Genomic DNA, 433355 nt, shown 5'->3' with positions numbered 1-433355 from the left:
TCCACCTGTTGCCACCAGGCCCTGAAGGCCTAGGGGAAGCCCCTGCAGGGACCCATTCAGGAAGAGGCAGGAAGACAGACCCCGAGGGGTGCATGTGTACCAGTGATTGGGGCCCACGTGGGGGGATTAGTTCCCCTGGAGCCCAAGGGCCTTTGGGCCCTGGAGAGTTGGGACCCCAGGAGCCCAGGGGGAGGAGTGAGGGATGCTCAAAGGTGCTGAGGAGCTGGGCTAAAAAACAGGCTCAAACAGGCTAATGCCTGTGGCCATAGAGTCGGGGTTGGGGGGGGGGTGTCCTTGGGACAGTTGGGATCATGGCCAGGCCTCTCCCTGAGGCCTGGCTTTGGCCTGATCGTGAAGGGCCACTCCCAGTCCTGGGTACCCCGCATTCCTGAATGCCCCAAGAGAGGGGAGGGTGCACGGGCTGGGGTCCCCAGAGTGGGGAGACCCAAGGGGCCCAGGTGTGACCTGCAATGGCCAGGCCAACCCACCTCACGGGAGCCTCTTATTCCCAGCCCTTGAGCAGGGTGGGGACTTAGGGAAGGGGCGAGGAGGCCACTGGGTTAACAGGAAGATCTACTTGGATTGGACTTGAATTATTGAGTGGCTCAAGACTTATTCTTGGCTCTGGGGCAGGCTGTGGTCTGTGAAGATAGACATCATCTCGGCCCTATTTTTAAGGTTCTGTGGGAAGAAGCTGAGACACCACCCACCCAGCGCCCCCACACGCCCTCTGCACTGGGGCGAGAGAGCAGAGCAGAGCTCCTGAGGTGGGGGTGGAGGGGGCAAGACATGCCACCCAGGAGCCCCCTCCCCACACCTCACGCTTTCTGGGTCTCCTGAGAATGACCCTGGCTCGCAGGTCCCCACCTGCCCCTCCATCTGCGTCTGTGTACACTGCCCTGCCACCGCCCCTCTGCTGGAACTCCCAGCCTGGCCCACGTCTGACCCCTGCATCCCAATCCCTGAAGCCCAGCCCCTTCTGAGAAGCCCTGGCTGTTTTCCCACTCGTGTCCCCAGGGTGGGCGGGCTCTCAATAGACTGCCAAAACCCTCTACCTCTTTGAGGCATCTCTGATCTGTGCTCAGTGCCTTGGTTGGCCATGGGAAGGGCTGAGGGGCCACGGCACCCCACACTTCTGTGGGTTCTCTACGGGGAGGCCAGCACTGCCCTGATATCAGAGCCGGACAAAGACATCACAAGAAAACTACAGACAAATAACCCTTAGGAATATCGATCTGAAAGTCCTCAACAAAATACCAGCAGATCAAATTCAGCAGCACAGTAAAAGGATTATACATCGTGACCAAGTGCAATTTATTTCAGAAATGCAGAGTGGCTCAAAATATGACAACGTAACCCATGCAGCACGGCACATGACGGAGTGAAGGAAGGCGATCGCTTCGACAGGTGCAGAGAGCAGCGGACAAACCCAAGCCCCGCTCGTGATAAAGACACAGACTAGGAACAGAAGGAAGCTCCTTCAACCTGAAAAGGGCGTCCCTGAAGAGCCCGCGGCCCACGCCATCCTCATGGGGGACTGAGAGGTTCTTCCTAAAATCGGGAGCCAGACAAGGACGCCTGCCCTCGCCACTGGAATCCAATGTCCTACTGGAACTTCTAGCCGGACAATCAGGCAGGGAAAGGGCAGTAAAGACATTTAGATCAGAAAGGGAGAAGTAAAACTATTTCTACTTGCACATAACATGATCTTACACGGAGAGCACCCTGAAGAGTGTGTGTGCACACATGTGCAACACGCACACACACACAATCCGAGCTAACAGACTGTAGCACAGCTGGAGGATGCAAGACAGAATCAGATGTGTTTCTGCACACACTAGCCATGAACAATCCAAAAACGAGATCAATAAAACAATTCCATTTGTAATGGCATCAAAAGGAATACTTAGGGACAAATTTAATCAAATGAAGTGTAGGACTTGTGCACCGAAGGGGCGCCTGGGGGCGCCCGTTCGGTGGGCATCCGACTCTTGATGTCGGCTCAGGTCATGATCTCAGGGTCGTGGGGTCGAGCCCCACATCAGGCTCTGCCCTCAGCATGGAGGATTCTCTCTCTCCCCCTCTCCCCCTCCTCCCCACCGTCTCCCTCCGTCTCAAAACCAAACAAACGAAACCCAGAGACTAGTGCACTGGAAACCACACGGCCACATGGAAAGAAGCTGACGAAGTGAAGGAAAAGGCGCCCGAGCAGAGTGACGTTGGGATTGAGCACCCCCGGGGCGCACCCGGGTCGGTCGGTGCTGCGCCTGTCAAGTCCAGCCGCCTTTCGGCCGAAATGGACAAGCTGGTCCTGAAACTCTTACGGAATTGCCGGGGACCCCGCAGAGCCTATAGAAACATTACCTGAGTGGGCCAGAGATCGAAATGGAAGGGCTGAAGCCACAGCTCTCCCAGGGGGACGTCTCCCTGACCCTGGATTAGGCAGGAGTTTCTTACTTTCCCTCCCTCCCTCCCTCCCTTTTTTTCTTTTTTAGATTTTATTTATTTATTCATGAGAGACACACACAGGCAGAGAGAGGAGCAGGTTCCATGCGGGGAGCCCGACGTGGGACTCGATCCCGGGACCCCGGGCTCACGCCCTGAGCCGGAGGCAGCCGCTCCACCGCTGGGCCCCCGGGTGCCTCTAGGCAGTGATTTCTTAAATATGACGCCAAATGCACAAGCAACAGATACACTGGACTTGATCAAATTAAACAGCTTTCATGAACCCAGAACACTGCCTAGGGAGTGACGAAGCAGCCCCAGAGCAGGAGAGCGCGTGAGTCGCGTCCCTGAGAGGGCAGCTCAGCAAGAGCACAGACCCACTTCAGACAGGGCAAAGGATTGCTGTAAACATTCCTCCCAGAAGGACGACAAATGGCCAAGGATCACTCGAGAAGGTGCTCCACGTCCTCTGTCATTAGGGCAATGCACATCCCCCCCAGGATGGCCAGAATCAGGAGGGTGACAAGAATGTCGGTGACGGAGTGGACACGGGAGCCCCACGGCCTGCTGGCAAGGATGCGGAAGGGCGCAGCTGCCGTGGAACGTGGCGGGAAAACTGCGTGGCTCTTCCCCAAAAGGCAGACCCACGGCTGCCAAAGGGCCCAGAAGCTGCCCTCCCGGGTGGACGCCTGCGAGGACGGAAATCCCAGGTTCATACAAACACTCGTCCACCTGGCGCCCAGAGTTGCCAGGCAGGGGTGGGGGGTGACTGCTAACGGGGACGGGGGCTCCCTCTACAGTGACAGGGCAGCCTGGGAATTGGACAGCAGGTCTGACTGCACAAGAGTCTGTATCTAAAAACCACCAAACTGTCCACTTAAAAAAAAAAAGGCTTAAAATGGCAGCTTTTGTGATGTGACTTCAATTTCACAATGAAAACGACTCAGGTGAGTTGTCCGCAAACTTCTCTCCAGGCTCTGGTCTGGTCTTCCCTGACGGGGAGGAAAGAGGGATGGGGACGCCACGGCGCCAGGGCTCTCAGAAGAGCCCCCTCCCACCCCGTGGGGGGGAGCCAGGGCCAACTGCCCGCACCTGCTGCGACATGGCGCCAAGTCTCCCAGCCCCCAGGAGGCAGGAGAGACGGAAGGCACGGTCTGGGCCTGGGAGGCCTGGTCCTAGGAGCCCGTCCGGCCCTCACTGACCCCGCACTCGGGGGGCCTGGGGTGGTGGGAGAGTCTGGGAAGAGATGAGGACTCCTGCTTCCCGTTTCTTCCTTCTCACTGGAGTTGACAGCACAGCCCCGCAGACAGACGGCCACCAACCCGGCCGCCACAGGCCAGCTCCCCTCGGCAGGACTGGCGGAGCTGGGCTCCACGGCGGCACGGGCGTCTGTAGGGCGCAGCCTCGCCCGGGCCGGTCGGTGAGGGGCAGTGGGGCCAGCCGCCTCCAACTGCACTCCCGACACCCCACGCCTGGTCCTGATGCGCCCCAGGCGGGGAAAGGCCCGGGTGACGTCAGGAGGGCAGCGGGTGCAGAGAGCCCTGCTGCTGGTGGTGGGCAGGAGACCTGGGCAGCGGGCTGGCCGCCTGGCACAGCACCCCACGCTCTGGGCACTGCCAGCCCTCCCTGTCCTGCCTCAGACCCTCCTCCCAGAAAACAGGTGTCCTCCGGGCCTCGCTGGGCCTGGGGACGGTGTGGGGACAGGCGCTGAGCCCGAAGGTGCAGCCCTGCTGGCTCTCAGGACCACGGCTGGCCTTAGCTGCCGCGTGACCCGCCCCTGGAGGGGCCCCGCCGGGGCTGCTTGTGCCCGGGGACCCTGTGCCCCTCACAGCTCACAGAGGCCTACCCGGGACAGACGCTGGGGTGCTGGACTCCCATGTGTTTGTTTACGGGGAACGGGGTCCACTGCTGGGGGAGAGACTACATGTAACCTCACACCTCACCCACCAAACCTGGGGCGCTTACGACCCCAAGAGAAAGCAGGCCCCGAGTGCGAGGTCATACCTCGGAGCTCCGTCAGATGCTGTGTCACACTTTCCCGGGGTACAGCCTTGTGCCTCAGTCCCAAAGCAGGGAGAACGGGGCCACCTTGGCAGAGGTGAGCTGGAAGTCCCACTGTCAGGACGCTGGAGTGCAGGGTCTGAAGTCGGGGGCATAGCACCAGGGCCCGGGGTCCCGCTGAGGAGGACAGCTGGGGCTCCCTGCACACCCCAGCCCCGATGAGTCCCAGGCCCAGGATTGGGAGGAACGGAAGCTAGGCTCAGAAAGGAGAGGAGGTGCCAGGGGGACGCCTGTGGAGGCAGCAGGAGCGGGACAGGAGGATGGAAGCCAGTCTGGTCCTCCCCACGGGCAGGAGTCCCTGGAGGACCCCTGTGGAACATGCTGGGATCTGCTCACCCCACTGGGCTGGAGGAGAGCCCCTGAGCATCTTGGTGGCACCCCACAGCCCCGCCTGCCCTGGGCAGTCCTGCTTCCTACTGAGAGGCCCCAAACAGGGGCCACGACCCTACGTGCCTGCCCCCAGCCACCTGGCCTTCCCTGGTGAGAGCAAGAGGGGTCGGCGGCCAGCACCCTGCCAGCCCGAGCCACAGCCTGCCTCGCTCACTGTCCCCCCGCCCCCCGCTGCTCCCGGGGGTCTGGGTCCCCAGAGAGGAGCTCACTTCCAAAGAGAGGTGCTGGGGCAGGGAGCATGGAGACCCAGGCCGTCCCAACCAGGACCAGCAGCTCTCTGACAAACAGCATGAGTGGCAAGAAATCATACTTCCCAGCGAATGCCAGTGTGGGGAGGGAGCCTGGGGGCTGCGGCTGGGCCTGACCCCCACCCACAGCCTCTCAACAGTGAGACACGCGACCCGGACTGGGTGGGGGGCATGTCGCGTCCCCACAGTGGAGGCGGGGCCTGTGCTGAGAAGGGGGGCGCAGCGAGGGGACGCTGATGGCAGTCCAGCCCAGGGTGGACGTGCCCCACCGGCTTCCCAGACAGGGCTGCCCACCCTCACAGCCCCTGCTCGGAGTGGAGGGCCCGAGCCCCTCCCCTCGGATACCAGCGCGGGTCCTCTGGCACCCAGGCCGCCCCATGTGTCCCTGTGCCCTAGCGAACCAGCAGCAGGAGAGCTGGCAGACGGGCAGGGCAGCTAGGGACCGCACCCCGCCACCCCAGCCGGTGCTCTCCTGGGTCAGGGCGGAGGGGACTCAGTGTGGCCGACCAGTCAGGGGTGGAGACCAGGGGAAGAGCTGGTTTAAAATGAGCCCTGGAAAATAAAAAGCAAAAGCCAAGGAAGCGGTGGTGTGTGCGCCGAGGGGGAGACGGACAGGCGGCCAGGGACGGACACACAGTCTGGCAGTCTTAAGCCCACCTGGGCACTTTTAGAAAAAAACAGAAAACACCAAAAAATCCCCCTGAACACTGAACGCCCCTCTCCTGCTCTTGGGGAAGCAACGTGACACTCCCTCCAGGTCTGACACTCTGCGGCGAGCGGGCGGTCTCCTGCGGGCAGTCTCTGGCCGAGCTCTTGGCCACCTCGTGATGAGACCTCGGAGCAGGACGGGCAGTCCCCGGGCCACCCAAGCTGGGGCTGGCCTTCTGCCACCCCGTGCGTGGTGCGGCCAGCGTGCGCTGGGGCCTGGGTGCTCCACCCGCCATGGGGGCACCGTTCCCCAGTCACAGCTCCGAGCAGGAGCCAGATGTCAGGCAGCTGGGAGTCTCCTGTGACCGCTGCACCCCCTACCGCTGCCGGGCTTTCCAGTGTGTCTTCGGGCCTCAGCTGTGGGCCTCAGGGGGGTTGCCCTCACCTGCGGGCTCTTCCGAACCTTCCTTGGGGCACACCTTTGGCTTCTGTAGCTTCTGGCTCCTTGTAACGACATCGAGGAGGGGCAGCATCAAACACAGAGGCGGCCCGCAGTCCCCCTTGCTCCCGGGGGGGCCTGGAAGCTGCTGCTGATGCGAGAAGGCACAGACCCCGTGTGCGCTCCTGGGGAGAGGCCCCGTGCCTGCGCGAGCTTAGCTGGGCCTAGGACGGCCCGGACTGCGAGGAGAAAGGAGCTGGAGGTAAAGCTGACGGTGACTGCTCTGGGGCTTGCTCGTCAATGCCAGGCCCAGTCCGCATGGAGTGTGGACAGTGAGCCACAGCACCTGTCTCGTGGCAAGCCGTGGCCAGGGTCAGATAACCATCCCCACCAGCCGTGACCATTCGGGCCAGGCTCTCCCACCGGATCCTGCTAGCACACGAACGACTATGTCTGGCACACGGATAAGGAAACCAAGGCCCAGAGAGCGTCACCACCGCAGCAGCCAGGACGAGGCCCGGGGCCACCTGACTCCCATGGCCTCCCCGTGGAGACCACGACCCAGCGCCGCGCAGGCAGTGGACAAGGCCGGTGGGGGCAGCCCTGGCGGGCTTCAGGAATTCCTGCTGGACTGGAGTCTGCTCAGGCGCCACACCTGCTGCCTCGGCTCTGCCAACCCCCCGGGACTCTGCGTCTCCCAATTGGCCCCACGGGTCGGCGGCCCCACCACGATCGCCCCACACCGTGCCGAGTGCCCCCAGAACTCACCTCTCTTGCCCTGGTGTGGGGGGCCTGGGGCTTCCCAGGGTCCTGCGGATGTAGTCTCGAGAGCGGATGTCAGCCTGGGGAGAGGGTGGCTCTGTGAGAGGTGGTGGGCCCGGGACAGCCTGGCGGAAACGCTCTGGTTCCCGGGAGAGCCCACGGAGGTAACACCAGCCATCGCAGCCCAGCCTTTGGGACAAGGACTGGAGCCCCGGGGGTGATACAATGGCAGGTCCCTGAGGCCCTAAGTGGATAGGCTCAGGAGGAGGCCCCGGGTCACCCCCCAGGATCCAGTGGAGCCGCTGGGTTCTCACTGGGTTTGTGGCCTGCGCTTCTGTGGGCTTTGCTTGTGCCCCAGCCCTGATCTCCCAGGGTCCTCCTAGCCCAGCTGGCCTGTCCCTCTGGCTCTGGTCTGCACCAGTGCCCCCTGCCCCCCGGGGAAGTGTCGACGGAAGGTTCTTCCAAGTCACTGGAATGGACAGCATCGAGGCAGACCTGAGGGAGGGGGGCTCAGGCCTGAGCAGAGACCCCCAGGCACCGTCCCAGAGGCCTGGCCTTCCAGGCCCCGGAGAGCCTCAGGGCCCCAGGGCCCCGAGCCAGAGCCAGAGCCACGCGCGGGCTGCTGCTGCCACCTGCAGGCCACCCTGCACACCAGCAGCAGGGGAAGGTCCCGGCCCCCAGAGGCGGTGGCGGCTGTGAGCAGCAGGGGTGGGGATGGGGGTGCATCACCCCCGTGCTGAGCCCTGTGCACCGGCTCTCTCCATGCAGTGGGCCCCGGGGCCCAGCCACGTCAAGCTGACCCAGCACAGGCCGTGGGGACACGGGGGAGGCAGCAGGTACCGGGGCACCGTGGGGCGAGGATTCCAGGCCCTTGGCCCTCTTGACCTACTGCAGCACCAGCAGGAACCTGGGCTCCAGGCCTGGGCGGCACAAACCAGCACCTCGTCTAGACGGGCTCCCCTGGCTCCTCTGAGCCACCCACAGAGCCTCTGCTTGTGACTCACCCCCAGGTCCCTGTGGGGAAGCCTTGCTCATGGGCTTGCGCTACCCCGGCCTGGCTCCGGCCACACTTTCCTGAGTTTCCTGCTGAGATTCATTCCCACCCTAGGGCCTTTGCGAATGCAGGTCCTTGGGCCTGGACCACCTTTGCCCCTCCTCGGACTGGTCTCTTGCTGAGGAGGACTCCTCACAGGTGCTCATTCCATGGCTTCTCTGGGACACATACCCACCCATGACTGCTGATGCCCGGTCCCCACCCAGGCCACCGACGCAGGCCCACGGGCAGCTTGTGCTCACCTCTATCTCCTACAGGCTGAGGTTTTTCTCAGCCGAGCCAACCTGTTCCCCAAAGTTCTGCTCCCACCCACCCCTGCCGCCGATTTAGGTGCTGGGGGCCCGGCACGGCCACCTCCTGTCACTTCCTGAGGACTGTGCCAACACAAGCCTTCCTCAGCACTGCCTGCAGCCCTGCAGGGGGCTCCCTCCCAGGCTGCTGGGCAGGTCAGGCCCTGAAGGGCTAGCCGGGGGCTAGCCGGGGGCTGGCAGGGGTGAGCTGTCACCAGCTGAGGCTCCTGATGACCCCAGGACGGGTGCAGGAGGCTGAAGTGGCATGTAAGAGCACAGTAGACCACGGGGCCCGGGCAGGGCAGGGCCCCAGGATGAACTCTGGTCACCCCCTAGGGCGTCCCACAGGTGCTTGTGCTGAGGGGGGAACAGATGGTGCACGTGGCCCACCCACCTGGCGCACGGGCTCCGGGCTCCGGAACCTGCAGCAGCTTCGGGTCAGGTGTACAGCGGACTCCAGGCTTATCCTGTGGCCCACGGAGACGTACAGGGGCTTGCTGCTGTGGCTGTGGCTCTTCAGGGCCTAGGACAAGGAAGGCAAAATCAGAGCACAGTAGAGACAAGCCCTGGAGGGCTCCAGGACAGATGACACATCGGCAAGTGCAGCCCAGAGGTCCCCTCAGCACGGCTGAGGGTGGTGGCGTGGGGGTTGAAGGCACTGGGCACACCCTGCGTGGGTCGGAGTGGCAGGGGGAGGTGGACAGGGTCTGGTGCACACGAACAGGTGCCTGCATGTTTGTGGGTGCCGCCTCCTTGGGGTGCGGGCCGCTGGCCACTCACCATGCCCAGGACAGTCCCAGAGCCTCCTATCAGAGGAAAGGTGTCTCCTTCAGCCTGTAGAAGTCGTATCTAGAAAGCAGGAAGAGAAAGCATGGAAAAAGTCTTTTTTCGGTGAAGGGCAGGCCTGTGTTTTTGGAGTCGGACGCTAGGCAAGGAGGGGAAGGGCTCAGGTCCGCACATGGTCTGCAGCCGCTGCTTGCAAAGCCACGCAGCCTAATGGCTGTCCTGCGAGTGGACTCGGCGTCCAGGAGGCCATCCCGGCGCCATCTGACCCTGACCAGGCCCTTGGAACCCAGTTCTCCCCTCCTTGTTCTGCGGCTGAGGAATCGCGGGGCCAGGAGAAGGGGTGGCAGGCAGCCCACCCAGGCCACAGTGCTAAGGGTGGAGGTGCCAGGCGGGGACGGAGGCCTGGCGAGCGCCCACCCTGCCTGGCTGGTGGACACACAGGTGCTCCCCTCGGGCCAGGACCACTTCCTGCCGCTTTGTCTCCTGCGAGGAATTGGAGTATGTTTGATTCGACCCAACAAGTCTTTTAGGGGCGAGCATTAGTCCACTGAGTGACTCAGTAGCCTCCTAAGTTTGCTCTGGGCTCCCCGTCAACTCCACCAACAACTCTTCTGTGCAGACACAGCACTGCCTGGAGGAATGAGACAGATGTGATCGTTGTTCTCCGAGCCTGCCACCCAGCGGTAGAGCCGGATGTGTCCCCAGGTCTCTCTGGAGTGGGGTGTCACATTCCCAGTGCCAGCCTTGAGGCCAAACAAGGGAGATGCTGGGAGAAGGTGGGGCAAGGAAGCTCGAGGCAGGCCGGGCAGCAGCGTCCTGCAGGCCCCGCGCTGGGGGCGGGGAAAAGCACAGAGGGCCACGCGGGCTCCCAGATGCCCTGTGCCCAGTAACTGGAGGCCCTTCCCCTACAGAAGGTGCCACAGCAGCACAAAGGCGGTGGCAATGGGGAGGCGAGCACGTGCCCAGGAGGCTGGGGGAGCTCGGCGGCTACTCCTCCACGCTGGCAGTCTGCGGTCGTGCCCCACGACCCACGGGGGACACAGGGCACGCACAGAGAGGTAGGGAGCCAGGATGGTGAGGAGCGCGCCAGCAGGCCAGGGCTGGACCAGAGGCGTGTACGGGGCAGGTCACTGGGGCCGTCCGAGCTGCATGCCCTCCAGGCCCTGTGCTTGCCCTCCCCACGGGCAAGCCGTCGCCCCATCCCTCACCTTCTCCTTGTGCTGGGCGTTGTTCTCCAGCCCGTCCACCTGCAGGAGTTTCTTGGCCACCCCAATGCAGGGCAAGTCCGTGAGGACGCCAAGGTGGCAGGCCACCCCGAAGCCTACAGGGGCAGAGGGTGAGGCTGGGCTGGAGGGGCAGCGAGCCTAGCAGGCTAGAGACTGTGGAGACGGAGGGCAAATCAGAACCCGCCGAGTCTCCCCAGGTAAACAGAGGCCTGTGGGCAGACTGAGGATTGGGACAGGACTGGGAGAGCCAGCTCGACAGGGGACGCGGTCCCCTGCCCCAACCTCAACGGTTATCGGGCTGGGGTGGAGGACGCTCCTTCCTCCTGGCGAGGTCAGGAGCCCGATTAGCTCATGATACTTCACCCCAGTTCTCCTCCCACTTTCTGGCACTTTCTATCCTCCTGTTTCTTTGGCAGCTGCCATCAGGCCTCTGCGTCACCCTCCTGAAACACACTTGGGGCTCCTGCCAGGCAGTGCGCATGTGGGCACCCAGGGGTCCCGGGGCCAGCCTGCCCAGCTCCCCCTTCGGCCCCACACCCAGGCCCGTGACGGAGGGTGAGAGCTCCCCTCTCCCTCGGTCACTCTCCGGAGTCGGCGTCCCAGTGCCCAGCTGGGTGCAAGCTTCTCGGTGTCAGCGGGGAACGGTTTCGGTATTAGGCATGTCACCACTCAGTGGGCAGCCCGTCGGACAGGCCAGCGAGGCAGTGGTCAGGGTGCTGGCTGGGCAGGCAGGAAGGAGGCGGGCTGACAGGAAGCGGGACTCTGCTGGCCGGGAGCCCGACAACGAAGTCAAGCCAGAAAGCGCGGCCGGGGCCCGGCTGGCAGCAGAGGGGCCTGGGCGGGTGCGCACAGTCTGGGAGGATGGGTCAGAACTGGCCCCTCCTGGGCCCTGTCTTTTGGGAGCAGGATTACCTCGGTGGTGGAGAACCCCATTTCCATCCACAAAGAGGACCTGGAAGAGCCACAGGGGAAAGTCAGTCAGCCGAACGGCCCTCGCCCATCAGGCCAGGGAATCCTGCAGCAAACAGTCTGGGATCGCCACTCCAGGGACAGGCGGCTTTTGAGAAATTCTGATCCCTCCCCTCCAGGTCAAAGTACATCTTCCCAGCGAGGTCAGAGGTCTCCCCGTGCAGTGGGGGATGCAGCCCGTGGAGGCCGTCCCTCCTGGGCGGAACCGAGGGCCCTTCTTGCAGTCGGGGTACCTGCCTGGGGCACCATGTGGGGCTCCTTCTCCCGCAGCCGCTGCACCGCATCCACCAGGAAGGGCACCTCTCGGAAGGCCAGGAAGCCCGACATGTAGGGAGCCGTCAGGTTAACCATGCTGCAGTCCTCATACACCACCTGTCGCCGGGCATCCAGGTCACGGGTGGGCGCAGCCTCGGCCCTTTGTCCCTCAGGCCTGCTGCTGTGGCCATCCCCCTCCCCAGCCCCCGGGCCCACCACCTCCAGCCTCGCCTATCTGGGGGGGGAGAGTGCCTGGTGGCAAGGTGATCCACCAGGGATGCAGCCTGCAGCCTCCCGAGGTGCTCGCACACCCGCTGCACTAGGCCCTCCTCCTGGGGCGCCCTCTGTCCACTGCGTACCTGCCTATCGGGGGGCTCAGGGAAGACAAAGGGCAAGAGGCACGTGTGTGCCACCAGAGCAAGGGCTTGGATGTCACTGTTGCCCATGAGCGGGGACTCGGGGGAGAATCCAGAAAAGGACAAGCGGCTTTCAGAGCTAGACAGTGTGAAAGAGAAAGGGTCCTGAGGGACAGGTGAGTGTCAAAGCGGCAGTGAGGCCGCCGGAGCCAGCCGGGCACCCAAACCACCACCTGAAGCTCCCTTGTCGCGGGCCGAGCGTGGGGGCGGGGGCTGGGGCAGCCTGGGCGCCACGCAGGACCCCTGAACGTGCAGGGCCTTGGCCGACTGCGGCCCAGGGAGAGGAGCCCAGCAGCTGGCGGCGGTGCCCACGGCAGGGTGACCCCACGGGGACGCACTCTGGTGTGGCCTCTCCCATCGTCGCGGCTGCTCACGTCTGACCTGCCCACAGAGGTTCCAGAAACCCGAGGTGCCAGAGCCCGGCAGACACCCGGTCCGGGGTGCACAGAGCTGCGTGGCCTCCCCGCGGGGCACGGGACAGCCAGGGCACGGCAGCTGCGGGTCCAGGCCGGGCGAGGACAGGCGGGGACCACGGCAGGCAAGGACGGCACCGACGGGGGCGCCACCCGGGCCGGCCTCCACATGCCCGTGTGATTTTGGACGGCGGCGGCCCACGCTCACGGCTCCACAAACACATGCTGCCCACGGGCAGCGTGGCGGGGTAGACGGCCCATCCTAAACGTGGGGGGGGGGGAGCGCGGGCAAACCCCAAACACCAGGGACGGACACAAACAAAAACACGGTCAGACGGATGGCCAGAGCGCGTGACTGAAGGGGAAACCAGGGCGGCGGGGCCGAGCACGTGGAGAGCGCGTAGGAGCCTCCATCCGAGCAACGTTCCAGAGAAAAGGAAAGGTGACTCCACATGGTCAGAGCCAGCCGTGAGCTTGGGAGAAAGGGCCCTGGGCCCTCGACCGTCAGCTCAGGGTGAGTGAGAGAAGAGGAAAGGAAGCGGGTGCCACGCTGGGCACCCCCTGCCCCGAGCCTACGTGACCCCAGGGCACCAGGGGACATGCACTGCCCCCCCCCGACCTTACTCCCCAGAGAGCAGGACCAGCTCGAGGCGACTGGGGAGACGGGACACGGACAGGGTTCTGGAGGTGCTGTGGGCCCCAAGGTCTGCTGTTATGTAGGTCCCTCAGGACAGGCCGTCAGCACCTGGGGAGACACCTGCGGATCCCTCAGCGTGCACACACATGCACAAAACACGACATCCAACGACAACAGCTGGACCTAAGCGGAGTACATGGTGTTCAACGGGTCATTCTTCCAATGTATCCACGTTTACACATCTTGAAGTTAAACATCGGGGAAAAGTGAAAAACCTCAATTGCATAATGGGTGTGTGGGCACGATCCGGATGGTCAGTAATCTCTGAGAAGATCTGCAGGTCTCACCCTAAGTCAGTGATATGGCCCCGAAATACCCCGTCTCTTCGGTGCACTGCGGCCCACCGAACTCAGGTGCGGCTCAGTTCAATGCCGGCGCCTGATGCAAAGACGGACCTGCTGACTGCGGGCACGCCAGAGGCCCAGCAGCACACGGGCGAGCCTCTGAGGACACAGCGGACCACACGGACGAAGCACAGAGTGGTGTCCAGATGATGGAAGGGTGGATGTTCAGGAAGGCGGGTCTGCACTCTGCTGCGCGAGGCACAATCGACGGGCAGGTCACAAACATTTCAGCTTCCCGCGGAGGACACACTAACCAGGTGTCCGACCATGGGATGCGCTGTTGTGAGGCCCCCATTCATCAGGGGTGCTGAGGACGGGATTCCTGGCCGCACAGAAGGCGCACGAGGGCCTCCCACCCCGGCTCTACTCTGTGATCACAGGGACGCTTGCTGAAAAGATTTCCAGGTTGTACGCTTGGAGATTTTTTTTTTTTTTAAAGGAAATGAGTTGGGGCTCTGGAATCTATATGTATATATTCTAAACTTTATTGAGGTACAATTTACTGCTATAGAGTTCACTTGACGTGTATAGTTCAAAGTTTTTATTTACGGAGCTGTACATCTGATGCCCCACAGCACCAATAAACCTTGCTTCCGCTAGCAGTCACACCCCATCCACCCCTCTCCCTAGCCCTCAGCAACCAGGCATTTACTTTCTGTCTCTGGATCTGCCTATGGGGTTTGCATCTCTAACACAACTCAGGAGACTGATGGGGGCAGACCCGTGATCAGGCTTTTAGGAGCCTCTGCACCACACTCCGTCCAAGCTCCTTGCCCAGTCTAAGCTCCCACAGCACAGGACGACGAACGCTGACCCCATCCCAGGGGCAGGCACTCTGCTCTGTGCCGGGGTCACAAGAGGAATACAGGATCACCCCACCCTTGAGAACCCAGTCAGTGCGGTAACTGTCAATACAACGGAAGAAGCACCGCATGAGACGGAGACCACGGACAGGGATGAGAGGTGGCTAACCCTGCAGCCAGGACAATAGACGCGGGAGTACGTGAACTGTCTTGAGAAGGGAGGAGGTGTCCTAAGAACAGCTAACATCTATCTTTTGAGGACTTACAATGTGCCGACTAACTGCTTTCCATGGGTGATGCCATTCATCCCTCACAGTGGAGCTATCAACAGTGCCACCATCCTCGAGTCAGAAGAGGAAGTGGAAGGCCTGGGAGTGGGGGTGAAGTGGGAGGGGCAGACGGGAGGTAGGGACGCAGGCAGTCTGGCCCCCGAGGCTGTGGCTTATCCCTGAGGCCATCGTACACACTGGGCAGGGACTCTGGATCCACTAAGACCCTATATCCAGCCCTTAGCACGCAGCGGGCGCTCAGTATGTTTTTGCTGAGTTTGACTAATGGGGTCTTCCAAGTAAAGTGGAGAGACACAAGCAGGAACACGCTGCCTTTGGGAGCAAACAGAGGACAGGGAGGGTGAAACTCTGAGCAGCAGAGCAAAGGTTTCCTCGTCAACTTCTTTAGCCCAGGCTTCCCGAACTGTGGTCCCCCAACGAATCCCAGGCATACTGCTGACTGGTCTGCGTGTCTGAGTGCCTTCTCTACGGCAGGCGTTGAGCTAGGTGCCCAAGGCTACAGCTGGTGGACATGGCAATATGGTTGCTATCACCGTGGAGCTCACATTCTGGGAGGGGAGACACACCCACCAATTCCATCCAGTGCAATAAAGAGGAAAGAGAGGGTACTGGGTAACTCCTGGTCTTGCGGGGTGAGGGGGGGCGCTCACTGGGGGACCTGAGAAGTGAGCAAGGGTTAGCCAGGAGTAGAAACATCAGTGCAAAGGTCAGGCAGGCAGATACAGCATGGCACGTTTGAGGAATCTGAAGAAGTACTCTGGGGTGGGGAATGGGGGTTGGTGAGTCACACCCACAGCTTTACACTCAGTAGGGTCAGATCCCAAAGGGTCCTTACCCTTATTAGCAAGTTCAGCCCCACAGAACGGGCACTGAAATGTTTCAAATGAACTAGGTGGTGACGTGGTCACATTTACTTTCTAGAATCACTTGCAGGCAGCATGGAGAAGGCACCACAGAGGGCGATCCTGAAGGCAGGAAACCCAGTGAAAACTCCACTCGTCCCCTGCAGGACGGGTGACAGGGGCGTAGCCAGGGAAGTGGTGGCGAGGATGCAGACAGGGGGCCAGATTCCTGCAATATTTAGGAGGCGCATAAACGGGGCTAGTGTGGGACAGAGCGGGACTCCGTGTGTGAACGCATCTCTGGGGATACAGAGGTTTCCAGGCCGGGCAGTTCGGGACGTGTCGCTGTGGGGTCACTGACGTGGGAAGGCCCAAGAGGATAATTAGCCTGAAGTAAAGACGTGAGTCAGGGATCCCTGGTGGCTCAGCGGTTTAGCGCCTGCCTTTGGCCCAGGGTGAGATCCTGGAGCTCCAGGATCGAGTCCGCATGGGGCTCCCAGTGCATGGAGCCTGCTTCTCCCTCTGCCTGTGTCTCTGCCTCTCTCTCTTTCTCTCTGTCATGAATAGATTTAAAAGAATCTTTAAAAAAAAAAATAAATAAAAATAGGGATCCCTGGGTGGCGCAGCGGTTTGGCGCCTGCCTTTGGCCCAGGGCGCAATCCTGGAGACCCGGGATCGAATCCCACGTCGGGCTCCCGGTGCATGGAGCCTGCTTCTCCCTCTGCCTGTGCCTCTGCCTCTCTCTCTCTCTCTCTCTCTGTGACTATCATAAGTAAATAAAAAATAAAAAAATAAATAAAAAAAAAAACAAATAAAAATAAAGACGTGAGTCAATTCAGATTCTAATTCACGGAATCTCTTTTAGTTTCTACTGCCCCCCTTTTTTCTTCAAAGGCTTCCCAACCTAATAAGGAAATCCTACAAAAGGAGAAGCAGAGTTCTATGTGGGCGCTGGTCCCCCAGCCCGCGCCAGGGAAGGGTGGCCCCCGCGGGGTTACCTCGAGCTCAGGGTAGCTGAGCACCACCAGGGAGGCACAGGCGCTGGCACTGTCGCCCTTCACAAAGGACAGGTCCACGCCCCCGACCCTCTGCAGGCCTGAGAACGCGGGGTCCCGCTGCCACGCCTCCGTGTCCTGCTCCACGAGGAGGGCCTTCAGCTGAGCTTGCTCCCTGAGGGCAGACACATGTCCAGTGGCCTCCTGGCCCCGAGCGGTCCGCAGGGCTTGCGGATCTTTCCTAGGGCACTCCCGGTCTCCGGGGACGCCCCTGCGCGGCCTCACCCCTACCTTCCAGGGGGACGCCCCTCCGTGGCCTCACTCCTACCTTCTCAGGGAGCCGGGCCTCGGGGACGCCCCTGCGCGGCCTCACCCCTACCTTCGGGGGGGGGGGGACACGCCCCTCTGCGGCCTCACCCCTACCCTCCCAGGGACGCCCCTCCGTGGCCTCACTCCTACCTTCTCAGGGAGCCGGGCCTCGGGGACGCCCCTGCGCGGCCTCACCCCTCCCTTCCCGGGGACGCCCCCACCCCCCGCGGCCTCACCCCTCCCTTCCCGGGGACGCCCCTGCGCAGCCTCACCCCTCCCATCCCGGGGACGCCCCTGCGCGGCCTCACCCCTACCTTCCCCAACCCCCGCCCAGACCCGGCGCCGGAAGCGAGCGCCGCCGACCCTGCAGACTACAACTCCCGAAGGCCCTTTCTTCTGCGCGCCGGAAGCGGGTCGGGCCCCCCGCAGCCCCAAAGCCGCTCCAGCCCCCAGCAACTTGGCAGTCAGCCCGCCCCATTACCGTTTCCAGAGCGACAAGATCTCCTCCGGCGGCTTCTCCGCGGCCTCCCGCGCCATGGCGCGGCCCCAAGGGCTCCTTCCGGTTGCGTCGCTTCCATCGGGCGTCACTTCCGGCGGCCCACGCGCAGGCGCCTGGCGGTCTTCGCGGCCTTGGCGCGGCTGGTGGGGGCGCGGGGTCGGCGAGGCTTCGGGACGCCGCCGGCTGCCGGCGGGAGGCTCGCTGGGCCCCGCTGCCCCCCAGCCTCGCCCCTGCAGCAGGGCCGCGCGGGGGGAGCCCGCCCGCGGGGGGGCCGAGCGCTCCCGGGCTCACGTGGGTAGAGCCCTCGCGGGGACGGTCGAGGAGCTGGGAGCCCTCGCGGCCTGGGGCAGGCCCCGCCCCCCCCAGCGCGGTGTGCAGTGCACAACGCGGGCAACGGGACTGACCTTCCCTCCCGCCATTCTCTCTCCGGGTGTCGCCTGGCCCACGGCACAGTGACTTTAGGTCCGGGGACCTCGGTGACCTCGGGTGACCTCGGTGACCTGAGAGCAGGACGGAGCCCCCGCGGGCCCAGACTCCGGGGTCGTGGGAACATGGACTGGAGCCCTAAGCTCCTCCGCTGAGTGAATACTTGGGCCCTGCCGCCTGTGTCAGGGCCTGTGCTGGACGCGGGGGTTGCAGCCTCCTGGGGCGCAGCTGCCCGAGGTGGACGCCCTGGGGAGGCCTCTGGGGCATGGCTACGGGGAGCCGGGCCAAGGGTGCAGCCGTGTCAGGGTCCTGGGGTAGGCAAGGCCGCCGCACCGAAGGCGACCAGTGAGGCATTTGGCCCACGGTTAATATGCTGGGGCGATTCAGAGAAGGGCAGGGGCAAGAACGGTGGCCCGGGCGCTGGCATTCGGGGGACCCGGGACCGCTGGGCACACTCGGGATCAGGCTGGCCTTGGGGCAGGGCGCAGGCTGGGAGGCGGGCTGGGGAGGCCGGAGAGCCCTCCCTCCCTTCCCTCCCTTCGACCTAGATGGCTCCCACCTCACAAGGAAGCGGGGTCCTGCTGTCCCCAGGACCCTGACACCCTGAGCTCAGCATTTGCCCTTTTCTGGTTTTGCTGCTTTTCCACTGTCAACGGGGACTCGCGATGCTGGCGCCCGAGCTTCATTTAGTGACCGACCGAGATGGGCCTGGACAGTGCTGCCTGAATCCGGGAACCCCCGGCGTGTCCCACGCTGGCTCCGTTAACAGATGAGGAAATCCCGCAGCCCCGGGACACGAGGCACAGCGTTCACACACACACACACACCCACACACACACACACACACCAAGGTCTTACACAGGAGACAGTGATCGGCGGTGGAGACTTACGGGGGAGTCACACCCGCCTAGCGACTGTTTCTGCCTGGGCCGAAAGCAGAAGGAGCTGGAACCGTCCAGGCGGGTGGACACGATTGGGAGATGGGAACGAGGAGGAGGAGGAGGAGGGAAAGGGGGCAGGGGACCCTGGGGTGGGCTGGAAACATCCTGCGGGAAGAAGAGCCGTGTGACCTCAGGGGCAAGCCCTCTGGAAGCCCACAGGTCCTCCGCCGGGCGAGCCTTTCTGTTCAGAAGAGAACATGCAGTTTCCTCCCTAAAGTGGTATTTCAGCGCTCCAGCTGGGAGCTTACTGCGTATCCCTTGCCTATATCTTTGTAAATATTTTATTTATTAATGAGAGAGGCAGAGGGAGAAGCAGGCTGCCTGCAGGGAGCCCGATGCAGGACTCGATCCCAGGACCCCGGGGTCACGCCCTGAGCCCAAGGCAGACGCTCAACCGCTGAGCGACCCCGCTGAGCAACCCGGGTGTCTCTCCCTTGCGCGTCTTTATTTCCTTTTACCGAGGCGGAACCGTGGTTCCCACCCCGGTCAGCACGTGTCAGCGGGCGCGCTGCTGTCTTCCAGAAAACGTCTTAGGCAGGGAGTGCGGGTTTACTCTGAGGCCGAGGCCAACGTGTTTGCCCCAGAGCCTGGCACCTGGGGACCGGGGGCCAACAGTGGACCCCGAGCTCTGCTGCTCTTGTGTCCCGACAAACATTTACCGCCCACCTTCTGCACCATAGTACGTTTAAAAAAAATTTTTTTTTAAAAAGCCACTGAGATGTTTTGTTTTTTTTTTTTTTTGAAATTTTTTTTTATTTTTTTATTTATTTACGATAGTCATACAGAGAGAGAGAGAGGCAGAGACACAGGCAGAGGGAGAAGCAGGCTCCATGCACCGGGAGCCCGACGTGGGATTCGATCCCGGGATTCCAGGATCGCGCCCTGGGCCAAAGGCAGTCGCCAAACCGCTGCGCCACCCAGGGATCCCCCTTTTTTTTTTTTTAATTTTTATTTATTTATGATAGTCACAGAGAGAGAGAGGCAGAGACACAGGCAGAGGGAGAAGCAGGCTCCATGCCGGGAGCCCGACGTGGGATTCGATCCCGGGTCTCCAGGATCGCGCCCCGGGCCAAAGGCAGGCGCCAAACCGCTGCGCCACCCAGGGATCCCCACTGAGATGTTTTTATTTGAATCTTTTCAGATAAAGTTTTCCAAATATACAACATGCTTTACTAATTTCTCAAGCAAAGGATACTTACCACAGTTTAATTTGTTTTGGAGTTCAAGATTATCATATTAGATGTTCATTATTTTTTTTATCCACAATAACCTAATTTGACAATTCTTTTATTATTATTATTTTAATTTTTTTTATTTAAATTCAATTTGCCAACGTATAGTAAATCCCCTGTATTCATCCCATCAAATGCAGAGTGCATTTTGTTTTTGGAACCTTCCACTCTTATGGATGCGTCTACTCATTCATTTTCACAAAAAAAAAAAAAAAAAAAAAAACCCTCCCAAAACCTTCATTCCCCAAAGCTGAGTTGATGTCTACTTGCCATAAATAGAAGCTCTGCCCTCAAAGAGGAGGATTGTTTTAGCAGCAAAACTCAAGTTTATTGAAAACAAGTATGACAAGTATAATAAAATTTACATTTGCCTGTGCTACGCCAGTCTGTTTTTGTACAAATGAGATAATGCTAGATAAGACAGTTAAGGCTTTGAAAGCATAGAATACAAAACAAAATAGTTAAAAACCCTTTCATAAAAGTAGGGGGGAAATTCCCAGACAAAAAAAAAAAAAAAGCTTCATAGCACAAGATTGTCACCGGACTCCCCCCGGTAAGGTGTGGCACGGTGAGGACGCAGAGCAGCACCTGATGGCCACACCAGCTCCGTCCCAACTTGGAGGTATCAAAGGAATTCCAAGTGCAAGTCGAGGACCTGAAGAAGTCCCCACACCCCCTTGGTCCACAAAATGGGCAACCCCGGTGGAAGGTGGGGGGGGTACCTGTGCATAGTCTAGAATCCGAGCAATCCTAGTTTACTCGGTGCAAATGGATGTTGTATCAGGTTAATCTCTGAGGGGTCTGGATTCCCGTGCATCCCCTTCATCAGGACCCGAGGAGCGTGGGGGGCAGTTTCTTCGGCCTGAGGTTTCTTCCACTGTGGCTGCAGAGTCCCAGCGGTCCTGGCGGCATTTTCCGCTCCTGCAGCTCTCACGCCGAGGACCCGGTTTCAAGTTGATGGAGCCATTAACTCCTTCAGAATGTAAACTGAAGACATTTGCCTGTGACTTGTCAACAGCAGTCGTCCCAGTGCCGATGGGTGCTGAGCCACGTGGGAGCAGGAGACCGTCCGGAGGCCACAAGTATCCGAGGACATTGTGCAAAAGAGACCCAACTCTCACAGTAAGAAAGGCACAGGATCAGAGCTGGTTGGCTAGTCTTTTCCTTTTTCAGAAACTTAGCGGGTTCTGTGTTCTGAGTCTGTTTTTATGCCGTGGCTGAGATTCAAAGGAAGGACCGGAGAGTCCCACGTCAGGGACACTGAGACCACGTCAAGACCACGCGTATATTTAGCAGGAGGCTGGACCGTCCAGAAGTTCCCATGAGGATGCCGGAAGCATGCCTTTTTTCCAAGTTTAACTGATAAACTCTCATTTGGAATTTAAAATCTCTAGAGTCAGAAGCAAATCTGGCCGCCACTCCAGGCTCTTCATTGTGCAAACGAGGAATGGAAAGAAGAAGCAAGCGGGACTCTCCCCATGCGTGTAGGGTGTGTTAGCGAGAGAACGGAAGCAAACCAAGAACGCTGCTTCCCTGCCCTGGGTGGGCCTGCGGGGCCCCCAGGCCTCCCCTCCCGGCAGCACCCCCAGCCCCGCGAGGGAGGTGAGGGAGGCCAGGACCGCGCATCTGTTCCTGGAGTGGCGTGGCGCAGGGCACAGCGCGCAGGGCACAGCAGGCCGGGGCGGAGGACGGAGGAGCCCATGTCCCTGGTTGCCAGCAGGGCGGGCTCTACATCGCCTGCCGAGCCCGCTTCAGCCCGACAGCCAGGCTCCAGGCGGGGACACAGTTGCTCAGCAGGATCTCCTCTGGGAACTGGTACTCTAGCTCAGGAGGAATTTCACCGTCTTTGGTTTCCATGTAACTTACTAGGGTGTCTCTCAGGCTGAAAAGCCAAGGAAAGAGCCAGAAGGTTAGGCGCTGTCCCTTGGAAGGCCAGGGCAGCCTTAGCGCTCGTCCCTGGGTCCAACTAACGACTGAATGCCTGAGCAGGGCCTAGGGCCAGGGCTTGGGGGCTCCAGGACACACCTGCTGCTCCCCACGCCACGCCACACAAACACCCCGGAATGGAGCTGACCCTGGTGGCTGCCGGGTCCCGTCCCCTTAGGCGCTCCGTGAATGGGACCCGGCTTATGAGCACGCAGCTTCGCCATTCGAAAAAAGCTTGTATTCCATTTCATATTTTCGGTTAGCAAGATGCTAAATTCTCTAGGCAAGGGATCTTTGTCCTCTACACTAAAAGTCCAGGAGAGTAAAGACTCGTTGAATATGTTCAAAGAATACAAATGTGTGCATATGTGTGCCAGACAGCGTGATGGAAGAAACCGCAAATACGAAGCGTGCTGGCGAGGAGCACTGGGATTGGACCATCCATGTAGGAAAACAGGAGTGGTAAGTCCCTACCTCACACCACACATAAAAAATAAACCGGTCAGCAGAGCCCGTGTACAACACGAAACCATAACTGTACAAGACAAAGTATGGCAGGCTACTTCGCACCCGGGGGGTGAGGACGACCCTGGTGGGTGCATTTTCCTAGTCCTTATACAAAGAAGCTACCAGGTCTGGCTTCCTTGAAATTCAAGACTGAGGGAGAGCATTTGTAACATAACAAATACGAGGTCAATCTTAAATCTTTTAAGAGGATGAGAAAGGATAGCCCGAAAGAAACATAATGGATGTCAAGAGATAATTCAGGGGAAGATACAAAACTAGCAGATACATTAGGAAAATATCTAGGAAATAGGAAGATACAAGTGAAAATGAGACCTGTTTTTGGCCAATAGATTGGCCAAAATGGAGAGTATCCAGTGTTGGGTATTCTCATACACTCTATGTTGGTGTGGCTTTTTCTTTTTAAAGATTTTATTTACTTATTCATGAGACACACAGAGAGAGGCAGAGACACAGGCAGAGGGAGAAGCAGGCTCCATGCAGGGAGCCTGACGTGGGACTCGATCCCAGGTCTACAGGATGGCGCCCTGGCCTGAAGGCGGTGCTAAACCACTGAGCCACCCGGGGCTGCCCAGGTGTGGCTTTTTCTATCGAGTTTAAAATGCACATCTCTCTCCTCTCTCTCTCTTTCTGGTGTTGAGTTATGTTCGCTCTTTATATGTTTTGGGTACTAACTCCCCGATAGATGTGTCACCTGCAAAAACCTCTCATTCCATGGGTTGCCTTTTGTTCATGATTTTCTTTGCTGTGCCAAAGTTTCTATTTTGGTGTAGTCCAAATAGCTTATCGAAAAACTACCGCCTATGTCTTCTCCTAGGAATTTTATGGTTTCGGGAGAAAACAGAACCCTCATGCACTGTCGGTGGGAATGCAAACTGGTGCAGCCACTGTAGACAACAGTATGGAGGTTCCTCAAAAAGTTGAATATAGAGCCGCCCTATGACCCGGCGATTGTACTACTGAGGATTTTTCCCAAAGATCCAAATGTAGTGGTTTGAAGAGGCACCTGCATCTCAATGTTAAGCAGCAACGTCCACAGTGGCCAAACTATGGAGAGAGCCCAGATCAACGGATGGATGGATAAAGAAGAAGTGGAATATTACCCAGCCATCAGAAAGAATGAAATCTTGCCATTTGCAATGACGTGAATCAAACTAGAGGATGTTATGCTAAGAGAAGTAAGTCAGAAAAAAACAAGTGCCGTGTGATATCACTCATTTGTGGAGTTTAAGAAACAAATCAGATAAAGAAAAAAGGAGGAAACCAACAAACAAAAGAACCAGACTCTTAAGTACAGAAAACAAACCAGTGGTCACCAGAGGGGAGGTGGAGGGACGGGTGACACAGGTGAAGGGGATTACGAGTACTCGTAGCCTGAGCAGCACTGAGTAACGTACAGAACTGCTGAATCACCACATTCTACACCCGGAACTAACATAACATTACATTAATTACACTTTGATAAAAAGAAAAAAAAATAAAATGCACGTCTCTGACCTAAGTACACTTGTTATAACAAGAATATAGGATTTCTGTAATTACTTAAAAAAACCCAACAGAGACCAAACCCCAGAGGCCAGCCCGTGGGGTGCCCGGAGTGGGTAAAACAGCAGGGCGCAGGGCTCCTGAGGTGAGGCGGGGGCCCCCTCCCCGCCTGGGAAAGATCACGGGATGGACCGCAGGACACCTGCGCACCCCTACGTACCTCCACTCAGGTCTGAAGTTGTCCTCGGCCTGGGGGCTCTTCAGTTTCAAGATCATCATCTCATGGAGCTCCAGGAGGAAGGCGTCGAGGTCCGTCTGATTCAGGAAAGTGCTGAGACACTTGGCATTTTCTGGGCTGAGGCCAACTTTGTACAGGCTGCTAATTTCCCTGAAGGGCTCCTAGAACACAGCAGGAGGGAGGCAGCAGGAGCTGGGGGGAGGGGAGCGCCCTTGCAGGTGCGGGTGCAGGTGCGGGTGCAGGTGCGGGTGGGGGTGCGGTGGGAGCGGAGCTGTGCTCACCTTTTGCAGGCGGAGCAGCTGTTCCGACCTGTGGGCGGACAGGACCTGCCAGAGGGCGATGGCATGCTTCAGCTGGCATCTGTTGAAGGCCTGCAAGAGCAACGGGCTCCTGAACAGGACGTGGGGCTGAGCGCGAACAGGCGGGTGTGGCGGCGCTTCTGCTCCCCCGCTACTCGGCTCCCCGACCCTCAGATGCCTCCCTACCACCAGCCGCAGCCTCACCTCCAGAGTGTCCCCCCATCCCCACCTCAGGCCGCGTCTCGGGAGAGCCAGGTGGCCGCAGGTGGCTGCAGTGCTGCAGGGGGGCGGAGGGGCGTTGCCCACCTGCCATGTGCCTTGGTCAGAGTCTCGCGCTGCAGGTGCGTCTCTGCCTCTGGCCCCAGAGTGCGGTCTGTGGCCCCGCCCCATGGCACCAACCCCGCAGGAAGCAGGAGGGCAGTGTGGACTAGCCGGCGAGGCGGCCCCAGCCAAGACCCACCTTTAGTACCAGTTCTGCCTGGTCGCCCATGCGCAGCATGTCTTGGACGTACTCATTCAAGGACATGTTGGGGTCGCCGCCGGCCGTGCTCAGGAACCCCAGAGTGACCTCTATGACAGACAGAGCCTTGCAGCCATCGCTGTAGGACGGCAGCTGTCCGCGGATGGAGCTGATGGTCGCGTTGGGGAGGGGTTTCTAGGGAGTTAAAGGCAGGACAGGGGTCCACGATTAGGGCTACCCGCACATCGCTACCTGGCAACGCCGCTTACCGTCTTCGCTGCCAAGGGGACAAGCTGGGACGACCCCGTGAACCATAATGACAGTTAACACGTCGTGACTCCTAAGTGGCAGTGGTACTCTGGACTCTTTACAGACACAGACCGAAGTCACAGAGCCCTCAAAACAGTTCTGTGGGGATATTCACGTGGACGCGCACACACACCACACACACACTCCACACGTGGGAATCCAAACGCCAGGAATAGGTAAGTTCTCTGGACCTTGTGCGTCAGCCTACCCGGCGTGACGTCATCACTGAGAAGCTAGCCAGGATTCCAGCAGGAACGCTTTGCCAGATTGTCCTGCTTGCGCCCTGGAAAGGGCGGCGGACTCAGGGAGCTCAGGGAGGCCACCCCGCGGTGCTCCCGGCCAAGGCCCTAGGGAGGCCCAGCAGTCCCCCCAGGAGGAAAGCACCACGATTCAGGCAGAAGCACCACGCAAATGATAAGGTTCATTGCGATCACCTGTAGCATTTTGTTCTTGATGTCCATGAAGAGCTGTTCATAGTTCCAGTCACGTCTATACACCAGAGTGGGTATTCCCTAAATTGAGAAAGAAAACCGTCTTTGGAAATGGAATCCGCCGTGGGGTTTCCTGCACAGTAACTCTACAGCAACGCCGTGCTGTCCTGCGCGTCACCGGGCGGAGCGTGCCGCTTGCTGCTGTGTGACGTCTGCGTTTGACCCGCAGTCTGTGCCAACAGAAATGCAGGGAGGGGCCTGGGCCTCGCCTCGATGGCCACGCAGATGCCAGCACGCAGAGCGCTGCAGGCTTGTGAGGCGCCGGGGGGAGCAGGAATGTGGGGGCCTCTGGTTGCTGCACTCGGCCAACCACTACGGGCCGTGGCCTGGGACAGGGCAGCGCGAGCTGACGTGACCCTGTGCCCACGCAGCTCAGGGTCTAACTGTGGGCAGTGAGGGGGCTCACAGATGCACAAGGTCTCCACCGGGCCCAGAAGGAACAACACTGGCCCGGAGAAAACGAAAAGGAGAGACATGATGGGTGCACAGTGTGTGCAGGGAAGGAGGGCAGTCTGGTGCGCAAGGTCACAGGAGTCCACGCAGTCTGCAAGCAGTGGCCGGAGACAGGCCTGACGAGCAGCGTGGGTGTTACCCTACACCCCCTGGGATGCCCGCCGGGGACCGACCGCCAAGGGGAGCAGTGGGGGCTGCGTGGTAGTCACAGTAGGGATGGGTGCAGGGAGTGGGAGCTACATGGGGCAGCCGTGGAGCCGGGTGACAGGCTGCCCGGGGAGAGGAGAGCCCAGGTGTAGCCGCCAGGGGCTGTCGGGGGAGAGATCCAACAACTGGTCTGCTGGGACCTGAAGACGAGGGGGACAGAGGCCCGGGAGCAGCTCGGGAGAGCCGGGGGCACGGCCTCTGGGGGAACACAGGGCTGCACAGGCATCCCCACCCCGCCTCGCTTGGAAACCACGAGTGGGACGAAAGCCACACTCGGGCCGACTTCCCCAGAACAGACACGCCAACACAGTGACCAGCCCGGGGTCTGCCTCACCATGAGGGTGATCCTGGGCTTGCCCTGGAGGAAGCGGCTGGTGACCTGGCGCTGGATCTTCTCCAGGTCGAACTCCTGCAGCGTCTCCTTGCCCTGCTCCACCTGGTACTGGCAGTTGGACAGGATCAGCGGCATCAGGTCCTGCTCGACCTCGTAGCTGATGACGTGCAGGTCTGTGACCTCAGAGGCGTCTATGGAGTAGCTGGGGGATGACGCGGAGTCTCAGCATCCAGTGTGCCCCGTGCACATGCGGCCCCCCAGAGCCTGACCCAGGGGCTCACGTGTGCCCTGTGCCCTGTGGGCATGCGGGCGCTCACCTGTTGTTTTCGTCGGAGAACTTTCCCACCGCGTAGACCATCTCGTTGTGCAGGCTGATCAGATAGCTGACTAAGGCGGTGGAACAGAGGCCCAGGCCGCGGCGGCGCGGCAGGATGACCTCAAAGTTGGTGTCCATGTCCAGGTCAACACTGCAGTAGCTGTCTGGCAGCTTGATCTCACCTTCGCGGGACAGGGTGTTCTGAGCAGAGAGGCCCCCCCACCGGCCCCGTCTGGCTGCCACTCGCAGGGCAGCGGACACCTCGCAGCCACAGGGCTGGAGCCGGGGACACCTGATGGCTCCGCCTTCCCCCTGACTGGCGTCCAACGTTCCCAACCCCGTCCTGAGTCTGTATTGACAGACCCAAGGTGACCAGGGAATTTATTCCTCCCGGTAGGTCATTTCGTGGGTCCCAGCCGCCTCCACCCAGAGGGTCACAGGTGACATGCATGGGGCATGGCGCCGTGGGATCGCAGGGCAGAGCTGGGCGGGAGGCAGGGGGCGTGGGGCCTACCGTTGGTCTGCAGTGATCTCCTCAGCTTATTCCAAGTTGACAGAAAGATCTGGATTCTTCTGTGAAACAACTGCTTCAACCCATCTGTCATCCAAAAAAAAACACTTCTTGAGATCCCCGTGGAAGACACCTGCCCCGTCAGGTCCAAGTGACTACACCCCAAGCTCTGGAGAGGAGCATCCCATGGCGCTCCCGGGGCTGGAGCCGGGGCAGCGGGTGTGGCCGAAGCACAGCCTCTGGCGGGCTGGCGGGATTCACGCACCTGCCGCTTTGCCCTAAAAGCCCACGGCGTGTAGACCTGGAGCCCCGACGGCACCACTCCCGACCCAGCTGCAGCAATCGCCCAGGTCCACAAACACTGGGGAGCCGACACCTCACTAGGGCAGAGCCGTACCTCCCTGGTGGCTGTTAATGAAGGATCGGATGGACTGGTAGTCGGCTTCGGAAGCGTTCTGGAACCGCCTCACTAGGTCCCTCTGCAGGGCCAGGATCTCAGGCAAGAACCTCACGAGTCTCAGCTCTGCCTCCTGGAGAGGGAAGACGGCCCGGCCATGTGTTAGTTCATCTAGAACGTGTCCCTGGGGAGACTCTGGGGCTGGCTCAGGACCCGTGTTTGTCTGCCCGTGGTCTGGGCAACGTGCTGGGTCACGTGACGCTGCGTCGGGCTGCTGGGACGGGGGGTGAGGCTGTTGTGTCCCTCACAAGAGCCCGCTACCCGCTCGCTGAGCATCCTGCACTCCGAGGATGGAGGCGTGAACAGGACTAAGCCCCTGCCCTCGTGGGGCCGACACCTCACGTGGGTTTGCCAAAAGCTCGTGAAAGAAATCGGTGTCATGAGCCCTTGGGAGGGGCTGGGTGCACAGAGAATCTGCCAAGAGCAGAAGGGCCGGGAACGTAGGCTGCTGCGTGTTGTCTGAGGATGGGACCCAAGCATCTGCAGTGGAACGGGACTGGGCGCTTCCACGGGAGACCTGGGAAACCCTGTCCACGGGAGCTCCCGCCCTTCCACCGGCCGACAGACACTTCTGCTGGACTGGGAACGCACTGCAGAGGGCATCAGCCTGGCAGCCGACTGGGGAAGACCAGCCTGACCTGGGCCGTGTTTGCGGTCCGACAACGGGACCGGCTCACCGCACTGCCCCCGTGCCCCAAGGCCAGGTTGGGAACAGAGGAGGTTTGGGGCCATTTGATCCTGGTCATGCACTCCTGATGAACGCTTCTTCCTTCAACTGACACTCACGGATGGACGGGGGCTCCTGGCACCGGGGACAGGCAGGCACGTGGTCACAGCGGGGCAGCCTTACCTTCTGCAGGAACTTCCAGAGGATGGGCACGCTTTCTTTGCCGTTCTTCTGCTCCACAATGTGCTGGAGGTACTCAACGGTGACCTTCCTCCTGCAGGTCCACATCTTAGAGCAGTGGAACACGCTCTTCCGGGGCAGGTGGGGCAGGAAGACTGTTGGGTCCTTGTACACGATTCTGGCCACAGGGTTGGAGCTGATCCGTTCATCTTGGCTGATGCTGGCAGTGACCGTCAGCAGGGCTTTCTCCAAGTGCTGGGCGAGAGAAGGGCCCGGGGGCCCCGAGGTGAGCCACTCACGTGGGCTCGGACACCCCGCGGCTTCAGCAGCGGGCCAGTTGGGGAGTCTGCCCTAGGCGGCCCAGCGCCCCAGCAGGTGGTCGCACTGGCTGTGTCCATCATGACCGCTTACAAGCTCCTCGTGTGCAGGCTTCGTCTCCCCAAACAGGAGATTCAGAGGCCTGTGTTCTAAGCCTGATCTTTTACTGACTTTTACTTCCCATTGGGCTCATAAACTCGCAGTACTGTTCTTATCTGACAGAGAAGGGACTAATCACACATTTTCGGTGGGTATCTGCATGAGAGTTTGTCTGTCTGTCTGCTGCTCCCACATCCTGCTGTAAAAGGTGGTGGAGCAAGAGCCGCCTGCACCTTCTGGACTCAGAGTAACCCCTCCACCTGCCTGCCCGGCCTCAGGGGCGGAGGACGCAGGGACAGCAGGACAGTGGAGTGGCCGGGGGTTCAGCCCTGGGCTGGGGTGCAGCCAGAGCCCCCAACAGCACCTGCGCGAGGGACACTGGCCCGAGCGCCTGCGACACACCCGGGACACCCGCCTGCAGGCTCCCAGCAGGGCCGCCGGCCGCCGCGTACCTCCAGCTCAGGGAGAAGGAGGGTCTGCATGGCTTTCTCCCAGCTGTTTCTCTGCTCTCGGGTCTCCAGGTTTTCCTTGAAATAGAGAGACCCTACGAGGGAACATGTGAGTTACCCAAGGAACGGAAACCACGGCAGCTCCGTGAACACGACCTAAAGGTGACACTGAAATCACGCACCCTTTCAGGGCCGGGGGCGGGTGGGGCGCCTCTTCCTAAATTAACCTGAGTATTTAGAAATGGTTCCTGCTGTTCCCACCAACCCCATGATCTTGAGAAGAAACAGATAAAAAAAATAGAAAACCAAGTCACTCCTGATGCCATCACTCAGAACCGTTTTCCTAAGTTACCTTATGGAGCGTCCCTGTCTATGGATTTCGGTTTAGCTCAGTGACCACCAGGGTTTGCAGCCCACGTTTCCACACAGCAAACTGTGGACACGTCAACATGGTCAGGCAGCCCGGGCAGCCACGTCCTCAGGAAAAGCAGAAGGCCCCACAGACATGCCAGGGGTCCAAGGAGCACATGTCTCAATAAGTGACCAGACACTGGTGTCCGGCCAGTGATGACTCACACATGGCCCGTCCCAGAGATGGTGCACAGCACAGCAGGCCGGCGCCCAAAACTGCTAAGCCTCCCCGCGGCGTGTGCCCCTAACACCCCTGTGCACACGACCCTGCTAGCTCAGGTCTTAACCCACAGGGGAAACGCAAGGGCGAGCCACCCTTCCATCGGCTCTTCCACACCCGTCTCCCAGCTCCCTTTATCTGGCTCAGGCTCTGCGAGCCCTGCCCCTGCCCCCCCGCGGCGCCCCATGTGCTCACTCCAGCTGGAGAGGCGGCGCTGCCCGCGGAGGAGGCTGCACAGCATGAGGTGCACGGTGGTGGTGGCCTCGTCGGCGCTCCTCCCCAGCGTCTTTGCCAGCTGCTCCAGGTCCCTGTGGATGTGCCGCTGCAGAAAGCTGCTGGGATCCCGCACCGGAGGCTTGATGATGTTCATCACAGCCTGTGAGACACAAGACCTAGTGTGTCGGGGGCCGGCGCCCCGCGGGCCCCAGGAGGGCAGGCTGGCGCTGAGCCAGAGGCGGCTCCTCGGAAGATGCTCGTGAGGTGGCCAGAGCACGCATCAAACGAGCGGCAGGGCAGACGGGGCACGGCCTGGGGACCGCTGCCCTCGACATCATCAGCGCGACACAGACCCTCACGGCTCTGTTCTTAATGCATCAAGACCACGCAGCACAAAACCCGTCTTCCCTCCCCGAGATGCATGCTTGTAAGCTTACGTGGGAACGGCCTCATCCCAAACTCATTGAACCTACTATACTGTGTACAAACCTAAAAAAAAAAAGAACTCTCAGAGCCCCAACATTTTGCTCTCACGGTTCATCAGAGGAGGCACAGGATGCTCTTTCTTTCCCGGAAAGGTAAACGTCATGGTTACAGGAGCCTCTCTGCTCCCGGGTGCACCCCGAGACGTGGAGTGCTCATTTAACATGGATTTTAGGGGCGCCTGGGCCGCTCAGTTAGTTGAGCATCTGACACTCGGTTTTAGCTCAGGTCATGATCTCAGGGTCGTGAGATTGAGCCCTGTGTCGGGCTCTGTGCTCAGTGGAGATTCTCTCTCCCTCCACCCCTCTTCCCTGCATGCTCTCTCCCTGAATAAATAAAATCTTAAAAAAAAAAAAAAAAGACACAATGAGATGAGCACTGGGTGTTGTTATACTATATGTTGGCAAACTGAATGTAAATAAAATAAAAAATAAATAAATGGCTTTTATGTAACCTGATGGGTGGCTCCCCCCCCCCCCCCGCCATCGTACGCCACGGCGGGGAGATGAGGACGTGCAAATGTATGGCTCTGCAGACCAGCACACGGCCCCGATCCACGGGAGGTGGCCAGTACTTTGTAGACAAAAGGACGCACTGTGAGAAACCTACAGTGGTCGTTACAAATGAGCGACGGACCCATGGCTTGGCAACAGTGGGCGTGCTGTACCTCAGGCCTCTGGGTCGCTCCCAGGAGCAGGGCCAGGTGCGTGAGCAACCGGATGAGCAGGAAGACGGCCGGGGCCAGCTCCCGGTCAGACACCAGCACCTCGTCTCTGGACAGCGGGGCTCCCAGCACGTGGCCCTTCTGTGTTCTGTCCGTCTTGTCTCTGCAGAGGACGAGAGAAGACAGGGTGGACACTGAACACGGTCATCTCTCCTCGGCCCTAGGGCCATACCCGGATTCCTGGGAGTTGGAGGCGAGGTTCACCGTTTTGAGGAAAACAGCGTTCCAGGACATATCCTCACGCGCCCACACTTCTCACTTTGGGGTCTTCGTATAGCCTCTCCTTCCTGGATGACCACAGCCCGCCACGTTCTCAGCGCGACATGGCTGAGCCAAGTGGCTAACTGTGCAACCCCGGGGGCCGTGTGTCGGGACAGAGGTCTGCACCTGCCTCTCCCCCTGAAATCAGCATGGGGTGGGCAGCAGGCAGGCCAAGGACAGTCTGAGTGTGGGACATCGGGATATGGGCGCATCCACCCCATCTTCCCAAATTGAACACTGAGATCAAAGACCCGGCAAGGAACTTCCTGTCACACCTAGATGGGAGGCACATTATGATAGATATAGTCTGTGGCAAAAAATATTGGAGATTCTGGAACATTCTGAAGGTTTGTGGAGATAACAGACTAGGGCATTTTAAACAATCATGGCACCAGACTAGCCCATATACATGATGGCCACAGGGCAGCCCCACCTGCCATCTGGGGGCGGGGAGTAGGGGGGTGCACGGGGAACCACACTCCTCTCGATGGAAGGCTGGCATGAGGACCCCAGCTGTGCGTGTGGATTCTGGGCTGCGCCTCCTTCACTTCCCGCAAGCAGTGGAGGAAGCTAAGAGTTTACAAGTGAGACGCTGTGGGTTCAGATAGACAAAAGCCCGGTTTGTGGCTTTGCGGCCTTCAATGTCCCTCTGAATTAGGTCACTCGTATGTGTCCAACACATTCCTACAGGGGACACAGCCCAGACCCAAACGGAAGACATCTGGATAACACGTCTTACCGTGTGGTCTGCTTTACATTCAAGAGCCCAGTTAGCCAGTGACAGGTGAGACACCTCACTGTGGCCCAGGGACCTGGGCCTTGAGGTCCGATGTGACATAGGCCCAAATGCGTAATAGTAACTAATACTGTACTTTGCATCAGTTTATCCACTGGAATAGAAACAGCCCCCAAACCCGTGGTTCATTCTCTTAGGAAGGAGATGCCCTCTTACGTACGTGATAGCATGAAATCCGGTCTCGGGACTGTGGTTAACCCCTCCAACTTGGACACCACAGTCAATGCAGTGGCTCTTCTCCATTGGCTTCCCGCACTAGGACAAAGGACAAAAGCGCCCGAGCTCAGTTTTGGAGGAGGAGTGCTCCATGCGCAAATGCACCATGCAGGCCAACCCACGCTTGGCTCGGGGGGCAGCTGAGGGCACTGGGATTGCTCATTTTCCCGCAAGCACGTGCTGGCGGCGGCAGGAGCCACGGGGCACAGGGCAGGTGCTCCATGCAAATATGGTGCATGTGAGGAAATCTGGACTCTTTAAGCAGAAGAGACAATTTGAGTTTTATTCCCAAATAGACACTTTGTAGACAAGTATGTGATCTGCCTTCCTTTCTCACACTCACTGGTCTTCCCCGATCCCCCGACCACCACTCCAGGGCTTCACTACCTAGCACCAGAACACTACTGCAGCCTCCAAACTGAATTCCTGAACTCAGTTTGGACTTTGTTTAAAATAATATATATATATATAACCATATGCTCTGCTCCTTCGCAAGCCTCATTTTTCCAAATCTGGCTGTGGGCCTCTGCAGACTGTGAATCACAGCGTGTCACAGGGCCAAACCAGCCTCGAGCCCCAGACCTCAGACCGTCAGAGCCGAGAGCAGTCCCGGGAAGAATGTGCCTCGAACTACCTGCTTCGCAGACAAGGAAGTGAGTAAGCCCCAGAAACGCACACGTATATATCGGGTTTTCTCCTTGAGGTCTCTCATTTACTCTGTTCAGTTCAACAGCCTGTTGCTGGGCAAGCAGAGGAGATACCTCGAAGGGCCCTGGCCGGATGCTGCGGGATGCAGAGGTGAGGAACCCACAGCTCTCTCCACCAGGGTTTATGCTCCAGCGTCTCTTTTATCCCGTCCTTTGGTGTCTAGACCACATCTCCTGTCTGGGCCAATGACCCAGCCTACGGACCAGCCAGTCAACACCTTGCTGTCACAGGAAGACACGCATCGCTGACCCCATGCAGCCGGGGCTGGGCACGATGGCTAGCAGCAGTTTTGACTCCCAGAGGGACTTTGGCAATGTCCGGAGACATTTCTGGTTGCCACATGCGGTGTGGCTGGCTTCTGGTGAGTTGAGGCCAGGAATGCCGCTCGGCGCCCCACCACAGCTCATGACAGCCCACAATACAGAGGTAGGTCTGGAGGTCCCCTGCACCATTTAGATGTTTAGCTGGAGCACCGCTAAACAGCCCTGGAAAGAGTCTATGCTCTCTAGAAGGTCACGACCCTCACCAACCTCTTCCCCCACGTGCTCCTGCTCAGATCTAGAGGAACAACGCTAGAGCCCTGCAAACACCACCCCAAATGCCAAGACTCACCTCTCCCACAGAGCACGGGTGACCGTTGGGACACACTGTTAAGAGAACAACAAGACTCACGTTGGCTGGTGAGGTTTTACCTAACGGCCTGAGGAAAAGAAAGCCAACGCTCTCCTCTCAGGCCAAATCAGAGCAGGATGTACAGTTAACATGTCCTGAGCACGTTTGTAAAAAATATTTGATGCTTCATTTGATGGAGCAGAGGGAAAGTCCGTTACAGTCTCCTATGGGGCTGCTCTGGGAGGCAGGGGCAGCCCATTTTACACTCTCCTTTTCTTTTTGATTTTTTTCTTTTTAAAGAGTAGGACCTTTTAAAAAGATTATTTATTTATTTATTTACTTATTTATTTGAGAGAGAGAGAGAATGGGGGGAGGGGCAGAGGGAGAGAAAGAATCTCAAGCAGATGCCCTGAGTATGGAGCCTGACCCGGGGCTCGATCCCACAACCCTGAGATCATGACCTGAGCCCAAGCCAAGAGTTGGATGCTTAACTGACTCAGCCACCCAGGCGTCCCAAGAGCATGTTTTATGACAACTTTTATAGCTGGTTTATAAGGATCATTTACTCAGGGGCACCTGACTGGCTCAGTCGGAGGAGCATGAGTCTCTTGATCTTGGAGTTGTGGGTTCCAGGCCCATGTTTGATGTAGAGATTACTAATAAATAAATAAAGTCAAAAAAAAAAAAAAAAGAGGGAGCCAGGAAAGGCCTGGCTTTATCTCTTTAAAAAAATAAATAAAAACTTAAGAAAAAAAAAAAAAAGGATGTTTTTCTCAGGCAACAACAATTTGAGCTCCCAGTTCTGTGTCTTGAGAACTGTCCTCGGGTCAAAAACTTGGTTGTAGGGACGCCCGGGTGGCTCCCTGCAGGGACCCTGCTTCTCCCTCTGCCTGTGTCTCTGTGTCTCTCATGAATAAATAAATAAAATCTTTAAAAAAACAAAAAACAAACAAAATAAACTCCGCTGTAGCCGGAGCTGGCCCCTGCCTGAGCCTCTGGCGTGGCTCACACTCCAGGCAAGGGAAGCGCATGCCACGCGGATCCCGCCCCGGACCCAGGAAGGGCCTGGTGTGCGTGCTCTGCAGTCAGCCGTGCGCCCTGTGGCTGCAAAAGCCCCGACAGCAGAACAAGGCAAACATCTGGAACCTTCGGGCACAAACCACGGGGACCTCGTCAATGCGCAGAGGATGCGACACCGTCTCAGACCCCGACACTCACTGTACCAGGAGAGGGTCTCCAGACCCTTCCAATTCCGAGCCTGAACCAGCAAGTCTTCTGGCATCGTCGGAAGATAAGAGTTCTGAAAAGCCGAGAAAGAGAGAAGGCTGCAGGAAGGCGAGAGATTGGGCCAACTGCCACTGCCCTGGGTGACAGGGGGACTCTGGACTCTCCCCCTTGTCCACCTCCAAGGTCTCCAAGGGGCAAACAGAACAAGGCTCTCCGTGACTGTGGACTTGGGTGTCAAGTGGGACACAGGCCAAGAGAGGAGCCGTGACACGGACACTTTCAAAAGGGCCCCAGGGACAGGCCGCCAGAGATGCCATCCCCCCAACCGCCGCCCACCTGTCGGTCTTACCACCATGTGAGCCGGGGAGAAGGCCAGACTCTTCAGGGGTTCCAGGATGTCACCCTGTCCACACAGGAGGACAGCTGCGGTGTGAACAGCCAGTTCTGCCACTGTGCCCTGGAGGCTGCTGTCCCCGGGACCTGTCCTCAGCAGGGGCAGCGTGTTGTTCACCAGGGATGCTGCAAAATGCCTCAGGTGCGGAGAAGAAAGGATCTTGCCTTCCTCGATGAACGCGTTCAGAGCCTCACATTGCTGGCAGGAGGAAATAGATCGAAAAATATATCAAAGAAGAAGATGAATGTGAAGCCAAACGTTTGTTCTTAAGTCAGGCGTTCGTGTGGATGCAGCTACGCCTCGATATGGAGGAAAGCACGGCTCGAGGGGCAGTGATCAGACAGGAGCGTTTCCAGCTGCAAACACAGCGCCACACGGCCGAGCGCTAACTGCGACACTCTACTTTGTGAACAACAGCATCTCATCTTCTTGACTTTGCTTTTTATCATCATCCTGAAAGTTCTGGGTCAAACAGAAAGTTGCTCCTCCACGTAGGACAGCTGAGGGGCCCGGGGGGGGGGCAGTCAGCCTAGCATCTGACTCTTGATTTCAGCTCAGGTCGTGACCTTGGGGTCATGAGATTGAGCCCCGTGTCGGGCTCCCCGCTCAGCGCACAGTCTGCTTGGGATGCTCTCTCTCTCCCTGCCCCTCCCCCGACCCTCTAAAATAAATTAGTGAATCTTAAAAAAAAAAAAAACAACAAAGTTGAAAACCCCATCCTAGATTAAAAAAAAAATTGGGGCATAATTTATGGCTTTTACTTCTATTCAGAAAAGTCCCTCTGGATATGGAGACGACGTGCACCTCCTCGAATGCAGACACTCACCTCTGGCTTAGGGTGGAGGCTAGTGTTGCAGGATTGGTACAGCACGGCAACCTCTCTGAAGAGCGCTAACAGTAAGTGGGCCGCCAACTCGGGATCGTGGTTCCTGCCCCCCTGAAGCAAGAAGTGAGGATGCCAGTGAGGCTCCAGCTGTTACACAGGCCCGTCTGCGGCCAGAGTCCTGCTGACGCAGCCCGACACCCTGCACCTCGAGGGCTGCCGCTGGCAAGCGACTCTGAGACCACGAGGCTCATGGACATTCCGTTGTGACGCAACGGACATTTATCAGAGTTTATCAGAGTGCTTAGGACCCGAGGAACAGAAATCACCGTCTGTTCTTTTCCTGACCACTTCGCTGCCCCTCGAAACTTCAGAGCAGAACGAGGCTATTTATTAACTCCCTGGCTTCCCAGCCCAGGGCCAGGGTAAACAGGGACTCTAAGAGGAAGCAGGACCAGAACTGCATAAAGATTAGATGCTGAAGACCCTGCCTCTTTATGAAAATAAACACCCTCGTCATGCCGCCAGGAATCCTGGATGTGCATGGGAAGGAGATTCCCCAGTGCTGCCCGCACCTGCCATCAGGGTGACCTCAGAGGAAGTAATGCACGTGAGCAGTCAGGAGGGCACTGCGACAGCCCTGGCCTGGCAGGTCAGCATGGTCCAGCAAATCTGTCCCCTAACTCAGTAGCTAAAGTGCTCCTGTCTGGGCCAGGCACGCCGCGGTCGTGGACACGCGACGCCCAACATGGCGAGTGGCTCTGGGTGCCTCTTCCACAGCGTCATTTGACGCCAATGAGGCAGATGCAGATTCCAAGGGGCGCCGTGTGGTACAGAGGGAGGCCCGGGGCTGGTCCTACCTTCAGAACAGCCGCAGTAGTCAGGGGCTCGTTCTGGAGGATGGCTTTGCCCACCATGTCACGAAGAGCCTTATATTTGTCACCATGCACCAGGTATCGATCCATCTGGCTTAGCATATTCTCCTGCAAGCCCAGGAACACAGGGGTTAATCACAGGGGAAGGGGGTGAGGGCACAGTTGGCAAAGAATCATCTGGATAGGTAAATGATCCGGGCATGACAGCCAGAGGACCAGCCCTGGGCATGACAGTCCCCTGCTGTGTGGGGCGGCGCCGCCTCCTCCTCCTCATTGTCCAGTGCAGAGGTGACAGTGGGAGAGAAATGGGGGAGAAGGGGGAGCGGAGGAGGTGGCGGCACGGACTCCATTGCTGCGTCTTGCCTGTACTGAGGCTGGAGACCAGGGGCAAGTGAGTGCTAGTAGGTCGACTGCTCCCACCGGCAGCAAAAATGCAAGCCGGGGTTTTGTGCTGTTATATTGTTGTATCATCCTCAAAATCATGCTTTCTGTCTCTGCCCACCGAGGAGAGCAAGGGCTTCTTCTGCAAGCTGAATTACTTTTAACTGGTGGAAAGTAAAAGCCACAGAACCATTCTTTGGCATTCCGCATGTCACACTGGACCAGAAGCGATGCCTTAGGTAAGCTTCCCTGCAGAGAGGCCCCACACCAGCAGCAACGCACGCACCCGTCCGCCACGGCAGGCTGCCTCAGCGTCGTCTCGAGCTGGGTCAAGTTAAGCGAAGCGAGACACAAGGGACCAGAGCAGTCACGGGGCAGGGTGGGGGCGGGGGCACAGGCCAGGTGTCCTCACCTCCCGCAGCAAGGCCTCCTCCGGGAAGATCCAGCGTGCCGGATGGCCCTGTGCACCGAACTGCTGCACATACTCTATCCCTCGCTGGCTGGAGAGCTTCCGCACCAGGTACACGCGGTACCAGTCATTCTTGGCTTGTCTGCAGAAGCGCTCAACCTGCTGCAGGTAGCACTGCTTCTCCCTGGCCGTCTCTGCAGGGCCCAAGAGAGGGGTGAGGGACGGCGGCCAAGAAGACCTGTGGTTGCCTGTCTCGGACACCGAGCCAGGCAAAAAGTGGGCGCCCTGGTCTCTAGGAACTCACAGTGAAAAACACTGGAGAAAGGGGATACAATGCAGACTGGGATGGTTCTGAGAACCAGTTTCCCCTGCTCCCCCAATCTCTGAATAACGGAGTCTCGAAGCCTGGGGTAGAGAAAGGTGCAGAAGGGGACCTGCCTGAGCCGTCCTGAAGCTCGCTGAGGAAGTCGGAAGCCTTGTCAAGACACAGGCGGATGCGGGCCATCTCCTGCAGGTATTCCACGGAGGCCTCGCTGGCAGGCTCTGGCCTGCGCAACATCGAGTAGGTCTTCAGAAAGGCTCCTTCCTCTCTCAGGTACCTCAGCTCCTCGCTGGTAGACAGAGCACTGGTCTTCTCGTACAGTGAATCCTAGGGAGGAAGGCACCAGGGGAAAGAAAAGGGCTTTTTTTTTTTTTTTAAGATTTTATTTATTCATGAGAGACACAGAGAGAGAGGCAGAGACCCAGGCAGAGGGAGAAGCAGGCTCCCTGCAGGGAGCCCGACACAGGACTCGATCCCAGGACCCCGGGGTCACGCCCTGGGCCGAAGGCAGGCGCTCAACCACTGAGCCACCCGGGTGCCCCAGGATGTTGTTCTTTTTCATATGCACATTCTCCAACCTTCCAAAATCTCCAAAGCATGACGGTGGAGAACAGGAAGGAAATACCCTAAGTTTGAGGGTAACTGTATTGAATCACGGGGAATGAACATCCCTTTTATTTCAGGGACAGGAAGGAGGGGAAGAGAAAATCTGGGGGAAAAAATATGCTGTATGATCTTTTCTCACGCCGTGTGAAATCTGGGCAAGCAACAAACATAGAATAAAACAGAGAATAAAAAGAAAAGCGGCCGTAGGCTGGCCAGTGGGAGACGGGCACGGTTACCTGGGGGTAGGGGGCGGGGGGATGTTTCCATTCTCTCCCCCAGGCCCGTGCGTCGCAGTACACACAGCCACGGGGGACAGAAGCAAGGTTGCTGAAACAGCCCCCACCCCCGTTTTTAAAGATTTTATTTGTTTATTTGACAGAGAGAGAGAGAGAGAGAGAGAGAGAGAGAGCAAGCAGGAGTCGGGGAGGGGCAGAGGGAGAAGCAGGGAGCCTGAAGCAGGACTCGACCCCAGGACCCTGACGTCATGCCTGAGCGGAAGGCAGACGCTTCTCTGACTGAGCCCCCCCCCAGGTGCCCCGCTGAAACCCTATTTATGTGTGTGCCTGCAACTGTGTCACTTCGACAAAAGTTACATTCTGTAAATTTTCAGACACACTTTCCACTGCATCAACCACATGGTGCAGCCAGTTGGCAGGAGGCGAGCAGGGCAGGTCCGGGGTCGTGCTTACCTCCAGGCAGTTGCTAAACAGGATGTACAGCTCGGTTTTATCTTCAGTTACCAGGGCCTTCTGCTGCAGCAGGGACAAGTAAGCCTGGATATAATCTTTTACTTCTTGGAAGCTATGGGAGGAAAAATATGGTATCTGGTGATCTCAGGTCTTATCATGTCAAAAAAAAAAGAAGAGAGACACACACACAAAGTATCGGTCAACCTACCTACCTATCCATCTCTCTCTCTCCCTGTATAAATATAGGCATATAGTTTGTAATATTTTATTTGAAATACTTTAGTGCAGTATCGGAGGAATACAAAATTCCATCTTTATACCAGCTCTTCCCAGACTTTCCGGTTTTAGAACTCCTTGACAGTCTTAAAAGTCATTGAGAATCCCAAGAGGCTTTTGTTTATGTGGGTTGTATTCATTGATATTTACAATAGTAGAAATTAGAATTGAAAAAAAAAGAGGAAACTATTAACTCATTAAAAATAAATAAATAAATAAAACATTTTTTTTAAAAACAAACTATTTTCCAGAACAAAAATTAATTAGTAAGAAGAGGGCCCTTTTGTTCTCTATCCCTGTAAATCTCTTTAATGCCTGGTTTAGTAGAATTTAGCTGGGCCCTCCAATCTTGCTCCTGGAAGAAAGTCTGATCTCACGCATTATGTCACTGGAAAGGAAAGGAATATTTTCCCAGTATTTTCTGGTGATGGTAAATATCTTTCTTTGACACAATGCCAAAACTTGATAAACAATCATTTTTAAAGCTTAGTTGCAATGTGCAATCTGAGACCATATCAAAGCACTTTTCATACTGAATTACATTAAAGGTTAAATGACCTATCTTGCACTTGAATGGATTTTTTTTTTTTTAACCAATGCATGACTCTGTGATATCATGCATTGGCCATTTGGAAAACAGTGGTTCACTGAGGTGTGCGGATCTTGCAAAGGTTGACATTTCTGTACCATGAGGTATTTAATTTTTTTTTTTTTTTTATTTATGATAGTCACAGAGAGAGAGAGAGGCAGAGACACAGGCAGAGGGAGAAGCAGGCTCCATGCACCGGGAGCCCGACGTGGGATTCGATCCCGGGTCTCCAGGATCGCGCCCTGGGCCAAAGGCAGGCGCCAAACCGCTGCGCCACCCAGGGATCCCTCATGAGGTATTTAAAAAAAAAAAAAAAATCTGACATTCATTAACCCGGACCATCAAATAGCCCCTATGCATGAGGAAGCTGATAGGATCACGGGGGATGGTATGAGTTTCCCAAAATTCCAATATTTGCTTAAAAGTTTGAATTTTGGGGATCCTTGGGTGGCTCAGTGGTTTAGTGCCTGCCTTCGGCCCAGGGTGTGATCCTGCGGTCTCAGGATCAAATCCCACATCAGGCTCCCTGCAAGAAGATGGAGCCTGCTTCTCCCTCTGCCTGTGTCTCTGCCTCTCTCTCTCTGTGTGTCTCTAATGAATAAATAAATAAAATCTTTAAAAAAAAGTTTGAATTTTATCCTTAGCCATGAACACGATCAGTTGCTTCCCCTGACAGGCTCCCTTTGCTTGTGTTCGAGGAAATGCCTGCCAAGCGCCCAGCTCTGAGTAACCATAGCATGCCAGCCATTCTTGCAAGCATAACTGGTATCCCACAGAACAACAGGCCGGCTCAGCACATAACTCAAAAATTGCCTGAGAGCTCTCCCTTGATGTAACTGTTCACTTCGGCAGGGCAGCCGAGGCACGTTGTGTGCGCTTCTCATTTTCACAGACTACAGTCTATTAAAAAATAAAAAGCAAAATGAAATGTCCATAGACCAGGTTGCAGAAGACATGCATTTTAAATGTGTATCTAATCTCTATTCTGAGTCTGCCTTTGGGGCACTTAAGTTAGAGATCGTTGTTCCTATTGGAACTTTTTAAAAAAATTTGAGAGAGAGCATATGCACACGAGTAGGGGGGAGGGGCAGAGGGAGAAGCACCCTCCCCCCAAGCAGGGAGCCCCACGTGCGCCTGGATCCCAGGACCCTGGGATCATGACCTGAGCCGAGGGCAGACACTTCACTGATTGAACCACCCAGGTGCCCCATCAGAACATTTCTTAGAGCCTCTTGATTTTGCCATCACCTCAAAGAATGCTGTGTCAAGTAACTCAGTGCCCAGGCCGAGTGTACAAAGTGTCCTCTGAAAGAAGCCTCTGAATACAGATCAGCTTCCTTCTTTTTTAAAAAATATTTTTTTATTTATTCATGAGAGACACAGAGAGAGAGAGAGAGAGAGAGAGAGAGAGAGAGAGAGGCAGAGACACAGGCAGAGGGAGAAGCAGGCTCCATGCAGGGAGCCCGACGTGGGACTCGATCTGGGTCCCCCAGAACCAGGCCCTGGGCCGAAGGCGGCGCTAAACTGCTGAGCCACCCCGGGCTGCCCTAGATCAGCTTCCTAAAAATTTTCTAAAATGGCATCATTTGTCGAAACCACTGAGCAGCGGCACCCTAGGGGCTTCTCTGTCCCTTCACAGAATCAGAGCAATGGAACCGCTGCAATGAGATGTAGGCGGTGCGCCTGCAGGACCACGAGGGCGAGGGGACGTGGTGGGGTTCCAGCCCCAGATCCCAGCACGAGGAGGCTCAGCACGGCCGGTTCCCGCCTCGTGGGTTCCCACGCGCGCCACGGCACTGCGCTCCTCTCCCTGAAATCTGCCCACCAGGCGCTCGTGGCGACGCTGAGCTCACGTGCCTGCAGGTGAAGACGCCGAGCACACAACCAGTCCAGAGAAAGAAACCAGGTGGTGGCTCGTGGCAATGTTCCCCCAAATCGGGAACCACCTCCTAGTTGGCAGAGCGGGGGCAAAGCGGCGACCCTGACGACGAAGCCGGGGGCAGATGGCTTCTCGGCCTTTTGGCTAAGACCAAGTGGAAGCAGGGGGCAGGGCTCTCCAGAAGCACACTCCACGCTCGCTGTGCCTACCTGTACTTCAAAAGCAGTTTCAGGACCACGGAGCGGATGACAGGGGTCTTATCCACAATGTCGTCGAACGGAGAGAGAGATTTTGTGTGTTCACAGTGTCCTTAAACCAGAGGGAGACAGGTCATGTTCACACCCGGCATAAAGAAGCGAGGCGGGGAACGGCGGTTTTAAGTCTACAGGGAGAAAGCGACTTACTTTGGGGAGCGTCTCTTAGGAACTCCTTTTGTACAAAGAGCAAACTTAGCAGGACGTCGATCACGTCCTTCTCTGGTGGCGTGTTATCCTTGAAGCACACGGTGGAGACCAGGTCTAAGAAGAAACTGTTGCACATCTGCCGGAGGCAGGCGTGCTTCCTGATGGCATCCCTGGGGAATGAACGGTTGGGCGGCACAGTCAACGGGCACGGAGCGCGTGCTCCAGAAGCCCCCCCCCCCCCCGCTTCGGGATGTGGACGGCATTCCGTGTTTTACAGTAGAAAGATGCGACTATCTCCTTACCCTGATGGGACCTGGGTGCGTGCCGCCAGACGCTATGCAGATGCGTCTCTTTCGAGGAGCACTTTGGTCCTCAGGACCAGCGAGCAACACCCTTTCACCCTGAAGTCTGCAAAGACCCTACGTGTGTGCAGGGCTGACCTCGAGCTCCGCTTTCACGAGGCATCCAGAGGCGGGGGGCCCTGACGGGGCGGAGCTGAAGGCCGCCAGCCCATGGAGAGGCCAGACAGGAGCTAGCTTTGCCCTCAGGTCATAGGGGCTGCGACCTAAGCCCTCCTCAGGTGTCCTGTGATGGTTTTATCTAATGTAGGACTTTCTGCTTCATTTCCTCTAATCGTGTTGTCTCCCAGTCTCCACAGTTGTGTGTCTCGGGGAGGGAATAATTTTGAGACCCTAGGTGTTAATGAAGGTAGACAGGGGGCCGGTCTCTCTTAGGATGGTTCTCTGAAGTCAGGTTCTCTAAGGTTAACACACTTGATATTTCTCAACGCTATACTTGCCAAAAAAAGGAAGAGAAAGAAGCGGAAAGGGTGATTTACCTGTGCTCCTGGTTCACCGTTAGAGAGAAGTCTTTTGGTAAGTCTGTTAAACAATAGGGGCACGCCATCTGCCCCAGGGTGACGCAGGTGTTGATGCATCTCAGGCAGAACACATGGCCACAGGGCAGGGAGACCGGCTCCTGGGCATCTCCCAGGCACACGGGGCACGGCTGGATCTCAAACCTAGAATCCGAGCAAGGGCATCGGGTCAGAAGCAGGGAAGCTGGCTGTGAGCAGCTACAGATCCCGCACGTGCAGCGCTCCCCGCGACCCCCTGCAGGGACCTCCGACCGAAGGTCTCACCTGGACAGGGTCTTGCTGGCCTGTTCCTTGCATTTACAGAGAGTATGCATCACTGTGACAAAAGGCCTGTATGTCTTGATGTCAGAGTCGTCCTGCAGATACTGACGGGGAGACAGGGGCAGTGATGAGGAGGCTGACGAGCGCGAGGAAGGGCAGAGACCAGCCGGGCACGACGACTTTCCCCGGGGCCCCACGGGGCATGCATTCCACACATGCCTCCCCCCTGCCCCCCCCCCCACCAACTGCTGGCCCTGGGACCATCAGGTCAGTTCTCTTTCTAGCAGTTTCTTTAGTTTCGAATGCCCTTTATCATTATGCTGCTGTTGAGGGGAGGCTGAGATTCCCAACTTCTAATTTTCCTCCCCTCCTCCCTGTTTCACAGGGTCACACTTCTCCCATGATGAGGTATTTCAAACTTTATTTCTTTTGTATTTATTATTTATTCAAGAGCAAGAGTGAGAACTCGTGCACCTGAATAAAGGGAGGGGCAGAGGGAGAGGACAAGCAGATTCCCCGCTGAGCAGAGAGACCGGATGACCTGGGACTCAGTCCCAGGACCCTGGGATCACAACCTGAGCCGAAGGCAGATGCTCAGTCGCTGAGCCACCCACGCGTCCCTAAATTTGATTTCTTAATCAACAGCGTAATTCACAAGAAAGCAAAGAATCTGAACAGACGTCTCTCCCAAGATGTACAAATGGGCCACAGGCACATAGGAAGATGCTTGGCATCATTAGTCGTCAGGGAAATGCAAGTCAAAGCCACGATGAGATACCACCTCACACCCATTAGGACGGCATCGCAAACTGAACCACCTGAGGACCAAGTGTCGGCAAGGATGTGGAGACCCCGGGGCCTCGGGGCGTCGCTGGCAGGCGTGCAGTGCTGCCGCCGCTGTGGGAAACACTTTGGTGGCTCCTCAAAAAGTTAAACACAGAATTTCCCTACGGACCCAGCAATTCCTCCGCTAGTCGTATCTGCGAATGAATCAAAAGCAGGGACTCTGATGCTTGCAAGTGCCCACTCACAGCAGCGCTGCTCCCTGTCGCCAAGGTGGCAACAACCAGAATGTCTCCTGGTGGATGGATGGGTGAACTAAATGTGTCCGTCCACACAGTGGGCATTATTCAGCCGTAGACAGGAAGGACATCCTGACACCTGCCACGACAGGGATGGGTCTCAAGGACACCGTGCTCAGCGAAGCCAGCCAGTCACAAAGAGACAAATCCTCATGGATTCCACTGCTGTGGGTCCCTAAGAGTCATCAAATCACAGACACAGAATGTAGGGCGGTGGGCACCATGGCTAGCGGGGAGGGCCGGGGAGTCAGTGTTGCATGGGGATGGTTTCGGTTTTGCAAGACCAAAGGGTTCTGGAGACGATGGTGGTGATAAGCGTACAGTGGTGTGAATGTGCTTGATGTCACTACACCGTGCATCTAAAGATGATCAAAATGACAAGTTCTACGTGACGCGTGTTTTACCACAATGAGAAAATGGCAGTGGTCTAGCGGTTGGATGGTGGATGGTCAGGCTGGAGAGCCGATGGCCTTACGAGCCGCACACAACATCTGGTAAGACTGGCCTGTGTGACCCCGTGGAAGGCAGATCACGGGGCAAGACAATCGGCCTACCTACCTCCATCCATCCATCCATCCATCCATCCATCCATCCATCCATCCACCCGTCTACCTGTCCTTCCTACCACAACTGAAAACACAGAATATCCATCTTTTTGCAGCTTTTGCCGAAGTCCTGTGGGAGGCTCTGCTGACAACTAGCGCAGGCGAACTCTACGTGGTGGCTCCAACAGGCAGCTCCAGTCGAAGATAAGAGTTGAGGCCCTAGGCCTCGCCAGGTTAAGACTTGCTTCCTAGCCAGACGACAGGAGCCAGCGCTACGGGCAAAGCTTCCCCTCTGGCCTCCTGTGCACGTGGCCTCACAGCTGGCCTTGGAGATGATGGGCAGGGCACGAGGCCATAAACACCAGAGCCTTCGGGTGTGAAAACGTATTAGAGGAGACCCCTGGCTCTGGTCACTCACACACGGATCTGACTGGGAAGAAACAAGCCAGAAAACCAGTGGGTTCCTGGGGTGACTTTATCGCCCCAGACACGTCCCCACACACCTCGCCTGCAAAACACTGTGCGTGTGCACGCACACACCAGCCTGCGGGAACCTGAAAACTTCTCTTTCGGCTCGCCGGTCACCTGGCCATTAGGAGCCACACTGGGCTGGTTGGAAGGACAAAGCAGCCCCTAGGGCCTCTGGCCAGGGATAGGGCAGGCCTCGGAGAGAGGCTGCACGTGGCTTCCATGCAGGAAGAAGAGTTTCACAGGTCCTTGTGCTGACCCCAGGGTGACAGAGCACTAGTTTTTTTCTAGAGGTCTTTCTCCACTTTTCTATCAAAAGAACTTCCAAGTTCTACCTGGGCACATGACCACGTGCCCGAGGTGTCCCCACCTCCTCTGCAGCCGGTTGAGGCTGAGGCTGCATTCAGGACGGCGGTCTATGACCTGCAGGGGCGTGGACAGACTCTAGGCTGTGCTCTCAAAATGGGCCCTGCTTCCCACCCCACGGCGCACGACGGCCAGCAGGGCCTTCTTAGACCACGAGGTGGAAGTCGTGCAGTGAGGACGACAAAGGGACAACTCAGAGGAGCTGGGGCACCTGACATAGGGGAAGCACCCGCTACCCTGCTTAGGCTCACACTGCCACATGAGCGAAGGAGGCTTACATGTTGTCTCTGCCACTGATATTCTGGGCACTGAGGAAGGAGACTGGCCCCTGGTATCCAGGGCAGCCTCCTCGGAGCGTGCCCCCTGCACGCCCGTCAGAGCCTGGACAGCTAAAGTTGTTAGATGGGTTCATGCAAAGCTCCAGGGGTAATTGAGGCAGAGGCCACCTTTCGCTGAGTGGCCATCGGGACTGAGCGCACGGGCACAGAGATGGTGGCCTTTCCTGCAGAGGCACCGTCCTGTGCATCGCTGACTTTATAAAGGGTGTCAAGCGGCAGAGGCACCGGGGCTCCCCATTTCCTTCTGGTCCACCCACAGCACCCTGTTAGAAGCCCACAGCCCAGGGATACCAGGTGGCCCACCGGTTTAGCGCCTGCCTTGGGCCCAGGGCATGACCCCGGGGTCCCAGGATCGAGTCCAGCATCAGGCTCCCCGCAGGGAGCCTGCTTCTCCCTCTGCCTGTGTCTCTGCCTCTCTCCATGACTCTCATGAATAAATAAATAAAATTAAAAAAAAAAAAAGCAAAGCAGCAGAGCCCACAGCCCAGTGGCACCCTTTGCAAACGTGACCTCCCCGGGGGGCCAGGCTGGTCTGAGGCCACCGGAGGCCTGGGTGGAGCCCACCCCTCAGCCCTCCATGATCCCAGAGCATCTTCCCTGCCTGAGCCTCAGCCTCTTCTATTCCCTGCGGGGAATCCCTAACTGGTGCTCACGAGAGGCAGACTAAGTGGCGGGCATGGTGAACGCCCAGGGCCAGACAGTGGGAGGGGCGTGCGCTGCCCCACAGATATGCGTCAGGTCATAGCTGCGTCCTGCAAGGAGGCACATGAGCGCGCTGCTTGCTGAGCTGCCCAGCACTCACCTTGTTCAGCAGGAAGACGTGGTCAGTCACCAGTGCCTGCAGCTCAGGAATCTTGCTCCTGACCCCCAGGACCACGTGTTCCACGAAGAGGGCCACGGGGAAGATGCGGTTCCAGTGGATTCTGTAAGAGAGGGCTGTCGCTCAGGGAGCTGACAAAAATGTCCGAGACACTAGGAGGAGGACTCGGGGAGGGACCGAGAAACGGTGGGGCAGAGGCAGACGGAAGACCCATGGATGAGCCCTTTGGCCCCTACCCCCAGCCATGTCCGTGTCCCCCACGCAGCTCAGAGGGAGCTGGGGTGGCGCTTCTCCCCCCGCCCCGACCGCAGCCTGTACCTCTTGAGTCCACAAGACCTGCCCCGGCTTGTCCCTCCCCTGCTCTGCTGGTCCCCACTGGCCCACCTGGGGCCCCTTCCCACGGCTCCCTCCTGCCGGCATCACTCCCACAGGACTGTGAGCATCTGCTCCCCCTTCTGTCCCGTCTGCACCCCTGGCACTCCCTGAATGCGGGTCTGCCCCCCTTGTGTCTCCAGCGTCGGTGTGATACCCAGTGCTGGGCAGGTATGAAGTGAGCGTCTGAGGACGCTTTCCCACGGCAAAAGAAGCACACGTGCAGGGGACCCGTGGGCCGGGCGAGCAGGTCGGGAGGGTGGGCAGGGCCGGGCTGCTGATCTCACCTGACTTCTCGGATGGCATCTCTGGCCATCCTCCCGCAGGTCTGCAGGTACCCTTTCGAGCCCAGGAGCTCCAGCGGCATGGACAGGTTCTTCACCATCTGCAGCCACGCCTGGGGGCTGGGCTTCAGGATGTCCCTCGTGAGCACCTCCATGCAGGCCACTGCTGCCAGTGCATCCAGAGTCTGGGGACACAGAAAACAGGCCCCTGATGAAGCAGCTCCCCTCCCCCTGCGGCAGTCCTCAGTCCAGAGGTCCCGGCTGTGAGCCGGCATGTGCTGGCATTCCACGCTCGGAGCCTCATCTTCCCTCGTCCTGGGACACGGGAAGCTTTAGCAGGGGGTGTTCCTGACGTCTGTGTTCCCCGGGTGCACCTGCCCTGGGAAGAGACCTCGCGGGCAGAACACAGCTCCTGGGCTTTCCCGCCCCGGGAGCACCCCCGCCCCTGCCCCCACCTGCTCCAGGAAGGCCAAGCCCCGACTCTGAGCACATGCTGTCCCCACAAGAGGCCATACCAGCTCATTTCTGTCCAATCTGTCACTCCTTGTGCTCTCGGTCATGTTGCAAAAGAGCACTTGCAGAATCTGGGGATAGATAGTCAAGATTCTGGACAGGTTTTGTAGTCGGCTCCTGAAGTGCTGGTAAGCCAGGTGCACCCACGGCAGGGAAAGCTGTTCGTCGGGCCTCTGCGTGTGCAGTTGATTGATGCAGGACCACAGCGCCATCTGCAAAACCTGGCATCAGGAACAGGCTTTTAGCGTATGTGCTGTAAACCACCGACACAGAACAGACACGTTTTCATGGTGGAAAATTTGAACCGATCAAACGTGATGAAAGGGAATGTTACATACCACGCACCTGTTACCGCCCTTGGGTGTCTGTGGTGTCCCCCCACCACACCTGCCCCCGTTCTGTCCTCAAATTACAACCACACCGTATGCCTGATTTTTCTCCACTTAATATCACGTCGTGAACATCTCCGTCGTGAAATACACTCGAGGAACACCCTCGCTGGTGTGCGCCAATAAAAATAACCCATCACCCATCAAACAGCTGTAGTTTAGTTGGTCTGACCTTTTACAGTGGACAATTAAGTAGTGTCTATTTTTCCATTTTAAGAAACCGAAGCCGGAAAGAACATTCCTGTGGATAAAATGTTTGCCGTAGAACACTCGGGATAACGCTCCCGGGACAACAATGTTGGCTCCGATTTTGTAAGGTTCCCCCCAGGCCGTGCCTCCGGGCTTTTCCAGAGCACAGTGCTGGTTCCCGTGGGCCACGGAGGAGCCGCTGGCCTTTGCACACACCTTGCCTGCCGCGTGGGCAGGTGAAGGTAGAAGCTAAAAACCGCATGTGTGTTGTCGACTTATCAGTGAGGCTGGCTAGTTTTTCTAATGTTTTTTGATCTTTGCATCATTAGTTCTGTTGATTCTTAGTTTATAACAATCACCTATTTTTTTAAAATTAGGAGACTTTCTGGAGTGCCTGGGTGGCTCAGCCGGTCAGGCATCCGACTCTTCATTTTGGCTCAGGTTGTGATCTCAGGATCCTAATATCGAGGCCTGTGTCGGGCTCTGCACTCAGCGGTGAGTCTAGTCTGCTCAGTATTCTCTCCCCTTCCCTCTTTCTGCACCACCTCCCCCCAGGCTCTCTCATAAAAATAAATAAATAAATAAATAATAAATAAATAAATAAATAAATAAATAAATAAATACATAAATAATAAAGAGACTTTCTTATTGATTCCTGAGAAATTTTATTTATTTTGTTTTATTTTATTTTATTATTATTATTTTTTAAAGTAGGCTGCATGCCCAGTGTGGAGCCTAATGTGAGGCCAGAACTCACGACCCTGAGATCAAGACCTGAGCTGAGATCGAGTCAGATGCTTCTATCACTGAGCCACCCAGGTGCTCGTATTTTATTTTATATTTTTATATTTTTAAGTCATCTCCACCCGCGATGGGGGGGGCGGGGCTTGAACTCATGACCCTGAGATCAAGAATCACACGCTCCACCAATGGAGCCAGTTGGGCGCTCCAAGATTCCTAAGAACATTTTATTAAAACCCTTAATCATACTGGTTGTAAGTATGTTCTCAAATTTGTGTGTGTGTGTGTGTGTGTTTTTAACATACTGAAGTTTGAAATCCTTCGGTAATCACAAGTATCATAACGTCCACTAAAATTTCAGTTACCGTTATTGCCTGTTGTGTCCGTTAAATAGTCACATGATTTTCTTCAAGAGAAACTCCACACTTAAAAAGAAGGTGTTACAGGGAAGGTGGAGGTCTGCCTCGTATTAATGGAAAGCCCGTGGTTTTGGAGCCCCGGGTGGGGGCTGGGGGTTGGGCACGCTTGGCAGTGGAGGAGTGGCAGTCCCCGTCCATGTGACGCTGGTGTCACCCTGCCCTAGACCCAACACTTACGTTCAGTTGATCCCATGTGGATGGTCTCATGGTCAAGAGCAGGAAGTCCTTCATGTAGCTCACAAACAGTTCTTGCTGCTGCTTGACACTGAGCTGAGCGAAGAACCTGCCCAGGGGGGTCTGCTGAAAGATCTCCACTAACTTCTTGGACAGCCCTGCTGAGGAGAGGAGAGGGCACAGAGGGACGGCGTGAGGCGTGACTCTTTCCCAACACCCAGCGTCTCCGGGGAAGGGCGGCTCTGCAAACAGCAGCAGTGGGGGAGGCTCCACTGAACGGCCGCTCTCGGCAAAAGAGCAAGCTGCAGGACGTGTTGGTCCTTTCTAGACGCCTTAGGTGTTTTCCCAGCAGAACATTACAGAAACAAGGTCAGGACAGGTGTTAGATTTGTCACCAAGAGCCTAGCTCGCCCCAAAGGGAAAAAACAATCTGAGACACACCAGGCTCTGTGGCGAGGGGGTCCTAATGGGCCTTGGGAACCCCAGGACCCAAGGGGGTCAGAATGGGTGGGCTGCTCTTCAGGGGATGGGGTCACATGCTGCTCAAACCAGAAAGACCTGCGTCTAGAGGTTGGGTGCTGGCCCCCCGAGTCACAAGCTCTCGCGGGAAAGCACGGTCAGTTAGGGTAAGGCTTCAAAGAAGGGAATTACTCTTTCCTCGGGACACAGACGGCTTCAATTTGTTCAGAGAAGTGAGATCATCCACGGTGTTGACCCGTCTTTTTAAAAGGCAATGCTATAAATAGACTTTGGAAAGACTATGTCTCGTAGGGAAGATGACTCTTCCAAAAGCGTGCATGATCCTGGGATTTCCCGGGACGCCTATGGTCAAGCTGCCGGGGCTGCAACGGCCGAGCAAGGAGCCTCGTGGCTCAGAAGGGTGTCGCTGGCACTGTCGAGAAAGGCTCCCCCAGGGCCACCTCCTGAATGCGGGTGCCCTAGCCGTCTGGAAGCCCCGGAACGGGAATGACGGGGAGCATGACAGCACACATCCCGCGTGACCGCATCCCCGGGCTCACCTTCAGCCCCGGTGATATACTGAGCCTGGACCCACAGCTCCTCCAGATAGTCTTTGATCCTCCAGCTAAACGGGACGTCACCGGACACGCCCTCGGGAGGGCTCATGTCGTTGTGCACCATGATGTAGGGCATCTCACTTTTGGATCTGCGGTCAGGCAAAGGAGAGAGGCCGGGATCAGTGAGATGTTGCTCGAGGCAGCAGATGCACCACGGATGCCAGTTGCTCTCCATGCTCAGCAGCAGGGGTGCCTGAGAGGCTTCGGAGGCCGCCTGCAGGCCCTTTTAACGGCTCTGGGCCTCTATCACAAAGGAACCCTGTCATCTCTGTCCCACAGACAGAAACGAACGAACGCTGGAAGGAGTCGAGCAGGCTGGCCAGCATCTGGGCCAGAACTGGGTCTCGTGGTACCTGGACCTACACCCTGCACCACCACCCCCACCTGCCACGCATACGAAACATGACTTGTCTGAAGACTCATGGTCAACAAAGCCTTGTCTTCTAAATCAGTGTTTCCACTGGAGACCCAGGATCCCAGTTACTTAGGTACCCTCTGCACTCCCCCCCCACTCCAGAATCAACGGCCTTGAGATCCGAAGAGGAAACTTTCGGGAGGGAGCTGTGTGCACAGGAGCAGGCCTGGGCAGGCTGTGTGGGCCGTGCGGTGGCACCAGGGACAAGCAGAGCCACACGGGCTCTCTGAGGCACAGCCTCGCCAGTGCAGATGAAGCTGAAGCTGGCAGTTCGACCCGTGATGGGCGCTCTGGAAGCAGGGATACAGGGAAGGGGCATGAAACCAGGATTTCTCAGAACTTTCGAGAATTCCTTTTTTTTTTTTTTTTGAGAATTCCTATAACAAAACAGAGATGCCATCGCCCTCAGGCTGCAAAAGCATTTAAAAAATAAACGTAAAAAAAAAAGTAAAAATAAACAAATAAATAAAAAAATAAAATAAAAATAAAAATAAAAATAAAAATAAAAAATAAACGTGATTCAGGGGCGCCCGGCCAGCTCGACCGGTGGAGCATGAGACTCTTGATCTCGGGGGTCGTGAGTTTGAGCCCCACGCTGCACATAGAGATTCCTAAAAGACAAAATCTTAAAAAAAAATAAAATAAAATAGATGTGATTCCAAAACTGAAACCTATGCTTCATCAATTGCTTGGAAGAGCATTCGTCTGCTACATCACAATTTTTTTTTCCCCTTCCCACAAAAAGAAACTCCTCCATTTACCTCATATCATATGTCACAAGAGGAATGTTCAGAAGCTTTGTGTCCTGGAAAATAAACATCCAAAGATCTCTTGTCCAGGATGGAGCATCTTGTCTGATCAGTAGCTCGAGGTTGCTGTCTCTGTCCAGGACAGACACCATGCTCGCCAGGAGAGGGGTCACCATGCCCTGGACCCGCTTCCAGAGGGTCTGCCTGCAGCGCGGGAGAGAGGAGACCTCATTCTAGCTCGGCGAGCACACGCCACCTCGGGGCTCCTGCCTCCGTTAGACATTTGGCTCCTTCTGGGCAGTAACAACACATCTGCTCCACCCACTCCATGCTACGGCTATGGCTGCAAATGCAAACTGCCATAGTTTTTAAGTACTCGGGCGCAAATTCACAAGTAGAGACGTCTAGGATTGGAGACGGACCGGAACAGACCTTAATTCTACTCATAATACATGGTCACCGGTTCCCCGAAAGGGCCAAGTAGCATTTGTTGCATTCTATTATATCGCTATTTCCCTATTTCCTCAAGCAAGTCATCCAGGCTCTATAAAGAAAAGAAGGACCACGTGCATTTGGGGCGGGGGGGGGGGGAAGCAAAATAAAAAAAAAAAAACCCAAAAACCGCAAATGTTATTTTAAGGAAAAAGAAACCCAGTTGTGGAGAGAATATAATAAAGCACGAGACAAATGTGTTCCAGGTCAAGTGCAACAGGAAAGTGCGTATTGCTCCAGAAGGTAGTTCTCGTCATGGTTTACGTCTGCTGGATCTGAACGTTCATCTATCCACAGGGACACTGCACTGCGTCTACAAACTCGCTTCCTTCCTTGTTACCGCGATGTTTATACGTGATCCTAAACTCCGTAATACGGTGTAAGACGTTCACTGCCAGGTAGTTAAAGCTGGGGAGGCCCACTCAGCTTCCATGTTGAGAAGGAAGACAGATGACTTCCCTCTTCAAGCACGGGCCGCGCAGGGACCTGGCGAGAGCGCACAGGCGTCCTACCGAGGAAACAAAGCTCACTAACGGTCAAGCGGGCGCTTGCGTGAAGGAAATACGGCCAAGTGGGGGGAGCGTCAAGGACCCCGGGGTGGCAGGTAGAAGAGGCTGGCTGCGGGGGCGTCCCTGGACAGGCACGCAGACATCGGGCGTCGGGAAAAAACAGGACTAATCACGCCTCGGAATTTAATCCCAAAAGGGCAAACAACCTAGGCCCCAGGTACGTGATGGTAAACAGAGACGGGCCCTCCAACAGGGACACGCCCCCCGGGGGAGTCACAGGTGTGGTCCGGCCGCTCCACGCAGGTGCGTTCACACAGCACAGGAGAGCGCGGAGGGGCGATGCGAGCGTGGCAAGTTCGGAGGCTGGAGAGGGGCCCCAAGTGCAGCTTTGAAGGAGTGGTGACGGGAAATGAAGGATTTGGTGGAATCTGCGAGGAGTGACGGGGGGCAACGATCGAGATTCAGATCTGATCCTCCACGACGTCTTACTCAGGAGGTGTAAGTAGGGAGGACAGCGGGGGTGACGAGAGAGGAAACCCCACTGCCCAGCCGCAGACCCCGGCGTGCGCTCAGCTCTGGGGGCTCCACGCTTGCCCCGTGCCCGTCACACAGAGGCGGCGTCCCCGAAGCCACACGGACCGCGGCTGAGGAAGGCCGGACGGGCTGAACGTTCTCTCAGAAGTGAGGGCAGCACGGGCAGACCGGCCGTCACAAGCCTACGAGGACCCTGCGGCCGGGGGCCGGGGGGTGGCAGTGGTGTCCCGCCGAGGCACCCCGCGGGCCGTACCTGAACGTGCCTGCCTCCTGGAGCGCGTCCTGATTCGAGGCTTCCCGGGACACCCAGTCCTTCCTGCTGAACGCGCTGTTCTCCTCCTGCTGCTTGAGGAGGCCGTGGAGGCGCGCCTTGCACACCCGCAGGAAGGCGGCTGCAGGGGAGCGGAGGGGCTGCGCGCTGGGCACGGCCCGGGCCCCCGCACCTCTGTCGGCGTCGTCCTCGCTCAGCAGGCCCAGAAGGATCTCCACGCGCTGCATGCCGCGCGGGCGGGCGTCCTCCCGGTCCCGGAGCATGCCCACGGCGCCCTGCACGCAGCTGCGCAGCAGGCTGCTGGTGTCCAGGACCTGCGTGGGCGGCACGGTGAGGCCTCCCGGGCCGCGGCCCCCACTGCCACCCCCCCCAGGGCCGTGACCCGGGGCACGAGCAGAAGGAAGTGGCCCGCAGGGTAAGGCCCAAGATCGAGAAGGAACCAGAACTCACATCGCTCCTGCCCCACTCCGCACGCCAGCTGCCTTCCGGTGCCGAGCTCCCCTCTGCCGCCTCCCCTGACGCAGAAGCCTCGATCTCCATCGCCTCCCCCAGGCCGTCTCCGGCCTCCTGTCCCGTCTCCACTGCAACAGAGGCACGGGCCAGGCGCTGGGGACGGGAGCGGCACGCGGACGCCCTCCCCGGGCCTCCCGGTCACGCGGGTGGGCCTGCCTCCAGCCCGGTGTGTGCGCTGCACCCGGCAACCCGCCCTCCCGTCCCGGGCACCCGGGGACCAGACTGACACACGGCAGAGGCCGCACTCTACAGCCGCCCCATCCACGAAGACCGGCTTTCCCCGTGGGAATCCTGGCGGCTGCAGGTACAGGGATTCGATGGGACGAAGGTGTGGCCTGGCCCTGGGGGCACTGCAGTGTGCCTCCTGCACATCTGCACCCCGGAACGCCACTCCTACTGTCCCCACTATGTCCCCAAAGGCTTCCTCTCGACTCACGTTCAGGCTTCTCTTCTGGCTCAAAGAGCTGGCTGATGGTCACATCCTGCAACTTAGTCACGTCTGCAATCATGACCGTGGACTTCTGGAGGTCATCAATGTGCACGGACTGCCACAGGCCTGTGGGGAACACGAGCCACCAGTCTTCCTGTGCCTGTCCTGGCTGCCACGAGCAGGGCCACACCATGCGTCCCGATGTTTAAACACACTGCTGCTGAATGATCTGTGCCCCGAAGCCCAAGGCCAGAACACACGCAGAAACCCCCTGGCCCTGCCATCTATGCCAACGACTGTGACGTCAACGTCGGTCGTAAGAATGAAAGGAGCTGCCTTTCTGTAAAGGAGATCTGAAGGTTTTTGAGTCTTTTGTACGTCTGGGGTTATACTTGCTGCATCACAGTTAGTAAAGATCGTGGGAAACTGGCAAGGCTTGCCTCCTGTTCCCTGTGAAGTTACTGAAATAAACTGTGATGTGCCGATTTCTAGAATACCCATTGTCTCAATGTATTAAGTCGCTGGTTTAATAACTCAGGAGAAAAAGAGAGAGAGGTTTAAAATATCATCCCCCCCTTCCTCCAGAAACAGGCATCAAGGGGCGCCTGGGTGGCTCAGGGGTTGAGTGTCTGCCTTCGGCCCAGGGCGTGACCCCGGGGTCCCAGGATCGAGTCCCACATTGGGCTCCCTGCAGGGAGCCTGCTTCTCCCTCTGCCTGTGTCTCTGCCTCTCTCTCTCAGGAATAAATAAATAAAATCTTAAAAAACAAAAAAAAAGAAACAACAGGCATCAAGCATCAGCGCTTCCATTACAGTGCCAGCCAGGAGGATCTGCCCTGTGTTGTCCTCATAATAAAAGGCTCATCAGAGGGGCTAATCAAGTGTTTATCTAACAGTCTCTAAAGGGGATGCCGTACGATGGAACAGCAGGTCCAGACATGGGCGTTTCCTGCAGTGGCCACTGGTACGAAATCTAATCGCATCCGAGAGCAGTATCGTTGAGATCGACGCCAGTGTTCTCATTCCAGACCCGCACACCCCGGGACCAGATGAGGAGGAACTCAGGCACGATCTCAGTAAGCGTTAGCACTAACGTTTCCGTCCTACCTCCATGGAATCCCACGTAGGCTGCTCCACTTTCCATCCGGGACAGTTTTGTGATGAAATAGACCAAGATGTGGTCCTCATTGCCTTGTATCTTGTTGATTTCATTTATGGCCGAATACCTATTTTGGAAACGAATAAGCAAAGACAAAACAACTCAAAACAAAAAAACCCAAGCAAGGGCAGCCCCGGTGGCACAGTGGTTTAGCGCCGCCTGCAGCCCAGGGTGTGATCCTGGAGACCCGGGATCGAGTCCCATGTCGGGCTCCCTGCATGGAGCCTGCTTCTCCCTCTGCCTGTGTCTCTGCCTCTCTCCTCGCTCTCTCTGAATGAATGAATAAATAAATCTTTAAAAAAAAACCCAAGCAAATAAAAAAACCCAAAGCCGTGAGGGGGCAGAAGGGTGTCCCACCAGTAGTCATGTTTGATCTCGTGTCCTTTTAGCTTTAGATAGATTTTTCTTTTCTTTTCTTTTTTTTTTTTTTAAGATTTTATTTATCTATTCAGGAGAGATATATAGAGAAAGAGAGACAGAGACACAAGCAGAGAGAAGCAGGCTCCCTGTGGGGAGCCCGATGTGGGACTCCATTCTGGGACTCCAGGATCACAACCCGAGCCAAAGGCAGATGCTCAGCCTCTGAGTCTACAGGGTGCCCCTTTAGATAGATTTCATATCCTTCTGCTCATTATCTCCTCTCATGAGAGAAGGAGGGCAAGCTCTGCCCCAGCAGGACCCTCTTCGTCCCTACTCCTGTGTCCTTCTGCTTTGAAGTGTCATCTCCTTATTGACCAGGAGCCCTGCCTTGCAACCCTCATCGATGGGCCTGCTCTGAGGCTGCTGGGGGTGAGGCTGGCTGAGCTTTCCATCTTGAGAACCAGGGTTCTGTGAACCCACAACCCTGCTATGAAATACGGCTTCCAATGCTTTCGCAGGCCCAGAATGCACCTTTCCCCTAACTTAAGTAACAAGGGAACACAGTTAATTCTAAAAGTACCAGATTTCTGCTATACTAATACTATAAAAACGTTTGATAAATAGAAAATGAAAGCTTTTACCTACTGATTGCCCTTGAACTTGCATGATATTCAAATTGTGTAATTTAACATTAGTAATTACCAAGATATGTCTGCACACATGTATCCCTAGAATATTCTTTTATATCCTACTTAATAATCTATTTATGCCTCTTGGCATTTTACCATTTTTGCCTTTTCTGTAGTCCATGTCTGTGAGAGATGAAGAGCAAGAACCCTTTTATTTTTATTTCTTTATTCTGATACTATCATGTTTTCATGGACAAAACTCTTTAGGAAGTCCTGGATAAAATCTGGGCTTTCTGAGAAAAATAACAAAAACGTACTTAGCTGAAGCGATGAGCTGAGCACTATGGACTCCATCTTCAAAATCCGTTTGAATAATGAGGATTTTACATTTGGCTACATTAGTTAAGCAGTTTCTGAAAGAAAAAGGAAATTGTCCTAAAAAATGGGTGGTAGGACTCCCCAGAGTGATGGGAAATATGAAGACAACCAAGAAGGAATCAATCAGGTGGGGTTTTCCTCTATGTGAGCACACAAGCCAGCAGAGAGCACATAAACCCCAGTGAATGCTTCTCCAATAAGACAAAAGATGCTGATTTCTGAGAAATGCAAAAGGCAGCTGAGACGAGGGGGCGGCAGGGAGAATGGGACACTGTCCTTCTCTGTCACGTGTCCTCGTGTTCACTAACCAGTGCTGGGGACAGCACCAGTGATCCCCGCAACCACGCAAGGGAAGCACAAAGCAGTCTGAGCTGGGAGTCGAGGGGACAGGGAGAGAAGGTGGGACCCTCACTGGACTCTTCTGAGGAATGAGCTCTCGGTGTCAAACTGCTGCAGAGACAGGATCGTAGGCTTCATGTCTCCATCCATTACTTCTGATTCCAAAATTTTACAGTCATGGCTGGTCAGCAGTCTGGAGAAAGTGGTGATCTGCAGAGTCAGGAAATGCCAATGATTTGCTAGAATTCAAGGGAGGTTACAGGTCTGCTGGGTTTAAGCCTAGAAACATGAGGATGTTCAACAAATATCCTCTCTGGGCTCAGCATGCATTGTGCAGTTGGCACACAATAGAAAAGAATCCAAACCCAGAGGAGTGTTAAAAGGGAAGGGGGGGCAGTGTTGAGGCGAACAGAACCTATGTGATCAAAGGTATCAGAGAGAAGACTCATCCTGTCGTTACGTGCCTTCACATCTCCTTGGACTCCAGCCTCTCTTCCTGCTTGACTCCTCCCAGAAATTCTGATGATCCCTTAGGGCTCAACACAAATGCCATTGCTCTCTCACAGTCTTCTGCACACTTCCAGATGGACTTCAGATGGATGGTGCCCCTTTCACCCCATAACTGTTACCAATTCTCCTGTAACACCGGATCATAAGCCCTCCGCCTCCCACCCCGAGCAAACCAAAACACTCCTTATGGGCATGCTGATACCATAGCTCCTGAACCCCAAACTCCAGGCTGGCCTGGCCACAGAGCTTCTGAGCCCTATATCCAACTGAATGATAGATGTGCCTGCCTGGATGCCCCAGGGCATCAAAGTCTGTCCCGAATGGAATTTACCACCAATTACTTGTTGTTCATTCCCGGACTGTAATTAACCAAACCTCTGGTTATCCAAGGAAGAATCCAGGAAACCATGCCTAGAGTCCTCCGTCTTCCATAGCCCCCGAGTGGTATCAGCCACTAGCTCTGCCAATTCACATCTTAACTATTTCTCAGGTCCATCTACGCGCTCCTCTACTTCGACTGAGTTGGTACAGCAGCCTCCCTACCCGCGTATCTTTCCCGTGATAGTCATTTATCGGGCTTTCTCCTCCACTTCTCCCAGGCAATGGGACACATCTCAACACATGTTCCTCTATCCCTCCACTCTCGAAGGCAGACTCAACTCTTCAGCACTGCTCATAAGACCCTCCATGAAGTCTCCCCAAAGAGACTCTCATCTCCATCTCTTGGCCTTTGCACCCTCAAACTTCACGCTGTGTAGTGACCAGTCCCTAGTTTCCAACACAGACAGTACTGTTTCACACCTCAACACCTTTGCTCAAGTAAGGGACCTCTGCCTGTGATACTTTCCCAGCTGCATTTCACAATCAGCTTGAGGGTCCTCTGACCTCCTACCCTGGTCTACCTTCCTCCTTGCTGTCCATATGGACAGCACTGTTGTATGGTGCCAGTAGCACCCGTTCACAGATTTCACACTGTATGCTGACAAGGCCAAGAACTGTGCCAATGCATTTTTATATCCTTGGTGCCCTCACCACGGTACTCAAATGTGTCACTTTGTTTGTTGAAGCAAACGATGTTTATAATGTTACTATCAGCACAGACCTCTGCACAGAAACAGGCACTTAAAACTTGCTTTGATTCAATTTTCACGAATACTTGGGTTTTCTCACACCTGATGAAGAGAAACTAAAGTCTCACCATATCCATATGTGACTCCTGTTCGCTGATTTGAAAAGAATCCTGAATTCTTGAAATGGGATTCAAGGCTTTGGAGATGAAAGAGGAAAAGGGTAAAATTATAGAGATAATCACCTCTGTGAAGATGACACGGCGTTCCAGATCCACTGCGTGAAGCTGAGCCTGAAGGAAGTCTGCAAAGGAGTTATGTTGCTGCTTGTGGTAGTATTCTCGAGACAGGAATTGTGCAGTGAACAGGCCCAGGGAGGTAGTACCCAGCCGAACCACCGCATCTGGCGTGGCACAACCCAGCAGTACCAGCTTGGCCTCCTGAGACACCTTCTGGTAAAGTTCATCAGTCGGGAAGTTGGGACCTAGCCTCTGCGTGACCTGGAGCACCACTGAGGCACAAGCATCAGGGTGGTAGCCAATGAAGACTTCAGAAGGGCTGTATTTGTGTGTGGCTATAAACTGATCTGTTTTCACCTCTACAAAGTTCTCCACCCAGGTCTTGAGCTCTTCCACAATACTTTTCTGCCATTTCTCCAAAACGGTGTTGATATCCAGATAGTGTTTCTCCAGCCGGTTAATGAGGGGGATGGGAAAGTGTTTGTAGACAACATCTTTCTCTTCAATGACTATCAAGCGGAAGTCTGGGTGAACCCGACATTTGACCCGATGGGTCCCCAGACCAAGGTCCACGTACTTCTGGCCTCCGAGGTAGACGTAGTACTGATTCAGTGCATCGTAGAGGCTCTCGTAGAGGCTCTGCAGGTTGAGCAGCACCACCATCTTGCCAGTTTCCATGCAGATCTTCACTCGGTTGATGTTCCTGCAGACCTGGGTGTACTCTTGGTCCCTAGGAAAGCTGGAACCAAAAATGATCTCTGGCTGCTGGTTCTCACTGAAGAACACCTGCTGCTGCAGGACCTGCAGGGCCGCGTAGTTTCTGGTCAGCACGAGTAGGTAGCGGGATTCAGAGTCATCCAGCTCCCTGCCTGGCACTGTCTGAAGGTCGCCGTACATGTTCTGCTGGATCAGCTGCATGGTGCTGACTTCTTCCGAGCACTTTGCCTCAGGTAAATTGGCTGTAAAAATGTCCAGAGCATGGATGTCATCTTTGCCACTGAAGTTCCGAAGGATAGCCTGTGCAATATCTTGCGGGGAGGGCTCTTTGTTAGAAGCCTTTGCCTTGGCGAAGACCATCTTGATGAGGCTATAGTAGTCACGAAGGCCAAAGAATTCCTTGTCTTGTTTCTCACACACTGTTTCATAGGCTTTGGCAAAGGGTGCAAAGAACCCTTGGACTCTTTTCTGAACTAAGGGCTCTGAAGAGCAAATCCCCTTCGCGCTCTCTATGAGCTCTTTCTTGTTGGGACTGCCGCGTGACACAAAAATACCTCGGTTCATCTTGGCAGGGTCAAGGGCCCAGTTGGAAATGCCTATGAAGCCAACCTTTTTGTGGGGGGCGGGATTGTCTTCGATGCACCCGTATTCCAACAGTGGGTGCAGAGCCTTCAGGGGCATTTTAGGTGAGTCTTCGGCCAGCCCAACCTCATCCAACACCACCACAGAGACGTACTGGTGTAGGTCCTTCTCCTGCTGGAAGCGGGCACACTGCTTGAACGTGCTTATGATGCCTTGCGGGGTAGAATGTGGGCTGCACTGGAATGACACCAGATGGACCTGCTTTAGGCTCCGGAAGAGGTCCGAGTGAGCCGCCGGGCCTTGCATGGCATCTGCCACGACGGTCTTAGCAAGAGATTTGGAGCTGCCGGGCTTCCCCACTAGGAAGAGGGGAATCTTCAGCTCAATGCAGATAACCATCATGAAGACATTCTCCTTCAAAGCCGCGTTCCTAGCAATGGTTTTCCTTAAGGACACACCATCTAGAAAAAGATCCTGAGTTTGAGTTATCTCCTCCAGGATCACCTTGCTATCGTTATATGGTTCTGGAAAGAACATGCAGATGTCTTTCCAATATGGTTCCTTCTGTTCTAAAGAGGCGTGATAGCACACCCCAAGGGCCAGCACCAGGGACCAGAGGACAGGATCTCTCTTAAAATTGTTTTTGCTGACATGGGACTGTTGGAGAAAGGAATCCAGCTTTGCCAGGAGCATCTCACTGCGGTTGTAAAACCATCTGAACACTCTGACACAGCGCTCTACGTCCCTGAGGCTGACAAAGCTGCACTCATTTACTCTCGTCCTCATGAAACCCTGAGAGGTGGAAAGCACTTCTGTGATCACATGAGTCTTATCTTCATCTATCCTGATGGAGCCCACAAGCCTCTGCATGATCTGCTGGATGTAGAGCTTCTCGGCATTGTTATTCAGCTGTCCGAAGTCCCACACCAGCGGGATCAGGCTGGGCGGCAGAGCGTGCACTCGGTACACCAGCTGCCTCAGGGGGATGGAGCCAAGCCTCTCTGCCGTGTCCTCTGCTCTGACCCTGTATCCCAAACCGGCTGACTCCAAACGGCAGATCATCTCCTGCGAGTGCTTCCGGTAAGGGTTGCAGGCTGCTATGATTTGAAGGCCCGAGTCCTTGACCAGGGGCTGGCCGTCCACTGTACGATCACACAGGACTTCCTTGATACAGCTTATGGCTTCCGTTGTATTGGCCTCATCGAAGAACAAGATGGTGTCCAGTTGATGTTGTTCCTTATTGAGGAGAGCTAGTTTCTCTGCCTCCCGGACTTTGGCATAGATCATCTCCGCAGTGGTTCCACCGTGGACCTTGACCAGCTTCATGGTTTCAGCTTTGGTGCTCCCGCATCGCAGGTCACTGAGGAATTTAACGAGCCTGGTTTTCCCACAGCCGGTCTCTCCCATGATGATGACGGGGATCCCACACCGGAACCGCATCTCGATGGCCAGGATCTTTAGCATATTGTCCGTTGTGATCTCATAGGTGTCATCAGGGTCTCTGGGCCACTGGATGCCCAATGCCAGGCAGAGCTTTGCAAGTTTCTCTTGCCTGGGCAGCTGATCAAAGTCAACATTGAAAGGTACCCTCTGCAGCAACAGCCCCTGGTACAGTTTCTGCCCCATGATGTCTTTCTTGATCACCCTTCCACTGGAGGGATGGATGGCATCAAGGCTGGCATTCCTGTTGGATTGGATGTGGAAGCCTATGAAGGTCATGGACGTGTGGTCACCATTGAAGAACACGTACGGGTGAGGCTCTGATTCCCACCTCTTCCGGAGAGAGAAAGGGGCTAGGTCTTCTTCCCTGACCCCGTCCATGATGACTGCGTGCCTCCCTGGGCTTTGGTCATTCGTGTGAAGTGTCGGGGTGGCAAAATCTCTTGCCATGAAGATCATGAAGGTGACCACAAAGTTCTTGAAACCTTGCAGTGTGTCTCCAACCACGTGTGAGTTGCAGAAGACAGAGGCCTCACAATCTCTGAGCTGATAATTCAGGAACCCGGCAAAGTTCTGTAGCTCTGACCAGGATGGATCAATCACCCCACAGTAAATCAGGAAATACTGAAGGCATTCCTCAGGGGTGCCTTCCACAAAGCCTTCCTGGTACTGAAAGTTGTCGAGGTTTTTTTTCTCGTGGAACCGTTTCAAATACTGGTAAGGCCTCTGGAAAGTCTCACTGCGGAACACTGTCAGATCCATCCCTGGATCATTGTAGCTCTCTTCAGGATTCAGCTCCATGTTTATCACTTCTTTGGGAGGCCGGCAGGTGACTTTTGGGAAGACGTCCAGAAAATTGAACTGGGGGGTGTGTGTGCTCTAGAAAGGGGAGACAGGAATAAAATGGTTATGACTACATTGGTTATTTCCTTTTTTTTTTTAAAGATTTATTTATTTATTTATTCATGATAGACAGAGAGAGGCAGAGACACAGGAGGAGGGAGAAGCAGGCTCCATGCCGGGAGCCCGACGTGGGACTCGATCCCGGGACTCCAGGATTGCGCCCTGGGCCAAAGGCAGGTGCCAAACCGCTGAGCCACCCAGGGATCCCCCATTGGTTATTTCCTAAAAAAAAAGCTTCTGCATTTTAACCCTCCACGTTATCTACACTGGATAGACCCTTTTGAGAACCCACTTTCTGTAAACTCATTCCTGTAGACTCCTTTGTGCATGGGCTGCTCTCTTTTGTACGTTGATGCATCACAGGAGCTACCTGCACAACCGTTAGGTCTTCGCCACCCAACTTCCTGAAACAAAATCTCTACTAAGCACAGGTATGTGCATGCATGTGTGTGTAAGACTCCCTTTTGTTAAGAAGTGTCTATGGCAAAAGCCTCTTTCCCATCTCAGCTGGCATTAAAAAGGACGGAGTGTGCCCAGCAGATGGATTTACTGTGCTTTGAGCACCACTGGCGTTTCACTCAAATGGCATCCACCCCAAAATGAATGCAACAAACTTGAGATACTCCTACCCAAGAAAAGTATTTTATTTTTATTCAAGACGTTATTAAAGAGTAATTGTAAAGGCTGATTCATCTATACAAACACAGTGCCCAGCGGCTTCGCTGAGGCAGAAACAGGGAGCACAGGCACAGAAACGTGAAAGGGCCCCGGGGTACACACCCGTCTTGAAGGTGCCTTGGGTAGCGCTGGAGTCGTTTCCAGGATTTCAATGATGTATAAGTGGCGCGGGTTCCGAAGCCATATTTTCCCATGTATATCCATTAAGTACCGCAGGATGAGGAGCTTGAAAATGAACACCCAAAGTCCAGTCTGCACCTAGAGACAGAATCACATGGGTCTGTAAGCACTTGCACAGCCGGTGATACAATCCAACCCTGAGGGTCTTGGATGGAGTGATACTGAGGCGCATGCAGAAAGAGGAAATTCTGTATACAGGAAGGGGCCAGGGTGGGATGTGGGGGACTGCGTCCTCCCTGGCTCGGCCATTCGACTGACAACCTGGGGTACTCACAGAAGAGGTCACGTCAAAGTGGAAGATCACAGGCATGGTCTGGTAGCAGGACTTCAGGAAAGGCAGGAGGGAGCTCAGCACTTTTTTCTCGTCCACCTGAGGGTCGATGAGTCGGATAACTTTCAGGGGCACTTCTTTGTCTCTAAGCTTCCTTTCCAGTTTGCTATGTAACCTCTCCACATAGAGAGACTTTCCTGTAACATGAGAACACGGAAATTAGGGGGCACCGGGGGGGGGGCTCAGTCAGTTAAGCATCCAGCTCTTGATTTCGGCTCAGGTCATGATCTCGGGGTTCTGGGATGGAGCCCCGCATCCAGCCCTGTGCTTAGCGCTGAGTCTGCTTCTCTCTCTCTCTCTCTGCTGCTCCCTCCTCTCTCTCTCTCAAATAAATAAACAAAATCTTAAAAATAAAATATGGAAATTAGGTGCCAGGGTTGTGGACTTGGAATAAGAGAATCCAGAAAGATTTATTATTATTTTTATTATTTTTTTAAAGATTTTATTTATTTATTCATGAGAGACACACAGAGAGAAAGGCAGAGACACAGGCAGAGGGAGAAGCAGGCTCCCTATGGGGAGCCCGATGCGGGACTCGATCCCAGGATCTCGGGATCATGCCCTGAGCCGAAGGCAGACGCTCAACCAGTGAGCCACCCAGGCGTCCCCAGAAACATTTAGAACAGGTCACTTCTCCGTGCAAAATTCAGAACTGACACAATATAACATCATGGTTAAAAAATGTACTCTTGAACCCTCAACTGTCCTTGCTGGGACGGATGGTGGATCTGAATGGGAGGGCAGTGGCCGCGCCACCCATGTCTGGGGGAGGAGAGCAGGTGCAGGTGCAGCTTTTCCACACAGAGACAGTAATGCTGTTAACGCAAGAAAGTGAACAGAAGGGAAGTCAAGGGACATTGATTTCTTCCTAAGACAAAGCAGTCACACCTGTCTCGGCTCTCAAGACCCGTATCAACCTGAAAGTGGCCAAAAGAGTTTAAGAGAGAAGGAGCTTTCGAGAAGCTTGTTGAGAGGAAGGTGGTTTGGCTCCCTGGAGTCGCCAGAGCGTGAAACCCAGGGAGAAAGGGCGTCCCGTTCCAGCATGGGCCCCAATTTACAGCTTTGCAGGATCAAAACCTCCCTGAGACTCAGTTCCCCCTCCTACAGAAAGCTCCGTCTGAGTTGCCCCTGCTGGATGGGGAAGGGTCATCAGAGGGTCCCTGGGTCCCAGGGGGCCCACCCACCCCGGAGCTGTCATTACCAACGCCAGCTCTCTTGGAGGTCACAACCCCCACGCACATCCGGTCCCGGAACACATCGGCGGCCGATGGTATGTTCTCGGGGACCTGGAAATGCTTAGCCAGGTAGGCCTGGATGTCTTGGAGGGGCGCCTGGGGTGTGATAAGGACTTTGTGCTGGCTGAAGGCCGAGGGCAGGTGGCAGTGCTCCCTCTCGGAGTCGCAGATCATCACCAGCTGGAAGTCACCCTGATGCGACTGCAAGCACAGGTTCAGGAAGAGCGTCTCCGCCTGGCAGGCCACCTCGTAGCTCAGCAGGTCCGCGTACAGCAGGCTGTAGATCCCGCGCCCCCTGGAGCCTGGGGTCAGGCAGCGGCGCAGGAGCAGTGCCACCTCCTCAAACGTGGTTCCCGGGGTGCAGAGCAGCATCTCGTCGAAGGTGGGCAGGGGCTCGTTCTCCATGTGCCTGTAGATGGCCAGGGCCGCCGGCAGCACCTCCGAGTGGCCACAGACGATGAGGTTGGGCTGGCCGACGTGCAGGCCTTTGGGGAGGTCCCGCTCCACCGGGTGTCTGTTCATGCGGGCCAGGGAGGCCAGATAGAGGCCGAGGGCCTCCAGGTCCAGGCAGTGGGGCAGGAAGGCACTCATGCATGCCATCGACTGCTCCAGAATGGCCCGCAGCTTGTCCACCAGGCTGAACTCCTGCGGGAGAGCCTGCCTCAATCCCTCGGCCGCTGTCCTCTCGTGGTGCCTGGCGGCCTTGCCACTGGACTCCCGGAGGGCCTCTTTGACGTCCCTCAGGGTGCAGTTGCCTTTGATGAAGGACAGCATGGTGAGGGCGGCGGTGCTGGGCTTCTGTTCCTTGAGCTGTGTGCTCAGGTACACCAGCTGCTCGGCGGTGTAGTAGTTGAGATAAAAGTGCTTAGCCCGCTTCTCTGCCACAAAGCTTATCCAGTGGTCCAGGAAGTCCTCCATCTGCCTGCTGACGGCCTCCAACAGCTCGACCACCGGCCCAGTGCCCTTGAGCTGGTTTATGAGCGTCAAGCAGAAGTCCATCCGAAGGGAGACGCCGTGCCGGGGGGAGCAGTACACCTCGGCTTTCCAGGCCCTGAACAGCATGTTTCCGGCACAGTAAAGGTTTATGAAGGATTGGACGAGCCTCTGCACATTGGAGAACACCTGTAGGACACGGAACCAGGCGGGAGATATCACAGGGCTGCTCAGAGGGGACACAACCATCTAGAATGACACGAACTGATCTCTAATTTGAAGAACTTGGGTTCACATCTTTCGACTGGTTCCCTGTGTGGCCTCGAGGGCCCCGGGGTAATCCCAGACACCTTATTTCCCCCATTTACATAATCAGCTTCCAGGAGGGACTCTCTGATAAGGGTAAAGGCTGTCGTCATAAGGTACAAACGCCCTTGAAAGACAAGAACACAGCACAACGTCTAGAGTCTCTTACGTACCATGGCATTCCTTTATCAACATGGTTCACTTTTGATTCCGATGAAGAATGACTGTCTACATCTTCTAGTCTTTGTGGGTTCTCACTGACTTACAGGGTGAGTGAAGCAAGAGAAGTGCCTTCCTGAGGGCTGAGGACAATTCTGTCTGTGCACCTTAACAAAGGACCACCGACCACAGGGCTTGTCGGAGCTCGGCCGTCTCTTGGGGTCAAGAATGGGGGTTACTGCATTCTGCGGACCTGCTGTCTCTCCGTTCCATGCTCTTTTTTTTTTTTTAATTTTTTTTTTTATTTTTTATTTATGATAGTCACATAGAATGAGAGAGAGAGAGAGAGGCAGAGACACAGGCAGAGGGAGAAGCAGGCTCCATACACTGGGAGCCCGACGTGGGATTTGATCCCGGGTCTCCAGGATCGCGCCCTGGGCCAAAGGCAGGCGCCAAACCGCTGCGCCACCCAGGGATCCCTCCGTTCCATGCTCTTAAAGCAGAGCGCCTCCTATCAATTAATCCAAACTCAAGTCCTTCTGACTTTCTCCAGCCACTGGGCCGCAAGAGTCCTCGGCCCAAACACAAGCTCGAGACACCTGCTCCGCCCTGACGAGTCCTCACCTTGGAGAACACCTCTACTTGGACGTTGCCGTGATCCTTCTTGCCAGACATCAGCATTAATTTGTTCAGAAGCTCCTTGAGCTGTTCCAAAGAGTAGACTCGCACCTCCTCATGGTCTCCGTGGATTTCGGGCAGGAGCAACTGCAGAACCGTGTCCGGGGAGATCTGTGGAGCCGCACATGCTTAGAGGGTGTTTCTCTGGAGGGAGCCCCCCCCCGCCCCATTTCCAGCAGCCTGCACAACCACTGCCAGCTGTGCCAGGAGGCAGGGCGGCTCACCTTTTGGCCATCTGCAGGGGCCCCAATCATATAGATGCCTTTGGTGTTGATGGCTGTCGCCAGTGACAGGGAAGAGAGTTCTACTGACCCGTGGCTTTCCCTCACGGTTTTCAGCCACTCCAAGTTCCTGGCGGAGTCACGCTGTTGGGACGGGAGGGGAACAGGCCAAGGTGTGAGCAACCTTCCTTCTCTTCTTCCTGTGGTGCCTCCTCTCTGCTCCCCATGGGGCGAGCCCCTCCTCCCCAGCTGCCCCTCACGGTCTCTGTCCCACAGTGTTTCTTTATGTGATGGGCTGTGGGTCCGCATTCCCCACCAGTGGCCACTGGCCTGGCTGGCACCTGGGGGCACGTGGACAGGACGGTGGGAGAGCTTCATTCTACTGGACCCCCAGACTGGGGGGATGCTGGGTAGAGCTGGGCAATGCAGCCTTACGTTCTAAGTGCGCTTCTGGGGACCCCACGTCCAACCAGAAACATTCGGGAGAAACTACAGCAAAGGCCTTTTGTGCAGACCTAAGCTCCAGCAGCAGAAATGGAGATGCCTCTATCTGGTCCTTCCATCCACTCTCCTTCCCTCCCTCACCCCCGGGTGGCTCTGGCCAGACATCGCCTCTGCACGCTAGCCACGTGACGCGGTACGGGTCTGCGCCAACCCTGGTGCACAGTTTACTTAAACTAGCATGTTCATTCATTTTTCTGATAAAAAATTAATTTATAGGGGTGGCTGGCTGGCTCAGTCAGTGGAGTGTGTGACTCTGGATCTCAGGGGCCTCAATTCAAAAGCCCCATTTTGGGTGTAGAGATTATTTTAAGACATTATACTAATTGTGGGAAATACGGAAGGTACAGAGACATACACAGAATGAAATAACAGTTATCACCATTCAGCACAGAACACTGGTCCTGCGTCAGTCTTCTTTCCATGTGCATTTTGCACGATGGAAGTTGCTCTCATTTACGTGACATTCTCAATCCTCTTTCTAATGTCACAAGGGAGAGGAAGCATCTACACATATGAAGGGAAACTGGTGGTTTTGTTTTTTTTTTTTTAGACTTTTTAAAAATTTTATTCATGAGAGACATAGAGAGAGAGAGAGAAAGACAGGCAGAGGGAGAAGCAGGCTCCATGCTGGGAGCCTGACGTGGGACTCCATCCCGGGTCTCCAGGATCATGCCCTGGGCCGAAGGCAGGCGCTAAGCCGCTGAGCCACCCAGGGATCCCCCGGAAAACCGGTTTTAAATCTCATTTGAACACCTGCTGTATAGGTGGGGTAACATGCAGTCCTGTCCCTCATGGTGCCGAGCGACCCCATACACAGCCTTGTCTGCTCGGGTGACGCCAGAAGTAAGACATACCAGTTTATGGGGCAGGTGCGGATCTTTCTCCAGAGCCTTCCACAGTTCTTTGAGGTGCATCATGAACTCGCTGAATCCTGCACTTGTGTCCAGCTTATACAGCAGTGACGCGGAGCCCTGCACGGCATCGTGGAAGCAGGCCACCCGGTCCACGTCGATGTCGTTCTCCCCCGCCGAGATAGAGGCCAGGTCCACAAACACCTTCAGCTCGTTGATGCCTTGGGGGCAAGGACACGTAGGTGAGCCCTGGGCGGCTCCGGCACGACCCCCTGCTCCCCGTCAGACCTCCAACCACATTTAGCGACGCTAGAAATGGACGGGGTGGGTTTTTAGGGTCTGATCCACTTTCAGCTTTTAGTATGAATCTGGGGCTGCTTTTTCTTCTGCTGTCGATGTTGACACCAGTGGCCGATGCCTGGCCTTATGAAGCAACAGGGACATCCAGACATGGCAGGAGGCCTCTGTGCACTTGTTTTATGTAATCCACGCAACGTCACCATTTAATACCAAAAGAAACAGGCTCAGCTGGTAAGTACTATGTTGACAGTGAACTATAAAGAAATGGAGATAATTCTCCTTGGGCTGCTTACTAGTCCAAGGATATATGTCAAAGTGGGCGTTTGGGAGCACCAAGGCTCCAGATGAGAGCCGCCCCCTCTGCCCTGCCCCGCACACCAATGCTGCCACCCCCACTGCCCCCTTTCCTGCTTCGTCCACCTTACCCCTCCTGCTCCCCTCCATGCAACCCCTCTGCCAGAGGCGCCTAGGCCACAGGGCAGAAAAGCCTTCCAAACTCTTGCCCTCCCCCCAAAAAAGAAATGCACATAACACTAACGAAGCTGATGTAATCAGAACTCTTCTGTGCACAAGAGCTTATACGTTTTCCAGTTAGAATCAACCAGAGGGGGTAAAAAAAAGAGGAAAAAAAAAAAAAGAATCAACCAGAGGAAAAAGCTGAAGGGGACAAGATTTGTAAGAATGTGATCCCCAACTATACCCAGCAAGCCTCCAGAGTGGGGGAAGAAAAATAACCAAGGAAATCGATTTTATGCCAGAACATAAGACATACTACGGCCCACATCATGCACGTTCTGCTGACAGTCAATGAGGCATGCACTGAACACCCACGTACGGGATGCAGACATGCCTGTTCTTCACACAGCGCATGACCTGTCTGCAAGTGTAGGAACCCCTCCACCCACTCCGTGAGCCATCTGAGCACTCTCTCCAGACCCCCAGCAGCCTCAAAGACTGGCTGTACCTCCGAGAGCCTCCTGGACCCAGCTAATGAACTCCTTCCTCAGGGCCAGCTCCTTCAGACACTGGGACCGCGTCTCACTGATGTCCTCCAGCAGCTTTTTGGCATGGATAAGCTCCCTGCTGATCTGCTCCAGCTTCTCGTGGCGGTACTTGTCAAAGTTGTCAGTCTGCAAGACAAGAGCTCTACTGTGGGCTGGACCCGGTTACCCGGAACCCTGGGGTGGGAGCAAAGGCACTGACCATCCCAAAGGCCCCGTCCACGCCCCTCCTGGACTTGCAGTGGCCAAAGGCAGGTGCATGAAGCTCCTGTCCAGGAGCTGGGATGCTAGAGGCCCCCACTGCCGTGTCCCCATCGATCCACGGTAACTACTCTGCCTCGGTACCTGGCATTCCGAGAAGCGACTTAGGTAAGAACTTTGCCAGGTGCATATTGTTACTTTTCCCATTTTACAAGTAAAGAAACAAAGGCCCAGAGCGGTGACCTACTTGAGAACACGCTGCTGGGATGCAACCTTATGTGTGCGCGATTCCAAATTTTGTGCTACCTTTGCATCGTCTTCGTAAGTGATTATATTGTATTGTAACAGAGGTCACGGGACGCCTTGCAAAGGCTCGCCTGAAGGAACCAAAGCAAAGGACTCGCCCCTCCGCTGTAGCTGAGAGGCTTACGGTGGGCCGCTCCTCGCCAGCACCAGCCGATGTGAACAGAGGGGCCTCTCCAGCCTGTCTCTAACCTGCTGAGACCGGATTACTCTTTCCAAATCCCTGGCTACTGAAGGAGGGTCACTGTCCGTTCCCAAATTCTCAACCCTCGTGCCAACCTGAGAAAACGCTCACTTGCCAGGAGCACTCACGCTACTGATAAACAGGTAAAAATGAAGACCTTGGCACGGTCAGACCGTCAGGTGAGACACAAATGACAACTCCTGGGGGAGGCTGTGAACCAATCCTATCTGGCTCCCGGAATCTGGAGAGCCTATGGGAACCCCCACCCCCACCCCGAGGGTCCCTGGCAAATAACTTACAAAGTGTAACAAAGTGTGCAGAACATTGAAGTCGCCAATCAGGCCCAAATTCTCCTTGACCTCCAAGATGACCTTGGCTGAGCTGACAGCCTGGTCCAGGTGATGATACTCCTGGATCTGCGTAACGCGATCCTCGATCCAGTCCTGCTGGTCGCTGGGGTCCAGGGCACACATGGTCTGGAGGTCGGAAGTGAGGTTGCTGTATTTATTCACAAAGTCCTTGAAGACAGTGTTGACCTCCTGAAAGGTGATCTTGCCTGACCTCAGATCCTCATACAGTTTCATAAACTTCTTGAAACAAGGGACATACAGGTATGTATACACCTCCTCAAGCTGAAGAATCTGCCATTCCAGCTCCTCCTCGGGCTTTCTCAGCCCCTCCGCGGTGTTTTCCCAGAAGACCTGGAAGATGTGGCTGTCCTTCAGCTGGTCCACCTTCTCGGCCATCTCTTGGACGTGGGGACTCAGGTTGTAATGCACTGTCCTCTTCATGCCCAGGAAGCTGGACGACAGATTCACTGTCACAACGTCACACAGTCTTTTACTGCCCAGATCTTCCAAGTTTTTCTCCACCATCTTTTCCAGATCCACTTTGAAACCACAAAGGAAATCAGAAGTCAAACCTCTGCTTGAGACACCATTTCACTTTACTTTCCCCGTATGTACTGTCCTTGCTGCTCATCAGAAAACTCATATAAGCACGCTTGCTGGCCGTTTCCCTCACTAAGAACCCATCTGTCTCCCCGCCCCGAGCTGGTTCATGAACTCTCACAACAAAGCAAGCACAGTCGCTTCTGGGCGCGGATGGCAGTGTGGACACTGCCTGCTTCACTCGCTCCCCACATCCCGCGCTCCAGTGCTAGCACAGACGTGGTCTTAGAAAAGTCATAACCCGGCCGGGCTAGGAGGAGCAGAAAAGATGCTCACAGCCAGAGCAGGGGGGAGTAAAAACCCAGATGTGCAGCGGTGGCCAAGGCCGAGCTGGGCCCCGGGGTGTGGACCCCCAGCCCACAGTGGGGAGGCGGGAAGCAGGAAGGCTCTGGGTTCCCTGATGGCAGGTGCAGCGGTCGCTCGGCCGCTGGAGGTGGGAGCTGCTGAGGAAGTGGGGAGGGTCTGGCTGGAAAGGCTGGAGAAGAGGTCGGACTTTCATGCCCACCCCATTCTAGGTAGCGGGCCGGCCACCCATTCCACTCCAGCCAGTGACAGCTGCTAGCGTGGGGACCGCAGGGCCGGCCAGCCCTTGGGAGAGGACCTCACGTGTCCACCGCAGGCCCCGCTGCACCACCCTTAGGGTCTTCCTTAGGGTTGCCGGCCCCTCTCTTCATCCAAACAGAAAAAGGATGCCCAGACACACATGGACAATCTTTACTGTGAAAGGCAGACATGGCAACATAAAGATAACTCGGAGGAAAGAGGAAACTCTGGGAACAAAAGACAAGGAAAACCTCTAGGGGCGCCTGGGGGGTGCCGTCAGTCGGTTGAGCGACCCACTCTGGGTTTCAGCTCAAGTTGTGATCTCAGGGTCGTGCGATAGGGTCGTGCGATCGAGCCCTGCGGCAGGCTCCCTGCTCAGCAGGGAGTCCGCTGGAGATTCCCTCTCCCTCTGCTCCTCCCCCTGTGTGCTTGCTCTCTCTCTCAAATAAATAAATCTTAAAAAAAAAGAAAAAGGAACACCTCTAAACCAAAAATGCAAATACTCTCAGAAAAGACAACTGCAGCTGTGAGCAAGAACAGGATAACATAAAAAAGGTCATTCAGAGAACAAGAGAAGTTCCTCTTCTAAACCAGACCCATGTGTGAAGTGAAACGAAAACCAGTGGAAAGGCTGAAGGTCATGTTGCAGAAATTTCTCCAACAGCAGAGCGAAAACCAAAGAGACGGGCAGCAGAAGAGGAAGTTTAGGAAAGTTCCAGCGACCGCACCCCGGGAGGCCCAGCACCCAACGGCGCGCGGTCCCATGTGAGAAAGGCGAACCACTCAACTAATTCTCGAGAATTGCCCAGGAGTCAAGGACGTGGATTCCTGGACCAGAAGGACCCTCCCCATCATGCCCGATATGGTGGATGGAAAGGACTCCCACCGAGGATACATCCCCTGAAGCTTCAGAAGCGGGAGACCCGAAAGATCTGAGAGCTTCCAGAGAGGGAACGCACGCCACACACACAGGCCGGCGTGACAATCGCATCTGGATCCTCAGCAGTGCAGGGGCGATGCAGCAACGCACTCGAGAACCTGCAGGATTTCTGCTGTAATTCCGCCCCTGGCCCGGAGGTCACCCTGGTCGAGGGCAGACATCCTTAGGGGTGCAAAGGTTCAAGATCTGTTCCCTCTCTCGGGATCCCTGGGTGGCGCAGCGGTTTGGCGCCTGCCTTTGGCCCAGGGCGCGATCCTGGAGACCCGGGATCGAATCCCACGTCAGGCTCCCGGTGCATGGAGCCTGCTTCTCCCTCTGCCTGTGTCTCTGCCTCTCTCTCTCTCTCTCTGTATGACTATCGTAAATAAATAAAAAAAAAAATAAAGGTTAAAAAAAAAAAAGATCTGTTCCCTCTCTCGGGGGGAGGGGAGGGATGGAGAACTCATTGCACTAAAACGCAGGAGTGAGAGAGCCGGGCCGGGGGGCGGGGGTCATCCCAGGGTCCGAGAAATAGATCTAGTCGGGGAGAGATGTGAAGGAAACCCCTAGGATGGCAAAGGAAGGTTCTAGAACCACAGCCCTCCAGTCGAGGGAGGATTCTTCTGGAAGATCTGATTGTTTGGCAAGGAAATCCAGACAGTCCATAAAGAGCCAGGGGGTTGCACTGAGAGCAGAGCATTTGAGAAGGCGAGAATTTTAACTCCAGAGACAACCCAGCTGGCGCGAGAAACAGAAGAAGAATATGGTTGTGGACGGTGCATGTACGCAGCCGGGATCACGGAGCCCTGAACGCCGATCTGCTAGAGACGCTCCTGGCAGGAGCGGGTGTGGGGGCGGCTGGGGGGCCCGTGTGCGCAGGGGACACAGAGAGCCCAGCCCTCGTGTCCCACAGGGGCCGATGCCCCAGCCGGAGCAGGGACGGGGTGTCGGAGCGCCATGCGGGGTGGCGGGCGTCAGGAGAAACAGCAAAGGGGACTCTGCTGCCTCCAGGCTGCCGTGTGCCCCGGGGCCCCTCGGTGTCGTTCGTGTTAACTCCGAGGATCACCTTGGACCAGCTGTTTCACCTTCTCGCACATGCTCAGGAGACTGCTCACACATTTCTTCTCCCTCTTCAGAGAGCTCAGCTCATCCATTCTCCAGGCCAGCACCTCCTCCATGTTGTGTTCGTTCTCCAGGGATGAAAGACTCTTTCTCTCTGGAAGGAAAGAGTGACCCAGTGGAAGTGGGAGCGGGGCCTTCCCACGGGTGGCCACCATCCCCTCCACGGCCCTTTGGAGCCGCTCACGGCCACGGTGACGCTGCCTGGGTCACCCTTTGACCACGTTCTCACCGGTTTCCGTGGGATTAGAAACCGTCCCGTCTCCACTTAACTGACGGGAAGAGCCGCTCACCGTGAAGATGACAGAGGTCACCCCCCATGAAGTCCCCGGGCCAGCGCAGTCATTGCATGCGGACCTGCGGCCGGAGCCCACTCGGAAACGTACTCGACTCCCAGATGCCCCGGAACTGATCCACGTGCTTCTCGATGAGCTCCAGGTGTCTGACCAAAATGGTGCCGTGCAGGAGGTCCTCGCCGACTTTCATGAACACAGAGTTGCCGGTAGCCAACAGCTCCTCGCTGTCCTTGGTGATGTTGGCTAATATCTTCTGGTTGGTTCCTGACCAGATGGAGAACAGAGTGAGAACAGCGGGGCCCGCCCCTCGCCCCGACTCTGGAAAGCACGGAGGTCCCCGACAGCCTCCCCGTTGGGCCCCCACTTCCACACAGGCCAACTCAAGGTCACCGGGCGTCTCTGGACATGCTTCGCCCTTCACTAGGTTCTACGTGTGCCTGGCAGGCTTCCCAGATGACCTTGTTCATGAAGACGACTCCTCCCGGGGCAGAAATCAGCCAAGAGAGCCGCGTTGCTTAGGGTTTTAAAACCTGCGCCCCACTCAGCAGGCTGGATATTACTTTTCTTTTAAATATTTATTTATTTGTTTATTCATGAGAGACACACAGAGAGAGGCAGAGACACAGGCAGAGGGAGAAGCAGGCTCCCTGCGGGGAGCCCGATGTGGGACTCAGTCCCAGGACCCCGGGGTCACGACCTGGGCCAGAGCAGAGGCTCAACTGCTGCGCCACGCAGGCGCCCCAAGATGTGGAAGAGACTTAAATGCACACCACTAAGTGAAACAAACCCATCTGAAGAGGCCACAGACTGGACAACTCCCACTGTATGACATTCTGGGAAAGGCAGAGCTTCAGGGAAGTGGGGGGACGGACGAACAGGACAGTGCGGGACATTCTGTAGCATATCACAAAGGTGGACACACGTCATACGTTGGTCCAGACTCACAGAGCGTGGAGCCCTAATGCAAGAGGGAACCGTAACGCAAACTGTGGAGTTCAGTTAATAATCATGTACCAATATTGGCTCATCGGTTGTCACCAATGTCCCCCAACACAGCAAGACATGAAGAGCAGGAGAAACTATGTGTGTCGGGGGGCAGGCAGGTAAAAATACGGGAACTCTGTACACTCTGCTCAATTTTCCTGTAAATCTGAAACTGCCCTAAAAGTGTCTATTAATTTAAAAAAAAAAAACAAAACACAGGGGTGCCTGGGTGGCTCAGCAGTCGAGTTTCTGCTCAAGGGTGTGACCCCAGGGTCCTGGGATCGAGTCCCGCATCGGGCCCCCCGCAGGAAGCCTGCTTCTCCCTCTGCCTGTGTCTCTGCCTCTCTCTCTGTCTGTGATGAATAAATAGATAAAATATTTTTTGAAACATTAAAATTTAAAGATTAAAAAAAAAACCCATGAACGTAACCTTTTCAAGCAAGTAGCTTTCAGTAATGTACATAAAAATCCCACATCCACGATCTTATTTTGTCGCCACCACAACACTCGCACGCAACGAGCTCAGCTTTTGTCCCCATCATCCGATGGAACAGAGACCGCGAATCATCTCACTGGGATTTTTCATTCCGAATCCAGTGCTTTTCCACTACACCTGAATCTGACGACTTACACACACACTTGAATATAATGTTTTTGGGGCGATATCTATCTCCCCCACCGAAACACTCGGGCACGGAGGGTGGGGGTGGAAGAAACAGATGGTACAAGGTCAACATTGGATCGGACGTTGACGCTGACGTCAGAACAACAGAGCCGTTTCTACAGCCAGACAGGTTTGGGTTTAAATTTTAGTCCTTGGGATCCCTGGGTGGCGCAGCGGTTTGGCGCCTGCCTTTGGCCCAGGGCGCGATCCTGGAGACCCGGGATCGAATCCCACATCGGGCTCCCGGTGCATGGAGCCTGCTTCTCCCTCTGCCTGTGTCTCTGCCTCTCTCTCTTTCTCTGTGACTATCATAAATAAATAAAAATTTAAAAAAATTTAAAAAAAATTAAAAAAAAATTAAAAAAAAAATTTTAGTCCTTAACACGCATCCCCGAGACCTTGGTAAGTCGCACAGCACAGCCCCATCTGGAGGACGGGGATCTTTCAGGGCCGTCTCAGGGTCGCCATGGTGGCTGGGGCATGGCTGGCATTCAGGGGATGGTGGCTTTCAGGGCTGGCTCTCGTTCACCAGATGGCACATCCTGAGTCCCCTGGGTTCCTCCCTCGGGTCTGCTTCCTTTGTCGAACACCAACCTGTCCTATCAGGTGGAACCGTCTGCCACCCACCCCCCCGGGGTCGGGCAAGCGGGCAGAGCCGGCATTCCCAGCACCCCCACGGACGTACTGCACAATTTGAAGAGATGTTTGATGTCCGGACATGTGAGCAGGTGCTTCAGGACCTCATCCAGGTAGTGTGGCCCGTCCTTGTTCTTCGGCCAGGACTTTGTGATCACAGCCGACACAAGGGTGCCGAAATTCTGCAGGTTGTGGTAAGAGATCCTCTCTAGAATACTGGTATGATTCTGTAAGACAAGGAACAGAGACAGAGAGAAATGCAGGAGGGTTTAAAAAAAAATGGTTTGCTTTTGAATAATGGAAGTAAATCACTCGTCCGATAGCACCCCAGGAATCCTCTGTGGCTCGTTCTACAGAGCCTCAAGGAACCTAAGGACAAAATACCTCGTTTTCCCCAAGATCTTCCTGTTTCCCCGTGTGCTGACTCCTCACGTGACCAACAGCAGAGACGCGGAGATAGGCGGGCACACATATGCACACACGCAGAAAGAGGCATGCACAGGCCATGCGGACACGCGCACACACCATGCCCCCTCTCCTTCTGGCTCGCCGTCACTTCCCATGTTTTTTCCCTGGACTTACCATAAAAAGCACCAAATGTAATGTGCGTAAAACAATTCATATGCATAGACTCTGTCGTAAACCCTAATTCTGACCTGTGACAGGCTTTTTGAAAGCCTGCCTACACACAGCACACGTATGTTAACTCTCCTTTCTGGGTCCCCCGGCCAAGCGACAAAAGTGTCCTCCCCTTCTTTGGGTTCAAAGCTTTTACAGAAATTTTCAGGAATTGGTTAGAAAAACAAATAATAATAAATAAAAATAAAATAGAATAAAAATGAAAGGTAGTTAGGGTTAGTTTATTTTTTTTTTGATAATAAATTTATTTTTTTATTGGTGTCACTTTGCCAACATACAGAATAACACCCAGTGCTCATCCCCTCAAGTGCCCCCCTCAGCGCCTGTCACCCAGTCACCCCCACCTCCCCGCCCTCCTCCCCTTCCACCACCCCTAGTTCGTTTCCCAGAGTTAGGAATCTTTATGTTCTGTGTCCCTTTCTGATATTTCCCACACATTTCTTCTCCCTTAGGGTTAGTTTATAAGAGAGACTTTTTGATACCGAGAAAGAAAAAAAAACAACAAAGTTTTATCCAGCAACATATAAAAAGGGTCATACTAAAACCAACTGGGATTTTTCCCAGGGAGGCAAGGTTGGTTTAAGATGAGAAATTTGGGGATCCCTGGGTGGCGCATCGGTTTGGCGCCTGCCTTTGGCCCAGGGTGTGATCCTGGAGACCCGGGATCGAATCCCGTATCGGGCTCCCGGTGCATGGAGCCTGCTTCTCCCTCTGCCTGTGTCTCTGCCTCTCTCTCTCTCTCTGTGACTATCATAAATAAATAAATTAAAAAAAAAAGATGAGAAATTTGTTACTGTGATACATCGTATCCAGGGAAGAGAGGAAAAAAAAGAAAAAAAGAAAAAAAGAAAAAGACAACATAGGATCGTCTCCGGAGATGCAGAAAACTTTCAGACAACATCCGACGCCATCTCCTGGTAACAACTCTCAACAAAGCACAAATAAAAGGAACGTGCTCCACCTGAGGAAAGGCTCCGTGAGAAGCCCACAGCTGCTGCCACCCCACCGCCGACGGACCAAGGGCATCACCCCCCTGAGATGAGGAGCAAGGCAAGGATGTCTGCCGCGGAGGCTCTCGTCACACCCTCTCGAGAACAAGACACAGAGGCATCCGGATTGGAAAAGAAGTAAGACTATTTCTACCTGCCTATAATGTCATTTCATGTATTAAAAACTCCTAATAACAAAATAGAACAATTATAATAATATATTGTAATAAAAGGTAAATGAATGTGGAAAAAAAACCCCACAAAACTCTAAAGCACACACGCGGTCCCAGGAGGTGTCCCTAAGAGGCAGCCTGGGGCAGAAGGCCTTCCCACCCGGCAGAGAAAACCCTAAGTGATTTCCCAGAACCTTTTCAACTTCACACGTTTCTCTCCGTTCGGTCAGCCTGTGGAGTGTTCCGCCGACCCCCGCCCAGCAAGCGCCCAGACGCGGAACCACAGGCCCACTGGACCTGCGCACTGGTGACCCCAGCCAAGGTCACCCGGATTTGGGATTTGTGGCGCGTTACCTGTAGCAGCGGGAAGCTGAGCAGCATCTCGGGGAGGCGGTCAAGGGCACCGAATTTCAGAACCCTTCCTCCAGGGCCGGGAGGGGGACGCCCGGTGCCCACGCCAGCGCTGCCAGCGGGGCTCAGGACCAGCGGGCACATGCCCCCCCAGGTCCCAATGTCAGAAGACCCCCGCTGCGAACCCCGCGTCTCCTGGGTGGGAGGGGTCACTCACCTGGCTGGCAGCGCTCACTGCTTCAACGACACACTTCTCGAAGCATTTTGACACACTATCTTCCGGCCCCCTGGCATCCCACTGGGGGCCGCAGAAGATAGAGATCTGGTCGAAAGGCTTCTCCTGCAAGAGCAGAGTGTGCATTGGCGGCTGCACCCCAACACTCCGGGCGATGAGGACACCCGCCTTATTTCCACCTCTCCCACATGGCGGCGGGTCCCTGGGATTCCACTTCCCACCCCGCACTGACCGTGTCCCCCAGCCCCTCCCCACTTGTGCCCATCACACAGACGAGGCCCCAATTCAGAGCCTCCCTTCCCGCTCTGCAGGATAAGCAGCTGGCCCCGCTGCTCGCAAAAGCAGGTAAACTTTGAAAAATAAGCGATTTTCCCTTATTCCTACTTTCCTACAAAGCATTACTTAACAGTTACACATTAATGTCTCATATCCTATAAAAACAAACCCTAATTTTCCTACGGTCATAAGCTTTAATTAAAAACGAACATTTTGGGCAGCCCGGGTGGCTCAGCGGTTCAGTGCTGCCTTCGGCCCAGGGTGTGATCCTGGAGACCCGGGATCGAGTACCATGTCGGGCTCCCTGCACGGAGCCTGCTTCTCCCTCTGCCTGTGTCTCTGCCTCTCTCTCTCTTTGTGTGTCTCTCATGAATAAATAAATAAAATCTTAAAAAAAAAAACAACAAAAACGAACATTTTTGTTTCCCCATGTGTCGCTGGGTTTAGTGAGGCTTGTGTCATCAACAGGCAACTTGGAGCTACTGCAGATGAGGGCGCTTTACCCCCATCACCCCATGCCTAGGGTTCACCTGGTGGCAAGGCCCCGTTCCCTTCTTCTTTGCTGGAATGCCATCTTTGGTCAAACCAGTAAGGCTAGATCAAAAATGCAAGGTCACATTGACCGCGCGCCCTGTGCACACTAGCGCTGTCCATCCAAACGCACTGTTCCTATCTAGGTGGTTACAAACAGTCTGGCTTCATCAAAGCGCTCCCCAAAAGGAACACCCTGATTTCTGGTACCTGTTTGATTCTCCCTTCCAAGTCCTCCAGCAAGGACTCCTTCCAGCCATACTCCACGGGGAAGTTTATCTTCATCAGCTGCCTCCAGACCTGCAAAGCTCACATGTCAGTGACAGTCACAGCGACAACTAAGTGCCACAGTGAATTCTATTTAAAAAAAAAAAAAAAGAAGAAGAAGGAAAGACTGTAACAGTAGTTCCAGGAGGGATGGGTACCTGGGTTCCGACCTCATCTTTGTCCCTGGTGAGCTGTGTCGGTGGCAAGTCGGAGCCACCCACCCCAGCCTTCAAAAAGGAAGGGCCCCGACAGGACTAGGCAGCCAGGATGGCCCTTCCACCATGTAGCTGGTTTTTATTCTGAAAACATGTCTTCCCCTTGCTTTATCTCCAAAACCTTCGAACGTACCCATAAAGTTGCAAGAACGGCCCAACGACACCCATGATCCTTCGACTGGACTCCCCCGTTATTGAGGCTCAACGGCTGCACTATCTCTTTCCTGCTCTCTCTATAAGAAGCGCTTTCTCTGCAGAACCCCCGCAAGAGAAGTTGCAGGTACCTCACCACGTGGCCCCAAAACACTTGGGGCAGGCACCTGGAACACCGCGGCCCTTCTGCTGCGTGATCCCGGTACACGCAGAAAGAAAACAGCAGCGGACGTAAAGCACCCCCAGCCTACAGCACACCCCCTTCCCAACCCTCCGGCCTGAGCAGCTCATCCGCTCCCGCCCAAGTGACCCCTGGGGGCCAGACCCCACAGCCGCCCCGGGCCTACTCATCCAGCTTCCTTCTGGAAACTTCCCAGCCTTTCTGAGGACTGTTTTTCTCTTCTTTGACTTCAGATGCCTTGTGCTTGGTCTCCCCTTCAAGTGCCTCTCGCCTCCACAGTTTCCTGACCTTTCCAGCCATCACTACCGGCCACTCTCCTTGCTGACACAGCCCAGAGGCGCCTTGCCACAGGGCCTGCATGCCCACCCTTCCTACGGGGCCTGTCACGGAGAGGGGGCCTATGGGCAGCGTGACCAGCACCGCATCTCCGATCCTGCAGGTGGACCATGGGCCCCGGGGCCAGCACGTCGCATCCCTGCTCAGACCCCTCTGGGCAGCATCTCAGCCCAGCAGAGCTTTACCTTGATTTCATCTCTGTATCTGAAGGTGAGAACTGTCCTGGCATTGATGATATTGAAGATACGCTCCTGAAAAACGCTCTGCAGCCAAGCTCTGGTGTTGAGGATGGTCCCCTGGAACACCGCGTGCACAAAATTCCTCCTGGCTTCCTTTCCCAGGCCCTCGGCCGAATCCTGCTGTGTCAGGAGAGGGGTGTGTGTGTTAAGGTCCCCAAGCCGCGACTCAGGCCATTCTGGAGACACTGCTCTCCCTTCCGGATCCTTGGCAGGAGCCCAAGAAGTAGCAACCTCTGAGTCACACGAATGCGTTCAGGACCTGGGCCTCGCCTGCATCTCAAGGTGCCTGATGTCCCTGGACTCTGTGGGTTCGCTCTGAGAGCAGACAGGTCAGGCAAAGTGGGGGCAGGTGGGGGGAAGGTAAGCACTCCACGCCGTGAACTGCCCTAGCACAGGGACAGCAGGGGGGAGGGGGCACCCTGCCTTACCAGTGAGCAGATCATGCCCGCCACACAGGGCACGCCAGCCCACCTTCTCCAAATGGCTGGGAAAAGAGGCCCCAACAGCAGAGCCTCCAGCAGCTCAGAGAAGCCCCACCGGTGTGCCATGCAAACCCCTGCTCCTTGGCTGCGGGGACGGCCCACCGTGGGCCAGAGGTAAACCCAAGGCCCATGCTTTCTTCCATGAGGCTTCCTCTACTCCCTCTTCCCCTCTGAAAAATCCGTTTTCTCTGGGGTCATAGAGAGGGTCCTCCCAGTTCTGCTAGTGTGCATCCTTCTTCAACAGAGGCCGGCAAGTCAGGCGTGCGTCAGGACCCACAGGTGGCTCTGCAGCCACTCCTCCTTCCAGGGACGCTCCCTGAGGACTGCCCTGTGCCCTTCATCCTGCCTGGTGGCCAAGCAGATGCCCTTCCTGCCGTGGGAGCTGATGCTTCGAGGGGGCGGGCCACAGTCCACAGACAGGCAAGCAGCTAGTCCTTAACCACAGTAGGTGCCAAGCAGGGGAAGCACAAGGTGTTCTCAAGCACACGAAGGGGACGGAACCCAGCCTGGAACAGGAGGGCGCCAGATGCGTGGGGAGGGGTGGACACAGGTGTGCCTAGCCAGCACGCCGGGTCAGCGGAAAGTGAGAGGTGGCGGCAGTTCTCGGCTGACTACTGGACATCCTAGCACTTGCCTAATATCTCCGAATGGCACAGATCCCTCTAGAATGATCCCGAAGCTTCAGCATGGTGTGCTTTCCCTGCGACCTGGCCTGCTCTAGACCTTGGCCCCTTCCCAGCCACACTCTGTCCCTTACTGGCCCTCGGGAACAGTGGTGCTCCTCCTCCCTGACACGGGGAGGGCAGTTCCCACTCCGTAGGCATGCCAGCCCTGCCATCGGTTCCCAGGGCACCACGGCGACTCTCCAGCCTACCACCTGTGCCCTGCGCTGCAGGTGCGTGTCCCCTGGGCAGCCCCCCAGAGACCCTGCTGCGAGGAGGGCCCTTGCCTTTCCCATCCCGGCACCTCCTGCACTCAGAACAGGGAAGGCAGAGACGGGCAGTCCGTGAGCAGCTCCATCTAGGCGGGAAGCCTCACGTGTGTGCTCCCTGCTTCTCTCCATCAGGTGTCATCAGGTATCCCATCAATCCAGCTAACCCTCAACATCAGGACCCAACCAGAAGCTGTATGAACACGCATGATGCACTTTTGTTGAATTTTAGATCGGCAAACCTTTTTTGTTTTCATGACACGGGCAGAGTATTTTTACCATGATGTAGGTTACACTGCTCTGGGGTTCCAACCCACACTGAAGACTCTTTTCTGCAGGAAAATATGCCCTAGAAAACCGACAAATTCCCTAAAATACAGTTTATCTGGAAGTGGGCATGTGCCTGCAATGGTTTAGATGACACCTGCTTCAGGAAAAAGCAATCGCCTCACCAATAAGAGTTATTTTAAAATGTGTCTTTGGTATTTTAAAAAGAAAAAGTGAAAGGAATAAAATTAAAATATATACTGAATTCTTTCCTATCATGAACGTACCGATTCTTAAATCGTAATACGTGTAACCAAAAACTGGCCAGTCTAAATATAAAATCTTGAGGCGTCTGGGTGGCGGTTCCCCCTGGGAGGCGTGTGGAGGGGGCTGAGGGGGCGGGCACAGGGCACTGGGGCCTCCCTACAGCTTGCTTTGAGAGGCCGCACAGGGGCGGGCACCTGCGTGGAAGGTACAGAGGCGTGGACTTGGGAGGTGCGGACTTTGCTGCCGTATCTAAGGAATGGCATGCAGGAAATGAGGTCAAGTGGGAACAACCGCACAGGGACATGCACTTGGGGCACACATTTTGGGATACCTTGCCTGACTTCCCAGCCACCCGCACTGCTCTTTGATTAACCCATTCAGTGGATGTTCTGTACCCTGACCCCCGCACTGCCTCTCTGCCTCAAACGGAAGCCCTAGCATGGCAAAGGTGCAGGCTCTGGCCCCAAACCATCCTCAATGCACAGAACAGAACAGAACCTAGCAAGGGGGCAGGTGCCCCAAAATTTCTGAGGACAGAATCAGCCACTCCGTGTCCCTCTAACCATCGTAGAACTGGCCGATCTCTGTTGTGAATCACTTGAAATTCCATACGTGTCGTGGGTGTGACGTGGTGTGCGTGTGTGTTCCACTTACCACTAGAGGCTGAAGTGTAATAATTCTGCAAACAATCTCAGCAGATAAGGCAAGCAGCTCATAAAGTGCTTCGGCTTTTGTGATGCTGCAGATAGTTTCGTGAAGTTTCTGGCACACAGTCAAGTAGGACTGTATCAAGGGCTCCTCAAGAATCCTACCCCGCAAAGAGATAAGAGAAATCATTGAGGTAATTTAGGAGAAATGAGAGAACAGTGCTCATTATCCACGACATGTTCCTTCCTTTCAAAATACCTGCGAGGAAGGCATGTTTTGACCCCCTATAGGTTAACATCGGGAATGTCTCAACACATCCTGAACTTACAACTGACATAAAATGGAAAAAAAGTCCTTTTGGTTTGCCTCCATGGTCTGAACTGTTTTAAACAAAATCAAGTGAAACTAATCCCTAGTTAAAAAAAAAAAAAAAGGAATCCCTGGGTGGCTCAGCAGTTTAGCACCTGCCTTCAGCCCAGAGCCTGATCCTGGAGACCTGGGATTGAGTCCCACATCAGGCTCCCTGCATGGAGCCCGCTTCTTCCTCTGCCTGTGTCTCTGCCTCTCTCTCTCCTTTGTGTCTTTCATTAATAAATAAATAAAATCTTTTTTAAAAAAATTTTAAAAAGGCTAGGGATGTTTATTACTGAAGATTAAGACACTGCATAAATTTGAAAAAAATTCAGAAGGATCAGGGGCGGGGAGACAGGGAGAGAAGGAGGGAGGGACGGGGAAAACTGGTAGAATGGGCACTGTGTGTGGAGTCTCTCCCAGCCCTGTGGGGACCAGGTCTCATGTTCCCTGGCTGGCACGAGGCCAGAAGTGATGGGCGCTGACCGGCGGGAGGTACGGCAGGTAACGTGGGAAAGGCACCGTGGGGGTGCTTCTGTGACCCACGGGGGCTTGACATTAACAGAGATCTAACACCCCACCTCCATCCTGAACACCTTAAGAATTCAGGTGAGGGGATAGCGGCAGTGCTCTGAGAATCTCAGAAAACACCTATCATCGGGCACCTGCGCGTTTCTGTTCTGCATTCTATACCAAGTCCCTTCGGGCTGTCAGAGGTCATACAAATCTGTAGGAGCAAACGCTTTCAGATAACTATGTAAAGTCAGGGCAGCCCGGGTGGCTCAGCAGTTTAGCGCTGCCTTCAGCCCAGGGCGTGATCCTGGAGACCCAGGATCGAGTCCCACGTGGGGCTCCCTGCATGGGGACTGCTTCTCCCTCTGCCTCCGTCTCTGCCCCTCTCTCTCTGTGTCTCTCAAGAATAAATAAATAAAATATTAAAAAAAGAAAAAACTATGTGAAGTCACGTTTGATGTTTTACTTCCAACCAGCCTGGCTTGCAAAAAACATACAAACACCAACATCAGAGGAATGCAGAATACAAGCATGAAGAGGCAATATGGTGATCGTTTAAAATGCATACAGGAAAAAACACCCAGTGGAAATAACCCAAATCTCAGCAGCTGATACCTATTATTTTCCCCTTAAAACCCAACCAAACCAGGATGTTAATAGCTCAAAAAGGAGGTGGGATATATATCGAGGACCTTCTGATTCCGATAGCAAACACGGGACACTGTCACTCAGTCGGAGAGTAATCGTGTAACACCGAGACTGTGTTTCACTTTTCTACTTACTTGTCCTGATAAATATTCAGGAGGTCCAACAGCCTCGTTAATATCTTCCCAATGTTCTGGGGCAGTGAAGAAAAAAGATAGGAAAGAGTTAATCACAGCGCCACCATCTTTGTGAAAACAGAATTGAAAAGAAAAAAAAAACAATCTAAATAAGGTAAAACGAAGGATTCTCTTCTTCCTACAAATGGGTTTTATGTGCTCAAGAACCAAGCTTACATCTTTCACAAATAAAACTCAGGATTTAAACATTATACCTGTTTCCTGCACCTCCATGCAATGAGAGAGAGTGCAGCTGGGTAGACCCCCCTCCCCACTATACGCGCACACGCATGCACGCACACTCGCGCGCACACATGGCCTGACCGTCCAGAGGCCAGAACTCTACTGCCAGCGTAATGACAAACAGAGCAACCCCGTAGCCATAAGAAACAGCAGTCCTGCCCTCTTTTCTGGCTTCTAAGTGCTTCCCTCTGCCAAGATCTCAGAAAAAAAGGAATCCCAGGCCCTGAAAGTCTAGTTTCTGATCTGCATTTGCTGAAGCAAGGACAGCCTGTTCTGAACATCAGACAACAGACCTCCTGATGTCTCCTGAAGAGTTTTGTATAGTGTTGAAGCCGGTACCAAGTCCCTTGAAGGCAGTCCAGGATGCAAGCAGGGACGTGACTCTGATACCCCACGAAGTTCTCCATATAGTCAAGCAAGTTGCTCAGAGGCACCAGACTGAACCAGGACCGGAACAGGTACGCGTCTACGTTCAGCAGATGGTTATACTTGCTCATGAGCTTAACCAGATGTGTCCTATGTAAGCAAAAACAGGGACAGAAGAGCAGCGCTGGGATCAGCAAACACAGATGGAGTCAGGGTAAGTACAGTCATGTTCCAAGAGACCTGTCAAGTTCAAACTTTAAAGATAATTGCAATGCCAGGCAGTGAATCAAACGCAAAGCAAACAATAACATAGTAAGAATTCACCAAAACGGATGAAACTTGAGGACGCGATGTGGAGTGAAACCAGCGGTTGCAAGAGGACACTCCCCTGACTCCACTTACATGAGGTCCTTAGCGTGCACAGATTCTTGGGACAGAAAGTAGGATGGTGCTTACCAGGGGTGGGGGGACGGGGAGACAGAAATGTGACTTCGTAGGAATAGAGTTTCCGTCTGGGAACATGGGAATGCCTCTGGGGAGGGAAGGTGGCGGCACAACAACATGAGTGTGCCGGGTGCCACTGAACTCTATCTACGCCAAAAACGATAAAAAGGGCAAATTACATGATGTGGATATTTGCCCACAGCAAAAACCTGCACTGAGAATTAAGCACTTTTTCTGGCTTCATGGAGGTATAACGGACGCCTAACGTTGTGGACGCTTAACACGGACGAGGATGTGCTGACCTGATACACTTCACCGAAGCATTAGCTAGCACCTGCACCGTGTCACGTAACCAGCATTCCTCTTCCGTGCTGACAACACTGACGATCTCCTCTCTCCGCTACTTGGAAGCACGTCATCCAGGATAACTATGTCACCATGCTGCGCATTAGGCCTCAAAACTTACTCCTCTTCCAGCTGGAAATCTGTACTCTGACCAACATCTCCCGATGTCCCCCCATCCCCTGCTGCCAGCAGCCTCCATGCTACTCTGTTTCTATGAGTTTGACTTTTCTAGATTCCACACAAGTGAAATCACACATATCATGTTCCCCTGTGTGTGTGTGTGCACGCCTGTGTGTACCTCACATCTTTGCAATCCATTCACCAGTCAATAGGCACTTGGGTTGTTTCCGTGTCTTGGCTATTGTGAATAATGCTGCAGTGAACAGGTGACTGCCATATGGCTCCAAGATACTGATTTCATTTCCTTGGGATACACACCCACAAGAGGGATCGCTGCCTTACACGGTGGTTCCATCATTAACTTTTGGAGGAACCTCCATAACTGCTCTCCATCATGGCCTCAGTGATTTATGAATTAAGCATTTTGATGAGTGAATTAAGTGAATGCTCCAGATCAAATGGTCCACGTGAGCCCAGCAAAGGTATTTAGATTATGCTGATTCTGTGACATCGTACTGGAGACCCCAGAAGAAATAGAAAATAAATAAACCAAGGTGCCACAGAAGTCACAGGGGTGGGCGCCTATGTGGTTCAGTGGGTTAAGTGCCTGCCTTAGGCTCAAATCATGATCTCAGGGGTCCTGGGATCGAGTTCCCAAGTCTAGCTCCCGGCTCAGTAAAAAGTCTGCTTCTCCCTCTCCCTCTGCCCCTCCTCCGCACCCATCCTCTCTGTCTTTCTCTCAAATAAATAAATAAATAAACTAAAAAAAAAAAAAGAATAAGTCACAAGGGCTAAGAAGGCCGTGTGGATAAAGTCTCACAACACAGTAAAGGCCACTTTTGCCTGAAAGACAGGATTTTAAAGATCAAGGCTGGTGTTTTCCATCCTCCACTATTAACAACTAAATTTCTACTAGAAAGTTTGGACACCTACAGAATGGGAGAAGATATTTGAAAATGACCTATCAGATCAAGGGCTAGTATCCAGGATCTATAAAGAACTTATTAAACTCAACGGCAAAGAAACAAACAGTCCAATCATGAAATGGGCAAAAGACATGAACAGACATTTCACAGAGGAAAACCTAGACATGGCCAACAAGCACATGAGAAAATGCTCCGCGTCACTGGCCATCAGGGAAATACAAATCAAAACCACAATGAGATCCCACCTCACACCAGGGAGAATGGGGAAAATTAACAAGGCAGGAAATAGCAAATGTTGGAGAGGATGCGGAGAAAGGGGAACCCTCTTGCACTGTTGGTGGGAATGTGAACTGGTGCAGCCACTCTGGAAAACTGTGTGGAGGTTCCTCAAAGAGTTAAAAATAGACCTGCCCTAAGACCCAGCAATTGCCTTGCTGGGGATTTACCCCAAAGATACAGATGCAGTGAAACGGCAGGACACCTGCACCCCGATGTTTATAGCAGCAACGTCCACAAAAGCCACACTGTGGGAGGAGCCTCGGTGTCCATCGACAGATGATGAAGAAGCTGTGGTCTATGTATACAGTGGGATATTCCTCAGCTATTAGAAAGGACAAATACCCACCATGTGCTTCGACGTGGATGGAACTGGAGGGTATTATGCTGAGTGAAATAAGTCAGTTGGAGAAGGACAAACATTATATGGTCTCATTCATTTGGGGAATATAAACAATAGTGAAAGGGAATAAAGGGGAAAGGAGAAAAAATGAGTGAAAATATCAGTGAGGGAGACAGAACATGAGAGACTCCTAACTCTGGGAAACCAACAAGAGGTAGTGGAAGGGGAAGTGGGCAGGGGGTTGGGGTGACTGGGCACTGAGGGGGGCACTTGACGGGATGAGCACTGGGTGTTATGCTATATGTTGGCAAATTGAACTCCAATTAAAAAAAAAAGAAAAAAGAAAGATGTTAGCCAAGGGCTATTATTAAAAAAAAAAGAGAGAGAGAGAGAGTTTGGATGCACCACTTAAAACACATGCAATTATATCATCTTAACTGGGCTTTAACGTCAAAAGGTTCCAATAATAGTGAAGAAGCAAGAACTTAATCTAGCCATCTTAATCCCTAAAAACCCACAGGCAGGAGCGTCCTGGGTTGGTGGACGGGTGGGAGCAGGTGAGACTTGGAATCCTTTCTTTCTCTGACACAAGACAAGGTGGGTGGGTGGGTGGGGGGTGCTCTGTGCTTGCAAAGGAGCACAAGTGTTCATCTTTCTGTATTTTTTAGTTTTGATTTTTTTGTACTTAAGTTCAATTTACCACTTTTCGTTGGGGGGGGGACTGTGCTCTCTGTCTTCTGTAAGAAAGCTTTGCTCACCTCGAGACTGGCATTTCACCACCTCGAGATTTGCACGTACAATGTGCTGAGCCTTGGACCAGCAGCCCCGCTTTCAGGGATTTATCTTGAGGAAAAGATTGGGCAGGGAGAGAATAAGGATGCTCGTCAAAGCATGCATGCTTACCCAGTTGGACTGAAAAAATAAGAACTAATCCACATGCCCAGTCCCTGGTTGCATAAAAATTAATTCTAATGGGTGAGCGGTCATTATAACAACGTAGCTGGGCGTTTACCAAGGAGGAGTTGCTCACAGAATACTATGAAGTGGAAAAAAAAAGCTTGTTGGAGAACAGAATAAATGGCCAATCGTTTGTCACTATTGTTGAGCACCTAACGTGCCCACCAACGTGCGTTTGGACAAAAACCCCGGAAATGTGCCCGCCAAAGTGTGAATAATAGTGATTATCTCTGGGAACGCAAGCCATTTTTTTTAATACTCTTCTTTACATTTCCTGTATGTTTAAAATTTACTAAAGGAGTAGTTTTAAAAGAAGCGTCGCGAGAAGTGGGGGCATGTGCACCCAGGGAGCCCCGTGGAGGTCCTAGAAGCACAGTTGTTATTCTAAGATGTACAGATGGAAGTGCAGCTCTGCAACTTACTGATCTGGCCTTTTTTCCCGAAACTCTGAGAAGGAGATTCCTTCCAGGGCCGCCCAGGTGTCCTCAGGCTGCATCCTGTAGTCCTTTCCTTGCAGGAACAGCTCCATGCAATAGTGCAGGAGGGGCAGCGTGAGCACCCAGAGGTCAACTGTTTGCTCCATGCACTTTTGGCACAGGTTAACCAAGGCCTCTCGCCAGCTGTGGGGGAACAGAGAGCGGCAGTGAGCTGGGGCGGCCAGCATCTTGCCCAGGGTCTGAGGGCTCCTCACACTCAGGAGCACTCGAAAAGAGCAACCAGCCCCAGGAGAAATATGGTTGCACCGGGGCGATGGACCTCGGGGTGCCCTCGGCACCCCGTGAAGCACCGGGCCTTGGCCAGTCCCTCCCTGAAGTCCCACGGCAAATATCCCTCCTCGACAGCTGAGGTTCAGGGGGCCTGTGTGATCCATGAGCCCAGACCGTCTGGCAACAATAAACCCAGATAGAAAGCCACTTTGCCAGTGCAGGGAGAACCCTACAATCGCAAGGTGCTACCGCTTGCCAGCTCTTCAAGACGCTCGAAACAGCAACCTTTGTACATCTGCCACCCGTCGTTCTCTCTTAAAAAATGTAGTGTGGGGACACCTGGGTGGTTCAGTGGTTGAGCACCTGTCTGCCTTTGGCTCAGGGCCTGACCCCGGGGTCCTGAGATCGAGGCCCACAGCGACCTCCCCCCAGGGAGCCTGCTTCTCCCTCTGCCTGGTTCTCTGCCTCTCTCTCTCTCTCTGTGTCTCTCATGAATAAATAAATAAAATCTTTTTAAAAATCATTATAAAATCATTTGACACACACACAATACATACCTCTGATATGTTTCAAAGATGTCACTTAGGTCACTGTGAAGATCACTTGGTGACCTGACGTTCGAGCAGAGAAGGTTACAGAGCATGCCCAGGTCACTGTCTGATAAGGGAATGTTAAATTTTTCCACAGCAAAAAGGACAATCAGGCCCATTCTCAACGGACTCTTCACTGGGTGGTCCTCAGGCAGAGGGTCCACACTACTTTCCAGAAGTGGCGCTGCTTGCTTTTTCAAATACTCCCACAGGTGTTTCTTCACCTGATCCCAGAAGAGAAGACAGAACCATGGAGCTGAAGCCATCAGAGGTGCCCACACGGCCGGCCCGTCTTTGTCCTCAGGGTCACAACAGCCTGAGGGGGCCCAAGGCCCCAAGGGGCAGAGCCAGCTCCATGGAGGGGCCACCCCACTGCCCTGCCTCCCCAGCTGCCCCGGGGCCTTTGTTGGGGGCCACCACCAATGGTGCAGTCCAGAAGCCCTGCACGGTGGAGGGGCCCTCCACACCTGCAAGGGTCCAACTGCCAACTCAGAAATGGCCCCAGGTTCTTCTCAAAACTGCCAGAGACATCCCACCATGTGGGAGAGGGGCGATAAAGGAGGGTCCCATTCTCCCTATATTACCAGAGGCTCCATGGGGGAGGGGGTCTGTGTGTGTGGGGGGCCAGGGTGGGGCCAGGTGAGGTGAGACTAGGGGTGGGACCAGGGGAGGAGGTGGGAGCAGGGGAGGGGGCGGGGCCAGGGGAGGAGGCCGGAGCAGGGGGGGAGCAGTGGGTGCCAGGGGAGGGGGCAGGAGAGGTGAGACTAGGGGTGGGGCCAGGGGAGGGGGCGGGGCCAGGGTGGGGCCAGGTGAGGTGAGACTAGGGGTGGGACCAGGGGAAGGGGCGGGGCCAGGGGTGGGGGCAGGGGAGGTGATATTAAGGGTGGGAGGGGGGTGGGGGGTGAAGGGGGAGCAGGGGAGGGGGAGGAGGAGGGGCGAGAAAGAAGAAACCCGGGAGGAGGAGGATCCCAGGCAGTCCCGCCACTGCCACTGGCTCCCGGGGGTGTCCGGTAGGAAGTGGGGTGGTATCCAGGTTGGGGGAGCTGCCGCGCCCCTGAAGCCAGTACCTCCTTCTCGTCATACTTCAGCGAGAGCCAGGGCTGCGCTTGGCCCTCGTAGATCATGGGCACCCTGACCACAGAGAAGAACTGCTGGAACTGCACGAAGAAGCTCCTGAGGTTGATGGTGCCCCAGGCCTGCAGGAGGCTGAAGATGTTGTCCAGCATGAGGGTGGCGGCCACCTGCTTCCCCCTCACCAAGTCCTTCCTTATGCCGTCGGTGACAGAGCTCATGAGCTTCTGCAGCTTCCCCGGGGACTCCATGCGCACCATGTCGTCATACTGGTGCCAGTCTAGGAGCGAGGACAAGACAGCACCACACTGTGGGCCGCCCGAGCGCGCCCCCCGGGACCCCACCCGGGAGGTGACCCACATGCTGGCGCCGGCGGAGGAGTGGAAGGAACGGTCCCCGCGGCGGAGGAGCCACCTGAGCCGCCCCGTGTGGGAGCACAGCTGTGTTTAGGACACGGACCCTTGTCACCCCGCGGTGATAGAGGGGGACCCAAGGTCACATGATTCAGCTGGCCTGGAAATACTCCAAACGTGTCTTGATTGAACCGATGGCTCAGTGCGGTTGGTACACGGGTTCCTTAGAGAACGATGGCGCAGAGGTTAAGGATTCTCTCCCCAAACTGCCCTGGCTAGCGCCCGAGCACCATGCTGTAGGTCACTGGGTACCAGTGCTTGGTGTCCTCTGTACTGGGAACCGTGACGCCCCCTCCATTAAGGACAGTGTGGGCCCCACAACACACAAGACAGAGCCCTTGATGCAGAGCAAGGGCTGAGAACGTGACTGCTAGACTGGAGCTAGGAGACCCAGCAAAGCTGGCTGCACAGAATGACAAGACCAAGCGGTCACTAAGATGCCAGAGGCGACACGAACACACAGAATCAGCCGCAAAGTTCAGAACACGCAGGTCTCCGGAAGAGCAGGTGCTCTGTACATCTCGCTGCAGGCACGGAGGTGCCCACTCACCCCAGCCCTGCAGGCCCCGCGAGGACCCGAAATTACTGTTTGGAGTCACTGCTTTTCCTGCCCCCTGTGACCTGCCTCCAGAGGCCCCGGTGAGCTGCTGGCCTGGCTGGGCCCACATCACAGAGGAGGAGGGAGTGTCCCCGGGCTCCCGAGCAGGGGACACCATCGACCCCGGGATTGCGGGGGTCGGGGTGGGGGTGGGGGTTGTTGCATCAGAGGTCTTGGGTCTCTCAGAATCTACCAGAAGAAAGGAGATGAAACATTGACATTTCCAACCCACTAGAGAAAAAAGAAAGAAAATCTTGAAGGTTAGGAAAAAATACCCCAAAACGGGCATGAAAACGTGAATAGAGAAGACAGGTCAAGGTGACAAAAGTCAGTCTCCCAGCAGCAACGGGCATGAGTGCTGGCGGGTGAAGTGCCTCCGCCAAGGATGGTCGGACAGCGTGAGAAACCACGAAACAGGGGATCCCTGGGTGGCGCAGCGGTTTAGCGCCTGCCTTTGGCCCAGGGCGCGATCCTGGAGACCCGGGATCGAATCCCACGTCAGGCTCCCGGTGCATGGAGCCTGCTTCTCCCTCTGCCTGTGTCTCTGCCTCTCTCTCTCTCTCTCTGTGTGACTATCACAAATAAATAAAAATTAAAAAAAAAAAAAAAAAAAGAAAGAAACCACGAAACAAAACCAAGCAACGAAAGCCCAGGGAACAGGGAGGGCGGAGGCGGGGAAGCAGAGGCGGGGGCGCGATGGCAGGCCCCCCTCTGCCCGGCAGCAGCAAGCCCTCCGCTGTCGGGGTCTCTGGGGGTGCAGGGCTGCACCGGGGGCCCCACCCTGGCGGGGACGCTCACAAAGAGGAAGGGCACAGCCACCTCTCCCCTCACCTGCGCTGGGAATAAGGAAACCTGCATTTGTTCAAGTCCCTCTATGATGAGCCACTGCTGCGCGATAGGGAGCAGAACACAAACCTCTCCCGGGTTCTGGCACCTTCCAGATGCCTTCCCAAGCCGTCCACCAGGATGTCAGCCGCCGGGGCACCCCGCACCTGTGCTCCAGCCATGACCCCCCAGCCCGCAGGAAGCCAGCAAAGGGCCTCCCATGGTCACCAGGCCTCAGCCCCATCCCGCCTGCCTGGCTCGGGCACCGGCTCCCCGAGGCCCTGACGGTCACCCCACCCAGGTGACATCTGAGGCCCCAGGGTGCTCACGGCTGCGCTACACAGAGGAGCACCCGGCTACGGAGGGACGGAGGCTCTCCTCTCCGGAGCTGAGGCTCCAACCCTTCCAGAAAGGCCTTTTGATCAAATAGGCTTCACGTACGGGACGTGCAGAGATCCGAGTGGCCCCGCACGCTGCTGCCCTTGCTCGGCACATGGGGACACCTACCACCAACCGGGCGCCAGGCCACAGACAAGGTCCGCGTGAGTTCCCAAAGCAGGAGCCGTGGCGATCGTGGCTACATAGAACACACACACCACACTCACACGCACCGTACATTCATACAGGCCACACACATCACCCGCACGCCATACACATACCACACTCTCCACACACGTCACCCCCACCGCTCCTACATGCCCACACTCTCCACGCGCACACCCCCACGCTCTCATGTCCCACATACTCCTACACGCCGCACAATGCCACACCCGCCAAACATGCTACACACACCCCACAGCCACACTACACGGTCCTACAGCCCGCACACCACACACACACCCCCCCACATACACGCATACGCTGCATGTAACAAGTGGAAAATAGAGCAAAGAGACAACAGAGAAGACAAGATAAGGAAGCAATTAGACATAAACAGGAGAAAGGAGAAGAGCATGGAGGGCGGCGGGGACGCCAAGCAGCAGGGGTGCGGGTGTGGGTGCGGGTCTGACTCGTGGTCTCCGGGGCAGGGGGTGGGTGCCCGCGGCTCTGGCCTCATCCTCCTGCCAGCCCCCTGCAGCCCCCTCCCCTGCCCAGCTCCTCACCCCCAGCGGCTTCACCGTCTCCCCCTTTAGCAAAACTCCTTTTCCTGGTTTCCCCTTGGAAATGAGTGGTTCTGTTACACTGATCAACTTTCCGGCTTCCAAACTCGGGTTTCCTCAACGCAGAGCCGGGGGCGGGGGCCGGGGCCACGCCGGCGAGGAGGACCCACCGAGGGGCCCTGCTCTGCAGAAGAAGGCCACTCCGGGAGGCCTGGCGCCCGCAGTCCTGAGCTCGGCCCAGAGGCCCCGCCCCGACTCACCTCCGAAGGCCAGAAGCTCAGACCTCACGACCAGGCAACGGTTGACGTGGTCGCCGTGTTTCTGCTTTTGTTTGTAGATAAACTCGTACTCGCAGCAGCCCTTGCAGTCCATGATGACGTACTTGTAGGGGATGGGTTTATCCACGTGCTGCCTGGAAAGGACGGTATGGCCTTCCACGAGGTACCCGTTCTCATGCAGGTCTCTGAATAAACAGGACACCAGTCACATCAAAAAAAAAAAAAAAAAAAAGAGGGATCCCTGGGTGGCGCAGCGGTTTGGCGCCTGCCTTTGGCCCAGGGCGCGATCCTGGAGACCCGGGATCGAATCCCACATCAGGCTCCCGGTGCATGGAGCCTGCTTCTCCCTCTGCCTGTGTCTCTGCCTCTCTCTCTCTCTCTGTATGACTATCGTAAATAAAAAAATAAAATAAAATAAAATAAATTTAAAAAAAAGAAAGCAAAAGAAAAAGAAAGAATAGAAAAGAAAAAAATTCTATTTTGAACATTTTAGCTCTCCTCAAACTGCATGGAGCACCGACTCGAAGCTACACCTCACTCCTGAGCAGGAGGATGCTTCACGGACCAGACAGTCTGCACGCAGAACCAACATCCCATGGGCCGTGGCGACAGAGGACAAAGTATGTTATGGGGAGCTCTTGTTTGAAACGGTCATTTTCCAAGAGCGTAAAGAATGTCATCAGCTTGAAAAGAATTATCGCCTCCATATATTTCGAAGACTGGGTGTTCTGGATGTTTCCCCGCGGGACTCCCCACAAGCCCTCCGCACACTCACTTGGTGTAATGCATCTCACAGACGTTACTCTGCCATCTGAACTCCCCAAATTCCTCTCCGCCCCTGACAAACACCTGGTGTGAGCTGAGGTTCACGTTGCAATCCTTAGGAATGATGGCGTGGAAGTACACGGTGATTCCTTCCTGGACGCTCAGGGGGGTGCTGGAGGAAAGCCAGAAAAGAAAGCGCCCATGAGCTTCAGGTCTGCCCCCGCACCCCCTGTACCCCCTGCACTCGCACACACATGCACACGCACACACACGCACATGCACAACAGGATCCTCGCTTCTCGACCCGGCCCAGTGAGAGAGCGTCCACGCTCCAGACAGACACCATACCACGGGGTCCTACTGTGCCTCCCTCCGCAGTGGGGTGGCGAGGAAGGGGGGCGTCCCCCTGCAAGGCCGGGGGCTCTCTCTGCCCAGCTCTGAAGGGCTGGGGGCAGTGGTGGGAGGGGGCTGATGAGCACTCGGGGACATGCCAGCCTCTCCCCCACCCCGCCGGGCCCTCCAAGTTCCTGGGAGGCCCCCGAGGCCCCAGGAGCACTGAACCAGGCGAGGAATGGGGACGCAGGATGCTCACCAGCCTGCGCCCTGAGCAGGTGCCCCGTTTCCCCAAGAAGGGTCACCAAGAAGGGCAGTAGCCTGGGACTCTCCATCTCCCGCCCCAGGGTGGGGGTGGTCTGGGAGGCGGTGCCTGTGCCCCGGGGCCCAGGGCTCACACCTACCTCCCCATAACCTCACTCGCTCTGGCTTTGAGGTCCCGTTGCTCCTTCTCATTTTTTGTGGTGGCCACGCAACTCTTGTTATTCCCTTCTGGTTTCTTTGGACCCCCCGGCTTGGCCTTCTCACTTCCACCTGCTTTGTCTGCAGGGCCGGCCATCTTCTTGGGTTCAGCTTTCTGGAACAAGTAACCGAGCCCCAATCTTTACAACCAGCTTCCACACTTGCCCCACTCCAGCCAACAGCTGTCACAACGGCTAGAACAGTTGTGTCCCTTCCCTGCTCAGAACCTTCTGAAGCCCTCTGACCTACAAGCCACAGCCTCCAAGAGCCCCCCTGTGACCCTCTTCCCCTCACTTGCTCCTGGGGGCACTGGCTTTCTTATTGTTCCCTAAATGGGCCCACCACACTCTGCCGCAGGGCCTTTGCATCTGCTGCTGTTGCCTGGGACATGTTCTCAGAGAGTGGCATGGCTTGGCCCTTACTCTTTCAGATCTCTGCTCCACCTGCACCTCCTTGGGGGGGCCTTGCCTGGCAACGTGCTCCCAGCACCCACTTTCAGCACCCTCCACCCTCCCCCTGCTCTTCTCCGTGGCTCTCCCCATGCCTGACTTTGCTTTTTGTCTTTCCCTCTGTAGTAGAATGTGAGCCATGATGTAATGAGCCAGGTCTCCTTTGTGGCTGTATCCATGGCCCCCAAAAGAGAATCACTGAATGAGTGAATGAAGGATGAACTTTAGAGAGAACGGGGTTTGAAAGAGCAGGTGGTGGGACAAAGGGCAGGACCGGGAGGCTTCCAAGACCAGGCACCCTACCTGGTGGTGTTCTGGGGGAGCAGGGGTGCCTGCTGGCGACTGGTTCAGTTTCTGAGTCTTGGCCTTGGCTTTACCTTTCTCGCCAGTCCCTCCCACCAGCTGAGTGGGCTGGGCCACAGCGGCAATTTCCTGGAGGAGACAGAAACCCCAAACGTCAGGGCCTGGGTGACACCCTGATGGCGGGAGGGTCAGCATCTGCCACCAGGGAAGGGTCGGCATCCAAGACCAGGGAAGGGTCGGCGTTTGCCACCAGGGAAGGGTCGGCATCTGCCACCAGGAAAGGTTCAGCGTCTACGACCAGGGAAGGGTCAGCATCTGTCACCAGGGAAGAGTCAGCGTCTGCTACCAGGGAAGCATCGGCGTCTGCCACCAGGGAAGGGTCGGCGTCTACGACCAGGGAAGGGTCAGCATCTGCCACCAGGGAAGGGTCGGCGTCTGCCACCAGGGAAGGGTCGGCGTCTACGACCAGGGAAGGGTCAGCATCTGCCACCAGGGAAGGGTCGGCGTCTGCCACCAGGGAAGGGTCGGCGTCTGCCACCAGGGAAGAGTCGGCATCTGCCACAAGGGAAGAGTCAGCATCTGCCACAAGGGAAGGGTTCAGCGTCTGCCACCAGGGAAGGGTCAGCATCTGCCACCAGGGAAGGGTCAGCATCTGCCACCAGGGAAGGGTCAGCATCTGCCACCAGGGAAGAGTCAGCGTCTGCCACAAGGGAAGGGTCTGTGTCTGCCACCAGGGAAGGGTCAGCATCTGCCACAAGGGAAGGGTCAGCGTCTGCCACCAGGGAAGGGTCAGCATCTGCCACAAGGGAAGGGTCGGCGTCTGCCACCAGGGAAGGGTCGGCGTCTGCCACCAGGGAAGGGTCGGCGTCTACGACCAGGGGAGGATCAGCGTCTACGACCAGGGAAGGGTCAGCATCTGCCACCAGGGAAGGGTCAGCATCTGCCACCAGGGAAGAGTCAGCGTCTGCCACAAGGGAAGGGTCTGTGTCTGCCACCAGGGAAGGGTCAGCATCTGCCACAAGGGAAGGGTCAGCGTCTGCCACCAGGGAAGGGTCAGCATCTGCCACAAGGGAAGGGTCGGCGTCTGCCACCAGGGAAGGGTCGGCGTCTGCCACCAGGGAAGGGTCGGCGTCTACGACCAGGGGAGGATCAGCGTCTACGACCAGGGAAGGGTCAGCATCTGCCACCAGGGAAGGGTCAGTGTCTGCCACCAGGGAAGGGTCAGCATCTGCCACAAGGGAAGGGTCAGCGTCTGCCACCAGGGAAGGGTCATCATCTGCCACCAGGGAAGGGTCAGCGTCTGCCACCAGGGAAGGGTCGGTGTCCGCCACCAGGGAAGGGTTGGCGCCTGCCACCAGGGAAGGGTCAGCGTCTACACCAGAGAAGGGTCAGTGTCTGCCACCAGGGAAGGGTCAGTTGTGCCACCAGCCAGGCGAGATGGATCAGCAGCTCAGGGGAAGGTGACGTGGACCTGCTCATCACCCCCAACAACTCACCCCGGAGGCGCGGGCCCCAGCCTCCTGCCTGGGGGTCTGTGGTTCTGTCCTGGGCTCAGGGCCCCATTTGGACTCAGGCAGCAGGAGTTCCCGGGCAGCATCTTCCTTCCCAGGACAGTCTTTACTGGCAGAGGCGGTGGACCCCACCCCTTTGGAGGGGCTGGGGGTGTCACGGCCCTTCCCATTCTGGGGGGCACTCCCTGCAGTCTGGTCCGACAGAGGGCTCCCTCCAACCTTGGCACGCCCTGGGGGCCCTAGGGGCCCAGCACCCTCCAGCGGGCTCGGGACGGTGCCCGGGGGCTGGCTCGGCTGGCTGGACGGAGCACCTTGTGGAGCCTGGCCTTGGGGTGGGGCTGTGTCCTGGGCCCCGGGGTCTGCAAGCAAGGAGACGCTACAGGGGACAGAGGGGGCCTCGGACAAGGAGCCCGGCTCTGCGGAAGTGAAGACATTCTGGTTCTTCCTCTTCCTTCCTCTTCTCCTTCTTTTCTAAACAGAAAAAGAGACACTAATTTTATTTCTAGGGTCACTACGGTCTCCCAACATCTTCCTCTGGTTTCCTTCCAATGTCTCAAGTGCGTCGAGCGTTGCCTGACCAAACCCCCTCCTGTCACACCTGCCCACGTCTTCATCTTGGGAAGACTGAAGCAGAGACACACGTGGCCGCGGGTGGTGGATGGCGCTGCAGGCCCCACAGCCGAGCCCTGCAGGCCACGCGCTTCCTTCTGCCAGATCGAAGCTGAGAGCCTCCCCCGAGTTCCTCTCGACGGCGCATCCCTGGAAGCACGCTGCCTGCGTGTGACAGAGCGCACGCGGCCTCCTGGATCACATGTGGCCTCCATGGATCACACGCGGCCTCCACGGATCACACGCGGCCTCCATGGATCACACACCTACATCGCAGGCGTTCATCCAGGGCCTTTCAGGCCTGGAGGTCCCTGTTCGGAGGCCTGTGCTTGCTGGTCAGTCCCATCGAGTGCTGGTGGCTCGTAAATCCCCTGAAATGCAGTGTGGACGCAGGACCCACCACCCACTCCAGGCCTGTGTAGACTCGCTGGGGACAGTGAGGGAGGAACGCGGCAGTTGCTTATGCATGGGGTTCGGCGGCCTCGTCCTGGGTCAGGTCCTGGCTGCGACAACCCTGCAGGACACCCTGCAGGACACACGGGGCCCCGCTGGTGCTGCGTCCTGCAGGGGGATTTCCTGGCCTGAATGACAACTGACACCTGCTGCCCTCCTGGTGGCAGGAAGGAGGCTTTCAGGGTCGTCTAAGCGGGAGGTCGGTTGAGGGCACTTAGGCAGTTCTCTTGATTTTGGCTCAGGTCAGGATCCCGGGGTGCTGGGATGCAGCCTGCTTGTCCCTCTGCCCCTCCCCTTGCTCGCTCGCTCTCAAATAAATAAATAAATACATACATACATAAATAAAATCTTTAATAGGGGCACCTGGGTGGCTCAGGGGTGGAGCGTCTGACTTTGGCTCAGGGCGTGACCCCAGAGTCCTGGGACAGAGTCCCGTAATGGGCTCCCCAGAGGGAGCCTGCTTCTCCCTCTGCCTGCGTCTCTGCCTCTCTCTGTGTGTCTGTCATGAATAAATAAATACAATCTTTTTAAAAAATTAAAAATTAAAAAAAAATGTTTAAAAAGGTCAACTGACTGGCTGGCTCAGTCAGAAGAGCATGCAATCCTCGACCTCAGGGTTGTGAGTTCGAGCCCCACATGGGGTGTGGAGATAACTTAAATAAAATAAAACTTAAAAAAAAAAAACAGTCCTCCAAGGTGATAGCCCGTCCCACGTCTGTGGGTGTACAGAGCACTAAAATATTTCTAAAATATTTGCTGACATGAGGATGGTAATTCAGCAGGTGTGGGGGGCCCAGGGCCACTGGAGAGCGGGGACGGGGGGGGGGGTGCCAGGTCAGGGCCCAGAGCCGCCCCTGGGAGCCCTGCCCATGTCTGGGCCGTGGGTCCAGCACCCGCATGTCACTGGGTCTCCTGATGGCTCTCAGCCCGCCACAGGCTGGCTTCAGTCAAGCTGCCCACCAACTTATGGGGGCACCTAGGGGACCTCAGCGCAGGGACAAGGAGCAAGAGAGTGAGACCTGTTCCTCCCGCAGCAGCCAACAGTTTCAGTTTCGTAAGAGGGGGAGACCACGACGGTTTTAGCCTGTGGGAAGTGCCAGTGACAAAGGCGCTGGGATCTCAGAGGTGGCCCCGAGCCTGGAAGGCTTCCTGGAGGAGAAGCCTGAAAGACACTAAACCCCTAATAAGATGGCTTCGTCCATTCCACAAGGATTCCCTGGGCCTGCACTGGCTGCAAGTGGCCGGAGACTTGCTCGCCCAGGACAAAAGCCGAAGCCTGGCTGCCAACCTCATCCTGCAACGGCCTCTGGGATGACTCCTGTTTTTTATTTTCTGCAGCTTATGACGCTTTGAGTTTAGGGTCCTTGCTAAACTTGGAGCTGCCCCTCACAGGGCTGGCTCCCTCCCTCCCTCTCATTTGCAAATCAACCAACCCAGAGCCCACACCCACACCCACCTCCCTCATTGCCCCAGCGCCAGGTACAAATGACTAGTGACACCCCGACAGCCCAGAGACCACCAAGGTCGTGCAAACCAGCCAATCCTAAACTTGCTCAGACTTGCCTTGCCCCCTTTGCCCCTGGCCTTCCGAACACCCAGACCTCAAACCCATCCTCCCTGCCACCACGTGCGTGGTAAGACGCCTCCTCTTGTCACTCAGCCACAGCAGCCGCAGCCAGGACGCCTCCTTGCAGTCCTCTCCTGCTCTGATTTCCCCCTTTCACTGACCCCTCCTTCCTCCTGCCCGCTGCCCCACACCCCTGCCCGTCCCTCCCGGACACCCTCTGTAGGAAATCGAGCCCACCCAGGCCTCCTGCCCAGTCCCAGTCCGGTAGGGGCACAACCCTGCCTGAAAACAATGCATTCATTCTTCACTAATAATTTCCTTTTCCACCCCCTTCCTGCCTTTAGAAAACCTTCCACTCAGCCTTCTGGAGTCTTTCTGTGGTTGGATGGGATTGGATGGGATGCTCCCCGATTCAGGACTCCTCGAATAAAGCCAACTCAACCTTTAAATCGACTTGGTTGAGTCTCACAGTCTAACAGACCACACAGGGAAGCAAGGGCCACCGCGGGAACCAGGGAGGCTTGGAGGCTCAGCCTGCAGGGAGTGCAGGAGGCAGGCACCCTCGCGGGGCCCGTGACCCGGTCCCGGGTGAGAGCGCGGAGGGGTGACCCCAGGACTACAGCCCACTCACTGCGTGGACGCGGCCAGCTGGATTTCACGACCCTGGGGCAGCAGCCAGCACCCCCTCCTAGGGCAGATGGACCAGGCGGACTCCCAGCCCCCAGGGTGCCGCATCCCCTCTCCCTTCACCCCCCTTCCCCCCGGGCTGAGCAAGGTCCGCGGTGCTCTATCCATTTGTTCCTCTTCTATAAACTGCCTTTTACATCCTTCACCTGCCCTCCGTCCGTCCGCTACTGCCCCATCACCTTATTTCTTGGAAGGAACTGAGTATCCCAGTTGCTGACCCAGCATCACAGGCCAACAAAGTTTTCTGGCTGTTTGCTTTTACACTTTAATAGCCAGATGGTCTCCCCTGACTCAGAATCTATGATTATTTTGATGGCCGTATTAGCATTTACAGGTTTAAAAAAAAAAACGAGGCTTAGAAATACTGAAACAATTTTACAAATAAGTCACCTCTATTTTCTACAACTTTTAGGGTGTTGTTTTACGTTAAAACATGGAATCGCTCTGGTATATGTATTTTATTTTAAGATTTTTATTTATTCATTCATGAGAGACACAGAGAGGCAGAGACACAGGCAGAGGGAGAAACAGGCTCCTGCGGGGAGCCCGATGGGGGACTATATCCCTGGACCTTGGGGTCACGCCCTGGGCTGAAGGGAGATGCCCAACCGCTGAGCCACCCAGGTGCCCAATGTCACCGTATTTAAGGGACTTATCTTTAAGTAATCTCCACACCCAGCGTGGGGCTCGAACTCACAACCTCGAGACCAAGAATTGGGTGCTCTTCCGACTGAGCCAGCCAGGTGCCCCTCCATGTCATCATATTCAGAAAGTGCTTCAGGAGTTAACCAAGGAACAGATCCAAACCCTGCAGGCAAAGACCACAGCTGCTTCGGGAGCCTTGGTGGCTCAGTCGACTCAGTGAGTGACTCATGGTTTCAGCTTGGGTCATGATCTTGGTGTCATGGGATGGAGCCCCCCATTGGGTTCTGTGGGTTCTCAGTGGGGAGCCTGCTGGAGATTCTCTCTCTCTGCCCCTCCCCCTCTTCCCTGTCTTTCAAAGAAATCTTAAAAAAAAAAAAAGACAACAGCTGCTTTGCAAGCTTTCCACCAACACCTAGACCTAGTGCCTCGTGCTCACTAAAGCTTTGTTAAAGGCATCAATGGTGCAGGGGAGCAAATTTTGCCACCCGCAAATATGCTTCTTTGGCATGTAGATTATTTTAAGCTGGTTATTTTTAAGAAGCTGCAGGTAGGAGAAGCTCTGAAAACCCAGAAGTTTTCCTTTTATGAGATATTTCCACATAAAAGGGAAATCTCCATGAGTAAAGGTGTCTCCCTCACCACCAGGAAGATGGGGGTGACTCTTAATTGTCTAGAAACTCGTCTGAGGAGAAGGCTGGACTTCAATCTACACAACACTCTCGCCTTGTTTACAGTGCTTTTCCTGATCACCCCCCACACCCACCCCCACATCTCCTATGTCTTTAGCTGGAGGTGGTATTTAAGATGATGGCTTTAGGGGATCACTGGGTGGCGCAGCGGTTTGGCGCCTGCCTTTGGCCCAGGGCGCGATCCTGGAGACCCGGGATTGAGTCCCACGTCGGGCTCCCGGTGCATGGAGCCTGCTTCTCCCTCTGCCTGTATCTCTGCCTCTCTCTCTCTCTCTCTGTGTGACTATCATAAATAAAAAATAAAAAATAAAAAAGATGATGGCTTTGGCCATTTTGGGGAGCCACTTCATTTTCCCGGGTCTCTCCTATGTATGCAGGAGGTATTTATGTCATTCAACGACTGTCTGATTTCCTCCTGTTAATCTGTCTTGTGTCACTTTTAGACCAGCCAAAGAACCTAGAAAGGCAGAGGAAAACGCTTCCTCTCCAACAATGGTCATCTCACTCAGGAAAAAAGTTTTCACTCTCTGCAGAAACCCAATATAAAAGATAAACTCCGCAAATATCAATCTCCGATGCAGGAAACCTCATTGCTTTTCCTCATAAGCGAAGAAACTTTCACTGCGCACACCAGCTCGTTTCACTTTTTACATGAGTGACCCCTGCAAAACTCCTAAATGCTCCAGAAAATTCACAAAGTCAGGATTTTAACTCCCAGGAACCAGAAATGAACTTGGCAGGGCATCCACTGGACCCTGGGGGTTCAGAGCATAGGCCCTACAACCTCAGACACGAGCAGGTGCTGTGACAGTCACCAGTCAACCTTCTCGGTGAGCAGAAGATCGTCAGTCACAAGAGCCCAAACCAGAAGGCACCCTTGTGGCCGAGACCAGTCCTGGGCAGAAGCTGGGCAGGGCCTCACCACCTTCGTCCTTCTCAGGGCTGGGGGCACTCAGTCCACATGCAGAGCATGCAGGAGGCACCTTTTTATGCAAGGTCCCACTATTTATGCAAACCACAGACATACCTCAGAGACACCTGGAGTTTGGTTCCAGGTTCTCCAAATAAAGCAACTATTGCAATAAAGCAAGTCAAACAAATTTTTCGGTTTCCCAGCACATAAAACAATTATATTCACACTACACGTATTCTAAGTGTGCAACAGCATTATGTCCAAAAAGTCCATGTGCACACATTAATTTTAAAATACCTCATTAAAAAAATACTTCATTTTGGGGGCACCTGGGTGGCTCAGTGGGTGAAGTATCTGCCTTCAGCTCAGGTCATAATCCCGGAGTGCTGGGATGGGGTCCCACATCGGGCTTCCTGCTCAGCAGAGTCTGCTTCTCCCTCTCCCCGCCCCACTCATGTTCTCTCTCTGTCTCTCTAATAAATAAAATCTTAAGAAATCATAACAACAAAATAAAATGCTTCATTGGTAAAAAGTGCTAACCATCATCTGAGTTTCAGCGAGTCATGATCACTGATCCTAGATCACTGTAACAATGATAATAGTGATAAAGTTTGAAACAGTTTGAGAATCACCAAAACGCGACACAGAAACACGAACTGAGCAAATGCTGTTGGGAAAATGGCACCAACAGACCTGCTCGGTGCAAGGTTGCCGCAAACCGACAATTTGTACAAAATACCAAGTCTGCGAAGGGCAATAAAAGGAGGCGCGCCTGGGGGGCTCAGTGGGTGAAGCATCTGTCTTCGGCTCAGGTCATGATCCCAGGGTCCTGGGATGGGGTCCCGCATGGGGCTGCATCTTCTTTTCTTCCTTTGCTGGGAGGGCAATTAGTCTCCAGCCCCCGGACTGTGCTCTGCCCCGAGGGCTAAGTCACCTGTTACTGAGATTTTGCGAAGGTCCAATCAAGCTTATTCTGGTGGTTTTGCTCAATTTTGTTGGTGCTTCTCTGGAGGGACAGACCCCTGGAGGCCCCTTCTCTGCCGTTTTTTGCTGGTATCCCTTCCCTATACTTGGGGTTTGTTTTTTTCTCTTTTTATTTAGTTAGCTGATCTGACTGCGAGAATTTCCCCACATCTTTGAGAAGATAACAGTTGGAGGCCACAGTCCATTCTGCCCTAAGGACGATACGAATGGGCCTGTCCGTGGTGGGGGATTCAGGAGGATTCCAGAATTTGGCCATAGAAGCTGAAGCAGTGATTAAATCTTATCTGAAACCTTCAGGCGCCTTTCTGGAGTCCTTTTTCATAATGAAATCAAAGAAGAGCAGGTCAAAGGACACTTGTCATGCTGGGTGGTCCCACCATGTTACCTGCGGGTGCAGGGAGAACTCTGCCCCAAATGCTGACTTTAAACCAATTCTTTAGGGGCACCTGGGTGGCTCAGTGGTTGAGCATCTGCCTTCAGCTCAGGACGTGATCCCAGGGTCCCGGGATTGAGTCCCACATCGGGCTCCTGCAGGGAGCCTGCTTCTCCCTCTGCCTGTGTCTCTACCTCTCTCTCTGTGTCTCTCATGAATGAATAATTAAAATCTTAAAAAAAATCAATTCTTTAATTTGATAGATTTCATATAAAAGCTTGCAGTTTTTATTTTCAATGTTTGGGTTCAGAAGTGGGACATTGATACACTTACAGGCCATCTATTTATATCTTTCCAGTTGTGGACTACAACCCATCACTGACCCATTTTTTCAGGGTTGTTGACTGTTTTTTTCTTGATTTCTTTTTTTTATTTTTTTTTATTTTTTTTATTTATTTATGATAGGCACACAGTGAGAGAGAGAGAGAGAGAGAGAGAGAGAGAGAGAGAGAGAGGCAGAGACACAGGCAGAGGGAGAAGCAGGCTCCATGCACCGGGAGCCCGACGTGGGATTCGATCCCGGATCTCCAGGATCGTGCCCTGGGCCAAAGGCAGGCGCCAAACCGCTGCGCCACCCAGAGATCCCTTTTTCTTGATTTCTATGAGCTTTTGACATATTGAGGCAACTCGTTCTCTGCTTTAAAAATACTTTTATGAAAATAAATAAATAAATAAAATAAAAGTACTTTTATGTAAATACAAATATTCTCTATTTTTCCCAGGTTGTTTGCCCTTCTTTTGTTCTTATCATATTCTATACAGCTTTTAGTTCTTTTAAGTCAAAGACACCAATCTTTTGTTTGTAGTCTTTCCCCCTGCGTTAATTACTAGAAAGTCTTTCTCCATCCAGAGACCAAATAAATATTTATGTATATTTTCCCCCACTGTCCTTGTATGTACCAGGTTCTGACTCAGGGCTGTCTCTGCTGCTGCAGCAGTCGCCCCCAGAAATCACTGTCTTACTGACTATGGCTTTCTGCCACGTTTTTGTTTGATTTAGTGCAATAAATCCCACTCAAGACTTTTCTTTTTCATAGTATTTTTGGTTATTCTTGCCCATTTTTGTTTCCAAAAGAGCCTTAAACTCACTCCGTTTACTTCAAGGTTAAAAAAAAAAACCCAGTCCTGCTGAGCTCAGTACCAGGTTCACTCACGGTGCTGCGCACCCTCCATGGCAGGGCACCCCTCAGCATCCGTTTTCAGAGTCCACCTAAACCCTCACCGTCCCACATCCTGCCCTGGACAGTGACTCGCCAACGGGAAGGACACACACGCACACACTCACATGCACAGAACACGCACCGCACCGCACACACCCCCTACTCACTCACACACCCCGCTCACGCCCACACCCACACACATACTGCACCGTACCCCCCACACTTACACCCACCGCACATGCACACCCGGCACACAGCCCACGCCCGCACACACCGCAGCCCCGCGGGCGGCAGCTCCTCCCCCGGGGGCCCGGACGCAGGAAGGCAGCGCCCTCCTGGGCACCCAGCAGAGACCGCGGGCCCCGGGCCCACAGGCCGAGCTTCAACCGGGGATCTGTCCAGGGAGCCCCGCAGGCGGCGGCCGGGCGCTGGCGCTCCCAGGGGGCCCAGGACGGCTCGTCGGGTGGGGGGGGCGGCCCGCACCCCCCGGGGGTCTGGGCCTCGGGACAAGGACGTCCAGGGGCCAGGTGGACGTGCCCGTGGCACAGCCCAGCCACCTGTCCGCGCCGGGAGCCACGGGGACCCGGAGCCACGGCCACCTGGGCCCGGGGGCGGGGGGGGGGGGGCAAGGAGGGCGTCGGGCCGGAGGGACAGGTGTGCAGCCGGCAGAGGCGGCCTCAGGCCACGCAGGTGCGCGGACAGCTGCTGCTCCGTGTGGGCCCGCTGCCCGCCGCCAACCACCCACGCCCGCCGCCCGCGGCCGCCGTACTCACCCTCCGGCTGCTCAAGGACGCACTGGAAGGGGGCTCGTCCAGACTTTGCGGCGGGAGAGGACCTCTTGAGCCCGAGGACAGGAAAGGGCCGCCGTCCTCCCTCAGCTCCTGCCCGGGCTCCACCTCTCCCTCCGGGGCTGCCGCGGCCTCGCCGCCACGGTTGTTCTCAGGATCTGTAAAGGTACAAGCACGAGGTCAAACCTCAGGAAAAGGCGAGGGACGTCACGGAGGAAGATCCTCCCAGGACGCTGTGGCCAGGTCAGCCCTCTGGCGCGTTACGCACTCTCCCGGGGCCCAGTCTCTGCTCGCGGGTGGGCGTGAGGGACGAGGACCCTGGCCCCAGCCCCAAGGAAGGGGCCACACCCCAGAAACAGCACGTCGGTCTGAGCATCCAACTCGGAGCATCCAACTCCTCGTAATGTCAGCATCGGCGGAGGGGCCTGGCCCTGAGGCCTCCAACACTGTGCCGCTCCCCTCGCTGCCCCAAGCACTTCTTCCTCTCTTCACAGGGACAGGCACCCCATTCTCAGCCCCTGTCACTGGGGCTCCTGGCCACCCAGAGTCTCCCAACGCCTCCTTGGTCCCTGGCCTCATTCATCCTTGCGGGCCGGCTAGTTTGCTTTCAGAGTCACACCTGCTTAGAGCTGTCATCCACATAGCTACCAGCACCTGAGCAGGGGCCCCTCCCAAACAGTCCTTCAGGGACGCTATTTTCAAACCTGGGTCTCCATGCCACCACCCCCCACACTCCAGATGGCTTTCTGCTCGGAACCCTCCCTCAGCCTGGCCTCCAAAGCCCCAGGCCCACTGGGCTCCCCTCCTGAAGCCCCTTCCTCTGCCCTCTTCATCCCTGTCCTTCCCTCTGTAAATTCTGGAGGGCAGAGACCAGAGCTTTGTTCTCCTTGGAGTCGCTGGCACCTGAAACATATAAGGCCATCAAGAGCCATCCACTGGATCGCTCTGACAAGACTCGCAATTCATAACAAATACATTAAACGTCTAAATACGCATATTCAGAAATTCAAGTTGCCCCACGAGGGGCCGGGCTGCTTTGGCATGCAGATTATTCCCATCTGAAAAGACTCAAGAAGAAACTCTGCCCTTCCCCCCAGCAGCCTATAGGAGAGTTGAGATGGAGGCCCTGGGAGCCACCACAGAGCCACATGACACGATGAACTAGGGATGGCAGATGGGGGGGGGGGACCCTGGCAAGGCCTGCTGGATCAGTCCTCTCTTGCAGGTCCCACGGTTTCTGGATGTTCACCTCCGACTCCTTTCCATCTTCCCGAGAGCTATTTTCTTCCCTTCACTCTCCCAGACGCCTACCGCCCTCTCCTGAGTTCAGGATGACATACACACCTCCCTTCACTTGTCTGCAATCTCTCACTGTGTAGAAATTAAATTTGATTTTCTCCTGTTAATCCGTCTCCCGTTGATTTAATTCTTAGACCAGCCAGAAGAATTTTGAAAGGTAGAGAAAAATTCCTCCTCCCCGATGACCTGATGTCGAAAGAACCGAAGCAGCAAGGATACCATGACACACAACAGCCCAGGCCACTTGCCCTTGGCAATAAACTGTGAGCATTTTGGCCTTCTTTCTTCTACCAGCCTCCGCTGTGGGGCGGGCCCTGTGTAGCCTGATCCAATCAGAACCTGTCATTTCTCCTGGCCCCAGTGATTGGCAGGAAGTGCGGATGGCCTCCAGGGCTGGTTGCTGGGGTTTCAGGCACATGGATTCCCTCCCCCTGGTCAGACAAACAGATGCCATGCACTGGAACTGGTGGACAGTCTGCCTCTGCGAACACAGCCAGCCTGAGGACAAAGCAGGGGGCCAGAGAAAGATGCAGAGACAGAGGAATTCGGGACAGAGAGGGAGCCCCGCAGAAACCCCAACCCCTGGATCTGGGGCTGAGTGTGTGCAGCCAGTGCATTCCTCCAGCTGATGAAGCAGGGAGCTGGGTTCCTGGGCACCTCCAATACAAACAGCCCCAGCGACCATGAGAATCAGTGAGGATTTTTCTAAAAAATGAGCTTCCCAAAAGGAAAACAAGAGGCGGTTCAAAGAAACAGAAATACAACTGACCTTTTAGCCCTCAAAAACATTGCTCGCTCCCTACTCATCAAGGAAATGAGAAAGGAATCTATGAGATACCATGTCTACCCATCTACTTGGCATTGATTAGCAAGATCGATAGAGCCCAGCGCTGGAGAGGCCTTGACCCGGGGAGACAAGAGACCTCGAAGCCCACAGGCCAGCAGGGCCAGAAGCCTTATGTCCTCACACAGCCTGGTTCTGGGGGCAAGATCCGGCCGCCACGGGCCATAATGCAAAATAGTGGAACGAGGTGAGTGTCCAGTGATGCGGGAAACAAAGGCAGAGGAAAAATTATTAAAGTTCCTTACTACCTACAGCCCACGGACATGTCCTTGAAACAGGCATGAGTGACCTTCCTCTAGGAACTCAGCTGCCTCGATGTTCATACTTCGCTGAGGGCAACAGGCAACCTTAGCCTGACACCCAGGACCCGTGAGTCTACTCTAACATCTAAAAATTCCAGGGAGGGATCCCTGGATGGCGCAGCGGTTTAGCGCCTGCCTTTGGCCCAGGGCGCGATCCTGGAGACCCGGGATCGAATCCCACATCGGGCTCCCGGTGCATGGAGCCTGCTTCTCCCTCTGCCTGTGTCTCTGCCTCTCTCTCTCTCTCTCTCTCTGTGTGTGTGTGTGTGTGTGTGTGTGTGTGACTATCATAAATAAATAAAAAAAATAAAAATAAATAAAAAGTTCTTAAAATAAATAAATAAAAATTCCAGGGACACCTGGGTGGCTCAGCGGCTGAGTGTCTGCCTTGGGCTCAGGGCTTGGGCTCAGGGCGATCCAGTCCTGCATCGGGCTTCCTGCAAGGAGCCTGCTTCTCCCTCCACCTGTGTCTGTGCCTCCCTCTCTGTGTCCTATGAATAAATAAAATCTTAAAAAAAAAAACATATAAAAATGCTTTTGGAAACTTTCTTTATCTCTAAACTCCCAAGGTATGTGTTGGTGATCATCCCCCAAGCACGTGACCCCCCAATATACATCTGAAGGGTCTCATGACTGGTTTTACTAGATGGTAATAAATGACGTTCTCCCCACAATAGCTAGCCCCCCCTTCCCTGGGGTCTGGAAACCTTGCTTCCAAAATCCCTTAGGGACTTACGCTGTCCTGACCCCCTCCCAATTTGACATTATATAATTGGCCACCCCTCACGACCCCAGTGCAGCTCTCTCTGCCCGCAGGTCCTGTCCTTGTACCACCTTTTTTCAACAAAGATGTCTCAAGAATTCTTTCTTAGTTGCCGGCTTCAAACCCTCACGTCTCTCCTACATCACCCAGGACTGGGCTGGCAGCTGAGCCAGGCCCTGCCCCGTGGCAAAGCAAACAGTGCTGCAGCCAGTCCTGAACCAGAGGCTTGGGGAAGTAAGCGATGCATGTGGCACGACCCCCCCCCCCCCGGCTTACAGAAAAAAACGAGTGTGTGTGCACATTCCCACACAGAGGAAACATCCAGAAGGGGACACATCAAATAGTTACCGGTGTTGTGTTAACTGGAGATGTGAAAGGCTGGGGGGCTCAGTGGTTTTTCCACCCTCCTACAATAAGAGGGCCATTTGTGATATGAGGAACAGAGACAAAAGAAATGTAGATAAAATTAAAAGTCCTTTCACTTGTGACAAATACTTGAGACAGAGGAGGACATTCCTCCAGGAATTCCCAATCTGCATGCTAATGCCTTAACTAGAGCCCAAACCCACTTTAGCTTGACACTAGCCAGGCCTCCGGGTTCGCCTCCGGGTTCCCAGAAGTTCCCAGAAGTCTTCTTTAAGATACGAAAATCCTTTTGGAAACGTTGCATTGTCTTTACCTCCCTCAAAGCACTTAGCTGTGCTTTTAATAAAGCCACCTTTTTGCACCAAAGATGTCTCAAGAATTGTTTCTTGGCTGCCGGCTTCATACCCTCAGGCCTCTCCTACATCACCCAGGACGGGGCTGGCAGCTGAGTCAGGCCCTGGCCCGTTATATTCCAAAGTGTATACAATAGCTCCTCATGATCCGGGGGCAGCTCTTTCTGCCCACAGGTCCCGTCCTTGTGTTATAATAAAACCACTCTTTTCGCACCAAAAACATTTCAAGAACTCTTTCTTGACCATTCTCTCCGGAACTCGACTTCAAATCATCAATTCACAGCACGTGTGTTATCTCTATGATCCCCAAAATAAAAAGGGAAGTAGCTGGATTCAGTGAGAGCGAATCTTCCCTGGCCCTTAGTAGGCACGCTGCTCGTTACCCCAGTAAGTACCCCCAGCCACCCGACGGGGTAGGTGCTTCTCCCAGCACCTATCTGCTAGATTAAAAAAAAAATGAAGAATAAATGGGGAGAAGGGTTTGAACCCAGGCATGGGGCTGCTTCCCGTGGCTTTACAGAGACCAGGCCAGGCCCTGGGGACAGGTGCTGGGGCCATGGTCCTTGCCTGCAGGACATTTTTGGCTGAATCAGAGCACATTCCTGTCCCTCATCCCTAAAGCAGGCAGGCACTCTGGGCAGCACGATCTCCCCTGGAGCTCCTGCTGACAGACTTGTGTGCACGTCCACAGACCTAAGGGTATCCAAGGACCTAAGTGGGTCTGAGCTCCCCTGCAGATCCCCAAATCAGGTCAATGGCTAATTAGAGCATGAACGAGGGAAGAAGGCAGGGGCCCGTGCTGGCAACCCCAAACCACTGCTACAACAAAATGTCACGCAAAATTAACTCAACCTAAATCAGTCAGCAAGGCCGACTCCGACACCCAGGCTCCCAACGAGAGCCCCTGCAGCAGGCCCAGGCCGCAGCACATGCCCCCCCGGGGTGGCCCCCAGCCATCCCCACTCATCCCTCAGCTGCAAAACAGGGGTGCGCCTTCCCTGCCCGGGAGGCTAGAGCTAGTAGTAGTAGGCACACATCCCACGCTCCCACTCCCGCGAGGCCCCGGGGGAGTCACATTCCCAGAGACAGAACCAGGACAGCCGTGGGAGCGTGGGAGCGTGGGAGCAGCTGCGGGAGGTTACTCAGGAGAATCAGTTTGGGAAGATGAGAAAGTTCTGGAGGGGGATGGTGGTGATTGATTAGGGAGCAGAAGGCCAGCGGAGGACAGAGCACAGGCTCACACCCTGCAAACCCCGCCCCCTCCGTGGGACCCGGTGATGCTCATCCACGAAGCTCCCCACTGGCTTCGTGGTAACCCTGCCCTAGAGGGAAACCGCCTCAGCTAGATAGAGGACAGCCGGGCCTCCGCACCCTGGGAGCCCTCTGCAGCAGGTGCCAGTCCTTTTGGACCCTTTCCTTTTCCTGACCTCCCGCAACGCCCTAGGATATAATCAGCCGCCCCCCACGGCGCTCTGTGCCACGGGTCTGTCCCCGTGCTTTAATAAAACCACCATTTTGCACCAAAGACGGCTCAAGAATTCTTGGGGCGCCCAGGACGCTCAGTGGTTGAGCGTCCGCCTTCGGCTCAGGGCGTGATCCCAGGGTCCTGGGATCGAGTCCCCCATTGGGCTCCCCGCAGCAAGGAGCCTGCTTCTCCCTCGGCCTGTGTCTCTGCCTCTCTGTCTCTCAGGAATGAATAAATAAAATCTTTAAAAAAAAAACCTTTGGGGAAAGTTCCTTTGTCTCTCCCCCTCCCAACTTAAAAGTATATCATCAATCCCTCCTGGCGACCCTCATGCAGCTCTTTCTGCCCAGGTCTCCTGTCCCTGTGCTTTAAAAAAAACCACCTTTTTTGTACCTAAAACGCCTCAAACATTCCTTCTTGACCATTCACCCCTGAACCCCACACCAAATCACATGGTCCAGCTCCTCCAAACAGCGGCTCCAGCCTCTCCGGGCCCCCAGATCCCAGCCCTGCCCGCCGCCCCGTAGTGCCAGGTCCAGGGTGCCTGCTTCTCCACCCCATCCATCCCATCTTCCTCACCCCACCCATCCCCCATCACCCCACCCTCCCCTCCCCACCCCATCCTCCACACCCCACCCATCCTCCATCCCCCCACCTCACCCCACCCATCCCCCATCACCCCATCCCCCACCCTCCCCACCCCACCCATCCCCATCCCCCACTGGCCCCCTAAGCCCCAGGCGGGGCAGCCTGCGGGAGAAGATGCTGTATCGGGCCAGGCCAGGCAGCAGGCAGGGTGGTTTCAGTTTCTATTCCCAGTAAGCAGGAGGGGAGGAAGGAAGCTGCGGAGAGGTGGGAGGACTAAAGCACGGTTTAGGGGGGTTTACCCGGAGAGGTGGGAGGACTAAAGCACGGTTTACCCGGGCAGGGGTACTGGGGGGGACGGTCCAGGGGATAGGGTGGCCCCAGCTTCTGCCAGCGGCAGGGGAGGGCCCCCCAGGTGACCCCAAGAAGCCAGCACCCCCCCAAGCAGCATGCCAGCATCTCAGAGGCGGGCAGGTGCAGGGCTGGGAACCTGACCCACCCTTCCGGCCCTGGGCAGCCCCCGGATGGGGCCCCCCCCACCAAGGCTTCAGGGCATCTTGTGAAAGTGCCAGGCGCCCAGGCCCTCACGGAGCACCCTTTCCCCTGGTTCTCTGGCGAATACCTGCGCTGCCCTCAGCAGCACCCCGAGGGTCCCTCACCCAAAACCAAAGGAGGCCAGAGGTAGAGTGGGCTCCCCAGGAGACCCTGAGAAGAGGGAGGCCAGGTGGCCCCTCGGGGTTCTCCGCCTGCCACTCCGCCCCCGCCCCCCCCCTTTGTCTGGCTACAGTAATTCGTTTCCACCCCACACCCCACCCCTGCCTCGCCCTGACCCCAGACCCCATGACCTCCATGACCTCCACTACAGGCCAGTGCCAGCAGAGGCTGGAGCTGCTCACCCACCCAGCCCAGGTGGTGGCCCTTCAGAGCAGATAGAGGGGTGGGAGGTGTCCCCCACCCCGGACCCCACCTTCCCGCCCATCACTTGGAGGCAGCCAGACCACAGCCACAGCTTCCTCCCGGCACACCAGAGACTTCACTTCCCTGTGCCTCACTCCGGGCATCCGTAAAATGGGAATTCATGACAGCTCCCCCTCCATACTTGGCACAGCACCAGGCTCAGGGCAATTGCACCAACTGGTCTGATTTGAGGTTTTCTTGTTCATTTTTTCACCCTCTGGGGTCCCAAAGAGCCCCTGACAAGGTCTCCCACTCAGGCGGATGTTCTAGGGACGAGGGGAGATTCCAGCTGGACAGCAGGAGCTCAGCGGCGCCACGCCAGGGTGCAGAATCCAGACAGCAAGGAATCAATGAGGAGAGCCGACACTGAGCCGGTGGAGCGCGACTTGCGCAAGTCAAGTCCCCCGCGTTCCAAAGGAAGACAGACTCCCCAGGTCTGACCCCAGCCGGGGCTCCCCCCTAAAGGGGCCGCAGCAGAAGGAAAGCAAACACAAACTGACAACCAGAGCAGCCTCCTACAGCCCAATAAAAGCATCCGTGACGTGAGGACCGTGCACACGGGCAACAGAAACAGGAGTAAGGAGCCAGGGACTCCGCCCACCCTTGACACCCAGCGCCCCCTCCCAGATTACCCAGAGGTCGGTGAGCAAGAGGGGCTGGTACCGACAGCATCTACTGACTCGCGTGCAAACACGCACGCACACGCACACACCTCACGTGACCTTCTAGAGGACTTCCTTTGGTTCAGAAATCACTAATTGAGCACCTACTATGTGCCAGGCACTGTGCCAGGGACTTGGGAGTAAAGCAGCTAACAAGAGTGAAGGGCTCATCTGAAGACACACGCTGCCGTGGTGCAAATGCTAGGAGGGCAAACAGCGTTGGCGAAGTGGCAGGAGGGTGGGGGGAGGCAGGTGCAGTCCTCAATGGGGCGGTCAGAGTGGGCCTCCAGGTTGGAGGGCCGAGGAGCAAAGGCCGAAGAGCAAAGGCCGAAAGGAGGTGAGGGGGTAATGGTGCTGCCCTGAGGAAAGGGATAGTCCAAGTTGAGGGAACAGGCAGTGCAAAGGTCCCGTGGTCCAAGAACACCAGGGAAAGAACGAAGGCAGCCTGCAGTCCTGGACACCAGGAGAGTTGAGGACCGACCTGAGCCAGCAGGTGAGGGCCAACTGACACAGTTCCCCTTTCAGGCACCGACCTGCCACCCCTCACCAGGAAGGGTCCTGTCCAGACTCTGGGGAACCCCGTGCCCCTCACAGCACCTGGGACACCACTTGCACACGGCATCCTCTGAAATCCACTGAGACCCCCCAGCTCGCCCCGAGACCCCTGGTCCGGAGGAGGAGGAGGAGGAGAACCCTGGAGTCCTCTCCAAGAAATGAAACCAAAAGTTTTTAAAAAGTGACAGAAGCCCTGGGCAACAAGACCAGATGAAACTGTTTTTCTGGCACAAGTGCGTCTTCTAGGAAGTTCCTCAGCCACACGCTGCTGCCGCCCGCTGAGCTGCCTGCCGGCCAGCTTCCACTCCAGCTTCCACTCCAGCTTCCACTCCAGCGCAGGGAATGGGGCTCCGCTGCCGCCCAGCGCACGGCCCCCCCGGCCCTTACCTGGCTCGGCTGCCTGACGCAGCCTCTGTCCACACTGGCTGCAGAACTTGGGGGCCTTGTCCTTGGAGACGTACCCACACGACACACACTCCATTCCTCCGGGATGGGCTCCCGCAGGTCTGCAAGAAAAGGGAAGGGTCCCGGGGCCGCGGGCTATATACCGAGCCTCCCGTCATGTGACCACAGCCCGGCTTCAGTTTCATTTTCTGGGAAAGTGAAATTACGGCACCAGAAGGTCCTCCGCACAATCGAAACCCAGCGCTAGCACCTCCCCGCCTGCAGCGCTCAGAGTCCTGCCCCCCCCACCCCTGTCACCCAGCGTCTCCCCCTCCCCGCCTGCAGCGCTCAGAGCCCCGACCGCCTCCAAGTCTTCCAAGTCCTGTCCCGGCTACTGGCTCCTGCCCCGGGCATCTCCCGCCCCCACCCCAAGGCCCCAGCACCCTGTTCCCTCTCTGCCGCCCCAGCCAGGGGTGCCCTCCCCGGCTCTCCATCACTCCGCGAGTCCAAGACCTGCCCCCCTGGCCGAGGCTGGGGGTGGGACACCCTGAGAGCTAGGGGTGGGCGAGGGGGGCTTGTTCCAGGCACAGGCGCAGCGCTTGCAAGACCCCGGGACAAGACACGGGGTGAGGGTGGACGGGGGCGCAGGGACAGAAACACCTGGAGCACAGGTGACGGGGGCTAGGTGCGGCACACAGCCCTGCAAGGATGCCACAGCCCGCCCGAGGGACAGCCCGCGAGGGATCCCCGGGCCGACGGGGCCAGGGGTCAGGACCCCTGCTCCCTGCCGGCCCTGCTCCCACCCCAGTGCCACCCCGCCCCCGCCCCCCCCCCCCCCCGGCTGGGCTTGCTCCCGCCGGAGCCTGGGGGCCGAGCAGAGCCACACTGGTGTGTGCCGCGTCCTGGCTCAACCCGGGGGAGCCCTGGCCCCACCTCCCCCTCCCGCTCTGGGCTCTCACCCACACTTTCCGGGCCTCCCGGGGGCCCAGGCCGCCGCCCCTACGCTGTCCTCCTCTGCGGGGCTGGGCTTGGCCCTCGGGCGGGAAGTCCCAGCGGGCTCGGAGGCCTCCCCCAGGCTCCGATTGCTCCCGCCGCGCCAGGAGCCCGAGCGAGGACCCGAGGCCGGCCCCAGCCGACTCCACCCCATCAGCTGCCACACTTGGTCCTGCCCCTTTTCCCAACTGGGGAACTGCCCCAAACTCAAAGCCCATTCCCCCGACCGCCGCCCCGCCCGGTGTGGAGGGTGGGGTCAGGGTGCAGGGGCGGGGCGGGGGCAGCAGGGGTGGGTCGGGGCAGCAGGGGGTCAGGGGTCAGGGGCGGGGCAGCAGGAGGCTGCAGGGGTGGGGCGGGGGCAGCCGGGGATGGGAGGCGGGGCCGGGGGCGGGGCAGCAGGGGGCGACAGGGAGCAGGGGCGGGGCGGGGCAGCAGGGCAGGGGCGGGGCAGCAGGAGGGTCAGGTGCCAGGGGCGGGGCGGGGCAGCCGGGGGATGGGAGGCGGGGCCGGGGGCGGGGCCGGGGGCGGCAGGGGCGGGGGCAGCAGGGGCGTCAGGGGGCAGGGGCGGGGCGGGGCAGCAGGGCAGGGGCGGGGCAGCAGGGGGGTCAGGTGCCAGGGGCGGGGCGGGGCAGCCGGGGGATGGGAGGCGGGGCCGGGGGCGGGGCCGGGGGCGGGGCCGGGGGCGGCAGGGGCGGGGCGGGGGCAGCAGGGGCGTCAGGGGGCAGGGGCGGGGCGGGGCAGCAGGGCAGGGGCGGGGCAGCAGGGGGGTCAGGTGCCAGGGGCGGGGCGGGGCAGTCGGGGATGGGAGTGGGGGACCGGGGGCGGGGCGGCAGGGGGCAGCAGGGGGCGGCAGAGGTGGGGGGCCGGCCGCCCCCATCTCCGCCGTCCTTCCTTGCCAGCCCCCCAGCCCTCCCCCCCTCCCCCCCCTCCCTCCGCGAGCTCGTGGCCCTCCAGGCCGCCCTGGCCGGGGCGCACCCTGCTGGAAGCTGGGCGGGGCGGGAGCCTCCTCCTGGAAGTTACCGTGGACGCGGCCAGGCCCCCCGCCGCCCGGTTTCTTTTCTGGGGTCTGGGTCCCGCAGGGTGCGGCCGGGATGCCCCCAAGGCGCCCCCACCACCTCCCCGCGGACCGGCGCGTGGCCCGCGGGGATCCTGGCCCCTGGGGTCCGCACCGGGGTCTCCCCCAGCAGCCCCAGCCGCGGCGCCCAGAACCCTGGACAGCGCCCACCTCCCTGCAGAGCCAGTGGCCAGGGAGGGACACAGGACACCCGGCGGGTCGCTGGGCCAGCTTCAGGCTCCCGGGGTGCAATGTGGCGGTCACCAGCCCCATGGCATGGGGGCCTTGCACAGATTAAGTGACCGCAGCTGCGGAAGGGGGTGGAGGGTTTCCACCCCTCCCCACCCCCCCACCCCCCCACCCCTGGCCGCTGGGATGGCCACTGATAACCAGGAGGCCACCCCAGCCTGTGCTTGCACCCAGTCCCCACTGTCCCTCAGTGTCCTCGTCTGTGAGCTCATAGCGCAGCATCCCGGGGCTGTTGGGGAATTTAGCAAATGTTGGCGCTCCAGGGCCCAAGCAAAGTGCTTGACCTGCATTCCTCAGTCCCTACTCTCCTCACTGTCCAGCCCTCAGAACCAGTTCAGCCTGAGAGTACGTGTGGGCACAGGTGCTGCTACAAACTCCGGTTCGGATAATTATTATCAAATGTAATAAGCCGGGGTTCCCGTCCTGCCCGTGTCTCCAGCCCTCTCCTTTCCCCATGCTCCAGCCACCCGGGGCTTCCTCTGGAATGCCAACGGCAAACTCAGTTCTTGGGGTTCCCCTCCCGCGGTGCCCACCCCTGCACAGCTGGCTTCTTCAATCAACCCAGCATCACTGAGTTCAGGCGGTGCTTAGGGGGTGCTCAGCGCAGGTGGCTGTGATTGATCTCATATTTACTCAAAGCCACAAACGCCTACTCAGGACCAGCTACTCCCACTGTCTACTTCATCTGGATCTGGGCAGGACCCAAGCCATGTCCACTGCTGTGGCCCTTGCCCTTGTGCTGAACTCGTGTGGGGCCCAGGAGAGAGAGCTTGTCCTGAAGGAAAGGGCTCCAGGCAGGGCACAAGGTCGCACAGGCTGGACCGGGCTGTCCCTTCTGGGTCCTCGCAGGAGAGGGGGCTTAGCCAGAATCCAGGGAAGGCTCCCAGTGCTCAAAGATGCTCCACGGTGGGATTCCTCTGGGAGCAGCGAGGGAAGGGAGGGCCCAGCGCCACCCTACACTGTCCTGTGCCTCTGTTAGATTTGGGGAGATGCCAGCAGAGCAAAACCCAGATGCCCTTCCACGCCAGTAGTGATGAGCTAGCCCTGCTGGCCTGGTGGCACCTCCTGCATGGGCCCTGGGGGGCAGGGGTGGCTCATGTGATCCAGAACCCTGAGCCTGCCCAAAATAACAGGAAGTGGTTGACAGCCCAGCACAGTGGGCACTGCTGTCAGAAGGTCTGTAGCCTGGGGGCACCTGTGTGGTTCAGGGGTGGAGAGCCTGATTTTGGCTCAGGGCGTGATCCCGGGGTCCTGGGATGGAGTTCCACATCGGGCTCCCCAGAGGGAGCCTGCTTCTCCCTCCGCCTGTGTCTCTGCCTCCCTCTCTGTGTCTCTCATGAATAAATAAATTTTTAAATTAAAAAGAAAATATCAAAACATTAAAAAAAAAAAACCCCTCTGCAGTCTGGCAGGGGCAGGATGCACCTCCTGGGCAAGTCAAAGAGCTGAGAAAACACACCTGCCTGTGTGGTGTATAGCATGTTTGTTATAAAACCCAACATAGGGATCCCTGGATGGCGCAGCGGTTTAGCGCCTGCCTTTGGCCCAGGGCGTGATCCTGGAGACCCGGGATCGAATCCCACGTCGGGCTCCCGGTGCATGGAGCCTGCTTCTCCCTCTGCCTATGTCTCTGCCTCTCTCTCTCTCTCTCTCTCTCTGTGTGTGTGTGACTATCATAAATAAATAAAAATTAAAAAAAAAACCAACATAGCTTTAGGAATGAGATTGCTTCTGGTGAGAGACAACACACCAAGGGAGACATCCTTTGGTTTTTTAAAAAAGATTTTATCTATTCATTCACGAGAGACACAGAGAGAGGCAGAGACACAGGCAGAGGGAGGAGCAGGCTCCCTGCAGGGAGCCCAATGCAGGACTCGATCCCAGGACCCCGGGGTCACGCCCTGAGCAAAAGGCAGTAGCTCAACCACTGAGCCACTCAGGCGCCCCAACACCCTTTAGACTTTAAGGCCATTTGAGTGTCCCCCAGGGAATCTTTCCTGTCCCCTTCTCTATGGTCCTGACCATTCCTTAGCAGAAAATAAACAATTAAATGATTTTTAAAATCTGGTCTTTGAGGGACAGGGATTGCGGTCCTGCCTTGTCTATCTCTGCACTGCCAACTTAATTTTTGGCTCAAGATAAATGAAGCTTTAGCTGGATTATCAGGTCACTTCCTCTTCCTTCATAAAGCTGCTAAGAGCCCTGTCTAGCCAGGCTACCTCGGAGCTGGGTTGTAACATGCATTTGCAGGTGCGACCCCAAATTCCAAAAGAAGAAACTTAAAAAAAAAAAAAAAAAGAAGAAGAAGAAGAAACTTGCTTAGACCCAGGCTTTGACTCCCTACCTTCTGAGAAGTACGTAAGTGGCATAGTTGGCGTGGACATCCTGTTCTGACAGGTGCAGATACAAGCCACCAGAGAAAAGCAGAGGTTCCGGACGCTTCTGCCTCTCAGTGCTGAAAACCTGGCAGTAAGTGGCCCTGTGGACAGGACACCTGCGCCAGACAGATGGTTAGTGACCCAAAGAACCAAGTCAAAATTCATGGAGTACACGAAATAAGGACCAAATGAAGAAAAGATGGAAAAGCCAGGTGTTAGGAGTCCACCCTGAATACTCAGAGAAGACCCCTTCTGTTCCCTGGCCTGTATCAATGCAGTAAGTGTGTATGTGGAATATGCACACTATTTTTTTTTTATTCATGAGAGACACGGGGGGGCGGGGGCAGCCAGAGGGAGAAGCAGGCTCCATGCAGGGAGCCCGACGTGGGACTCGATCCTGGGTCTCCAGGATCACAACCTGGGCTGAAGGCGGCACTAAACTGCTAAGCTACCCGGGCTGCCCTGCACACCGTTTTTGAAGAAAATAATAAATATACTATGGCATAAAATAATATATAAATGTAATATATGATTTAATACCATTAGGAAATAAGAAAGAGGGGGATCCCTAGGTGGCTCAGCGGTTTAGCGCCTGCCTTTGGTCCAGGGCGTGATCCTGGAGCCCCGGGATCAATCCCACATCGGGCTCCTGGCATGGAGCCTGCTTCTCCTTCCGCCTGTGTCTCTGCCCCTCTCTCTCTCTCTCTTTCTACGTCTATCATGAATAAATAAATAAAATCTTAAAAAAAAAAAGGAAATAAGAAAGAAAATAGCAAGATAAAAGGACAACAGCAGATGTGGTTTCCATGTCGGGGCTGAGCCAGGAACAAAGATTGACATTGTTGCAAGAGGAGGATGGGGTCGTGAGGAAACGTTGCAGGCGGTGCCAACCTCAGCTTTGTCCCTACACATAGGGTGGTGCTGACCCTGCAGGATTGAATCTCTCCTCTCGGCTCAACGTTCACAAAGAGCCCGACCCCTCCTCGTGGAAGATCCCCTGGCGGCAGGCCTGTCCAGTCATTATTCCCGGGGTCAGCCGCATGACGTCAGTGGACATCATTTGAAATGTCCTTGATCTTGATATTGCAACCACCAGCGTTTGTAGAATGGATTCAGTGGGACCCAAAACTCACCTTGTTGGCCAACCTGGCTCCTCACCTGCACATACTGAGACTCCTGGGGTCGCCTGCAGAAAGGATGCTCTCCAGCGGGGAGGCCCACTTTGCAGGAGCGTGAGGGCCGGCAGGGGTGGGGGAGGCCGAGCACAAGGCTGCCTTATGAGGAGAATGTAGGCCTGGGGACATGTGGTTCTGCACTGCCCACAGCACAGCTCTGTGGCCTTGGTCTGGATCGGCGCGTCCAGACAGCTCAAAGCAGGGCTTGTATGACTGGGCCGGGCCGAACAAAACGCTCTCATTTATCCCAGAGCTGTGTAAATAAAAACCGTGCAAAATAAGGGGGCCTGGAGCACTCGGCTTTGGCTGCATCTACTATACCAGCCTGCCTCAGATCCTATCTTCAGCTCTGGTCTTTTCCTATGGGAAGACCCCAAATCTATTTGAAGGAGACTTGGCGGTCAAGTTGCTCATGAAACAGGTTTTGGGGTACAGATTGGTCGGGGCTGAGTTTAGCTGGTGAGAGGTTTCTGGGCCTGGATACTCTTGAGCCCATTGAGTCTAATCCATCCCAGGGTCAGATGTCCCTCAGGTTAAAACAGTGGAGTCCAGAAACATCCTCGATCGGCCACGACAAGTCCCCACGTGGGCTGCAGGCCTGTAAGGCCAGAAAAGCATCCCTCGGGGAAGTACTATGGTTCCTTTTTTGTTTAGGGGGCCACAGGGCACAGAATTGAGAAGGAAGCAACGGAGTGACTGCATGGCTCGTAGGCAGCGTTCTCCTTACACGAGTGTCTCCATCCCCCCAGCCATCAGATTTAGGGCCACCTGATCCAGTATGACCCCATCTGAACACAACGAATTACATCTTCAAAGGATGTAATTTCCAAATAAGGTCAGAGTCACAGGCTTCTAGGGTCAAGAATTCAACTCTTTTCCAGGGACAGAATCCAACTTACCACAGGCACCAGTCCGTGGGCTTTCCCAAAAGTCCTCTAAAAAATGCAGCCCTTGGGCCCTGCAAAAGTTCACAGGGTTTGGATAAACTTGGGTCCTTCCACAGGATTAAAATTATTTTAAACAGTGGAGGAGCAGGGACAGGTTCTCTGTCAGCATCAGTAGCTGAATTTACGGAGGGTAGATAGACCTACAGGGAACAGATTTTATACAAATAACCACGTTACAGGGGATCCCTGGGTGGCTCAGCGGTCTGGTGCATGCCTTTGGCTCAGGCTGTGATCCTGGAGACCCAGGATCGAGTCCCGCATCGGGTTCCCTGCAGGGAGCCTGCTTCTCTCTCTCTCTCTCTCTCTCTCTCTCTCTCTCTCTCTATCATGAATAAATAGATAAATCTTTAAAGAAAAAAAAAAAATAACCACGTTACAGCCAGAAGAAGGTTTGGTGTTGTCTCCAGGTCAGCCCAGACAGGGTAGCCTGGCCCCAGGCAGACTTCCTGCTAAGGGTGATGGTCCCCGCCCCGCTCTAGCTCTAATGGGGACACCCACTGCTCCCATTAGCATGCAGAGCACCCTGACCCATGAGAAGGCCTTGCTGGCTGCACGGCCTGCAGGGATGTGGCCACCAAGCCTGTAGCTGCTGCCCGTAAAGGGCCGGTGGCACTGGGGGTCCTGCTCCCTGGTGGCTTCAGACCGCAGAGCGGGGGTGATGCAGCAGTCACACTGGGCCCCCCACCTCGCCCTGGATCATTTCCCTGGGGTCAGGGGAGGAACACAGAGCTGCCACTACAGCCTGAGGCCTAAAGCTTCCCTCCCACCCCCACCTCCACGCTGCTGGGGGCTCTCCATCATCAGAGTGCTGCATGGAGCCACCTCCTGCTGGGGCTACTGCCCCAAGGTGCTCATCGAGGAAGGGCATTCGGTTCGTGTGCAGAGGGGAGAGCAGGAGAGAGCCCGAGAAAGGACGGTGCCAGGAGGTCCGGTTCCGCGCGGCGGCTGCTCCTCAAGTGCCTGATAGCCGCCAGGCCCTTCTCACCCTGCTCTGCAACGAGCCCTGCAAAGGCTCTTTGGAGGACGTGGAAATTAAGGGCAGGGGAGACGAGACAATTCATCCAACGACAGGCAGCAAGAAACGAGAACAGCCCGGCCTCGAGAGAGCTCTCTGCAAAAGCTGGCCATCGCCGGCAGATTCTGACGACCACCTCCTGGGATGGAGCGGGGACAGCACAGGCCCGAGCTCGGAGCTCGGAACCGCCGGGGCCTCCGGACCACGCTGGATGCACATCTCACACCTGGGGCATCCGACACGGCAGCCACGCGACACGGCTGGCATGAAGCTCTCTGCGTGGCTGGTCTGAACTCGGACGTCCCGCGGCGCACAGCTCACAGTGGGGTTCGAGATGTCGTGTGAGAGAAAGCACGTCGACTATCTCCTCCGTAAGTGGTGTACAGGCCACGTGTCCAAAGGATAGGATTGTGGGTGTAACAGTTAAATAAACTTAATTTCAGCTGTGATTTGTTCAATGAGGCTACTGGACGTGGCAAGACGGCACGTGTGGCTCACATGTGTGGCCCGTGTCATGCTTCCATCGAGGGCACAGTTCTGGGTCAGCGTTCACTGTAGTCGGGGCTCCAGGAGCTGCTGTGACAGGTGGCCAGTGCCCGTGGGCAGGTGCTCAACAGGTGCTCACTCCCTCTGCCCTAAACTTGGCCATTCTCAGTATGTGGCTTCGCGGGCACCAGGGAGGTCCTCTCCTGCCAGCCCGCCGGCCAGCAAGGAGAGCGAGAGCTTGCAGGAGGCAGCTCCCAGGACCTCTATTAGTTTGCCAGGGCTGCTGTAACAGAGTTGCACAGACCTGGAGGAGCCAAGGCCCGGGGGTCAGCACGGGAGGTTCCCTCGGAGGCTGTGAGGCAGCAACTTTCCCAGCTCCTCCCCCAGCTTCTACGTGTCTGAACCAAACCTCCTCTTCTTTCTTACAAGGGCTGAGCTGCCTGGATTAGGGACTCGGTTTAACTAATTACACCTGCTACGACCCTATTTCCAAATAAAGTCACATTCTTAGATACCAGGAGTCAAGAACTACAAGTCAGCATATGAATCTTGGGGCGGGGGGGGGGGGTGTGTGGAGTGCAGGCAGTGTCCAGGCACGGCACACACCACCGCCCACATCTCAGGGACGTGGCTACACTCACTGGAGGGGCCGGGAACTACAGTGGTGCTGGTGACACCGTCGCCCCGCCAGCCAGCTGCAGGTGGCACACCAGCCAACGGTAGCATCCACACCATCCCGGAGGCCCTGGGTCACAGGCCAGGGCCCAGAGGAACTTATCTGCTGATGAGGGGTGACAGTGGGGCCCATCCCTGCATCCTTCAGCACTAAATCCCAAGCTCTTCCCATGCTGTCATCCATACCAGTCCTTTCTCTTTTTCTAAAATTTAACTTTAATCGTAAATTAATTATAAATTAAGCTTCAGTATATGACTTATTATATATTATTGTATTAATATACAGATTAATTTTAAAACGTCATTTTTAGGGATCCCTGGGTGGCGCAGCAGTTTGGCGCCTGTCTTTGGCCCAGGGCACGATCCTGGAGACCCAGGATCGAATCCCACGACGGGCTCCTGGTGCATGGAGCCTGCTTCTCCCTCTGCCTGTGTCTCTGCCTCTCTCTCTCTCTCTCTCTCTCTCTCTGTCATAAATAAATAAAAAAATTAAAAAAAAAACAAAAAACGTCATTTTTAACTATGAATGCATCGTTGAGAAATTGAACCATACGTATATGGTTAAAATCAACTGAAACAGTACAACATCAGAGTAACTCCTTTTATCAGTTTGATGGTATCTTTCCAGGACTTTTTAAAAAAACCTGCACAAACATCACGGCGCCATTCCGTGGGTGAGTTCACACGAACGTCTCTTAAGATGAGCATCACTCTGCAAAGTGCCTCGTTTCGTTTCCCCCGAGAAACACTAGTGCGTCGAGATGCACAGCCCTACCCCGTTCCTGTAACTGCCACACGGCATTCCAGCTCGTGCGTTGCGTGGCTAGGACATCCCCAAATTGAGACATTTTAGCTCGTTTTCATTTTCTAAAATTGTTAACGAGGTGGTGATAACCATCCTTGGATCGGCTCCCGGGCAGACGGGCCCGGGCTTTGTTGGAGCCGATGCCAGGAGGCGGAGCTGCCGAGGCACAGGGGCGGCTCTGGGTGAAGATCCGGGAGCCCAGGTCCCGCCACAGGGGACAGATTTGCCCGCTCCGCGACTGGGGTGGTCTCCGGGCTCCAGGAGGGGTGTGCCTGGCATGTGGGCCGGGAACGACTGGGCCGCTGCTCCACGGGGCCCTGGGCAGGGATGGCCTCGCGGACAGGGCTCCAGGACATGCTCTTTGGGCAGAGAGTCTGCTTGAGGCAAGGAAATGCAGATTCAGGGCCAGGGGCTGGAAGGAGAGATCTCCCAGGGCGGGCCAGGACGCCTGGCCAGGATCGTGTTGGGGGGAACGCTGCGGAGCTCCGGGGGCCACGTGCAGTGCGTGGTCTCTAAGAAGGTCCGGGAGCCCCACCTCCCTCGGCTGTGAAGGCAGGCGTGGAAAGGTGCGCGTGCAGGGCGACGGGAAAAGGCCGCGGGCAGAGGCTCACGGAGTCCGCCGTGACACACAGAACAAAGACGTCGGAGGCACCGCGATTCACGTATTCTCTATTTATTATCACAACGAGTCACTCACATCAAGGACTGCATGAAAGGGCGGGTCACGGAGCACCACGTATGAAATGACCCCATCCGCACGCGGCTGCGAGCACAGGCCCACAGGCTGACTTTCGGACACGCGCGCACCCCGCGGGGAGGCGGCCCCAGCTACCACCGTGGCGGATGGAGGTGATTTCTTGTACTTTTTACAATAAGCGTGTACGGTTTTTACAAAAACACAAAAGCTAGGACTTTAATTTAAAAAACACTGACGACAAAATTGTTTTTAACAGACCCGTCAAGTCATCTGGCACGTCGCGGTTCCCTTCTCAAAAGCAGCGCAGACGCCACCACCCAGGTTGGAACCTGCCTCAGGGCCGCCCGCCCCCCAGCGTCTCCCATAACCAGAAGGCGCTGGGGTGTGAGGACCCCCGCCCGGGACCGGTGGGAATCCTGCCTCTTTGCTTTCACATGGTCTATCATTCTAGAAGGCTTTCTCCAAACCGCTCTTCAACCACTCTTTGGAAAAAGTCTCGTTCCCAGGGAACAGGGGGAGGCAATATTTCAGTCACCCCAAATGCAGCCAACGAGCCCCACCTATGGATGTCCATGTGTGGCTTCCTTCCTCCTTTGGGGGTCACCTGCTCAGAGCCCTCAGGCCAATGCGGTTATAGGGCAGCATCCGGCATCACAGCATCAAGACTCTTCTGTGAGATGCCCCCCCAGCATCAGACGCCCATCTGCGCCCCCATCAGGCCTTCAGCAGGGCGACCTTGTGTTCCGGGACTGAGTCTTCGCTGATGTTGTAGGGCTGGATCCCTGGTTCTTGGCTCAAGTGTTTCTCTGCAAAAAAGAAATACGAGGCACGGGGAACGGTCACAACACAGAATGCGATTAAGGGCTGGTGCTCAGGGTCCCGGTGCACGGGGAGTTGGGGTCTCTCCAGCTGGCACCCCCGCTGGAGTCCCTGTCAGCGCCTCCTCACGTTCCACGCCCAGGTAACCCTCCCTTAGTGCCGGTGGCCCCCCCACTGGGCCTTGTGGGTCGGCGCCTGAGTGGCTCCTCGTGGCCACACGGATGGACTCAGACACCGCCGTGAGCCACGGACATCAGCCACAGAGTCTCTATGCTCCCGGTCACATGCAGTTCCACAACAGGTGGAGCTGAGCCACGGTGGAAGGGACCAGAACAGTGGCTGTCCCAGGGGGTCATGGGGAGGGACAGATAGAAGGGTACGTCGCACCCGTGCACACCCGGCTGCACCCACCTGTCAGAACTCCAGGCGCAGGTACACACAGCGTAATTACAAACACGCCCTGACGTGACTCCCCAGAACAGGGGGCCCCCTGACTCCGTACCCTCCACCGCCCCCACTCTGCCCGTGCCCCCACTCTTGCACTTGTGCGCCCCCCTCCCAACTCTTCCGGCCTGGTCTCCCGATCCCGTCGGCTGCGGGCGCGTTGGGCCGAGCGTCTCTCTCTCAAATGACTCCGCCTGCACCCACCTGCCTCTTCCAGGGTGGAGAAGTACTGGACCCCCTTCAGGTCGGCGGACAGCAGCACACGGAGAACGGGAACCTGCGGAGCAGAGAAATCTGAACTCCGGGGGGGGGGTGCCCCTGCAGCAGCACGCAGGCTGGTGACCGCCTCCCTGGAGCCCCCCCGCAGGGACAGCTTCACCTCCACTCAGGCTAGCGGAGACGGGCTACGGGCTACGCCAGCACAGAGATACATTTTACACAATTACTCTCTGAAGCGCACAAAACACAACTCTGCACACAGAGAATGTAACAGTTCCGAGTAGGCTCTGGGGCCAGGTGCTGAGTCAGGAAGCAAGAGGGCCCAGCATCCTCGCCGTGTGACCTTTGGCAGGTCACGGAGCTTCTTGGGACCTGACAGGAGGATGACAACACGGCCACACACCAGGTCTGAGAGTGAACAAAACCCCGGCCAGGGTGCCCTGTTCCGAAACCCACCTGCAGGCCGACAAAGGCGAGGGTGACACCCTGCCTGTGGAAGTCCCCGAGCAGCTCCTCGAGCCCCAGCACCACGGTGTAGTCAATGCTGCAGACGTGGGTACACTCCAACACCGCGCAGCGCGGCGGGGACGCTGCGGAGAAGGTGCAGCCCGTCACGCTGGGTGGGGGCAGCTGCAGGAGGCCCTGGCCAGAGGCCCCACGGACAGTGAGGCCATCGGGAGGCCCACCCCCCAGCAGGCTGCGGGGGGCAGGGTTGGCGGAACCCTAGACAACAGCTGTCTGGGGATGGCAGCAGCTACTTCCTTCGGAGAACAAACAGGCCTCTTTTCTCCCCTAAATACCAAGCCCCGGGGGGGAAGGGATGGGCCTTTAGGAACAAAGACAGGAACATCCTCCCCTGGTGCATGCAGACAGTGAGCACCCACTAGATGCCACTGAGACGCCCCAAGACCTCCTGGAACCTAGAGCCGGTGAGCAACCCCGGTAGCTGAGGACGGGGCCCTGGGGTCCTGCGGAGGCGGACTGGGGTGTGGAGACAGTGTCCAGCACTGGGGGTGACTGCAGCCCACCTCGTCCTGGCCCACGTACCTTCCAGGGCTCGGCTCAGTATCGCCTCCCGGAGGGCCTCCACTGCGGGAAAATGCAGACCACTGGCCGGCTGCAGGACCAGCACCGGCCCCTCTGACACCTGGAGACAAGGGGACAGGGTAGGGGAGAGCCAGTGTGTCCTGGAGGCAAGTCCGACCTGGCAGCTCCTAGGGTGGCCCGTCCAGGCAGGAGGCCCCAACCCAGGCCATTAAAACTGAGGGAAGCAAGAGCGCTGAGCTGACCAGCCCTCAGCCACCCCCCCCCCCCCGCGGCCTCGTGTGTGGCAGGAGCTCAGACCCTTATGGCAAGAGGCTTACGCCCGTCCACAAAGTGAACAGTCACTCCGCAGTGCCACGGGCCAGTCACACCGAAGAAATGCAAAACAACTGAGCCAAGGAGTACTGCCCAGGGCACCTGCACCCCACCAGGCCCCTGAGGCCAGGGGATCCCCCTTTTGGGGAGAATGGATGGGCTGCTACCTGCATCTTGGGTCTGGCCACAGAGTGCAGGAGAATGAGCACGGACACCAGGGTCCCGGCCAGGATGCCATACTGCACCTCCCAGAAGCAGAGCAGGAACGTCACGCAGAGAGGCAGCAAGTCCAGCCCTGGCAGAGAGGGGTCCAGCTGAGGGGTAGTCCCCCCTCGGTAAGCCCCGGCTAGCCCGAGCCCTGGGGGACCTCTGTCTGGGGACTCAGGACCGACGCCAATCATGGGCCACATGGGCTCAGAGACGAGTCAGGGCCACCCCTCCTTGCCTGGCTGAGGGGCCGCTAGGACCCTGCCACCTGGGAGGAGGTCTACGGTGGGCACTGGTCGAGGCAGGGACTTGGGGACAGGGCCAGACTTGGGGACCAGGGAGGCCTTGCGACCCCTCAGGGGCCACGTGCAGACCCTGCATGACACACGTGACCTCCTGCCACAAACAGGTGGGTGGGTCTGGGGGTCAGCGCAAGACTCGGCCGTGACACGTGGCACTCAGACAAGGCCCCATCCTCCTGGGCCTCCGTGCCCTGATGGGGGGCGGAGAGAATCACCGTTTCCCTCCCCTGATGACTCTTGGGGGCTGACGGGAGAGAAACCAGGGAACCCCACGAGTTCCTCAACTGCTTCAATAAATAGAACAAACACTTCTTCCTGTAAAGGCCGCACAGGCTCAGGGGTGGCCTGAGCCACCGGGACTGGGAGAGAGCAGCGGACTGCTCTGTTGGCCACGCTGGTCACCCTGGAAGTCTCCCCTACTCCCCCAGCTGAGCAGGGCTTGGGGCTGTGAAAGGGGAGCAGAGAGAGAAGGATGAAGAGGGAGAGGAGAGATGGGGGGAGGGAGAGGAGAGATGGGGGAGGAGAAGAAGGGGCAAGAAGGGGGAGGAGAGTGAGGGCAGGGAGGAGAAGGGGAGATGAGGGGGAGATGGGAGGGGAAGGGAGGGGAAGGAAGGGAACGGAGAGGAGGGAAGAGGATGGGGAGATGGGACGGGAGGAAAGGGAAGAAGAGGGAGGGGAGAGGAGGGAGAGATGGGAGGGGGGAGGAAGGGGAGGAGGAGGAGGGGAGGTAAGGAAGGAGAAGTGGGAGAGGAAAAGGAGAAGAGGTAGAATGGGGAAGAGAAGAGAAAGGGGAGGGAGGAGGAGGGAAGGAGGGAGAGGAGAGACGGAAGAGAGGAGAAAGGGGGAGAGAGAGAGGAAAAGGAGGATGGAGAGAAGTGGGAGGAGGAGGAGCAGGAAAAGGAAGAAGGGAAAAAGGAGGAGGGGAGGAGGAGGAGAAGTGAGAGAAGGGGGAGGTGGGGGAGGAGGAGCAGGAAGGAGGAGGGGGGCGGGGGAGCAGGGGGTACCCTGAAAGTGGCAGGTTTGCTCAGCGCTGCACGGAGCTGGTCCAGGGTGCTCCTCGCGGCCTGACCCGCGGCCAGCAGGCCCAGCTCCCAGAACAGGGACAGCGCCCCAAGCCTGAATGGGGTCCTGGATGGCCAAGGGGGGGCACACTCCAGGACGCGCATGACAGCCGAGGACGTACGTACTCTTCACGCGCCAGAGCGTCCGGAAGATGCTGGCGTCGAAGAGCGGGGCCACGGCCATGATAGTGACGGCGGCCAGCGCGGACTTGGGGATGTAGTAGAAGGGCGACGTCAGGTAGTCCAGCGACAGCAGCACCAGGGCTCCTGCGGGGAAAGGAGTGCCGGTGACCCCCGACCCTGCGTGTGCACCCTGGGTGCCCTGGGCCCGACGGGGCGGGGTGCTCACCTGTCACCAGGCCCCCGGCTGGGGTGCACACCCCCGACTGGGCGTTCACGGCCGTCCTGGAAGGCAACACGGGGACCGTTGGCGGCTGTGGGAGCCCGGGGGGCAGGGGAGGCGGCCTGGAGGGGACGGCGGGGCTCCGCGGACACTGGCACCGAGTGGGAGCCGCAGAGGGGCACCCTGACCTCCAAGGCCCCCAGTGGGAGGTGGGGTGGGGAGGCAATTGATGTCCCCAGGGTCCCCAGCCTGCGGTGTTGTCACGGCAGCTGGAGCAAACACATCTGCTCCCGGTGACCCTCGTGCACCGACAGGGAGACGCAGGAGACACCATCGAGATGGGTAACGTCCCCCTTACCACACCCGCCACGCACACGTGCATACACGCGTGCACGTGCACATGGAGAGAAACTCCAGATTCCGTCGCCAGCTGCTCCCAGCGCGAACCTGCGAGTTAACTTCCGCTCTGTCCAACCTTCCTCTTTCGTTTTGTGTGTTTGGAAAACCGCATCCGGACCCGAGTCTCCGCCGAAGAACCGGCCCACGAGGACCACAAGGGAGCGGCCACCTGATTCCCACGACACGAGGCCCCTGCCTCACACCCGCTCCCGACCGCCCTGCCGGTGACCGGCGCCGCCTGTGTGGCCCCGGGAAGTAAAGCCGCCTGTCCGCTGGCGTCCACGGGGAGCCGCCGCCCCTCCCGCTGCTGTGGACTGAACGCACGCCGACCGTCTCAGCCACGAGGTGCCGGGCCAGAGCCGTGGGTACAGGCGAGGACGCCGAGTGTGCCCGGGGCCCCCGGGGCGGTGCTCTGGAGGTTGGGGATGTCTGGTACCAGACGGGGTTGGGGCCCCCTTTCTCTTCTCGGCCACAGGCCACTCTGTCCTGCCCTCCTGCCTGGCGAGCGGCCGCTGGTGGCCCTGGGCCTGGGGCTCCGCATGACCCACCGCCTGCTCCAGGCAGAGCGCCGAGGTTCTCGTCCCCCGTCCCTTAGGAACGCGTTCTGCCCTGAGATGCGGCGAGCCCTGCCGTGGGCTGGGAACGGTTAAGGACCAACCACGTGAGGTCACGAAGGACACCAAGCAGCCCCACTCCCGCGTCCCATGGACGCTGATCCAGGGCTGCGGCGGCTGCGCGGGAGAACAGAGCGGCGTCGACAAGTGGGCAAGCGCCCAGCAGGCCCCTCGAGGTGGACGCAGACCGTGTGGCCTGGGCGGGGCCCGCCCGCGGCGCAGGAAAGGAAGAACACGGTCACTCACCGTCCAAAGCTGCCCGTGACCGGGTAGGAAGAGACGAGCGAGCCCAGCATGTTGGTCAGGCCTGCGGAGAAAACGGAAGGAAGAGGTTTATCCACAAGGGGGGGGGGGTGTGAGATAGAGGGGGGTGTGGGGAGGGGGGGGCCGAAACCAGAAAGGAAACAGAAGAAAGAGAGCGAGAAGATTCACCCAGGAGCGTCTGTGTGTCTGCGTCCGTGCGTCTGTCTCAGGAAGGAAAAACCAACCACGATCTTTGCCGAGTTCACGGTGGCCTCACTGGCCCCGGCCCTGCCCACGCGCACCAGGGAGGGGAGCCCACCTCCGTGGGAGCGGCCGAGGCCAGGTCAGGCCAGCAGCCCCACAGGCCGTGCCCGAGGCCAGCTGCCCACCCACTGGGCCCCACGAGCTCCTTCAAACCCACACCCCTCTCGGAGATGACCGGCTGGGGGACAAGGTCACGGCCAGTAAGCGGTCCACCCCTGTGACGCTGACTCACCCACAGCCAACAGAACCTGGCCGGGCCCTGAGGACGGAGGTAACCAGCCCATGTTGATCACGGGTGGCCCTGCCAGCATTGGCTCCCGCTGGGGCCTTCACAAACACCAGAGACTCACACCAAGACGGGGTCACAGGTCCAAGACCCGCTGGAGATGGCGCAGCGTGGGGCCCACTCAGAACCAGGCCCTCTCAGGTCCCACAGCCCAGCACGTGCCCCGAGAGCAGGGCAGACGCCAGTGGGTGTGGGAAAGGCTATGCACAGACCACACGCAGTCACCCCGGCTCCTTACGATGGGCCCTCAGGACTCGGGTGGGGAGCCCTACTGCTCGAGGCACTGCGGACACGTGAATCCCTCCCACCGCGGGGTTTTGGGGGGCCCCGGGAGGCCTCTCGCCGTGCGCCTGCTGGACAGCTGCCCAGCCTCTCCTACGCCATGGCGTCAGCAGCCCTCGTGATCCCCATGTCCACCTCAACCCCAGCTTGGTGGCCACTCCTTGCTGGGCCCGTCAAGGGGGGAGCCCTGTGCTACCTGCACAAGCAGGAATGGGAGGCTCCGAGGGCTACACTTGGGAACTGCTGCTACTGGGCACGGGGAGGTCAGTCTGCAGACTCCACCTGCCACCTGGGTGACACCATGAGCTCCGAGAGGAGCCCCCCAAAGCCCGTGACCCACCCTGGCGCCCCATGCCCTCTGCCATCAGGAGATCCAGCGGCTCAGATCCAAAATGCTGCTGTGAGGTGAAGTGGCCCAGGGGAGGCTCCCGCGGACTCCCCAGGGAAGGACCTAGCACCGCTGCCCGGTCAGACGTGTGCCCTCCTCACCAGGGGCAGGAAGGAAGAGAAGCCTGGTGCCCACAAAACTGAAAACAGTCCCGATAACTGAATTTAAGATTCACATCGTGCCCTCAGAATGAATCCCCAGAGAGGCCAGATTCACGAAGACAAGACAAAACTGGGGCACCGGGCACTCCCATCCACGGGGGGCCCACCCGAGTCTTCACGGACCCGCCTGCCGGCCTGGAGGGAGGCCACGAGCGGGCGCAGGGCATCAAGGTCCCACCTGGCCACGTGCCTCAGCAGTGTGACCCCAGCGGGACATTCCAGGTGTTCCCTGACAGGGACGAGGCTACAGACCTCGGGGTCTGGTATACAGCAAGCGCTCAGGAAGCTTCAGCCACAACGGACACCACGTGTCAGCGGTCTAGTCCCAGTGACTACGCGGAACCATCTGGAGGCTTAAGGATGAATCCACGCGAGTATTTCAAAGGGCCCGGCTCGGGGCCACCTGTGCTGCGGGTACCTCACGGCGCCCATCACTACGACCGCGCGGCTCAGGTGGGACGCGGGGCAGCACGCTCGCGGGCGCTTACCGATGGCCAGCAGCTCCTGGTTGGCGTCAACGCGGTAGTTATTTTGAGAAGCTGAAGAGAAAGAACGATAGAAACATGGTCACCAGGCACCTAAGAAACCATCCACAAGACGAACGCCTCCATTACAGATCCCCACGCACTGTATCACCTGCGTGTCCTAAACGCGGCACGTGAACACGTGCAAAACACGAGCGTACGCGACTCTACACGCGTACGTGTCTCCGTGTCACAGAACAGAGACAGACGTATGGCAACGTGTTCGCAACGTGCAACTGGGGAAGCGAAGGACGGCGCAAGTGATTCGCTCCTTTGTGCTTTTCTGCGCTTCAGACGTTTCCCACGAGACAGATACGTGCTTGTGAGAGAAGGGGAGGCGTCTGAGCTGAGAGATCTCCGACCACAAGCGGAGAGACCAGCAAGTCCCAGCTGAGGCCGTGCAGAGAGGGGAGCCCGCAAGCGTCTAGGGGGACACGGCCGGGGAGGCTTGCACCTGACACAGCGCCTGGCGAATGTTCCCGCCAAGGGCCACGGGCTCTGCGGGCTGGGAGCCGCCGTGGGAGCCCGTAAATGCGTGAGCAAGACCGTGTTCCAGCAGCGCTTCTTTAATTAATTTTTTAAAAAAAGATTTTATTTGTTCATGAGAGACACAGAGAGAGAGAGAGAGGCAGAGACACAGGCAGAGGGAGAAGCAAGCTCCATGCCGGGAGCCCGACGTGGGACTCGATCCCGGGACTCCAGGATCGCGCCCTGGGCCGAAGGCAGGTGCTAAACCGCTGAGCCACCCAGGGATCCCCCCTCTGGAAATTTTTTATAGATTTATTTAAAAACGTCAAAGCCCCTCTTAGGTCGCAGGCAGCAGGCTGAGGTTCTCTGAGCCCTGGTTTTGGAGAACGGCAAGCTTACAAGTTAGGACATCAGGCGACTTCGGGAGAAAACGAAGTTGTAAAACGACAACAGGCACATATGCTGTTGAGATGTAGCCTCCAAGATACCCCCAACACTCCTCCCCTACTCGGAAAAAATCAGAAAAACAAAAACGGCACAAAGACTTGGTTGGAATGTGTGGCGTGACCTCGAGCAGCCACTGGCTGTTAGACGGGACAACCCCTTGGACTGGGCATCAGGCACGGGTGTCCTTGAAGGACGGGAGGCTCGAGAGGCCGCCACAAGCACAAGCCACAAGGTCTGCATGGTTATGGGGACACCCACGCCGTTCATTGGGGTCCATCTTTAGAAACGACCTATATCCCAATGCAACAGGAGCATAACCATCATAGAGCGGGAAAAAAATGCCACCACGCGCACAATACAAAACTGAACACCCCGCAGACCCAAGGGAGGGGACACGCGAGCGTCAGAGCAGCCTCAGCTCTGACAGAGGAATCCCAGTGCAGGGCGACAAATAGGTACTTGGGTACCTGGTGGCCTCCCCGGGCGCTCAGCCAGCTGGGCGGGGCTCACTGTTCCATCTTGGGGGATTTTGGGAACCTGTCGCTAAACACAGCCGATGCTACCTGCTATGTGAGACCTTTCAACAAAATTAATGTCATCAAAAACAGACTTAAAAATTATCCCTTCCTGACATCCTACTTTTTCCTATGATCCACAACTTTATTTAACTGCACGTGTCCAGGGGCGCCCGGGGGGGCTCAGGGGTGAAGCGTCTGCCTTCGGCTCAGGGCGTGACCATGGGGTCCTGGGATTGAGTCCTGCATCGGGCTCCCCGCAGGGAGCCTGCTTCTCCGTCTGCCTGTGTCTCTGCCTCTCTCTGTGTCTCATGGATAAATAAATAAAATCTTAAAAAAAAACAACAACTGCACGTGTCTGGTGGGCAGAGGCCGTGACGAATCTCTTCCTGACTCCACGATCCGCTGGAAGTCGGCGGGTGGGGGCACGTTTACGCCACAAAAAAAGGCAAAGGCGAAACGCAGGCCCTTCTCTTTCCAGAGAGCAGCTGGCACACGTTAGCAGCCGCCACCGGATGGGGTTTCTCATCGTAAAATCCACTTTTACTACAACATGAGCATGTGTTACTTGGATAAAAACTCAAGCTGTTAGAAACCGAAGCAGATAAAAGCAAGCAAAAAAAAGGAGGCAAGCAAGGCGGGCTCCAGGCCACCACCAGGGAGGCAGGGACGGCGGGCAGCTTACCGAAGGACTTGGCCACCGCGATGCTCTCCAGGAGGCCCATCAGGGGCACCACAGCCAGCCCAGCCCCCATGTCCTGAGGGAGGAGAGAGGGGTGGTCAGTGACCCCCGGGGGGGGGGGGGGTTCGACCAGGCAGTGGCCCGCCCAGGCCGCACCGGCTCTCTGTGTCTGACAGAGGAAGGCAGACCTCAGCTGCGGGGTGGGACACAGCAGAACGCAGAACACGGCCCCGCTCTGCCAGCGTCCACAACGCCAGAAACTCCCCTGGGCTTGGGCAGAAACGAGACGTGCTGTCCTTCGAGGCTGTCCCTGCACCCAGAGCCGCTCCGTCCCGAGGACGCCGCCGTCCTGGCGGGGCTCAGGGCTCCTCGTTACAGGCAGACGCGTCAGGGGCCCAGGCCCAGAGGCCACCGCGGCTCAGCCCACCTGTACCATCTCGGTGAAGGAAACTGTCCCGTTGGCCGTGGTCACTGAGAAGGGCGGAGTCCGGACTGGAGGGAGCCCCTCGGCGGTCTGCCCCGTCAGGACGAAAGGCTGGTATCCGGTCACCTCGAAGGAGTAGGCGACCAGGGCGGCAAAGGAGACCACCAGGGCGTTGCGCGCTAGGACAGAACGAGACCCGCTGGTGAAATCTGGCTCCTCTGGGTCCCCGGGCAGTAAATGCACCCGAGGAAGCAGGACCCCCTCCTCCAGCCACGGCGCCTGACACTCCAGCCTGGAAACAGCACATACACTGGCGACTGTGGGGCAGGCACAGGCACGTGACACCACGGCAAATGCAAGACGGCGGGACAGGCAACGGCGACACACGTGGCCTACCCGTCCCAGGCACTGGTCCCCGTGGGCTCTGTCCCTCACCTCTTGCCTGGGCTGCTGCTTCTTTTTTTTTTTTTAATTTTCTTTGTCAGAGAATGAGTGCGTGTGTGCAGCCATGCTCGTACGGGGGGAAGCCCGCAGGAGGGAGAGACTCCCCGGCAGGCTCCACGCTGACCACAGAGCCCACGCACGGCTTGACCCTACGACCCTGAGATCAGGGCCTGAGCTGAAACCAAGTCGGACGCCCAACGACTGAGCCACCCAGGTTCCTCTTGGCCAAGGTGCCACCCTGGCTTCTTATGGGGGTGATACCTCTTCCCAGAATACAAGCCCTGCTGCCCACCCAGCTCTCAAGGGGCTGCGTCGCGCTGTCACCACTGACATCAGGACAGTCATGTCAGCTGTTTACCATCTCCCAGGGCCCCGCTACCCATCGCGGGATGGGAGAGCCACGTGGTTCAGGCAGCACCAGGCGGTCCGTGTGTTTTTTCCGTCAGGCACCTGCCAGGGCATCCCGGCCTCCGCACTGCCCACGTCCCGGCCAGATCCGCCTTCGCCATGGGGGGCCGTGCACGCTCAGTGGCCTCCCCAGCCTCTCCCACCAGAATAGCCTCGCCCAGGAGTCTCAACCAGAAATGACTCCAGACGGTGCCAGCTGCCCCCAGGGCAAAACTCCCCTGCTTGAGAACTCCTGCACCAAATGGGGCTCTCCACCCTGGCTGTGAATCGCCCAGACTGGGGACACGGGGACTCTCTCCGGGTGGGACTCCGGGCCCGAGGTGACCACAAGGTGCACCCCAGGCAGGCAGGACGGCTGGAGAACGTCCTTGGTCAGAACCCCACTTACCTGTTGTTGCAGTCCACACCAGCCCGTGGCTGAGCCGCACGCCCGGGGGCATCTCGGGGTGCACGGGAGGCACGTGGTCTCGCATCAGCTTCAGCACCAGCAGCAGCACCATGCACACCAGCCCCAGCACAGCATCACCCACCCTGCAGACACACACACTGGTCACGCCCAGGCCGGCCCAGGGCACGCACCTCCGCCCTGCCGTCGCCCCTTCTGCCCGAAAACCTCCTCCCTCGATCGCTCTTTCTGCCTTTTCCTAAGAAGCACGTGTCTCTGTTCTACCTCAAAACTTTATTCAAACCTTAGTGACCACACAGGCCAGCAGCGCCGGCCTGGGAGTCGAGGCCCAGGTCACAGCAGTAGGGCTACTGGCTCGTGTTTGCAGAGGCCTGGCTCTGTGGGCAACAGATGCCTCATCTGTTCCTGAAGGTTCATTTCCCACAGCCCATGATGATGTCCTCTAGTCAGCCTCCAATCCCCTGCCCCCCCGAGGGTGAGCCCCACAGGCCGCATGTCCTGGGCCAGGCTGGGTTCAGCCCCGGGAAGCCCCGTGATAGACCAGAGGAGGAGGACAGGACAGTTGGTCACAGGTCTCCCTGACCCCTTGGGCCTCAGCACTGCCCCTCACCCCCTGGCAGCTCTCCCAAAGTCACGGCGTCCTCCTGCTTCTCCTACCAGGGAGATGTTCTGGCTTCCGGCTGGGCTCACCTAGGAGCATCTCCCGCCTGCCCCCTGGGAGAGGCCCTTCATCTGAAGAAACCCCATGACCCCCGTGGCCTGGCTCGCGCCCCCTCCCCCTGCACATCCTGCTGCACCTGCCTCCCCCATGCCCTGTGTTCTCACCCAACTACAAACCCATGGAGCAAGCCTGCTGCTCTTGCCCTGCGTGGGGCCCTCCCACTCCTACCACCCGAGGAGGCTCTGCACAGGGGCACGCGACGGCTCTCAGGCCCCCCGGGGCAGAGCTTCTCGAACTGCAGGGCCTACACAGACTTGCCAGGGCTGCCACTGACCCCTGACTGAGCTGGTCTGGGCAGGGTGGACACTCTGCGTTTCCAACCAGCTCCCCTGTGATGCTTCTGGTACTGCCCTAGGACCGGGTTTGGGCGGCCAGGCCCTAGGGGACTGGAATAAATGCCACCTGGGGGTGGAAATGGGGCGGGGCCTGGGCGAGGGGCTCCAGAGGGAAGAGCTTCCTCACAGGAGGGCAGGGGCCACATGGCCGGCAGGTACCTGGTCTCTCCCACCTTGCGGAAGGTCTGATACACTTGCAGGAAAAACTGCCTCGGGATGTCCTGCAGTCCCAGGAGGTTCTGTTCAAACAGAGTTTGTGTCAGACGACCCTCCCCTTCAGCATCTCCGTACCCCTCAGCCTCCCTCCTGGGGGCACATCCCAAGGCTCTCGGAGGAGTACCTGCCCATTCCCAAAGCCCCCAGGCAGGAGGTAAAAATTCTCGAGGGAAGAGGTACTTCCCGTTTGGGGTCCGTGACCCCTCCTGGTGAATAATCCTGCCTTGCGAAGAAGATCAGTCTGGGTGATTTCAAAGCAGGGAGACCAGTACACTCATGCCTTGGTCCAGGGTCCAGGGTCCAGGGTCCAGGGTCCAGGGTCTTGCCTGCCTGCCCTGTGGGCCCCACTGCCTTAAGCCCATTCAGGGAGGGCCCAGCCCCCTCTCATCACTGGCCCGAGGCCACAACCGTCACCCGGAGGCCAGAGGGAAAATCAGGTAGAGCTGCAGGCAGAACCACCAGGGGCTCCAAGAGCCTCCAGGGAAGGGCCGCTGAGGGACCCAGGCAGGCACGGTCCTTGGAGGGGAGAAGGGAAGTAGACTCTGTGTTTTAATTCTTTATCCCATGTGAGACCTGGTGGGCAGTGTTGGGGGGGCAGCTGAGGCCCAGATCCCGGAGCGGTCAGGCTCCAAGGACCCCAAACCCCAGCACGCAGCCGTGGATTCTGGGATCCAGGGGCTCCTGCCAGGGCAGGTCAGGAGAACCCCCACTCCCGACCCCCACTCTGGCCCAGGGCTCTCAGATAGCTGTCATGACCTAGTCAAGGTGCTAAAGATTTAGGGGACTCGAGCCACCAAGCGCAAGTGCATAAGAAGCTACCTTCTGCGCACCACAATCCCATAAACGAAAGCTCCTGATGCCAAAGAAGGAAAGATATTGTTTCCCAAATAAAGGACAAACCCTCCCACGAAACAGCACTTGCCAAGCTTACCCTGACATATGTGCACACAGAACACACAAACCGTGTCCACCCACACCTTTCTAAGGAGCTCCCTCCTCTCTACGCGCAGATAACGATGAACCTGCCTCGCAGAGGCGTCAGGAGAATCGGCCTCGTACAGGAAGGGTTTAACCCAGCACGTGGGACGTGATGAGAGCGCAGAAAGGGTCAGCTACCGTCCTCTCGCTCATACCCTCCTGCCCCTGACGCTCTCGCTCCACTTCCATCAGGGAGGCCGCCCTGGGCCAGGCCGGAGCACAGCCTGGCCACGGGAACCCTGGCTTAGAGAGGCGGGGTGGTGACACCAGGTCCTGAGACAGGGGTGGGCCTTCATTTGTTCAATCTGGCTCCGCCCCACTCTGCACACCCAGCTTAGCCCTCACCTACTTCTGCACACAGTTTGGGGCAGGGCGGCTGCAGCTGCAAGCAAAACCATTCCTGCCCTTTGGGAACTTAAAACCCAACGAGAAGTGAAAAAATGATGTTCTTGGGTCACTGATGATGAATTCTACTGTTCCCTACAGGCTTCGTTGTCTTAAGATTTTATTTACTTGCTTAGAGAGAAAGTACAAGTGTGGGGAGGAGAAGAGAGGAAGGAAGGAATCCCAAACAGGATTCTAAGTGCAGAGCCCAACATACGGGGTTCGAGTTCACAACCTTAAGATCATGACCTGAGCAGAAGCAGCCAAGAGCCGGGTGCTTTACTGACTGAGCCACCCACGTGCCCCTCTGTTCAGTATTTTTCAAACACCACCTCCTTAGGTTTCTGTTAAAAACACTTATGAAAAAAAAAAAAAACACTTATGAGAGGAATGCCCTGGCAGCTCAGTGGGTTAAGCACTTGCCTTTGGCCCAGATCATGATCCCAGGGTCCCGGGGTCAATCCCCATATCAGGCTCTATGCTCACTGGGGAGCCTGCTTCTCCCTCTCCTCTGCCTCTCTCCCTACTCGTGCTGGCTCGCTTTCTCTGTCTCAAATAAGCAAACAAAAATCTCAAAAAAAAAAAAAAAAAAGGAAAATATGGAATAGAAATCGGGAGAAAAAACATCTAAATGAAATCATCTACCTAAATTAGCATGAGGGAATGATTAGCTTTTCAAAACATTGGCAGTACGCAGTGGGCCGGAGAGGCTGCGCTGGCAGATGTGTACCGGGGGGCAGAACAGAATCACCCAGTGAGGAGAACCAAGCACACTGGTGTGAAAACTCCAACAGGAGTGGGGCTGCAGTCACCAATCACCCAAATTACCTGTTGTGCAGTCGGGCCATCACTCGGCATCTCCCCCGAGGGCTCGTGGAATTGATGGAGACCCGCTCAAGCACCTTGTGCTCCGCCGAGCTCTAGAACAGCACATCACCTGGCCCACACATATGGAACCCAGCGTGGTCCTACTTACCCAGGAGGTGCCTGGGAGCCAACTAGCAGCCTACCTTGATCTGCCCGAAGCCGATGGTGATGGTGGCAGCAGATGTGAAACCTTTGATGACGGGACAGGAGATGAAATCCAGCAGAAAGCCTGACCGTCCAAGAGTGGATACTTAGCTGGTGGCCCCAGTCCACCCAGTCACAGAGCATGTGGGTGGACGGGGGCTGGGAGAGGCGGTCTGGGTGGGAGTGGGGCTAAGGACTGGTGGGCCATACATCTCACTTGGACTGGTTTGGACATTGGGGAAGGGAGGCTAGGGTCTGAGGCCCTGGGCACTTCTCCAAGCGTCCCGGCCTCTAAGCAGAATAGTGGAAGGCCAAGGGGCCAAGGCATCCCCAGGAGGCAGGGGCCTGGGTACCCCGTGGCAGGAAGGCCTGAGCATCTTACCCAAGCGCAGGAAGCCCATGGCTAACTGGATGCAGCCTGATAGAAAGGCCAGCAGCACAGCGTAAGCAGGCTCGTGGAAAGTGTAGAAGGAGACCAGGAGGGACATGATGGCCGTCGGGCCCAGCGTCACATCCCGGGAGGTGCCCAAGAAGAAATACACGAAGCATCCCATGAAGGCAGAGTAGAGGCCGTACTGGTGGGGAGACAGCATTGAGCATCGAGGAGGCGCTCGGCATGCCCACAGGGTCCCCAGGGGGGAGATGTCCGAGCACAGGATCTGTGGTGGTCATTGCACTAGGGGCACAGCAGCACACACGGGAGGGCAAAAGCACTCACTGTGTCAGTCATGGTGTGGGCCTACAGCGATTAGGGGGCCTCTTTTCTCCCCGCCTCCCAGGTGGGTGCCAGCAGGAGCACAAAGGCCTGGGTGCTCGTCAGTCTGAGAGTCTAAGAAAGCGTTCTTGAGACCACGGTGAGTCACCTTGCTGGGCCCATCAGGCAAGCCAGCACTAGCTCAGTGCCTGTGTGTGACAAGTGTGGCGAGAGCAGGTATGGGGCGTGTGTCTGGCCAAAGACAGTCATGTGCTATAGATTGCAAACTAAGACATCGTGGGCCCCATGGGGCTAAAGTTCTGGTGCCCTGCTTGTCTGGAGGCGATGTTATGTGTTTCTGCTGTTTCTGGGCGGGTGACGAGGCTGGAGTGGGGGCAACAGCTGAGGCAGACGTCTCACCTGGGGCGGGAGTCCAGCCACCTCAGCATAGGCCAGCGCCTGGGGGATGACCGTCAGCCCAACGGACAGTCCGGCGATGAAGTCCATCTTCAGCCACTGCACGGAGTAGTCCGGCAGCCAGGCCAGGATGGGCAGGCGCCTCTGCACGGCCGCAGGGGAGCAGCAGCCGGCCGGTGGGGCCATGCTGGCCCCCGAGGGCCTGGCCTGACCCAACGCCTTCACGGAAGAGGGCATGCCTGGGGTGGGCATGGGGGCGACACAGACCAGCGGTCAGGGTCTGGGCTGGTAGAATCCAGCAATAGGGAGGGGTCTAGGGCCACCAAAAGAGCCGCATCTGTCCCCCCCTCCCAGGGGATCTGAGCCAGATGGATTAAATGTGCCCTTCGGCTGGTCTCTAAGGAAGCCAAACCTGTTCAGAAAAGGGGGGGGGGGGCTCAAGAAACGCCGCAGCCCCCACCCTGGCCCCCGCTCACCGCTCTCCCTGAATCCACCTGCCCCAACCCCAGCGGCCTTCTTTCCGCGGATGCTGCCCAGGAGGAATGCGGGGCGCGGGCTCTCAAAGAAAAACTCGAACACGAATTAAGGCACCGCGTCTCTACCCCCGAGATAATTTAGGTCTTCTTTTTCCCTCCCCAAGGAATGTGACCGGGCAGCTGCGCGAGGCGCTGCAGGGCCCGCGGGGGCCCCCTCGTCCGGCTGCGGGGGGCGGGGTGGGGGCGTGGGTGGGGGGACTGCAGGCTCGAGGGCGCCAGGCTTTGCAAGTGCGCAACACGGCGGCTCCACCCGCCACCGCGGACTGCGGCGCCGTGGGGGGTCTCCCCCACCCCCACCGCCACCCCCCACCCCCCACCTGTGGCTTTCGCGTCCCTCCCGAGGCGCAGGGACTCTGGCGGGCTCGCGGGGAGCACCCGAGGCCCCTCCGTCGGCGATTCAGGATGCGCAGCATCCTCCAGGGCCCCGCGCCCCCCGCGCCCCCCGCGCCCCGAGCCGGCCCCGAGCACCCCCACCCCGCACCCGCCGGCCCCCGCCCCGGGTCGCAGGTGGGGCCCCGCGCGGCCGACAGCTCCAGCGAGGGCGGTGGGCACCTGGCGGGGGCGCGGGGGCGCGGGGGCGCGGGGGGCGGGGCAGGGACCCCGCGGGGGCAGCCCGCGCCGCCCCGGCCACCTGGACCTGGGCCGCCCCGCAGAGCTCGCCCACTCCGCCCCGGGCCCCGCTCCCCCCCGCGCGGACTCACCGGGCGCCGCGGCTCGGGGTCTCGGGCGCCGCCGCAGCCGGGTCCGCAGGAACCGCAGAGGGAGGCGGGGGCGGGGCCAGCACCACGTGACCGCGGGGCGGGGCCAGCGCCGCGGGGGGGCGGGGCCTGCACACGTGACCGGGAGGGGCGGGGCCGAGCCGCCGCCATGCGCCGCCGAGGCCGGGCCTGCGGGCTGCTGCTGCTGCTCGCCTTGGGGCTGTGCCGGCCGCACGGGGCGCGCCCCCGGAACGTGCTGCTGATCGTGGGTGAGCGCGCCCCGCCGCCCCGGGCCCTGGGTGCTGCCCCCGCCCCCCCGGAGCAGCCCGGGCCCCCTGCTCGGGGAGCTGCGCGGCTGTGCGGAGCTCGGAGGCTGCAGCCCCTGCAGGGGTGCTGGGGGACGGGCTGCGTCGGGGGCCTGGGGCGGGCGCGGGGGGGGGGGGCTCCCGGCCGTGCAACCCCGCCCCCCGCCAGCCCGGGAGGCTCCTGGGGCTGCAGCCCAGCTGCCCTCTCCCCCAGCCCCACCCCTTCCCGGACACCCCAAGTTCCCCTAGCGCCCTGCTGTCCACGGGGCAGCCTGCGCTTTCCTCCTTCGAGGTCTGGCCTTCTGCCAGATTCACTCTTTCTGATTGACTTTGTGGTCTCCAGCCGGGGCCTCCGCTGATTGTAGCACACCGCGGCTGTCCCCAGGGCTCCCGCCAGCAAGGCCTCGCTGGGGAAGGGTGCCAGGCCTCTGGGGGCCCACCGGAGATTCGTGCCTGCCTGCTGACGGGTTCAGCTGGTTTTCACGCGTGCCCGGTAGCTGGCATTCCCACCCAGGCGTCGTGCCCTTGTGCCCGCCCGGGAAGCACACTGGCCCAGGCCGGCCCGGCCTCAGCGTCTCTGCCTTCCTCAGCGGACGACGGAGGCTTCGAGAGCGGCGCCTACAACAACACGGCCATCAGCACCCCGCACCTGGACGCCTTGGCCCGCCGCAGCCTGGTCTTCCGCAATGCCTTCACCTCCGTCAGCAGCTGCTCTCCTAGCCGAGCCAGCCTGCTCACCGGCCTGCCCCAGGTGAGGGCTGCCGGGGTGCAGGAGGAGGTGCATCCCCTCCCCGGCCTCCCCTGGGGATGTGCCCGCCTTGTCTACCCCACCCCAGCCACGTGGGTGCAAGTACAGGTGGGAGGCAGAGGGGCTCGGCCTGCCTGCCGTGAGCCCTGGCTCCATGCTCTGTGACCGTGAGCAGAGCACCGTTTGTGCACCTCGGTCTTCTCACCTGTTACATGTGGTCACGATAATACCTGGTTCACGGGATCGTTAGGGGGTTGCCCAAGCTTGTACTTTATACTTAAAGCCGTGGGAAGGTGTCTGGCACGCACCTGCTCAGGGTTAACTCAGGTTGTGATATTGTCCGGGAGCTTGAGAACCGGTCAGAGCTGCCCCGGGAAGCCCTCGCTCTGTGCTTGCCGTGCTAGGATAACCACAGGTAACACCCCAGTCGTTTGTGAGTGTGTAGGTCAGTGGCACTAGGTCCGTTCACACCGTCGTGTATCCATCCACTTCCGAACTTCTTCATCTTCCCAAACGAAAGTGCCAAGCCCGTGACCACCACTCCCTGTTCCCTCCTCCGGCCCCTGGCACCCTCTAATCCTCCCTCTGGCTCTCTGGACTCCGTGACTCCAGGTCCCTTACCTGAGTGGAGTCCCACAGTACCTGTCCTCCTGTGACTGCCTCATTTCACTGAGTGAATGCCCTCACGGTCCTCTCCACTCTGTGGCATGGATGGTGGCCAAAAGGGCTAACGTTCGCCATATAGGTGTGGCTCAGTTTGCTCACCCGTCCATCTGTCTGTCCGTGGACAGTTAGGTTGCTCCTGCCTGTGATGATTAGGAATAGTGCTGCTATGAACCCCGGGGACACAGGTACTTGATGTGTTGTCTCATGACATTGTCTCACGGTGACCGCTGTGCTCTGGGTGTCCCCGTCCGGGACACTGAGGCCCGCGGGGAGAGGGAAGCCATGGCCAGTGCCCCGCCACCCCTGCAGGGTTCGTCAGGGGCTGTGGGGCACAGGAGTCGGGACAGGGCTGCTCTGCTTTCTCCTCTGACTCTGTAACGGGCACAACTGTTTTTTTTTTTTTTTTTACACCGTGGAGCACCTGGTTAAGAGGTTTGTTGCTCTTTTTCCGCTATAATACCTGCTTATAATGAAATTTGGGAAGTTCAGGCAGATGATAAAATAAAAGCCATCCCTGATGATGGGTCCATTTCCCCAGTGTGTTGTATTTCTTGTCCCACGGAGGGGGGAGGCCATGAGCACCCCCCCATGCTGGCCACCTGAGTCTGAAAGGCCTCTGAGGGCCGAGTGGAGGGGCTGTGGGAGAGCGGGAGCCAGCCTCATGGGTGTCTCCGGCGCAGCATCAGAACGGGATGTACGGCCTGCACCAGGATGTCCACCACTTCAACTCCTTCGACGGAGTGCGGAGCCTGCCGCTGCTGCTTGGCCAGGCTGGTGTGCGCACAGGTGAGCGGCCTTGTGTCTCAGGAGAGGCCTGGCGGGCGCCCAGGGCCCGGGGCTGGGGGGGGGTGCGGAGAGGCGAGAAGAGGGCAGGGGGCGCCTCAGGGACTCCAGCAGGCCCGTGTCCCCACCTCCAGGCATCATCGGGAAGAAGCACGTGGGGCCCGAGTCGGTGTACCCGTTTGAGTTTGCGCACACGGAGGAGAACAGCTCTGTCCTCCAGGTGGGGCGAAACATCACCAGGATCAAGCTGCTGGTCAGGAAGTTCCTGCAGACCCAGGACGACAGGTGTGGGGAGGCCCCCGTACCCGCCCTCGCGTGTGGGCACTTAACACGAGATGCACATCCCAGGGTCTAGATGGCTTTCTTGGAATCCCCAGCTGGAGGTGCAGGGGAGGGGGAGAAGGTTCCAGAAACTCAAGTGAATCGGTTCGGAGGGAGAGGGACCATGGAGAGCATGAGGCAGAGGATCCCAAACAGTTTCTACTATAGAGGAGTGAGCAGTGCTCAGGGGTGTTCCCTCCTAGAGATCAGGGCTCCCCAGGTGTCCTGTCGACCTGCTGACCTCAGGACTCAAGTCCCCCCTCCCCGGGCAGGCCCTTCTTCCTGTACGTCGCCTTCCATGACCCCCACCGCTGTGGGCACTCCCAGCCCCAGTTCGGGACCTTCTGCGAGAAGTTTGGCAACGGGGAGAGCGGCATGGGGCGGATCCCAGACTGGACCCCCCAGACCTATGACCCACTGGACGTGCTGGTAGGAGAGCCACTTGCTGTGTTTCCCAAGCCGCTCACCCTTCTTCCTCCACCTCGTCAGCGGAGGACTGGGCAGCCCCGGCCCCGGTGTGACTTCAGCATGTTTCACGGGAGACTCACTGGAGCTGGGTTCCCATCCGTGGGGCCGGCAGAGAGTGGTGTAAACACGTGGAGCGATGTGTCCAGGAGCAGGGACGTCCTGGGCCAAGCCGTTCACTGGTGGCGGATGATCTCAGGCCCTGGGAGGAAGGCCGGCTCCTCCATCTCCTCCCCTCCCTGCCAGCCCGCCTCGCCTCTTCCAGCCCTGACCTCGCACCCCCGTCTCTCTCCAGGTGCCTTACTTCGTCCCCGACACGCCCGCGGCGCGAGCTGACCTGGCTGCTCAGTACACCACCATCGGCCGCATGGACCAAGGTGGGTTCTAGGAGCCTGGACGGTGGGGTGCGCCGCAGCGTGGGCCCCCGTCCCAGAGGCCTGATGGCCCAGTGTCAGCAGGGCTGTGTGCTGCCTGCAGCCCTGTGGGACGGGACAGTCCTTCCCGCCTCTTCCAGCGTCTGGTGGCCCCAGGCGTTCGTTGGCTCACGGCTGCTTCCCTCCGGTCTCTGCCCCGTGCTCTCGTGGCCTCTTGCGGGTGTTCTCTGTGTCTCCTTTATACGGACACTTGTCAAGGGATTTAGGGCCCACTTGGGCACTTTGGGATGATCTACTCGAGATCCTTGACAGTTGCATCTGCAAAGGTTCCTTTTCCAAACAAGACCACATTCACAGATTCCTGTGGTTTGTCTTTGCTGGGACCATCATTCAGCCGCCACAGGAAGTTGGAACCTTTATAACGTCCCTAGTGGTGCCACTAGTGGGTGGTGACCTGGGAAGGGGGCAGGCATAGAGAGGGTTCTATCTTCCAGCCACTGCCCCGTATCGTCCTTGTTATCCCTACGGGACAGGCATGAAATTCCAGAAAACAAAACAAAAATCAGCGTATGGCAGGTAGCGGCTGCGTGGGGTGATGTGGACGTGCTGAGAGATGGCCGGTGTCCCTGGCCTGCTCCAGGATAGGGTCCTGGGCAGGTGGGTGGGAGGGACGGCAGGCTGCAAGGTCCAGCAGCCAGATGAAGAAACGTGTGAGCGCACGCGCATTGCCGCCCCCCATGCCTGTTGGCCGCTGAGCTCTGCTGTCCCCTCTGCACCCCCAGGGGTTGGGCTCGTGCTCCAGGAGCTGCGTGGAGCAGGTGTCCTGAACGACACCCTGGTGATCTTCACATCCGACAACGGAATCCCCTTCCCCAGCGGCAGGACCAACCTGTACTGGCCGGGCACTGCTGAGCCCTTGCTCGTCTCATCCCCAGAGCACAGGAAGCGTTGGGGCCAAGTCAGCGAGGCCTACGTGAGCCTCTTAGGTACAGCTCTGCAGCTTGTGCAGGGGCAGGGGGTGGGGGTGAAAATCCAGGGCACCACCACGTGTAGATGGTGCTCCGCACCCACTGTTGTACGGGGTTTCTGTACCACCTGGGCAAGGAAGGGACGGCCACCCCTTTCCACGGATGCAGAAACGAGGATCAGAGAGGTGAGGTAAGTTGCCCAAGGTCACACGGTTCGTGAGCACCGAGCTCAGGTTTCGTCTTGGTCTCAGTCGTGGAGATGGTTGCTTTTCCCACTGGCCCAGTGGTAAGTGTCAGAGTCACCTGGAGCGCTCGTCAAGGTCCGCATGGCAGGCTCCATCCCCAGAGTGTCTGGCGCGGTGGACCTGGGGCGAGGCCTGGGAATTTGCATTTCTGACAAGTTCCCAGGGAATACTGATGCTGCGGGCCCTGGGGAACCCCTACCTTGAGGGGTCAGGGCAGCAGGGCCCATGTGGCTTGGGGCCCACGTCTCCCTTTGGCCCCAAAGCCCCAGTCAGGGAGCACTGTGGCCGTGGCCCAGGGCAGGAGTAGATGACCCCCTTCATGGGGGGTTTCGGACTGATCTAAAGGATTGTGGTGGGATCCCGAATACCACCAAGTTGGGGCCTCTTGTCCTAGAGGGCCGAGACAGCATCGACTGGTGTCGGGCCCACAGCAGCTCCTCCCTGTTGGCGATCCGGTGGCCCTCCGGCGTCCCAGAGTGCCTTGGAGTCAGCCCTTCCATGGCGAGGGCTCTCATACCCGGGAGGGCCGCCGTGCTGAGACGTCTCCTCCTTTCCAGATCTCACGCCCACCATCCTGGATTGGTTCTCCATCCCTTACCCGAGCTACGCCATCTTTGGCTCAAAGACTGTCCAGCTCACCGGCCGGTCTCTCCTGCCAGCGCTGGAGGCAGAGCCCCTCTGGAGCACAGTCTTTGGCAGCCAGAGCCACCACGAGGTCACCATGGCCTACCCCATGCGCTCTGTGCACCACCAGGGTTTCCGCCTTGTGCACAACCTGAACTTCAAGATGCCCTTTCCCATCGACCAGGACTTCTACGTCTCGCCCACTTTTCAGGACCTCCTGAATCGCACCGTGGCCGGCCACCCGACGGGCTGGTATAAGGATCTCCATCATTACTACTACCGGGAGCGTTGGGAGCTTTACGACAGGAGCCAGGACCCCCACGAGACCCGGAACCTGGCCGCTGACCCATACTATGCCCCAGTTCTGGAGCTGCTTCAGACCCAACTGGCCAAGTGGCAGTGGGAGACCCATGACCCCTGGGTGTGTGCTCCTGATGGTGTCCTGGAAGAGAAGCTCTCCCCCCAGTGCCGGCCACTCCACAACGAGCTATGACAGTTCCTGCAGGCACGGGGGAGGCCTCCTCAGGCCTGGTCCCCACCTTTTCAGCTGCTGTGGGAGGACGGGCCGTAGTGGCCCACCCGAGGAGGGCTCTCCCTGCTGCTGGGGTCATTCCTGCCACTGCCTGGCAGGGAGAGTGGGGCAGGTACCCCAGCCCTCCCTCCCCACATGCTAGAGGACACTGCTGTCCTTGTGTCCAAGCCATGTCTCAGCCTAGGAATTCCAGGGGGGCCTGGAGCAGGTGGGATCCCCAGCCCATGACCCGTGAGGATGGTCTGGGCAGCGGCATCTTGTTTCCTGCGTTGGGTTGGGGACCTCCAGAGAGAAAGGGCTTGAGATCCTCTTTGTTATTTGGAGCCACAGATGTTCCTGCATCCTTCACCCCAGAGGAGACAGGGCTCCCAGGTACCACATGGGTGACGGGAGGGTTCAAACTACACGCTGTGTACGAACATGTTGTCTGCCTTTTATCAATCTCTGGTCTTGAAAAAATCTTTGAAAAAGCCTTGGGCTTGTGTTGCTTCCTTTGCTTTGCCCCACGGTCAAGTCCCGGACCCTGGCTGGGCTTCCACTAGGCCACCGATCGATGGCAGGCTCCCCGAGCGCTGACTTTCATCTGGTCTGTATGGACAGGCTCATCCTTCTTTTTGAACGTCCAAGGGTGAAGACCCCCCCTCCTCGGCTTGGGTTAGTTCTGTCTGGTTGGGCGCCAGTGCTGTGGCACAGATGTTGCTCGTAGATGCTCCACACCTGCCCGGCTTCCACCTGCCAGTGAAGCAGCGGCTCTACCTGGGCAAGCCCAGAAAGCGGGAGCTTTTTTGCCTTGAGTGGGTGGGCTCCCACTGGCCTCCCTCCCCCACCGGCTCCATCCTGGGCGCATGGGGAGAGAGCCACAGGCCAGGGCACGGTAAAAGCTTTTTATTTGAATAAAATAATATAGAAGTTCATTTTCTGAACTTGTTTATGGTAATGCCAGCCTGAATTCCGGAGCAGCTTCCTGAGGCTCTCAGATCCGGGCCGCTGGTGCCAAGATGACATTCAGTCCACCACTGTGGGAGGCAAAGCCAGGTCGGGGGGGGGCCTGGGTCCCTGAACCAGGTACGGTGGCCACCAGGCACAAACCCACTGCAAGTACTGTTTCCATTGCTGGGAAACCCCGTGTCCCAGTTTGTACACCTAAACTTAGGTGTACTTAACCCAGTTAGTACTTCCTAAACTTGAGTCCCTGAAGCACGTCTCAGCCATCAGAAGCTGAGAAAGTTCGCCAGGATCACAAGGGGGTTTGCACCTCTGCTCTGGGCAAGGGGGGTAGTGACTTTGGGGGGCACCAGGGCTACTAGCCTGCTGCCTCAGTGGCTTTAGAACAAGCCCCTTGGCACACTGAAATGCAAAAGGGAAGATTTGGGTCAGACTAGTGGTTTTCTGGAGACATCTGGGGCCTCCTGCTCTTGGGGGGGGGGGGCGCAGGACATGCCTCCACCACAGAAGTGTTCTCGGGACCTCTGGTTCAGAACACGGCAACCAAGCCTCGTAGGAGGAGGAGACCGTTTGCACAAAGTGGGCAGATGGTTCGAGTGTGTTCATCTGTGACCTGCATGTATTGTGGGTTCAAAGTTGGACCCCAATGGGAGAGGGGAGCCGATGCCCGGAGGGCTGGGCTTGTCGGGTGAGCGCCCCAAGGCTGTGCCTGAGAGGCTCTGAGCTCAAACCACAGGGACTCAGAGGGGACGCCGGGGGCATCAGCGGGGGCTCTGCTCTGTCCACACAACCTTCTTCTGCTCGTCTGCGATGGCCACGCGGACACAGCCGAGCAGGCCTTCCAGGTCACTCCAGCTGTCGGGGGCCAGGCTGCCGTAGAGACAGGGCACTCGGTCCAGCTGGCCCTCCTCCTGCCTGCCCGCCTCCAGGAGCTGCTCCTCGGAGGTGCTGAGCCGCTGCAGGACCTTCCTGCACAGACCGGACACGGGGGGACACGCTCAGGGAGGCGCCCCAGGAGGCTGGCCACCAGCTTGGAGTTGCGGGGACCAGCGTACAGGCGACAGCGCTGCACAAACGCCCTGCTGTGAGGGCTCCAGTGGCTCGCAGAGAAGACGGGAGTCAGGCCCCAGATGGCCTTGCACCCATGGGGGCACGGTCTAGTTTACAAGCTCAGCTGACACGTTATCTGGGGCAGCAGGACGCCTGGGCCGGCCCCAGCAGTAAACCACGTAAACCACGAGCTGGTTTTCAGCCCCCTCCTCACCTAAGGCGGGTGGACTGTCAGCGTCTACCCCAGCGAACACGCGGCCTTAGGCAAGGAAAGGCAGGGTCCAGGCCTCGCCTCACCGTCCTCCAGGCTGTTCCCTGGGGGTGGGCAGCAGGTCTTTGTCCCAGAAGCTGTGGGGGTCGCGCCCTGTCACCCTTCCAGGGGCTGGCACTGGGTGAGCTCCTGGAGACCCCGCCACGTACCCCACTGCGTGGGTGAGGCACGCAGCCCCACCACCAGCCCTCAGGGAGCACCTACTTGAGTTTCTTTGCCGCCCTCTCGTTGATGGGGATGTGGATGATGATGGGGAAGATCTCCATCCTGTGCAGGGCACAGACGCTGTCCAGCCGGACGTCCAGGAGGGCGTGGGTGTTCTGGAAGGGACGGGGGACGTGGGTCAGAGGTCCTCGGCCTCAGAGGCAGCGAACGGAGCCCACACCGGGGAGGGGTGGTGGGCAGACAAGGCAGGGATGCTCTGTCGTGTACGAGGGCACTTGCTCTACAATCTCAAGAGTGTGTCCCTTTGGGTTTTCACCTGGAGAAGCGAGGAACGGCGAGCTGTTGGGGTTGAGGGAAGTTTCAAGAGAGGCTGAAGCCCGAGGGGTCGGGAGGTTCCATTAGCCTCTGTGGGTTGGGAAAGGGGCACCAGCCTCTGGCGGGCGGCTGGGCCTGGCCCCCTTACATCCACATAGAACTGGTTGGAGCACCTGGGTGGCTCAGCGGTTGAGCGTCTGCCTTCAGCCCAGGGCACGACCCCGGGGTCCTGGGATCAAGTCCTGCATCAGGGCTCCCTGCAGAGAGCCTGCTTCTCCCTTTGCCTGTGTCTCTGCCTCTCTCTGTGTGCCTCTCATGAAAAATAAAATCTTTAAAAAAATAAAAAATTAAAAAAAATTAAAATTAAAAAAATTAAAACTGCGTCGTTCACGGTGAGCTGCCTTTCACATATTTGAGCCTTAAATTACGGAGCGTTACCTCCATCTTCCTTGTTACTCAATTAATGCTATTCAACATCTCCTGTGTTGAGGAATTGGGCTCAGGGAAGGTAAGAGGCTCGGCCCAAGTCCCACAGATGCCAGATGGCAGAGACGGGGCTCGGTGCTTCTGCGCTCCGCACCCTGAACGCTGAGCCACAAACGAGCAAGCACCAAACCAGGTGTCCTCGACCTGCAGGTTGGTGGCCAGCGTCCCCCAGATCTCAGGGTTGGTCCTTCCTGCCGTGTCCCGCCACCATCCTTGGAGATGGAGGTCCCAGAGCCCCAGAGCAGCCCCCACCCCTGCCCCTTACCTTTTCCATAAGGGACTCCACAGCCCGGCGGGTCACGCAGTAGTGGCCACCGGAAGCCTCCCGCTCCTGGATGATGTCCCCTCTCTGGCTGCAGGCACTGTGTTCCTCCTGGCTCAAATACTCTGAAGGTGACCAGGGGCGGGGACATCACACACCAGGCCGGTGAGGTCCTGGGGAGGCTCTGTGCTGAACATGCCCCCACCCCCAGCTCTGGGGGATCCCCCCCCCAGGATGTCCTCTTTATGAACCTGGCCCTGTGCTCTTGGCACTCAGAGGAGCCTGTGACGGCGCTTGCCCTAGGCCATCGGACCAGCAGGTGCTCGGCCAGTGCCAGCACGTGGGTGGCCCGGGAAGGAAGGAGGAGCGATGTGGGTGCACAAGCCCCTCCCCCAGCACCACAGGCCCCCCCCCCCCCCCCCCCCGCTCTGAAAGTGCACATCCAGCTTCTTCGACTTAGAAATCCTTGGAGCCCTTGGGTCCGCACATCTTAGCTGGGGCGGCTGTGCCCCAAGGAGGCGTTTTGGGCCGTCCCCCCGGGGGAGGCCATGCGTCTGGGGGGGCGGAGCCGGGATGTTGGGCTCCCAATGTGACCGGAGGGGGAGGCTGCCCGGCAGGACTGTCAGCCCGAGGTGGAGGGAGAGCCCTTGCCCTGAATAAACCCATGGAAGCACAGCCCGCGCTCGCCCGTCTTCCTGAACAGCCTGTGTCGTGGCCACTGTTGTCCCGGGTCAGACCTGCGACCCCAGCCGCGGGGACCCCAGCTCGCGGGCCTCCTGTCCCCAGGGCCGCACCTGCAGCACCTTTGCCCGGTGCACCCTCACGTCCCCGCCTGACCGACAGAGCCCGGCCGCCCGTCTCCAGGAGCCCGCCTCTCCCCGCAGGGAGCCTGGCATAGGGCAGGCGCTGCTAGAGGAACCACAGGGACCCCCAGGGGCTGGGGCAGGGCTCCCGCCCCCTCCGGTGGTCACCCAAGGCCTCCCATCAGCCAGGGACAAGCCGACGATGGAAGATTCCCACGACGCTGCTCTCCTGCTACGAGGCGCTCAGCCCTGTCCCCTGGGATCCAGGATTCCAAACGGCCGGTTCCTCCCCGAGACTCTCCACCAAGCAGCGCTGGAGGTGAGCAGCGGGTGGATGGTGCCTTTCGGGGTCCTGCCCCAGCTGAGCACAAACCTATCTGCCAGCGGTAAGTGCACCAGATTGAATAGCATCCCCCCAGGACGCATGGCCCCTGGAACCTGGGAATGGGGCCCTATTTGGAAATTGGGTCTTTGCAGATGTGGTTAATGAAGACGATGTCATCCTGGAGCAAGAGAGACCCTAAATCCATGACTGGTTGTTCATGAGAAGACTGTGGATGACACAAAGACACGCAGGAGGCCACTGACAAGGAGGCAGAGGTGGGAGTGGTGCAGCCACAAGCCAAGGACCCCAGGACCATCAGCACCACCAGAAGCCAGAAGAGGAAAGGAGCGACTCCCCCTGACGGCCTCGGGGTGGGGGTGTGGGGACACCTGGACCTCAGCCTTCTGGGCCCCATCACCGCGGGTGAATAAACCTCTGCTGTTCTAAGCCTGCAGGCTGCAGCCCCGGGGACACTGGCACGGTGACCTCCCGCCGCCTCCTGAGAGAAGGCAAGTCTTGTCCCGCCACCTGACAGATGAGGGCGGGGGCTCCCAGGGGACACATACCTGCTGGGCATTTCTTAAACCCTCGGAGGAGGCACAGCTTCTCGCTCAGGATCTTCCCCGCCACGCTGGGCACGAAGAGCACGGGCCGGGGCTGGCTGGGCCTGTGGGGGTGTACCAGGGTGTAGGGCACCAGGGTGAAGCAGCTCTCGGCCCAGAAGCACGCGGTGTAGGGCTCTGTGGGGGAGAGGAGGCGGGAGCAGGCCGGGCTCCCCACACTGGTGTCCCCCCCACCCCCACCAGGGGTGGCGCTTCTCTGCACCGTTGATTAGGTGACTCCGTGTCCCCCCAGGCTCAGCTGCACAGGCCCGGAGTGGGAATAGAGAAAAGCACTTCTCCTCCCTCCCCGCGGTCTACAAGGCCCTTGGCATCCTCACCTTTGTGGGACCCACAGCACCAGGCCTCCCTCCCTCCTGGTCCCTGGGCTCCTAGGTTGTGCTTCTGTTTTCCCATCATGCACCCAAAACACTTGCCAAAAAGAAGAAAATCTTCTCAAAACAATTCACCTTACCCTCAATCCGCTTCTACTATGTTCATTGCACGGTTGGACCCGATTGGGGTACGTGCCACACTGGCCACACTCGTCACGCAGTGGCGACCAAGGGGCCCCTTGAGCCATGACACCCGCCTCACCTTCCAGCCTGCTGGGCTGCGGCGGGGTCCCATCGAAGGATGAGCGCACAGGGCTGGGCTTGGTTCTGTCCACGCTGACGATGCGGACCAGCTTCTGGGGTCCCCCGGAGGACTGCTGGAGGAGGGAAGAGGGACGAGCAGGTGTCCAGGCCATCTGCACAGGGCGGGGGGCTGGCACCTGGCCTTGCTGCCAAATCCCAGCTGCTGCCCGGACCACCAGGCCGTGCCCACGAATAGCCAGGAGGCCCAGGCTGCATGCCAGAGGGTGGGAGATGAGGGGGGTGGAGCAGGGTCCTCAGGCAGAGCCCCCGAGCAGGGCCCCCCTGAGCATGGCGTCCAAAGTGACGGCAGGCTGCATAAAGCAGGAGGGAAGAGTCGGGGTCCCCCAGCCTGGCCCTGCTCCAATCCAGGGAAGCTGCCCTAGCATCCTGCTGGGAGACAGCTGGGTGTTCTGTGTCGGTAGCTCAGAGGGAGTAGGAGGGGGTGCAGATGGGCAGGCAAATGGGATGAACTGGGAGCATGACGGAGAGAGCAGATGTGATGTACCTGCACACAAGAGGAGCTTGCGGGCTGGGTGTGGTGTGCAGGCCCTGGTGAGGGCTTGGAGGGACGGCGGGGAGACACGCCAGGTCACAGTCGTGGGGGCAGCAGCCCGGGGCCCCCAGGCCAGCACCCACCCTCTGCCAGCCCACACCACAAGGGGCCAGGACCCACCCCCAGATGACGGGAGCCAGGAGGAGGAAGGCCAGGACAGAGAGGCAGGGCCCACCCCAGCAGGGCCCTGCGTCTGGGATCCGGGTTGGCCGATGTCACCACCTCACCTTGCGGGCGATGGTGGTGTGCTGAGCCATGTCCTGGATGAGGGCGATGAGCAGCTGCTGAGCCCTGCGCAGAGGAGGACAGCCCTGAGCCAGTGGCCCCGGAGCACCCCCTGTGGCCCCAGGCAGCCGTTCTCTACCCGGCGGCCACCATGGTCCCCTGCAGCCTTTGGAAAACCGCAAACCCACAGCTCAGCCCTGCAGCTGCCAATGGGACTGTTCTGAGTTGGGACCTGGGTGACTCTGGGTGAGCCTGGGCCTGGGCCACACCCTAAAACCTCAACAGCCTGGCGCCCCTGAGAGTGATGAGGCTTTGGGGTACTGGGTGAGACGCTGCTCTGTGCACTGTGGTTGATCTAGAACGCGGTGCTCAGCAGGGGAGATGCTGCTCCCAGGGAGGGTGGCCCTTGTCCCAGCTGGCCCAGGCCTGAGGGGTTCCCCAGGACACGGGACTTTCCATGCTTTTGCCAAAATAGTCCTGGACACGCCAGGATGATGGTCACCCAACCCCAGGAGACACTAACTGGGCGATGTCTGGAGACACTTCTAATTGTCACAACTGAGGGCCAGAGGCACTACTGGTGTCCAGTGGTGCCACTCAACATCCCACAGGGCCCAAGGCGGCCCCCCGTGACTGAGTAAGCCAGCCCCAAATGCCACACTGGTCCTGAATGCTCTAGAATGCTCTAGGACGAAGGGCCACCCCTTTCCATGAAGAAACCCCTTCTAAGCAGTGATGGGGGTGGCACATAGGGATTCCACTTGAGGTGTCTCATCATGCCCATCCTCTCCTCTTGGGGAGGAGGGGTGGTCCACAAGAAGCCGGGCAGCGCCCCTGGCCCAACCTGGAGAGGTGCTGGGGCACTAGAGCTGCTCACCGTGTGTAGTTGGGGATGGTGCCATGTTCGGCGCCCGTCGTGCTGTAGGGCCCCACGCGGTGGGCGTGCCAGCAGCCCCGGCCCTGAAACATGGTGTCGGTGACGTGCAGGATGTCATTGCACCGCACCTGCAGCTCCCCCTCCGCCCGCGCCTCCATGGCCAGGTTGACCCGGATGTAGAAGGAATCCCCTGAGGTAGCCACTTTGGCCTCCAGGTCCTGGACCAACTTCTTATAACCTGATTAAAGATAAGCCCGGGGCTGTGTTCCTGCACGAGGAAGGTTCTGGAATGTGAAAGCAGGAGAGAAGGAAGGAATCTCCCCTAGAGTCTTGGAAGCCGTTGTGGTGCTAGAGCCAGTGGGTAGGAGATCCCCAGCTGCCCTGCAGCCTTCTGCACACTGGGGCACCGTCTGATTCTGGGGTGCACGGGAGGGCTGGCATCGCACAGCCAGGGGCTCACGGACACAGGACTCGGTGGCTCAAGTCTCAGGTGGTGGGCTTCCCTGGTGGGTGGGGTGGGGAGTGTATACCTTCCATGTTGACCTTCACGGACAGGCAGCAGAAGCCATTGACCCTCTGGAGGAGTCCAACCGCTTGCTCTAGGGTTGTGTCCTCCAAGGTGGCTTTGAACAAGGGCTCTGTGGCCTCGCAATCCACCTGAGGGCAAATCACCGGTGTCGGCCCCTCTGACCTGGATTCCGCGGCCACAGTTCCCATCCAGAGGGAGACTCAACCACCAGCCCTTCCCCAACACGCAGCATGCCGAGATGACCACTGAGGACCGAGTTTCCACTCTTCAAGGGGGACTTCCACTCTAGAGCATTCCCCAGGCTAGGGTTTCTCAGCTTGGACTATCAACAGTTAAGGCCATTGTTTTGCACTGTGGGGCCGGCCCTGGGCCCTGCAGGATGTTGAGTAGCATCCCTGGCCCCCCACCCTGTAGATGCTGCGGCAACGGCTTCCCCGCCGCGCTGTCCTGGGGGTGAAAGGCCATGGGCACGGGGCTCTCACTGTCCACTCCACTCATTCGCTCAACCCTGGGCTGTTTTAAGTTTAGGAGAATATATGCGTACATATATATTTTTAAAAGATCTTATTTATATATTTGAGAGAAAGATAGAGGCTGAGCAGGGGGAGGGGCAGAGGAGAAAGAGAACCAGACTCCCTGCTGAGCCAGATTCAGGGCTCGATCTCAGGACCCTGAGATCATGACCTGAGCCAAAAGCAGTCACTTAATCGCTTAATCACTTAATGTACTGAGCCGCCCAGTCATCCCAAGAAGATAAATATATATATATATGTATATATATTTTTAAAGATTTTATTTATTTTTTCATGAGAGATAGAGAGAGAGGCAGAGACACAGGCAGAGGGAAAAGCAGGCTCCATGCAGGGATCCCGATGCAGGACTTGATCCTGGGACTCCAGGGTCACGCCAAAGGCGGCGCTAAACCACTGAGCCACCCGGGTTGCCCAAGAAGATGTATTTTTATAATGAAAAAATATTGTAGCTCCAGCAATCAGACGACAAAAAAAATAAATAAAAGCCATCCCGATTGGTAAGGAAGAAATAAAACATCCACAGGATCCCTGGGTGGTGCAGCGGTTTGGCGCCTGCCTTTGGCCCAGGGCACTATCCTGGAGACCCGGGATTGAATCCCACGTCGGGCTCCAGGTACATGGAGCCTGCTTCTCCCTCTGCCTATGTCTCTGCCTCTCTCTCTCTCTCTCTCTCTCTCTCTCTCTGTGTGTGTGTGTGTGTGTGACTATCATAAATAAATAAAAATTAAAAAGAAATAAAAAATAAAAAATAAAATAAAATAAAACATCCACAATTTGCAGGTGACATGATATCCTATTTACAAAAACCAAAAGATTCCACCCAAAGGCTGTTGGAACTGATATAGAAATTCAGTGATGTCACAGGTTACAAAAATCAATGTACAGAAATCCACCGCCTTTCGATATACCAATAATGAAGCAGCAGAACAAGAAATCGAGGAAACGATCCCATTTACAATTGCACCGAAAATAATAAGTTAGCCAGGAATAAACCTAACCAAAGAGGTAGAAGATCTGTTCTCTGAACACTATAAAACACTGATGAAACATATTGAAGGCAGCACAAAAATGTGGAAAGACATTCCAAGCTCACGGATTGGAAGAACAAATATTGTTTGTCTCTCCTACCCAAAGCGATGTGCACACTCAATGCGATCCCGATGAAAATACCAATAGCATTTTTCACAGAATTAGAACAAGCAACCCTAAAATTTGCACGGAGCCACAAAAGGCCCTGAGCAGCCAAAGCAGCCTTGAAAGAGAAAACCAAAGCTGGAGACATCCCAATTCTGGATTTCAAGATACTGCAGAGCCGTAGTCCTCAAGACCGTAGGGCACGGGGATCCCTGGGTGGCGCAGCGGTTTGGCGCCTGCCTTTGGCCCAGGGTGCGATCCTGGAGACCCGGGATCGAGTCCCACGTCGGGCTCCCGGTGCATGGAGCCTGCTTCTCCCTCTGCCTGTATCTCTGCTTCTCTCTCTCTCTCTGTGTGTGTGACTATCATAAATAAATTTTAAAGAAAAAAAAAAAAAGACTGTAGGGCACGGGCACAAACAGAGACACACAGGTCAGTGGAACAGAACGGAAGACCCAGAAACGGACCCACAGCTTTATGGGCAACGCACCTTCGGCAAAGCAGGAAAGAATCTCCAACGGAAAAAAGATCGTCTCTTCAACACACGGTGTCGGGGAAACGAGCCACATGCAGCACCAAGGCGCACCACTGCCTCGCGGCGCACACAGAGATAAAGTCCAAATGGACTGAAATGAGACCGAAACGAGAGACGGGAACCTCTATGACCTCGGCCGTAGCTACCTCTTAGCAGACCCGTCGCCCCTTACCAGGCAAGGGACTTCATCAAAATAAAAAGCTCCTGCACAGTGAAGGAAACAATCAGCAAAACTAAAAGGCAGCCAAGTGGGGCGCCCCGGGGGGCTCAGTGGTTGAGCATCTGCCTTCGGCCCAGGGCGTGATCCTGGGGTCCCGAGATCGAGTTCCGCATCGGGCTCCCCGCAGGGAGCCTGCTTCTCCCTCGGCCTGTGTCTCTGCCTCTCTGTCTCTGTCTCTGTCTCTCATGAATAAGTAAAAATCTTTAATAAATAAAAAATAAATGAGAACAAAAGACAACCGATGGAATGGGAGGAGATGTTTGCAAATGGCTTGTCCAATAACGGGTGAGTATCTGAAGTCCATGAAAAACTTCTCACCCTCCACACCCAAAAACCTAATAATCCAGGTTAAAGACGGGGAGAAGACATGAGCAGACGTTTCTCCAAGGAAGACATCCAGATGGCCAGCAGACGCATGAGAAGATGCTCCGCGTCGCTTATCATCAGGCAAGTGCAAATCGGAACCATAGCGACATCCCACCTCACACCAGTCCGCGCGGCTAGGATCAACCACACAGGAAACAACAGGCGCTGGAGAGGATGTGGGGAGAGGGGAGCCCTCCTGGGCCGCTGGTGGGCGTGCAAGCTGGTGCAGCCACTCTGGGAAGCAGTGGGGGGGGGGGTCCTCAGAAAGCTAAATATAGAGCCGCCCTACCTACCGCCTATGAGCAATTGCACTACTGGGTGTTTAGGCAAAGGATACAAACACTGGTTTGAAGGGGCACCTGCACCCCGACGTTCATAGCACCCATGTCCTCAGTGGCCAAACTGTGGAGGGAGCCCAGATGTCCATCAACAGATGGATGGATAAAGAAGGTGTGGTCTTGGGACACCTGGGGGCTCAGCGGTTGAGCGTCTGCCTTCGGCTCAGGGCATGACCCCAGGGTCCTGGGATCGAGTCCCGCTTCGGGCTCCCTGCATGGAGCCTGCTTCTCCCTTGGCCTGTGTCTCTGCCTCTCTCTCTCTCTTTCTCTCTCTCTCTCTCTGTCTCTCATGAATAAATAAACAAAATCTTAAAAAAAAAAAAGAAGAAGAAGATGGGCTATACTCAGCCATCAGAAAGGATGAAACCTCAGCGTTTGCAACATCGTGGAAGGAGCTAGAGGGTATTGCGCTAAGCGACATACATTAGTCAGAGAAAGACAAATACTATGTAATCTCACTCGTATGTGGAATTTAAGAAACAAAACAAATGAGCAAAGGGGAAAAAAGAGAGATAGACCAAGAACCCAGCACTTCACTATGGAAAACACACTGATGGTCACAGAGGGGAGGGGAGGGGAAGGGGGAAACAGGTGATGGGGATTCAGGGATCCAGACGGCGGCAGGAACCGGGAACGGAGCCTCCCAGTGAGTGTCAGCTCAGCCCGAGCGGGGAGCGTGGGCCACCCTGAGAAGGCATCCTTGACCAGTGGGAGCTGTGGCCGCCGACCCCGCCCGGAGAAGATCCTTGGGGGTTTGCAGGGCTGGGGTCACACCTACCATCATGATCTGGGTGCCGGGGCGCAGGGCCATCTCGTCCGCCGCTGAGCCAGGGGTGACCCGGTGAATGAAGATGCCCGTGAGGTTGCCACCAATGACGCTTATCTGCTCCAGCAACGCGTCCCCCTGGAAGGCCAGCACGGTGACCTGGCTCAGGATCTTGCGGGCCGGCCTCCTCCGCACGGGGACGCTGCTGCAGGAGGGGAGGTGATGGAGCCCCTGAGGCACTGGAGCAGGTCAGGCAAGGCCCTGACCCCACGGGCCCCAGGATTCTGGAATTCTCTCTCTCTCACACACACACACATATCCCCAGCTGTGACCTTATCCTCAGGAAGGCTGTCACCTCCCAATAGTGATGGGACCCAGTCCTCACTCTGCCCTGCCACCTGCTGACCCTGGCCCCCTCCCACCACTCACCTGGACGAGGTGGTCAGGCCCCCGGAGAATGGCTGCAGGCTGCTCTCACACTCAGGAAGGTCTGCATGGAGAGGGAGGGCTCAGACCTGGGCCAGGCCAGCCCCTGGGCTCCCCTTCCCCACGGAGCCTTGCCTACGGGGTGGGTAACCCGTCACCCCTACCCCAGCCCACCCCTCCCTCCACTGAGGCTGAGCCTCCTCTTCTCTTCCCTTCCTCACTGCCTAGAATCTTGATTTCATCTTCCCCCAAACAGGAGTGGGGTTTGACCTATAGGGTATCCTTAGGGGGTAGTTGGATGAGTTGCCAACACTTTACAGGAGAGGGCAGCTAGAGGCTGGCTTTCTGGCTTCCTTAAAAATCAGATCTAGGGGCAGCCCGGGTGGCTTAGCGATTTAGCACCGCCTTCGGCCCAGGTTGTGATCCTGGGGTCCTGGGATCGAGTCCTGCATCGGGCTCCCTGCATGGAGCCTGCTTCTCCCTCTGCCTGTGTCTCTGCTTCTCTCTCTGCGTCTCTCATGAATAAATAAATAAAATCTTAAAAAAAAATCAGATCTAGGTAGGGGTGAGTGGGTGAAATAGGGGATGGGGATTCAGGAGGACACTTGTTGTGATGAGCACTGGGTGATTAAAATAAACACTTAAAAAAAATAAAAAATAAAATAAAATAAAATAAAATAAAATAAAATAAAATAAAATAAAATAAAATAAAATAAAATAAAATAAAATCTGGAACAACCCTGGGCCCGTGTTTCTGCCCGGACCCGCATCTCTGCTCGGCAGCAGTTGCCAGCGCCGGCCATCGGCTGCCCGCCCCTCCTGCTGCCCAGCTCGCCACTGCAGGCCCCAGAGTTGGCAACCCGAGGACTGGACGGCCCCGGGGTCCCTCGGGGCTCTGCATTTTAATGTGCAGCTTGTGAAGCAGCCCCACCCCGCACCCCGAACCCAAGCCCGGGGATCGACCTTCCTGCAAGGACGTGGCTGCTCTTCCCGAGTATGGGGGGGGGAGGGCGAGAACCAGCCAGCCAGCGAGGACCGGTGGCCGCCTGCTGTCGTTGCCCAGCTCACAGGCTACACGCCATTCACGATCACATTCAAAGCCAAGGGAAAATAGCCTAGTCCTGATGTATTTGAGGTCAATTCCACCAAAAGTGTACGAAACGGGGACGTTATGTAGAAGTGTGACAGAAGAAAGGGCATCGCATCCAGGATGGATATGTCCTGGGGGGACCCTCTCGGTTGGCCCTAGTTCTAAAGATGCCAATGGCCTCGCACAGGCCAGGGTTCTGGTCCAGTGACCCACAGGGAGCCCCGACCCCGGGGCCCTGCGGCGCCGCTGTTCTGAACAGCGCGAGGCGCGTGCTCCCCCTGGTGGCCACCGGGGTGAATTCCAGACGGGGCGTGAAGCACCTGCTGTGCACCTGGCCCGGGCTGGGGGCAGGTGTGCAGGGGGAAAAGGTGAGGAGGCTGCGTGGGGCCCATGGTTGAAAAGGAGACGGGTCAAGTCGCAAATATGAGGAATAAGCCATAGGCGATGTGGGAAGGTCTCAGGGGCCAACACCCAGGAGGAGAGATGCTCCCTGCTGGTGCCTCTTCCAGGAGCAGAGGGGACAGAGGCCTGCTGCCTTCCGGTATCTCTGGGGAACCTAAGTGTCCCCAGATCAGAGCAGGGAGGGACAGCGAGACAACACATATGCCTGGAGCTGCCTGAAGGTTACTGCTGAGCTGAACACAACTCCCTTGGCTTCGAGGGGAGACAGAAAGGACGCCCAGTAATGGGCTTCAATGGCCAGGTAGCCTGGATTTCCCAGAGCCCGGGCCCGGGCAGCAGTGATGCTTGCTTCCTCCGCCCAACCCCTGCAGAGGTACCGGGTCTCTTGGCGGCCTCCCTGAACACCCCTCTTCTCACTTATCCTCCTGCTCAGCCCAGGGGAGGTGAGTGGCTGCACAGGCCCAGGTGGGGTGCACTCACCTGCCCTGTCTACAATCTCGTAATCCAAGTCTGCATCACCTGCCTTCGCCCCCGGGGAGGGCCCCTGGTCCACCTGCAAGGTTTCTGGGAAGCCGCTGGAAAGCATGGGAAGAGGACAGCTCAGGCTGTGTCGCTCGCCTCTCTGCTCAGACTCCGAGCCCCTGGCACCTGCCCAGCCCTCGGCCCGTGTCCCAGCCCAGGGCCCATGGCATCTGGACCCCCGTTGCCCGCCTGTTACCTGAAAGACCAAGGGTCTTCCCAGAAGTCGTCTGTGACCCGCTTGTACAGGGACTGCAGGCTGGGAGGCCTGGGGCTACTGGAGCGGAAGCTGTCCACCAGCTCACGGTTGGACGTGGCACTCAGGTCGGAGCAGAGCTGAGACTGGAAGGGGACAGGACAGAGGTCGGCACAGGGCTCCCCCGGGCACCCCGCGCCACCTCCCCGCTGCTCCACTGGGCACGACGGACAACAGTGAGAAACCACGGCGCCTATAGGGCAGAGGCGGCAATAGGGACACAGCACAGAGAGAGGCACCCTAGCGGAACACCTACTGTGTGCCAGGAGCCCTCCTAGCCGCTAATGAATAAAGCTGCATGGTGGGTAGTTTGGTCCCACTTCACATACAAAGCAACTGAGGCCCAGAGAGGCCAAGTGCCCAGCTGTGAGGGTCACGTGCAGAGGGAGACACCAGTAGACGGCAGGTGTGCAGTGCAGACCTGAGTGCAGGCCCGCGTCGGCTTCACCCGCTGTGTGCCAGGCACCCCCCCCCCTCAAGCCACCGAGGAGGCACCAGCCGTACCTCAGTGGAGCTGGGGCAGCTGTAGTCACTGTCATCCCGCGGGCAGATGGCGAACATGCGCACGAGCCGCTGCTTCCCCTTCGGACAGGGCTCCCTGGCGCCGGCTTCCTGCTTAGGCTGCTGAGGACGGGGCGCAGGATGCTGGGTTCAGGTGGGTTTCCTCCTGGATGCTCTCGGGGGCGTTTCCAGCAAGTCACCTCCCTGCCGCCTCCACCTCCCACCTCCACCCGGCGGGCAGTTCCCCTCATCATGTCCCCTCCTCGGAGCGCGGGGCCCCGCCGGCACGGCAGGAGCCCACCACGGAGGAAACGGAAAGCAGGAAAGCAACCAGCTTGGTGAACGCTAGTTCATCTCTTTTGGAGCAGGAGCTGCTGATACACTGTAATCGGAGGTTTTGTAATCATTTTCGCTCTTTGGGAACATTTTAGCTCTTTCCCTTCCTACATGGAAGTCAGCTCGTGGACATCTGGACATCGGGCTTGCAAATATGTCAGGAATGCATCATCTACAAAAGTATCATCTACCAGATATCCGGCTGTGTCATAGGCTTTCATTCTCCACGGAACACCGTGCTTTACAGGTTCCAGAACCTTCCGCCAAGCTACGTCTCCCACGACTTGCATAAGATTGCCACAAAACGAACTGCAGACACAGGCTCAAGATGCCCAGTTGTGCATCTTCAATGATTTGGCAACAAGGTTCACCCACGAGAGCCAGGGTGTGGCCGATACGGCTAAACCCGAGGTCCGGGCCGGGGCCTCAAGCGGCCTGGCACCTCCCGCCTCCCCGTGGGTGCGAGGGAAGCACTCACCCCCTGCAGGGACTCGGCCTGTGGCTTGTGGACCTGCTGGCGCAGCTCACAGACCTGGTCTGTCAGCTCAAACACTTTCCTGCGGAGGGCGTCCTTCTCCGTCAGGTTCTGAGCGATCTCCATCTGGGCTGCGTCCCTGGCGGAGTAGGCCTGGGAGCCAGGAAGGGAGGGGGGGCGGAGCGTGTGTCGGGGGTGACAGCCGTGGGGGAGAGACCCGGGAGAGGCGGGAACCAGCCATCCTGGGCAGGAGGGGGGTGTGCAGAGAGCCCTGTGGCACCTGCCAGCCCAGGGTCAACCCCCCCCCCAGGGCTTCTGGGAGGAGCCTCAGCCAGCAGCCCAGGTGCCCTGGGGCCCTTCCCACGGAGGTACCTGGTCCCGCTCTTTCTGCAGCTGGAGCAATTGGCTCTGCAGGGCGGTCACCCTCTCCTTGTAGATGTCGCAGTCCACCTTCGTCCTCTGGAACTGGAGCAGGGTCTGCTCCTTCTCCTCCCAGAACTGGCCGGGGACAAACAGAGCACACGCAGGGCGGGGGGGTTCTGGGGTCAGGCGGAGGGTGGGGCAGGGCGGGGGTGCCTCGGGGGCGGGGGGGGGGTAAAAGAGGTGCTCGTTTCTTAAATGCTAAATTCCCAGGCACTGCTATGGTGATCCCTACGCACCTGGGTGGTGCAGGTATGACCCCGTGTCGTTTACTCCATGTCCCAAAAGACATAAATGATCTCCCTCCACGCTGCCTCGTTCTCTCCCTCCGTCCCCTTCCTCCTGGTCCTCCTCTGGCAGTTGCAGGGACTAAATAACCCCTTGGCGCCCACCCTGAGGGCTCCCCCCACTGGAAGGCGCCCTGAGTTTTGGTGCTCTTTGGTCCCATGGTTTTCTGATCACCCGCAAACCAGACGGGACCGCTGGCCTTGGGCTGTGAGTCCGTGCTCTAGAAGCTTCCGTGAGGGCCGAGCGTCTGCAAAGCCTGTCCTCCCCGCCTGCCTGAGCAGCCCTGACACGGCCCCCGAGGGTCACCTGCTTGCGCTGCCTCTCGGCGGCCACAGCCCGCTCCCTCAGAGAGTGGATGCGGTCCACCAGCTCCTGCTTGCTCTCCAGGGCCTCGTCCAGGTTCTGCTCCAGAATGTCCTTCTCCACCTGGGCAAAGGGAGGTCAGCCCAGGGCCCTCCCGGGAGGCGCCCCATCACTCTGCCCGGGGAGAGGCAGCAGGAAACCTCGGGGCGGGGGTGTGGGGACGGATTCAGCGGGATCCCTGCGCGAGGCAGGGGGGAGGCGGGGGAGGCAGGTGCACGATCAAAACGGGAAACGTGCATTTCCCTTCTGTTTCTCCGTGATCATGGGCAGGAAGTGAAGGAAACTGGAAGTCCCCGGGGTGGCGATCCCCCCTCGGAGGCAGCGTCGGGCCGCTCCGGCCACACGCCCGCTGGCAAGGTCTCCGACAGAGGACACACCAAGGGACACGCCGGTCCCTCTCTGGCCCACTCCCCAGGGAGGGCCTTCGGCACCTAGGGGACGTTTAGTCATTGGAAGGAATCGCTCTATTAATAGACATGTTATTGATTGAAAGGAATCGCGGAGGAGGAGAGGCAGAGGGTTTGCATAATTCCGGAGCTTTGTCGTCACTGGTGCCGCCGCTGCCCCCCGGAGCGCGCGTGGGTGGGACCTCGGCAGATTATGCGGGCAGACAGGCCCCCACGCATGATCTTGCATCCCGTCATTCACCATCGGCCTGGCTCCCTCTAAGCCAGCAGAGCAGCAGCTCACGAGCGGAGTGGGGGGGCGCTGCTCTGCACGTCCAGCAAGCTGTCCGCCCTGCCCACATTCACGGCAGTGCAGGACTGGGAAGGGGGTGGAGGGTGTCTTGGGATGGCACCCAGTCCTCAGTCACCCCCACGAGGACCCCCTGGGTGAAACCCCCCAGCCTGCGGGAGCCCCGGGCCAGCTGCCCCGGGAAGGGATGGGGACCCACCAGGCTGAATGTCAGCGACCGGAGCTTCTCATTCTCCTCCTTCAGGCGGCTCAGCTCCCTGTCCCCAGGCCCCAGGCCTCCGGCCACCTGCAGGGACCGCTCTCGGGATTCCCGCTCATGGGAGGAAGATATCTTCTCGCGCTGCAGCTCCTGCTTCGTCAGGTAGAGCTGCCAGGAGGAGGCCGAGAGGAAGGCCCGCGTGAACCCAGGCTGTCTGCTAGCCTGGGAGTCATCCTCGAGGAGGAGATGCTGCTTATATTCAGAAGGGTCCCTCCCCCAAGCTTTCAAAATCCACTCGAGAGTTTTACCCGGTGAACAGTTACGGTTCTTGTGAAGGAGGAAGGCGTTTCTAGCTTTATTTCTACTGGGGTGGGGCCGAGGGACCAGAGCAAGGAACCCAGGGAATCGATTCGGCTCACTCCGGCGCGAGTGGCCAGGGAGCGAGTGTCCTCCAGCACGCTCCCTGGCTTCCCTGCCTTTCCATATTCTGCTAAGTACATTGCATGAAGGGAGTCAGGATTCGTGAAAATCAGTAAGTGAGAATAAAGAAGAAATCAAGTCAGACGGAGCAGAGATGACTGGTCTACACAGACGCGCTCGCAATCCGTGTGCAAATATGTGCCACCTCCCGCCTGGCGGGCTGCGTGTCCCGGGCTGTGGGCCTCTGGAAAATACCTGGCCAGGTCGGTCCTGCTGGCCTCCACCCCGCAGGATGGTGCCTTAAGGGAAACTCAGGTCTGGAACCAAGGGAGACACGGGGTTTTCCTCAAGAGGCAAACCCAGGAAGCCTGGAGGTCAGGGTGGAGTCAGCCCTCACTCTGGGGTCAAGAGAAAGAAGAAGGGATCCCTGGGTGGCGCAGCGGTTTGGCGCCTGCCTTTGGCCCAGGGCGCGATCCTGGAGACCCGGGATCGAATCCCACATCGGGCTCCCGGTGCATGGAGCCTGCTTCTCCCTCTGCCTATGTCTCTGCGCCTCTCTCTCTCTCTCTCTCTCTCTCTCTCTGTGACTATCATAAATAAATAAAAATTAAAAAAAAAAAAGAGAAAGAAGAACCTTTCCACTTGAACTTGTTCCCTCCTGACATCTGCTTAGCAAATTTTCTGTAAGCAATTACACAGCGCCTGCTACGGGCCACCTGGGTTAGGAGTGTTGTGCTCCACGGATTAAAAAAGTAAGACTAGGGAAGCCTGGGTGGGTCCCAGGGTAAGTGTCTGCCTTTGTCTCAGTCGTGATCTCAGGGTCCTAGGATGAAGCCCTGGGTCATCAGGCTCCCTGCTCAGCAGAGTCTGCTTCTCTCTCTCTGTCTGCCCCTCACCCCTGTTTGCACTCGATCTGTCTCTCATTCTCTCTCTGATAAATATTTTTTAAAAATTAAAAAGTAATATTAAATCATTAAGACCTGAAAGGGGGGGGTGACCTAAAACTGAAAATAAACCTAAGCCAATGAACCTGATTATTTTTTTTAATTTTTTATTTATTTATGATAGTCACACACACACAGAGAGAGAGAGAGAGAGAGAGAGAGAGGCAGAGACACAGGCAGAGGGAGAAGCAGGCTCCATGCACCGGGAGCCCGACGTGGGATTCGATCCCGGGTCTCCAGGATCGCACCCTGGGCCAAAGGCAGGCGCCAAACCGCTGCGCCACCCAGGGATCCCCTGTATTTTATTTTTTAAATTTTTTAATGAACCTGATTATATCTCAAACACTGTAGCCACAATGAGCAGAGGGAGAAGGGATGGAGAGGAAGGAAACGGATGGAGAGCCGGGCAGCCCCGGCAGCTCGTGAACTGCAAACCCCCGGCTCTTCTCGGCAGCTTCGTTCACGGGGCTGGTGTGGGCACAGCTAATTGGAAAGTATTTTCCGTGCACTAAGGGATTGAGCAAGCGAGCGCTAGTGTGGGTGGGAGGATTCTCACCGGGGAAGAAGGGGCACCCAGTATGGAATGAGGGAGGCAGGGACGCGCCCTGGGGATTGACCGGAATTAGAGGCGTGGGTGTGACCTCACGGTTTCTGAAATACAAGTATGTCTGTGGACATGCATACTCGCACGCATAAGGGCGTGTGCATATCCGCGCACGCGCGCGTGTGTATGTGTGTGTGTATATTTACATGCACGTTTCCTAGTTCTGTCCTTGGAAAGGGGCAAGGAGCAAAGACATCCCAGGAGCAAAGAGCAGACCTAGCCCAGGTCTTGGACTGGGAGAGACTCCAAGGCCCTTCCGGGAAATGTCTGAGCCCAGAGCTGCGGCAGGACGGGGACGAGATGGCCCTGGAAACTCTTGTGATGCCAGAAAGGGAGTCTGTGCTCATAAAATGGGGAGCCGTGCCACAGGACATGGAGGAGATTCAAGGGGCTCCCACCGGCCAAATCTAGGACAGTCTGAGCAAACACTTTCAGAACAGTAATATGTTACAGGCCACTGGAAATCGGAATCCACGTGTCCGTGCCAACAGCAGACGCATGAGCTGGGGGAGTCAAAGGTTCCTCCTCGTGGTCAGGGTGTTGAGGACCAACGAGGGGACCAGAGGGGTCACTGGAGATGGGGCTCATCATTGAGCAGCCACCAGAGTGAAGATGAATTCAGACAAGGATCGCCAGTGAGGCCGTCTAGCAGGGAAATGTCGATGAGGAGCAGGGTGCTTGCTGGTTTCAGGGTCCCCCACCCACCCCAGGCTGGAGGAAAAGGATCATGATCAAGGCAGAGGAAGCAGCACCTGCTTCAGGTGGGTGACATTAACGTCCCCAGCGAGGGGCGCTAGGCAGGTTGCCACAGTGGGAGACAGCAGCCAGGCCCAGTGTTCCGTGCAGTGTCCTGCCAAAGAGGTATAACCCCCCATCTCCTCAGGGGGGACGTGAGACAAACCGGAGATGGGGAGTGGTCTTATCACAGAAAAGAGGGGGCCCTGCATCCTTAAAAAAAATCCATGTTGTGGGGCGCCTGGGGAGGGGGGCTCGGTTGGCGAAGCATCTGGCTCTTGATTTCGGGTCAGGTCATGACCTTGGGGTGATGCTCTTAGGGTCACGAGATGGAGCTTCTTGCTGGGCGTGGAGCCTGCTTGAGATTCTCTCTCTCTCTGCCCCACCCCCATCCTCTCTCTGCCCCTCAAGAAAAAAAAAAAAAGAAAAAAGAAAAAGAAAAAAGTCCATGTGTGCTTTTGACCAGAAAATTAACTACTAATGGGCTACGGTTGTCTGGAAGCCTCACCGACCTCATGAGCAGCCGGTTAACACGTTCTGTGCGCTACATGTATCGTAAACTATTCTTACAATAAAGTGAACCAGAGCAAAGAGAAGGCCATTAAGAAGATCATAAGGAAGAGAAATTACATTCACGGTGCTGCATTTACAGAAAGAAAACTGGGTCTAAGTGGGTTCCTGCGTCTCAAACCGTTGTTCAAGGGTCAACGATATTTGTATCTTTTAACAGATTTGGAATTATTTCTCAGTGAAGATTTAAAAACTAAGAACCAGCATACCACGCCGCAGTTAGAGGCAAACGACAGATGCCAGAATGACAAGGAATGAACGTCCTCGAGATCTAAAGAGCTCCTGCAGCTCGACCAGAAGATAACGGCCCCCAGCAGAAAATTGAGCAGAGGGTTCCCTGGGGGGCGCAGCGGTTTAGCGCCTGCCTTTGGCCCAGGGCGGGATCCTGGAGACCCGGGATCGAATCCCACGTCGGGCTCCCGGTGCATGGAGCCTGCTTCTCCCTCTGCCTGTGTCTCTGCCTCTCTCTCTTTCTCTCTCTCTCTGTGTGTGTGTGACTATCATAAATAATAAAAAAAAAAATGAGCAGGGGATTCCTGAGTGGCGCAGCGTTTTGGCGCCTGCCTTTGGCCCAGGGCGCGATCCTGGAGACCCGGGATTGAATCCCACATCAGGCTCCGGGTGCATGGAGCCTGCTTCTCCCTCTGCCTGTGTCTCTGCCTCTCTCTCTCTCTGTGATGACTATCATAAATAAATAAAAATTAAAAAAAAATGAGCAGAGGCGCTGTGGGGGTGCGAGGGCCCCACTGAGGACACAGACCCAGTGTGCGCCGCTGAGAACGGCGCGGGAGGGGCGGGCAGGGGCCCACGGGCCCCGGGTTCCCGGCCGAGCAGGAGCAAGGTGGATCCCAGGTGTTCCCGTGGCTATGGGGCCCCGGTCGGGCCTCCCGAGCGAGGCCACCTCCCAGGCCAGCCGGTCCCGGGGGGCTTACGGGCCGGCAGCGGAGGGGTCCCGGCGGGCGGGGGGGCACCGAGTACCTCCTCTTGCAGGCTGCGGCAGCGCGTGGCGGCCAGCTCCTTCTCGCGCAGCGCGTTGCTGTAGTGCAGGGACAGGCCGAGCATCTCGTCCTTCAGCTTGAGCACCTCGTGGAAGTGGGCGCTGACCTCGCGCTTCATGCGGTCGTGGTCGGCCTCCAGCTGGCACAGGCTCTGCGCGTGGGCCTCGGCCTGGCCCAGGCGCTCCTGCAGCTGCCGGCAGCGCTGCAGCAGCGCCTCCTTCTGCCCCTTCTCCTGGCTCAGCTCCTCCTGCAGGCTGCCGATGGCCCCGGCCAGGCACTCGGTCAGCTTGGCCGTCTCCATGAGCCCTGTGGAGGAGGCATGGGTGGGCCACCTCGCCCTCCCTCCTCACCCCCTGCCCGGGTCTTTGCTGCCCACGCCGGACCCTCAGGCAGGAGCCCCCACCCTCATCTGCGGGTCTCCTCAGAAACTCCCAGGCTCAACCAGACTCTGTGTTTTGTTATATGACAGCATAACAGGCGCGGTGGGAATCAGGATTGTCCCGTCTGCTTCCCCGTGGGACCCCGCTCTGCAGACCCAGCACACCCCCCCTGCCCCCCCGCCATCAGCTAAGATGTGCTCTGTGCTAACTCATTTCCGTGTCATCCTAAGAAAAATACAACGAGGAACACGAATCTGTATATTGGAACTCCAACCAACGGAACCACCCACTATGACGCCAAACAGGCAGAAAATCTTTCTCATCCAGGTTCTGGTGATGTTGGTCCCTTGTGTACAAAATCTTTGAACAGCTCCTCCAGGGGAGCCTCAAAAAGGCTGCCCCATCCACCCCTCGTCCCCCCCCCCCGGGGCCTCTCCCAGCAGAAGTCGCCCCCTGCACGTGAGCAAGCTGCAAGGCTGAGGCTGCCCCAGGAGCACGTAGGGAGCCCCAGGGAGTCCAGCTTCCTCTCTCCCGCAGCTGACTCTCAAATGCAGATTCCGTGTCCCAGGAGGAGTCTCCTCTTGGTACCATGTAGTTAGGGACAGATCTTTTAGAACCACAGGCCACAGAGTCTGTCTTCTACCACCTGTACCATGGTTAGTGGGGGTGTCGTCACCCCCGGCATGCTGGGGCACAGGGACAGGAACCTCAGCTGGAGAGGGGCATGGGGGGCGCGGTCAGGAGAAGCATCTAGAAGAGCATGCAGGCTCCAGAACCCAGAGGCTCTGACGAAGCCCCTGCAGAGCATCACCCCCAAGCACCCCCAGGACCCAGCCCTCACCACTGAAGTTGCTGAAGTCCACCTGGGGCTGCAGCCCAGTGACCAGGGTGTAGATGTCAGGGTTGTGGAACTTCAGGCTCTCCAGGAAGGCAATGGCTCCATTCTTCCCTCGAGTCTTCAGCAAGTCCAGTAAGTGCCCTTGGGCGAGAGAGCGGTGTCAGCCACCAAGGCTCCGGGTGGGCTCCCAGGGGTGCACCGTGGGGCGGTGGAGGAAATCCTCGCCCATCCAGGATCGGGAGGTGGAAGCAGTTTTCCAGGATCCCTGGGGCGGGGTGGGGAAGGTGCCCTCACCGCTCTCGTGGGTCCTTTCAAGTGACAGGTCCGCAGCCAGTCCCTGGAAGGGCCAGACTGATAGGCCTTGAGCAGCTACCACAACCCGAGAGCTAAGAGTTGACCATAAAAGACTAAGGAAGAGGACCTTTGCTGTCAAGACCTCCCAGGCGTTGGGTGGACGCGTGCAGACACTGCACGAAGCTCCCTGTGGCACAAAGAAAGCAAGGCCAGTGCCCCGGGGCCCAGTGAGCCCACCCGATTCCACCACTCTCAGCCCGACTTAGGGGCTTGGATTCCTTCCTCCTGTATCTGAGGTCCATAAGGAACAGGAAGAAATAAACTCCTGGTGATAGCTACCCCCACCCCGAATGCCTCCTATGGCCCTGGCTCGGAGAGGAATAGCGTATAAACCATCTCATCCAATCTCCTAACAACCCAACAGGGTGAAGCCACTCGCTTCCCTGGTTCTCAGTGAATAAACGGAGCTAATCAGACTGTCAGGACTGGCTCCAGAGACCTCTGCAGTGAGTGAATCGTGGCCCCCGCCAAAGGCACATCCACCTGGAACCTGTCAATGGCAACTTATTTGAAAAAAAGGGTCGGGACGCCTGGGTGGCTCAGTGATTAAGTGTCTGCTTTCGGCTCAGGGTGTGATCCCGGGGTCCTGGGATCGAGTCCTGCATCGAGCTCCCTGCATGGAGCCTGCTTCTCCCTCTGCCTGTGTCTCTGCCTCTCCCTCTGGGTCTCTCATGAATAAATAAATAAAATCTTAAAAAAAGAAAAAAGGGTCCTTGCAGATGTAATTACAGCAAGGATCTCGAGATGAGAACAGCCTGGACTACCCAGGGGGGCCCTACATCTGCTGAGTCCAATGACAAGCACATTCATAAGAGACAGAAGAGGAGACACGGAGAAGGCCACGTGAGGACAGAGGTAGACACCGGAGGGACGTGGCCACCAGCTGGGGACCACCTGCGGGCCCCCAGCAAGAGGCAGGAAGGGTGCGCCCCTGGACACCTCAAGGGAGGCAGCTCTGCCCACACCTGGATTCCAAACTATGAGCAAATACATCTCTGCTGGTCTTGTGCCATTTGTCATAGCAGCTCTGGGGACACACTACAGTGTCCCCCGGGTCTGGAACGCAGGTCCCTAAAGTCCTGCACTTCTGACACCGGGCTTCGCGCAGCACAGCCTGTGTGGAGCTGGCGTGACAGGAAGCTGAGCTGGCCCGGCAGGCCCGAGGCCAGTGGCGTGGGCCCGGGGGGATCCTCACCGACTCGCATGACGGTGTTGGTGAACGTGGGGCTGTGCAGCACCTCCTCCTCGTCCAGCTGGTCCAGCACCTTCGCCTGGCGCAGGTAGGGGGTGAGGCGACTGGGGCAGATGCTGCGCACGATCTTGTGGCGGTGGCTCTCCATCATCTCCCACAGCGTCTCCTCGTCCAGAGCCGTCAGTGTGGACTCGGTGCGGCGCAGTGCCGCCATGGCTGGGCACCCCGGGACGCTGGGAGGGAAGGGTGGTGGCCACAGAGCCTGGAACACGTGGAGGCCTTTCCAATCAAACCCCCTTTGCCCAGGTCATTAGGTCGGGGAGGAAACAACCCATCTGGAGAGGATGGTGAGCTCGCCCTGGCCCTGGTGCCCCATGATCGGGGCAGGGGGGCCGGTGGTGATTATTGAGGATCCATCCTTATGGATGATTTCAAATCAATTCCTCGTCTATCTGGAGAAGAGCAGAACTGGTTTCTTTTGGTGTCAGGAAGACACTGCATTTGCCTTTAAAGCGCAGGGAACTGCCCTCGACCCCGGGAAGCTGATTTACAAGATTGATCTAGAACATGCATTCTCCACGGGGGCGATAGAGCCCCCAAGGGTCGAAAACTGGTTCTTGGGTGAGAATTCTTATATGTGCAAAGCACAGTTGTGCATAAACAGATGTTCAGTACACCTGTGATGGTATCTTGCGGGAGCACAGGGAGGGAGGAGATGTCTCCCAAGGCTCCTTAGGGACGAGGATGGCAGAAGGTTGAGGGACACTGTCCTGGAATAAATGGGAGGGTTTGGAGGCCCCATCTGGCACCCCAGCAACCCGAGGGGGCACCCACAGTCCCAGTGAGGGGGTCGGGGGCGATCATCTGGGAAGTAGGGCTGGGGGAAGGAAGAAAACACACCACTTTCCCTTGGTGTGAAAAATCAGGACACTTGTCCTGAGACACTCAGGACACATGCTAGGGAATGACCCCTTGGAAAGGAATATTCCAAAGCATTTTTAAACTAAAACAGGGATGCCCGGGGGGCTCAGTGGTTGAGCGTCTGCCTTCGGCTCAGGGTGTGAACCTGGGTCCTGGGATCGAGTCTTGCATCGGGTTCCCTGAAGGGAGCCTGCTCCTCCCTCTGCCTGTGTCTCTGCCTGTCTCTGTGTCTCTCAGGAATAAATAAATTTAAAAATAAATAAATAAATAAACAAAACCAAGGACTCAGAGTAAGTCGTAAAGAGCACCAGCTCCTGGCCGGCAGGGGGTGCGGATAAAAGATGGGCAGGTGTCCGAAGGGGCTCAGCTGCACCGGATCTGGGCAAACTCCCTGGCTAGGGTCACAAGCTCTCAGTCTAGGTAGAGATCACGAAGCTGCTCACCCTTAAAGTACCTGAACAGGGGCCCTGGGGGAAGGGGTATTGACACTGTCTAATCCTCTGTTGGGAAGACCTTGGAGGGCACCACCCAGCCTCTCACCCACGGAACATGCCCTGGGCACCCTCGGCTCTGCAATGAGCCACCTCCATAGCTGCGTCCCTGCCTAAGTCTCTTTCCTCCCTCCTGGCCCTGGCACAAGGTCACTAGACCATTAATCCATCTAAATCATCCTAAAATGCTTATAAATCCTGGACTGGTTCAAGCATATATTTTGTCATTGTTTTTTATTTTTTTGTTTCATTTTATTTTATTTTTTTAAAGATTTTATTTATTTATTCATGAGAGACACAGATAGAGAGAGAGGCAGAGACACAGGCAGGGGGAGAAGCAGGCTCCATGTAGGGAGCCCGACATGGGACTCGATCCCGGGACCCCAGGATCACACCTTGGGCCGAAGGCGGCGCTAAACCGCTGAGCCTCCGGGGCTGCCCTGTTGTTTTTTAGAGCGCAAGAGCCGGTGCAGAGCCTGACGCCGGGCTCGATTTCACAACCCTGAGATCATGACCTGAGCTGAAATAAAGAGTCAGATTCGAGACACCTGCATGGCTCAGTGGTTGAGTGTCTGCCTTTGGCTCAGGTCATGATCCCGGGATTCGGGATCGAGTCCCACGTGGGGCTCCTGTGAAGAGCCTGCTTCTCCCTCTGCTTGTCTCTGCCTCTCTGCCTCTCTCTCTCTCTCTCTCTCTGTATCTCTCATGAATAAATAAATAAACCTTAAAAAAAAAAGAGTCAGATTCTCCACTGTCCGAGCCACCCAGGAGCCCCTAGTTCGAGCCTATTTAAAAAGTCCCGCAGGCACACAACATACCCATGCACCCTTCACGCAGAAGCAGCAGTGGGCACCTCAGATTCCTCACTGAGGAGTCACCCTGGTCCCGCTGGCTGCAGCCTGGCATCCGTCTGTACCCAGAGGACCGTGCCAGGCCACGACCTACACCTGTACGTGTCTACAAATAGGCACCCACTTTTACGGGATTCTTTTGTGCAAAGAGCGACTGTACATAAACAGTATCTTTACTGTTGGCTCTAACTTTCTGTAACAGTGTCAGGCTGGGCATGCTGCTAGCTTGCAGCTCCAGCTCCGCGTCCCTGAGGTCTGGCAGGTGGGTGCGTGCACCTGACACATACTCCTTCCTTTGTTTACCTGTGGCTGGATTCAATGATATGAGCAAAGCACAGCGGCCTGTGGGCCAGCGTTAGGTCCCTTCCACTTTTCCCCCGTCATTGCCAGTGCGCCAGTGATGACCTTGGGCGTAGACGGGGGGCCTTCCTCTCAGACACCTGCATCCCTGTGATTTGGTTCTTTTCATTTGGAATAACAAGCCGGACCAGGTGGAGTCAAGTGCCTCCCGAAGAGGTCTGTGCGCTAAAAACGCTGGAAAGCCAGAGCTAACCAGCCCTCGTCAAGTAAGAGAAGTGGAAAAGAGTGGCCAGGGGTCCTCGTGACGCGGGAACGGCCCCCCACGATCCCCACGAGGAGCCCGGGCTGCAGCGAGTGCTCACCCAGAGATGCTCACGCTGGTTTCCACGGGCGCCCCTCGCGGTGGGCTGGGGTCTGGTGTCCCTCCGTGGCCAGGTAGGACGGGGCCCGGGGTGGGAGGGGGCCCTAGCCCTCCAAACCTGGGCCGCCGCGGGCTGTCTGCTTCCTCAAGCCCCGTGACTTGCTCCACAATTCAAAGCTCAGGCACCGAAGACTAATGCAAGGAGGAAGGGGAAAAAGGCGGGCTCTCATCCAGGAAATAACTTGACAGATCTTTGACCTCTGAGGTTTGCTCAGTAACTGTAGATACTTCCTTGGGGCTTGGAAGTGGGTTCCTGGAAGGAAACCAGGGTGTGAACCGTGGGACCGCTCCCCCTGTGTCATGGGCCCCTCTGGGACTGTGGTGATGGTTGCTCATATCTACGAATGTCCTAAAAGCCATAAATTGCACCCTTTAAATGGGTGAATTGTGTGGCACATGAATCATATTTTTTAAAACTTTTTTTTTTTTAATAAAAAGTTCCCAGAGCTGCCAGTAACTACCCCCCTGCTTCCCTGTGGCCCTGTTCCCCACCAGGATGCAGAGGAGGCTGGGTGGTAGGGAGGTGTCCTGAGTAGCTGGCCTGTCCCCCTGAGGCCAGCACTGGCCACCCTTGGCCCATGGGACACCAGCGCCCTGTTCTTCGTGCCTTCAAGTCCAGGCTGAGCCCGCAGGTGCCCTGGCCGTCGGGTGCCCCAGCCAAATTCCGTCTCTGCCCCAGACGTTCCCTGGCAGCCTCCTCCCCTCTGTCCCCTATGCTTGCTCATTCCAGCATCCGTGCTCCCCTCGGCTGCCCGGCGCCCCCAGGAGCAACCCCCATGTGCGTGCAGCTGTCTTCGATGACATCGGGGACACTGCATGAGTGCAGCTGCCTCTCCCCGCATCCAGCTCCGACTCTGGGACAGAGTCAGCATATAAAATCAGTCTGAACGGTAGAAGGTGGAAAGTAAACACTTTTTGCCAGACCCTTTGAAAGATGGCAGGTGAGCCCCGAGACTGACGGGGTGGTGCGAGGGATGAGGGACCCCGAGACTCCTGCAGCCCCCGTGATGGAACCAGGGAAACGGTCTCGAGGACTTTCCCCCACGAATTGCTCGTCTCAAGAGAAAAAAAACTCGGGGTAAGTCTGCTGGGGTGAAAGAAAGCACCCCGCACTCCTACGACTCCCACTGAAGAACGCTCAGCAGAGGTGGGCTGGGCCCTCCGGGGGCCGAAGAAAGCGGGGACCCCAGGCTGCGCTCCTCATGTGCGGGGGCGGGGGCACTGGGTCTGTTTAATTTCAGATCTGGCCCCGGAGTCCGCAGGACCCCCACGGAAGGTCTGGTGGCACTTGGGTTTTCACGGACGCCTGCTCCCATCAGCGTGAACACGGAGAATCAGGACCAGCTCACGCTACCTGCGGCCCCACCGGGGCAGCTGAAGACAGAGGTCTCTCCAGGACTCTCTAAACCCCAGCCAACTGCCGTGGGTTCCTGGGACCCCTAGGCCACACTGGGGTCGGGTGGAAGCGGGTGTAGCCGGGTAGCAGCCACTCGGGACCACGCTTCGTGCAGTGAAGCAGCTTATAACGAAACCCCAAACGGCAATGCAACATGTGGGGGTGTCTTTGCAGCTCCCTTCTGATTTACACAGGGGTTAGTCCTAACAGTAAAGAAAATGTACCCCGGAGATCCGTCAGGATATTTTAAATCGTGTAAAAGTCTTCTCTAACCCTGCTGCAATCCTAGAGAGAACCCAAGGTTGTATGAGGCCTGAGCTTCTGAGATTGGGGGGTCCTCCTGCAGGATGCCCCATGCCTCCTTGTAGCTCAGAGCTCAGTCTTGCCTTATGTGTAACGGAGAGAAGGAGAAAGCGTATACACCCTCGAGCACACACATACACAGACACACACACGTGCCCACACGCACCCGTGCAACGCACAGGACTCCAGAACGGGAGGGGATGAGCTTAGGAAGGCTTAGGAAAATCAGTATAAATCTAATAAACACGACAGGTGAGGCGGGTGGTCACCAAGCAAAGCAGGCGCTTTCCTGCACCCCTCAGCTAAGGGCCCTCACCTCTGCTCCCCCCTAAATGTCTCTGTGTCCTGACCACCGGTAGGTAGAGGCAGCTGGGCTTAGGAACCCCCTTTCCCTGCTTGCATCTGGGGCCACCACATAGAGGTAAGGCGAGTGTTCTTTCATCTATCACGCCCGCGCACCCAGGGTGACACTCAGCAGCCAGAGAGCCTTCGCGTCCTCTAACCCGTCCCCTAACCGAGCCCAACGGGAAGAGCTGGCTCCTCCGCTTCCACAAAGCAGGCCCCTCGGCTCCTTCCCAGGCTGCAGCCTCTCATCCCCCGAGGACGAGGACGGCTCCCGGGGCCCCATCCCGGCCTTCCTCCCTCCCCCGGCGCTGACCTGCTCTCCTGGGGACGTCGCCATGCCCTTGGCCTTCCTTGTCGCGGAGGAGCTTGGCTGACCTGAGACTCCCTCTGGCTCAGCAGCCGACGAGAGGAGCAGGTTTGGCAGGTCCGTCCTTCTGGGCCCTGCCCGCGCCCGCGCCCACCTTGGGTCTCTGCGGATCGCCGGGGCGCCAACACCTTCTCACGGCAGGGAGGACACATGCGGAGATGGTTGGCTTTTGTCAGCACCTTGGGAAACCTCCGGAGGCGGTGACCTAGAGGATGACGGAGAATCCGGGGTGCAGGGAATCTTCTCCGTGAGCGCTTGGCCTCGTTTATGGTAAATCCCTCGGAAAGATCCTAGGAAGGCCGGGATGAACCTGGAGCCCTTCGCCGGTTCTCGCCAGCAACTGCGGGGAGAGCTAAGCAATTCTGGTGGATCCCCCTAAAGTCCGCATTCGATAACTACCATTTGGGGTGAGACAAAAGTCTTGGTCTTCTGTGTTTAGACCTAACCAGAATCCGGTCCCTCCTACCCCTCGCACCAGTGTGTCCCGCCCTCTGCAATGACCTCCCAGCCGCCTGCCACCACCCCCGACCCCCCACAGGGGCAGGCAGGGCCATACTGTTCCCGGATGAGCCAGGGCATGTCATTCCCTTCTGTCTACATGTCCTCATGTCCTCACCAAGACCCACAGGGTCTTTCTTATCTCATACTTGCTGAGATCATATCCATTTATCTGCCCCCCACACGGGGGCTGCTTCAAAGCCTTTGAAAGCCCCAGGCAGACTCCAGCCCCAGGACCTTTGCACTTGTGATTCCTTCAGCCTGAAATGCTCTTCCCTTTGCCTCCTTCAGGACTCCACTGAGGAGCCATCTTCCCAGAGAGGCCCTTGCAGGACATTCTACTTAAAATCATGGGCTCCCCACCTGGGTGCTCCCTCCCCTTTACCCTGCTTCTCTCTTCTCTGTTGGGCCCCCTGCTTCCTAAGGTTTGATATCTTCCAGCTACAGGCTGGTGTTTCACCTGCCTCCCCGCGATGAGCCTGCAGCCTCCAGGGGACGAGAATTCTCGTCTCTCCCGTTCTCCGCCGTGACGCTCCATTCGGGTGGGTTGGGGGAACGAGTAAGCATCAGCTGGGTGCCTGGTTCCCACCCCGGCAGAGGCTAGTCGAGAAAGAAGAGAAGTTCAAGGCTCCGTGGATGGAGCAGGAAGGACCGTAGGATCATCATGCCAACAGACAAGGGTCAGTTCCCAAGGTCACGCAGCTAGGCGATGGTGGAACGGCGACCAGAACCCAAACCTCCTCCCTGGGGAGGACAAGGACGAGGCTGTGGCCCCCCCGGGGGGAGCTGGCAAGAGCTCGGATCAGAGGTCAGACTCGATGCAGGCTCGGAGTCCGGAGTCGCCGTCCTGCTGCACGTCGGCGGTCCCCTTGGGCAGGATATTTAAACTCCTAAGCCTTGGCTTTCTTCCCTCTCCAGTGGGGTTGACTGTGGCACCTGAATCACGCTGGGAAAGCACTTCTCACCATGCCTGGTGTGTGGAAAGTTCTAGATAGTTATCAAAAACTCAAAGAAATGCCATTGTTCTAAGTCAGAGCGGAGGCCAGTGGCACGTACTGATGGTGGCTGGGAACTCGAGAAGCCCCTGCTGAAAGGGACAGAAATCCTGAGAGCTGTGGGCACAGAGCTGGGGAAGGCCCCCCCCCGCCCGTTCCCAAAGGGTCATGAGCTCAGAAGGAGGGCAAAAACCATTTCTCAGTCACCATGGCAATGGTCAGGTGGACCCCGGCTGACAATTTTCCCACACTTCGGAGGTCAAGAAAGCAGTATTTGTGGTAACCTTGGCTTGGTTGAAAGAGTGTCTCCTGGAGGAGCACCCCGAGGAGGGAGCAGTGGGGTGCGCTGTGGGGTGGGGGACCCAGGTGGCATGAGGACAGCACCACCTAGTGACCACATCCCATAGCAGGGATCCCTAATCACCGCCAACCCCCAGGGGCCAGCCACAGAGCACCTCCAGGTGACACTTGATCCACAAAACATAGGGAGGCCGAGTGGGGGGCTCCTGGGCTTGCCTCGCCGTCAGGATGCCGGCAGCACGTGGAGGTGCAAGCGCCAGGGACACGGAGGTCTCGCGTGAATAAAACCAGACCCTCAACAGAGAACTGGAGCTCGAGTCGAGGACGGGGCCCTGCAGCCCCACCGCCCGGCAGGGGCGGGTCCCAGATGGAAGATGACATACTGTAAATGGGGACTATGCTTCTTCTCTCTTCCCACTAATGCTGGGGAGGATTCCAGAACTTCTAGACAGTTCTCAACCGCAAGCTGGAGACCATGGGGCGAGGGTCCCTGGCGGGCAGGCGGGCGGGGCTGGTGAGGCTCTGCAGCCTCTAGAGTCCTGACCCGGCAGGGCGGACCCCACACCCCCTGTGGCCCCACCAACGCAGACAGTGGGCTGACGAGGGCAGGAAGCAGCTGTTCCCATAGGAGCAGGTAAAACCAGTCACTCTCTGTTACTTGTCCTATTCACACACGCAACCACCTGCCTGAGAGCCCCACTTGCACGTCTGGGCGTCTCAAATCCAACCCAGCGAAATCAGGTTCCCCTACAAGAATTTTTGTTAATTAAGGTGAAATTCGGGGATCCCTGGGTGGCGCAGCGGTTTAGCGCCTGCCTTTGACCCGCGCGATCCTGGAGACCCGGGATCGAGTTCCGCGTCCGGCTCCTGGTGCATGGAGCCTGCTTCTCCCTCTGCCTGTGTCTCTGCCTCTCTCTCTCTCTGTATGACTATCGTAAATAAATAAAAAAAAATTAAGGTGAAATTCACACAACATAAAATTAACCATTTTATTTATTATTATTATTTTTCTATTATTATATTATTTTGTGGGGCCTGAACTTACAACCTTGAGATCAAGAGCCTCACGCTCTACTGACCGAGCCAGCCAGGCACCCCTAAAGTGAACCGTTTTGAAGTGAAGCCTCCCGTGGCCTTTAGTGCAGCCACAGTGCTGTGCAAACATCACCTCTAAATACAACACATTTTTTGTCACCCCAAGAAGCAGCCCTATGTCCACCGAGCAGCTCCTCCCCTCGTTCCGGGCGCCACTAATCTGCTTCCCGTCTCTATGGATTTGCCCCTTCCGGACATTTCGCAGAATTGTACACGTGTGACCTTGTGCGTCTGGCCTCTCTTCGCTCAGCATAATGGCTGAATAATTAATTCCACCCGTCGTGGGGCCCGACCACCCTGTGTTTATCCACTCATCCGTCTGCGGACACGGGGCTGTTCCTGCCTCTGGCGATCGCGAGTGGTGCTGCCTGCTGCACACGTGCGCCGTGGGGCTACGGGTTTTGCCCCCAGGGGACCAGCCGCTGCTGCCCCTCCGACGATCACACCAGAAACCCCGGAGTCAGCCTCAGTCCCCGTGAGCCTTGACAGCTCCTGTGCACTGCGCCCATCAGCCCCGTCCTCCAGCCCCAACTCTCCGGAGGCCTCCCCTCCCCGCTCCGCTGGCCCGGCCCCGGCGGCCACCCGTCCGGCAGGGCTCTGCGGCCCACAGACCAGCCTCTTGACCTCTCGCCGCAGCCGGGTCATTTGTCAGCATGCAGTCCTCTCTTCCCAAAGATCACCCTGAAGCGGCTCCCGTGGCAACCGGAATGCATCTGAACCCCAGCCACACCCTGTATGACCCCCTATGATCTGGCCTTGCTCGCTGCTCCCACCTGACGCCTGCCCACGTTCACGATGCACACCCGCCTTGGCTCTCCGTCCTTTGCGCCAATCCCCTGCCCGTCTGGAGTCTTTACAGTCACTGCCCCTTCTTCCTGGAACACTTCCTCCCTGGGGTGCCGCCGCGGCCACCTCCTTTAATAACTTACAGGGTGCTGTTCTCCTGTCACCCGGTAAATCAGTGACCCATTCGTTCTCTTCCACTTTGTTTTTTTTTTCCCCCATCACAGCAATGATAAAACCTGCAATTATCTTACTGGTCTGCATGTTTTGTAGGGCTTGCCCTCCTATGGAGCACAAGCAGCGTGAGGCAGTGCCGTCTGTCCTGCCCGCCACCGATCCGGCACCTGAATGGTCAGAGATGCTCTCGTACTCCTGCCACCCGAATGCTGGACGCCGGCAGCGTGTAGTCTAGGGTCCAGCCACCGGGTTCAGGAGTTTAGTGAGGTGTCCCCCCTTAACCAGGTGGGGCTAGGGCAGTCCGTGCCAGGAAGGAACAGGTGATGGGCAGGGATCCCTGGCAGGAAGTCCATCTTTGGGGACAGCCCCTCCGATGGAGGGCAATAACTCCTGTGCTGATGATTCACGGGAGCCCAGCCCAGCAGCACTACACCCAAACCTCCTTCTGCCCCTGGACAAGACAAGCCACTTGGACTGTCTCCACCCTGAGGCTGGCACAGGTACAGGGAAAAGGAGAAGGTGGGCTCCTGTGGTGTGAACCACAGATCCGTTCCTGTCTTCCCCTGTTGAGCTGGGATGAGCTCAGGGATCTCAACAGCCAGAGCCATCTGCGTCCCTCCCGCCCTCTTGCTCTACACATCCAGGCACATCTATGGTGCACTCGGACGGCGATGGGGAGGCAACAGACCTGGGGCCCTACCCTCCCTGCAATTAGTCTAATCTGGTAACCTCCCTCCCCCAGGTAGAAAGGGTGTGGGGGTCAGATGCAGGAGACAGAGGAGGTATTGCACCCAAAAGGAATGGGTGGGTCCCCTGTGGTGACCTAAAGTCCTGGGATTAGGCCCCTGGGGCTGATGAGCCATCTAAGTCCATTTCTTAGGGGACTCAGAGTGGGGCCCTCTTCTAGCCTGTACCTTCTAGCTGGAATTGTGATTGGGGTTTCTGAAGGAAGGGAAACATTAATCTGGATGTCCAAGCAGCGGAATTGGGTACCGACAGGCAAGCCGGGCTGTCAGGTCTTGCGTTATAAGTAGATGCTTATGCCCAACATTACACGGTTACGGGGAGCAAATACGTTAACAAATAGTGCAAGTAACTAAAGCATGTTCCCAGTACACAGCTGACTAGATGACACTTCTTACGGGAGATGAAGCAAGATGCGTTTCAGATCCTACTGACCCTTCGGTGCCTGTTGCATAGGCTCTGTGAAAACTGGCGCAGCACTGGAGCGGAAAAGCTCTCCTGAGAGGGACTCTCTCTGGACTGCAACTGCCAGGGGGCGTCTGTCCTACATAATAAAAACACGGCTCTGCTGTGATCTCTTGAACCCACTTCCAGCTCCAAGCTCCCTAGAGTGGACTCACCCTCCTTACCCTCCCGGAGGCTTCGTGGTCCCCGAGGGGGACCCGCCTGTTATGCTCAGGTGCAGCCTCTGCTGTGTCCTGCACCTCACTTCACACACTGTATTTTGGGGGAGGGTGTCATCCCACCCTATTAGACTAACCGCGAGGACAAACACCCAAGTCTACCTTGCTCCCCCTTATTCCCTGTGAGCGCGGTTCAGGAGAGACGACACCTGACGAAGTTCTCGTCCTTTCCATGGGCTCTGGCCTAAAATGTTATAACGTTATTGGCCCCAAACAAAAGGAAGAGGCTTTTGAGACGTGTGTTCAAACACAGCGAAGGCACATTGCCAGGGAAATGGCGTAGAAGTGTGAAGGCCAAAGACAAACCTCGGTGGATGGTAAGATGAAAGACCTCTGAACAAGTGCAAAGAGGCAGCTGTCCTCTTCTCACTTAGTAGGAACGCAAGGATTTTTTCTCTCAATGATGTCACAACTTGTAAAGTCACTAATCTTTCTCCTACTCATGGCAAGGTTATTTTCCATGCCAAGTACCTAGAGCAGTGCTGTCCCACAGGAGTATCATATACAGTGTAATTAAAACATTCTGGTAGCCGTATTTTTATTTTTTAAATTTTATTTATTTATCGGAGAGACACAGAGAGAGAAAGAGAGAGAGAGAGAGAGAGAGAGGCAGAGACACAGGCAGAGGGAGAAGTGGGCTCCACGCAGGGAGCCTGACGTGGAACTCGATCCTGGGTCTCCAGGATCATGCCCCGGGCCCAGGCGGTGCTAAACTGCTGTGCCACTGGGGCTGCCCTGGTAGCCGTATTTTAAACATAGGTGCAACGAACTAAAATCGCATATTTTATGTGACTCAGTATATGTAAAATATTGTCATTTCAGTCTACAGACAACATTAAGGTCATTCACCAGGTATTTTACATACTTTCACCCTGAAACCCAGGTGTACTTTACAACCCAGCCCTAGAGCACAGCTTCTCAAAACTGTGTGCAACCTCAGAGAGGGCATCCCGAGGGCATTGGGATGATGCTTCGTGGAGTTAAGAAGACGAAACAACTCACGTTTTATTTTAGAATCTAAGAAAGTCAGGTTTAGAAATATTTAAATTCGACTAACACCAGCATTCTCTTCAGGTGTGTTCATCAGGCGAACCATCCCATAGGGACTGAATACGTTGGGCCCTTAGGGCCAGAGCTTCTGCAGGCAGGCAGCCCTCCTTTACTTGTTCCCTGCCAATGAATTGCAACCCCCTGAACTCTACACGTGTCTGGTTTAGTGGATGAAACGATTATCCGCTTTTTTTCTTTAAAGGTTTTATTTACTTATTCATGAGAGACACACAGAGAGAGAGGCAGAGACACAGGCAGCGGGTGAAGCAGGCTCCCTGCGCGCGGAGCCTGATGCAGGGATGCAGGACCCTGAGGTCACGACCTGAGCCGAGGGCAGCCGCTCAGCCACCAGGCGTCCCAATTATCCACTTTTAAGTAAATGCACCTTCACAACAGAGGAGCGCTCAAACAGCCCCGGAAGGACGCCGGGGATGAAAGACAGGCCCAGGGATGGGAGCCACGCCAACGGTGAGACATCGAGTGAAGTCCTCACCAAGGGAAGGGGCGCGCGCGACTCCCCGCCTGCAGCGGCGCAGGTCGGAGCCAGGTCAGGGGGTGACGCTGGTCCAGGAGGGGCTCTCGGGGACGTCTGGGCTCAGACGCGGGACCGGCTCCTGCGCCCCAGGTCAGCCGCGCGGGCTCCCTTGCAGGGTGCAGGGGCCCGGGAGCTGCAGGTGCAGCGCAGCAGCGAGGCTTTGCAAGTTCGCGCTGCACCTGCCGCGGCGAGCGGGCGCCCTCTACCCGGGGGCCTCGGCGGGAGGAGGGTGCGGAGGGGCGGTGGGCTCCGCGGGGCTCCCCGGGGCCACCGCCCCGCCCGCAGAGAGGCTGGCCCCGTTGCAGACAACCCGCGCAATACGCAGTCTCCGCCGCTTCGGCCGTATTTATAGGACCTGGGCGGAGCCCCGCCCCCAGCGAGATCCCGCGGCAGCTGAGACCTCGCGAGAGCAGCAGCAGCCCCCGCCCCTCTCACGCGGAGAGCAGCTCAGGGTCCCGACGCGCGCTCGTGCGCACGCGCGCGGTGACGTCAGTTCCTGGCGCCGGCGGCGCGGGGCCCTGCTTCCGCTTTCCTCCGCGGCGCGCGCTCCGCTCTCAGCCGACGCGGGATCATGGCGGCCGCGGCCACGATGGCGACCTCGGGCTCGGCGCGGAAGCGTCTGCTCAAAGAGGAAGACATGACGAAAGTGGAGTTCGAGACCAGCGAGGAGGTGGACGTGACGCCCACGTTCGACACCATGGGCCTGCGGGAGGACCTGCTGCGCGGCATCTACGCCTACGGTCGGGGGCCGCGGGGCGCGGGCGGGGAGGGCGAGGGCGAGGGCGCGGCCCGGGGTGGAGGGCGACCCCCGCCCGGCACCCTGCGCTCGGCCTGCGTGGGTGTCGGGGGGTTCGGCGGGTCGTCCCCGGGCGCTTGCGGGGGGTGCTGCCGCCGCGGATGACGGACAGGGGCCGGGCCCGCGCTGCCTGGGCCGCGAGGGAGCTCCGGGTACTTCGGGGAGCCGGGATGCTTCGGGCGGTGGTGATGGCTGCGAGGGGGCGGGGGGGGGCTCCCGGGGGGCTGACCTGTGAGCCGGGGTCCGCACCGAGGAGCCCGTTGCACGACGGAGCAGCCGGTGCCAGTAGCCGGCAGCATGGAGCGGGATGCTCTCCAGGGCCAGGAGGAAGCGCTCCGTGGTGGGAGCCCAGGGGCTACTCGGGAGCGGCAGGCAGGGCCGGATCTCGCCCAGCGCTCTGTGAGCTGGCGAACAGCTCGCATTTTGTTCCTGAGTGCAGGGGGAAGCCGTGGGGTTTGAAGCAGGGGGAGTGGCGACGCCGGGGTCTGCACCCTCTGTGAGTCCGTGCGCTAGAAGGGGCAGGAGAGCTGAGGCAGGGGAGGTGATGACGTTGAGCCGGGGAGGGGTTGAGGATTCCCGGCGGGCGTTGTGAGCAGCTGGTGGGTGCTGCTGGCCATTGCTCAGGTGGGGAGCCCTCGGAGGCAGGGGAGTCTCAGGGGCCTGTGAGCCCCCCCGGCTGCAGGTGCGGGGAGCCTGGGGAGAGACCGTGTTGGGGGTCCAGACCTGGGCGATCGGCCTGTGTGCTGACGCCTGGGCCTGGAACTCGGTTTACCCAACAGACCCTGGTGTTAGTTACCACGGTGTAGAGCAGAGAGGGGATGGGAGGTGACAAAGCGGCGGTGAGGCTGATGGTCCCACCCACCTCTTGGCCTCCCCCGCAGCCCTGCCCAAAACACTGTTTTTAGTTTCCCCGCCTGTGTGCTTGCTTGGATGGTCGCTGTGAGGGTTTTTTAAATCATCCGTGTTACAGCTTTAACTTTAGACGGGAAGTCCGGGCTGAGTTTTAAAAGGCTACCGAAGAGGGATCCCTGGGTGGCGCAGCGGTTTGGCGCCTGCCTTTGGCCCAGGGCGCGATCCTGGAGACCCGGGATCGAATCCCACATCGGGCTCCCGGTGCATGGAGCCTGCTTCTCCCTCTGCCTTTGTCTCTGCCTCTCTCTCTGTCTCTCTCTCTCTGTGACTATCATAAATAAATAAAAATTTTTTTAAAAAATAAATAAATAAAAGGCTACCGAAGAGTAAGATATATTTTATGCACATGAGCTTTTGTTTACTTGGGAAATGTTTTTTTAACCCTCTCCAAGTAGCCTCGTTCTAGGGTGATGTCGTAGCTGGTGAAGCTGGATCACAAGTGGAAGGAGCGCAGCGGGCACTCCATGGAACGGCCCGAGCCGTAGAGTCATTGCCGTGGCAGACAGCACAGACAGCGTGTAGAGCTGATGCAGAGAGGAAAGAGGGGGCAGCCACGGTGCCACTGGATTCATTTTTCTTTTTTGTAGCGTAAAAAGTATGGAAATGATAAAAGAGCAGCACAGGCTATCGTAACGTAGGCTATCGTAATGTACGCGGTACAGGAGGAATTGGAGTAAAAGATGAGCCTTTCCCATCCATTCTCAGGAGCACCACCATTAACATTTGGGTGGTTTTTTTTTGTTTGTTTGTTTGTTTTGGTAATCTAACTGGGGTCTCTGCGTTCTGCAACAATGTTCCTTTTATAGAGATTTTGTCTGTGCACATAGGATCTGTGTTAGTGTAAAAGTACAGTTCAACCCAATTCATTCAGCAGATGTTTCTTGAGCTTTGGTGTGTTGGACTTTGGGCTAAGAGGGGCTTAAAAAAAGATACCATCTGTGTCCCAAGGAGCTGCCAGTGTCCTCATGTTAGAACTTTTGCTTTCTTTTTACAGGTTTTGAGAAACCATCAGCCATCCAGCAGCGAGCCATCAAGCAGATAATTAAAGGGAGAGACGTCATTGCTCAGTACGTCACCGGTAGAGAATGGGGTTAGGTGCTTGTCAGCTGAGTACAGCGCTTGGAGGGGACCCCTGTTCTCCCTTTCCACATATGTGTCAGTAGCCCTTTCCTCAGCTTGAGCCACAGTGTCCTGTTTTTTGTTTTTGTGTCCTTCAGAAAGCTGTCATATTCTTAGCCAGCTTCACTTACCTAGCAGCTGGCATGCAGAATGGTGTAGCATACTCTCTTAATGGCTTTATTCCTGAATTGTGTTAATTTTAAAGACTTCTTTACAAGAAAAATTATTTTTGGAGGACGGTTATAGTCCAAAATTGCAGAAGAGAATTACATTTCTATAAAAGGGAGCCTCTTTTTTTGGAGTCTGTAACACCCGTCAGGGTTATAGATCCTGCGGCTCCGACTCCCCTAGTGCAGAAGTTGCATCCTCCTGATCTTACCTTATTGCTCGTGACCCCAACCCGGGTGGTGCAGGAGGAAGCTGCTGTCCTGCAGCTGCCCTTTGGAGCACTGCTGTGGTGGGGTGAGGTGAGTGGGAACACATAGCCCATCCTTTTTCACCTCTTACCTGTGTTTTCTTGAACAGATCACAATCTGGCACAGGCAAAACTGCCACTTTCAGCATTTCTGTCCTCCAGTGTTTGGATATTCAGGTAATTTGCCGCTCTTCAAATGAACTTATCTTTAATCCTCAGAAATACTTTTGTTTCTTCTGTAACTGCAGTGTCCGAAAAGGACGGTTTTTAAAAATGTGTACTTAGTTGTACTGACTCAAATTTTTCATGATATTCTTAATTACACACTAATAGGAGAGCTAACTAATACTCTGTCCTAAGTTCCTTGTCAGCTAAATGGAGAGAGACATTTTTAGTGGGCAAGCAAGAATTCTGCCCAGTGAACCCCATGATGACTGGGTTCACACATGAACTTACATTCAGGTTCCTTTGTCTCTGTTAGAAATGAGATGTGTGGTTAATGCGACGTAACATTCAAGATAGATCTGCATCTGACTTCGTGCAGTCTGCCTTGAGAATACTGAGGATTCTCTGTTTTCTGACAAATTATTTTACCAGGTTCGTGAAACCCAGGCTTTGATCTTGGCTCCAACAAGAGAATTAGCTGTGCAGATCCAGAAGGTGAGCCACTGAGAGTTAGTGCTGTATTCCCAAGTGCTGCTTTCTGGTTCGGGTGTAAAAGGTTGGCTGGTTGATTTAATCTAATCCTGTTTTTTGGTTCCCTCAAATTTTACTTCCTGATTTTTGGCATAAGTCATTGTTAATGTGAGTTGCTGGTTTATACTGAGTCATTTTTAGTGTAGCTGGTATGATTCCAGTAGCTTTTTGCAGTCTCAGAATAGTAGTTTTTTTCAACAAAGAAATCATTTTAGTAGTTATTTTTGTACTTTATATTAAAATGTTGTTAGAATTGTTTGTGAGTGGCTAAAATTATGAGTTTTACGTATTTCCAGGGCTTTTTGTAATTAAAATGTATTTCTTTCATAATAAGAAACCAGTAAAATGAACTTTATTTTGGCATAGAAGCAGGAGGTTGGGTCTTTTTGTAGTTTTATCATGTAAACAATGGAATAAGTAGTACTTGGTATGTCAGAGTAGAGATTACCTTCGCTTTGGGGAAACTTGGAGGTCTCTGACTTTGTGTGGTTCTGAGGTGAGGCCCCGAGGTGAGGCCCCAGACGTGACCCTTGTTTTAATTCAGGGTCTGCTCGCTCTGGGGGACTACATGAATGTGCAGTGCCATGCCTGCATCGGGGGCACCAATGTGGGAGAGGACATCAGGAAGCTGGACTACGGGCAGCACGTTGTTGCTGGCACACCTGGACGTGTCTTTGGTAAGTGCTTGTGGCGTTACAAGAAGTGCTTGAAGGACCCAGGACCATTTCCATTTGCTGTGCTGTGTGATAGAGGTTGCGTGCAAGTGATGTAAGAAGTAGGCAAGAGGCCTCAGAAATGCTCTGAAAACCAGGGGGAATGGCTGGCTGTTTCCTCGTGGTCCGAGGTCTAAGGATATCAAACTGATTCCACAGATATGATTCGGCGCAGGAGTTTGAGGACACGGGCCATCAAGATGTTGGTGTTGGATGAGGCTGATGAAATGTTAAATAAAGGTAGGAGTCACAAAAGCAGAGATTTTCTCTTGACTTTAATGTTAACATGTTCACATCGTGGAGCTGAAACATGGAGCTAACGCCAGTGTTCTCGGGGCTAGCAGATGCCCTCGTGCTCTCCGGGCAGCTGTGAACGTGAAGCTTGTACCTGGCTCTTCTCTCAGGGAGCTGAGAGCAGTCACGGCCAGAACCACGGCATCTCCGCCCAGACTGGCGCAGCATTGCTCCCGCATGTCTGGAGCTCAGCATAGATGGGGAGGTGTGCGGCTGAGATGAGGCGTGTAGAAATGCTTACTGTGGGTTGTGGGGGGCACAACGGTGTGTCAGGGAAGCTAGATTTATGGCAACGGCGTGTCCCATTGTCTAGAGACTGTCATTTATTTAACTAGTTGTCCTGTTAGTTGTCTAGGCTGATTTTACTCTTTTACCAGTTAATAGGATAAATTTCTAGACTGGGCATGTACTTTTTAGGCTTTTCATGTTGTTTCTTTTTTTTTTTTTTTTAATTTTTTTTTTATTTATTTATGATAGTCACAGAGAGAGAGAGAGAGGCAGAGACACAGGCAGAGGGAGAAGCAGGCTCCATGCAGCGGGAGCCTGACGTGGGATTCGATCCCGGGTCTCCAGGATCGCGCCCTGGGCCAAAGGCAGGCGCCAAACCACTGCACCACCCAGGGATCCCGCTTTTCATGTTGTTTCTACCCTGAGTGTCTGAGGACAGATCTGTGATGCCTCTCTGTGTGGCAGCTGTGACGTTAGTCCAGCGGTGAGGAAACACATCGTGAAAATGTACCTTGAGAAAAAAAAATAAATAAAAAAAAAAAAGAAAAAAAAAAGAAAATGTACCTTGAGGCCGGGGGATTGTTATGTGCAGCGACAGGCAGTGTTCCCTTGTGTCCCCCCGCTTGTCCTTTCTGCACACGCCCTCCCCTTCGGTCTCCACATCACACTGGGGGGTGTGGGGTGTCTCATAGACATCGGGGTCATCCAGGTGGAGGGAGTGCTTGCCTCTCGGCGCTCATCTGCTGCACGGGTGGGGCCCTCAATGGTTCTGATGTCCAGGTCCCTGGAGGCTGATGCTGTCCTAAGGGCTGCCCCCCCCCGCCCCTCCAGCCCAGGGCTTCTCACCTGAAGACTTTGCTCCACAGCTGAGAGAGAGGCATAGTGACTTTGGGGCACTCAGGTGGCTTCCTTAGTGTCTGAGGAAGCCATGGCTTGCCGGTGGCTCCTGTGTGCCTGTCCCATGGGCAGCAGTTCTCAGAGTGAGGTCTCCAGACCACCAGGGTTCACGTCATCTGGGAATTTGTTAGAAATGCAGATCTTGGGCTCTGATGTTTGGTTACAACCTCAGTCTGTGAATGGGCTCTCTTGGAGGCTGCGGACCCCCTGTCTGGGCTTTCTCACACACACTTCCTGGCCCTGTCCTGCCCAGTCAGGCAGAGATGGGGGTGTGGTGAGTGACCTGTGGACCAGGTCCCAACGATGGAGGTATAATTGACACGTGATGCATTAGTTTCTAGTACACAACTGTAATGATTCCATATATATATATATATAGAAGATTTTTTTAACTGGAAGATTGTTTTATAAAAATCCAGATCTTTGGATTCTCTTAAATGTGGCTGATCTTGCCTCAGCGGACACAGATCCTCACAGGGTGGCAGGAGCTGGGACTGGGGTCCTGACCGTCAAGAGGCAGCTGAGGTCGTGGATGACCCAGGGCTGGGGTTCTTTTGCTCTTAAGCGTTGGCACCCAGGCCTCCGGGTGGGGCCGTGATCCCCAGAGCCCACCTGGGAGGGGCAAGGAGCTGCAGAGAAGTGGGGCACGTGGATTTCCTGGCTCTGTGGAAGATTCCTCGGGAAACCTCACACCTCACAGTCGTCACTTCTGTGTCCAAGTGCAACCTTCAGACTCCCTGTGTCTCCTTCTGTGTCCAGGTTTCAAGGAGCAGATTTACGACGTGTACAGGTACTTGCCCCCGGCCACGCAGGTGGTGCTCATCAGTGCCACGCTGCCTCACGAAATCCTGGAGATGACCAACAAGTTCATGACGGACCCCATCCGCATATTGGTGAAGCGGTAAGAACGCCCTGCTTCCAGGTGGTACAAAAACAGCCATGTAGCTTGTATTTAAGTGTAAAATATGAAAATTCTTTGTTTTCTGGTTTGAGAAACCAGCTTTTATATGTGTATTCCCCTTTGGCCCAGTAATTCGAAATTTATAAACCACCTGATGGTGTTTGTCCGTCAGTGTTGTGGGGGTAAAATAGGTAATACAGGGGCTATCTAGTGGCTGTTGAAGGCCCAGATGGGTCGGGATGTGGCCCGTATTGCGGGAGTGCTGACGGCCGGGAGCGGCGGGGGCCGCCGTGGGTCAGGCTAGGAGCAGGGCTTGGCTTGTGTGCGCCCTCGGGTCTCGGTGGGCGGATGAGTTCACAGCACTTGTCTGTATCTTCCAGTGATGAATTGACTCTAGAAGGCATCAAGCAGTTTTTTGTGGCGGTGGAGAGGGAAGAGTGGAAATTTGACACACTGTGTGACCTCTACGACACGCTGACCATCACTCAGGCCGTCATCTTCTGTAACACCAAAAGGAAGGTAAAGCAGTAGCCGCCTTGGCTGTTCAGTGTCCTTTTGGGCAAAATTGAAGGTTGGTTCCCAGAACGCAAGTCAGCCCTGCTCTGTAAAGGCTCAGAATTGAACAGTCGGACGTATCCAGTGAAACCGAACAAGTGCTGATGCTGGTCTCATGACCGAGGCTTGGGAGTCCGTGGTTTTATTTATTTTTTTTTAAAGATTTTATTTATTTATGAGAGAGAGAGAGAGAGGCAGAGACACAGGCAGAGGGAGAAGCAGGCTCCATGCAAGGAGCCTGACGTGGGACTCGATCCTGGGTCTCCAGGATCACACCCTAGGCTGAAGGCGGCGCTAAACCGCTGAGCCACCACGGCTGCCCTAAGTGAGGAGGAAGGAGTCCGTGGTTTTAGGTGGGACCCAGGCTTCGGTTTTTGTGGGTGCCCAAGTGATGATCATCTGCAGGCGGAGTGGAGAACCCTGGCAGCAGCTCCTTTGAAACAAGAGGGGGAGTTGGGCTGCCTTCCAAAAGAGATTCAAATTTAAATTTCAAATGAAACAGTGAGAGATGTTTTTTTTTTTTTTCTTTTGAGAAATTTATATGGAACAAATAGGAGTTTTGCCCCGATGTGTGCCAGGAAAGTTAAGTTTTCTGCACGTCTAATAAAGATTCGTCTGAATTTTAAGAGCACTTGCTCTCTGAGTGGTCACACTGGTTCTGCAGGTGATCACGATAAAGTCCAGAACAGTCTGGTTTGGTTTCTGAGCTGACGATGGCATCTGCTGATTTGATGTGCAGGTCGACTGGCTGACAGAGAAGATGAGAGAAGCCAATTTCACGGTGTCGTCCATGCACGGGGACATGCCGCAGAAAGAGCGCGAGTCCATCATGAAGGAGTTCCGGTCTGGTGCCAGGTGGGCCAGCTCCTCTGTCTGCACCCAGTCCCGCTGGTGGTGTTGCTCGGGCCCTCTGTCCGCATGCCTTGCCGGGTCCCCCCATGGCCCCAGGCCCTGCCTTCCCGGCTAAGGTGTGAACTGCTGCTGGTGCCCTAAGCTGGGTTAAGTGGTGGCAGCCTCTCCTGGCTAGGATGGTCGCCTTACTTGAAGGGTGTTTCTTTGTTGCCTGAATGAGGAGATTGTTCGCTCAACTTGCCATGATCTTTAACTCAATCCCTCTGTGGTCAGAGGACGTGCATTGATGACTTGTATTTGGGTATGCTCGGTGGCCCAGCACATGCTTATCTTTCAGATGCTGCGAGTGTGTGTCTGCGGGCCGAGTGCCTTACGGAGGCCACACACCGCGTCCTGTGCCTGCCCCGGAGGTGCAGATGGTCTGCATCCTTGCCTCTGTTTCTCTTAACCGTCTCCTCGGCATTGGGGGCACCATGGGTGCAGCACTTGGAGGCTCGGTGTGCTCTTGCTGGATGCGTCCTAAGGTCGGGTCTGTGGATTCAGAACTCCTCTGTTTACGGAGGAGCTGTTCTTGTCACGGAAGCGTCTGTGTCTCCATGGGGGTGCATTCTCCGTCCTGCTGTGATGCAGCCACAGCGGCCACATCAGGTGGTCCCCTCGGGGCACCCTCACGCCCTTGGCCTTCTGTTTGCAGCCCGAAGCTGTGGTGGACTTGGTGCACAGAGCACATAGTGTGTTTCTGTTTGGGTTTTCTTGTAGTCTAGCGGTGACCACCACAGTCTTTGTATCAGAGCCACTGGTCTGGTTTTGTTAATGTCGACACTGGTACGTATAATTTTATTTATTTTTTTAAAGATGTTATTTATTCATGAGAGAGACAGAGAGAGGCAGAGACATAGGCAGAAGAAGCAGGCTCCATGCAGGGAGCCTGATGCGGGACTCGATCCCAGGACTTGAGCCAGAGGCAGGTAGGTGCTCAACCACTGAGCCACCCAGGCATCCCACTTTTTTTTGTTTATTTGGGATTTCTTCTTGGTATTCCTTTTTCCCAGTTCTTATTTTGGAAAACGTCTGTACCGTCGTTAGTTGAGTAGCCTTCTTAGAGAACAAAGTGCATGTGTCCATCATCAGCACCTGTCGTGATGGGCACTGGGGCCGTTGTCCTGCCTGCCGGGCTGGGAGCTCTGACTTCGCGGACCTGCCCTTCTGTGGAAACTTCACAAGAGGTCTTTGCTGTGTGACAAAATTATTTACTTAGTTACATATTTACCATTTGATTCTCTTTTCCTTTGTCTCTGACCTCCATTGGGGGTGGGTTTCCTTCTCCCTGAAGAAGTCTTCCTGTATTAAGTTTGGGGCTGCCAGTGACAAGATGTCTGGAAGTGTTTGTTTCACCTTGAAATGCCTCCTTCCGACGTCTCGAGGGAGGTATTTGCTGAGAGATTTCTAGGTTTGGTGTTGTTTCCGTTGGGAGGTCCCTGCAGTCCCCCTGCTGCCCCCTGAATGATCTGTTTTGCTGTCTCTCCCCAGCTTCTACCCTGATGAGTATCCGTGTGGCTTTGTCTTTTCTCCTGCTTGGCAGGTGTCTGACCCCAAGCCCAGCCCACCCTCCCAGCCTGGCTGGGGTCCTCTTCCTCTCCCCCTGGGGCTGCGCGTGTAGGTGGTGATGTGGCAGTGACACCTTCCTGTTTTGTTTTGAACTCTTCTGGTTTGCTGTCTCCCAATACTGAGTGCTTCTAGACCAGCCGTGTTTGATAGACTAAGTCAAGCCATGTGTGTAACCTGAGATTCTCTGGTAGGCTCATTAAAACAGATAAGGAGCAGGTGAAGTTGATTTTTTAATATATTTTCTTTAACCCGACGTGGCATGTCATTTCAATATTTTCAACATATAATCAGTGTTAAAAATACTAATTAAGGTTTGGGGATTTTTTTTGCTTTCTTTTTGTACAAAGTGTTCAAAATCCTGTGTGTATCTTTTTTAATTTTTTTTTTAATTTTTAAATTATTTATTCATGAGAGACACAGAGAGAGAGAGAGAGAGAGAGAGGCAGAGACACAGGCAGAGGGAGGAGCAGGCTCCATGCAGGAGCCCGACGTGGGACTCAATCCCGGGTCTCCAGGATCAGGCCCTGGGCTGAAGGCGGCACTGAGCCACCCGGGCTGCCCGTCCTGTGTGTATCTTACACAACAAGAGCATCCCATTCCAGGGGCGCCCGGGTGGCTCAGTTAAGTGTGTGCCTTCGGCTTAGGTCATGATCTCGGGATCCTGGGATTGAGCCCCACATGGGGCTCCCTGCTCAGCGGGGAGCCCGCCTCTCCCTCTGCTGCTCCCCCTGCTTGTGCTCGTATGTGCTCTTGCGTGCTTTCTCTCTCTCTCTCTCTCTTTGTCAAACAAAATCTGTAAAACAAAAACTAAAATAAAACCTCCTATTTCCAGATCAGGCACACAGCAGGTGCTCGTGGGCTGGCGGGCTGGTGGCTCCATGTTGGACGGTGCAGGCCTGTGGCATGTCAGGTCCTGTCCTGGCTGTAGGGCAGAGTGGTGCGAGCTGCGTTTCACGTTTGAACAGCCTGAACCCCACACCGAAGTCAGTGACGCCACCGTGACTGACTCCTTGCTAGGCGGAAGTAAAATGTCTTGCCTGGTTATTGATGTGGGACTGATTTTCAACAAATTAAATCCAGTACAGTACGAGATACTTGAATCGTCTCATAGGATGGGGTCGCGTGGGAGCTAAGTGCCAGACGTGCCTTTCCACGCAGGTCTGGTGTCGTCCCGGACGCCTCACACCTGCAGTCGGGACCGTGTGAGGGGCGACCTGACAGGCTCACCTCGCAGCCAGGCTAAAACTTTCTGACTAGGGTGATGGCCTCAAGTACCTTCTCTTTTACAGCCGGGTGCTCATCTCCACAGACGTCTGGGCCCGGGGGCTGGATGTCCCACAGGTGTCCCTCATCATTAACTACGACCTGCCCAACAACAGAGAGTTGTACATACACAGGTACGGGGGCTCCTCGTGGGTCTGCTTGTCGGCGGGCGCGGTGGCACCTTCCCTGCTGCATTTACTGAAGTGGTTCGTTCTCTTGAAGAATCGGGCGGTCGGGCCGCTACGGCCGCAAGGGGGTGGCCATCAACTTCGTGAAGAATGATGACATCCGCATCCTGAGGGACATCGAGCAGTACTACTCCACCCAGATCGACGAGATGCCCATGAACGGTGCGTGCCCCCGTCACTCTTCCTGTTCTGTTTGTTCGGGGCGGGGGGGTCTGGTGAGCCTCTGGATGAAGGCACTTCATCGTGTCTGTTCTATTCCTTAACGTATGCCTTCCTTTCCCTCAGTGGCGGATCTGATCTGAGGAGCTGCTGTGCTGACAAGGCGCTGGTGACCATCTGCCTGCCCGGTGCCCCGGCTGGGACGCGCTTAGGGACAGTGTCTGGGTGACGGGGATTGTGGGGCTCTCCGATGGACCCCGGGACGAGCCGTTGGTGTTCTTTTCTTACCCACATGTAAATAATGCAGTGCTGTGAGTTTTTTCATTAAATGTTTAAAACTTTTCCCATAAACTAACGTACGTGGTTTTTTTTAAAAAAAAAATATTCCTTTGAGTAATCTCCACACCCAGTATGGGGCCTGAACTCGCCACCCTAAGGTCAAGAATCACCCGCTCCACCAACTGAGCCAGCCGGGGGCCCTTTGATGGACGTTTCTTACGGTGCCACAGTCTTTTCTAGCACATGCAGTGTGATCTTGGGCAGCAGGTCAGGCCTTTTGCCCTGTTCTCTGGTCTCTTGAGTGGTAAATGGAATGGTAGACACCTCTGCAGACATCCCCCCATTGGTCAGAATGATAGCACTGCAGACGCTTGGGTCGTGGACAGCTTCACCTACACAGGTCATTAGATGATTCTGTTAGTGAAGGGGACTTCCGCTCTGAGCTCCGTCCCGGAGAGACTGTGCCCGGCTCAGGGCATTGTGTGCAGGGTGTTTCCGTGCTGGCGGCAGAGACCGTTGATGCTGCGGCCGTGGCCACGGGCAGCAGCCGTCCTCGGTGCCGGGTCCCATGTCTTTGGGGCGGGAGGGAGGGAATCAGGAGGCGGAGTGGGACTGCAAGTACCTGCCTCTCCGGTGGCAACCAGTGTGTACACCAGGTGCAGAGGGACAAGGTCAGGGGCCCTGGGCCGATCCCTGGAAGGAAGGACTTGCCGCCAGCTGTACTTCTGGACTAAGCACACCATGTTACGGTAGAGGAGAAAGGGGTACACGCGGGGCGTCGGCGGTGACTGGGGAGGAGACGGCAGGAAGCCAGCTGGAAGGTAAGACGCCTGAGAAGCTGAGCTCAAACGTTGTCTAAGAAAGATAGCAACTCAGGTAGTCCCGAAAACGTCCAACCTCAGGTGGCCCAGGTGTGCTCTATGGCTAGCAAAGGTTTAATAACCCTAAGTGTTGCAAGGGTGTGGGAAACGTGGTGGTGGTGTTGATAGGTACAGACTTTCTGGAAAGCAGCCTGGCTCCGAGCAGGGGGAGCAATTAAAATTGAGAAAGTCATTTTCCCTTAAGCAATAGTCTGGACTGTAGATGCACACGTGCATTCCCCACTGCGTACTACAGGACCGGAGGGGGGTGAGTGCTGGGCACTGGGGGCTTGTAGGGGAGCCGCAGCACTTGCATCGGTGCGAGTAGGTGGGGGGTGTCGGGAGGGCAGCTGGGACACTGGCATCCCAGTGCTAATGGGTGTAGCTGAGTCCCATGGCAGCTGAGCGCTGAGAGAAGCAACGGGGCTGCCATGCCCTGCCAGGCAGATGTTCAAAGCCATTCAACATTCAGTACTGAATTTTCAAATATTCAGTAGCTATTTTTAGTGCTTAATAGCTAAAAAGTAGAAATAATCCAAATACCCATCCACTGGGAAGTGTGGTTAAGTGCCCATGTTGAATATCATCTGGCAGGTCAGGGGAGCGTGGTGCTGGCACCTGCCACAGCTCCGGGGAGCCTGCAACCACCTGCTCCGGGAGGGCTGCCGGCCACAGGCCACGTGCCGTGTGATTCCGTTTCTGTGAGATGCCCCAAACAGGTGAATTAGGCAGCGAGCAAGCTGGTGATGGTTTACCAGGGGCTGGGGAGGGCGTGCTCCGGGGAAGGGTTTCTTCGGGGGAAGATGGGAACGTTCAGGACTTGGATAGTGGTAGTGGTTGCGCGAGTCTGAATTCAGTAAACATCACTGAGTGGTAGATTTTAAAGTGGTGAGTTGTGTATGAGCGGTACGTCTCAAAGATTGGATGGGGAATCGGACACATCCTCCAGTAAAATTATACTTAAAACGGGATGAACAAGGGGAAAGTAACTTGTCTGAAGTCCCAAGTTGAAAGATTGTTAGATGGGGTTCTAAAACAAGACACAGCAGTTCACCGCTTACAAGAAACACGAAGGCGCAAGTAAGTGAACAGTGAAAAGATGGGGGGACACTTGTCACAGGAGCACAGGAACCACAGTGAGCCTGGAGCGGGCGTGTCCACTTCCGACAAAGCTTTTGCTGTCAAGAATGTCACCAGGGGCATAAACGGGAAGGTAGTTCATCAGAAACAACGTGACAGTCCTCAGTGTGGACGCAACGCAAAAACCGATAGAACTGCAAGGAGAAATAGACGAATGCACAATCGGAGTTGCCCTCAGGAACCCTGTTAGGATAAAGGCACAGGGTCCTCGGACGGTGGCTCTGGCGGGTACAGCAAGGCAGCAAAGAGGACAAAAGTCATCCAGGTGGAGAGGAAGAAATCCTTAACGCTCAGATGACCCGATCCCTCGTGTGGAGAATCCTAAGGAGTCTGCAACACGGCCACTAGCACCAGTCACTGAGTTGAGGAAACGTAGCCCTGTACAAGGTCAATATTCAAAACTCACTTGTACTCCTGCGTGCTAGCAGCGAACACCTGCGGAGGGAAGGGTAAAGGGTTAAACGGCAGCTCCAAATAGACCACGTCCTGGGGACCCATCAGACGGGAGGCGCGTAAGCTCTGTGCGCTGAGAACCACAGGACGTCGCCGTGGGAAGTGACCGTGAGCGAGAGGTGCCGTCCTGACTGGAGGAGTTGGGGTGGTCCAGGTGTCGCTTCTCCCCACATCCTGCGGTCAGCACAGCCTCGATCAAAATCCCCCGGAGACCTGGGCAAAAATTGACAAGCTGCTTCTGAAATGTCTGTGGGAATAGGAAGGACCCAGCAGAGCCAAACAACCTGGGGAAGGCCAGCAGCTGGCGGATTCCGCCTGCCAGCAGGGACACCATGAAGTTACAGCGGCCCGTGCGGCATCAGCAGAAAGGCAGACCCCGCACAACCCTGGAACACGGTCCGACGTCTAGAAAGACCACAGGTTTATGGTGAGGGGTTTTCAACACGTGCTGCGGCGGTGCGGCGGGGAAAGGATGCTGCTGTTAAAAAAAGAGGCCAGAACGGTCGGATAGCCACGTGCACAAAACACACCTTCGATCGTTCCTTCTTAACCATGTACAAAAAGTAGCTTGAGATGTGAGGCCCAAGAACTTCCAGAAGAGAGCCAGGAGAAAAGTCTTAGGGACTGCGAATGTGGCAAAGATTTCTTTAATAGGACATAAATAATTGGGATCCTTGGGTGGCGCAGCGGTTTGGCGCCTGCCTTTGGCCCAGGGCGCGATCCTGGAGACCCGGGATCGAATCCCACGTCGGGCTCCCGGTGCATGGAGCCTGCTTCTCCCTCTGCCTGTGTCTCTGCCTCTCTCTCTCTCTCTCTCTCTCTCTCTCTCTCTCTGTGACTATCATAAATAAATAAAATTAAAAAATAAAAAAAAAGGACATAAATAATTATAAATCGGACTCCTCAAAGTTAAATCCTTTTATTCTTCAACAGGCATCGTTGTGAAAATAAGGCAAACCACAGTCTGGGAGGAAGAAGCATGAACCCAACGGAGGTCATACAGTCAGAGCACGTGGCGGCTGTTAACGCGGTGGATGGAGCGACCCCCGAAGACGCCCAGGTCCCACTCTCTGGAGCCTGGGACTGTGTCACGTTGGATGGCCAAGAGGAATTTTGCAGACGTGGCTAAAGATCTTGGGACAGGAAAAAAAAAAAAAAAAAAAAGATCTTGGGACGGGATCATCCTGCGTCGTCCACGTGGGCCTAAACTAATCGTGACCTTTTATTTTTTTTTTATTTTAATCTTTTTATTTTGCACTATAAAAAACAACAGTAACACCCAGTAACGTACTGTTGTTCTTCACATTCATATGGATTTTAGGAAATTACTGCCTTTTCCCCTGGAGAGAGAAACCGCAGACAAAAAAAAGAAGTAGCACATTACAAAATCTGCTCGTGGCACCCACGGCCACCCCGTCAAAGGGGTGATTTTTGGTCTAAGGTCTGAAGAGCTCTTTTCTTTTTTTTTTTTTTTTTAATTTTTTATAATTTTTTATTTATTTATGATAGTCACAGAGAGAGAGAGAGGCAGAGACACAGGCAGAGGGAGAAGCAGGCTCCATGCACCGGGAGCCCGACGTGGGATTCGATCCCGGGTCTCCAGGATCGCGCCCTGGGCCAAAGGCAGGCGCCAAACCGCTGCGCCACCCAGGGATCCCCTGAAGAGCTCTTTTCGAATGACACAAGAGATGCTTTGAGGAGGGGGTGGCGAGAAAGGTTCTATGTGAGTAAGAATCATGCGAAGTCCAAAGTCTGGGAAGAACCCCGAGTGGAAAGGACACCCAGACAGGTCAGCGTCTTGCTACTTCAACCACCTGCCTTCACACGGGACCCAAGAGGGAGTCTCAAAACCATGTGAGGGTTCAAATAAGCATCTCGATCCCGTCCCTCCGCACCCTGGAGGGGTTACTTTCCTGACTGGGTGGTGATCAGCTTGTGCCCTGAAGCAAGAGACAGATGCGGAGACTGCCAAAGTTACAAAAGTAAGGTGGGAATCGTGCTTCCTTCGGAACAACTTGGCTTCCTAACTGCCTTTTCTCCTGGTCTAGCAACCGCTCTCTCCCACGTTGCTGTGGGTATTCATTGCCTTGCGCTTGAGATGAAAAGGCGAGCTTGGAGGTGCAGGGCCTGGGCGGTCCTGAGAGGGCAGGGGGTCTGAAGTACGGTAGTCGGCACGCGCTGCCCTCTCATGATGGCTTGGCCTTCCTTCGGTCCCCAAAACCTATCCCCGCTGTACGTGTGAAGTTCGTTTGCAAGCCACTGGGGCGGCGGGCCAGTGAGGTGTTCGGTATTGCACAGGTATGAAATGTCCACAGAGTTCAAAAAAAGCAGAATCATAGTTGTTCTTGAGGCTGGGCTGGTTCCCCCATCCCGGTTTTAGCAGGATGTGGCCGTGGCCATGGGGCTCCTGCCGAGCTGGACACCGTCGAGTGGGTGGACGTGGGTGCCAGCACCGAGGTAGGGAAGGTGCAGTAGGAACCCTGCGCGTCAGGGCTCAGCGTCTGCAAATGGGCGAGCAATGAAGAGCCGGCCGCCTCCCGTTGGCAGGAAGGAGCCGGAGGCGTGGAAGGTAGGATGTCGGACTCCTGCAGGAGCTGGCCCCGGAAGCCAAAGTTGGCCGAGACCACACTCCGCTGCTGCTTGATGTAATCGAGGGCATCCTTCAGGCGGAACTGCTTGGCCTTCGTGAGGTAAGCCATGCCGATGGTGGGCGAGCGGGAGATCCCAGCCTCGCAGTGGACCAGGACCTGCCTCCCCTTTCCCCGACACAGTCAAGTCTAGTGCTTGAAAGCAGGAGCTAATGTCGGCCGTGTGGCTCTTCCACGCGGATCCATTTGTCGTGTGGGTGGGTCGTGCAGGACTCGGAAGTCCGCCGTGAGACATTCAGCAGGGCCGTGATGGGCAGGTTGGCGAGGAACTCGCACTTGGGTGCATGGTAGGCACAAGGTAGAGGAATGGAAGGATTTTGACGGGGCCGCCCTGCTCGTAGGCTGGCCTGTAGCTGATGCTGAGCGCTGGTCTCCCACGCTGGCTCACGAGGGCTTTGTCGGTGTCCCCCTTCTCTTGTGAAATGGGTCGTACATCCACACAGCACTCAGGACATTCAGAGTCTCATATCCCCCTTTGAGGAAGTAGACCCACGGGCCGGCGGGCAGGCGGGCGAGCGGGGCGGTGAGCACGATGCACGTGGTACTCTCTGCGCGCAGCTTCTGGCACTGGAGGCTGCCCTGGGCGAGCTCGACCACGGCCACCCTGCCACCGCCCTCCTGCAGCAGCCACGCGTGCCGCCGCAGCACCACCGAGTTGAGGTTGACGTTGAGTGAGCCGTGCACGCTCACGGCGGCAGAGGCCTGGTAGGGCCGGCAGTCAGGAGCACCACGCAACGCGCCGCCGCCTCCTTGCAGAGCATCTTGTGCAGCTGGCACCCGTCAAGCGACGTGACCTTCATGCCGCTGCCCCGTGGTCCTGCACTGCGCGCCCCATAGGTGTCCATGGCCAGGGTGCCCGCCGGCGAGGCACGGGAGGGCAGCCCGCGAGGCTGCGGCCAGTCCACCAACCACGCAAGTCTGGCACCGGCGCGGCTGCTCAACTCTTCTTTCCCGCCCCGCACGCTCAGCAGCCCGCCCGGCCACCGCCCCCCAGAAGCCCGTCGTGAGCTTTTAAAACTCAGTCATGTCCTCGGCATTAGTCGGGCAGAGCGGTCTGATGGGCTCAACCCGCCGTCGCTGGACTTGAAAGCACCATGGCCAAGAGGAGGAGCAGCCTCTAGAAGCCTCGAACGACGTCTGGCTCACAGCGGGCGGGGACAGGCCTCAGAAACCCATGCAAGGGAAGTGAGCAAGGAACCAGATTCTCCCCCAGAGCCCGCGGGAAGGAAGCAGCCCTGCTGCCACCCGCCTAGCCACCCTTCCGGCCACCAGCGGCATGACGAAGTCAGTCTGTGCTGGCTTTGGCTGCTGAGTTTGTGGTGACTTGTCACAGTAGCAATGGAGAAGCGATGAGATACATAAACAACGTAATACGACTTCCTAATAGGCCAAAAGTCCAGGTTGAAAAGGCCAGAGATTTGTGATCGATCTAAATCCCTGAAAAGATGCTCGGCGTTGGTGAGCCGTGGGGACGTGCGCAGGGCACCTCGAGAGCCACTCTCGCCAGAACGGCTGAAGGGGAGCAGATGGCTCCAGGTGGCGGCGAGGGTGCGGAGCACTGCCTGCCACTCACCGCTGGAACGCGGCCCAGTGCAAGCACGTTGGAGAGCAGTTTGGCAGCTTCTAGAACATTAGTCACACCCACGCCACCGCTGCCCCCAACGACCTGACCCTGTCACCCTGTGCGTGCCCAAGAGAAATGAAGACCTGTCCATGATTGCTCAACGCAGCTTTATTCAAACTAGCGGGAAATCGAAACCAGCCCTAAGGCCCACTGAGCAGACCGGCACATCCACACGATGAGGCGTGTTTGGCAGTGAAGCGGGGACGCACAGCGTGGGTGCGTCTCAGAGGAATCAGGCCGAGAGTTAGCCCCGTGCTGACTGGGATGGGGCGTGGGGGCACACCTCCTACCCCATGCCTCTGACCCCAGGCCCACGGGACGTTCTCCAGTCCCGGAGAGGAGGGTGAGGCGCGCTGGAAGGTGGCGTGGGGGCGTGCTGCCGTCAGAGCTCACGGCACCACTTGCGTGCCCCACCCCGGCGTCCAGGGGCCCAGGGAGGGTGGGGTGGCAGCGTCCCATGCCCCTTGGGCACCTCCAGAAGGACCAGAAGAAGCTTGCTTGCAATGTCCCTTTTATTAAAGATAATTGCACTTAAGATCAAGTGTTTCCCTGTGTCCCGTGAACCCCCCGAGTCCCCGGGCCTGCTCTCATCGGACTGCTGGACGGGGCAGCCCCCCAGCTGCCGGGCGCGATGGGCAGGGGCCCAGAGAGCCGTCTGCGGTGGCCGCCCAGCTCTGTCCTTTCATCTGGCCATCCGTGCCGCGAGCTCGGGGTGCGGGTATGACAGCCTCAGCCCGAGCACACGTCTGCCGTCACAGACAGGCAGCTGGTGGCAGATGACATCACGCACATTCCAGTGACGGGCTTCGGAGAGGTAAACCTTCCAGAACAACACTGCACACACCAGGCAACCCCAGGGGCGCTGCCGTCGGGTCTGTGCAGAAAACCTGTCAGGCACGTTGCTGGCCCAGAGCCCCAGAGCCCCAGGTACCAGGAGGTAGACGTGCATGTAGATCTGGGTATTGGAGGGAGGTCGGCGGCAGGAGACGGCTTGGAGGGGCAAGCGCTCCTGACCCCGAGGCCCCCCCACGTCCTGACCAAGAACGCGCAGGTGCTGAGGCCACGGCGAAGCCCATCTCGCCCCGTAGGGGATCAGTGCCCCACCGGCCCCAGGTTAAGACCAGCTGATGAGAAACTGTTCTCCCATCGTCAGTGACACGGGGATGTCCAGGGTCTGGAAAAAAAAAATAAGACTTGACCGGTAAACGTTGGCCATCAGAGGTGAGGCCGGGAGCGCTGGGCAGACAGGCCCGGGCCTGGGTGCGTGGTGCACGGGTGGCCCGGCCCTGGAGGCCTCTGCTCGCTCCTCCCCGGCTGAGCCCGGAGGACCGGCGTTTCCTGCGGGGGCTGCCATTTAAACCTGACCGTCATCGGTGCAGGCGCTGGCAGGGGCAGGGCCCAGGGTGCAAGGGGGCCCGTGGTCCCCTCCATCCCCCACCCCTGGACGGCCGGGCCTAGCCGGCCCCGGGGCCCAGCGTCCTTGGCACCTCGCACCCCTCGGCCGCCCCGGGCCCTCCGGCCCCATCTGTGGGCTCTTGCCTTGGTGTCGGGGCTGTAGGTGAAGGCGACAGGGACGCCGTTGCAGAGGACCTGCCTGGGGCCTGCGGCCACCCCCAGGACAGTCACCTTCCTCAGCTGCAGGCCGGCCCCCTCGCTAGTCACGTGTACCAGCTCGTTCACGATGGTGTCCTGGCCGAATGGAGACAGAACCGGGGTGTCGGCAGGCGGCCCAGGGAGCCCCGCGGGGTGCGGCCTCGTCGGCAGCACACCCCGCGCACACCCTCAGGGCGCCCCAGGTGCCCGGGGACCCGGTCGGGGCGGCTGGCCACAGGCCCTGCTCCCTTAGCAAGGCTGAGCTGGGGACGGGGCCCCCACAGCGGCCCCCCCACCTGGGCAGCTCTGGGACTCACGTTCCTGGCCAGGAAGACCACCTCCGTGTAGGCCCCGCGCTCCAGCACCCCCAGGCTCTCCCCGTCGTCCCAGAACAGCTCCCCTCGGGCTTCCCCGTTTGTGCCCAGGGCTGCAACCAGGGCCATGGGCTGCTTTCGGGACTCTGTGGTTGTGAGGCCAGGGCCCTGGAAAGGCAGGTGGCACGTGTCACCGTCTGAGGCCTGGCAGAGGCGTCCCAGGTCAGGACAGGAGGGACACCGGGCAGGGATGGCTCTGGGCTGCAGAAACCAGGATCTGCACAGCAGCCTACAGCTGCCGGGCTTGGGCGCCTGGGGTGACCACGCTGGCCAAGGCAGACACGCTGGAGGACACGCGAGGCCCCCAGAGGTTAGCAGGCCTCCCCTCCGCTGCTCATCTTCGACCCTCAGACACTGTCCTCTCTGCCCGAGGATTTGGGGGTGGACCCTCTCCTGAAGGGACAGTGTGGGGTCCTGGCAGCCCCAGAGCTGGACAGATAGGGTCGGGGGCTCCGCCCAGGTACCTGCAGGGGGACGATGTGCCCAGCCCGGAGGTGGACGTTGATGGTGTCCAGTGGGGCCGGCAGCGTCACCCACTGCCCCTTGCTGTGGATGGTGGATGTGAGCAGAGCTGCAGGTGGGGGCGGGAGGCTGCCGAAGGCCCCTACGGGCACCTGGAGGGAGACAGCACGTCACAAAGTGTCAGGGCAGTGCCAAGGCCCTGGGGTGGCTGTCTGGCCCACGCCCGCACGGCACGGGGGAGGGACACCTCTGGTCTCCCCCATCCTCCCCGGTTTTAGGGTCCCCAGGACTCACCGTCTGCAGGTCGTACCATGTGCCAGCGGGGAAGTAGCCAGTCACTTCGACCTTCCCGGCCTCGAGCACGGGGGTGATGAGCAGAGCCTCCCCCCACAGGAGCTGGCGGTCCACGGTCCAGGTGCGGGGGTCCTCGGGGAACCTGCAGGCACGGAGGGGCGGGCGTGTGGGCCTGGTGACCTCCGAGGAGCCCTTGGGGAAGACCAAGGAGCCAGAGGCCTCCGGGTCGGACGGGGCGGGTTCCTGCCCTCTCTTCCCGAGGCTCGTCTGCTGGAGGGTGACCCTGGTCTAACCGACCAGCTGCAGCTGTCACGTGTCGGGGACACTGGCTGCCGGTGGTGCTGCTGGCGTCCGCGCTGATCGATCGGCCTTCCCGATCCCGCGCTGAGGGGAGGCCAGCTGTTCGGTTTGCGTTCAGAGGAGTATTTGTTCCTAAACTCAACCCCCTGCCCTTTGCCTTTTGCTTCTGAGGCTCAGCAAGCTGTCTCCTGGCCATGCACTGGGGGACGTCGGCCTGTGTTCCTGCGGAACTTCCTGTAGCTGAATCCTTGACGTCTGAGTGCGCATCTGTCTGGAACTTAGGTTTGCACCGCAGGACGGGAAAAAGGGATTTCTGCAAACGGCTGACCAATTTTTACTACTCGGGGCTCCTCTGATCCCCTGACTGGAGACGGCACTTGGATGCACGGCGCCTTTGCACGTGTCTGAGTCCCACTTGGGGGATGTCGTTGGGTTTCCGTGTTGGTCCTTCCTCCCCTACGCCAGCCCCGGGACGGCTTCACAGCTTGCTTCCCCAGCTGGGGGCCCGGTCTGTACCCGGGCTCCTTCAGCCGGGTGCCCCGTACCTGGAATGCCCCCAGCCCTGAGCTGCAGTCTCACGGGCGGGAAGGGGGGTCGGCCTGGGGCTCAGCCTCACCTCCCTCGGCTGCGTGGGCTCCTGGGCCCGCGGAACACCCCCTGGGGCAGGACGTGGGCCCTCCCTCCCCGATGCAGGGCACTCACTCGAGGAAGAGGGGCCGGGCCACGGTCTCGCCCCCCGCGTGCGCCCGGTGGAAGAGCGTGTAGAGGTGGGGCAGCAGCGAGTAGCGCAGGGCGAGCGCCTTCCTCATGGCTTCCTGCGCTGTCGCGCTGAACCTGTACGGCTCCTGGGGCTGGAGGGGGGTGGAGGGGGGCGGAGGGGAGCACCCGGCTCTGGGGCCGCAAGGTCCCCGCCTCTCCCCGGGACACCCGGCCCGCCCGCGCCCAAGGTGGGACCCCCGGGCCCCAGGGCAGACCGCGCCCCCCGCCCGGCCCCTACCAGGCTGTTGAGGTCGTTGTGGTTCCGCATGAACGGATAGAAGGCCCCCAGCTGGGTCCAGCGCACGCACAGCTCCTCTGACGTGTTGCCCAGGAAGCCACAGACGTCGGCCCCGACCAGCGGCACCCCCAGCAGGTTGAACAGCAGGATTTCTGGGGGGCGGGGGGTCAGGCTGGGGCTCAGGCTCGAGTGGCTGGAGCGTCAGGTGGCCCCAGGTCCCCGAGTCAGTGCCCACCCGCCACTGCTCAGCAGGACCAGGCTGCGCTGGGTCCTCCCTCTCCTCAGGGGCCCCTCGGGGCCTAGGAGCCGATGGCCAGGAGCCCACCCAGCCCAGGGCCATGGGGGCCGGGACCTGGGTGACCTCTGCCACCTAAAGAGCCGTGTGCCGTGCGCCAGGACTACAGCCCAAGAGCCTGAGGGGTGGGCACAGAGCGGGAACCGGCCTCCCCAGGGGCCTCGGAGACTGGCCTGCGGGGGCCTGGGCCCTGCTCTGGGAGGAGACGGCTGCTCCCCCGAGAGCTTGCCCAGCGGGGCTTCCCCATGCCCCCGGGTCTGCAGATGCGCCCCACACAGCAGCAGCCCCACTGCTACCAGGAAGCCTCCCGCTGGGGCTTCGCCATGTGGTGACCCTGGGAGGTGACCCCGGCCCCTTCCCAGAGCTCCCGAGGCGTCGCTGTGCCTGGTGCGCAGCAGCATCAGGGCTCTCGAGCATAGTCAGGTGGGGTGGACGGCGCCTGTGGGCTGGGCTCAGCATGTGGTCGCCAGGGGGACAGGACGAGAGGACAGAACCTGACTGCTTTGTAGGCAGCGGCCGGGGCGAACTGGAGATGGGGATGCTGGGAAACTCCATCACTGCCCGCCAGAGCAGGAGAGCACCTTAAGTGAGCTGAGCCACACAGGTGCACAGATGTACAGGTGCGCCAACCCGGACAGGTGCACGGGTGAACCAGTGAGCCAGCCCACACAGGTGAGCTGAATCACACAGGTGAGCCAACCCACACAAGTGAGCCGACAAACACAGGTGAGCCGACCTGCACAGGGAGCCGACCTGCACAGGTTCATGGGTGCACAGGTGAGCTGAGGTGCACAAGTGAGCCGAATCACAGGTGAGCTAACCTGCACAGGTCCATGGGTGCACAAGTGAGCTGACCCACACAGGTGAGCTGACCCGCACAGGTGCACAGTGCACAGGTGAGCCAACCTGCACAGGTGCATGGGTGCACAAGGCCAGCCGGCCTCCCACCCCAGTGAGTCAGCAGCATCTTGCTGAGCTGAGCCTGGCACTGGGTTCTGGGCCCATGCTCCCCTCCAAGCAGCCGCCCCGGCAGGTGCCCTCACCTGGTACAGAGTACGAGAGCTGCTCCCAGCTGCTCCACACGTCCCCTGTCCAGTGGCCGGCGTACCGGCCGTGGCCGGCGAAAGTTGAGCGGGAGATCACAAAGGGGCGCGTCCCCCGAGCCTTCACGAGGGCCCTGGGCAGAGCAGGGGGGCAGAGCGATGCAGGGCGGGGCTGCCCGGGGGCCCGAGTGGCCCAGCGCCTCACCTGGCGGTGCAGCGGGGAGCCGGGAGCCGAGGCCGGGAGGAGGGAGGGAGGTGGGGCTCCGCCAGAACCATCAGGCTGCCCCAGGGAGGACAGGTGCCCCTTTAGGCTCCCTCAGGGTGTCTGTGCGGTCACCACCGGCTCCCCCTCTGGGGCACGGGGCAGCCGAGAGCCCCTCACCTCTGGGAGGCGATGGCTTCCGTCAGGCCGTACAGGTTGTGCAGGTTGTAGTGCGTGGAGAGCAGCTGGCGGCTGGAGGCACAGATGGTGGCCGCCCGCAGGGTCCCGCCAACCACCCCTGGAAGAGGGGGAGGCTGGCCGGCTGGTGTCCCCCACGCCCCCGGAGCCCCCCTGGTACGTGCGGTGTCCACTTTCCCAGGGACAAGGTGGATGCTGCGTCTGCCCTTGCCGACCGCAGACTTCACCAACACCTGCTCCTGACCCATTTCAAGTCTTCCTGTCCCTGTCCCTGACCCCGAAACACCTTCCCTCTGAAGGGCCACGCCCAGCGGCAGGTGCCCCGGTCTGCGTCGCCTGGCTGACGTCTCCCCAACCTGACCTTCCTCCTGGGGTTGCCCTCCCCTTTCCCGGGGGGCTGTGCCCAACAGCTCCTCGCAGAGGATGCCTTCTCATCTCCCAGGCCAGGGAAGGAAAACCCCTGATCCGAGCCTTCAGTCCTCAGGCAGCTGGTCGTGCGGGCAGGCGGGAGAGCTCACCGGGCACGTAGGGCGGGTTCTCCAGGTCATTGTCGGGGCAGCCGTACACCGAGCCCCTCACGAAGTTGGATGGCTCGTTCATGTCCTGCGAGAGAGGCCCTGGTGGTGGGCGGCCTGCCCGGGGTGGAGGCTGGGGCCCGACCCACAGCCCACGGGGCACTCACAATCCACATGCCGTCGAAGGGCACCTGGGCGTGGAACTCAGACACCATGTCCTGCCACCAGTCCAGGGCCGCGGGGCTGGTGAAGTCGGGGAAGACGGTGAACCCGGGCCACACCTGGAGGAAAGGCCAGAGGGGAGACCAGGCCCCCCAGAGCCACGGCCTCGCTCGTCTGCCTGGGGGTGGAAGGGCTGCGGAGGTGGTAGGGGCCGCGGGGCACTCAGCTGAGGCCTCGCTTTCAGACACAGGCCCCAGAACTGGGTCTCACACACCTACACCCCCGGCAACCTCCCTGCCCCCGGCTGGGACCCCCTGCCCCTTGGTTGTGGGCACACCCTGGACGGGAAGTTGGGGACTCTGCTGGGTGCCCCCTGGGAGAGCCTGGGAACCCCGCCTCGGGGACCTGGGGGACGAGGAGACCCTCGCTCAGAGCCCCCCACCCCATGGAAGGATTCTCAGTGGCATCCCTGTCAGGAGCCCCCGTCACCTCCAGCTGTGACCCCCACACACACTCTCCCGTGGACAGCGTGAGGATTTCCTGAATGCCGTCCCCTTCCCGAGGAGTGTCCTGTGCCCCGCCCTACCTGCCCCGGCTGGGGACACCTGCTTTCTCATCCCAGGCCCCCAGAAACCCCCCTACCTTCCCAATCAGTGGCTGCCCCGTCTCATTGGTGATGAAAACCTTCCTCCGCAGACCCTCGTCGTAGGGTCGGTAGCTGCCAGGGGGGCCAGAGCTGCTGATGGCCGGGTCCTGAGGGAGGACAAGCAAATGCCCCAAAGCCCTGCCCTGAGCCCTGCCCTCCTTCCCGTGAGGGGGAACCGGCTGAGGCCCCCCTGGCTCCGGCTGCCCGGCGCCTCCAGCACTGGGGGATGGCAGCGGAGGGCAGCCCCCCTGCTTTAAGCCGTCCACGTGACCTACAACCGAGAGGATCCTGAGCGACGCGCATTTCCAGGGGCCCTTGGGCTGGACATCACTGGACGGCAGGGCCCCGTCCGTAAGTCTGAAATCCCCTCACCGGCAGGGACCCCCGGGAACCGGCCAGTGAGCTTGGCAGGCCTGAGACGGGGTGGGGGGGGGCACTCACCACGATCATCACGTACCGCCGGCCGCCCCGGTGCAGCTCCTCCACCATGGCCGGGAAGTCCCCAAAGCCGTCCTTGTTGAAAGTGAAGTCCCTCCTGGCGTCCATGTAATCCAGGTCGTTCCACTGCGTGTCCTGCAGCCACGGCACGGGGACCCCTGCAGCCGGCCTGGGGGGCGCGTCCCCCCGCCCCCCGCCCCGCAGGCCCTCCCAGCACTCACCAGGGGGAAGTGGGCCCGGGTCATGTTCTCTACCACCTGGCGGGTGATGGCCGTGGATGAGTATCCCCAGCGGCACAGGTGGAAGCCCAGGCCCCAGTAGGGCGGCATGAACGGGGAGCCTGCACCGAGCGCACTGCGTGAGCAGGGGGGCAGCGCGGGGGCCGCGGAGCAGACGGGGCGGCGCGGGCCGGGGAGCAGGCCTACCCACGACTTCCAGGTACTGCTGCACCACGCTCTTGGGCTCCGGGCCCAGGAAGACGTACACGTCCAGGATCCCGCCTGTCGACCTCCAGCTGAGGGCCGGGCTCGGCTGCAGGACCACGTCTGCGGGTAGCAGCCCTGGGCTCAGAACAGATCCCCGCGTGTCCCCCCGGCCCCTCGGCGTCCTGAACAAGAGCCACGTCCCACCCAGGGAGGCCGGCAGCAGGCTGCTCGGGCCTGGGGACAGTCACCCTGACTCCCCGAAGAGCCTGGAGCAGAACAGGAGAAGGCTAAGCAGCCAGACCCCAGGACGTCCCCCCGCCCCCCGGCTTTGCTCAGAGGGCAGAGTGTCCCTCAAGGGCACCGCCCACTGGACTCATTTCTTGGGAGAGTAACAAGGCCCGACGCCCTGCCCACGGCCCCAGGCCCCTACCGCCGACCTGTGGGGACAGGTGTGCAGAGCCCCACGCTCCGCCACGGAGGGGGGATGCAGCCACAGCCGAGGAAGGCCTTGGCCTGGGGGCTCCAGGGAACTGGCTGCGGGACACGGCGGCGGGGGGAGGTGGGGGGGGACAGGCTGCTGCTAGGGCAGGCCGCCCCCCTGCTTACCCATGGCATTGCTGTTCAGCAGGAAGACCCCGTGAGCTGACCCGCCGTCCTCCAGCGCCAGGTAGAAAGGGTGGGACCCATACAGGTTCACGTTGGGCTGGGCACATGGACACAGCACATTAGCGTCCCCACCCCACGGCGCCCCTACTCCCCTCCGTGCTGCCCCCTTTACCGAGGGGGCGATGTCCCGGTTCCAGAGGGTGACCCTGGTCCAGTTGGTGCTGAGCATCAGGGAGCCGAGATGCTCAGCAAGGCCGGCGATGTGCTGGGACGGCAGGGAGGTGGACAGCTGCAGAAACTGGTCGGCGAAGAACAGGGGGGCCACCGTCGTGTTCAGCCTGCAGGAAGAGCCCAGGCGGCCTTGCGTCGGCGGCGGGGGCCCTCCCAGAGAGACCCCTGGGCTGGCACCCCGAGGAGGGCCGGGATGGCCCAGCACCTCCCTGACGCACTGGCCCTGGGGCAGGAGCAGGCACTGGAGGCCCGGCGACCCCGGGGACCGGAGCCAGGGGTGGAGCACTCCCAGAGCACTACCCGGCTATGCCCACGATGCACCGGGTGGGTGTCCACGGGGGGACTGCCCCATGCGCCGTGGCTGCAAGCAGGCGCTGCGCCTTTCAGTCCTAGGAGCTGTGCCCTCGAGCTCCTCCCAAGGGCCAGACCGCTCCCAGACCGCGGCCCCGTCCTGCGCCAGAGCCCGTAGAGCTGTCCCCCCAGGGGTGGCCAAGGCCCCGAGGCTGCCCAGGGTGAGGGCACGGCAGGAGCCACAGATGGGGCACGAAATACCGATTAATGCTGATTTCACGGGAGGCCCGTCATGGCACCCTGCCTGCCCCCGGGCAGGACGTATCTGTGGGTGCGCCTGTGTTTTCAAGACCACAATCTGATTACAGGCTTCAGAAAATCTCTCTCTGATCTCTGCTCAGAGGTCAGCCTCCTCCAGAGGCCTTCTGTAGCCCCCCTCCAGAGCCAGCCCTGCCCTCCGCGTCCGCTCCGCTCGTTTCCAGAACTTTCTTAGCACTGGTACTTGGCCTCGCTCACTGCCTCTCCCCAGTGTGTCAGCCCTGAGGGCGGCTCGACACGGCTCAGCCAGGAATGGGCACAAGAGAAAGATCCGCATCCCAGGAGGTGACTTCTCTGAAGACCAAGGCCGGTCCGAGGTCATCTCCGACCCCGTAACGCAGCCCCGTGATGAGCAGGAGCCTGGCCAACTCGGGGCACGCGTGGACGTGGGGCCGTGCGGGCCAAGCGCACAGGGAGCGTCCCGTGCAAGCGTGCTTGTCCCCGCCAACGGCTGGGCAGGGGACGCTCTGGGAGGGGACGAGCCGGGCGCTGGGAGTCAGCGGCCACCGCCTGGGAGTCCAGGAGCGGCTTCCAGGATGCTTTGGTGCCTCCAGTCCCCGAGGCGCGGTGTGGGCGGTGGGGGTGACTCATCCCCTGGAGGCGAGGGCACGACAGGCTGGTGCCCCTCCCTCCCTCCCGAACCCCGAGACCCCGTGGGCGACCGCTGCGGCCCAGAGCCGCTGGAGGAGCTGGAGGTCCAGCAGCGAGCTTCCGGGGCGGGGGGTGGGGCAGACTCCCTGGGGCACAGACGGCAGCAACAATTTGGGCAAACCTAAGGTCTTAGGGGGACGCAAAACAGACAGTGGCCAACAGTGTGGATGCAGGGCCCTGGCTCAAGCTGCCTCAGTCTCCCCGTCTGTGCAGTGGGGACAGTCTCCGCATACTCCTGAGATGCTGGGGTGCGTGGCCTTAACAGGATGCCCGAGGTGCCTAAGTGACACGTGGGACTTCATTATAAGTAAGATTAAGCAATGAGGGGATGTGGCCGGGGTGGCGGCGCCACTTCCCACCCGACTGTGGCTTCTCGGCCCCGGCACTGGTGACACGGGGGCTGGCTTGCTCTGCATGGTGGGGCCGTTGCCAAACGTCCCTCCCGAGGATGCCACCCCAGCCGGCACTCCCTGGGGGTTGTCGGGGGACCCGAGGGAGGGCTCCCGGCAGGGGGGTGGTGAGGAGGTCTGCGGGGGGCAGGGGGGAGCACCAGGACTGCACTCACAGCACCCGGCCGTCCAGCTTCCGGCGCACGACCACCCCGAAGGGCTCCTCCTGGAACTCCACGCTGTAGAGTGTGGCCGAGGCGCGGCCGTGGGCCCGCGGGGTCTCCAGGGGCACCTCGTAGCGCCTGTTGGCGGGATCTTTGATCTGGAAGTCAGACGGGGGAGCCGTGAGGCCCTCACCCTCCTGGGTGCAGGACCCCATGCAAACCCCAGCGGGGCCAGCCCAGCCCATGGGCCCGGGCGCTTTGGTCAGCGGAGGCTCCGTGGCCTCAGGTGCAGAGCCGGGGAGCACCCCGTGTGGCTCGCCAGGTGGGACACGGAACACCCAGGCGATGTGAATTCCAGAGAAACAGCTCTTTTCAGGCCGTCTCCAATATCGCATGAGACACATGCTAAGAAAATAAACTCGTTCCTTGGTTTCCTGGAATTCCCATTTACCGGCATCCTGAATTTTTATTTGCTGAATCTGGCAACACTGTTCCCCCCAGCATGACCGTCACAGGGTGGCCGAGATGTCACAGCACGCAGCTCAGCTGTGCCTGCCTCGCGGTAATCACTCCCTAAACGCGGGCCTGGCCGTTACACATAAATTACTTCGTTAAAATTATTATGAGTCGTGTGCTTCGGGCTCTCTCGGCTCGGCCTCCGCACACCCAGTCCTCGGATTTCTGCTGGGCACCTGCTACGTGCCAGACACCGTCCCAGGAGCTGGGGATCCGCAAGGAATAAATCGGACGAGAGGTCCCGGCCTCACGGGCGGACGATCATCAGACTGCACTGCCCGCCGCCCAGAACGCTCCCCCTTCCTTCCTCCACCTCTCCGCCCGCTGACTCCTGTCCTGTAGGACTGCAGGTCCCAGGTAGGATGTCACTTCCTGGGGGAGACCTAACCTCCCTCCACGGTGCCCTGCCCTCTAGAGCATGTTCTAGAACCTTCTAACCAGGTTAGAAGTGACCACGGCTCCCTGAGCGTAGAGCTGTTGCACTCACTCCGGGGCTCCCAGTGAAGGCACAAAACCCATTTGCACACTAAACCCACACCCCGTAGATTCCATCTTCGTCCACTGCCCGCCCCCATTTTCTCGGCCCCTGCCCACCGTGAAGTGGAGCCGGCTCTCCGTCTCCAGCAGCACGTCCAACCGTAAGGCCAGGATGTCCTTGGGGAAGAAGGTTGGGGTGCTACGGGTCAGAGCGGCCGTGTAGCCCGTCTCCGTGGTGGTCAGGTTCTCCAGCTTGTAACTCGGGTAGCTGGGTGGGAAGAAGCACCAGGGCTGTCCCATCCGGGGGAGCTGGGGCCAGGGCGTCGCGGGCCTGTAGCAGCAGCCCCGCGCCTCACACTGCTCCTGGGTGATGGCCTTGTCCGGGGCACAGTCGAAGCGGCTGTTGGGGGGCACATCACACTGTGTGGGCGCCGCTCGGGGCCTGCCGTGGTGCCCTGGGCTGGGCTGGGGGCCTGGGTCACGGGCTCCTTGCTGGTGAGCATGATAAAGCTCCTCGGGCCCTTGGGAGAAGCGCCGCTGCTCTTGGGGGACCACCAAGGAGTCACGGAGCAGGACGTGGCCCAGGAAGGCAGCGGTGGCCAGGCAGACGAGGGTGCAGACCCCCAGCAGGGGCCGGGAGCTGGGAGGCCACCTTGCGTCCATGGTCGGGGGCACCTGCGGGCCGCGGGGCTGGGTCCTGGGGGCCTGCCGAGAGAAGAGCAGCGCTCAGCAAGGAAGGCGGGACGGGGTGGCCGGGGGCCCTCGGGGACTCTCACAGCAGTTTCCAGATGTGGACCCGTGGCTGGCCCCGCGGCGCCCAGGGGGAGGTGTGCCCAGAGAGCGGGACAGGCGAGGACGGACAGGCTCGGGGCGCCGTTTAGGAAGACGGCAGGGAAGGCAAGAGGGAAAGCAGAGAAAGCCCCGAAGCGGGAGTTGCAAAATACCCTGTACGGTGAGTGCTCGCGAATGGAATGCACTTAAAATGTGCCTACGGCGACTGAAGGACACGGAGAGACGCGCGTGGGAGCCCGACGGGTATAACGAGCGAGTGACAACACGCAGAGAGAGTGAGCCCCGCTCTGCGGAGACGGGGGCGGTCACCGCGTCTCGGGGAATGTGCTGCAAGTGGAAGGGCCCCTGGGGAACCCACCGCTGTCCCTCCTCTCCCTCGGGCCCTCTTCTGCTGACCTGTGGCTACAGCCTGGTAGGAAGACTCGGCGGCTATGGGGCGGCTATGGGGCGAGGGGGGCCGCAGGGGCGGGACGGCCCGGGACCTGGCAGGTGGAAGCCCCTCCCAGGCCCTGCGGTTAGGGTGGAGAGGGAAGCCTGTTCTCCTCGGTGCTTCTCTGTATATTCTAAATATTTTATAACGAAAGCTGCTGGGAGCAAGATCCCAACAAGACTGAACGTGCAAGGATTTAATTAGGGGAGTCCTTTCTCTCGAGAGAAAATGGGGAGGTTGCCAGGGAAGGCGGGGGGAGCTGTCACACCCCCGGCAAGTCTGACCGCAGAGGAGTCAGGTGCCGGGAGACAGCCCTGTAGCTAATGAGGCCGTGGGGTCCGCAGCGGAGTGGGGGGAACCTGAATCAAAGCTGGCGCTCGCGGGTCCAGGTGTCCCAGAGGTGGCCGGCCCTGGTGTCGTGGGAGCCGGAGCCGATGCGTGCAAGCTCTGCGCGGCGGGAGGCCTGCAGGACGCTCGCACCCTCGTGCCACCAGACGCACGCAAGGACTGGGGAAAAGTCACACCCTAGCATGAGGGCCCGAGGGAGTCCGAGCCGGTCACACACACACAAACCAGACCCCTGGGACGTTCTGGCCACAGCGGGCACGGCTGGAGCAGACAGGTGGGGTCTTCCCTCACACCAACCAACTGCTCCAATCTCCAGGCGCCAGGTGGGCGTCCCACGACTCACTCCAACCCCGACACGGTTCCTGCAGTTGGAACAGGCCCCACAGGGGGGGCCTCAGCCCCGCGGGTGCAGACCCCAGTCACAGGCCCCACATCGCCACTCGCGCTCCTGACCAAATAACTGGCTATAGGTTCGAGGGCTCGCCCCCTGCCCCCCGCCCCCCTCCAGCTGGGTAACCGGCTGCAACATCTCACAGCACACTCAGGAAAGGGCTTTACCTACTGTTACCCGTTTATTGTACGGGATTCGTGGGGTTGCGGGGGGACACGGAGCCTCCACGCCCTCCCCAGGGGGGCCTCCCTCCCTCCCGCTCTAAAAAAGGGTTCACCAGCTCACAGGCTCTCAGAACCTCAACTGGTGCTGGTTCCGTGACCCGAGCACAGCTGATTAAATCATCGCTCATTGGTGATGCTCCATCAGCAGCTCCTCTGTGCTCCCCGGAGGTTAGGGGGACGGGAGGGGAGGGGAGGCCCACAGTTCCCAGCCTGGGTTCCTGCCTCCCGCTCCACTCTGGGGGACCAGGCCCGCCCTGAGCCTGTGCACAGGCCCAGCCACCACTTTATTAGTGTATGAAAGACCCCGCGACTGCCAAGGCTGGGGGGGGTCTCAGGAGCCCAGGGTGGGGCCCTGGGACGAAGACTCAGTGCGGTCCGGCTGCACCTGCCGCACCTGGACACGCACACCTGCTGCACCTGCCGCACCTGGACACGCACACCTGTGATCGCGGGGAGGCAGGCAGCAGGTGGGCGGTGCCCGCGGCCTCCCCTCGGAGCCCAGCAGCGCGGGGGTGGGGGGTGGGGGGGCCACAGGGCCAGCGCCCCGCCCTCCCCCCCCCCCCCCCGCGGCTCCACCCTGCAGAGGGCAAGAGCTGTGCACAAATGGGGAAAAGCCCAAGGTCGGGAGGTCGAGCGGCGCTGCAGGCCGGGAGGCCCCGGGGCTCCGCCGTCCGGGAGGCGGCTCCTGACCCCCGGGTCACCCCGCACCCCCGCCGGGATGTGCCTCAGTTTCCCCCCCAGCCCCGGGGCGCGGAGGTGACCGTGGGGTCCCCGGGGGCCCGCCGCCCGCCGCCCGCGGACCCGGCACGACGCGCTCGGCTTCTCCACCAGCAAAGTCGCAGAGAATCGGCCGCGTCCAACGGCTGCTGCGGCCGCGACCCCCCCGCCCCGCGCCGGGACCCCCGACGCCCCGGGGCCGCTCACCTCCGCGCACGCGCGCCCGGCCCGGGCCCCGCTCCCCTCTGCGCACGCGCGCCCGGCCCGGCTCCCTCTCCGCACCCCCCCCCCCGCCCAACCCCGCTAGACTCCGCGCATGCGCACCCGGCCCGGCTCCTTCCCCGACGACCCGCACCGCCGCCAGCCTCCGCGCACGCGCCCCGGCCCCGGCCACGCTAACGGGCACGCGCCGGAGGGGGCGGGGCGGGCCGCGTGACAGGCCGCGTGACAGGCCCCCCGCGCAGGCGCCCTGGGCGGGGGAGGGAGCGCGCCTCGGGCCGCGCGCGCCCCCTGCTGGCGGGGCGTCCTCTGCGCGGGCGGCCGCGCCGGGAGCGCGCGAGGGGGTCTGTGCACCTGCCGGAGGCACCTGCGCGGCGGGGCGGGGCGGGCGGGGCCTGGTGCTGACGCGCTCCCCGATAAATACGCCTTTCTCCCGCTTTCAGAAAATGATTTATTTTAATGCTCAGAGTTTGAAGTTGTTTTGTAGGCCAGGAGGCCGCGGAGGAGCCGCGGGGGGGGGGGGTCGGCAGGTGCCCCGGACTGGGGGCGGGGGCGGGGCGCTCCCGCTGCACCCCGGGGTGGGACCTGCAGCTGACCCTCCGCCTGGACCCCGCGCACCCGGAGGAGGCACCGCGGGCCCCTCTGGTCACTCCCAACGGTGGAGGTGGGCGGCCCCCCCCCCCCGACCCCGGGTGGGCCTGCGTGGGGTGCAAGACTCCCCAAAAGGCCACTGGAAACGCTGGGGTCTGGGAGGATCTGGATCTGCAGCGCTGGCCTACCTGCGCCTCCAACAGGGGTGCACGAGGCTTTCAATGATGCAAACGTGCCCCGACCTTGGCACACAGCATGCTGGGCTCGGGGTGCGGGGTGGGGGCAGGCTGCTCTCTAGGGGGGCCCAGACGGCTGCAGCTTCCTGGCGATGGCCTCCCTGACCTTGAGCAGGGCCTCCTGGAACTGGGGGTACTCGTCCTTCACGTGGTCCAGGATGCTGCTGATGGTGGCCATCCGGTTGTCCAGGCGCCTGTGCTCGGCCAGCAGCGACTGCTTGGAGCGGAACAGGAACACGTACCTCCCGTCCTTCACAGCCTGGAGGTGCTTGAGGCGAGTCTGCCGGGCCACCAGCTCCGAGAGGTTCTGGGTGGGACACGAGGCCCCGCGTCAGGTTATGCAGAGGTGCAGCTGGACACCCACTGCCCCGCACAGTCAGGACTGGAGGGAATGTCAGGGGGAGAAGGGGGAAGGCCCGGCATCCTCCAAACCGTGGAGAAGAGGCTGGCGGGCAGTGAGTGGGGCCTTTGCCTTTGCTCCTGGCTGAGATATTTGTCACCACTCCACTGCCTCCCCGCCCCCCGAGCAGGCCCAGACCCCGCAGACCCTGCAGACCCCTCTCTTCTGCTCACACCACATCCAGTGTAGCAGGAAATCCCGCGGGGGCAGCTGAAGATACATGCAGAATCGCACAGCTTTGCACTAGCCTGGTGGCTACTGCCTCGGTCCGTGCATCGCCTCAAATAGGCCTCTCGTGTCTACCTTGACCCTTTGACATCAGAGCCAGAGTGATCCTGCTAAACCCAAGCCACTCCTCAGCCCCACACCCTCCACTGTCTTCCCACCTCCCTGAGAAGAGCCCAAAGTCGTGCCCACCGCTGCCCCCTGGCGAGCATGGGGCCGGGCTGCCCTCAGGTCCAGCCTCCTGGCCTCGGCCTGCCCTGAGAGCTGTCTCCAGCCCCGCTTTACCCAGCCGGCTCACTCTCCTGCTGCCTTCAAGTCTGGACTCAAATGTTTGCTCAGACCACATTTCTTGACCCCCATCCCCTCCCCGCGCCTGACACAAGCGATCTTCTTCATTCGTTTCATCTGTCATCTGTAACTCTGTCCCCAGAATGTAGCCCCAGCACCCAGGGGAGCGCCTGGGCCACAGAAGATGTGCGACATCATTAGGTTATTAGGGAATACGAGGTGAGCAGGTGATCACAGGGCGATGGGCGGCGCTGCGATCTCCGCGCTTAGCTGGGCCGGGAGGAGGCCTCACCCGAGGATGCGCTGCTGCGGCTGCGGGTGGGTTCTTGTGGCCCTGGGTTCTCACGGGACTGGCCTACCTGTTGCTTGAGGGCCAGGAGCCGGTCCAGGTCGGCCTCCAGCTCGTCCGTGCTGGACTGCATCATTGATAGCTGCTCCTGCTTCTCCATGAGGGAGCTGCTCACGTGTTTTTGAGTTTCTTCCAGTTCTGAGATGACTTTGGTGCACTCCTCGGTGGCCTAGGAGATAGACGGGACTGTCCTGGGGCCCTGCCTCCTGGTGACTCAGTGGACAGAGTTGGGCCAGAAGGATACCATCCGGGGACGGAGTCCCCACCCCCTCGGGATCCAGGGCCTGGAGGGCTGAGTCCCAGTGAGACGCCCAGGGCCCAGGTAAGCCCACCCTGCACACTGTTCCCCATGGGCAGGGATGGCTGGAGGAGAGATATAAGGGTCCCCCTCTTGAAGCAGGTCTTTGAGGGCATGGGGACCAGGGGCAGCTGGGCTGCTGCATGCCAAGAGCAGGAGCAGTAGATGCCTGGGGTGGGAGCTAAGGCCTCACGGATTGAGGGGTCCTGGGGGTGGGGGTGGAGGAGGCCTGGCTCCTTAGAGTGAGGTTGGGCATCCGGGGGGTGGCGGGGATGCAGCTGCTGGGGTCCAGTGGGTAAATGTGGAGGTGACTGAGAGACTCTCAAGGTCTAGCTGGGCACACGGGAGAATTTGGGTCAGACGTGGCGCATGAGGGAATGTGTGGCAGGGGGACTTGGATGCAAGCCCCCCTATTGCTGGAGCGGAGCAGAGGTCGGAGAGGGTAGGGCACAGGTGGCAGCCAGGGACCCCCGGGGGTGGAGAGGAATGAACATCACCAGTGACCAGTGTGGCAGGGAGGATCGACCAACAGGGACCAAGGAAAGGCCGTTCTTCTGCCTCCGGTAACTTCAAAATGAGCCCTCGGGTCAGGCCTGTCCTTTTTCAGTAATCTCTCCTCCTACAGGATTTAGACCCACAGGGGCTATTCCAACAGTCTCCGGGTCGTCCTCTGGACGAATCCGTGAGATGAGGACCCGTTTCACAGGCCAGGACACCAAGGCACAGAGCTGTCAGGCAACATGCCTGAGCCTTGAGCGGAAGAGCTTGTCTAGAACCCGGTGGGGCACTGAGGCCGGCTTCTGCCTCAAGTGAGCCTCCACCTACCCGGGAGGGGGTTACTGCTCCTATTTCCACCCGATGGAGGTGGAAACGTGGGCTTGAAGGCCCCGCACAGGCCCGAGGCAGCGGGGCCCGAGGGAGTCTGAGCCAGCGCGGGCGATGGCCGAGGGCGCGGGCCCTGGGCAGGTGCACAGCCCGTGCTGGCTGGTACGGCCCGCTGGACCAGGACGTGGGCTTGGGCGCGTGCCCTCCGAGCGCCCCTCAGCCTGTCCCCAGCTCCCCCTCGGGGTCACAGACAGGGACTCCCACCTGAGCCGTGCTTCCCTGATGCCATTTCTGTGACTCGGGAAGGGGCCATCTCCGGGCCGGAGCCGCCCCGCTCTGTGTGGCTCTTCCCGTAAACCCTGTGGGGCACAGTGGCAGCTGCTGCGTCTTTACCCAGAACCCCGACGGGGTCGGTTGTGGGGCCCGGGCCCAGGCCCAGAGGGAGCGGGAGACAGCTGGCTTGTCTGTTCCAGGGCCAGGCTCCTTCCGCCCCCGGCACCCCCCGGTGCCCCCCACCCCACTCCGGCCACTTCTCAGCCTGGTGAAACAGCAGCCCTGACCCCGTGGGCTGCCAGCAGGACCCCCGGGACACCGGCTGGAAGGACAGAGTGACCAGCCGGACACGTTCCCTCCTGCCCGCGCGGCGCCCCCACCTTGTGAGTGTCCTTGATCTTGCGTCGCAGCTCTGTCTGCTTGTGGTGGAAGTCTGTCCGGGTGAGCAGCTTCTTATCCGTTTTGCTCTGCCCCTTGGCCTGGATCGAGATGGTCTCTCTGCGGGCGACGGCCAGCTCCATGTCCCGGATCATCTTCTCCTGCTGCTTGAGCAGCTGCCCGTGCCTGACCTGGGCACACAGGGCAGAGGGGCGGTGAGGGGGCACTCGCCTCCACGAGCTCCGCCGAGCCCTGAACCGGCAGGGCGGCAGCCGGGGGACGCGCCGAGGGCAGCACCCACGGGCAGGAGGATGGAAGGTCCCTGTAAAGGAAGCACGGGCAGCAGAGAAGCCAGGACCTGCCAGAGGCCAGGGACGCTATGGACCGAGGACCGCCTCGCGCAGCCAGGAAGGGGACGGTAGCCAGGAGGGCGGGGACACCTGCACCGACGTTGAGTCCTCAGTCATGGTTTTGGGAGATGGTGACGTGAAGGGTCTGTGGGACCCAGGTTGTCGAGGAGACGGAGTGTAAGGGCCACGCAGGGGCTTTCTCGGGCGCTGGGGGCAGAGATCTGGGCCCGAGCTCAACCCTTGTAGCCGGACGTTTAAAATAAGTACACCCCTGTGTGTGAGTTCTGCTCCAGCGAAGCTGACTCCGAATAAAAGGATAAACAGGCAGGCACCCCCAGGTCAAGGGTGGTGGTGGGAGACCCAGCCCACTCGCCCTAGGGTCACCGTAGCCACAGGCTCTGCACTGGCGCTGCCCTTGTCAGCGTGATTGTGGCAGCGGAGCCGGGAGCCCAGGACGGGGGCGGCACAGGGAGGAGGGCTGTCATCAGCGTGGCGGTGGCTCGGCGACCGCACACAGATGATCCGGGGCTGCCAGCGCGACTCACGCCCCAGCTGCGAGAACAGGGGTGGGCCTCTATTTCATGCCATGTCCAAAAATCAATTGTGGGTGGATTCAGGCTCTAAAGATGTGCAAACATGAGCAGAGGACTTGGGAACATATTTGTGTCACTTGGGGCTGCGGTGACCGTCTTGAGCAATCCGGGAAACCCAGAAGCCACACAGGGAGACAGACACGCCTTATAGCATGAACGGTGGCAACCCTGTGAGAGGGGGAAGGACCCTACACGGAGTGTCGGGCCAGCAGCAGGCGAGGGAGGACGTTGGGGACAGGTGTCCAAGGTGGGGGTTAGTAACCATGACGTGCAGAAAACTACCCCAAATTGCTAAGAAGTAAGAAAATGGACATAGGACGTTGAGGAAGTGCTCAACACACACACACACACACACACACACACACACACACGCACGTGCTCAACGTCCCGGAACAGAAAATGTGGAAGAATGAAGTTTCTAGAAGAAAACATATGAGAAAAGCATCTGTGCCCTTGGGCGGGGCAACGATTTCTTAGAGGCACCGCCGGTGAGTGAGGAAAGCCACACTCAACAATACTTTGTGCTGCAGGATCCGCTTCTGTGACGTCCTGGGAGAGTCGGGGACTGGGACACAGGAGACACGAGGGTGACGGAGATGCTGCGTGCCCCATGGTGGTAGTGGCTACGTGATTGTGTTTTTGTCACAGCTCACGGGACTGTACGCCACCAGGGCGAGCTCAGTTAAACACCCCAATTCAGGGGGGTCCCGGTGGCTCAGCGGTTGAGCATCTGCCTTCAGCTCCGGGCGTGAGCCCGGGATCAAGTCCCGCATCGGGCTCCCCGGGGGGGGGGGGGCTGCCTCTCCCTCTGCCTGTGTCTCTGCCTCTCCCTCTGTGACTCTCATGAATAAATAAATAAAATCCTTAAAAAGAAAATACAAACGCCCCAATTTGAAAATGAAGGCCTCTGGGTGGCTAACACCCGGAGGGGCCCAGGCTGTCAGGACGCGGTGGCCGCCCTCGAGCGCCTCCCGGGACAGTGATCCGCGGGGCTCCGGTCAGGCACGCCCGTAGTCCCGCTGTTGGGAGTCTAGTGTACAGGAAACAGACGAAACCCAGCCAGGAAGGGCGTGATGGCAACGGCGGGAAGCGGGACAGTCTGGATTGTCATCTGCCGGGGAATGCTCTTAGAAGTTAGGCTGTGTCTGGAGCACTTTCTGTAACTGCTAAGGCCTCGGCTAACGTCTGTATTTTTTTAAAAAAAGTTGCTGGGGCACTTGGGTGGCTCAGTGGTTGAGCATCTGCCTTCAGCTCGGGTCATGATCCCGGGGTCCTGGGATCGAGTCCCACGTCGGGCTCCCTGCGTGGGGCCTGCTTCTCCCTCTGCCTGTGTCTCTGCCTCTCTCTGTGTCTCTCGTGAATAAATAAATTAAGTATTTTAAAAATTGCTGAGCTATCCGCACGGAGCCCATTTTTGTGAAGTGAAAGCACCGCAAGGAGCAGGGGCGGGAAGGGGGCTCCGTGTGCGCAGGCGCTTGCCCGGCTGCAGCCGGCACGTGGCTTCTGTGGTTTGGAAAGTCCATTAGGTGGAGCGTGTGAAGGACTTGGCAGCAGCACGTGCACCTGATCAGGTGCCCCTGAGTGCCACAGACCCAGGGGGACAGTCTTTTGTGATTAAAAGCGCCCTGGTCCGAGTGAGGCGCGTGTGCTCCCGCGAGCTGCTGCCCCGCACCCCGAGGCTCTCCTGCAGCCTTGACCGAGGTGATGGCCTCCAGCTCCGGAAAGCGGGGCTCCCAGGGGAGAGACGCGTGGGGTCCTCCAGCGCGTTTTACTGAGCCAGGCCCCTTTCCCTCAGCAGCAGGGGCACCTTCCGCCAGTGGGTGGTGAGATTGGGGGCGGGGGCCCCCACCATCAGCCCTCGGAAACGTCGGGGTGCACCAAGTGCACGGGGTGAGGGTTAAAACACGGCTGCGTGCGTGTCTCCCGGTGTCTGTAATCGCCTCCGTGCGGGAGGAACCAAGTGGACGGAGCCCGGGTGGGCGGGTGCAAGGGAGCAGCCCCCCAGCGAGGCCAGGCGCCCCAGAGCCGCCCCCACCCCGCACCCACCTTCATCCGGTGGATCTCCGCCTTCATGGCTCGCAGCTCTGTCTGGCCTGTCTCGGAGTCCACCGATGCTCGCATCTCTTTGGCCAGCTGGATTTTCTTCTCCCACAGCATGATCTGGTGTCTTTAAAGGTGGGAGACACAGGGGGAGAGTGGGGAGAAATTAAGGAAACTTCTTTTTTTTTAATTTTTATTTATTTATGAGAAATACAGAGAGAGAGGCAGAGAGAGAGAGAAGCAGGCTCCACGCAGGGAGCCCCACGCGGGACTCGATCCTGGGTCTCCAGGATCAGGCCCCGGGCTGAAGGCAGGTGCCAAACCACTGAGCCACCCTGGCGTCCCAGGAGACTTCTTTCTGAGGCCTGTGAGCTTCTGCTCTGAGGACTCGTGCCAGATTGAGCCCCACAGCGCGTGGAGGGAGGGTGGTACCCGGGACCCTCTCCTTCTCTCTCTCTCTCTATTTCCCTCCCTCTCTCTCCCTCCCTCTCTCTCTCTCTGTCTTGCACTTGGCACCGAGTGAAGGGCTTGACGGTCAAACAGAACCAAATTTCCCCCGTTCTGGGACCTGTGTGCCCTCTCAAGTTCCCACCCACCCACCCCCTGCCCAGGGCGAAGGGCCCCGGCCCGCCTGCAGACCAGAGTGGGGCCTGAGGCCTCCCGACTTTCTGTGGACCTGGCCCCCTCAGGGAGGGGGTTGACCTCTCTGTCCTCTCCCTCTCCACGACCCGACCCGGAAGCCACACTCCTCCCCTGCAGTGCTCAGGGGCCGGGGCAGCCTGCCAGCGCCCGCCCAGCACGCCTGAAGGGGAGCCCGCCGTGGCCTCTCCCCTCTGCAGCTCCCAGAGAGGCGCTGGGGAGCAGACGGGGCTCACGGGCTCGGCCTCATGGGCACCCCCCTGCCTTCCCAGTGGAAGGAGGAATGTGGACCCACAGACACTGTCACAGCCAGACCAGCTGCCAGCAGCACTGGCCTCTCCTGTCCCACGGGGTACGGTGCCCTGGTGCCCATATGTGGCTACGGAGCGCTTGAACGCGGCTGAGTCCAAATCGTGGTGTGCCATAAGGACACAATACACGGATTTCAAAGACTGAGTATGGAAAAAAAAAAAAAGAATGTAAAATTCAAATTTCTGCATCAACTGGTCAAGTTTTGTTGGTGCCCAGCCACACCTGTCTGCCTCTGTGTCGTCCATGGGGGCTCACGAGCTGTGACACCTGACCTACGTGGCCTCGGCCAGGCTGTGCGGCTCCGAAAGCTGAAAGCATGGCCCATCTGGCTCTTTACAGAGAGGGTTGCCAGCCAGTGACGCTGGCAAGCCATGGGCATAAGAAGAGAGGCAGAGGACACAGCAGGTGACATCAGGAATCATGAGAAAACCACATGCACGGGATAGAAGTTTCCATAAGGAAGAAAAAGCTGGGGCAGCCCGGGTGGCGCAGCGGTTTAGTGCCGCCTTCAGCCCAGGGCATGACCCTGGGGTCCTGGGATCGAGTCCCACGCCGAGCTCCCTGCATGGGGCCTCCTTCTCCTTCTGCCTGTGTCTCTGCCTCGCTCTGTGTCTCTCATGATTACAAAAAACTGCCTCAAAGGGCAGCACATAGAACAGCCTCCTTGTTGTTTTAAAAGCAAGCAGACGGGAAGGATGTTTGCACAGTGGTTTCCCCGTAAAGGGAGGGAGTTGGAATTAGGTGTGATTTTCTCCGTCTCGCTTTGCACACGTTGTTAGGGGTTAGGACGCTTGCGGTTGCGGGTGGGTGCCTCTCACAGCCAGCCATCATAAAGATAAAATCATTTAAAAAAATGTTATCCCAAAAGAAAGGCACTCCATTTTCCCCGCACCCCCCCAAAGCTGGGTGCGTGAGGGCGGGTGGCCGGCACCCTGCTCTTCCCTGGAACCCCCTCACCACTCCCTGCCCACGTGGGCTGCAGGGCCGCTCCTGGGCAGGTGTAGATGCTGGGCAGGTGTAGCGGGGCGGTGGGCACCCGTGAGCTGCCCAGGGGCAGTGATGCAGGGCCGGGGGGCCGGGGTGCGGGGGGCTGGGGGCCGGGGGCACTCACTCTGCCTCCACCAGGTTGTTCAGCATAGCCGCCTTCTCCTCCTGCAGCTGGCTCAGCCTCTCCTGCATCTCGATAGTCTCCCTCTCTGAGGCCTGCGTGGGGACAGGGCACGGCAGGCTGTGGGGTGAGCCGGGGGGACACCAGGGCCCCGCACCCCCGCGGGAGCCCCAGGGCCTGGAGCGGGCGCGGGACCCCACCTTCAGCGAGCGCACGAATTCCTTCTCCATCACCAGGTTGTCCTGCTGCAGCCCCTCAGAGCTGCTCCGGTTCTTGCTTATCAGCACGTTGAGCTTCTTCAGGTCGTTGTCCAGATCCTTCATGTGGCGCTCAAGCTCCTTTTGCTCCTTCTTCTCCTGATCGATCTTGCCTGCAGGGAGGGGACGTGGGCGGAGCCCCGTGTTTCCAGGTGGCCCCCACCCCATCAGGGCCCTGCTGGGCTGCAGGGCGGGAGCCTCTTCCTGGGCTCCGTTGGCAAAGCCAGGCCCTTTGAGGGACTGGACAGGGCAGCTGGTGCCCTGTGTGGGCAGCCAGAGGTCGGGGGCCGGGGTGGTGGTGGGGGCAGCTCCCTTGCCCCGAGAACACCTGCGGGGACCTGGACCGCGCTCAGACCTGGGGTCTCCGGGAAAGGCGGGCCCTGCCCCACCCAGCTCAGGGGCAGGGGGCAGAGAACAACCACCCTGATCCCCATCAGAGGCGTCTGGGTGCCCCCAGGGCAGGCTGGGAAGGCAGCAAGACCTCTGGGCAAAGGTGTCCAGGCAGAGGGCACCCCGACCACCAGGCAGCTTTCCCTTGGGGCCACAGGGCCGAGCTGACCTGCATGGATCTCTGGTCGGAGACCCAGGTGGGGCCAGGCGGGCCCAGGATCCCTCAGTGGGGGACCCTGGGGGTGGATGGGGCCGCGAGGGGCGCCCTGGCATAGCAGAGACCCCTGGTCTTTACACCATCGGGGGCAAGACAGGGGCCGGGGAGGCTCTGGTGGCAGAGTTTCCTAAGTTCAGCTGCAGAGGAAGAAAGACTCTCTTCCCACAGCCCTGAGTTTGGGGCGCGAGGTGTCCCCCGTGTGCCCGAGCAGGGGGATGAGCCCGGAGTCGCTTCCGCACGTCTGCACCCCCAGCCAGGCTGCCCCTGGCGGCAGGACAGCAGGCCTTCCGCACTCCTCGCCCGGGGGCACCTTTACACCTTTACTCCGCGCACTTAGCAAGCCCGGTACGTGTCCTCGGTATTTCCCGTGCCGGCGACAGGGCAACGGGCTCATGTTTATGAAGGGGGCTGCGAGCCTGTGGCTGGCTTTCGGGGCCTGGTGGAGGGCCGGGACACCCTCCCGGGGCTGAGCCGCAGGAGTCCCCGCTCGCGCCCCACGCTTACTCTCTACCCGCAGCTTCTTCTGCTCCAGGATGTGCACCTCCTTCCTGAACGTGTCCAGGGCCACCAGCTGTGCCTCCCGCTCCTGAGTGGCCTTCACCATCTCCTGCTGCAGGCGGAGCCACGTCACCTGGGCCTGCGTCACGTTGCTGTTGTGTTCTTCCATCAGCTTCGTCAGCCTCTTGATTTCAAGATCCAGGGGCCCCACTTCTTCCCCCTAAAAGTGATGGTCCCCGAAAAAGCAAAACGAGCCTCCTTGTTTTCCAAGGTGTGTTTTCCGGGAGGGCTGTGGAGGGTGGGGAGCCCTGAGGTCACGCATCTGTACGATGACTGGGGGCATTTCCTCGGGGGCACCAGGGCTCCCCCTCTCCCCGGATGCCCCCCGGCTCCCTGTGGGAGACCCTGTGGCCCCCTCTCCCCCGTGCCGCAGACTTGAGGGGCCAAGGGCAGGGCTGGCGGGGCCTCCGTTACCCCAAAGGGGCTTTGGAGGTTTTACGAGCAGGTGGTCAAGGGCCAGGGCCTTGACTCCCTCGGCTTCCACTCGGGCTGCGGCTTTGCGAGGGCTCTCCGGTGTTCGGGTCTACCTGAGAGCGTGCCCCAGCGGGCCATCTTACGCCTAGACCTGAAGCCCCTGGGGGGGGGCACGGGAGGGACGCCTGGGTCTCCTATAGGACTTCAGGCCTCAAACTCATCAGACCACTTCACTCAGAGCAGCGGTCAGCGGGCCACGCCCCACCCACTGCCTTTGCGTGACAAGACAAAAAAAGAAAATTTTGTGTCCGGAGAAAGTCATATGGTCAAATTTCAGGGGCGACAGGTACGGCTTAGTCCAACACATCCGTTTACGTATCACCGGCCTTTCCGGCCCGGACAGCAGGGGTAAGTAGCTTCGGCAGAGACCGTCTGGTCCCAAATATTGACTCTCTGGACCTCGACAGAAGAAGGTTCGCCCGGCTTGGAGCGTTCCGCGCTGGTGCCACGTCACCCGCTGAAGGGGCCGGGAAAGGAGTGCCCCCCCCATGGGGACTTATTTCTGAGTGTAAGGGGTTCCCGAGGTGGCCGGGCACAACCGCCAAGCAGCCCCCCGTCTTACCCCCAGCTCAGAGACCATCTGCTCCAGCTGCTTGTTGAAGAAGTTGATGAGGCCCTGCTTCCTCTCGATGAGGGTGGTGCGCCTGGAGATCTCGTTCTCGCTGTTGGTGATGAGGTCGTTGACCTTTTTCACCTCACTGTCCAGCTCGCCCAGCGTCTTCTGGTGCATGTCCAGCCTGCAGTTGGTGTTTGTGATGTTGAGGGTGGTCTGAGCTATGTCGCCGTCGATTTTGGAAAGATGTGTCACCTGAATTAGCAGAAGGAAACGTGTCTGAACATTCCTTTTTCCCTGGGCAGGGCTGGGTGGGTGGGGTGGGGTGGGTGGGGTGGGGCTCTAGGGGACAGGCCCGGCCTGTCATTTCCTTGAGCGTCTGCCACACGGTCAGCCTATCCGCCCTTACACCCTTTACATATAAACCTCCTCTCCATCTTCCTCCCAAAACCGGAGACAGGACCACACTCTGCATGTAAGTTTGTAAGCCACTTTTTAATTAGCTAAATCTTTTTTTTAAAGAGAGGTTTTATTTATTTATATTTATTTGAGAGAGAGAGAGAGAGGAAGAGAGAGCACACGCAGAGGGAGAAGTGGGGAGCCCGATGTGGGGCTCGATTCCAGAACCCTGAGATCACGATCGGAGCCGAAAGCAGACACCTAACCACCTGAGCCACCCAGGTGCCCCCTGATTAGCTAAGTCTTGACCTCTGTGCTCATGTCATTTTCGATGGCTGCGTAATACTCCATTCTGTCTGTAACATAGGGAGGAGGTCAGAGTTGTCAGCACTCCTCCTTCGTCCTGTCCCACGGTTCTGGATTCGGTGCCCAGGGGCCGGCCGGGACAGCGGGTGGGTCCCGGTGAAGGACACCCATTCCTCCGCCTGCAGGCTTACGACCTGTTCCAGCGCTCCTGTTCTAAGGAATGCCGTGGCGAACACAACCACCTCTAGTTTGTACTCGGTGGGACAGAAAAAAAGTGTCCTTTAGCTGAAAAGCCAGACATGGTCGTGGAAAGAAGGACTCTCACTGGGGTGTCACCTGCCACCCAGGCGGAGGCCCCCGACCCCGGGCTCTTGCCAACCCTGGATTCTAGGGGCGGGGGCTTCAGCCATGGCTGAGCGGCTGAGGGCCTCTCAGGGCACGCCCGCTGTCCTAAACGTCTTGACCAGCAGCCCCCTGCCTCTCGTGGTGGCTCTCAGGATTCACTCGATCCCTTCCGAGACGGACGGAGGGTTTACTGCCAGGATGTGTGAGAACCAGAGAGGGAGCCGCAGCAGGGCACAGCCGCTCAGGCCCCTTTGGAAGTGGGGTCTTTGCGCGGGCTCTGGGCCTGCCCCGACCCTACCGTCCCACCCACCAGCTCTTGCCCACGCAAGTCCTCAGCTCTCTCCTGGCCCCTGGCTCCTGCCAGCTCCCTGTCCCCAGGGTCGTCTCAGCTCTGACCCAAGGCCCTGCCCTCTCTGACCAGCCACCATGAGTGACTCGGCAGGACACCCAGCATTCCTAGGTTTTCCGCCAGGAACAGGAGCTTCCAGGGTCTCGGTCACCCCACTTGCCGTGCTAAGGCTCCTGAGCCCTGCGGCCCTCGGAGCTCAGGCGAAGCCACCTGTCTCTTTCTTCACCAGGACTGTGTGGGATGGCCGGGTCTTCACGGGTGTCCCCCCCCCCCTCCCCTGTGCTTGCCGCCCTACGGGGCTCCCATTCCTGAGCCTCTTTTTGGCCACCAGCTGGACATGCCTCTGCCTGGGACTGCGCCCCTCTGCTCCTGGACTGCCCACTCTCATTGAGACCAACCTGGCCTCTCCTGGAACGTCAGTGCTTGTCCTGAGCTGACCTGTAGACCCATGGGTGACCTGTGCCTGGACCCCAGCTCCAGATCCTGGGGGGTGGGGGTTGAGCAGTTTGGAAAAAGAGCCCCCCCTTTAAAGAGCCGGACCTGCCTCTCTCGGGCAGTCATGATAGATGAATTTGTGGGACCGAGAGTCTTTACTGCCCTCCACTGGACGTTGGCGGTCGCGTGTGTACCACTGACCGGGAGGCTGGTGGCCCCCAGGCACAGCCTGGTGGAAGGGCCGGTGGCTTACTTCGCACACATCGTGCTCCTTAGCTTCTCTGGTACAGCCCGGGTCCCTAGTTTTGCTGCCCGCAGGTAGTCTTGCCCCCATGTCCCAGAGAAAGGGTGCGTGGGACGCCCCCAGCATCAGATAGGACCTCCCATGGGGACCCAGCTGAGTACGGCCCTGTCTCCCCGCTTCCTTGCTATACCCAGGCCAGGAGCAAGCTGCCCTCCTCCCAGGGGTCCGGGAGGGATGGGACGCCTCAGGTTGCGGCCAGGTAGACAGCAGTCCCACCCTCCCGGGAGGACAGGTGAGCCCCACCAGCTGGGCCTCCTCCTGGCCAGTATCCACCTGCCAACGGTGGAGATCGATCGCTGGCATTTAGGGGCACTGCCTCCGGCGCCCCAGCCACTGTGCTCTCATTGGAATGAACGTTAGATTTACCCCAAAGCCTGCCAGGTGTCTCATATGAGGAAAGAGGGCAGGCAAAGGCCAGGATCATGTGGGAACAGGACTCGTGCTCTCACCCTAAGGCCGGGAGTGGCCCACGTCCCCTGCATCTCTCAACCCTCAGATGGAAGCTTCCAGTGGGCTGGAGAGCAAGGAAAATGTCTGTGGTGCTGCTGCTGCACGCAAGCGGGCCGAATGGGCCCACTGCTCCTCCTGAGACTTGAGGGGGCCCGTGGGGCAGGCCGTCTGCTGGGGTGTGCTCTAGGCCTCCATGGGCTCCTCAAGAGGGCCCACTGAGGCAGGGGACGCCAGAGGGGGTCACACCGCCAGAAGAGGCAAAGAGGAACGATTCACATAAGGAACTGCTTTTTTGAAGGACACAGGGACCCCCGACCACAGCTCAGAGTGAAGCAAGACCCCTGGGAGAGCAGAAGAGGGCTCCGGTTGTGGGGGGGCTGCCCAGGCCAGGATGGCCAGGCTCAGCGGGACACAGGCTCCGCCTCCCCTAACGTTTGACCAGGGTTTCTGCTGTAGCAGCTGCTCCTCCGAAGTGTGGACCAAGGTGTATGGCCGGCATGCTCAGTGCCGAGTTGTTTATGATGTTTAAGATCTATAAACAACTCGAAGTGAAAATTTTTAGGCAAAATACATACATTTGTATGATGAGATGTCATGCAGAAAGTGTAGGTTTTTGAGGACCATTTCATGGAAAATGTTGTGTTCAAAGTAAAATAAAACAGTATCTACGCCGTGAGAAAATTCGTGGAGTCCTACACTATCTGCGCGCTTTTCTCTGCATGTCATATTTCAGTAAAATGAATTAAAATGAATTAGAATAGACTTAAAACCAATATATGAAAAGAGCCCTATGTGGTTTAAGGTGTGTGCAATCCATGTGTTCATGTGTATGTTTGCACGAATGTGTGAGTACAAGTGTGTTTGCATGTGTGCATTGGCTCACGTGTGCATCGGGATGGGATGTTTATATGCATGTGTGTTTGCGTGTGACCTTGTGTGTGCACATATTTGGTCGTGTGCGTGAGTATGAGCGTGTGTGTTCAGGAAAAGTTCCAGAAGGAAATATACTCAACTGTTAGGGGAGGTTATCTCTGGACGGTGGGATTATAGATGTCTTATTTGCCTCTTTGTGCCTCTGTATTTCCAGGTTTTCTACAACAAAAGTGCTTGCTTCTACAACTAGCACAAAGTGAAAAGTGAGCAGACACGCTGAGGGCCCCTCGCTCACCCGGCTTCCTCTGAGTGCGCTCCGTTGGGTCTGAGCGCTGCCTCCCCGCCCGCCACCCAGGCGCCCGGCCCCCGCGGCCGTAGTGCGACCGGGCACGTACCAGGTTGGTCTTTTCCTTCTGGAGCTTCAGGATGAGCTGGTGGAAGTACTTGGTCATCTTGTTGGAGGTCATGTGCTCCTGCAGCTTCTCCACGATGGAGGCGTCCATCCTCCTCCTCAGCTCTAGCTCGTGCTGGATGGCCTGGTGGACGGACTGCAGCTCGCCCATGGTGGCCGTGCACTCCTGGAAAGGAAGGGGCAGGGATCCCTGGGTGGCGCAGCGGTTTAGCGCCTGCCTTTGGCCCAGGGCGCGATCCTGGAGACCCGGGATCGAATCCCACGTCGGGCTCCCAGTGCATGGAGCCTGCTTCTCCCTCTGTCTGTGTCTCTGCCTCCCTCCCTCTCTTTCTGTGTGACTATCATAAATAAATAAAAATTAAAAAAAAAAAGGAAGGGGCAGGTGGGTGCTGGGGGGGAGGCTGCAGGGACGCGCCCCGCGGGCTGGGGGACCCGGTCGTACCACTTGGGCCTTGCCCAGCGCGTCCTCTGTGGCCTGCAGCGCCAGGCGGTAGGTGTTGAACTCATTCTGCAGCGCCTCCAGCTTGGTCAGGCACTGCGTGGTCAGCTTCTGCATCAGGTGGGTTTCCGTCTCCTCGCGGTTCAGGATGCTTGCCAGCTTCTCGTTCTTCTCTTCCTCCTTCATGATGGATTTCTTGTAGGCCTCGATCTCACCATCGATGGACATGATCTGGTGTTGGCACTCGCTGCCGAGACGGAGAGAGCGAAGCTGGGGCATCAGAGCGCCCAAGCCCGTGGCTGTGCCCAGGCGGGGGGGGGACCTCGCCCAACGGAGGACAAATGGGAGGCCAACTCTTGCTAGTAGCCAATCTCCTAGCACGTTGGCAGAGCCACTGCCCATTTTGAGTCCAAGACTCTTCTAAGACAGGGTAAGGGTGAAGGGCCAGTGGGCTGAGGCACTGTCCCCGGGGGGCCTGATCCACCCACCGTCACTGGTCAGGAGAGCAATCCTGGAAAGGGAGGGTGCTATGCCAGTTTCACGTGAGCACTGGAGCTCAGGGCACTCGAGCGGCACGCCCCATGGCCACAGTGCACCACGTCTCATTTCCCCTCTGGGCACTGGCTGTGCAAGTACCTGTCACTAATGTCAAGTCAAACATACGGTGCTGGGTGATGGAAGCAGAATTTTCGTTTGTGTGTGAGACATTGTTCCCTTCATTCTGAGACGTCCTGCTGCTGTGCTACACACAGCCCTTTCTCCAAGTGTAGTAGCCTACCCTTCGAGTAAGTTCTCACTCAAAATATCAGAAAATGCTTTCTCCCTTGAACCAGAATAATGCCTTCCACATTTTTCTCACGTCTATACCCAGGCCTTCAAATCTCTTCCCAGGCAACCAGCTATTTCTTCGACGTCTTTCCAGATCTATTTCATGCTTCCTTAAGCATTATATTTGTCTGTGAAACAGCTATGAATAGCAGCTTAGTAGATCCTCTTCTGCACCTTACTTCGTCTTGTGTTATCTGAGAGATATTCAATAGCAGCGCACACAGGAATCGCCTCGGTTCTTCTCAATGACCAGGTCTCAGTGATGACCCTGCCATAATTTAAGCACCCTCATGATACACAATTAGGCTCTTCCCAGTTTTTTGGCCTTTTTTTTAAATTTCAAGTGTAGCAATAAACATCTGTACATAGTTTTTAAAAGATACCGGGGACATGTGCCATGTTTATTAAGCAGAAGATTCAATATTGTTAAGATGTTAATTCTCCCCAAGCACATATATGGACTCAACACAATTCCAATTACAATCCTAGGAAGTATATATATTTTTTTTTCCAGAAATTGACAAACTAATTCTAAAATTTATATGGAAATCTACAGGACCTCAAATAGCCCAAAGAACTTTGCAAGAGAAGTGCAAGGACTCCCACTACCCGAGTTTAAGACTTTCCATAAGGCTATGACTATCAGGACTATGTGGTATTGGTGAAACAACAGATAGATGGATGGGACACAACAAGGAGTCCACAGGTAGGCACACCAACACGCATACACACACATGACTAATTGATATTTGACGAAGGTGACATGGTATTTCAATGGAGAGTGGTGCTGGGGCTGCTGGAGACAGGCACACAAACAAACCGACCTTGGGTCTCATGTCGTGACAGACATAACCTTGGGATGGGCCACGCACCCACATGGAAGAGCTTAGCAGAAGACAGAAGGAAACTTCATGATGGGTCAGGCAAAGATTTCTTGGAGAGGACATAAAAAGCATGAGCTATGAAAAAAAAAAAACCCTAATTAATCGGCTTCATCAACATTTAGAGTCTCTGCTCTTCCAAAGTCACCCTTGTGAGAGTGAGAAGACAAAGCCACAGACTGGGAGAAAAGAGAGGACTTGTATCTAAGAACACATCAAGTCTTGTAACTCAGTAAGATGAACCACTCAGTTTAAAAATGAGCAAAAGAAGGGATATGGGTGGCAGATAAGCCTGAGAAGATGCTCAACATCATTAGTCATTTGCGTTAGAAATGCAAATTTAAACTCCCTGTGATACCACGATTCAGCTACTAATGGCTGAATTTAATGGCTAAAATTAGAATGATTGACAATACCAAGTGTTGGTGAGGACGGGGGAGTAACTGGGAATCTCGCCCACTGCTGTGGGGCGGAGGGGAAATGCAAAATGGAACAAACCAAATTGGAAAATGCACTGACGGTTTGTTATCATGTAAAATATGCGCTAACCAGCGATCCCATGCCTGGGCGTTCGCCCAGGAGAAATGGACTCACACGTGCACGCCGAGACCGGTACATGCTGTCACCATAGCTCTCCCCATGACACCCTCAAACTGGAAGCAACGGGAGGTCCGTCAACTGGGGACCCGAGGAACACAGTGGCGCGCTCTTCAGCGAGAACAGGAGACAAACTGATCTTGCAACATCCCACGTGGGGATGAAACTCAGAAGCAGCGAGCTGAGTGGAAGAAGCCAGACGGGAAAAGCTGCACGCCGCGTGATTCCATTTGCAGGACATCCTGGAAAGGACAGGGCTGGAGGGGTGTTCGCCGGGTGGGCGGAGGTGGGGAGAGGATGCTGGCTTTGGGATGGAGGAAGCGGCCCATTATGCGGTGGGCGCGGGGGTACTTGCCTCCGTCCATTTGCCAAACTCACAAAGCTGTGCACTGAAGGAGAACTTTTATACATAAGAAATTTGTACATAAATTAGCCTCAATAAACCCAACTAAAAATGAAAACGCTCCTCATTTTCTTTTTTAGGAAGTAGCAGCCTTATAAATGTCTAAAATCTGACAATAAAAATAAGACGTCCAATTTAAAGAGACGCAGTCACAAATTGCACGACAGAAGTCTGAACACGCGGCGAGACATACGCAAGGGAGAAGAGATGCCTGTGAGTGCCCAAAATGCTAATAAATTGCCATTGTCACCAAAGGAAGAAGACAGTGGTGTTGTAAACCGTTCTCTTTGTTTTTCACGTTTCCTGGAATGTGATTACTGATCCTCGATAAAAGTTATTTTTAAAAAAAGCGAAAAACAAGCTTTAACGGGGTGCCTGGGTGGCTCAGTGGGTTGAGCGTCCGACTCTTGGTCTCAGTCAGCTCAGGTCTTGACCTCAGGGTCGTGAGTCTGAACCCCCGCGTTGGGCTCCACGCTGGGCGTCCATACAATGGAGTCAGCATATATGATTTATCATGGTTCCTATGGGGTGGTAGGGATGAAACTCGGTGGGATTAAGCTCAAGAGAGATTAGAAAGAGTTTCTGGAAAAGGCCTTATCTCGCCCTAGACATGAAAGACAAACCATGGAGACCTTGGATACTCCGGCCGCCATGTTGAAAAACAAGCCCTGCCCTGGGCTCCATGCTGGGTGTGGAGCCTACTGGACAAGTAATAATAATTTTAAAAAATTAAAATTTGGCAGCCCGGGTGGCTCAGCAGTTTAGCGCCGCCTTTGGCCCAGGGCGTGATCCTGGAGACCTGGGATCGAGTCCCATGTCGGGCTCCCTGCATGGAGGCTGCTTCTCCCTCTGCCTGTGTCTCTGCCTCTCTCTCTCTCTGTGTGTGTATCTCTCATGATTTAACAAAATCTTTAGAAAAAATTAAAATTAAAAACATACTTTAAAAACTTACTTGATTAACAGACAACTATAGAAAAAAACCAACACAACAGAACGACACCGGTGCAGTCTAGAGCACGGCCCGTGCGCCTGGGCCTGATCCCTTCAAGGGTTGAGAGGGAATCTGCTTGGGGGTCTGGAGGCATCTCTGCTGCAGCCCAACATCCCGGGGCAGGGGGCTCTGCACCAGGCAGTCCCTGCATTTCCCTTAGGGAAGTAAGACAAGTCTGCCGGCGGGGCGCCAGGAGACCCAGCTGTGCCCCCCGCCCCGAGGGAGTGTAAGGTGTAGCTGGCGGCCACCCCTCCCGAGGCTAAGCCCGTATGGTCTGTGGTTTCTGCCTCTTTTGAGAGATGTTTCCTTTGAAAATATGACTTCTGGTGTTTACTATGGTCTCAACCATGATTATTCACCTGTGGCTGGAACTTCGTCCCTCACGTTGCAAACACTCAATGGCTAGCCATGGTCTTTAAAGTGTCTTTATATTTTTTTAAGGTTTTATTTATCCCTGAAAGACACAGAGAGAGAGAGGCAGAGACACAGGCAGGGGGAGAAGCAGGCTCCCTGCGTGGACCCCGATGTGGGACTCGATCCCGGGACTGTGGGGTCACGGCCTGAGCTGAAGGCAGATGCTCAACCGCTGAGCCACCCAGGTGTCCCTTTAAAGTGTCTTTAAAGTGACCACCGGTCCAGAGGTCACATACGGGCTTTCCCCGGGGCCGCTGGGTCCAGATCAGTGGGGTGTTCCGGCCGGCCTCCACGAGCCCTGCTGGACAGCTGGCCGCTCGGCCTCCCCCAGCACGATGGAGTGTGGCGTCAGAGCAGTCCCGGAAGGCCTCGCCGCACCCCTTTGTCTGGGGGCACATCTTGGATGGATGCTGTCTGTGCTGTGGCCCCGCATTATCCTCGGCAGGGATGCGGTGCCACCTGCCAGACCCCAGCCGAGGGAGGCCCGGTGGGGCCACTGTGCCAGGGCCCACGTCCACTCACACCACACGCCCTTCCACTGCTCCCTCCTCTTCTGGCAAATCCAGGTCATGAGAGAGCCGCCCTCCGAGGGCCTGCGGGGCCACGCCAGGCGCAGCTGAGCACGGGGCTGTCAAATCCCGTTATTATTGCTTGGCTCTGAGCTCCACACCTGACCTGCCGCGGACCCCACCCCAGGCTGTCAGGAGAGCGCCTCTGCCGCCCGTCCCTCTGCGGGAATGAAAGCGAAGGAGTGTGGACGGCGTAGAGGCCAAGGCTCCAGCCCTCCTGCAGCAGGCGCTGTGGCCTGGTAACGAGACCGAGACCGAGACCGAGCCACACGGGTGGACCTCCCCTGTGTTTTCATGACAGTGCGCGGTGGCCCAGCAGGCAGGCACAGACAGGAAACGCTCCGGCTTTTGGCCAAACCTGCAGCTCGTGGATGAGACCCACGGGGCAATATTGCGGTGCCCCCGCCCCAAGCACCGGGAGATCGGATCTTCTAAGAGTTAAACTGTAGACTCGGCGTCGATGCAGAGATTGTCCCCAAGAAGAGGAAGAGCAGAATTTGGCTGGAACCTGATTGAGGGTGTCATGTTATCAGGAAAAGTCACACGGGTGTCAGAAGGGAGGACGGGTGGGCGGGGGACGGCAGGGGCCCGTCGAGGCAAGAGCGGCCAGAGGCAAGTGTGTGGATGGACTGCGGGTGCTCTGGGGAGAAGCAGGAGGTTGGCGGGCCCCGGGGCCCCGACACTCCCTGAGCAGCGACCCGCTTGTCCCCAGCCCTGTGCTTCTTCCCATGGGTGAGACTCTGCTGGTCAAGCGTCAGCCCCTCGGTGCTCACATTTCCCAGTGGACGCTGGACCTTGGCATTCTCACTCTCAAGTCAGCCTCTGCTAAGCCCTGTCCCTGTGAACTGACCCCGAGGACACAGATGCACTAGAGACACGATGGCAAACCCTGGCTTCTGGGCCCGGGGACTCCCCAGGGTAAAGGGTCCCGCCACACCCAGACCACGACAGGGGTGCTGGCCTCACACAGGGCGACCCGGCCATCAGCCAGGACGCCACGACCTTCCTGCATCTTCCAAGACGGACTCTGTGCTACAGGCTGGTATTTGCCATTCCTGCAGCCGCTGAGCCGGCCTGGCGTACGTGGGGCGGGATTCTGTTTTGGGACGGCCTGACCTTCGGTTAAACTGCTCAGATCGCCTCCTTCAGCCCTACACGGACGCAGATGGCGCGTCTCTGCAGTTACAGTTCGCAGCTCTCACGGTGTCCCACGGGGGAACGTGTCTTGAAGATGGGCCTCATCCTCTGGGGCCGCGTGTGGTTGTAGGAGGGACAGCTGGACCAGACGGCGGCTACTCGTTAGGGCTGTCGTGTGTGTGCATGCACGTGTGAGCACTATTTGGCTAAGCTATTCTCCCAACCTACCATGCCATGTTGTATTCTAAAAACATGGTATTGGGCAGCCCGGGTGGCTCAGCGGTTTAGCGCCGCCTTCAGCCCAGGGCAGGATCCTGGGGTCCTGGGATCGAGTCCTGCTTCGGTCTCCCTGCATGGAGCTTGCTTCTCTCTCTGCCTGTGTCTTTGCCTCTCTTTCTCTGTGTCTCTCATGAATAAATAAATTAAATAATTAATTAATAAATAAAATAAAATAAAAACATGGTATTTCAGGAGGTGGCTGGCCGGCCCAGTCCTTACAGTATGTGACTCTTCTCTTTTTTCTTTTTTTTTTAAAGATTTTATTTATGTATATCAGAGAGAGAAAGAGAGGCAGAGACACAGGCAGAGGGGGAAGCAGGCTCCATGCTGGGAGCCTGATGTGGGACTCGATCCCGGGACTCCAGGATCACACCCTGGGCCAAAGGCAGGTGCCAAACCACTGAGCCACCCAAGGATCCCCAGCATGTGACTCTTGATCTTGGGGTCATGAGTTTGAGCCCCACGCTGGGTGTATAGTATTACTTAAAAATAAAAATCTTAAAAAAATTAAAATGAAAAATAAAAAAAAAAGAGACTAAAAGAAAAGAGTGCTCAAAAACATGATTTTTTTCCCCATTAGTCCGATGGGTGCAGTCCAAACGTGTAACATGCCGAGCTCTCCCCGGGCTCTGGAATGCCACCGTGGGCTGAGGCGGTCGCAGCCTCCTGGGGTAGTAATACCTGCAGATCTGAGCATGTCCGTCCCCCAGAACTTCAGGCTCGACAGAGAGGATAATGATGGAGCATGACATAAAATACAATAATCCTGGACGTAGGTACACGCCGCAGCACCAGTGAAGCAGGTGTGGGTCACCCGCCCGCCGCCCAGACGCAGCCCGGCGGCACCAGGAGAGGGAGGAACCAGCAGTCTCCATGCTCAGATTTGGAAAGATCTCCAGGGCACGACAGCCAACGAGCCAAGCCAGGAGCCCTGCAGTGTGCGTGCCTCGTGGTTTTTTTTTGTTTTGTTTTGTTTTTTTCCTAATCATTAGGCCCAAAACGGAAAGTGTCTCCTACTGTCAACCCCTGGGCCCCGTGCTGTGGAGCTGACAAGCGGTTCGTGCACTGCTCATCCCTGTCCTCCCCGGGTGGGCATGGGGCGCGGGGTGCGACCTCCAGGACCTGGCGCCGCACCTGGGGCCCCATCACTCGGGCGGGTTGGGAACTTAGGGTAGTGCTGGGCCCCGGACCCCCTGCCCCTGACAACCCAAGCCACACAGAAGGGAGCGAGGGGTCTGCAGGGGGGTCCTCTTCCTCCCCCCCCCCCCGCACTGCGGGGAGTTTAGGTCAGGGTCCCGGTTGGCATGCATCGCGGAACAATCGCCCAGGGAGGGTTTCCACACGCAGGGGGTGGGAAGCAAAGCAGAGGGAGACCTTTCTCTCCCAGACGTAAATACCCCTCTCTCCTCCTCGCACTCTTTCCCCCAATCCTCCCAGGAGGCCTGGTCAGAGAGCTCTGCTGCTCCTGGTACCACGGAAAGTTTGAAAAGGCTTCAGAAGCCTTGAATGTTGGTGAACGACAGGGAGCTCTGGGCGTCGAAGCGGGGCTGCGGGGCTGCAGGTGCAGCCCTTTGTCCCAGCAGGTCCAGTGGGATGGGCGCCCACCTGGGAGGCCCACCTGGGAGGACGTGGGGGCCCAGTGGTGTGTACCCGCTGCCCTGAGCCCCCAGCCCCTCCGGGGTGCGGGTGCACCCATACCTGAGCGCCTCCTGGATGGTTCTGTGGGCCTCGTCGCGATGCTTCATGCCCACCAGGCAGGTGGCCCACTGCTGCAGGATGCGCCTCTTCTCCATGTTAATGGCATCGATCTCTGTGCAGGCCTGCAGTGGAGAGAGGGTTTTTTTTTTTTTAAGACTACTTATTTATTCATGAGAGACACAGAGAGAGGCAGAGACACGGGGGAGGGAGAAGCAGGTTCCATGGGGAAGCCCAATGCGGGACTCGATCCAGGGACCCCGGGATCACACCCTGAGCTGAAGGCAGGCGCTCAACCCTGAGCCACCCAGGCGTCCCACTTGTGGGGTTTTGAATGTGCGACATTTTTACTTGTGTGCATCTTCAGTAGTTTCCTTGGGATGAAGCCCAGGTGGTATTTGGGAGGGGCTGCGGAGTTTTGGGGGGTGGGTGGGAGGCTGCAGGGAAGGGCCACCCCTCCCTGGCTGCTTCCTCTTGGTGAGCCTGGTAGGATCGGTCCCTGCCAGGCCCTTGCTCTCAACGGTTCCTCATCCGTTGGTTCACGGATGTCTGTGGCGCACCTGCTGTGTCAGGTGCAGGAAGGCAAAGTGGAGAGAACACAGGGCGGCCCTGCCTGGGGTGGGGGGGACACCTCCAGCAGGGAGGGGGCAGGAGGCCCAGAAGGAGGTCAGGAGAGGAAACGTTACAGCATCGCGTGGATGTCCATCAGGCACACAGTAGAACCGGGCTCAGGGGGCTTCTCACTGTTTTGCACAATCTCTCCCCCACACCAGCCTGTCTTTCCCTGGTGGGTCTCCCGTCTTTTCGTTTTGTTGCTGGTACCCTCGACCCGCAGGCGCCATGGTCCATGTGCCTCACCCTCCCCGTCTGCTCCGTTAGAGGGTCTGCTCTCGGGACTGTGCTTACAAAAGCCTCTGCCGCTCCGGATTTAAAAAAAAAAAAAAAATATATATATATATATATATATATATATATATATATATATATATATATATATAAATTCTTGATCCCATCTGGAATTTATTTTAGTGTCTGGTATGAGGAAAAGGTTTAATTTTCCCCCAAATTATTAACCAAACGTCCCTCCTGCATTGTGCACAATTCGCTTGCTCTCCGCTAATTTATAACCCACTCGAGTTTTATGTAAACGTTTGCTTCCTCCAGGGCTCTACCCATGGGCCACTGTGGCCTGCCCGTCTGTCCCCCGACTCCGGGAACACATTACTTTACCTGTCAGGGCTTAGTAGCAGGTAATGTTTGGTGGGGCAATGCGAGGGTGACCCTCCACCCGGGTGTGTCCGGGGCTCTGCTGGCTTTGGCACAGGAAGTCCCATGTCTCAGGAAACCCCTCAGTTCCCGGCAAAAACGTGTCATGAACTTTCCTTCCCGAACGATTCCTGGCCATTCCCCTGAATTTATGCTTCAGATAAACCTAAGAGTCTCTCTGCTAATTAAAAACTGCCTCTCACCAACCCCCCCCGAGATTCTGATTAGAACACACTCTAGAGGGGCCCCGGGGTGGCTCAGCGGTTGAGCGTCTGCCTTCAGCTCAGGGCGTGACCCTGGGGTCCCGGGATCGAGTCCCACATTGGGCTCCCTGCATGGAGCCTGCTTCTCCCTCTGCCTGTGTCTCTGCCTCTCTCTCTCTGGGTCTCATGAATAAATAAATAAAATATTAAAAAAAAAAAAGAACACACTCTAGGTGCACAGGCTGGAGAGTCTGGGCCGCTCTCCCCTATGAACCCAGGTGTGCCTGTCCCTTTGTTCAAGGATTTTCTTTTCCCCAATAAGAGCAGCTTGTTTCCTTCGCCTTGTTCTGAACACATGACTGCAGATAGTTGTTCACAGATTTACAAAAAACAAAAACAAAAACAAAAAAACAAACAAACAACAAAGGCCCAGCAATGTTGCTTCCTAGCGTGGGCCTCTGACCGTGGCGTTGCACCGAGTCCCTCCTGCCCACCGGTGGCCCCAGGCTCAGCATCGTCAGGGAGACACGCGGCCGTGGGGGAGCGGGCAGGCTGAGTGGGGTACAGGGCGTCAGCCATGCACCTGGCCCTGGGGTGCTCTGGGCCGGCGCCGTGAGGCGGGCACTAGGTGGCTGCTGTCCTACCTCGCTCACGGCTTTCCTGAGAGCCCGCGTGTCCTCGGCCTGCGCGTAGCTCTGAGCCTCCAGCAGGGCGATCTGCTCCTGCAGCTGGTTGGCTTTGGTGGTGAGCTGGTCCACGTGAAGGTCCTGGGGAGCGAGACCGCGGGTGCTCCAGGATCGGCCCCCACCAACCTCGACCCCCACCAGAGACCCCGGGGGGCTGCGGTAATTCACGCGGGAGGCAGAGCAAAGGGGCTTTCGGGAAATGGAGGGTTTGGTGGTAGCTGCACCTGCATCGAATTTGCACAATACCTGCTGCTTCTTCTCCACCTCGGCCCGCGTGCGCTCCGCCTCTGACTTCTTCACCACTTGCTTCATGACACGGATGTCGTCACGCACGTCCTGGTCTATGTTCTGCATGTAGAAGAGGTGCAGAGCCAGCCTCTCCAGCTCAGCTTGCAGAGCCGCCACTGTGGGGGGAGGACGGGGACGATGGCTACTCAGCACCCGGTGCATGGCCACGGGGCCGGAGCCCCCTGCACGCTCCCCTCCTGCCTTGTGGGCCGAGCCTGGGAACCTGCTCCTAAGCCACCACGACCCCGACTTTGCCATCGAAGCCCTACAGTCTAATTGGAGAGACAAAAACGTAGGCAATCCACGGCCAGCAAGAGCAACCAGCGCCTCACTGCCCCCCGTATCCGAGGCGCCCCCCGGGTCCAAGGCCCTGCTGAGACCCGGGCAGGCTAGGAGGCCCCGTGCTAAATTTTACAGATTTCTTACCGCGTAGAGGTTGGCAGTCTTAGGTAGGGCCCTACATCCTGGGGGGAATCCCGCCGGAGGGGGTGCAGAGCTCCGCCAGAGGTCCCCCCATACGTAAATGGCCACGTGGGGTGCAGGCCGGGAGCACCCAAGCTGTCCTCGAGGCCCGGCACTACCCACTCCCTGACTCAGAGCCAGACGGCGGATTTCCATGCACCACTTGGAGGGGACCCCATTCCGAGGAACTGACTCCTTTTAACAAAACTCACAGGGGATGGAGTAAGAAGGCCAGATTACCCATTCATTCGGGGAGCTAACCCTCCAGCGACAGCAGTTTGCTCCCTCGCATGGAGCGTTCCTTTCTAAGTGGATTGGTCCACGCAGAAGACGGATTTGTAGAATATAAATATAAATTCACCGTGCTGGGTGGCAGGTGTCCTCGAAGGGTTGCAGCTTAACCCTGAAACACATTATTTTGCACCCGAGGGGACTGTAAAAATCCCACCGAGGGAGAAGTCTCTGGGTCCTGCGTGGGTAGGAACTATGGGGGTGGGGGGAGGCGCCAGGGAGGGCGAGGGAAGGCGCGGGAGGCCTCGGGGTGGCCCGGGCAGGCCGCGGCGGGGACTGCTTTTGGAGACGGGGTCTCTACAGAGATAATAACCATAAAGTGAGGTCACATGAGGGGGGCTAACCCCTCTCGGCTGGTGTCCTCACGAGGACAGGTGATCAGGACACAGATGCGGCCACAGGGAGAAGGTGGCGGCGGCGGGAAGCCCAGGAGAGAGGCCTTGGGAGGAACCGTCGCTCTGCCCACGCCTGGACCTCGGCCCCCTCGGCCGCCCGCGCTGACCGGGCGCCGCACCCAGGCCTCCTGAAACGTGCGGGAGCCCTGCTGCCCCCCGGGGCCCGGAGTTCCACCTGCTTTGCTTCGGTGGCTGGTTGAGTAACTACAAGTCCGTATTCCCAACGTTTGTTTACGTTTGCATTCTTCTCAGATCAGTGGAGTTGAACCTGGTTTTACTGTTTTAATGAACGTGTTTGTCCCTCCTCCAAGTCCCCGGCTCATGGCCTCGGCCACACTGCTACTGGGACGCTCGTCTCTCCTTGCTCGGCGTCGAAGAAGTCTTGACGCAGTTAAGGCAGGGGGTGCGGAACTTGAGAATGGCTCCCGCGGCCTTCGGGTCCTGCTGAGCCCCCCTGCGACCATGTCGCGTTATCAGTCCCAGGGGAAGTTGCCCGGTGGGCCTGGCCTAAGCAGGCGAGCCCTCCAGAAGCAGAGAGTGGCAAAAAAGGAAGTGAGGGTGATTGGCAGGGTGAATGGGATCCTGTAAGAGGGGATTGTCTGCAAAGCTGGCTTGGAGAGGGAAGGGGACTGACGGCGAGGGACACGGACAGTCCCCAGGAGCTGAGAGCCGCCCCCACCCCGACAGCCCACGAGGAAGCAGGACTTCAGATCTGCAGCTGCAAGGAGCTGAATTCTGTCAACGACGTGAACGAGCCCGGAGTCGGATTTTCCCGGGTGTTCACAAGAGAACCAGCCAACCAGCACTTAGGGTGCGGCCTCGGGATGCCCACGGGGGGGTGGCGGCGGGGGGCCCAGCCAGACCTCTGACCTCGAGCCGTGTGAGCGCCCAGATACACCCGCTTGTTTCAAGCCTCGAAGTCTGTGGGAATTTATTTCCCGGCAACGGAACCGTGACACAGAACACATGGAGGTTGTCACTGATGTGCCAATGGGGTCCCCCCTGCCCCAATTTGTGTTTGTCTTCTGACTTTGTCGTGCTTCTTGATATGTTTTTATGTTTTCATAGGAGCAACACTGTCAAACTCCTCCTCTCTGGTCTCCGTACTTTCACATCACGCTTCTGGAGACCTGCCTCGCCCCAAAATTATTTTAAAAAACTGAAACAGGGATCCCTGGGTGGCGCAGCGGTTTGGCGCCTGCCTTTGGCCCAGGGCGCGATCCTGGAGACCCAGGATCGAATCCCACGTCAGGCTCCCGGTGCATGGAGCCTGCTTCTCCCTCTGCCTGTGTCTCTGCCTCTCTCTCTCTCTCTCTCTGTGTGACTATCATAAATAAATAAAAATTTATTAAAAAAAAACAAAAACTGAAACAAACAAAAACACAACAATCTTCCATATTCTTCTAACGTTTCTGTGATTTCCTTAAATATTTATAGTAGCTGATTTTACTTTATTTATTTACTTACTTATTTTTGGTAGCTGACTGTATATTTTGTACAGTGTGAAATAGGGGTCTGGGTATTTATTTTCAGGAGACCGAACAGTCAAAAAATATATATAGTGGTTTAAAAAGGCAGTCTGGACATATATATAATTTGCAGTAAATAGCTAAATTCCCACATGAGTTTCCTGGTATCCTCTGCTCTCCACCATTGATCCGAGTGCCTGTTTTTGGTTTTTTGTTTTTTCCTTCAGTGCCGTCCTGGTTTTATTGCTGCCGATTGATACTGTGTTTTGATAGGACAATTTTCCTTCATTATCTTCCCTTTTCAAATTTTTCTTGGGTATTCTTGTGCATTTACTCTTCCAAGGCAACTTTGAAATCAATTTGTGGCCAATGGAGAGCTTTTTATATATTCAAATGGAATCTTCTGTAGCACGCCTCGGTCAGTGACGAGTAGTGGGTGTGACATGCAGGTATTTGATTTTTTTTTTTTTTTTTTTTTTTTTTAGAGAAGATGCCCTTGTAGCTTTGCTTTTACACGCAAGAATACCTTTAATGAAACACACAAGAATCAATAATCCGCCTCTGTGGAGGAGGAAGAAAGGGATTCCCATCCCACAGCTCTCAAATTTTGATTACTCCTTGAACATGAATAAACAAATTACTGTGTCAAATAAATTTAAGTTCACCACAAACAACGCATCGTGGACTTTAACTGGAGTGGCACGGAACGGCCTGTTAATCGGGACGGCAGGGACCACCTGCATACGGGGTGGCTTTCCTCCCAGTAACACGGGAGCTTTATTCATTGAAATCTGTTGTACGTCCCTTAGTGAAATGTTGTCGTTTTTTCTCCGCTCACTCCTTGTTAGATCTATTCTACGTATGTTATGGTTGTTATAACCGTGGTGGATGAGACTCTTAACAACAGTCTGGTTCTTAACTGGATATTACTGGGATAGGAGAGAGTGCTAGATCTGGCATTCAGCTACTTTATGGATTTCTTTACCGTTTCTATTACTGCCTTTTTTTTTTAAATCTTTTAGGTGAACAATCTACGATTGGTAGACAGTGGGAATTTCACGTCCCAAATCCGCACCTCATTTATTTTGCCTGCCGGAGCCCCTGAAGTAGGACCCAGGGGGTGCTGGCAGCGTCCCCGTCTCCGTCCTAACACCTTCTCCAGTGTTTCTTGTTCGTGTCTCAAAACACGATAGAGAACTAGTTTGGGAAGTGGTCCACCCAGAAAATCCTTTGTTCCACCCTCGCCTCCGACTTATTGATATAATGCGTCAAATTAGCAGGCTTCTTAATTTCAAACGATGCTTGAATTCTGCAGGGAAGCCCTTCTTCTTGACTGCCGGGCGTTTTTCTTTTAATAAATGTGGCCAAACTCAGTCGGCTACTATTTTATTTAGGATTTTCATGCCTCACGGGGCGGAGACTGCTGTGTTTGAGGCTGTCGCCTTTGCAGGGAGTGTTTATCCTAACCTAAGCATTGTAAAGCGAGCCTGAGAGGTTTCCCAGATTTCCCCCCCTGCCCCTCTCAGGGTTAAGCAGTACAGGGGGCGTCTGTTCCTTTCGCGGGTAGTGGGGAGGACTCCTCCGCGACATACAGACTGGTGCTTTCTGGGGAGATAGAGGCCGGACAACATTTCCAATGTTTTCAATAATGAAACCAGTGCAGAGTGTGGCCTTCTTGAAATAAAAACGCGGTAATGCCTCTGATTTGTCCTCATTCCTGGGGTTTGCTGCTTGTGCTACACCCCTTTTTGTTCTTTGTCGGGCATGCCACAGGTTTACTCAGTTTGCTGGTCGTTTCAAAAACTGAGTATTTTTATTTTTCTCTATCAGGTTAACTCTTTGTTTTGCTTTTGTTTTTGTTTTTGGGTTTTTTTTTTTTTGGTACCAGTTTCTGCTATTTTGCTTTATTAACTCCTCGTTCCCATTTCTTTTAGTTTACTTGTCCTTTTTCAGGCTTCCGAGTAGAAAGTCTTGTTTTCTTGTTGATGAAAACTGTGCGAAGGTCATGAGTCTTACCGGAGTGCTTTCCACGCGGCCAGGAGCTCTGATATGGGGACTCCCCTTTGCCATTAATCCGGGCTGGTCAATGATCTCAATGTGGACAGGACTCTGTCCTCTTATGTCCCGAGCATCGCCACCTTGTCACCGATGTTTGAGATCCGTGAGTCTCAGCCCCAACTGCCCATTAGGATAACCTGCAAGGCTTAAAAAAAAAGAAAACAAGACCAGGGCAAGAAACAAAAGATCCTGGCCCTTCCTTCGAACAGCAGCTGAATGGGAGCTGTGGGCCAGGCTGCGTGTGCCCCGGTGGCCGCGTCCCCCTGGGCCCGTGCCAGGGCCAGCGGGTTGCTCTCCGCCTGCCGGAGTCAGGTTTTGTCCGGCCTGGAGGCCGACAGCACTTTTTTCCCTTTCGCTTTGGAATTTTTAAAATCTCACCCGCTGTGTCTAGGCACGTTCATTCTGTTTTCCAGCTGTCGGGCCTTCTGTACGTCTTTATATTTGAAGACCCACCTTTCCTGAACTCGCGCAGAGATGTTCTCTGATGCCGTCCGTGGGCCCCTGATCTCCCGGGACTTCCGCCTGATGGGTGTCGATGGTCCCAGGTCTGACTTCCACGTCTTGTTTCTCCTCCTCAAAAAGTCCCACCCATTGCAGTTTTTGCTCTGAATTTGGGGAAGGATTCCTCAAACTGGCCTCTTCGGTTCACATGTTTGATTTTCGGCAATACTGCTTTGTCTGTTAAGTGATCTTTTTTTTTGTTTGTTTGTTTTGGCAAGATGGTTATATTTTTTAATTCCAAGTATCCTTTTCCCCTGACGGTTTGCTCTCATTTTACTGATGTGACGTCTTTTAAAGTCTCACGCAGAACACCACCCGGTGCACGCTCGCACTCCCGTCTGTTTTTGGCATCAGGCTCGTGCCCCTGGACACGTCCGCTCTGTCCATCCAGCCCCATCCCCCGAGTCTGGAGGTGCTGCCGAGCACTCACATTTTGATGTGAAGGTTCGGTGACCCCCTCCCAGGTGAGGCGGGCAGTCGAGGACATTCTCCAGTGGCAAAGCCCAAGGGGCAGGGCGGTGGCAGCACCAAATCCCCTAGTGCTCAGAAGGGAGGAAGCGTGATGTTTCTGGAATCCTTGCTGGTTGAATGGCTTCCTGTGTCCCGGTGATCTCCAGAAAGGACACGACGCCCAAGAGGATGTTTGCATCTCTCCAGAAGCCCCAGCCACGTTCACCGCCTCCACTGAGGGCCGCTGGCGCGGAGGGCGTGTGGGCCTGTGTGTCCTGTCCCATCCGGAGTGCACGTGACTCTTTCCTGCGTCCCCACGAAAGTGGTCGCGTTCTTCTCTTCTCAGTATTTTCTGACTCTGGCGGACATCAGGGAGGATGCTTGGTAAACGAGCACTTAGCCCGACTCTGTCAATCCAGAAAGTTCTGCATCTCTCAGGGTCAGGATCCTTTCTCTGCAGCCACACTTGGGGCGTCCGTGTGATTCAGTCTTTGTCTGGGTCTGAGTTGGTTGCTCCCCCACCATGATGATCACGTCGTTGATGGAGAAACTTAGAACATAAAGAAACCCACAGACGGAAACGCTCACAGCAGAGCCAGCAAGCGGCGGCTCAGAGTGGCCACTGCCCGGCAGGTGCAGGGGCGTCGTCCCAGGGCGTCCCCCCGGGCCCGTGTGCTTGGGACCAGCCTCCCCCCCGGGTTGCCACCTCTTCAAACCTGCCCACGCCCAGTGGCCCCCCAGCCTCTTCCCCCTTTGCCTCTCGGGTTTCCACATCGGCTGCTTCCTAACCACGGCACCTCCTCTCCCACGGAACCACAGAACTCCCCCCGCCCCCCGGGAGGCGCCCACGCCCTGCACCTTGGAGCCCTGTGGTCGCACGCGGGGTGCCTTGCAGGCCTCCCCCCCGTGGCCGCGGCCCACGGGACGCCCAGCCTTACGCTTGCGGCGCTCGCCGTCGGCCGCCTCGCAGGTCCGGGTGTAGAGCAGCCGCGCGGCTTGCAGCTCGGCCTCCTTCTGCCGCCGGGCGCGCGCGGCGATCGAGTGCAGGTCGTGGCTCTTCTCCAGCTGCATCTGCAGGCGGGCCAGGTGCTGCTGGACCCCGTACAGATCCACCCCCAGCTCCTGCCGCTGCCCTCGGCTCTGCTTGGTGGCCAAGCTCTGCAGCAGAGAGACAGCCCGGTCACGGGAAGCGGGCACATGCCGGGCAGGGTGGGGGCAGGGGGGACAGACGGGCTGGACAGACGGACGCGCACCAGCTCTCGAAGTTCCAGCTTCAGCTTCTCTATCTGGCGGTTCAGGTAGTTCTTCAGGGCATCCTGGAACCTCACCATCAGCGGCTGGCACAACGGGGAAGGAAGCCTGGTTACGGTCGGGCCATGTGGGCGTGACCTGAGTCACCAGAGCTCTCCCTGGGGCGACAGGAAGGACGTCCAGGCTGGGGGCACCCCACCTCTGCCCGGGACTTGCCCTGGCAGCCAGACTAAGGACACCACGGTCCCGTCCCATGCACTGAAGACCTGAATGAGTATTTTGGCAAAAATGACCGGGCAAGCTGGAGTGGTGATCCTGGATGCCCCCTACGCCGGGGACGGGGGGGGGGGGGCGAGGGGCCCCAAGCTGGAGTGGTGGTCCTGGGTGCCCTCGACCCCAGGGCCGAGGGTGGGTGAGGGGCCCTGAGCTGGAGTGGTGGTCCTGGATGCCCCTGACCCCAAGGACGAGGGGTCAAGGGCCCCAAGCCTCTGTTCCCAGAGGACCGCCCAGCTTTTCCACACCGTGGGCAGCACCAGCTTTCCAGCCGGGCTCACCCAAGCAGGATTGCCTGCCCGGCTCGCCAGAGGGGTGGGGTGAGGGAACCCAGTAGGTGTCCTCAGAGCCGCGGCTGTCAGTAGGGTGACTGTGCCCCCAGCCCACATCCAGGATGTCACGGCTAAGGGGCAGGGGTGCTCCTGGCGTCTGGCAGGAGGAGCCGGGGTGCCACCCAGGATGGTCCCTCCCCGGGGAGTGACCAGGTCCCCACGGCGGCAGCGCTGAGGTCGAGGACGGCTGACTCTGGGCGGATAAGACGGAAACAAGGGGGCACCTCAAGGAGCAGCGGCCCCAACGGAGGGACAAAGTGGGGGCGGGGCTGGCGGCGCGGGCAGAGGCGAGCCTGGGCAGCAGGTGGGCAGGTGTTGGGGGTCCTTACGTGGTCGGGGTCCAGAACCACCAGGTGTTGTCTGTCCTCTTCCGCCTCGTCGCTCCCCTCGGACTCCATCCTCCCCACCATCCCCTCCTCGGTGCTCAGCTGCTGGATCCGGTCCAGGAAGGCGGGCTCGGCTCCTCCCTCGGGCTGCGCATCAGGCTCCTCTGGGGGGACCCCTGGGGACGGAGCAAGCATCACTGGGTTCATACAGTGGCTGTGGAGGCCACCTTGCAGGTGCTGTCCAGCAAGGCTGGTTTCCAACCTCATGTGACAGGATGGAAAAGACAACGAAAAGGCTTCCCATGGGTGACGGCTCAGAAGCGCGACCCACGGTGTCTCCTGTTCGTGAATCTTCTATGCGTTGGTTTCAACATGTTCTGTAGAAAGGATCGCATTTTAAAGGTAATGTGTATTAATTGCCTTTAATATATTCCAAGAAAGAAATAAATTTTGTAGATACTTTTTAGACACAGTGAGTGAACAGGAAGGTGCCTTCTTGCGTATGGACTATATTGATTTTTTAAAATATTTTAGTTATTTATTCTTGAGAGAGAGAGAGAGAGAGAGAGAGAGAGGCAGAGACACAGGCAGAGGGAGAAGCAGGCTCCATGCAGGGAGTGGGACTCCATCCCGGGTCTCCAGGAACAGGCCCTGGGCTGAAGGCGGCACTAAACTGCTGAGCCACTAGGGCTGCCCTGATTTTTTTTTTTTTTTAATGGGAAACAGCTCATAAGATTAAAAAAAAGAATCAGGGAGGCTCTAGTTCTGCTCTCCTATCTGCCTGAGCTGGAGAGATCCTGTCCTGTTTTTAACTCATTCAGAGGTGTGCATGGGCCATCCATGCACGTGTCCCATAAGGGATAAGAAATACCCGGGTCTGCTTTCCCTGGTCCACAACACTGGGGTACGGGATGGGGTGTGCTGAGCGACTCTTTGAGGCTCGGTCAAGGCCTGGCTCTGTCATTTACCCAGGTGGGTCACTAAGTGACTCTCAGGGTCTTTGTAAAATGGGAGAATGGCTCCTACGTCATTGGGCTACTATAAGGATGACGTGAGATAAAACAGAGGGAACACTCCATCCGTATCATCCATATCCGTTAATGACATCTCTGTCGTTCAGCTCACGGCTGAACAGGAAGCGAGGTAAGACAGGGCAAACGAGTGGCACCCCTTACCCAGAACAGGATGGGGAGGGGCTTATCCCGTGGGCAGGACAACCTGCCGGTGCCCCAGTACCTGGCTCCCCGACGACGGGCTCCTCTGCGGGCTCCTCCTCGCTCAGGAGCAGCTTCTCAAAGTCAAAGTCGGAGGAGGTGTTGCTGCTCCCCTGGCTCAGTCGAAGGTGGTGTTGTGCCCCCAGAGGGAAGACTTCCTGCGGGAGCTCTTCGCTGGTTTTTTTCTAGAGCAAGAACAACCAAACCTGAATCAATAAGGCCGTCATCCGGACTGAGAGGTTATTTGATTTTGATCTCTCGCAGTGTTCAAGATTCAACATAACTGCTAAGGCAATAGGAAACCATTTGGATGTAAAGGTTATTTGGCTTTTCCAAAACAGAAAACACCTACCTGCCCCCACCCTCCACCCCCACAAGGAATTCGGGATTGGCCTCTGCCTGTCTAGAGCTGTAGCAGAATGTAAACGCTAAGGCATGAGTGTGTGTCGTACATGGGTTTCTTTTCTTTTTTCTTTTCTTTCTTTTTTCTTTTTTTTTTTTTTTTGGTTTCTTTACTCCCAAATGCTAATCTCCCCGAGGATGGTAAGCAACATCTCCAAGCATCCTCTTTATAAAAGGATGCTGGAAAACCTCAGCCCCAGGCGAAGGTCTCCCAGAGGGGCTGTTTCTACTTCTCTTTTTCCAAAAGATTCCAGGTTAGGGACACTTTTGTGTTTTTGCTATTGTTATTGTTAGTTTTTGTTTTTGTTTTTTTTAAAGTAGGCTCCACACCCAACATGGAGCCCAATTCAGGGCTTGAACTCACAGTCCTGAGAACAAGACCTGAACTGAAAGCAAGAGTCAGATACTTCGCCCACTGAGCCATGCAGGGGTCCCTACCTTGGGACATTTTGATTCAAAAAAAAAAAATCCACTCTTGTTAAAAATGCATGCTCCATTTTAGCTTTAACAGAGACTCTTTTAAAGAGTCTCTTGGGCATCCCAGTCCCTTGGGCATCCCAGATGGCTCAGCAGTTTAGTGCTGCCTTCAGCCTGGGGTATGATACTGGAGACTCAGGATCGAGTCCCACGTCGGGCTCCCTGCATGGAGCCTGCTTCTGTCTCTGCCTCTCTCTCTCTCTCGTCTCCAATAAATAAATAAAATCTTTAAAAAATATTAAAAGAGACTCTTGGGGGGCACCTGGGTGGCTCAGTGGTTGAGTGTCTGCCTTCAGTTCAAGTCCTGATTCCAAGGTCCCAGAATCAAGTCCCACATCGGGCTCCCTGCATGGAGCCTTCTTCTCCCTCTGCCTGTGTCTCTGCCTCTCTTTCTATGTCTCATGAATAAATAAAAAATAAAATAAAATAATAAAAGAGACACTTGCCATTATTATTGTTGGCAATAATTATTGCTGATGATTGGGATCCCTGAGTGGCGCAGTGGTTTGGCGCCTGCCTTTGGCTCAGGGCGCGATCCTGGAGACCCGGGATCGAATCCCACGTCAGGCTCCCGGTGCATGGAGCCTGCTTCTCCCTCTGCCTGTGTCTCTGCCTCTCTCTCTCTCTCTCTCTCTCTCTCTGTGACTATCATAAATAAATAAATTTAAAAAAAAAATTATTGCTGATGATGACCTGGTGAGTATTGGTGACAGGAATGACCCTGCATAACACTCTGTGAGGCAGATAGGCATCACCTCTGTTATCTGAGGGGAAGCAGCCTCACAGAAGCTCAAGACCTTCCCTGAAGTTCACATAGTCGGCCATGGGCTGGTTCAGAGTTGGGATGCCTCAACCCCTAGCTCATGTAATACTTGCTCAGATAATGCTGGTTCCAGAAACTTCTCTGAAGCAGCCAGAACCATAATGATAGTAATGAGGACCCAGAGTCAAAAGTGCTGCCCTCTGGGGTGTCCATCAGGGGCTTCTCCTACTGTGAAAGCAGTGAGGCACCCATACGCCGAGGTACTGAGGAGCTCCCACTCCAATTCCTGTTCCTTCTGAAGGCTGAGCACCAGCCGGGAGGAAGGGAAATAGGGCTTCTCTCTCAGGTCTGCCTCTGCCCTTCTGGTTGATCCCTGTGAGTTTTCTGGAAACGAGACCCAAGGATGGAAGCTGAGTTTATAGCTCATTTAGTGGCCTGCACTTCAAATCTCCGGACATCTTACAAGGTGAAGACACTTGTTTTTTGAGCTTAATTAGCAATCATCAAATCATGTCACTCTCCAAAGTTATTAACTTTTTAGGGGTCACCAGGTGGGGTGGGATCGTGGCTTTGTGGTTCAGAATGGTGGCTTCGAGCAAGAGCGACCATCCCAGCTGCATGACCCTGGGCAGGGAAGTCCATCTATCTGTGTCCTCATCTGTACGGTGGGATAATAATAGTTCCCACCCTGTATGGTTGTCAGTCACTGAGACACAATGTCAAAGGTGCAGGCATGTCCAGACCAGAGTCGAAGATGGAGGAATGTAACCCTGCTCCTTGCTTTCCTTCCAGAACAACTCAGAGCTGAAGCCAGTAGTGGGGGGTGGGAGGCTACCCTAATGTGGGGTGAGGAGGGTGGGTATCAGAGCCCGTCCCATTGGGAGTCATCACAGCACACGTGACAGGCCTGGGCCTGCTGACAAGAGTCCCCTGCACAGAGTCACAGCCCAAATATTTGGGGCTGGCCTGGGTGGGGTTGGTCCAACAGTGATAAGGGTGACAAGGACAGTCCAGTGTGGGAGCATCTGGGTTCAGGTGGGGTGAGGAGCGTCCACTTGGGGGTGGAGAATTGCAGTGAAGGTTACATCCGGGAGACCGATCAAATTAAAACATGGGAAATGGGGGCTAGGCTTATTGCTGGACAAAGGACTTGGAAGTATGGGAGGAGAGGACACTGAAGGGAACCCACTCAGTGGTGAGGAGTCAGAGAGGGATTAGTGTGAGCTCTGTGGTGTGTATGTGTGTATGTGTGTTGTGTATGATACTGAGAGACCTGGGGACAGTGACATCCTAATGGGAGAGAGATTATCTAGCACCCAAATCATGACTTCTACACGTTATTTTCCATGAAAAGAAACCAGGCTCCTGGGATGCCTGGGTGGCTCAGTGGTTGAGCGTCTGCCTTTGGTCAGGTCACCATCCTGGAGTCCTGGGATCGGGTCCCCCATCGGGCTCCCCGCAGGGAGCCTGCTTCTCCCTCTGCCTGTGTCTCTGCCTCTCTCTGTGTGTCTCTCATGAATAAATTTTAAAAAAAGAAACCAGGCCTCTGGAGAAATGCCTGATTCTAGGGCTGGGTGGTATGTACCAGAGAATGAGAAAGTGTTCCAAGGATGACAGTGGTGAAAAAAAAAGAACAACTCTGGTGTGTTAGAAAGACACACAGGCCAATTTAAATGGGCTCTCACTGGCCACACTGAGGACAAGTTCTATTCAGTGCTGTACTGGAAGTTCTAGCCAGTGTAAGAAGGCAAGAAAAAGATATAAAGGGCATCCAGACTGAAAAGGAAGTTAAACTCCTTTATGACAACATGATCATCTTTATGAAGAATCCTATGGATTCTACCAAAAAAAAAAAAAAAGCCACTAGAACTAACAAGGATGATTAGCAGTGTTGCTGAATATAAGATCAATATACAAAAATCCGTCGTATTTCTATATACAATACAGCGCTGCATACGATTTAGCAACAAATAAGTGGAAGCCGATTACAATAGCATCACAAATGCAAAATAGTTAGGGGTAAATCTGACAAGAGATGGGCCTATACAGGCTGCTAAGAGAAATATGAACTCCTAAAAATATGGTGGTCATCTGTTGTGATCTTTTTTTTCATTTAAAATACTCACTTTCTTATCTCAAACAAAAAGAGCACCTTCCCACACAATTTTTCTTAAATGCAAAGGGAGGGGTGGAGGGTAATTTCCCAGGGGAGAAGGCTGGTGCTTTTCCATCAAGGGATCCACACCAACATCATTGGTAATGGGACAAACTTCAGTCATGTACCACCTCATAGGACACGAGGCGAACACAACCTCCCTCTGTGACCCCTTTCCAAGGATGGTAACTCAGATCGCATCCAGAGGAACACTAGGCGAGCACCTGGGTGGCTCAGTGGTTGAGTGTCTGCCTTTGGCTCAGGGCATGATCCCAGGGTTCTGGGATTGAGTCCCACATCGGGCTCCCTGAATGGAGCCTGCTTCTCCCTCTGCCTGTGTCTCTGCTTCTCTCTCTGTGTGTGTCTCTCATGAATAAATAAATAAATCCTTCTTTTTCTTTCTTTCTTTCTTTCTTTCTTTCTTTCTTCTTCTTTCTTTCTTTCTTTCTTTCTTCTTTCTTTCTTTTTTTTTAAAGAGGAACACCAGGCAAATCCAAACCAAGAGCCATTTTAAAAGTGGCTGGCTGGTGATCTTCATAAGAGTCAAGGTAACTGAAGTCAGGGAAAGATTAAGACCTAAGAGATGGGACAGCTAAAGGCAACATGTGATTTGGAACTGTACCTCTGCTCTAAAAGGTATCGTTGGGACAGTTGGTGAATGAGGCCTGAGGATTATTTGGTAATGCAATGAAATATCCTGATTTTGACAGTTATACTGTGGTTGGTTGTGGGAAACACACACACACAGAAGTGTTTGGAAGAAGTTGGGGCATCAGATCGTCGACTGACTCTCCATGCCTTAAAAAAATAAAAATAAAAAGTGCTTCTAATCATACTTCAACTTTTCTGTAAGCCCATGTTTGTTTAAAAACAACAACAACAAAGGAAAAGTGTGGGACCATAACTATTGTCATTACAAATCATTATCGTCTAGAATTGCCCTGTCTGGTAGGGTAGCCAGTAGCAACAGGCAGTTATATAAATTTAAGTTCATTAGAATCTTCATTAAAAATTCAGTTCCGGGGATCCCTGGGTGGCGCAGCGGTTTGGCGCCTGCCTTTGGCCCGGGGCGCGATCCTGGAGACCCGGGATCGAGTCCCACATCGGGCTCCCGGTGCATGGAGCCTGCTTCTCCCTCTGCCTGTGTCTCTGCCTCTCTCTCTCTCTCTCTGTGACTATCCTAAGTAAATAAAAAATCTAAAAAAAAATTAAAAAAAAAATTCAGTTCTGCCATCTCCCAGGCCACATTTGGAGTGCTCTGTGTCGCCCCTTGTGACTGATGGCTACCATGTAGGACAGTAAAGATAAAGAGCATTTCCATCACCATGGAAAGTGCCATTGGACGGTACTGTTCTGGAGACCAGAAACCTGGATGCCCTTACATGGAACGTCCCCTACATTGGGCTTGGGAACACCAAAGAAAGGCCCAGGAACCCTTGGCATTCAACAGTGGGGCCTGAGACCCAAGTCTGCTTAGAAATTTCCAACAGAGATTGCAGTTTGGTTTTAGAATATGCCCTGCGATCCCTCACGTAGGGTGACAAACCACAGTAAACACTTTGATAAGATAGACCCTGGGGCTGCTTACCAATCTGCTAGCCCTGGCTCCAGAAGCGTCTGGGCCTGCTTGCTCGGATGAGCCTACCGCCTGCTGGGATGGCTGCGTGGAGAGGTCCCTCGAATCTCTGGCCTCGGATGGATGGGGGGCGTCTCTGTCTTTGGGAACGCCTTCCCTCCTTATCTGCTCAAACGGGTACGTGGGGCCCACTTCCTCTTCGGCCTCCTCCCAGCCACCGACTTCTGAATAAGCCAGATCCGTGGAACTGGCTTTCTCCTCGAGGGATACGGTTTCGAGATCGGATTCGAATCCCCCTTCGAACTCAGGTTCCTTCTCCGTTTCCACCTGCCCATCCGTCTCCACTTCCCCCTCGCTTTCAATTTCTCCTTCCGTTGTGACTTCCTCAAAGGCTGTAATTTCCTCTTCAGAAAGTTCGGCAGCACCAACAGCCTCGTCATCGTTCTGGTCACTGCTCTTCCCAGTGGGTGACACCTGCAGATATGTGGCGGGGCGGGGTGGGGGGGGAGAAGTCAGGAAACACAGGCACAGGCTCCGAGAAGTTCTGCTCTTAGTCGTGTAATTGTACTGCGGGAGAACTGCATCCGCACAGGCCTGCGTGTCCCTGAGAGGTTATGCTCCGTGCTTTATCTCTTCCTTCCAGTGTTTGTAATTTTTTGGCGTCCTTTGTTACAGAACCTGAGTTCTGAAAACCTCAGGGTGATCTGAGCAGGAGACACAGGACATCCTGACCAGCCGCCAGTGATGGGGCCGAGTCTGTTCTAGTGCAAAGCATAGGATCCCACTACGGTTTTCTCGAACAGCTCTTAACTCCTTAATTCCTAGTCAAGACAAGCCCAGCACCGCCCACCCCACAGGGAACCTTACCCTGTCGCCTTCATGATTCTGGGCCTCCTCTTCTTCAGAAGTTGATTCGCCTTCCAGCTGAGACCTGGTTGCAGAAATACAGTTTAACAGTTTCAAATAACAGTGTTCTTTCTCTTGGCATTTGTCACCTCCCGGTGTCTGGATATATTCTTATTTACTTGCTCATGATCTGCCTCCCCTCCAGGCAGTTGGCCATGACTTTGTCCAAATACTAGATCATGCCTGTCACATGGAGGGAGGGAGTGCCACCAAAGAGTTGCTCCATGAATGCATGAAAAATAATTATGGAAACATTCAGGGAACAGCACAAGTAGAGGATAACAGAAAAGTCACCTTAAATAAACTTGTGTCTGGGGCCAAACTGGGGAACAGAAATATAGACTAAGAGAAAGTTGCACAAAAGTGACTACTCTAGAGACTCTTGGTTGGTTTCTCCATGATTTAGATAGTACAAGAATGTCATGATTTACATTCTTAAAATTATTTTTTCGTAATTAAAAATACAAGCTCCGGACGCCTAAGTGGCTCAGCAGTTGAGGGCCTGCCTTTGGCTCAGGGTGTGACCCTGGGGTCCTGGGATCGAGTTCCACATCGGGCTCCCTGCATGGAGCCTGCTTCTCCCTCTGCCTGTGTCTCTGCCTCTCTCTGTGAGTCTCATGAATAAATCAATAAAATCTTTTTAAAAAAATACAAGCTCCTTTAAAAAAAAAGTCAAACTAATACACAAACGTGTGACACAGATAATGAAAATCCTCGTGGTTTTCCCTCCCTTTCTCAAGAAAACCAGTGGTAATAAAAGATTTAACGGAACATTCTTTCCAATATTTTTCTACGCCTGTAAACCCACACACAATCAGAGATCACAACTCTACATACTGTTTTCCATTTAGTCTTTTCGTTGCATGTAACCTGGACTTCTTTCCATGTGAGTTTACATAAACCCATCTTTTTTTTTAAAAAAAAAGTGGAACACTACTGAAACGCCTAAGGTAAAATTATTTCTTTTTTTAGAAAAGGATTTTATTGATTTATTCATGAGAGACGCACAGAGAGAGAAGCAGAGACACAGGCAGAGGGAGAAGCAGGCTCCAAGCAGGGAGTGGGATGCGGGACTCCATCCCGGGACCCCAGGATCACGACCTGAGCGGAAGGCAGATGCTCAACTGCTGAGCCACCCAGGTGTCCCATTAAAACAGTTTCCAGGGATCCCTGGGTGGCGCAGCGGTTTGGCGCCTGCCTTTGGCCCAGAGCGCGATCCTGGAGACCCGGGATCGAATCCCACGTCGGGCTCCCGGTGCATGGAGCCTGCTTCTCCCTCTGCCTATGTCTCTGCCCCTCTCTCTTTCTCTCTCTGTGACCATCATAAATAAATGAAAATTAAAAAAAAAAAAAACAGTTTCTGTCCCCAGCCCCCCGTTGCAGGCCTGGGGGCAGCAGAGGAAAGGGCGAGGTCCCCACGGTCAGGAAGGCCCTCGGTGAAGGTCCCCCGCACACAGAGATGGAGTCAGGTAGAGACCCTGCCACCAGCCCCTGCGCCCTCCTGCTTTATTTCAAAGGACGGGAACTCAGGGCCAAGCATCCTGGTTGCCATGGTTACTGCGGGCCGAGCCAGCCCCGGGTTTGAGAGCCCAGCGGCCAAAGCAAGGGGAGAGAGGGAGGGGACCGGAGCTGACAAAGGGACCGCAGAGCAGAGGGGCGCGCAGGGCTGGGGGAGGGGGGCGGGGAGGCGGGAAGGGGGGATGGACGCGGCAGAGGCGCGGGGGAAAGGGCGTGAGCGCACGGGGGAGGCGTGGGGGCGCGGAGACCCTAACCCTCCGCTTACCCGCCGGGCTCCGCCATCTCCCGTTGCTAGGCGACGCCGTCAACATCCGGCGGGCGGGGACCACGCGCGGGGCCCGCGGAGACGCGGCCTTTGTGCCACCGCCGCGCTGGAGGCGCGCAGCACCCACCCGTGTAGACACATGGAGACATAAACAGTTTCTCCGTCTCTAAGTGCGGGCTGCGTCCCGCCTGGCTCGGGGGCTGCAGAGCGACAACCGTGCCCACCCACGAGCGTCCAGCCAGGCAGCTCCGATGTCCCGGGGACCCGCGACCGCTCAGTGCCCCGAACCCCGGGGCAGGCCGAGGTGGGGGCGTGAGGGGCTCCGGAGCACCCCCCGCGGGGTGGGTGGGGGTGGGTGGGGGTGCAGCCTGGAGCCCGCCCATCCATCCGCAGACCTGGGGCCCCCGAGGAGGGGGGGCTGAGGGATGCTCAAGGGCCTTCGGGTGGGCGATGGGTGATCCCCCTCCTTGCCCCAAAGAGGAGAGGCGCAAACAGGGTGGAGAGGGCGCACGGGGAGCGGCCCAGGGGTGCCGCCTTCCCTGCGGGCGGGGGCAGGCCCTGGGACGCGCAATCAGGACGGCCCAGGGCAGGGGACGCGGGTCGCCAGGGCGCGAGGTGGCTGGGGCAGGATTGGGGCGAACCGAGGGGCTGGATGGGGTCGCAGCCGGGCTGGGCCGGGCTGGGGGCCGGGGCGGGCCGGGCCCGGGTGGGTTAGGCGGGCGGCGGGGGCGGGGGCGGGTCCGGGTGGGCCCGGCGAGGGGCCTGGCGAGGGGCCGGGGCGGGCGGGGCGCGAGGGGGCGGGCCGGGGGCCGGGCCTCGCCGCGCATCCCCGCCCCACCGCGCCTCACTGGCGGCGGCGGCGGCGGCGGCGGCGGTGGAGGCTCCGGGAGCCGGCGCGAATCCGGCCCCCGCTGCGGGACCCGGGTGGGTATCGGGGCTCGCGCGGGGGATGCGGCGGCGGAGCCCGAGGGGGCCGCGGGGGACCGGGCGGCGCCCCCTCTGCGGGGCGGGGAGGGGGCGCCGCGGGGCGCTGGGCCTGCAGCGGCGGGGCCGGGAGGGGCGCGGGCCCGGGCTGGGGCGGGGCGGGGGGAGCCCCCCAATCACGCAGAGGCCCCCTGGGGACCCCCCGCGGCGCACCGGGAGTGGACCCCATCCGGGGAGACTCGCCCCCGCCTGCGTGGGCCCGTGGACGCGACAACTTGCGGTCTTTGTCTGGCTGTAGGGTCGGAGCACGCGAACGAGAACTTGGAGGGGCCCCCGCGCGCACCCCCAGCCCCCCCGAAGTGGGTGCCTTGCAGCCCAGCAGCGCGCGCACCGTCCGTGTCCCTGGGCCTTGGGTGGGTGGGCTGGCTGTGAGAACCGCATGTCAGGAAACTCACTTCCTTTAGGCCCAAGAAAGAAAGAAAGAGTAGGGGGGAAAAAAAGGAGAAAGAAAAAAAAAAGGCAATTTAAGATTGCTAAATATAACCTAAGCAACCCTGCCAGGAGCCGGTGAATCTTGAAATCCTGTGATTCCCACACTCCGAAGTTGGTGTCATATGTTGGCCACAATCTAGTTCAGATTCTGTTCCGGAGATGGAAACGACATATCTCGTCTTGCGACACCCCCCTCCCCACCCCCCACTCTCAAGTTTGTTTACCTGCCTCCCCAAGTTCGGGGGGCAAGCTGGGCAGGTCCTCCCTGTGGTCTTAGGGACCTTTCTCTACCACCCGAAGGCCCCAATTCTTGTATCTGGAAGTAAGAAATGGTTGTCAAAAGTGGCCATGTGGGATCCCTGGGTGGCGCAGCGGTTTGGCGCCTGCCTTTGGCCCAGGCCGCGATCCTGGAGACCCGGGATCGAGTTCCGCGTCCGGCTCCCGGTGCATGGAGCCTGCTTCTCCCTCTGCCTGTGTCTCTGCCTCTCTTTCTCTCTGTGTGACTATCATAAATAAATTAAAAAAAAACAAAAAAACAAAAAAAACAGCGGCCATGTGAGGAAGGGGGTCATCAAACGGTGGGTTGCAGAAGCCCAGATCCTACAAGTCATTCCCAGTCTGCCATCGATTGATTAGAGAACTTTCAGAAATCTGTGTGTTAGTTTTAGAAATTCCTCGTTAGAAATATTAACAATTAACTGATTAGTGACCATCAGAGGCTTGTAAGAACAGGAAAACTTTGGCAAACGAAAGGATTATTAAATCCTGGGGTGGTAACCAGAGGGTTTAGGAACAGCTGCCCCTTCTTGGTCCGGGGAGGCACGTGTGTGCCGAACGCACTCACTGTGTTCTCTGTGGCTTGTGGACTGTTCGTGGGAGCAGAATCTCAGGATAGCTGAAGAAAGTTCTCATCAGTGGAATTTTAAGATCCTTCCGCAGTGATGGTTGTTGTGTACGAACTTTCTGATTATTATTAAGTGAATTCACTTAATCCTAAAAACAAGCCCGTAAAGTCAGGACTGAGGTTATCCCCATTTTACAGATGGGAGCCCTGAGCCTTAGAGAAGTAGATTCCCCAAGTTCATGCACCTAGGACAGAACTGGAGGCCTCAGGCCCAGGAGGCTCCCGCCCCAGAAACGGCGGCGCACGCCGCCTCCTCCCCTATAACGGACACCTGCTGTTCGCACGCACACGCTCTTCCTGACCCCTCTTTTTTGCAGCCAAGACAACATGGTTCGCTCTGCCTTATGATTGATAAAAAGCAAAGGAGTGGAGACGAATCCCATGTCACCACTGGCTGCTAATAACAGTTCTCTTTCGTCCAGAAAGAACCTCCCGGGCCTCGTATAAAGGCATTTGAGAAGACAGCGGTCGGGTTTCCGCAGCCCACCTGCTTGCACAGGTCTCGCTGCCCTGGTTTGGGGGTGGCTCCGTGCAGCGCTTGCAAACGTGGCCTCCGAAGTAGATTGCCGGGTTCAGATACCTAGCCCGGTGCACTGTACCGGCTTAATTCCCCTGTGCCTTAGTTTCCCCATCTGTACAGCAAAGATGGTTCTACCTGCCTCAGAGGCAATGACCATCCAAAGCACCTAGTGCCTGGCACGTACCAAGTGTTTGTTACTTTTTTAAAAAATTTATTTAAAAAAATATAAAAAATTATTAATGACCATCATTTGGATTTATCCCGTTTAGCAAAATTGGTCAAAACATTTTGATTTTTTTTTTTAGTTCCTTGTGTATGTGGTTTGTCCAGTGTGAGGCCGATCGGTGCAGAAGTGGTATTTACCGCGTAGGTCAATTTACGCTCTTTGCTCTGTAACTTGGCTGACTGTTCAGGGACCACGGCCACCAGCTTGTCTGGCAACACAAATCTCAAGTAGCAATTTTACCTGGTCCATCGCCCCCTCCTTCCCAGCTAAGGGGCCCCGAATTTTTATGGGCCTGAATCCTCTCATGTAAGATTAGCCAGGTGGTTTCTTTTTTTTTTTTCTTTTTAAGATTTTATTTATTTATTCATGAGAGACACACAGAAGCAGAGACACAGGCAGAGGGAGAAGCAGGCTCCTCAAGGGGGGCCCAACATGGAACTCGATCCCAGGACCCCGGGATCACACCCTGAGCCAAAGGCAGAGGCTCAACCCCTGAGCCCCCCAGGTGTCCCAGCCAGGTGGTTTCATACTGTGGGACAGCTGGGGGGAGGACAGGAGGACGGGCTTGCCCCTTGACAGTGAGGCAACTGTAGCAGCTGGGGCCCAGGTGGCTTCTATTGATGTACATGGTATCGTACGTCGTTGTGTTATATTTGTACAATACTGATGAGCGTTGATGAGCCCCGTGCACGGAAGAGAAAGCACAAGTCTGCAGTCTCCTTCTCCACCACCCCTGCCCCCCAATTCAGGGAGCTGGCGTAAGACGTCTTCTTCCTTTCACTTCAGTCGTGGTGGTTTTTGCTGTTGACCACCTGTGCGCCCCTTGGCACTGGATCTTGCGTCTTTAATAAATCTGTTCTGATGAGCTGTCTAGTGATATGGGCTCTGAAGCTCGTCTTTTACTGCGTTTTCTGAACCAATATAGCCATCCTCAGAGAGGAGCAAGGTCCAGCCCCCAGAAGACTCCGTGGGATGCCCCCAAAGCTGTCACCGGCCGGGATGGCAGGCCCTTCTCTCGCTGAGCCTTGGGCAGCCAGTCTGTCCAGGTGTTGTTGTTTTTTTTTTAATGTTTTATCCATTTATTCACGAGAGACAGAGAGAGGCTGAGCCACAGGCAGTGGGAGAAGCCGGCCCCATGCAGGGACCCCAGGATCATGCCCGGAGCCAAAGGCAGGCCCTAAACCGCTGAGCCACCCAGGTGCCCCTGTTCAGGTGTTTAAAGTTGATGAATGTGATGAGCCACCAGTAGGGACCCACCTGACTGCAGGTACACAGGTGTGGCGGGGTCTTCCGCGCTCTCTCTGGATTGGCTACTGGAGAAACCACCATAATGGATCGGGAGTGCAGCCCGAGCCCGTGTCTGCCCTCGCTTGCACACTTTGGTTTATGTGCTGGTTTTCCACACCGAGTGACCCTGAATTCAATAGCCTGATAAATTGGTCATTACACTCTCTGGCTTTCTGAAACTGGGGCAAAGGGCACACTTAACGGATGTCATTTTACACTCTTTCGCTTTTCAATTTCTGTGACTAAAAAGCTTTCCCTGGGCAAGATCAACTGTGTTGCTCTTCAGGGATAGTGTCATATACCCCCCCCCGCACCCCCACCCCATTTTATTTTTGTTTTGTGGTGTATTCGATTCTCCTTTTTCACGGACAGAGCTCCTCACCTCTCTGTATGAAAGTTTACAGGAGCGACGTAGAGTCAGGTGCCCCTAACCCGCTGCAGGTCAGCTGTCAGCTTCCTGCCTGGATTTGCACCTTTCCTTGCTTTTTGGGGGGTTCAGTCCTTCCTTGTTTCTCGATCTTGGCTCATCTGCAAGGTCAGTTTCATCTCCCAGGCCCCATCGCCTCAGCTCTTTGGGGAGGAAATAACTGTTTTGGTATTTGCCGTCAAGGGGGCACAAACAGCAGATGGTCTCTCACTTGAGAGGCAGAGGCCTTGGGGTTTTCCAGGGAGTAGGTGATAATCAAAGTGACAGCTGGACAGCGGAAACAGCGAAGCTGGTCACCACCCCGGGTGTCTGTGACTGTCTTGTCCTCTCGGCCTGTCAGAGGGCCTTTCCCGGTGGCCGTTGTCCAAGCCTCCAGCGCTGGGGTCTCTGCCCTAAGCTCTGTTCCTTCATTTTATTTATTTTTTTTTTAAATTTTTTTTTTTAATTTTTATTTATTTATGATAGTCACACAGAGAGAGAGAGGCAGAGACATAGGCAGAGGGAGAAGCAGGCTCCATGCACCGGGAGCCCGACGTGGGATTCGATCCCGGGTCTCCAGGATCGCGCCCTGGGCCAAAGGCAGGTGCTAAACCGCTGCGCCACCCAGGGATCCCTGTTCCTTCATTTTAAATACAAGTTGGTTCCCCGGGCCACCTCCCTTGCATGCAGAGAGGCCCCGCCCACAGCGACCCTGTTTCTGGGTGACCGTCTGTCTTTTCCATGGGGATCCTGGATGTGATGTATGTGCCGGGGACACCTTTCTCTTCTACAATAATCCCGGCACGGCAGCCACAGGGAACCGAGGCGCGTGAGGCGCAGCACAGCAGAGAGGACGGGTCGGGCCCGCCCCCAGGTGTCCTGTCTGGACGATGAGACTTGGAAGACCCAACTTCCCCACATCGTGCACCCCACGGATCGGGGCCCTGGCCCCGTCTACCTGCAGGGTCCACATCACCCTTTGAGCCACCAAGCTGGGGCTTCCCCAAAGGACGTGGCGCGCACGCCTGGTCCTGGGGAGGCGGAGAGAGCTGGGGTCTCCTCCGAGGTGTGGTAGCAGCAGATGTTGTGTGCGAGGAAAACGATCCGTGTTTTCGTGTGTCTGGCTCCTGTTTAAACAGCATCGCCTGTTCCCCGTGTTGATCCTTGATCCGGCTTTGAGAGCAAAGCAGAGGAACCGGTTTCTGGCTGCCACATGCCAGGTGGCCGGAGCTCAGGGCTTACTGCTCCTGAGCAGTCGGACGGTGACAGGGCCAGGTGGGCTTCGTCCCACAGTAGGTTCCCTTTAGTGTCCAGGCCCCCCCCCCGCCCCGCTCCGGACCCACCTCCCCCCGCTGCCGTGAGCGGCTGTCACAACGCGTGTGGGCTGCAGGGACTGGCAGCCCGTGAGGTGCCGGGACCCCATTTGCCCTGCCGACAGCTGCATCCCAGCCCCGAGCCAGGGTGGCCCGAGGCAGGTGTGCAGCTCAGAGCAGCGAACAGGGAAAGTCAAGCTCGTGCCTCTTAGGGTGGCTCAGGCTGCCCTATTTCTTTGGCCTTCCTGGGAAGGTTCTAGAAGAGAACTTTGTACCTTTGCTCCTATTTGTTTTTCTGTTTGGCAACTGCTGGGGCCCTTTATGACCAGGACAGGAAACCAAGGCTCTGGGCAGAGAAGGCTGCCAAGGGCAGGCACTGGCGTGAGTGTGCAGCTTTCCTCTGACCCGTCTTGCTGCTCCCAGAGGGACATGGGGGCGCACGTCCCCCTCTCTCCTGGCTCTAGGCCTGGGTCCTCATCATATTGCCTAAAACGTGGTTGCTCTGCAACCACGTGGGGATTTGACAGTCGGTGGGGGAGTTAGATGTCCAGTCTCTACAGTGTCCTCACCATGGTGTCGTCAGCAGCAGAATGGTCCCCAAAGAGGTCCATGCCTGAACCCTGGGCACCAGGGATGAGGTTAGGTGATGTGGCACTAAGGTTGCTCATCAGCTGCCCTAGACGGGGGGATTGTCCTGGCTTATCCAATGGGACCGATGTCATCCCAGGGTCCTTAAAAGCAGAAGAAGGGGGCAGAGGGTCAGCATCAGAGCCATGTGATGGGGGAGGACCTGAGTGGCCACCGCCGGCTTTGAGGGTGGAGGGAGGGCCACGAGCCAAGGGCTGCGGGCAGGTTCTCGAGGCTGGAAACAGATTCTCCCCCAGAGGCGCCGGAAGGGAGGCAGCCCTGGGTTTGAGCCCGGGGAGCCCTGGGGAGCCCTCCTGGCCTCCAGAACTGTGAGCTACTTTATTTGTGTTGCTTTAAGCTGAGAAACGTGTGGCGATTTGTTGCAGCAGCAGCAGCCGTGGGCAACCGCGCGCGTGGGCTGGACGTGCTTTCTGAAGGAGGCACACGGGCGACTGGTGTCTTTTCCGAGGGGGCCAATTCTTGATCCACGGGTGGCTCGTTTCCGGCTGGCTCGTGGGTGACCTTGCCTCCGTCTCTGTCTGCAGGACGGCTCTTCCTCAGGTATATATATATGCCCAACTCCGGGGGACTGAATGCCGGGCAGGGGCGTCTCCACTTCACCCCTGTACACGTCAGAGCAGAGCCCCCTGAGCTACCGAGGCCTCAGCTGCTTCAGGCCCGGGTCGTGGCAGGTGTTCCGGGGGCGTCCGTCCAGGAGCCAGCGCGGTTGGTGGAGGCCTGCTGCCCCCTGGCCCCGGCCCAGCAGCACGGCCAGTTCCAGACTGGGCTGTGAAATAAACACCTGCCCACCTCCCCACTTCCCGGCTCCCCCCTCTCCAGCCACCCCCAAACCCCTCTCCCAGGCCCCCAGCACCCCTTACCCCGTAGGCTGCGATGGGGGTGTGCTGAGAACCCACAGTTCTCAAAGGTGCTGGGGATGCTGCAGAGCAGAGAGGGCTTTCTGCGGCGGGGAGCCCCGTGTCATGAGCATGTGTGTGTTTTGAGGGGAGGCCAAGTTGTTCTGTCCTTTCGAATTACACACTAGCCTATTTTGCAAAAATCTGGCCCAACCTCAGTCGCCGACCACTTGCAACAGCACAGAGCTCAGCTTGCGATCATGTCCCAGATGGCTAGAAACCAGCACTGGCATTTTTTACTTTATACCTTTTAAAATCATTATTTTTTTTTTGTGCACCCAAACTGATGCTCATTCTAGATCTTGGCCTTAGTCCATCTTTCTGTTCCTTCTGCGTGCCAGCAGGCTGGCATTGCTGTCCTTTCCATCAGCAACAACAGAGCGTGTGGATCTTGATTGAAGGTGGCGTTCTGTAGACACGTCATTCACAAGGGGACTTCTCAGAGATGTCTTGGACTCAGGAGCTTAGAATCTAAAACCCACAAGAGTGACACGGGCATAACCGTCTTAAAGTAGAAATATTAAGTGAACGCATCAGAGGAAAATGACGTTTTTATCGTCGTCCAAGGATCTACCTTGAGCTGCCTCTCTATCCCCCTTCCTCTCGGGATTTGGGGACAGGCTCTGTAATATTGGTACAAAGTGCTTTTGAGCATCTCGGCTGCTATTTTGATTTCAATTAACTCCGAGTCCTTGCTAGAGGAAGTCGGGGAGCCGTCCCTGGCTGCCGGCTCCTCTCTGCTCCCTTTCGAGCTGGTTTTGTGTGTCTTCGGATCTCTGCGGACGGCGTTTCAAGATGGTTTTGCCCTTTCCCCCACTCTGTGCGAGGTATGATGAGAATAAATAATACGCGGTCGGAGAAAGACCCCGGGTCCACGGAAGGGGACCTGGGCCTCCTACCAGCTCAGAGTTCCGTGCCCAGGAAGACTTTCTGGAGCACAGCTTTCTGGTCTCCCGGGAGGGGTGGCTGTCTTTGCTCCTTCCCGCCCCCGTGGGACACCAGGTCCCTAGGGTCGTGGGCCTAAACTGCTCTGCAGGTTGTGAGTGAGAAGCACTCAAGGTTATGCATCTTGTGGATTCAAGGACACCGGGAAGATCCCCGGCAGGTTGTGCAGCCCTTGCCAGGCCCTGGCATCGCTGCTGGCAGCTTCCCTCGGCCTGGACATCCGAGCTCCCTTTGTCACCCTGCCGTTGCTCGTCCTGCCTTAGCTCCCTGCCTGTCTCTTGCCTCCATCCACACGAGTCCACCCTCAGCCTGGCTTCTTTGGGTTCATGTCTTCTGGTCTCCATCCTATTTTTTTTTTAATTAATTGTATTTTTTAGAGGGTTTTACTTTTACCAAAAAAAAAAAAAAAAAAAGCAAAATACAGAGAGTGTCAATATATCCCTCTCTAGTTTCCACTATTCTTATTTTTCATCCCAGTAAAGTATCCCCAGCATGGTGACCACTCAGGCCATTCTGAAGTGTGCAGTTTTATGGCATTGGGACCGTTCACATCCTTGTGCCGCCGGGCCCCCCTTCCAGCAGGGGAGCTTCTGCAGCCTCCCCCCACCCTGCCCTGCTCCTCCCACCCGGCTTCCCTGGGTGCTGCCCACCGCCCAACCCCACCTGGCCCCTTCCCCGCCGGCCCTTCCCTGCTGCTGCCCGCAGCCCCCCTCTCCTTCCCGCTCTCCCTCCCCAATTCACATCTGCGTGGCTTGTGTCACGACGTCGCCTCTTCCTGGATCTGTGCCCCACTTTGGACACCTTGTCTACCTCCAAATTTCCTCTTTTTTAAAGGACACCAGCTGCCCTAATGGCCTAATTCCAACTTAATCACTCCCGTAAAGACCCGTCTCCATTCGGTCGGAGGTGCTGGGGGTTCGAGCTTCAACATATGATTGGGGGGGCTGGGGGGACACACACTTCGACTCATTAACACGTGGGAAAATGCATGTGTGATACTATGACTGAAAGGAAGACCCCGTGTCATCCCAGCGGGGGATGTCTGGTTTTCTTTAAGATAGACATGGAACATAAGGGAAAACACGCAATGGTTTCAGGTCCCGTGATTGAAGGAATTGATGTTTTTTTATACTTCTCTGAGCTTGTTTCCTACTTAATGACAACCAAAAGCATTAAAAAATAGGTCAAGGACTCTCTCCATGTGCAGTTTGATAGAGAGCAGAGGTTGGGAACCAGGTCTAATTTCAACGAAATCGGCTCACAGAGCAACAAACGCACTTAGAGGAGAAGTGAGAGGTGTCCGAAGAGAGTGCGTGTACCTGCGGGTGGTGTTTGACGGACACCCCCAGGCTGCGGCCCCCCCGGGGCTGAGGGGACTGTCCCCCGCCCGCCCGGGTGGCTGGGGTGGGAGGGGAGCCGAGCTCTGAGCACAGAGGACAAAGGTCTCGGGTGCCAAGCTTTTCTGCTCACCAAGTGACCTGAATGCTCGCCACCTGTTTTCTCGTTTCCAAAACCGCGCGTTTAAGGAGGCTGCGCGGCTGCCAGAGCCGCAGTGACACCGAGCATCAGATCCACGTCTGGCGTGTGGGAAAATGCTGGATTGTGAGCACTGGTATTTTGGGATCCCCTTCAAATCTTCCAGCACATTCTTTTGATTATCCTCCACGGTGGCAAACATCTTCACTTAAAAGACGGTTTGGTTTTTAGAATCAGCTGAGAGTTGTTTGCAGCCCAGTCTGGCGGTTAGACGGATTAAGGAAGGAAAACCATTGGAGGCCCCAAAGGAGGTGGGGCTCCAGCCTCGCCCACGCGGAGGCCACGAGCCCCTGCCATGTGGCTGGTCCCCACTGAGATGCACTTAATGCAAAACAGACGCCAGAGTCTGCAGGCCCAGGGAACGTAAAGCAGCTCATCGATCATTTTTTTTTTCATATTGATTACGTGCCGAAATGATACTGTTGGGGACATAATGAGTTAAATGAAAGTATATTACCAAAATTAATCTTCCTCATTTCTCTTTACTCTTAAGAAAGGTGGCTACTAGGATATTTGAAATTGTGTATGTGGTCGAATTAGATTTCTACTGGGCAGCGACGGTCTTGGAAAGAAGAGAGTTCTGTTTTTGTACGGTTCATTAAGTGACCTTGTAATCCTGGAATGATTCTTGAATTCTAAAAATGTTCTGGATAACAGAATCTTCCTTAGAATAACAATATAGTTTTTCTAGATGGTTAGTTGGACGGTCGGCGCACGTTGTGATGTGTAGGTGCCCGTGCGGTTTTTTTTTTTTTTTAAAGAGTTTCTCATACGAGGGGTGTCGCGCGCCGTGGCGTGCCCTCGAAATTCAGACAGTAGAACCGGGGGTGAGAGGTAGAGACACAGGCAGAGGGAGATACAGGCTCCACGCAGGGAGCCTGATGCGGGACTCAATCCCTGGACCCCAGGACCGTGCCCTGGGCCCCAGGACCGCACCCTGGGCCAAAGGCAGGCGCTAAACCGCTGAGCCACCCAAGGAACCCTTTATTTATTTATTTATTTATTTATTTATTTATTTATTTATTTATTTTTTAAATTTTTTTTTAATTTTTATTTATTTATGATAGTCACAGAGAGAGAGAAAGAGAGGCAGAGACACAGGCAGAGGGAGAAGCAGGCTCCATGCACCGGGAGCCCGACGTGGGATTCGATCCCGGGTCTCCAGGATCGCGCCCTGGGCCAAAGGCAGGCGCCAAACCGCTGCGCCACCCAGGGATCCCTATTTATTTATTTTTAAAGTTTTTATTTATTTAAGTAATCTCAACACCCTACGTGGGGCTCGAACTCTTGACCCCGGGGTCGAGAGTCACATGTTCCTCCGACAGCGCCGGCCCGGCGCCCCTCTCCTTTATTTTTTTTTTTAAAGAACAAGTTGTAGGCAGACTCTGTCCTTCAAATACTGCTTGTGACACCCTTCCCAGCTGAGATGACCTGTTGCATGTCGGGACATCAGGCTGGGCCTGGGGGCGACAGGGTGCGGGCGGTGGAGGAGGCCGGGAAGGATGGGATGGAGGCCGGAGGACGCTCCCTGGGAAGCACGGCGAGGCTTGTTGGCATAGACGTAGGGGTAAAAACGGAGCAAAGAGAAGTCTGGAGGTTTTCCGAGATCACTGTGGGGGAGCAGAGCCCTCTGACGGATGGCTCTCACCAGCATGGTTTGGCCTCCGGGGGACGTTTGCAATGGCTGGTGACATTGTTGGTGGGCACGGTGGAAAGGGCACTGCTGGTGGCGCCCAGTGGGTGGAGGCCAGGGTAGCCTCGACCACAAAGAACAACCTGGCCCCAAACGTCCCTGGTGCCACGGCCTAGAACCGAGCGTGCCCTACACGGTGGTTAGGGACCACCATCCATCTCGAGCTCCCTGGTGTGAGCAGGACACAGCGCCAAGGACACTTGGCCCAAGCCCATGACCTTGGCCTGAGGCGCCTCGTCTGTATCCCTCTCCCACAGCCACGTCTGGACGAGCCCCGCCTGGGCCGAAGCGTGCGGAGGATGGAAACACTCCCCCGGCAATGTCTCTGGGCCGCCTCCTTCGCCGGGCCTCCTCCAAAGCCTCGGACCTCCTGACCCTCACCCCAGGCGGCGGCGGCGGCGGGCCCCCCTCCGTCCTGGATGGGGAGATCATCTACTCCAAGAATAATATCTGCGTGCACCCCCCAGAGGGGCTGCAGGGGCTGGGGGAGCACCACCCAGGTGAGCCCAGGAGACGGGAGGGCCTGGGGGTGGGGTGGGGGGAGATTAACATGCAAATGAAATAAAGCAGTCCATTTGTTCTGGTGGGGGTGCAGATTTGGAATCCTCGGCCCCGTTTCTTTTTTTCTTTTTTTTTTTTTTTTTGTTTAAGATTTTATTTATTTATTCGAGAGAGAGAGAGAGGCCGAGACACAGGCAGAGGGAGAAGCAGGCTCCGTGCAGGGAGCCCGATGTGGGACTCGATCCCAGGTCTCCAGGATCACACCCTGGGCTGAAGGCAGTGCTAGATCACTGAGCCACCCGGGCTGCCCCTCGGCCCCGTCTCTTTCTAAAGTAACCAAGCCTCAGCTGCGGAAAGCTTTCTTTTTTTAAAAAAAAAAAAATTTTATTTACTTATGATAGTCACAGAGAGAGACAGAGATATAGGCAGAGGGAGAAGCAGGCTCCATGCACCGGGAGCCCGACGTGGGATTCGATCCCGGGTCTCCAGGATCGCGCCCTGGGCCAAAGGCAGGCGCCAAACCGCTGCGCCACCCAGGGATCCCTGCGGAAAGCTTTCATGTCCCTTCCCCATCTGTCCTAATTTACCTGTCTTTGAAGGGACTGGTGACCTTTAACTTACACACATGGGATGGGACGGTTTAAGGGGAATCAGCTTCAGAAGAAGACAGTAGGTCGCTACAGGGCTGCTGGGAGCAGGGGACCCCCCCCCCCCCGGCAGCATCAGGAAGGGAAGCGGGCCACCGTCTGCTGTGGCAGGTGCACGCGGCTTGCCCTAGGGCGTGGCTGCTGCTTCCTTCCCGCAGCCCCGGGGGCTGGGAGGAGAACGGGGTGCAGCGACGGATGGGCCTGGCGATCTGGAGACATGGAAATCACCAGTCCTGTCCCGCCTGCCCCCTAACCCCACTGGTTTGAAATTAGGGAAGAGAACTCGGAGCCAGAGTCTGCGGCAGGGAGACGTAGGAACCTGGGGCCATGCCCGGGACACCCCAGCGCCGGGGCCTTCATTAGCCCGGGGTGGGACACTTTTCCTGTGGCCACAGCGACGTCGCTCTCTGGTGCCAAGTCACAGAGAGAAACTGCGTGTTTTTGCAGGGCTCAGGCTGTATCCTGAGCCCTGCAGTGGCGGCGGCTGCCCTGTGCACTGCGGGGCTGCGGGTCACGGCGCACAGCAGAGCTTCTCCTCCAGGACGTCGACCGCGGCGGTCCCGGGGCAGGGGGCAGATCTGAGGCTCTCAGATGGGGTCAGAGCAGCCGGGCTCTCACCCCGGGGCTGGGCGGGGCGGGGCGGGGCGGTGGTTCTCTCAGGCCTGCTGCCCATGGGGACAAAAGAATGGGCTAGTGATACCCCAGTCCTGTGTGGCCCTTCTTCGTTTGTGCAAATGACTTGCCACAAATAAATGAACTGCTTTCTTTTGTTTGCATGTTAACCTCATCAGAGTGCCCGGAGCCCCGGGCAGGCCCCCCCCCCCATTTTTTTTTTTCTTTTTTGAACCAGGAGGCTGGGCCGCTGCCAAGGCTAGCCCCGGGTGGAGGTGTGGCAAGGGCAGGCTCCGGGCAATCCCCACGCTTCCCGTGGCCTCCCCAGGCTGCTGGAGGATGCTCAGGGCCCCCAGGGCAGGTGCAGCCTGGCCGCGGCCTGGGGACTTGCCCACCCAGCGCAGACAGAGGCCCCACAGCAGATGTCAAGACATGTAAAAGTCATAAATCACAATCAAGTCTGATCACGTTACTGTGTGCAAGTTACATGTCAACAAGACACTGAATAGATTGATTAAAAGGAAGTTTACATTATGCTAATGAACGAGTCCTACCTTGGTAAGGCTATAGTCACCCGGAGGGTCAGGTGCGGATTTGGAATCATCGGCCCCGACAGGCTCCAAAGCAGGAGACCCGACCTCACTTTGTCTTTCCTGCGCTAGGAGGGACCTCGGGCTCCCACGTGTGGACACCCCAGCCCGTCCACAGCCCCCCCAGACAGCTCAGGAGCGGGCCCTGGAAGCAGAGCCTGGACTGTGTGGACAGGGAGTCCCCAGGGTCCTGCCTCCCCGGAGGGTGCTCTAGAAGGGGGTGCAGGCTCTGGGTGGCACGTGGCCATGGACGCCTGACCCCAGGGCCAACTCTGAGGATTGGAAGAGGACACAGAGGTTCTAGGTCGGGCCTGAGAGTGGTAGCTCTTCGGGTCTAAATCAGAAAGGACCACACAGCCTTGGGAGAGCTTTGTGGGGATGCTGTCGTGCTGGAAGGCTGGGTGGGGGGCAGGGGCAGAGGCCTGGGGCTCCCTCCCCAGTCCCGAGCTGCAGGATCTAAGCGCGTGGCCTCACCTGCACCCCACCGTTACCACTGAGTTTCCCGGCATCCTCTGGAGACGGGAGCGGGGCTCAGGAGACTCTGGTGCAGGTCCTCAGAGCCCCGAGGGATGCCAGGGCCCAGCCCCTGCCCCCGGGGGCTTTCCAGAGCAAAGACCAGGAGCCCTGGGCACCTGGCCCGTTAGGCCCAGGAACCAGGACATCCAGAGGTGGCAGGAAATGCCCCCCCCCCCGCCAGCCTGCAGGCTGAGCATTTGGGACCCCAGAGAGCCCGCCCGCTGGCTGCAGCCTGGAAGGAGGCCGCTCTGCTGGGTCCCTGGCAGCGGCCTGGTGCCTGACATCAGGGACGGCCCCTCCTTCCGCAAAGCTGAGTTGAAGAAGACACGCTGAGAACACAAGTGGCCGCGAGAGGCCCCACACCCCTGTCTGGGTTTATTTTATATGAAACAGAAATAAGGTCCGCAGCCTCCATTGCTCCCAGCCATGGTGAAGCGAGGCTCCCAGGCACCCCAGACCTGGAAGCTGGCCACAGGCGGAAAAGCCCTGGGGCCACCACCCCGTGGACAGGGTGGGGCTCTCAGCTGGACGGGGCTCCCCGTGCATGGAAAGTGAAAACAGGTCACTGCCTGGGGGCCCAGGGCCCCCGAATCTGCTCGGAGGTGCTAGCAGGTGCCCACAGCTTTCACTCGCCTCAAGCCTGAGCGCACCCCTGGCCGCTTTGTGCTGGGGCCAGGCTGTGTGTGCAGCCTGGGGGCTCCCCGCATAGGGGCTCCCCACATCCTTGCTGACCAGGGCCGGGCCTCCGCCACGAGCCACGGCAACACGTGCATCGCCATCCCTAACCAGCCTGTCCTCCTGACCCTCCCAGGCTACCTGTGTTTGTACATGGAGAAGGATGAGCTGCTGGGGAGCACCCTCATCCTCACGTGGGTCCCCAACTCTCGGATCCAGAGGCAGGACGAGGAGGCGCTGCGCTACATCACCCCGGAGAGCTCCCCCGTCCGCAAGGCACCCCGCCCGCGGGGCCGGCGCGCCCAGAGCTTGGGGGCCCCCCACCAGGCCTCCCCCACGGAGCCCAGGCCCACCCTGATCCCCAGAGACGCGGACGCCCTGGGGGTGGCGCAGAGCGTCCCAGACGCCGTGCGTGTCAGCCCCTCCCCGCCTTCCGAGGACGGGGACAAGCTGGCCCGGGGCTTGGGGATGGCCCCGCCGCCCGCGCACAGCGACTCCGGGATCTTGTCGGCGGTCAGTTCGCAGGACGGGACGGAGGAGGGGCGGGAGCCGCGGCCCGAGGCGGGCGAGGAGGAGGGCTCCCTGGAGCTGTCGGCCGACGGCGTGAGCAGGGACAGCTCCTTCGACTCGGACTCTGACGCCTTCTCTTCGCCCTTCTGCCTGTCGCCCATCAGCGCCGCCCTGGGGGACAGCGGCAGCTCCGTGTTCCTGGACAGCGAGAGCGGGTGAGTCCCAGTCTGACCCCAGGCCCGCCGGGGCCTCCTGGGGAGCAGCTCCCTGAGTGCTGAGGGGGGCCTGCCGGGGTCCCGCGCTCCCCAGGCCAGGGCCTCGGCGCCCGGGTCCCATCACTTGATGCCCCCCGACGCGATGGTGAAGGACGCGCATGGGGGGTTCCACCTCTGTCCCCTGTCCTCCTAAGCCTTCCCTGCCAGGACCGACCTGCCCCGTAACCCAGACTAGACCCCACGGGGCCAGGCCCTGAGCATCCTGGTGTCCCCTGTTCCCATCCCTGGGGGGACAGTAGATTGTCGCCCATCCCACAGCCCCTGCAGATGGCACACTCGGAGACTCCCGGCTGGTGGCATAAGGCTTCGTGGCTGCAGCCAAGGCAGGCACGTGGCCCAGCCTCCTGGCCACAGGGGATCCTTAGCCCTTCTGCCCAGACCCTTGAGCTGTGAGAGGCTGGAACAGGGTCCTGGCAGGAATGTGGGTGGCATTCCCTCTGCAGCCGGAGCGCCCAGGTTACCAGGTGCCTGGGCACATGGGCAGCCTCGCTGGCTCAGGCCACATGGGCAGGGGCCTGCTGCGGCAGGAATTACCTCGCCCTGGGGTGCACCTGGCGGGGTAGGGTCGTTGCAGCATCACTAGGGGGCCTCACAGGGCTGGGTGGGCACAAGGCTCATGAGCAGGGGCCTGGTGCTAACCCAGAGCGGCCAGGCCAGCGCGGGCCAGGCCACCCCTGATGTGGGCAGCCCCTGCCTGTGGCCTGGCTGTGGTGCTCGCTCTCCTTAGATGTCCAGGTACACGGTGGCGGTCATGCTCTTAAGCACTGACTCAGCAGCAGTGATTGAACTCGAGCTGGGAGCCGGGCTCATGCTGGGGGTGGATGGTCCCAGCCTTGCATGGGCAGCAGACCTGTGTGGCACGATGACTTACGCTTATGACGCTCACGACCGCCCGAAACCCTGGGAGGCGGGTCCTGACATTACCCCCGGGTGTAGAAAGGGAAAGCGAGGCACAGAGAGGTTATTGAAGTTGCCGGAGGTTACAATGCCAGCAGGCCTGCGGAGCCGGATTTGAACCCAGACCCGGAGGACACGAGGTCACACGGGACGGACATAAGCCAGGGAGCAAAGGAGAAGGAAGTCGAGATGGGTTCTTACCCGGTGTATCCCCTCAATGAGCTGTGGTCGTCAGAGCCGAGGGTGGACTGATAACCTTTGTCTCAAGCCTTGGAGGGCGCGCAGGACCCAGGCCGGGAACCAAGCTCAAGCCTGGCTTCCCACGCACAGCTCGGTCAGAGCGCCCCTGCCGGTGCCCCTGCCAGCGCAGGAGCCGTGCAGGGGCCCAGCACCCCAGGGCCCAGGTGGAGGGACAGGGTCCGAGCTCCCACCTTTACTGTGACCCAGGTGTTCTGGGCCCAGCCTGTGGTCACATGGCTGAGGTCTTAGTGGCAGAACCAGGATCGGGGCCTGGCATAATGGGCCCCGTGGGCGCCTGATGGTGGAAGAGCTTGGATTTGGGAATTCGGGAGACCTGGTTGGCAAGAGCTCCGTGTCTTCTTGGAGCCTCATCTCCTCGTTGGTCAGATGAGGACAGTAACACCCGTTTCATGGGGTCACCTCTTTGCCTTCTGTCTGCCTTGCCGGGGTCCCCACCCCGGCTGCCCCTGAGAATGTCCCAGGGGACCTCATATGCGCTCCTCAAGCCCAGGCAGTTCCCGATGCTTCCAGAGCAGCCCTGGGGCACGTGTGACACTCTCAGGGCTGAAGGTGGGGATGTCGTCGGCTTCCGGCGGGCGGACAGGGAAGCTGCTGAGCGCCCCCCAGGCCCCCGGGACAGCCCCACCCCATGACAGAGCCATCCTGCCCACCTGTCTCAGCGCTGAGAACCCTTCCCAGACAGTCGGGGCGGCCCCGGCATCAGGAAATTGTTCTGTTTTCCTAATTGTGCTAAGATACACACAACATGAAATTTGCCGCCGCGGCCATTTAAAATTGTACCATTCGGCGACGTTTCATGCACTCAGGGTGTTGTGCAACAGCGACCACAGTCCAGATCCGAAACTCTGTCCTCACCCCCAAAAGAAACCCCATCCCCACTACGCCGCCACTCCCCGTTCCCCCTCCCCCAGCCACTAACCTGCCTCCTGCGTCGATGGACTTGCCTGTTCTGGACGTTTCCTGTGGAAAGGAAAGTGGAATCATACAATACGTGGCCTTTTGTGTCTGGCTTCTGCTGAGCGCTGTGTCCATGCCGAGGCGCGTGTCAGGACCTCCTTTTCGTGGCTGACTACGAATTCCCGTGGTTGGACGTGACGGCCCCACTCTGAGCCGCGTGCAGACCCCCGAGCCAGAGCAGCGGGCGTGTCTGGGTGCAGGGGCTGGGCTCCCGCCTCAGGAGGCCTTTCTGTGGGGGGCACCTCAGGAGCCGTAATTTTGCTTTGCAGACCCCGGCCCCACGCGGTTTCGTCGGGCGTCGCCCGCTTGCTCAGAGCCCCTTCACGGATGGTGCGCCGATCTCTGGGTGTGCGCCCCAGACGGCAGTGCAGGCCGCGAGGGGCCTCAGCCACCAGAGTCCCCGCAGTTCCACGACACTCGCTCTCCCAACCAGATCTGTCCAGCGGGGCTGAGGCTTTGTGCTGGGACAGGACAGAGACGGACGGGACCCCTCCCCGCCTCCTGGCCGGCCAGCAGGTGCTTAGCGAGGTGGGTGGCGTGGGCACCGCCCGCGTCCCAGGTCCTGATGGGTGTTACACGGCGGCGCACTGGTTCCCGGCCCAGCCGTGCATGACAGGTGGCTGGGAGCTTGGAAACACAGATGTGGATTCTGGAAGGGGCTGGGCGGGCCCTGGAATCTGCATTTTTTAGAGGCAGATTTGACGAGAGCCAGATTTGGGCTCTGGGCCAGCCCCTGCCGTGCACATTTGCTTTGCTGTTTTACGCTCCGAGCTCCGCGTGTGGTACTTGTCTCCGCCACCACACTGGAGCCGCTAGAAGCGGGGATGGTGTGCCTCCCTCCCTTCCTCCCCACCCCCCCGCAGCACCCACACACTGGTGGGACTGGAAATCTCAGACTCAAGGGCCAGGTGTACTGGACAGGTGCTCCCCACCTGGCCGCAGGTGAGGATGCCTCGGGCTGCCTTGGAAATGCCCAGTGCCCCCGGTGGCACCCAGACCAATGAGTCCAGAGCTGCTGGGCGTGGGGCCCAGGCACAGGCGGCGTTTGAATCTCCCGGGGGCTTCCAGCGAGCAGCCTGGTTGAGAAGCGCAGCTTGGAATCCAGGGGCCACAGGAACAGAGAGGGCATCTGGGCGGAGGTCCAGAGCACTGCCAGCATCGGGGGGAGCAGACGCCCCGCAGCAGGGCTTGGTTTCGAGGACTGGCGTGCGCCCATATAGCTGCTCCTGGAGCCAAGGCTCCTCCTAATGTCCCTGGGACCTGGGTCCCCAGGAGGGTAGTGTAGACGGGCCTGGCTCACGGGATCCCTCTAGTGGCAGAACCGAAGAACTACATATGGAGGCTGGGCTGGGGCTGGGGCTGGGCAAGGAGGAGGGAGAGGGAGGAGGGAGAAGGAGGAGGGGGAGGAGGGGCAGGAGGAAGAGGAGGAGGACAAGGGGGAGGGGGAGGGAGGATGAGGAGGAGAGGAGGGAGGAAGGAGAAGGAGGAGGGGGAGGGAGGATGAGAAGGGAAGGGAGAAGGAAGAGGAGGAGAAGGAGGAGGGGGGAAAAGGGAGGGAGGAGGGGGAGGGGGAAGGAAGAGGAGAAAGGGGAGGGAGGAGGGAGAGGGAGGAGAAGGAGGAGGAGGGGGAGGGAGGAGGAGGAAGAGGGAAGAGGAGGAGGGGGAAGGAGGAGGGGGAGGGAGGAGGATGGAGGAGGGGGATGAGGAGGGGGGAGGAGGAGGGTCACCCCTTCTGCATCTGGGAGTCCCTCCAACATTCCGTATGTGACGGGTAGTTCCCAGAAGGGCAGCGTCCAAGGTGTGGGGTGTAGCCGGGTAGGACCCGGTTCCTAGGTGGCCAAGCCACCTGCCCTGCCCAAACCCCCCAGCTCCCAGCACAGTGATGGCCCGAAATCCGTGACCATAGGGCCACGCCACTCAAGGTCCACCAGGGAATGGGGCGGCTGAGGAGAGAGAGCAGCTGCTCCTACGGAGGTCTGGGCCCCAGCGCAGGGTTGGGGTCTGTGCCGCCCACGGTGTCGGGAATCAGGGCTTGGGATGGGCACACAGGTGAGGATGACCACCGGCCAAGGTCAGTGGCCAGCCCGTCATTCGTCTGCCCTGGAAGTTACCCGGGCCAGTCGGGAGGGCCGGTGGGTGTGGGGTGTAATATGCCAGGACCCCCGTGTGGACCCGAGCGGCATCCGGTTGCGGCCCCCACCCCCTCCCCGGGAAGTGCACTGGCCACGTGTATGGAGCCCTGAACGCAGCCCCTACCTCCTAAGTCGTCTTCTGAAACGCTTCCCATAAATAGTCTGAATGACAAACGAAACGCGTCTGCGCGAAGATGTTCATCACGGTGCTTCTTACAACGGAGGAAAGGGGGAAAGAACTTAAATATCCAGCAGACCCCGCCGTGGTGCACCCTCCCAGACAAAGCAGTCTTATCTGGGGTCAGTGAGCCCCTGAAGCCATAGCCACCTCTTGTGTGTGTGCTCACGGGGGCGCATTTTCCTGAGGAGGGGGGCACCCCCCGATTTCTGCGAGCGTCCGTGACTCCCGACGGCTGACCGCCTCCGGCCCAGCAGGTGGGAGAGTGTGCGGCAGGGAGGCCGAGCTCACACGGAGACCACAGCGTCTCGACAGCAGAACAGGGGGCAGGTCCCGTGCACATTTTGATTAAAGTCTATGAAAAGGCCCCGATTCGTGGGGCGGGGAGGCCACACCGGCCAGACCCCGGATCTGTACCTCGACGCAGCGGCCCTTGGCCTCACGCACAGCCGGGGATCCCTGGGAATGTGGCGGGTGTGACTTCAGGTCCTGCATTTTAATGTTACGTGATGTTGATGGATATAAATTTCAATGGCGCGTGTGGCCACCGTGCTGACCGCACAGGTCGAGAGGACCCGGCGGCCATACGTCACCATATCGTGATAACGAGTAAGGTCTTACTTGTCTTCAGTTTTCAAAAATGTTGTTCTGTGGCCATATGGGATAAAAACTGAGTTTTAGGGGCACCTGGGGGGCTCCGTCGGTGAAGCATCAGCCTTCGGCTCAGGTGGTGATCTCGGGGTCCTGGGATCGAGTCCCGCTTCAGGCTCCCGCTCAGCAGAAAGCCTGCTTCTCCCTCTGCAGCTCCGCCTACGTGTGCTCGCTCTCTTTCTCGCTCTGTCAAATAAACAAATACAATCTTTTTAAAATAAATAACCACGTTTTAGAACTAGATCGCCCGTTGAACTGCTGCCCAGCTCAGACTGGCCTTCCCCGGCCTGGCCCGCACGCCTGTTAGCGAAAACGCTCTCCGGGGCTCGCCAGTAACTGAGGTCCTGCCAGCAAAACCGACGCTAATGACCTGCCACCGGGTCCCCAGAGCTGTGCTCCTGCCCCCGGGGAAGGGCTGCTGCTTCCTCTCTGCCTGGATCCTCTTGTCGTTCCTGCCGCGTGTGTCAGGGCGGCCGTCCCGCGTGGAGGGTGGCGTGCAGGTTGCAGAACTGGGGCTCTCACGGTGGCTTCCTTGGTGCCGTGGTCCAGCCGGTACAGACGTGAGTCTAGGCTAGCGGGGCCCCTGGGGAGCGGGGACAGGGGCTGGTGACGGCTGGGCCACCTGCCCTGGGGTCCTGCTCATCTGCCCTGCGCGGATGCCCACCTGCCTCCCGCCTTTCCTCTTGCTCTTCCCAGTGTGCCGGCCTCGCCGCCTCGGCTGGGAGGTGCCCCCTGTGCCGCGAAGGCCCAGCCCGCCCGCCGGGGGAGAGGACCCTCTTCCCCGCGCCACCGCGGGCGCCTCGTTCAGCTGTGCTTGCGACCGGCCGCCTCGCGCTGCTGCTCTCTCCAGAGTCTTGGCAGCGCCGCGCACCAGAAGGTTCCACGGCGGCGACGCTGCCCGGGTGGGAGTCGTTGGCCACGTGTGACTGTCGAGCCCTGGAAATGGGCCTCTTGAGACTGAACAGCTGGATTTTTAATTTTGTTTGTCCTCAACAAATTTAAATTTTGATAGCCCCACGGGGCGAGAAGCTTCCGTGCCGGGCGGTGCCCGTCCCCGCGGCGCAGCCCTCGTGGGGAGGGTGGAGGTGGCGCCGAGGGCCCCCCGGATTCTCTGTTGGGAGACAAGGGGTAAAAGAGCAGGCGGCCAGGTGCCCCCGCCCCCAGGGCTGGTTTCCGGGGGGCGCCCGGGGGCTGGGGTGGGCCTGACGCCACAGGCAGGAGGCGGCGACGAGGGGCGCTCCTGCCCACTCCGGGCGGCCCTCCCCGCAGGACGCGAGGCGGAAATAAATGGTATCTTAAGTGCTTTTTGCCTGTAGGAGGAGAAGGCCGCATGACACCAGGCTATCAGCCGTAAAGGCTGAATTATTGATGTCTCTCGTCGTCGTCGGTGTAACCGGCCCGTGCACAGGGGACGGAAATGAGGCGAGAATCCCAGCCTCTCAGAAGGATCTGGAACTGGCGGGCTCAGTGGCCCGGGTCTGAATGCCTGGAGCTGTCACTGCCAGGGATCCGCCACGAGGGGCCTGGGGGGGCCGTCCGGGGTCCCCCTAAGCCAGCTCAGGGCAGGAGGTGGTGTGAGGCCCCGGTTTTTTTCACAAATAGCCTGGCCGTTCTTTTTTAGCGCATCCACCCCAGGCCGCAGGGCGTCCGTGCAGGGGAGGGGGCGGGAAGGCCGTGACCCTGGGCAGACCAGGGGGTCCGGGGACGGGGAACCTCCGGGCGAGGCGACTGTGTCTTTTCTTTCCACTAGGGGACATCCCAGGCGGCCGCCCCAGCAGCACTGGAGCCGCCTGGGGCTGGGGAAGGCCTGGGGGTGGCCGCCACCCAGGAGGGGGTGCCCGTCTGCTGGGCAGCTGTGGAGTGCTGTGCGCGGGCGGGAGTGGGTCCCGGAGAGGCGGAGGCGAGCGGCCAGGAGCTGGCGGGAGATGGGGTGGCAGGAGGTAGAAGGGGTGCATCCCCTCCCTCCAGGTTTCCAGAAGCTTCTTCTGCGCTCAGCCCTGGGCCCGCCCTGGCGCCCCGAAGCCCCTGAGGAGATGCTCCGGGAACAGCCGCCCTCGCCCCTCCTGGGCCCTCAGCAGCAGCCTGGCAGCCGGGAAGCTGGCAGCTTCCAAAGATCTGTTGTTTGGGTTTGTTTGTGCTTCTGTAACCGGGAGCTGAGATTTATTTCTTTAAAACATCCCATCTCCCGACACCCTGCAATCTGTTCTGCGCTTCGTTAAGACTAATCTTGTCTTCTGTTTCTGTAGCACTCGGCAGGCTCCGTGCCGGCGTCCCTCCCCCCCCCCACAGTCAAGGTGGCAGTCACCAGCTGCTCCTCGTGTCCGGGGTGGCCGACACCCGGCTCTGGAAGAAGCTGCTTCAGCAAGGGCGACCGGCGGGTCCCAGCCCCGTGGCCTAGGCCGCTGCCTCCGGCGGGCAGACTGGGCAGCCTGGCGGGTGTCCAGGGCCGAGGACGTGCCCTCCGCTGCCTGCCCTCGGCCACGGGAGCTGCCCCCGGCTCCCGAGAACCCCGGGCAGGGAAGGGGCAGGCGGGCTCGGGCAGGCGAGGCCCCGTGGGTCCCGCAGGGCTCGGAGGCTGGCAAGCTCTGTGGTCAGAGCAGATGTGAACCTGCACCCCCCTCGTGGCCCCTGGCTGTGACCTTGGCAGCGCTCCATCTCCCCGTGCGTCCTCATCTGTGAAGCGGGGCCGGCGCGGGGACCAAGGAAGCACCCAGAGAGGACGCAGGCCACAGCGGGTCACCCACAGGGTCTGAGTGCTCAGGGACGCCGTCCTGGGGCTGCTGCGGGGACGGAGCACGAACCGGGCAGATTAGAACCACGGAAATGGGTTCTCCCAGTCGGGAGGCTGGAAGCCCGAGAGGGAGGCGTCTGCAGGCCGCGCCCCCTCTGAGGTCTGCCCACCTTGGGGCGCATCCGTCCGTCCCTGCTTCTGTCCTCACGTGGCCTTCTCCTCCGAGCACCCGGACACCTGTTCTCGTAAGGACTCCGGGCGTCGCACATCGGGCCGGCTCTAAATCCGGGGCTGCCTCTCGGGAGACCCCTGACACCCCGCCTCTGTGAAGACCCTGCTTCCGAGACGGTCACATTAGGAGGTCCCGGGTGGACACGCATTTCGGGGACGCCGTTCGACCCCGCACGCGCGTGCTGGCGCCCAGGCGGGTGCCGTTCTCACCGCGTTGCAGGGAGAGCAGGGAGGCGCCGACCTCAGGTCACCTGCCCGGGTCACAGGGGCCGCCACCAGCCGCACGTACGGGATGGGGCGTGGCCGGCTTCCAATAAAACTTCACGTATGAACCCCGGAATTTGAAATTCGTGGCGTTTTCACGTGTCGTGAACTGTTCCCCTCCTCTTGTTTTTTTTCGACATTGAAAAAAACGTTCCAGACCGTTCTTCACACAGAAACCTGCACGCGGGTGCTTGTAGCAAGCAGCCCCCGCCGTTAACTGCCGAAACCCGGGAGCAAGCGGGTCGCACGGAGAAATAAACCGCCGTCCGTCCAGACGGGGGGACCGTAGTCGGTGCTGAAAGAAATGAGCTCGAGACGAGTCACGGAAAGACCTAAAGGAGCCCGGAATGCGTATCGCCGCGTCCGAAAAGACTCCGTGCTGAGCTGTGCGCGCTCCGGCCGGACGACGTTCTGGGGGAAAGCAGGGCTGCGGCGACAGAGGACGGGGCTGCTGGGGGGCCGGAGGGCGTGGACGGGGCGCGGAGGATGCCCAGGAGCCGGGATCCCCTGGATGACTGGGACGCCGGCCCCATAGAGCGTGCAAGACCAGGACGATCCCACGGGAGCCCTGGACCTTGGCCCTCACGGTAATGGGCTGCTCCTGGCTTGTCAGTCATACCAAGCGCGCCCGCTACGGCAAGAGGCCGGTAACAGGGAAGTGGCGTGCGCGTGTGCGTATGTGTGGGGAGATCTCTAGGAACCCTCTACTAGATTTTTCTGTAAACTGAAAACTGCCCTAAAAAAATTAAATCTTATAAAAACAAGTTCTCTGCTGTTGGGCTGTACAGGGACAGGGCAGCGGGGGCCGTGTGGGCTGATGCTGGTCCAAACCAGCCCCGCCCCGTGGAAGGGTAATGTTGTGCCCACGCACGTCTCGTTTTTAAACACTTTTTTAAAAAGATTTTATTTATTTACTCATGTGAGACACAAAGAGTGAGGCAGAGACACAGGCGGAGGGAAAAGCAGGTTCCCTGCGGGGAGCCCAACGTGGGACTTGATTCCAGGACCCCAGGGTCACACCCTGAGCCAAAGGCAGATGCGCAACCCCTGAGCCCCCCGGGCGTCCCAACACTTCGTTTTGAAATAACTGTAGAGTCATAGGAAGTCACAAAAAAAAAGAATGTAGGGATCCCTGGGTGGCGCAGCGGTTTAGCGCCTGCCTTTGGCCCAGGGCGCGATCCTGGAGACCCGGGATCGAATCCCACGTCGGGCTCCTGGTGCATGGAGCCTGCTTCTCCCTCTGCCTGTGTCTCTGCCTCTCTCTCTCTCTCTGTGTGTGTGACTATAATAAATTTTTTTTTAAAAATTTTTTTAAAAAATAAAAGAATGTAGAGGGAGGGTCCATGAACAACCTCCAGCCCGCCCGCCTCCCGAATGCCAGCACCCCGCCTGACACCACAGTGCGCCTTCCAGGCCAGGAAGTTGAGGTGGCTACACCGCACGGGTCTCGCCGGTTTTCCAAGTACCCGTGGGGTGGGTACGTGGGTGCAGAGCTCCGGGTGGTGGCGTTCCCCGAGTAGCTTGGCGTCGCCGCCAGCGCCCCCGAGACACGGAGCTGCTCTCATCATGGGCCAGCTCAGCACCCCAGAGATCACCCTGACATCGAATGGCTTTTGCATCTTTGCAAAAAACCGGTTGGACATCCTTGCGCGGGGTCTAATAGCCACCTTTTAAGAAGTGAAACAGAGGCACGTCAAACTGATTTGAACAGTGATCCAGACGTGACCCAGACATTACCACCGAGACACGTCATCAATGTCAGGCTATTGGTAAGAAGTGTTTGCCTTCCGTCTTCGTGCTGGAGTCTTGGGAAGCCCGCTGTTGTGCGCTTGTCCCGTAGAACACATCTCTGTGTTGACTCACCATCCTTCATGTGCTTGATGCCCCGTGGGGCTTGCGACCACCGCGTTGGCCAGCTGCCCTTGGTGTCCTCCTCGTCGTTTTTAGGTTTCTCTGGGCAGCCCTTCGCCCCCTGGACCTCCCCTCTCCCTTTGTCCACGACAGTTGGGCCGCTCCTAGGAGGAGGTCTGGAGAGTGTTCTGCTGGGGACCCTCCCTGCTAGGGATGTTCTGCAGACCTGCCCCTCCCTGGCTCTGAGCAGGGATTCCAGGGGTCCCCCGCCAAGGGTGTCACCCAAGGAAGCAATTGCACCTGGTGGTGGGTCCCCTTGAAGTCATGTGGGTGCTGACCGTCCTCCAAAGGACTGTCAGCTCTTTATTTTTTTTTTAAGATTTTATTTATTTATTCATGAGAGACACAGAGAGAGGCAGAGACACAGGCAGAGGGAGAAGCAGGCTCCCTGCGGGGAGCCCGACGTGGGACTCGATCCCGGAGTTCCAGGGGCAAAGGCAGATGCTCAACCGCTGAGCCACCCAGGCGTCCCACCGTCAGCTCTTTAGCAGGAGGCTGGCCTCTTTCTATTAAAGCTGTCGGACAGCGGGGAAAGAAGTGCATCCTTCCCTCCAGAACGGAAAGGAAGCAAGTCCAGCCTCCAGGAGAGGCAGCACCGGTTCCCTGGGGACTCAGTGCTCCTGCTGCAGGAGGGCATGTCAAAGGACAGGAAAATGAAACTGTTGTCCTTCTCTGCTTAGCTCACAAACCACGACAGCCCCTCTGGGGGTCCTTGATGCAACCCTGGATGATTTGTTGCACTAGGGCCGCGGGGATGCTCTCCGGGGAGCTCTTCTGCTCCGACTGCGTGGAGCCGCCTTCAGGAGCAGGAAGCCCGAGTCCCCGGGGGCGCCTGGGGGTTACATCAGCAGCCCTCGTGGGGGCCCTGCAGGGCCCAAGGCCCGCATCAGCCTCTGAGAGATGTAAGCGTGAGGTCACAGAGGCGGTGACGTGGGAGGAGACACGCTCCAGGTGACATGGGAGCCACACTCTGTCTTTGGGGACCTGAGCCTGGCTGTTGCAATGTAACCCAATACCGATGAAATTCTCCCTAAAATTGAGAAGCGGGGGCGAATGACCTTTTTTTTTTTAAAGGTTGATTTATTTGATTTATTTTAGAGAGAGAGAGAGCAGGAGGAGAGGCAAAGTGAGAGGGAGAGAGAGAGCATCCAAAGCAGGCTCCCCGCAGAGCATGGACCCCCGACACAGGGCTCGACCTCGCACCTCTGAGATCATGACCCGATCCAAAATCAAGAGTCGCTTCATCAACTGAGCCGCCCTGGCGCCCCTGACCTTGATCTTTTGATTGAAATGTTCTCGTACCCACTCTGTTTGCCTTAACATTCGTTCCCAGCAGGGTAAACAGGGCATTTTTACTTGGGTTTTCTGTTCAGTGTTCCTCAAATCCCTGTGGTGTACAGGGGCAAAGGGCCCCCGGAAGCCCCTCCACCTGTACCCACAACATGCTTCCTTGCTTCAGGGAATCTGAAAGGATGGTTTCCCTGAGGATCCGGGGCAGGTGGAGCCCCCAGCCACACTGGTCCAGACTGGCTGCCCTTTGGGAGCAGAGACCTGGACGCTGGTGCCAGCAGGTGACCTAGAGCAAGCCCCTGGCCTCCCTTAGCCGCAGGCGGTGATGCAGATGGTCCCTGAGCCCGGCGGCCCTGGAGCCCCACCGCTGGTCACATCCTGGCTCCGCTTGGCCACGTCCCCTGGCAAGGCCCTACCCTCACTGCCCACCTTTCTCCTCCACACAGTGGGCACAGTAACCGACGCGTCCACAAGGCCATCATGGGGAGTGGCCCCTATGTGGCCTTGAGGTCCTGAGAACCACGGCTGGGAGCCCCCTGAACCCTGTCTCATCCTGGGGTCCCCAGAAGAAGGGGCATGGAGGTGGGCCCAAGGGTTAGATGGCCCACCTCTGTCCTCTTCCATTTTATTTGACAGTCTCCAAAATGGGGTGCAAACCTTTTCAACCAGGGGGGGTCTGTCCTGAGGGGCTGACGGAAGGAGGTGCCTGCGAGGGTCGGGTAACATGGGAGTCAGAAGCTGGAAATAGCTGTCTTGTGGGTCCCTGGAGGGAACCCGGACACGTCAGGGAGGTGGGGGGGTAAGTAAGACCCTGACCCAGCAGAGGGGGTGGAGGGTGGGGTCTCTGTGGCCTCTCCCAGAAGCACCAGGGCTGGCAGTTAGGGCCGGACTCTATAGATGGTAAAGGCACCAGGGTCCGTCTTGTTTCTGTAAATATTTAAACACTGGAAGGATTATTTTTGGTAGCTACGGTCCCTCTCCGAGCCTGGCGGGCTGCCGGGCTGCTGGGAAGGGTGTCAAGTGACAGCAGGCTCGCTGCAGGCTCCTCGGGCTCCCCATTCTGGCCATCCAGTGGCCACCATCTAATGGGGCTCACGGACCCCCTTTTGGAAGAGTGTGGACAGACAGAGGCTCCTGGGCTTTCCCCTGCGGGTAAGGGCAACATGACAAACGTGGTCGTCACGTCTGGGAAGTCTCCCTGACAGTAGTTGCAAGTGACAGTTCCTTGAGCTTCCAAACCGTGAGCAGCAGCAGCGAAGTGCAGGGCCAGCAGCCAGCCGGGCACCCCAGGGAGGTCGCCACGCTCCACGGGAGCCACCTAGGGTGAAAGGGCGCATTGTGCGCCCCGCAGCGCCAGGGGGGCCTGCAGAGAGGCGTCTTTGTCGGGCGGGCGAGCGAGGAGCGTGCTTCCCCGCAGCCCCGGCCCCGGGTTGGGGGGGGGGGGGACACGGGGGACAGACGTGCCCGTGGGCTGCAGGGGCCACCAGCCCGGCTCTGGGCAGAGCGGCCGCAGGATCAGGCCTGGCTGGGCCTCAGGGCTGAGCGGCTCCCCCCGCCAGCCCCGGGAAGGACGGAGGACGAGGCCCCCCGAAACTCCATTTTCCCGGCGGTGGCACCTCGGCTGCGGGAGGGACCTCCGCGCGCCCAGCAGATGGCAGGCTTCCTCCAGATCAGCCAGGGGTGTCCCAGCCCGCGGCGCCACCCGCTTCCCGGCCCCGCCCCGACTCCCACACCCCATCTGCCGCTGCCCCCCAGGGCGGGCTGGGGGGGCCCTTGGACGTCCTGAGCGGCTCCCCCCCGCCCCCGCTTTGTGGTGGCCACTCCTCGCTCCCTCCTCCTGGGCCGGTTTGCAAAGCCCCTCTTAGTGCAGATGGGAACCAGCCAGTGCCTGCAGGCATGGCCATCGGGGCAGGGGGTGGGGGCACAAGCTCAGAGCCAGGCCGGGCACCCCCAACCCTGGGACGCAGGATGCTCCCTCCCAGTGGCCTCTCCGGCTGCAGTGGCTGCACTGACTTTCCACCTCCTCTCTCTGGGTGTGATGTGGGTAGAGAGTTGCCAGCAGGACCTCCCCCCACCCTTGTCAGGCTGACCAGGGCCTCCCTGGGGACCAGACAGGTTCTAGATGGGCTGGGCCTGGGCACCTCGCTGCTCTCCGACCCGGGAGTGGCCAGCTGGATGCAAGCACACAGGGATGCAGCCCGGTTCTCGTCCTTCCCACTGCCCCCAGACCCGCTGGACACACGTGGACCTGCTGCCCCGGGGCGTGATAAAGAGTAGAGAATAAGGAGGAGATGCCCCCCCCAAAGGATTGAAAGCAGGGACTCAAAGAAGTGTATGTGCACACCCGTGTTCACAGCCACATTACTCACCATCGCCAAAAGCTGGGAGCAACCCCAGTGTCCATCGGCGGATGGATGGACGGATGAACTATATGGGGCCCGTCCGCACAGGGCCCATTACTCAACCTTGAGAAGGAAGGACATCCCGACACCTGCTACGACACGGATGGAGGTTGAGGACGCGGTGCTCCGTGAAGTAAACCACTGACGAAAAGACCAGTCCTGGAGGATCCCACTTACACGGGGCTCCTAGAATTGTCATTTATGGGGACAGAGAGTCCCCATAAATGAACAGGGGTCGCCGGCGGCTAGGGGAGGGGGTGGGGAGTTGCCGTTTAATGGGGACAGAGTGTCAGTTTGGGACGATGACAACGCTCCAGTGGTGATGGTTGCACAGCAGAGTGAATGTGCTCAATGACACGGAACTAGACCCTTAAAAGGGGCCCAAGTGGTCAATTTTATGTTGTATTTTGCCACAATGGGAGAGAGAAGGATGCGCTTGAGGTCAGCAGGGTCCCTGGGACTGCGAGAAGCCACCCGGCAGTGCGTCTTTCCAGCCCTTTGAGAACCAGTGTTTTGGATGAAGCTTGGACTGTCCGCCGCCCCAGCGATGGGCCTGGACGTCGGGCACCGGGAGCCGCAGGGCTGCTGGCTGTGGGCTCGGGGGCCGCTCGGCCGGGAAGGAGAGTCCGACGGCGGCGCGGGCTGCCTGCCCTGGGTCTCCTCTCGCTGGCGGGGGCCGCCCCGGAAGACGGACGCCCGCTCTCAACGCAGCTTGCTTGGTCCTGATCGAGGGCAGCTTGGAGAGAAGTCAGGAGCTGGGCCCTGGACGCTGGTTCTCCCAGGAGACTCTGCAGGGCAGGAGAAGCCGGTGGAAGCTCCAGGAGCCGTGTCGGGTTATATCAGGGCATAGAAACCGCCTTCCCATTTTCCAGAACTTGGAAAAATAGGTTCTCCCCCAGGCTTCTGGACACTGGGGAACTGACCCTTCTGGGTGTGAGCACTGGGCCTATAGCAGACGGGAGGTGTCCACAGGCCTGGGGTCAGCTCCCTGACACGACCTCCCTCCCGGGCACCCCAGGAGGGTACGGCTGGGCCTTGCTGTGGTCACGGCCAGGGGCCCAACCCGCTCTCCCTCTTGCTCTGGTTCAAAGTGGCAGGGGATGGGGTACAGGTTGCAGTGGAGATACCTGGGTGGGCGCCCCACCTCCTCGCAGGGCACGCCTCCCTTCCTCCCAGGATCCGGATGCATTTGACCCATTGTGGGTGTTTCCAAAGTCAGGGTCCAGAACCAGCCACTCCATGGCATGACCTTTGGGTCTGGCAGGTGTTAAAGTTCAACCCTAACCTGCCTTGAAAAGGCCAGCCTCCCTGACCTCACGGGAGCCCACAGTGAGGACCTCAGGCTGTCCCCGGGGTCCATGCCTGGGGTTATGGTTCATGGGGTAGCCCAGCTGGGAGCCTGAACCCGTGGTGACTCAGCACCCATCTGCGCTGCCATACAGGGCCACGCGGCAGACAGAGCCTGTTCAGACTCGCCCACACGGGGAGAAGCCTGGAAGACAGCTCCGAACTCGGCAAAGGCCCTTGGCCGCGGAGGGCCCTGGGGAGGGAGGGCAAAGACATGGGGCGCTTATTAGGACTTTGTCTATGGTGCGCAGAAACCCCCATATGTCTTCTCACCCTCAAGGTGATCTAGCGCTGTGCTGCGTCAGTGGCATCGCTGTCACCCAGGCTCAGCGCAGAAAGCTGGCTTTTGCTCAGAGCCGCGCGGTTAGAGGTGACACAGCTGGCACAGCCCCACCCTGCTCCCCAGCCCAGTAGGTAACCAGTGAAGGAGGCCCTGGGCGTGTGAAGCGCCTGCCTAGGGCGACCCCTGAGCAGAGCCTGGCAGGTGACCCGGCTCCGGGGACCCCGCTCTGGTTACTTAGTGAGCAAAATTCATTCATTCCTGGCTCTCAGTGCTTTTCCAGGGCCTCAGAACCTCTCACCCCGACATCTGGGGAGCCCTCAGGGCCCCCCTGTCCCCCCCCCCCGAATGCCGCCTCTGAGCAGGATGGCCAGGTCGCTGATCCCTGGCCTCTCACACTGAGTTCGGGTTTGTACAATAGACGGTAGAAAGATGTCCCTACTGACCGCTCTGCTCTGTTTTATTTCCCATTTAAGAAACGTCCTTTGGGGAAACCTCTTCCTCCTTTACTGGTGGAAGGGCTTCGAGCGGGGCTGGCCGGGACAGGCTTCACTGTACTGGGCAGAATGAGGCTTTGGTTTTTTGTTTTTTGTTTTTTTTCCCCCCAGGCTTTGACCAACAAAACAAGCAGGGGACCACTGAGTTTTGCTTTGTAGCTCTTTACTACTTAAAGGACCAATGTCCCGTGCATAGAACCTTCCAGAAAAATGCCCTTCGCCCCTAAAGTTAACGATCTGGGTTTTGTTCCCCCTGTGTTGGAGTTGCTTTATTGAACGGCCGGTGCGCACTGATAAAACCCTTTGGTACAAAACGCAGGAGTTTAGATTCAGCAGGAGAAGCCCCGGCCGGCGGAGCGGGGTGCGGCCAGCTGTGCCGTGTCTGACGTTCTGCCGCCGTGTCACAGTTGGGCACATCCGAGGCGTGGAGCCCCGTCCCGGTCATGCCCGCCATGCCCCTTGGCAACGTGCCGGTGGAGCTGGCTGTGCACGTTTGGGTTTAATGCAAAGCTCTGTGGTTGATAAAGGGAGCCTGTGTCCCGTTTGGGCAAATCAGCCACCAAGTGTTGCTGGAACCAGGGAGGGGGCCCGTGAGCTGGGGCGACTCCTTTGGGTGGTGGTGGTGCTTTGTGCTGTGACTTTGGAAAGAACACACAAGATGGGACAAATGCCCACTCACCGAGATGCCCAGGGCCACGGCCAGGCCAGCGCCTCCCTGTAGATGTCAGGGGAAAACGTTCAAAGTAAATAAATGTGACAATGTCTGGGCGTGCGTGACACCTTGCCCTGCTCCCTGATCCTTGTGCCTTGGGCGGGATCCCCAAGGGGATTCCATGTATTCATAGGCACACACGCACATATCTGCACACACATGCACATGGCACATGCACACGTGTGCACACATGTCTACATACCACACGTGCACACAAGGCACATGTGTGTGCAGATACATGCACATGTGCACACATACACACATGTGACATGCATGGGCACACGCGATGTATACCCAGCACACACGTGCACACACATATACATATGCACACACATGTGCATGCAAAAAGTTTCAGGGAGACAAGCTTCGCTATCTTTTGAGTCCAAAGAAAATATTTCAAATCCTCCCATTCTTTCCGATTTCATTTTTTCTTTTCTTTTTTTTTTTTTTAATCCCTTTCAGAATTGCTGGGCTAGTTTTTCCCAAGTTGAGGAGTTTCCCCTGCAGATCTCACCCTGGCATAGCTTCCAGGACCTCCGAGGGCTCCCAGAGGGGTGAGGCCAGGTTCCAAAGCTGGAAGGGAAGCACACTTCCCAGGGACGCCTCCAGGGGTGGAGGAGGAGTGCTGGTTCTTGATCGCTGGGCACATTCCTGCACCTGTTTATTCTGTTTTAAAAATAACCTCCTTGAGGAAATGTTTGCTCCTCACCCACATCCATACAGATATTATGAAACAATTCCCTGTGTCACCTGGGGTTGGGGTCACAGCCTGGAAAGATGCTCCTGGCTGGAGGCCCAGCTCTGCCTTGGGCAATGATACTGGCCACATTCCCACGACGGATCCGGGCCTGCCCTTCTGGAGATGCCCGGGCCCCACCTCACGTCCAGGACCGTCTGTGGGTACAAAATATATCCCAGGGGACTTTGTTCCAAGGCCGCTGAGGGAAGGGAGAGACCACAGGGCAAGAGGGTACAGCTGACCGCAAATGCAGCCGGTCCCAGAGGCCATGATCAGTGCAGCCCCGGGGGGGGGGGGGCCCACCACCACTGCCCCGCCTGCCCAGGGAGGGGCCTCAGACGCTGCTCCGGCTGCAGGCTTCTCACTCGGCCAAAGCCCCCTGCCCACCGGCCCAACAGAGGTGACGTGTCCTATGGGAGACGCGGGGCATAGGGCTCAGCCACACCCCCTGGAGGGTCAGGTCTGCTGGGCCTTTGCTAGTGAAATGGAAAACCCAGCTGTGGGGTTTCGGTTTCCAAGATTAAACCCATGCGCTCACGGGGGCAGCCCCACCCTTCAGGAGGAGGCAAGGAATCGGGTATCTCGGGCACCGTGGGGTGACACGCCCCGGCCATTCATCCTTCCAAGCCAGGTGTGGCCGCTCAGCGCCTCTGCCTTCCAGGATGGAAGACACCTTGGTCGGGGGAAGCATCTGTCCCCTTCTGTTCTCTTTGCCGAGGAAGGGCCTGGGGTAAGGAGACTTTACAAGGAAGCTGTGCAGGCAGCCCCCCCCCCCAAAATGTCCTGCGGGGGTTGGAGAATGCAGGATGCGCGCGTCTGCTCCTAGGTTCTGATTCCAAACTGCATTTGTGTCCATCAAAAGCATCACCATGGGTGGGAGGACCGCCAGAGACCTCCTTGCACTTATGAAGCAAGCACAGACGTGCCCAGCGTGTCCTAGAGACACCGGGTCTGAGGCCAGTGAATGGAGCCGGCCGTGGCTCTTGACCCAGACTGGGTGGGCGCGGGCCACACGTGCACCTTGGCTCCCCCGCCTCTCGTGCACTGGGCACCAGGCCGTAACTGGCCTCGCAGTGATTTATCCAAGTGTTAATCAAACACTTTTATTTTCTGATTATCTCTCTCTTTGATGGATGGCAGATGCGAGCGCAGTCAAAATATAAACAGACTCCAGTCAGAACGTTTCAAGGAAGAAGTCAGCCGTTCCAGGGAGCAGAGGACGACACCCCTTCTGCCGCCTGGCAAAGAGTTTCACTGGGAAAAATTATTTTCCATAACCTTTTTGCTTTCTATTTAAATTAAGCTTCGCCAAGCAAGTTTGGCAGTAACCGAGGACTCCTAATTTGGTCCCCCTTGACCTCTGCCGCCTTGATTGGCAGCCCGTTGTCGGGCTGGAAGTTGTGCCTGGGAGGTGAGAGTGAGCAGAACAAATGCCCAGGACAGCTCCGCGTCCCCCGAGGACCCGGGCGGAGGGGGGAGTGTGCAATTAGAGAGGTCTTCACACAGAAAGTTAATTAGCTACTAAATAGCATTTAGCACAGTTTACGATGGGAAATGCACGTCTGAAAGCAAATGGAGGAGGTGACCGGGGAGCGGCCGCCGCAGGGCGAGGGCAGCCGGGCCTGCTGGCATCTCCCCTCCGGGCCCCACTCAGCCAGCCGGGGCCGGTGCTCCCGGGGCGCTCCCGGGGCGGGTGGGTGGACAGAGCAGACACGGCTCACCGGAAGGACCGGCCACGTCCCCAGGCGCGGGCCCTTCGGAGACGGGACGGGGCAGGGACTGGGCCCCGAGTGGCTCTCCTGCCTCACACACGCGGCCCCCTCTCCCCGTCACGAGCGGTGCTTAAATGTGTCTCTGGTTACTGGGAACTGCGTCTGTCGGGGGTTGCATGCTGTTCCCCCCGGAATTCAGGTCCACCCCAAACCTCCGCTGCGATCTACTCGGAGGGTAGTAGCAGATGGAGCTGAGCATCAGGATGAGTCCACGCGGGATCGGGGTGGGTCCCAGGGTGGGTGTCCTTGTAAGACACAGAAAAGGCCACAGACAGACTCAGGGAGGAAGGTCAGGCGAGGACAGAGGCAGGGGTCGGGGGGATGTGTCTACAAGCCAAGGACACCAAGGCTGCCCGAGAGGCGAGGCAGGAAGCCCCCCTCGAGCCTTCGGAGGGAGCGCAGCCCTGTGGACACCTCGATTGCAGGACGCTGGCCCCCCAGGGCTGCAGGAGGATAAATTTCTGTTGTTTGAAGGCACCGGGTCAGGGGTGATCTGCTCTGGAAGCCCCAGGAAACGGCCACACTAGACCCTGACCTGGGGCCACGGGGACAGCAGGCCGGCGGGGGTGCGGATGTCGGAGGCCGGAGAACGCTAGGTGTGCGGGGTGAGGAGGGGGGAGCTGGGGGCCCCCAGGAGGGCGAGGAGGCCTCGGGATTGCCTCTGTGTCCTCTAAGTACTGACTTAGGTGTTGATGATCATTTGACCTTTTTGTTTTATTTTCCAGTTCAAACTGCAGGCAGCCCGGGGTCATTTTTTTGTTTGTAGAGGGGTAGGCTTTTCTTTTCCTTTTTTTTTTTTTTTTTGCTTTGTTTTGGGTTTTTGTTGTTTGATGTTTTTTTCTTGATTTGGAGGGATTTTTTTTTTTTTTTGTAATTATAAAAGCCGGTTGTGCTCGCCAAAGTAATTTCAGAAAGGGGGGTGAATGAGCTCTCACCTACGACCCACCACCTATCGCAGCCCCTGGGGATGTTTGGGTGTGTTTCCTCCCTCCTTGCCATTATTCCTTATTCGTGTGTTTCTGATGCCTGTGTTATTTTACAGAGCCGTAGACACAGTGTTTGTGAAATTTTGTCTCTTGGCTTTTAAAATACTAATTATTATTAAATATTAATGATTAATACTTAATAATTATTAAATAATATGTATTTATGGTATATAAATATATTATTATAAATTATAAAAATGTTATAGTTTTAAATATATTATATGTTATATTATGTATTATAATATATTTAATATATTTAATAATATTTAATGATTATTAAAAATAATTTATTTTTTTTCTTTTTTTTTTTAATTTTTTTTTATTTATTTATTTATGGTAGCCACACAGAGAGAGAGAGAGAGAGAGGCAGAGACATAGGCAGAGGGAGAAGCAGGCTCCATGCACCGGGAGCCCGACGTGGGATTCGATCCCAGGTCTCCAGGATCGCGCCCCGGGCCAAAGGCAGGCGCTAAACCGCTGCGCCACCCAGGGATCCCTATTAAAAATAATTTAAATTTCATCATATGTGATACCTGCAAAAAGTATGTGCGGCCTGTGTCAAGGTGCGGCATCATAGTTGCCTGAGCCCGTCCGCCCCCAGTGGACCAGAACCCCCGGGGCCACCCCGGCGGCACCCCCATGTCCGGGAGGGACCACCTCCTGCAGCCACGTGCATTGTCTTCTCCGCAGTGGGCTCCCCACCTAGGGGCGCCCTTACCAGCCACGTCGCCCGTCATCCGTGTGATTTTGAGCATTTTGAGACGTCCCCGTCCTCTGCGGTGCGTGTGACCCGGCTGGTGCCACTCATGCCTGTGTCCAACGTGGATGTTGCGCCGGCGTCCACGCTTTGCCTGTTTCTGGTCATCCGTGAGCCTGTCGATCCCATCCGGTCTGGTCTGTCTTTGGGGTTTTCCTCTGGGAACAGCGCTGTGGCGGCAATTCTGCACCGTCCGTGGTGCGGAGAGCAAACCCCCGCGGGGCGGGCGGGGGGACATGCGGCCCCCACGTCACGGGTGGCGCTAGTTGTCTGCCCCCGGCGGCGGGCTGGCCACGCGCCTGCCCCCAGGACTGCGGGAGCTGTGTCCTGCTGTTTGCAATTCCCGCCCTGACTCTGCGTCCTCCCACCCGCAGTCATTTTTAACGCCTGCCTGGTATCCTTTGGGTAGGTGTGTGACATTTCACTTGACCACACGCCTCTCGGGGACGTGCCCTCGTCTCTGGCTCTCCGCGGGCCCCGTGAGGGCGCCTGTGCGCGGTGCTCGGGCACAGATAGGATCATTCCTCCAGAAACGGAATCAGAGAGGGAAGCGGTTTTCGGTTCTTGAGACACGTTGCCAGTGGGGCTTTAGAGGTTTGAGCCTTGGTGGTGGACAGACAGACACGCACAAAGGTACACGTATGCGTGCCACACGCAGACACGCGGAGGTTCCCTGCATCGTTTCGTGCCTGCACACGGGTTTAACGCGTACACGTGTATGCACACAGGCACGCACAGAGAAGGTGGATGTGATACCATTTATCTCACAAAACAAAACCAAAAAGGGAAACATCTCAAGTCTTTGCCTGTAGAGAATGTTTAAAGAAATACACGGAGGGATCCCTGGGTGGCGCAGCGGTTTGGCGCCTGCCTTTGGCCCCGGGGCGCGATCCTGGAGACCCGGGATCGAATCCCACGTCGGGCTCCCGGTGCATGGAGCCTGCTTCTCCCTCTGCCTGTGTCTCTGCCTCTCTCTCTCTCTGTGACTATCATAAATAAATAAATAAATAAATAAATAAATAAATAAATAATGATAGATAGATAGATAGATAGATAGATAGATAGATAGATAGAAAGAAAGAAATACACGGAGCCTGAAGCAGTGCTTAAGGGGCGCCTGGGTGGCTCGGTGGAGCGGCTGCCTTCGGCTCAGGTTGTGACCCCGGGGTCCCGGGATCGAGTCCCACATCGGGCTCCCCGCATGGAGCCTGCTCCTCCCTCCGCCTGTGTCTCTGCCTCTCTCTGTCTCTCGTGAATAAATAAATAAAATCTTAAAAAAAAAAAAAAATAAGGCAGCCCTTCGGAAGAGGTGAGGCCAACCCAGCATACTGATAGGACAAAGGCCACGGTACAGTCATGGAAACATCCAGCGGTGACGCACCGCTGACAGCATGATCCCGTTTCCGCCGTAACAGGTCTGCGCGTGGAGCACCCCCGGAGCCTACCGGGGAGGAGCGGGGTCGAATCTGGGCTCAGGCTGATAAAGGAACGGGAGACTTCCCAGGTTTGCTTTACCCACTTCTGAGTGTCCAAATCCGTGACAAGCACATTCCTTTTCGCTTTAAAGAACTCCTGAGAGGGGCAGGGATTTGCCGGTCCACTTTGCCTCGGGCGGGAGGCGGTGCCTGCGGATTGTAGACCTCCCAGCATCGCCTGGAAATAACCCGTGGCCTGGCCGGTTGTGTTCGTTTGCGTTTCCTTATGACTGACACCGCTGCAGGTAGTTCTGTGTGTTGACTCACCTTGTTTTTTCTTTTGTGAATAAAAAAACCCCAACATCGGCCCATTTATCTCCTGGGGACTTTGTGGGTGTTACGGAAGAGCACGGCAAAGAGAAGATGCTCTTGGCCCTCGCGCGAGGGTCCCCAAGACCTCCTCCGAGGACCATTTTGGAATTGCTCTTCGTGGAGACCAAGAGGCAGGGGAGGCCCCCCGGGGTCGGCCACCCATCCCATGCTGGCATCTTTATCCCTTCTACCCCGTGAGCCACCTTGGAGGGCCACCTAGGGCCCGGCCGTGAGCTTTGGTGTCAGGCCAAAGGAGGAGGCCGCGCCGCCCCCAGGAGCGGCCTCTCCGAGCTCCCCAGGTTCGCGAATAGACGTTTTGCTCTGAGAATGCTCTGTCGGCCCATGTCCCCACCCTGGTTTGCCTTAAATACCCCGAGCCAAGCCAAGCAGTGGCCCGGCGCCAAAGAATGCTGTTGGTCAACCTGGAACCAGGCCCAGGGGATGAAGAAACAGGAGGCGAGTAGGGGGCGTTGGAGGGAGCGGGGGAAAGAGTCAAAGACCAGTCTGGTGCTGACATCACTGGTGGAGGAGGTGGTGTATGTGAAATTCAGGTTTGCGGTGTCAGGCATGTGGATGGAATTTAAATGAATATAAATGAGTGGCCCTATTAAAGAATGCAGGTGATTTTATTGTTTGTTATCACGGTTTGCGGGCTTGGGTGGGGCGGGGTGCAACCCCTGGGGCACTGCTCGGAGTGTGCTGTGGGCACAGGACCGCCTGTGTTGGAGAGCCAGCCAGGACCTGCCGTCCGCGCTGTAGGGGCTCCCAGAGATGGTTCACAGCAACCCCAGAAGTGAAGGAGATGCCACGGGTGACTCCAAGCCCAGAGCTTGGGATCCAGAGTGTTCTGGCTCCACGCTCCACCCTCCCCGCCGCCGCCCCTGCCCACCCGGCTGTTTCTCAGCTGGTCCCTTCCACTCCCTGCACCTCAGCATCCATGTAGGAACCTGAGCTGATCGGCCTCACGATCTCGAAGGCGCTTCTGTGACCACGTGCTCCTTCTCTGGACAAACCAGACTCTAGACTCCCACTGCCCGGCCCCCCTCTCGCCCCCACCCACCCCCCACCACTGTAAACCTCTTCCGATGGTCTTGTCCCCCTGGGGAGGGGTGTCGCAGCCCACCAGGTGGAGCTCGCTGAACCCAACGATGGTCAAGAAGTCCTTGCCGTGATGCCCAGAGAGAAGATGAATTTGGGCTGAAAGCCTGAAAAGGAGTTCATGAAATTTAATCAGATGCCTAAGGGGAACACCTAAATTTAGTCAAATTATTATTAGTATTCATTCCATTTTTAAATTGCCTAGGGGAACGTCACCGAAAATGTTGGGAAACCACCAGCCTGGGCGGTGATGGTTCTGTTTCTGCAGAGCCGTGGGGAGGGCCGGGGCGCCCTAGGGGTCCCTACAAGCCACTCGCCTGCCGCCGGCGGCACCCAGCCTGGGAGCCAGAGGGCCCGGGGTGGGGGCGGGGAGCAGGTGACCACAGGGGGTCAGGCAAGCCTGAGGGTTTCCTGTCTTGGGTGTAATGGACCCACAGTGAGTCACTTGTTAACCCCTAGGCCCCGTCAGCCCCAGGCGCTGGGCCCTGGAGCCCACCACGCACGGGAAGGGGCCCCGCCCCTGAGACGATCCCCACCAGGAGGCTGCTCTTTGCGGCTCACTCACTCCCTTGTCAGCCTGTTACGCAGTCTGGCCTCTACGTCTGCTGCTTCTGGAGTCTGGGGCGGGCTTTCCAGTGCGTGTGCGCAGTTCCTGGAACAACAGGTGTGTGTGTGGGGTGGGGCACAAGAAGGCCCCTCCCTGCTCCTGGTAAGACACAAGACCTGTGTGATTTGGGGCCCGACAGATTGGAGGGGGACGTTTCAGGGCCGGTGACCCATCCCAGGCATTTTTTTTTTAAATATTTTATTGATTTATTTGAAGAGAGAGTGAGCAGGAGGGAGAGGGACAGAGAACCAGAAGCAGGCTTGGAGCTGAGCGCAGAGCTGGGCGCGGGGCTCGACCCCACGACCCCAAGATCATGACCTGAGCCAAAACCAAGAGTCAGACACTCCCAGGCGCCCCCGCTGCTCCCACTCCGGGCACTTTTGCAGAAGAACCATGCAAGGCCAACGTGGTACCTTTTTATTGCCGGTTGTTTAGAACATGCCACGGAGCAGCCCGTGCTTCCTCCTGTCCCCATCGAGGTCCCCTGGCCTCCCCGCCACCCCCCGCCCCATCCTCTTCCAGTGTCACATTGTTGGTCTCGGCGTGGTGTCCCAGCTTTGTCTCGAAGGGGTCCCGAGGCTGGCGGGCGGAATGGGCCGGGGCCTGCCGCCGCGGGTGCCCGCCCTCTCCGTCGAGGCTGGGTGCCAGGACCCGCCATGGGCGCGTGTCTTCCGCCTTTGTCTGCTGCTCAGGGGACTTACCAGGGGTCTTGCTCAGGGGTCTGCTCCGTATTTTCCTGGGGGCTTACACAACTTCCCCAGTGAGGCCACGAACGGGCCGAGGACGTGCAGCTAATGAGCCTACTTCGCTTTAGAACCGTCTCGTGTTCTCGCCTGTACTAAATTCCTGTAAAATCTGGGAGGAGAAGAAGCGTAACCCGGCTTCTCGTTGTTTGGGGGGGTTCGGAGAGACCTCTCTCGTCTTCTTCTCTGAGTCAAGTCTGTTTCACGAACGAAGTCAGCCGGGAATGAAGCCGAACAACTGGTCCTCAAAAGCCTGGTTCGGGAGCCGCTAGGAGTGGTCTCCAGACTGCTTGGGCTATTAATTATTTCGCTTTATTTATTAGATGTACCCAGCGTCCCTTAGCTTCCAAGCATATTTGCAAATGCCTTAAGGGAAAAAGAAAAACAAATGATTGCTGCCATCAGAGTCTCCAGCCCATCATGAATAATACCATATAATGACGTTAAGTGGAAAAGGCCCCGCACAGCATCCCCTCTCCATCCTGGGTCTTACCTGTGTGTGACAGTTGTAATGCATCTGACGCACGGAAGCTCGGAACCTCACGAGACCGATCGGGTTGTTTAAATGAAATTCTTCTTAATTTTACTTAGAAATCTGATGGTGTCATTCTATTCAACTCGGGGGGGGGGGGGATGCAAACAGAAACAGCACACTGCGAGGACCGGTGCGTTCTCTCCCGCCTGCCTCGCGCCCTGGCCAGCCCAGCGCCGCTCCCCCGGGCTGGCAGGGGAAGAGAAGCAAGGCCTGGCCCGGTTATCTTTTCCTAAATTGTGTTGGTAATAAACCTGAATAATGTGCCTGTTCCCTTCTTCCCCGTGATTTACGCCTTTCATAATTAGCCCCGCGCGCGCTCACGTGATGTCAGGGACAGAGACAGAGACGCTGCCCCCTCGGCTCCGAGCAGCGCGCGGAGCGGTGATGGATGCCCTGCTCGGCCTGCCTTCCCGCGGCCCGCGGCTCCCGTGTCCCTCCGGACGGAAGAGCCAGGTTGGCCTCGGGTGCGGGCCGATGACAGGCGAGCTCAGCTGCAGCAGGTTCCAGGGACTAGGCTTGCAGAATGTGCCCGGCCTCCGCTCTGCAAACCCGCGGTCGCGTCCAAAACGACGCTCTAAGCCTAGGAGCACCGGCCCCTGCGCTGCTGTCCGGCACCAAGGCCTCCAGAGAGCTTGTCACGCTCACGCGGGCAGCGCCAAGGGCCACAATCACCCGGGATTCGTGCGCTGGCTGGTTGCTCGGGGAGGGACACCGACTGTCCTCGCTGCGCACCGCCTGGCTGGGCCCTGCCAGCAAACCCCAGAGCGGGCCCCACGGCCGCCGTGGTCAGCGGAAACCAGATGGGAGTCCAGCGCGGCGGGTGGATTGATCCAGCCCTGTCTGTGTGCATGTGTGTGTGTTTGTGTGCACGGGTGCGTGTGTCAGTTACGGCAGGACGTACCTTCGGGTTTGCTTGGAACAGCCGGCTTAGTGTGTGTCTTAGAAACTGCCAGAACTTGAGGGCCTAATGGGGTCTCGCACCTCAGAGTCTGGGCCCCGTCTGCACGGCCACTCCGTTTTACAGCCGGAGAGGAGGATGCACACGGCGAGGCCTCCCTTATCACCTGCCCGTCTCCTGCTCCGTGTGGGCCCTGCTGGGCGCGGGCGCCATCCCTCTGGGGGCAGGAGCACGTCCCAGGGAGGCACACATGCTGGGAAAGGGCTCGGGGCAGGGCTGAGGGCTCAGGCAAGGCGAGTCCCTGGCAGTGGAGTCAGACACTCTGAGGCCCCTGCCTCTCCTCCTCTTGACACAGCCCTAGCCAGGTCCCCTCCCTGACAGGGTGCAGGGCACAGGGGATGGCCCAGTCGTCCCCGACCCGTCACTCACAGAGGGTTTGGCTGGGCTCCAGAAGATTCGAAGAACAGAGAGGTGTGCAGAGGCTGAGGGGTGGGGGTGGCTGGGACCAGGCCCTTCCTTGGAAGGAGGTGATACGGGGTTGCAGGGGCGCCCTGCCTGGACTGACTGTCCCGTAGCCACACACAGCGGGCCGGGCAGCAAACTGCACCTGACGGGCATCCACCAGCCCTGTCCCCGGGGTCTCTCCCACCCACATGTCCCAGATGAGGCCCAGCAGCCGTGGGTAGCTGGCCCGAGGCCTCAGGCTGGTGAAGGCGCCAGGCCAGGATTGGTCCCACGTCCTCCGGACGCTACACACGGTGAGGGAGAATTTCCCGTCGGCTTGTTCTTGGCTGGAAGAACATAGGCACACCCCGTGCGTGCCTGGTGCCGTGGCTCACGTTGCTGTAAACACGCGAGCACGTGCCGCTGCGTGCGCCGTACTTTTAGTCTGCTGCTTGTTGGTCGGACGCCGCTTGAAAACCCCATATGAGCAACGCCTGGTGCTTGGCACATGATGGGGGGTATGTGCCTCCCGCCGCAGATCGCAGCAGCCTGGAGCAGTGTCCGGGGCTCCCTGGCCTCAGTTTCCACACCTGAGAAGGGGGCGTGCCAACGATGCAGCGGGGATCCAGCATCACCCGGGCCTGCTCTGTGCATGTTGGTTATTTTACCCAAGCCTCTCGGTGCCGGGATCCCTGGTTGTGCCGTGTGCGGACTACTTAGCTTCCCGGGAACAACGTAAGAACGCGGAAACGCCCGGCGTCACGTGGCCGGCAGCCAGGACCCGCCAGCGGGCGACAAGGTCCCTGCACGGTGTCCCCACCCCAACGGCCGCCTCCCCTGGGAGTGGCAGAAGCGGAGAGGGCAGGGGTGGCCGTACTCGTGCCAGAGAGGGAGGCTCTGTCACCGGGAACCCAGTGGCTTTGTCACACTCGGCGCAAACCCGCCTGCTCACCCCCATGACGGGGGCACCGCGGTCCCTTCCAAGGTGACGCTCATGTTCCACCCGTGTGGGCAGATGCAGGCAGTGCCCGAAATCGCATGTGTGCTCGGGGCTCCGGGGACACGGTCCCTGGGCCGCCAGCAGCAGGTGGGGGGCTGTTGGCTGCAGCCTGGGGCTGCCTGTGGGCTCATCCTCCCCGCTGTGGGGGCCCCGGGGAGCACCCCAGGGAGCACTGGCTGGCCCGGAGCAGCCTTCCCAGGATCCGCGGGGGCGGGGGCAGCTTCCTGGCGCCCAGTGTGGGGCGGGCTTGGCCGGTGTTGCCATCGGGCAAATGGCAGGACAGCGGATCCGGTTTGTTTGGTTCTTCCTTGAACCCCGAAGGCGGGCTTGCTTCACATTGACTTTACCAAATGGGAAGAGAAAAAAAAACAAAACAAAAGTTTGCTTTCCCAAAACCCAGAGCTCTGCTGGGGGGTGGGGGGAGAGTGCCACACAGACCACAGACCCGGGGGGTGCTTCTGGGTCTTTGTAGGCCCTGCAGGGGACCAGCCACTTCCTTCCTCAGTGCCTCCTCCCCCTCCTCCTCCTTCCAAAATACACGTAACAGGGGAGCCAAGGGGCACACTCAATTGAGCATCCCACTCTCGGCTTCAGCTTAGGTCGTGACCCCAAGGGTGTGGGATTGAGCCCCGTGTCGGGCTCAGTGCAGAGTCTGCTTGGGATTCTCTCTCTCCCCCTCCCCCTGTCTCTGCCCCCCACCCTCTCAAATAAATAAATACATCTTTTAAAAATAAGAAAAATCCACGTAATGAAGAAAAAAATCCACATAATGTGACCACGTTAACCATGTTTAAGCATCAGCTCAGTGGCATTGAGAACGTTCACATTGTCATGCGGCCGCCACTCCGTCCACCTCCAGAACTCCTCTGTCTTCCCCGACCAGAGCTCTGTCCCCATTACACACCCCGCCTTCCTGTCCGCCAGCCCCCAACACCCACTACTGTCTCCGTGTCTGTGGTTTCGCCTCCTCGAGGGCTCCCCGTGAGTGGAATACCACAGTATTCGCCCTCTTGTGACTGGCACCGTGTTCTCCAGGCCCAACCGTGCTGTCGCGGGTGCCAGGATGACCTTCCTTTGCGAGACAGAGCCCTGTTCCAGCGCGTGGATGGACCACATTAGTTCATCCATCCATCCTCGTGTTTGGGACCTTGCCTTCCAACCTTCGGGGCAGCCTGTTCCCAAAATCAGTGCCGGGCCCTCCTCTCAGTGACTGTGACCAGCCCCTCTGGCTTTCTATTCTTTCCACGCATGCCCCGCACCTGCTGCGGCCCCACCCACCACCCCCCCATGCCCTGAACCTGCCGGGGATGCCCAGTGCTTCCTGCTTCTCCCCAGCCGTGCACGCCCTGCACGGTGTCCCAGCCCCTGCGTGCACCCTAGCTCTCCTGCCAGGTCCCTGTCCCCCAGTGGGCAGGGGACCAGCTTTCCCAAGTCTTCTGGGGTGAAGGTGAGGATGCAGAAAGGAGCCATTGACTCTACTTCAAGGAGTCGGCTTGAATATAAAAGATCAAAGGCCATTCCTCTTTGCGTCCTCCGAGGGGGCTGCAGGTGCCCCTCAACGGTAGGGAAGCGCGGCCGCAGGGCTTGGGAGAAGGACTGACAGCTTCTAGGGGTATGACACGGGGCAGGGTGGGTGGTGCGCGGCGGGCACTTCCACCACCGACTCCACACTGTTTTTAAAATCTCGAACCGGAAAAGTGAGCATATTTATTACTTGCGAATTTTAAGCAATAAAAGAATTACAGGGAGTGTCTTTTCATGTAAAATTATTTGCAATGTGAGATCATTTCCGCGCCCGCACTAGGGAGGAAAGTTAAACTCAACAGAGTGAGAGCAGTCGAATCTGTTTCCAGGGCGCTGTTCACAGGACAGACCCCGGGACTGCCGCCTTTTCCAGCCTCTTGTGCTCATGGCACGTCCTCCTTCCACCTGGGCTCTTTGCTTTGCTGGCTCTTCCCCCTCCCCTTTTCGGGACCTCACCGAGCCCCCCAAGACCACTCCTCTGGAGGGGCCGCCCCCAGCCCCTCCGCCGCCCACCGCTGGGCTCACGGTCCCCAGAGCAGCTGGTGACACAGCCGATTGCTTTCTGTGTCTGCCCCCTTGGCCCCCCCAGCACAAAGGTCCACATTGCGGGGGCCACACCGAGCTGTCCCCAGCACAGGAGGGGCAGCGCCGAACTTTGTGTTGAGTAAACGGACATCTTCCGAGCTCGTGCTTGGAGCAAGACCCTTTGCTGGGAGATGCACAGGATGAATCGGGCAGGGGAGGATGGGGCCAGTGGCTTCTTCTTGGGCTGCCTTTCACACAGCACAAAAGTCCACAACCCGGGGCACCTGGGTGGCTCGTCAGTTGAGCATCTGCCTTTAGCTCGGGGTCCTGGGATTGAGTCCTACATCGAGCTTCCTGCTCAGTGGGGAGTCTGCTTCTCCCTCTGCCCTCCCCCTGCTTGTGCACTCTCTCTCTCTCTCTCTCTCTCCCTCTCTCTCTCTCTCTCTCTCTCTCTCTCTCTCTCTCTCTCTCCCTCTCTCTCTCTCTCTCTCTCTCTCTCAAATAAATAAAAATCTTTAAAAAATAAAGCACACAACCCAGTGGCATGTCGTACATTCACGTTGTGCTGCCATCACCACTAATCCCAGAATATTTTCATCACCCCAAGAAGGAAATCCCATCCCCACTTCTCCCCCCTCAACCCCTGGCAGCCACTAACCTACTTTCTGTGTCAACAGATGTACAGGCTGTGGGTGCTTTGTGTAGATGGACTTGTACGGCGTGTGGCCTTTGGTGACGGGCTCCTCCCCGTATGTTTTCAAGGTTGACCCGTGTTGTAGTGTGTATCGGCACCTCATTACTTTCTGCAGCTGGATAATAGCCCATTGTATGGATGGACCCATTCAGTTGATGGACATCACTTCCCCTCTGGGGCTGTTATGGGCGACACTGCTACGAGCATCCGTCCACGTTGTGGGATGGACCTTTATTTTCGGTCTTCTGGAGTAGGTGCCTAGGAATGGGACCACCAGGCGACAACTCTGTGTTTAAATTCTGAGGAACTGCAAAACCGTTTCCCACGGGAGCTGCACGGTCCCCTATTGCCATCCGCCACGCACGGGAGGGGTGTGTGCAGTGTCTCCAGGTCCTCACCAATACATACTATCCCCCATTTTCTGGTTCTGGCCATCCTCGCAGGTGTCAGGTGGTGTCTCATGATGGTCCCTGATGCCTGATGACGTTGGGCATCTCTTCATGTGCCTGTTGGCCATGCGTGTGTCTTCACTGGACAGATGTCTGTTCAGACAGACCCGTGTCTGAGCCGGGTCACCTGTCTCTTCATCACTGAATTCCAAGTGTTTTTATATATTGTGGGTTTGAATCCCGTAACAGATATGTGATTCACAAATATTTTCTCCTATCCTGCAGATTGTCTTTTAATTCTCTTAGTAGTTTCCTTTGAAGCATCAAAGGTTTTCGTTTTTATAAAGTCCAAATTACCTATTTTTTTCTTTGGTTGCTGTTGCTTTTAATGTCATATCAAAGAAATCACGATCTGATCCAAGGTCATGAGGATCGATGCCTGTTTTCTTCTGAGTGTTTTATAATTATGCCTCCTACATTTAGGTCTTTGGTCCATTTTGAGTTAACTTTTGTAAATGGTGTGAGGTAGGGGTCCAACTCAATTCTTTTGCACATAGATGTCCAGATGTTCCAACACCATTTGTTAAAAAACAACAAACTATTCTTTCCTCCTCCTGAAAACTGTATTGTTTTGACCCTTGTTGAAAACCAGTTGATCGTAAATGTATGGGTTTCATTTCTAGACTCTCCATTTGATCCATTAATCGACATACCTTTTCTTATGGCAACACCACACTGTCTTGATTACTATAGCTTTGTAGTAAGTTTTCTGTTTTTAAGATTTTATTTATGTATTAGAGAGGGAGAGGGAGAAAGAGAGCATGCCCGTGCAAGCAGCCAGAGAGGAGGGGCAGAGGAAGAGGGAGAAGCAAGCTCCCGGCTGAGCAAGGAGCCCCATATGGAGCTTGATCCCAGCACCTGAGATCACAACCTAAGCCAAAGGCAGACACTTAACTCACTGAGCCACCTAGGTGACCCCGTTTTTGTTTTTAAGAGAGAGGGTGTGTGTAAGCAGGATGGGGAGGGACAGAGGGAGAGGGAGAGAGAATCTTAAGCAGGCCCTACCCCCAGCATGGAGCCCGACACCAGGATTAATCTCACCACCCTGAGATCATGACCTGAGCTGAAATCAAGAATTGGACTGAGCCACCCGGGCATCTCTGTAAGTTTTGGTTGTTGTTGTTTTATTTTAAGATTTTATTTATTTGAGAGAAAGCGAGAGAGAGGGACGCCTGGGTGGCTCAGCGGTTGGGTGTCTGCCTTTGGCCCAGGGTGTGATTCTGGGATCCGGGATCGAGTCCCACACTGGGCTCCTTGTGGAGGGCCTGCTTCTCCCTCTGCCTATGTCTCTGCCTCTCTCTCTGTGTGTCTCTCATGAGTAAATAAATAAAAATAAAAAATAAAAAAGAAAGCGAGAGAGAAAGAGCACGAGCAGGGTAAGGAGCAGAGGGAGAAGCAGACTCCCCACTGAGCAGGGAGCCCAATGTGGGATTCTGGGATCGTGACCCGAGCCAAAGGCAGGCGTCCAACCAACTGAGCCACCCAGGCACCCCTTGTAGTTAAGTTTTTAAATTGGGAAGTGTGAGCCCTCCCTTCAACTTTATTCCTCTTCCTCAATATTGTTTGGACTGTTCTGGGCCCCCTGCATTTCCAGATATATATTAGGATCAGCTGGTAACGTCTGCAGGAAGGCAAGTAGGATTTTGATAGGGGCTGTGTTGAATCTTTGGATCAGTTTGGGGAGTATTGCCATCTTAACGATCCTGGGTCTTCTGGTCCATGAATGCAGGATGACTTTCCATTTATTTAGCTCTCCTCTAATTGATTTCAACAATGTTTTTATAGTTTATAGGGTACACATCTTGGATGTCGTGTGTGTGTGTGTGTTGTAAATGAAACCCTTTTGTTAAGATTTCACTTTAGACTGTTTATTGCTGCTGCAGAGAAATGTAATTAATTTCTTAAAAATTGATCTCACAAAAAAAAATTAAAATTAAAAAAAAATTGATCTCACATCCTGCAACTTGGCCGAATTCACATTAGTTGTAATAAGTTTTGTGTGGGGGCGTTTGAATTCCTAAGGATAGTCTACGTGCAAGATCATGCCATCTGTGACAAGAAATAGTTTTATTTCTTTCCTCCCAACCTGGATGCCTTTTATCCCTTTCCTTGCCTAATTGCCCTGAGTAGAACCTCCACTACAACAATGAACAGAAGTGGAGAGCGGACATCCTGTCTTGTTCCTGATCGCAGGGGAAAGCTTTCACTCTTTCATCATTGAGTATAATGTTGGCTGTGGGTTTTTCATAGATGCCCTTTATCAGTCTGAGGAAGTTCCCCTCTATTTTTAGTTTACTAAGTGTTTGCATCATGAAAAGATGTTGGATTTTTGTCAAATGTTTTTTCTGCTGCTATTGAGATCATGTGGTTTTTGGCCTTTATTCTGTTAATCTGGTGTATTACATTGATTGCTCTTCATATGTTGAACCACCTTTGTATTCCTGGCATAGATCCCACTTGGTCATGGTGTATAATCCTTTTTATATGTTGTTGGATTTGGTTTGCGGGTATTTTGTGGAGAAATTTGTGTCTGTATTCATGAGGAGTGTTCAGAAGGGCCTGGAATTTTGTGTTCTTGGGATGTTTTCGTCTGGTTTGAGCATCGGCAAAGTGACTTTATGCGAAGTCAAAGACAAAACACGCAAAAGAGAATGATAAACATCTAACGATTTCCCAAGAAATAAGGAAAGTCAGCATATATTGCCTACCTGGTACATGCCAGGCACTCTGCTTAGTGGCTTCTCCAGGGATCAAGAGAAAGCAGCGTGGATAAGACGGTATCGAAGCTGGGCCTTGGAGAGAGAAAAGAATTGGCAGAGAGGCAGAGTAGGCTGCCCCAGGTGTGTAGGGAGGACCAATAGCGGGTGCAGAGAGAGGACCTCACGGGGTGGAAAGGTCAGGAGCTGTGCAGTTTGCCTGGGATATAATGGAGCATGAAAAGGGGTACACTGGGTTGAACGATGTCCCCAAAATTCATGTTCACCCGGAACCTCGGAATGTGATCTTATTTGGAAGTCAGGTCTTTGCAGATCTAATGAGTTAGGATGAGGTCATTCTGGACTAGGATGGGCCCTAATCCAATGGCTGGTGTCCTAATAAGAAGAGAAAACAGAGGCAGACACCCGCACATGGAGGCAGAGATCGGGGGGGGGGGGGGCGGGTGGTATCTACCGGTCGGGGAAAGGCAAAGATCGCCAGCAGCTGAAAGGCAAGGAAGGGTCCTCCGCCCGTGTTCACAGGGAGCATGGCCCTGTTGACGCCTTGCTCTCAGGCTTCTGGCCTCCAGAACAGTGAGGGGGAGCCTCTATGGTCGTAAGCCTTGCAGTGTGGCGACATGACCTTACGTGCCAGGCTAGGACTGGGGCTCCTCCGCGGACAGCACTGGAAGGCTGACAGTGTCCGAGCCAGGAGCCTGGGGCAGAGGCGAGGAGTCGACAGTTTTTAGGGGCATCTTTACAGGATGTCTTTAAAAATAGAGTTTTTGTTTTCCTTTGAATCTTCCTTTTCATTCTTTTAAATTGCTCCAACTCCTGTTGGAAGTCATACGGCGTAGGAGTCAGGAGCTTGAGCTCTGGATCAGCCACACTCAGCCATTTACCCCCTGGGAAATCTCAGGGCATCATTCCTGGCCTCAGTCTCCTTAACTATAAAATGGGGTTAATAATATCTCCCTCATTTAGCAGAGCGCCTGGCACCTGGGAAGCCACTGATGAATGGTAATCATGATGACGTTCCGTAATTTACATTTGACCTTTTCCTGTCATTTTTTTTCTTTATGGAATCATCCATAAAGGTTGGTTTTTTAGTATAAAAACCATTATAGGCTTCTTGTTAAAAATAAAAGATATGAGCATACAAGATTAGCTTATTATTTCTGGTTATCAAAATGATTCATTACTACTTTTAGAAAATTTCTAAAGTAAAAAAAACAAGATAAAAAAACTATAATTGTGCCATCTGGACATGATCATTATTATAATTTGGGGGCCATTTTCTACTTCAACAATATATTTATGTAGATATAAAGCATCTATAAATATTTATTATACATAAAAGTATACTGTTATATCTCACATAGTTCTGCATCCCACATTCTTCATTTCACATAACAGTGTGAGCAATTATCTTTGTTCTTTAAATACTTCTATGAAATGTTTTATAATAACTTAATGGCATTGTATTATATTAATGGGCCACAATGTATTAAAATATTCTCCTGTTGGGGCACCTGAGTGGCTCAGTCAGTTGAGTATTTGACTCTTGGTTTTGGGTCAGGTCATGATCTCAGGGGGGTGGGGTCGAGCCCCACATTGGGCTCCCCAGTCAGCAAGCAATCTGCTTCTCCCCCTCCCCTCACTCCTCCCCCTGCTCATGCACTCCCACTCTCTCTCTCTCTCAAATAAATAAATAAGACCCTAAAATATTATCCCATTGTTAGAAATTTAGCAATAGCCCTGAGTTGAATATTGGTGGGTTTTTTTATACTTTATTGAAGTATAATTTATGTATATTAAATTGTATATATTTGAAGTGTACAGTTGCAGAGTTTTGACACATACACACGCACACACATACACACACTCATAACAGTAAAGCCATCACCACGATCAAGTTAGCGAGCATCCATCACCCCCAAATTTTCCTTGTGTCCCTTTTTAATCCATCCCTTCCTTCAGCCCCTGCCCCCAGAATGACTTTTCTGCTGTGTCTGTCACTATAGATTAGTGTGCATTTCCTAAAATTGTATATAAATGGAATCATGCAGTATGTACTCTCCCCACCCCCGCACTCCCGGGTCTGGCTTCTTTCACTCATCATGAGGATTTAGTGACATATCCAGATTGTTGTGTGAAGGAAGCAAGAGTTCATTGATTTCTGTTGCTGAGTCCTATCCCATTGTAGGTCGGAACCAGTCTGTTTATTGATTCACCTGCTTCCCCACCCACCTGCTGGGTTCGTCTCAGTTCCCAGCCACTACACATAAAGCTGCTATGCACACTTATGCAGAAGCCTTGCATGTGCACATGGCCAGCTCAACTTTTAAAAAAAAAATTTTTTTTTTAAGATTTTATTTATTCATTCATGAGAGACACAGAGAGAGAGAGGCAGAGACACAGGAGGAGGGAGAAGCAGGCTCCATGCAGGGAGCCCGATGTGGGACTCGATCCTGGGACTCCAGGATCACGCCCTGGCTGAAGGCAGACACTAAACCGCTGAGCCACCCAGGGATCCCAGCTCAACTTTTTAAGACACTGCCAGATGGTTATGCAAAGCGGTTGTCCCATGTTACACTCCCACCAGCCATGCACCTGAGAGTTCCAGGTGCTTCAAGTCCTTCTCAGCCCGTGGTATCATCGTGGTCAGTCTTTTTAATCCTGACAGGTGTGTGGGAGCATCTCACTATGGTTTTAACTTACATTTCCCTGATGGCTAATGATGCTGGATATCTTTTCATATAATCTTTTGAGTCGATCTTTTTTTTTTCACGCGATACATTTGAGATTCACCCATATTATATGTATTATGGTTTATGCCTTTTTGTTGCTGAGTGGTGTCCATTGTGGGGGCGTCCCACTGCTTGTTGCTCCATTAGCCAATTGAAAGGCCTACCTGCTGATTCTCGTTTTTTTTGCATTTGTGAACAAAACTATAAGCATGCACACACAGATTGCTCTATAAGCATTTTTCCTTTCCCTTGGATAAGTACCTAGGAGTGCTGAGTCATATGGTAAGTGTATGTTTCCAGGGTGACTTTTTGGTGTGCATTCCCGCCAGCCGGCCACGTGTAAGTGAGTTGCTCTGGGTCCTGCCAGAGTCTGTGCTATTGGTTTTCATTTGTGTTTCTTTCTCATAGGTGTGTCATGTGTCACTGTGTTTCTTTATTATCGTATTATGGTTTCTATTTACACTTCCCTCATGACCAACCATGTCATGGGGCGCCTGGCTGCCTCAGTCGGAAAAACATGCAACCCTTGATCTTAGAGTCATGAGTCTGAGCCCCATGTTGGGTATACAGATTACTTAAATAAATAAAACAAAACAAAACAAAATGACCAATGATGTCAAGCACCTTTTCATTTGACTATTTGCCACCTTTTTTTGTGATGGGTCTTTTCAAATCTTTTGCCTACCTTTAAATTGTGTTTGTTTTCTCATTACTGTCTTTGAAGTTTCTTTATACATTCTGGATACAGATCCTTTCAGAGATGTGGGTTTTTTTTTTTTTTTAGATTTATTTATTTATTCATGAGAGAGAGAGAGAGGCAGAGGGAGAAGCAGGCTCCCCATAGAGAGCCTGACGCAAGACTGGATCCCAGATCCCAAGATCAGGCCCTGAGCCAAAGGCAGACACCCAACCGCTGAGCCACCCAGGTGCCCCTCAGAAATGTGTTTTGCAAGTGTGTTTCCTCAGTCTGTGGTTTGTCTATTTTCTTAGCAGTGTCTTTCAAAGAGCAGACACTTTTCATTTTAATAAAGTCCTAGTTATCAATTTTTTTCTTTTATGGATCATTACGCTTTGGTGTCATATCTAAAAAAAATCTATATCTAACTGTACTATTGAGTTTTAGCAGCTTTTCATACATATTCTGGGTGTGTCTTTTATTGGACAGGTGTGTTGTGAATATTTTCTCCCAGTCTGTGTTTTGCATTTCTATTTTTTCTTTAATGGTGAATTTTGAAGAAAAGAGTTTTCAGTTTTCCAGTTTATTGGTATTTCTTTGATGTTTTGTGCTTTTTGTATTCTAAGAAACCTTGGCCTATTCTAAGGTGGCAAAGTCTTCTTTCATGGATTCTTCTGGCAGTTTTATAATTTTAGGTATCACATCTAGGTCTGGGACCCATTTTGAGTTGATTTTTATATATGACATGAAGGGAGGATGTTAATATATTTTCATACAGATACCCACTTGACCTAACACCATTTGGGAAAGAGCTGTCCTTTCTCCATGGAATTGCATCTCTGTTGATTATCAATTGATCCTTATTTATCTATTTCTGGACTCTATTCTGTATCATTGCTCTAAAAGTCTTTGTTTGCACCAATGCCAGTCTGCCTTGATGACTTTGGATTTATTATCAGTCTCAAAATCAGAGAATCCTTTAACTTTCTTCTTTTTTGTGATTACTTTGGCTATTCTAGGTCTTTTGCATTTTTATGTGAATTTTAGAGTGCGTTTGTCAGTTTCTACCCCCCACCCAAATAATCCTATTGGAATATTTATTGGGATTGTGTTAAATCAATAGATTGATTTGGTAAGATTACCATCTTAACAATACTAACTGCCTCAATCCATGGACATGGTATATCTCTCCATTATTTATGTTTCCTTTAATTTCTCTCAGTAAGGTTTTGTGTTTTTCAATATAGAGGTCTGGAATGTCATTGGTTAGACTTATTTCTAAGTATTTTATGTAGGATTTTTTTTGGAAGGGGTGCTATAAATGGAATTTTTATTGTATTTGCCAATACTCTGTTGCTAGTCTTTAAGAATACAATTAGTCTATATTAACCTTTTATACTGCTATGATGCTAAATTCACTTGTTCTATTTTGTAAATTTCATGGGATTTTTTTCACATAAACTATTGTGTCATCTGCACACAGGGATAATTTTACTTCTTCCTTTCCAATCTTAATGCATTTAGTTTCTTTTCTTGCTTTACACAGAGGCTAGAACCTCTAGTGCAATACTGAATAGAAGCGATGAAAACAGGTGTGCTAACCTTATCCTGACCATAGGGAAAACAATTCAGTCTCCAGTCATTGAGTATGACATTTATGGTAGAATGTTCCTAGGTGACCTTTATCGACTTGAGTAGGTACCCTTGTATTTCTACATTGCTGATGGTTTTTATCATGAATACGTATTGGATTTTTGTCAAATGATTTTTCTGTATCTATTACACGTGTGTACTTTTTTTGGGTATCTCTGCTTTTTTTTTCAGGATCAATCTCTACAAATGAAGGTAAAGGGTCAAGGTATATAAACATTTTTAAGCCTTCTGCATCCTATTTATAAATTGCCAGAAAGAGAAATTTGACCAATATACAGTGCCTCTCCACCCCTGGCTGTGCAAGAGTGTGTATTTTCCTAAAATCTTACCAACACCACGTTCTATACTTTTTGGTTGTGGCCAATTTTTCATGGACCTCAACCTCCCCCTAAACAATATCTTCTTTCATTTGAATTTATTTCATTACTCTAGACATGAAAATTTCATTGGTTATTTGTATTTATTCTCTAGTGAGTCGTTTTTTCTTCTTCTTTTGCCACTCTTTTGTTGGGCATTCTTTTGTTTTGGTTTGGTTTGGTTTACTTAGATTTTTACATATGAAAGATACATACATATATATATATATATATATATATATATATATATATATATATATATATCTGTGTGTGTGTATCTGTGTGTGTGTGTGTGTGTGTCTCCCAGTTTGTCCTTTGGCTTCTCATTCTGTTTTGTTCTGTTTTGGCTCGTTTTGTTTTAATAGATTTAACAAATTCATTGTATAGTGACACACATGTAACATTATAGCATCATACAGACTATAGTTGATCCTTGAACAATGTAGGGATTAGGGCTGCCAACCCCCACACCCCCAATCGACTTATAACTGGAACACCTGGGTGGCTCAGTGGATGAGTGTCTGCCTTCGTCTCAGGGCCTGATCCCAGGGTCCTGGGATCGAGTCCCACATAGGGCTTCCCACAGGGAGCCTGCTTCTCCCTCTCTGTGTCTCATAAGTAAGTAAATAAAATCTTTAACAACAACAAAAACAACAAAATCCACATAGAACTTTTGACTCTCCAAAAACTTAATGTCTAATAGCCTACTGCTGATCAATATCATAAAAAGTTGAGTCAAGTAACACATATTTTGTATATTATATGTATTATATAACTGTATTTTTGCAATAAAATGAGCTAGAGAAAAGAAAATGTTATTAAAAAAATCATAAGGAAGAGAAAATACACTTACAGTCCTGGACTAGTTTATGGGGAAAAAGTCTGCATGAAGTGGTCCCATGCAGTTCAAACCTGTATTGTTCAAGGGTTATCTGTGGTGTCACTGCCCTGAAAACCCTCCATGCTTTGCCTGTTTATCCCTTCTCCTGCCCCCAATCCCTGACAACCACAAATCCTTTAGCCATGTCCATCAGTTCTACCTTTTCCAGAATCACAATCTGTAGCATTTCCAGGCTAGCATCCGGGTATCTTTCACTTAGTGATATGCATTTGAGGTTCCTCCATGTCTTTTCATGGCTTGATAGCTCATTTCTTTTTGGTGCTGAATGATACTCCCTTGTCTGGATGGACTGAAGTTTGCTTATTCATCCACCTGCTAAAGGACATCGTGCTTGCTTCCAAGTTTTGCAAATTACGAGGGGCCACCAAAGGGTGGCATTATCTCCAGCCCCTTCCCCACCGCCAGCAGGGTTCCACACGCACACAGCACCACCTCCAAACCCTGCATGCCCTCTCACCCCGTGGGGCGGGCCCAGGTTTCCAGAAAACAGATCCAGGGGGGAGACTCACTCTGGCAGAGTCCAGGCTGGAAGAGTCCCTGCTCTGCTGCTGCAGCCAGGGCACTGGTTCCCTGCAGGGGGAAGGGGCCGATTTCAAGCCAGGAAAGAGCCCCAGAGACAGGATCTTCCACACACCCTCCAGGGGCAGCTTGTCTCCAGGCAGAAGGCTGCTTATCCCCTGCCATGACTCCTGAGGGGGAAATTATTTGCATGAATTCATTGATTGATCCATTAACTCAAGACGCTATGCTTGGGGCCTACCACCGGGGTTCACTGGACTTACTGTTTTATCCAACTCAGAAGGCTCAGGATGAAGAAAAACAAGAGCAAATTTAGAAGTTTGGATATTTTAAAAACATTAAAATCCGGCCCCAATGCCTCTTTGACCTTGAGAACCACAACAGTTTTGGAGGTTTTCTCCTCCTCACTCCAGCTTTCTCTGAATAGAGACCCTTCCTATGATATGCCGTTCTCTGCTGCCGTGTAACAAATGACTCCAACCCTTAGCAACTTAAAAACAACCCCGTCTTATTGGCTGGCAGTTCTGGCTGGCCCGGGCTGAGTCACGGACACCGCTGGACACTCAGCAGCTGTAGCTGGTGTGGGGAGGGGCTGAAATGGCCTCTGTCCACAAGGTCTGGGGGCTGTGCCGCTGCTGTGGGCAGGTTGCTCCCCCTCCTGCCTCCTGGTCCCCTGCCACCTGTGCCCGGGCTTCCTTACGTGGCAGCCGCCCAGCAGTGGGCGAGCCTGCTGCCAGGCTCCTGAGGCCAGGTCTGGACGCCAAGGTCACTCATGCCACATCCCCTCCGCCAAAGCACCAGGGGTGGGGACACGCCCACCACCCTCTAGGAGCCGCTGCGGAGAATCCCAGAGGCTGCGTCTACTCTCCACCCACCTGATGTGGCCAAAGTTACTAAGTGGAGAAAGAACTCGCTTTGCATGTTCGGCTGTGACCGTGCCGGCTTTGCTCTATTTCGTTTGTTTCTGCATTCGGGTGATCCTCAGAAAACAACAAAAACTGAGAGTTGTCACATTCCTTGGAGTTTAGCGTCTCTCCTGGCTCTATCTGTGACACATTTTTAACTTGTAGTATTTTGGGAGTGATTGCCTAAATAAACCATCCATTTCATTTTAATGCACCACACATAATAATTTTATGAACAACCCAAATTACACACAGCACATTTGAATATGCTTAAAGCCAAACTGTTCTCCATGTGTAAACATAAAAAATAAAAACTGTGATTTTAGTTTTCTCCAGATCCTTCTTTACTGTTCTTTTTCTACGGCTTCAAAGTTCACAGATATTTTGCACGTTTGTCCCGGGCTTGAGTATTAAGTGGCCGTGTGTTCTACGCCGGGACCGTGCTGGGAGCTGGCCATGCAGAAGTCACTGAGACACGCTTGTGTCCTCGTGGCAACGGGTCTCAATGGAGAAACAGGTGTTATGTTAGGTGAAGGAGGTGGCCACAGGGTCATATGCTATTGCAGGCCCTACGCCGTGGAGACCCAAGGCTTCCATCAGCTTTGCTCTGGTTTGAACCCCTGGAACTCTGGTGGTAGTCCCAAGCATAGCGTCTTGAGTTAATGGATCAATCAATGAATTCATGCAAATAATTTCCCCCTCAGGAGTCATGGCAGGGGATAAGCAGCCTTCTGCCTGGAGACAAGCTGCCCCTGGAGGGTGTGTGGAAGACCCTGTCTCTGGGGCTCTTTCCTGGCTTGAAATCGGTCCCTCCCCACCAAGCCCCTGGGGAACCAGTGCCCCGGCCACAGCAGCAGAGCAGGGACTCTTCCAGCCCGGACTCTGCCAGAGTGAGTCTCCCCCCAGGATCTGTTTTCTGGAAACCTGGGCCCGCCCCACGGGGTGAGAGGGCCTGCAGGGTTTGGAGGTGGAGCTATGTGCGTGTGGACCGCTGCTGGAGACCGGGAAGGGGCTGGAGATAATGCCACCCTTTGGTGGCCCCCCCTCTCCAGCCGGGTTTGGAGGCGAGCCCGGGATGGGCCGGCCAGCTTGGGAAGCATGCAGAGCCCACGAACTCCCAGCCGCGGGGGCCTCATTGTTCAATAAGCAGATTATGAGATGCTGCATCAAGTGGCGTGGTGGGGGGCTGTCCTCAGGCCCGAGACTTGCCTTGTTTTGCACACAATGATCGTGTAACGCAACCCGGTCAGGGTCCACGCTGCAAGGCTGCGCCTGCCTCAGCCTCTTTGGGTCTGAGTGTGCTGCTCGGCCGCAGTGGATCAGCTCATCCGCCTCCCTTCCCGCGCAGCCGCCTATGTGCACCGGAGCCTGTCCCGTTGGAAAGCCCAGGGGCCCCACGGGAACAGCAGGACCGGCTCAGCCCCCTTCCTGAGACAGGGAGGGAAGTAAAGCCGCTGCGTCCTGCACGCCAGGCCGATTATTGTTCTAGAAGCAGCAAAGGTTCTAAAAAGCCAGTCTTTCTCTTTGAGGAAGTTCCAAGTCACAGGGGATTGTGCTCGAACCACCCAAAGTGACTTTGTGTGGAGACCTGGTGCCTTTTGGAGGAAGAGATGCCTCGGGGCTGAAACAGGGAGGCAGGATAATCAATCGCTGTCGGGTCTCTGTAGGATGCTGGAGTCGGGCCTGGAACGGATGCTTGCCTTTACTCCGGTTACGTTTCCGCGGTACTTGCTAGATATTGCCGTTAAATCTCAAGAGGTGGCATTTAACCTGTGGTGTGGCTGAACCGGAGGAATAAGGTATTTTGCAACTAGGGTTTTAAACAAATTCGTGAACTAAAAAAAAGAAAAAAAAAAGCCTAAGTGGGGTTGTGTTGCTGAATTTGGAACTTCAAGGCAATAAAATATGCTGGTGAGGACCTGAGCCACAGAGCGTAGCTTCAAGTCCCAGCTGCAGCACCTGCTAGCTGGGTGACCTCGGGCAAGCCACTTAACCCCTCTGGGCCTCAGTTCCTCTCTTCTGTACAATGAGGGTAATGACATCACACATTTCGAAGGATTATTGTGAGGATTATAGGTAATAAATGCACATGAGAAGTGGGTAATACAGAGCCAGGCCCATTCTGAGTGGCCTAATATATGTTCGTTATTCGTATTATGAGTATCAGTAGCCCTCGTGTTTTCTTACTGAACCATAAACTGAAGCAGCTTTTTTTTTTTTTTCAGGAAAATAGTGAACTTAACAAAACTTAAATAGAAGCCCCATGCTGTTCATGAAACAGCTTCTCCTAGGGAACTCTGAGGACCAGGGTGCCCGGTGCCCAGCGCTCTGCTGCTGTTAATCCTACATGAAGCCCTGGCACCATCCTCACGTTGCACCTGTAGACACAAAGGCTCAAAGCGGCTTGGTGACCTGCCCAAGGTCTCCCTGCCTCGGTGACCTCATCAGGGTGACCTCATCTGTCATTAGGGCAGGTTACTGCCTCGGTTGAGCTGGGGTGCAGTTTGGTCATACACATGCTTCCCCTTCCACACAAGAACGGGACTGAGCATGACTGTGATAGGCCTCATTCATTCATTCATTCATTCATTCACGGGCGCCTGCGGAGTGCCCACCAACCGTGTGGCGCCTCCCGTCATGTCTGTGTGTGGGTTTGAGCCTGGGCCCACGTTTAAATGTTTCCCCTACGCCCTCCCTGCCCTGCCCCGGTGGCTGCATGGACAGGGAACCACATGGCCATCCCACGACCTGCCCCACCAGCTCCCCCTCGGGTGCCGATGCCCACCTGCGGTTCCCGGATGGCACCGGCCTCCTGCAGACCCCACGCTGGGACGAGCCGCAGAGGGCCTGTGCCCTGGAGCAGATCTGTGGGGTGTTCCGCGTCGACCTGGGACAAATGCGCTCCCTCCGCCTCTTCTTCAGGTGAGAGCCTCTCTGGGCAGCTTCCTGGAAGCTGGCTGGTGGTACAGGTGTCCACCAGTGGCGGGCGGGGCTTCGGGTCCAGGGCTGTGCTGGCCTTCCCAGCTGTTTGCTCCCTAAGCTCGGGGGCAGGGGTACCCCGCGATGGCTGCCCCCGGGGAGCGGGTGGGGGCAGCTCTCAGGCTCTTCCAGGTCTCTCAGGGTGATGGGGGCTGCACAGAGAGCGGCTACAGGTGCTCCCAGCCACCTTTCTCATGGTGGGTGGACCATCCTTATTAGTGTCCTATCTAGTAGCCACATCACATCTCTCCTGGAAGGCACGGTGGCCCAGCCGCAGAGTAGCCCCAAGCTAAGACCTGTGTGCGAAGCAGGCATGTCCCTGGAGGGGTCCCGGACCCAGAGGCACACTCTAGCCCTTTACGGAAAGACAGGCAAGGTTGGGCTGACGGCCCCGTTGGATGTGTAGCGAGCTGCCCTGGAGGAGTCTCCCAGAGTGCCCTCCAGTGCCGCCCTACCTGGGTTCAAAACCGGCTTCCACCTAACGCCATGCACCCCCGGGTCTCCCAGAGAGGAGGGACCGTCCGGCGGGTGGGGACACCAGGCCCCTGAGCAGCCCTCCAGGGAGCCAGGACAGTCCTCCTTCCCAGCCTCCCCAGGAGAGGCTTGTTTGGCCTTCTTCAGCCAAGGGGGGTGGTGGCTTGTGTGCGGGTATAACGCTGTCCCCCTGCGGCCAGCAGCCAAACTCCGCGGGGCCTTCCTGTTTCCTGCCTCTGAGGTCAGTGATAGGGGCCTCTGATTATACTTGGAAATAAAAGCCCCGTGTTTCCACATTCATCGCTCCGTCTTCCCCCTCCCGCGGCGGCTCAGCGATGAGGCCTGCACCAGCGGCCAGCTGGTCATCGCCAGCCGGGAGAGCCAGTACAAGGTGTTCCACTTCCACCACGGCGGCCTGGACAAGCTGTCCGACGTGTTTCAGCAGTGGAAGTACTGCGCTGAGACGCATCTCAAGGACCAGGTACCCCGGGGGGCAGAAGGGCGATGCCTGGGGGCGGAGGTGGGGGAGGGGAGGGGAGGCCCCACCCCGGGACTCACTCGGCTGCCCGCACCGCCCACAGGGGGCCAGGGCCTCCCCGCACCGCACCTAGCACTCGCAGGGCGTGACCCTCAGTGGCCCAGGGCGGCCCCTGGTCGCTGGGTGGCTGATAGAGCAGCGACTTCGGATCTGAAGCAGATGCCTGGGTCTTCTTGTAAAGTCAGAGCTCTGCACTTGAAAAATCATGTTTTGACAAGGCTTCCTGCCATATTTTGCTCAATCTACATACAAATGTAATAAGAGCTCTTTAATTATCTGTTCAAGATACTGTATGTGCTTATTAGGACGGGGCTGGCTTGAAGATCCCCTTCCTTCCCACAGAGCCTCCTGCTGGCTCCCCTTATTACAGTAGTGTGGCTTGCTTTTCCCCCTACATTGAACAACCTTTGATTTTTGAATTAAATGTCAGCTGCAGTTTTGCCCTGGATTCGTGACTGCCCGTGGAGACAACCTGACAGGCGGGCTCCCTGCTCGGGGAACAGCGGTCCCTTTGTTTGTGACCAATCACATGTAATTTATTGCAGGCCCTCCCGGCAGAGGGAAGTTGGGCCGAACGAGGCATTAATTCCGTTTTTGCGGCCGGGGGTCGCAGGGAGAGTGGGGGAGGCGGCGAGGGGGCGGCGGTCGTTTGCTGGGTCGGTCGGTGGGAGTGGGCCCGGGAGCCCAGCGACCCGGGAAACCGATGTTAAGATGAAGGTATTTTCATTTTAATTGCATCTAATTACACTTGCCATTTAGGGGTTTGTGTGGGGGGAGAGCGGGTCCCCCCTCCTTGCAGGGGGGAGAGAGAGGGAGGCTTCCCCATCCCGGGAGAGCGAGCGCGCTGGCTTGGGCAGCCTGCCCGCGAGGTGCTTATCTCCCGAGTCTCGTCCCGGCCAGCAGGTCGCCGACGAGAAGACGTGCATGCAGTTCTCCATCCGACGCCCCAAACTGCCCTCCTCCGAGACGCACCCCGAGGAGAGCATGTACAAGAGGCTGGACGTGGCGGCCTGGCTGCGCCACCTGAACGAGCTGGGCCAGGTGGAGGAGGGCTACAAGCTGCGAAAGGTGAGCCGGGGGCACCCAGGGCCACCTCCCCGGCGGGGGGAGGGGGGGTGCCAGCCCCTCGCACGCAAGGAGGCGCCGTGTGAGCCCGATAAAGCAATCAAAGGCTCTGCGTTGAAAAGCAAACCTCCGGAGCGGGTTTGGGGGACCCGGCGTCAGCCTGCATAGAAGAGCTCCCGGTGAAATGCAGCGCTTCCAAAACCGGGATTAGGCCATGACGTGAGAACGACACGATAATCTGAGCGCCACACCAGGGTGGGCATTGACATTGAAATGAGCCTGGTTGTGTCCTGTATGGGAATGGAGGGCCGCCACTTTCCCCTCCAAACATGTGCAAATCACAGCGACCTGAATCAAGGCATCAGTTGTCACCCAGGCACAGCACAGCCACCAAAACACAAATCTCCGGGGACTGGGGGTGCTCTGAGCCGCCCCGTCTCGGCCCCTCCCCAACCTTTGCCGCTTCCTGCAGGCCATTTTCTTCGGCGGCATTGATGTGTCAATCCGGGGGGAGGTCTGGCCCTTCCTGCTGCGATATTACAGCCACGAGTCCACGTCTCAGGAGCGGGAGGCTCTGCGGGCGCAGAAGCGCCAGGAATACGCCGAGATCCAGCAGAAGAGGTAAGGGCGCCCCGCCCCGGCCGCTGGGGGGTCGGGGGTGTCCGTCAAAGAGGTGCAATCCCGCTTTGACAGTGTAGACCGTGACCCAGACTTTCTTTGGACAGTGGGTCCCAGGCACAGAGGGATGGGCTCGGACCAGTGCCGTCACCCGGCCCCCGCTCTTGGCCTCATTGCTCCCCAGCTCTGTGTCAAGGGTTGAGAGCCCCTTGTCACCGGACTTCACAGGGCACCGGCCCCCCGCTGAGAGTGCAGCCGGCTGCGGGGGGGGGGGGGGCCCCAAGGGGTCTCTCCCAGCCTGGCTGACCCCGGGCTGCTCCCCAACACTGGATAACTGCACACACACCCCCATTAGTGGGGAGCCCCCACGGGGAGCAGGGGTGGGGAGGAGCGGGCCCTGCCTGCAGCCTGCACGCTGGCGCTGCTCGCTGAGCCCCCGCGGACCCTCTGCTCCGTGCCAGGCTCTCCATGACTCCTGAGGAGCACAGAGCATTCTGGCGCAACGTGCAGTTCACGGTGGACAAGGACGTGGTCCGGACCGATCGGAGCAACCAGTTCTTCCGGGGCGAAGACAATCCAAACGTGGAGAGCATGAGGTATGCGCCGTCCCGGCCAGCGAGGTCCCCTGAGAGGAGGAGAGCCCGTCACCCCCATTTCACTTCCTCCCCTGCCTCTGTGAGTGTCACCTTACCCCCTGGGCCTCAGCGGGCCGCCTGGGAAGGAAAGGAGAGGCAGCACTTCTGCCGGGGTGGGGGGCTGTCCAGGTTCATACCATCGACTCCCTGGAAGCAGAGGATTGTTAGCTATTTTAGGCCACGTCAGTCAACGTCTTGTGGCCACAGCGTCCCCCGGGGGGCCCTGTAGGTTCCAGCAAAGCCTCCCATGCCCTGGGCATCCTCAAGCCTGTGTCCGCTTGGCTCCCACCAGCCCCAGATGGGCCTCCCTGGAGCCTCCCAACGGGTGGTCCTCCGCCGATAAAACCGCACAGAGCCCGAGGCTGGCATCTTTGACATTCTGCTGCCTGGCGAATGATTGCACAAAATTAGCAGCCCGTAAAAATGTCCCTGCCAGCCCACCCTTTGTCACCAGCAGGCCACCACTAAGAAATTCAAACCCCCATTCGTCTTGTCCCTGCCCTGGAGGTCTGGGCCTGGCAGGGGGCTACTGTAGGCCCCTCCATTTCCCTAGACGCTGAAGATGGTCCCCAGAGCCCCGCCTTCCTGGCCCCGAGAGATGGAGGTGAAGTGGGGAGAGGTGGGGCCGGGGATCCTGGCAGTCTGGGGCCTCCAGCCTGGAGTTCTTCCTCCCACGGGCAGGCGACACCAAGCAGCCCCAGGCTGCGCTGAGGCCCCGCTCTCCGCTGACTCCCTCCCTGCTCTCTGCCCTGCGTCACCAGGAGGATCCTGCTGAACTACGCCGTGTACAACCCGGCCATCGGCTACTTCCAGGGCATGTCAGACCTCGTGGCGCCCATCCTGGCCGAGGTCCTGGACGAATCGGACACCTTCTGGTGCTTTGTGGGTTTGATGCAGAACACGATCTTCGTCAGCTCTCCTCGGGACGAGGACATGGAGAAACAGCTGGTGAGGCTGGGGGATGCGGGCTACAGCATGCTGGGGGACAGCACGCTGCCTCCTGCCCCTGCTGCCAGAGGTCTCAGGGGCCGCGTGCGGCATGGCTGCTGGGGGCCGACAGGCAGGAAAGGCCAGGACTGGAGTTGCCAATGGGGCCTGGCGGCTCAGCCCTGGGCCACAGGGAAGGCCCAGCTTCCTGGGAGGAATGCATGCTATTCCTCGGTCCCCACCCCATGCTCCCTGCAGGCTGGGCTTGCAGGGAGGCCCCTCCCCTAGTGACCTGCTGCCTCCCTGCATGTGGCCTCCCAGCCCAGGCTTCTGGTGGAGTGAGGAGGGGGAGGCCCACCACACCCAGCCCTGTGCTGTACAGAACGGGCCCCCAGCTACATCTGGGCTGCTCCCTGCAGGGCTCCAACACGGGATGCAGGAGTGGGAGGGGCTCCTGAAGCCACCCCGGGGGCCCCCTGGGCAGTCGCCATGCCCCATTCAGGGCCGCAGGCCTCCCCTCCGTGCCCAGCCAGTACACCCCCTCCTCAGGGCCTCCCCTAACCTGCACGGACCCGGCAGCTCTGACTGTTGGGGCAGGGGACAGCAGAGCCGGTGAGACAGGGCCTGTGTGTTCCAAACACCTGCCGGGTGCCGGGTGGAGGGCACTGGGATGTGGTCTGGGCCTTCCAGTCCCAGAGAGAGCCCCGGCCTGGAAGCTGACGGAGACGGGAAGCAAGGCCAGCAGGGCAGGCTGCACCTGGGATCTGCCCAGACTTGGCCGACACAGGTTCGGGCAGCCAGACTGTGTGGCCTGGTCTTTTGGGACCAGACATGTCAGGTGCAATGAGGACAGAGCTGAGTGGAGCCACTCGAATGCCAGGGCCAGGGACCGTATGTGAAAGGGGAGCAGAGCACAGCAGGGGATCTGAGGACGAGGGAGCCGACCCAGGAGCCAGGACCGGGAGGTGTGGCTTGGAAGGGGAGGGGACGTCCCTGTGGGGCCAGGGAGGGGTAAGCTGCGTGCGTGGTCTCGACCCTGTCGTGGGCCGCAGGGTGCAGAAACTGGCCAGTGGGAAAGGATCCTCAGAATCAGCGCCTAGGAGGGCCGGTGCCGCCCGGCAGCTGTCTCCAGCGGGAATGATGGGAGGGGCCTGTGAGTCACAGAGCCCTGGCCCAGGCGCCCCCCCACCCCAGCCACCCCCTAGCTGCCCTCTCCCCGCATCGGCCCTGGGATGTCAGGTTTCCAAGGCACCTAGGGAGGTAATTACGGGGCCTGACACGATTCGCCCCTGACGGGCTCATGCAGCACACGGCCCCGTGACTCATTAGCTGCCGGAGATGGATATTCTAAGGGCGCTGAAGTCAGCAGCCCGAGCTGGGCGCTGCCAGAAGTAGCCTGATGTCGTCCCTCACCCCCCACGTCACTGGGTGGTGACCGTGAGTGCAGGAGTGGAGCACTGTGAGGCTCAGAAATGCCCCCTCCCCGCTCTAAGTCGGCTCTGGAAGACGATGGGTCCTGGTGATGAGAAGGTGGTTGGGCTGGGGGTGCCACACACGATCTGCTCGTCTTCACCAGGAGGAGGGAGCGGCAGAGACAGCCCTGTGCACTGGCTGAGGCCCAGAGAGCTTCCCCGGCCACAGCAGGGCACCAGGCCCTGGACTGTGCCCCCAGAACAGTCTGAAATCTGGGATAAACTAGCCAAGACGGGTGTGTGTCGGATGCCAGCAGCAGAATAAAGGAAGCGGGTGCAGACACACCCAGCCGGTGGGGACCTGGTGCTCGACGTGTGCACTCCTGGGGTTGGGGGGCCCGAGGAAGGGTCCCAGAGGGAGTGGGCGTCTTGGGCAGAGCCTGGGGGGGCTCACTGGTTCTGGCCTCACCCCCAGCTCTACCTGCGGGAGCTGCTGCGGCTGACGCACCTGCGCTTCTACCAGCACCTGGTCTCCCTGGGTGAGGACGGCCTGCAGATGCTCTTTTGCCACCGCTGGCTGCTGCTCTGCTTCAAGCGCGAGTTCCCCGAGGCGGAGGCCCTGCGGATCTGGGAGGCCTGCTGGGCCCACTACCAGGTGAGCCGGGGCAAGGCTCCAGGCACCGGTCACCAGCAGCGCCCTGCAAGGAGGGCGGGGGTCTGCATGACCGTGCACCTGCCCCGGGGTCCCCCCCCCTGCAACCCCAGCCCCCACATCAGGCGACTGCCTTCTAGTCCCTCCCTCATCCAGTCCCTGGGGGCTGGCTTCAGACCTGCAGCTCGCCTCCCAAGTCACCAAAACAGATGCGAATGGCCCACTGACTGTGCTCATTACCGCGTCCTGGGGCCGAGCTCCCTGCTGCCACAACCAATCAGTGTGAAAGACATCCCTGACGGTGAGCAGGCCTCCTGCAGCCCAGGCCGCAAGAACCCCGGCCCTCCTTCCCTGCTCAGGACGGCTCAGGGAAAGAGCCTCCGACCCTGCATCCCCGTCAGCCCCTCTGGAGAGCCCAGGACCCCACTGTCCCACCCTCTACCCCCAGATTTCCACTTGCAGTCTGCTGTTCTCAGAGCCTCCTCTGCAAACCCCCGAGAGCATGGGGCCCTGTCACACGGCTTTAACACCCAAATTAACAACAAGGTGGCAATGTTAAAGGATGGGCAAGTCTCTTTGGATCCATCAGCCTTAAAAAAAAAAAAAATAGTATTGACGCATCCGGGAGGTGGCCAGGATCCTTTCTGCAAGAGCCGGCTTCGTGCTCACGGTAGAAGCCGGGCAGCTTCCTTAGGCCTTGTGGGTAGAGGGGACGCCCCGGCAGCCAGCCTGCTCCACCCTTACTGATGGCGCAGGAGGAGCATTCGTGACCGGAAGAGGCCACGCTGGGGCCATAAGCCGTCTCTGTGTCGGCCAGCCCCGTGTGCCCTCCGCGTGTGCCCTCGCCCCTGGCCCGGGTCTGGCTGTGCTGACCGCCTGGATGAGGGCACTTGGCGTGTACGTTCAGGGTGAACCATCTGCATTCATCAAAGGACGCACAGCGTGGATGGTCAGAGACACTGGATCACGTGTATTTTTTTGACTCAAGTCTGCTCTGCGGGGCTTCCTTGTCTGTTTTCCCAGCAGCGGATTTGCCACCCTCATTATATCGTGCTTAGGCCTCACGTTGCAGTGTCCCTCACCGCCGGGGCCACGTGGCACGGTGATTTTGATCACTGCGCTCTGTCTACATCCCAAGTTTCATGAAATCTAGGGGAAACTACGGGAGAGGCCCGCCTGGACGTCTCCGGTGGCCACCATTCTGCTTGAACTTGCCGCACATCAAGTTTATGCCTTTCAGATCCTGGACCGAATTTGGCCACGTTGGACCCTCCCCTTGACCACATTAGTGGCGCGGGGGTGGGGAGGTGGCCAGATGGTGGTAGTGGGAGGAGGCTCTTCACTTTATGAGTCTGGGGGTGGGGTGGGGGGCTGGACCGCCTCAGGCCTCGACCTGGGAATGGAATTGGGCCCGTCCTGCCGCCCAGCCCCATGCGGGACATTTCGCTCGCTCGGAGGAGCCGACAGCCCCCTTCCTGGAATTCTGCTGTCTGCCCCACCCCACCCCACCCCACCCCTGGCCAGAGTTCAAAAGGCTGCCAGAGGGTCGTTCCGAGCCAAAGCAAGACCATTTCCAGATTAGTTCAAAGGAAGGGGCCAGGCGGCCCCAGGGGGGGGGACAGTCGGCCCAGAGCAGGCTGGCGTGGGGCGCTGGCTGACCCAAGCCTCTGCCGGAACCGTGGGCTCCACTGGGCCGGCCCAGCTGTCCCATCTGGGCGGCCGGTTGACATCAGGAGACTAAACACGGGCTTCCTGATGCTCCTTGCTCTTCCTCTGCCCTCGGGAGCCAGTGTGAGTCAAAGGCAGCGTGCTCTCAGAGCATCCGGGCCGCAGAGCACACAGGATGCGCCCCGGTCGAGTGCAAGCCGACCCAGCGCTGGCTTCCTGCCGGGCGCCTGGCGTTGCTGGGCCGTGGCGTGAGCTGGTCTCCGAGGCAGGCAGCAGGGTCCTCGCGGAGTCCTTGCAGAGACAGAGACCGCAGGATCATCATACCCACCCCGCGGGGCCGGCAGGAGGCTGTCCATCTCCTCTCTGTCGGGATCTTCTCGATTCCTTAGCAACAAACCTAGGAGTCGTGTCTGGGGCAAGCGTTGGGATGTTCAGGCCGGAGGCAGGAAGACCCTGACCCGTGGGAGGCGGCCAGCACATTCTCTGTCGCTGGCGTGTTCCCAGACCCACTGGAGAGGATGCTGACCCAGGCTCTGCGCACACCCTCTTGGGCTCTTCTCAGCCCCTCTGTGAACAGGCTTCGGGATGAGCATGGGCCAGCCTTCAGAGGAAGCTTGCTCGTTGCCCCTGTGATGGAGGGCACCCAGAGGACTCCCAGAGGAACAGCAGCCCGTGGGTGGCACAAGCTCTGTCCCTTCTGTGTGTCACAGCAGCCTCTGGGTGCGGGTACCGCCCCTGAGCCCCATGTCGGGCGGGGGGGTGGGGAAGGGAACAGGGCAAAAGAGGCATGTGGCTTGCCCGGGAGCCCAGGATCCCAGCCTCACCCCACGCGTCTCCACTCAGCCTCCACCTGGGGCCTCATCTGAACCCTGCTGTCCTTCCCCCCTCCCCCCCAGACCGATTACTTCCACCTTTTCATCTGCGTGGCCATCGTGGCCATCTACGGGGATGACGTCATCGAGCAGCAGCTGGCCACTGACCAGATGCTGCTGCATTTTGGAAACCTGGCCATGCACATGAACGGGGAGCTGGTTCTCAGGAAGGTGAGTGCCTGCCCCCCTCCACGTGGCCCCACCTGCCAGGCACCCCAGCTGGTCCCACCATCAGGCCCAGACACCAGCGCCTCCCCCGCTGCTGCGTGGACTGAACAAATTATCCAGCTTGATAGACAGGCCCCCGCCCTCCTTGGGGCACCTCGCTCATGGCCCAGAGCACACAGATTGGGAAGGCAGCTTTGGGGGAGGGTGGCCACGTGTCATCAAGGCTAGTGGAAGGAAGAGGGGACGCTGAGCTTGGCCACCTCCACTTCCCAGACCCCACTGGCAATGCCGCCCGTGAAAGCTCTGTGGTGGTCTTCGGGGGCTGTAAGGAGCCACCCAGGCGCCAGCGGTCACATGGGTAGGAAGTGGGCACGGCGCTGCCCAGGACCCTGCAGAGGTTGAAAGGTGAAGGTGCAGGACCAGGGGAGCGCTGGGGCATCATGGCTGGGGGCTGAGTCGGAGGGGTCAGACGGGAGGGCCTGGACTGCCTGCCGCTGAGGCGGGACCCTCGGCGGCACCTGGCCGCCCTGCTCACCCCTTGGGGGACGGCCCTCGGGAGCCTGCCCCAGCCCCCAGCACCTGTCCTCTCTTCACAGGCCAGGAGTCTCCTGCACCAGTTCCGCCTCCTGCCCCGCATCCCCTGCAGCCTGCACGACTTGTGTAAGCTGTGTGGGACCGGCATGTGGGACAGCGGGTACATACCCGCTGTGGAATGCACGGGCCACCACCCGGGGTCGGAGAGCTGCCCGTATGGGGGCACGGTGGAGACGCCTTCACCCAAGCCCCCCAGAGAAGGCAAGAAGGGCCCAAAGATGCCTCGGGAAGGCTTCGGTTTCCGCAGATAGGGTGGGCTCCCTGCGCCGGACGAAGGTGGAGGGGACCTCCGCAGAGGTCCCGGGCATGTGGGAGGGGGTGGGATGGTAGAAACAGAAGGAACAAGACTTGGGGCAACAGGAAGGGATCCTTTTCGTGTTAATGACATAAGCAGAGCCTTGAAGTGACAGCTGCCCAGAGAAGAGTCACCTCCCAAAACGGGACCGGAATGTGCGGCCGTTCCTCCTGGAGCGGCAGGCTGGCTGGGTTCTCGGGGTGCCTGCCTCTGAGCCCGGGGCATCTTTGCACACCGGACATGCCTCCGCATCAGGCCCCATTTTCTGAGCGGGCCAGTCTCACTTTGCACAGCTTCAAAGCTGCTATGAAGAGATCTGGAAAAAAAAGAGAAAAAGAAAGAAAGAGAGAGAAAGAAAAAGAAAAAAGCGCGGTGACTACAGGATGGACAGGTGGAGGCGCAGTGGAGGGTCTGAGAAGCTGGGGGCTCTTCTGTGTCCACTTAAACATTCTTTGCTCCTGGTACGTGAAGGAAGCTGCCCGCCTGAGCCCGAGCCACGGCTGTTAGGGGTGGTTGGACCCTTCTCCCATAGTTGGGGGCCTCCTACATGAGGGTGTGTGACGTTTAGGGTCAGCCTCGCCACACACAGCTGGTGGCTGGGGGCTGCGTGGGCTGGGCCATGTGCACAGGCCAAATCTGCGATGTGTGGGGGACGCGGGAGCCCGTGAACTGAGCAGCCTGACAAGGGCACCCGGGAGGCCCAGTGGGGCTCCCGCTTCCCTTTGGGGCCCACGCGGCGTGAACGTGGGCCCCGTGCGTGTCAGCTTCTCAGGTGGCCGGGCTCAGCGGCGACTTGCTCACGCTACGGTGGCCAGCCCTCGGGACCCCCGCCTCCCGGAGGTTTAGGTCAGCTGCTGCTCCTTCGGGAGTTAGCGAGGGACGGAGGAGGACGTGGGAGGGCCCCAGCCTGCCGAGGAGCATCCAGCCGTCTGCACCGAAAGCCACTTCTTGAGCTGCCGGGATCTTGGAGGCTGGAGTCCTTCCCTGAATCTCCTGCTCACCCTCGAAGTGCCCAGGGTCCTGGAGGAGACACAGCCTCCCCTGGGGCTTCTTCCTGCCCTCAGCTCTGCTCCCCGGAGCGCGAGCGGCACTGCTGCTGCTGCTGCTGCCACTTTAAAAAGACACTTACGGACACAAGGGAGGACATTACCCGCCTCCTCCCTCCTAAGCTTCTCCATGACCCCACTATGTCCTCCAGCAGGCAAGGAGACCGAGACTGGCACCTCTGAGTTCCCAGAGCCCTCTGGGGAAAGTCTCCTGGAGCCGCCTCGGTCCCCAGATCCTTCAGTCCAGCAGCAGGGTCCAGGCTGGGTGGGGCTGGACTTGTCACCTGCCCTGCCTTGTGGCAAAGGGGCATTGCCTTTCTGTGCCGGCCCCCGTGCCCAGGAGTATCAGTTAGCCACCGCTTTGGCAGTGCCACGTAATAGGTAGCCCCCAAAGCCATCTCACCCTAGTCTGAGCCCCAGCAGTTCAGGCTAGGTACTTCTGGTCCTGGCTGGGGCTTGTTCCCACGTCTGGCGTACCTGATGGTTATGTCCCAGAGGGGTGCTCGCGTGTGTAGGGGTCAGACCTGGCGCTGCTCCATGTTTCCTGCATCCCCCCTGCACGCTAACCCCAGTCAAGGCAAACGTGCAGAAGCAGAAATGCACAGGTGCCTCCCCAAGCCCTGGGGGAGGCCACACCTGCTGTCATCCCATTGCCAAAGCAAGTCATGGGGTTAGACTCAGCATTGGGGATGGGGTGGGGGGTGAGAACAGACCCCCCCCCCACCTTTAGCAAGAGGTGCTGCACAATGACGCGGGGAATTCAGAGCATGAGGAACTGGTTGGTACGTCTGACCTGCCTTTCCAGGAGATTTCGGTCCAAATAACCCTGTTTGGCAGGGGGGTCCCCTGTCAGGGGCAGGGCGTGTCCCCCTGGGAAGGCTGGAGAGGCCCAAGAGGAAGGAGGATGCTCCTCAGCGCACCCCGTCTGGCAGGATAGCAGCCGTGTATTGTACTGAGATACCTTGTGCCTTTGGGCTGCTGTGTGTGTGTCCAGGGGTCCCTTCGCTTTTGAGGGTCCTGAGTGCAAAGCATTCATGCTGCATCTCCCGGCTCCCACAGCTCCCCAAGACCTCGTACCAAGTGCCATCCCGCCCTCACTGCTCCCGCCTCACGCCCCTGCGCTTCTGAGCTGGGCCCCCGGGAGACCTAACGCCTCTCAGAGCAGCCACAGTCTCGGAAGCCAAGGACCTGGACATGTGGGCTCTTTGAAGAAAGGCTGCTCTGGAGGGCTGGGGAAGGCCCGCCTTACAGGGCTCCCTTAATCTGGGTGCAATTAGAGGAAACCAGCCAAAAACCCTGCGGCCTCAGGATTATTCGCAGCCAGCTAAAGGCATTAGGGTGATAATTCCGTCATTAGACTTCTAGCCTTCCCACCTCCCAAACGTGCAAATATGGGATAATCAGCCCGGCACGGCCATCCTCGGTGATGCTGCTTATTTAACCCATTTTTTTTTTTAAATGACACTTAATGTTATTGGCCGGTGTGCGTGCGCGCGCATACTTAATTTCCCCACCACTAATGTCTCTGCCGACGATGCAGGATGTCGTCGGGGCCCCTGGGAAGAGAGGGCGCTTTGGATTCGCTCCTGCTGGCACAGACGGGGCAGCGTGGCGGGGGCTCGCCAGCCCGGGGAGGGTTCGTGCTCCCTGGGCAGAGGGGGTGGCAGGAGGATGCTGGGCCCGGGAGGGTGGGGGACGCCCGCGCTGGCGGGCTCGGGGCCTGGTTGGGTGCAGAGAAGAACACTGTGCTATTCCAGAAGGCTCCAGCTCCAGTCCCGGCCAGGAAGGCTTGGAACTCACAAGTTATGGGAAGAGCTGTCCCCGAGCCAGTGGGTGTGGGAGGGACGGACAGGGTGGCGAGGGGCCCCAGCCAACCCCCGCAGAGGGGAGGGTCTGCGGTCCAGGAGGGGACGGAGGCTCCATCGACAGGATGACGCCCCTGGTCCTCAAACGGAGGCTTTTCCCAGGCGAGGTGGCAGCGGCCGGCGGAGGCCAGCCACACTGAGGTTTGACGGGTGGATGTTTGGAAATGGGACAGAGACTGTGGGGCGGGAGGGCGCTCTGTGCCCCCCTCCATCTTTGCGAGCTCCCTGAGCTCCCTCGCCCGTTCCTCGTTTGGCAGAGGTTGGAGCCTGGCAGTCGGCAGGGTGATGGGCATGCTCCGCTTCGGCTCCCCTCCCCGCAGGGAGGCTGGGGTGTCGGGCCACCAGGGCGGGCACCAGGGATCCCGCAGCAAAGAGAAGGGAGCCTCTTCCAGTTCGCCCAGCAGAGGCTCCCGGAGCCGCCCTGCCCTGCGAGGCAGGAAGGAAGGGGCATTGCCCCAGGGAGACCCACCCACCCCGTGTGCAGGGGTGTGGACCGGTGTGGACGGGTGTGGACCGGGCCAGACGAGGGGCCCAAGGCAAAGGGAGGGACCTGAAGGTGCAGCCTGAGGCTGGACCTGCCCCATCCCCAGAGACCCCAGGGAGGCGGACAGCCCAGGATCCCGTTAGCCCGGCGGCCAGGCCGCCCCTTGGAGTGAAAACCGGGAAGCTCCGGGCTCAAAGGGAACGGCCCCAAAGGCAAGCACATGGCCTCCGTGGTTGTGAAGCCCGAGGCCAGGGCTCCCCTAGGGGGCAAGTGGTCTTGAGCCTCGGTTTCCCCATCTGTAGTATGAGAAGGGTGCCGCCCACCCCACCCCACCCCACCCCACTGACCATCCATGGGAAAGCTGCCCTGAGGGTGGTTTACCAAGCCCCCGGGGCCTCACCCCGCCACTCAGGGAAAAGAGCCCGGAGCTTGGCCTGCTGCAGCCTTGCCCACGCGCGGCCACGTGCCCCTGGACTCCGGAGCTCGCCAGCGAGCCCGCTCCCTCTCACGCCCACCGTGCTGCGTGTACCCCGCCCACGGGAAACCTCTCTGTGCCTCTTCCGTAAAGTTCACCCCACTCCTGCCACCAAGAAAAATCAACCAGGAACCGGAACCCCAGCGACCCTGCAAGACGTCGGTCAGCGTGGGCGTGCAAGGCTCTGGAGCAGGGATGTGGCTCGTGCACGCAGGGTCCTCCCCGTCCACGGTGGAAACCAGCCGAGCTAGGACTGCGGCCTCCTGGGCGGTGCTGGAGGACCAGGAGAGGGGCGACCCTGGGCCTCCGGGGAGCAGGGCGGAGGCGCGCGCGGCCTGCGGGCATCTGGTCCTTTAGCTACATCGCGTGGACTTTCTAAGTGGGAAGATGACATGCCTGATTCAGAGAGCTCAAGCCGCTTGGCCATCTTCTCTCCCAGCACGTCTGGTTAGAGGGCGGGGGTCTGCTGTTCAAGGAAAATGTTAATGGACTGTCCACTGTTACCAGCAGATGCCCTCGTCCGCGGCAAGCAGTGCTTTCTCTCTGTTTTGTTCTGTTTTATGAATACAATTACCTGTCAGTCAGGCCCTGCCCCAGGCCAGGACTGGTCACCGCAACCCACCCACCCGTCACCATGGCCCCAACAGTGCTTCCGGCTCTCCTGGATTCCCCTGGAAAGTAAATAAAGTCCTATCGACAACGAATATATGCTGTACGGCGCCTCCGGGAGGTCCGCGGCAGGGCCCGGTGCTGGGCACAGAAGACCAAGGAAGGCCCTGCAGATGCTTCTCGGGGACTCCAGGATGGGGGGGGCGGGGAGCAAGTGGACGGCAGACGGAGCGGGGGGTGCAGGAGGGCAGGCCAGGGCCTGCAGGGCCCAGAGCAAGGGCAGCTCCTGCCTCCGCCTTGGAGAGGTCGGTGGGAGAGTTAATGAAAGGCTGGGGAAGGCCTGTGAACCCCCAGCAAGTGGGGGCCCCGAGACCGGCCCCAGCGCCTGGAAGCACACACAGTGTTTTATTGAGACTCAGCTGCCAGGGCTCCGGTTTCAGGAAAAGCTGGAGTCTTGCATTTGAGAACTTTTTTCAGGAGGCAAACAAGGTGAATTTGACCTTGTTGCAGGGGGCGGAGCGGGGTAAGAAGCTGCATCCGTGCCTCTCACCTCGCAGCCCCACCAAGCCCTCCGAGCCGTGATGTGCTGCGGGGCCAGGCCCTGGGGGCTGTGGGAGGGGGCCCAAGGGGAGGCTGGGGGTTGTTCTGGGTCCTCCTGGAGCACCGGGGTGGGGTGTTGGGCTCCAGCCCTAAGGACGGGGCCACGCATTTCCACTGTTGCATGTGCCTTTCCATTCTTGGCCTGCAAGAGGCAGGGGACAAGTGTGAAGCTCTTCTGGATGTCTACACCGCTGGATGTCTCATGTCTGCAGGGCCCGCCTCGCCCTCCACCTACCTGGTCTCGTCGGCCCAGCTCTGCATGCATGGGTGCCCCTGCCTGAGGCCAGCTGGGCAGGTGCCACCAGGCCGGGGGTGTGGGCGGGCAGCAGGACAGGCGATGCATCAGCCTCTGCGCATGACTGGTGGCTCCAAATAGAGAAAGCTTGGCCCTTTCTGGGGGGTAATGTGTTGTTTCCCCATCATGCTGGAAAGCCAAGCCCCAGCCCTCACCTGGGATCTGAAGCGGGCCGAGATGGGGCCTGGAACCCAGGGTGGGAGCAGCTGGTCCTCTGGGAAGGATGGTCCAGCCCCCACAGCTCAGCCCTGCAGAGGGATGGGGCCCCTTGTGAACCCCCACCTTGGGCCAGACTGCCCCTGCCCCCACCCAGAAGGGCCTCTCAGAACTGTCGGGCAGCTGGCTCCCTGGGTCTGGTCCAACCAGGATGCTCCAACAGGATGTTTGTCTTTGCTCCACTTGTCCTCCCCTAAATAACAACCTAGTGTCACAGCTAAGGGGACATGCTGCTCCAGTGAGCCAGGCTCTTCAGGGGCCGCCCCAGAAAGGCCGAGCTGTCCGCCTTCCTGCGGTCCCCAGGACCCTGTGTGGAAGCGGCTTCTGCTGCAGTGTAGACAGCCGTCTACACTACTCACAGTATCTCTACCTCAGCTAGTGCCAGAGGGGATGTTCCTGGGGGTCTCATTCACTTCAAAGCGAGTGACCTCCTGTAGGGAGGCCTGGTGCCATTGCACCATGCACCTGCTCCAGGGGACTGAGCGAGCACATCCCTGGGGCTTCAGGGGCAGGTGCACCACAGCCCTGCAAACCCTCCAGGGAGCAAGGATAAGCCACTCAGACGTCCACGCCGTCAGGGCCCAAGGGGCAAACCCGAAACACCCGGGGTCTGAGCAGCCTCTCCCCACTCTTCTCTGTCAGGCCCAATCGCATCAGTAGCCCCATTGACCCCGGTGTGCCTCCTTTTCCACCCACCCATCTGAGGATGTGGCATGAAGTGACCTCACTACAGAAGGGCATGGGTGTGGCCTTGCCTGTGGGCACAGGTACGCGCACCTCTCCGCCTCCTTGCAGCCACCTGGGGTGGAAGGGGACAGGCCCACGTGGTCACTTTCATGCCCCAACACCTGCTGCTGGCCTCGAGGGCCACACTTGGGTTTGGCACCCGGACTCCCCAGAAGCCCCCTCCTCGTGTGCTCCCTCCCCGCCCTCCTCTCCCTGCGTCACAGGAGAGTGCCCGGATCTCTGGGCTCCTGGGGCCTGTATCGTCATTTAGATAAAGTGGCTTGAAAATAGGCCACTCCGTCCCCTCGTCCTCAGGTCAGAAGCCACCCGCTCTCCCATCAGCTATCTGACACTGAACAAAAAGGGGCCACTTTTTATTTTGGGTCATTGGAGGGAAGGCCTTAACGATGCTCTGGGTCGATGTCTGGGTGCTGCAATTGGGATGCTGCAGCAGAGGTCGGGCGCCACGGACGGGGACGGGAGCAGGTTCAAAACCCCCCCAAGCAATGGAGGACACGGGCTGGGCAGCCAAACAGGAGGCCTTCGCCAAGGACCAGACACGAAGTTCATTGATTTCAGGCCATGAGTACGCACAACAGAAAGAGGCGCTGAAGGTCCCAGTGGCCGCGATCACGGGAGTCCTGCTGGGAGGGGAGGTCAGGGAGCTGGACTGGGCTCCCTGGAGGCCAGTGGTCACTGTCTGGTCAGCAGTTCTAGGAGGACACGCGGAAGATTCTGAGAGGGTTACCCCAAAATGACTAAAGAGACCTGGAAAAGGCAAAGGATTGGGCCCCATTCAAAGTAAAGACGAAGGATGATACTCGTTATCAAGGTTTGGTGAGTTAGTGAGGTGCGGCCCGCTAGCTGGTCTCCGTTGGCAGATGGGCAGCCGGGGTGGGAGGTGGGCGGGGTGGGACAAGCTCTGGCTTTTTGTATTAGCTCAGCCGGAAGCCGGCTTTCTGAGACGTGGCCCCCATGTCCTGCAAAGGGAAACCCAAGTGTCCTTGACCAACAATTAGCTGAGAAAAAAAAAAAAACAACCAGGAACAGAGACTGTGGGGTGAGGAGCAGATGGGATGACCCCTGGTGGCATTTCCCCCCCATCAGGACCGGTTCCAGGCATCTGGCCCCACCCTGTCTTCTGTCTACACTGGAAAACTTGAGAAAGAAAGTGCCCGTGACCCTCTGACCCCTGATCCCAGTGCCCTCTGGGAGGATCCCACCTACCTACCCAAAGAGCAGGGTCGGGTCCTCTTTCCAGGCACATTTCCAGGCGTCTTCTCGATTTGCTGATAAATCCCCAGGTTCTGTGAAACGATTCATTTAGATGGACGTGGGCCCCAGGACTTGGTCTTGACTGCTCAACTTGGCGACGTGACCCCCTGAGCCAGGGAGATATGTACGGGTGAACTTTTGGGTCACGGAGTTGGCCAGCCTGAAGCGGGGCGGCGTGGAAGGGGTGGGCGGAGCCCGGGGTGAGGGTATTTCCAGGGGAGCTGGACCCTTGGCTTTGCAGAGGTGTTGAGACCAACAAACCGGCTCTTCTGCATTTTGCGTGGGGTGCACACCTCTCTGCTATGGATGGGGATGGGGCCTTTCAGGGCGGGTGAGACCCACGGACTGGATCCGGGTTTAGTGCAGGTTTAGTGCATGGGGCTGCCTTCAGGTGCCTACAGGTGGGACAGCTCAGCAAGGCCGGGACTGGGTCCCCCTCGCTTCTGGCCCGCAGCTTCCCTCTCCCCTTCCCCAGCCTTCCGTACCTCCCCTCCCCGATGAAGGATTCTGCAGATTTAAGAGTCTTACCAATAGCATCGCTGCCCTCAAGCCCCTGGGCCAGACTGCGCCCTCTGGGGCAGCCCCAAAGAGGTCCCAGGGTCCCTGAAAGGGTGGGAGGCTTACGGTCTGAAATGCAGTTACTTGTTCCTACACAGACCCCAACCCCCATCACATGCCCGAAACGGACCCACCAAGGTCTGCTTGTAGAGTGGGCTCCTGGGGCCCCACAATCCGGGTAATGCTTAGAAGGGACACCTGTCCAGGAGGAGTCCCACAGACCCCTGTGGCTTCTGTACCCCCAGCAGTGGATGGGTACCTAGGAGAGATGGGAGGATCAGACAGGACTGGACCCCCTGCCATGGGGTGTTTTCTAGAAAGCAAGTTCCAATGCCCCCCGGCCCTAGACACCAGGTAGCTCCGAGGGAGGCAGCAGGTAGGCTGCACCTGTCTCCCCAGCCCCCCAGCCTCCCCAATGAATCCAGGCACAGAGCTGCTGTGGGACTCAGCAACACGGTCACGTCCCTGCAAAGCCTGCTACTCACCAGGTACGGCTGTCCCAGGAGGGAGGGAGGTGGGTGGGCAGGCGGGCAGGCACTCACATCCCTGCCCCGGCCCCCTGGCCTCCCGAGCCCTCCACCCACCCGGGGCCTGGACAGCTGGGGTCCCCGCACTGCAAGCCCCACTGGGGCCCAGGGCAGAAGGAGGCACGTGTGGGCACCGTGGGGCCACCCGACCTCAAAAATAATCCTCCACACTAATTCCCATTTCCCCAGGAAGAGGGCCCACCGCTCAGATCCATCCCATTTTCTGCAGAAGGGGCTTTGTTGCCGTTTCTTTTCACACCCAGAGAGCCTTTTCTGGGCCGTGGGGATCCCCGCCTACACCAGCCGGGGGAGCGCTCAGAGCCACCACCCGAGCGTGGGGCAGGGAGGCACCTGGGTGGGATGGGAAGAGGCGGCCCCCTCCATCCCCGTCCCTGCCACCCCCGGGCCCACTGATCTAATCGTATCAGGTGTGCTCCAGATAAATATTAATAACCCAGTGACAGAGGGAATTTGGGAGAATCTAATTAAAATGACACCGTGCAAGCTGGCAGCCTCACCAAAGAATCGTTCCCAGTGAAACCCAGGGGCCGGGAGAATAAAACACGCGGAGCCCCCAGGAGGGTCTGGAAAGGAAGAATCAGCCGGCCCCTCCTCGCGGCCACACCCCCGGGACAGTCGCGCTGCCCACCTGCCCCCAGCCCACCCGCCAAGGGCAGTGGGGCAGGACGAGCAAGCCTCGGAGGGCCCGCGTCCCTCCCGGGCACCACCCCTGGGACCCAGCCTGGGACTAGGGCACCTATTCCCCGGACACCCGGCCCCTTACTCCTCAGCACACCCGGCCTTGCCCTTGGCCTCTGTCTGCACCCCACTAACACTCTGCGTGCAAAACCCGAGCACACACGCCGCGCCCCTCGGCCTCCTCCAGAGGAGAGAAGAGGGGACCTCAGGCCTCAGACCAGCCTCTGGGTACCGGGATCCCCGAGGGCCTGGCTGAGGCCTCTTGGCAATGCTCACGGCCCTGAGCTCCCCAGCCGCTCACCTGGGGTAAAGCCCTGGTAAGTCCATAGTAGGGCTACGGCCGTGGCCCCAGAGCCTGGCCAGCCCGGCAGCTTCCTTTGTCAGGGGACCCATGGGTCCCGGGCCCCTCTTCCCTTGAGATCAAGATTCTTGGGGGGTCCCTGTTGTGAGTCCACGGTGCTCCTTGCCTTCCCCTTGGACCTGGCGTGGTCCAGCCGGAGCAGGAGGGGCCGGGCGCAGGGCAACCGGTGGCGGGGCCCAGGGCCCTCCTGGGCTCCTCCCTCAGGCCCCGTCCTGGCCCTTGACAGGCGGCACCCAGGCTCCTGGACCCCAGCAGCGCGGCCTTCCTCCGCGTTTGGAGTCGGCAGGCCTCTCCGTCCAGGCCCACGGCCCGAGACCGCGTGCAGGGGGAGCTGCCGGGAGGGCTGGGGTGCCACCGCCCCGGCCACCTGCCTGAGGAGCCTCCCCGGGGAGGCCGCGGGGAGCACTCCCGCTCCAGGCTGCACCCTGTTCTCTGGAATACCCCCCGTAGTGGACAACTCCCCACCGGCCCCAGAAGCTCTCTGGCCGGGACACACGGAACCCAGCGCGGACGAGGGTGGGCTGGCGAACACCAGGGAACAGCCTGCCTGCAGGCCTGTCCGTCCACCAGGGCGCTCAATACCCCCAGCAGCCAGATGGGGGCGGTGCTGGTGTTACCCGGTTCTTAGAGGGGGAAACAGAGAGGTTAAGTAACTGGCCCCAGGTCACCCAGCCGGTTACCAGTAGGGAGCACAGCCAGGACCCCTGCCCACCCCCGTCTTTCTGACTCTTCCTTCCCTGTGAGTGGACAGTGTCCAGCCGAGGGCTTTGGACCGTCCTTCCGCGGGGGAGGGGGCACACTGCGCACTGTGCAGAGAGCACCTCGAGTCTCAGTTTACCTGACTGAATTGGGCCACCTGTGCTCTCCCTGGGTGCTCCCTCATGCCCACCCCAGACGTGAGGGGCCGCCGTGGACACCGAACGGGCCTCCCCGTGTCTAGGCCTTTGTCTGGATGGTGAGGGACACTTGTATCACACTTGGAAGCGTGACCCCCCCCGCCAGAGGACAGAAGGCCCCGGCCTGAGGGGGCTCACCGGGCTCTACCTCCTCCCCTGGGACCCAGCTTCCCACAAGGGGAGGCCAGGGCCTGCCGTCAGCCCCCCAGCCTGAGGATGGGGGAAGTTGCACCCAGCAGCCAGCTCCCAGCGCTCTGTCCTCAGCGGGCTGGTGAGAGACCACACAGGTGCTCCTGCACATGAGGCTTGGAGCCTGTGGGGTGGAGGGACACACACCCGCACACCCCAAGTTGAGTGCATCCCCGGGCTGGGTCTTGGGGTGCGGGAGGAGGCAGGAACCTGGCCCCAACGCGCAGCTCTGGATGGAAGGATGAGCCATTTGCTTCAGAGTTCCCCTTGGGGCAGATAGAGGGGCCCTGAGAGAAGGGGAAGCCAGGATGGGCCCCCTGGGAGCCAGCGGGTGCAGGGGGCGGAAATGGGGATAGGGTGGGGCTGAGTGGAGCCCATTCTGAAGGAACAGAGGTGATGCCTCACACCTGCCTTGTGTTGGGGGTGTCTGGGGTGGGGAGTGGGGGGTAATGTGAGCTCAGGCTCCGTCCCCGACCCCCCAAGTTCTTAGATCCTCAGCTCTCAGCACCCTGCCCCCCGGAGCATAGCACCTGCTGTATACCAAACCCCCAGTCCAGGTAAAGGATGTTTTCAGATGAGAAAGGAGGGGAAGAGTGTCACAGACAGATCAGGAGCCAGCGGGGCAGGCTGCTGGCAGCACTCTGCCCCCCCACCACCGCAGGGCCAGCCCCGGGAGCCCCCGGCCCCTGGCCCCTTAGGACGCAGTCAGATCTACTGCGTGGGGCCAGGAAGGGGGAGACCCAGGCCACCTGACAGATGCTCATCACAAAAAACCACTCGGCAAATTCACAGGAAGGTTGACAAGCTCTGCTGGTGGCAGGAGGGCCCCCAGGGAGCACATGAGCTGCAGGCGGGCGGCAGGGAGGGAGGGCACAGCACAGCGTCTGGGCCTGCCGCGGGAGCACCTCTCCCCACCATCAGAACCGGGGGTTGCACCCCTGCCTTAAAGGGAGCCCGCATCCCGGGTATGGGCATCCGGGCGGCACACGGCAAGGGGGGTCATGCTCCCGGAGGGGTCACAGGTCACCTGCGGGGTCCTGGCCCTGGCCGGACAAGAGCATCACCTGGGGACTCTTTTTTTTTTTTTAAACTGGGGGTGCCTGCAAAGGTACAGGGAATATAGTCAGTGGTATTGTGATAGCACTGCGGGGGGACAGATGGTGACACTCGCGGTGAGTGCAGCACAGCATGTAGGATTGTCAATTCACCACGTTCTGCACCTGAAACTAATGTAACGTCGCGTGTCAACTGTATTTCAATTTTAAGAAAAAGGGGAAAAAGTGGGGTTGCCCGGACCCCTCCCAGAAGTGCAGGGAAATGAGGTGGGGCCTGTCAGCTGGAGGTCCCCTGGAGCCTCAGAGGACACCCAGGCCTCTCCTCTACGGGACTGCTCCCTGCTGAGGCCCGCTCCCTGCCTCGCCCCTGCCTCCTCTCGCTCCCCGCCAACCTCCAAGCCTGCAGAGGCACCTGAGGGAGGGTTTCCAGCCCCCAGCCCCTGGGTTCTCAAGGGAACCCAGGGAGGGACCCACCGTCCTCCCCGGGGAGGCACCGGGCCTCAGGTGCAGGAGTCTGCCCGGGAATCGGACGCTGGGGCGCCCGAGGGCTCTTCCCCTCGCCTCCCCCGCCTGCTTTTATATTCTGGAAACCGCAGAAGGGGAACCTCCCTGCATCTGCAAGCTTAGGACCTGGCAGAAACACAGACCTGCTGATTTTCTAAAGTGCTGAGCCGGTGTGGCCACGAACGCCTCGCGCCTCTTAGAACAGAAGAGCCGCCCGGGGAGCCCTCCGCGGCCCCCGGACCAGACCCGTCAGACCTGCCCTGCCCGCCCCACCCTCCCGATGCCAGCGCCCGATCCGAGCTGGGCTGGGCTGCCCTCACCTGCCCTGGGCAGAGCCCGGCCGGCCCCAAGGCCCAGCCCGAAGGCCCATCCCGGCTGTCACGGCCCGCCCGCAAGGGGAGCGGCCCCTCCCCTCATCTGTGACCCCCCCACGCCCGCCCGCCACCCCGCAGCTGCAGCCAGGTCCATGCGGAGGGCAGCAGAGAGAGCCTGGGGGCGGGGGCTCTGACTCTGAGGCCGTCTCCCCACCACCCCGGGGCTCCCAGACCTGGCTCTTTTTTAGGCAGCACAGGACTCCCCTAATGGGGACTTTGGCCCAAGGTCACCCCCACAGCTGGGGCCCCGGAGAGGCTTGCGTCTGAATCTCAAGTTCCTCCAGCCTTGGGCCATGGGCCTGTAGGCACATCCCGGGTCTGTCAACGTGAGCGCGGCCACTAGGCCTCGGTCCGGTTCTGCCTCCGAGAGCCGCCTGCCCATGCCCACCACACCCCGGCCCTCTGCGGGGACAGGCCACACGGGGACCCGGCCCCTGGCCCCCGGCCCCACACCCAGGGCCATGCCTGGCCCACAAGAGCGTCGTGGTGTTTGCTGGATAGTAAATTAATAAGCAAGGGCCCCTCCCTGACGGTCAGCAAATACTGTCGGAATGAAGGAACGTCACTACCAACACGGACGCATGTCAGAGTACACAGACCATAAAAGAGGCTGTGACAAGTGCCGATGGGGCCGATAAGACGAGATCCCAGAGCCCCGGGGGGCCGGCTCTGCAGGTCACCAAGGGGTGCGTGGGGGAGAGGAGATGCCTTCTGCCTGGAGTGGGGTTCGAGAACATTCTCACTTCCTTCTGGACTCTCAGCATCATGGGACCCTTTGTTCTCATCCGGGCCTCTCCCTTGCTGGATGACCTTGGCCAAGCCATTGGCTTCTCTGAGTCTCCCTTGGCTCACCTGTAACAGGTGGATGTCACTATCCCCAGCTCCAACGCTCACTTCGGGAATTCTATGAAAAGCATGAGGGACACATAAAGCATCAAGTGAGAAGCCCTCACGCTGCAGCCCCGTCACGGGGGACGTGGGGAGCGCCCCTGCAGGGGACAGCGGGGTGGAGCGACCCTTGCCCTGCCTTAGCTTGTCCCCAGCCCGGTGGCCCTCGCACCCTAGACCTCACCCACCTGGGGTTCAGTGGCCAGGGCACTGTGACTGCAGCAGTTTGGTCTCAGCAGGCTGCAATGGGGGGATAGGGTGCGTAGCAGGGGGAGGGGGTGTCCCTGGAGCCCCATGCAGGGATTTGGAATAAGGGGACCCTGGGTATGTGGGCCCCGGTGGTTAGCCTACACGGTGAGGGGCTTGGAGTGAAGTGAATGCTTTGGGGGCCTTAGACATGGTGGGAACCCAGGCACGCGCGGACAGTGACCCCTCCCAGTGCCACATAGCAGAGGGTTATCATGGTCCCCGTTTTCTGGATTAGGAAACAGAGGCACAGAGAGGTTCCATGACCGGCCTGAGGGTCACTCGGACCAGGACTGGGTCCGCATCATCCTTCCCATCCTTGTCTTCTGTCTTCCGGGTCACTGATGCCAACGGGAGGGTGGCAGTTCGGGGTTGGGGGGGCGTCCTGGGAAAGACCGGCCAAACTCGGGCAGCGGACGCCCGGGAGGGGCAGCTCCCGCCAGAGAGCGCAGAGGTGCGGGCAGGTCGCCCGGCCCGGGCTCCACGGGCTCCGTCAGACGATGTCCCAAGGGAGAGAACGCGTGAAGCCCGAGCTCAAGGCCAGCGTCCGTCTTCCCTGCACACCCGACCCCGAAGGGCGTCCCGGGATAAACCAGAGGCGGCGAAACGTGATGAGGAACGTGCACACGGCTCTGGTTCAGAGCCAAGCATTTTGTCACCCTCTGCGTGCCTCAGTTTCCCTGCCCAGCCAACTGGGAGGAACTTAACTGCTCCCACATAGGCTGGCTGTGAGGGGCAAGTCCCATAAGGCAGGTAAACAGCAGGTGGCACCGTGCCTGGCCGGAGCAGGCCCCGGGGCCGCAGCTGCCGTGGGGAATTGGGACGGAGCCCTCCAGGAGGAAGCCGGCTCCACGGCCTGGCACCCGGGAAGCCCGTGGGGACGTGGGGCACCGAGCCAGCCCCCCCTTCCGAGGAGCCCCGTGAGGATGGACACGAGGGACGCTGCCAAGGCGCTGTCCGGCCGGACGCTTGGCAGAGGCCCCCGGGCGCCTGGAGGGCTGCTCCCGGAGGCCGCGCCTGGCTATCTCTCGGCCTTGAACTTTCTATTCTGTTCTGCAATCACTTCAGAAAGCGGCCTCTCTAGACTCCCTCCTTATCACCGGGAAACTTCTAACACAACAATAGTTGATTGTGGTGCTCTCCTGGGTGCGGCTACATTCCTGGACCCCCTCCGAGGCTCCCCCCACCCCACACGCCGTATTTTTTTTTCTTTTTGTAGCTTTGGAACTATAATGATCCCATTGTGATTGGTCTGTTCAGGTGGCAGCGTGACCCTTGAATTTAGAAGCCTGAAAGGCTGGTGGGGGCTGGGGAGAAGGGGGCAGAGGAGGAGGGAAGGGGGCCCGGAGGCAACCAGTGAAGCATCCAAGGGACATCCTCAAGCCACCCGAGGGCGTGATTTGGCATCACCTGGACTAGCTGGACCCAAAAATACGCGGTTATTTGTCAAAACACTAATGGTTGTTTGGTTTGGGGTTGTTGGTGGTGTTTCCCGCCCCCCCCCACTCGGTTATTGAGAAATAAAATAGGTTCAAAATTTTCACTCCCGTCCCCGAGCCCAACCAGTAAGACTCCGGAAGTGCCCAGGTAGAGTGGATGTCGACGAACCTGAACGTCCCTGGCGGGCTGCACGCTGCCGCCCAGACACCGAGGTCAGCCTGGGCCCTGCCCGCCCCCACCATGCAGCTCCGTGACCCGTGACCCCGGCCACACCGGCTCCCCAGGCTCAAGGTCTGGAAACGGGGCAGGTGAGGAGCCCTGCCTGCCGGGGGAGCCCGTGCCCCACGTGTAAGTGCCGGTCCCTGTGCCAGGCCTCAAGTTCCTGCCTCCGGTTCCCCAGCCCGGGGCGGGAGGGGGGGGCCTGCCCCCACCGCGGGAAGGCCCCGCCCAGAGCTCTGGGTGCCACCTGCTACTATCACTGTCCCCTTAGCCCAGGGGACTTCCTGCCTTCCCCGGGCTCCTGAGAAAACCCCGGGAGGCTTTTCTTAGAATGTTCAGCAGTCACTGCACATTTAGGACTTGGCAGGGACCCCGGCGGCCGGAACAGGGAAGCAGATCAGGTTCCAAGGCCTGGAAGCCTGGTGTGCTGGCAGGGCCAGAGCGGTGTCAGGCATGGGTGCTGGCACCTGTCACTTGCGGAGGAGCGACAGTGGGCCTCCTGCCATGAGGCTTCTCGGGGCTTCTGTCTGCAAAGCGGCCCCTCCCAGCCTAAAACCCTTCCTTTGCTGGCCAGGCTGGGTAGATGGGGACACAGTCGGCATTTGACACCATGCCTTGGACAGAGTGAAGGCTCACGAAGGGTTGTCATCACCATTGTTAAAAAAACAAACACACTTCAAGGCATTGGTATTTGCTCTCTCCTGAGCGTTTACCCAGCTTCTCCCAGCTCGGCCTTTCCTAAGTGGTCCCGGCCTGGGGAGAGGCCCACCTGCCCTGGTTAGAGACCTCGGGCTCTGGACGGCCAGTGTGCTCAGGGTGATGGACTCCAGCCCCCGGTGGAACCCAGGGCTACCTGCCCAGGGGCTCACGGGCCCCAAACCTCATCTCTGCTTGGAGACCCCCTTCACACCCTGGGGCAGAGGCTCCCCCAGGCCTGTGGGACACAGCTTGGACATCAGAAGGTGGCCCGACATCATTTCCCCAAGTGGCAGGGCCGTCCTGCCCAGAGCGGCCTCTGAGAGTTTGGGGTCCTGAGGGACTCGGCCTTGGGGAGCAACGGAATCGCAGCCAGGCTGGGAGGGGCCGCGCCGGGGCATCCGGAGGCTGCTGGGGTGGGGGCGTGTGAGGGCATGTGTCCTGGAGAGGGGGAACAAGGCTTGCCCTGCTGCGGACAGGGTGGGCAGTTCAACCCAAGAAAGAACCTGCAGGCAAAGCTGTTCCGTGAGGAGCCGTGAGCTCTCGTGCAGAGCAAGGCAGCCTGGAGGGGGTGCTGGTGAGCAGGCTTGGGGTCCCCAGGGCACCTCTGAAGCCTTGGGGAGAGGCCAGAGGTCCCAGAGCTCAGCTCAGACAGTGGGGGACACGGGGCAGTGCGGAGGGTGGAAGGGATTCAGGCTAAAGGACAGCGGGGGCTGAGGGAGCTCCTCGGGCCCCAAGAGAAGCTGGAAGTGCGCCCCCAGAGCAACCGCGGCAGGCCGCCTCCGGGGGACCCTCAGAGCTGACAGGTCACCCCACCTCTTGCTCAGTAAGTGACAGAAAAATCCGAGCCATTAAAAATATATACATATATAAATAATAATAATTTGGGATCCCTGGGTGGCTCAGTGGTTTAGCACCTGCCTTCGGCCCAGGGTGCGATCGAGTCCCACATGGGGCTCCCTGCGTGGAGCCTGCTTTTCCCTCTGCCCATTGTCTCTGCCTCTCTCTCTCTCTCTCTCTCTCTCTCTCTCACTCTGTGTCTCACGAATAAATAAATAAAATCTTTTAAAAAATAAAAATAAATAATTTATTGAAGTGAAGTTCACGTAACATAAAATCAACTATTTTAAAATGTACGATTCAGTGGCATTCAGCACAGGCAGTGTTGTTGCAACCCTCTCCTCTACCTCATTCCAGAACATTCTCATCCCTCCAGAAAGGAAACCTTGGGGCCATTGAGCAGTTGCTCCTCATTCCCCTTTGCACAGCCCCAGGTCGCCACCAATCCATCTGCTTCTGCATCGATGGCTTTACCTGTTCTGGATACTTCATATCCTAAGCCATTTTTAAAAAATTATTTATTTATCCATGAGAGACACAGAGAGAGGCAGAGACACAGGCGGAGGGAGAAGCAGGGAGCCCGATGTGGGACTCATCCCAGGACCCAGGGATCACATCCTGAGCTGAAGGCGGACACTCAACCGCTGAGCCACCCAGGTGTCCCAACCCATTTTTAAAAAGAGCAGAAAGCAGATAGTCGGGACCCCTGTTCCTGGCCGTGTGGGCTGGGACATGATACTTTGTGTTCCTGGGTCAGTTTCATCATCTGAAAAATGGGCATAAGATGGGGCTGTCGTGGAGACAGAGGGGTCATCCACGCAGCGTCGAGCGCGGGGTCTGCCCCTGGAAGCCTTGGCACATTTTAGCTGCGGTTGTTGTGGGCATCCGATGTCCGGTGCTATGGGACTAGGACAGCTGGGACCACGGACAAACAAAACCCAGCACGGCAGACCTGTTCTCCACTGGGTACGGCTCACGGGTGTGACTCCAGGCAGGTCACACGCCCCATCCTAGTCCTGCCTCTGCCCCTTCCTACTCCTGTGACCTGAGCATTAGTTTCTCCATCTGGGGTGGGAATGCCGACCTCGCGGTGTTGGAGGGGGTGGGCCTTGGCACCATTCTGTAGGCAGGGGAGGCCCCGGGAGGAACATCCTGCCCCAAGCAGGGAGGCAGTGGGGATCGGGGCACCTTTAGAGGGGAAGGCCTGGAAGGGGTGATGGTGGGGGGCGGGGGGCATAGGTGTCCAAGGTCACAGTGAAGGGGTTGAGGGAAAAAGGGCCAGGCCTGAGAGCAGGCAGGCAGGGCCCTGGCTCCCCGGCCCCGACCAGCCTTTGAACAAGTGGCTGATGCTTCCTGTCCTGGCTCCCCTCGCGGGCGATCCATCAGCCCGGCTGTTACTGTCCGGAGCCGGCGAGTGGCCATAAATGCGCCCGGCCCCCCCTCTGCAAGCGGCCCAGGTTTTATGTTGTAAGAACACTGTGGGGCGTCTCAAACACACCGCTAATGACAGGCATCATGAAGCAATAAAAGTGATGGGGCTGGTGGGAGGGGGCTGGCGGGAAGGGAGGGGGCCACCAGTCCCCAGCTCCCCCGGCGGTGGCGGCAGGAGCTCTCCGAGAATTGATTAGTCTTGGACGTGCTGACCTTTTTGTTCTTGAAAAATTGCTTTTGAGCAGCTGAGGCAATAAAAGTAAATTGATTCAGAGAGAACGGAGGATGAAATTTGCGTTAGGCGGGGAGGGGCGGATAAACGTCCCGTGACGTCAGCACACACACCTCCCCCCCACCCCCACCCCCGCCTGCCCCTGGGCAACAGGAGGGCAGGACCCGGGAAGCCAGGGCAGGCTGGGGAGAGTAGGAAAGGGGGGGATGAGATGAGATCAAGTGATGGGGGGGCGGAAATGAGGAACACGGAGGGGGACAGGGAGGGGGATTTGGAGAAGGGCTGTGGACCTAGAGGGACCGGGAAAGGAGAGAGGGGATGAGTTAGCACGGGGTGGGGGTGGGGGTGGGGGCTCTCTCCAGCCCGCCCCTGCTCTACCTCCTTGAATCTCCACAAAGCCTGATTTTTGTTCCCATTTTATAGACCGAGGGAGCCGAGGCCAAGGAGGTCAGGTCACCTGCTCAAGGTCACCCAGCTGAGAAGTGGGAAAGCCCACCTGAGCCATTCCGGAGCCCCAGGGTAGGCTCCCGAAGGTGGGCTCTTTAGGGAGTGACGTCAGCACCATCCTCCCCTCGCTGGACCTAACACGCCCCCAACTGCTGGGGCAGTCCCAGCATCCTGAAGTGGAGGCTGGCAGAGACCAGCATGCCCCCCCACTTCCCCATCCCCCACCCCCGCTCCCCACCCCCCACCTCTAGCTGCACAGACTCCCTGTCCTGCAGTATTGGCCTGGGCTCCCCACCCCCACCCCAGGAGGCTGCAGCCAGAGCCTGGGGGTGGGGGGTGGGGGCAGTGAGCAAATGACAGGAGTCCAGGTCTGTGACAGCACCAGCTGGTTGCAGGTGTGCCGCCCAACCGGCCCAGCCACTGGCAGGGAGAGGCTACACCGGATTTCACCCCAGCAGCCGCCCAAATCCCCTCCACCCGCGTCCCAGTCCCACTCTGGAGGCTCGGGCTCTCGGAGTTCATGGGCCACACTCTCCGACTTGGATTTAGATCCAGGTCTGGGGGTTTGAGCTGCTGGAATCCCATGATGTTTTGGTTGGACTGAGTGGCCTCACGTGGTGCGTAAACACCCAACGGGGCCAGGGCAAGCGGTGGTGGATGCTCCCCTAAAACGCAGGCACCCCAAGGGGGAAAAACCCAAATCCTGCCAGAGCTCGATGGGTGATCCTGGGGCCTCTGGACACAGGTCCCCCATGCTGCCCTCGGTCCCCCGGCCCTGAGCGGACCTCGCCTGCATGCCACACCCTGACGCAGCTCCAGCACTCCCCCCACTGCCCCCTGCTGCCCCCCCAGGCTCCCGTCCCCGGGCAGCTCGCCAGGCGCTCAGACCTGCGCCCCCTCTGCCCTCACCCAGCCTCCCGAGAAGGAGCAGGCCCAGAAGCTTTGGGCCTGTTTCCCGGGACTGGCTCGGCCTGGGTGTCCTGCCTCCCTCCGCGCGGGCACATGGCCCCCCGGGCGCCCCAGCCCCGCGAGGAGCTCCAGCAGGGCCGCCAGGTCCCCACCACCCTGCCATCTGCACCCCTCCTCCCCCGCGGGGCTCCCCGGGGCGCCGAGGGCCTGGGGCACGAGGGTTGCCCCGGCGACCGAGCCGTTGCCCCTGGAGACGCTCCCGCACACGCCCCCGGGGCGGCTGAGCAGCAGCGGGGACCCTGGGTGCCTGAGCGGCGGGGTCAGGCAGGCGAGGAGTCGTCCTGGGGCTCCTCCAGCCCTCTGGCTGCAGCCCCCTCTGCCCCCTGCCACGGTCAAGGCCGGGAGCCCCCCACCCCGCCCCCACCACCTGGGCTCAGACCCCTCCCTCGCCCCCCCCCCACCACCACCAAGGAGGAGCAAGCAAGGAGCGCAGGAGGGCGGGAGGCAGTTGTGAGCCCGGCTGCCATCCTCCCCGGCTGTTTGCCTGCAGGGGTCCCCCGAGGATGGAAAGGGGCATTTTTCACGGAGATGAGTGGTTTCCTTACAGGGAAACTGAGGCTGAGGGGGGCTGGGTGGCTCACTGAGGTTTTGCCCCAAGGGGACCGGAACCAGGCTGCTTGACGCCCAGTTTCAGCCTCTCCTCACCCAGGCGCGCTCTCGGTTTCTGGGTCGGTGGGTGACGCTGGGTGGGTGGCCCCCTGCCCTCTCTGGCTGCCCTCTGCTCCTGGGAAAGGCTGTGGGAGCGGGCGCAGGGCACAGGCCGGGGCCTGGTGCAGGGCAGTGAAGCCACTGCTCGGCCCCCCTCCCTCCCTGAGAGGGGCTGGCACTGCCCACACCGAATCAGGCCTGGCCTGGTGGGGGTGCGCAGGCTGCGATCCTGGGCCCGACTGCCGGGGCCACTTCCCCTGGGGCCGAGGGGCAGCTGCGCGGTGGTTGTGGGGCCCCCATCTCCAGGATGGTGAGCTCGGCCAACAGGGGACCCCGCAGCCACGTCTGGAGTGGAGGGCCGGGACCTCATGGAGGTCAGAGTCGAACCCTCAGCTCCCCTCCCCTGAGGGCCTGCCTGGGGGAGCGGCAGCAGCTGCCCAGCAGGTCGCCTCCCCTGCATTGACTGGTCGGCCAGGCCTGCGGGGTCCAGCCCTTGGAGCCACAGCGGCCGAGACGCTGGTGAGGGCCTGCCAGGTCCGCAGCCTGTGGACGTCCACTCCCAGAGGCTCGCTCAGGAGCTTCCAGCCTCGGTACTGCCGTGATAGGATGCAGATTCCCCCGACGGGTCATGGAGCCCAGGGAGGTCCTGTGGTTTTCAGACACTGAACGTGGCACCGCCCTCCCCCAGCAGGTCTGTGACTATCGATGACTTTACAGAGGGACCCCTTCTGGGAAAAGCAGGCCACCCCAATCTAGATAACGCACCCACCACCACCCCCATCTGTCTCTCTCCCCAGCACCCCAGGTTGGTGGAAGAGGAGAGCCTTCTCTGTAAGGCCACGCTGACTCACCGCCGTGGTGGCCCACGAGTCGTCCACTCGCCAGACGTCCTGGCTGGGCCGCACCCTGGGCTGGTGGCATGTGGAGGAGAGGTGGTCAGGGTGCCCACCCCACGGACCAGGACGGAAGGGGCACACCCCCACCCCGCAGGCACACAAGGGAGGGTAGGCTCCTGTGAACACTTTGGGGAAGGAGGCAGGATTCCTGAAGTGGGGGCTGGGATGGACCCCACCCGCGGGGGAAGGTCTGGAGGGAGCAAGCGGGTAGAAGCACTCAGGACGCGGCCAGACAGGCAGGCATCGCCCTGAGCCCGGTCCTGGGGCTTTGCAGACAAGCGTACTCCTGGCTCCTGGCTTCTCCACCTGCCTCCCCGCTGCCTGTCACCACCACCCACCGGCACCTCCACCACACGGAGACACCAGCCAGACCGTTGCCCCCCGCCTGGATGCACGAAGGCAAACACACGTCACAACCGGCTTGGGCATAACCCACCTGAGAGCACAAAGGCGCAACATAGAGGAAATTGTGAAAAGCCAGGAGAGGTGGCTGTATGGTGCCTTAAGACCCTGCACACCTGAGCATGGCGACTTGGGTAGGGGTGCCCTGTATGGATGCTGTCCACAGGCGGGCCCTTGGCATACAGTGCACGTGCATATACAGGGTGCACACGCACGCACGCACACACACTAACATCTAGGCAAATGCCTTTGCACGGTGGATTGGTGATAATAACCACTTTGCAGGGGAAGGGACTTTCCAGGGACCCTGAGCAGTGTCCCCAGAGAGGTGGGCAATCCCTGCCCTGCAGCCAAAACTGGCCCCCCCTGCCCTGATCGGTAGGAGAGAAGTTGACACAGAACCCCAAAGTTTCCAGCTTTACTTCCCACAGACCCCCTGGTGCACAGCACCTCCCCCACCCCCACCAAGAACTGGTATTTTGGAGAAATACACAGTGGTCCACCGTGGCTGAGAATAGTATGGAAACTGCCTTTTGGACAAGTCACATGAAAATCCCACTCCTGCCGCTTTGTAGCCTTATTCAGGCTTTGTCTTGGTCTGGGTTTCAACTGTGTGCAGCTCCTTCCACGTCGGACCGCTCACCTTTTCCACCGGATCTGGGCACGTCCTTCCAATAATCATCTCCAGCAGCAGCGAATGAGGGGTTCCCACCAGAAAGGCCATCCCAGAAGCATTTGCTAGGTTCTGGAAGAGGAGCCCCAGCTCCATCCTGAGCATGGACAGTGTGCGGCACCACGTGGGCAAAGTCCGCTGGAGATGTGACCGCCCTGACCTCCATGTCGCCACCTGATGTTTGTGGAGTGCCTCTGCGACTGATACTGTCAGCGCTGGGGGAACCCGGATAAGCCAAGGAGGGGCCCTATTCTCTGGGGGAGACCACAGGATGGCCTACTCTTCCAGCGGGGTAGTGTGCCATGGACAAAGACGGGGAGGGTGCTCCGCCTTCCACCTCATCCCTTTTGGTGGGGGGTGGGGGGGTGGCTGGTCCTCCCAAAGCAGATGAATGTCCAAGTTAACCAAAATATCCAACAAGGGAACGCGGTGTCCTCACAGATCAGAACCCTGAGCACGCATTTAACATGGGGTTTCAAAAAAAAATTAAGATCCCAAAGACCTTTGTGTGATTCCATTTGTATGGAACATCCAGAATAGGCAAGTCTCTAGAGCTGTAGAGACAGAAAGAAAATTAGGGTTTTCCGAGGCTGGGGAGAGTAAGTAGGGGAAGCAGGAGTGACTGCTAATGGGTCCAGGGCTCTTTTGGGGCAATGCAAATGTTCTGGAATTACATTATGAGGGTGATTGCACAACCATAAATTTACCAAAATCATTGAACTTGATACTTTCAATGAGAGCATTTGGGGCATATTGATTATATCTCAATAAAGCTGTTAAAGATTTTAAGTCTCAAGGGAAAACGTTCCTGATGGTGTTGGCCAGTATGCACATCTGATTTCATCTTTATAAAAAATACGTGCACCATTAGGATCACCCTCTAGGGATTCCTGGGTGGCTCAGCGGTTAAGTGCCTGCCTTCGGCCCAGGGCGTGATCCTGGAGACCCGGGATCAAATCCCACGTCAGGCTCCCTGCATGGAGCCTGCTTCTCCCTCTGCCTGTGTCTCTGCCTCTCTCTCTCTCATGAATAAATAAATAAAATCTTTTTTTAAAAAAAGGGATCACCCTCTAAAATATGCACACTGATTGAGAATAACAGAAAGCAGACCGGTGATTGCTTGAGCACGCGGATGGAGGGAGCGTGGCCAGGGGCAGGAGGGAAAGATTATAATTGGGCACAAGGAAACTTTGGGGGATGATGGATGTGCTCGTTAGTGTGATTGTGGTGATCATGGCACGGTCGCATGCGTATGTCGAAAATGACCAAGCTGCACTTCACGTATATGCAATATTTTGTGTTTGCATTTCTGCTGCATCTCAGTACAGCTTTTTCTTCTTTAATATATGTGCAGGGGTGTGTAGTGAGAAGACCAGAAGGAAATAGACCAACACATGAACGGCAGCTTTGTCCGGGGGAAGGAATCGGGGCTGGATCGGTCTAGAGTCAGGGTGAGGCTGAGGCCCCTCGGCCAAGCCCCTGGACCAGCCCATCCCTGCCCCAGGCGAACCCCATGACTCACCAGCAAAGGCATGGAGCATCAGGCGGCAAGAGGTCAGCTCCTCCCTGGGGAGGGGAGGCTGCAGGGCCGGCGGGGCAGGCAGGTGAGGCGGACACAGCAGGCGTGGTGGGCAGGCTGGCCGCTGAGGCCCACTCTGGCCGGGAGCCTCGGCTGGTTCCACTCAAGGGCAGACGGGCAGGAGAAGTCAGGTAGGAGACCAGCAGTAATTACCCCACCAGGAGGGCGGGCTTGGCACCTCTCCTTCATTCCCGAGGAGAGAGGTCACCCCTGGCACCTGGGCCTGCCCTAGTAGTGGCATTGCCCAGCAGCAGAGCTGGCAGGGTTGCTCATGACCCTGCAGGACAGGTCAGGCAGGGAGGCTGGCCTGGGAGGGAGTCCACCGGGGACCTGGCCTAATTCTCACACCAGATCCCCAGCAAACGCTCAACCCCCAGAGTTTCTATTTTGAGCACCCAGGTCCCAGGGCTCTGCAAAAGAGCTGGCTTGATAAATCATGGCGGACGAGTGAATGGGTGGACGGATGGATGAATGGATGGATGGGTGGGTGGGTGGGTGGATGGATGGGTGGATGGGTGGATGGATGGGTAAGTGGGTGGATAGATGGAAGGATGGATGGACAGATGGATGAGTGGGTGGATTGGTGGGTGGATGGGTGGATCAGTGGATAGATGGATGGACAGTAGCATGGGTGGGTGGTTAGATGGGTGGGTGGGTATGTGGGTGGGGGGTGAATGCGTGGATGGGTGAGTGGATGGGTGGGTGGGTGGGCAAATGTGTGGATAGGTGGGGGGTGGATGGATTGGGGTGGATGAAATGAGACCGTGGTCCTACAGGTCACCTCTGGGCTAGCAGAAGGCACACATGGCCTTGTAAGGAAAAGTGCACAGGGAGCAGGGTCAGCAGCACGGGCGCTGCCTGAGTCACTCGGTTATTCCTGGCCACGGAGGACATCCAAGGCGGGCGTGGGGCTGAACGAGGGGCCCCCTGGCTGCCGGGAGCTTGGTGAGGCCCGTGGTGGGGAAGTTCAGCCCCAGGGTGAATGGAACAAGAATGTCTGGGGCCCAGGGAGGAGGTTTTCAGACGGCAGCTGGGGCGGGCTTGGGGTCAGTGTCCAAACTGGGGCCTGAGCGCCGTTAACAGAGATGCAAAAGCTGACATCTCGGCCTGCTCGCGGCGGAGCGGGTAGCTGGCCAGCCCTTCCTCAGGCCTCAACCGACTCAGGGCAGAGATGTGACCATGAATAAGGAGCCACAATTATCCCTCCCTTCCACTGCCCTGTTGAAGACCTGGCTGGTGCACGGGGAGGAAGGGCAGCCTAGCGGCCCCCGCTGCTTCCAGAGTCCAGGGGAGCCCGGGGGACTACAGGTGCAGCCGGCTGTGCATGGAAAGCTCACAGCGGGGACAGCCTTGGGCTCAGCTCCGCACAGAGAGGCTGCAGAGGTCTGAGGGGTGCTGGGAACCACGTTCATACCGCAGCTCTGCCTCGTCTAGCTGTGTGGCCTCAGACAAGTTATCTCACCTCTCTGAGCCTTGGTCTCCACTGTGAAACGAGGTTAAAAATACTGGGTCTGGGGGCACCTGGGTGGCTCGGTCAGTCGAGCATCCAACTCTTGGTTTCAACTCAGGTCATGATTGAGTCCCTCGGTGGGCTCCACACTCAGCAGGGAGTGTGCCTGAGATTCTCTCCCTCTCCCTCTGCCCCTTCCAGCTCTCTCAGCCTCCCAAATACATAAATACATCTTTTTTTATTTTTTCTAAGATTTTATTTATTTATTCATGAGAGACACAGAGGGAGAGACGCAGAGACATAGGCAGAGGGAGGAGCAGGCTCCCTATGGGGAGCCCGATGTGGGACTCGATCCTGGGACTCTGGGCTCATGCCCTGAGCCAAAGGCAGATGCTCAATTGCTGAGCCACCCAGAGGCCCCTAAATACATCTTTTTTAAAAAGAAAATAAATATATATGCAAAGCAGTTAGCATGTAGTTTGTGCATACCACATGGTGGCTGTTATTATCTTATGATTATTCTTAGTAGATGAGTGTTAGTGTCATCGTTTTATTACTGTCCAGTCCTCGCATCTGTGATCCCAAGGCAAGATCTGTCCCCAGCCGTCCAGCCTCCTCCCCGACTCCAGGCGCTTCACACTGGTGACTTAGAACATCATAAGCTACTTCTTGTGGGTCTGAAAGATTTTGTCCCATCTTTTCTGACTTTGCAAAAAAACCCTCAGCGTCCTCCCTGCCTCAGCCTTAAACTTGGCCACTTGCTTCTGGCTAGGCTGCCCCTTCCCCAGCTTTGGTGGCCTCCAGAGTGATCCTCCCGAGTCCTCGGGGGTTGGTACCTTCCCCAGTTAGGAGGGGGCTGGGAGGGGAGGCTCAGGGAAGGCCGGGGAAAGTGGAGTCTCGGCCTCTGAGGTCAGCCCATCTATTTTTACATCCCTTCCAAAAGGAGCCAGGACAGCAGCCCCGTGGCCGTCACTCAGCGTGCCTGTAATCCCCAGGGAATCCGGTGTCTTTGGGAAATTGGACCCAGGCTGGGGATGCTCAGGGGCCCTCGGTCCCCAAGGAGGGCCTGAACTGGTGGAGATCCTGGCCTCTGGGGTCAGACGGTCCAGCCGGACCCAAGAATGGGGCCAGGGGCTCCCCTCTGAGAAGCGGGATGACCTCCCAGTCTGTTGAGGACCAACCCCTCGGGGGGTCGAGCCGCCAGAGGGTCTCCAGGCTGGCATGTGGCAGAGAGCCGTCTGGTCGGGCTCCCGGGCCGCAGGCATTCTGGAAAGGGCTCACCCTGCGGCAGGCCCTGCTGCTCTGAGGAGGGCACACTGGAGGCGGCGGCGGGGTGGCCGCAGGTAGGGCCAGCACGCTGACTTGAGCATCAACCTAAAGGCCTCAGGGTCTGCCCTGTGAGGGTCAGGGATCTGCGTGGGCTGGAAGGTCCCAAGTACTAGTGCTACGTCGTCCAGACCCCACTTCAGGAAGAAGGGGCTGGTTTCCCAGCTGAGGCTCAGCTCCGGCCCCCGTGGGGCACTCCCATGGTGGAAGAGGGGGCCTCAGCCAAGGGCACACACTTCCTCCCAGGGCAGTGGGCCTCCGGTGAGCAACCAGGAAGGGATCTAGAGGCCCGGCCCCTCCACCCAACTCCAGCACCCCGACACTCCCCCAGGGTCAGCTGAGCTTGCTTTGGGTGAAACCCCAAAGACCTTGCGCCTCCTGACCTCACGCCTGCCCCTCAGGATCGGCTTCCTGGGAACCCACGTTGCACGCAAGGGACCCAGTGGGACTCGGCCCTCGTGGAGGAGGCTGGGCGGTGCCTCTGAGCCACCGGAGCCCACCGCCCGTCCCCAGGAGATCCCACACAGACCCCTAGCTCAGTCTCCCCAACAACATAACCCGCCTCTGGAACGTCTGCAACAGGTTCAGCAACATCCCCCCAAAATTCATGTCCACGCGGAACCTCAGAAAAGGAGGAAACAGGGTCCTCATACGTGTAACTAGTTAGGGATCCAGGATGAGAGCCTCCTGGACTCAGGCTTGGCCCTGAATCTAATGATGTCCATGAAGAGGAGGGGACACGGAGACACCCAGAGAAGGCCGCGTGAAGATGGAGGCCCAGCTGGAGCCGCTGCTCCAAGCCTGGGACCCCCTCCCCCAGCCCCCCGGAGCCAGGGTTCCCCCGCAGAGCCTCCGGAAGAACCAGCGCTAAAGTATCCACGCCCTGAAGCAAGGCCACTTTCAGAGGCAAAATGGTCTAAAGACGCGAGCACTGCCGTGTGTCCTGCACAAGCTGCCTGTCCCCCCAGATCCTGGGCCACGCGGTGGGGTAGTCTTATCTTGAGGCACCTTGGAGTCTTTGGCAGGAGAAGCAGGATAGGATTTAACCAAGAGAAATGAGTCCCTTGCAGCTGTCACCGAGCATTTGCTGGAACAGGACGGGGGACCCACAGCAGGGTGACCTGCTGCCCCATTTGAGCCCCGAGAGGCCCACGGTGGAGGCAACCCCAGTCCTCGGCGAGAGGGCACAGTGGACCAGCCTGGCGCCCCAAAGAGGCCGTCTGGGCGCCCCCTGAGAGACAGCGGGGTTGGAAAGGCCGGAGGAGATGAGTGTCAAGAAGGGAAACAAAGACGTGGGGGTCACCCTTGCGCAGCGCCTCCACCCTTCTGGCAAAGACGGAATACGACCCCGGGGAGCGAGCCGCGAGACAGCGGGTGTCACTTCGGGGATTCTGTGTATGAGTTACACACTCGGCTGTGCACCTAAACCTGTCGTGGCGCCGTGTAAAGAAAAATGGTCGATTTTATGCTAACAGTTCAAATTTGTGATGTTTCTTGGCTCCCAGGGGCACGAAACAGCAAACGGAAACACAGCACGACAAGCGGAGGGACAGCAGAAGGGCCGGGGGAGAAAGCTACGGTCACTGCCATTTAACGGCGCTCTTCTCCCGTTTGGAGGAAGGAGTCGTCTACACCAGCAGCAAAGCCCGAACGGCAGATGTGCCACAGCAGAGGGACCGACGCTGAGAGGCGGGGCCGGGTCGGAGCGGGGGTTCCATGGAAGCCTGGGGGGAACAGGGGCTACCAACCACGTTCCGTGGGAGACCCTGGAGGACACGCGGGTCACGGGAGGGATGACAGAGCCAGGGAGGGGAGGCTCCTCTGCAGGACGGGGCTGGCAGACAGTGGTGCCATGGGGACCCAAAGTGTCATCACGGTCCCCCTGTTAGAGGGGGAGCCCACGAGGGCCAAGGTCTGACTCGTAATCAGTCCGCTGGCTCTGAGGACCCACGCAGCCCCGTTTCCTGGCCCCTGGAGATCACCGGCTCTTGCACGCACCTCGTGGTTAACAGAAGCCCCACATCGGTTCACGCTCCAAGACGTGGAAGCTCTCGTAACAAGGAGACCAAGTAAAAGCCACCCAAAGTGTACCCCTCCCTCTGCTCGTCAGAATGACAGCCCCCGAAGAAGTCTGCGCCCTACTCCCCAGACGCTGTGAGCCCGTCCGGTTCTGTGGCAAAGGAGAAATAAGGCTGCAGACGGAATGAAGGAGTCTGATCAGCTGCCTTCAAGTCGGGGAGATGATTCTGGATCATCTGACTGGGTCCAATGTGATCACAGGGGGTCCCCCGAGGTAGAGAGGGGCACGGGAGGGGCGAGGGAGAGAAGACGTGAGGCGAGGCGAAGCCAGGGCGAGGCCGCGGGAGTGGGGCTCGGGGGTAGGAGCGAGGCCGGCCTGCAGAAGGCGGAGAAGGTTCCCCCCGGAGCCTCCAAGGGGGAGCGCGGCCTGGCCCCCACTGAGGCTCCAGCCCAGGGAGGCTCATTTTGGGCCCGTGACCTCCAGGACTGTCGAAAAATATGTTTGTGGGGCTTCAAACCACGAGGTTCACAGGGATTCAATAAGCAGCAATAGGAAATAATATATCACCCCCGCCCGGGCCAGGGCCGTATATGAGAGGCCGAGCTTCGTCCGGGGGAAATAGCGGAGACCGCACACCCTGGAGGACGAAGGCCGCAGCGCCGGTGGCCCCTCTCGCGTGCCCATCCGAGTGACTCGTGCTGCCCTTGGAGGCACAGACCCCGGGTGAGGGGGGGATAGAGACCACGGTCCCACGGGAGCTGCTCCGCCGGGCGTGAGTCCTCGGCTGGCCCAGAGCGACGCGGCCTTGGACCTGTGCTGCGTGGCAGGCTCTGCCACCAACCAGCGGGAGGATCCGGAGTCCGGCTCCGGTTCACGCTCTGGGCCTCGGGCCACGGCTGGGTTTAGGCTCCCACCCTCTGTCCTCACGCAGGCCTGCCGACGGGGCATCCTGGAGGTCACCGTTCGGGCCGCGCCCCTGAGGCTCTCTAACCGGACCTCACGAGCGAGAAGCTGCCGGTGGCTCCGAGGTCTCGGTGCGATGCGTGCCCCCAGGGGGTGAGGGCCAACCCCAGGACGTTCCCAAGGGCCCGAAAGCCCGAGGTGTGCTGGGACATTAAAAGTAGAGGAGGGGTGGGGCGGCGCCTGGCTGGCTCAGCAGTTGAGCATCTGCCTTTGGCTCAGGGCATGACCCCAGGGTCCTGGGATCGAGTCCCGCATCGGGCTTCTCCCTCTGCCTGTGTCTCTGCCTCTCTCGGTGTGTCGCTCATGAATGAATAAATACAATCTTTTTGAAAAAAATAAATAAAAGACGAGGACAAATGATGGCGTCTGACACCTGCTACCCCTTCTGTTCCGGAAGGGGCATAGTCCACATTTGAGAATCCAACAAAGGGTTTTGGCTTTGCGAGGACCCGGAGCGGGAGCAGTAGCGGGACCTGCAGCGGGCAAAGCCCTGCCACGCGAGCCATGTGACCTTGCTGACCTGGTGGTTTCAGAAGTTGGGGTGGGGAGATGCCCCGTGCCTCGATGGCAGCCCCAGCGCCGAGTCGCAAGGTAGATCCCCAGGGCCCTGGGGCAAGCCGCATCTGTCGCAGCAGAGAATCACGAGTCGTCTGGAAACCAGCTCCTCCTATGCTCTTGGCTCAAGAGGGACTGGCTGTCCATCAAGCTTCGGTCGCACACCGGCACTGCCAGGGGAGCTAGGTCACGTTGGGCCCCCTGAGAAGGTCAGGCGCATCCAGTGGTGACCCAGCATGAGGTGGGACAGAAGGCACAAGCACCATCACCGGGCGCCTAGAGCAGTGGGAAGGCGGGAAGCGACCCCCTTGGACCGAGGGACCCATTTATGGCAAAGAGGGTGCAGGAATGGCCGGTGACCCTGATGCTGTCACACTGTGCCGCTCAGAAGCCACTGGCCTGGTAGTGGGACAGGGTGGCCTTTCCAAAGTGTAGCTGAGACGCCCATTTGGAGCCGTGACATCCACCTCCAGGATGCGAGGATACAGCATAAACCCAAGATCAACGACTGTGGTGGGGGCCGTGTCCCCAGCAGGTGGAACCCATCAGTCCAGGAGCCAGCCTGGGGCGGGGGGAGTGTCCCCACTGACTCTCACTTCCAGGCACAAGCTTGGGGAGTGTGTGCTTTCCTCAAGTGGGTGTAGACGGCCTGATTCCCAGAAGGAATCGCTTCCACCAGGGTCACAGCAGCTCCTCTGCTGGTTGGTCTCTTCGGGCTCCTGCGCCAGGAGGGCCACCCAGCAAGGGAAGGCGTCGCCACCCTGGCAGGGTCGTCACTCTGATCCGTGGGGGAGACGGGGCTGCGGTTCACCATGGGGCAGCAAAGACGGTGAGTGGCACCGGGGAAGCCCTGAGTGTGACCTTATTTGAATAAAGGGTCTTTGCAGATGTAACTCAGTTAAGGATGGAGAGGAGATGCCCCTGGATTACCCGGCTGGATTCTAAATCCAGCGACAGTTTCCTTACAGGGGACAGAGCCGGAGCACAGACACAGAGGGGCCGGGTCGTGAGAAGAGAGGCAGAGACCGGAGGGATGAGGCCACGAGCCAAGGACCACCCGGAGCTGCCAGAAGCTGGAAGAGGCAGGAGGGATCCTCCCCCGGAGCCCCGCAACCCCATGACCCCAGCCTTCTGGCCTCCAGGCCTACGAGAGGAGAACTCCCATGCCTTAAGCCCCCCCAGCATGAGCTAATCTGTTGCAGCAGCTCCAGAAACTCATTTGGGGACCACGCAGCGTCCTGGAGGTGTTCCCGGCAGGGGACTTGCTCTACCGATGGATGTGGGGGGGGGGGTCTAAGGAGGAGGCAGTAGTGGATGTTGGGATGTGCTGCCCTGAGTCCCCTCAGGTCCTGGACACCCGTCCCGCACCTGCCCATAGCTGATCCCCTCCTCAGGCATTGCCCTCCTTGCAGCAGCCGGGACTGGTTGATGGGAGCCCACGGGGTGGGTTCGGGGTTCCCTGTGGGGCCGCCCCCGCTCCAGAGCCCCCACCTCCACCCCACCCGGTCAGTGGGGCTGCAGTGTGGTCCAGCCCTGCCCTCTGCCCAGTCCTGCTTCCTCGCGGCTGTCCTTCCTGAGAATGCTCCCCAATAACCCCCTGCACCCCGTTCTTAGTCTCCAAGAACGATTCTCCAGAGCTGACCCACAACAGGGGTTATTTCAAAGTCCTCAGGGAGGAAAGGATGCGTTATTTAATAAATGGTGTTGGGATGAGCTGGGCGCTGTATGGAATAAAAATTGAACCTCATGCCGAACACCAAAGAAATTCCAGATTTCAAAGATTTAAAAACCCTAAGGATTCTATAAGAAAGCATAGAGGGATTTTAAAATAATCTTTCTAAATTTCATTCCAGGGACCCCTGGGTGGCTCAGTCGGTGAAGCGTCTGCCTTCCGCCCAGGTCATGATCCCAGGGTCCTGGGATTGAGCCCCACATCGGGCTCCTTGCTCAGTGGGGAGTCTGCTTCTCCCTCTGCCTCTCCCTCTCCCCCCTCATGCTCTCTTTCACTCAAATAAGTAAAATCTTTTGTAAAAAACAACAGCGGCAGCCCAGGTGGCTCAGCGGTTTAGCACCACCTTCAGCCCAGGGCGTGATCCTGGGGTCCTGGGATCGAGTCCCACATCAGGCTCCCCACATAGAGCCTGCTTCTCCCTCTGCCTATGTCTCTGCCTCTCTCTGTGTCTCCCATGAATAAATAAATAAAATCTTTTAAAAATAAAAAACTACAGAATCACACATCAATTTTTAAAAATTAATAACTCACCAGTAAACTGGCCAAATGCCCTCAGCAGGCCACAGACGATGACAGATACACGGCTTCTGAAATTAAAATTGGCTGAACTTCATTTTTTTTTATCCAAGTAAAATTCTCAGAGCAAAATTAACCACTTTAAAGTCAACAATTCAGTGGCATTTAGTGCATTCACCACCCCGTGAGTTCCAGAACATTTCCATGCCCCCAAAAGGGGACCCCGTCCCCCTCAGCAGTGTCTCTCCATCTCCCCTCTCCCCCCAACCCCGATCGCCAGACCCCAGCAGCCGCCAATCTGTTTTCTGTGTCTGGATTTTCCCTTTCTGGACATTTCATATAAATAGAATCATACAGAACGTGGGCTTGGGCATCTGGCTTCTTTCACTGAGCGTGTTTCCCGTGTCTCATCCGCGTCGTGGCAGGTGCCAGAGCCCTGTCCCTCTTCACGGCTGCACCTGCTCACCCACTGACCCGCTAGTGGGCACTTGCCTTGTTTCCACCTCTTGGCGACTGTGGATTTTCCGGGCCCCTGTTCTCCTCTCTCTCGAGTACACACCCCGGAGTGGAGTCGCCTTTCCCAGACTTGCCATTTCCCCTTTCACTGCTAACCGCCCTGGTGGGTCCGGATCTCCTCCTAATGACTGGTGAGTGCCGCTGAGCCTCTTTTCACGTGCTTGCTGGCCCTTCGTGTGTCTTCTGTGCACAAGTATCTATTCAGTCCTCTGCTCATTTTTTAATTGGGTTGTCTGCCTTTTTGTTGCCTAACTATCCTTTTTGAATACCAGATCCTTATGATTCGCGATTTGCAATATTTTCTCTTATTCTGTGAGTTGTCTTTTCACATTCTTGATAATATCCTTTGATGCACTCAAGTTTTTAATGTTGATGAGGTCGGGGGGGTACCTGGGCAGCTTGATCAGTGAAGCATCTGCCATCGGCTCAGGTCATGATCTCGGGGCCCCGGGATCGAGCCCCACATCGGGCTCCCTGGTCAGCGGGGAGTCTGCTTCTCCCTTTGCCTCTCCTTCCTGCTTGGGCTTTCTCTCTCTCAAATAAATAAATAAAACCTTAAAATTTTTTTTTTGATGGGATCCAAACTGAATGACAATTTTTAGCTTATTTATTTGGCAAAATCAAAAACTTCAATTATACACTGTTGGTGGGTAAATAAGTTTCTCATGCAAATGCATCCGTGAATTTCTTGGAGAGCATTTTTTTCAGCAAGCACCAGGCCGGTTGGGAAAACAAAGTCGGTCTTAGACGCTCAGGACCCCCAGACAACCGTGGCCTAGCTCGATTTTCTACCGGTCGTGGTCCAAAGCCATCCCAGCCATACAGGGGGACTCATAAATCTGGATAGAGGGCTCGGCCCTGCATCCTAGCTCTGCTGGTGAGGGCACCCCCATTCCTCAGAAGGGCCCTCCTTTCTCAGGGTGGGGTGGCTTCCAGGGAGGCTGCCACGCTGCAGAAGCGCCGGCCTGGAAAGCTTGCCTCCTGCAGACCCTGCTTAGGGAGCTACTTAGGATGTGCTCTGGCCCCGCATCCTCCAACAGCCGCACAGAGGACCGCCGTGCAACCAGCAACCCCATCCCAGGCAGGCACCCAGATGAACTGAACGCAGACACCCCCAAAGGTCCCTGTGCACACATGCGCACGGCAGCCTGGTCACAGCCCCCTAAAGGTGGAGGCAGCCCAGCGTCCGTGATCGATGAGCAGATAAACAAAATCAGCCTATCCGCACGATGGAACCGTGTTCAGCCTTCAAAGGGACTGAAGCTCCCACACCTGCTACCATGTGGGTGAAAACAGCCAGAGCACGATGCTGGGTGAAAGAAGCCAGGCACAAAAGGCGTCCTAGCGCATGATTCCATTGATGGGAAATGTCCAGAATCGGCCGACCCCCGGAGAGGAAATTCATGGCTTCCCGGGGTTGGTGGGAGGGGGGGGGTGGGGAGGAGGGACTTCTTAATGGATCCAGAGTTTCCTTGTTGGGGGTGGATTCAGGAACTAGATGGAGGTGGGGGTTTCACAACTCTGTGAATGTGCTAAACGCCCCTGAGCTCTGGATTTTAAGTCAGTTCATTTTGTGTTACGTGGATTCCACCTGGGTCTGGAAAAAGAAGCAGTAGCACTGCTGCGAAGCGAGTAGCATGGGTGGAGCCAGTACTCGGAGTCCTGGCAGCAGTGCTGGGGCACCAGAACCCTGGGGGCCACCCCGGGCGAGGCAGGTCAGTCCCAGGACGCAGGCGGAGCAGCGGCTCTCGCTCACCAGCCACCCTCCAGCGGGTGCAGGGGATCCCCGAGGCTCCTCTCCCATTCGGAGGCATTTGAGAGTCTATTGTTCACGAGTTGGATGCGCCGGTAGGTGACCGAGGCCAGAGATGCCAACAAAGGGAGGACACTCGGAGGGCCAGGGAGAAACATCAAAGCCATAATCATTGTAGGCTATGCAGCTGCGCATTGAATTATTATAAACAGTCATAATACTCTAACTGCTATTGATCTGGACTTTAGCACCAACCTATAAAGAAAGCCGGAACAGTAATTGGCCACAGAGCAGAGCACCCACTTCAGCAGCCTTGGCGATGGCGAGAAGCAGAGCTGCGGAGGGTGGGTGTGGAAAGCAGGGGGAGCCCCGGAGGGCAGAAGCCCGAGACCTGCTGGGGCAGGTTCCTCCGAGGCTCCAGAGATGGGGTGGGGACAAGGCTCCATGGGCGAGCAACAGGGAGTTCAAAGCAGCGGTCAAGGGGTGCAGTGGGTGGAACTGGATGAAACCCTCAACCGTCCCAGCAGGCAGACGAGAGATGGTATCTCAACGGGGGTGCAGAGGCAAGAAACAGGCAGTCATTCCTCCGGGCCGTGGCTTTACCTGGCGTCCCCGTGCACCACCGTCTAGGCTTGTACCTCCCCCAGCTCGGGCAACCGCATCTACCCACAAACTTGACGTCATCACTAGGCCAGCAGGAAGCAACCCGAACTCGACATGGCCAAACCTGATCTTCCCATCACCTGCTCCACCCTCCGTCTTGACATTGGCAGCGCCGTCCATCCAGCGGCTCGGGCTCCAACAACACACGGAGCGTCTGGGACCACCTCCTCCTTCTGCTCCTCATCTCACTGGCAAATCCTGTTGACTTTGTCTTTGGTGTCAACCCAGAGTGCTCTGCTGCCCAAGGCCACCATCGTCTCTTGCCAGGGCTGCTGCATGGTCTCCTCGCTCACCCCAAGGGCCAGTCCTCAACAGAGAAGCCGCGTGCTCCTCCACAACCCTGGTAGGTCCACTCTGCTCAGAACCCAGAAATAGTTCCTTGTTACTCAAAGGGGGAAAAACTGAAGTCCTTACAATTGCCTCCAAGGCCGGAGTGCTGGGGGCCCTCCCCATCCTCTCTCCTGCCCCCGAGCCAGCCCACCACCCCCTTGCAGATCCCTGAACTCCCCACCACACTCGCACTGCAGGGGCTTTGCACTGGCTGTTACCTCTGCCTTGGCCACTGCCTCCAGCCGCACGGCTCACTCCCTCACCCCTTTCAAGCCTTCGCTCAAATGTCCTCTTCTCAATCCGGTGTCCCCTGACCAGTCTATTTTCAATTGCACCCGGCTCTCCCTGGTATTCCTGACTCCCCCTCTTACCCTTCTCCTGGTTTTCTCAAAGCCCTTATTACATTGCTAGGTATGGTCCAATGTATATGTTCATGACATTCACTGTGCTGTCTGTCTGTCCCGCTGAAATTATGTCCACTCCAGGGTGAAGCTAGTCCCATCTCTCAACTCTCGGAAGGCAGAGATCTTTGTCTTGCTCACGAAGCTTCACTAGGGCCTATGATGCCTGGCATGCAGTAGGCCCTCAGGAAATATTTGTCCAACGAGTGATTGAATACGTGTGTCATCTGGAAGCAACGGCCAAGAGGAGCTAAGGGCCCTCAACGTGGTCGCCTCTGGATACCAGGTGCGGAAGAGGGAAAAGGAGAGGAGGATGCTTCTGCACCACTAAAAAATCTGTACATATGGGGGAACCTGGGTGGTTCAATCGGTGAAGCATCTGCCTTCGGCTCAGGTCATGATCCTGGGGTCCCGGGGTCGAGCCCCACGTTGGGCTCCCTGCTCAGCGGGGAATCTGCTTCTCCCTCTCCCTCTGCTGCTCCTCCCTGGCCGTCCTCTCTCTCATTCTCTCTCTCTCTCTCTCAAATAAATAATCTTTGAAAAAAAAAGAAAAAGATAAAAACGTATGATTATCTCAAAATAGAGTCAGATAAGATCCAACATCTATTCTTGACCAAAAAACTCTCAGCACACTAGGAAAAGAAGGGACCTATCTCGCCCTGACAAAGGGTGTCTCTGAAACACCCAGAGCCAAGCCCACCCTCAGCGTGGAAGACCCACTGCTTTCCCGTAAGACCAGGAGCAGGATGAGGACGTGGCCCCACCACCCCCACCCTGCTCTGTACTACAGGCTCTAGCCCACGAAAGGAGGCAAAGGGGAAAACGCATTCAGATTGGAAAGGAGGAAACAGAGCTGCCTTTATTTTATTTAAACCACAGAAATCATCTATGCGGATAATCTGATGGAAAACAACCTGCAACAACATATAAATGAGTTTAGCGAGTTAGTGGGATCAACCCCAATATGTCAAAGTCAACTGTATCCTATGTAATAGCAACAATCAGAAATTCAAATTTTTTTAAGTATGAGTTTCGAAAGCTCTGAAAATACGAAACGGTTACAGACCAATCTGGCAAAAGGTGTCTAAGAATTGCCCCTAAAACCTACAGGTAATTGCTGAAAGTTTAAAGAAAATCTAAGCAAGTGGGGAGACATGTTCTGTTCATCGCTTGAAAGACGCAATGTTGGTAAGATGCTCATTCCCCCCGAATTATATGTAGGGTCAGTGTGATCCCATCCAAACCCCACCAGGCTCTCTTTGGTAGAGGCTGAAAAACTGATTCTAAAATTCACCTGAGGGGATCCCTGGGTGGCGCAGCGGTTTGGCACCTGCCTTTGGCCCAGGGCGCGATCCTGGAGACCCGGGATCGAGTCCCACGTCGGGCTCCCGGTGCATGGAGCCTGCTTCTCCCTCTGCCTATGTCTCTGCCTCTCTCTCTCTCTCTCTCTCTCTCTCTCTCTCTCTCTGTGACTATCATAAATAAAAAAAAATTATAAAATTCACCTGAAAATAGTGAAGGACCTAGAACAACCCAAACAAATTTGACAAAGAAGCTCAAGGTTGGGGGACCAACATCACCCAGTGTCAGGACTTATCTCGGGGCAGAGGTCCAGACAGAGAGGAGTAGTGCAAGGATGGCCGGAGAGATCGAGGGAAAGGAAATAGAGCTGCACACACACCCACAACCGATTTTTCACAAAGGTACGAAAGCAATTCAGTGGAGAGAATTTTTCAACAAACGCGACATTTGGATATCCATATGCAAAAAGAGAGCTTCAATTCATGCCACCCACCATCTACAAAAATTAACTCAAAATGGATCAGCGACCTAAATGTAAAACCTAAAACCGGGAGACTTCGGGGGGGGGGGTGTGGGGGGGGGGGGTTGGGGACAAAAAGAGAAAAAAATGTTGTGACCTTGAGTTAAGTAAGGATATTGTAGATGTGCTACCAAATGTGAAATCCATGGAAGAAAAACTTGATAAACCCGAGTCATCAAAGTAAAAATCTTTTATGAGTAGTTGCCTAGCGCTGGGGGAGGGGGGTGACAGTAAGGAAAATATTCTAAATGTTCCAAAACTGACTGTGACGGTGTTTGCACATATCTGTGAAGACACTAAAAATCTTTTGAGTTTTTCCACTTAAGTGGGTGAAGTGTACGGTCGGTGACGTGTATCGTGGCAGAGCCAGTAGAGTTTTACAAAGAAAAAAAATGGCAACTTCTGCTCCTTGAAAGACACTGTTAAGAAAATGGAAAAACACCAACTAGGAATAAATATCTGTAAATCATACGTCAGATAGGATGTGTACGAAGAACATATAAAGAACTTTTAAAATTCAATAAGAGCAACCCCCTCCCCCCAGCTCACTTGCCCAGAGGACCCCCCCCCCCACGTAAGATTTGAACAGACGCTTCGTCAAAGGAAATGCCCGGATGGCAAATAAGTGCCTGAAAAGATGCCACACGACACTGTCATCAGAGAAATGCAAGTTAACGCACCTGTTGGAGCGACCAGCGTGAAGCCCGGCGATGGCGGGTGTTGGGCAAGGGTTGTGGACGCACGAGAATTCCCACCGGGGCTTCGGGACGGGCGAGGCAGCTTCCCAGGAAGTTAGAGACGCGCCAATGCGGGCCGATGCGGGCCGATGCGGGGCCTGCCCTTTCCGTGTCCCGGTAATTCAAGTGGGAGCGTTAAGTCCGCACAAACCCTTGCACACAAATGTCCTTGGCAGTGTCTTCGCAACGGCCTGAAGCTGGAGACCAACCGTCCACAGGGAATGCGTAAACAAACCGAGTTATGTCCACACAGTGGAACGCCATCCTGCAGGAGCAGGAGGCAAACCCTCGCCGCGTGAGAGAAGCCAGACCGGGAAGAGGACACGCGGGACGCTTCCATCCAACAAATGGCAGAAAATGCAAACAGATCTGTGGTGAGAGAAAGCAGATCCGGGGCTGCCTGGGGGTGAGGGGCGGGAGAGGAACCGTCGGGGCTGATGGATGTGTTCGCCGTCTTGGCTGGTGGTGATAGTTGGACGGGTGGGTGTCTTGACGTGCCGGAGCTTATCAGATTGTACCCTTGAAACGTGCGTCTCGTGTGCCAGTTACACATTAATAAAGCTGATTTTTACAAGATACCCTCACTTTAACAACTGAACCAACGCAAAATTCAACCAAAAAAAAAAATTATCACGTCCCTCACCTCCTCGAATGCCCATCCCCTGGGGTCCCCAGTGTCAGCGGCCAGTTTGGGAATTTGACACAGATTTCTCACGTTCGTGCCACAACACGTGCCTGTGGCGGGGTTATTAACGTGGGGATCGAGCCGCAGGCCTTCTGCGTGTTGGGCTTTACTCCTCTCCACGGAACATTTGAAGACCTCCAGCCTCCACTCCGCGAGCATCGGGGAACCCCCGCCGTCGGAATGCCCGACCTCAGTGGATGCGCCGTCCCCCGAGGATGTACGTGTTGCTGGCTTCTCGTTCATTGTCGTTTTTGCTTCTGTTTGGCTTTGGGTTTGCCCACCATAATGCCGAACGCAGCCGTGTCACACACACGTGTCACACGTATGCCCAAGCATCGCACACGCACACACTGATGCACATGCACACACTCATCATCCAGTTACGTATATACACGCCCACGTGTATCACACACGCATATATGCATATACACGTGCATCGCACATGCATAAGCAGAAGTATACACAAGCACATGCATGCATTTACCCGCAGTACATGCATGTGCATCACATGTGCCGTGTGTGCATACAACATATACGTGCACAAACATACATGTACACGCACATACAGTGCATATATGCATACACACAAGCATCATACATACATGCGTACACAGGAATCCCGTGCACACCGTGAGGAGAAGGGCATGTTCCTGGGCACCTTCCATCAGGAGGATGGGCAGGGTTTGGGGTGAAGGCACTGGAAAGCAGAGGGCAGGCAGATGGCCTGTGGGTGGACAGCCTCCTCCACCTCCCGGCACCCATGTGGGGAGGCCCCGGTGCTCCTGCACCCCACACCCAGCACCCCTGGCCGCCACAGCTCACCTCCACCCTCCCTGCGGCCTGCAAACAGGATGGCCGTGCTGCCAGGTCAGCAGAGGGTCTCGACCCTGCCAGCGTCCCTTCAAGGAGGCTGGATGCCAATTTCGTCCCTGCCTGATGTCTCTCCGGGGTGTCCTGGGTGAGCAGTGTGACCATGTCGAACGGGAAACTGTGTTTTTTCCCTCCTGCTCATGAGACTCTGCTCTTAAGACGTTAGTTGCAGAAGGCTCTGGGGTTGGTGGGCGCTCGTCATGGCCTGGAGGCGAGCTGTCGTAGCAGAGTTCACTCCTAACACAGGGATGTCATCTTAAATATAAATTATTTTAAAACAACACCTCAGGGACGCCCGGGTGGCTCAGCGGTTGAGCGTCTGCCTTCAGCTCAGAGCATGATCCCGGGGTACCGGGATCAAGTCCCACACCGGGCTCTCTGCAGGGAGCCTGCTTTTCCCTCTGCCTGTGCCTCTGCCTCTCTGTGTCTCTCATGAATAAATAACAATAAAAACTTTAAAAAATAAATAAATAAGGGGATCCCTGGGTGGCTCAGCAGTTGAGCATTTGCCTTTGGCCCAGGGTGTGATCCCAGGGTCCTGGGATCGAGTTCTGCATGGGGCCCCCCCGCAGGGAGCCTGCTTCTCCCTCTGCCTGTGTCTCTGCCTCTCTGTCTCTCATGGACAAATAAAAATAAAATCTTTTTAAAAAAATAAATAAAACACCACCTTAAAGGAAGAGATTTGCAGAGTCTTTTTTTTTTAAACGACCCAACGACACGCTGTTTACAAGCAACTCACTTCAAATTCAACAATGACCTTTCACCGAAGAGGATGCACTCGAGGCAAACGACCCCACAGAAAGACGGCCGGCGTCACGAGCCGTAGGCCAATGCCAATTCAAACCGCAAAGAGATGTCACGTACACACCTGTCGAGAAGGTTAAAATAAGAAGTAGCGACCGCACCAAACGCTGGCGAAGACGCACGGAGCGCAGGCGGGAAGGCGGAATGGTGCCGCTGCTCCGAGGAACAGCTCGGCAGCTCCTTGCAAGACGTGAACGTGCTGCGACTCTCGACCCCGGGGTGGTGAGTTCAAGCCCCACGTGGGGTGCAGAGATTACTAAAAAACAAAACTGAACGTGCAAGCAGCACAGGCTCAGCACTGCGCTCCCCAGCATCTATCCAGAGAAATGGAAGCTACGGTCACACGCGAACCTGGGCGTGAGCGCACGTGGCCGCCTCGGTCCCAAAAGCCGAAAACTGGACACACTCAGAGGCCTTCGACCGGCAAGTAGGTAAACCGTGGTCCACCCACCCTGTGAACACTAGCTGCCCAGCAATACGAAGAATGGACCGTTGTCACCCGCAACAACCTGGATTCATCTCCACGGGGTCGGTTTGAGTGAAAAGAGCCAACCCCGAAAGGTTTAATGGGCACTGATTTCATTTATATCGCTTTCTAGAAACAACAAACTTGGAGAAACGGAGAGCCGAGCAGCGGCCCCCGGTGGGAGGGGGTGGAGGGAGGGGGTGTGGAGGCACAGAAGGACCTCGCGGGCCGCGTCTTGGCCGTGGCGGCGGATACACGACCCTCACGGGCGATAGAGGCGTGCACACGAAAATCTCACGTGCACACATGCACACGCGCACGAGCACAGGGGAAATGGGAAGTGTCCGGAAGATCTGTGCCTTGTACCAACGTCTGTGCCTCGCCTGTGGTTTTGTAGGGGACTTTTACACGCATTACCACGGGGCGACGCTGGGGAGTGGGGCCTGGAATCTCTGTTACTTCTCACAACAGCGCGTGAATCTGCAAGTATCCCAACGTGCACAGGTTACTTTAAAAAATAAAAAGCAGGGGGATCCCTGGGTGGCGCAGCGGTTTGGCGCCTGCCTTTGGCCCAGGGCGCGATCCTGGAGACCCGGGATCGAATCCCACGTCAGGCTCCCGGTGCATGGAGCCTGCTTCTCCCTCTGCCTGTGTCTCTGCCTCTCTCTCTCTCTGTATGACTATTGTAAATAAATAAAAAAATTTAAAAAAAAAATAAAAAAAAATAAAAAGCAGGGATTCCTGGGTGGCACAGCGGTTTGGCGCCTGCCTTTGGCCCAGGGCGCGATCCTGGAGACCCGGGATCGAATCCCACGTCGGGCTCCCGGTGCATGGAGCCTGCTTCTCCCTCTGCCTGTGTCTCTGCCTCTCTCTCTCTCTCTCTCTCTCTCTCTGTGACAATCATAAATAAATAAATTTTAAAAAAATTAAAAAATAAAAAATAAAAAGCAAACAAGACTCCCCGGGGAGACGCTTGGGTAGCTCAGTGGTGGAGAGTCTGCCTTCGGCCCAGGTCATGACCCCGGGGTCCTGGGATCGAGTCCTGCATTGGGCTCCCCGCAGGGAGCCTGCTTCTCCCTCTGCCTGTGTCTCTACCTCTGTGTCTCTCATGAATAAATAAATACAATCTTAAAAAAAAAAAAAAAAAGACTCCGTCCGGAGAGAACTGAGCTTCACCTCTGCGATCCCTGGGCTCCTCTCCCGCACCCCTGCCCCCACGCCCGCTCCCCATCCGGAGTTCCTCCTTCAGATGCTCAGTGGAGCCCCACTCCCCTCCTCCTCCGTCCTTCTGTCCTTCCCTCCCTGAGGCTCCCGCCCAGGATCAAGCTTGAATCCGGGCACCTCTCTCGCCAGAGGCCACAATACCCAGGCCCCGCCAGGGGACTGGGCTGCGGGTACTCTGAGGAGTGGGAAGACGCGGGCCCTGCCTGGCGTGCCTGGGGAAGCCATCCTGTGCCCCTCCGAGCACGCCCAGGGCGCGGGCCCCCCGGAGGCCAGCAGGGGCAGGTGGAGGGCAGGCACGGCCTGTGCGGCCTGTGCGTGTTAAAGGCCAACAAGAGGGCGATGGGGCGGCAGCATGGCCCCGCTGAAGCCCCAGCAGCGAGGTCATGCCCCGGAGCTTCCACCCGGGTCCAGGGAGGCAGCACAACCACCCGGGTTCTGGATTTCTGCTGGCGTCTGTCTCTGCACTCGGTGAGGTCGGCACCCGTGTCTCCCACCCTCTGTGTGCCTGCAGAACCCAGCATCCTGGCCCTGGGGGTGCTGGGTGCAGATCCCCCCCAACCAAGCCAGGATGTGGGGGGTAGGAGTGTGTCCTGCGAGAAAGGAGAGGGTGTTGGTGGCACCCAAGCCCCAGATGGCTTCAAGGCAGAGGGCCCCAGGTCCGAGGCACCTTCCTCCAGGCAGGTGATAGGGATCCCGTTCCTCTCGCTCCTCTGAACCACCGTTTGCTCCCCTGACTGCATCACAACCACCTGGACAATTTTGGAAAACACCCCCCGCCCCCAAATCCCACCTGCGCCAGGTTCTGATGCAAATAGTCTGGGCACGGCCTGCTCGTGGTATGATTCGGAGCTCCCTGTGAGCCTGTGCAGGTGCAGGGAGGACTCCGCTACAGGCTCCAGTGCTCATCTGTAAACTGGGGGCCACGGCGCCACCTGATGGGGACGTCCTGAGGCGTAACGGATGCCGCCTGCGTCTCTACCTCAGAGGCACCTGTGCTATGGTGGATCCGGAACCAGCAGCCCTGAGTTCAAATCCTGCTGCTGCCAGAGCTTCCCGCGCGTGCGATTGGGGGCAGAGACCATAGGAGGCCCTAACTGTGAGAGCTTTAAAACTAGGAACTTCGGACCCATCCCAGGCCGAGTCAGGAAGGACCCTCCAGGAGCAAGAGCCTAGCATTTCTGTCTTAACCAGGACAGCAGGCCCTGGAGGCAGCCAGATGCAGTGGGAATGTGGCATCTGAAACCTCACACCCCCAAGCCCGTTTTCCCGTCTGTGAAATGGGCTGATAAGAGTGACCTCACAGCACCAAATGGGACAAAAGCCGAAAAGGCAGGGACGGGCCAGCGGGACGACACCCCAGAGGGCCCATGGGCAAGGCCAGGGTCCGGGGCCCCTCATGCCCCACCCCTCCCGCTTCGGGCTGCTGGACTAGCCTGCCAGCCTCTGGCCCGCCTCCCCCAGCAGCAGGTGGCCTGACTGACGGGCTGGGGGCGGGTAGAAACTCCCCCTCGGCCGCCGAATAGCACGGCCCCCAGCGGACCGGCCGCGGGATCTGTGCGCCCAGTGCTCAGAGGCCGAGAAGGAGTCAGGCGCAGACTTGCCAAGAGCGTGGGTGTGCAGGGGCCACGGGGGTGCACGGCGCGGGGAGCTGCAGGGGTCCACTCAGCCAACGCCCCAGTGGGGGGACCCTGCGGCCGCCCAGGCCACCCCTCCAACCCTCCCAACCCTGCGCGCCTGCAGAGCCACGCGGCCCTCGGGTCCCTGCCTCGGGGCCCGTCTCGCTCAGCCTGCAAGGGGACAAAGGGGAGCGCTTGTTGGCTCACGCCAGACCCCGAGGGCTGCGGGGGCACTGGGCAAGAAGAAAGCCCTGGAAACACACGTCCTGGAGGCAAGGCCTTCTCCCGACCCGCCCAAACCCTTCCTGCCACCCAAGCCCTCTCCCTGGCCACGGGCGGTGGCCGGTCGCTGTCCCACGGCACCTGTCGCACCACTCGGTCTCCGGCCTGGATCCGAGGGCTCCGCGCCTCCCCAGCACCGAACGGCTCCGGTTCAGCCACGGAGCACAGGCACTGTCACCCCAGCTTCCTCCGTCATCAGGAAATCCTGCAGAAGGACCCCTCCCTGCCCTTCTCTTCACCCCACCGGGTCCCAGACACCATTCTCCCGTGGCGGGTTTTTGCCAAGTTCCCCTAACCGCCTCCCTTGCTTCTAGAACACATCTTCCAACAGAGCTGCCGACGTGCCCCTGCTGCGAGCACTGGCACTCCCCAAACCGGGCAGACCCTCTGTGCCCCCCACCCCAGGCTAACCCCCAGTCAGAACTTGCCTCCTGACTTCCAACCCGTCAAAGGGTCCCCCTCCTCACGGCTCCCAGGGGGCCATGGGCACGGGCCTGGGGGTGGGCATGGGTGGCACGGTTAGACTCCTCCTCAGTAGTGGGTTGTGGGAGGACCTTGCCTCCAGACACTGCTCCCTTGGGAGGTGCCCGCCTGGCCAGCGCCGCTCCCCGGAGACCCCCCAGGCCTCAGAGGGGGGTGGGCATCTCCCTAAAGGAGGGAGAGAGCGGAAAGAAGGAGGATGGGAGGGTGAGTGCAGGTATGGGGGTCACCCCCTTCCTTCTTTCAGTCCCCTGGGCAGGCTTGGTTGCTGTGGGGTCTCAAGGACAGGAGCTTCGGGGGGGAGTCTGGTAGCCTGGGAGCCTCCCGAGCGCTCAGATGCAGACTCCCGGCCTTTCCCACCCCTCGCTGCCTATGATCCACGGGTGCACCTGGGTTGAAGAGCTCGCTGAGGAGCAGAGAGAAAGGCGGGGGCGAACACGGGGGTCCACTTGGTGGGGGCAGATGAGGGGGCCCGGAGAGCTGGGAGACAGGTCACTTCGAGAAGCAGTGCTCAGTCCTCGGTTCCTAACGCTTACCCTCTCCCACCTTTAACTCCATTTAAATAAGCCCTTGAGGGCAATTCAAAGCCCTGAACCCTGAGGGCAGTCCGTGGCTTTCATCAGGCTGCCCCGGTCCTGGGAGGTCACCGGAGGCCTCCCCACGGCTCAGAGGCCCAAGCCCCGCATCCAGGGGAGGAGCTCCCAGGGGAGGGTGGCATCGGCACCGAAGCCCAGCTCAGGCCTCCTGGCCCCCGGTCGCCACCACCTGGCTTAGCTACGTCTGGTTCTCTTCAACCCAAGCAAAGCAGCTCCAGCTGGGCAGACCTGGACCCAAACCTTCTTCCCGGCTGAGAAGTCCTGGGAGTCGCTTAGCCCAGTCACTTCTCTGGGCAATTTCTTCCTGTTCAGCAAAATGGGGTTTGCTGCTCTTGTGAGGGGTAAATGAACCTGACCTGCTACCTGTCAGGCGGTAGGGCCAGAGTATCACCTGGTCCGGAATGATGCAAGTAGACTCAGTTCCCTCAGGTGTGAGCAGACTAATCCCTCCAGGTGTGAGCAGACCAGTCCCTCCAGGTGTGAGCAGACTCAGTCCCTCCAGGTGTGAGCAGACCAGTCCCTCCAGGTGTGAGCAGACTCAGTCCCTCTAGGTGCGAGCAGACCAGTCCCTCCAGGTGTGAGCAGACTAATCCCTCCAGGTGTGAGCAGACCAGTCCCTCCAGGTGTGAGCAGACCAATCCCTCCAGGATGCCTGGACCCCTGTGTACAAAACCACTGAGCACCCAGAAGGTAGGGCTGCCTGACAAAATATAGGACACAGTTAAATTTGAATGTCAGATACATTCATTTTTTAGTCATAAGTATGTCCCAAATTTGCATGTCACTGTTTATCTGAAACTCAAATTTAACTGGGTGTTCTGTATTTTTATCTGCAAAATCTGGCGATCTTAATTGAAGATATCCAGTAACAGGGGGTTTGGTTTTAGTTTCTTAAATACGCTGATGGGAAGAGGCAAGATAAGAAAGTTAAGAGAAAAGCAGGATACGGATCTATAAATACTCTGTCATCATTACTTGTTTTTAAATTTTAATGTATGTTCGCGTAGAGAGAGACAGCAGCCCAGACACGGTACCGGCGGAGCCTGCGACAGGCCCCGGGGAGGGGCAGCCCCGCAGGGAGGGCAGGAGGGCTGGGCCAGGTCAACAGGGATACCTCTGGACCACAGGCTCAGAGGCAATTTTCGTTTCTTTCTTTCCCTTTTAAAATTTTTCCAACATTAAAAAAAAAAATTTGTAACATTTTTCACCAAACATATATTACTTGATCTAAAAGCTATGGTTTTCTTTTTTTTCTTTTTCTTTTGTTTGAAGCTATATATATTTTTTAAAGCTATATTTTTAAAACAATCGCTCATGTGGAAACTCAATTGCTTCTGCATTGTTACGGGGCGCCGAATAAAAAAAGAGAGAACAGGGGATCCCTGGGCGGCGCAGTGGTTTGGCGCCTGCCTTTGGCCCAGGGCGCGATCCTGGAGACCCGGGATCGAATCCCACGTCGGGCTCCCGGTGCATGGAGCCTGCTTCTCCCTCCTCCTGTGTCTCTGCCTCTCTCTCATCTCTCTCTGTGTGACTATTGTAAATAAAAAAATAAAAAAAAAAAGAAGGGAGAACACGTGTCACCCTCTCGTCCCGGCGCATCCCCATGAAGATGCAGGGGCTCCCCACGCAGCCGGCGTGCTTTATCCTGTCCCTGTTGAGTCTGAGCTGTGGGCACCCACAGCCCATCAGGACGGAACCCTGGTGCTGGAGAGCTGGTGACCTCAGGGTGGGGGGCACCCTGGAGGCTGGGGGGGGCTCACTCATGCTCCCACATTCAGGCCCGCCCCCCTCGTCCCACCACATTTCAGAGCCTTGCACCGTGTTTGCTTGCACACAGTGTTGCCCGCTGTGCACCGTCACCACCGCCTTCTCCGTGACCCCACCACCACCAGCCACCCCCATGGCCGTGTCTCCCTCCCATCCCTCCGTGAGCTCCATGGTTAAGAGCGTGTAAAGTTCCAGGGAGCACCGTCGCCCTCCCAGGAGGAGAGGGTGAGAGCGCAGGCGAGGCTCCGTGCTGTCCCTCGCGGCCTCCGCAGCCACTCAGCACAGAGGCAGCTCTTCTCACCGGAGTTCTCTGCGCTGCCGGGAGAGGTCACCTGCCAGGTGAGTGGACGTATTGGGAAGATTGCTGGGCCCCAGCTCAGAGTCTGCACACGACGCAATCCCACTACTATGGGAGACTGTGGACATATCCATTGGAGCGGGGCCGGGGGTGGGGGGAGAGGGGTTCCCAGCTGAATGAACTAGAATAAAGGTCACAGGAAGGTTCCAACAGGTCAACAGAGATACGTCTGGATCACAGGCTTAGAGGCAATTTTTATTTCTTTCAGGTGACCGGGGCTAAAAGGTGCATCGGTTGGGGTTCAGATGGAGAGAACAGAAGCCACTCTGGCTACTTTGGGCAGAAAATGAAGTGAGGTGCTTACAACAGCCGTGCGGGGGCCCGAGAAGCAGCCTATCCCTTGGCTTCGAGTGATTCCCAGGACACAACCACGCCGGCTCGTCACATCTAGAAGGTGGGGGCCCAAGAGGACACTTCTCGAGCTGCTGGCCTCGAAACGCCGGAGCAACCCAAGACTCCGCACCCCTGCGACCTGCCCCACCTGCCGGGCTCACCCTGGGCACCAAACAGGCAACCTTCACCCCACTTCTCAACACCCACAGCCGGCCCCCCGCCCGCAGCACGCGGCCGGACACCCCCTCCACCCCCCCACCCCCCACGAGCTGAGAGGGAAGAGCAGAAGCGTGGCCTCCACGTCAAGTCCCAGTTCCAAATCCCTGGGAATGCGTCTGACCGGCCAAACCTGAGCTTCAGGGAGGTCTGGAAGTGCCAGGTTTGGCCCTTCTCGGCGGTGGAGGGAGGTGGCTGTGCAGCCACCGAGCACCAGCCTGCACGTCCCGCACAGCGGGTTCCGAAAAGGTGGCCAGGGTCGGGTAGGAGTGAGAGGCCACGCTGCCCGCCAGCCTAGGACACGTCCATCGGGAGGTGAGGGGTCCCGGTGGCATCACTCTAGCCCGAGCCTTGCTGTCGTCCTCCGTAAGTGTCACTTGCTCTGACGGCTGCGGAGACGGCGAGGGAGATCGTTAAAGTGCCCTGAAAAGGCCTCCCATGGGGGAGCCCGTGCCTGCCGCGGGGTCCCACGGTCCCCGCCTCGGGCAGGCAGTGTGGACGCCGACGTCCTTCCACGACCTGATGGGGGTTCCAGAGGGACGGGCGCACCGGCGCAGGTAGAGCCAGGCCACGGGGACACACCTCCCGCAGCCTCCCTCCTCGGGAGCCCTGCCAGCTGGCGGACTTGGCGTTGGCAGCTGGAAACCGGCTGCGGCGGGAACGGGCCAACGATGCACGTCAGGGCCTTTGGTCCCCATCCCCCGGAGCTGATGCGCACATGTCCCCCGGCGTGGCGTTGATTCAGGCAAAGAGGACAGTTGAAGTTTCCTGAAGTGTGAGCTGGGGGGACCCCCACCCTGGCCTCGCGTGAGGGCCACCTGGGGAGCTCTTATCAAATCCCCGGGCCCGGATCCCACCCCAGATAAAGGAATCTGCAGCTGGAGGAAGCCGAGGACCAGGGCAGGCAGCCAGAGAGGGTCTCGCGGTGACAGGAGGTGATGGCCCCTGCGTCCGCGTCTGCTGAGGCTTAGGGACCTGAGCGAAGAGCAGAGTCCGCCACGAGCCCGCAGGAATGAGACCAAGGCCACGTGGCGGGGGGAGGCGGGGGGGCTGCTGGCGGGTAGGACCGAGAGTTCGTGGTGTGGCCACAGGGGACATCTGTTTTCTCAAGGAGGGGACATCTTCAGCTGGCGTTGCACTGGGGACGACAGGGGCTGAGACCGACCGCCCTGCGCCCCAGGACCCGGGAGGCCCAGGGAGGCAGGCCCTCCAACAGGACGCGTGATCAGCAGCAGAAGCAGAGAGGCTCCCCCTTCCAGCTCAATCCAAACAACAGACACTGTGGAGGAGGGTTTTAACTGCTTTATTGTGTTTGGAAAAAACAGTGCTTGGTGGTTTTAAACTAAATTTAAAAGCTCCAAAGAGGAGGGCGCCCAGCTGGCTCAGTCGGAGGAGCAGGCGACTCGAGCTCAGCGTGGAGGCTTCGAGCCCCGTGTTGGGCGTAGAGCTTACTCCAAAATAAAATCTTAGCGGCGCCGGGTGACGCAGTTGGCTACGTGTCCGACTCTTGGTTTCAGCTCAGGGCTCGATCTCAGAGTCGTGAGCTCCAGCCCCAGGTCGGGCCCTGCGGGGCATGGAGCCTGCTTGAGATTCTCCCCCTGCCCTCCACCCAGAAAGCTCGAAAGAGAAAAATAAAAATCACCAGATACTACTGCCCAGAGTTGGTGACAAGGGGGTGACCATCTCTCCAGGCACCACTATGTGCAAATGTGCGTGCACATATAGACAGTACACGTGGGCACACGTGCACATCCATAGCCGGGGCGTGTGTGCAACCATGCACACCCATAGCTGGGGCATGTGTGCAAGAATGCACACCCATAGCCGATGCGTGTGTGCAAACATGCACACCCATAACCAGGGCGTGTGTGCAACCATGCACGCATATAGACGATGCCAGCCTGCTCAGCTCCGATCTGTCTGCAGCCCGGGACCCAAACAGGTGAGGAGAGGGGAGTGGGGGCAGGGCTACGTCCAGCCCACCCCAGTGACCCCAGGCTCTCAGCTCCTTGCAGGTCACAGGTCTATGCCGGGGACAGTGTAGACTGTGTAGATTCCAATTCCTGCTTCCCTGCTGGGCACCCACTGTCCCTCTAATCTCCTGGTGACCATGGACACCTCCCCACACACCCTCGCCTCCCCACCTTCCAGAATATCTTGCCTGTCTCTCTCCTTCCCGCCTGTCTCTGGACTGGCCACCCTCCTCCTTCCCAAGATGGACCCCTCCCCCGAGCTCCCAGCACCCCCCACCCCAGTTCTGTAATTCCTCTATTCCTACCCCGAGCCTGCCGCTCCTGTCATGCTTGACCCCTGTGGCCCCTCCAGCCGCAGCCCCCCACTCACCTTCTCTACCGACAGCCTGCCCTAACACGCTCAGTGGTCAGGCCTGCTGCCTGTGTGCGCGTGTGTGCATGCGTGGCTTGCCTGAAATCAAGGTGTGAGCAGCACCACGCTCCCTGAGAGGCTCCGGGGGGGATCCTTCCCTGCCTCTTCCAGTGCTGGCAGTCTTTGGGGCCCTTGACTTGCAGCTGCATCACCTCAGAGTCTGCCTCCTGGAGCTTTCTCCCCTGCACCCTGTCTCTGCTTCCAAATCTCTCTGTTTCTATAAGGACACCCACCATCGTGGGCTAAGAGCCCCCAGCCCTCATCTTCACCTCATTGCATCTGCAGAGACCCGATTTCCAACAAGGTCCCATCCTGAGATCCCGGGGGGAGGCAGTCCTCAAGCCAGTACTGGGGTGAGCCAGCCACAAAGTGGGAGGACTCGAATGAGGCACCAGGAGCAGCCTTGAAAAGTCCCAGGAAGGGGAAGGACGGGGAGGCTGGGGGGAGCCTGGAGCTTGTGGCTGGAGGGCGGAAGGAGGACAAAGCGAGAGGGACAAGGACAGGAACAGGGACCCAAGGACGGGACATCCCGAGGCCAGAGTTCGTGGCCATGTGCCCCATAGATGGCACCGTCCCGTGGCCCTGCGACGGGGAGCTGTGTGCCCGCACAGGTTTGCATTTTCATCCCAGGCATCGGGTGCCCGGGGTGCCAGCGCTTCACTCCTCAGTGAGCAGCTGTCCCCACCAGGCCACCAGCCCCCAGGGAGAGCGAGACACATGCACAGACCGTCCTCAAGGACGCAGCCTGTAATTACCCCCAGCTGCCAGCAAACAGCATCCCCTTAAATGATAAGCAGACCCTGGGAGGGGGCCAGCCCCACCTGGACCCAGTACATCCATCCCAGGCGCACTGACCTCACGGCTTCCTGCCTGTAACCAAACCCCTGACCACACCTGGGAGCAGAAATAAGCTCCAGCAGCCCCCTGACAGCCAGCAGCCTCCTAGGATGCAGGGAAACTGCTGTGTCCCCAGATGGGAGCCTTTGGAGGGAGCCCCTGTGTGCAGAGGACACACTATAATGTGACCTTTCAGATCCAGAAGCCCAATCCAACAGCCCCTAGGGTGCCTGTGAAGGCCACCACCCATCCTGACTCTGATGACGTTTTCTAGGGCAATCTAGGTGGGCCTCCCAGAGGAGGTGGGCTAGAGGCAGGGCTCTCAGTTGGCACTGGTTTGGCCCCAAGGAAGCCCTCTTGCCAAATCTCATGTGGGTCCTGACCACATGCCGGGCACACAAATGCCCACGTGACCACTGATGCTGGCTCCAGCCACTGGTGCTGCCTCAGGCCCTCAGGACATGAGCCAGAGAAAGAGCCTAGAGCTCCAACAGGCCAGACTCCAGAGGGGTTTGCTGAGCTGGGATTTGGAATCTCCCCTGGCCCCAGACCCGCCGTCCAGTCAGGGCCACAGGCCACCTGTGGCTGTTGCATGCCAGTGAAGAGGTGCAAAATCCACACCAGATTTCCAAGACTGCGAACAACAAAAATAAAGTAGAATATCTCATTAATAACTTTTGTACCAGGAGACAAACTATAAGAGACCCTTAACTGCAGAAAACCAATGGGTCGCTGGAGGGGAGGGGCGTGGGGGGATGGGGTCGGTGGGTGATGGACATTAAGGATGGCACAGGATGTATTATACACAACTGATGAATCACTAAAGTCTACCTCTGAAAGTAATAATACATTATATGTTAATGGAATTTAAATTAAAAAATTAAAAAATAATTTAGTACTGATCATGCGTTAGAACAATATTTTAGATATAGAAGACTAATAACAGATATTATTAAAATTAATTTTACCTGCTTCTTTTCACTTAAAATAACTTTTTTTTAATTTTTATTTATTATTTATGATAGTCACAGAGAGAGAGAGAGAGAGAGAGAGAGAGAGAGAGAGAGGCAGAGACACAGGCAGAGGGAGAAGCAGGCTCCATGCACAGGGAGCCTGACGTGGGATTCGATCCCGGGTCTCCAGGATCGCGCCCTGGGCCAAAGGCAGGCACTAAACCCCTGCGTCACCCAGGGATCCCTTAAAATAACTTTTTAAAATTGTTATGACGGAGAGAGAGAATGTCTCAAGCAGGAGATCATGACCCAAGCCGAGATCAAGAGTCGATCGCTTCACCACATGAGCCGCCCAGGTGCCCCTCTTTTTGCTTTTTCAACGTGGCCACCAGAAAACTTTACAGACGACGCCCGGGTGACATTTCTACTGCACAGTGCTGCCTTAGAGCCTCAGGGTAGCGAGGAAAGTCACCCAGAGCTCCCGACCCTTGTGAAGGAAGCCCCATGGCACCTTTGGCTCCCACCTGCTGAGGGACCCTGAGCGATTCCGGTGGCCTCCCAGAGCCTCGTCATGGGTAAAATGGAGCATCCCCGGTCCCAGTGGGCCCATTGGGAGAGTGGAATGACAAGGGTGATGGCCACCCGACAAATGCACTTGGGCCTCGTGACACCCAGGCCTCATGGCCAACCTCACTGTCTCCTTCACATTTATGCATCTCTCCCCAAGCACGGCCGTGTGTGCCTGCACGCCTGCTGGGACAGGGACAGACGCAGATATGGAGAAACGGCAGGCACGCCCCCGCCAGCCCGGAATTTATGGGGGAGTGGGACAGATAAGGCATGTGCACCCCCGGACATGAAAGAGTCACGTCAGCATCCGACGGCTGTGATGAAGTGTCACACGAGAGCTGCAGATGTGCGGACAGACCTAGGGAGCACTGGGACGGGACGCCTGCGCAGCGCCGTCTTCCCTGGGGTGGGGGGCCGCAGTGCCCGGGGTGGGGGGCGGGGGCTGCTCAGGCCAGGCATAGGCGGCGGCTGGCCATGGCGCACAGTGTGCCTGCACACAGTAGGTGCTCGACGAATGCCAGGAGCACAGACCGGGGAGGTGGGTGCTTGTGTCCTGAGTCTGACCCTCAGCAGCAGTGGGAGGCCGCTTCGGTGGCATCTGAGCTTGGGTTTTCTCAGCTGTGAAATGGGGATAAGATGAATTGCGGGGCTCTTAGGAGGATCCCGTGTGGGAGTGGAGGGGGTCGTGCCAGGCCTGGGATGCAGGGCGAGCTCCGCACATGTTCGTCCCCTCTCTCCTTGCCCTGCAAAGAGAAGGCACCCCAAAGGGTGCAGTGGGGAGGCTGCCCAGCTGGGAAGGAGCTTCTCCAGAGGAGCAGGGGGATGTATGGGTCAGAAGAGGAAGGGCCAGGCAGCAGGTGGGTGCTGGGAGGCCTTTGGTGCCCAGCTGAGAGGGACCAGGAGGTTTGGGCATCAAGGGGCAGTGAAATGGTACTTGAGATGGATTCCTGAGGGAAGACAAGAAGCAGAGAGCCCAGAGCTATGGCGCTTGCCCTAATCCAGGCAACTGGAGACGAGGGTGGGACCCAGGGCAGGAGGGAAGGATCAAGAATAACCCCAAGAAGACTATCTTCCCAGGCCTTTCTCTGGGCACATGTGCTTAGAGGGGATTTTATGGGCTGGGCGTCCACGTAGTGACTGCCTCGTCTTACCCTGCACATGCAGGAGAGACCCCTTCCGTGAGTCCCCACCTTCTCAGGGCCAGGCCGAGCCCCCCCCAACCTGTAAAAGGGACAATGAGGGAGGTCTCCAGGCTGGCGGGAATACCAAATGGGACACGAGCCTCAGAGCAGGTGCGCCCTTCTCCTAGCAGCCAGAAAGGAGGCTTCGTGGCCGACACCCCCAGGGTCAGAGCCCAGCTCCACCCCAAACCCAAGGACTTAAAATGAATAGCAGCCTAATCTCTCAGGGTTCTAGAGGCCAGAAGTCAGAAGGGCGTCGCTGGTGCTGTGCTGCCCACGATGGCTCTCCGGGGGGACCCCTCTGTGACCCTCAGGTTCCCGTGGCTGCGCTGTCCCCAGCCCGCCTCTGCCCTGTGTCTTCTTCTGCAGATGCAAGGAGGATGTTTGTGTGCGTGGATCCTCTCCTTGTCCATCTCATGAGGACACTCGTCATGGGATGTAGCCCCCCCAATCCAGGATGGTCTCATCTCAGGATCCATACCATAATTACATCTATAAAGACCCTTATTCCAAATAAATTCACATGTCTGGGCGGCTACTATTCCACCAGTTTGCCCCCCACACTAAATAAAACCATAAACTCTGCGACAACAGGGACTAGAGTCTCCTATTTCCCTCCAGACCGTCCCACAAGCCCCAGGCCCTCCCCAGGCCTGGCCACAGGTGTGACGGGCCAGATAATGAGGGAGAGCCCCGCGGAGCACACCTTCCAGCGGGAAGGCCGAGGGCTCGGCTGGGGCTGCCCACCCGAGGCGGGATCCCTGCTGCCGCCGCACGACCAATGAGAACTTCGGTTTCTCCACCTGTAAGTGAAGGACGAGCTGTATCTCTCAAAATGAGGTGCACGGCATCTTGTCGCGCTGCCATCCCAGTAATGTGACACAGCAGATCCCGGGCCCTCCCACAGGCCAGCGAGCGGCTCCCCTGGAGCCGGGGCTCCCTAGCCCACCTCTTGTGGACCCGCAGCCCCCCACCTTGCTCTTCCAGCCCGGGATGGAGCATTGACACAGCCTGCCCACCCTGACCACCCCGACCACCGCATGTGTCCAAGGCTGACACTGGGCTTGGTGTGAAAAGATCCTCTTCATATGTAGTGAGCTGAAGACCTGAAACAGGTGACACAGATACCCCGATCCTGACTCTACTTCCCAGAATGGGCTGTGGCTCCAACCAGCAGTTCCAGCCTCCCAGGGCTGCCCAGGCAAAGACGGGCTCGCTCCCGGGAACCAAGGACTTCCTGGGACCGTACAGACCCCGGGGTGGGTGACCCCAAACTAAGGATAAAAGCCTTCCACCTGCCCCAGGGATCACCCATCAAGGCCAGCAGGGACCGGGGCCATCCACAGAGCAACAGGACTCCAGGGGCTCCAGGGGCCCCAAAGGTGAGGCTCCTGGAGGTCCACAACTTTCAGCTGGACCACATACAACGTCCGCTTCTGCCAAGGAGCAGCAGGATGTGCCGCTCAGGCCTCACCAGCCCGTAGCGGGTGTGGTCAGCTCCCATGACCCCAAGAGCCCTCACCCTGGGCAGGGTTCCTGACCCGGGCTTGGCTGCCTGGGTGGGGGGCCTCCCTGTCCTAACACCGATCAGAAAAAAAAAAAAAACAATAAAAAGAACTATAATAACAAACGGGCGCTGTGCCTCACTCCTGCGCAAAGCCCTGTGTCTGTGTCTGTCGATCCAGTTCACCTCCAGGACTACCTACCAGGTGTTTTATCGTTAGCCTCCTTTTCAGGCTGGGGACACTGAGGCACAGGGCGAGTAAATGGCCTGGGGGGACGCACACCCCAGCAGCCTGGCTCCCAGAGTCCGTGTTCCTTAGCTCTGTCCTCTGGTTTCGGCCTTTGAATCTTCCCATCCGTGTGCTTAGAGGGGAGAGGGGACTTCTGAGACGCTCCTCCAAAGAAACGGGGTAGAGAGAAGGCCTCCGGGAAGCCCCAGGCCTGCAGGTGCCTCCGCAAATCCAGGGAACTTGTCCTCCGGCCAGGTCTGACCCTGTCATCGAGCCAGCACAAAACGGTCTCCCCACTGCCCTGCTTAAAACCTCCAGAGGCCTCCCACGGCGATTAGATCAATCAGATCGAGTGCAAACTCCGAGTCACAGCCACTCGGGCAAACCGTCTCTGTCCTTTCCAGCGGGCGCCACCACCGCCTACCCGCACTCAGCTCTGACTGTCCCACCCCTGCCTTCATCCTACTCCTTGAACACACCTCGTTTGTGCTTGCCTCAGGGACTTTGCACCTGCTGGTCCCCAGCCCCCCAGCACCCCCCATCTTTACCATGGTGGCTCATTCTCAACACAAGGGTCATAATTCACATGTAATTTGCTCAGTGAGGCTTTCTCTGACCACCCAGCCTGAAGCATCTTTTATGCAAACGCAATTAAAGAACAAAACAAAACAAAAGGAGAATTCTTTTCCTCCAGCAAAAAGGTCAGGGCTGGGGTTGGACCAGCCCCTCGTAAGGGTTTAGCAGATACAGAGGCCGGAAGAGTGGACCTGCTCAGTCCCGGGATACGAGGTCCCCTAACCAGCTGGGAGGACAGAGCGAGAGCAGCACAGGGCAGCCCCAGAGGAGAACCAGGCCTTTGTCCAGGGGCCCGGAGCCCTTCGCCCTGGGGACAATGCCTGGGGCGGGGGGGGGGCAGCCTGGGGATTTGCACACCCTATGTGTCCCAGGAGGGGATGCTGTAGGGTGCCCAAAGGCCCTGGTTCCCCATCCACGGGCCTGGGTGCCCCTTCACCATGGCCCCAGCAGCAGGCCAGGTCTCCCCTAGCCCCACGGCCACCCCCACCCACCGGCGGCATCTGTGCCCGGCGCCCATGCGCCCCAGGCCAGCCTCCTCCCATCACCCCGCCTCCCCTAGGGCTGCGCTCATCCCCTCATTCCATCAAATGCTTCCCGTCTGTTCACAAGGATCCAAAGGCCCCCTCGGGGCTGGTTCCCCGTTGAGGTGCCGCTAAGCGGTCAGCAGCGCCAACAACCCTCTCTGGACAGAGAAACGTCCGTGTTCTTGATAAAGGACGTGCATCCTACAACCTACAAATCATAATATGATACGCAACATTCTTTACTGTAAACTCCGTGTAAGCGACTGATTCACGAACACTGTGATTGATTTTTTTTTCTTGCCAAACTCTTGGATCGGTAGGCAGCCTCTGCTTGCACGTCGAGCTAGCGTGGCTCTGGCCAAGGGTGGGCCGCCCCTTTCTCCGAAGCCAAGGGGCAAAACGACGGCGAGAGAGCGGGAGTCCAGCGCCTGCTGGTCATTACGGGAGCAGCTTCTGCGCTGAATCGGATGAGTTTTTTAATAGCGGGAGGGCATTTCCTCAAGTTCTCCTGCTGTTCACTATGTAATGGCTTTGGGCTCCGCACACTTTTATGTTTAATCTGCACCGGGGCGCCCGGCTGGCTCGGCCGGTAAGCGCCTGTGACTCTTGATCTCGGGGTCATGAGTTCAAGCCCCACGCTGGGTGTAGAGCTTTCTTAAAAAAATAATAAATAATTTAAACTGCATGATTCACATGTTTCCATCACCGTCTCAAGCCTAGACAATCAACAAGACAAAAAATCAAGCCATGGGGACACCTGGGTGGCTCAGTCGTTGAGTGTCTGCCTTCGGCCCAGGGCATGATCCTGGAGACCCAGGATCGAGTCCCACATCAGGCTCCCCGCGGGGAGCCTGCTTCTCCCTCTGCCTGTGTCTCTGCCTCTCTCTGTGTGTCTAATGAATAAATAAATAAAATCTTTAAAAAAATAAAAAAAATTTATAAAAGGGGAACCAGGACCTTTATAAACGCGCGGGCCTCGGTCAATGCGCAGACACGCTGTCAGAAACCAGAGTGGAGCTGCTCCTTTCATTGACACGGTGGGATGGGGCTCCTACAACGTTGTAGGAAAGGGAAAGCTCTCCCCCAAATAGCCAGGCGTTGTGAAGTCCCGATTCTTCAGTAGAAGAGCCAAGGAGAAGATCAAGGGGGAGCCTGTGTCCTGGAAGCTGGAAGCCACGTGGAGGGAGGTTCACTAAATGAAAACAAGTTCAGAAAGAAAGAAAGAAAGAGAGAGAGAGAAAGAAAGAAAGAAAGAAGAAAGAAAGAAAGAAAGAAAGAAAGAGAGAAAGAAAGAGAGAGAGAAAGAAAAAGATAACGTCTGAGCAAAGACTTGGAGGAGAAGGAGAGAACCATGCAGCCACTGGTCCAGCCTATGGTCACAGCCAGTGCAAAGGGCCTGAGGCCCCAGTGTGCCCGGAGTGTTTGGGAATTCCATGTGGCTGGAGCAGAGCGTGCAAGGGGGAAAGCCGGAGGAGAGGAAGGCAGAAGGTGGCAGGGTCAGGTCGCGCAGGGCCTCGGCGGCCTCAGCGGAGGTGTTGAGCTGAGGTCTTGTCTCCATTTCGCAGATGAAGAAACAGAAGCCTGGAGTCACCAGGTAGCAGGTGGGAAGGTCAGGAGAAGCCCCGCGGGTCTGGCTCTAATGACACGGTGTTCTTGCCACCTTAAGGCAGAGGGCTGACGGTCAGTAGGTGTCCAGTCTGTCCAGGGTCTGTCCTCTATCCCAACAGCCCTCACTGGCCAGGTCCGAGGGTCCTTGGGCCAGACCCCTCAGTTCCCGACACGTCTGACTGGGTGGCTCATGGGGCGGGAGGGAGGGAGGAGGAGAGACGCTCCATCAGGTGTTCGGGAGGAGGTGGAAGGAGTGGGGAGGCACCACGGCAGGAAGCGGCCTGGCAGGCTTGGGGACAGAGAGGCCATGCCAGCCTGGCCCCAGCCCCCCTCTAACTGCCCCTGCCACACGAGCCTGTCATCTTGGGCGGAGCTGGCCACCTGAGCACAGGGCCACCGCAAGAGTCTCCCCCAACAGGGATGACAGGACTAGCGGGACAGCTGGCCTCTTCTGAGGCCCTGACTGCTGGAGGAGCCGGCCGGACTTGTGGGCTCGGGGACTGGAGATGAGATGGGGGGGGCAGAGACTGGAGGGGAAGGCAGGTGCATCCCGGAGAGCCAGAGAAACCGGGTCCGACCTGCCCTGGGTGGGGACCGGGCCAGCTTCGCGGCGTGGCACCTGCACAGACCCACGGCGCCCGAGCTGGGAAGGGCCCCATCCTGCTTTAATGCTCCGTCGTCTTGAGGGTGTTTGTGATTTTTGAACAAGAGGCCGCACATTTTCATTTTCATTTCGCCCCTCACAGTGGACGAACAGGCCCGCTGGCTGCGCGTGGGGCTGGCAGGCAGTCAGGCGGCCAGACCCTGAGCTGACCTCTGGGTGGAGGACGTCAGGTTCCAAGGAGGACACTTCTCTCTGTGTCGCTCCGGGTCGCAAGCCGGAGTCGGGGTGTGGGAGGGAAGACCCGTCCGTGCCGACCACTGCGCCCTGCGAGAGGTGGGGTGCGGGGGCTTTCCGTCCCGGGAGACTCGTGCCCAGCCCGGACGCTGTCTGCGGGGCTCTGGGACGGGCGAGGAGGGCCAGCGCCGGCTGTTCGGAAACACAATTACGGCCAGTCAGACAGGCCTGTTCAATACTCTATCGACAGGTTCACCTTGGCAACCTGGAGCCCGCGCCGGGAGCACCTCCCCGCTCGCGTCCCTGGTCTTAAAGGCACCTCCCTCCCCTCCCAGCAGGGTTGCTGGACCCAAGGGAGGCGCGAGGCCCTGTGCTTTGGCTCTGCCCCCAGCAGAGGACAGGGACTCCTGTTCAGCCAGCAGCCGCCCTTCCACTCTGCAGCGGGGACCCTGCCCCCGTCCCCCATCTCAGGAACGTCACGACAAAGCCCTGGCCTACCTGCCGCTGGACTTGATGGACGTAGATGACCTCAGCCCTAGCCTCCCCTAGGGAGGTGCACGTGTGGATCCCACAGCGGCAGGTCTGGGCACTCCTCTGTGGGGCTGGAGCGTCTGAGTCTGGAGCGGGGGGAAGGGGGTCTAAATTACAAATAACCAGGCTTCTAATGAGTGACGTGAAAACAGCATAGTCCGTGCTGCTCAGAAACAGAGCACCAGTTCCGAGGACTTCTGTGCATAAACACCAGCCTTGCCTTTCTGAAGACCAGAGCTGCCCCAGAGCTGGGACCCGTTCCCCCCCTGGACACACACACGCACGCACGCACACACAGGTCCCACTGCAGGGCACAGAGCTGTTTCTTAAATCCTGCCACGTGTAAGAGCCACAGGCAGGAGTGGTCCCCCTGGGTCAGGCTGAGAAGCCAGCGGCAAGCCAGCGGGGGCTACGTCGCCCTCAGTTCAGGGGCTTTCACAGCTGCAGCATCATATGTGTGTCTGCCTGTCTGTCTGTCTGTCTGTCTGGGCCTATTTGGAGAAAGAAGGCAGAGGCCAGGCTCAGTGTAAATGGGAATGCGTCTTGACCAGTAGGTAGCAAGGAAGGAGATGAAAGTCGCCTCAGCAGAGGGTGGGAGGGAGCGACCCCCACACGGCCCCGTGTACAGAACAGCGGGAACCCTGTTTTGCAAAATTCCAAGAAAGGCTTCTCTCCCACGGAGACCTCTGCAGCGATAGTCCCCAGGTCCTCTGTGATATTTCTTGGCTTCTGCAGGACTCGTTCGTTCCTCATCACCAGGCCAAGAAAGGAAACCCGTAATCACCCGTAGGTTCAAAAACGAGAAAGACCCTTTCTCTGTATGGATCTGCTTCCATGAGACTCTGCCACGTCTTTGGTATAAAAAAATTTTTTTTTCTAAAGAGTCACCAGTTTCAAAAGCAAGGGGATGGAGGCAGGGGGAGGCCTGGGTCCGTTTCTGAACCTTCCGATCCGAATGAGTCAAAGAATACAAAATCACCCCATTATCATCATTACTGTCAAATCGCAGGCAATCAACTCGCAGACACAGGCCAGATGGACATCCGGGAGAAATCCATAGAGCCGGAGCTGGGTCTGAGCCCTGCAGACCTGAACTCTTAAAATAAAATGAAAGAAAGAAAGAAAGAAAGAAAGAAAGAAAGAAAGAAAGAAAGAAAGAAAGAAAGAGAAAGAAAGAAAGAAAGAAAGACCTTTCTATGTCCTGCGTTTTATTTCAACAGCATGGGACAGAAGCCTGTATTCCCTCCTGAGCAGAGGTGGCCCCAGGACCCCTACAGGTACCAGGGCACATACACAGGTGAGCAAGCTGGGCCCTCAGAGCCCTGATTCCAAGCCCAGCGGCTCATTCACGTGCACCCACCCACACTCAGAGCCGCTGGGCCGCTCTCACCAAGCCTCCCAGTGGTGCCATTCTTGAAACTTCTCCTGGACTTCTCATGGGTCCTGGGCCCATGGTCTTTTTGTGGATTCTTCCTCCCTAAACAAGCATTAAAAGTGAGTTTATAGGGGCACCTGGGTGGCTCAGTTTGTTGAGCACCTGAATTCAGCTCGGGCCATGGTCCTGAGGTCCTGGGATCGAGTCCCTCATTGGGAATCCCTGCTCACTGGGGGGCCTGTTTCTCCCTCTCCCTCTGCTGTTGTCCTACCCGTCCTTTCTATATATATCAAATAAATAAAATCTTTTTTTAAAAATGAGTTCATAGGGACGCCTGGATGGCTTGGCGGTTGAGCACCTGAATTCAGCTCCAGGTGTGATCCCAGGGTCCTGGGATTGAGTCCCCCATCGGGCTCCTTGCAGGGAGCCTGTGTTTCCCTCTGCCTATGTCTCCACCTCTCTCTGTGTGTCTCTCATGAATAAATAAATAAAATCTTTAAAAAAAAACTTAATGAGTTTATAACTGCCCTGGTAAAAAGAACATATTAAGGTTATATATGAAGCCGTTGCCTTTGGCCTAAAGATTTTTTTTTCTTCCGATTTTAGAAGAAATTGGACCTACATCCAATGGAATAGTATTTAGCTTTAAAAAGGAAGGACATTGTGACACCTGCCACAACAGGGCTGGACCTCGGAAGCATGATGCTGAGGAAAGTAAGCCAGACAGAAGAGGACAAACACTGTAGGATTCCACTTACATAAGGTACTTAGAAGCGGTCAAATTTGCTGGATAGAAAGTAGGATGGCGGGTACCAGGGGCCAAGGGAGGGGGATGGAGGGTTAGTGTTTAACGGGCACAGAGTCTCTGCTAGGGGTGATGACCAAGTTGCACAGGCTGGTGACGGTGATGCTTGCCCAACAATGTGAATGTGCTCAATGCCACTTAAAAATGGTTAAAAAAGGGAACCCTGGGTGGCGCAGCGGTTTGGCGCCTGCCTTTGGCCCAGGGCCCGATCCTGGAGACCCGGGATCGAATCCCACGTCGGGCTCCCAGTGCATGGAGCCTGCTTCTCCCTCTGCCTGTGTCTCTGCCTCTCTCTCTCTCTCCCTATGTGACTATCATAAATAAAAATTCAAAAAAAAAACGGTTAAAATGGTAAGTTTTATGTTAATACGTACTTCACCACAATTACTTAGATAAACAGCTTTTACCAAAAAGAGGAAAGGAAGAAAAGAAAAGGATCCCTAAAGGATCCCGTTTTTGTGGATCCCTAAAAGTACCACAGACCCTGGCATCCAGGCCTGATGGAAGAGCGGCCCTGACCAGAAAGCACCAGGCTGGTGGGCCTGCACGTGCCCTACGTGCACCTTTACCAGCCCCACACTCACCCGTGCACACAGCTACTACGTTTACCTCATTTCCTCCATCGGTGACTACCAGAGCCCAGAAAAAAGAAAGAAAGAAAGAAAGAAAGAAAGAAAGAAAGAAAGAAAGAAAGAAAGAAAGAAAGAAAGAAAGAAAGAAGAAAGAAAGAAAGAAAGAAAGAAAGAAAGAAAGAAAGAAAGAAAGAAAGAAAGAAAGAAATAAATTCTGAACTTTATGTGGAACTCCAGTGATTAGCAATAATCTCAGGACTGGGCAGCCGGGTGGCTCAGCGGTTTAGTGCCGCCTCCAGCCCAGGCGTGATCCTGGAGATCTTGGAGACCCAGGATCGAGTCCCACATCAGGCTCCCTGCATGGAGCCTGCGTCTCCCTCTGCCTGTGTCTCTGCCTCTCAATCTCTCTGTGTCTCTCATGAATAAATAAGTAAAATATTAAAAAAAAAAATAATCTCGGGACCCCTGCCATTCTGAAGGTTGATGCTCCTATCAGAGGACCAGGACTAGGAGGGGGGTCCCTTTTTTCCTACTTGGGGTATCTCTGGGGGTATTAGGGTCCTCCCACTTAGCAACCCAGGGAAGCACCCCTTAGGGGAAGTATCAGGACGCTTTTCAGAGGTGTCACCCGTCAGCCACAGCGATCTTTTCCTTAGTGAACCCCAGGGAAGAGAGTTCCTGGTGGGGCCTCCGTGGCAGGGCCCCTGTCCGCTGGGATTCCTACATTAAGTGAGCCTGGCTGGGCTGTCTTGGGGAAATGGACGCTGCAATATGGGTTTGCTTCTTATTGGCCCTTTGACAGCAGAGCAAGGGGCTTTCTGAGGCCCTTGACCCGAGATTGCCTTGAAAAGCCTCAAAGAAAAAGATGCACGGAGGCTCCTGTGGCCTTCTCGGTGGGAGGGGGAGGGCAGCGGGCAAGGGGCGCTTCCGGGACGCACAGGCCGCCCTCCGCGCTGCGCGGAGATGCGGGGGTAGGGTCAGTCCTGGGCCCCGGTGCAGGGGCTGCGAGGCTCAGATCACTCGGGGTCTGCTTGCTTCCGGCTGCAGGAGCAGCGGCCTCGCAGGCAGGGGCGAGGGAGGGGGGCGAGGGGGGCAGAAGCGGGGCGCGCGGGGCTCGGGGCCAGCCGCCCCCCCCCCGCCCCGCTCGCTCCGCCTGCGTGCGCCCCCCCTTCCCAGTCCCCGGAGGAGAGGCGCGGAGGGCCGCCCTGGCCCAGGCCCCAGCCGCCCGCCAGCCCGAGGGGAGCCCGCCCCCTAGGGGAGGGCGCGGCGGGTGCAGCTCCTCGGCTCCCCTGCCCCGGCCCCTCCCGGGCCGCGGGCCCCGCAGGTGAGGCTGCGGCCAGGCCCCCCCCACCCCAACCCCCCGGGAGGAGCCGAAGGGGACCCCTTGGGGGTCCTCAGACACCACCCCAGGAAACGGCCGTCCGGAGCAAGTTGGGGAAGGGGACTTGTCGGGGAGGCCCGGGGCATCTCTCCGGAGGCGGTGCCAAGGGGACCCCCACCCTCGTCGGTGGCGCCCCAGGAGGGCGGGGTGAGGGGTAAGGACTGGGTGATCACGTCCGACGACCTCGTCATCGGGGTGGGGGCGGGGCGGGGGCCTGGACAGGGAGAGACCAAGTTGTGCTGCAGCCAGACGCTGCTCCGGAAGTGCCCAGATGGGGGGGACCCGATGGAGAACACGGGGGGCCCTGGGGGTGCCCGGGACGGGCCCCGCGCTGCAGGCCGAGCTGTGCGCTGGCTGGGCCCTCCCGGCCGCCATCCCATGGTCACGGGATCCCCGAGCACCCCCTCTGTTCGCCCCTCGATCCTTCAGGGACACCCCCCCTCCCGGGTCCAGCGGGGCTTGCGGCGTTCCCGCCCCTGGGGATCGATCGGCCGCCTGGCGACGCGCGCCGCGGCTCCTGCTCCTCCGCCCCCTCCCCCGCTCGGGCTACGCAGGACGCGGCCTCCGAGCAGCGTCCTCGCCGTTCCGGGCCGCGGCCGGGCTCGGCTCCGGGCCAGCCGGGGAGGCGGAGGCGCACCGGGCCCCTCCGATCGCGCCCGCCCCGCGACTCCCGGGCCGGTGGGAAGGGGGGGGCGATGGCGCGCCCGGCTTCCCCGGCCGGCGCGCGGCGCCCGGCACCCCTCCCCGCCCCCCTCTTCCCCGCCTCGCCAAATACCCTCTCGGGCGCGCGCCTCCCCCCGCGGCGCGCCGCCAGGCCGGGCGGGGGGCGCGCGGGGGGCCGGGGGGAGGCCGCGCTGGGGTGGCGCGGCGGCTGGCGACCACTTCGGGGTCCGCCTGGCGATTTTAATTTCATTCCCGGCTTTGCTGCAGCAGCTCTCGTTTGGAAAAAGGAAAGAAAGAAATCTGCCCTGCGTGTGGGCCCCGCTGGGTCCGGGGGCGCAACGGGGGCATCCGAGAGCCGCACACAAGGGGCGGACGCTGGAGGGGCGACCTCGCGGGCAGCGGAGGCCCGCGGGGAGACCTTGGACAAGCCAACCCCAAATGAAAAACACACAGCACGCAGAGGCCGTTGTGAGCGCGCGGCGGCGGCGGCGGGCGGTGGAAGCAGCTCCAAAGATCACATTTGAAATATGGATCCCGGGGGCGCACATCACCAGGCCGGCAGGAGACCCGCCACCGAGCCTGCGGCGGGGGGTCGGGTGGGCTCCTCCGGGCGGGCCAGGGGAGGCCGCCCTGCCGGGAGGGGTGGGCCGGCGGACGTCGCACCACACTGCTCCTCCGGCTTCTGCGCCTGCGACCCCCGCGGGCCGCAGCCGGAGACGGGGCCCCGCGGGCGCCCTGTGGCCCCCGGGGATGCCCAAGACCTGCCACGGGGCCACCACCTCGCGGCGCGCCGGGCCCGTTGCCCCGCCCGCGCGCCCCGCCGGACCCTCCCACCTGGCGCCCCAGCCTCAGCCCCCAGCAGCGCAGGGCCGCGGGGGCGTCGGGGCTTTCGACACCCACGTGAATGCCGACCTTTCGCGGGCGGTGTAACAAAGGGGACCGACTCTGGGGGGTGAGGACACGGAGGGCGGAGGGGCGCCCTAGGAACAAAGCCGAGCCTCGGAAGAGGGTGCCGGGGGCGGAGTGCAGGGTGCAGGGCTCCCGCACCGCCTCCCCGCCGCTCTCCTCCTGCCACCACCACCACCACCACCACCACCCCCCTGCGCACCGGCTGGCCAGGTCAGCGGCCGCTCAAAAGGCAAAAGCACAAATGCCAGCGCTGAGGTCAGGGGCGGGTTCCCCCGCTAGGAGCAGAGCAGAGAAGGGAGCTCCTGTGAAAGCCTGGGTGGATTTTGTAGTCGTCGTGCTAGTAAATTCTCCCCCGGTTGTTTGAAACCCACCTCCCGGGACCCGGAAAAGCCACCGCAGCCCGAGAGCTCGCCTGGCCCAGGGCTGGCCGGGGAAGTCACCAGCGGTCCCTTCCGGGCAGAACTCAGACCTGGGCCCCGCGGCGGGAGGTGGCAACTCCCTGCAGAGAGCGTGCGTTCCGGGAGATTTTTGAAGCTGCTTATTCCCCCGGGTTGGGGTAGCTGGGGCCCCTCAGGGACCCAGACTCTTACCACCCTCGGGTCCAGGGCCGTTAGAGACTCCCGCCTTTCCAGGGTTTGCTCTTCGGACCCTCTCCCCTCCAGCAGGGAGGCTGTGGCTCGGCCAGACCGCATGCTCCTCACTTGGGGCCCCTGGGGGCCCCTAGGGGCCCCAGCCTGAGATGCCGCCCGGAGGGTTTCTGCCCCTCAGCGCAGCCCCAGGGCACACTCCGTCCCTGACTGGAAGGGGGCAGCACCAAAAGCGCGGACCTGCGACCCTTCTCCGGGGTTCCCCGAGGGGCTCGGGATATCCCGGAGTTGGAGGCAAGGGCCCCAGCCGAAGGCTCTGGGAATCCCGAGTTTGGGCTCCGCTCCCCTTCAGTTCCCTCAGAGGGGCCCACGAGGGGGTGGAATGGTAGGGGAGGCCATTCCAGAGGTTTCCAGGAGGGGCTGGGAACTCTTGCAGGGCGCCCCCCCTCCTCCCGCACCCCCCAGATTATGTCTGTGCCTTCCCCATGCAGCCCCCTGATGCTTCCCCGGACCTGAGCCGCTCCCCACACCCCCTGGCAGGTGAGGGGTGGTCTAGGGCCGGCAAGGTGAGACTGGGGCTCTGGGAGTCGGCCTGTCTCCATAGCCACCCACCCTCCACGGGGATAAAATAAATAACCGGGTGCAGGGGTGACTTGCCGCCTTTTGCCAGTGCCTGTGTATTTTCGGTCACTTGGCGCAGAAAGGCCAGGCGCGGGGGCGGCAGGGGACTCCCGGGGCTTCTGAGGAGCTTGGGGGCGTCCCCTCCCGCCGTCTGGGGAGCCTCGCTGCTGCTCACTCGGCCACAGGGGTGGCTACAGAAAAGATGCCGCTGCACTGGCCAGAGAGAGCAGCCCTTCCTCCCCAGCTCTGCCACGGGCCCCAGGCCCAGCCCGGCTCCTGCGCAAAGTGGCCGTCGGGGCACCGGGTGCTGCCACACGTGGCCCCCAGGTCTGGAGCGCCCGCCTGGAGGTGCCAGGGCAGAGCGGGTGGAGAAGGGCGGAGTCCAACGCCCCTGGCGGCGCAGAGGCTGCAGCAGCCTGAGCAGGATGGCGCGGAAACACCCACTAGAGACAGATTTTCCAGGGGATTTTCTAGTGAGGGGGGCAGGCGGAGTGTCGGGAAGCTCAGCCCCTCCCGGGAAGATGGGGCTGTCCAGGACAAGGTCCTGCAGACCTCCCTGCCGACTGCAAGAGCCTACGGCCTGGCAGCTGGTCTACATGTGGCGGTGACCCTGGCACTGACATCGCTTCCGCGCCAGCCGGGGGGACCCTTCCCCTTCCTCGACTGAGGTGTCCCACCCGAGAGCTCCTCGTCCTGGCCAGGACAATCAGAAAAGCCAAAAACACAGGAGGAAAACGTTTTCCCTGGGTCCCCCCTCCCCAAAACTCCGCCTACCCCAGCTTCTATAAACCCCGGGAGGCCCCCCCCCTCGAGGACCATAAGCGGGCAGCGGCCCCATTGACCGCCCCAGCCGCGCGCCGCCACCCCCACCCCGCCCCGACTGCTCGAGGAATCTTGGGTTTGTGCCTCGGGCTTGTCGGAGAGCAGTCCCTGCAGCAGGAGCCCCCGTCTCGGGCCGCCAGAAGACGACCCCCCACTCCCAGAACCACTGGCAGGGAGGAGCCACGCCAGGCGACTCGGGCAGCGGCCGACATCGCCACAGAAGCGGCCACCGCCGCTGGAGCTGCGAGGTGCTGGCGGAATGGTGGAGTCAACGTGTGCGTTCGTGAGCACCACACTGTCTCCAGGCTGCTCCCGGATTCCTGCGAGAACGCCGGCCCCGGGCACGCCTCGGGGTTCGCCCCAGCACCCCGGCCCTCCCCCGGCCGCGCGCGCCCCCGCGCAGCCCCCACCCGGCATTCTGGGACGTGTGTCAGGGCGGGAGCCAGGACCCGGATGGCTCTTTGCCCGCCCCCCTCGCGCGTTCCACTCTCGCTCGGCTTTTGCTCTTTTTCTTTCTTCATGGACGCTCAGCCAAGGGATTGCGCAAGCTTCCTGCTCCCAGTCCTTCAGGGGCCGGGAGCGGGGGCCCCGACACGCCCCGGGGCAAGCGCGCCCTGCCCCTCCTGCGCCCTCCCGCGCCCCGCAGCCCCCTCGCCACGACCCCCGCGAGCTCCGGGAGGCCGCGTGGGGCGCAGCAGCTCCCCCAGCCGGACGCTGGAGCCGCTCGCCGAACGCGCCGTCTCGCCGCCGCCGGAGGTGCTAAACTTCACACTCTGCGTCGGGAGGGCCTCGGCGGGCGGGCCGTCGGGGGGGACCCGGCAGAGTCGGGACGGGCGCCGGGCTCCCCGGCCACTGCATTCAGCTCCCCTTTGCGCGGCCTCGACGCGCCCCCGCTCCGCCGACACCTCTGCGCGGCCCTCCCTGCTGCCTCCTCCGACGATGCCCTTCCCGGGACGCCACCGAGGCCCCGAGGCCCCCGAAGCAGATCTGGACATCCCCTGCGCCCCCTCTGTGGTCGCCCCCTCGTCCCGCTCGGCCGCGGGGTGGGGGTGGGGGGGGCGGGAGGGGTGGCTGCTGCAAACCAGACTTCCCGCCCCTGCCCCACCAAGGAGAGCGCCACGGGTGCACGGGGAGCGGCTCGGCGTCGGCGGAGGCCCCCTCTGGTGAGGCCCTGGAGCGCTAGGGCCCCGGGCCTGGCTGCCCTCCGTCCTCTGCCCGCTGTGCCTGCCGCGAACCCCGTTCTGTCCTCCGCCCGGGGCCTCGCCTCCCTAAATGCCCGAGGCCTGGGGGGGCGGGGCGGGGCACGCAGGGTGGGGGGCGCGAGCTGCCCCGGCCCCGATTCCGCCCCCTGCCGGCTGCTCTCCCCCCCACCCCCGGGTCTGCACATGACGCAATTCTGTGCAACTGGTAACTGCGGTGGATGCTTCCGTGGCCCCCGGCGGGGGGTCCCCGGGCGGTGCGCACCGAGCCCGGGAGGCGGAGGGGCAGGCCCAGGCGCCGAGCTGCGGGGAGGGGTCGCCGCGCAGACCCCGGCCCTGTCACGCTCCCCACCCGCGCGGCGCCCCCAGCCGACACACCTCTCCCGCCGGGTCCCGCTCCCTCCCTCTCCCCGGCCCGCCGCCGAACCCTCCCCCTGCACCTCCCCGGCGCCCTCCTCCTCCGGCCCCCTCCCGCGTCCTTCCTTCTCCCCCCCCCCGCACCCCCCCCTCGCGGCCCAGGCCCGGGGCCTCCGGTAGGCCCGGCTGCGCCAATCCCGGCCGCGGCCCGCCCCCTGACGCCGAGCTGGGCCCGGCGAGGCCCCGCCCGCTGACGTCCGGATTTGCATGAGTTCTTGTGCAGCCGCGGCCCGGGCTCAGTTGTCTGACGAGCGCGAGCCGGGAGTCGGGGCGGCGCGGGCAGCGGCGGGCGGCCGGGCTGTGCCGGGAGAGCGGCGGCGGCGGCGGCGGCGGCGGCGGCGGCGGGGCGGGCGAGGGGCGCCTCGGCCGGGGCGGCAGCGGGGCGCCGGCAGGAGCTAGCAGCGTCTGCAGCCGCGCCGGCCGCCCGCGCCCCGGCGCGCTCCGGCTCGGCCATGGAGCTGCCAGCTGTTGGCGAGCACGTCTTCGCGGTGGAGAGCATCGAGAAGAAGCGGATCCGCAAGGTAGGGCGGCGCGGGCGCGGGCGCGGGCGCGGGGGCGGCGGCGAGGCGGCGGGGAGCGGCGGCCGGGGCGGCCCGCGGGGAGGCGGGGAGGGGGTGGGGAGGCTGCGGGCCGGGGCCGGGGATCCCGCGGAAGCTGATGGAGCGCTGTCTCTCCCCCCGCAGGGCAGAGTGGAGTATCTGGTGAAATGGAGAGGCTGGTCCCCCAAGTAAGTAGCGGCGGAGGGGCGGGGGCGCCGGGTGCCGCGGCGCGGGGCTCGCGGGCTCCGGACCGCCGCGCTGGTGGGGCGGTGGGGGGAGCGGACGGGAGGCGGGGTGGAGGTGGGGTGGAGGGTGGAGGGTGGAGGGTGGAGGGTGGAGGGAGGAGGGGGTGGGGAAGTCGGTGGCAGGCACTGGGGAAGCCGAGCCGCCGAGCCCGAGCCCGGCGCCCTGCGTTGTGCTCCGCTCTCCGGGAAATGCCATCACTAATTTATGCGCTAAAAGGAGCCGGAGGAGCTGGCGAGGCGCGGGGCCGAGCCGGGGAGGCCGGCGGAGGGAGGGCGGGCGCAGGCACTGACTGATGTGCAGCAGAAAATGGCTCCTTTCCCCCTTCCCTCCACCGAACGGCTCCATATTGCAAAACCAAAAAAAAAAAAAAAATTAAAAAGCGACGAAAATGCGACGGTGTGCCTCTTCCCTCCTAGTGGTGCGGGGAGAGGAAGAAAAAAGGCAGAAAATGTTGGGGACTGTCACTGCGGCGCTTTTGGTGGGGGATTTTTTTTTTTTTTTTAATTTGAAATGCGAAGGCACCGGATGGAGACAGACGCGCAGGCACACGCACACACACACGCGCGCACACACACACACACACAGACACACAGAGGCGTATTTTTATATTGCTGTGTATTTGGGGGTGCTTGCCGGTGACACCGGGCTGCAGGGCTGCGGGGGGGGGTGGGGGGGGCGCTTGGCTGATGGTGATCGGATTAGGGGTCAAATGGAGAACAGCTGAAGCCCTCGCGGAGACTCGGGAGAGGAGGGGGACTGCGACTTTGCCTCTCGGCTGCTTTGCACGCAGGGTTCCTGGTGAGCAAAGTGGCTTTGGAACATGTCGCGGGGACATGCTTAAAATTCTTGACAACTGCAAAATAAACTGCTAGTTTCATTTTTCTTACCCCTCCCCTTTCTTCCTGCCCTTGTGTGTTTATTTTGACTTGGGGGGGGTGGCTGTCGGGGACCGTGTCAGGCCTGCAGCAGCCCCCCCCTCCACCCCCCACATGCACAGCTACAGAGCTCTCGCTCCCGGAGACAGAGTAGGGCCTTATGTCATTCCCCACCTGGAGGCCGCAGAGCTGGCTCGGTTTTTTTACGCCGTGTCCCCTCCCTTTCCTTTGCAAGATATAACACGTGGGAACCCGAGGAGAACATCCTGGATCCCCGGCTGCTGATCGCCTTCCAGAACAGGTGAGCGTCCCCCAGCAGCCGCGACCGCATATGGGAATGGGAGAGGGGGCCACGCAGCAGCAGGAAAGAGGGGAAGGGCCTGGAGGGGCCTGCACGGGCACGACTGCGGCCTCCGCTCCTCGGAACCCACGTCCTTGGCGGTTGCGGCAGCCCGGGTGGGGGCGGGGCGGGGCCGGAGAAGGCGAGGCTGCTGTTTTGGGGGGAACTGCCAGGAGGGTGCATGCGGGTGGCCCTGCCGCTGCCCGGAGACCTGGAGGCGCTTCTGGCCACCACCGCCCCCCTCCCCCGCGGGCCCCCCTCGCGGGCCACCTTAGGGCCCCACCCCCGGAGCCTAGGTGTTCCTGTCCTGTAGCCACTGGCCGCTTGGCACCAGCACCTCTCCGGGCAGCTCCGAGGGAGCTGGCATTGTGAAACCGCCGGACGTCACAGAACTGAACTTAACCTGTTGGGGGCTGGAGGAAACTTGACAAGGCCTTACCCGCTACCCCGGCAAGCTCCGAGCCCCAGGGAGCTGGGGATAAGCAAATCAGTAGACTCTGTCTGGTGCTGGGTGCCCTTCACCCCCCCCCCCGCCGTTCAGTGGGTGTGGGTCCCCATCCTGGAGGCAGGGGGGATTTGGCCCAAAGGGTGTGGGATGGGAGCTGCCTGGTGGTGGAGGGGCAGCTTGCAACCAGGGTCTCATCCTTGTGCGCACAGATGCTTGTCATGCTGCAGCTGCTGCAGCTGGACCCACCGCCGGTGGCTGTGGTTCTCTGTTTCGGGGAGGACAGAGGGGGGAAGGGCGCGCGGGGAGCAAGGGAGGCGCGGCAGGCGACCGTGGAGCCGGGCCACCCCGCGGCCTGCCGTCCCCCCTCCCCCCTTTATTTTGCATTATTTCCTGTGGCGCGTTTGGCGCTAAAACTGTCAACTCTAGCCCCTCGGAGCGAGCCACCGGCGGGGAAGTTGCTCTCCCGCGACGCGGGGGGGCGCCGAGGAGGGATCCTGCCCCGGTTCCACCTGGGAGCTCACCACCCTGTAACCATGTCAGCGGCTGATGCCATGTTGCATAATGGGTCCCCGAAGAATTAAAACGCAGGCTGTTGCAATGCCACGCAACTTTGCAGTCAGGCCCCGGCCCGGGCCCCCGGGCCTGGCGGAGCTCCCCTGGGTTGGCCCACGAGCGGGGTGGGGGTGGGTGGGTGGGTGCCTGGGGTCGCCGGGGAGCCAGTTTCGGGCCCGGGAGCGGGTTGCAACTTTGGCAAACGCTGGAGCGCTGGAGAGGTACCCCCTTCTCCCACGGAAGGCTGGGCAGTGCCGGGCGGCCTGACCCCCAGCCTCGGCTTACCCCGCCAGGCCGCAGGGGCCGCCCCCTCTGGTGGGCTTTACTAATAACTGGGAAGTCGAGGGGCTTGGGGGCTGGGAGCTGGGAGCCCCGCGCGGCCGGAGGCGGTGCCTCTGCGCCCCGCCCCGGCCTCGCCCCGCCCCGCCCCGGCCTCGCCCCGCCCAGGCCGACCCCGAGCCGGTTCACCAGGTGGCTGCGAACCTGGCCGGGCCGTGGCCTCCGCGGCCGCCCCCGCCCCCAGCCCCTAATTGGCTCATTTGCCGCCGTGTAAACAAGGGCGCAGCCCCTCCCCCTGTTTAGTGCCTGGCTTTTAAGAAAACGAGTCCTCCCTTCTGCCGGCGGCACTCGTTATCTGAATCTTAATGAGGTCATTAGCATCCCGTGCCTCTGACTGGGAGGGACGTGTTCCGCGCACACCTCGGTCGGGCTGGTGTGCATCCCCCGGACCCCCGCGCCCACCTCACTCGGCGCAGGGCCACGGGCCCAAGGCTGTGGCACCCGTGCTGGCGACCTAGCGCCCAGCTGCTGCCTCTCCCCCGCCCCGCAGAGAGGCAAGGCTTGGGGGGTCGGGCAGTTCAGGTGCAGATCTCAGAGATGGGGGAGCCCTTCGCGGAGGACCCCTGGGGCACCCAGGGTGGGTGCGGGCGCAGAACGGGGCTCTGGGACCTGACTGAGGCGCCCAGCTGGCGGCACAGGCGACCTTCTGCCCTGAGCTCTTGATCCCTCCGGGTCCTGCTGGCCTGGCTGCTCGTAGAAGGGGGTGGGGGGGCCGGCGTCACGGCAGGTCGGATCCTAGCAAGAGCGTAGGTCCCCCCTGAGGCTAACAGTGCTGCCCTCTATTCCCTCCCACCCCCCCCCCAGGGAACGGCAGGAGCAGCTGATGGGGTATCGGAAGAGAGGGCCGAAGCCCAAACCGCTGGTGGTGCAGGTGAATATACTCGGTGGGCCCAGCCTGTCCATTAGTCTTCCCCTGGACCTTGCCACCCGAGCTGCCTCCAGGCCCAGAAGGCAGAACGCCTTGTTCTCCCGGGCACCCAACTCCACTTCCCTCCTGCTGGACCTCCCCATGCTGCCCCTATAACGCAGCTGCAGACCGCAGTGGGGCTGGGACACTCCTGATGCCCCGGGTGTGCTCTGGGCTGGCCCCAGCCCTCTTTTCTCACCTGCCCCTTGCATTCCCGCCCCCTTCCCCCAGGTACCTACCTTTGCCCGCCGCTCCAACGTGCTGACTGGTCTCCAGGACTCATCGGCAGACAACCGCTCTAAGCTGGAGCTGGGCGGTCAAGGCAAGGGCCAGGGCCACCAGTACGAGCTCAACAGCAAGAAGCACCACCAGTACCAGCCGCACAGCAAGGAGCGAGCCGGGAAACCCCCACCGCCGGGCAAGAGTGGCAAGTACTACTACCAGCTCAACAGCAAGAAGCACCACCCCTACCAGCCGGACCCCAAAATGTACGACCTGCAGTACCAGGGCGGCCACAAGGAGGCGCCCAGCCCTACTTGCCCGGACCTGGGCGCCAAGAGCCACCCGCCGGACAAGTGGGCACACGGCGCGGGGGCCAAGGGCTACCTGGGAGCTGTGAAGCCCCTGGCAGGTGCGGCCGGGGCTCCCGGCAAGGGCTCGGAGAAGGGCCCCCCCAACGGGATGACCCCGGCCCCCAAAGAGGCAGTGACGGGCAACGGGATTGGAGGCAAGATGAAGATCGTCAAGAACAAGAACAAGAACGGGCGCATCGTGATCGTCATGAGCAAGTACATGGAGAACGGCATGCAGGCGGTGAAGATCAAGTCCGGCGAGGCCGCGGAGGGCGAGGCGCGCTCCCCCAGCCACAAGAAGCGGGCCGCCGAGGAGCGCCACCCCCCGGCCGACAGGACTTTCAAAAAGGCCGTGGTGGCCGACGAGAAGAAGGCGGAGGCCCCGGCCAAGAGGAGGGAGGAGGAGGCGCCGGGGCCCGGAGACCCGCAGCCCCAGGACGCCGCCGGCTCCCGCAAGCTGTCCCCGACCAAGGAGGCCTTCGGCGAGCAGCCCCTGCAGCTCACCACCAAGCCCGACCTGCTGGCCTGGGACCCTGCCCGGAGCTCCCACCCGCCCTCCCACCATCACCACCACCACCACCACCATCACCACCACCACCACGCCGTCGGCCTGAATCTCTCCCACGCGCGCAAGCGCTGCCTCTCCGAGACCCACGGCGAGCGCGAGCCCTGCAAAAAGCGCCTCACGGCGCGCAGCATCAGCACCCCCACCTGTCTGGGGGGGAGCCCGGCCGCCGAGCACCCCGCTGACGTGCCCCCCACCGCCACCCTCCCGCAGCCCGAGGTCATCCTGCTGGACTCGGATCTGGACGAGCCCATAGACTTGCGCTGCGTCAAGACGCGCGGCGAGGCCGGGGAGCCCCCCAGCGCCCTCCAGGTGAAGCCCGAGGCGCCCGCTGTGGTGGCGGCCGTGGCAGCTGCGCCGGTGGCCGCGGCCGAGAAGCCTCTGGCCGAGGCCCAGGACGAGCCCGAGGAGCCGTTGAGCGAGTTCAAACCCTTCTTTGGGAATATAATTATCACCGATGTCACCGCGAACTGCCTCACCGTCACGTTCAAGGAGTACGTGACGGTGTAGCCGGAGGCTCGGGAAGGGGAAGTGCCATCCCCGCGGTGGCTTAGCACTTGGTGCCTGGGGGCGGGCTCCTCCTCTCGCCGACCGCGGGAGCCGCGGGGCCTGCCCGGTGCGCGCCCGCCCCGGAGCCGCACCATCCGTGCCCCTCTCTCCGCGGTGCGCGGCCAGCTCTGGGCTGGGGTGTGCCCCCCGGCCGCCCCCGGGCCCCTTCCACGCGGTGCCTGCGGGTCTCACCCCCCACTGGCCCGGTCCCCGCGGTGGACCTCCCCTCAATCGTGGACCTCCGGGACTGACCGGGCAGCCGCGCGCCTCGGTCGCAGAGTCATAGTATTATATTTTAACCGTGCTAACTCGTCAAGTGCAGACTTTACTCCCGTTTGTACGTGGTGTTATTATTGAAATGTATTGTTTGAGCTCAAAAGGCCCGATCACCCCCTTCGGGCTGATATATATATATTTATTTGTAGGTATTTATATATTGAAATATAAAAACCTAGATTTATGGAGTTTCCTCTAGATCATGTTATATTCTATATCAGACAAACTATTTTCTGTTGCCCTTTCTTCCTGTTCATTCAGTATTTCGGTTGATTTCATTTCCTCCCCTTCCTGGAACTGCAATACCAGTAACGTTGGTATATATTTTTTGATACTGTACACATGGATGTGTTGTTTCTATGTGCAAAAAAAAAAAAGTTTGTTTAAAGGCTAAACGAGCTCTCTAGAACCTGCTGCTACTAGAAATGTCTAAACTATAAGCTTCCAATTATTACCTGCTTGAATGTAAATATTAAATGGAGATGTTGAAGGTGCATTTTCCGCTGTTTGAGAGGAGCGCACAGGGAGCGTTGGCGGGTTCGGGAGGCGGCTGCACCCTCTCCCCCCCACCACCACCCCACTTACACTCTAGGCCTGGGGAGGAGACCTCCCCGCGTCCTGCGTCCTGCGCTGAAGCCTTTTTTGCAAAAGCGAAGCGGACTGGTGGCAGGGGCGCCTCTGCCCCGCGGGAGGAGTGACCCGGCTCCCCGGAAGTCGAGAGGCGCGCTCCCAGGGAGCGGGGAATTCCTGCGGGGGGAGGAGGAGGGGTTCCGCGTCGCCCCCGCTCTCGCTCTGGGGCGCTGGCAGCTCCGGGGATCCGCGTGGTGGGGGGAGGGGTGCAGGGGCTGCAGGCGGGGAGCGGGTGGGGCTGGCCCCCTTGCCCCGCAGCCGTCCCCGCCGGGCACCTGCTGATCCTTGCACCCACCCACCCGGTGCGCCACACGCCCGGGCGCCGGCCCCGGTGGGGCAGGGGTGTCTCTAGCAATCCCTGCCCGGTAAGGCAGGTTCCGCGGGGAGGGGACCCTCCCACCCTCTCCGGCGTGCTCGCTGGCATCGCTGGCCCCGCCCCGCCGAGGAAGCCGCCGAGGCTCTTTCTCTGCCAGGCTCTCTCCCCGGAAACCACCAGGCCAGAGGCTCCGGCTGGAGGCGCAGCGAGCGCGGCCGGGGCAGGGGCGGGGGGCTTCCTGCGTGGGGGAGGGGAGGGGAGGGGAGGGGCGGAGGGGGCGGAGGCCCGGCCCACCCCCATTTCCCCAGCGAGCGAGGGGACTGCGGGACCCCGTGCCCCAGGTCGTGCTGTGGGTGGCGAGGCTGGGGCCCTGGGTGTCGCGGGGCAGGAAGGGGTTAAGGGGCAGGGGGGAGTGGGCCGAGCCCCGGGTCGCCCCCCGCCCCCCTGCGCCCTCCAGGCCGGGAAGGCCGCCGCGAGGCCAGTTTTCTGCAGACGCAGCGATCTTCCTCCCGGCTGGGGCGGCCGCGCAGGGCCAGGGGCCGCGGGACTGGGGCCCCCCGGGCCTCCGGAGCCCCTCGCCCGCGCCGGGCGCGGGGCGCCTGGGCGGAGGGAGAGGTCAGCGTGCTCCAGAAGGGGAGGGGGCGGCGGCGAGCGAGCGGGGCTGAGAAGGCCAGGGGAAGAGATAGAGGGCCAGGAGGGCGGGAGGCCTGAATGCGGACAGTGTGGCCAGTGTTGGCTGCAGGCCACCGGCGGCTGGGGGTGGGGGAGGGGAGCCCAGGGGGGAGGGGAGCGAGCGAAGGGAAGTTCTAAAAAAAAAAAAAAAACCGTTGGGAGTTTCTAGCCTTGGCTTTTGTGAATTGTCCCTCCCACTACCCCCATCACCCCAGCCCCCTTTCCAGTGAGTTAAACACTCCCCCCTCCCCCCTCCATGTAATGAATGCCCTTTGCCACCCTGGGAGTGGAGGGAGGGGTGATCTTGACTGCTCCTGGCAAACTGCCTGCTCAGCACTAGAATTGGGCCTGTCGTTCACTAGCGGGTAGACAAAGGCGCATGCCAGGCAGGGCTCTCGCTCCCTGTTTTTCTGGTAGAGGAAATCTACAAACTCAGGAGTGGGAAGGGGAGCCCCTTGTTCAGGTCTGCACCGTTGGTGACTTGGGAGTGAGCCTCAGCCCCCCCCACGGTGCCCCTCCCACCCAGTGGGTGGCCTCTGCCCAGCTGAACCCCCCAGGAGCCCCAGACCAGGGAGGTGGTTGGGGGGGCATGATCCAGGATGGCACTGTTGGCAGCAGGGAAGAGAAAAGTGGTCCAGGACCATCCCCATCCAAGAGAAGGTGTGGCCTGCAGGTGGCCTGAAGCCTTGAAAACCCGGTGGCCTGGCGGCAGAACTTCTGGGACAGATCCTGAGGAGGGTGGTCCTTGGCAGAGCCTTGAGCCTGAGGTCAGAGGGCTGACAGGGGGACAGACACATGGGTAGGTCAGGACGAGCTGCAGGGATGCCAGAGTCCAGCGCTCATTCTGGCCCCAGGAGCCTGCCATGTGCTGAGCTCCTCAGACCCCCGAGGCCCCACCAGAACAGCTTGTTCCATTCAGACCCCACGGGGCTTGAGGTTCCCCTGTGGGACTCAGAACAGCCTGTCCAGGGCGGAGGGCACCGCCTGGTTTTGTGCTGATTCTAGAGCCACGCTGTCTGCTCCACCACCCTGCAGAGAGGTACTCCACGGCCACTTGACCTCTGGGACCTCTTAGACGCATGTGTGTCCAGGGTTGGGAACAAACCAGCAGGTCAGGAGCCCTGGCATCAGGACAGAGGGGAAGAGTCCAGTAGCCCCAGTTCCTCTGGGCGTGGACCGATTCTTCGTAACTGGAGGCTGGATGTCTGTGGGTGTGCTGAGCCCTTCACAAGCAGAGGGTTGTCCACCCTCCCTTTGAGCCCAGGTCCAGGAGGCAGAAAGCAGGAAGCTGAGACCTTAACCCTCCATACTAGGAGACCCAACTTTCATTGTTTTTTCTTCAATGAACCTTCCTGAAGGGGCTGAGAGCCTTGAGCATAGAGAGCTGGAGCTGACCTGCCACGAAGACCCGGGCTCTCAAGTATCCCTTCACCCCTCACCAGCCGGGTCCCAGACCCTAGCGCCGCCCACCGTGTAGCTTGTACCCACTCCAACTCCCCGTCAGGAGGTCAGCCTTTCCCTCTGCTCCATGTGGTCTTTGCATCCCCCCGGGGTGCTCTGGAGCTAGGGTTGCCTGACTTAGCACATAAAAATCTAGGATGCGTAGCTGAATTTCAGTTTTATATGGAAATGCATACTTTTTTAGTAGGTCTCATGAAATATTTGAGATATACTTTAAAAATGCATTGTTTATGCGAATTCGGATTTCACTGGACATACTGGATTTTATCTGGAAAGGCCATTTGGGTCCTGACTAGTCAACATGGTCAGTCCCTGCCTGCAGGCAAGTCTCACCTCCCTCTCCCTGGGAGGGAGAAGGTGCAGAGAGTTGAGCATCAGGGGTCCTGGAAACACTGTTATCATGACAACACTGAGAGTGTTGGCCGGGCACAGAAAGCTTACACTGGGGTCGCCACCTTGATTCCAGGTGGCGGTGAGGTAAGCACGCGGCACAAGTGGACAAAGGAGTGGGGGAAGGCCAGGTATGGTCCACCCTGGGGCCCTGGGTGGAGGCCCTTCCTCACTCCCGCCCACCCCAAACTAGGAACTTCTCGAACATACAAGGAGGGGCAGAACAGGTCTAGTCACAGCACCCACTGTCCCCCCCAAGAACCCTGCCCTTCCCACATCTCAGCTTCCTTGTCACCTTCCAAGATGTGCTCTATCATCTGGGTCAGGAGAGAGCCTTGAGCACTTCTGGAAAACCCCCTAAGTAAACAGATAGGCTCTTTTTTCACCAGGGAACATTAAACATGGCTTGTCAGTTCCAAATGCCTTCCAAGGACTCCTGGTCTGGAGCCTCCGCATGATGGAGGGACAGACACCCAGTGATGTTTACCTGGAGGCTGACCGCCAGCCGCCCTCCTCTGTAACCCCGTGGGCACCAGCAGGCCTCTGCTTGCTGGATTACCCGTTGACCTGGGACCCCAGGCTGTATCCTGGGTCGCCGAGAATGACCCTGGAGCATGAGAGAGTCAGGACGAGCCCCCATGAGCCGGACCCGCACTTGTACGGAACCAAATCCCCAAGCTTTGCCAGCCAAGTTTCCTCTGTGCTTCCCTGTTACGTTTGCCGTTCACCTGAGAAGCTAAGGGCTCCGAAGAGGACAAAGTTATTCTGGACACACTAGTATCTGGTTCAGAAAGCACTGCGTCCACCCCCCACACCCACCCCATGCCCTCCGCGCCCCCCTCTTCCCATTGCAGTTACTGATAACAGCTGACATTGGCTGCGCGCTCGTGATGAGCGGGGACCTTAGAGGGATGGTCTCACTGAGCTGAGGCATCCTCAGCAGGTAGGTCCTATCACTGTCCCGGTCTCACAGGCGGGGAGAGGAAGGCTTAGAGCCTCGAAGAAGCTGTCCAAGGTCCAACATCCAGGGCTTCAGAGATAGACGTCTCTGTCTCCAGGGGCTGTCCTCCCACCCTCCAGGGTGCTGCGGGTCCTTCAGAGGACCAGCTCAAGCCCCATCCCCTCCCTGTGGTTGTTCTAGATAATTCCAGCCTTTTACCAAGGCTGGCTGCACCCCGAACTGGTGCAGGACTTATTGCGTCCCCCCAGACCATCGCCGACTGCATGCCGCAACATACACGTTGTCCAAGTAGACACAGCCCTGAGCCCCTCAGCAGGCGGGGGGCATGTCCTGGGTATGTTCTGCATTCCCAAATCTTGTGCACAGCGTAGATAAATACCTTGGAATCAGATGTCTTCTGTGTACGTGTACGGAGTCGTGTGTGTGTGTGTGTGTGTGTGTGTGTGTGTGTGTGTGGTGGGACAATGAAGTGTGGTCCTGCACTCCGAGTCACGCTCAAGGGCCACGGGCCATGGAAGGACCCCAAGCTGTCCCCAGGGCCTCAGTGCTGAGGCTGCAAAGCAGAGGCAGGGGACTCAGGCTGATCCCTCTCTCCCCAGCCCGTCACTGGTGTGCGAGCACACACACACACACACACACACGCACACGCACACACGCACGGGCGCGCGTGCGCGCACACATTCAGCTGCTTTGGCGTGGGGGGTCCTTCCACCCCCTCCTCCCTCACCGCATCCATTTGTGAGAGTTTCAGGAGGCTCTAGGTAATCGTGTGGTAATTGAATTTAGGGAAACAGACCCTAAGGATAATCCTGGAGTCAGCTCCAGGAAGGATCGTGGTTTAATTTCCGTACTTAGCTGGTGGTACGCGTTATACGGGTCCTGACAGCCCGCTGCCTGCCTCATCGTTATATATTTCATTTTAACGTGCGGTTCGGAAGAGGAGAGAGAGGCGCGTCGGTCCCGACACACATATCCACGCTCCGTGACGACGAGCGGAAGACACAGCACACACGTCTCTTTAATTTTCATACGTGGTCTTCATGTGAGCCGTGTGGATAAGGCCTCACACGTCGTAAGACCTCACTGAATGTCACTGGTGACTATTATTTCGCTTAACTAATTCCCTGCAAGTTCTCAAACCTCGGTAGGGGCAGAGAGCTGGCCTTACCCAAGGATGTCCCAGGTGCGTGCACATTCGAGTGTGTGTGTGTGTGGGTGTGTGTGGTGAGCACGCAGGGCTGGAGCAGGGTCACAGCAGTGCGGCCTGGACTGGTGGGGAATCCTCTGCTTTGCTGCCCGAGTGAAGGACCCTTTCAAATACACCCCGGAGTTTAATATTGCCAACAACTGGCCCTGACTCCTTTCAACCTGAGCCAGGTGTAATGTAAACCTCCCTGGATTTCCTCCCTTTCCTGTTTCATCTGAGAAATTCTTCACTAATTCCATGGTATCTGGTTTCTCATTGTTTCTCTCCGCTTCAGACAGCCCCTTGGGGTGGGCTTTGGAAAGGTGTGCTTAACGCTCTCAGCTGTCCAAAATGACACCGGCTCTCCCCTCACTACCACCACCGCCCTCCAAAACCTCTGAAAAGGGGCTGCTCGGCCTGTCAGGGCACTATAAGCCCTAAGGCCCCGGGGAAAGGAAGCAGAAGCCTTTGCCCAAATCCCAGAAAGGTCTTGGGTGGTCACTTCCCTTCTGTAAAGCGGTATGCAGATTGGGAACGGGACAATCATGTTAAGCTCTTTCGTGATATAATGCGGAGATTATATGAATACAGCAGAATAATGGTAAACCAAGCATTCTTTGTTGAGGAAGTCCTGTTCGGGGGTGAGGACAAGGAATAATCCAGGGCGGGTGGAGGAGGCCTGGGCCATTCCAGATGCAAGCAGGGGACCATCTATTTTCCTCTGACTCTCTAGAGGAGGTGGGGTTACAAAACCGTGTGGATGATGGGGGGTGGGGAGAGAAGAGCCTGGCAAGCAGAATCCCTCCTATGAGCAGCGGAAGCGAGCATCCTTATAGCCATTTCCTGCTTTGTTTTTTGCATTCTGGACTCTCCTGCCGGTGCCGAGCGAGCGAGCGGGGAGGAAGCACCAGGGAGATGCAAGGCCTGCCGGGCTCCTCTCAGCCTTAGCTGTGTCTTCCCACCCCACCCCCGTCCTCTCTCCAGGCACTGAAAATTATTTATGTTTGCAAATTGCTTTTGACTCACATGAGTTATTCTCTTGCCTGCCAACAGGTCTGGGGATGGGAGAGTTCTTGAACCGGCGAGCTGAGAAATCAGGGCGATGGCAGAAGGAGCACTGATGTGAAGTCACAAGCCCTGGGATCTGGTCCCAGCTCCACCGCTGCTGTGCCATCACCTCCACGGCCTCTGGCCTCCGGTGTCTCATCTGCAAGGGAGAGGGTGGGTGTGAGCTCTCCAGACCCTAGTGACTCGTGGCTCTGGCGTCCCCTGGGTCAGTGACCCCCAAAGAGACACAGATGAGGTTGCACCAGCCTCTTCCCTACTCCTGCACCAGCACCTGGCAACCCTGCTGCTGAGCGCTGCAGGTTAGAAAAGCGCCTACCCAGCCCTGGCCTGGCGGGAAGAGGGGGACAGGGTGGCGGGACAGCCAGGAATGCTTCCTGCCTTCATGTTTTCTTCACGCTCGTCCTTACCCAGGCCCCTTCCATAGATGAGGATGAAGACAAATGTCTGCAGAGGACAGATCAGGGTGGAAAGTCCCTGGGTCTGGTCCAGGAGAGATGCACACAAACACCCCCAAAACCATCCTAACCACGAGCACAGGCAGAGCAGGATCAGCTCCATGGCAGGTGGGTAGAACCACCTGCCCTTCAGGGAGGGACGGATTGGCCCGTTGACCATAGGGTCATGGAAGCTGGGAGCAGAGAGGGGCCATTGAGTTTTTAAGTCCTTCACTCTACAGATGGAGAAACTGAGCCCTCAAAAGGCCAAAGTCAACATCAAGGTGGATTTCTGATCATTCTCTGCCCACAAGTGGGTATGTGTGTTCCAACAAGGATTCGTGCTCACCCAACTCACTACAAAACTGAATTTATTAACAGGGTTAATGATAACAGAACTCAAAGGCCAATGGCATCGCCATGAGTAATGAGCTGCATGCTGAGTGCCATGGTCTGGCTTCTAGTCTCTAGACTGTGGTTTGGGGCTTAACCTAGAGAGAAGACAGGAGAATCTGGTCTTCTTCCAAGCCCGTGACCACCCGGGGCAGGCGGGGGGGGGGGATGAAGGCTGTTAGGGGTTCAGCTCTCCACGATGGCAAGAAATCTGCTAACCTCAGAGCTCAGAGTTGGCTCTGCCTAGGCAGAAAGGTGATATTTGCTCAGCCTTGGGTCTAGAGTTTGGGGTCTCTACGCTCCTTCATGAGAGAGGACCTGTGGTGGGCAGAAGGCAGCTGGGTAGTAGGAAGAGGGACTGTCCTGCAGCAGGTCTCCACCCTGAAACCTGTCCTTTCTCCTGGGCTCAGGGGTGTATTGTCCAGAGCAGGAGATCCCCCCTGGGTAGATTCGGGTGTCCCAATGGCCCTGCCTCTCTGAGCAAAATCTCATCAGTCCCATTTGCATCCTCTTAGGAAAGAAGCACCATGCAGAGGATGCACCGGGTCTTCAGCTGTGGGCTAACCTGGTAGCTGGTGTAAGCGGCGCCTGCACACATATGGTAATTTGGAGAGAGAGAAAGAGAGAGAGAGAGAGGAATGGGTGAGCCAGGGCCAAAATCAAGGAAGGAGGCGGTGGCAGCAGAGAAAAACGGAAACCAGCCGGGACCAGCGATAAAGAGAGAGACAGACACAGAGGTAAAGGAGACCAAAAGAACAGGCACAAGGGAACAACAGAAAATGCTCAGAAACAAAAACCGAGGGATCCCTGGGTGGCTCAGTGGTTGAGCATCTGCCTTTGTGGCTCAGGGTGTGATCCCGGAGTTCCGGGATCAAGTCCCACATCAGGCTCCTTGCATGGAGCTTGCTTCTCCTCCCTCTGCCTCTCTTTCTGCCTCTCATGAATAAATTAAAAAAAAAAAAAAGAGGGATCCCTGGGTGGCTCAGCGGTTTCACATCTGCCTTTGGCCCAGGGCACAATCCTGGAGTCCCGGGATCGAGTCCCACGTCAGGCTCCCAGCATGGAGCTTGTTTCTGTCTCTGCCTCTCTCTCTCTCTCTCTCTCTGTCTATCATAAATAAAGAAAAATAAATCTTTAAAAAAAAAAAAAGAAAGAAAGAAAAGAAAAAAAGAAACAGAAACCGAGACGAGAAGCAGATGAGGACGCGGGTTGGTTCAGAAACACCAGGTTGGAGGGAATCAAAGTCAACATCACCAGTCTCGGGACAAACTGGCAAGTGCCTCTTGACGTGATGTACTGACGAGGACAGAACATCCCTCGGGTGGCATTCCCGCCCCAAATGCGGAGCAGGATCTAACCATGCAGAAATATCCAATGTGTTCGCTTCAAACCGCCAAGGTTAAGGTACCCAGAGGAAGGCAGAGGCCCTGTCCCAGCTTAAAGGACACTCAAAAGACGGCATTGAATGCAATTCACCATCCTGTCTTGGCTCTTAAAGAGGAAACACACACTCACACACACACACACACACACACACACACACTACTTATAAAGAGCATTGTTGAGAAAATTGACAAAAGTTGCATATGGACTGTGGGTTAGTATTGGATCAATGGTAAACATCCTGACTTCAGTAACTGCACAGCGGTTGTGTAAGAGAGTGTCCTTGTGGGACGCCCGGGTGGCTCAGTGGTTGAGTGGCTGCCTTTGGCTCAGGGCATTATCCCCGGATCTAGGATCGAGTCCCACATCGGGCTCCTTGCATGGAGCCTGCTTCTCCCTCTGCCTGTGTCTCTGCCTCTCTCTCTCTCAGTCTGTATCTCTCATGAATAAATAAATAAAATCTTAAAAAAAAAAAAGAGTGGCCTTGTTCCTAGGAGAAACACACTACAGTATTTAGCCATAAAGTTTCCAACACACCCTCAAATAGTTCAGAAAAAAATATGGGAAAAAATACATACATATATATAGAGAGAGAGAGACAGAGAGAGAGAGAGAGAGAGATAAAATGATAAAGCAAATGGGTAAAATGCAAATAACTGGGAAATCTAGGTAAAGAATGAGCGGAAATTTTTTTACCACACTTGCAAGTTTTCTGTGAGTTGGCAAAAATTACTGAGTTGATATTCAAAAGGGAGGTGCGTGGAACCTCCCTGCTGAGCTGGAGGACAGGTGCTGGCTGGCACTGGCGCCCTTCCGTGGGGCTGAGAAGAACCTGAAGAGCCTCCGCCTGCAGGTGGGCCTGAGAACCAGCTTTCCAGCAGCCGAGAACATCCGGGCAACTTGACCCATCCCTTGCCACCTAGTTGAAGGCTGGGTTTTCCCAACCCTTCACCCCATGACCTCAACACAAATGAATGGAGGTCCAGGAGGGTGGGCCTGCAGCTGCTGCCCTGCACCAGGTCCCAGGCACCTCCAGCTCACACCACACGGCAAAGTCCAGCCTTGCTCTTTGGCCACGGGAGGAGGGGGGATACAGCAGAAAGGAGGATTAGATCATCGGACAGATGAGGCTCCACGTGCCAGCTGCTCTGTGGTCACGAGTTCTGTGTCCTGGGGCTGGTGGCTCTGTCCCCAAATGCTCCCCAAGGCTGGCCCATTCTTACCATTTGGGTTTCCTAAATATCTGCTCTTGAGAGACTTCCCTGACCAATGACTACATTGTAGTATCCTGTTTTTTCTTCTCATTGATTTGTTGGCTTGCCTTGGGTGTCTCTGTGTGTGTCTGTATCTGTGTGTGTATGTGTGTGTGTGTGTGAGAGAGAGAGAGAGAGAGAGAGAGAGAGAGAGAAAGATTTGGCTTTATTCAGGGCTCTGAGCAGGTCATAGCGCTAGAGGTGAGGTCTCCCAGAGAGAGAGAGAGAGAGAGAGAGAGAGAGAGAAAGATTTGGCTTTATTCAGGGCTCTGAGCAGGTCATAGCACTAGAGGTGAGGTCTCCCAGCCTCTTCCCTGCAGACCTGACGACTCAGGGGTGCTGTGAATATGGGCGGGCTGACCGGCCACGTGTGTTCCAGCTCCAAAACTGCCTGGGCCCCAGAAACCCTTAGTCATGTGGTCTTGTGAAGAGACCCTCAAGAGGAAAAGCATCCCTAGGCCCCCAGATGGCCCTCCTCGTGCTGACCTGGGTATTCCCGTGAGGGTCACACCTTTCCCCTGTCTCACTTGCCCTCCAGAGACAGGAGCGAGCAAGGCCAACACAAAACAGGCGATAATGTTGCCTTGCCAGCCAAGTTCTGAGTGGAGAAGTGAGCCAGTGGGTGAATGAAAACCTCTGATGGTTTAGGTGAGTTTAGCTCATAATTTGGTTTCTTCCCTAACACATATGACACTCGAAGCACCGGGCAGACCTCAGTTAGGCCTGAGCTTTGTCCCCTCCCTGAAAGCTGGCACTCCAGAAAGCTCATCAGAGGTGACATTGGCATCCCAAATGGAGCTGCCTCCTTCCCCAGCCTAATGAGGGCCCAGGGAGACCACCCTATTGAAATTCAGGTCCCAAGGAGATTGGAAGTAGCTCAGAAGGTGTTGAAGAAAGGCTTCAGAGTCACATCCACTGAAATTTGTTTACCGCGGCTGGCTGCTTTGTGGCTTCCCTTCTGACATTGTTGAAAGACCTCAATACCCCCCATCCCCCTCACCCGGGTGCATTGCAGGGAACACTCGGCACAGGCCAATTTAGCTGATCAGATCTTGGCAAGTCAGCAAGTAGGGACCATATTGACATCTAAAACATTAGAGGCGATCTCCTGGTCTGCTCCGGCCGCCTCCCCAGCTGGCTGGAGAGATGAAATGTGCCTCCAACTCTGGACCAGCTGGGTCTCTTGCGGATCAGCCATCTCTTTGTCTCATGCACGCCTTGTGCAGCCGGTATGGGGATTGCCATGTTGAATGATTGCTGACAAAGGAAGAAACTGACTTGTGACCTAGTGTCCCAAATTCCCATCCTCAAGATAAGAGTGGGCAAACAGTCAGATCTATAAATAATGCTTCCTGAAGCACCTCACAGACTTGGCAGGCGTGGGCGGCTCACTTGTCTCTTCCCCAGCCCGGAGCTGGCCGGCTCCCTCCCCTGACCTGTGGAAACCCAAATGCAGGAGCCCTTCTTGCCTTTCCCCACCTTGCACAGGATCTTTAGGGCCCATGAGATGGTTCTCATCCCTCCACTCGCCCGCAGCCACGCAGCTGCCTGGAAATTAACTTTGGTTAATGTCCCTCCTTAAGGAAATTAGGGCTCCTTAAGAGCCCTCCTTAAGGTCTCTGATCCCCAGTGTACCTCCAGTCTGGGTGAGGAGCCTCAGCTAGGCTGACTGAGAACATATCTAGAATTCCAGGCCATGGCGATGGGCTCCATCTTGCCCTGCAGGTTCCCCCATGTGACCTCCCGCCTGTTGATGTGAGCAGGAGGCAGGGGGACACATCCCCGCCTCTCTCACCCTCATAGCCAGTCTGTAGTTACTGGACTTGGTCTTTGTCCTGGTTCTTCTCTCAGCTACCAAAGGGATCATTTTTGTCATAGCTTATAAGGCATTTTGTTCTCTCTCTCTCTCTCTTTTCATCATCAGTTTGACTTCAGAAGAGATGCCCAAAGTGACACCAGCCCCTGGATAAACACCACTGCCTGGTGCTCCCGTGACGTGATAATGACAGTAACTCACAATTACAGAATGTTCACTGTGCCCGGCTCTATGGAAAAGCCTTTAGGTGATTTGTCTCTCTTTTAATCCTCACCATAACCGGATGGAATACAAACTATTATTACCCCCAAGAGGAAATGGATGCTTTGAGAGGTCAAGTACCTGGCCTGGGATCACAGAATGAGTGAGTAGTGGGGCCAGGGCTTGGATCCAGGTAGCCTGGGCTCCTCACCAGAGTCACAATGCTGCCATCAGGGATCTCTGGACACAGAGAGTACCTGGCCAGGGTGTCCCCCTGGAGGAGTGGTAGGGTAGCCACAACCACCCCATACATCAGAGGCACCAGCTGTGAACCGAGATGAACCCCACAAAGTGATCAGCTCTTGGGGCCACAGAGTCACCACAAGGGTGGAGCTGGAAGGAGTCTAGGAGAAATTCCAGAACACCAGCCCTCCTATAAAAGGAGGTGAATTACGAGGATGCCTTGAGTCCCACACTTCACTGGTGAAGCATTGGAGACCATGAGGGAACACTGGTCCCCCACTTTGGGGTTGGTTCTCCAAGCCGACTGAGGCAAGAGAAGTCAGCTTGATATGGGGCTGGACCTGCTCAAGATCTGGTTCAGACCCAAATACCCTGGCTTTTTCCAGAATTGGCTCAGCCCTCTGGAGGCCCCCCTCAACATTGAACATGTCTGTAGGGTAGTCTCTAGAATGAGAGGCTGCTGGTTACATCTGCCCTCTAGACCTGGCAATAAACTCCCCCTCTTCACGCCTGAGTTTCTTTGCAGCCTCTCCTCTCCTGCAAAAGCAAGCCAATGAGAGGATTTTTATTCACCATCATCACTCCTGGTAGTTCTATTTCCATGGCTACTCCATGAATGCTCAAGCTTTGCTTACATCCTCAACAGGCTGAACTGCCAGCCCTAAAAATCCTGAACCTGAGTCTTCTGAGACTCAGTCTGAGTCTGAGTCTCAGTCTTCTGAGACTGTGCTGGTCAGACAACTTCCATCCTGGCCTATCCTGCAGCCCCCAGCCCCAGATTAACCCATTATATGCTCTCAATATCACCCAACACTTATCCTTCATGGCACTCATCAAAGTTGTAAACCACATAGGGTGTATGGTTTTTCTATTACTTACCTCTCACCCCAGGCTTTAAGCTCCATGAGGTCAGAAGCCGAGTCTGTCTTATTCATAAAAAATACCCCTAAACTCAGCACTGGGCTGTCTAGGATAGAGAATATGCCCAGGAAATTTTTATTGGATGAATAGGTAGGAGGGATGGATGAGTGGGTGGGTGGGTGGGTGGGTGGGTGGATGGATGGATGGATGGATATCAAGAGAGTGAGTAGAAATGTTTCTAGGGAAAATAAATAAATAAATAAATAAATAAATAAATAAATAACTGTTTCTAGGGAAAAAAAAAGAAAGGTTTCTAGGATGCCATATTACCAGAACAGCCCCCGAAGCTGAACACCATCCCACTGTGCAGAAAGGTAAGACTAGAAGAGGCCACAGTAGATGCCTTTATTCTATCCCCACCTTCCTTTCCCTCTGCACTGTCTCCTGGGACAACCCGGAGGCCTCCTGCTAAAAATGCCCTAGAATGCTCTCCTTTCTAACCAGCAGCCCCCTGGGTTAGTGGCAACCTCAGGTGGTTGGTGAATGATATGAATGATACTACACTCTCTTCTACTCATTTGAGTGTTGCCCCTCCTGCCTTTGCCAGCTGCCCCACGGAAGGTTTTATGGAGTATCCCATTAACTGGGGGGAAAGCGAATGAGCGGCTGGAGTGGTTGCCTTCATGGCCTACTCAGAAGGAGCACAATCTGGGGCTGATGCTTTATGTTGCGGTTCCCCCAAGGAGACGAGGTAGACAGAGGAGACGGAGAGAGAGAGAGCATGGTCCATTCTCAGAGACTCCAGTTTCCTCCCTCTGCCACTTCTACGCTGGTGACCCACAGGACTCTGTAGGCACCTTCTTCAAGTCATTGGTGCTGGCTCTAGACCAGCGCGAGGAACAGATGGGACACTTACAGAAACTTTTCCATAATCACTGTGGTAAAGACGATCATAAGGACATTGACACTATTGTAGAAAGTAAAGGCTCTTAGGAGCACCTGCCTGGCTCCGTCATCGTCCGTTGGGCTGCTGACTTTCTTTTTAAGATTTTATTTTATTTATTTATTAGACACACACAGAGAGAGAGAGAGAGAGAGAGAGAGGCAGAGGGAGAAGCAGGCTCCATGCAGGGAACCTGACACGGGACTCCATCCTGGGACTCCAGGATTACACCCTGGGCCCAAGGCAGTGCTAAACCTCTGAGCCACCCGGGCTGCCCGGCTGCTGACTCTTGCTGTTGGCTTAGGTCATGATCTCAGGGTTGTGACATCTAGCCCTGCACTGAGCTCCAGTCTCAGATCGGAATATACTTGTGGTTCTCTCTCTCCCTCACCCTTTGTTCCTCCCCACTCACATGCTGGCTCTCTCTCTTTTCTTTTTAAAGATTTTATTTATTTATTCATGAGACACACACACACACACACACACACACAGGCAGACACAGGCAGAGGGAGAAGCAGGCTCCTTGCAGGAAGCCTGATGGGGGACTCGATCCTGGGTCTCCAGGATCACACCCTGGGCCGAAGGCAGGTGCTAAACCGCTGAGCCATCCAAGGATCCCCCACGTTCTCTCTCTTTTTAAGATTTATTTAGTTATTGGAGAGAGAGTGAGAGCAAGAGAGATCACAGAGGGAGAAGCAGACTCCTCACTGAGCAGGGAGTGTTACATGGGGCTTGATCCCAGGACCCTGCAATCTCCACCATAGCTGAAGGCAGCTGCTTAACTGACTGAGCCACCCAGGTGCCCCTCACATACTCTAAGTAAGTAAGTAAGTAAGTAAGTAAGTAAGTAAGTAAATAAATAAATAAATAAATAAATAAATAAATAAATAAAATCGAAGGAAAGAAAGAAAAGAAAGAAAGAAAGAAAGAAAGAAAGAAAGAAAGAAAGAAAGAAAGAAAGAAAGAAAAAGAAAAAGAAAAAAGGAGGGGACACCTGGGTGCTCAACGGTATAGCACCTGCCTTCGCCCAGGGTGTGATCCTGGAGTCCGAGATCGAGTCCCCATCAGTCTCCTGCATGGAGCCTGTTTCTCCCTCTGCATATGTCTCTGCCTCTCTTTCTCTGTATCTCTCATGAATAAATAAATAAATCTTAAAAAAAAAAAGAAAGAAAAAAGGGTTCTCCTCCCCACGATTATTCTAATTTGGGCACCTACTAAGTGCCATGCGCTGCCTGTGTTATTTGACAAAGTCCTGCCAAGGCCCCCTTGTCCAGACAAGAAACACAAGGCCTGCAGAAATTCAGCACTAGCAGAGCCTGGGTTCAAACCCAGTTTGGGCCATGCTTCTGTCCCCTCTGTTCCCTGGACCTCTGGAGGGAGAGGCCCTAGACACCATTCAGGTCTCCTCCGACCTCAGCGGGAACTCCCCCATGGCTTCCCAGGATCATAGGTGGCCCAGGAATCCAGGTAGGTATCCTGCTTGCACACTCTAGGGTGGCGCTCTTTGTTGTCTGCTCCTCCTTCACCACCTTGAAATCCAGTTTTCCTGCAACTCCTTCCGTTCTCCTTTGGGCTCAGCCCTTGGGGTAGGGCTCCAATGCTGGGAGCTGGAGGTGGGGGCGGGGACAGCCTTGGCAGGAGGGTTCCCCAGGCAGCCAGGCTGAACCCCAGCCCCCACTCTGCCACTGTCTCTTGAACTGTGCCTGTACCCTCACCCTTGGCTCCTCTGAACACCCCCCCCCCACACACACACACACACTTTCACTAAGGAGGCAAACCTCTGCCGAGCACGGGATGAAAGAGTAGTAGCCTTTCTCTTGTTCCTACTACTCCACCCCACTCCCACCTGCTTTCCTTAAACCTTTCAAAACTGGCTCCTGAGGAGGGGAGGTGCTCCTGGGGCAGCCGGCTGTCCTCTGCCCCCTCCCCGGGTAAACTGCTGCGGGGGAGGGAAGCACAAGGGTGCAGGGAGGGGTGGGCTGGTCCAGGAGGGCACCCCAAGCACACCGACTTAGTGCTGCCGGCCCTCTCCTCACCGCCCCCCCCCCCCAAAGCAAGGTGAGGATGGGAAGGAGGCGGGGCTCGGGAAGGGGCTCGCCAGCCTCCCTCTGGCCCTGCTGACTCGGCCAAGCTGACTCCGCAAATCGGGCTCCACCCGCCCCAGCCCCGCAGGAGGAGCCGCGCACCCCCTCTCCCCGGGTGCCTGCCTGCCCTTTCGCAGCCCCGCGCCCAGCGACGCTGGCCACCGGCCTTTGACCCTCCTGGCCCCGGCCTCTGCCGCGCACACCCACACCTGGCGGGACCCCGGCCCACCGGCCACGGCCATCGCCCCCGGGAGCCAGAAGCGGCTGCCGGCACCGAGCCAGGCGCCACGGCGGGGGACCGCAGCCCTGCCTTCAGGGGCTTCGCATTCACAGCGCCGGGGCTGGACGTCGGGGAGCAGTCGCTTTCCTGGGGAGACCTGGTGAATTGCTGGCGGAGCCTTTGAAACACCTGTGCGAGGTGGGCTGCGGGGCCACCCTGCCACCCCACCACCGTGGCCGGGCTGCTCTCGCCTCTCCGCCCGCCGTCCCCTGGAGACCCATCCCTCCTCTGCGACCCCAGTCCCCCGATACAATACTGTGACCCCACACTGCAGCCACTGATGCTAGGGCTCAGCTCCGTGCCCCAACCCAACTGTAAGCGCCCCCAGGGCAGCCCGCGTCTTGGCAGACGGGCACAGGGCGAGGTCAAGAGACAGCTGTGCGAGGGGTCACGGGTGTGCCCGTCTGACCCGGCGGGTGCCAGGCCACATGGGCCGGGCGTGGAGCTTCCCAGCCCCAGGTGTTGTGCCCAGGAGACTGGGTGGGGAGCAGCCAGAAGGCCCGCAGCGCGCGGGCGGGAGTGTCCCTTTGCCACCGACCTTCTGGGCAAATCCATTCATCGCAGGGGCAGCTGAGGCTGCGGCCCAGCGGCTCACCCCACCCTGGGAGGTGGCCGCCCAACGCCCGGGGAGGCTTGGGAAATGGGCGAAGTGGTCAGACTGGTTTCCGGAGCCGGGCTCGGAATCCACGCGGGCTGGCAGGCGTTGGTGGGGGAGGACTGAACCCCGCCAGCGGCATCAGAGGCCACCCCGGGAGGCTTTGTTTTCCACCCTTGAAGGCGACCCAATGGGGTGGGGGTGGGGATGGGGGGGACAGCAGGTATCCCCTGGGGGCAACCCGGTTTCCCAGTGTGAACCAGCAGGCTGGCCGCTCCCACCCCGGCGGTGCCCGGCCCCCACCCAGAGGCCGGTGTTGGCCAAGAGCGCCGGAGGCAGGAGCCGCCGGGCCACGGCGATCCTGGCTCTTGGCTCTGAGCTCTGAGCTCCGCATCTGAAGGACTAAGAGGCGGGGAGAGGAGCGTGGAGCAGGGTCCAGCTCTGCCATAACCTTCTGGATGACCTTGCACCAGTCACCCCCTTCCACCGCCTGTGTCCTAATCCCCTGCTGTCCCTTCCACCCAGACATTCCTAGCAGTCCAGGTGGACCCCGGGGGGCAAGGGGAAGAGGGCGCCACAGCCGGTGGCCATGTGCTCCCGCAGGCTCGCAGTCCAAGGAGCCCCGGCCAGCAGCTGGGCACCCTGGGCATCCGCACCCGCTCCCAGGCCCCGCGGCTCGGGCATGGGAAATGGAGTCTTGGAATTCCCTCCCCCGCTGTAGCGTGGCACTGATGGGGTGGCTGGCAGGCGGCAGGCTCTGGGGAGGGGGCCGCCCCCTCCCACTCCACACCCCCCCAAGCCCCTAGGCCTGGAGGTCCAGTGCGGGGCGGGGGGGCACTGGGGGAAGGGGCTGAGCTGGCAGGGGGACCAGCGAGCCAGCACTGCCATCCCAGAAAATGGAGCGAGCGCCGAATTCCCCGCGCGGCAGCTGCTGGGCAGCGAGGGGGTCTGAGAGCCGCCCCTGCTGCGGGCTTCTTTGAGGTTCCTCGGTGACAGGCGGGGGGGGGGGGGGGGGGCTGGTCCTGCATCCGCGACCCCCCCCCCCGCCCTGGGGGTCCTGCATCCGCGAGCTCCCGGCAGCATCACCAGAGGGAGGGGGCCGAGAGCTCCGGGGGCGCGCGGCCCCCGCCCCCGCCGCGCCCGTGGGCGCCCCCGCCGGGGCTCGGGGCTCGGGTGCAGCCCCGCGGCAGGCGCGCAGCGGGGTCCCGCCGGGTCGCAGGGGTCGCGCCCGCGGCCGTGGCACGCGGAGCCCGGGGGGGGGGGGTCGGGGCCCCGGGGGGCGGGGGCGGGGTCCCGGGGCCCTCGGGCGGCCGAGCGCGGGTGGGCGGCGGGGGCCCCCGCGGGCCGGGGCCGGGCTTTGTCTGCGGCGGCGCGGCTTTGGGAAGGCGCCAGCCCGGGTACAAGATGGCGGGGACCGGGTGGGATCGCGGGCGCTCGCCACGCGGAGCCGCCCCGCTCGGCCGGCGGGGGGGGGCGCCCCCCGCCCCCGCCGCGCCCCCGCGCCCGCGCCCCCGCGCCCCCGCGCCCCCGGCCCCGGGCCGCGCCTCCCTCCGCCGAGCCCCGGCCGCGGCAGCTGCAGAAAATGGCTGCCAAAGCGGCGCCGGTCGCCACGCTGCCACGGGCGGGGGCGGGCCCGCGCCCCCGCGCCCCGCGCCCCGGGACTCCCCGCCGGGCACCGCGCAGCGGGCGCGCAGCGGGGCCGAGCGCGGGGGGAGGGGCGGCTCCCTGCGGGCGGCGCGGGGGGCGGGGGACGGTGCCCCGAGGGCGCCCGGGTCCGCGCCCGCCCCAGCCCTCCCGAGGTCGCGGCGCGCGGGTGGGGAGATGCTACGCGGCTGCGGACCTCCGCGACCGCCCGCCGCCCCCCGCCCCGCCGACAGCGCCGTCCCCACCCCACCCCCACGCGGCGGTGCAGCTGGGCCCGCCCGCCCTGGCGCCCCCCCTGGCGCCCCCCGCAGAAAAATGAAAATTAAATTAGAAGCTGCGTGCGTGCCGGCTGCACCACCACCCAAGCCCGGGACTGCGCGGAGAAGATCCGGGTGGGTCCTCCGGCGCCATGAACTGCGGCGGCGGCGGCGGCGGCGGCAGCTCAGCAGGTGCCGCGCGCCCACCCTCCTCCCCGCAGGGAGCCGCCCCCCGACCCCCGCCTCGGCCCGCCCCAGCAGCTCGGCCGCCCAGGCGCCCGCGGCCACCCTGCGGCTCCCCGGCACCCCGGCCCCAGCACGCCGCTCTGGGCGCCCAGGGGAGCTGTGGCGAGGGGCGCCTGGGGAGAGGGGGAGACCCCAGCGCCGCCCCGGCACAGAGCCCAGGGGCGCGCACCGCAGCGGGGAGGAACCTGCCCCCCGAGCCCCGGGCTGGGGGGTTCCTGAGGAATAAACGAAAAGTCCGAAGCGAGGGCCCGTGGGTCGGGTCGGGCTCCGGGATCGGGACCGCCTGGTGAAGGAGAGGGGGTCCGCACCCCCCCTTCCCCCCGCCCGGAGGAACCCAGGCCCGAAGCGCCCGGGCCGCCGGGGAGAGGTGTGTCTCTAAGTTTGGGGCTTTATTTTTCCCTCTCTGCAAGTTTCTCTCTCACCCCTCCCGCCAACCGCGTTCTCGACTCCAGCGATTTCACTACTACTGGCTGGAAAACTCAAAATTCAGTAAATAGGAGAACAGAGACTAGGAGCCAACAGGTCAGGTAGAGGCGTTCCCAGATTGGAGAGCAGCTTCTGCTCTTGGGGTTTAAGAGTAGAGAAAGGGGCGCACTCAAGGAGGCACATCCCTGTGCGGGGAGAAGTCGGAGGACCGCTGGGGACCTGCACCCCCCACCCCCAGCCTCCCACTGGACCAAGGTGTCCCTGTACCTAAGCACACGGAAACCTGGGAATGGGGATTTAATACGAGCGAGCCGGCTAAATGGGCGTGGGCAGGCACGGGGCCGGGGTGGGCTCCTGGGGGCACCGGGAGGCTGCGCCCGGGCATCCGCAGGTATTCCAGGACCCAGAGAGGTCTCCATGGCACGGGTCCGGCTCGGGGCGCAGACCTGGGCAAACGTGCCGCCCCGAGGGCATCCTCCGTCCCTGCGCAGGAGGGAAACTGTGCTCTCTGTTAGGCAAAAAGCACGGCGACGGCCCATCTCAGCCAAGGTCAGGGAGGGATACGTGCTGGCCCCAAAGGCTGCTGCGGCCGCAGAGCTTCCTTCCGCAGAAACAGCGAGGAGGAGGCGGCCGAAGCTAACTCGATCCAGCAGGCAGCGCCCTCCCCATCTCGCACCCGCATTCCCTGGCAGTGCCCGTTTCCGCCACCTTCCCCAGGAGGGGCCAGGTGCGGGGGTGGGGTGGGGTGTGAGGTTTGGAAGGAAAGGAGGGCGAGGGCAGGGGAGGATGCCCGAGACGAGGCGGAGGTCAGGCGGGTCATCGCGCCCCGCTTCCCATCCCCCACCCGAGCCCGCCTCCTGTGCGACCCCCACCTGCGCCGTGTTCCAGGCGCAGGCTTCCCGGTAGGGGG

General features: G+C 57.9%; 10 protein-coding genes and 1 pseudogene across 35 annotated transcripts; 4 read left to right on the top strand and 7 right to left on the bottom strand.

The window, feature by feature from the left end:
* Positions 1-1315: 1315 nt before the first annotated feature.
* ENDOV (endonuclease V) lies at positions 1316-17230 on the bottom strand. 8 transcript variants are annotated; one of them, XM_055331333.1, is made up of 9 exons: positions 17164-17230; positions 16377-16548; positions 11556-11690; positions 11262-11301; positions 10332-10444; positions 9118-9186; positions 8732-8860; positions 7000-7073; positions 1316-1617 (listed from the first exon to the last, which is right to left on the bottom strand). In XM_055331333.1, the coding sequence occupies exons 1-9, from the start codon at positions 17217-17219 to the stop codon at positions 1338-1340; spliced, it is 1068 nt and encodes a 355-aa protein (XP_055187308.1). In that variant the 5' UTR covers positions 17220-17230; the 3' UTR covers positions 1316-1337. The 8 variants fall into 8 exon arrangements, with proteins under 8 accessions (XP_055187308.1, XP_055187357.1, XP_055187366.1 ...); XM_055331382.1 differs by lacking the exon at positions 17164-17230 and adding an exon at positions 15372-15501 and having other exon boundaries at positions 16377-16471; XM_055331343.1 differs by lacking the exon at positions 1316-1617 and adding an exon at positions 5784-6487.
* Positions 17231-19488: 2258 nt separating this feature from the next.
* RNF213 (ring finger protein 213) lies at positions 19489-119189 on the bottom strand. Of its 5 annotated transcripts, none has more exons than XM_055319777.1 (67): positions 119063-119189; positions 118107-118225; positions 109554-109726; positions 100626-101111; positions 99130-99258; positions 98320-98492; positions 97593-97754; positions 96800-97002; positions 93600-93883; positions 92500-92756; positions 91658-91855; positions 87752-87974; positions 87177-87232; positions 85537-85690; positions 82882-83055; positions 81755-81844; positions 80720-80842; positions 78400-78577; positions 76157-76330; positions 75718-75867; positions 72539-73128; positions 71515-71680; positions 70254-70471; positions 68899-69039; positions 68621-68785; positions 66565-67720; positions 65307-65500; positions 64955-65110; positions 60539-64150; positions 58790-58926; positions 58317-58412; positions 56959-57077; positions 55859-55978; positions 55360-55490; positions 54892-55223; positions 53116-53307; positions 51883-52028; positions 50867-51024; positions 48954-49172; positions 48442-48623; positions 47765-47885; positions 44167-44267; positions 43864-44046; positions 43026-43195; positions 42831-42930; positions 39878-39989; positions 38699-38909; positions 38264-38454; positions 37456-37578; positions 36599-36709; positions 35728-35970; positions 35370-35451; positions 34152-34186; positions 32776-32870; positions 31502-31661; positions 30331-30511; positions 29508-29599; positions 28642-28893; positions 27732-27864; positions 27338-27421; positions 26825-27005; positions 26508-26709; positions 25457-25534; positions 24714-24908; positions 24236-24325; positions 23937-24115; positions 19489-21662 (listed from the first exon to the last, which is right to left on the bottom strand). In XM_055319777.1, the coding sequence occupies exons 2-67, from the start codon at positions 118198-118200 to the stop codon at positions 21509-21511; spliced, it is 15570 nt and encodes a 5189-aa protein (XP_055175752.1). In that variant the 5' UTR covers positions 118201-118225; positions 119063-119189; the 3' UTR covers positions 19489-21508. The 5 variants fall into 5 exon arrangements, with proteins under 5 accessions (XP_055175752.1, XP_055175761.1, XP_055175769.1 ...); XM_055319786.1 differs by having other exon boundaries at positions 50867-51021; XM_055319794.1 differs by having other exon boundaries at positions 82882-83052.
* A 9348-nt stretch (positions 119190-128537) lies between these two features.
* Positions 128538-146347, bottom strand: SLC26A11 (solute carrier family 26 member 11). The gene is made up of 17 exons (XM_055334777.1): positions 146280-146347; positions 145046-145281; positions 144314-144506; positions 143931-144016; positions 141502-141581; positions 140269-140411; positions 139032-139207; positions 138608-138680; positions 136457-136507; positions 134591-134651; positions 133338-133393; positions 133115-133255; positions 131586-131713; positions 131107-131206; positions 130516-130649; positions 130045-130117; positions 128538-129383 (listed from the first exon to the last, which is right to left on the bottom strand). The coding sequence occupies exons 2-17, from the start codon at positions 145277-145279 to the stop codon at positions 129292-129294; spliced, it is 1821 nt and encodes a 606-aa protein (XP_055190752.1). The 5' UTR covers positions 145280-145281; positions 146280-146347; the 3' UTR covers positions 128538-129291.
* Positions 146348-146434: 87 nt separating this feature from the next.
* Positions 146435-152779, top strand: SGSH (N-sulfoglucosamine sulfohydrolase). The gene is made up of 8 exons (XM_055323716.1): positions 146435-146545; positions 147172-147332; positions 148676-148781; positions 148913-149063; positions 149372-149528; positions 149860-149941; positions 150721-150924; positions 151709-152779. Exons 1-8 carry the CDS (start codon positions 146446-146448, stop codon positions 152266-152268), a joined length of 1521 nt encoding a protein of 506 aa, XP_055179691.1. The 5' UTR covers positions 146435-146445; the 3' UTR covers positions 152269-152779.
* Positions 152780-153177: 398 nt separating this feature from the next.
* CARD14 (caspase recruitment domain family member 14) lies at positions 153178-182884 on the bottom strand. Of its 8 annotated transcripts, none has more exons than XM_055323641.1 (23): positions 182590-182884; positions 180174-180485; positions 177252-177510; positions 175706-175843; positions 174465-174790; positions 170214-170381; positions 169262-169381; positions 168620-168745; positions 168251-168400; positions 167440-167559; positions 166879-167021; positions 166641-166735; positions 164672-164732; positions 164255-164447; positions 160352-160478; positions 159822-160059; positions 158947-159010; positions 158126-158240; positions 157496-157669; positions 155805-155926; positions 154778-154893; positions 154044-154221; positions 153178-153323 (listed from the first exon to the last, which is right to left on the bottom strand). In XM_055323641.1, the coding sequence occupies exons 3-23, from the start codon at positions 177460-177462 to the stop codon at positions 153219-153221; spliced, it is 3090 nt and encodes a 1029-aa protein (XP_055179616.1). In that variant the 5' UTR covers positions 177463-177510; positions 180174-180485; positions 182590-182884; the 3' UTR covers positions 153178-153218. The 8 variants fall into 8 exon arrangements, 7 of the variants coding, with proteins under 7 accessions (XP_055179616.1, XP_055179634.1, XP_055179624.1 ...); XM_055323659.1 differs by having other exon boundaries at positions 177252-177481; XM_055323649.1 differs by having other exon boundaries at positions 180174-180364.
* A 7126-nt stretch (positions 182885-190010) lies between these two features.
* On the top strand, positions 190011-201450 carry EIF4A3 (eukaryotic translation initiation factor 4A3). Its single transcript, XM_055332673.1, has 12 exons — positions 190011-190243; positions 192206-192278; positions 192856-192922; positions 193343-193405; positions 193986-194118; positions 194314-194394; positions 196333-196474; positions 196855-196993; positions 197769-197884; positions 200779-200886; positions 200975-201102; positions 201226-201450. Exons 1-12 carry the CDS (start codon positions 190075-190077, stop codon positions 201240-201242), a joined length of 1236 nt encoding a protein of 411 aa, XP_055188648.1. The 5' UTR covers positions 190011-190074; the 3' UTR covers positions 201243-201450.
* Positions 201451-206207: 4757 nt separating this feature from the next.
* LOC129517262 (dual specificity protein phosphatase 5-like) lies at positions 206208-207425 on the bottom strand (annotated as a pseudogene).
* A 1176-nt stretch (positions 207426-208601) lies between these two features.
* GAA (alpha glucosidase) lies at positions 208602-222935 on the bottom strand. 3 transcript variants are annotated; one of them, XM_055326037.1, is made up of 20 exons: positions 222917-222935; positions 219808-220395; positions 218710-218855; positions 216826-216991; positions 216654-216750; positions 216048-216167; positions 215844-215962; positions 215626-215757; positions 215181-215291; positions 214544-214657; positions 214380-214464; positions 213844-213961; positions 213462-213595; positions 212124-212275; positions 211829-211977; positions 210827-210968; positions 210535-210684; positions 210014-210178; positions 209643-209792; positions 208602-209277 (listed from the first exon to the last, which is right to left on the bottom strand). In XM_055326037.1, exons 2-20 carry the CDS (start codon positions 220351-220353, stop codon positions 209218-209220), a joined length of 2856 nt encoding a protein of 951 aa, XP_055182012.1. In that variant the 5' UTR covers positions 220354-220395; positions 222917-222935; the 3' UTR covers positions 208602-209217. The 3 variants fall into 3 exon arrangements, with proteins under 3 accessions (XP_055182012.1, XP_055182004.1, XP_055181996.1); XM_055326029.1 differs by lacking the exon at positions 222917-222935 and adding an exon at positions 222800-222849; XM_055326021.1 differs by lacking the exon at positions 222917-222935 and adding an exon at positions 220879-220900.
* Positions 222936-223458: 523 nt separating this feature from the next.
* On the bottom strand, positions 223459-258033 carry CCDC40 (coiled-coil domain containing 40). The gene is made up of 17 exons (XM_055326048.1): positions 257759-258033; positions 256526-256698; positions 255594-255677; positions 255279-255498; positions 248673-248830; positions 248385-248507; positions 246275-246396; positions 238481-238724; positions 238022-238204; positions 234175-234420; positions 233085-233298; positions 231917-232086; positions 231720-231811; positions 229664-229784; positions 226677-226865; positions 224911-225069; positions 223459-223945 (listed from the first exon to the last, which is right to left on the bottom strand). The coding sequence occupies exons 2-17, from the start codon at positions 256604-256606 to the stop codon at positions 223697-223699; spliced, it is 2655 nt and encodes an 884-aa protein (XP_055182023.1). The 5' UTR covers positions 256607-256698; positions 257759-258033; the 3' UTR covers positions 223459-223696.
* An 8619-nt stretch (positions 258034-266652) lies between these two features.
* TBC1D16 (TBC1 domain family member 16) lies at positions 266653-341140 on the top strand. 6 transcript variants are annotated; one of them, XM_055326289.1, is made up of 12 exons: positions 266653-266722; positions 277846-278088; positions 281266-281854; positions 326430-326591; positions 327456-327603; positions 328564-328728; positions 329198-329346; positions 329805-329939; positions 330740-330926; positions 332793-332972; positions 335534-335680; positions 336274-341140. In XM_055326289.1, exons 2-12 carry the CDS (start codon positions 277908-277910, stop codon positions 336520-336522), a joined length of 2292 nt encoding a protein of 763 aa, XP_055182264.1. In that variant the 5' UTR covers positions 266653-266722; positions 277846-277907; the 3' UTR covers positions 336523-341140. The 6 variants fall into 6 exon arrangements, with proteins under 6 accessions (XP_055182264.1, XP_055182257.1, XP_055182247.1 ...); XM_055326282.1 differs by having other exon boundaries at positions 328561-328728; XM_055326272.1 differs by having other exon boundaries at positions 326394-326591.
* A 65708-nt stretch (positions 341141-406848) lies between these two features.
* Positions 406849-413198, top strand: CBX4 (chromobox 4). Its single transcript, XM_055334164.1, has 5 exons — positions 406849-407015; positions 407178-407221; positions 408390-408455; positions 410638-410704; positions 410972-413198. Exons 1-5 carry the CDS (start codon positions 406947-406949, stop codon positions 412385-412387), a joined length of 1662 nt encoding a protein of 553 aa, XP_055190139.1. The 5' UTR covers positions 406849-406946; the 3' UTR covers positions 412388-413198.
* Positions 413199-433355: the final 20157 nt, after the last annotated feature.

Source organism: Nyctereutes procyonoides, unplaced genomic scaffold (genome assembly GCF_905146905.1).
Source record: "Nyctereutes procyonoides isolate TBG_1078 unplaced genomic scaffold, NYPRO_anot_genome, whole genome shotgun sequence".
Classification (NCBI taxonomy): domain Eukaryota; kingdom Metazoa; phylum Chordata; class Mammalia; order Carnivora; family Canidae; genus Nyctereutes; species Nyctereutes procyonoides.
This window is presented reverse-complemented; position numbering and strand designations above follow the sequence as displayed.

What these genes read in the sequence shown, in the direction of transcription:
- ENDOV (XM_055331333.1), bottom strand. Translation starts at nt 17,219, where the DNA reads ATGGCGCGGGAGGCCGCGGAGAAGCCGCCGGAGGAGATCTTGTCGCTC. An exon ending in TCAGCTACCCTGAGCTCGAG is followed by an intron (nt 11,691 to 16,376) that starts GTAACCCCGCGG and finishes GCCCGGCGACAG; the next exon opens with GTGGTGTATGAGGACTGCAG. An exon ending in ACGCCCAGCACAAGGAGAAG is followed by an intron (nt 9,187 to 10,331) that starts GTGAGGGATGGG and finishes CCTGCTTTCTAG; the next exon opens with ATACGACTTCTACAGGCTGA.
- RNF213 (XM_055319777.1), bottom strand. Translation starts at nt 118,200, where the DNA reads ATGGAGTGTGTGTCGTGTGGGTACGTCTCCAAGGACAAGGCCCCCAAG. An exon ending in TGGAAGGGAGAATCAAACAG is followed by an intron (nt 80,843 to 81,754) that starts GTACCAGAAATC and finishes CTGCTCTTGCAG; the next exon opens with GAGAAGCCTTTCGACCAGAT. An exon ending in ACGTCTTCCTGCTGAACAAG is followed by an intron (nt 44,268 to 47,764) that starts GTGAGTGCTGGG and finishes TCTCCCCGTCAG; the next exon opens with TATCTGCAGGACGACTCTGA.
- SLC26A11 (XM_055334777.1), bottom strand. Translation starts at nt 145,279, where the DNA reads ATGCCCTCTTCCGTGAAGGCGTTGGGTCAGGCCAGGCCCTCGGGGGCC. An exon ending in GACGCTCTGGCGCGTGAAGA is followed by an intron (nt 131,714 to 133,114) that starts GTACGTACGTCC and finishes CCTCTCTGCCAG; the next exon opens with GGCTGGACTTGCTGCCTCTC. An exon ending in TCGCCTTTGTCGGCCTGCAG is followed by an intron (nt 130,118 to 130,515) that starts GTGGGTTTCGGA and finishes TCTGCTCCGCAG; the next exon opens with GTTCCCGTTCTCCGTGTGCT.
- SGSH (XM_055323716.1), top strand. Translation starts at nt 146,446, where the DNA reads ATGCGCCGCCGAGGCCGGGCCTGCGGGCTGCTGCTGCTGCTCGCCTTG. An exon ending in TGCTCACCGGCCTGCCCCAG is followed by an intron (nt 147,333 to 148,675) that starts GTGAGGGCTGCC and finishes TCTCCGGCGCAG; the next exon opens with CATCAGAACGGGATGTACGG. An exon ending in CCAGGCTGGTGTGCGCACAG is followed by an intron (nt 148,782 to 148,912) that starts GTGAGCGGCCTT and finishes CCCCACCTCCAG; the next exon opens with GCATCATCGGGAAGAAGCAC.
- CARD14 (XM_055323641.1), bottom strand. Translation starts at nt 177,462, where the DNA reads ATGGCGGCACTGCGCCGCACCGAGTCCACACTGACGGCTCTGGACGAG. An exon ending in GGACTTCAGCAACTTCAGTG is followed by an intron (nt 174,791 to 175,705) that starts GTGAGGGCTGGG and finishes CCTCCTCCACAG; the next exon opens with GGCTCATGGAGACGGCCAAG. An exon ending in AGGCCGAGTCCCTGCAGGGG is followed by an intron (nt 167,560 to 168,250) that starts GTGAGTGCTTCC and finishes CCCCGTCCTCAG; the next exon opens with CAGCCTAAGCAGGAAGCCGG.
- EIF4A3 (XM_055332673.1), top strand. Translation starts at nt 190,075, where the DNA reads ATGGCGGCCGCGGCCACGATGGCGACCTCGGGCTCGGCGCGGAAGCGT. An exon ending in GGGAGAGACGTCATTGCTCA is followed by an intron (nt 192,279 to 192,855) that starts GTACGTCACCGG and finishes TTTCTTGAACAG; the next exon opens with ATCACAATCTGGCACAGGCA. An exon ending in CACACCTGGACGTGTCTTTG is followed by an intron (nt 194,119 to 194,313) that starts GTAAGTGCTTGT and finishes CTGATTCCACAG; the next exon opens with ATATGATTCGGCGCAGGAGT.
- GAA (XM_055326037.1), bottom strand. Translation starts at nt 220,353, where the DNA reads ATGGACGCAAGGTGGCCTCCCAGCTCCCGGCCCCTGCTGGGGGTCTGC. An exon ending in AAGCTGGACGGCCGGGTGCT is followed by an intron (nt 216,992 to 218,709) that starts GTGAGTGCAGTC and finishes CTCTTCCTGCAG; the next exon opens with GCTGAACACGACGGTGGCCC. An exon ending in GGCACATCGTCCCCCTGCAG is followed by an intron (nt 210,179 to 210,534) that starts GTACCTGGGCGG and finishes CTGCCTTTCCAG; the next exon opens with GGCCCTGGCCTCACAACCAC.
- CCDC40 (XM_055326048.1), bottom strand. Translation starts at nt 256,606, where the DNA reads ATGGTGGGGAGGATGGAGTCCGAGGGGAGCGACGAGGCGGAAGAGGAC. An exon ending in AGCTGGAACTTCGAGAGCTG is followed by an intron (nt 255,499 to 255,593) that starts GTGCGCGTCCGT and finishes TCTCTGCTGCAG; the next exon opens with AGCTTGGCCACCAAGCAGAG. An exon ending in CGACGGCGAGCGCCGCAAGC is followed by an intron (nt 248,831 to 255,278) that starts GTAAGGCTGGGC and finishes CTCCCCCCACAG; the next exon opens with TGGCGGCTCTGCAAGCTGAG.
- TBC1D16 (XM_055326263.1), top strand. Translation starts at nt 277,908, where the DNA reads ATGTCTCTGGGCCGCCTCCTTCGCCGGGCCTCCTCCAAAGCCTCGGAC. An exon ending in TTCCTGGACAGCGAGAGCGG is followed by an intron (nt 281,855 to 326,393) that starts GTGAGTCCCAGT and finishes CTGCATGGACAG; the next exon opens with GGAACCACATGGCCATCCCA. An exon ending in CCTGCTGGGCCCACTACCAG is followed by an intron (nt 332,973 to 335,533) that starts GTGAGCCGGGGC and finishes CCTCCCCCCCAG; the next exon opens with ACCGATTACTTCCACCTTTT.
- CBX4 (XM_055334164.1), top strand. Translation starts at nt 406,947, where the DNA reads ATGGAGCTGCCAGCTGTTGGCGAGCACGTCTTCGCGGTGGAGAGCATC. An exon ending in AGAAGAAGCGGATCCGCAAG is followed by an intron (nt 407,016 to 407,177) that starts GTAGGGCGGCGC and finishes CTCCCCCCGCAG; the next exon opens with GGCAGAGTGGAGTATCTGGT. An exon ending in CCAAACCGCTGGTGGTGCAG is followed by an intron (nt 410,705 to 410,971) that starts GTGAATATACTC and finishes CCCTTCCCCCAG; the next exon opens with GTACCTACCTTTGCCCGCCG.